The sequence below is a fragment of the Poecilia reticulata genome, chromosome 4 (assembly GCF_904066995.2).
Source record: "Poecilia reticulata chromosome 4, P_reticulata-male-v2, whole genome shotgun sequence".
Lineage (NCBI taxonomy): Eukaryota > Metazoa > Chordata > Actinopteri > Cyprinodontiformes > Poeciliidae > Poecilia > Poecilia reticulata.
Window position 1 is genome coordinate 31,176,340 of NC_088833.1, and position 537,652 is coordinate 31,713,991.

The window sequence follows — 537,652 nt, forward strand, 5'->3', positions numbered from 1 at the left end:
TAGCTATGCTGCTTTTAAAACCATAGAAGTTAACAAATAATTAAAACATGGATATCAGTGGTTAAGTGAACTAAGACTAAATGTGCCTCGCAGAAACAATGAAAAAACTCCACATAATTTCTGAGACTAAAAGTTTGTGTTATCAGAAGCATCACATAAAACGACTGCCTGAATCGGTGCATCATGGAAAACGTCTATTTGTGAAACGCTGCTAAAGTACACAGCAATTATCCAGCTGTTTTGTTGCCTGTGACAGTGGCCCTGGGAACACTGGCGCACATCTAGATCAAACAGTTGTGCTAAATTAAAGAGTGGTTATCAGACTGGGCAGGAGTGTTTGATGTGCACAGATGAGATGCATTATTATGGTAAATAAGCCCCCCTTATCAAGCTATTCCTACAGGGCCCTCTAGCTAAGCAGCCCAGAGTAGCTTGTGCCCTTGGTCAGACAAATACACACACACACACACACACACCCAGACATGCACACATAGAAAGCAGTGGCGGAGAGCATAAATACATGCTCTGTTGATCCTTCATACTCCACTCCAAACAGCCACCTGCTCTCCAAATGTCAGTCAGTCTCCGGAATAATTTGTTTCTAATCATTGGCAAAGAACGGGAAATGTCACAGTTTTCCAAAGAGGATTAAATCTGATTGATTTCCAATTAGTACTAAAACAAAATGCCAGTATGCTATGCTCTCCCCCAGCAAACCTCCCCCATGTCCTTGTGTGAAATACTGCTTGAACCGTATTAGTGGGACAGTTAGATAAGAGGAAACACTAAGAAGCAGTTGCAACCAGAAAGTTACAGAAGACCCTGGAGTAATGAGGTTCCTACAGTGTACACCACAGATTATATGTAACTCTTGTCATGAAGCATGAAGCCCTGAACTAAACTCTTAATAAACAAACATGAAGTACAATAAAGTAAGCAAGAAATAAAAGAAAAAACATTTTCAGAGAGAATGCTGACCTGCTGTCAATGTAGAGTGCATAGTCTTTAGGTGAAATGGTTCTAGAACTTTTTGTGATTGTGGCAAAGTTGCAGCGAAGGTTCAAGTAAAAAGCGAGGCACATCAGATTCCTCCATTTGTGAGCGTACAGCCTATTCTGTTAGAATCCAAAGACACTGACTGAACAGATCTACTCAGAACTTTACAATTTGGTCAAATGTATCTGGGATTGACAGATTTTCTTTAGATTTTGATCAAACAGAATAGGCTCACTTTGGTCTACAACGTATGGTGAAGACTATACCACACTATACCACAGCTTTCCCTCCACTACACATGCATTGCTCAATAATGTGTGGAAGCAATAATGTTGATTATTAGGTTCGAGCAGCCGATTGTATGTAGAGTTTATTTTTCTGGTAAATACATTTGCTGTTTGAATGTATACACTCACCAAATGCTGCAAACACATCAGATGTTTGTAAAGTTGAAAGGTTTTGAAAAAGTTGGAACAGAGACTGCTCCACAGCGCCCCCAACGCCTCATTTAGTTTATGTTTTCATTGAGGTCTGGCACTCCAGCTCTACAACAAACAGGAAGTCAAACATCTTGAATTGAATTTGGGATTTTGACCCTTTTTTGGCCGTTTACATCCTCTTCATGTGATTGAACTCTGAAGAAGACGCTGGGCTGACACTAACCCACTCTCATTGATATAGTCGCATGATGAAAATGTCACCTTGTTCGCATTGAAACACAACACACATTTATAGCAAAGTAAATGTGTGTTGTGCTATAAATGTGTACCTCCACATCCAAGAGAATCTTCGTCTCTCTGGCTAGCATGGTGAAAAGAAAGTTAGGGTTATTCTTCATCTTACTGTGAATGTTAGCTAGTTCAAAAGTTGCTAAGGGCCTAATTAAATGTTAAAACCATTTCGTTTTGGATTAGAGGACGCATTTTTTTCTAAATGAATGGGGCTGCACTTTCTTTTTGATCCACAATATATTTTTGAGTACTCTGCTGTACATTCAAATTAGAAACCAGCCTTCTTTAGCGTTGGGATTATTTTTGTTCTCCACACACCAATGAAAAACCAGAAAAAATATTATCTTTGCCAAAGCTGAAGATAAAACCATAATCTTTATTTTGGCTGGGCAACTATTGGTTTGTCATGAAGTAAAGTTTAGTCTGTTTTAGCATTGGTTACAGAAGAAAAAAATTGTGTGTGCTTTAAATCTGGTGAAATGTATATTTTGGCTATGTTGCTTCATAAACGGTACACATGTTTAGGGCTCATATCCTCCCAGTCCAACCCGGTCATGATGGATGCCTGCTCATCCTGGTTCTGGTACTGATGGAGACGTCTTCCTAGTGCAAGGGAATGGGATCTCTCCATTTTCTTTGTACGTGGAGTCACATGGAACAGACGAAATGGAAATAATAATAATAATAATAATAATAATAATAATAATAACACATATCAGCATATTAAAATCATTTATTGTGCTCCAGAAGAGTAAGACTATTTAACCAGAAAGAAAGACAAGTGACAAAAATTCTACAATACAAATGCCAGACCTGCTCACATGGTTCCCCACATCTCACATGGCATTTGAAGAACAAACCCCTCCATAGCTTTAAGACTGTTAGAAAAAACCTCCAAGGATGTAGCTGAGGTTTTGACTGTTGCTGTGAACTGAGGTCAGAAAATGGCACGTTGCTCTACATTCATTCGCAGCGTTCGCTCTTCCCCGTCCATCTGCTTTGACACAGGCTGAGTGCTGGCCATGGTCAGGGTAGGTTTACACTAGAACAAAAGTGAAGCATCCCCCTAGAACAGGGTTTCTTAAGTGTCCTTAGATCCCAACTGTGAACCTTTTGTCTCCTGCTATTCTGTCTCGTTAAAACCTACACATGATGGGGCTCGAAGGAAACAGTTGATGCAACTCCATTTAGTTTTGTTTGCTTTAGAAGCTCCCCTTGAAATTGACTGAAAACCTGTGTTTTATGGAGGGTGACACTGGATAGGAGTCATTCTCATCTCTCAGGCATTCTAGTATTTATCTGCGTTTATCTGCATTCTAGTATCTGCGTTCTGGACATGGGGCTCTGAAAGAGGCGCTGCTTCAAATGCAACACCTTTAAATCCAAAGTCAGACAAGCTGGATGTTATTTTGGAAACACAGCAACCAGTAAATTTGAAACCACGACCCACAAAGAGAAATGAAACACATGGCTTAAATAAGCAGTTATTACAATGTTTACAAGGCTCTGCTTTCGACCGTGGAAAATAAAGCAGAATGTTTCAAATTAATTAAATTAGTTGAAAACGAATGCAACAAAACAGGACAAACAAAAATACAACTATACTTTGACATTGTCGGGTTGCCATCTTCTGAAGGCGAAAGAAGAGAAAAGACATCCCATTAAAACCACATAATGTATTCTATTCATGATCATAACATTTTCTGAAAATACAATTAGTTTTTTTAGTTTTTTTTAACCAGGGGCTGAATCCAAAACAAACAAGTTAAAAAGGTTAAATTTAAGCACATGCGTCACCAGAAGAAAATGAAAAATAAAAAGCTTTCTTGCCATCTAACTCCTAATATTCTCTGTAAAAGTGCTACAAGTTAATAACTGTAATGACAAGTTTAACTCATTTCAGATTTATTTGCTCATTTAATGATACGGCTGGGTTTAATTGTTAGACATGAGTTCAAAGGCCTTATGTTTCCTTCATAAATAAAACCTGCTTTATTTAAAGTGAGGTTGTTAAAAGATTTTCCAGGAAGCAGAGTTCCAGCAACCAGTTAATGATAATCTATATGTCTGTCTAAAGTTTTCAGACTGACGCCAGGAAAGTCCGTGGATACTTGATAAAGAGGAACTCGCCGCAGCAGCGTTGTTGTTCAGACTCTTAGAAAAACAGATTTATGATTGGTGATATATTTGGGCAGCTATTGTACTGACTGAACATGTTTTAATATTCACATATTTTACTGCCTGCCATCCAGGCTAAATGAAAAGAATAAATCCAAATGGTCTTTCTTGAAACTTCCACCAAGACTATAAACTAGAATATTAAAAAAATAAAAGGTAAAATGTCTTAAAATCATAGATATATTTCTTAAAATTATACATAATACATAATACATAAGCTCAAGGAATTTATCTATTTTGACTAACTTTTCTTAGCCTTAGTCACTTGTAGCCCTTACTTAATGCGTGACATCATGATTTAGTTTTCATAAGATGATTAGCAGCTAAACGAAGCTCACAGTGTGGATGTTATGACCAGGGACTGCTCAGCAGTGTTTTCATGTGAAAGTCCAGCTTTGTTGGTTTCTATCCTAACTGTTGTATGAAACATACAGAGGAAGTGCAGAGGTCAAAACTAATATGTAATTCTAGTCTAGCGATCTTGTTACATTAAAAGAAGACAAGAAACTAATTAGGAGATAAAAAAAATATGGATGGCTGGTTTATGAGGTAGAATATACATTTTGATAGTTAAAATGACAATAACAAACAACCAAAAGCGAATTGACAGGCTGAGTAAAACCGACTATTTATAGATTAATTTGAGGAATTTGTCAGACAACTTAATTTTACGTTCAGATTTCTGAAGTGCCTTATAGTTCCTATCCCTTCGTTGGCTTTTTATCCAGTCACCTGCTAGTTATGCCACCATTAGCTAGAGAAAGGGCTAACCAATTCATTCACACACTGATGGTGGAAAGCTACTGGAGAGTAGCCACAGCTGGCCTGGGGCAGACTGACAGAGATGCTGCCACCTCTGACCAACACCTGGAGGCAATAGGTGGGTGAAATGTCTTGCCCAAGGGCACAACGATAAAGCAGGGATTGAACCAGCATGCCTGATAAACTCCTACCAGCATCGCTACTTTGGTTGTTCAAACATGTGCAGCTAGCTCTAGTTTTAATCTAATTTTGCAACACAGTTTTGTTTTTTTGTTCTGCTGGTGTTCATTTTGAGTAACATCAATAGTAACATCAATATTTATACCCAGGTCTAAATTTTAGATCAGAAATTTAACCTGGTGCCTCACTTTTTAAAGTTTCATGTTTTCTTGAGTTGCAAGAAGTGGCTGGAGAGAGGAAAGTCTGGACCTCCCTTCTGAAGCTGCTGCCCCCACAACCCGACCCCGGATGAAGTGGAAGAAAATGGATGGATGGATGGATGGATGGATGGATGGATGGATGGATGGATGGATGGATGGATGGATGGATGGATGGATGGATGGATGGATGGATGGATGGATGGATGGATGGATGGATGGATGACAGCACATATAATGCTGTTTCATGTCATTTCTCATCTAAATAAAGCAGATTTGTAAAAGATTGAAATAACTGATCTTTCACCAATTTTCAATTCTCTTAGCTTGTTTCTAAGCTTTAGATATTTTTTTTGGGGAAAAATATTTTTATTTGTATGTTATTATCACCTATAAGTTATGTTCTGCTATTAGTTGCCAGGACACATTTGTAATGTCAAAATCTGAAATATGTCAGCAGCTGATCAGCAAATTTGTGGTAATATTTTGCGCCTTGCATATAAAGTTATAAATATGAATTCATCCTGAACTGTCAGCTACTTAGTATGGCTCTGTACGTGCTTGACTATTTATCCATTACTGCAATTACATGCTTAATTCAGTGGATGGCCTTTAGTCTGCCACTGATAATGCAGTGTCTCAGTCCCTATGAAGATTATAATAAATACACTCGCTGTCAGTCAATTGATACAGTAAAAAAAAATTAAAAATTCAATGCCTTTTAGTAAAGGAAAATTAAATGATGTGTATATAAATATATCAACTTCTCAATTTTTGTGTTTTGTAATATGACAAAAAAGACAACAAATGATTTTCTAATTATCCATCACCAGGCAAAGTAATCTCATCATAGTCAGTCACCACGCCCATCCAGGGTGTATTTCTATTGCTTTTTAAATGAATTATTTCATGTATTTGTTTATATTAATTTATTTAGAGCCACAAGAGACAGTAAGTTGGTGATGAAGCGATCTAAAGCACGCTGCGCCAAATCAATGCTTGAATATTTGGTACAACACAGGAATATGACTGACTTCACTAAAAGTCTGAGGCCATAAACAGATTAACAGACTGTGACTTGTTGATGTGCATAAGTGGAAAATAATGCAAGTGTGAAGAACAATAAGAATGTAAAATAAAATGTTAAGACCAAATAATTTCTAATTTTCTCAGCTGAGGTCATTCTAGTGATTGATGGAAGCAGTTCAGTCATTTGGATTTCAATCACTGTCGTGTTGTCATGGTGACCCTTTGCGGTCACCCTTTCATTCCTGCTTTACACGGGTTTCTTAGTGATGTAACCCTCCAGAGCTGCAGAGAGCAGTCAAAACTGACTGAAGATTAAAGAAAATGAAAAAATTCTTCATGGCTTGGAGAGAACACATAATGGAGGTATTTAACTTTTCAATAACAGTTACTGTTTCCAAATAGGATGTGATCCCTGCTCACATTGGGCTAATAGTTTTCTTACCTAACAACGTTGTGTTGTTTTATTGGAATTCTGTGCTGATAGGTTGTGTTTTATAACTTTATCTCGTTGTTGTCTTGCAGTGGAAACAACAGAAAGCTGACCACTTAATGTTTCATTGTTGAAGGGTCTCTGGCACATCTTCTAAATAAATCACAGTAATGGAATTACAAACATAAGCTCATGGTGATGTTTGTGGGTCTAATAAATATTATGTCACACTATATGGAATCAGTTCGATTTGCGAGTAGGAAATACGCTGAACAGAAACCACTGTGCTCAAACAATTTAGCATCAGTTTTAATTTGAGTTTTTTTTTTTAATGAAAATTTTAAAAAACATTTCCTATAACATGTCAGAATTTAACTTTGCATCCAGCTTGTGTGCTGCAACAGCAGTCTGCATTCGTGATTTTAAAGAGCTGCATAGTGCTTGAGAGAGAACGGAGAGGGGCAGGATGTTTCCCCCCTACAGAGGCCTCCACATGTCTACGTTTTAGTGAAAGGAAAACAGGGAGACAAGCATTTGAGCCTAACAAGCAGCCTCTCTGTGCCAGCATACAGATTTTTGTATCTGAGCACAGGCTATCTATGGCATTCCTTTCACTGTGTTTTGAAAATCAGCACTTTGCCCCCGCAGTGACTCAAACCTTGTAAGCCATGGGATTTGACTGCAGTCTGCTTGGCTGGATGACTCATTCCTTCTCAGTGGCTAACATTGTTAGATGCTGAGGCTTCACTGACCTAAAGACGTTAGCAGGCGCCCTCGCAGAAGGCGGCCTACTGAAGATGGTACAGATGCGAAGGGAGCCGTTTTGTTAAGCAGTCCAAGCTGCCAGCTTGACAGGAAAGATGAGCCAGATCACAGTCCCTGGAAAGAAAAGCAACGGCTCTTCAGCATCAGCTTAAAACAGGCTGTGAGGCCCTGCATCTTCCTCCCTATCCAATCAGTGCTCTGCAAAGGTTTGGTCTCTACTAGTCATCGACATTCTGCCTCTGTAAATATCTACGCAAATACTGGATGAACTGAGCTGGAAAAGCGTATCATGTTATTATACAGTGAGTGTTTGGAAGTCACTGTATTTTTTCAGTTTATTTATTTGTTTCATTAACATCTTAACTTTTTTGAATGTTGTCCTAAGCCTCAGCAGCTTTGAGCACCCTGAAGGAGCTGCAGGATATTTAGTTAGCAACCTAAATATTTAGCATCCTAAGTAAATATTTTGCTCCACACAAACTTAGCAAACTAAATATTTAGATAGCAGTTAGCTCATTAACTAAATATTTAGATAGCAGTTAGCTCATTAGCTAAATATTTAGATAGCAGTTAGCTCATTAACTAAATATTTAGATAGCAGTTAGCTCATTAACTAAATATTTAGATAGCAGTTAGCTCATTAACTAAATATTTAGTTTGAAGCTAAATTTTCGCCTTGCCAATTCAATATTTGTTTTGAACTGAACTGACTTTTATATAATATGGCGAAAATATGACTTTGAAAAATGAACTCCTAATTTTGTCTCCTATGATGCACTAAAAACCTGTTAATTTTTGACTGAGTAACAAACAGCACCTCAATGCAGACCAGCTAGATTTAGCTGTAGTTATACAGGAAACCTGTACTGGTTGTGCAAAATACTAAACTTAACACAAAAAGGAGTGAAATCTGTATTTGGTTGATTATGACTTTGCTGTATCTATACGTTTTGGCAATAAATCTGTGTATTTCCCCTTATATTTGCAAGGAAAATCCATCTGCAGGTTGATCAGCCGAGCGGCGAGTATGGCATCCACAAATCCACTGTGCCTGGGCCAAGCTGTTTGTAGAGGAGGCAGTGTACTGATGGTACAAGACACCTTATCATCCTTCTCAAAGTAGAGAGAAACTGAGGTGAGACCTGACAACCAGTAATGGTCCAATATCTCCTCAGGCTCGGCCCAAACTTAACATGCCAAGATAATGATGCTCTGCCCTACAGAGCCAGGCTTTTCAGAGACCTGCTGTGGAGAGGATTAGACTGACTGCCTGCAGTCTTTAACCCCACTGGACACTTGGGATCATCCTGTTGGTTCTGGTATTGCTAGTGTCCATCACAACCAAAATGCCTGTTTCTATCGTTCTCGTTCTAAAGTGCCAAAATGCTTTTACCCCAAGCTCAATTAATCTGTGAAACTCCCAAATATATTTTTCCTTCAATTGTTGCAGGTTAAAGAGAAAGCAGGCTTTACATAAGCAAAAGATATGCAGGCAAGAATCATGGCAACAACTTGGGAATAAATGACCAAAAGCAGATTTTCTTCCTGTTTGTGTTAAGTTTCTGTGGATCACGTGATTCTGCGCTTCTTGAAAAGAGACTAGAAGGATGAAGAGCTGGTGCTACCTGGTTACCTTGTCAGATTATTGAGACTGCAACATCCAGTTTCTTTTGTTTGGTCAGTTTTGTTAGTTTTTTCTTTACTAACAGACATTGCAGAGTCCTGATGTTTTTATATCTTTTTTTAAACTTTTGGAGATTTCCCTTCATTTAGGCAGCTGGCTAAATGGCATGAAGAAACATGTTGGGGTGGGGGAGCGTTACATTTTGGCTGGAAACTCCGCTCAGTCTGGACTCTTGATTTCTCAGGAATTTAAACTACAACAAATGAATGATGATGATAAACCTGAACCCAGAAACAAGCTCCTCCGTAACTCCTCACAATCTGGATGTCAAGAAAATAGCCAGAAATATTTATTAAATGAATGTAACAGCTCTGCTAACTAAAGCTGTTATAATAATTATGCTTAACCCTTTTGAGCAAAGTTATGTTAAAAGAAAACATTTCATATAAAGAAACCTTTGTACTGGTCGGCTGATCATGTTTTGACTCCTTGTGGATCTTTTAGCATCAGGATTCAGTTCAGGATGTTTTTTCACACAGCCCTGATTTACAACAAATGCTTTCTCAATAAACTTTACAAGAGGAACAGATAGTTCTTTAAACAAACACGTTGTCAATTCAGTCCCATCCAATCATACAGACTAGTTCAAACGCAATGCTCCAGGTTGAGAACTGAGTTAATGGCAGGATTAGCTCCTTTAGTGAGTTTATCTAGAAAAGAAACATAGGCAAACATAAATTCTCTAAGACACTAGGTATAATGGTAATGAAAAATACTACATACAGAATAATGTAGTGTTTTGCATGAATAGCTCCTTCAGTAGCTAAGAACATAATCTGAAGAAAAAGATGGTGAAGTTATTGGTGGTCACAGATCAGCTGATGGCCTTCATGGAAGTGACTCAGCAAACAGAAACCATAGTTTTCTTTTCTTTTATTTACCTGAAAGTTGGCTAGTCAATTAAGCCAAAACATTTTGAATGTACGTCACACCTATTCCAAGAAACCTTAAGATTAGAGAAAGAATAGTTACTAAAAGGTTGATTAAATTATCCTTACGACAACTCAAAATACAAAGCAGCAACCTCAAGATGGGCGAATGGAAAACAGAAGCACTAAACACAATGAAAAATATGTAGACAGAAAGATCTATACAGATAAAACAGCAAGTCAAATTTTCAAAAGATTAAACTTATTCCAAAAGGTAAGGGAGAAAATTCAAATTGCAGTTAGAAACTTTCTTGGTGTTTTCATTTAATAGAAGTGCAGATTAGCTGGTTCAGAGGGTTGAAAACATCCTGAGAGCGAACAAGACCAACGCAGACTTCTGCTTCTATGTTCTTAAAATAAAGTAAAAAAAAAGAAAGAAAAACATGAATTACTGTGAAAGGTAAACAAGGTTTTCACACTGATTTACTTTCATATCAGTTACTCTGACCAGTCACAAATCAGATGTTTGGTGCTCAGTCAGTTTCACGTGTACAAACCATCCAAAATCCTTTAATGTGTAAACAATCAGAGGCCGTGATTACATCAACTGTTTTTTATGTGGATTTTGAAGTATCGCATTAAAAAAGGTTGCTTGTAACAAAAAAAGGTGGCTTTTGGCTTTTCTGAGTTAATGGGCTAAAGCAGAGAAGGAGACACGTTTGTTGAATAACATTTCCCTCACATGACTGATCAGCTGTTTCTGCTGTCGTGTGGTAGAATTGCAACATCACCAATGCTAGTTGGCATAACAGAACAATTAGAACATGTCAGATAGCAGCAAACTCCTGAAAACCTCTGTTCATTTCTCTCAGATGTGTGGTCCATACTAGTTTTCACCTTCCACTTCCTGTTTGTTACATGTGTTGTCAACATCTTATGGAATCACAACCAGGCTGCACAGCCTGCGATCCAGAAGAAGGAAACACACCTAATTCGCTTTTCCTTTGTCTTTTTTAGTCAGCAACATTTTGAAAGTTTGCTTAAAATATGCATGATATTTGGATGGAAATGTAGCTACTGGCTTCTGTTTACATAAATATCAACTACTGAACTGCTGTGACGTTTTCTAGATTGGGGTTGTGTGTTAGGACAGTAGATGTCCACCTCGGTCTTGGCTCTTGTTGGACCAGCCATCAGCGTCAGCTTCTGGGACAGATTTCATTTTGGTTCATGCTTAATTAAGAGGATAAGAGATTCATGTGCTGTGCATAAAACATTAACTGCGCATAAGCTTTTAACAGAATCTGAGCTGCCCTTTTAAAGAAGTGGGTACCTTGTATCAACTCTGACACCATGGCAGAGATTTGGAGCACAGCACTGTGTGTGTATAGGAAAAAAGCAAAAAAAGGCATTAAGTTGAAGAGGTAAGACTTTTTGCTTTTGATCATCCTGCTTTACTGGCAGACACACCGACATCTCTCAAACACAAAGTACCACCTAACTTGATTCAACTTGGCTAATGATGAAAACTACATAAAAAGTGCATCGTGGGAATTGACCCAGCCTGATCCTCACTCTTCCTCTCAGCCTCCTGCTGCGCATTTCCGTCGACTTCCACCCCGTGTGATCTGTCTGGCTTTTATCTTGAATTACACATCTATAAGCAGTCATGTTTAAGTAGCTCTGGAGTTCAGAGCTTTGTTGGATAAATCATTAGCAAATCTACATCGCCTGGAGATGGAATTCTTCGCTATATTTTTCAATCATTTCACCCTCCATTTTCCTTACCAATTGGGTTCCACTGTGTTACTTTTTTATCTTGAAGTGTCGATTTTTTGGGGGGGGGCATTGAGATGAAGAGAGGTCAATGGAATAAACAGTGCAGGTAATTACTTTGACACGGTCCGGTCCGGTGCTCCAATAGGTAGAACAGCAAAAAACATTGATTTCAACTGAAGGTACAATGGGTTTGATTGATACAATGTAATGTGATTTACCCACTATCAAAAAGTAGTACCAACACATAGAGTACAAAACTAGTCCTTATATGTCCAGCCCACTCAAGCTATATTATGTTATGCAAGAAATCTTTACCATATGCCCACCCCCAATTTATTTTTGTTTTGTTTTACTATCTAAATCCATCCAGTGACATCCACAAACCGGGACTGCATTCCCCAAGGTTCCGTGAGAGCATTGTGTTTTCTAGTAATCCAATAAGGAAATAGGTCTTGAATCTCTCCAACACAAAGAACAGGGTGAAAATTATTCTTATTAATGACATAATCAGCAGAGCAGCCATCAAGCAGGTAAATTGTCATGCGCATCGTGCTAAAATATCCCAATTATCCTTTGTTCCCCCAGCTCTCTGTGTTGAAGTTGGAACTGCCAGAAAGCCGCTCGGTGCGTTCTCACTTCCTACGTCCCGGTCCGACTGGCAGGTTGCAGTGTGAACACCTCGCCCAAGAGAAGTGGGCTTAAACAGCCTTGGTGCTTAGATATGTAAATAGGTCCTATACAATAAAATTGTTTCAATCAAAAATAAAAGGATGAAAAGGATTTGCAAGATATTTTTTTCTCCTCAAAATGGTTCTGTTGTGCATACAGGGTCACTTTATCTTAAAGTTTTCAGTCCTTCGCTTTACTCTGCTGCTTTTGGCTTATCTTACACAGCCTCCATTTACGACCCTCAGACATGCCTCGATTGGTTTGCACGACGTCTGCTTTGTGCCCCACAAACAGAGTGTTCTGCAGAGTAATGCCAAAGGAAAACAATATGTTTTCTTTCCTTTACAAAGTGCTCCCCTCTTCTCACCTCCAAGGCGTGTCTGATGCTCCGCGCTGCTTCCAGATAATACTGTCAAGCAGTCGTTTGTCAGAAAATCCCGAAGGCCATAGCTGTCGCTAGAGAGAAAAAGTGTTTCACTGTTCCTTTTTGTTGCTGTAATACCAGAACAAAAATAATGATAAAAAAACATCTCTCTCAAATGTTTCGGCTTGTGAGACGTTGTTCTGCTGTAACTTTTTTTTCCCCTCATATCTTTCCATTTTTTTTCTACAAAACCATAATTACTAATATTATTATTTTTTGATCCTCTGATCCAAAGCATCTGAAACCTTTTATTATATTTCCTCCGGTATTAACAGAATGTGGTATAATTCCAGTGTAATTCCATCTGTATTTGGCAACTCCGGGCCGGTGGTTTAACTCCTGAAAAGTCTGTTTTTCAGCAGGTCGGCCTGGACTCTCCGCTGCAGTGCTGCAGTTAGCTTGTTGCCTGAGCCGCCAGAGTCCTGCCTGTATGGGTCCATCCACTGGGCTATACTCGGGTGGTGGAGTGTGAGTGTGGGTGCGGATGAGGCAGAGTGTTGTTCTGCCCACTGCTGGGATATGTGTTAAAGGAGTGGAGTGAGGTGAGGCCTCCCATGGTGCTGGGGATCATGGTTATGGTGTTTGGTGTCATGAGCGGGATGTCGTCTGGCGAGCGCCTCATAGCCAGGGTGTAGTCTGGGGGGCAGGCAGTCCTCAGGACCACGTCATGCGGGTGGAGGGAGTCCCCCACCCCTCTGCAGTCCCTGTCCAGGTCGGAGTGCTGCTTCATCTGCAGAGACATGATCTCTTCCTCCTGAGTGTGAGCCAGGTCGTTGGCGGCGCTCCGCTGGGGGCTGCAGCGCCGGTGGACGTCATGCCGCCGTTTGTCCTTTTTATAGTAAAGAGCAGCAAAGGCCAGGATGTTGAGAAAAAGCAAAGAAGCTCCAACAGCAATAGTCACCGAAAGTTCTGTGGAGTAGTCCCGCTGGTCCACCAGGTGAGGCTGGTTGTGGCTGCCCTGCGTCTCGGTGGGGAACGGAGTTGGGTTTGGGCGCTTGGTTACCAGAACTTTGGTTTTTGGTGTGCGGTTAGTGGCTTCTGGAGGAGGAATCTGTGCAAAGATAGAAGACCAGATAAAGATTTTATACTAGCTTTGACACATCTAAGACTTCAACTGCTTTTGGTCTTTAGGTGACGAATAAATGCTGGAAGCATTTTAACATCTTCTTGATATTAACATTTTCCCATAAATGTCAAATCAAAACTTGATACCTGAATGTAATTCTGTTCTACACAGAAGTATGTAGGAGTCAAAGCTTGGAGATAAATTCAGGAGCTGTGTCTCTTTCACGTCGATAAGAGAAAGTTTCTCATTATAACAATAATCCAGAGAAGTGTTATTTGTTATTTTGATTTCAATGAAATATAAATCGTGTTAAAACAAGTTTTAAAATCTCATTAATTATCTCATTAGTAAGATGATTGTGTATTTATTTTCCATCTTTGGCAGTGAAATGCTTCTGTAATTTTATGTGCAATATTTAAATTAATGCTCTCTACTTGATTTTATATGTGCTTGACCAAAGAAACTCAATATTATCTTTATGTAATTGGAAATGATTTTAGACAGCAAACGTTTAAGACTGTTTGGGACGTACTTGATTTTATAAAACCACAGTCTCATAATAATATTATCTGTTCTATAGGAAAATATTTTGCTCTGAAATGTGCTTTCCATTCCATCTGAAATCCATATCTACAACTAGACTGCAGTAAAAACATCAGGCTTTGACCAACACACATCATACAGACACATACTATGGATTCCTTTTCTTTCTGCAACCAAACTTTCAAACAATGAGAAACCTAAGAATCACATTAGATTCAAAACAACCCTAAATAATTCATCACTAGAGGAGAGGCACATGGAAAGTTATGAGCTCCCCGTTATTCTGCTGCTTGTAGATGAAACTTTCAGCAACAACTTGAAGTAGACGTTGTCTGTAACTTTATCAGTCCTTCATGTTGTGGAGGAATTCTGGCCTGCTCTTTAAATCGTTGCTGTAGTTCAAGTAAGTTATACAGCATTTGTTTATGCAGGCTCTCTGAAGCACCGATTTCTTTTGGTACAATATATGTTGTAGCAATGTTGAGGGGGGTCCAATCATGACTGCAAATATAATGCCTCGTTGTGACTTGATGAGCTACAGCAGAGCAACTGTGACTGCCACTGACCTTGGTAGTGGTAGGGATGAGTGGGGTGACCTCATTGAGGCTGTGCAGATGAGGAACCAGCTCCAACCATAGGTTGACCTGAGGGAAGAACAAGAAGGCATTATAACTTAAACTAAAGAAAGAATTTAAAACCTGAAGGTACTGTTTACTGTTTATGGAAGTAAGGTGTATTTAAAAGTATAAGTGATGTGCAAAAGTATTCAATAACAAAACTAACTGTAGATAGTGAGTTTACAGTCAGCTTCCTGGTGAAAAAAAAGGTATTGTACATGAAGGTAAGGTACCTGATGAAACAAGCCTAAACAAACCTATTTATAGGAGAAAAACAACCAAACGACAGCACTCAGTTTAGAATATATAAAGGTAGCATTAGGTCTGTAATTGTGTAATTGTGTAGCCGTTGTGTAGCAACAGCTACACAATTGCCCATAAAATATTACAACTGATCTCTAACAAAGTTTTTAGATGCACTTATTTTGTCATGAAACTCTGTTGATGGTGTTTAATTCTAACATTTTAGAGCCTTTCTCCCTTTTGTAACATTATCCTCTAATTAACAGTGTGTACCTGAAATGTTGCCAGTTTTTAAAAGGCCCAAGCTATTCGATGCTAAAAAAGCATATAGCATTAAATTAAATTATATTAACCAGTAAAAGACTAAATAAATCAAGACAGGATGGTGGTTAACCTTGTTTGCCCGGTAGTGCTCTTTGACCCGAGGCTTCAGGCCGATGTGCAGGTAGAGCTGGTCCTTCTGGTTGTAGCGTGTCCACGCCACTTCTTCAAAGCGATTGGGCTTTGTGTGGATGAACTTGGTGTCTTGTGGTACAGGTTGGTTTGGGTCCCTGAAAAGAAAGTTAAATTGAGTATATTGGTATCACTAAGACAGAAAAGGACTGTTTTATGTGTCATGACTGCTCCAGTCCTCTTCTGGAGCATCCATAAGAATGTTACATACCGTTTTGTGGGAATGTTTTTTTTTGTCATACCCAAATGTTTCAGATGATCAAACATAAATTAAGGTCAGAGAAGGCAAGAAAATTAAAAAAGCTGTTTTCAAACTGTAACTTTATTGAATAAGAGTTTAAAGTTAGCCGGACTACAGAAGCGTTGGAAATGCCAGAACTAGGAAATACAGTAAATTCAGGAGCACAGTTCCATCAAAACGTTTTTTCTCATTGCAAATTTAGATCTCTTCATAACAAGATTTATATCTCCTTAAAATAAAATATGTTATTGTTTAAACAAGAAAGGTTGTAATAGTAAAACAGCAACACTTTATGGGAACGCGTGTCAAACTCAAGGTCTGGGGGAGAAATTTGGCCCACCACCGATTTCTATGTGGCCCTCTGGATTCTATTTAAACATTTGTGTGCTTGTTTTATCAATCAATTTCAAGTATATTCAAACTGTGTACTGCCAAATTAATCAATGTAAAAGCATGTTCAATAATATTTAGTGGTAATAAATACTCATTGAATGCAGAGGACATACATACACACATACACTTCACTGGTCTAGAAGATGGAAATTCAGAGGAAGCTTCTTTATGCCTTTTTAAGAAGCCATGATCTGTCAGAGGATTGTATTGTTATAATTAATTAAAATAAGAAACGTTCTAAAATCAGACAAAATAGTTTTAAACTTTAACAGAGTTCACTAAGGGTGCACCGATTGCAGTTTTCTGGCAAATCACTGATTACCAATCTTTAAAAAGTTTAACCTGATGATTCCAATTGAGCCGATAAGTTTTTCTCTTAAATGTTGCTAAATAAAGCAAGAAAGTTGCTGAGTTGGCAACAGTGGAGTGATTATTATTACCATGGTGGGCTGGTCTGTCTGTCATACCTCTCTCATGGAGCAGAAAAGGACAGTGGTTGATTTCTAGACCTTTTTCTGAGATTGACCAGTAGATAATATTGGCTTCACATGTACATATCAGCCAATCGCCGACCTCCCAAAATGAAGGAAATCTGCACCGATAAATCAATTCCACGCCTCCATCAAGCAATTGTTTCTCGATAGCTGAAGGTCCAGAGTCTCTGGACAAAGCAAAACGTAAAACAAGAGTCTGGACTTTCACCAGGCAACAAAAATACACGAGTGGTCTAAAATTCCTCCACAGCTGTATAAAAAAATGGAAAAATACTATGAACCTATGAGACTAAATTTGATTATTTATTTATTTATTTATTTGTGATGTGTGAATCTTGCTACATCTGTTGTGAAAGTAGTGCAACATGTTAATGGAAGCAGGAATTCTGCTCTAATTTAGAAAATCCTAAATGTCTGGCTGTTAGTTCTTGTGCTCAAGCACACATGGATTTTGCAGCATGACAATAATCCAAAGCACACTAGTAATCTTGCGTCTATGTGAATGGCTCAAAAAATAAATTCAGGGACAAATCATTTTTTTCATTGCAATGTGGATCAGAGTTTCAGAATAAACAAGTTTTGTGTACAAACAAATGAAGAAGGATTTGAAATCTTTTCAGAAATTCATTAATCTTACTGAGGTTGTTTTGGTCTTAAAGAGGGCAAGCGCTTTCTTCAATGCAATATTGCAATACTGCATATATAACCAATATAGCATCAAGCACATTTAAAATTTTGCAGTAGGAATTAAAACTTAGACTGAGAGCTTAGTGGACCTTTTGAGACCACACTGTATAATTATTAAAATTAGAATATTGAACTGAGCATGGCATTTGCCACAGGCTAATCGGTATAATTATAACGATGTTGTAATGGAGTAGTGAAGTGCAGCCCACAGGTTTCATATGATGTGAGTCACCACGGAATCAGAAATCACATCCAATAAACTCCAAAAAAGGTCAGAAGTTTTTGTTTTTTGAAATGTTCTGATAGAATCAAAGGCCTTTAGGTAGAGAGTAGCCTCATATGATCAATTTTTATTCTTAAATTTGAATGATAAAAAAATTAATGATAAAACTTCATGTCAGAGATTAAATTCTTTTTCTTTTAATTTGAAGTGAGCATATTTATACATAAATTATGTAAGCTTTACCAAAGATGTTGTCAGGGTGAAGATGGAGTTCAGCCATGCAGATTATCTCATTAGGTTTTGCTGTAATTAAAACATCATATTATGCTCCATCTGCCTCACATGTTGCCCTGCGTTAATACCACAGGGATCACGGTCAGTGTAAACGCTGCTAAACATTCCATATGAAAACCCTCCTTAAGTTTAACATCAGATGCATTTTTAGAAGACATTGAACATGAAGTCCTGTGCTATAAACTCCCAATATGAGCTGAACTCTGTGCTGCAGTGGCCCATTCAGTCTTACTGAGCGCCCTATTGTCTGAGAGCAGTATAAGGAGCGGCCAAAGCTCATCAGGAACATGCTTAACCATTCAAATGGGTGGCATAAATCTCCCAGGTACCCAGCATTCCACGTCAATTTGGGGTTATATATGTAGACCATTAGAGGCTCTCTGTTCCCCTTAGGGTTACTGCGCAGGGCTCAGAAAAAGCCAATGTACCCCTATTATGCCTCCAAAAAACAATTACAGCCATAGCTGGACGCTGGAAGGCAACGTGAGACAGAGGCAGGAAAAGGGAATTTTAATTTTAGGTCATAAAGAATCTCCCTTTGCAGTGCATGACCATTAATTAATAATGAATTTAAAGATATGTGAAGGGTGTGTAAAAAGAATACCAATGACACTGTGCGGTCCATAAAACCCAGCAGAGCTGTTCATGACCCCCCAGTCATCAAATGGAGTTTAATATTGAGGAAACACAATTACAATAAAATTATTGACTAGTTCATGGTCTTGTAATGGCAGTTGTATGTTGCTCCAATTATTCTGGTACAAAGCCCTTTACAAAATGTCACTTCTAACTAGTGGTGGGACTCCATCAACGTTTTTAATCGAGTTGATTGCAGGGCAGTGGTGGGCCGACAGGGCCTGCAAGGCCTTCTCCGCTGCTCTATCAGAACCCTTAAGATATATCTAACACCTAAATTATGTCTGTTCAATTCAATTTTATACATTTACCGGTACTTCAAATAGTGTACTCTTGTTTCTTACGTTTGTTTGACCTGTGCCACTTCCCATACATGTTCGTGTGTTTCATCCAATCAGATTTGAGTCTCTATGTGGACAGGAGCAGGTTAATCTCCCCACAGCCCTCAGAATAAGGAGACCTTGTTATATTGTGTTTTTTTCTTTACCACTAGTGGCTTGCATAATTGTAAGTGGTGGATTAAATCAGAACAGTCTCTCTGATGGCACCAGATGCTCGCTCACCTCTGTTGCAGGGTCTGTATTTAATTAACTGCAATTAGTAACATTTTAATCATAAGCTACATGATAAAATATGCAACATTTTCAATTTAAAAAAATCTTTTTGCTGCTAAATTATTGAGTAAAGTGTCGTTTTTAATCTGTTCTTCAGATTCTTCAACCATCAGATAATTGCAAAGTTCTGTTCTATCCATTCATCTTTCCGGAGTTTAAGGAACTCCTGATCATTCATGGAGCTTCTTTAGAAATGTGCACTATACACAGACATTAACATTGGGGACATCTGTGCTGATGCTACATGTTTAGCATTGTGATGCTATTTTAGGCTTGAATAGTATTTGAGAATAATTATAATGTATTTAACTTCCATTTTTTAACAAATTAAAATTGATGTAATTATTTTGAATTAGGGCTGAACTGAAGACATAAAATGTTATGTAGATTATTCCAAAAGTCACCAATGTGGGCAACTGGCACACGTTTCATGTAATTGTCCTAATATGTGTTTGACTCAGTGGACAAGCAGTTGATCCCTGATCCCTGCTTATGGGTATTAACTGCAGTGTTTTAATTCCATTCCCTGTTTAACTCCTCCATATCCGCATACAGCTTTATTTTCCTTTCATGATTTTACAGTTTAATTTCAGTACTTTTACTCAAGCTAATTTAGTATGTTGGTAACATAAACTACAGCATGCCCTATGTTTCTAGCTCAGTCAATATTAAATTACAAAATTAATGTCTAGTTCTCTACATAAAAACTAAGCATCATTAGCAACATTTCTAATGTGTTCATACCCGGTCTTGGCAAAATTTGTCCAGTAGGTCATGACAACAGCACTCAGCATCACATCATTCTTGGAGAAGTTGCATGGAAACAGCTCTGTCGGCCCAATCATCGGCAGCCCAAACACATATGGGATCTCATCTCCATGCGCTGCGTCTGCCCACGGTGGTACCTAATGAGCAGCAGATGAAACAAATCACATCAATATTATTATGTCTGCGTGACAGATGCAAAACATTAGTTGGCAAAGCGTCTCAGAAAAAAAAATAAAAAATTTGACAAGCAACAACACATCAGGCTAGTGGAAAAATACATTCAGCTGGGGAAAAAAAATGAATGTCAAAGTTTTAATATTGAATTATGTGTTGTACTTTTTGGAGTCAATACATATTTGAATTGGCAAATTTCAGGGCATTATGTTGAATAAAAAAGTGTCAAGCTAGAGGTCTAAAGGTCTTTAAGAATAAAAACTTTGAAAATTCAAATGGTGTGGTCACTAAAAGAAACACCTAGAAGCTCACTCGCTCATAGTAAAGATCACAGTCAGAGTTAGCTTCTTTTTAAATGTTAAGATTTAGGACAGGTATTATAAAATTACATATACCTATACCTAAAACCAAACAACCAAAGAACAGATATTTAAATAATCTTTAAAATAATCTATAAAATGACAAAAGATTGGACTGCAATTAGGAAGTCTAATACTTAAATACCTGCCCCTGCCTTATCCAAGACCAGTTTGCAATAGCAAAAGCCTATGTTGGGATCCTGAGCTACTCAGGGCGAAGTTGAGAAGATGGTAAAATATCTCCTGGTAGAGATATTTTATATTAAAGACATTTTTAATAGATATAATTTCTGCTTTCTCTACTTGCAACTGTATCTTCACTTAAATAGATAAGAATACAGTTGACATCTGTGCACTGTGTTCTACCTATTGATCTCCCACTCTGTAATGTCCCAACCTATGAACAAGTCAGCTGGACACCTAGAGCTTCCCTCTTGGGGCAGGATCACGACAGCATGAAGCTGTCGATCAGTCTTTTCTGGCTTTTTAACTTGAACAACATTAAAAGAACCCATGGTATAACCATAGAGAGACGTACCTGTTCCGTCTGACAGTGATGGTAGAAGGCATAAAAGTATGTTGGCGACCCAAAACTTGAGTGCAGATCAGCTGTTGCTACAGCCGGTGCCACCCACTGGTGATCAGTAAAAAGGGCCAGCAAAGTCTTCCGCCGGGTCTCCGGGTTGTGCCTGTCGGCCCAGTCCGTGTACATAAACTTGATGGTCTCACGCAGGATGTCTTTACCCTCTGGGTAACCATAGAGGTCATCAACAAAGCTGGACACTGCATAGTCAAAGTCATTGGCCTGGACACCATTGTCATTGTCAACGATGAGCTCCACAAACTTTAGGCCCTCACCCTGGTTCACTCCTAGCATTATGTCATAGTTGAGAAACTCACCTGTAAACATAAGCATAAACCGCTATTAGATCACAATCCAGAGCAACATGCTTCTCCAGTAGAGCATGGAAAGTTTAACTGATACCTTGCTCCATCAGTATCTGAGGGTCATCAGGTATTACATCTCCATCAATGACTGGGCCAAAAGCAATGTGGTAGCGGGCTGGCTGGATGTCTTGATCTACGAGCTCCTTGTAATGTTTTCTTTGCAGGCACACCACAAGTTCCACTGTGTCCTCCAGGTTACAGCCCACCTTACGGGCCAACATGCGCGCATACTTGGCTGGCTGGAAACTGACAGCCCAGCTGGATAGAGCTGTCCCACTCTGGGCAATGGCCCTTTGAAAAAGGCCTGAGGACAAAAACACACAGCGTACAATTACCCATCTTTCTTTTTAGATGAGATGAAAAAAGTTTAAGTGAACAAACTGAATAAAAAATAATTGATGAAATCATGTGAACCATTGTTTTCTTTTACTAGTTACCTTAACTCTACATTCAGTGAAAGGATTGAGCAGTTTTTTAAGAAAATGTTTGACAGATTGACCTGGGTTAAGGCAACAACAAATATTACTTTCAAGCACTACTTAATTTCAAAAGTTACTTGTACAGTGACAGAAAATCAAACATTGAAGCAGACAGATAAGACAGATGTTATAAAAATATTTGCTATCAAACCAAATTCTTCAATTTTGCCTGTTTTTGTTCCATTTAAATGTTTAACTGAACAAATTTGTTCTCAGATGAAGATATTTGGGAAAAGTGTCCAAAACACGCTGGCCTTACATAGAAAAACAATTCCACCTACACCTAATTAATGACTGATTTTGCAATAATTTGTCACAAGATCCACCATTAACAACTTATAATAGCAATGAATCTTTTGCATTACTTGTGGATTGATTTTGGCCCATTGGACAACTGTGACTCAGTTGCGTTTGGAAGACTGGCTTCCAATCAGAAAGTTGTAGGTTTGACTCCAGCTTCCACATTTTGATGTTGTATAAATATGTGGCTGTTTGTGAGTGTGAATGTGGCTCTAGTGACCGGAAAACATAAATCCAGTCCATTTCTCTTTGCTTAATAGTTTTTATACATTGGAGAGTTTCCATTATGACTAACCTATTTAATTCAAGTCAATTCAAAAATACTTTATTGCCAAAAGGAAATTAAATGTTGTTGTAACTCATATTAATTCAAATTCAGTCTGTTGTTCAGATGAACACCAAGGTATTCGGATTCATCAACCGTCTGCACTTCTTGGAAATTAAATTAAATGATCATTTGTGTTTTTAAATTAATTGGGTAATTATCATACGGTATGGCAAAAAAGAAATGGGCTAAAATTTCAACCTTCAGACCAACCTAAATTACTGGTAAACTTACCCCAGGTTTGTATGTGAGACAATAATAAAATGACTCATTTTGTAAATACACTTGTTAGGTGAGGTTTACCTTTAGTGGAGTTGCTCCAGCGGTTGCCTTCTGAATAGTGAGAAAGAGTGAGGAGATTCACACATGATGCCCCAGCACCCGAGCCAAACACGGTGATGCGTAGCGGGTCACCACCAAAGGCTGCTATGTTCTCACTAGTCCAACGCAGGGCCTGGATCTGATCCAACAAACCATAGTTCCCTTTGGCTGCTTGATCACCTGTACTCAGGAACCCTGCATGAGACAACAAAGGGAAGAGGGATGTTATCACTCTTCAAAATATGATTCAGTTACAGAGCACTGACAAACACACGGATATGAATTTTGGGAAACTACACATAAACAATCATGGAAGATGAATCCAGAGAGATTAACAAAATAATCAAATTCCAATGAGTTTGCGCAGGTTTTCATTTTTCAGTCTTAAAAGACTGAATGGTAGTTGTAGACTGTATTGTGATGAGAACTCCTCCGACTTTCAGCTTAAAGCGCAGGACCCTTCAAAGCATCTGATCAGCTGACCGAAGGGACTAGTTAGAGTAGCTGTGGTTTAGAAGCCTGGTGATGTAAGAAGTAGCCCAACCAGGAAGAGATTTCTACGTAAGCAGCAGGATCATAACAGACAATAAAAAGGTTCACACTGGTGTAATACAAACTTTTCTTGCAGTTGCTTGATGTGTAACAATAGACCCTCAAAACAAAGTTCTGGGCGACAATGTCAAAATACTGTAGGCTACAGAGGGACAAACCATGAAGAGACTGAAATCTGTTTATACCCTTTGAATTTTCTGTCACTACACAGTTAGAAATAATGCAAAATATCAATTTAGTTTTTTGCTTGAAGGGCAGTGCAGCTGTGAATAACGGTGATACATTTTACACAGGTAGGATGTGTTTCAAACAACACAGAGTTTGATAGGTCAGGGAGTCACATTGTACAGTAGCCTGTTGAGGACATTCTTTAAACAAGATGCAGGAAGACATTCCATACGTTGATGCACTGGGTTCATTTCATGCCCCACATGTTGGGCATAGAGTCTTCTGTGTCAGAATTGGCTGCTGAATGCTTTGAAAAAGGCCTTTCTGACACAGACGTTGGACTGGTAATGCCACAACCTTTTCCCTCTAGTTGATGCTTCTTGATGTTGTAGCACATTAATCATTGATCATTTGAAAGCCATTACAGATTTACGAGGTGCCATTTGTCAGTTTGTAAAATTACACTGTCAAAAATTATAACAATAACTTGGGTTATGGCACTCCATAAATATTTAGTAAGGCAGCTTAATATTTAGCTCTGAGCTAAGTATTTAGCTTTAAAGTAAATACTTGAATTGCTAAGTAAATGCTTACTTGGCTAACCAAATATTTAGTTAACAATCTAAATATTTAGTTTGGTGTTAAATATTTAGTCAGCTATGTAAATATTTAAACATTTAACATTTAAATATTTGGTTTGCTAACTATTTAGTTTGAAATTGTGAAATTGATGATGAAAATGTGACTTTGAAAAATGACAACCTCCATTTTTACTCTTATGACAGGGAAACCCAAATTATTGCTCTTAATTTTTTTTACTGTAATTTTACAAACTGGAGCCCATCCATCTGGGCCAATTTATGTCTAAATCTGACCTTTCCTTTTCTCTTATTTCATGTTTTCAGAGGCAATTTGGGATTTTTGCTGCCAGATACTATATTAATTTAAGTTTACCATGTGCTCTTAAAGCTCATGCAAATAATTAATGAATCCAAAAGTCATTTTACAAAATAAATGTTTCCTCTGAGTCCTAGCCATGCCACTAGACACTTTAATAATCCCTTCTTTGTTCTTTCTCAGTTCAGTATAAACCCACAGGTAATTGTGGTCTTGGAGCCTAAAGCCCCATTGCCACCCAGGTATGAATGTACTGACAGGGACCCTCCAGTGTTTCCACAGGGAAGCTCTGGTCTTTTAGAGCAATTTCATGTATCGAACACACAGAAGCTCTTCCTAATTCTTATTTCTATGCTAAAAGCTCCATTACCTACTGCACTCATCTAGGGAGCCCCCCACAGCCCACCAATGAACTAATCCCCCAAATTCACATGCTGAACTCAGCTCTCGTCTTCTTGCTCTCACCACTTTACCACTACAGCTAAACGGCTTTAAGAAGCTACTGTTAATGGAGTTTCTTTATCAGCCCTTTGTGAATAAAGAACATTACAAGTCTTTGAAGTGAAAATGAGTATTTATGCCAGCATTTTGCTAACATGAACAAACAGGGAAACAATGGAGAGGCAGTCATTTTGTTTTCCATCTTCATAACAGCAGCAATATACTTCAGTCAAGGACACTATTGTCATTTCCCCCAAGTACCACTACATGCCTTTTAAAAGAAATACCTTTTCCAGACACTACATAATTCTGATTGCTGCCACTTTCTTGTTGCTGTTGTTGTGGTTTATTGTTACAGTACAGCTAACAGAGCTCAAAGCTTTTGATAAATGTTTGACTCTAAAAGCCTTTGAGGAAAAGAAGGGAATATATTCCTGACTGCTGGGAGGCTTTTAATGTGAAATAGTGTAGGGCACTTAGTGCAAAGCAAAGTAAAAGCTAAATTGGTGTTTAAACTCAGAAGTGATTATACCGCCATGCTGAGTTGACTCCACTGGAAATTTGATCAGACGCAGATAGAAATTACACATGGAATATTAGTGGGAGTCAGAGTTTAAGCATCAGGCGTGATATTCAGCCATTTCAGATGAATGAATCCAACAAAACAAACAGACTGTGAAATATACATGACACATGCGCATGTAGAGAGCAATGAATCTATGATTGACACTATTTGGTGAATTATGTTCATTTGGACAGTGCATTTAATTTTTACACACACACATCTAACACAATTTACATCCAAAACCTTTTATGGATACATTAACTGCTCTGTCTGGCATTGGTAATATTGAAGCATCCATTAGATAACTGTAAATAAAATCATATCTAGTACCAACAAAATGCTTTGGTCAAATGAATGGTTATTCACCACAGTCAGCATATCAGGTCATATATCGGGCACATCAGTGCTTCCTCTCATAAAAAGCTACCCTGGCTTAACATTTGGTCAGCAGCACACTTTTTGTCTTCCTGTTGAAGGAAAGTCCAACTGTTTCCACATGCTTGGTCAGGAGAAGGAATTGCTTCAATTTTGATGACAAAATCATCTGGAATTCCTCAGATGTAAGATATCTTAACCAGTTATAGCATATAACTGGTTATCATATATTTCATAATATATTCTGAACCAAGCTGGCCTGGATGACACTAATTCTAAATGTATAATTTGATTGTGAACTAGGTTGAAATGAATTAAGCAGACTGAGTTGGACTCCTGTGGGACATGAAGCAGACATACTTACATATTAATATTTTTCATTTTTAACCAGTGATCCCTATAGTGGCTCATTTATTCAATTAATTTTTTTAACTGCGCTTTGAAAACAGTTCCACACTTTTTATTTTTTAAGCAAGTTCCTAAACTGATAGTTGGGATAACTCTACCCTACATTTCAGGGACTTCCTGCTTTCCTTTCTGCTGTTGTGCAGGTTCTGACAGGTGGGATTAATCAAAGGGTCTGGGAGCGCCTGGTCAGTCCAAATCAGCTGATTAAAGTCTTCCTTAGCCTCCTCATTCCTGCTGGCACCCTGTTGGTTTGGTCAGATTTTGATGTCTGCATTTTATATGGTAAAATGGTTATTTTTCACTTTAACTTATTGCCTTATTTCATTTAATTTATTTCATAAATGTTTTCGTGTTTAACATTTTACAACACATGTACATTAGATAACTTGGTTGTCGTTCATATTCTTTTCAATCGAGTTTTTAAATATATCATATTTGAGCAGTACATTTTTTGCAGCGTAATGTTTGGCGGTTGAGCTGACCGTGCCCACACCAGCAAACAAAGACAGCACTGAATAAAGAAAGTACTTGGTTCAATGACCTTTGGTGAGAAATGTTTGTACCAGCTGGTTAAAATCAACATGCTTTGACAGTTCAATAGATCTCAACTGTGCTCAGTGTTGACTGCTAGGTTGTAAATGTTGGCACTGACATGCTGAGCTAACATGACAGACAGTTCAGCCTTTCACTGATAACATCATGTTGGCCCTAATATGAGAAAAAAAAATCCCAATAGAAGCTTTGACCTGAAAAAAGAAATGAGTGACAACTTTACGATGTAACTGCAAAAAATTGCACCACATCCTCATATTCACTCATTTTATCTGTAAAATCTGAATAGATGCTGAACTAGTTTACTTCATTTTATTTATTGCTTTTGCCGTTTCAGCATAAGGCCTTTTTTTAATCAAGCATGCCATAATGATTTAAATTAATGTGCTTGTTATGAAAAGTAATTAAGCATAAGATTGTATGCAAATAGCACCAAAATAAACACAAGAAGGATAATAACTGTTAATTCACAATTTCCAGACAATTACTGTGGAAATACAGTATGTTTAATGTCCCAATGCATGATAGACAATTAAGTTATTAATTTTGCAATACGTCAACAAAGAAGCACCTAAATGCATCGCGGTATGTCTGAGCGTATGATTGGCTCCCTGATGGGCTGCCTCTCTCTGCCTGAACTGTCATTAAAACGGAGCAGCAGCAGCTGAAGGTGGCGCTCCTGCTTACTAACCAGTAAAGAACTGGCTTCAGCAATTATCACTGCTGGTGCAATACAGTAATCGATTATGATTAGTAATTACAATTACAATTAGTAATTGATTACTGCATTGACTACTCTGACAATTAATCAATTAAAAAAATTGTCTCATACTGCAGATTTTTCACCTAACCACTTTTTTATACAATGTTAGAAATACAATGAAAGGTGTAAATAAACAAATAATTCAATTTATTTTTAAAAAATAAGAAATGCACATTTTCTTGCCTAAATTGCAATAGCAGCATTCCTGTAGTGAATGCTTAATCATTTGTAGCAAACTGCGCCACTGTGCAGCCCTCATTTTTGGATTAATCGATTTATAAATGAACAGAAAAAGGTGCTGAACAGAATTTTATTTACTTTTATTTATTTTATGTTTTTACTGGGTTAACATATTTACAAACCAAGAAACATTTTCCATCTTAAATGCAAAATCTATAGATTTTTATGCAGTTTTGATTTTACTGCTCTCAGTATGTTGCTCTTTTAGCACATGCCCTTTTTTGAGTCTGTACATGTCAACAATTTATTGACTACTAAATAAGTTGATGATTATTTAAATGATTGATTCATCACATTCATCACGATTAATCAATTCAGGTGTACAAAAAATGCCTGAATTCACTTCCCTCAGTGGACCACACATAAACACACACTGCTGGAGTTGGTTTCCTGTGCTGATTATGGGTCTATGAAGGGCTTGCCTAAAAAGACGCCCTCTGATCTGCAGGATTGGAAGCTAGCATCTTGACCGCTTAGCTCCCTGGAATGACAATAAGAGGTGAACCCTGATCCAGGAATCCAGCTTTTATCCCTTCAATCTCTGTTAACGCAGAGGGAAAAGGCTGGATGAGGAGAAAGATGGGCATTTTTTTTTACCCTACTTCCTGCACACATATGTTTTTTCTCAGTCATGGTCGGTGGACAATAATCTGCTTTCTGTTTTCTCTTTCTCCCTATCCCTCCTTTTGACTCTGGATGTAAAAAAGAGTGAATAAAAACGCTGCAGAGGAGAATGTGGGAGAATGAATACTGTCACCAATGCATGCACTCTGGCAGCAGACATGCTGCAACCGGAAGAAAATGTAGATTTCAAATAACGACAGAAAAAGCAACATGAGGGTGGAGAAAATAAAGACAATGTTTCAGCTTAGAGAGGCTGACAACAAATTAGAGGGCCCGCTGTTATTAAATGTTAAGCAATAGAGAAATATATTACAGACAAGACAGGCAGTAAACAAATGCACTTGATTAATACAATTCAGCAAAACAGTTTCTTTCTGTTTGAGTTTGTTGAATGTAGCACGCTTTTACATGTAAAATTCATGATCTTTACCCATCACCTGGGCAACAAGCACTTATAAAAGAGGACAAATAAAAAACAGTTCATTGGGCCAGCAGATACCTGGAAAACACTCTAGGATTCCCTCCCACCTCTTCTAAATGCTTTATGTGGCAGTATTCTGATTCACTGATACAAAGATAAAGTAGTGAGAGAGAAGATGCAAATGATTTGCGCACCTTGGGAGACTGGATAGCCACCAGCTGCTGATCATGCTAAGGTTAGCACCTTCTTTCTAGCTTCTTCTTGGTACTAAACAAGAACATTGCTTTTCCATGAAAGAATTTGTTGTCGTTGTTGTCAAAACTGTTAATTCCACACAAAGAATTTTTTAAAATAAATTTGAGATTTATAGAACATCTAAACCAACAAAAAATATGTCATGTTTTAGCATGATGGCAAATATGTAGAGCTGTTAATTTAATTAGTTGATCAATTAATTTGATTTTAATTGAAAACTACATATGAATAAAATAAAGTATTGGATAAATAGATATAACCTCAACAACAAAGGTATTCATTGATTTTAATCTGTTATTCAGGTTTTCATCTCAAAAAAGAGATTCATAGCATTAAAATGTGTAACATATTCAATCTATGTAATTAATAAAAAATCACACATTACTATTATACTATGGTACCCAGTACTATATAAAGCACAATTTGTGACAATCTGAACTCCATTTGATGAAAAAAGGTACTTGTAATTTTTCAAAAAATACAATTAAAATATTGTCTTGTCTTGTGCATGTCATTTCATTACAGCCTGGGGGAATGCATCTTTAAATGTGTTTAATGTTTACCTCACTATTATTATTAAAATGTTTATGAATCAAAGGAGATATAAAGATGGTAAAAATGCATTGAAAATGTTTGAAAATGGTAAGAAAATAAGAGAGGACCTGTGTTTGGGCATTTTGGTTATCTTGCAAAAAAGGGTAAAAACAAAACCTTTTTCATTTTGTGTTACATTTGAAATTAAAAGTACTTTCATGTCTGATAGCAAAGTGACTGGTCAAACAATGTGTAAAAAATATGCAGCAAAAACCTACCTCACCTAAAATACACACCTCCCAGTGTACATCACCCCACTGGTCTTTGACTGTACAACAAAATATGCTACAGCAGCTCCAAATATTTACATAGCCTCAGCAATGCTCCATTTATATCTGGTCCATGCGCACAACAACAGCACAGACAACGGCACGCCGCGGGCAACCGGCTGGGGAAAATGCTGACGAGGCACAACACATTTCTCACTAGGAATGATGAACATGGAGCTACAGGAAGTTCATTCATTCACCCTTTATTTAGACAGCACGAGGGATGAATGGAGTGAGCTGTGTTTCTCAGGTGTGCCTTGTTTGCATGGTGACAACTTAAGGTGTACATCGGTTGAAGAACGGCTGGCTATGTGGTCAGCGCTGTAGACACGGTGTCTTATAGACATGTAACATAGAGCAACCTTAATTCATGTTAATTACAAAGCTAGAGAGACACACTGTCATCTGTCAGCCTGTCAGGTTGAAAATATGGAGTTAAAATGTGGAGTAAGCTACCTTCAGTATGCTTCAGTTTTGTGAGGTTATCCTGACTCAGCTTTGCACATGACAAACATGTAGAGCTGTTCATGGCGAGGTGAAAATGTTCTAATATTATACTTAGATTGACATAGTAAGGCATTATAGGTTTGATCTGAGTAGAAATGGACCAAACTTATCATTTTTACCAAACCACACATTGATATGCAGATTGGTAACTTGACGTTCAGAGTTCTGCCCTAGAGCATATCCACATGTGGTGGGAAAGCTAAACATCTAACCTTCAACTTTCTGTTTGCATAATTGGCTTCATTTCCCACTGAGCCATGGTGGTTCCAGAAGTATATACTGTATGTTTATGTCTCTGAGTGGAGACCAACTGTAAATAGCAAACTGCCTGTACAAAGGACTTCATCCTGCATTCAGTTAATCACCCATTCATGCACCCCTTCACACGCTGATGTGAATGGAGTATGAATTCCCATTCACATCAACGTGGCCTGGGGCAGAATGACAGAGGTCAGGCTGCTATACGCAGACACCACCTGCTTATAGCAGAACACGCAAAAAAACCACAAAAAAACCCAACAAAAAAGCAAATTGGCCCTCTGACCACCAGCAGGTAGGCAGGTGAAGTGTCTTGACCAAGAACACGACAACTGAGCCAGATGGAACGGGGATCGAATCGGCGACCTATCGGTTACAGGACAAACTCCTACGACCATTACCATCATCGCTCCTGTCACACTGAAATCTTATTCAGTGAACTTTTTAGATTTGCAGAGTTAGGTTGAAAAACCATCTAGGAGCCCTGAAAACCTCCTCATCTTTATGTTTCCCAAACTTAACTTTCAAGTGAGCCCAGTGAATTCTGATGTGGTAATATCACATGTCACTGATGTGGTAATATCACTGCTATATTACACTGATGTATTACACTGATGTATAAATATCACTGATGTGGTAATATCTCCGGGAGGAGACCTTGGGGAAGACCCAGGACACGCTAGAGGGATTACGTCTCTCAGCTGGCCTGGGAACGCCTTGGGATTCCCCCGGAGGAGCTGGAAGAAGTGGCTGGGCAGAGGGAAGTCTGGGCCTCCCTTCTGAAGCTGCTGCCCCCACGACCCGACCCCGGATAAGCGGAAGAAAATGGATGGATGGATGGATGGATGTGCCACCAACATGGTGGAAGACAATGTTTTTCCTTTGTCACCAGCAAATTCTTTGTAGCTGTTGTGAAGTTAATTTTTTTAATAAAAGAACTAACCTCACGCAGTGTCTTGAAAGAGTATTACCACTTATTTTCCTCTGTCATCCAACGTCGTGTAAATGTTTCAATAGACAATAGCTGTGTACGAATTCAGGGTCTGCATCCTTCGAAAGACCGGGTCCTCTGAAGATTGTGAATAAACAAAGACCAAAAGAGAAAAGCTGTGAATTCGGACAGGTCTAGTCTCCTCCCACTGTCTCCGCCCCCACCTTAGCGTAACTTATGTTGCCTAGCAACCTTGACAGCATGAAGCAGAGAGCGGTGAAGAAAGAAGAAGTAAAGGTTGTTCCATATAAAAAAAAAAAGAACTCTGTTTGATTCTAAAATGTTCAAACCTGTATTGCACATTTCTACCAGGAATAAATATAAGTAAATTATTAATTTTAAGATAAGTTATTACAGTTAAATAAAATTATTATGTTTGAAGACTTAACTTTAATCAATCAAACCGATTTGCTCAGGAATAAATGAAATACTTTAGTAAGCCAGACATTTTACAACTAGATATTACCTGTCAAAATAATGTCAGTGTTTAACTTTCACTCATTGGGGAAATCTAGCATAATTTTTTAATTTTTTAAAACAATGTGTTGGGAGTCAGGCGTTCTCTCCCAGTATACCGAACCTGGAGCGCCCGACCACATGACAGCTGGCCAGGGGAGCTGGCTGTCAATGCAGCGGGAGCTGACATGTCCGAAAATGTCAGAGCAATATTGCAATTAGGTGATGTATTGATGAACTGAGCAGATATTTGAGACCTTCAAAACCACATTCTCGTCTAAAAACACTGTAAAACAATCATGTTGTGTCACTTGTGTAATATAGCAAAATAATTTGCCGTTCTTCATCGCCATTATTGCTTTTCGTGAACGCTCGGATTGGACCTGCAATGAATCATGGGATATGGTGGTCTGTGAAGGATACACTGGACCCATCCTTCAAATATGGGGAAAACAAGGACACATTTGAATGAGTCTTTGAGGCCTCGTCTCGCCATGCTATGACCTAATCGGCCTACAAATCCGCCCTTCGAAGGATCCCTAAATTCGGACACAGCTAGCAGAAAGAGACAACAGCAAGTCCGCCATTGACAAATTAAAGAGTGGTTAAATTTGAATTTCTCAGAAATGTAAACAAATCAGTGGGGAAAGTTATTTTGCACATAGCACTGAGTACTTCAGTAAGCAGGGATTTTCAGAAATACTTTGTCTAATTGAGGCATCGGTTCTTTCTCTATAGAAACAATGGACACACCCAAGCAATAAGCTGCTAATAATGCTAAAACAACAACAAAGCTAATTTCTCATCTGAATTTTGTGTATTGATAATGACGTCCTGGCCATTGGCTAGACAGTAGCATTGAGGATCATTGAGGATATAACTGTACTGCATAATTTAGTTTTATTACTTAGCTTTATTTTTGCCGATTTTGTTTTGGGAAACAAAAATTAACCAAATGCTTTCAGTGACATTCTTAACAACTCTTTAATTATGTTAAGGCTTTGTTTACTTCATTCATATTGAGGTAGCATTAATATTTTAATATGCATTTGACATGCATGGACATTACAGTTAAATTATGCTCCTTATTTTAGGTAGTTTGTATGTATGGAGAGAGTGTAAATACAGTAATAACACCAATGTGATCCATTCATTTCAATGCGTGGTTCTGCAGTTTGGTCGTCTTCATTCTCAAGGTCAGACTGTGGCTCCAACATATAAGATCTAATGGACAAGTCTTCTGTCTGTTGACGTGTTTAATAAACATTGGAATAATTTGTTTCTCTGCCAGTAGATAAATGAATCGCTGATATCAGTCTACAAAAATGGCTGAATGGGGTAGAGTAGAACGCTCTGTGACCTGGAGGGAAATGTCTCGTTCATGTTTAAAAAGACCGCAGCAGAAAACGTTGCTCTAAAGCAAGTTGCTCTAAAGTGAATTGCTCTAAAGCAAATTGCTCTAAAGCAAGTTGCTCTAAAGCAAATTGCTCTAAAGCAAGTTGCTCTAAAGTGAATTGCTCTAAAGTGAATTGCTCTAAAGTGAATTGCTCTAAAGTGAGTTGCTCTAAAGTGAGTTGCTAAAGAGAATTGCTCTAAAGTGAATTGCTCTAAAGTGAGTTGCTAAAGAGAATTGCTCTAAAGTGAATTGCTCTAAAGTGAATTGCTCTAAAGTGAGTTGCTCTAAAGTGAATTGCTCTAAAGTGAATTGCTCTAAAGTGAGTTGCTCTAAAGTGAGTTGCTCTAAAACACGTTGATCTAAAGCAAGTTGCTCTAAAGTGAATTGCTCTAAAGTGAATTGCTCTAAAGCAAATTGCTCTAAAGCAAGTTGCTCTAAAGTGAATTGCTCTAAAGTGAATTGCTCTAAAGTGAATTGCTCTAAAGTGAATTGCTCTAAAGTGAGTTGCTAAAGAGAATTGCTCTAAAGTGAATGGCTCTAAAGTGAGTTGCTAAAGTGAATTGCTCTAAAGCAAATTGCTCTAAAGTGAATTGCTCTAAAGTGAATTGCTCTAAAGTGAATTGCTCTAAAGTGAGTTGCTCTAAAGTGAATGGCTCTAAAGTGAGTTGCTAAAGAGAATTGCTCTAAAGTGAGTTGCTCTAAAGTGAGTTGCTCTAAAACACGTTGCTCTAAAGCAAGTTGCTCTAAAGTGAATTGCTCTAAAGCAAATTGCTCTAAAGCAAGTTGCTCTAAAGCAAATTGCTCTAAAGCAAGTTGCTCTAAAGTGAATTGCTCTAAAGCAATTTGCTCTAAAGTGAATTGCTCTAAAGTGAATTGCTCTAAAGCAAATTGCTCTAAAGCAAGTTGCTCTAAAGTGAATTGATCTAAAGTGAATTGCTCTAAAGCAAGTTGCTCTAAAGCAAATTGCTCTAAAGCAAGTTGCTCTATAGCAAATTGCTCTAAAGCAAGTTGCTCTAAAGTGAATTGCTCTAAAGTGAATTGCTCTAAAGCAAATTGCTCTAAAGCAAGTTGCTCTAAAGTGAATTGCTCTAAAGTGAATTGCTCTAAAGCAAGTTGCTCTAAAGTGAATTGCTCTAAAGTGAATTGCTCTAAAGCAAATTGCTCTAAAGCAAGTTGCTCTAAAGTGAATTGCTCTAAAGCAAATAGCTCTAAAGCAAGTTGCTCTAAAGCAAATTGCTCTAAAGCAAGTTGCTCTATAGCAAATTGCTCTAAAGCAAGTTGCTCTAAAGTGAATTGCTCTAAAGCAAGTTGCTCTAAAGTGAATTGCTCTAAAGCAAATTGCTCTAAAGCAAGTTGCTCTAAAGTGAATTGCTCTAAAGTGAATTGCTCTAAAGCAAATTGCTCTAAAGCAAGTTGCTCTAAAGTGAATTGCTCTAAAGTGAATTGCTCTAAAGCAAGTTGCTCTAAAGTGAATTGCTCTAAAGTGAATTGCTCTAAAGCAAATTGCTCTAAAGCAAGTTGCTCTAAAGTGAATTGCTCTAAAGCAAATAGCTCTAAAGCAAGTTGCTCTAAAGCAAATTGCTCTAAAGCAAGTTGCTCTATAGCAAATTGCTCTAAAGCAAGTTGCTCTAAAGTGAATTGCTCTAAAGCAAGTTGCTCTAAAGTGAATTGCTCTAAAGCAAATTGCTCTAAAGCAAGTTGCTCTAAAGCAAATTGCTCTAAAGTGAATTGCTCTAAAGCAAATTGCTCTAAAGCAAGTTGCTCTAAAGTGAATTGCTCTAAAGTGAATTGCTCTAAAGCAAATTGCTCTAAAGCAAGTTGCTCTAAAGCAAATTGCTTTAAAGCAAGTTGCTCTAAAGCAAGTTGCTCTAAAGTGAATTGCTCTAAAGTGAATTGCTCTAAAGCAAATTGCTCTAAAGCAAGTTGCTCTAAAGTGAATTGCTCTAAAGTGAATTGCTCTAAAGCAAATTGCTCTAAAGCAAGTTGCTCTAAAGCAAATTGCTCTAAAGCAAGTTGCTCTAAAGCAAGTTGCTCTAAAGTGAATTGCTCTAAAGCAAATTGCTCTAAAGCAAATTGCTCTAAAGCAAGTTGCTCTAAAGCAAATTGCTCTAAAGCAAGTTGCTCTAAAGTGAATTGCTCTAAAGCAAATTGCTCTAAAGCAAGTTGCTCTAAAGCAAGTTGCTCTAAAGTGAATTGCTCTAAAGTGAATTGCTCTAAAGTGAATTTCTCTAAAGCAAGTTGCTCTAAAGCAAGTTGCTCTAAAGTGAGTTGCTCTAAAGCAAGTTGCTCTAAAGTGAGTTGCTCTAAAGCAAGTTGCTCTAAAGTGAATTGCTCTAAAGTGAATTGCTCTAAAGTGAGTTGCTCTAAAGCAAATTGCTCTAAAACAAGTTGCTCTAAAGCAAGTTGCTCTAAAGCAAGTTGCTCTAAAGTGAATTGCTCTAAAGCAAGTTGCTCTAAAGCAAGTTGCTCTAAAGCAAGTTGCTCTAAAGCAAGTTGCTCTAAAGTGAGTTGCTCTAAAGTGAGTTGTTCTAAAGTGAGTTGCTCTAAAGCAAATTGCTCTAAAACAAGTTGCTCTAAAGCAAGTTGCTCTAAAGCAAGTTGCTCTAAAGTGAATTGCTCTAAAGCAAGTTGCTCTAAAGCAAGTTGCTCTAAAGTGAATTGCTCTAAAGTGAATTGCTCTAAAGCAAATTGCTCTAAAGCAAGTTGCTCTAAAGCAAGTTGCTCTAAAGTGAGTTGCTCTAAATTGAGTTGCTCTAAATTGAGTTGCTCTAAAACACGCCTCAGAGGTAAACCAGGAATCTGTTGAGCTACAATAACCTGGAATTCAGACCAAAGCATTGCAGTTCTACTTGAAAGAATTACATGTGATTTAAAATCATGGCATGTCCACTTTAAGTCAGAGGGAAAACATTTCACAGCAGAGTTTATATATAGAAGTTACATTCCCACCTGATGCCTGCTGAAAAAGCATTGGTGTATTGGTAGTTCTTGTGAATAATGGTGTTTTGCACTTCATGGTAACCTGGTGAAAGTTCTTGTACATTTGAAAAGCTCTGAAATGTGAACAACGGGCTTAATAAATTATAATGATTTGTTTTTGGCCCAAAGGCAAAGACACAAACAATAAAGATTTTGTAAAGCCAGACAGGGAGCTGTGGGCAGCATAACAGGGTTTGTGATAATATCCAGAGGACTTAAATGAAAGGTGTGTATGTGCACACCAGTGTGTTTGCTTTTTCAATCTAAACTTTGACAAGTAAAATTACAACAAAAAAGGCCCACCAAAGAATAAAAACCACATAGTTGGTCATTGTACAGTCAGACGTTTGTCTCACCATAAATGTTTTATCTGCTGACGGATCCCAGCGTCCTGCTGTCTGCCTCTACGCCTTCAAAACACTCCCATCTCCAGCCCTACCTCGCCCCCTTCTCTGTGCTCAAATCAAATTACGCTGTCAGCTTCAAAATGACACAAGCTTCCATTCATACATCTTGTTCTACACAAACACAAGCATGTGTTAATTTGTGTTGCTGCCCCAACAGATTTGCCTGCAGGACACGCTGGTATAGATTACCTCCTTCTGCTGGGCTGACGGCAGCAAGGGAGCGAGAAGGATTTCTGTGTGGGTGTGGATGTGATTAAACTCTTACTCAAGATATCCCAGCATTGTGGTGTGAATACATAACAGCCTGTAATTGATAAGATTAAAAAATAGGTGTCAAATGCACAGTAAATGACAAGAATGTCAACAAATAGGAAACCAGAGGTTGGAGCAATCAGTTTGTGTGACAGGCTAATGACTTCAAGATTAAATGTAAAAACAGGATTGCAGAATCTACTATGTTTTTGATGACATTAGCATAACATACCAGCACAATGGAAACATCCAAAACAGTTTGTGATACAGAAAGGAACTTCTCTGTTTTTTTTTGAAAACCCACTTGTCCCTTGTCTTTTCTAAGCTGGCAAACCAGCCAGAAGCAGAAGGAAGAGTGAGCCAAGTGAGTCTGTTCCTACTTCAAACGTATCACATTATGATATTTTCATATTGAATATTTATAAAATACTTTCTGCTCCTGCCTGTTTTAGCAGTTCATGCACCAGATATATTTAGAAAGCATCAATAGGGAAAACTTTCTTAGCACTTCCGCAGAATTTAAAATCTAGCATGTCATGCATTGTTCCTGGGTATTTCAGCTTTTCTTTCTAATGTAGAAATGCTCTACATAAAAATGTGATTAGTCTTTTTTTTAGAATAATTAGGAGTTATGTTCCACAGAAAAACTCATGAAAAGGTAAATCCATGAACACATGAACCAGGTCCAGTGTAGATTTAAATGAGATCAATTTGAGAGAAGAAGCTTAGAACCTACAGGCTGAAATAAATAGCAAACAGCATTTCAGATATATTTAAAATAATTTAATTCTGTTTCAGAAATTGAGCAGTATCTACATGTCCAATCAGATATACTGGAGAGCAGTTGAAGCTGAGTTTAAAAATGCTCCTGCTCTCCATAAGACCAGATTTACAGGGAAAATCTCAGGTCAAGGGCTGTACAAATATTTGATGATTGTGTCTGTCTCAGAAGTGTTTAAAGTCTTTACTGAAAGATAATAACCCTTCTTGCCGCGCCCCAAACCCCATGAAAACAAAAACTGACTACTAGGCTCTCCCATACCACCAGCTGGTGACCTGTGAAATATTGCTATTGTCTGCTCAAAGTGAATTATGCTTGAAGCTTTCAGGGTTATTATTTAACCCTCAACAATCAGAAACATATTGGGCAAAAAATGACAAAGGGAGAAACCACTGATGAAACCACTGATGACCAAAAGACCCCAGTGGTGACACACCATTTGTGTGTCACCACTAGGTGACACAGCATTGGTTTGAAGTCCTGTTTTGAAGTCCCTGCCTTTCAAAACAGGGACTTCATGTCAATAATCAAACATGGTGGGATTAGTATAATGTCCTGGGTCTGATTTGTGGCTTCAGGGCTTGGATAACTTGCTGTAATTGGTGGAGCTTAAATAATTTTGCTAAAGGAGTGGGTCAAAACTCTTTTACGGCAATGAAGAAAACAGCTGTCAGTTAACACAAACACTTAATGGTGGTTGTTGCCTCCAAAGTTAGCACAACCAAGGTTAGCAGAGTTTAGAGGGTAGTTATGTTTCACTTGGGCCATATTGTTTTAGATTCCACATTATATATTTGCTCAGGTTATCTTTGTCTAATTTTAAAAAGCTTTAACTGAAAATAAGTATGACAAACGAAATCAGATGAAATGTATTTCTTTTTACAGCATTTCATTTTTACCTTCTTTCTTAGGTTGATTATAACTGTTTGTCCTCACTTTTGTTAATAAGAATCCTGTAATTTATGATCACTTAGTTCCATTACAGAAACATCATTTGTAAGTTATACATGTATAAACAAAGACGAAGGACATGTGAATGAGCAACTTTAACAAGGAACCAAGAAACCTCCTTTTAGGAATGTAAAAGGCATTTCAGCAGTTGTGCAACATCTACTGTGACAGAGATGTACCAGGATAATACAGGATTGTTGGATGTCTGTAGAATGTAATCAAAGAAAGAAAGGAACGAATGAAGTATTTTCTTTGCGACAATTTCTTTGTTTGATGGCAATAATAGCTTCCAAAGAATAAAAAAAAAATAGAAAAGGTGTACTGAAGAGACAAAGGCAACAAAACTCCCTGCATGGCAGGATGGGGAGCTGCTCTGGTGGGATATGCACTGGCAAAGAAACAGAATAAAGTACGAGTGAGTGTTTGTGTGTTTGTTTATGCATACATGAATGTGTTGAGCCCTGATGTGAATGGGTAAGCAGCTTCCTTTCTTAGTGCAAGGACATCATTAGCATAAGAGAGAGCAAAGAGCCCTACAGAGAGTGAGAGACGACAACAGATTGGTGTAAACCAAACAGGCAGAGAAAGTGGCTTTTGGGTTATAAGGTAGGGAAATAGAGACGGTGAAGATTAGGAGGCAGACGATGGGGAAATGGGGTAAAAGGGAGAACTCTGAATGAAAAAGTGTTTTTGAGAAAAATCTAATTTGTATATGGGAAATTAGAGATAACTCAGACATGCTCAGTCCTGTAGAGGGATGATGAAGGCAAGATGAAAGCACAAAGATGGGCAGGAGGAAAAAAGGTAATTCACCCATCATGGGGTGGGGGTTGCTTGAGTTCAGGAGTGGGGAGCAGATCAAATTTCATTTCATGTGATTTGTAAATGAAGCAGTGCATGCATCCCGGCGTTTTCTTTCTGGGTAGGCTGGAGCTCTGGCTTTCTGAGAGCAGGTAATTTGCAGACAATAATCCGCTACTTTTTGCACACACACCGTGAACGCTGCAATTCAGGCAACGTACAGACTTTTGGCAATGGGCTTCAAAAGGCCGGACTGTTGTGAACACACAATCTCAAGAGCAAATTTGCTTCAAGACACTTAGGACGTGTGTGTGAGGTGGAGGTGGCCGATATAAACTTTAACTTTAAGTTTACAATAATACTGAAAAATATTCTACTAAAATTTTAGTAGAATATTTTTCAGTATTATTGTGATAATGATAAAATTGACTGTAAGAACTATTTATTACATCTTTCATAGATAAAAATGAATGATGAAACTGTATGATTGTGACTGTGTCACAACAATTATCGACCCACAAACACAAATAATGCTCTTAAAATACATACTTAATGTAATGTGCAAAGAACTTAGATTTGTCAGTAATTTGCACCTGATCACTGCCTTTTCAAATGTATTGGTATTTATTGATGCTTTTATTGTTGAGAAAATAATAAAACTATCCATCCTGATAATAGGAGCAGTTTAGTCTGGTTTTAGACATCATTAATTGAAATGTATTGTGACAGCAATGAAAGAAAAGTTTTATGACAAGAAATGTATCATGAGAAATGATAAACAATACAATCAGTGCCCACCCCTCTTGTGAGACCAGTGGCGCAAAAAGTGGGTATGCAGGGTATGCAACGCATAGGGGCGCAGCACCAGAGGGGGCGCCAAAACCCCATCTGGAGGGGGCGGCGTCATTTCCCATACACTTCAGCGCCTTACACTCCTTCACCTCGCGCACATAACGAGGTAAATGTAGCGAGTTTTACCCTTCACGTATTGTCGCCTCGGGGGTGGGGTGGGTGTGGGGGGGGATCTATGTTTTCGCATCCACCTGAATGATGTGTAGTTGCACCACTGTGTGAGACTGTTCAATTTCAATGCTGAATAAGACAACGTTAGTGGTTTTAGAAGCAGGAGGAAGATAAAGACGGTGCTCCATACCTTTTCCTGATATACTGTATTAGATTTTTGTTAAAGCAGCTGTGTCACATGCACTATTTGGAAGGAAAAAGGCAATGATTCAAATAAAAAATAATTTTCTACTTTTATCCTTGTTTCATTTAGAATTTCTTTGCATACTTTAATGGTACCCTGCTGAAAACCATCTAATTCCAAGCTTTTAATGCTGGCTATCAGACAGACTCCTTCCTGTTCTCCATCCTAATGCAGACCCGCAGGGATGGGCCTTCAACCACATGTAGGTCAGACTATAACGGCATGTTACTAAAATGTTGCGGCAAGGTGCCTCTCAAATATACATGTCTTATAAGAGCTGCACGAGCCGGTTAGTGCTTTTATAGCAACTCATGTGGTTTTGGAGCCACAGAGCACGCCATTGCCTGTCTTACTGCTTCATTGTTGCACAAGGAGAAGACACAATGTGCTATCTTATATGAGCTGACTGAGAAATGTCATGACAGGGTGGGGAGAAGCAAAAAGGGAAGAGGAAGAGCAGAAAAAAAATTGCAAGACTGAGATTTTCCTTAGGTTTTGGTTTTGTCTTCCTTAGCTGAAAGATGTAATTGATTTGCATAAATATAGTCTGGAAGCCTACACCTTTGACTCACAAATCTTCAATGTTGATCAGGAAGAGGCTGTTCCAAAAGTTTGTTTTTAGCCTGCTTTATCTATTAAAAAACGTACTAATGTGTATGTGAGATCATTGTGCTGGTGGGATATCCAGTTTAAGTTTCAGTCATCTATCTGTTGAACTGAGTTCAAGTTAAACAATTGGGTCATAATCCTGCTGAGCCATTTTGATACATATGTTTGTTTGATTATGGTTTGGTACTGCTCGCCATTAAAAACCTTAGGTTAACTTTTTCAAACACGATTGAATTACAGCGAATCTGAACCCATTCTGTTTTCCCAAGACAGTCTCATGAAGAGGATGGTCAGGGTTGTCCATCGTTTTCTTGATTTTATGAAGAATCCTTACTTATCCTCAGGGGTTCCACAGTCGTCCCTAGAACAAAACTTTATCTCTGACAGTTTCTTTGCAGTTTATTCTGAAGCTTCTTCCTGTACTTCTCCTTTTGCTGTCTCTAATTTTGACTTTGAGCTACTTCTGCATACTCCTCAATAACTCTCTGTCTCGTCCCATAAAGGCTCTTTTTTCTTGTTTAACAGTTCGTGTAGTTCACAGGTGATCCACGGTTTGTTATTCGGGAACCATCTCATTGTTCTGGTGTTTACGTACTCAGTCACACCCTCAGTGACATGACATATCATCTCCATGTGGCTGGCAGAGGAGTCCAATCAGTTGCTTCAAAACAACCCTGTAGGCCTGCTTCTGCTTCCTTTAACCATTGTCTAACATTCAAATGTCAAATGTGTCATTAAAGCCCCAAATTAACATTGCATTCATAGTCATGAAAGGTGTGAGTGTAAGTACACAGGTACTTGCTGCAGAATTATTTTTGCTCAATAAATTCCTAAAAAATCACCAACAGACTGATATTTGCTTGCTAGTTTTTTTTATAAGATTTTGGTGTTGGCATAGGTCTGTACTTGCTCCAAGTCGGTGGAAGCAGAAATTGCAATATCAGTTTTTCAGAAAGTGGAAGCTAACTAACACCTCACCATTCACTACACAAAGGATCCAAGTGAAAAAGAATATTGCCCAAAGCAAACAGAGCAAAAGATGGCCATTTTACACGAAATTCTCTTCTGCAGTCATGTTCAACTCTCCCTTTCTGTCAGTGTTTCCACCATAATGAGGCCCCGGCCACCCAGGAGGTGATGTCGCTGCACGGCTACCCGTCGCCTCCAGTCATAAACAGACTGGCTGGAAATGTCAGCCTGCCTCTTGCACTATCTCAGCTCTGCATATGCAGACACAGACACAAACAACTCCACCTGAAAGGTAGCGCCACACACACCGTTCTGCACAGCCCTGCAAGATCACAACCTTCTCTCCATCCTTCTGCTGCTGGAGGCATATGCATACACACTTCAACATACACTTAAAACTCATGTCCAGCATCTACTATCTCATCTTTCTAAGCCCACTTACACAGTAAATACCTGCTGCACACATCACTCCAAAAGCCACCTGATTGGTGGCTGGAGAAAAGGTTACTTGGCCAGATGGAACACTTTGCTCTTTTCTCTCTTCTTCTTTTTGTCAATTTGGGGGAGGCTGAGTAAAGGTTAGCAATGCTGAGGCACTTCTTCATGCTCGTTTTGTCATTCTTTGGCCTTTTCTGTCTCTGACTTCTCTGATGGTTCTCCGAAGTTGTTCTCATCACCTATCTACGATGGCAGTTTGGTAAAAGACAAGCTTTTCCTAATGTCAGAGCCGTGAAAACATCAGATTCACAAGCAGATTAAGTCAGGATTTTAATTAAGACATATATCATAATTAAAAAACCTAGATCCGGTTTCACAAAACTAGTAGCACATGAGTTACCAGGGCGATGTATCATCACAAGTCAAACAGGAGGTCAAATTGATTATTTTTCATTTATAGTTATATCCCGAAGAACTGAGCAAAGTTGCTTACAGCTCAGAGCCAAACTAGATATTATTACAGTAATTAGAACTAAATGTTATACTGAAATTGAATAAATTCCTCTGGGAGAAAAAAAGCATGCTGTTATTTTTTGAAATTATGTCATTTCAATGAACTTTTCATTTTCATTTTTTATTCATTAGGTTAGTTATCTAACTAATCTGACTGGTACCTCTGACAGTAGTTATCTCCACAAATTTTAAAACTTGTCTGCATCTTTTTTTTTTTTACCTCACATATGGACAAGGAGCATCAGATCGTGCTGAATAACAGCCTCTGTGGCTTAGATTGTGGATTATTAGCAGATACAAGAAAGCTGAATCGTCTGGGCTTACAGTCCATTCCTTTACTTACAGAAGATTAGCACTCTTAAATTACTGTTTATGGAGAAAACATTTCATGAGTTTGTTGAGCTGGGTTATACTGTTAGGATTTAGGGAAGGCTGGTTGGGGTGTCTCTAGTTTCTCCACCAGGCGGCATCCTGGGCCTCCTGGAGGGCGTGGACCTGGAGCTGCACACCTGCTGTCACTTACACTGTTTGAAGGAGTTTATCAGGACGGAGCCGCCGACACTCCTGTGCCAGAGTGTTAGCCTGTAATGGTTGTCATTTTGCGAAGTCCTGAGAACTTCCACAAACCTCGGCAGATAGACCAAGACCCTTGAGACCCCGCGGATTTTTACCCGTCGGTGGCCACACTCCCTGAGACCAGCTCTCAGCTCTGTCAGTGGCAGATCCCAGGTCAAGCGGATCCCTCCTGGCTCCTCATTTGAGATCTCCCTCTACTCACCTGTCCACCCCCAAGAGAAGCTCACGCCCTCGTTCCAGCCTGCAGCCCCGGACCCTTGCAGCACACCTCTCCATGCTCTGACGAGCTCATCAGCAAGTAGGTCTGAAAATTCCCACGATCCCTGAATGCTCCTTACTTGTCCTATTTCCACCCAGAGATCCACAACCACGAAGACGAGCACCAGTTCCGGACCATCTTGTAAATTTGTTCTGTTTGCACTGTATTTAATAAATCACCTTAACCTTACCCGTCTCCAGAGTGTGTTCTGCACATGTGGGTTCGACAAATTAATGCCAACATGACAGAACACTCTTGCCAACAACAAACCCCAGCAGACACGCTCCGAAGAAGCTTAGAGGAACAACATTCCCTAATTCAAAGCCACGATGCTGCCTTACAAGAACTAAATAAACGCCAGATCGAGGCAAACAACCGCCTCGACGAAATCGCAAGCTTTTTACAGTCATCCCGTCAGCAGGCTCCAGAACCTGTACTGGCTCCCGCACCCAGTCCCAGTACCGCAGGCGTTGTCCATTCCACGTCTTCAGAGTGTCGACCACCTAACCCAGAAAGATTCTCGGGTGACGTGAGTAAGTTTAGAGGATTTCTTTTCCAGTGCAAAATATTATTTAATCACTCCCCACACTGTTTCTCCCATGACGGAGCCAAGAGCTCATTCATAATTTCCCACTCATCAGGCCAGGCGTTAGATTGGGCAGAGTCAAGGTTTTCCTCATCCACTACTTATGATTGCACCTTCGAGGAGTTTTTGAAAGAATTTAAACATGCATTTAACCAAGATTCGGACAAGATTTTAAATTCCCGAGATCTGCTAGAAATTAAACAGGGTCAGCGAACCGTAGCTGAGTTCGCCATTGACTTCCGCATTAAGGCGGCGGCGTCTGGGTGGAACCCTCCAGCACTTAAAAGTGCTTTCTACAATGCCCTCCAAGATAACATAAAGAATTTACTGGCAACTTTAGACGAGCCCATGACCCTGGAGGAGTTGATTAGTTTGGCTATCCATTTGGATAACAGAACCCCTCTCGGGCAAAAGATAAAAGAAGTTCACTTGTGAGAGTGGCTGTGGAGGGCGTGTCACCTAACTGTTCTGCTGCTGTTATTCCACCCGTGGCAGAAGCAAAGCCCATGCAGATAGGGTCTCGCCACTCGCCTCTCCCCCGAAGAAAGGCAGAGACGAATGAATGCCAAAGTCTGTTTGTATTGCGGCGCAGTGGGCCATTTTATCGCTTCCTGTCCAACAAAGGCAAAAGCCAGGGTCCGCTGTTAGATGCGAGGAGGCTGGCGGACCATCATTAGCATATTTCATCTGACCAATAAAAGAAATGTTTTAATACCAAAAAAGTTAACCTTCAAATAACTATGTGCAGTTATGCACTCAATACTTGGTCAGGAATCCTTTTGCAGCTTTCAAGGCAGCGTGGCACTTCAGCCTGTGGCTCTGCTGAAGTGTTATGGAGGCCCAGGATGCTTTGATATCCTTAAGCTCATCCAGAGTGTTGGGTCTTGTGTCTCTCAACTTTCTCTTCACAATATCCCACAGATTCTCTATGGGGTTCAGGTCAGGAGAGTAGGCAGGCTAATTGAGCACAGTAACACCATGGTCAGCAATACCAGTGGTTTTGGCACTGTGAGCAGGTGCCAGGTTGTGCTGAAAAATGAAATCTTCATCTCCATAAAGCTTTTCAGCAGATGGAAGCATGAAGGGCTCCAAAACCTCCTGATAGCTGCTGCATTGACCTGCCCTTGATAAAACACAGTGGACCAACACCAGCAGCTGACATGGCTCCCCAGACCATCACTGACTGTGGGTACTTGACACTGGACTTCTGGCATTTTGGCATTTCCTTCTCCCCAGTCTTCCTCCAGACTCTGGCACCTTGATTTCCGAATGACATGCAAAATTTGCTTTCATCCGAATAAAGTACTTTGGACCACTGAGCAACAGTCCAGTGCTGCGTCTCTGTAGTCCAGGTCAGATGTTTCTGCCGTTGTTTCTGGTTCAAAAGTGGCTTGACCTTTGACCTGGGGAATGCAGCACCTGTAGCCCATTTCCTGCACACACCTGTGCATGGTGGCTCTGGATGTTTCTACTCCAGACTCAGTCCACTGCTTCCACAGGTCCCCCAAGGTCTGGAATCGGTCCTTCTCCACAATCTTCCTCAGGTTCCGGTCACCTCTTCTCGTTGTACAGCGTTTTCTGACACACTTTTTCCTTCCCACTGAGGTGCCTTGATACAGCACTCTGCAAACAGCCTATTTGTTCAGAAATGTCTTTCTGTGTCTTACCCTCTTGCTTGAGGGTGTCAATGATGGCCTTCTGGACAGCAGTCAGGTCATCATTGACCCATGATTACGGTTTTGAGTAATGAACCAGGCTGGGTGTTTTTAAAAGCCTCAGGAATCTTTTGCAGGTGTTTAGAGTTACTTCATTGATTCAGATGATGAGGTTAACTGCTCGTTCAGAGAATCTTTTCATGATATGCTAATTTTTTGAGACATGGATTTTGGGTTTTCATGAGCTGCATGCCAAAATCATCAGTATTAAAACAATAAAAGACCTGAAATATTTCAGTTGGTGTGCAATGAATCTAAAATATGTGACAGTTTAATTTTTATCATTACATTATGGAAAATAATGAACTTTATCACAATATGCAAATTTTTTGAGAAGGACCTGTATAAACCAGCCACTGTGGATCGAGGACCAGTGGTGAGTGTCGTCAGTATCAGGCCTGCAACAGGGGTTGATTGACTATAATGCCGACTTTTATTTGTTTTATTTTATGGTGGGCCCACGAATTAAAACTGTCATTTATTTTAAATGGTATTTGTCAAAGCCTGTTGTATTTCTATTTGTATTTTCCTGGTTAGTAGAAGGTTAAAGAACAAACAAAGGGAAAATACCTGTTCCTTTAAGTTCTACTCATTCAGGCAGACATAAGGTCTGCTGGTGACCATATTCAGTGTGATGGTATATTTTCACATGTGATCTACTTTAATTTGCATTCTGAAGTTTGGTAAATAAATACTTTACCTTTATAAAGTCTCCTTATTCATGGGTCAGGCAAATATGCAGTTAACTAAGTTAAATGCTTTATAACAGTGGTTCATGGGAAATGTAGTGAAACCAGTTTCTTGGGGTGTAACCTTAAATAGATAGAACCCAGAGCGCTGGATCTAGCCTTAGACACCAGAAAGCGCTACATTTGTGTAATGAACCAGTGAAAACAGTTTCAGCATCACATCCAAGGTTTCATCCTATGTATGTTCAATCATGTCAACCATTTCGACTCGATGCAAAAAGAAAAAGGTTATCAGATCAAGTTTGTCTAAATTGTAACTGTTTTGCAAGGAGAACATTTTTCATTTCTAACCAATATATTAGTGGTGTAGTCGCAATTGGTATCAGTTCAAAGACTAAACAAATATTCAAACCTGAATTCACTGAAAAATTGTGTGATCTCATGAAGCGAGCGGCTCTCAGGATGCCTGACAGAACAGCAGCAACATAAAGCTAACCTCTAGTTTAAAGCAGCAGTTGGAGCCTGATGACAGGAGACATGTGAGCCTTAAAGACACAATCCCAGACAGCAGATAGTTTTATCTGGAGAGAGAGAAGAGAATCGCTGGCCCTGCCAGGTTCCTCACACAGTCTGTTCACATTCATGGCGTCCAGCAGAGACTTTAGTCTTGGCTGTCCTTTCATCAGCTTTTCAACTGAGTAGAAGTTTCAACTGAACTGACTGAAAAAACTCAACTTACTTTGTTTGCATAGTTTCTTTCCAATACAAGTTTATCTTTGAGGACTTTAAAGAAGTGGGGGGCAGAGGGGAGAAGAAAGATAAAAACAGATACAAAAATCTTCTTCAAATGTCAGCTGATGCAAAGAAAAATTATTTTTGGATCCACAGAATGAAGAGAGGAGGGTTTTATCTTTGATTTGGGTTGGCCCATCAGGTCTGCACTGTCTCTGTGGGCGTCTGCTGGAGGATTTCATCAGATCAAAAACTATTTGTCTCAAGAGACAACAGCAGATTTTTTGTCAAGAGAACAGAGTCTGGGCACACTAGCTATGTTAGATTGCTGTCTGTTTGCCTCAAACTCTTTATCTTTACACTGTCTTCCAACATTTTCATCTTTCGAAGGGTAAATCCGTCTAAACATAAACCCCTAAGAAGAAAGAAGGGCATGGACAGGAAAACTGTACCTTATAAGAATAAAAATAAAAGTTTGAAACATAAAAGCTGGATTTGTTCAAAGGATAAAAAAAGGACATACAAAGGAGATGCTTCTGTCTGGTCATGCTGTTTTTTGTTCTGTGCCACCCACACACACATTTACTCCCCAAAACTCCAGCCATCATACTGTGTTTTATCTTCTCTGTCATGTTCTGAAGATGTCCATATCAGCTTTATTTATCGATCTGTTCCTTCCCATCATAGCACTCAGTGACTCATAATCCACTTCATTATTCCACCTACAACATGCGCACTCTTGCAGGCACAATGAGGTGAGCAAACATGCAGTGAAAGTACCCGTGCAGTTCCACAGCGCAAATAATTTTTCAATTAAATCTCCGACTCCCACAAACCTACCCACCATGCAGTGCATTCGCAACCTGGGGGTCTCATTTGACAAAGTGTGCCCAGACCAGGCCAAAAGCAGCACATGCACCACTTACATCCATGCTGGGATAAATCTCTCTCTCTCACACACACATACACACACACGCACGCAACCCCCCCCCCCCCCTCCCACCCACCCACACACAAACACACACACCTTTATGCAGAGAACACCAATCGATCTCACCATTTTCTGCACATGCAGACTATTATTAGGTTCTTATAGCTTAACCTCCTAACGGATCAGTCTGAGGTCTTCTGCAGCTAAATCAGAAGAAACAGTGATATCTTCAAAATGTCACATTAGGAACTGATAACAGACTTTCTCATGTTTTTGCTGCAGTGCAGCAGTAATGTGCCTCAGGGTAAAGAAATGGGCCATGGGAGGAAAGGTGGGTGTGAGCCTCACAAGGGCTGTGATAATGAAAAGACACATCTGTCAGAGTCGATCTCATAAAACACACCTAGAGCAAACGTCAGCCTCAGACTCTGATCCTTATTACACCATGCTGTTTGGAAAACAGAAGAGGATGAAAACGGGCCTGACATGTTGACTGAAACCATTTCCCACAAAGAAGTTTTGGCCAGAATACTTTTTTTCCCAATTCAAACCAAAAATGAGATTAAACTTTCTTCTTTCTCTTCTGTTGTTTATTTGCATGGGGACAAGAGTCAGCAAATACTGAACTCCACCACATTTAAAGCTATAGGTGATCTGTAATACAAGCTGAATTTTAACAAAGTAAGACAGTAAGCAGCATTGAAGGTTAAACTCAGTTCAATTCCCCTTGACACGTGTGATGCTCCCCTGCCAGACCTCAGCTCCCCTCGTTAAGGGCATTTTAGTTTTGTTGTTTCTGTACCTCAACACTTCCATAAGCACACATATAATGCAGCCAAGCATTTGCTTTACACCACTGATAATGACACTCACATTTCATTGCAGTTTTTGTCAGTGGTGACAGGAAAAAGCAGTGGTAGCAGAGAGCAAAGGGGATTTGGACAGGGGATGAGCAGCACCACACCAGATTATAACTGACAAGCGTTAAGACTGGGAGCATTGGGAGAAGGCTCAAGGGCTGTCATTAAACCATCTGGTTGCTAATCATGACTATGAGACAGGTCTTTTTAAAAAACTGATTCAAACCTAAAAGGAACCACTAGGCTGCTGCACATCTCTTAGCTGTCTCCCTGACTCCTAACACACTTTAATCAAATGGCTGAATCACCTCCCAAGTTCTCCAGAGTCCTGCCAATGACCTCATTATTTGACTCAATTCAAATTACATCTGCTTTTACTAGACAAACCCCTTTGAGCACTACTTTAATTTTGACACAATTTGCATGAATTTTATTTATATTAATAGCTTGTTCTCTACTGTCTGTTTTATTTTGTTCCTTTATGTTTCTTGTTCTCAAATAATGTTGCTGCAGGTAAAAAGAGAGAGAAAATGAGGAGAGGAAAGGGAAATGATGCACAGTGTCTTCACCAACTTCAAAACAAGAGCATGAATATGAACATCTTACTTGAAGAATTCTTAATAGTTTATAACCAAAATTTCAACACAGATGTTGAACTTAATTCAACTGAAACTTTACAGAACAGCCAAGTAAAGTAGTGCTTAGAGTTAGCTAAGTGCTAAATGTTAGCAAACTCTAATCAAAATATAGGCTTTGCTCTTAACTTTAGCAAATTCCACTGATGAAACCATGAGAATATCATGTCTTAGTGGATCAAATGGCTTTTTCAAGTTTTAAAAGACAGCTTGAAATAGTTGACCTTGATCTCATGATCAAGGTCAACTAGAATCAAGTTTGCCTTGATTCTATTCAATAAAGAAGCTTCTTTTAACGCATTATTTTACTTCTTAAAATAACTTCTTAAAAAGAAAAAAAAGGTGTATATTAACACTTCACTCAATCAAGATTTTGGGAAATCACTGCAGCTGAAATTAAGCATGTCTTGGCTTTTAATCATGTTATTATTTTTGGGAATTTGTTGTCAGTTTTATAACTGACTTATTTTTTATTGTATTTTATTTTATCATGTAAAAAAAATACCTGTGATGTAATTGTTGTAAAGCACTATAATCAGCTCAGGTTGTTGCAAATGTGTTATAAAAACAAACTTTGACTTGACTTAAATGTGTGAGCTACTACTTTCTCCTATTCTTTGGAAAATACAGAAAATATTGTGAATGTAGTGTGAATTCAGGACATGTCTGTCTTGACTTACTGATTTATGATTTTTAACGGCCATAGATCAGAGAGATGATGGTTTTACAAGATGGCTAATTCTATATTATTTACATAGGGCCAAGTTGGTTCAGATAGCTCTTGTTTTTAAATGACAGTATCATTTATAAACATCTATATCAGTACAAACCATATTTTCTCTGATAGTAAAACACCTTGACGATCTAAAAAATTGTGACAATATGGATAATACTGTGACAAAAAAGCAAAGACATAAGGATTGTGTAAGGCAGCAAATACTTTTTAAAAGTACTTTTTCTTGTGAGAAGGATTTGAGTAAACAACACTATCTACAGCTTTCATCATTTTACTAAACATCTTAGCAAAGTTTATAAAATCCACAGCAGTCTGTTGAATGTTGGGAAGTCAGAGCAGTTAGCTATTCATCAGATCCACAAGTTTCTCTCTTTATCCTCCACAAAATTAACTCTAAACACAATTTTATCAAGTCAGACAGCTTTCCTGAAAACTTTGCTCAAAGCTTTATTTTTTAATGAATCAAACAAAAGCTGTTTTTATTCAATGTTGATGAATTTCTCAAGCATCAAACACTTTGTCTTTTGCTGCAAAATGACAGAAGCAAAGCCATATTCACATATTAATTAAGCATGGCCTCTCTCATTGTCACACGTCAACAGAGGCATCTTTTATTCATCTGCTGTATGGCTGGCAAGTCTGCAAACAGATGTGCACATCCACACTTGGCACATAAACAGGCTTGTTGGGGAATTGGATTTGCTGAACACTTTATACACACAGACCGCATTTGCACATAAATAGTCACAGTGCCACTGCAAATTAAGCCAACAATATTTTGGGTTCATATTTGAACATTTTCTGTCTACTGTGGAGAAAATTAGCAGCCTGTATGAAAAAGAAAAGGGGGATCTGAGGTAAGAGCAGGTAAGCTGAATATAATGGCTGCAAAAAGGGACAAAAAAGAGTCAGTGGCTCTTGTGCCTGTGAGATGAATGAGGCTCTTGGCCCCTGTGTAACTTCATGGCAGGGGTTTTCTTGCTGAGCTCATGATGCAATGTTACGACGCAGGTGGAGATCAGGCACCAAGCGTTCTCAATCCAGCTTTTAGCCGATAGGATCTTGTTCCTGCCTGCCACTTTCCTACATCCTATTAAGCCGCCTTTGATTTTTTTAGTCCCCTCACCTCAAGTAGGTGACAATTAAACCTCCTGATTCCTGCTGATAGCCCAACTCCCATCTGCACCTGACACGCAGGTGTCAGGGAACCTTCGGTGCCAGGTGTTGCCATGGTTACACTATCACCTGCTCATGTAATCCTCTTGCCTTTACAAGGAATATATTATCTGACTTTTCCAGGTGATTGGTGGATTTACCCTCCAGCTTTGCAAGCCTGCCTCTTTCAACATCTAATTCTGTGGGCTCAGATTATTGCCCGGAAGATTCTGAACTCCTGAATTCATGTTCATAAGTGATTCCAAGGCTACGAAGTTTCACATCAAGCTTTGTGCATCTGTAAAATAAATCTGCCAGTCGAATTCAAGGGCTGTGTATTTAAAAGAAAAATACATCTGTGTCTTCAGGGGGGGGAAAAATCACCTTTCTAGTATTTGAAACAGAAACAGAAAGTGACTGTGAATCCAGTGTGAATTCAGGGCATATCTGTCTTACCTCACATTAACCACACATCTACCAGACCAATCAGAGAGCAGGAGATTTTGAACAGTGAATAATAATAAGCATCTGGCTGCAGCTATTGTCTTATGACAAATGAAGTTGATATATTTTGGTCTAAGGAAACTGATCTCGCACTAATTTTCTTTTAGTTCTTGCATTCCTAGAGCTTTTTTCTGTCCCTCTAATAAATTAGAGAGTGATAAAATACAGTAGTTGATTTCCATGTTTGGTTGGTGTAAATAAATAAAAAATAAGAAAATAAGTTGGAAGTCTAGAAAGGTGGGTCATATAAAATAACAGAAATCAGGGAACTATGCTAGTGGGAGAGGGTAAAGGAAGCACTGCAGCTATGACAATATGATATTTAAAGTATAAAGAATTATAAATGTATAAAAAAGAAATGTATATATAATAAATTCAATTATTTTTTGAAATATCTATGTGTATTTGTCTGATGGAAACCCTTAATTTGCAGGCATGAGTGCTGGTCTGGAAATATCAGGGTCAATGGGAGATAGATGGATAGCTTTGAAATGTATATTTTGTTGCATATATATTTTGTTGTGCATAACAAATTTGATACTTAATTTGATACTTGATAAATTCATACAATTAACTTTATGCTGTTGACCTAACAATACATCTATGGAATGCCACATCATTGTATTAATAGTTTTTTTTTTTTTTTATCTTTAAAATAACCCGTACACCACACAGCTTCTAAACACATAAGCACATCACCATCCTGTTATTAGAAGCTATTTAAGTTCAGGTTCAGTGAAATGATTGGTCTTAAATGACTGGATCTCTGAAGCCTGGAGCCTGTTAAGATGAATTCTCCTGATCCCGCTCTATTGAATCTCATGAGAGACCAGCTGCTTCTCAGGGTAATATGGGGGCTTATTTATAGCCTCTTCAGGTAGGTGGGCAGCTGTGCGGTGGGGCAGATTCTCCAAAATGAAAAGGAAAATCCCCTTGCAGCACTCAGGAGTATTTTCTAGGCTCAGACACCTGGTATGAAATAATAAAACCTTATTGATGGGCTGCAGTCTGCAAAGATCCAGCCACATATTATTGGTGGCGCACTCTGACTGGATGATATCTGATTTTAATTCAAGGCCAATATTGGAAAATCCATATATCAGCCCAAGCCCAAACACAAGGCCACATGTGCCCACAGAATTGGGCAGGGCGGGGGGCACTCACAGTCACACACAGATGGATGACAGATTCTGTTGTTTGGTCTCAGAAAGAAGGAGAGAGACTCCACATGGAACTGTCACTGCAAACGTAGTCAAAGATGAGAAGTCGCTGCTGGACTCTCCATTCATGCTGGGAAAGAAAGATTAGAGTAGAGAAAAGGGGAGAGAGTGGAGGCCACTGCGACTGAAGCTTCAGAGTAGAGGATAGGAAAAGGGAGAGGGTGAAAGATGGAAAAGAAGCAAAAGATGGAGGGAAACGTACGAGAGCAGAGGAGGCAATGCGGTGCCATTGGGGAGTTGCTGTCAAACCTCTCTAGGAATGTGTGGAGAAACAAGTTCACACACAAACAGCAACGTACACCCACAAAGACGGCGACAGCAGGTCCAGGCAGAGTGACGTCTATTGAAGCCTTTGCACAAACATCACTAAGCAATACTCCCATAAGGCTTTGCCTCAGTCCAGACATCATCTTATCGAGAAGCAAGCACCAAAAATTCACTGCATTGATGGGAAAAGAAAGTTCAATATCAAAGAAAGAGAATGTCCAGGAAACTGAAACTCCAAAAACATGAGCACGCATCCCTCCAGGTGCTGAGTACAGTAGATAACCTGAAAAAAAAAAGATTATTTTTACCGGCTGCAAAACTCTGCTGAAGATGTTACAAGCTTCTAATAGCTGTGGCCTCATGAGTCAAAGTCAGGGTGGATTCACACCAGCATATTTATTTGTTCATCTTCACTTAGGTGCCTTCATACTCACCTTTTCACGTGTAATCCATCCATCCATCCATCCATCCATCCATCCATCCATCCATCCATCCATCCATCCATCCATCCATCCATCCATCCATCCATCCATCCATCCATCCATCCATCCATCCGTCCATGGATGTGTACATGGATGTGTCTACCTATGGTTGTAGTTTGTCAATGGTGGTGGAAAAAGTGAAGCGTGGCCAACATATTGAGCCAGAGGAACGGTCAAGACATAATCGGCTATGGTCACTTCCTTCACAATACACAATATCACTCTAAGAATGATCCAAATGTGTTTGCTAGAGAAGAGTTGGCTTCAAGCTGACTATAAGCTTCAAGCTTATAGTGGGAATGTTGAGTAAACCTGAGCAAGGGTCCTGGTCAGTTAATAATCAACAAGTAAGTATTGAAAGTAGGCCTGTATTAGAATTGCAGGGCTTTTTGTGTAATCAGAAGTATTTTGTTCTGACTTCTGAATTCCACAGAGAGAGATGATCACAGGCACAGATGTGATCCCTTTTTGAGTTGCTGGTGAAAACTCTTACTGGGATGTTTTGGAGCAACTGAAGGACTTTATTGGAACTATTAACATATGCAGCTAAAAGTGCATCGTGGTATTCAAGGGGATAGGCACTGAATGCTTGAGCCACAGTTTTTCCACATCAGTTTGACTCAAATGCATTATGAAATTGAAACATATCAGATGAAAATATGTCAAATGTTGCAGTTTTGGTCCCCAATCCAACTGAGTCTACCGGACTATGGGGTGTGAAACAACTTAATGAGTCAGTCTTACACACATGGCTTAAAATAAAGTGTTACCATAAAGTTCAGTGGTCAACATCAAGATCTTTATTTTACACCAGGTCACTCCTCCCCCAACTGGGTAATTTAACCCTTGTGTGTGCGAGGACTGAGGCAAACATAGAGGACTGAGGTAAATGATACAGGTTTTATGGGTGTGGGGTCGGTTGGACCCCATTTCTAAACACAAGGGTTAATCTGACAATATTTTAATTCTCTGAATGAACTACATTCATTTGAAATTAGACCAAATTGGATTCTATTTAATATGGTATAAATTGGGCCTTTTTTTAAAAGTGCAGTTTAAATTGTTTTGATGGTGAATTGGCCTGGTTTTGTGATTGCTTAACTAAAATAAGAGTGAAGCTAAAAAGTACTTAATGATCATACAACTACCATAAAGACCATTAATATTAAGACCACAGCTGAAACAATCATAAGTCATAAACAGCGTATTGCTTTTTTTTTGGCGGCATTATTTTCTTCAAATAAATTTTACAGGGTAGAATTGTGTTTACTATTTATGCTTCTGAGGCTGAAGATAAAAGCCAATATGCAGAAAATCACCCACAGCGGTCTTGTGGCCAGCTTTTACTACTTTCAGAAACAAATTAACACACAATTACATGACAGACACGCAGTCATACGCAGGCAGCTGCTAGCAGTGAGGGCAGTGATTAGCCTACCACACAGAATGCCTTTCATAGGCCATGAATGACAGACACTTTTGTTTGGATGTGTACGCGTTGGGCCGTGTGTTTGCATGTGTGTGGTTGACAGCAGAGCCAACAAACCACCATAAAAGCATGGTTTCAATAACACATTTTCCTGAAAAAGCACACGTGGGGCTCCTCAACAACCTGCAGCTTGCCTCTCTGTGCAAAAAGGGTGTGTGAGAGAGTGTGTATGTATGTATGAGATAGTTATAGCCATTGAGGGGGCCATAACAGTCTCAGAGCCTCAGCACCATGAGTAAACCGTCTACTAGTGTAGCCAAACAAGCATGGTCGCGCACAAACGTACACACATACACACAAAGTGTGGATATACGACCCGAGGGTTGGGTATGAGGAGCTGGCCTGTGTGATGTATAAGCCAAGGCCTCGGCCATAGATCTAATAAATACAATGAACTGGACCTTGAGGCGCATGCAGACACTTTTCCTGGCTAAGGCAGAGCTGACAAGAGCTGTTGATTTCCCTCTCTGCCCTAAAACACACACGCATGCAGACACAAACAGCCCCGGTTTGAACATTTCCACAGTACGTCGGTCATTTGACACGCCGACATGGTGTAACTGACTGTAACCGGTGTAACAACCGGTTGTTCTTCAGCTCGCTGCAGCGTCATCGAGTCGTCTTGCTCCAGGCGAGCCATCTGCTGGAGCTGACATGTGATAACCAGGCAGATAATCCACTCTTGAGTCACTCACAACACTTTGAACAGCACATTTCAGATGGTGCAGGCAGTTGGTGAAAGGCACTGCATGGAAGCCCCTGGTTATTCCAGCGTTACTTGAGAATGTCTCTGATGTAATTAATTAGCGGCTGGAATGTTTGCCCACTCGCTATTCTTTCTTAAACTTTTGTCCTCAAACTGCATTTTCAGCTGAACAGAAAGTCGAGCCACTTCTTTCCACCTATCCCTTTCATCTTATTTCTTTTGTACTCTCCTCACCTAATTTAATTTTGTCCATTCTTTGATTCGCAGCTTGGCAGAATGCAATCTTCACTTAATGATGCACTGGGTCATGCAATTAGAAGAGTCTCTGGATGCCTCTTATTGTTAACTCTGGCCACACATCTGGGTTTGGTCTAAGAAAGTATGTGTGTATTGTTTGGAAACAGGATTCATAGAGCTTTTTTTTTTTTTTCAAAGTACAGCTAAGTGTTAAGATTGCAGCTTAATTGTCCATGATACTTAACCCAGGGGTGTCTTTCACACACTAACACAAAGATACAGACCAATACAAACAATTTCATAGCTGCTAATGTGTGAGTTTGTGTATCTCAGATTAGATTCCTATGCAGTTCCACTAAACTGCCTTAGTCCTTCAGTGTTAAAGATGGAAATTCAATTGGACATTGAATTTGCCCGATTCAATTTGAGATCAAATTGCACAAATCTCAGAATGCATTTCATCCTGGCCAATCAGCCAAAGAGAAGGATTACTTGTGGACAATGACATTAACTTTCTATACTGTTTTAGAATTGTAGTGTGGCTGTAGTGTGGCTAGTTAAACAAGCCATACATTGTAGTGTGGCTTGTTTAACTAGCCACACTACAATGTCTAGTGTGGCTAGCTAGTGTGGCTAGCCACACTAGCCACAATGTTAATTTGTTAATTTGTTAATTTCCATCTTTGTGGAAGTTAACAAAGATGTTCAGTTAGTGTTGGCCATATTAAGCAATTCATATTCGGAATAATGGCCAATGTGTTAAGCCTTGGTCACGAATGCTTTAAATGTTTAAGACATTTTATTGCTAAAGATTGGTAAAGATTTTGTAGTTCTACTCCCCATGGAGTTGTTTACAGCGCACACAATTTCTGGTAAGCTGGATAGTGTAAGTTCATGATTGGGCTCTTGCATTACATACGTCACAGCCAAACATTGATGACTGGGTAAAATTTCAGACTTCAACAGAGTCCACGCCTCCAGCAAGCAACCGTTTCTCAATAGCCAAGGGTACAGACCAGTGGTCTCAATCTCCAGTCCTCGAGGGCAACTTTAAATGTTTCCCTTGTTCCACACACTTTAATTAAATGGTGAAAATGCCTTACTAATGTGCAATCAAGCTCTACAGATGTCAGCTCATGAACTAATATTGGAATGGTATGTGCTGAAGCAGAAAACAGTCTAAAAGTTGGAGGACACCAGCCTCGGAGAACTGGAGCTTGAGCCCACTGGTCCAGAACCTCTGTACAAAGCATAGTGTAGAAAAAGAGGCTGATTTTTTTCACCAGAATCAGCCAAGAAAGCTGGTATGTGATAATTGCTATGAGATAATAATCTTACAGCAATGTAGAACTCAGACTGATGAATATATGGTCAATAAAGACGACAAAGACGCTGAAGCAACAAGGCCAATGGCAGAGCTGGAAGATCGGAGATGTGAGGTGTGAAAGGAAAGCTGTGGTCCAAAGAAGGATGGGTGGTCCGGAGGGTGGGGGGATGGACACAGCAGAGGAGGATGCTGAACTTTTTCCTGACAAGTAGACTGTTCTTATTCAATATTGCTAATAGCTAGTGTTGAGAAAAATTATTATTTTGAGTGTTTAACACAGTTTAAACCTTTTAGAACCAATTTCTTAAGTTTGAACAGGTTTCTGTTAGTGATTTGAAACAAATACTATTGCTGGGTAAGTATTGAAATAGATCTGCAGGAGAGCCTCGGCTCAGACCCCTGGGGTCTTATCATTAAAGACAGGAGGTCATAAATTAACATATGCAGGAAGGTGGAGGACAGTATCACTTGAATTACTGTGAGAAAGGGAACTTTGGTTGGTTCACGTAACCAGGATGAGAAATCTTCCAGAACTAACATCTGACATGGTGCAAAAAACTGAATATAACATAAAATGTTTTAAATCACTAACATTTAATTTGTAAGACATTTTTCTTAGTTATTAATAACATGTTTTGACTAAAAATTCTATTATCTTGTTTTAGAATTAATTTAGTTAATGATGAATGTATTTGAAATTGTATTATTTCTGACTATATTAGAATCACATGAAAATGATTTGTTTAGTATTAGAAAATACTTAGGTTTATGGTGAATGAATGTCTTAATTCTTATTTGTTTCTAATTCCTAATTAGAAACAGGAATTGTACTTCATTATTTTCTGTTTATTATCTATTGCTTTTGGTTTGATATCAGAACTAAACTTTGGAGATGCTGAGTGCAGAATAACAAATTGGGTTTTTGGAGAACTTTACATTGAATTAAAAATAAAGTATTAAAGGTTTGTTCCTGGCAGAGCAGAAGAGAAACCAGAATTTCACAGCTACCTGTGAGGTTCATTCATTTGTTTCTCTTTGCCCAGATGGCTGTAGAGCCACAAGAGGCCAGATACTGTTAAGAAAATAAATTTGGAATAAGTTAGTTTTAGAATTTATCATGACTTGATTGAAATACCATAATTATAGTTTAAAATTATAACATATTCTGACCTATTGATATATTTTACTGTAGTTAAAACAGTAAAATATAAAGCAGATTGTTTGCCAAGATCTTCTGATCTGCTCTTTGTCTGTTGGGAAACAATCAGTAGGAAGTTCTAGCTTTTCACACTGATCTGTGAAAGCCATAAACCACCATGAATTCGGAGAGTCTGCTTCTACCTTATTTAACAAAAGGTGTTTGATCTTGCGACCAAACTGCGGGACTTTTTCTAAAATTTAACAGGGCCAGAGATGCCTTCCAATTGGTCAAGTAGAGATACGCCTTATTTGAATACATTAAAGAGGAAAACACACCTACAGGTATAAAAGTTTGTGCACAAGGGAAACAATTCAGAAAAAAGCTGATTTATTTTACTTCTGCACCAGCTCTTTCTCCAAGGACGTCCTTGATATTTCTTTGTCTTCTTGTCTCAGGTAACAATGTTTGTATCTGTCTCTCTTTAGTTTCCTGTACTATCTTATATTTTCTTCTGATTGGATTAAATCCTGTAATTCTGTGACGCCAACACGCATTGTTGTGTTTTGTCCCCGCACGTGGCCACGCGAGAAAACCCGGGATCAAAAGGAAGTATCAGAGCCAGAGTTTTGCTAAATTTAACAGTAATATAAAAATTCTTCCTTAACACTAGCCAGTCACTATGAACCAAAACAAAACTGAAGTTATTATCTTTGGACCTAAAGAAGAGCGAACCAGAATCAATGTACAGCTTCAGTTATTACAACTAAAAACCAGCGATCAGCCCGAAACCTGGGAGTAGTGATGGACTCTGACCTGAACCTTCAGAGCCACATTAAGACAGTCACAAAGTCGGCCTTCTATCACCTGAAGAACATCTCCAGGATTAGAGGACTTATGTCTCAGCACGATTTAGAGAAACTCATCCATGAGTTTATCTTTAGCCGCATTGATTAGTGCAACAGCGTCTTCACAGGTCTGACTAATAAATCAAACAACTGCAGCTGATCCAGAACGCTGCTGCTCGTGTTCTCACTAAAACCAGGAAGATAGAGCACATAACACCAGTTTTAAAGTAGCGCAAAGAATAGACTTTAAAATACTGATGTTAGTTTATAAATCACTGAACGGTTTAGCACCACAATACATTAAAGATCTGTTATTGCTGTACCAGCCATCTAGACCCCTCAGGTCTTCTGGCTCTGGTCTGCTCTGCATCCCCAGAACCAGAACCAAACGAGGAGAAGCAGCATTCAGCTTCTATGCACCACAAATTTGGAACAAACTTTCAGAAAACTGTAACACGGCTGAAACACTGGGTGCCTTTAAATCACAAATTAAAACCCACCTGTTTAGAGTTGCTTATGGCTAAATTAGTTTTAGAGTGTGGGTTTTGATGTCTTTGACATTTTTAATGTTTTTATCTTTACTTTTCATCTAGTTATTAATTTCTTTTTATTTCTCTTTCACACTGTCTATGTAAAGCCCCCCCGGACAATGTCCCAGTTAAACAAATCTATATCTAGTGGTGTGAGAATCCTTGTTAAATGGCGTTTTAACTAAAACTCTGAGGTGTGGACGTTTAACTGAAGTCCTACACTTAGACTTCTGGGGTCTACATCACAGTGCACATTTCTGATAGCGGAATGCTTTCTAGGTATTTTGGGCTCGACACACGAGGAGTGAGGAATGTTATCAAAAGGCAAACGTTTTCTGTCATTTAGGCTGATCCCAAAACATGGAACATGATAGACGGCATGTTCCATGTTGGCCAAAGTTGAACATTTTTCAACTTTCTTGTGTCATGTCATTAACTTGCTCGCGCACATCTAAGTGTACAAGCTGGAAAATTTTACATGCAGGAATTTCACTGGTCGATTGGCTGGAGGAGAGCAAGCAACTGTCGCCTCATTGCCCCAGTTCCATTCGTACTGTATGTAGAGGGAATGATGTAAATATATAATAAATATCTCACCATGCAGATAGTTATGTGTCGTTCCACCTAAAAAGGTTTCTTTCAGTATGGTTTCATCGTATGGAAATGCGTGGCTGCTGAGACAAGAGAAGAACAGCTGTTACCAAACACAAACCCCCACATCCTGCTCCTACCTGCTGAACAACACACGCTTGTGGTTGCCTGCATTTGTGTTTTTTGCTTTGGGAATGAGACAGCCATACTGAATCTGATTAATTAAAATGCAAACCACCACTAATCGCTCAACAGTCAGATTTTTTTAAATTGAATTAATTAATTAGTTTTGAACATTACTTTTATTACCATGAGGATCAATCACACATTTTACCAGTGTGTGATTGCCTTAATTGCTTTAATACATTGTTGAAGCAAATAATGTTGCTTTACAAAAAAGGTCTACTTTTTCTGAATCACCACTTGTCTCCAAAACTTAGAAGTACATGCAAACCCACAAGTGCATTATCTTGATTTATTTGGTTCTGCATAAAAACAACAACCACAAAAAAAAAAAGAAAAGCAAAATGCAAAAAACATGCCAAACTGTGCTGGAAGAAGGAAATTTTACTTAAATGGATTAGTGGGTCATTTGAATTTATCTTCTGTAAAGCAGACGTTTTGCTTGGATTCCTGTCACAGAGGGATACAGTTGGAAGTCTGTGCAGGATTTGGTGCCACCCCTGCGATGCATGCTTCACAGAGCACTTTTTTCTATGCCTTAATCTGTTTATCAAGTGTTCAAAACCACACATATACATGCAGGAGCACACACACATGCCAGAGAACAGGAAGTATCATATCAACCATCCTGCTGATCTCATGCAAAACCAATCCTACTGATGGACATAATCCCTTTTAGACAGAGGGTAGGGAGAAGGAAAAGATGTAAAACGACTCAACCTGACCAGAAAGTACAACTACTTTTTTGAAGGAATACCACATCCACGACATTAAATGACAGCCATAATGCAAAATGGATGAACGATGTGTTATTGGACTGAAAATACTTGAGTAAGCAGAAACATGGAGGATGGCCAGGAAAGGTGAAGCATGTGCAGAATGGTCATGTTTGCATCAATGTCACAAAGGGAATGACATGGTGTTTGTTTATATCTATGCAGGTGGTAGAACAGATTAGCCTGGGTCGTGTTCATTTCTCATCATTGTTTTTTCTAATAAACAATAAACTTGGATAATCAGGTGGATCCATTTAAAAAGCGTATTATATCCTCTTTAATAATATAACTGGGGAAGGGACTTTACTGGTTTGGTGAAATGACAACCAGGGAAAAGTGTCAAGGCCAGCTGCTTCTTCAGCCTGTTAAAGGTTCTGTGGTGATGAGATCGAAAGGTTACCTATTCTGTACATGTTGTGTTCCTCAGACATCAGATCTCTGACTTCATTATGTTCCACTAATGATAATGCCAACTGAGTCAGAAGCAGAAACTAAAGGAGGCGCATATTTCATAAGCAGAAATCAAACATGAATTCTTTCAGCAGGAAACATGAAGCTTTATTGGTCAAATGTCCCTGATGTGCATTTGTGTGTGTACAGTTTGCATGTGTGTTGGTGTGTGTGCCTCCAGATGAAAGGTGAATTGGGTGGCTGCTGTTGTGAAACAAAGACACCAGGATTTGTAATAGCTGTGACATTCCTGCCTGCTCTCCTGCACACTCCAGGCAATGGTGTGAGAGCTTGTACCGCGTGGGTGGATGTGGCGAGAGCGCCAGGAGGTGTAGGAAGTTTGCTTTCTGCTTGAACGGAAATAGAGAAATGTAAAAGACAATACAGGGACTTGTGGTCTTTGTTCAGGTGATGCTTGGTGGTTCTAATGTAACCATCTGATGAAACAAAAGGTGTGGTGACATAAACCTGAATGTGCGTATTCTCAACTATGTACTGTAGGATGTCTGGTTTGGTGGGAGTTCTGCTCTGCCACCCAAACAGAGAGCATCTGGCAACACAAAAACAAGAAATTCCCCTGAAACCTCTGGTGTAGAGCCCTGATAACCCTGATAACACTATGGCTGCCATACCCAGGTCTGATTGTTTATGATGTCAGTTTAATTTTACAACTCATATGAAAGGAGTTGTAAGTTGCCCAACAATTGAGCCAGAAAGTACTGTTGGTTTAAAGGGACAGGATGTACCGAGCGATTACTGACATGTGGTGGCCACTAAGAGGAAATTAACGTGATAGCACTAGAGCCGTGTTTCTCAAACGTTTCCAGACCAGCTGAGAAACATCGTCAGCGTGTCCTGGGTCTTCCCCAGGCCTCCTCCTGGTGGGACGTGCCCTGAACACCTCACCAGAGAGGGGTCCAGGAGGCATCCTGACCAGATGCCTGAGCCACTTCAACTGGCTCCTCTCGACATGAAGGAGCAGCGGCTCTACTCTGAGTCCCTCCTGGATATCTGTCCTTCTCATCCTATCTCTAAGGGAGAGCCCAGACTAACTAACTTTGGCCGCTTGTAAACGTGACCTGGTTCTTTCGGTCATGACCCAAAGCTCATGACCATAGATGAGGATAGGATCTTAGATCAACCAGTAAATAAAGCGCTTCACTTTTTGGCTCAACTCTCTCTTCACCACAACAGATCGGTACAGCGCCCGCTTCACTGCAGACGCTGCGCCAATCCGCCTGTCGATCTCTTGCTCCATTTTTCCCTCATTGGTGAACAAGATCCTGAGATACTTGACCTCCTCCACTTGGGGCAGGACATCCTCCCCAACCCAAAGAAGACACTCTATACTTTTCTGGCTCATTTATTTATGCATTTATTTCTATAGCTATGAATTTTTATTTTATTTATTGAGATGATAAAAGAAAGAACATTGAACACATGGACACAACCTCATGGACCACTAGAGGGCGCCCGCAGACCCCCACAACTGCTCCCAAATAGGCGGGACTAGTTGCTCCAACATCTGGATAACAAGCCATCATTTCCTCTGATGGCTGATAGATGATGAGCTCTAGCACCATGGCTGAAATATGAATTAATCTCATGTAACTGTTTACATCCATTGATGCCATGATTTTTAATAATTTATATTATGAACAAGCTTACTTCTTATTTAATGGAAACACTGCAAAGGCAAAATTATGTTTCTTCAAGGCTAGCAGAATATTGACAAAGATTTTGGTGCAATTGTAATGGCAAAGATAATGCACAAAATTCTATTTCAGTAGATTATGTGGATTTCACCCATGACCCAGAAATACAAGCACATACAAAAAAGGGGATCATCAAAATTGACAAACGTATTGATGTAATAGCATCTGATATTCCACAAAATGTACCTAATTTCTTGATGCTTATAGTCAAGCAGAACATGTTTTAGATACAGCATTTGTATGGCGTGATAAAAATAGTTTGTCAGCTTAGGAAGCAAAAGCAGTTTCAGCCAAACAAATTAAAGTCCCAAAATAAGATATTGCATATTAAAAAGCAGTTTTCATAAGAGAGGAAACTGAGGAGTGATGATCAACATTTCAACATGCACACGCACTCCCTCTTGCAAACACAAACCCGCACCTGCATACACACACACACACATGCAAACGCACATCCCTCTTGAGGGCCAAGGTGATGTGAGTGCAGATGTCGTGAGCCATCAGCTCACGGACAGCGCAAAAAGATAGCCAGATATAGACCCAGACGCATGCAAGAAAGTTGCATTGGTGTGAACAGACAAGAAAAAGCTCCCAGCTAAAAGGAGGATGGGCTCATCTAATAATGATGCTGCCTGAGAAAAATCAAGTCCGATGGAGGCTTTCATCACCACCACATGTATAATCCACTAAGCCAGGGAGGGAGAGACAGCGCGACAAAGAGGCATTGATAAAAGTCTACTCTATAATTTATTCCTGCCATATACGCACACATTATACGCCTGAATGCAATTACGTAGGTAACAAAAATAAAAAAAATTTAAAGGTTCTATATGGAGGCAGGGTTTAATGACTGTTTCATCTGGATCCATCTATCTGTGCATTCATCAGGTGTAATATAAACAGATTTTTATGTTAAGATAATCATAAACTCAATAAATATTACACAGTTAGATTATTCCACACTGTAAAGGAGTTCTGACTTTGCAATGGTTCATCAGGCTGACTTCATCTTAACTAGGTCATTAGAGAGGATGTGCCAGTGTCTCAGGACAGATGTATAATTAGTGAAAGCTTAAACAGAGTGGTGCTGGGAATGTGCATGTGAGTTGAATTTACAGAAATGGACAAGCATCACCCGCCGCTAATGACTGCTTTGGATCCATATTCCTTTTCGGCTCGGCTTTTATCAGAGAACACCTTCATTTTTGATATCCTGTAGTCGCTGCACCAGTTGCTTTCATCTACTGTCTGCTAGACAGCTCCCAATAATTTCCACCACACACACGCGTACACACACACCACACATCCACATTACTAATAGCTGATAGAATAATACAGTGACAGACCCACAGCAAGTAATTTACAGAAGCAACAACTCCCCATTGCTGCTCTTTGTCCCCTTCCCATTTTTCTTGCAGCTGATGAGAAAGGTAATAAGTCCGGTGGAGTCCGACTTGAGCATATGCTAATGTGCCCTGTGAGAGTATGCAAATACAATTTGCAAGAATTTGCATTTAAATGTCTTCGCTAACAGCTGACACTGTTGGTTTCTTTATTGTAGCAAAATTAAAGTAAGCTTTACAAACAACATAATCAAACCAACAATTAGAACATTTAGAAAGGAAGTGAGCATCAAGAAGTTTATAGTAGTGGAGAGTTTGACGCAATTACATCAAGGCCACCACCGCACAATGTTTTCTGCCATTCCATAGATTGAAAGGATATTGGTTTTATACATCCGAGGTCTGCAACAAATCATTAAACCAAGTACAGAATTACGAATAATAAATATTTAAAGGGACCAACTATTAGTTGTACCAATCAACTTTATTTGAGAAATATTTATTTTAGATGTAAAAACAATACAGTAATAATACTATGGGTTATTCAGTTTTTATAAATTTTAATTAAATATTGTCACAGGAAAGTTGCCATGTTGTTCACGCTGCAATGCATTCTAGATAAATGATGTCAAATTGGTCCAGCTGCCTGACTCCCTCCAGCCAAAACAGTGTGAGTAACGTTATTACGGTAAACCTTTCCAATTTGAACTGGAGCTCGTTAAAATCGATCGGAAAGTATAAATCACAAGAGGTAATGATGATGAGGAGGACCAAACAGAAGAAGAGGACATAGCTGACCATAGGAGCTGATGTTTGCTGCTGCTGCTGCCTTCAGCTTCGTAAATGAAAAAAATGAATGACTCTGTGTCCGGTTCGACAAAAGCTGTTTAGGGTCTGAACTTTGTCCAGTGTTGTAGTGGTTTTGCATTCAGTGTCGGTGTTCTAGCTCCATTAGTATTTCCAGTATTAATAGCTCTGTTAGCGCTGCTTGCCTTTGATATTTCTCTCAGCATCTGTAGTGCTGTGTCCAGTTCGGCAACAGCTGTGCTGAATAAAGTCTGGTGTCGGTCCAGTCACAGCTGTTTAGGATGGCCTTGGTCCAGTTGATGTACTAGTGGAGGTAATAGTTAGCATTTCAAAGAGCATCCAGCTCTGTCTTTCTCAGCATGGCATTTATTTTTACCTCGTTGAGGTAAAGATCACCTGTTAGAGCCTTCGTTAGTTCTGCTGATACAAATGACTCAAAGAGAGAAATGTCAAGGGTAGAGATTAAGTCCTTTGGAAGTTGTTTTTCACTCCATGTCTGCCGCTGCGCTCTTCTTTCTTTTATGTGGTAAATTATCCAAATGCATCTTTTTATTTATTTTTTTTTAATTACAGCCAATAGTGACACAGTGTGCCATCTAAAATTACACCAGTCAAACACAATATGATAAACAACTACTCGGGTAAAGTTAGCCTTCCTGTGTTTACTCTGTATTTTCCATTACAGAATACATCATCAACCCATTGGTGAAAAAATGGTGACCTCCATGGGTGAAAAATATTACAAAAGATGTACATTTTTGAAGTAATTTTGAGTTTTGGTGTCTCACAAACAGCACTTTTTTAGTTAACCCATCTAATCCCTCTGGCAACAATTGTTGCCAGACAATTTTACTAACTTCTTGAAGCTCTAGAAGAATTGTTTTGACCTTTGGCAGCTAATTGAAGTTTTAAAATCAAGTAATAGAGTGTCTACTCTAAGTAAAATCAATTTCATGTATCTAGTGTGAAAGGTCACATGACCAGACCTCTTTACTTCCTGCCTGTGACTCTGGAGGTAAATGTCTGTCACAAACTTGTACAAGAGGAAGTGAGTAAAATAATTAAATAAACAAATATAAATAAAATATTTTGAACATATGTTCTTTCAAGTGTCTTCTACTGATATGTAAAGAAAATTGTATCCCTTGTTCATACTAACATTTTTACCTGATTTTGCCTCTTTGATGAAATAACTAAATGAGGTCAAAGGTCGCTTGGCACATTGAGACAATGACATCTGCTGGATGTGGCATTGAATCTTTATGTATCTAAAATATTTCTGAACATTCTTGTAACCATTCTTTGTTACAATAGGTTATGCATGTTATGATTTTTCTTATTTTTGTATATGTATGAATAGGCCATTTTTGTGTAATGTAGATAGACTATGCTGTTTCCCACCGGCAACCGCCCCTCGAAAGTCCCACGTGACTTCATGTCCCACGTGACTTCATGTCTCACATTAACAGCTTAGCTGCAATGTCTAAACATGGCATTTTTTGTTCTCTGCAGAGTATTTCTGAGTCGATTAATTTAGCATTTCTGTCGGATTTTCACAAAATATCAGCCACGACAATGGACAAGGGAACCAACAAGTTCATGTCATCTTTTTTGGACAACATCAAGGTGTTTGACCCGCGCGATGCCTCCAAGATTGTTCGCGTCACAGCTAAATGCTACCGGTCGATGAGAAAAACAGCAGATTCTCACACCCTCAGCATAAATATAGCCGTGGACAAGATCACTGATGGCTATTGTTCTTGCAAGGCAGGGTAAGTCGGGCATTCATGGCTTTGAGGGTTTGAATGTGCCTAGGACTTATACACGGTACTCGGTGCTAACGTGGCTAACACAATTACAGTTTAGTAAAAAGTCTTTTCAGGTGAAATAAAATCTTTAATGTCTGTCAGATACGGTACACATTGCATATTGATCTGTTCAGCTAACATAAGGCTGTAACAGACAGGCTTCAGGATGAAGAAGTTGTATCGCTACTGCCATTATGCTGTACTTGGCTAAAAGGTTTTCATAATGGATGTGTTCATTATTGACTTTATTTTTTTCATTCACTAAACACAAAGAAAGCAAAGCAATAATACTTACGCCAGCAGACAATCCTTTGATCTTATTGATCCTACGATGGTTGAGCTGCAAATGCGGTCGTGCACAAGCTTTGATCCAAGCAAGGCTTTCAGTTTCAGATTTTGGAAATCTGAATTTTAGTTCCACAAACACGATCAGGATACCTGACATCACCTGTACAGATACTCCACTGACGAAAAACCAATTTTTTTCAAGTCCTGACGCAAAAACTTTCTGTCGTTCTGGTAGTCCACAATGTACATTAGCATGAGTTTGTGAGATGGTAAGGCACGTGATAGCTGTGTTGTGACGTAAAATGGGCATTAGCCAATGAAATGCGGCCCCTGTGGTAAGGTCCATTGTTGCCGAGTATAAACCCTAAAATTTCACTAACATAACCAACATAAAATGTAATAATTCATAAATATCATGTGTTAGGGAGGTCCAAGGATTGAAATGCATACACTTATTTTGCTGGAAAAAATGTGGGGTTAAACGGTAGGAAAATTACAACAGTTTTAGGCCAACATGTTCAACTAATCCTGGATCCCTTTAATATATATTTAGAAAGAACACACACAGACAAGGAATGTTAGTTATAGAGTAAAGTCGCATTACAGCCAAACCGGCAAAGTGTTAGAAACTTTACCAGACAGTAAAGTTTGAGACAACAGGACATGGTGTGTGTGCGTGCATCTGAGTGTGTAGGTGTGTGTCCCCTCGTGTACCCATTGGTTCCAGGCTTGGACCATTGGGTACCTCATCTAAAAACATATTATCATGTCCAGGTATTAGCAGAATTGTCATGGTTTGTGTGAGGATGAGGTTTCTGTTGCTATGGTTACTTCCTATATGGCTCTCAGTTGTTGGTTCAATACTATTGTTCATTCAGCCTTTACACCAGTAAGAAGCTGTGTTAGAGCTTAAATGAAACAATGGTGGGAGACATTCTCAAGCAGCAATACACACACAGTGGTGAACAGCCCTCCAGGTCAGTGACTGCTCATACTATAATCATAGACATAGACAAGGACATACATGACTTACTCGCATACACAGATTTCTGGCCTCTGGTTAAAAGTTGCCATGTGGAAGTCTTTCCAGATCACTAACATCAAATCTACTGAAACACACTTTGTCTCTTTGTTGTCCTCCTTTGACTTTGTTTTTCATACATTTTATTATTTCATTCCATTTTGAATACAACTGTCTTCAAGCTGACTTCGGTTTTTCTTTGCAAAAGACCAAAAACAAGCCAGAACAGGTCGGAGATTAACAGTGGCCCGCAAATGGTGAATGCTGTCCACATCCGATCCACGAGCCGTTAGTGTCTGGACTCCTGGCTGCATACTTCCTGTCTGCAGTTTGCAGTCAGTCCAGATCTTGATCCGGAAAACACGATGAATATTGATCCGTTTCTTTTTTTTTTTCCAAGTCTAACAACGACTCCGTGACTTTGGTTTGGCTTGAACAAGCTAAAGATGTGACAATGATCTGTTGATGGGCTGTTACTGGGTCAGACGGCTGAATGCATCAGCGAAAACAACTTTTAGGAAAAAATTAATCTCCTAAATTTGGGCTTTACTTGCTTCATTCACATAATTTGATGAATAGATTTGCAAAACTAATGCAAATATTTCATAGAAATTTAAAACAACGCCACACATTGCATATGTCTGGTGTAACAGTTACAAAACAAACGTTTTTTTATGAATGTGTGATGGTTCGTGTATTTATGGATCCATCTACAGACAAGCTGTCACAGAACAGACTAAAATATGTAAATAAAAATAGTAAAGTATGGGTAACTCACACACACACTAAGCAGATGATTCAGCTTGTGTGCAGCTGCTGCCTTTTCTCTCCTTCCTCACTGTCTCCATATGACATTGATGATTTTACTTAACGAGGCCACAGCGGCTCTGATATCGAGCGTCTGTTTATTTACACCACATTTGATGATCGCTGAATATGAACTCTTTAGAGGCTCATTTGTGTTCATTATAATGTTTTTTTCTTGCCATCACTTTGAGGTGATGTTTGGGTTGCGGATGTCATACAAAGGGCAGGAGTTTGAAAAACATCCACTTAGTGGCATTGAAAATGTATTTTTCATATGCAGAGAATTTACTCAAGAATATGTTTTTTTCAAACTTGATGATTTCAGTGTCTCTGGCGATTTCAATTTCCTACTAATGTTTAGTCACTTCCATGCAAAATCTGAAGATTATTCAAGGAGATCATGTGTAAAAAAAAATAAATAAATAAAAATGCATAATTAGTACGTCTATTCACTTGAAGACCAACTCAACACTTTGTTTGACTGCTAAAGACAACACACATATATAATTATTTGTCAGATACCCTTTTTTTGGGGGGTGACTATATAGACCCTCACCCAGCAGAGAGTAGGTGTGCTGTGGGGTACATCCTGCAGATCTCCAGTCCAGCAAGTGGGCCATCTCAGAGACAATAATGTATTCGCATATTTACTTACAATACGTGGCAATTTGAATTCAACGGGTAACTAAACATGCATGGTTCCTGGACTGGGAGAAGAAAATTAGCTCTGGGAAAGAATGCAACCCAGGTGTAGCCTAGCTGGACTTTTGCCTTCCACTCGATTTTCATCTCTGGTTAGTGCTCAGGATTTACATCAACAACATTTCAACCATTGTTTGAACTGTCGTAGTTGGCAAACTGCAAATTGATAATTACATGGTCAAATCCTTAGGTCCCAAACTTTTTTATCAAGTGTAGTAGAAGAGCAAATACAGCTTCAACCGAACGGAGCAACCTGCCCAACAAATGAAATGGCTGCTTAAATTTAGACATGCAAATGACTTAGTCACAGCCATGTTCCTGTCCCAGTATTCACACCCACATAGTGAGGAACACACCGCCACCAGAGACACATCCAACTTGGCTAGAACAAAACCATTATCAGGTCAGAGTGAGACCTGACAATGGAGAGGGGGCTAAATTTGCAGGACACTGATCCTTGGTTACTGGAATCTGAGAATCCTGGATTAGTCAGAATGTAACTTTGGGTGTAATGTTTAGACAACTGCTTTGAATATTAGGACGATTCTGGTAAGAACTGATACTTCATTAACTGAGTTTCCATTACAAATGTAAGCAAAACTTTGTCAGGATTGAGCTTGTGTTGAAAAAACATTATTTTCCAATTGAGGTGTTTCCGTTAAATAACAAATTCAATTAAAAATCACATGTCAATACGTTTCTTCATGCGATAAGTTATTAAAAATATTAAAAGCAGCCCAGCGTTGTCTTCTTCTTGTTTTGTGCCAGTGGCACCATCCAACTGTTGATGCAAACAAAGTATTTTCATTCAAGTTTTTCAAAATAAACCAATTTCAATGCAGCCAAAAACCACCTCAACCTAGCACCAAATCTTTTTTAGATTTTTTGGGGGGGTTCGAAATTGCTGTGTTTTTGTTAAGCAAATTTATTTCCTAAATGGGTGATTCTCACAAACCCAGTCTTTTGAATGTCTAAGAAGATTTTAAAGTCATACTCATGAAAACTAAAAATAATTCACTTTTATTTGATCATCATTTCTAATATTTGGCACAGTTAATTGTTAGTTACCAAAATAGTTTTTTAAATGTTTTTTAACTAATTTTGGAGTCAGAAATTCATGACCGTAATGTGTCTGAAGTAAAAAAAAAATGCTTTCACCTCAATTTATCATTGTAAATATTCAAGCTGGTTTATAAAAAAAATACTACCAACTTGTTTAAATTTGATGTTTTTTTTTTTATTCAGTTAAGGATATTGCACCATCAAAATTTTACTTGGAAGGTGAATGAGTGAAAAAAGATGTATATTGGGGGCAGTTCTCCTGGACTGGCAGCCCGGGGTGGTGGTCCACCTATTTAAAAAGGGAGGATACAGAGAATGCTCCAGCTACAGAGGGTTCTTAGGCCTCCCTGGTAATGTCTATTCAGTGATTCTGGATGAGTCAAATCTAAGATTCAGGAAGAACAATGTGGTTTTTGTCTTGGTCGTGGAACACTAGACTAGCACTACACCCTCAGCAGGGTTCTGGAGGATTCTGGGAGTTTCCCCAATCAGCCTACATGTGCATTGTGGACTTAGAAAAGGTGTTCGACCGTATCCTTCAGGGAGCCCTGTAGGGGCTGACAGTAAGTCAGGGCAGTCTTGATGGACTCCACCAAGACTGACTCCACCAAGACTGCCCTTTGTCATCGATTCTGTTCATTATTTTCATGGACAGAATTTCTAAACGCAGACGAGGTGTGGAGGGGATCCATTTTGTTGGTCTTAGGATCGCATCTCTGCTTTTTGCAGATGATGTGGTCCTGTTGGCTTCATCAGGCCGTGATCTACAGGTTTAGTTCCAAGTACATCTGTGGTCATGGATGGAAAAAAGGAGTGAGAAATCGACGGGTGGATTGGTGCAGCATCTGCAGTGAAGCATATACTGCTTTTCATTGTAAGCAGTAATGGCTTTCCAATATGTTTGAGCAATATGCAACATTTTTGCAGTTGTACCAGTCTGCCCTGGTGAAGAGAGAGTGAGTCAAAAGACAAAGCTCTAAATTTACTGGCCAATCTACAACCCTTCCCTCATTTATGGTCATGAGATTTAGGTCATCACCGAAAGAACAAGATCACAGATACAAGAGGCTAAAATGTTTTTTCTCTGGGCTCTCCTGTAGAGATAGGGTGAGAAGCTCGGTCATCCGGGAGGGACTGAGAGTAGAGCCGCTGCTCCTTCACGTTGAGAGGAGCCAGTTGAGGTGGCTCGGGCATGTGGGTAGGATGCCCGAGCCACCTAAATAAATAAATCACCCTTAGATAAAAAAAAAAACAACAATCAGCCAGTGAAGGACATAGCCTATTGTCGAGGATTGATGAATCCGTCCAATTGCCCAACCTTACATTCCAAGCAATAAGCAGAGATGGAAAAAAAAGTCAGTTTTTTTTTTTATAGCTCAGTGTTTAATTTGCAGATGCATGTTTTGTTAGGGTTAAGGATTATATGCCATTTTATTATTTATGCGTAGTTAAATGTTAGTGTAGTTATAAAGTGTTCATTACCAAAATATTCTTATTCATTACCGACATACATTTTTTCATTGATGCTCATTTTATGATAATTTTTTTATATTAAATAAAATAATTACATGATCTTTTTAATTCCTCAATGAAATGGTCAGACTCTTTATATTATGGTTGTGTTGTTTTTAAAATTTAATGATTTAACACAAAATTAGAACCAACATTTATTTTAAAAATTGTATTTATGTTACGGTAATGAAATAATTGTTTACATTAAATAATACATTTTGTATTAATGACTATCCTTTGTGGACACTGAAGTTCTTGGTGTCCAAAAAAAGTGGAAAAATGTGTTTGTGGTTTCATATTTCTTCATCAAAATTGTGTTACGGTAATGAATTTATTTCCTCAGAGTCAGACTAAAATGTCTAAAATTACCTTAAAAATATGCATAGAGGTTATAATTTTACATTGAAAAGTAAAATTAGATTCTATTTTATAAAGAAGGTGTGTTTTTGTGTGTATACAATGCCATTTTATTTTTGCTATAAGTTGCGCCATGTTTGTGAGAATCACCCAAATGTCAAATTAAGCAAATATACAGTCTATGGAAATGCAGTTATTGGCTCTCACAATGTCATTTCAAGAGGTTCTAAGCAAGGAGACATTGTTATGTTCTACCAAATCAGATGCTGTTCATATTCAGGCTGTAAAGAGAGTCTTGCTGAAATGTCAGATGAAGTATTCCTATTCTAATGGTAGCTTACACATCTGTCCTAAGGCTGTGTTGGTTTGCATTTCAAGAGTGAAATAATTAATGCTCCATTTAATGCTTGATTATTTAATAAATAATTAGTCATTTTTGCACCATATTGCAGCTTTAAATCTCTGCTGTTGCAGTGCAGTAAACAAGTCCATCATTCACTGAAGGCAATAGACTTATAGCTTCAGCTTGACTTCACAAAGATTCACAGCCATGCCTACAGACACAGTACACTTTTCAGATATTAGTAAGACCAGAGGCATAGTGCATACAGACATTCACACAAACCCAAAGACGGCTCGTTAAGGCTCTCCGTGTAAACACAGTTTACTCGGCGAGTTACCGCCGCTGGGAGGTGTTTCTTTGTGCACGTAGATTATTTGGAGTTCAAGGAGGAGGTAGACAACGGAGAAGGAAGTGGAAAGAATGACAAATATGGGGGAAGAATAAAGATAAGTGAAGAGAAAGAGCACACAGGATAAAGTGCACAGAGGAGGAGGAGGACGAGAAGAAAGAGATGCAGGCATCCCAGATAAAGAGGTTTAATTGACTATTACAGAGCCTTGTGGTTGTGCTGCAGCTACTAATAGTCAGCTAGAGGCTGCTGAGGCTGGCGGACACACACAGGCTGGACTTTCCTCTCATTATTGCTGCTACCCTCCAGCCTTCGCTCCCGTTTCCTCTCTGTCTCCCACACTCTCTGTGTTGCAGAATGCCTCACTCTGTTCAGCTCTCCGGACTTTATTGACTCAGACATTCGAAGAGTCATTTGCAAAAAAATCCCATGATAAACAGAATCATTAAAATCACTATCATATCAAAAAGTGCATGTAGTGGAAATCTGGGAGTGTTTACTGAAAGATCACTTAATGGTGCTCTAGTGGGTACAGTACTAACTGTCTAGCTTTCTGTAGTGCCACAAAAGTTCTTCAGCTAAATTTGGATTTGATTGGAATGTCAATTTAAAGCATCACACGACCTTGTGGTGTAAACACCTTCCTTAATTTTGGGAGATTGACGATCAGCCGATATTTACATAAAAAAAATAATCTTATCCACTGATCTTCTCTACCTTTGCAAATGTCTGAATGTCAGCCACTGTCCTCTCCTGCTCTACTGTGAGAGTGGGTTGACTGAAAGACCCCCCAACTCCGCCCACCATACAGACAGGTCATGTCTGTATGTACGCAGTTAACAATAGTCTGACTTTATATTTAGCAACTTTTCAGACAAAGAAATCAGGTCAAAGTTGGAATCGGCAAGTAAGACCTTTTAAAAATTGGTGATTCACCAGAAAACAACAGGTAGTACGTGCAAAACATGGAAAAAGATTTAATTTAATCCAGTTTTTGATTGAGACAATGGGATCATGGAATATCTGAAGATTTGTTGGAGGATGAGTAGCGTGAACAGGAACATAAAGACAGATTTAAAAAAATAAATGGCGCATAGCTAATGACAGATGAGAGGGACGAAAAGGGGTCACAATGAAGGTTAAGGGGTGAGTGAGTGAGTGAGATGTAACAGATCTAGAATTAGGATAAAGGAGATTATATGGGACAAAACAGAGGAGGTGGGTGGGATGAAATTGATTGTAATGTGGGTAAACCAGGAAGAGTTTGATAGAAAGGTTTGATAAATATTAAAGACAATGAGAGAAAATGATAAAAATCAGATGAAGACGATGAGTGGAATGAAACAGGATGATGAGATAGTTGAGAACTGAAGATAAGTCGAGATAAATTCAAGGCAAATCTGTGAGGTCTGTTTGAGGTGGCCTTGCTATCATATCTGGGATAATTAGTTTACTTTTAACAATAAATTGAAATTCACCATGACAGTGATGAATCAAAAAGCTTCACAAGACATTCTCTGTGATAAATTATTAAATACATCCACACCCCTATAGTACACAGCGGTGTATTTAGCTAAATTTTTGATAAAAATCATTCAAATTTTCCAAAATCCCAGCCTAGTAAAAACCAGGTTTGTACCAGGCTTCTGCAAGTTCTCCTTCTTTTTGGCCTGGTAGAAAAATCTACCGGAGACAATCCAAGTCAATGGGAGAAAGTCCAGACTGTGCTGGAAGTGAGAATATTTTCCAAGTGAAATTGCACATTAAGGCAATGGCCAGGCTAGCAAAATCCTCTTAAGCAAAATGACAAGTAATTTAGACATGAACAGCAATGTAACAGTAGCTATGCGCTACACATACTCTTGTAGCTACTGTGTTACTGTAGTTGTACTTGTGATTAAAACTAAAATCTCTTCATTCTCCCAAGTCCTTGCAGCCTTCCTCACCCCCACCCCGCCTACCCTCATGCCCCCCCACCCTCGCCCTGTACACTCTAATAGGCTATTGATTTTCTATCTGCTCACGAAGCAGCCTCTACTTTTACCGTTCACTCGTGATATTAGCTGTCCATTAACAGCAGTGGCCGGCTCTGCTTGCATGTCAGCACCTCAGCACAGACATCCACACACACACACACGTCAGACACACACTCACACACACACGCACACACACGCACACACACACACACACACGCACACACACACACACACACACACAGATAAACAGAAGTCAGCTGTGATAATCCCACACAGGATATCAGCTTGCTACACGTATCTTCCTAGTTGTTATTTCAAATAATAAATAACACAAAATAACACATCTAGGGGGCAAAACACGCCTGGACTCCTACTCTGATCACTTGGAATTGTCTGAAAGTAAACTTTTTAAGGACACAAATAATGACAAAGAAACAAGGAAAGAAAGAAAGCAACAAAGAAAGAGAGAAAGAAGGAAACAAATAGAGAAAATTATGTGCAAGAGCTTTTTAACTTTTTTATTATCTATTTTCATCAAATTAAGTGAGTTAATTGATTCCTGTAGCTCAATTTCCAAAGTTTTAATTGGGTAGTTCTGGAGGCACCCTGTGGGAATTTTAGTTTAGGAAAAATGTAAACATTGTGAGAGAATCCATCTAGAGAAAATAATCATGTTCTTTCTGGGCATTGCAGCAGGGTTGTAATTGTGCAAGTGCCAATATAATCGTATGGATAGACCTTGTAATTACATAATAAATAATAATAATAATAATAATAATAATAATAATAATAATAATAATAATAATAATAATAATAATAATGCATATATTTCATACAAGCAGGTACACACACTGCAAGTATGTGCTGTACCTGTTCATCCCTGACTAACCTCCTGGAGAAGATGTGGTTTTACCCAGGAGTGAAAGTAGGGGGGTACGGCAGGGTACTGTGTACCCCTAAAAGATTTAGCGGGGGTACGCAGTACCTGCAAGAGAGGGGAGCGGCTGTCTGCTGTAAAGATTCAATGGGTTCACTGTGCAGCTGTGAATTCACCCACTAATCAGCCATGACTGATTAGTTTTTCAAGAACAATCTAAAACACGACTTAATCGTTAATAAATAGCTTCTTTTTTTCCCATTTCATATTGTTTCTGAACTGTTCGTGCTTTGCTAGAGCAGCGGTGCAATATGTCGATCGCGGAAGGTTTTGAGTCGATCTCAGCATTAGGTGACAAACTGAACGCAGCCAGGAGGCTGAGACCAGCACGTCCTCCTCTGACTGGCTTAAAACGTTCATAACTTTATTAAACAACAACAACAACAACAAAAATCTACAAAACGTGTTCAAATTAATGACCCAACAAAAATAATAATCTCAGTGATTATTGTTTCAACAAGGTGTTGCGCAATTCTGCGTGTTTTGGTTCCATTATCAAAATAACGAGCAGAGCAGGAGTTTAAAATAAACTAATCAACCACAGCTGTGTTCAGGATCCTCGTTCTGTTTTTTTTGTTTCAAAATAAAATTGCAAAAACAAAACAAGCATGTGTTTTTTTGATTTTTCGTTTTTAAAACAAAATTAGAAAAACAGCAATTGCAAGAATACAAAAGAAAATGAGCTGTCAATTTCGATTTTCATGATTTCATTTTTGACAAACGGTCTGTCCCGGAAGTTCTCTTTGTCCGGCTTACACAGAGGCCGTATCACACACATTATGCAGACTGCAGGGAGACCAGCTTGCTCGTTTAAGGCTATATACTGTAGTTTTTTCTGCCAGCCGCAAGTCAGTTTAAGTAATGCTTCTGTGAGAAACAAATAAAACCAGAGATCGAGTCACTGAGAAAAATGGTTAGCCTGAGGTTTTAGTTAAGTTTTTTATTTTGAAAGGCCAGAACACCGGGGAGTGGCTTTCCACTGCAGCCACACCCTTCTCTGGACCAGCAAGATGGCTTCCATTGCACTGCGCCTCCAGCAGCACAAACAGAGGTAAGTACACAATTGATTTGTCACAAAAAGTTGTTTTAAAATGTTTTTAGGCTAGAAAGTAGCCCTTATAGCTTAATTTACGCACTTCGTTATGTGCAGTTTGAAATATACTCCGGAGTTTTCGGAGCAGCGTAGCTCCGCTAACGGGGCCAGGCGACTCCAGGCGGTTTCAGGCGGTTCCAGGTGGTACCAGGCGGCTCCAGGCGGTACCAGGCGGCTCCAGGCGGTACCAGGCGGCTCCAGGCTCAGCGGCCGGGTGGAGTGTGTTTACCCCGCTAACGGCGGTCTGGGAAAGTCACCTTGTCTATTCTGCTGCTTGATATCTGATCGTAGCATCTCAAAGTGTGACATAAAGAGTGTAATGTGTTTGCATATATACTGTTTGAAACGTGTGTCAAAATATAATATTCTTCTCTGGAGAGTTCGATACTTCTGAAGATGCTGGTATCTTCTAAACATTGACATCATCCAGTACCAGTTATAAATATTCCCTTCCTCTGATCTTTTTGTAGTTTGTAAATTCATATTATTTGTGTGTGTGAAAATATTCTTCCCTTCGATTGGCTTCTTGCGTGCAGTGTGAAGTTTTTTAATATTTATTTTTTATTGTTTCATACAGGCGGCTCATAGGAGGAGAGGCCTCAGCTCCAGGTTTGGATGCAGCTTCCCAGAATCTCCCAGTGATCCTCTTCCTCCTCCTGACATCGTCTTCTTCACTGTCTCCTCATCTTTTATATACATAAATTATAGGAATATTTTTTCATGATTCCCCAAACATTGGCTGAATATCTGCTTGTATGTTATTGTAATAAATACATTTTTATGAAAACATTTTGTCTCTGTTTATTTTGTAAGATTTGAGTTTAAAGTTCTGACTACATAAAGGTTGATACAAATTAAATATTTTTTTCTTTTAATGTTTCTTGCTTATAAATCCAGTGCTAAGAAATAATTAAAAGTATCAACTCAAAAGTTGTCCATTATGTTTAGTGAGTTGAGTCTAATAAGTTATAATAAACAGGACACGCTGGAGGGACATTTTTTCTCAGCTGGCCTGGGAACGCCTTGGGATTCCCCCGGAGGAGCTGGAAGAAGTGGCTGGGCAGAGGGAAGTCTGGGCCTCCCGTCTGAAGCTGCTGCCCCCACGACCCGACCCCGGATAAGTGGAAGAAAATGGATGGATGGATAAATAGACACATTAAGGGGACAGAGGTTTTCATTTCTAATTGGACAGTCATGCATCACTTATAAAAATGTGAAAAGATATTGTGAGGTGTTAAACCACAAAAGAGGATAAGGGGCATGTAACATTTTTCTAACACCTACTGATGTACAAGATTGTCTTTTTTTCTTTTTTTTTAGATTGAAGTCTGAATTCTGAGATTAAAGACAGAATGATGACCTTTTTTTCTTTCCCAAATCCTCTTCCGTAGACAAAGATTTATTTAGTTAAACTTTTAATAATCTGGCAAATTATTTCAAACATTTCCTACCTGGTAGAAATCTAGATTTCTATTTCTGGTATCTATTTCCAAGTATTTTCCTGAAATAGATACTACTATCTATCTGTTAGTATATTGTATATAAAAAATGTTTGTATATACAATATATTGTATATTTATTTTTGATAAATGTACAACATTTATCCAAGATATTGTATATTTTGGATAACCTTTTTTGCATGCTTGTTTGACATACTGAATTATAATTGGTATGCTAATGCTATTCAGAAAGGAAAAACTTAAACTAAAGGGTTTGAATGACTGGCAGAATGTTCTAGTCACGGTTTGAGCGTCTTTTGAAACCAGAGCAGATTAAAGGTTGGTAAAAAAATAAAAATTGGACGGACTAGCCCTTTACACATTTACTGAATGGGAAGTTGCCATTAGCTTCATATACAAATCAAAGTCGGAGTTAAAGGCCATCTGTGTGAAGGTATCATGATAAAATTAATTACATGCCGCTTTGGATGAGTGTAGAAAAACAAAGTGTGCGGGACAGAGCATAATGTGTATGTGTCATACGGCCCCTGTGTAAGCCGGACAGAGAGAACTTCCGGGTCAGACCGATTGTCAACAATTAAATAATGAAAAGCTAAATTGACAGCTTGTTTTCTTTTATATTTTTGCAATTGCCGTTTTTCTAATTTTGTTTTAAAAACGAAAAAACAAAAAAACACATGCTTGTTTTGTTTTTGCAATTTTATTTTGAAATGAAAAAACCAAAGAACGAACCATACAAGGATTGTTCAGGAAGCTCTTATTAATGATCGCAAAATAAATATCAAGCCTGCAAACCTAATATTGTAACGGACTGAATGTTATGTTTTTAACATAATCTCTGGTCGGCTTGCAGCATCTCGCTTTGAGCTCAAAGTCTGAGAGCCTTTTCCTCTATCAAACTTTTTTTCAACACAACAGTTTTCAACACAAACTGTTGAAAATGAGGAGCTAACATTCACAAATGACATTGAAATAAAATCCAGCCAACATCTGGTTTGAGGTGATTCCTCTGGAACCTGTTGGAGGAAAAATATCCCAACTTCAGAAGATGAGCTTTAACATAACAGAGCTGTCAGTCTGAGAGTCAGGGTGAGGAGGCGCCATGTTAGGAAGAGAAGTGGAAGCTGCAGGATCTTCAGAACAAACAGGTCATGAAGCTAGGCTACTGATTATCCCTCTGTCTGGACACAGGATCAATATAACCATTTTAAAACGAATGATTATATACCAGACATGGAAAACTGGGATGCACTCCATGCCATGATGTTCAGAATTTAGGTCTCATGGCATCTCAAGGCATCAACATGAGGGAAATACAGCTTTATTGTGTAGCAATTCAAGAGCTACTATATATATATATATATATATATATTGCTCAAAAAATATAAAGGGAACACTTTAACATTTAAGTGAACACTGAAGTGTTCCCTTTATTTTTTTTGAGCAGTACATACAGTATATAGTCATAGTGTCCCCAAGAATTTAAAACTACTTTCACCCCTGGTTTTACCTAAAAACTGTCTGTTGTCAAAAGTCTGGTTGATCACAGTTTTTCTATAGAATATACATATTTGATAATGAATCTTCTGGCAACAATTGGCATTGCACCCAATCAGCAAAACTGAATCATTATAACTGGGGATCCCTTTGTTTATTTGTTCATTCCATTCACTTTTCTAATAATTTATGTGGACAGAATAAGTATCCATAAATAGATACATATTACTAAACATATGTGTTTTCATGGACGTGTTTCTGCTCAACCCACTGATGCATTTTTCTTACAATTATGTCATAATTTAATGGCAAATAAACAGTATAAGATTTATTACCAAGAAGCATTATTAAAATAAAATAAAAAAACATACATTTTCTTCACATTGTTTTTATGAATGCTAGATAGTTTTAGCAATAAAGTTGATAATACATGAAATTCTATCTTCACTATCTAGTGCTAAACAATAAAACATGGAATTCTGTAGAGATTTCAACACTGAGGAATGCAGAAAAATAGAAATCATACTTATTAGGGACATTAGAAATAACATTGACATCAATACGCAGACGCTTGAGTGTAAAATGTGAATGTATCAGCAGAACAGCTGTGAAAAGGTGCAGTTTGGGAGATTAGAACTGAGGATGTATCACGTTTTATCAATAAAACGCCATGCTGTACACTTTTATTCAGAAACAAGCGGTACCAAATAATTTGTTTTTTTTCTTAATTGTTTTCTTTTTGGATTGAGACCACATTTGTCAGAGGAACCCACACCTTTATGTTTTTATTGATGCATGGTCTACTGACTGAACATGTCTAAATAGAAAGCAAAATATGTCACGTCTCAATAGAAGCAGCACGTTTTGATTTGTGCACAAAAGTAACCAATTTGCCATGTGAAATATCTCATTTTCAGATCGATCTGTTAAGGACATCTGAAGGGTCAGATACAGCATAAACTAAGCTAATATATCATAGCCTCTATCTTTATCTTACCAATACATTTTCTGTTAAACATTACTTGTTTTTCCATCTCTAGTCTTCATGCAAAACATGCAGCTGTTTGTGATTGTCCAGATAGCCTAATTATTGTCCTTTCTGACAAAGTCTTCTTTAATTACTCATAAAATGGCTTTAAATGACAGTACATTACTGCCACAGTGATTGATAAACATTATACACCCAGATCAAGCCTATTCTTTCTGTCTGAAATCAGTTTTTTGATGTGAGGCAGAGGATTCCTGAGCAGAATGCAGAGCAGACTCTAAACAGATTGCTGCATTATGATTAAATATACAATTTCTCTGTGTTACGAGATGTTATAATTCACATCTGTAAAGCTGTCATAGCAGGAAATGTATTGGAGCAGTATACTTTGTGAAAGGCAACAAAAAAAGGTTGAGTCAATGACAGTGGAGCGTCTGAGGGAGTTTAATGATGTATTGTGTCGTTAGTCGTACAGTCTGGCTCAGCTGCCAGTTGTCATTATCACTGGCAGGTTGGACATCCTGATGCTTCCTGCTGAAGACTTTTCACTGTTGTCTTTTAAACTATTCAATCTATTTATGTATTTCTTTTGTAATTTTCTTTTTTTTAAGGAAATTGATTTCATAATTTAGACAAACAGGATTAAGGTAGGAGGAGAAGAACATGGTTAGACACAAATGAAACAAGAAACCAGGACAGAGGTTTTAAATAAAGAAAAAAGAAACAACAGCATGAAGGGAACACCTGAAATTACCGACTACATGGAAACAGACAGTCAGGTTAGTGATAACTGATGACAGCCAGGTGAGTATAGTACGAACAGAACTCACAGTCAACAAAAATAGACAACACAAAACAGGTGTGGCACAAATACCAGGAGCAAAAACAAGCTATCATTCGATACTAAAGACTCCCTCAACACATTTCTCAACAGGAAGCAGGCTGGCATGGACGAGTAAACAGACAGGAAATGTACATAGGAGACTCAAGAGGGCGGGGTAAGTTCAGTATGTGTGTGAGGAGTGAGGGATGTCACATGTGAAGCAGCAGTAAATCTCCAGTTAGTTGCCTGAACTAGTTTGTTGGCCTCACTTCGTTTAGGAGAAGCATCCAGGAAGAATGTACTTAGGACCCTGTGAAGGCTGTCGATGGACATGCAAAAGATTTAATATGCAAGAGACCAGCATGTCACATGTGGAGCTACAGCACTGCTGGCATTGGACAGTTATTCAGAAGAGTGAAGGTCACCAGACACAGATGATACAGAGTCAGACAGCATCACCTGGACTTTACATACAGGAGGTTGCACTCTGCAGTATGCATAAACTAGAAGGTCTTATCAAGCAAGAGGCTGGGCTGGGGGTATGCTGGTTTCACTGAGACCTGGGACTAGAACCAATGCTTAAACCAAAGCATCTGCACCCAAAGCCCCATGCTGCATAGCAGTGTTGTGGTCAAGACCACCTAACCCAAGACCAAGACAAGACCAAGACCAGAGTGTACCGAGACCAAGACAAGACCAAGACCAGAGTGTATCGAGACCGAGTCAAGACCAAGACCAGCAGCCCGCACTAAATGATAAAATGTGAAATATGATCAAAATTGCTTCTCAAATTGATCTGAAAGATCCATATTCCCATATAAACACCTAGATATTAAATACTTAATAAATTGTACCAATATTAAAATGAAGTGCTTCCATCTTTGTGCTACAATTTGCGGTGGTCTCGTGCCATCCCTAAAAAGATAACACCCTGGGTGTTTGCCCATATTGCTCATGTCAGAAACCATCACTGTCTGCACCATTAAACATGGCAATTGAGGCAATGCCCTGACGGTAAATAATGCTCAACTATGAACACTGACCAAGGAGCAACAAAGAAGTAACCAAGCACAAGGCGCTCACCGTGACTGTTTTCACCCTCTCTCCCGCTACATGAACAGGTAGTCTGACACCGTGGCAGACATTACAGCTGCCACTTTGAACGAAAACAATCATAGAGCAATGTGCATGCTCTGCGTACTCTTTCGTTCTCGTGTTTTATTTATTTGTTAATTAATAAAAATCAATGTATATGATTAAATAAAGTAATGAGAGCTACTGCAGTTTACACAAAGCATTACAAGAACAAAGAACGGCTCTCAGTGACACTCCAGTCCTATTTTCTAAGTAAAGAGTCATTCAGAAGAATCGGACTGTCCCTGAATGTCACATCACTATGTTGCAGACTTTTGGACACAGCGTTGTCCCATATATGCAACAGGTCAGTCAACACCTCCGCACAATAATTCAGAGCAGTGAGTAAAACCTTTTTTTCCATCACAAATGCTTATGTGTCTCTGTTCAGCTAGCTTTGCTAACATCACGTCAACTGAGCTTACCTTTCTTTGAGCTACTTAAGTGACGAAAAAAGTTAGACGTAGTCCTCACCGTCTGTGAAAGCGAAGCGCTGCTGAGTTAGCTGTGGCCATCGAATTTCTTATGATTTATGTAGCATAACTCTATTACTGACTATTAGACAGATCTTCTGCCGCTCAGAGGAAACCACTGCGCATGTCTCAGAGCTGCGTACGAGTGAAAGGTGGGGAGGGAGAGTAACAGAAACACGTTATTGTTTGGATTTTAATCGGTGCGTTTTGCATCCACTGAAAACAACGATGTCAACAAATAAACTGGACAGTATGCTGTACGCTTAGTGATATTTTCACAGTTGCGGTTTTGACTGGTTCTGAAATAAAATGCCGAGTCCTCAGCGCCCGAGACCGAGACCAAATGCGGTCGAGTCTGAGACGAGACCGAGACCATTAAAAAATGGTCTCAAGACTCGTCTCGAGACCAAGACCGATCTTGAGTACTACAACACTGCTGCATAGACCCCCACATGTTGTCCAACTGAATAACACAGGAGCTGAAGCCCCTTAAAAAAAATCAAGCAAATCCCCAATCAAGCCCTGTGAAACACTGCTGACGCGGTCTAATGCATGTACAACGCAATTACTTCTGTTTGCTGATTGGTCAGGGTGAAATTCATTTGGGGAAACCCAGCTCAACGGGAGAAATCCCTGACAGAGCCCTGAAGGTAGATGAGAATCTAGTTGAATTGCATAGGAAGGTAAAGGTCATGCTAACACAGCTCTGCCATGCATCCAAAAGCTACTGTTCATTCTGACTGTTCAATTAGATACTCGTTTCTGTCAGTGAGCATGTTTAAAATTTTAAAAATCTATTTTATTTTGTTTTACTCAACGCACATCCGTATGTGCTTGATTCTTTTTTCTTGATGAATATCCTATTTTTTTCCTACTAGAGTCTTTATTGTAATCCTTAATTCCACTTGTTTATTCATAATCCTTACTACATCTGTTTCTTACTCACCTCCTTGAAAAACCATTCAAGCGAACAGTTGTTTTCAAGCTCAAAGTGAAGCCTGTAATCAGACGTTTCCCAAAATAGGAGATTTGTTCAACTTCCTGCCATGTCACTCCAGAAAAGTGTCTTCTCCGTCTTTCTTCCTTTCATCTCCCTTCGCTCTGTCGGCACCTGTCTGATGCAGCAATTAAAGTCTCACAATTCACAACGCACAAAGCTAGCTCAACTGCTGTCATTTATTGACTAAAGAATAATAGAGGAAATAGCAACAAGATCAAGAACTGAAGAACATTAAGACATTCTGTTGATTAAATTTTTGTTGCTGACAGAAAAATGTCCAAGTAAAAACTCTAAATGAAATGTCTTAGTTCCAATGCAAAAAGTGACCAGGTGCTTCTTTATTACCATAAAATGTTATGTTTAGGTTTTTGTTTTGTGTCTGCAAGAAACATGAAGATTATTTAATTGTTTGGCTTTAAATGATACATTTGAATATTTTTTATTTATTGCATATTTTATCCATTATGTAAGGATTAAATAACATACAGACTAAAAAAATATGTATACATCTCTGAATGAATTTCCCCTATTGCTTTTTACTATATATATATATATATATATATATATATATATATATACTATAACATAGTCTACACAGTCGATGATGTTATACAGTGAAGCCAGCATTACAACATCAACTGAGGCAGTGCAGACCAAGAAACAAGCATCTTGATTGGTGCATTGGTGTCATGGACAACTGAATCCCTTGTGTAGAAAGATGTTTGTATAAGACAAGACAACTGTTGAGCTGTGAATCCAAAATCACATAAAGACTGTTTGGAGGAGTTAAGGTTGGCCTTTCCAAGAAAAAATGGCTGTCAAGCACCGAGGTGTTAGAATCATGTTGAGGGTTTGTTTCACTGCTGGTCATACTGGTGCATTACACCAGTACTAACTAATGGAATAATGAGGTCTAGTTACAAATTCTTCTAATTCCCATGAAATCAAGTGATGGTTAAAACGTTCATATAGTTGTTGCTACAACAAGGGACTAATCCTTGGTTCTGGATTGGCTAAACAGCCGAAGGCTATGATTGCACAAGATGTTTCTTTGGAAACTGTTTGTATTTATGGATGTTAATCAGGGGACAAGTTCCAGGTTAGACCACCAAGACACTTTGAATCTGCATTGATTTCTTAAAATAAGTCAAAAAGGTCCTAAATGCATGACTATGAACAGCCTGCTGGAACAAGCTGCAGTAGCTGCTGTTTTCACCAGCCCTCAACTTCCACTGGTTCTGGACCTCAGACACCAACACTGGTCGGGGACAGCCACTATGGGGCCATGTGCAAACTCAGGCTGAAGCTTAGAATCACCATTAAGTTTGTACTGTAGATTTTGGAATGAATCTAATCAATGTAAGGTCTGAACAAGTAGTGCGCACACAAAAGTGCATGACCACATGCAAGTAGGAATGTGTGTGCAAGATGAAATTGTGTTGGCCTTTATGGAGCCGAGTTAATTGTCTGATTGGGCGACCGGGCTCCCTCCTGGACCGCTGCAATTTACGGATCCCCCAGCATATGCGAGGCTGGCACAACGCATACTTGACCTTCTCAAATAACTGGGCCGCCGAGAGGGAAGGGACGTCTGTGCGAGCGCGCACACATGTCTCCATGTGGGTGTGCGTTCTGACAATTTGTTTAATGCTGAAGTGGACAGCTGGGCTGACAGCTCTCTCTTTGGAGAGCTAAAAGCCTCTTTAATTTAGAGAGTTGGAGCGGCGGAAAAAAGGAGACGGGCACGAGAATCAGTGAGAACACAAAAAAGTACTACAAGGAAGGAAATTAATGCAGCTGATGTTGATTTCTGCTTCTAATCCCTACTAAATAAATAAATAAATGCTCAGAAACACATGTTGAGTTGACATGTTATTAACAGATTAAAGACAGAATCTCCCTCAGCTTTTCATGTGGTCAGTCATTTAGGAAAAATCTTTTCCAACATGGTGCTTTTTTTCCTCCCAACTTAGTTGAAAGTACACAAAGTGAAATCAACAAAGTGTGTGTGCTGGCAAGCTTGTGAGCACATGTGTGCATGATCTGTATCCATATCGTTTCATCCTCCAGTGCACTTAGTGAGCCTAAAGCTTTCTGACGACACCTGCACTGGCATCACCTGAGCCCCAAAGATAGGTGTGTACGAGTGCGTGAGTGTGTGTGTGTGTGTGTGGGGGGTGTGCATGTGCATGTGCATGCGTGCATGCGTGTGTATGCAGTAGCTGAAATATTGAACATCTCTGCGCAATTTCTCCTGGATGAGAGCAATGTAGGACACCTTTCTCACCGCAGCTGCATTTTAGTCTGCTTCAGAGCAACTTGTCCAGCATTTCGCTGTAAAATGCAAATCGAAGACGCATCCATGTTACTGGCCTGGCAACATAGCATCAGTGAAAATTGCAGGAAATAGGAAAATATAAAAATTGGCAGTGCAGTTCATGCTGTCCAAGAATAAAGAAACAGTGACTTTACGTGGCACTGATCGCAAATGATATCAAAATGCTAAATGTAGAACAGTGCACTGTGCATGTGCTGCGGCCATATTAGTTTTAGACAAACAGTAGCGTTAGCCTGTGTGGTGAACAAGACAATCCCCGTTAAACCATCGCTGCTTTGGTGTCTGCTGCAGTGACTTTAGATATGGTGATGGGGAGAAAATGAAAGGAGTTTTTCTTTGTTCTATTTTCAAAACCCCAAGGGAATGCTGAGGAATAACAGTGCTGGATACGAGCTTGTAAGCAAGAGGATTTTACCCTAAAGCCTGCAACTAAAGACTAAATGCGCTCTATACATTTCATCGATGGAAAGAAGCCAACAATCAACGTTCCAGACAGGTAGTGACATGAAAATGAAAACTTCAGCATATCTGACATGGCACCTCTGACCTTCAGTCGTAATTATGGCACACATTGCAACACGGGAGACTCAGACATTCATGAGTTTTGTGAAATTGTGATATCTCTCAATGTTGCTCACCATGGCATGACAGGAGATCTAACTCATTTCCCAATTTGTATTGAATTTTAAAGAATGCAACGGATTAATCAATATTTTGTCCCATCTGTGTCATATTTTAACAAATGTACAGAAAAAAAGATATTGATTATAAAAGTTACATATTGAAGCTTTAAAACTACATTGTTAAAATGAGACTGCTTCGTCTCAACTGGGTCTACACCAAACTGAATTTGAATCATTATGTTATGGTTTTGATAACTAAATCAGAAATTAATTTGTAATTGGCAATGTATACATATGAATTAGTGTTTTTGTTGTTTTGTTTTTTCTTCCCACAAAAACTGAAATTTATGTGACAATTGAAGGAGTGTGAATGATTTCCCAGCGTTCTGTACTCTTCTAAGTGATTTGGGGAGAGTCCGGTTGGTCATGAACAATAATCCCACCAGCCCACAGATGTTGCGCAGTGTCAGAGATGGTCCCTGACTGAGCAAGTGTCTTTTTCTCTTTGCGGTTCTCCTCCTTCCCTTACTCTCTCTCTAACTCTCCCACTCGTCCATCTGCAAACTTAAACATCACCAAATGGGCCTTTGAAGAAAAGTTACGTCAAATAACTTCTGAGAGTTTTCATTCTGATGAGCAACTTGTGAAATTTCACAGCCTCAGACATCAGTGGGCGGCCATTACAGCGTGCAGTCCTTGCTCCAATACACAGCCTTTTATGCACATCTTGCAGAGATGTGTTCTGAACATGCAAACATGTGTGTATTTCTGTTTGTGTGCGTGTGTGTGTGTGTGTGTGCGTATGTCCCGTTTGTTGGTGCAATGACTGCAACATGAACTTCAGAATTATTCATCGTATTTCTGTGAAGATACCACAGGGAACCCAAAAATAAGACTATTTATACCGCAGAGACACCATGCACTCCATCGCCCCTGTGCGTTTTATCTTGAAGTGGAGTGACTAGAAAATTATCTGTAAAAATACACCAAAGACTCTGATTCCACCTTTTTGTTTGCACCAACGTTAAACATCTCATGCCTACAGGCATCTCGTTATGATACTATCATGACAGAAGCTTCCATCCTGCATCAGTGCTGCAGTTAGTTTAGCAGTCAGCCTCGATGTCTTCTGCTTGCTTTTCTGTCATCATAACATATGAGTCAAAGCTGACAGAAGATTTGTTTAAAAAGCCTTTTAAAAAACAATTAATTCAAGGTCAAAGGATGATGTTTAAGCTCCTGATTTGAGGATCTGGATTTTTAAACAACAGCTCAAACACACTTTAAATTTCAATGCAATCATTAAAAAATCTAAAGGACCAATATGTCAGAAAGTATAAAACAGGGTTCTGTCACGTCTTTGGACCTTCCATAATGACAGAATTGATAATTGACAAAAAAACAGAGACATAACAGATTTTAGCAGGGTCATTTTGTACAGAATACATTTTGCATTAACTTTCACAAAAGAATAACATATTTCAATAATATTTTTCCCCTAATCATTAAGTTGCAAACTAAGTTAGTTTTTTTTTTGTTTGTTTGTTTGTATAAATCATCACCCCCATCCCAGTAAACTGTTGGGAGCAGAAAACGCTTCCATTTGACACGAGTCATTCAACTATGAGACAACTACAAAGAATTAAAAAATGTGTGTAAACTTCTGAACTTGTCGAAAGGCTTTCTTTTTATTTATTGTAAATATTTCTAATTGTCTTATGTTGTGTTGTGTAATGCTACTCCACGCCCTTAGGTGGAGGTGCTGACAAGAATAAATGAGAAATGGTAGGAAGAGTAAGAGATGGTGGAAAGTATAACGGCATTGTGCTTGTTCGGTTAATTCGTATTTGATGTGTTACGTTAAATAAATGCACCGAGTTATTCAAGAATGTGTCTTGTTTTCCACACCATTATATCTTACAATAGGAAAGTAGGAAAGGTTTAGTATATATATATATATATATATATATATATATATATATATATATATATATATATATATATATATATATATATATATATATCTTACTTTTCCTACCATTTCTCATTTATTCTTGTCAGCACCTCCACCTAAGGGCGTGGAGTAGTATTACACAACACAACATAAGACAATTAGAAATATATATATATATATATTTTATTTTATTTATTTATTTATTTATTTATTTATTTATTTATTTATTTATTTTAATTTATTATTTTTTTTTGGTTAGATAAAAAATGGTTCCGCATATTTCAGCTTTCAGCTGCAAATAAAAAGCTGACAGTTGGCCTCGTCTGACCCAGTGTAATAACAAACCAACAGTAGGTTCTGGGCACTACCCTCATCCTGAATCTTCCTTTGAGCCAGCAGCACAGAGCCACACTGTGGGGCCAGAGAGAGAGAGTCCATCTGTTCTAGCAGCAGAGCGTCTAAATTACCCAGCAGGCCTCAGTGCTTCCTGGTGTTTCCTGGTGGAGGCCCTTTGCTATCTGAGTGCAGAATCCAGTAGTGGAACCCCTCCAGCTATCCGCTAGCTACCGTCCTGATGCTGAGCTCTCTGGCTTCAGTGACAGAACTTCTTTCAGACCTGCTAATCTGTCACTTTCCGGATAATCCCACTCATCCACATACTCCCAGTCCTCACTCGTTCTCTCCTCCAAAGCTTGTTTCATCTGACTCGCTCACTGTCCCCTGTCTGCCTCTCACATGGATCTCCTCTGTAATTGTAAAAGCTACTTTCACCTTGCTTCTTTCTTGTCTGATCTGATCATTTAGACATATTTTAAAAAATCGGTTAGGAGACTTTGTTTGTCTTTTGTAACATGCAGCCATCCCAAAGGTTTTGCGCTATTCCCAGAGGAACTAGAGTGGTTCTTCCAGCTCTGGCCTTCTAGATATCAGTCTGTCATTAACCTCCCCCATGACAGCAAACAGTAATGTTTAACCCTTGGTTTATGTCCATCTGTATGAATGAATATTTACCACATCTATCAGAAAATGTGTCATAAAGAGGAAAGAATCATTTGCACGATTGGCAAAACTATGGAAAAAAGTGTGACTTATAAAATACAGTAAATTTCTTCTTCATATTTTTTTCTCTCAACGTTGTGGCATTTAGCAAATAGAAATTATTTTGTTAATTCTGACTGACCTGAAACAAGAGGAGCTTGATTTGATCTAACTTCAGACATTAAGGGAAAAAAAGCTGTATGTGTCTTTTCATTTGGTGTATGTAAACTTCTGGTTTCAACTCTATGCTGTTCTTTCAGATGTTACTTGTTTTTATCCACAAGATCTAAAGCTCCATGCCAGCCTGAGGTATTTCATTTAAAGCTGCTCCAGAGCATCCCAGATTTGAAACACACAAGGCTTCATAGCAGCTTTTTAAAGGTCACCGGTCTGGTTTATAGTTTCATTTTTAGGAGAGTCTTTTCCTGCCTTGTTTTTTTCGTTGTATGTCTTTACTGTCTGCAGCAGAACCAGTTTTGGAGATCATGTGGGCAGGGCCAGGGAAGGTTATTGCTTTCTCAGACCTGTGATGTTACTTCAGTCCTTATGTGGCACATAGGGGAGGGCAGAGGCGCTATTAGATGGACAGCCCACCATGTCTGGACTGAAAATCCACTCAAATGGTTGTCTGAGGCTAAAAGCTGAGGATGTTGATGCACTCTGCTCACAGCTATTCTGCTGGGTGAGTTGACACAGAGAGTGGAAGTGGTTACTAGGGAAGCAGTGGCTGTCACTGCACAGAAAACCTAATATACAGGTTAAAAAATGGTGTCTATATATATTTTTTACACTATTTACTCTGTGTGAGCTCTAGTACAGCTGCAGATGTAGCAGCAATTTCATCATGTTGAAATTTTATTGCTGTGAAAATGACTATTAGTGTGTGTGCGTGGACTCACATGAACCATGGGATTTCTTTGTATTACCACTACTCTGGCGGTTATTTCTTTCTATTACACCCATCCAAATATTAATTTTCAGCTCAGTGAACATCACCATCATAACATCCAATTCATACTTCAAGCTAAGACCACAACGTTCCCAGTCGAGTTCCACAAACACACACACTCACACACATACAATGAGAAGCCAATGCTGTTTCTATTATTTGTTGGTATGTTCACGTTTGACATTGATGTTGAATCATTTAAATACATTCACATGTGCCAAATGCTGCTTTTATTTAGATGTTAGACGTTTTTACCAAACAAAGTAAGATTAAATTAAAATGAACTTGACATGGAATTTAGAAATTTAGTTTGAATGAACGCTTTTTGTAAAGTGCCTCAAAAAATATTTGTTGGGAATTGGTGCCATGTCAATAAACTTAGTCTAACTCAATTATAAATGAATAAAAAAAAGTTATTGAATATTTTTTTTGCAGGCATGTGCTTTGCTGAGGTGTTTCCACTTACTAATGCAACTATAGCAAGAAAACAGTTTCAAATAACTAACCAATTGTGTACTTCAAAAATGTGGCAACAAAATGACAATTAATATGATCGAATAGAAGAACTTCAACCTTAAGTAAAAACTATTGATTTAATTATTTGTGTGGTGCTATTCATGGGTAGTAAGTGTATGTCAGTCAAAACCAAAGAGTTCCCATTGGATATAATTTATTATTTGATATTGTTGACCTTATCATGGAAAAAAATGACTTTAGAGTTGGGATGAGAAGACATAAAATGAGAACAAAAAAACTGAATCAAAGGAATCTGTCAAGTCTTCTCTGACTAATAGAGGGTCTGCAAAGTAACGCTTACTTTCCCGACCCAGAGCATTGTAGACCTCTTCTCTGCTCTGTGTAAACAGGACAAATTATCAACAATAATAATCCCTGTGCTGAAAAGTCTCCCATCATCAGCCTGAACGATTACCGTCTGGTGGCCCTGACTCCTGTAATTATGAAGTCCTTTCAGAGACTTCCTCTGCAGCACATTAAAGACCATCTGCCCCAAGACCATGACCCTCACCAGTTTATACATCATGCTAACACATCAACAGAGGACTTCCTTGCTGTATCTCTCCACTCAACACCATAATCCCGGAAAGACTCATCTCAAAACTGCCTTCTTCCTTCTTCCTCTCACATGTGCATGGATAAAGGACTTCCTCGCCAAACAACTGCAGACTGTGTGACTTGGCTCTCATCTCATCTCTACCTGTACACTGAGCATCGGCTCCTGACAGGGCTGTGTGCTGAGCCCCCTCCTGTATTGCCTCTACACCCAAGACCTTCTACTGCTCATCCATCAAGAGCCCAACATACTGCATCACAGAATGGTACGGCAGCTGCACTGTTACAGACAGGGTGAGGCTGTGGAGGGTCATAAAGGCTGATCAGAGGATCCATGGCTGTCCTCTCCTCTCTGGTGGACATTTAGACCTCCTGCTGCCTCAGCAGAGCCAAGGCCATCACCAAGGTCAGAACCCAACCTGGCTTCAACCTGTTTGACCTGCTGACCTCAGGGAGGTGCTACAGGTGCAAGTAGACTGCAAAACAGTTTCTTCCTGAAATCCTGAAGTCTAATATGTACTGATTTCATGGTGGTTATATGTGTGTGCGTGTATGTGTGGGTGCATGTGCGTGTGTTGTGCATATCACCATTTTTATGTTTATTTTGTATTTATATTGTGTTTCTTACACTGCACTGTCTTTGGAACTATAATCGTACTGTACATGAGCATAGTGACATTAAAGTAATTAATTAATTAATTAATTCATTCATTCATTCATTTTATATAAATCCTCAGGGAGTGAAAAATCAAGCCTCCGGAAGCTTTAAGATGTACAGAAAAACCATGCAGCACAATTCTTCAAAATCACAACTAAAAGGAAGAGAAGAATAGCTGATGGAAGGTAGCTGAAATATTCATGCCAGTCATTGAAAATTCATCTTACTCCTACTGTTCCAGACACGTGTGATGTAGCATGAGGACTTCCGGATTGATGAATTCCCATCATTTGCCACCAGTAAGCACTACAACATGACGTAATGTTGGATGGCTGCTCATCCCCGGCACAGTCCATGGTGATGTTATCAGAGGTGACGGTTGCTTCTGCCTGCCGGGTGGGGTGTGTGTAACACTCTGGCAGGAACAAGCCACCTTGTCAAATATGTGATTCGCTGTCTCTCTTGGTGTGGTCACGAAATTAAGGTCAAGCTGTGCTAAAAACGACTGTCAAAACAGGATCTGTGTATGTGCGCGCTGCCATACAGCACAATTATTTCTCTGCACACAGCTGTGGGCAGTCGTGAGACCTATTCCTTCCTGAAGCCATCCTGAGGAAATCGATTCACCTTTCACCTCATAAACACACACACACACGCACGCACACGCATTCAGTGACACTCAAACACTGAATGCGTGAACATTCAGTGTTTGATTTCTACGTGCAAATACAACAGGGGGAAAACGCATGTCTGGCGCCTCAGTGGAGGCACTTTTGTGAGAAGTTGGAATGACATCAATTGCACTCAGATAAAAATGGATTTGGCCCCGGCTGTTGGCTCAATAATACATTCTGATGCAGCACCAGAGGAAGATTTATCAGGAGTCAAATCAAACGCCTCACTTTCACACCCAATCTCCTATCACATATGGAGAGGCAGCAAGCAGAACTCATGCATAGTATTACACCGCACACACTTGTGTGTTTGTTTCATTTTTTTCAAAGTACCTCATTACTTCTGGAAGGTTTGAATGCATTAGGAAAATAAAGGTGATTTGGATTTGGTCCTGTTTAGTTGAGTGAATAATGTTTTGAACATCATTGTTCCAAGTTCAAATTTATCCCTTCTCATCACTTAATCCCCCCTAAGATTTAAAGTGCTCTGTATAGAAATTATTTTTTGTTGTTGTTCTAAAAACTCATCATGGAGTATAATTACAACCTGAATTCCCCTGATATCCAACACAATGTAATAACCCAGACCTCAACCGCTTAAGGTTTAACATGGATTTTTTTTTTTCTCAGTTTCAACAGGGACTGACATTACTGGTTACAGAAGATCTGAAAATGTGTATAGGATTTTAAAACCAAGGGTTTTCAGAGCTTGAAGATGCCGGTGGATGCAGCAAACCGCTGAACAGACGATCAGCCTCCTTAGTGACAAGGGAACTGGGGTGGAAACAACTCACATGTCACAAGATATTGTGAAATTTAAATGCCATATTTCTTGTCAAAGTAATGTTGCAAAGTTTCATTCAGTGGGTTTAGACTTGACACTGTGTCTTAAGTCTGAGACTTGCTTTGCAGGAGGACAGATAAGAAATTCTTGGGTTTTTACCACTTTGTTTAGCGCTGATCATTAAGAATTTAAATCATTTGGATAAAGCAAAAAACAAACAACAAAAAAAACAAAAAAACAGAAGAGACACCAATAATTTGTAAGCACTTGTAATGCTTTATGTGGTGTGGCATCCTGAACCATCACTGAATGGACTTCAAGCCCTGTAGATTATCTGCATCTCTACTCGTCCTCCAGACTCACCCCATTTTTAAAGTCCTTCCACTGAGAGAATAGACTTTAAAATACTTTTAGTTTATAAACCACTGAATGGTTTAGCATCACAATACATTAAAGATCTGCTGCTGTTGGATCAACCTTCCAGACCTCTCAGGTCTTCTGGTCCTGCTCTGCATCAAGAGAACATGGAATCATTCAGCTTCTAAACACCACAAATCTGGAACAAACTTCCATAAAACTGCAAAACAGCTGAAACACTGAGTTCCTTTAAACTAAATCTAAACCCCACCTGTTAAGATTTTCTTTTGAAACATAATCAATGAAACATTAATCAACAATCTTGCATGTAACGACGGCACTTGACAAAATGTAATGCTTCAGTTGATGACACTGTGTTCTATGACTGTATTTTTGTGTTTTTATAACGTAGAGCACCTTGAACTGCCTTGTTGCTGAAACGTACTATAAAAATAAACTTGCACTTGAGCTTGGGATTTCAATTTCCACATGAAATGCAAAGTGTACTTTAAAAAAGAACTCTGAGGCATTGTCCACTGCAGTTTTTTCTCCTGACTCCAGCCTCTGTCCGTTCCTTGTGATGCTCTCTCAGTTTTAGTCAGGTAAAGCTTGGCCATCAATTGATGCAATAAAAGTGTCAAATGCTAATGTCAAATTTTAAAGTTCCCTTCAAGTTATGCACATTGTTCTGCAAATACAGAGTTTTGTTGGTGAATTATATTTAGTTCTCACAGTGAAGAACTAAACAAGAACTAAATGCAGGATTCTGAAGTGGTGCTTTACCAGACTTCACCTCACTTATAGGACATTAAAAAACAAACCACGCTCAGTAGAAAATGAAATTGCCCAAACTCACTGTGAAAAGTACTTAAGTACATTAACAGTTGTTTCTTCCACTTTCCCCCAGCAAATTCCAGTTTAAGATTTGAACTTTATGGTTCAAATCTTAAACTGGTGGCATGTGTTCATATCCATAAAAGGCTTGCTCATGGTCAGCTGGACTGATGAAGATGTCATGAATGATAGTGGACATATTTAGCTTGAATAACCCTGCATCACTCCACAGCAACTGTATGAAACATAGAATATGTTTAATATGAGGCATTGCAGGAAACCGGCCCATCTCTTCTCTTTTCAGCCTTCCAAGTAGAGATATTGAAGTGTCTCGAGTGAACACTAGATTGGCTTAGTTAGGCCTCATGATCACCGACAGGTCTCTTCACCAAAATGACCATTGTGAACGCAGAACTCCATTAGTCTGCAGTGAATGGTGGGGTTTGTCTGGCTGGGTAACATAGCAGCTCATCGTCCAGACATCCAGCTGATGGTCAGTTATCTGAGCTGTCTGTCTGGCAGCCATTTTGAGCTCCAGTGGGCCCTTTAGTGGGCAGAGATTCAGACGCCGCCTCGTTCTGCTGTGGACCATTTTACACTTTGCTCCTTAAAGACAAAATTACTCCAAAATACATTGGAAAACAGAGAGAGGATGAGAAACGTGGACTCTAATTAGTTCCATATTTTTACTGGAGCTCATTGTCTTGTTTTGATGTCACTTTGCCAGATTATTATAGTTAGTTATAAGAAATACAAAGCATTTTGATACTAAACTACATTATTCTTCCCTTTAATATTAAATGGATGCCTGGAAGTTGCAACAATAACAATAAACAATACGTTTAAAGTTAAAGCTACTAGTTCAACTACAGAACCAACTCCAGATGGCAGTGACTGGCAGTCCACAGATTCACTGTTAGGACTTGTTTGGTGGCCTGCATTGTGTTTATAAAGCCAGTGAGAACCAGCGGGGTGAGAACCACTGGTTCCTAGGAAGGAGTTTGTCCTATGGGTTTGTCCTACCTTCCTACCTCAGGAGGTAGGACAACCTTCTGAGCCACAGTGACCCACCCAGACACTGAGTCATAAAATGTGACACATACAGTAATAAGCAATGTATTGATTATTCATTGTAAATACATAAGACATCATTCAATGTATATGACAGTGGCTCAGTTTTGCTACTTTTATGCCATTTTTAGATAATTTTTGTGTTTTTATTTATTTTGTTGTCCTTGTCCCAACATTGAAGTTGGTACTGTGCATCCATCACTGGAGTTGTCTAAGAACTTTGTCTCATTCATAATCAGTTGTCAATGTCCACAAAACCATGAAACTGCTATAAACTTTATAAATCCATTTTAATTTAAAAGAATGATTGCTGGTACACTTATGTAAGAAGTATATTCGAAACTCAATTCTGCTTTAGCTGTGAAATTTGTAATGTTTCTGATTTCTGATGCAATAGACTTCATGGGGGAAAAAAGAGGTCAGAGGGAGAGAAGAAGAGAGTACAAGAAAATACCAGACATATCCTGAGGAAATCTGGAGGTAAGGGTATATTTTTGGACATGAAGAGACAGTTGGGGCTAGGGGACATGAAGAGAACACTAAGAGAGAGCAAGAGCACCATGGTGTCCAGATTTCTTGCCAAGTCCAATTACCTTCATGCCGCTCAGAGACAGCGGCATGAAGAGAGCCTTTCTTTCACGAGGCTGGATAGCAATAAAACGACTCTCTGGATGAGAATGACAGAACCAAAGATCCCAATCTGTCTGAAAGGTTCAAAATGCAAGTCACCAACATATGCCTTAGTCTGACTTTGGAGATTGTAATATGATAGTAAGCACATAAAAAGCACATAGTTGGAAATGATTTTCACAGTTTTATGACTGTACTTCATAACATCTTTGCTGAATTTGCTGATGCACATACATTTCTTTGTTAAGCCCCTTAGACATTTTCAAAGGAGTTTGAGAAGGAAGAAATCAATGTCAATCCTCAACTACCAGTGCTACTCCCCACACAACCACAAAGCCGCCATAATGTCCATCTATCATCTGTATGCTCATGCTAAGATCTGCAAGATGTCTGTGCACAATCCCATGTTCACCACAGATTTCGGCTGCACATGATGACAAGAGGAACTGCAGATAAAGACAGAAAACATACAATAGGAAAAGAAATAGAGTCAGATCCAGAGCTCTTTTGAAAGGAATACATGAATGTGTGCATGTATTTGTTCTCTTCCAGGCCTTCCTGAAACAGTCCAAAAGTCAAACTAAGGATCGCTAATTTACTTGTCTGGTGGCAGTGGCTCAAGAGGCTAGGGTTCACACCTCACTCAGTCTGTCTCAGTCACTTAGTTATTGTGTCCATGCGCTCTAGGACATTTCTCCCACCTTGTCTGCTGATGGAGGTCAAAGCCCCAGTGGCACAGATTGAATGGCACCCTGCCCCAGGGCAACTGTGGCTACAATGTAGCTGTCTGACTACCATCCGGATGTGAATGTGTGAATGACTGAATGTAGTGTGAAGGATTTGGAGTCCTCTGACTTGATAAAGCTCTATAAAAGTGCTGACCACTTACCATACAATGTACACATGATTTCTTTACAAAAATGCCAGTAAGAAGAAAAACATTGTATGGATATGTCTTATGAGAAGTTCCCTAGTCCAAAGTATCCCTACAACAAAACTAAGTAACACGCTCAGGTTTTTTTTCACACTCCCTTCAGGGAGCTGAGATGAGGACATTATCTCTTCCCATTACCTCATTCGAGTGAATCACGCTAATATTCCCAGGGTTTCTTGATGCTTAACCTGTTCACAACCATTCATTCTGCCATCATTGATCACAAGCATCATTGTGATCAATGATGCTTATTATGTTTTCCCTATTTCAGGCCATATATGAAAAAAAAAGTTTTGTTTTTTCCTGTGCAGTAGCACCTATCATCTATATACAAATAGATGATGAACAGATTTGGCTGCTGAAGGTGAGCATTTTTTACAACTTTTGCCAGGCTGAAGATTTGAATAATTCTGTTACTTAAGTGTTGAATAATTTGACTTGGAACATTGATTTTCCTCATGTCCTATGCTGGGTTACTACCATAAGCAAGCTGATTCCCTTATCTGCTTCAATCAAATGATCTTGTCTGTCGAGGGCAAGTGCATGCAGAGCAGCAATCACTTGACTATTCTGAACTACAAGCCAAAGGGTGGACAAATGCACCGGCCAACAGGGGAATGATGTAAGTGCTGCAAAAAGAGGAGCTACCAATAATCTGGGATTCCAGTAATGTGTATCAGGCTGAGAAGTACCTGGCACTCCTCAGGGTCGAACATAACCAGAAATATTTTGGCTTCTCTGCAGATGTAAAATTACCATCTGCTACTTAAATAAATAGGCCACAGATCTCAAGTGCTTTACACCTGAGTTCAAGTGAAAATATCTGCATTATAGCTGTGCATAGGAACTTACAGCAACAGCATTTTGTACTTGTTATAAACGTAGGGTGTTTATTTCATTAAATATGTGCTGTTAATGCCATGTATAGACTGTGTGAAGTAAGTAAAGCTACTCTGAGTATGCAAAGCTTGTAAATTCTCTCCTGTCCTTGCTGGCATGCTGTGCTTACACAGGGCTTTTGGCAGTAATGAAATCTAGAAACAAAATGTTTAATGCATGCACTGACCACTTTCTGCTCCCTGCTTCCATACATACAGGTTTAAGGATACCTGCATGATTTGCACTGTTTGCGATGGAACAAGACATTATGCTTGTGTGTTTTGCAGGGGTGTGACAATACATTCAGTTCACAAGATAAAATGATGCACACATTTGGATTCAAAAGAATAACACATTTTTTTACACTAATTTTTGAGCTAATAGTTCAGATTTATTTTGTTTTGACAAAAATAAAGAATTGACTAAGTGTGCTCAGAATGATCAGTAGTCTGTACAGTTTATTACGTCTTCTAGCCTAGAGTCCTAAGACATAACCCCAGGGTTATGGTTTGACTGCCATTAGTGCTACAGCACCACTAAAGGTTTGCATAAACTAGGTTTAGAATTGTCTTAACTGGCAAAATGTCATACCATGACTGAAGACATAATATAGATAATGACCCTAACAGCAGAATGTTCAACAAAGGTAAAAAATAAATAAATAAATTTATGAAATAAGTTACTCAAAATTAACTTGTCAAAGTCCCAGCCCTAACTTTTATTAGTTTAGGGTCAACATTTTATCCTGTAAGTCAAAATGCAACTGGCCTCCTCTGAAACCTAACCCTTGTCTCTGTACGCCCCCTGGCAAATTTTGAACATTTCCAGAATTTGATCTGATGGGACAGTAGAAAAATAATGGAAGTTTGCAAGTTGTGCAAGAAGTAGTTCTCTGAGGCTATTCAAGCCTAAAGCAGCATCTCAATGCTAACCATATAGCACAGTGGTGCCCAAAGTCGGTCCTCGAGGGCCGGCATCCTCCATGTTTTAGTTCTCTCCCTGGTTTAAAGCACCTGGATCAAATGATGGCTCATCAAATGATGGCTCATTTGATGAGTTTGTTACTACCACCAGGGAGAGAACTATCCATCCATCCATCCATCCATTTTCTTTACACCCTTGTCCCTTGGTGGGGTCGGGAGGGGCAGAGAACTAAGACATGCAATATGCCGGCCCTCGAGGACCGACTTTGGGCACCACTGATGTAGCAGAAGCACAGACGTCCCTAACGCTAATGCCAGTGTCCACAGTCAACATTTCTAAAGGGTTTGTTCAAAGAAGTTCCAAGAATGATCTGGTGTTCCTGGAACATTTGGGAGCTGATCATAAACAGAACTTTGCACCAATGTGGTGGTTTAAAAACCAGAAAATAATATTTAAAATAATCAATCTTTGTTTAGAGCTCATATGTCTTTATTGAAATTATTTAGCAGGAAAAAGAGCTTTGAACATTTTCATTTTGTTGATACATTTTCAATTAACATGCAGGAACCTTAATTATTTAATTAAAAACCCTGCTTGATTTAAAGCATTTTATTGATTGACCACACCACTAATAAAAATATGATTTTAAGTTGAGCCTCCATCTTTTGATTAAACTCTTCTGCATTACTGAGACACCAATGACGACTAGGAAACCATTTTTGATAATGTTCTTATATCACTCAAAACACTAAACGCTACTGGAGTAAAATTATCTTATGACATTCTATATCTGAAAGGCTTGTTAGGTCATTTCTGCTTTTATTTCTTAAAGTACTATATCAGGATTTTAAGTATTTTTGCCAAACTGTTCAAAGGGAATAATAGTAAGATGGTGATGGCAGAAATGCTAGTGTTGCTGTATGTCATGTAAAGATTAAAATGGTTCCTGGGTATCATCAGGTGAAGTGGAGGTCCGCTGCTGGTAAAGCCTGTCAGTCCAGCTTAATCTTCTTTAACAGCCTCTAGAGTTCATTTCCAGGCAGATGTTACATCTCACTGGATTACAGCCCTATTGAATGTCCACAGAGTCCAACACTGCAGCACACGATGCAGCGAACATACAGGAAATACTGCACGCACAAATCAGACGTCCAAGGACACGCTCAGCAGGAGGAATTCTTGATTGATTCTACTATCATACTTTATTCCGCCAACATTTTCATTTTGCTGCCCCTCCTTTCCTATTTCTTCCCATCGGTTTCATTTAATTTCATCTCACTTCTCCTTTTTCGCCTTCTGCCTTTTATTCCTTGAGGGTGGCTGTGAAAGATGTGGACGTAAGCACCCGCTTTACTACAAGGCCCTGCCTTCAGTCGCTCTGTCTCGACTGAAGGCAGAGCGACCATCGCTTTCATCTCTACGACATCCAATTTGTTGTACAGATCCACAAGCTTTGTATGAGTAATGTGTATATGTCTGCCTGATGTCTGCTGTTTGCACAGTGCTTTCACCAAAGACATTTGACTGTTGAGGTACATGTCGTAGGTACGGACAGAGACGCTCTAATGTCCGAGTCTGGAGAGATGAAGAGCTAGCCCTCCCATCCAAAGATTCCTGGTAGAAGGCAATAAAAGCTGTCACAGTGACGAGGCCTTGGCAATGAGATTTCCTGGATAGTTGTAAATGTTCAATCACTCTTTCTGTCTTTTCTTAACCTCTGTGTGCCCACACCCAAATGAGCTGAGAGAGGGGAGCGAGACGTACGACAGAAAAGGAGAAAAGCAGGAGGAGGAAGAGGTTAGAGAAGCAAAAGGAATCGACTTAATTAATGCAACGGATGGAAAGAAACCAAGAGGGAGGAAGGAGTTGCAGAAGCGTCTGATTTAGAAGGAACTGATTGCACAAGCAGCAAGGACATCTTGGTCTTTAACACTGCTCCTAACCCTGAACAGATGGCCATGAGCTGGGGACAGAGGAGTGACCAGCATGTGAATTTGTGTAGAGCACTCGCGTGTTTGATGTGGGTAGTTGTATTTGTCAATCTTTTGCAATTTTTCTTTGACTGTTAGAAAAAAAACTATATGCTATTTTCAAAGTCAATTACTTTTACCTGGAACCCAGAAACAAGAGCACATAACTCCAGTATTGGATTCTCTGTATTGGCTGCCAGTTTCTTGTTGGATTGATTTTAAAATTGTTTTATTGTTTTTTAAAGCTTTACATGGCCTAGGTCCAGCTTATCTTCAAGACCTTCTTCATAACTATTCCATCTCTAGAACACTTCGATCAAACTATAAATTCCTCTTACCTATTCCTAGAACCAGGTCAAAAGCTGAGGAGAGACTGAGCATTCACTGTTACTGCTCCTAATCTGTGGAACAACTTGCCTGTTACCATTAGATCCGCCCACAGTCTGGAAGTGATACTTTAAATCACTTCTTAAAATGTATTTTTATTCTTTAGTTTTTCCTTAAAGCCTGGCATTGTCATTTCCTTCCCCCTTCTGTTTTAATTTGTGTTTAATTTTCCTGTGTTTTATCTGCATTTTATGAATACTGTGCAGCACTTTGGTGCAGTTAATATCTTGTTTTTAAAGTGCTTTAAAAATAAAATTGACATTTTCTGTGCTTTTACATGGTTTCTTCCGGATTGCTAATTCTAGGAGCTAACCACAATATCAACAATTTGTGCATTGAGTAAAACACTTAGCATGCCATAGGTCAATTTTATTATTTAGTTTGGCTAAAAATGATTATTGCACTGGAAACAGTAATGCCCTCAGCTTAGGTTCAAACTGATGAATAAATAAAGAGGATGGATGCTATCTGCTGAAATTCCTTGCTGTCTTCCATGTTCTTTCAGCAAACAGTTGAGACAGAGGTTGTTTTTTTACCTGGCATTCTAAGTATTCTTAAAAGTTTGTCTGTTATTTTGCAGTTCATGTGAGCAAACCAGCTCAGGAAATGAAAACTTAAAACACTGAACATTATCTTGTACACAAGCTCTAGTTGGGTAACTAGTGCAATGGTCCCATTTCCAAATAAGGTATGAGGCTGGCAGTGGTCCGTCCCGCCCATTTTGTTTGCTGCAGGGAGGGAGGTCCTTCTCAACAGCTAAAATCTAACACCACTCCATTCTTGTTTATATGTTTCAAAAGAATTTCAGCTCAGTGACTTATCAGAAGTTTTCATGTTGTTTCCTTCAGTGATTTCTGGTGCAGCGCCACCACAGGTGAGGAGGGGAACAGGTTGGTTTGACTCAGATGCGTGAAAAATCACAGCCGCTGAAAATTGAACAGATGTTGCAACTTTGGTCCCTAATTGAACTGAGTCTACTTGACTATCAGGTGTGAAAACACCTTTTTTTCACACACCTGGATTTGCTCACTTTACAATTACAAAGAAAACAAAACAAACAGGTTAAAGTCTTCAAGCATTCTAGCAAATTCTTCAAGTTACTCTCTTGTAGAACTTGAAAAGAGTTAGTAAAAGGCTCATTTGGAGAGGATGCCATGTTTCTTTAAAGGCATGAAATATAGCTTAGCTTTTTCATTGGTATTAAGATATAAAAAAAAATTAAAGATGTGTTAAAGATGTGTGTTCATTACGCATAACAATACATTTAGAGACGTCTGTCAGGTTCATTATCCATGCTTGTTGTAGCACTGCAGCACCTGGACTGTTTGCACTTAAGTCATCTGCATGCAAAACTATTCTGGATCAAATCTTAGGCCACCTAAAACTTTAATGAAAATTGATGAGAAAAAAAAAACAAATAATCTCAAACACAGCAGCAAAAGCTGAACATGATGTACCCAGTTATTGGAATGGCCCAATTAGAGGGTGGTACATATGTTTTCAAAACCTGAAAACAGAAGTAAAATTGTAAAAACAAAAACAAAAATGTGGGCCAGAAGTTCCCCACAAAAATATAAGAAACTGACCAGGTCTTATAAATAATGATTATTTCAAGTCAGCTGTAAAAAAGAAGTTCCAGAAGCTTCTGAATCCTTTGGTTTACATGGAATTTTTTTTGTACTGTTTCACTATTTCAATTACATTTTTTCGATCAAATGAGACCATTATAAGTTGTTTATGAAGCTGTTTATTTATTTAATTGTTTATTTATTTTAAAAAGTGAAATAAGAGATGTGAACTGTTCCTGCAGAGCAAAGACCAGAAGTGTCGTTAATGCTGGTATTAGAATTTCTCGAGAGCCACATATTTCCTCCCACAGCTGTGTGCACTCAGCAGTTTTTCTGTGCATGTGCGGCTTCTTCCCTGGATGCAGAACAGGGCTGCTGGAGATTGAGCTATCCGTCTGTCTGCAAGACAGAGACGGCCTCCCCTGCATCATTCCTAGTAAGCAGCAGACTCAATCACAATAAAAGCCTGCTGCGCTGGCACTATGCACTCACAGCGTCTGCTCGGGGGAGATCCATGTGATGAAGAGGACGGGGACAGAGAGGCAGGGATGAAGAGCAGCAGCAGCAGCGGGCCGCCCGCGCTCCCCTCCACCTAGCCCGTCTCTCTTTCAGGATAATGAATCAGACATGGAGAGCGGCCGATGCATAAATAACACCTGCAGAATAGAGACCCTGTGCACTGTGGCTGCATGAATCCAGCTTTTTTTTCCCCTCTCTAACACACACCTCTCACTCACAGGAGCTGCTGTGCTCCCATAGCAAGTCTGGACCATCATAAAAAGCTTTCAGACAAATGGCAATCTGTCTTTAAAATAAATGAGGTGATAGGGAGAGACAGATGTGACGATGTGTTCAGGGGGAAACCAGAATCTTCGTGTTACTCTGCTCTCGATGATAAACCTTAAAGACACAAAGCAGCTACAACAAGACCAAAGAGACTGCTACTATCCTGAAGGGGACTTTTCTCTTTTTTTACTTCATGTTCTTACTTTTTTACTTCCCTTTCCTATATTCTTGCCCTCATCAGTGTCCTTTGTAATATTATTCCAGACAAAGTCTTTTTTTTTTCTGCCCAAGAAGAAGACAACATAAAGCTTTCTTTCCTTTCTGTTTTGAACTAAAAAGACAAAGATCAAAGTTTTAATGTGTTCTCCAATGGCCAAGAGGGAAAAGACATCAATTATGCAAAAAATAGTTACCCATTCAACCTGACAGGAAACCCCAAAATTTGCATATCTAGTTCTCAGGTTTGGGTTTGGTTAAAGCGAACTCTGACAGGGTTTGAATGCAGAATGCGAACGCCAAGTGAACGCATGTGTGTGGGCTGCTTTCACAGTGGGAACAAACAAAACACAGACTGTTTCACTCATTTAAAATGAGGCACTATTTCGGTCGTTAAGAGCTACCATCCTGCAGCTTTTAGATGCATCCCTGCTCCAACACACCTGGATCTAAAGAATGGCTCATTACCAAGGCTTTCCTAACGTGATGACATGCTGAATAATTGGTAATTGAATCATTAATTCAGCTGTGTCCCAGTATGGATTCATCTTAAAGCAGCAGCGCATGCACACTGCATGCTTGATTTGAAGCCTCTGCTTTGCCTGTTGGCCTTCCTACTTAAAACTTATTTGCATTTTAAAAATACTATCATAATAAATTAGAGTAAATGAATTAGACTAATTTAGATTTGATGGGATTTAATTGGTTGTGAACTGCTTAGGCTGAATTAAATTATCTTTAAACTGATTTAATTTGATGAGAATGATTCAGTTTGAACTGGTCTGCAACAAACTTGCTGACCCTGAACAAAACATTTTGACCATTTCTATTTACAGTCTTGTGTTGTCTAATCTAAATAAACTGAAGGAGAAAACAACAGAATTTATATTTGCCATATTTTTCGTTTGCTAAGCTACATTTCTCTTACACACCTTCAGTGACATTTTCATTTGATCATGTGATTTCTGTATCTGAGACTGAGTCTAACTGTTATTTTCTAAATCAGTGACATGATCCTGAAGGAGACAGACTTCAGCTCCTGGTTTTCCTCAGTTCCTCTCCATTCATTTTTGACTTTACTCTGCAAACACATTAAAGTGTTTTTGCATTACTAAACAATCGCAGCAACATTTCTGATTGTTGCAATTTTAAGATAATCAAACCTGGCTCATGACTGATGAATATTCCCCATGTCAATTAATGTTTTCCTCATTTGAACTTATCACCAGAAAAAGGAATGAACCCGGTGAGTTTCTGCTGACTGAAACATTTTTCATTGGAAATAATGTATTTCCGATGAAAGTGTTTTTATTTTTCTTCTGAGAATGTGTTGGACAAGCTAAGACAGCTGAAGCTAGTTGTAAAGGAATTAGTTTTTTCTGAAAAACAAAACGAAACTAAACAAAAAAAAACCCCTGAAACCTTCCTTATGTAGTGGTGAGACCAGAAGCATGAACCAGGCTCTTGTAAAAGTTTTGCTCTAATTTGTGTTTTATTGTTTAGCTTTACATTTATCAGTGTGAATACAGTCTAAGCATTTTAGTGTATGTTATGTGATTTACTGAAGGGGGAAAGAAGAGCAGCTAGCTGCTAAAAGAACAATGTTCAGCTCCAATATCCAACTCCCTGTGGCTCGTTTGGGACAAAACAGCAAGCCAGCAGGCCAGTGGATCACGTCTGAACCTTGCCCAGCCACACACACTCCACAAACACAAACACCCTCTGGGCGACACAACAACAGCCGCTGCCCTGCGGCATGGGGACGATGGTGAGTGGAACCCAACCAAAGCGCAACAGAACAAACTATCAGAGTCTAGCGGATCAGTGTTTCCCCATTCACATACAATCACACACATACAGGCAAATATCCACACAAACACTAGCAGCTCTGACTATAATCTATTGTCAATGGCACAGTGAGGCAGACCCAGCAGACCAGCTGCAGCTTGCACAGTGGAAAGGTGCGCCATCTATAGGGTGGAAAAGGAAAGGCGGCTGGACTTCAAAAGAGAAATTACTGCACAGCGATTCATTATTTCAAAGTTTGAAAATGTGTGTATTAATTTATAGAGGATTTTTTTATCAGATTATTAAAAAAAAAAAAATTAAATAAGGAACTTAATGTAACCTGATTAACTTTTCTAACTATCACTCAGAAACATGAAGCAAAAATAGAGATGAAGATAAAAGCCTTACAATAAAAGCTCATTATATATATATATATATATATATATATATATATATATATATATATATATATATATATATATATATATATATATATATATATATGTGGCTCATTTTTTTGTTTGGAATTGATTCGGTGATGGCAACTGCCAGGGGACAAAAACACTAATTGCATTAAAGTTTTTAATAGGTCAGCTTCATACAGCCTCATTTCCTGCAAACAAGAAAATGAGATTTACTTAAATAATGGTGCAATTGTGCAACATAATCCAGTCCTCGGGGAATTGCTGTGCCAAGTAAAACCAAGTTTAATTGGACAAAAGATAACACTGTTTTTATTGCACAGACAAATGAAATACAAGATAAAAATGATATCAAAAGTATCCTTCATGGCACAACCACTCGATGCATCTCCGCAGTCTTATTTGTTCCATAGCCTCTCTGTAGAAAGCACCACTGTGCAGAAGTACACAAACCCCTGTCCTGGCAATTAGAACTGATGGGAGCTTGGGTAATGAGGCTGGTTTAAGACTTAAACCCACTGATGATGCTGGCAACCTAAATCAATAACTGACAGATAATTAGGCTGAGTAATATAAACAGATTAATATCTGCCTGCCTGTCAAGGTACAGCAGCAGCAGCAGCAGCAGCAGCAGCAGCAGCAGCAGCAGCTGCAGTGAACATGGGAAATATGTGGGAGGGTGTTTGAAGGACCGTTCAGCAACTAATGGAGAGACAAGGTGAAAGTCTGTGTGGACGACATGGATGAATAGACATATTGATATTGACTATAATGCTGATGTGTCTAAGCAAACATTTGAGAGGTGGTTTTAAAAATGGTTACACTGAATATTTGAACTGTTGGCTATTCCTCTCCTCTTTAGAGCTGATTATATTAGATCAATTATCCAGGTTGTCTTCTCAGGTAGATTCAGTTCAATTCAGTTTATTTATGTAGCACCAATTCACAACAAATGTCATCCTAAGCCACTTCATAAGAAAATATATTTCAGTTCTATCATATATATACTTTCCAATTGATCCTAGTTATAAAACAGTACAATATGATCAAATCGATACTGCAAGTCATTTAAAAAGTTTCTATCTATGGAAACCCAACAGATTGCATCAAGTCATTGATCTGCATTCATAACATTATATACTAGATATCTACAAACTGCAAAATTTAAAAGTCCAGAAGTCATACGTTTATAGTTTTTTATTTCTTTGTGTACTGTTTAGTGATATCTTGTGTTATAAAACACATGGCTGTGAAACTACTCTGCTATTACAGTGTTTTGATGCTGATTCTCTTTTCTATGCACCTTCAGTATTCAAGTATAAACAGAGTTTTGTGTCTGAGAGCAAAACAGACAATTTCAGACACAAAGTGTCTGACACTTTGTGTCTGAGTTTTTTTGTCTAATCTGATCTCCAGAACATTTAGATGTCGGTACAACCAAAGTCCGAATAACTGAATCACCTAAATAAAAAATATTTACATAAGATGTGACATTATGTGAACTAATTCATGCTCCAAATCTTCATTTCTGTACAAGTTAGTGCATTGCAAACAACAAAGAACAAAGCAGTTACTGTTCCTTTTTAAAACGAATCTGTTGTTAATCTGTTATTACAGCTGTGATAATCATGAAATGATGACATTTCATGACAAAGATATTGTAAAACAAATGATCTCACCGTGTCAAAACAGACCCACTTATGCATCAGAGGGTTATAACAAATGTATGTAAAACAGGATGGAAAAAGTCTTGGATGTATAATGTTTAATTAGTCTTTTCTTTGAAAAGAACTTAAGACATATTATGGAGATATTTGCTGGACTGTCAGATTGTCCACATGCCATATGTGGGCAAACTGATATATTCATGTGCAAATAACTTTCTACAGCTGAACATTTATTGGCTTCTCAGAGGAGTTGCTCAGTTTATCATTGATTGTGTTATTTGTTTGTTGTTGTTTTTTTCTTTAATGGATCTCCTGTGGTATAAACTGATATTATTATTAAACAAGAAAGCAAAGTCAGTTTGGGTTTTCTTTGTTTTTTGCTTTTTTCTTTACATTTCATTATCAAATTTCTAATATTCTCCTACTAATGTTTGCCTACGTTCTTCTTCTGTTTGCTACAGAATGAGTAAATACTAAAGACTTAAACTCCAACTTCTATCTTTATCCAGCATGCCTTTTGCTCTGCAGCCAAGGCCAGCATAGTGCTGGCTGACAGACGCTGGACAGTGTGCAGAGCGGGTTGAAGGTGAGTCAAGCTGGCAACCAAGTCTGCAGCCAAGTTGATAATTCTGTTAGCTTGCTCGGCTACAGCCGGAGCGGCGCAGTGCCCTGCATGCACCTGGCTTTTAGAGCAATCTCCTGAGATAGAAACAAAGCGCGTGAGAGGGTGGTGGAGAGATAAAAAGGGGGAGTGAAGGAATGGAAACACAAGTGAGACCGAATAAAATATAGAGAGGAAGAGATAAAAGGCCTTTCTGTATTCACCGGGTTTCCACGGTCTCTCGGGGCCAGGATCACCTCCACTTATTGAAGAATAGGAGCTGCTGCTGGACTGGCTGATAGCTGAGACAATGTATGCGAGGGCGAAGTGAGAGAGGACAAAAGATGAGGGGGGGAAGGAGGGAATATGACAAAGACAAAGAGGGCTGGATGAGGAGAGAGCTGATGAGAGGAGCTTTCACACTAGTTTTCCTCCATTTATGCCCCGGCGTTATTAAAAACAAACAGGCGAAGGCGGCTCACTGAATGCACAATCGTGTCACTGGAGTTTTGGGTCACTGCAGCACTGAGGCTGTACATCGCCAAGGTCAAACACACAGCCGAGAAAAAGAGACAACAATCTCCAGATCTCTATTAAAGCTGTTCCCCCTGCCTTCATATTAGCTTTGAGAAAGCCCACATGGTCTAATAGCTCTGCTGCAGCCTTTAGGACCCATCATGAACACGTCTCATATAAATGCAGGAGTTTCACATTTCATAAACTGTGTGAAAAGCATTAAAGGGGAATAAAGTGGAACTGCTGCATAGAACTTCAGCTTGAGTCGAAAAGGTTTTTATATGTAAAATTGTCAGACTTTTTCATTACTGATATCAGAACACAATGAAAACGTATTTTCACAGAACAGAATAAGTTCTGATTGGTGAATGAGAACTGACCAGAAATCCAAAGGAAAGCCTGGACCGAAATACCTTCATCTCTGGGAGCAGATCCTGAGCAGTGTGATGGCTGGACATTCCCATCAGGTCTGTATTTGCATGTAATTGAGCAGATGAACGCATCGCCTTCATTCATCGATAAATTGTTGCCAGGATGAACCCGACTGCAGCAGCTCCATGATTCTCTTCCTGATTTCTGCTGACTTTCCCATCAGAAAGCAGTGAGTTCCAGGTGAGGCCTTAAAATCCATCGTCAGGTGAGCCTTCAATTAACTTTCCTCTTTCACTGCACTAATCACTCAGGCACTAAGAACTGTGTATTTAAACTTCTGGTTTTGAAGACATCAATAAGTAAATCTCTGGCTCGTTTCTCTCATTGTGGTAAATAAAAATTATTGTATTAATTCTAACAAACCTAAAACAAGAGAAGTTTGTGTATGTAAACTTCTGGTTTCAACTGTATGTGTAAATGTGAAATCTGATCTAATGCCACAAAAACCATTAAACATTCCATATTTACAGATTATTGGAATTAAAAGACAAACATTTCAGCTCAATGTTTCAGGTTTGGAAGCTCAGAAATGAAAAGAATTGGAGTTTATGTGTTATAAATATAACTCTTCTCTTTTAATCAATAAAATATGCAGCATATCACACAAATTTAGTTTTATTAGTGACCCCTCCGCCCCCAAAATAAAGCAAAAACTGAGTCATAGAGCACCTCGTGATCATCGTACTTATTTTATGAGCCATACAATAACTCAGGAACCAAAAAACACCAGAGGAATGTTGACTTTCTGAAAGACCATGTCTGTCATCCATGTTCATTCCAATATCGAAACAAATGGTAATAAAAGAAGGAGACATGGCCTGAATAAAATCCTGTAGAATGCATGTAACGGAAAATTGTAATTGGTATAATTTAGCTCTGGTTAGCTGGAGCAGAAAGAAACTTAACGAGGGTTCGCCACAGCGAAAAAAATGAATAAAGAGTCACTTTGTGAAGGAGAAGCTTGACATTATCAGCTCCCCCGGAGATGCACAGCCATTTGCAGATAAATTGAGGCCCTTAGTTTAAAGTTAATTGGATCAACCTGTGGTACACCTTTGGAGTCACAGAGGTCAGTTCATATTATTCATATTCAGGTAATTATGTATTGCGTGGATGTCTCTTTGTCAGCCTGCTCTCTAAAGCCTGAACTGAGCTGAACATGTGAGGAGGTTAACGTGGCCTGGAGCAGCGGGAGGAGCAGGCCAAGCACCGGGTTACCGCGCTCCAATTTCAGCCAGGAAAAAAGAAAAAAAAACATGGAATGTGTTAGACCATTTCTGTTTGTGACATTATGAGTACACAATTACACCCATCATAACATGCATGCTGTTTATATTTCAGCCATTTCCGTCCTCACGCCATTCTTTAGGTCTCTCTTGAATCAGTCTTTGAGTCTTGTTCACACACACCCTATTCTGTCATACCTCACCTACACACACTCACACATACATTTTCCTGCCATGGGAGACTGTGGCTTATGTCCCAGTGAATAAAACCCCCATTATTCAGCTAATTAATAACTTAATTAAAGCTTTCTGGCACGTCAGCCGTGGTTGATTACATCATTATTAGGAGTAATTGGGGATTTCTTTAATGGCACCTTGAGAGAAGGAAGCAGAGAAAGAGAGAGAGAGAGAGATTCCTGTAATTCTTACAGTGTTCAGTTTAGCATTTATAGAATCACTCATTCAAATCAAACTGTAACAATAAAATTGAGCTCAGTTTAATCAAACGACATCAGTTTACTGCTCTGTGCAGAATTTTTCTTCTCACTAGTGAACTGATCAATAAATCAGTTGGCAGCTACTTCGGGATCATTATTTAGCGTTATGTGTTGTGCCTTGAATGGAAAAATATAAATCTGTATTAATGCAGAAACACTAGAATATATGTATGAAGAAAGAATTATATTTTAAAAAAACTACATTTATTCAAAAAATAATAATTTTCAGTACGCAGAGAAGCAAATGATTCAGTTCAGTCCCACTGCAGGACAAAACATAAAAATGTTGCCTCTTTGCAGTGATCTCACACAACAAACACATGAACATTATACATAAACAATTGGATGGCATTCATGAGATTCTAAGATATGCATAATAACAACAAAATATTCTGAACATGAAACTTTAGAGAATGTAAACACTCTGTTCCTTCTCCACCAGAGATTCACATCGAGATGTCACTTTCAAAATAATCTTCGAACATCATCAGCCTTCCACCAGAGACTGTCAGAAGTACTACAGCACCAAGGGCAGCATGTCTACACAGTCATTTATAAAAAATAATACAATTATTTCAAATCAGACTCTGAAAACTATCTGATGACATGGCACCTCAGACCACCAGTAGCTGGTTTCCATTACAAATGACCACCAAAATAGTTGGAAGTATTTTTTCTGCATGAAACTTTTTCTATTTGTCTTATTAGGTACACTCTACATATAAATTGAAAATTGTTCATTTTACACATTTGCAAACCCCCTGCATCTACATATTACATAGATACTGTTTGGGTCAATTTGAACCTTCAGTCAAAAATGGTAAAACCATGTCCAATTCAATTTGTTTCCTTGCAACTATGAGACATATTTCCCCCCCCACACACACACACACACACCACACCATACACATACATGCACACGTGCACGCATATAAGCCCACTTTCTTGATATTCTTTTACTTCACTAGGAAACTGTGAGGTGTTCATACAACTTTTGACAGGAACCTTTTCTGTTCCTGTGAGCAAACTCCACCCACACTGAGTGGACACTCAGCAGAAGTGGGGGAAAACATAAATACTCTCTGCATGACTCATTTGTAGAGATGTGCTGATCAGGTTTTTTCCTGCCGATGCCGATGCCGATACCGATCACGATCACCCATGAGGGCCAATCACAGATACCAATCACATAATTATTATTATTATTTTTTTATCATAAACACTACCGGTTACATTATGTGGAAAAGGGAACCATGAACAGCGAGAGCAGAACCAGCGTCTTACATCGCAGCTCGAAGACTTAAATAATTTTGCGAGTTATTTGTTTAGCTTTCTGACCGTCATGCTAATCCGGGTGAGTGTTTGTAGCTGTGCGCTACTTTACCTGCTATCTGATCCTCCATATGTCTCTTTTACTGCAGTGAGCCTCAATGTAGCCAAACTCCGTCAAGTATGGCATCGTTTTTATGTTGTATTAACTTCGTTGTGTTGATGCATTTTGACGTGCTTTAATTTTCCACCGCAACAGGCAAACTTCCCCATTCACTCAGTGCGTTATAGTTCCACATCGCTTAGGATTTGTTGCTGCGCGTTTGCACAGCGTGAAGGAAAGAGGAGACCAGCTGCACAGGCAGGCTGCAAAATGAGATGCAGGTGATCGGTATCGGCAACAAGAGCCAATGATCGCCGATCACCGATCATGCACTTTTTCACGAAAATCGGCCAATTATGATAGGTGACACCTCTACTCATTTGTCTTGATTTTAATCAGCGGGTCAATTTGACCCACAACAGAATACGTGTCTCACGTTCAATTATAAAAACTATCCCTTGAAAAAAGATTCAAAATGTAATATAAAAAAAATGTACAAAAGATCCAATTCAAGGATAATTATTGTTATTTTTGTGTGTGTAGGTTTTTTTAGTGAACATAAAAAAATATAATTTTCAATACATAGAGAAGCAAATGATTCAGGAGTCCAAATGAGTAAATGTCCAAATTTACTTATTTGGACATTTTTATTTGAACATTTTTATGTCCAAATAAGTAAATGAGTAAATTGTCGTCATTGATCCTTTATTTTTTGAGAAAAAAAAAAAACATTGCACAAATATTGATTGAAATGGTTAGTATTGGAGTTAATAATCAGGTACAAAATGTTTTGGAGGATTTTTTTGGTTTCTGACACTGTTGCATAATTAAAGGCTCCACAGGTCAAACTGACTCAGGAACTTTATTGCTGTACCTCAGAAACGAACATAACAGGAGGGTTAACAGCTTTGAAATAATATCTGGAGAACTTTTAAAGAAATACTGTTGGAGTACTCAACTTTCTAGGTTCATGTATGATCAAAATTAAGACATGCAAAACTGTTTTACAGTCTGCTGTTAAACAGCTGCCCCTTTGGTTCTTAAACAAGTGGTACTGCTGGTTCTACATAGAACCCACCTGCCAGTTTGCCTGTCGGACCAGAACCGGTTTCTAATTCATTGTTTTGCAGGAGCCCAGAAGTCATGTCAGACCTGAGTCAACCGATCATCTAACAAATCGAAAATACATTTTAGATGTTGTAAGCTATATGATAAAGTTATTTACGGGATCATTCAGCTGTAAAGTTGGGTTATATTGTTAAATTCTCAGATTTAATTGTAAATAAGTGAGTCAGTGATCATTTGTTGTTGTGTGAGGAGTTTCTTCTGGCTGGTATTTTTGAATTAATTCCTTCATAAGACATTAACAAGTCTGACTGACAGAGCCCCAACTCAACTAAACTTGAACTTTATAAGTAATTATGATTAATTGTAATATAATTACATAAACCAACCATTAATGCAAATGTTGAATTCCATCATAGTCATAGGCGAAGCTCAAGGTTACAGAGTCTTCTGACATGTAAACATTTAGAATATTTTATAGCTTCTTACCAAATTAAAAAACATTTAACTGACTTCCACTCACCCCGGCAATGTTGAATCCACTGTTTCCTGAGTGTTGTGTTGGCTATTGAGCTATGATAAACCATCTGAAATCTCCTCTACAATGACTGAAACAGGAGAGCATAATGAAATGAGTCCAGACAAACCCAATCCTTTCTCTTTCTGCCTCATTAGAACCTCTTGTCCATTCACTGCACACTCCCGGGTCTCAGGTAGGAGCCACTGAAAGCCCTGCATGTGAATCCATCTGGCTTCTTATAATCAACTGCATGTTGAAAGGAACAAAAAGTCGACGAGTGAAAAGAGGTGGCTGTTTGGTTTTATTTAGCTGGGATTTTTCATTAAGCAGTCTGTAACTAAGACTAATTATTGTCTAATTTATTCATCTATCATTTTAATTTTCTTTCTAATTTCATGTACTCTTGTGTCAATAGTACCCTACCTCTGAAATAGCTTCATATGTGGCTTGGTAATGAGGATGATTATGTCTCACAATGTATCATTAAATCACAAAGAGTTCTGGAAACATCAGCTTTAACATCTGGAAACCGCATCCATAGAACGGTGAGGTAATGGGAAGACTTTGTCCCAAGCAGGGCTGCTCCTGGATGGACGGGTGCAGCCATAACGAGGCTTCGCTCCGGTCCAGTCTGGTCTCTATAGTTAAGTTTACAAAGTATTTACCCTCTCAGAAATTTCTTCTGTTTTTGCTTTTTTGTCACACTTAAATGTTTCATATCATCAAACAGAGATTTCAGAGACAAAGTCATGGCACCTGGTCATGTAGCTCTGAATTGTTGTAAACGTTCACACAAACTGGACAATTTGGAAGGTGTTCTTGCATAGCAGGTCCCCCTACACTGGCATTTATATAAACCCATGAAGGCTCATTTTAGGAGAATATGTCTCCCACCTACACACCAACTATAAACATTGTACCACTGGCTTGGCACAACTAAACTTTGACTATAACTCAGCCTTTAGGACTGCTAATTAATTAAAAAGCATGTATGATTTTATGGATTTATTTTTTTAGATTCTGAATTGCAGTGAACCTATGAAGACAATTACAGGCCTAAATTCTTTGAAGGGACCAGTGTGTGATTGATTCATGCCCCCCTATTCAGATTTAACTGAATTTGCTACCGAAAGGCTTTTAAGGCACAATTGAGGATGGGACAAATCTTCTATTTTCTTATTCAAGTCTGTTGTCTAAGGAAACAGTATTTATTGGTGTGTTGAAGGACACTGCGAATGGCTAGATTTCTGTCAAAAGCAGCAAACAATAGAGCCTGATGTACTGGTCAGTCTTCTTTGTCTTTTGACAGGTGACAGCTCTCTCTTTTTATGTCCAAAGTGGAAAATGTAAATAATAATCAAGTCAGTCAGGATGAACTTTCCTTCATGACTTTCTGTGCGCTGGAGAAATGGCAAATCGTAAACCTCCAGGCAGATCCATCTCCAGCTTCTATTCTATTATTTACTCAGGGTCAGAAGCATTTCTGACTAATGAGCAGCTCTGCAACAATACATGTTCAAGCCATTGAGGAGAATATAGTGTTTGTGTAACAGAGCTATTCTTAAGTGGATTTTATTGGATTTTTTTTACCCTCTAAATCCCTTTTATTATGCTGTAGTAGAGGAAGAAATATTACAGAGGAGCAATACAGTGTTTTTTTTTTAATTCATTTCTCTTAAGAACATTTAAACAGCTCTAACCTGTGAGAATTAAGAAGCTGAAGCATTTGTCCAAATTTGCTGATCCACTTTTAAATCCTTATTTATTTAGCTTTATACACTCCAGCACATTGGGAGTCGACTGACCATAAGCTCATTTAAAGACACAATTTCCAACTTAATCTCCTCACACAAAGGCACAGTGAGAAACAAATAAGTGAATTACAAAGATTATCTCATGGCTATCTAAATCTCTGGCATTTTATTTCCAGTAAAGCTAATAAAAAAAAAAATACATGGGATTTTTGTGATGATGCTGAAAGGTAAATGCTTTTGTTTTCAAAAACAAAAACATTTACTTTTGCTTTTGATGAACCTAGAAGGCTCATCTTCATGCTGTGGGGTGCTTAGTATCAGACATGCTTCAGAGGGACATTTCATACCATGGAGAGCAAACTATTTAATAATCTAAAGACGGAGTTAGAACTCTGCCAGGATCAAACTCTAGCTTAGATTTCTACTTTCTAAGTCTGAAAGGAATTTGGACTGATAAGTAAACAAATGAAGTTTGTTTTAACATTCATATCCATCTTTAAAACGTTATCTTGTCAGAGTTGAACTAGACTGTTCTTTGTAACATTCTCCCAACATTCATTCTGAATCTTTTGCTCACATCAGCATCATCCATTCAGTCCTCTCAGCTTTTACAGCCCATGTGTGATTCATGTCAGTCTGGGGTCTGCAGCTCCTGACCTCCGCTGCAACTGCCCTGCAACTTTTGGATGCATCTCAAATGCATCTGAATCAACAAGCTGAATTACCTGCTTTGCATGACAGAAGGTTTTGCATCGGTCTGGTCATTAAAAGTTCCTTTGATCCAGGTGTGTTGGAGCTGGAATCCTCACAAAATTTGCAGAACAGTGGCACTTGCTGGAGTTGCAGAGGCTTGATGTAAAAGGAGAAGCTCCTCACAGATTCTCCCAATGAGGAAAACTGCAGAGGACTTATTATGTGACTGAAAACTTAGAAGGGCTGTTATCACTTTCCAGAGGTTTGCATGTACTCTTACTCAAAGATCAGAATTTCTTTTTATTTAACTTTCTATGTTTTTAACCAGAACAAAATCCTTCTTATATAGAAAGTGTGTTAAAGATTTTCAGAATAAAATGCCTCTTGTAAGACTGTACTTTTTGAGCAATGTCTTTTAAACTGAAAGTCTGATGTTTACCTCATTTGTACCTTGACTGGCAAACTTCCTCCACTGATATCTAAAACATTTATGAAATTGTCAAATGTATTTGCTTAATGTTCAAATTAAGTGTATTCCAACCACTTACATAACCACAGGTGTGTAACATCAGGAGCTGGGCTTGGCCTCTTAGTTCCAGTGAAAGGAACTCTGAATGCTTCAGCATACCAAAACATTTTAGACAATTCCATGTTCCCAACTTTGTGGGAACAGTTTGGATCTGGTCCCTTCCTCTTCCCACATGAATGAGCACCAGAGCACAAAACAAGGTCCATAGCAGTACGAATGGAGAGTCTGGTGTGGATGAACTAGACTGGCCTGCACAGAGTCCTGACCTCAACCCAATAGAAAACCTTTGGGGTGAATTAGAGCAGAGACTGAGAGCCAGGCCTTCTTGTCTAACATGAATATGTGACCTCACAAATGCACTTCTGGAGGAATGTTCAAAAATCCCCATAAACTCTCCTAAACCTTGTGGACAGCCTTCCCAAAAGAGTTGAAGCTGTTCTATCTGCAAACTAACATCATATTGAACCATATGGATTAGGAATGTAATGTCACTTAAGCTCATATGTGAATCAAGGCAGGTGAGCAAATACTTTTGGCAATATAGTGTATGTCCATACACAAAACAGAAAATATTCTTGTTTTTGTTCAGAGGTACTCAGGTACAGTGAGATAATATTTTAGCTCAAATCCGCTTATTTAATGAGGGTCCCATATAAAAATCATGTCAAATTATGAGGACATAGTTTTCAAACTTTATTTGTGCTGAATATAGAAGCTAAAAGTCGTCGTCCTCTCTGTGAGACATGCAGCCAACATATTCAGTTGTCAGACTAATAAAAAGGAGTGTATGTCTAAAATGGGATTGATAATATGTAATCCAGGAAAGACTGTAATCCTTTTCATGACAGATAATCAGAGTATGGTAAATTCAGCTTTTCATCAAACAACACTGACAGATCAAATAGGAAATGATTGAAATGCACCCCAGTGAAACGAGCCTCTTCGACAGGATTAGTGTTAGGGATTGAGGAGAAATTCTACGTAACAACAGACCAGTCGTCCTCCTTTGAGGATTTCCTACTGAGAGAATGTTCAGTGTGCCTCGGCTTTAATCAGAGCTAAACTTGTACAACTGACGGATGCTAGCCAGGTGGAGCTGCAGTGAATACTCATGGATCCTTCAGCACCAAGAACCGGTTTCAGATAAATCATCTGCATGGAGCCACAAAGTGAAGAATTAACAAGATGCTAACTCAACTAGCTAACACCAGTTAGCACATAAAACACTCAAATATTTCCACTTTCACTGGAAGTCAGAACTCTAGCAATGTCCCAATCAACTGAACTGTGTTTCAGCTGTAAATCAGAAACCAGAGTTTATTTGTTCTGTGACAATAATAAGACAGACAAGACTACTAGACAAAAACCATATCGTCATGATATATGAATTCAAACATGTTCACACGTGGACAGAATTGTTGGTGCCAGTCTGTTGATGATTTTATAATAAAGTACAGAATTATTATGACATTATAATAATGCTTAATATGTTTTTTCAATGATTCTATTGAACCACAATGCAAAAACAATGTATGTTTTACATTGATTAATATTCAGAAGGAATGTATTATTATTATTATTATTATTATTATTATTATTATTATTATTATTATTATTATTATTATTATTATTGTCAGTTTAAATATATTTCAGTTGCCACTGTAAGGTATCCAGTCATTAACAGAGGAGAACCAACATTTTTGTCAAAAAGTATAAAACAGTTTTCTACAAATATTAAAGCTCTAAACAAACATGCAGCAGCCATCTTGGGTTTTGAGGTCAGGTTTATTGAGAAACATCCAACTTGCCAAGTTGTTTTAGACAGAACGTTAACAGAAAAACCAGTGTTGGTTTTGCAGGTTTGGACCTTTCTGTGTCAAAGCTCCAAAGTTCTTAACCAAAATAACAAAATGATTAAATTCTTTAACTTGAGCCTCAATTCACGAGCCTGAATGAAATATTCAGTTTCTGCTGTGTTGGGCAGAAACAAAATTAGAACACCATTTTAGACTTAACTGGTCCATTTTTTTAAATCTAATGGGTTGCCACCTACTGATGCACCAACTGTATTTCAGAAAGTGTAGAGGCATTTTGCCCCAAATGGAAGCCAAGTATCGGCAGTAATAAGTAAAAATAATGTTGCTGAGGGGCCTGTTTGTATATCGGCTTGTGTCTGCCTGACGGCCAGACTGTGCCACTGCCTCCCTAACTTTGTGTCATGTGTTAACACGCTCTGTCACGCTGGCTTCTGGCCAGACACAAGCTAATCGCTTTGTGTCATTTGCAGCATTTCCACGTGTGTAGGAACGCCTGTGAGCTAAGAAACACTCCCCTCAGACATTCCATCAAAACAAAAATCAATCTGTGCATCAACTATTCCGTTTCACAAAAAGAGAATTAACATTTTGAGCTTCCTTTAATTGGCTCCATTGCAGCCATAAATCACAGTAAGATACAAATGTGTCCTGGTATGACAGTCAATAAAGTCATTATGCAGGGAGGCAGATGGGAGCTGTTGCTGTAATTTCCGTTTTGGATCAGAACAACATGAATTCATGAATTTGAGCTCTGCTGCCGTCCAGCAGAAGGCTGGAGCAAATAAGCACTTCTCTGATGACTGCATGTCTCTTCACACTCTGACAGCGGTCATCTCTCAACCAGCACACAGCTGCCTGCTGGCACAAATCAAGCACGGCCAAATTTAATCAGCTGCACATGGAGGCAAACCAATCTGAGGGCCTTTGGGCAAATGCAAATTTTACTTCTACTGTAAAACTGCCCTTTTGCTTTCTATTCCCATATTTTTTCTTCCAGTTTGAGAAACATGGGTTCAGGCAGCAAAGACAGCATAATTAACAGCATTGTGTGAAGAAACATGCGATAACACTATGAGATAATAAATTGCAATATTTTAAATGCAATCTAATATAAATAACCTAAAGTGGGCTTATGATTGTAAAGTGCTGCCTGGGTGTGGGAACCCCAAAGGGCTTGCAATCTGAGAAGTAGTGGTCCATACATCCTCCTCCTCTACAGAGTCCAGAGAAAAAGTTCTGACCTACATTTTACAGCTCATTAACTATACAAAGACTAGCTGCAGAAAATAAACCGACAGAGAGCATGAGTGTGTTGTCTCTGGGCTCATTCCTGAGAGCTAATGTGTGGGAAAGTTAAAGCTCCTGCATGCACACGCCGCACACTCAGAGAGGCTCAAGAGCCAGGAGCGAAAGAAATCTGAATGTGACTTGATGCTTATGGAGAGGACATCCATGCAAACAAACAGGGACAAACACATCCAGGATTTTATATTACCATGAAGGAGTCGCTGTTATTTATGTGTCGGAGGATGAAATGTTTATATTTCAAAATTTCAGAGCATTTATTATTACTGATCTTTTTCAGATGAGTACTGCACTTTAAAAATGTTCAGATATACAACCAGAGAAACTTCCAATCTTGTTCACAATATATTACCAAACATAACCATTGGAATACATCAGTCTAGATCAGTGGTCCCCAACCTTTTTATTACCGCGGACTGGTCAAGACTTGGAAATTTTGCTGCGGCCCAGGGGGGGGGAGGCGTGAACGGTCAGGTAAGGTAAGGGCATGTTGGTCGGGTCTTGTATTTGGGTACGGTCTTCCAATGCCACTTTTGTTAGCGCAGAAGTTGAGTTTTTACACTCAGTAGTCTTTCTTTCATCACCAACTTCCCCAGCCAGGGAAGTTTCTACTTTGAGATTGGCCAAATCGTTCTCGAGGCCAGATCTCTCTTCATGGGTCGGGTCTTGTAAACTCCCACGATGGCCTGATGAGCCCATCAGGTGTGTTGGCGAAAAGTAGCGGCTTATAGTCTGAAAAATACGGAAAGACATTTCCAGGAAAGACATGCTACATTAACTCCCATGTCAAGATTAAAGTTACATCTTACATGCCCGATGTTGAGAAGCTGTCCAGTGACGTCCATAAACAGAAGTCACATTAAACACGTAGGACACAATCCTGCCATAGTAGTAACAAAGTAGTTGTTTTTATAAATTGATTAGTGATTTTTGTCAGTATATATTTAGAAATACACTTAGCAATATTATTGTGTTTTGTTGCTCAGATCCGAGGATGGTTGTGTGTCAAAAGAGAAGAGGAAGCTGCTATGTTTACCATTGCACTGATGTGCTTGGCATTTGCACAGAAATCAGATTTAAACTGTATTAATTTAATTTTATATACTTTACCTATTCAAAATGCTGCTGCTTTATTTTCAAACTGCAGGTTGCAGGTTGATCGAAAAAACAACGTGTGAATAAACAACAAAATTGCACTCTGTATAAGCGGCACATTATACAGGTTCAATTTTGTTGTTTATTCACACGTTGTTTTTTCGATCACACACTTTACGGTGATTATTTACAAAGAGCAGATTTTCCGAGTTCCAAAAGGAAAAAAATGACCCTTTTCCGGTTGATCTTCATAATAAAATTGTACATTGTACAACAGAGTCACGTGGTGCATCATTCCTTCCAGAACGCACTGCAGGGAAAATAAACATTTAATCATGAATACTAATTATGTATACACTTAGTCATTTTGATAATAGTCTAATATAAACACTTTAGCCTGTTTTGCCTTAATTCTAAGTCTTATATAAGGTTTTTAATTTTTTTTGGGACTCCAGACAGATTTGGTTTTTTTGGTCCAATATGGCTCTTTCAACATTTTGGGTTGCCGACCCCTGGGTTGGGCCATCAGTGTCAAAGGACACTTTGTTTCAGAATCAGTCATCAAACTGTTTGTATTTTTAACTCAAAAGCTCAGATTCTTGTCATACTTGTCTAATATGGTCATCAAAATTTGCTCAGCCAAAATTATATTAAGGAAATAGTCTCATGCTGAAACAGAGACGTTAATTATGATCGCTAGAGGCTGTCAGTAGCAAAAACAAGCACTTTTACTTTCCCTTGAATAACTGTCATTTGTAATTATATTGTGACAATTGCCTGTCACTGGGTTCACTCTTAACACTTAAGAATGTCAGAGATTTTAAAGTTAATGTTTGAATGTCAGATACAAACTTCTTTGAGACCTTAAAGTGTGAGCAGACTTTCAGCTAGTTGGATGTTGATATCTAATGGTGAAAAACGGAAGTATAGCTTGTCCATAAATCCATATGCAAGACTGCTTAAGATTGCGTATGTGTTTCAATAATCACAGGAATAATAGTCATATCATCAAACCAAATCTTGAAAGCCACAGAGAATAATATTTAGGTTCTTGTTCTGAACATAAATGACATAAAATAACAGTTTCATTAATGATTGAGGGTCCTGGATAAATTACAGGTTTAACTCAGTAAATGTCTCTTTTTTCCTTTCAAAATCAACAACAGGGAGATTGAGAAATGGGCAATGTCTAAATGTATAAGCAGTCAACAAAAACAGCAAGTTCTTCCAGTACAGTCATAAAACTAAGCACACACAGACAGATATGTCGTGTTCTTAGGCAGCAGTGAGTACAAAGAAAGAAAGAAAAAGTAAAGGAGCAAGAACATATCAGGACAGAGGGAGTAAAATGAAGTTGAGGAGAGCGGAAGGGATTGATTTTCTTTGACATTTCCCACTGAAAAAGTTCTGAACTCGTCATAGGGACTCAGAAAAAAAGAAGAAAGAAACCATATCTAATACATACACTGGCTCCTCCAGCCGTTCCTAAGCAACAGCCTTCACCCAAGGCGAGATCGACGAGCTATGGAGGAAGAGGGATAGACAGAAAGATAGCAGCAGAGAAGCAAGACACAGATAGAAATACGGAGATATGGGAGTGAACTCTCTACAAAGCGTTGGGTGGAAGCTTTACTGTATTGATTTTAGGTGATATCCATGTTTAATGTTTCAGGATGGTGTTGAAAAATCCAATGGATTCTATTTGGAGGACTGAAGCTGCCAAAAGCAAAAGGAAAGACGGGAATGAATGTTTCAACAAATATAAACCGATACAGAATGAAAAAAGAAAATGTAGTTTTAGAATGTTTTTTCAAATTCCCTAAAGCTACTTATTTCATTATTTCCTACTCAATTTACAAAGCAGTCATTCTTAGCTTTGCAGCTGAAGAACTATTGATGCTTTCACACGTCGTCATAAGTCTCCAATAATACAGAAAAAAAAATCCCTGCAGGATCTGAAAAGTTACTAAATGTAACAGCCAAATATAACAGTAAATTGGTCAAAGTGCCTAATCTCATCCTAACCACACCCCCAAGAGTATATTGGCTCTGCCCACTTTGGTGAAATTTTTCAAAATGTGACTGAGGGTGTAGGTATGGGTTCACAAGGGGGTTAGTTACACTACAATGATTATTTAAAGAAGAAAAATACTGACAGGGCATTGGCCTCTCCAATGTTAGCAACAAAATCCATCTTTCAAAAACAATTCTGTACTAGAGAGCAACATTTTCAAATTTCCTTCATAAGCATCTGATTAAGCTGCAACATCAAAATCGTCGGCCATGAAGTCAAGCTGCTACTTAAAGAAAGCTCACAGAATCCAACAAACTAATAAATAGGCCATTCTGGAGATTAGAGAACTAAATAAAAGGAATTTTACACATCCTGTAAAATTAAAAGGAGCAGATTATGGAGCATATGTAAAAAAAAGAAGAAAAAACAAACAAAATCAAAAAACTTCCAGCAATGGCAGTTCATAGCAAAAAAAAAAACAGCTAGTAGCTTTTTTCTAACTCATTCTATTTCATTTTCTTTTTAATACCCATGGCAGCAGCATCACTTTTCCCAGAAACCGAAGTATTCCTTTTAATCCAGTAACATGCAAGTCTCAAGAGACACTTTTTTGACATATTTTATATACATATATAGAATACAAATCTTTTTTCCTCTTGAATGTCTAATAAGTATCAGATTTCCACTGTAGGAGATTCTGTCTGCGCATGTGAGAGAGGTTGGGAGCACAAAGAGAATATTTAACCTTCACTCTGGCATGGCAGCCACCAGATGACTGCTGACACCTGCACTACAACTACCCTAAGAAGACAAACCTGCAGACACACATACAGAGAACAATCAAACATTTAGGAGGTGCTGCTTTGTTTTTGCCATCAGCAGAGAAGTCCCAGTGTGTGATGAAGAGATAATGAAGCGTGTAGGCCAAAAATCTGGATACATTAAGCTTCACCACAGATACTTCAGTAATGAATGCCCATAGAATTGCAGAATAGACCTGTCGATGTTTCAAGGCCTGTTTATTGAGAAATATGGCTGAAAATAACATGCCCAAAATTAATTGAATGTATCTCAAGAACTAAATTGTTTTGGTATCAAAACAAAGGCAAGACCCGGCCTAGAGAATATGTTACAGCTCTAAAAACCACCCTGCCTGTTACTGAAGAAAGTGAATTAATATGATACACAGCAGAAATTAATTTAAAAAATCTATTTCCGCCTAAAAAAAAAACAGTTCAATACATGAAGATTCCTTTCAGAGCATGCAGATGAAATCCAAAACATGTAGTACACAGTACACAACCTGACCTTTTACTGTGCCAAGTTTCATGAAAAAAAAAGTTAATCATATGAGTTTTAGAGAGGTACTACTTGATAAAAATCTAGGCGGACCTTCCAAATTAGCAATTTTGGCACTATTTGTGTCATTTGAACTTTCTCAGTTTTTTTTTCTGTAGGTTCTGTTTCAATCATTTATTCTTATATAATAAATGATTATTTATCAAAGATAAGTAATTATATCTAATAATTGTTTTTGGAAATGTGAAAAATCCACATTGCATTCATCCATAAAAAGAGAAAAAAATAGACAAATTGTAATAGTCTGAAAATGGAACAGATTAACTCACAATAGCATTTCAAATAGAATTATATAACAATGAAAATGCAAATAGCAATGAAAACTAATTTGTCAAAATGATATGATCACAGGAACAAACTAATATATCCAGGGGTGAAAGTAGTTTTAAATTCTTGGGGGTACTATCGCTATATATATATAGTCATAGTATCGCTTATATATATATATATATATATATATATATATATATATATATATATATATATATATATATATATATATATAAAAAATTCCCTTCTCACCCTCCGCGGGTGGTCTGTTTCATCCTCTGAGCTCTGATCCTCTACCAGAGGCCTGGGAGCTTGAGGGTTCTGCGCAGTATCTTGGCTGTGCCTAGAACTGCACATTTCTGGACTGAGATGTCTGATGTTGTTCCTGGGATCTGTTTGAGCCACTGCTCCAGTTTGGGGGTATATATATATATATATATATATATATATATATATATATATATATATAAAAAGCGATAAAAGCTGGGTAGCTCTTGAATTGCCAAAAAATAAAGCTGTATTTCCCTCATGTTGACACCTTGAGATGCCATGAGACCTAAATTCTGAACATTATCACATGGAGTGCATCCCAGTTTTCCATGTCTGGTATATAATCATTCATTTTAGGTTTTAAACTTGATCCTGTGTCCAGACAGAGGGATAATCAGTAGCCTAGCATCATGACCTGTTTGTTCTGAAGATCCTGCAGCTTCCACTTCTCTTCCTAACATGGCGCCTCCTCACCCTGACTCTCATACTGATAGGAGGAACCACAGAGCTCTGTTAGGTTAAAGCTCATCTTCTGAAGTTGGGATGTTTTTCCTCCAACAGGTTCCAGAGGAATCATCTCAAACCAGATGTTGGACTGGATTTTATTTCAATGTCATTTGTGAATGTTAGCTCCTCAACCTATAAAGGTTGAAAAAGGTTATTATTTTGGAGAAGACCTCATCAACATCAATGTTACCACTAAATAAGAGGCAAAAAAAAGTTTGATAGAGGAAAAGGCTCTCAGACTCTGAGCTCAAAGCGAGATGCTGCGAGCCGACCAGAGATTACGTTAAAAACATAAAATTTAATCGGTACGATATTAGGTTTGCAGGCTTGATATTTATTTTGCGATCATTAATAAGCCTTCCTGAACACAGCGGTGGTTGATTAGTTAATTTTAAACTTCTGTTCTGCTTGTTATTTTCATAATGGAACCGAAAGGCACAAAATTGTGCAACACCTTGTTGAAACAATAATCACTGAGATTATTATTTTTGTTTGGTCATTAATTTGAACACGTTTTGTTGATTTATTTATTTTTTTGCTGTTGTTCTTTAATAAAGTTACGAACGTTTTAAGCCAGTCAGAGGAGGACGTGCTGGTCTCAGCCTCCTGGCTGCGTTCAGTTTGCCACCTAATGCTGAGATCAACTCAAAACCTTCCGCGATTGACATATTGCACCGCTGCTCTAGCAAACCACGAACAGTTCAGAAACAATATGAAATGGGAAAAAAGCTATTTATTAACCGATTAAGTCGTGTTTTAGATTGTTCTTGAAAAACTAATCAGTCACGGCTGATTAGTGGGTGAATTCATGGCTGCACAGTGAACCCATTGAATCTTTACAGCAGACAGCCGCTCCCCTCTCTTGCAGGTACTGAGTACCCCCGCTAAATCTTTTAGGGGTACACAGTACCCTGCCGTACCCCCTTACTTCACAATTACATTACATTACAATAACAATGCGCTCTGCGCGTAAAATCATCCAGTTCTTCATTCAGACATTCAAAACTACGCAGGCAGTTTCTCGGGAACCCATTGGCCAATTTTGATGATTGACATGTCTTTCGAACCGTCAGGGCCAATAGAACCTGAGGGCGTTGACATTAAATTCACTAAATTCATTCATCAATTACAGCTAGGAAAATGCATGTGACGTACATTGACGGAGTTCTCTAGATTTTGTATATGGTAGCTAGGAGACGGAAGAGGCTCTGGGCAGAATCGAAAACAATGTAAGATGGATGCAGGGAAAATGGATTATCGGACCAAGTGGAAATATTTACTCTAATAGGGATTATGACCACGAAACAGCAAAGGTAGGACTGAATTTATGCTTTCAGCTTCGTGAAATGAGCTATTTCTTTTTTTCTTCTTTAGCTGCTGGTTCAGTGAGTTTTGCCCATAGCGTGGTGACTCTGGTATTGTTGGAAACGGCAGAGCTACGGCTTCACTCTGATAATTTGTGTGCATCGGGCCTCGTTGCTCTTTCATTGTTGCGTTTTTTACCGGGTGTGCCTCGTTAGCATCTAATTGCATTTCTTTTTATCAAGCTGCTTAGTGTTCAAGCTGGGTGTTGTTGAGGTAGAAAATATTGTTTCTATCATTTAGAAGAGCTTTTTCCCGATTTGTGGATATGCAAAATGCCTATATTGATAAATGTACAGCATGTGTTTTTAATTGATCTTGTTGGGGCAAGCGAGCGATGGACAGGTTAAGAGCTGAATTCCCAGAGTTAAGTACAACTTCATGACTGCTCTTATCACTGCTAGTGCTGAGTCTGTTCTCTAACTCTGAAAATCAGTTTTCTTCCACTGTTTTAAACATGGCTAATATGAGAAAGGCAAATTTTCCAGAAGGTAATAAAAATAGGAAACGGACTTTATCTGTAGAAAGTAAAGGCTCTTAAGATAAAAGCTCTACCCATGATGTACAGATTATCTGTACACTGTTGTTCTGTATTTTTATCCTCTTCCACACAGCACACTCTGCACGAGAACAAAAAAAAACTATTTGGTGTAGAGATGGCAGCTAAAGATAGACAGTTTTTTTTCTCCCAGAAATATCTAATGTAAGATCTGAGTGGGGATCAAGGCAGGGACTAACGGAGATTATAAATAAGCAATGATACTCTCTCTATCATCTCTGCCTTGTATAGATCTCTCTCACCACTCTCTCTCCTTATTTTCTCTACTTTCATATGTCCTCTTGTGTTGTCACTTCTTAGGGTCTTTCCTCCACACGGACTCTTTCCTCCCTCTCACTCAGTACTGTGTGTTTTCTTGCTTGTGTCTTTTTGATTCCTGACACATCTTTTTCACCACAGCAGCCACCATTTGCTTCATAGCACAAGGTTGTGTTCAAGAGGTCATGAGGCATTGTCTCTGCTGTATTTTACACTTCCACGTCTCTCATTCCCATTTTCTTGCCGCCTTTCTTGGATGTGTGTCTCTTGCCACTAAAAGCGCCGTGCTAACAAGGTGTAGTCAGAGGTCCATTTAGAAATTCCACACTTTTCCAGACTGTGGGGATTTTTTTGTACAATATATTTATAATTTGGATATTTTTATATATATATTTATATTTGGCAAATCATTAAAGAACACAGCTCTGAGTCTGATTTCAGATTATGCAGTGTGATAAAGGGCTATGTCATCTTTTTTTTGATGACAAAATTGCTTGTAGTTGTGTTCATGGGCAAGATATTGACCTCGCCTCTCCTCCTGGTGGTGAACAGAGCCAGCTGAAGGGCAACTTCCCTTCTGTCAGTCTGCCCCAGGCAGCAGGGCTGATCAGGTTAACATCTACAGGAAGTCTGAACTGTTTCTACAGGTTAGATTGGTTTAGTTTTAATAATTTGCATGCATGTAAATATTTGTTGGATCATTTATTGTTTGCTAGGTTTGTGTAAGTAATGTTTGTTTCTTGTTTGTCTTTTGTTGATCACCCCATTACATGGTGTAAGTGTTGGAACTTGCCCCAGGTATAAATGTCAGCTTCTTTGTTTCACTGTGAAGGGTGTTGGTGTAATGGTGACCTGGAGCTCACAAATAAACCCACCTCAACTACATTCTGTTCTCCTTACTGAATGCAGAGCCTCCGCTGTTCAAAGTGACAGTTGTTTTTACTTGACTATTTTTATATTCCTGTGATGACTGAGATCAGGTCACTGTGCCAAACATTCACCTCAATACCATAATGAATACAAAGAATCAACACCATTGTTTAATTACATCATGCTGAGACATGATGCCTGAAAAATAGGTTTTATTCCTTTTCCGTTAATGTTCCCACTCCACTTCATGGACAACTTACCATGGTATCAAATCTTCAGGGGAATAGGAAAAATAACTTTTGGCAAAAATGCAGCACAAGCAGATTCACATTATTACCTGGAGCCACACCTCCAGCCAGCTGGTGGAACAGAGCATGAATAATGCAGATTCAAGGTAAACAACCTCCAAGATGTTCTGCTGGAGAAAAGCTGCACTCTGAGAATGATGGATTTTGGGGGAATAAAATGCTGGATTAACTGTCCATCACTGAACCATGTATCTACTAAATCAGTGTTTTTCAACCTTTTTTGGGCCAGCGCCCCCCTAGCCCTTATCCAGGTCCCTCACTGCCCCCCACCAAAGAATTTGTAGGTTACTTTGCACTGACTATTATTTTATCATTAATATTACTATCACTATTGTAGATGTTTTGATTTTTATGCTTGTTTCTGTATTTATCATCAAAAATAATTTCCCAGAGAACAAAAAAAGTCATGGGAATAGAAATTATTTTCACAGGCGTCTATGAAAAATGCAATGAACATTCAAGTTAAAATTGGTAGGCCTAACAGCAGCCAATCAGAGTGGAAAAAATGTTCTTATTTTGTGCCATTTTCTAGTTGTTAAATATTCCACAAAATGAGCAGATAAAAGATGTTCAACATGCCAGTTTAAACTTTGAACTATTTGCAAAACGACTGAGCTCTGCAACATTAAAACATGGATAGAACTGTAACTACATTAATCATAACTCTTCTTCTCTTCAGTGTTTCTGTCAGTTTCTAGTGGTGCAGCTCTGTGCTGCTTTCAGGAGAATGGGACATCGGAGCATCAACCATAAAATTTCACCTACATGGCATTTACTGTGCAAACCAGAGCTTTCAGTGGAAAAACAAAAGCTCCAAGTCCTTTTAATGCCATACAAATATGAGAATATGTTCCATCAAATGTTGGAACAAACTACATGTTGCACACCAGTACAGACCACACATCTCAGAAACATTAAGAGAGTTTCTTGATGTTTCCCTGAGTTGCAATTGGGCAAGTTGCATTCACTTTGGTCTCTTTGTTGTACTTGTTGTTGCTTCCAGCCATTTTGTCGCACACTATTGGAATATCTGGGAAGACAGATATGCAAACACCAGAAACAGCTGGCCATTCATGTGAGGTAAATGTTTGCTACATCAGAACTTATTTGACAAATGTGTTTCCATCTCTCCTTTTACGCATGAACTCTCGTGGAAAATAAATAAATAAAAAAAAAAACACCTGAGGCAAGGTGTTTTGTTTTTTCAATTAAAATTTTTATTTAGGAGCAACATGAAGAAGAACATGTGGTTCATCTGTTCACATAGTGTTACACAATATTTAAAAATTCTCCAATTGGTTGTATTAATGAGGATGTACATTTCCAACAGTTATTCAAAATATGGAATAGGTCAATGTTTTTGTGTCCACATTTTCTTGAATACCAACAATCTCCTTTTCTAATGAAGACAAAACCAAAACCCAGCTCTCTGTGAATGGGTCAGCATGGGTTCCACTAACCATGAATTCCTCATTCATCAGGCTAAAGTTCAGTCATCTCAGCATATACATCCACACACACGCTCTGTGTGCATGCTGAGTGAAAACACAACACTCGGAGATCTGCTTGTGATGCAAATAAACTAAACAGTTTTGGCAAAGTGTATGTTTAACTAGTCACCATGGAAACCCAGGAGGAGATTGCTTGGTCTGTTTGCTGGTTTTTCTTCTCATTTCAAGCTTAGACTACACTGATAAATTGTAGAAATTATTTGATAGGAAAACAAATAAGGAAATGTTCCTTTGTGGACATTTCAATATAGACATTGGAAATCTGAAAGACCTAAATGCAAACAGTGATTTCATTAATTCCTTGACTAGTTTATACCCATTTCCACTGATTGATAAACCAAGAATTACATCACAGAGTGCAACTCTCATAAAAAATATTTTTACTAATGTAATGGGCAAAAGATAAAGGGGTGTGGTCTTGGTAAGAGATGTCACCATTTACCTGTTTTTACAGTTTACAGTGACTATTAAAGAGAAGAAGAAGCATTGAAAGATGACTTAAGAAAACAAAATTGGGATACAGTATATGTACATGATGTCAACAAGGCATATGACATTTAGGATCACACTGCAAAGACTTTATGATAAAAATTACAAATTGCCCATTTGTGCTGCTCTTTACCAAAGTTAACAAACCATGGATGACAAAAAAGATAAAAAGAAAAACTTATGGAAATGTTTCTTAAAATTAAGAAACAAAACAAATAAAAAAAAATCTGAAGAGAAAAAGAAGAAATAAAAAAAACAACTAGTTACTACGGATTTTTAAAAAAAGCATAAAATAGACTATTACAATCAGTTATTTTGTAAAAATAGAAATAACATTAAGGCTCAATAGTGTTTAATAAATCAATGTGATAAAATATGATAAAAGACAAACATGTTTTCCAAATTATTTTGTTAAACAAAGCTCCAAGATTTCAAACAGAAAGACAAAAGTAGATTAGTTCAATTATTTTTTGTGGATGTCGATGCAAGCCTTGCAGCAAACATCCCCAAAACAAAAGTTGATAACAAAAATATTAAGAATAATTTCAACAATATATTTATTTCCAAAATAGAAAGAGAAAAAAATCATTTATACTGCTAAAGCCATGCACATTGACTTATAATTTAGATATAGACATAAGATTAGTGAAATCAATCATTAATTTGGAAATTTGATGTTACTTTTTTCCTTTATTATCTTTATATATAGATTTCCTGTTTTGTGTTTAAGGATGTGTCTATGTGGATGGTTGATGATGCTTGGTTGCTACTGAGGTAAACTACATAAGGTGTTTCTCTTCAAACTATTCCTTTTTATTCAGAACATTTGTCTGTGTTTACATGTGACATGTTCATTTTAAACTGTAAATTACTGAAAGAAACAAACTATAATTCCTCCTCAAAAAACGTCATTGAGAAAAAGGAAAGTGCAAATCTAGAAAATGTTTTTAGATTTGCTCTGTTACTACATTTGTTAAATCAGAAAGCATCAACTGCTGTTTCGTTTTGCGAGGTAGGCTGTCTATTGCATTCCCTGTTAAATGGTTTACCATCAGAATGAACATTTAATAAATTTCTTTCTCCGAATTAATCCCTGTGAGCTGATACATTTTCTAGTTTTATTAGGAGGAAGTGTGTCTTTGTCTGAGGACAAGGTGCCTTCAGCGTTCCAGTGATATATTTCCTGTATTTCTTTGGGACAAATACTTCCTACCAGTAAATAAAGAGGTGGCCTGAATTTAATAGTTTGGATTTTATGTCTTATGCTGTTGATTGGATGTTCTCTTTTCCTTCCACTGACCTTTGCTCCTGCCATCAGGCTGATTTAGCGAAGTGCATAGACAAGCACAGATGAGTCCCTATCAGGAGGAGACACTTGCACCTGTTGGTGAATTATTTGGGTTCTAACACTTATTACCCATGTGACCCGGGGAAAATTGGATATAAATAAACCAGTGATAAATCTGACACAAAATATACGTTTCGGTGCACTTGGCATTTCAGGATTTGAGCTTCTACAGAAGCGGTACCTGCTCTTTGCACCGTCATTATTTCCCCACTTCCAGACAACCTGAGCCTGTTTGTCCCCTGCTGTACTTGACGATCCCAACACGGCTTCCTGTGCGGCTTAGTGGAGGGAAAATGCAGAAGTTTGCCCCTTCAGAACACCTTACAAATCAGCTGCAATTTACAGATTAAATCAATTTTTATTGCTGCGTTATTTCCCTTCAAACACTGTCATTTTGATGAGTTGAGTGCAAATCATGTAAATGACTTTAATGGTGTAAATTCATCATTAAAAATGATGGATGAATCAACTCTCCATGCATTATTTATTCATAGAATCTTTCATTTTCACTTAGAGGCCGTAGTTGAGAGGCTGCAGTCACCTTCTCGCCAATTAAGTGCCTGATAACTGCGGCTGAAGTTTTTGAGATAACTCACATTAGAGTGGAAACAAAAGAGAACTGTGCAGCACCGTAATTAGCCACTGATGGCACTGACAGGTCGAGGTGTCTCCTCACGTCATGTTTGTGTCTCCAAAGTGTCCAGCTATGACATCGTAAATCAAAAAATTTAAGATTTGAATGTGTGACGGTTTCACCGCTGTACTGCAGCATGTCTCTATGGCGATAAACCACTTCAGAGCCTGAGGCTGGCCCAATATTTTATCTCGGCACCATCACAGAAGGCAGGTGGAACTGATTGAAAAGAAATTATGAAAGAGGAGAGAAAAAATAGGCACACAGCATCTGCAGAGCCTGGTCGAGGACATTGCAGAGAAGATTGAATACAGGTTATCAAATCTAGACCCAAAATAAATCTTTCATCAAGCTCTTCGCCTCATTCTTTCTCTGACGCTTTTTTTTTTTTCTAAGCCGCCTATATACTCTGTATAACCAGATCAGGCCTGCGATGAAGCGCTGACTCAGTCATGGCTATGGCTTTAAATCCAGAAGAGCAGAATTATCTCTCCCACTAAACCCTGACATGAAAAACCCACTGTAATTTTAAATTATGCTTTTATTGAATTTTTAAAGTTACTGTTTCTAAGTCTGATATATTGTATAAATTGTAAAATTGTATTGTATTGTATGTAATTGTAATTGTATATTGTATAAACCAACCTTTGAAGTAATACATTCTCATTAGACATAAAAATGTGCTTTTTAATTATATGCCATCACTCAAACTTACCAATTTATTACCTGTAACAACTGCTGTGTAATTATACTGGAACATACTGTAATTTGTTCCAGCATAATTTGGAACATAATGGGATAGCAGGAAGACATCTTATTGTAGTTTAAGTTACAAAATGGTGTAACTGAAATATTGCTAGACCTTCAAACTTATGTCTAATGTTTTTTTCTTGCAATATGTGTAACCATCAGTGATAAAATCAAAATGTATGTTAAAACTATTTAAAGCAATTCCTCCTTACAAAAAATGATAATACATTGATTGGATATTTAATAGTTTGGTCTAAAATGTTCCAGTTTTTTGTAGTTTTGGTCACCAGTATGAAGAGTGGATGTTAACTAACACTCTCGCTGAAACAGAAGTGGTAAACTCTTTCATGATGATTTAATATTTTTATTCTTTGGGTACTTTAGCTCTCAAGGACAACAACGTTACAAAACTGAATGAGTTTAATGTAGAGCAGTAATTTTAATATTTTAGAGCTATTTCTTCTTCTTTGCTGAGCAGACAGGCTATCTATCAGAGCAACTTTGCCCTCCATGACGTTCAAGTAAAAGAAATTATGCAGAAATTAACTGAAGCAAGATTTTAAAATTCTTGACTATTTTTCAAAACCTGAGACCTCACAGGCAAAGGCAGTCCTAGCCTGTTTAGGGCCTTGGGCAAACAACCCCACTGGCATTGTCTGACAATGACGCCCCCCGACAAGATGCTGCCCTGGGCAGTTGCCCATGTCGCCCATATCAGAAATTGCCACTGCACACAAGCATATTTATATGTAAATATACATTATTTTTTTCACATTGAGCTGTCAGACAGGAAATCTTGCAAATCTCATGATTTCAGAGTAAGCAAACGAGGCCAATATAGGAAAAAGCAACGGGAGAAATTTGTGATCCACTAACATCCACCAGACCTTCTGAAGTGCCAAGACTGTTTGTCTTCTGTATTTCCCTCTGTGGTTCCATCACTTGGTTTCTGATTGGATACACATCACACTGTGTTGTAGTTTGTCTTCTGGGGACACACCACATGCTAAAACTATGAGTTGTGTATTTGTTTGCAAAGTTCAAGCAAAGTTCACCAATATTTGAAAATCTTCTGATGATGTTTGAAACCTGAGAGAATTTACACATCGTGATCAAAAAAATCACAGCTATAACAGGTTTGGCTGTATAGTGTGGTGAGGTGAGAAGTTTGTGGTTCCAGTTGTTTCTTTTTTCTTTTACATTGTTTTATTTTATTGACTGACCTCATGGTAAAATCTTGTTTCAGATAAATTTACATGGCAGAAATCTGGCCATTCTGTGTCAGACCTGCAGAGAGCACATGGACAGCACAACAGTTTGTGTTTTTAAAAATGAAGAGATCAAATATGTCGAACAGACAACAGTTTGTTAAAATTACTGGAGTTTGTGCAGCAGGTCTTTCAACAGATTTCTTCATAAGTAACCAAAATTGCTTCTTAAATGTGGATTTTAATTGGAGATACTATAATCACCTGCCTCATGAAACCAGTGCCATGTGTACACCTGGCCCCAGCACATGTGAAGCAAGACTGAGAAGGACACCCAGACAGGACACTTCATCAGGATGCGTAGAACAGTTCATTATGTGGCAGACAGGTCATGACAGGTCTCTGTGTGCTGTCGGAAACGAGAACGTGCACGCCACCTAACAATTAAAACTCTCTCCACTTCACCCTCAGAGGCAGACGCATACTGGAAGCATGTACACTTTCTGGATGAAGGGAAGCAAACACAGAGTGGTGGCATAGTTACTTTGGTAACTGCAGTTTGCTCTGACAGCCATTTTAATGAGATAAGGAGAGAAGGAGGGTGAGTCAGTGCCACCTTCCTCCCTCCGTCTCTTCCTTCTTCTATATGTGGTCAGAGACAGACGAGCGCTTCAAAGGAAACAAGACAGCTGAGAAGAAAATGGATGGAGGACGAACATGGAGGAGATACGAAGAAAGAACATGCGCCTGAAAATAACACAATGATAAAACAAAGAGGATACAAGAGGAGAACCGGTTATGTTTGACTAACAAAAGGGAAGCAACGCTGCACAGGCTGGACAGGGTGGAAAGGGAAATGGCAGTAAAAATAACAGAGCTGCTCATATGGTGGTTAGGATATTTAATGCTCGACTTGGAGGAGGCAGGGGGGTCAGCAGCAGCTGGACAGCAGGTCTTTCCTCTCCAAACATTTAGCTGAGCTAAAAGCAACATGGTAACTTAAGCTAGAAACCAGTTGCTGCATCCAATATGCTGCTAATGTTTGTCCAGCAGGTTGCTGCTTACTCAGCTCTGTCACTGACTCCTGTCACCTGTTAGACAAAGCTGAGCAGCAGGTAGCTGGATTATCTTAAAGCCTACAAGCTACACCACTCCACTTCAAATGGAATCAAGAAGGAGGCCTGCTGGGAGCATCGTGTAGCAGCACAGCTACCTGTCACTGTAGCATTGTGAAACCACAACAATGCTCTGATGTTTTAGGCTGCAGGTTGGTTTTAGTCAGCAGTAAACATGTAGCAAAGCATTTATGCTCAGACAAATGAATGTATCTCATCCAGCCTGTCGTAATATGTAGAGCAGGACAGGTTATAGATCTTTTTCTGACATATCCAAAGAATGGCTGTCAGGCTTGGCTGGAGATCAAGGTACAGTGACATGTTTCAGTGTCGGCTGCATAGCAAGGCAATTCTGGAGTGGGATTTACCTTAGGCAGTGGATCTAACTACAACATTAAAGTGCAAAGATGATATATAATATTGTCACTGAAATATTAGCCTTAATTCATTTTCATTATTTTCTTGTGTTTTTAGTTCTGGATAGAAATGTTCTTATAAATAAAGAAAGCTATGCGAACTCTGACGGACCACCATATTCACATGAGAGTATAAATTGGAAATGGGTTGGAAAACCAAGACAAGTTCTGGTGAAGGAATGGAGAGGTCGCCACAGCGGGTCTCTACAGGCAGACACATCAAGAGACTTCTGACGTGTCGCAGAAACATGGAGCATGCAGACGGCTTTCTAGAAGTTTTCCCATGAAACCTTTGAAGATTTTGAAACAAATCTTCTTCCTGGCCAGCAGGTTAGAAGAAAAACATTCTGAGCTCATAGAAGGCTTTGTGATTCAGGCCTTGCTTTTGTAGTGAGGATCAGTTCTTCTCTGATCAACTCTGAGTTTTATTTCAGGGGGAGTTTGGCAGTGATGTTTCCAGTGATGGTGCCTCAAGCACAAGAAATGCTTTGGAATTAGAGCTGTTCAGTTTGTGAATAAAAATGGATTCCAACAGTTCATTAACAATGACCAGGCTTTACCTGACTGAAGAATTTTAAGAAGTGCATCTTACTAAAAATACAAAAGACACTTTATCTCCTTTATCTCATAAAATAGACTTCCCATCCTTTTCTTCCAGAGTGTGTAAATGTGTTGCCGTCTGGACATCCCCTATCTGCATTACCATGCACTGAAAACCTCGTAACTCTTGCTAAAACACACTCTACAACATAGGTTTTTTTATTTTCATCAGTTAAATGCTTGCACTTGTCCAACCCCAGGGTTGTTGCTTAACACTGAGTTCTTTTAGAACACACTGCTAAACACAATCACAGTCAAAGTGGATGCCAGATGGTCACATCTGTGACCAACTGCCATCGTATACAAACCAGGTGTTGAGTTATTCTACTGTGCGTGTGTGTGTGTGTGTGTGTGTGTGTGTGTGTGTATGTGTTTGTGTGAGAGAAAGAGAGACTGTGTTTTCACAATGGAATAACACTAAAACCTCCTTTTCTGAATTGGAAAGCCATTCTCAGATTAGAGTATGTCTTTGATGTGTTTTGTACAATCTATACACAAAAGCTTGAATTACAGCCCTCCTTTATACCTTCATGTCATTGTTTGGTCTTCTTTTTAATATGCCACTAACAAGAAAGATGGTGTATTGGATATCATTTTTACAATATGTACACCTGTAAGATTTTCAGGTTTTCATGCACAAACCAAAATACATACAAACCCCCATCACTGAAGATTCTTAGGTCTTAAATTTAAATCATAACGGTTTTAAAATTATCTTAAATTTTGATTTCATGGAACCTGCAAAAAACCCTAATATAAAATCATTAAACAAATTTATTGTAAGTGTAGGCTCTTACTATTTTCAACTTTTATTCTTCTTCGTTAGGTTTTTGTGGCATTGGCAACTAACTCAAAGAAGAATTTCCACCAAATTTGAATTTGTCAAATAATTTTAATGTGTATTTTTGAACAAATTTCTGATAAACTTTAAAAGATGGTCTCTTTAGTCTCTCTCTATGTTTGAACTGGAAGAAAAAGAGCAGAGCCTAATTTTTACTTCTGTATCAATCAGCCTTACCACATGATAGCATAGCAGCTGGTGTTACCCCCCCCCCTCCCACCCCCACCACACACACACACACCCCACTCCCCCAGACCCTGAGACACTCCCAGACAAAATGATGCCGCATGTCTTAGTGCTGGCGTGGGGAGTGTTGGATGTCCTGTCAAGTTTCCTGGATATGATGGTGAAACTGATGAAGACAAATATCAGCCTCAAAATGACTGCCTTAGACAGATGCAGAACACAAACTGTTTTAATATATCAAACTCACACACAATCCAGTAATATATCGCACAAACATTACACACACATACACGCACTTACACACACTCACGCATACACAGACAACTTTAATTCATCATTGTTCTGTGACCTATATAATGTTATGAAGAAAACCCCAGCAACACAAGAGAGCAACAAAAAATGCAGAAGGAGCAAAAGACGTGGGAAGAGTGCAGAGGAATGGTGGAAAACATAATGGATGGAGGCAGGAAGGCAAGTAATGAAGCAAGCTGTGCGACGCAATATGGTAGCAGACAATAAAATTTATCCAAACCACTCGCAAAATATCTGTCGTTGCATCAGGAAGATGACAATTGTGCCTGGCAGTAGATCAGAGTCTTATCTCCATTTAACACCCACTAGGCTGGTTCTGTTGAAATGATGTAGTTTGTACTTCAACTGTAGAAAAACAAATTCTTCAGCCATAGTGATGATTCTCTTTTTAAACTTGTTCAAGTTTTTTAAATTTTAGGACCAAATTAAAACTGGTTTCTAACAAACTAGATACACAGCAGGATTCCTGAATACCTCCCTGGTGAGGTGTTCAGGGCTCATCCTGCCAGTAGGAAACCCAGAAGACGACCAGGACACGTCTGGCCTGGGAACGCCTTGGGATTCCCTATGAGGAGCAGGAGGACAGGGAGACCTGGGCTCTCTGCTGCTCTTGCCACCCGACCCCAGATAAGCAGATGATGGATGGAAAACATTACTGGAAATATTGCACAGTATTATTGTTTATCTAATACAAAACAAGCTCAAATGCAAACTTGTGAGAAACCAAATATAGAAAATATGTTATATAGGTCCTTTGGGACATTTGGACAGTTTTTCTTTAAAGCAAGGAGTCTTTGCTTTAAAGACATTTTAACACAAAATGCGCTTAGGACATTTTGGGTTAAAATCATTATCCAGAATAGGAGTTTTGCTTTCATGTTTGAATTATCCATCCATCCATCCGTTTCCCATTCACCCTTGTCTCTTAATGGGGTCGGGAGGGTTGCTGGTGCCCATCTCCAGCTAACGTTCCGGGCGAGAGGCGGGGTCACCCTGGACAGGTCGCCAGTCTGACGCAGGAATTAGAACATTTTAAAAATGTTTTGATTATGTTTCATATATAAGTAATTGAGTTCTGTGTTTGATTTCAGAGAACAAATTGAAATCAATGACAATCTCACAAAAGCAAAATCTCTTTTATTCTAATAAATGTATAGTATTAAAAAACAGATAACTGTGTTTAATATGAAAAGTAAAAACCAATGGGATGCTTTGTGCATTCTGACAGAAAAAGGCGACGGTACCAATGCTCTTCTGTCACCAAAACTGAACCGTTAACAGTGTTTTTTTGGCTCTTATTGATTTGCAACAAATGACTCTCTCTCCCCCTGCCAATGTCTCCTCCACTCCTCCTGCACAGTGGACAGATTACATCTCTGCTGTCATTACGCAGCTTTATTTTCCATAGCTGAGCACAAATTGTGTCTTGCTGTTTGCCATCATGCAGCTTTATTAAAGCAGCAGCAGCCAGCCAGTGTCAACAGGCTGCTCCTTCTGGTTCTGCTTCCTGTTTGTTCTTACACCATCCTGCCTCAGAAGCCGGTTGGATTGGAACATTTTCAGCAGCTGGAGGAGCAAACACTTCAAGTGAACATTGATTAACTAGAAACCAGCCTGTAGTAATACTGCATGCTCATTTTCTTTCTTTTGGGGTTTTCTTGACTTAGGATGGAAATCAATCACAAGTTAGAAGCAGAATGAGCCTATGATGTCATGAGACAACTAGTAAAAAGCTGTTTCCAGCTGTCTCCTTTCATCTGCAACACTTAAAATTGTGTTTTCAAAAAATTATCTTAATGTTGTAATAAATATGTAAATCACCACTTTTTTTATACACCTCTGCTAGGACATTATCTATGTTTCCACCCAATTGTTATACACGTTTGAATATTAAAATATTGCAAAGATGAATAAATAAAGCTAATTATATGTTGATATCTATGTAAAGCATATTTAACATTACATACGGCTGTAACAGGAAGTAGAAGTTGCAAACTCGGATGGAGCACACCTAATGCTAACTTAGCAGCAAATCAGAGGTACTATGAGTGATCTGCTGGGATCCATCGTTTTCCAAACTGCAGCCTTCTCAGTGACAGGAGCAACATTCCAGCTCAGAAATGTACAGATTTTATTTTTATATACGAGTTTCTCTCTCTCCCAAAATTAACACCTGACAGCTGAAATGGATCCTAGAATCAGTGAGCAGGTTGCCTCACTACCATCACCTCTGGACTAAAGGCATATTTTTTCTGCTTCACAGTATCTAGTGTTAAGAAAATATATTAAAAATAAGCTAGTTGTAAAAATTAACCATATCTTCAATAATTAGGTAAAATTAATGGTGTTTCAAATAAGGAAATCCACCTCTAATTATATTCACGGTTCAATAAGAGTAATCATTTATCTAGGATATTTCTAGTGAAACATACACTAAGTTGAATTAAAATAACGTTAAAGGGTAGTTCTCTTTAATTAAGAACACCGCTTGTTTCCTTGTGTATGAGTTTGATCACTTGATAAAATTCTAGACAGGGTCATAAAAAACATCTGTCTTTATTTTAATGAAAAATAATACTTCTTTGTTCTTAAAAATGAAACTCTCTAAGGACACTCCACCTAAATTCAACACAGCGTCGAAGGGAAAACACGGCCTCCCGTTTAAAGTGTGGGACCCGGAACTTCAAACTTTAGATCGCTCAGAGGTCCTTGTGACGTCATCTTGGGAAGCATGGGCGAAAATGCTTCCCAAGATATTTTGTCGTGATGTGCGGATGTCTGTCGTGTGAGGTAAATATTGCTGGTTTGTGATTTTATTTGAGTTCTGTCAGTGTCATTAGTTGTTTGTCTAATAAATGTTGTGCTTTTGGACGTGGAGAAACGTGTTGTCACGTTTTTATGGTTGAGCTGATAAAATGACGACTTCAATGAATCCGGGCAGAGGAGGAAATAAACGAGTCAAAAGGTTTTTAATTATTCCTCTTCTGAATCATTTTAACAGTAGCTCATCTAGATGGAACAATTCAGACATGCTCTGACCATACAGTTAGTTTGTGTAGCATACATGACAGAGACTGTCATGATTAGTTTAGCTCATGGCAAAAGAGCCATGTAGCAAAAAAAAAAGAAAAAATATATCTAAAATATTCTACGGGAGACCCTTCCTGCCAACAGTCATCAACCTCTTCAACTCTGAAGAAAATAGTGTAAGTTACAACAACATTTAATGTCCCTCTGGAATTAATAAAGTATTTTGGAATTTAATTGACTTGGATTAGTGTAGGAATGAGTTTTTCATTGTTTACAATGGAGTACATCTTGTCTCTGTGCCAGAGATAGCTGTTAAAAGAAAATATTGTGCAAAGAGCAGCTAAAGTTCCAGTAATTACATTTTATGACGTGTGATGCAAAGCAAAGTTTTCTCTGTAAGTCCTGTCCATTCAAAATCCTCAATATGTCATATGCCCTTCAGCAAAAATCAAATTCAGGAAGAAGTTTAAAATCTGCAAAAATGTACAAAATATCTGTCATTGCCCAGATGATCAGTTAGCATACAGCTCATGTAGTCACTGGTAATAGTATAGGATAGTTTAGATTGCAATACTGATGAAATGTAGAACAACATTTACTGGCCAAGACATAGCTATTAATGACATATGATTCTGGGAATGAACACATGCCTACTAAATCGACATCAAGTGAAATAAATTCTGATTGGGACATCAGGAGCAGGTTTAGATTAGTTCACTTTCTTCCTCACATTTAATCAAATATTCAGAACTTTTTAGAAGGGAGAAATTGTCCAACTCTGTTTGAACAGATAATGGCAAATCTTTGCATACAAACAGATTCCAAAGCTCTGCATGCCGATTCACTAAAGTGAGAGAAGGAAGTGTTGTAAACTGTTTACTAAATTAAGAGAAGAAAACAGAGTTTGTGTTTCATTTTAAAGTAATGTTATTCCAGTTCCTATACTAATGTACTGCCAAAATTTTGCAATTGAAAAAAATTCTACAATCTGTTTCCTTAATTAAAAGGACACCAGTACAGTATTTAGTGGACTTTAACCTGAATACAATCAGCATCTTGAGATTTGCTTGACAGTGACCAAATATGTTTTGGATAATAACGTACCTTCATGCATACATCACTACCATGATGGTATAACAGTGTAAGCCTGCATTATTAATCACCATGATGAACCTAATCAACTAGTGTTTGCACCTAAATCCTGATGTGAATTAATCTTTTCCTAACCTTACAAATCTAACTTGTTTTAACCTAATAGGTTGTAATAATGCAACAGCCTACAAATGAGAATGACTTCCATGTGACTGTGTGCATGGTTCTATCTGCATGAGTGCACATGAATGTGGATGTGCAGTTTGACTCAAGTGTCACTGGCTGTAACCACTGAGCTGTGAACTAACAAGCTCTCCGCTAATTGGTTGGAGTTTGCAGGAAACTGAAATAAAGCACTCTTGTTTTAGCTTCTCCTCTTTCCCCCAAGAAGTCTGAATGAAAATAGAGATAAAAGACAACAGAGTCTACGCCGTATACTCACTGATGAACACAAAGGACAAGCTTCTCACAGAGGAGATGCACCTGTTAAGGAAAGCAAGGAGGAAAAGACTAATTGAACTGCAGCGTTGCCTTCGGATTTGTCAGCTGGATGGATGCAGGATTCACATTTATGAAACAGCCAGCCTAACGATCTGAGTTCGCAAAGTGTAGTCTCTTCTGGAAAACTCTTCTTTCCTCTCGCCACATGTTCTGTAGCCTGTTGTATTACTTCTCTTTCTAACTTTCTTTCTTCTGACTGTGAATGCAGTCTGAAGAAATGTCCATTGAAAGAGCTTATGCTCTTTCGATGGACATCTGTCAATCAATCTGTTTTGCTTAAATCTTTTCTCCATATTGCAACCATTGGTGGAGAGGAAGGATAAGATGGCAGCCTCGGTCAAACCGATTTACCACCAGGAAAAATGGGATTGTTATCAGAAAAAAGTTATGGTGAATAACTCCACCATATCACGCTTGTTTGCTGAAGTGCAATATGGCATTTTTGTCTTGAGAAATATTTATTAAAGATTAAAGACCACGAATTGCATCATTCCAATAGGTATACATGTATTTCTCCTATGAGAAACGTGTAGGGTCAAAATGAGCCTACAAGCTAAATATTTAGCTTGATGCTAAATGTTTTGCGAGCAAGCTAACAATTTAGCTCCAAACTAAAGATCAGTTCTCAGCAAGCTAACAACATTTTTAGCTGGCTCAGCACTAAATGTTTAGCTATAAATTTGCTTGCCTGAAAGCAGAAGTGGAAATTCAAAATAAAAGCATGGTCTCCCTTCAAAACTGATGCAATCACTGTTGTTGTAGCTCCATTGCTACATGTCTGTATTGCCTTTAAAATGGTTCATTCTCTGATTAAAGCTGAAATTTTGTACAAGAAAAGAGGAAAAGAAAAAATGATAAAGAAGTGACAAGAAGCAATTTGTAAGCAGGAGTTTATAAATAGGGTATTGCAAACATAATCAAGCAAATGTTTTTGGGGAAAGTGTTTATCAAAAAGCTAATTTGCATATTACCTCAATATTTAGCTCAGGAGGAAACTAAATATTTAGCTAAAGGGCAAATATTTGGTTAATATTAGGTTAAAGTGAAAAGTTAAAGTTTTAGCATGGAAGTATAAGTTTTATAAAAAGCAACCCCTGTTTATTTTTATTTTATAACTGGCTAAATACCCCAAATTATTGTTAGTTTTTTAATGTGTAACTTTACAAATGTGTTGGGACTATGGTCCCATACTGCTGCTGAGCAGGTTGCATTACCAATACACCTATTACCTGCTACCATGACATGCCTTCTTCAGCAATGACTCAACCTGTCAGTGGGGGTGCATGAAGACAGTAATAAATGTTTGCTCACTCACTTGTTCATGCATGGTGGCATGTATATGTGTGTAGGTGGCAGTGTGACCTTGGCACACCCCGGAAAACCTTTTAGCATGTCCCTGCACAACCTACCGCAATGTGCTGCTAACCAAGTGTATCTTTTAAAGAAACTGGAATCCCATTTATCCATTTTCCTTGCAGGGTCACATAGAGATAGATAGACAGCAAGTAAACGAACCGACAAGTCAGAAGAGAACAAAACCTACTTTATTTAACAACTGGACAAATGATTTTCTTTTTATTTCTTAAGTTTACAAGCGGGGAATCTAGACTGTTTGCCAGATGGTAGCATTTCGTACCGAGTGGGGTCTTACAGCAGTCTACAAGCAAATATGAGGACAGACTCTACATAGATTCACTGAAGACCTTCCTATAATCTTCACTGCAGTTTGATCCATTCGACTAAGTTTAGTTTTCAGCTGCACACAGAGATCACCAGATCATGCTGACATTCCAAACCTGATGATGCTTTAAAAAGGAATAAAAGCATAAGCTTCTGGTTAGCCTCAAGAACTTTGTGTCTATGTAGAATAAACAACCAGAAACCAAGAGGAGGGGTAAACTTTGGTTAACTGGCAACCTGTGCAGTACCCGACAGACAGACATAAACACTCAGACCTAAAAGTAATTAAGAGAAACACACTTCTTCAGTGTGAATGTGCTTGGACTGTGGAAGGAAGTCAGAGTAGACAGAGAGAACCTGCACAGTCACAGACTGAACATGCAAACTTACATTCCTGGACTACCTTACTGCATTAAAAGGATTAGCAGCAGATAGCACTGCAATCCCCTAGAAGTCTGTTAGAGCCAGTGCCCAGATGAGTAAGAGCTGTTTTGGCAATGAAAAAGAGGAACCTACTTGATACTGGGCAAAAGCGCATAATGATGTACCTTAAGGTTTTATTTTGCTTGTAGCCAGACAAACAAGTGCACAGAAATTTTAATAAAGACTCTGCATAAACCATCATTAATGAGATTGGCCACCACATTTGGCATATGCACTTTATTGGGTGAATATTTTTTTCAGATTGATGCACTACCCTCATATCATAACACTTTGCCATGCAGGTTTCGTCTCCAGCCAGCTGTCTAAGCATATGGTGACGTTTATTGGCAGGATCAGACATGGCGAGTACCTACAGTGGCAATGTTGCACACTGCTGCCACTGACTCAAAACACACCACATCAACCGTTCTGGTCAGCACATGCCGTGGGAGCAGATGATTGCTGGAAAGCGTTAGTCTATACATCTCTGTCGCTTTGTTTTACTGCCGTCTCTCTAACTCTAGTTCTCCCTCACGTTGCTTCTCTCCCCCTTGCCACCTACAATATTCACACTACAGTCACGAGGGGAGATTGTAGGAGGACATTGTGTGTTTCTCGTCTCCTCTGCAGTGATGCAATGTAACTAGCTGGCCTCTCAATGAACCAATGAGACTGTCTCAGCTGTCTCACAGCTCTCTGCACATCCATAGAGACACTCTGGCTGTTACACCCTGGTGTTCTCTTTCCCTCACTTGATTCTGACTTATACCAATAATGAAAATGAGTCAGAAATAGCTGGCCTACTTTGATTTCAAGCCATTAAAGGAGATCCACCTGAGGGGTTTGTTCCATGCTTCAAGGTTGACAGATGCTTCATAGTTTAAAGGGTAAAGACTGGGCTAATCGGTGCGTTGAGAAGTTTCATTTTATTAGAGTAAAAGTGAATGCATGCAATATTCAGGTTGTGGCATGGCTGACACATACATGTAAAACTATCAACCTAATGAAGATATCTGAGTATTATTCATGTCAACTTCATGTGAAGCAGCTAAAATGTTCCATTTAAATATCAAAGTAGTCAGAAAGATTCATGCCAAATGTCAATAACTCCAAAAATAAAACTAACACAAGAATGTTTCTTAATCTCTTAAAATAACCCAGATATATGATACTACTTAGTAAATACACACAATTAGGTTATCAATTATTTGGTTAATTGAATAAAACAGATTGCCTCACGTGTCACTATTTTCCTGCTTGGAAACAACGCGAGGAGGCTCAGCTATCAGAGCCAACGAAAAGAAAAGAATGTCCTGGTATCAGCGGTGAGACGCTGATGTTACATTCTCCAAAATCCACAAGTTTGCTCCAGACATTTCCATTCTGGTGAGTGTCTAAATTTGCTTTGTTGGTTTTGTGTCATAATTTTTTGCTATGATTTTGTCCGAGTGTTCATGTTCCGTTTATGTTGTGTTCATTTAAGTGGGTCTGGTGTTGTTTAGGTCGGGCTAATATTGTTTAGGTAGCATAGTCCGAGTTTTGTCAGTGGATATCGAGGTTATTACATTATTGTGAAGTAAACTATTTTACTAGTGTTATCAGATTTACAGCTTTAATACTGATGTGTTTTCTGATATGTCCTCTTAAAGGCAAACCGACGTATGAAATGGATGAGCTCAATCCTGACTGGGTTCTAGCACTGAATATGGGTCACTGCGAGGTAAACGCCACAACGTCGGACCGACATGGTCGTCAAGTAAAGAGGCGATACAGCAAAACCATGGTGGATCAACAAGTTACAGAGACGGTTTTCATTATTTACCCCAGAAGAGGTAAATGATGAAAACACAGTAGCGGAGGCAACAGAAGAGGAGCAAGTTGGAGAGGCTGAGGAGGAAGAAACCCCAGGAGAGGAGCTCAGCAAGGCTGCAGACTTTGAAGAGGAACAGGAACCATTTGTGTTGAAATGTGTGTACATTTAGAAGTGGCTGTTTTCTCTCATTCAATAATTTAATGTATTAAACATCCATGAATCGTTTGATTCAAACACTTCAAGTTGCATGTAAACAGGTGAAGAAATGATTCACATTTTAAGTAAAAATTTGATATTTAAATATTACAGGTAATAAACATACATGTAATGAAAGATTATATTTTTAAATAAATATTTTATGTGATTAAAGTAAACAATTATATAATCAGACATCTGTCAGGACACTGGGTTTTTGAGTTTGTTTTACTTTTCATTTTATTTAGCTTCATGTTTTAATTCACTTTAGTTTAGCCCTTCATGGTCCTTTTGATATTATTAGAGGTATTTAGTGTAGTTAGAATTATATTAATGACTATAGTTTAATTATACTTTATCCCTCTAGTTATTTCTTATTTCAGCCTCCCTGCAGGGTTTCTAGTAATGTTTATTTCTTAGTTTGATCACCATAGGTTCAGTTATTCTTCCATGTCTGAGTCTCTATCTTTCTTTAGTAATTCTAGTTGGGTTATTTCTTTGTTTAGATCTTCTAGTTTCTCCAGCTCTGTGTTCCTTAGTTCTTATTGCTGTTAGATCAGCCTTGTTTCTATTTAGGTTTGGTTATGGTTTCATATCTTTCTCTCCTAGTTCATCAGGTTTTCTTTACTCTTAGTGTCTTTTGTATTAGAAGTATTTTTCAGTTCCCCGTTTCCTCCCGTTTGTGTTCCCAGCAGATCTCCTTAGTTTCCCTGTGCCACCTTCTCCCCAGCCCTCAGCAGCTCCTGTGCTAAATTACTCACACCTGCTGTCACTCTTCTCATTTAGGCCATTGTTCCATTACTTAAGCTCCTCTTTTTCAGTCACAACTCGCCAGTCCGTCTTGTTATCCTGCTCACCACGTTGCCAGTTGTTACCGTTGTTATCCCTAATGTCTCCTGTTCATTGTGTTTAGGATTTCCTTGTTTTCCCTGGATTTTGGATTTAGTTCGTTTATTTTGTTCATTAAAATAACATCCACATCCACCGCCACATCATGACACAAACCAGATGAAAGAGCCCATCTTTAAACATTTAATGTGTAACTAAACAATAAAGGTGACACATTTTATGAAATAGATCACACTTGAATAAATATTTGTTGTATTTAACGTATTCCAGGTAAATGAACATGTTATGAAATAGATCCTGTCCTAGAATTTTATGCAATTGAACATTACGGGTAACAAGTGATGATCTGAGGTAATACATTTTATGAATATTTTTAAAATATAATTTTGGTTAAATAAAAAAGGGGTCAAAATGGAATAAAAATATGTCTAATCTATATAGTTTAGTAGAATAATTTCACACAGATTTTGAGTTAATGGGTCACATGAAGCTAAGAAAAATACAAAATTTTGACTACAGAAATAGCTAAAAAAAGATATAAAAAGTGTTAAAATGTAATAAAGGTGAGTGCCTCATCGATACAGAATAATTTCATTGAGTTAATGAGACACGATTTGGAAGCTACTGAAGAAAACATTTAATATTTTAATTATTTAAATAATAGAATATGACTTAAAATTTTAATATAGATTAGTGTGCCTCATGTAACAGCATGAATGACCACTTTTTTCTATCAGTTGGTCACAAGACAAGGCATTTATTTACAGGAGTGTTTGGGAATATACAGTCCCCAATTCCCGGCCGAAATTAACGTTCATAAATCGGATCAACCTTGAGCTGAACGTCCCTTACACCACGGAGCGCGAATATCCAAATTGAAATCAACTTCACTGCGGTTGGTAACGCAATGAAAACACCGGTGTTCTGAATAGTTTGTTTTGGTCTGTGGACACCAAAAATGGCGCCGAGCGACGTAAACGTCATACACTGTGACGTCAGCTCCAAAGCTCTATTCCAATTTATTTTGGTGGTCATAATCAAAGTGAGTCAAGGGTTGTTAGAACAGTGAAGGTCCTGACAGGAAGAGACCAGATCAGTGTGCAGTTTGCAGTTAGAACCAGTTTGTTGCTATAGCAACTCGCCAAGCCTCATTTAAACCAAACTTGCTCTCCAAACACAGGATGAATAATTCTCTTTGAGCCGCCTCCTCTTCCTCTCTTCTACTCCTCCTCCATCCCTTCTTCCCCTTTCCTATCCTCCCTCTACTCTAGAGGATTTTTTCTAATAAGAATTTTTTTTGGGGGGGGGGTTAGATGCGGCAGCCTTGAAACGCTCTTCCTCCAGGCTGAGATGGATTTATGATGCGCTGTCAGCTTGTGGGGAGAGAGAAAGAGAATAAGGAAGCACAGTAAACATGTTTTCCTCCCTCCTACTGTAATTCGAAGGGGATGGAGTTTAGAAAAAGGGAACACAGCGGGGTGCTTTTTCATAATCTCCTGCATTGAAAGTCAAAAAAGAACAACAAAATCCTCATGCAACACAAAGATATGGCTAGGTCACTGCTGATATTCTTAACTGATTCAAGGAGGTTTAATTACATAAATAGATTGTTTAACATTACAGTTGGAGCTTTATTGAATATAATTTCAGCATTACGCTGATTTTCTCAAGGGTAAATATTAAATCAGCCATGATCTTGTTTTAGCAGCGTGTTGGTGTTTTGAGACGCTTTGTGGCACTTTTTATCAAGAGTGAAAATTATAGAAAATGGACCAAATAGGTTTATTCATCAAATCATCTTCAATAACAGAATAAGTTGAAAATGGAGGGAAAAACATTTACTCTCAGGGTTATCAACCTAACAAAATCATTCCAGATAGAATGTCTGTGTGTTTAAATGTCTAGACTACAGAGAATGTTCTTAGGTTGTGTGTCGATCTTCTTCTAGGCTATTTAACCTATAAGAACATCTCAGAATGGATACACTATGTACACAATGTGAGTTTTCTTACACACACAAATCCTTTATTTTTTAAGCATAATTTATCAGTTTGGTTATGTATAATTTATCAGACTTGATAAATTATACATAACCAAACTGTACTGGTTATGTATAAAATCTGTTATAATCTTTTACTGAAACATCTTCAGAAAATGTTTCATGAAATTGAGGGTGGGCACAACTTAAGGGGAACACCAAATTTCAAAATATGTAGCATTTGAATAAGTATGGAAATATTTTGTATCTCTGTACCTGGAGTCGAACAATGGAACAAACTGAATTTGGAACTGTTGATGGTTGAAAAATGTCCAATCATCAAGAACCTTGGAGGCAACACCCCTAAGAAATACCTCTGAAATGGTCAACTGTTTTCTACAGCCATGTTTCTTCATGTCAGAAAATAATCATTTATGCTGATGGACTGCCAACAACTTTCACAGGTATGCAGATAGGCATTCTGTTATCAACATGTTGCAATCATGTCTCAGGAAGCTAACCTCAAATGGATGTTGGTGTAGCTGTTGTCAACAAGCTGGGTGGTTGTAAAAAAAGAACAACAAAAAAACAATTTTTTGATAAGCTGCTGCAATGCCACAATATATATTTCCATCCAGTGTCTCGTTATGAGACCTTGTATTGATGATGGGAGAGTCCAACTGCCAAAGCCTTCAGCTGTGTTCAGGTCTGAACAATGTGGAGATTGATCCATATGCCAACTAACTGCTTCCATTACAATTTGTGCAAATCTTTGTCTATTTTCTGCTAATATTGAAAAAAACTACATTTCACACTCTATTACAGCATTTCCATTAAATGGGAAATTAAATTAAAATCACACACAAATAAGCTTGTTGATGCAATAAGTCATTAAAAATTATGGCAGTGACGGATTTAAACAGTTCCATGAGATATATTCATAATTCAACTTAATTGGACGGTTTCATATTGGTTGTGTTCTGTAAAGACCCATCAATAGGTGGCTCTGTTTGAAATGTGTTGCTTCATCATGAAGGCCTCCAACAGATACAACAATGACTTTTACTCTTGTTTCCCTCTCTCTCTGTATTTTTAACCACACTTTTTATTCAGCAAGTATTAGTTTTCTGTTCTATGTGAGTAGTTAGCGACAGCAAATGTCACTGCAGCAAAGTCAGGCTCAAAGAATAAGTGACACGCTGAGTGGAAAATGACATTTGTAATAATGACATTGTAATAGCCAGATCTGAGATGCTAAGAGGCCTGATAATAATAGCCTCCTCTCTCTACACATGATGAGCGCTCCACATACAGAGAATACAATGTTCCACACTTTGTTGAAACAGTGAGAATGAGCAATGCCAGTCAGTAGTGATATGACATGTCTCTTTGTTGAGGTTCCTTAGAATCATCCATGTCTCATTCATAAAATCTTATTAAAGTTTCAAAATCAATTCTGTACAGAACAGGAGAATAATACCAAAACCTCCATCTATAACTACAGCTTCTATTTATCGTTGAAAGCAATAGAATCAACTTCAGGGTCATTCTCTAGTGTTTTGTTGATTTTACTAAGTTTCTTGTTGTGTCTCATATCTATGTCTTTGTTTGCTCCATTCGGTGTACTCGCACACTGTTGAATGCTCCTCCATTACTCAGTATTTCTCAGATTCTAAGTCTAGTCAAAAAGCAGCAACATTTCTCAAATTTCTCAGTCATCATCCTCAAAAATTATTTTTATAAATTCAAATATGTTTTCTTTGTGCTAAAAACACATTGAAACATTTATTTCAATCATAATTTATTGAAGATTACCTACAATTACTAAAGTAGTGCTAAAGTAGGTGGGGTGTTTTAATGAAGCAGTGAGCTGTTTCTGATAAACTGCTGTACATCTATAGAATTATGATACCAGATCTCAAACATATAATTTTCTTTAAAAAAAACATTTTTTTTTTTCTTTAGTGCAGAAACTCCAATAACTGACTCAGAATACTGGTTCCCATGGTAACAGGGGAGCAATGATAAATAAGCCCATTGGCACTAAAGATTCCCCTCACATTCTGTCCTGCTTCACTCATACTTTCTCTTCCGTCTTTCCGACTCCATTTTGTCTTTCTGCAGTGCTTTTTCTTATGACTATTCATCTAAAAGCAATACAGTGAGGAGAAGCATGTCTCAAAAAGTGATCCAATCTAATAGATGAAGATATTATACATCACAACTATTGGTGGGTCTTCACTAAAAATGTTAGTTAATTGCAGGGTTTGTAATTAATAAATTCAAATTAATAGCATTTTAATATAAAACTATATATTAACAAAATAAGCAACATTGTCGATTCAAAAACTATTTTTGCTGCTAAACTATTAAATAGACGTATGAGTTCAACAACAAAGATATTTATTTTTAGTCTGTTTTTTAAGATTGTTCAACCATCATATTGGAATAAAGTTATACCCTATCCATTCATTTTCTTAGAGTTTCAGAAACTCCTGATCATTCATGGAATTTCTTTAGAAATGTGGATTGTTGACGTGTTATGGATCAGTATCAGTCTGGCTACTTGGTCAACAAAAACTATTTGCCAATGATGCAACATGAGGCACACATGCCTTCTATTTATGCCTTCTTCATAACTTTGAAGAGTTACAGAACAAAAAAACATACATCTTTCATTACAAACCATTTGCCTCCAGTCAGGATTTGAACCCAGATCTTGTTGCTGCAGGGCAACCAGTGCTGTTATATACTTTAAATCTCATGTTTTTTTTGTTTGTTTTTGTTGTAAAATGTGACTGTAAGTTCCAATTGGTAAGTGGTAGATCACACTAAGTCAATCAGCACATAATATTAATAATAAGTAATTTTCTGAAGCAAATTTAACTCTAATATGACAAACAATATTATACTGTACAGCATTTCCTCTCAGTGGACAGTGGCATTTAAATTCTACTTACTGGTCAAGTTTAATCTGTCTCTCAACATTTGAGCAGAAACCTTTTTAGATAATGGAGTATTATTTTACAGATGGCTTCTTGTCCTGTTCAAGCATTCAAAAGCTAACTTCAGGCTTGAAATGTATTTTTTTATCATTCCAGGTGTATTGACTATCCTGAAGAAACAGATGTAGAATGAGTTGCAGCTTGTTTTCAGCCAGAGCTGCAATGATTTATGTTTCAATCACTGCTCAGAAAGTCAGCCTCTAGGTCTATTGTCCCACTGTATTAATGTTGACTTTCAAAGTTTTCTGTTGCTTTTTGCTTGCTTAAAATTAAATACACTACCACAGTCAGTAAAATAACATTCATTTGCTGAATGTTAAACCACATACAACTGCTTTAATTTATCATCATATGGAGCCATTAAGTTCATTGCACCAAAATGTATCAATGTATGGACATCAGCATGATTCAGCATAATTTTCTATTCAAAACTCAGTGCCAGCATGTAGCACTGACATTATCAAAATCTACCTTCTCTAGTTATTATGAAATTACAGGCTACAGAACAAACATTTGATGAAATGATGATACAATTAAACATTTGACAGGGAAAAAACACATAAAAGTCCAACACACAGTACACGGGAGGATTTGACAGTCTCTACTGTGGCTGCCCTCCATCAGCCATCACAAGTGTGTTTCACTCTCCGTTCACCTTGACTTCTGTGTTTGACTGCTGCGTTCAGGATGCTTACAGCGTGTCGGAGCGTCACCTCAATTAACATTGAAAGCATGGGAGAAGTTTTACTCTGTGTCTCTGTCCATGTTTTTTAAGATTGATTAATCTTAAAAAAATTTAATCGTAAGATTAAAAAAAGGCCTTGCTTTCATCAACAAAGGGGAACAGAATGCAGTGACGCAAAATAGTAATGCAATAGCAACCAAGTAAATTAATTTAAAAAGAAAAATAAAGAAAAAAACACACATTCCACTGCTTACATCTGCATTTACAAATTAGCTGGAAATATATTTTATTATTGTGAGCAGGGGCAGCTCTGCTAGGGTGGCATTAGGTGGCAGTTGTCACAGCTTTGCTACCCCATTGCCACCCCAGCTGGTGACTATGAATTCGATAAATAGTTATGGCAAATCAGACATTAGGAATGAGAACTTCTGATAACACTGAATGTAACATAAGGTAATTGGACACTGACTTCAGACGTTCTGTCCATTGACATTACTGCTTTGTGCATCACGTGACAATGGTGCAGCACACATGCACTGAGTCAGGAATATCGGTGGTTGGGAAAATGACACAATCACACAAAGAATCTGTTAATTGTCAACACTATGAGGGCTAGCTAACAAGGTCCAAAGATATCAACTTAATCGGTTGCCATAGCAACAGGTCTGGGTGCACGATGCGAGTGGTTTGGAATTGTTGTTTGCCTGTTTTTTGCATAATTTTTCTTTTGTTGTGGCACACTAGAGCTACTGTAATTTCTAAAATAATATTTTTTTTCTTCTTAAAATGGACTAATTGCTTCATTTGTTCATAGAAAGTGGCGAATTCATAGATAGATATCCCATCATCAATAAAAAACCTTGCACTTCGTCACACTTTTTCTGTTACAAACTGACTCCGGCCCCCCACCAGAGACGAGAAAAGTTATATGGTCCTCACAGGAAAAAGTTTGGGGACCCCTGGTCTACATATATGAAATAGATTTTTCAGTCGCACATTAATAGATGAAGTCTCACCTCGCCCAGTACTGATCTGACCATTTCGATAGCAACGATCAGAAGCAAGACATTCCCCCAGTACTACAGTGACTCGTTGTAGCTATGACCTCATCTATGACATAGATTTATGTCATAGATGAAAGAACATTTGAGGTACTAAATGGTTGGATCTCAAAACAGGAGGTTATATCAAAGCAGCTCATTGACTCTTTGCAAGGTGTTTGACCAAGATTTTAAGTATGGCACAGGTTTTGTTGTTTCCCCTCACTTTCGGTGCTGGATATTTAGAAATAGTCTGCCTCACCTCGACACATGGCTCTGGTTCTGGAACCAGTCTCCTTGAAAGGGGCTGGATGTACTTCCACTCTGGAGTTGCCCATGGTGAGAGGCGCCGCGCTGGAGTGGGCATACTTGTTGCCCCCCATCTGGGTGCCTGTACGTTGGGGTTCACCCCGGTGAACGAGAAGGTAGCCTCCCTCCGCCTACGGGACGGGTTCTGACTGTTGTCTGTGCTTACGGGCAGAACAGCAGTTCAGATTACGCACCCTTCTTGGAGTCCTTAGAGGAGAGTGCCCCTCCTGGTGACTCCCTTGTTCTACTGGGGGAATTCAACGCTCACGTGGGCAATGACAGTGAGACCTGGAGAGGCGTGGTTGGAAGGAACGGCCCCCCCGATCTGAACTCGAGTGGTGTTCTGTTGTTGGACTTCTGTGCTCGTCACGGATTGTCCATCACGAACACCATGTTCAGGCATAAGGGCGTCCATATGTGCACTTGGATGCACCAGGATGCCCTAGGCTGCAGTTCGATGATTGACTTTGTCATCGTCTCATCAGATTTGCGGCTGTATGTCATGGACACTCGGGTGAAGAGAGGTGCGGAGCTGTCCACTGACCACTACCTGGTGGTGAGTTGGCTCCGGTGGTGGAGGAGGAAGCCGGTCAGACCTGGCAGGCCCAAACGTGTAGTGAGGGTCTGCTGGGAACGTCTGGCGGAGTCCCCTGTGAGACGGAGCTCAATCTGAACTGCTGTTCGGCCCGTAACTCTCATCTCCGGCAGAACTTCGAGCACGTCCCGGGGGTGGTGGGGGACATTGAGTCTGAGTGGACCATGTTCCAAACCTCCATTGCCGAGGGGGCCTATCGGAGCTGCGGCCGCAAGGTTGTTGGTGCCTGTCGCAAACCCGTTGGTGGACACCTTCGGCATGATGGGTACAGGTGGGTGAAACGGCATGTGGCTCGGGTTGTCGCTGAGGCAAAAACTCGGGCGTGGGAGGAGGATGGAGAGGCCATGGAGACAGACTTCCATACGGCTTCGAGGCGATTCTGGTCCACCATCCGGTGTCTCACGAGGGTGAATCAGTGCAGCACCAACACTGTTTATAGTGGGGATGGTGTGCTGCTGACCTCAACTCAGGACGTTGTGGGCCAATTGGCGGAATACTTCGAAGACCTCCTTAATCCCACCAACATACCTTTTGTTGAGGAAGCTGAGCCTGGGGACTCTGGGTTGGGCTCTCCAATCTCTGGGGACGAGGTCGCCAAGGTGGTCAAAAAGCTGCTCGGTGGCAGGGTCCCGGGGGTGGATGAGATCCGTCCGGAGTTCCTTAAGGCTCTGGATGTTGCAGGGTTGTGTTGGCTCACGCGACTCTGCAATATCGCATGGACATCGGGGGCAGTTCCCCTGGATTGGCAGACTGGGGTGGTGGTCCCCCTGTTTAAAAAGGGGTACCGGAGGGTGTGCTCCAATTACAGGGGGGTCACACTCTTAAGCCTCCCTGGTAAGGTCTATTCAGGGGTCCTGGAGAGGAGGGTCCGTCAGATAGTCGAACCTCGGACTCAGGAAGAGCAGTGTGGTTTTCGTCCTGGTCGTGGAACACTGGACCAGCTCTACACCCTCAGCAGGGTCCTGGAGGGTGCATGGGAGTTCGCCCAACCAGTCTACATGTGTTTTGTGGACTTGGAGAAGGCGTTCGACCGTGTCCCTCGGGGGACCTTGTGGGGGGTACTCCAGGAGTATGGGGTACCGGGCCCTTTGATACGGGCTGTCAGGTCCCTGTATGACCGGTGTCAGAGTCTGGTCCGCATTGCCGGCAGTAAGTCGGGCTCGTTTCCGGTGAGAGTTGGACTCCGCCAAGGCTGCCCTTTGTCACCGATTCTGTTCATTACTTTTATGGACAGAATTTCTAAGCGCAGCCGAGGTGTTGTGGGGATCCGTTTTGGTGGCCTTAGGATCGCATCTCTGCATTTTGCGGATGATGTGGTCCTGTTGGCTTCATCAGAACGTGATCTGCAGCTCTCACTGGAGCGGTTCACGGCCAAGTGTGAAGCGGCCGTGATGAGGTTCAGTGCCTCCAAATCCGAGGTCATGGTCTTGAGCTGGAAAAAGGTAGAGTGCCTTCTCCGGGTCAGGGGGGTCGTCCTGCCTCAAGTGGAGGAGTTTAAGTATCTGGGGATCTTGTTCACGAATGAGGGAGATGAAGGGAGCGGGAGATTGACAGGCGGATTGGGGCAGCGTCTGCCGTGAAGTGGGCGTTTTACCGGTCAGTCGTGGTGAAGAGAGAGCTAAGTCAAAAAGCGAAGCTCTCGATTTAACGGTCGATCTACGTTCCTACCCTCATCTATGGCCATGAGCTTTGGGTCATGACTGAAAGAACGAGATCACGGATACAAGCGGCCGAAATGGGCTTCCTCCGCAGGGAGGCTGGGCTCTCCCTTAGAGATAGGGTGAAAAGCTCGGTCATCCGGGAGGGACTCGGAGTAGAGCCGCTGCTCCTCCATGTGGAGAGGAGCCAGTCAAGGTGGCTCGGGCATCTGGTCAGGATGCCTCCTGGACGCCTCCCTGGTGAGGTGTTCCGGGCACGTCCCACTGGGAGGAGGCCTCGGGGAAGACCCAGGACACGCTGGAGGGACTAGGTCTCTCGGCTGGCCTGGGAACGCCTTGGGATTCCTCCGGAGGAGCTGGAAGAAGTGGCTGGGGAGAGGGAAGTCTGGGCCTCCCTTCTGAAGCTGCTGCCCCCGCGACCCGACACCGGATAAGCGGAAGAAAATGGATGGATGGATGGATATTTAATCAACACTGGGGTGAGGAAAGTTTTTAACACATTGCTTCCAAGGATCACATTCGATATTAGTAGTCATAAGGACAACATGACTGAGTACGATAAGTTTGATGACTATCTTTTTAATCCTTCATCGACAAGGAAGCAAACTACGGAAAACTCACAGCAAACTTTCCTGGCTGGGAAGGTTTGCTGTGAGACTGCTGAGTGTAAAAACTCAACTTCTGCGCTAACAAAAGCGACTTTGGAAGACCTTACCCTAAAGAGATCTGTCCTTGAAGACAATTTGGCCAATTACAGAGAGCAAGCTTTGAGAAGTTTGATGCTTGAGAAGAGAAAGGACTCTGAAACCCTCACCTGTGTGCTACAGAGAAGAGCAAGAGAACAGAACATCTACAGTGCAAGAAGACCTACTGACATTGGCTATGTAAAATATGAGCAAAAATGTCCTGCTATTCTTGTGGGTTATCTTAACTGACAGCTTGTTAATATTTTTGCAAGGTGTTTGTCAAACACTTTTGCATCGAACAGATGGGCTCATCAGGCCATTGTGGGAGTTAACAAGACCCGACCCACAAAGAGAGATCTGGCCTCGAGAACGATTTGGCAAGTTGGTGATAAACTTCCCCAGTTTATCAACAACTGGGGAAGTTGTTGATAAAAAAAAGACTTCCCCAGCTGGGAAACGTTTGCTGGCCTGATGGGCTCATCAGGTCATTGTGGGAGTTTACAAGACCCGACCCATGAAGAGAGATCTGGCCTCGAGAACGATTTGGCCAATCTCAAAGTAGAAACTTCCCCGGCTGGGGAAGTTGGTGATGAAAGAAAGACTACTGAGTGTAAAAACTCAACTTCTGCGCTAACAAAAGCGGCATTGGAAGACCGTACCCAAAAGAGATCTGGCTTAGGAAACGATTTGACCAGTCTCAAAGAGAAAACTTCCCCGGCTGGGGAAGTTGGTGATAAAAAAAAGACTTTCCCGGCTGGGAAAGTTTGCTGGCCTACTGGGCTCATCAGGCCACTGTGGGAGTATACAAGACCCGACCAACATGCAGAAGCCTTACCTCACCGTTCACGCCTCCTCCCTCTGGGCTGCAGCAAAATTTCCAAGTCAAATTTCCAGCAAGAAGGTTCTGGGTTCGATTCCTGGCCCCGGTCTTTCTGCATGGAGTTTGCATGTTCTCCCTGTGCATGCATGGGTTTTCGCCGGGTACTCCGGTTTCCTCCCACAGTCCAAAAACATGACTGTCAGGTTAATTGGCTTCTCCAAATTGCCCCTAGGTGTGAGTGCATGGTTGTGTGTCCTGTGTATCTCTGTGTTGCCCTGCGGCAGACTGTCGACCTGTACAGGGTAAACCTCGCCTCTCACCCGGTACGCTAGCTGGAGATGAGCACCAGCACCCCTCCCGACCCCACTGAGGGACAAGGGTGTAAGAAAATGGATGGAAGGATTGATTGATTGATTGATTGATTGATTGATTGATTGATTGATTGATTGATTGATTGATTGATTGATTGATTGATTGATTGATTGATTGATTGTTTTTGCTGCAGCACCCCCACAGGTAAGGAGTGGAACAGGTTGATCAAAGGGTTTGGTAGGTTTGACTCAGTGCAGTGTGAAAGAGAACCAAAGCAACCAAAAATGGAACAACTGTTGCAATTTCAAACCCGATCAAACCGAGTCTACCAGACTATAAGGGGTGAAAACAGCCTTCCTCATCCTAACCAGAAAAGCTCAGACTGCTCAGATCAGTGCGCTGCCAGTCACGAACCAACCTGTCGCAACCAATCCACTCCCTCCACTCTCCTCCCCCTTTAGACTGCTTTCCATCGTAGCAACAAACAGGAAATAGAAGAATAAAATGGAGTGGGTTCATATTTGGGGGATAATACTTAATGATTTTGCTTTGCACTTGCTTTATTGAAAACAGTAGCAGGTGCAAATTGAGCTGATGCCTGCCAAGGTTATCAATTTCATAATAGTTATTAGTCTCCAATCTCCTCCACAAAGCCGCTCAATCAACACAGACTCCATTATATTGATGTCTGAGTTGTCAACATGCACACACACACGCACGCACACACACACACACACACGCACACACACACACCCATCGAAAACACTGATTTTTCCTTCCAGCAACTGGTGTCTGCTGCCACATTAAATGCTGTGCCATAAAGCCCAAATCTGTCCATTCAGTCTCTGCTTTCTTCTGCATGACAACAACAATAACTTGGCCATTTTGGATGCTCAATTATGTAGAAGTGCTCTTGGGCAGACAGGCAGATGACACCCTTGGCTGCGGTTGCTGAAGCATTTGCATGTGCGATTTGTCAAAGCAATCTGAGAATTTTTTGATGGTGTCTTTCTCTCTGCGTATGTGTGTGTTATGTAAGTCTTGCAGGCATGTCCTCTCCAAAAAAGGAAAGTAGAGTTAGCTGTGATCTCTTGAGATTATGCTCTGCAGACAAAATCTGCTTCAGTATGAAAAGATTTTTCATCTGCTTTAAGTGCCAGTGGTAGAAAATTCATCGGTTCACCCATGACTACTGACAAATAAGGCTTCAGAGACGCACACAGCATGCAGTGTAACAGCTTTGCTGTACAACAATCCAAGTTGGGAGATAAAATTAAGACTTTTGCTACTAGCATTCTTTGTGAGCATTCAGAAATGATTTTGTCCAGGCCAACAGGAGGAACAACTAAAACCTTAAGTCCCACAATGTAAGAATTGAAGAAACAGCAGCCATGGTTTGTCATGTCTGTCGCTGTGGACCTCATCTCACTATGGGAAAGCAGACTGAAGAGAACCAGGTATTTAAGATGAACATTTTACAATTGTAAACTGGATTTATTTAGTAGTAAAAATTTTTTAATACTAGGATTAACACAAAGTTTGTAGAAATGAGGATGCAGTCTTTTTTCTATGTTCCACTTTAACTCGTTGGTGTATCTCTTCCTCATTCTCATAGTGATCCAGAACGTCTGGAAGGAAACCAACAATACAGAAAACTACAAGTGTTGAGCTATTCAGTAGTAAGAACCATTTCCACAGCTGAGAGCTTCTTGTCCAAGTTAAAACTCATCAGAAGAGCAAACATGTGGAGCTTAGCTGAAAAAAATCCATCTGCACTCCAGCATATATAAGTAGTGAGTAATTGGGGATGAATCCATTTTTAAAAAGGAAGTGAATCTGAAAACTATTATCCCCTTCAGGATTAATTTGATTAACAGAGAGTCAGTGCTTTTTGTTCAGAGAAACAGTGAGCTTGTTTCCCACAGAAAAACTATTTAGTTTTTTTCTTCATTTCAGGAGACAAACCCTTTTAGCAGATGTTGCAGGAAGGTACTTAGTTCATAATGAGTAAACTCCTGCTGTTCCTCCTGTCAGGCTGCAGGCAGCAATACAAGTAGCTGTTTACACTGGTAAAATGTTTCTTTGATTGCCTCAGATTAGGCCTACCCTGAAGTAGGGGAGGGCAAGACATCGATATTAGATTGGGAACGAACATGTTGATGACTCTTCCTTCAGCTTCACAAACTTTATCCCATATTGCAGAGATCAAAAGATTACTGGTTTTATGTTGCTTACAATTGTAGTAGCTTAGCGTTAGCATAGTTAGCATCACTTTTTGAAAATTAATCCAACGGGGATGTTTTAACCATCACAGAGCAGACAATATTTAAGATGGACATTTAAGTAATTGTATTTAATATAAAAATCAATTTCTTAAGAGTTCTGCAAAACAGTTTGAGACACACTGTAATTTAAGTGTTAAGTAAGCCGACATAAGCATTAAATGTCAATTCTGAGAAACATAAATTAGCAAAACTACGGAACCCCTAATGGGACACAGATTTAAAAAAAAGATTTATTGAGGGCATCAGGTACTTTCTGGTACTTTAGACCAAAAAATGGTCTCGAGACCAAGACCGATTTTGAGTACTACAACACTGACAGCTAGCATTTTGAATGACTCACTTCACCCTAAAGTTCTCTTAATGTTTTGTTTCTGAGCAAGTAAGGCAAGTATTAAATTACATATATTTGACAAAAATGTTGATCCGTGAAACACTCACTGTTGTAGAACCCTGAAAATATGTTAAGAACATGATACTGTTCAATTAATAGGTATGATTATCTGATTGGGCAAGAATTTATTTGATTTAGTATTTAGTTAGAACAATTCATTTGGTTTATGGCTAACTATGTGCTAAAATTACTTACTTTTTTTATTTTATAGATTTCTGTCATGATAATACCCCTTTAAGAATGTCAAAATGCATGATGGGAGTTGAAAGTTCATGACTTGTGATTAGGTCCGGAAAAAGAGAAAACTACACACACTGTATGTGAAACCGTGGATTTTTGCACAAAAGCGAATCTCTCTTTTGAGTTTTTTAGTTCTTTTTAAGGGTGCAACAAAGTATTAGTCATAAATAATCTCATTGTTTTTGAGATTATTGTCATTGTTGAAGATTTGTTTTTGCTTTTTTTAAACTGGTGTTTTTAAAGAGGTGTGTGGTCAAGTCATATGACTTAAAACAAAATCAGGCTTGAATAACCCATTTAATGACTTTTAACTCAACTTGATCAAATCACCAAAAAACTTGAACTTTCATCCCAGTGACTTGCCACTGGAGTTGATTGACTTCAAAACACTTATAATGTAAAACAGCACATGTGTGTGTGAGAGACTGAGAGAGACCATTTGACCTAACAAAGAGAATCTTGTATGCTCAGGCTAATTTAACAGATTCACCATTGCAACAGTTTCAAAACAGGTGACAAAGTGATGAAAATGTCAGAAATATGATGCTTCCATTGTGACAAGCTAAATTGTTTTCTGTTGGGTTAGCAGCTCTTTGTGCCGCTGTGAGAAAGCTCTCACTGCTGCCTCTAGCAGATTTGTAGCCTGCAAGGCACTGTGTACAAACACACATTCACCTACTTTTATTGACTGGGGAAAGGCGGAGATCACAATTTCAATAAAAAGCCAATATTGGGTGGATACGAGTAATATATTTCATGGGATAAAAGATAAGGAAGCAGAGGCTGACAGACAGAGTACGCTAAAGGAGCAGCATAATTTATGGATAGATTAAGGCAGAGGTTCCCAAACTGTGGGTCGCGCCCCCTAGGGGGGCGCCATGCCATTGCAGGGGGGGCGCGGGAAGCAGTATGGATGAATGAAAAAAAACAACAACGATGAACACAGTATGAGCTGGGGGTTTACCTTAGAATGACCAACTTTCTGTTATTCCTATGTCAATTTGATACAGTAGGGGCTTCTGCACTCACTGTTTTCAGCAGTTAAAACCAGGGGTGAAAGTAAGGGGGTACGGCAGGGTACTGCGTACCCCTAAAAGGTTTAGCGGGGGTACGCAGTACCTGCAAGAGAGGAGCGGCTGTCTGGTGTAAAAAAATGCATGGGTTCACTGTGCAGCTGTGAGTTCACCCACTAATCAGCCGTGACTGATTAGTTTTTCAAGAACAATCTAAAACACGACTTAATCAGTTATCAAATAGCTTTTTTCCCATTTCATATTGTTTCTGAACTGTTTGTGCTTTGCTAGAGCAGCGATGCAATATGTCGATCGCGGAAGGTTTTGAGTCGATCTCAGCATTAGGTGACAAACTGAACGCAGCCAGGAGGCTGAGACCAGCACGTCCTCCTCTGACTGGCTTAAAACGTTCATAACTTTATTAAAGAACAACAAAAAAAATCAACAAAACGTGTTCAAATTAATTACCCAGTAATTATCAGTAATTATTGTTTCAACAAGGAGTTGCGCAATTATGGGCGTTTTGGTTCCATCACAAAAATAACGAGCAGAGCAGGAGTTTAAAATGAACTAATCCACCACCGCTGTGTTCATGAGAGGCTTATTAATGATCGCAAAATAAACATCAAGCCTGCAAACCTAATATCGTAATGGACTGAATGTTATGTTTTTAACATAATCTCTGGTCGGCTTGTGTGGCGCATGCGGTTGCCATGGCAACAGGTGTGCTTAAATGACAGAGAGAGTGGGAGTGGTTTAGAGTTGATCACCTGTTCGGGTTGTTTTACTTTTGTTTACCTTTGGCTCATCACAGCTAGTTTCTGAACGTTCAATAAACGACAAACTTGGACTAATTACCTCGTTGTTTGTGACTATACGTCATTTACAACAAACATCAAACACGGTAAATATGTTTCATTAAGAGTTTAACAAACAAATGTCTTCTACCGCGATGATTATGTGAAATTAAATGTATTATCTAATATTTAAAAAAATTAGTTTGGTGCTGTCGGCTCAGAGTCTGAGAGGCTTTTACTTTATCAAACAAAATTTAAATTCAGAGAATGTTTGGAAACCACAGGGGGCCCAGCAGAAAAAGTTTGGGAACCACTGGATTAAGGGAAGGTGTAGTTTTAACATATCTGGGGGTTTTGCCCACATTTGTCATGTGGGAAAATACAATATGACTATAGTTTACACTCTAAATGGAATGTGTGAAGCAGAAACAACTGCTTAATCAGCTGATACAGATACAGAGATACATTGTACCTTTCTGTGGACTTGATGTGCTCAATAAGTTCAGAGGAAAAACGTGTTGGAAAACAGTTTGTCTTTACATGAGTGTTTCTTTAACTTTCTTCTACTGTTAACTCTTTTCTGCTGTTACAATGTAACAGCCACTATATTAACATAAGTAAGAAAGTTGATATTCTTCAAACACATTTAAACTACACATTAAAGTTCTTTAGATTCAAAATGTTTTCTATTGGAGTTTGTTAAAGTCTCAGAACATAAATTATGTAATAATATTGCTATTGTGACCAATAACATCCATCCATCCATTTTCTATACACCATCGTCCCTTAGTGGGGTTGGGAGACTTGCTGGTGCCCATCTCCAGCTAATGTTCTGGGTGGGAGGAAGGGTACACTCTGGCTGGACAGGTCACCGATAACATGTTTTATATATATATATATATATATATATATATATATATATATATATATATATATATATACACACCACACACACACCTCAGTGAACAGAGTTCAGAGCATTGAACGGAGGCAATGGCCAGGCTCATGTGCTCTCTGGGTTTCCTGTTGTGATGACAATGTTCTCAAACAAATCATACCTCTGGGTTAGAGCTGACTCTGTGCCATGTAAGAAATATGCATTGATGCCTTTGTAATGGCTGATGAATAGATCTACGTATATCACTCTTTATTTTGCTCCCTGGTGAGATATTCTAGAATGGTGTTGACCAAATGATCATGTAGAGACAAAGAGTTCTTCAAACAGAGTTCTCATGCGCTGTGTGAAAAGTTCTGAGATCTTTTCACATGAAGAAGAAAAGGGATGCAAAAGAATAAAATGTATGTAATAACACCTGACATGACTTCAATGGTTACTCAAACCCTGTTTGACGAGACCCGTTTGGGTGAAAAGCTTTGCAAAGCCTTTCTGAATCAAAGTGAATGTTTGCACCATTTGCTTTAATTATCCTTTCTCCCCAGAGTATGAGTGTATACTAGTGTGTCTCTATTACAAGCCCTTTACTCTTATTCTTCCACCCATCTTGGCCCAAAGGTGGTATTAATTATTAAGACCACAGTCATTATTTCAAATATTAGAAAAAGGAAATGGACTTTTGAAAGCTTCTACGACAGAAAAAAAATCTCAGAGCTTGTGAAAAGAAAGGCCAATCACCTTGTCAAATCGGCACTTTGCATATTTTTTCTTTGTGTAGCAAAGATGTGTAAAGCAGAAAAATTATATGATGAATATTATTTTTATGTATTTTGCACCTTTTCCTTGCTTTGAATTCTGTTTAATATATATTGCAATATCTTCTGTTGTGTTCATACATTTGGTCTTATGCTTAAATTTGAAGACATTTTGTTTTATCCGAAATGTATTTTCTTATAGTTTGTCATAACAGCACATTCATTAGTTTAGGTAATTGAACACCAGCAAAATGACAAGTACGCTGCATAAATGCAATTTTAAAAAAAATTAATCTTGTTTCCTTCCATCACTATATTTTTTCCGATAATTCCTTCACACCACTGCACTTTGTTTACATCGTGGCTTTATCCTGATTCATTTTTCTTTTCACTATATACAAGAGACCAGTGTTTATAACCCTGACTCCTCTAACATGGCTCTGCTGTGTAAAATCATTAGCGAAAAGAGCCTTCGCTGTGTAATTATTATTGATTCAACAACAAGCTGTTTCGGCCATCTGAATAGCATCTGCAGCAACAAATTCACAAGTTATTAGCAATGTTTTAAAAAAGACATGCCAACATGAAAGATAGCAGACGGATTGTAGTAAATATGAGAAATTAAACCCCCACGACTTCTCAGAGGATCAACAAATAATACACTACAGGTCCAGGGACGCTAAGCTGTAATATGGACACTTTTGCCTAGGAAGACAGAGGGGCTCATGATTATGGGGGAATTTCTCTGCCATATTTAGAGAGTACACATTTTCAATATGAAAGCAAGATTTCATGTCTTTTTTTATGCAAAACCTGTGATGTTTGTACTCAAAACTCTTTCAAATATTCACTGTGCTTTATCAAACCTTTTTCCTCAAGCTCAAAATTTCTCTGCTCAGATCAAATCTCCCCTTGCATACTTCTCTGCTTGCTTGCAAATTCTTTTCTGCTCTCTCTTGGAGCAAAAAAGTACCATTGCCTGGCAACTACTCAATAGAAAGATCACCTATCACAACTACAGACATGATACACAGCTCTACATTACAATGTCACCACAAGAACCCATCCAAGCACTGAACAGTTTAGAACAGATAAATATGTGGACGTGACAACTTTATCCAGCTGAACAGAAACAAAACTTAAGCTATTACCTTTGGACCTGAAGAGGAACAATCAAGAGTGAGCATACAGCTTCAGGTGTAACAGCTGGAAAATAGAGATCAGGCCTGAAATCTGGGTGTAGTGATGGACTCCATGCCTTTATCTTCAGTCACATTGATTACTGCAACAGTGTCTTCACAGGTCTCCATAGTTACAACTAATCCAAAATGCTGCTGCTGGCATTCTCACTAACACCAGGAAGGTAGAGCACATCATACAGTTCTAAAGTCCTTCCACTGAGAGAATAGACTTTAAAATATTGCTGTTAGTTTATAAATCACTGACCAGCTTAGCACCACAATACATTAAAGAACTGCTGTTGTACCAGTCTTCCAGACCTCTCAGGTCTTCTGGTTCTGGTCTGCATCCCCAGAACCAGAACCAAACATGGAGAAGCAGCATTCAGCTTCTATCCACCAGGAATTGGAACAAATTTCAAATGTGATTGATTGATTGATTGATTGATTGATTGATTGATTGATTGATTGATTGATTGATTGATTGATTGATTGATTGATTGATTGATTGATATTCTGGACACTTTGATTCTCTTAATTTCTTCATGAACATCGTTGGATCCCGTATATGTATTTGTGTGTGTTAATTTCTCCAGGTAATGTTACCATGGATTTGCCAGGTGGAATTCTCAGCAACACCAATTCCCCATAAAGAATCTAGCTGCCAGCTAACTGCCCCCTGAGTGCAGATTATCCAACATTATAATGCTACTGTAGGTTTGTATCTTCCACTGCGTGTGTGTGTGCGTGTGGGGGTGTGTAGGGGTGTGTGTGTGTGTGTGTGTGTGTGTGTGTGTGTGTGTGTGTGTGTGTGTGTGTGTGTGTGTGTGTGTGTGTGCGTGTGCGTGTGCACATGTGTGTGCGTGTGTGTGTGTGTGCGCGTGTAAGCAAGCACCTCTATGATTCACAATAATAATAATTCTGAGCCTGGCTAAGATAAACCTAATCTGACACAGGAAGTAATTCCTTGTCTTCCTCCAACAACAGTGGGATTTGCCTCTGTGGCTGCTGGCTGATAGTGTCATGGGAGAAGAATGAGGGCTTCTGGCCTCACAGAGCAAGGATTATGTCTTGATAATACACCTCTCTCAGAATGCCTGGTCTTTATCTAAACTGTTGCATTAGACTATTTGAAACAGGTACGTAATGGATTTGTAATTACACAATTACAATGTGTTAAATATAGATGTTCTCATTACATGCGGAGATACGATGCTGACACTGGCTTTGTTTCTGAAGGTTTAAAAACCTTTGAAGCTCTTACAGCCATTAGCATTGAGAAAACCTGCACTTTTTTGGGAACCTAAATGCATATATATTCAGTTCTTTTCCTTACAGATAATGATGGAGAAATAGGCTCGACTGTCTTTGTCGGCTCCAGTATGAGCAGTCTCTGCTGTTGCTGCAGGCTGGAGAAAAGCAGAGGTACAACACTGGAACAGTATGTTGAGGTAAATCTAATGCCATCTGTGTATTACATAACTCCGAAAGCAGCTTGAAAAAAATCACTCTCATCATGCCAGAGCATAAAATAAGGGAAAGCTCTGGTAACGCTGCATATGTAATTACCCAGGGCTCTCTTCCTTCTTCTGACACAAATTTTAAAGCCTTTTTGTCCCCAACTTCCGCACCATCCATAGCAACCACATCGACCACACATTAAAGTGGAAATGTCAGAGTAAATAGAAGGAAGCTGGAGCAGAAAATTGTGCTTTGGAGAGTTTTCTTTTCTCTTTTGCCCTGGTTTCCCCTCTAAGTCTCCTTCCAGACAGAAGAACGAGTCTGAAGTCTAAATAAATTGTGCTGTTGAATTTATCACATGCAGGGAAAAGTTTGGAGCCAGGGATTTTCCATGTTATCCCAAATATCACTATTTGTTCAAAGTACAATATCCTTTCTTCCAAAAGTATACAGCGCTCAAATGTTTCAGATCACTGAATGTATTTTCACATTTGATAAAGATAGACTAAGTCAGTGCACAAGGCAATTTAAAAATGATGATTTCATTAATGAAAGAGAAAAAAACAAAACTGGACTGGCTCTGTGGACAAAAGATAAGAACCACCTAAGAGCTGCCTGTGGCACCTTTAGAAGAAAAAACTGACATCACTTCCCTTTGTTTTAAGTCAGCCACCTGGAGAGTTTTGTGTATGAACAAGATGTTTAATCTTAATTGGATTTAACTCCAGACTTTGACTAGGACTAAATATCAGAAACTCATAGCCACACACACAGCTTGGTTTAAATGAGGACAACATCACCAATGACTTCCATTGGTTGGCCTGCTGCAGTCAACTGTCACAACTCTCTGTTACTGTCACACATCTCTGCTTCTGCATGTTTTCTGCTGCTCTGTCACCAACACAAAGACAATCTACCTCACTTATAGAGCACTCACACCCACAGGAAGTACACGCAAGATAGAACACACACACAAACATCAGTGGAAGAGTGTGTTGGTCAAGGAGGACGGCCATGACTTTGCCAGAGGGAGTAAGGACAGGGGAGCATGGGTAGGGTGGCTAAGGGAGTGAGACTTACAGAGATTAATGACCCCAAACTGTCTGTGTTTGCCATGTGTTTGTGTGGGGCCCCTTACAGTGGAGACATTATGCAGACGATGGGTGCGTCTCTGACGGATGGGCTCGTTTAGCAGTGAGAGGCTATTTCCACAGTGACTCGCGCTGGCTCTCACACAGAAATACACTCCGACACAGCGAGCGATGCTGCCAGTTCAGTGTGGGTGTCACCAAAAGTCAGCTGTTACCACAGCCCCCAACTGAGTGACATATTAACCTGGTACTCTCACAAACACACGCACGCACACGCACCCACACACACACTAACTGTTTTTACCCACAGCATGTAAGCTGAGGTAGGATGCTAACATGATGCGATCATTGAGGGGTTTGGCGCAGGATTCTGCTTACACACACATTTGCATACGTATACATTTCTAAATACACGCACAGAAGAACAAAAGCAGGCAAGCTGCATAATCAACACAGAGGAAATATGAATTAAAAATTGATTGACATTTAGTATTTTCTCCCTTGTTAAGTTGCCGAGTATGTTTGGTATTAGACATCCTACAGAGCCTCAATGGTTTTTTTTTTGTGTGTTTTTTTTCTAAATATTGTTCTGTCTTGATTTATGAAAGTCTTTATTTACAACTACAGTTGATTTAGAGTTGAAACAGATGCAGAACATGGTAGGTCAGGCTCTGGAAATTATTTATATGCAAAGTGCTTGACAACAATGTCTTTTGTGCGCTTTTGTTTAAGTGAATCACAATATTTATATGAAAAAGGCTAAAAACAGGAATCATTCGTATCTGGCTTGACCACATTCTGAAAACTCAGTATTAAAACAGTATAAGTAAAAAATACAATCAATACCTTCATCTACAGCCATATGACCATCACCATTGTTAACCCTGGTAATCTCAGCACTTTTGCTTTTCACTCCATCCAATGATTCAGACTCACTAAATTGAAGGCTGCTACTTTTTGGACAATTCTAGGTTGATGAAAAAAGAAAAGGTAAGTTTGTTAGAACCTGCAAACTCAAACATGGGTATGAAGTAGAGATGTGCCGATCAGGTTTTTTCCTGCCGATTCCGATCACCCATGAGGGCCGGTCACTGATATCGATCACATCACATAATTATTATTTTTTTAATCATAAGCACTACCGGTTACATTATGTGGAAAAAGAAACCATAAATTCACCTTAATTTAGACAAAAACTTGTTTTTAATAACCTTTTCCAAGAAAAAAACAAAACAGGCATTGTGCAAATTGTACTGCTATGTTTTCAGTCTTTAACAGACTGAAAACATATGAAGGATCTGAAGAGGCTAAATAATGCAAAGAGTCAAAATAAAACATCTCAACATTGCCAAAGAAATTCAAGTATAAAACTTAACATTCAAAGGCAAATACAGGATCCATTACAATAAACAATCCTGAGTTACTGAATGAAAACTTCCTGATAGCATGGCGGCTAGCTGATTACTGCTAGTTCTGAGTGGCTGTTTCTGACTGAGCGGAGTAATTATGCAGAACAGAGAGGAGGCAGAGGAGGTCAATTATTTTTTCATAGATTATTTGTCTCATGTTAGAACAGCGAAAGTTTTAATACGTATGTAAAATATTTTTTTTTAAGTTAGATGCTGCAGCTTTAAACAGAGGTTCGGTGTGAGAGTCACTACCATGTGGAGCAGAAGCGAAGCTCCGTCTGTTAAATATTACTTACCTGTAGCGCGTAGCAGCGGTTCAACAGCGAGATCAGAACCAGCGTCTTACATCGCAGCTTGAAGATTTAAATAATTTTGCGGGTTATTTGTTTAGCTTTCCGACAGCCATGCTAATTCGGGTGAGTGTTTGTAGCTGTGTGCTGCTTTACCTGCTATCTGATCGCTCTGTATGTCTTTTTTACTGCAGTGAGCCTTGATGTAGCCAAACTCTGTCAAGTATGGCATTGTTTTTATGCCATATTAAATTCGTCGTGTTGATGCATTTTTACCTGCTTCACCCCATATGCTTAAATTTTCCGCCGCAACACGCAAACGTCCTCAATCACTCAGTGCGTTATATTTCCACATCGCTTAGGATTTGTTGCTGCGTGTTTGCGCAGTGTGAAGGAAAGAGGAGACCAGCTGCACAGGCAGGCTGAGAAATGAGATGCAGGTGATCGGTGTGATCGGCAACAAGGGACCGTGATCGGCGATCACCGATCATACACTTTTTCACGGAAATCGGCTGATTATGATCGGTGGCCGATCGATCGGCACACCACTAGTATGAAGTATATTGAGGCCCTAAGAGAAGGTAGTGATTTTACAATGTTTTTTTGTTTAGAAATGAACAATATTTATTTTTACCTTACTTGTCCCACATATAGCACAGAAGGTGCTGCAGTAAGTAAAATGGCACTGATAGCATAAATGTCAGTTTTTGTTTTTTTTTTGTAGATATGTTTATTAATTTTTGTTTAATAGAAAGAACAACATAGCACAAACACAAAGAAAAAGAAAAACAAAAACAAAAAAAACAAGAGCTCAACAGACCAGTCCATAAGAGACATAAAAGAGATTTTACAATGTTAGTTAATAGGGTTAGGACTTAGGGTTAGGCGAGGAATTAAATTCTGTTTGGTTTCTATTTCACCAGTTTACAATATATGTCTCCAGACCATTTAACGATTCAATCTATATAAAGTTAATTCAATCCAAAGATGCCAACAGATTCAAAGTTAATTGCACACATTCTATTTTTATCCTTACCTAAAATAAACAATGTATTAAAATTCAGGTTTTAGTACCACTGGTTCAAATGTTTTCTGATTGCATCGAGGAACTGATTTTGCAGCAATCCCTCAGCATAATGAAAAGTGAAAAAGTGAAATGATGCAATGTGATAGCTTTGCACCAATTTTGAAGCCAAACATTTTTTTAACATCTCTATTCCATTTGTCCCCCAACATTATACTATTTTTGTTATTTTTTAACAAGAATAGCTAGTATTAAACATTCTAATGAGACAGCAGATTCTTCACCAACCTCAAACCATCCACAGTCATAAGTATCTGGTTAAAGCTTTCATCAATTCAGAGTATCAAATGTGTAAAATTCTTTACTAAAAATTCCTAGAGTAGAATTCTGGCTGTTGTTTTATATTGGCGCTAATATTTGTTCAGTGTTTCAACTTTAGTAATGAATTCATTCATTCATTCATTCATTCATTCATTCATTCATTCATTCATTCATTCATTCATTCATTCATTCATTCAGCTATGCTACGTTATAACTAATGACATTCAGATTTCCTCTTCATCTTATACTTTAGAAATATTTCTATTTAAAATATGTCTATTCATCTTAGAGTTGTTGTAACTTAACATTAACGTATGTTTTTGATACCTACTGTAAATGAGAAATTGTGCACACTTGAGTGGATTACATGAGCCACAATCTAAATCAGCAATGCACTGTGCTGCAGATTAAGAGAGACACAAGAAGACTGAACCAATCTAGCCCGTTCTGTGAGACTTCTCCTTGTTTCCGACGGACACAAGGAGAAAAAGAACGACACACACCGCCAAACTGCAAACTTATTTGTGTGACTTGTGTCAAATTGACTTCATGCAAATGAGTGTCATGTTGATCCTGAAGGGGAGAGACAAGAGACAGAGAGGAGAGGGAAATCAAGCGAAAAAAGGAGGAAGATTATGAAATCCACAGAGATGGCCATGAAACTCAACATAAACCGCAATGACAAAGATGAGTAAAAAGCCAGAGCAATTTCCAGAGTAGGAAGGTGGTGGGAGGTGGAGTGTGATCAAGTCAGAGAAACAAAGTGTTTCAGCAAATGAAATCCATCTCCATAAAATTCAATCCTCTTAGTCTGCAATATGCTCCAAATGGACAGATTGATATAAGGGGTCACAGCCCTGACCGTATCCCTGGCAACCATACTTGTTACAATCCCAACCCTAACACTCTATTTATTCTTTTCCCTCATGTATCTTAACCTTTCTTTTTTTTACTGAGTTTGGGTTTTCTTGTTCTTTTTCCTATTTCTATAAACTCACTGAAATTCACTCAGATCAAATTCACTGGCTGTAGAGTGGATATTAAAGGAAATACAGTCCACACCCTTGGCCCTCGTTAAAAGACTGGGTCTGCAAGCTGAAAGCAAATATCAAGAGATTCTTGATACATAAAAGAGTCCAACAGAACCCAGTGATTTCTACATTGCACAGGCAAATGGCTCACACTTCTGTCTGTGGTCTATGAACACAATAAAAACTAAATAATCTCACAGTCTAAAGATTCTTCCGTACTCCATCCGAAGTCGAATAGTCAAGGTATGATCACATGGTCAAGGTATGATCACATGGTTTCCAATTAAAAATACATGAAACCCTCACTCTAATTTTACAAAATGCTCACGAAGGGAACAGACAGCCTCCTCATACAGACAGCCTCCTCTAGGGACGACGATATTGCAATTTCCATCCCGGACTTTTTAGCCATTTCATATTCTTAGTATTTGTGAAGAATTGTACAAATGTAAGTATACATTTAACTGCGTTGGATAAACATTCTGTAAGAGGTTTCAGATCTCCTGTAGATACACAAAACAGACAGTGGAAGTGGACTAATGGAAATAAAACATCAATATGGTTGTCTGAGTATGCTTTGCATAAAACGCCTAAAAACTTCAGACCAATCACACAATACCTCGCAAAGAACTCTGCATTAATTTGCACAACACCAATTCGACAGTCCATTGGTGGAATTGGTGTTGTGAAGGGGAGGAGGCGGCCTCTCTGAGGAAAAAAAATGACATTTTCATCACGCAATTTTTTGGGAAAAAACACAATTTCATTGTTATGATGTTTCCATTAAATAAAAAATGCAATTAAAATAATTGATTAAGTTTTTTTCATGAATGTCACTAAAAATCATGTCAGTCATGCATGTAAGCATGAGATATATTCATATTTCAGTCACTGCTCTATTGCTCATCATCAGAGGAGACATCAGCGTCTTCCTGAGGCATTGGAGCGACAAGCCCCTTAAACTTTTGAGTTTAAGGGGCTTGTCGCCCTTTAAGCTCACAAGTTTTGGGGAAACTTTGGAGGGCTATTTTATAGAAGAGCTGTAGATTAAAAATTGTCAAACGACACACTCAACATGAGATGAAATGTGGAATGCTGTGAGAGCTTTGGTGGAGTTAGCTTCAGATTGTCCAAGGAGGCTAGTGCCTACAAATAAGGAAGTAGCTATTGCTGCATGCAACCTATCGTATCTCATGTGATGCAAAAAAAGATTTCCATTACAGTTTTGTGAAATCCACAAATTTTGATACTCCTGAAAAATCACGTAGTACTAGCTCTAACACATTTTTTAAAATTGAAAAATCAAAATAAAATAATTACTTTTGTAATCCAACCTTGCGTAATTTCATGGTCAATGAAGAGGCAGTTATACTGAGAGCCGATTTTGGCACTTCGGATGCAGCATGTGGAAGCCTTAGCCCTAGCTACTCAACATTTCCTAACCCTAATCTAACGTCATACTTAGGCTTTGAAAAGACCAGTTCCTAACAAAATCCCTTCTAAAGTTAATTAAAAAGATTTTTAAATAGTTCAGTAAATCTGTGTGAAATGCTCATGTTCCATTCAAATCCAATTTAAGCACTAAGAACCGTTTTTTACTGACTTTTCCTTCAAACCAGTGAGAAAAAGCAAAGGCAGTCCTCTGACCTTCAGTGTCATCTACCAGCTTTTAAACGCAAGCTCTACATGGAACTGGAGCCATTAAGTAATGGTAATGGTCACCTTAAAGTGCAAACATCATTCCATCATGACAGTGGCCTAATGCCACTAAGCTGACAGTGAAGTCATGAACTGAGGTGAGTTCCTCCGTGACTGTGAATAGCAGATGTAATCATGCATAAAGCTTTTCAGGCACTATATTTATATCTACTTCCTGCTGAGAGACTTGGCAGACTACTGCGACCTGTAAGGCAACGATTGAGTGAACAATGAAGCCTGCGGAGGTCATCAGTAGGCTAGTTTGTCATTCGCCCTTGTAGCTTGTCTTGTACTGCAGGAGCTAAGAGTAATGAAGTACAAACCACATCTGTCCTTGTAAGATTTCTTACACTCTGCTTAGCAATGGACATACAGCTTATATTAAACTGACAATTTAAAATGTGAAAAGAATTAGCATAGTGTAAAAAAAAGAAGACAACAGAAGATGCCAATTTTAAAGTTGCTTTTTCATGGCATATAATGCAATCCAAACTAACATTAGTCTGTGAGAAACAGCTGTGCCACTTTCTGTCTCAACAACTAACATCAAGTATTTGCATCAACTAGACTTAGATTGTCTCGGAGGAATTTCATTTCACTCTTCGTAGTTTTGTTTCAATTCAGCCCCTTTAAGGGTTATAGGTATTAGTAGCTAAAATAAGGTAACTCCAAGGCATCTCAATTTAGGCACATGTTTTGACTAGGTCATTCCATTACCTTCATTGTTTTGCTTGTTGCCTTTGAGCTATTTTGTCAGCAGGGGAAAATAGGTGCCGGTTTTGACCAAAACATCATGTCCATCACAATAGTTCATAATATGTCTAACAAGGGGGTAATTATATTTTTTTACATCATTAGTTTGGATTGTTTGTTTTCATTAATTAAATATAATTTAATCTAACTGTGGCTACAAAGCAATGTATTTTTTTATTGGTTCCTGTTCCTGCAGCATCATCATAAAGCAATTATATCTGTCAATCTCACCCGTTAAATTTGGGGGGTGAGGCATTGGGTTCCAATTATAAGTTTAGCATATTTTAGAAATTATATTTTATTCCAAATATATTTTAACTATTATTAAATAAATTATTTAAACATTGAATTTAATATTATTCATTTCATTGTACATTTAATAGATTCTTTAATGATGTATTTTTGTATTTCATTTGTCCCTCTTGGTCATCCATAATTTTGGGTCTCTACAGATTTGAATGTTTTTATTCAGGGGCTAATGGCCATACAACAAACAACTTCAAACAACTTAAAAAAAATAGTGTCAGAAACCAAAAAATTCTCCAAAACATTTTTGGTTCTGATTATTAACTCCAATACAAATTGGGGTTGCAAATGTGTAAATGAACCATTTTCCATTTATATGTAGAGTCTACCTATTAAGACAAATAGAAAAAGTTTCACGCACAAAAAAATACTTCCAACTATTTAAAAAAAAATTCACTTTTAAAACGATTCAATTTGACCAGGGTTAAAAAGCAAAATAAGCTAATTTTATTCCTGCCTAGTTTCCAGAGTAACATGTCTCAAATATTTAGTAATCAAGGTTAATGGATTCATTTCAACCATATCAGTGTGTTTGTTTTGATGAAATAATACTAATTTGAAATTAACATTTCCATAGCAAATTCCACTATAGGGTTTCCTATGATGTTTTTGTAGTCAACATGTCATTTCAGTGGAATTTATGGCAGTGAATTACTAGACAGGATTTGTTTATTTAAAGAACACTGATCAATTTTATTTGCAAAATCTGCATGTTTCAAGGGGTAGAAAACACAGAAAACAGGCTGTTCCTCTTATTCTTCGCCCGCACATATTGAGCCAAGACGGTGCGTTCCAAATGTTACCTGTCATGTAGAAAAAGGTCAGAAACTTAAAAGGACACTTGAAAATCGGGCGATACACACTCAGAACTGCACAGATACATGTTTTTTTACAGTGAAAAAATGTTTCTGGTCATAGAAAACTACTCAAAGCTACTTAGATATCACAAATACAAATATCGTAATGCAAACTAAAGTAATTTTTTTTCCTCTTCTGAATAATGGAAAATAAGTTACATTGTATCAATCAATCAAGTTTATTTGTACAGCACATTTTAGCAACATGGCAGCTCAGGTGCCTTACATCACAAAAATATGTATAAAAAACACTCAAATTAGTAAAAAGTAGTAAAAATTACTAAAAAGTAATAAAAACGTCAAACAGTCACCAATTTGAGAAACCAGCATTACATTACATTTTGTTGAGTACCTTCATTAAAAACATTAATATATCAAATATATTGGTGAATGTTCCATTTATTTTGGTTGAAAGTCCACTCTAACCTGGTGGGTAAGAAACTCAGTGTTTCAGCTGTTTTGCAGTTTTCTGGAAGTTTTTTCAGATTCTTGCTGCATTGAAAGTTTATATGAATAATTTGCCAGATACCAAAGATTCTTTTTTTTTTTTTTTTGGTGGCCCTCTAACTCTTCCATAAACAAGTCATGGCAGTCATTATGCTCTCATCTGAATTTGGCTTTTGTTTGGTATTCATTTTTTAAAGGTAAGTGAAAGATGTGGCTTTGCAGTGCCGTGGTAGGAATGGAGATTGTTTTTCTCCATTTAGTTATTTATTTATCTGTTATTACCATGACATGCTTTACTTTGTTCTATTTTGGCCTCTCACCACCTGGAGACAATATTCTGCAGAAATGAAGCTAACAGGCACTGCTCCCCAGGCACAGGGAATTATGCACCATGTTACTGGAGCAACATTTCAGCTGTTCTCTGAAGAACCTGTATTACACTGAAACTCCGACACAGTGGGAGCACCGGAGGGTAGTAGGAACGCCGACATGCACCGACACCAAACGGGAAAAGAAAAGAATGTTTACAGCCGTTTTAGTCCTGTTGGTGGCGTAACATAACGAAATGCTGTATTAACAAGATAATAGACGGCATTAATGACAGCTTTTTGTAAACATGCATTTTGCTGGCATCACAATGCTGACATGCATCACATGTAAGTCCGTTCAATGTGATCCATATAAAGTACAATTATTCTTTGTTTCTCCTGATCCAAATCAAGCATTCTTCATAAAAATAGCTCTTTTATTAAGAGGCACTCATTTTATGTTCCTTTATCTCATGTGGTGTCATTTACAGAGGCTGATTGTGAAAGGATGAGCATAAAAAGACGGCCAGTATTATCATTTAGTCCTGCCTGGTACAGCTAAGCAGCTCTCACGGTGATGCTTTATTGACTTTTTGGGAAGTCAATATTTAAGATCAAGCTCCAAAATAAAGACAGTACAGTCAGTTAGATACAGTTTGGAGAAAACAGACTTACCAAAGGGAACAGAGCAAAGCAAACACTCAAGTTACAGAGGATCTCTCAAATATTGCAGCAGTGCTCTAGTTTTCTTTGAAAACTGGTGATCCACATATTAATTAAAGGGGATCAGTTCATGTTCAATCTTTTTAAATCATATATTCACCCTGCTGCTATTGATACTTTATAGAAAATGATACGGCCTATTGCTAGTCATGTTTACTCTTCTCAAATACTGAAGATTTTGGAAAACTATTTACTGAGTGAGAGCATTTTGGAGCACACATGTAAAAATAGATTACCTAAGGAGAAGTTCACACCAAAATAAAGGTTCATCAGTTTCCTACAACAGTTCAAACACATGCATGTCCAGTCTAATGACGACTCCAAACTTATGTTCATGGTTGTGGGTCTCTGCATTGTAATATAAACTGGATGAAAAGCTTTGCTAAACAACTGTACCTTTTAAATTGATTGATATGTATGAGTGTTGCCCAAAGAGGCTCATTTCTACACCTTAAGCACACTGTTTTTCATTTGGAAACCACTCAGCTCCAAATAACACCAACAAAAAGTTCACAATCCTCTAGTTTTGTTAAAAGATTGGAACTCACATCAGGTAGATAAAACGCCATGCCTCCGAGTTGTAAAAAGCTGTAATTGTATTTCAGCTTTGTATCAAAGAGCTCCTGATTGAAGGATGAGGCAGGAAACGATCTTGTGTACCCATCTGAAAAATGGCCATGAAGCCTTGTCTTAAAGACTACAGCAGGATACAATAAGTCACTGGAATGGGTTCAAGTGTGCATCAATCATTCCTCCATCCAATCAAAGGAGCACAGATGGCGAGGTACGCCATCAGCAAAGTTGTGATTGGGTTAAAAGGGACATAGCATGGAGTCTGTTGGTGCATTATCGGCTTCAATCACTGTAATGCACCATGCTCCCAGAATGACCTCTGGGGTGTGTGTCCCATCATATATCATCACTATCCATTTCTGCGGACTCGCTGACCAACAAACTCACATATCCTGGCCCCTGAAGAGACACAGCAGGCTCCCCATCTATACAATATGCATGAAATAGCTCATACAAACTATTTCAAAGCATGAATGCACCCAAAAATAGTCTATCACGGAGTCTGAGGGAGGAAACAGGATTAGAGCAGTAGTTGGGTGAGGGCAGAGACCTGTAGCACAGACGAAGCTCTCCATCACAGTTTGCAAAGCCTTGTAGGGACAGTGAGACAATAAGAGGCTGAGAGATGAAAAGGAGGATTCTTTCCCAGTTCATTTCAGTCCCTCCTACTGCTCTTTATCTAACCCTTGACTTGGATGAATCCTGTTATGGTGTGACATGAACCTGGGGCAGCAGAAAAGAATACATTGGACAGACAGAAGCAGGCAGGGAGCTGTGGGGGCAAAGGCTGATAGATGCAGCTGAGCTGAGAGGCTCGTAGACAGACATGTCATTGCTCAGTCCGCTCTGGAAAGTTGTGGGCTGGCATGAACACGCAGCCAGATGGAGCTGTTAGGGTCCACACTGGCAGAACAAAAACACCACCTATGTACACTGCTATTCACTAATAACATTAGGTTTTTGCACAATATGTACTCTGTGCTGAATTTTGATCTTCAAGCACAGCATTACATCTGTACCCAGAACTCTGCAGGCATGTATGTGTTCTGTGATTACGCCTCAGACTCACAGCAGAACAAGGTGCAAACAAATCTACTGACTCATCTCTCAAAATCACATTCTTCCCATTCTAATGGAGATAAAAAAAAATATATTGCAATTATTGGGGAAAAGGGAGGAAGTCAAAGATAGTAGGTTTTTGGGTGAGGAAGCGTCTCACCCGAAAACTGACTAATGACATTAAATTCCATCACATCTGGGGGAATATCAAAATAATTTTATGGAATTGGGTGGGGGTGGAGATGTGGTTCCAGTTGCAGTTGGGGGAGCACGACAGCTAAAAATCAAAACACTGACAGATATTACTTCACTGGAGATCCATGACAGATATTTTCATGCTTAGTGTTGAGCATTTTTAAAAGGAATATTTCCTTTTATATTATAAAGAGGGGGTATAAATATAAAGCAGGAACTATTAGAAAGAAATCAAATGCATGTGATAAAATAAATTAATTTGAGAAACATATATATATTTTTTTCTGGTCACTGTAAAAGAAAGTACAAAAAAAAAACATCTGTTGAAGTTACACGTTTGTAACTTCAAGTCCAACGTCAACATAATTGGAGAAGCAGGAATGAGATTTCCAGCCTTTTCTTTGGCAGACCACTCACAGTGAATCACAGGAAAGTAATCTGTTTATCACAAGGTCTGCAAACATGAAGCCCAAAAGTTCTAACAATTGTCTAACAAACATTATTCTGCAGAACATAGCTCAACATTTTTTGTGGAAAATGTACCTATTCATAGATTTTTTTCATACAGCAAAATATTCAAAATAAAATGCAGCTGAAGCAGAAATACCTAGACGCAATGTTAATTTCCAAGCTATTGGTTGATCTTTGCACAGCAGTCAATCCAGGAGAGCCATTTACTGTCATTGGTGCTGATTGGCCTTTGACCCAACAGCTGAAAAAATATGGTTTCCACTGTGTGTAATCATGCATTTGCTTATTATAAATTATATAAAGTGTCAACTATTAAAATAGGCAGTTTTAATTATTTTTAGAGGGGGTCTCAAGTACTCTCAGATTTTACATTTTCACAGGAAATTGTGATCCCTAACCCATGTGGATACCAGAGATTCACAGTAGATTATCAGTAAAGATTAACCTTTACTTCCAACAATTATGTAGAAATAAAAATCTAAGTTTTTAAACATATACCATATACCATATCATATACAGTTGTCATATAATACGTTCAGAGATGTGGTGTAAGAATTATTCGTTCTTGATCCTGTTGTATTCTAGTCTCATCAGTATCAACAAACTGGATTTAGTCTCAAAGCAGAGGGTTGTCATTGGTTCTCTAAAGAGATTAAGATTTTACATTTCAACCTTTTAAGAGCAGCTGCCCTTACTGTAAGTGCTGCATTTTACATCTTGAAATTTAGCTTGAATCAGACGAGTCAGGGACCCTGCAGGATCACAATGTTTTGTCACAGTTCAGCAAAAACTTGGCAAAACAGGAACATTACCACTGAGCATTAACACACTGTGAAATTATAATGGCTAAATAATTAGCACACATAATTAAACAGTGTAATGGAAAGCCCTATGAACACAAGGGTAAATATACAGAAAGTAAAAACACAATAAGAGAATTTCTTGCTTGACAATATTGAGCATTAGGGATTTCACAACTCAGATACTATGATTGTGTCTGAGACAGGAAGTGGGTCATAGGAGATTTATCTTGTTAGTGAATGTAAGGGTTATTTTATCCCAGCTAGTTTGAAAGAAGCTAATCTATGGTTTAATTGGTTCTTGGGGTTCAAAAAATAGTTCATCAAAGGATTTAGGATGGACTATGGATTATAGAGGAAGAATTAAAAGGATATGTGGGCAGTTTTCTGGGAAACAAATCTCTCCTAGCAGGACTCACTTGTGTTGTCCCTGCTGAGGCTACAATCTACTCCAAAGAAACATTTAAAAGAGCATCATGGTGCAAAAAATGGAACTCATTGACAGTTGTTGTAGATACGCACACACACACACACACACGCACACGCGCACACACACAAACACACACAGTTAGACAAAGGAAAGGCTAACACATTTCTGTGACTGAGTCACATATAGATTGTACTTTTTTCACTGTGTTTCAGAGAAATTCTAACTTGACTTTAACCTGATCCAGATATTTTTGAATGAAATGTATTGCAGTCCTTGATGGATTTTTGTCAGTCACACCACTAGCTGGTCATGTTTTCTGACACAGGTTCTTATAATGACATGTAGGTTTATATTTTTGCTGCCCTTTGGACTTGTGAATTTTAAAATTTAATGTACCCTCAGATTCTGTACTGGGAAATAGATACTAAATAACATGGGGTGGATTTCCCAATCTCTTTTTTTATATTTTTTTGCCCAAGGTCAAAGCCATGGATTTTATACATGACTTCAGCTTTGGTTTTATTATGTACAAGTGGAACTTCTTCAAATGTGTCTCATGTTTTCTTTGAGAGGATAAACTATATGCATTTGAGAGAATGAGTGATTGCTTTGCATGCTGTTTCTGCATGAGATCATCATACTTGACACTTCTTTAAAGTTACTTAACTTGAGGTCACTTCAGAATCTGCACTGAGAAAATAAAACGTCTGCAGGAACAGGGCAGGTTGTGTTAAGAAGCATCATCCAAGCCTGGTGTGTTAAGCGTGATTTGTCACAAGCAAAGGCTCTGCAATTGTGATTGAGTGATCTCCTCAAGTCAAGAACACAATTACAGTGTAATCACATAGCTCCCTTTCTGCTCCTCTAACTGCAGAGGAGAGGTGAATAAGCAGGTTGATATCGGTCAGCTAAAGAGCCTCAAAGCAAGCTTCCATACCAAATGACCAAATGATGAGGACAGAGAAGATGCATCTGGTCAGATCGTATGGGTTCATATGCTCCATTGAGTGGAGATGTTTCTTAGGTAAAGTTAGCACACAGAACAAGCAACAGTTTGATCCCCTTTAGATGACACTTATGACAAAAATAATCTTCAACATTTTCATGAATCAAAAGAATGAAAAGAATACTGGGGAAGTAGCCTGGTTAAAAACCATGTCCTTGTTTTACACTATTTGCTTCATTCAGTGGGTCTGAATGTGGGATTATTTACTGAAGGTGAGGACTCTGATAAAGTTTTAACATTTTAGCAATCACTAATGTTTGGCTTTGATGCATGCTACATACGCAGTGCGATGCCCTGAAGCTCGTCGGAAGTCTCCAATGATGTAAACAATCATCCTCCACTGCAAAGGAGTGGAGGAGAGAAGTGCCTATCAGAACAAGATGGGTCTTAATGGTAATTCAGTATTTGGCCAACAAGAACTGAACCGCTTCCTTCACTCTCTCCGCTGTCATCACTAAAACTACAGGCAGGTTACAATTCTAAAACAGCGCAGAAAATCAACATCCTTCAAGGCTCAGCCCAATAAGGTGTTGCCTGACTGGGTTGGGATGGCCAGTTATTGTCTTTATTAAATCTAGAAAAATGACATGTTCTGTCCAAAGTCAACAATTGAGACATCAGTACAGTGGACCCCTGCCTATTCACAAGATATTAGCTTTTGTGGTGGTGCTAAGATTGTTTCTACTGAGTGTATTCTACAAACTTACTTTACATATAAAGTTTACTTATAAAGTAAGTTTGGTGTTTGAACTATCAAACCCAGGCAGTGAGAAGTGTTTGTAGAGAGGATCTTTGGTATCTGCAGATTTGATCTATTCACAGGTGGCTTCACAGTAGACGTCTTCGTGTTCCTGCCTTGCCACTTCTTTTGTGGAACTAGTGACCTTTATTCAAGCTAGTAAGACAGGAAATGGGCAGAGAGAGAAGGGGAGAAGACATGAAGTAAAGGTCACAAGGGCAGGAATCAAACCCTGAAGAAAGAAAGAAGAACTTTAATCAAGGATCAAAAGTCTCAGGTTTTGAGACAGTCACTCAAACAAGACACCACTCTTCATTTTTTTAGCCACTTTTACATGTTGAGATGGAAGCCAACATCATGTGTTCTATGTCTGGGCCAAACTCTTGGTTGATAGATATAAATGAAGCCCAGAGAACAGTTGGCAGCACGGTTGCTTTGCCTTGTCCAGGGTGAACCCAGCCTCTCGCCCAACAACTAGAGACTAGAGACTCCTTTACACTTTGCAATGATAAGCAGGTGTAGACAATGGATGGATGGATAAAGGACCCATGCTTGCTGTGACAATGTCCAGCTATAACAAGCCACCTTCTGATAGAATATGCCCTGAAATATTTCACCAATGTATTTTTTGGAGTGATCTTAGTCTTGCTATAGGCTAATAATGGTCACTGACCTCATTTTTTTCCATGACGCTCTCTAACAATTTAACTCTGTATTCACAGAATCCAGCATGCTTGTTTTCAGGAGTAATGTGAAAACGGGTGACACATTAATTGGGCTGCTCTTCCTTCAGTTTTCCTTGATTAAGCAGAATATAGCAGAATATAGCAGAATATAGCGTGTAGCCTTTGGCATTTTATCCATCCCCACATCACTTTACAACCTTGTTTTTCCTTTTTAAATATACCAACAGTTTTCAAATAATCACCGTTATTACAGATACTCAATAATCCAATTAACCAAAAGCAGCCAGGACATACATTGTGTTTATGTGGTGAACTAATACAAACTTTGGCTGCTCGTGCTTCATTGTTGTAGCAACAACCACATTTTAAAGCAGCTGAGCAGGCAGCATCTTGCTATCGTTTGTAAGGGCTAAAAATGATTCTTATAATGTACTCTGTGTCGTCCATTAACCTGGTCAGTGACACTATCTTATGTGGATAATAAAGAGTTTAGAAAGTCCTAAAGTAAAAAGAGAAGAAAATATTAAACATCATTGCTGCTGTGTAAAAATGTAGCACCTTTATCTTAGCTCACATTTTGAGTGAGTCTCAATATAGATGGCATCCTTCATCTTTATTCATTTACTTGTTGTTTAATGAAGGATATTTGACTTCAAGGTCTCAGACTCTTAACAACTGTGTTCCAGCGCAGCATGTAAATGGCTTTTCTGACACTATTGGCTTTTATTTACAACAAATCAGACAAGAAATGAGTAGAAAAAGCAGAAGGAATCAGACCCTGGACGACTGAGGACTATCAGCAACCGCTCTTCCTCTACATTCTGCACCGCCCCTTCACTGTATAACTATAATCAGGTGAATAAATAGATGGAATAAAAAGGAGAATGAATATCTGAGAGGGGTAATGTGATGTAAGATAGGATCAGAAAAGGAGAGCTGAAAAATGTTTAGCTTTGAAGGACAGACAAAGAAAAGAAAGTCTTCAAAGTTTCCCGTTATTCTGCTCTAGCTTGGCCACTGCGCCTGTAAAATAAATGATGTGTGTGTGTGAGTGTGTGTATGTTTGTTTACTGTGGTATATGAAGCTACAGAGGAAAAAAATGTGAAAAAGGAAACATCAAACACAAGGAAAGCAAAAGGAAACCAGATTTGTCTCGTCTTCGAATGCCTCCACCACTCCATTTCGCTTTCTAATGGAACTTGATGTGTATTCAACCCTTAAACATAAAAATCCCCTCAGAATTAAGATCATTCCTTCACCTGTCACTTCTCCCTCCCTCCCTCTTCTTCCTCCTCTCTCTGACAGTGGTGATGGATGTTGCCTGTGCCTCAGACTGAAAAGGGAATAGACTGCTCTCTCTGCGTTTCACAGCAATCTGAAGCCGTCAATAAGCACACAAAACACACACACGCATACACACAAGTGTGTGAAGCTGTCATGTCTCAATCAAACAATCTGCCTCATGCATCAAAGGCAGACAGCAAAACACCCAGAGAGCATGCAAACAGCAACAAAAACCCAAAGTTTGTCCACAGAAGGTAAAGAAAAGTTGCATTTCGTTATCACAGTGTCTTCGTTTTCTCGCCTCAACATTTACCTTTGATCTCTCAGCAGAAAATGTTACAAAAAGGAGGTGAACGTGAAACCCTGACTGACAAAGACCAGAGATTTAGTACACTTTATTTTGCTACTTGAAACGAAAACTATTACTGTGAACTGGAGAAAATTATTCCCTCCTACTAAAAAGAATAACATTAAGTTATGTTCCATAACCTAATAGCTTTGCCCTATTATTATTGTTGAGTTATTAAGTTATTGAAGGCAGTTGGACTTGCCTTCAAATGTCCAATTGGAAATGGACATTTTTCTACAAAGATGGAGTCTAGGGACTCAATACCTTAATATATTTAAACATCCTCTATTGAGGATGGTTCTTATGTATGCACACTGCTTGATCTTAAATAAATGTAAAAAAAAGTAATACAATTAAAAACCTGGGTCTCTGGTCTGAATGCACGTTCAAATGCCAAGTGGACCAGAGACCGCTCCAAAAACTGGCAGTGGACAGTCCACTGCATTAATGACAAACACACAAGTCTGGAGCTAGAGGGAGAAATGACTCGTGGTCTTATGGGAAAGACTAGAGAAATCTTACAACTGCTGAAATCTCCACTCCATTTTTGTTAATATTTTATAAAGAAGGAGGTTGCGCTTTTCTTCCAGGTTTTTGTTTTGTTTCCTTCTGTGGTTCTTGGTGCAGCGCCACTACAGGTAAAGGTTTAGTTCGTCTGATACAATGAAGTGTGAAAGTGAAAAACAACATCTTAAAATGTAATATTGTAGCAAGTTTGTCTACTGACCTATCAGGTATAAAAACATCTAGCAGTGATGTAGGGACTAAAACATGTTATAGCGTTCAGGAAGCTTTTCTCATTGAATTTACTTCACATTGGCTCTCAACACACAGCATAAAAACTTTAGCAAATGAAAACATTGGCCACAGTCCCAAAAGGTTTTTTTATCACTTAATATTCTCTGATTAATGCATAGAAATCTTGTTTATCATGTTTATTGTAGGAAAATGAGCAACAGCTTCATGTCAGCATAGCTACAGTTTCATGTTTGCTTCAGCTGACTGACGAGTCAGACATGTCTGTACTTGACATGATACAAGTTAGAGGTACTAATGAACAGAGTTGTGATAGATTTGAGCTACGACACTCCGAATGTATTTAGGCAGCTTACCAAACACTTGAAGGCAGACTGTCCTACTTTTTAATTTAGTAATTATGATATTTTGAAGGTGAAATGTAGAGAGCAGTATAAAATATGCATTTTATGTTTGTAATTATGTCAATGTCATCTGCAGAGGCAGATATTAAAAGTATCCAGCTTTGCCTTCTTAAGTAAATACTAAGCCAACCAATACCACACTCATGTTTCCATATGACTCTGTTAACAGCTTCTGCAAATCAGTAAGCATTTGCTGTCAGACAGAGTGATGGTTCACTCAGTCTTGGTTGTCCAATCTCACTCGCATTACTGACTAAGCAGTTGGATAAACAGAACATAGATTGAATTAGTCCAACTCAGTCATTCGTCCTAGCTTCAAAAAGAATAAACAAACAGCGTGATCAGCCTACAGGAATGATCTGACTGCTGCTTAACCAGCTTGATCTGCCTAAAGATCCAAAATGAGTCCCTGCATCTCCAAACATGCTTGCTATCACTTAGTCTGCCATATGAATGGCAATGTATTTAGTGAAGCACAACTAATATGCTTAACAAAGCATTATGATTCTGGTCTATTTTCAGTGATCTAATGAGTCTTCTGTTAATGTTATTTGAGGAATTCAGAAAACAAAGAGCATCCTCTTTCAATGTCCTAAAAATCCTTTAGGCTGTAAATCTAAAGGCCATGTGTGACTGTGTGGTACATTCACAGCTTGGCTCTGTCTTAGGGTCTTCTTAGATAAGTTTAACTATTTTTATGCTATAAAACAAGTACTATAAAAGGAGCATTTAAAAGGAAAACAAATGGTACATGATGGAAATACCATCAAATTTTGTGATGTTAAAAAAGAAGTAAAAAAATAGGATTCAGACAAAAAATTGCAGGTTCACATGAAGAGCACTATAAAAGCACACCTGCAGGTAGCAACATATTTTTATGATCACCCTCGTTGGTACCATAACACTCTTCCTCAAACATGCTTTGGAGGTTGAGAATTTGAAAGATTCCTGCTTCATGGTGTTTTGATTTAAAGTAAAAAAAAAAAAAAAGTATTATTTAAGGTCAAATGGACACATAAACGCAAAAAGAAAACTCTACAGGGTCATTTGAAACATTGCATAAATAGATTGTAAGCATTCCATTCTGCCTCATTAAAGCACACCATCGATATATCTGAAGGGGCCGTGTAGCACTTGGTGCAGCCTAATGAATGGAGCATCAGAAGTGACAAATTGATGGCACTTTGCCACAGATTGAACTCAGTAGATGAAACTCTGTGCCAAGTTGTCTGACCGTCCAAGGAGTATTGATTTTAACACAGATGATGATGCTATGGCAGATATTACACAATGCTGATTCTCCCCCTGCATTAGCAGCATTAACAGCTGACCTTTTGGTTTGGAGCCCATGTATGTCACCATAGGCTGCAGCTACTGGAACCCCAGGAAACCCTTCCATGTTGTTAAAGAAAATACACAACTCTAAGAAGTAGGAAATAAAGAGAAACTTTTTATTGTTTAGGCTGGCTAGAGTCTGAAAAAGTGAAACTGGTAAGATTAATTGCAACAGCAAAGGTCCACTATATAAAGCAGAGAGTTTGAATTTAGACATACAAGTTAGACATGTTAAATACAGCATTGTTATGTCACAATATTGGCTGTTCCAACTTCTTGTCTTCCTAGGGTATTTCCACACCTGATAGTCAAGTAAACTCAGCTTTGGACCAAATCACAATATTTGATACATTTCTAGCTGCTGCTGTTCACTTCAACACTGCACTGTGTCAGCCAACAAAACCCTTTGAAAAATTTTTGTATAGTTTTTTTCATGCACAAAAATCATGCATGTTTTTGAACTTTCCAACATACCCAATATTTTCAAAAAAAAATCTACTACAGGGTGGCCCACAAAAAAGTTGCCTGCGTTACTATAGTATTACTGGCGGCTTTCCGTAAAGAAAGAAAGAATTTGAAATGCCAAAATCTTTACTATTTACAGAAAGTGCTGGAAATGATCCTCTTTTGCCTCAATGCGCCTTAACATATTGTCATATAATGATCTGAATTGCATTACGAATATTGTCTTTCAACTGCTGTAAAGTTCTCAGGTTATTAGCGTACACTTTTCACTTCAAATTGCCCCACAGATAGAAGTCAGAAGTTGTTAAGTCCAGCAATCTCAGTGGCCATAATCCTGTCTTCTGTAAATGCCTCCCAAATTCGTGCCAGTGACACGTGTGACAAGTCGAGCTGTCCTGTTAGAAGAAGGCGTACTCGCGTCTTTCCAGCATCAACTGTCCGTAAAATTCCTCAGAAATTCTCATGTACACGTTCGTGTTCACTGTGGAAGGATTCACTAGGGAAGGATTCACTCGGCGCGCCACTCTGGCAGGAAGGGCGGGATACTTTTTCGTGGGCCACCCCGTAGATTAAAAACGGGGGGAAAAAATGCATACAGGAAGAACCGGTGGACACTGAGAGAGCATGGGATTACCAACACCTGCCCAGCTCATTAATATGTCAGGTAAAATGATCCCCTCAGCTGCTACAGGTATATTGTTCATGATCACAACTCTTTCATTTAATATCACAAACCTCTGCTAGAACCATTGTCTGAAAAGTCAGTCCATCTTAAGACTGAATTTGAACATGTGAACAGAGAAAAATGTCTCTCTCTTGTTCTAGACTCTCCTTTTTGCCCTCGTTTTTTCTATCCTACAGTGAGACTCTGCGAACAGTGTTGTGTGACAGAGCCAATGAAACTTACTGAAATTACATCAGGCCACAGAGTAACTCATGAGGTAAACTACTTCTCTCCAGCTAACCCCCTTGTTCGCTCATTCTGCTGCTCTCCAAAGCAGCGATATCACAGAAACACTTCATATCCAGCCTCAAGCCACTAAATCAATTTCCTTCAAGCCAGGCCAATCACAATCACTTGAACGTGACTACAGCTCCCCCAGCATAAGGTTGCAGTGCCAAAGCGACTCCCACTCTATTGGTCAGTGATCACTGTTTCTTCCAGGAACACAAAGGGGGTTTTACTGCAGGTTGGCCTTCCCAGCTGATTAAAATGTACATGCATAATTCATGACAGCTTCTAATAAGAGTCCAGCACTTTTGATTATATTTTATCTTCGTCTTTGACTACTGTCAAGTAATATAACAGTTAAAGCTAATTTGCTCTGAGTACTGAGGTTAACATTAGCAGAATGCAGATTGTGCCGAGGCCATGGCATATTTTTATTAATGATATAAAACAGCATGATCTAATTTAATTAGTAATATTCTGGGAATTTATTTTGCACTCATTTAGCGACATAGCTGCACAGAGTAGTTTACTGTCATTTGTTCCTGACCCACTTACAGCAGTGAGAGCAAGACCACAATTGGGAAGCCAAAATCAAACCATACATCCATCCATCCATTCCTCCATTCCTCCATCCCTCCATCCCCAGGAAACTGCCACAAGGTTCCATCTGTAAAGCATCAGTGTAAAATTAGCCTGGTCATTGCCTTCCTTAGCAATTCCACTATATTCTCATCTCTTTTCTGGGATTTCTCCCATTGAGCTTGATTTCTCCAGTTTAATTTCCTCTTGCCCAATCAGAGTGGAGGAGTTGTGAATAATGACGTTGATTTTCTGTTTTAGAATTGCAGTTTACCTGTGGTTGTACTTTGGTAATGGCAGTGGAGGAAGTGAGCAAACCCATTCAGCTCTAAAATCCTAGTTCCTTCAGACATACCTGCAAACATCCCAGTGTCTTATGTCTCTGTTTGGTGACAGTAGGAGAGTTACACCATCTGTCTAACAGAATGATACAACTGTAGGTTGCCCAAACTAGAATCCCTCCATATCTTTACTGCAGCTACAAATTATTAAAGCACTGGAGTGAAAACAGAAACAAAAGTTTATCAGAGTGCAAGACCCACCGGGAACAAACCAGACTTACAGCTGACAATGCAAAACAAACTCTCCCTCCAGTGGAACATGAACAAAATAGCCTATAGTTAAAGGCTCTGGTCCATTTCTGAGGAAGCACCCAAAGGACAACACAAGGTACACAATCATAAAGCTTCTTGCTGCAGGGATAGTTTATTTATATTATTTCCTTTCAAAAATGAAGAAAAAAGTAATATATCAGCCATACATTTTAAGCTTTTTTCATCAAATAAAATATACTTTTCTTCCTTTGATGTGAAACTGACAGGAATGTGTGTGATTCAGAGGAACAGTTTGTGGGTTGGTTATCTTGCCACAGCACCCTGTTTTTGAGAGAGTGTCTCTATGTGAATTGCTCATTAAAGCGCAGCAGCAGCTACTGATAAAGAGAATTGGATTACTGTGATTAATACAATGTGTCACTTGTAATGTCTTTAACAGTATGAATCACAGAGCTCCATGTACAGAAACAAACCCACACATTTACTTATTTCAACAGTTTGGAGTTGCAGAATGACACAAAGTTCATCTGAGTAACACACAGTCCTACAAAATGTCACACAGTCATCTCATAGCCATGGTGTTTTTTAATGGCTTAGTGTGTTCAGACTTTTCCTTAGAGCTTTGGATTAATACACCATCATCTTCACCATTAACAATTTTGTGAATTTGGTTGGCATGTGTGCACTACAGGAACATCTTCCTCTGTTCATGTCTGCGTGTACATGTACACGCAGACATGAAAAGTGAGTGTGTGCTGCTCTTCTGGGGCTTTGAGACCATTTGCCAAATCTCAAGCGTGCAGCAGAGACCTTTAATTGATGATGTGAGGAAGATAACATCCACACGGTTGGAGATGATGATAGTAACCTGAATAAGCAATATTTGTGTGTGTGTGTTTGTGTGTGTGTGTGTGTGTGTGCGTGTGTGTGTGTGTGTGTGTGTGTGTGCGTGTGTGTGCGTGTGTGTGTGTGTGTGTGTGTGTGGGGTGGGGAGCGGGGGTGTGGACGTACGTGCGTGCGTGTGTCTGGGTGCATGCCTGTGTATGTTTTAGTGGTAAAGTCCCCTGGCTGAGGCTCTTTCTGGCACCCCAGGCACAACAGATGCTGCTCTGTTACACAGAACTGTGCACAGGCATTTATATACACGTGCATACAAACTCACATGTGGTGATATATTGAGAGCAAAAAAATTAAAAAGTGAAGTAATCAATTAACCTATTGTACAAAAATTGTATCTTATCCAAAGAGCAAATGGAGGTTGGTTGACTGGGCAGATATTTCTACCTTTGAGAACGTTACATCTACTGATTTTATCTATTTTGTCTCCTCATTAGCTTGCTTGGAATGAATTACACCCTGGCAGCAGTCTGGACAACAAAATGAGCAGAACCAATAAGGCAAATATCAACAGCCGTGTGAAACAAAACAAACCTGAACTACCATTCAGAAAGTCATAGTTAGTTAATGATAGCAACAAGAAATGTTCATGCTTGTTGCATGTGCAAGTGACTACATGACTATGGCTTCTTCCATGAACATAGACAGCATATTCTGTGAAATGTGTGAATTATGTGTGTGTTTCAAGAAGTGGACAAAAATGTTGACGGTAGTATCAGAGAAGGCACCACAAGCAGTTTGCACATAACTTCATGGCAGCAGGGAAGATAAAATGTCACAATGCAGTTGGCTCAGTGACCCAAGATAGTGTGGCCCATTGAGTGGTACAGGACCCAAAATATCTACACAGGGTAAAACCTTTGGCTTATCCATCATCTACTGATAAAGAAACTACCTGCCGTCAGCCAAACACACACAACTCCACCCTGAGACTGCAACCCCCATCTGACTGCAGGACTGTGTAGGAATTGGTGGCTAACCACCAAACAATGTTCATGTAAACAGATATGCATGAATTATGTTTTTTAATCAAAAGAGTGTCATGGTCAAAGTGATTACATTTTGTTATTAAATTGGACATGGATTTTGCTTTAGCCTTCGCAAAAGTCCTGTTTGCACTTTCAGCCTCTTTTTGGTTGCCAAAAGTAAAAAACATCCATCTATCTAAGACTACATGATTAGCGCCGACAATACAGGCTGGGGTCCAAATTAGTGAAACGGGGTTGGAGATTGAAAGTAGAGGTCAGCTCACAACAGGAAACAACAGCTTGGTCAGCAGCAGTTAAAGTGTGAATGTCACTAAATGTATGGTCACGGAAAAGTCTCTGTGGGGCAGTAAATGAAACACACAGACGCACAAACTTGTCAACACTGTGACCAGTTCACAACTCCCCTGGGATGTGTTATGAAGCCGCAAGGCCAGCATTTATAGATCTTCACTACTCCCCACAAACACACACAGACACACACACACATCTCCTCAAAATCACACACAACAAAGAGTAATTGGGCTTCCTGTTTGCTCTGCTTCCTGGTTGGACCTGAAGGCCTGTGGAAGGAGAGCAATCTAAAAATGTTTTCATTCTTTTCCATGAAACTGTACCAAGTTTCTTAGTGGAGATTGAAATAAAATGGAAGCAAGATAAAGAAGATGAAGTGCAGCAACAACTGGAATAAAGATTTTCTTGATGTTATTTAAAATTAGACAACGCTGTCCTTAAAAATCAATACCTGCGAGCTACACATTACTCAGTAGGATGAGTATGTGGACATTAGTTAAGTCAGTCTTTAGGATTCGGGCATCCGGCTTATGGAGGCTCAGGCTGGACAACAGGCTCACAATTTTACATCATGAAAATATTTAACAGAATCCATCAATCCATTGTCAGTATTATATTGGTCATGCAGGAGTATGTGGGGGTGCCGAACTCCAGCATTCATGAGTGAGACTGAGGATAAACTGCGAACAAGTCGCCATTACATCACAGGGCAACATAGAGACAGACAGGACAAACAACCATGCACACACACACACACACACACACACGCACACACGCACACACACACACACCTACACACACACACACCCCCCCCACACACACACACACACACACACACACACACACACACACACTCACGCACCAGCACGGAGACACACACACACCTTTAGAGTGATGAAGTCGGAGAACATGCACACTCCATGCAGAAACACCCAATGTTTACCAACTGTACCACCATGTAGTCCCATTTCACAGAATGACAAGACAAAATGTGATGGTGTGTTCTATGATCATGTGCAGTGCCATGAAAATGATTTATTACCTTACAGATGTCTTCAGTTTTTGCTTCTTTGCTCCTCTATGTTTCTGTTTAGTCACTGTTTTTAAGAATTGGAAGGAGAACATTTATGCAGTCTCTTGTTTAATGATTTATATTTTTTGTCATTATTTTGTAGAAATCAGTTTTCACTTGGACAAAATTTTTTTAAACCCAAATTATGTTAAGCATAATCAATTTGCGGAAGGATTAAAATGGATAAAACACCGAAGGAGGTAAATACTTTTGCAGGCACTTTAAATTGGTGTTGCACTTTTTTGGATGACTTCATATCATAATCATAATTTATGCATTCCTAATTGAGTTGCATCAAATGGACTAGCCAATATTTGCATTCAAAAGTGTAATCAAGGGAGACGGTTCAAATTTGAGTGACAACCACATACAGTGAGTGAAAGGTAGAGAAATGAGAGTCTGCCGAGAGATGGAGAGTGGAAAGAGGAGACAGTTAATTAATAGAAGATGTATAATGAAGATTGATGCTGATGTAAACACAAGTAAGTGGGGCCCTGCAGTGCTGTAGCAGTAGAGGGAAAACAGAAATATTAATAATCATGCATATTAATATTGATTAATGATTAAGTGGCTGATAGTTTGTGTAATTAGCATTAGCTAGATGCAATATGCTGCAGATGAATGTTGCACATGCAAATCAGCCATTTAGTTTTCAATGATCACACTGTCCCCTGTTCCCTGGTTCCCTGTAATTTAGCCACCGTTTCTGTGTTTACTGGCACAACAGGCTCCAGGGTGTGTGGGCCTGATGACTTCTGTTGGGACTAATATGTGTTCCAAGTGCAGAGTGTATGTTCCTACATGAGGAACGAAAAACAGCTGCAGGTCTCTTCACAAGCCTGCTTTGAATTTGCCAAAACCCAGAACCTAAAGATTTCTGGCTTTACAAACCAGGCCCACAGCATGGTAAATGATGATAATAATCATTCAGCAAAATGAATTAAGTTTGGAACCAACCACTAAGTAAGCCAGTACACTGACAGTGTAGGAACCGCTAATTGTTGGCTTCTGACAACGCTTCTTATGCCAATAAATAATTCTGCTGAATCCAAATGACTGAAAACAAAAAGAAGCCAAAACCAGCGCGAACAGCAGTGCACAAGGGAGACGGAGGGAAACAACAGGATCTCCCACCGTCTCATCCACCTCCTCGTTCCCTTTTATCTCCCATATTGTTCTATTGTTTCCATTGGGGAAAAACAAATGAATACATGGCAAGTGCTGAGAGCTGTACAGGCAAGAAAAGAGAAGGCTGACCTTTGAGAGGATTATGGGATTTGTTTTGGAACAAAGCGAGAAGGCAATATGGCAGATGGATTCTGGAAAATAGACTATTGCTGCAGTGAGATGGCAGGAATGGCACAACGAGTGACAGACAAAAAAGGAGATAGGATCAACAAGTTAATAGGTCAAAGGTCTGATCACAGAGTTGCTGCTACGAATAGCAGTTCACCCAAAGTTACACAGCTGAAAAGATAAGACTAGTTTCTGTTGAGATGCTGTCTGTGAGCTACCACTTCATGGATAGGGAAATTACTTTAAACTGTCCTGTTGGGAGTTTTAGGGAGGGGGGGAGTAAAGTTGATGTTTGATAAAGTGAAAAAAACATCAAAGTGTAAGCTTACACTTTCATGGCGGATATCGTATAGTAAAACCTGTCACACTATTGATCTTCTTATATTTTTTTGTTTGCTTCAGTTATGGATCGTACCATGTGTGGTGGATGTGCAGCCACAGGGCAGGAGCAACACACCACACACTAACTCATTTCACTTCTCAACATTGAGAATATGTGAATTTGGAGTAGACAAGCATGGATGGCAAGTTTGTGGAATTATTTTAAGCAATAACAGACATAACAAAAATAAAAGACGTTGGATAAAAGAGTGGAGACAGTGGCTCTATTAACTGATATGGAGATGGAGGTAAGTTGTTCTGTTTTGATGTTTACAATTACATTGAGAGCAAAGGGCACAAAATAACAGATATAAGTTTAGTTAACAAATATTAAAACCAGGCATTAGTAAAAGTTTTACTAGCACAACTACAATTTATTTGAAATGCATGTAGCTTGTTTCAGTGTCAAGCCCTAGCTGAATGAATAAAGTTATCATTATAATTAACACATTAATGTGTCACATTAACAATAGATAGCTGAAAAGTTACGGGGTATATCAACAGCATTACCAATTTCACTCCTACTCCTCTCTCTTGATATTCCTTGCAGCAAATGTTGAATAAACATTCACATTGTTGCCACATATCATCTAGACTAGCGGTTCTCAACGTGGGTGGTACCGCTCCCCGGGGGGTGGGCAGGGGGCGCTGGCGGAAATTTTTACAAAAGGGGGGTGCAGAGATTCCTTTGGGGGGCGTTTGGTCGAAGGTAAACTTTACACCTTAAATGCACAACAATGCCAGTTTAGACTTTGAGCAACTTGGTAAATCTGTTTTGTGTAACATTAAATCATGCTTGGCTGCAACTGTATCGATGGCAGCTCTTCTTCTTCTTCTCTTCAGTGTTTGTAGCTTTTGGTGCAACTCCATTCTCCTGCTATCCCTCTGAAAAATGAACCTATTTAAACAAAGAAATAAAGAAATCCCTCCATTGGTGATACCACGATAGAAAGCGTTCATTTTATAGCGTTAACACGGTGCTGTAAGTGGTTCGGTATGAAACGGGTGTGATAGAACAACACAGCACTTTTAAATTTCAATAATCAGAATGCAGAAATTGTTTCTGTTGTTTTAAAAGGTTTATGTCAGTCTGCCTTTCCCCCATCGATACGCTCCTGACGGCCCTGCACCTTAGGGGGTTAAAAAAAAACGACACGCACATTACACAAAACTCTGAAACAGGAGAAGCGGGACATAAAACGGAGCGACGAACTAGATGTGAATTATGGCATAAAAACATAGAATCCGACGCTGAACAGTGAAAAATCAACACATGATGTGAAACACATGACGATTAGGCGGCGCAGCAGGTGATAAGTGAAGATGACTGGTGGTCAATAAACGATAAAATAAATGTAGCAACAGGAAAGAAACTAAAGTGGACATAGCAATAAACCAAGAGAGGATAATACTAATCAAATTAAACTAAATGGAAATGAATAAAGAACAAAATGCAAAAATAAACTAAGAAACTAAAGTAAATACAGAGGAATAAACTGGTATGGCAAGACCTTTTGAGCAATAATTAATACAGAGGACAGTATGGCAAGAATAAACACACTATTTCCATATAAAAGGTAAAATAATATTACCATTTGTAATATGGTAATACCAAGTGCCATTTGTTTGTTGAGAATAAATATATGTTACAGACCATAACAGTAACGAACTGGTCACTTGTTTATGTTTTTAATTAGATTTGATATATTTATTTCTTCAATATTATTTTCATGCCAGTATTTATGTCATGGTGGTGTTCAGTGACTCCATGACACTTTCAATTTGACTCATTAGGATTTGATTAAGAACCAGATTTGTTCTTTGTAATTTCTGTCCAGTAAAACTATTAATCTATAAATCAATAGTCAGGTCTATATAAAGACATAATCCATGTTTCTGTCTCATATTTGTATGGCATTAAAAGGACCTGGAACTTTAGTTTTTCCACTGAAAGCTCTGGTTTGCACAATAAATGCCATGTGGGTGAATTTTTATGGATGATACTCTGATGTCCCATTCTCCTGAAGGCAGCACAGAGCTGCACCACCAGAAACTGACAGAAACACTGAAGAGAAGAAGAGTTATGATTAATGTAGTTACAGTTCTATTCATGTTTTAATGTTGCAGAGCTCAGTCGTTTTGTTAAATAGTTCAAAGTTTAAACTGGCATGTTGTTCATCTTTTATCTGCTCATTTTGTGGAATATTTAACAACTAGAAAATGGCAAAGAATAAGAATATTTTTTCCACTCTGATTGGCTGCTGTTTAAGCTGAATGTCCATTCATTGCATTTTTCGTAGACACCTGTGAAAATAATTTCTATTCCCATGACTTTTTTTGTTCTCTGGGAAATTATTTTTGATGATAAATACAGAAACAAGCATAAAAATCAAAATATCTACAATAGTGATAGTAATATTAATGCTAAAATGCTAAGTCAATGCAAAGTAGCCTGCAAATTCTTTGGTGGGGGGCAGTGAGGGACCTGGATAAGGGCTAGGGGGGCGCTGGCTCAAAAAAGGTTGAGAAACACTGATCTAGACTGTCCTCCATATCCAATGTCCACTGGATTCTAATGTCAGCTGTTCTTTGTTTGAGATTCCCCTCTGTGCTTTTTGACTGGTTACCTGTCACATTTGTGGAAAATGAACCTTTCTCCATTTAGGTTCTTGATGTATGAGGCTGAAGGAGAGTCAGTGAGTTGAATTCATGAATTTCATTTACTAAGACTAAAATACAGCACTGGTCCATTTGTTCATGCTATCTTTAGCGGCTAACAGAGCAAAATGGCATCAAACAACAGTTTTCAGTTCTCTTTGTTGGCCTCTACCTAAGCTACGCCCTAAAGAGGGAGTTATAATGTGTCATGTTCTTCAACCTTAGCTTTGTGCCAATGCGCTCTTATGTGTGTGCGTGTGTATATACGAGCATGCAAATAGCTAAAAGAGATAGAGGAAAACACAGACTTCAACACGTTAAACAGGATACGTTCCCATTCACAGTCAGGGGACTCCACACGTGCTGCCATATTGAGTCTAGCCAAATCCAACATGTTGAATATCCCAGAGTTTAGATTTTACTGATCAGACCAGTCGTAACACACAAACACAGCAGGATGAGCAGCTATAATTTTATAATTTATAATTTTCTTAAGCAATAACCTTAGAACGCTGAACCTTCTATGATTGTCAGAAGGGGAATATCAGGACCAAAAATCCTGCCATGCAAACTATGATTTATAATAATTAAGCTCACTAATATAAATTCTTCTTGTTGATTTTGAAAAGATAACTGTGACATGAATAAATTACATATTTCCATTTTATTATATGGTATTTTTATTGCTGACAAGTTGATTTGAAAAATTCCTCCTATTTCTGATATCAGCATATGTTATTAGCTATGCATGTTCAAAGTCACATAAGGATGACACTAAACAATGTTATGACAGCAGTAGTTTTGCATTAAAAATGCCTTTTAGGTAAGGTTGGAGTAAATATCGCAGCTTTTTACAAGGCAAATATTTATTGCATGTCCAGTCTCCTTTGTGAAAGTCAGATGTGCTTCCTTCATGATCATCCATCACACCGACCTCAGCAATGTGCACTTTCAGTGATACAACATAAAGGACACTCTGCTCAGCAGGATGACACCTAAAGCTGACACATTGTTGAAATCAACGGAACTGCTCATTAAAACTGATGCCAGGACAGCCATTCCTCAGACAAAATGCCTCAAATAACAGACAGAAAAATCTATGAGAAAATGTTAACTAGAATGAAAGCAAACTAAAGGTTAAACAGGATGTCTGTATGTATTATTAGCCAGTTATTGACCAAGATGACAGCAGAAGTATGACATGTTCTCAGCAACATGCAGCGTCATGCTGTTCCCTCTTCCCTCTCCTGTTGCCTGATGTCTGACCTCTAAAAATATGGCATTGGCAGATTTGTGACTCACACTGATAACCAATCAGATGGCTTTTGTCGTGCTGGGCGGACAACCTCCATTGTGTCTTAAATCACATTTTCTCTTCATCGTTCTGTCCCTTGGTCTCTTTGTCTTCTTTATAGCTTGTTGGCGATGGTTTTATTCAGTGCTGGTAGATAGTCTGTGGAGTTCCCTCAGGACTGTGGAAAGACTGACAACCTGAGAGGCTGAACACGTCTCTACCACACTTACAGCAAATGCCTCAGACCATGCAAAAATCTAAAACAGGCTTTGAAAATTACAAAGGAATGAATAACTACTACAAGGCAATGAAACTATGACTGGTACACACCTCAGTGTATTCAGTGTACTGTGATGAGAACTACACCACACACTTTGATCGCACTCGCAGATGTACGTTTGCTGTACTAGCCTCATTACACACATGCAGACATGAACATAAGCTTACAACCAACCCTTGGCTTAAGCTTCCAGTCAGAAGCGAGCCAAAGGAAAGGCTTTGATCAATAAATAACAACATCACCAGGGGTTCTGCAAATGGGTATCTGCTCACGCTGTTTACATCGAGGTGTCTTCAGTTGGATTTAGGGGGATGGAAGTTATTTTTTTGTCTGTGGGTAAATTAAATGTAACTTAACATAAAAGACTTTAATCTCAAACTAAATATTTTTGAAGCCCTGGATTAAGGTGTCCGGACAAAAGTAGCTGAATAAAACCAGAAAGACATAGTATTTGAAAAATCTTTGGACAGCTTCTTTAACCTTTGTGTCTAGAAATGACCCCACATACGTAAAACTTGTATCATTTTCCACAGTCCTCTACGTTTGCCTCAGTCCTCTCGCACACACAAGGGTTAAAAGCTTTGGTGTTGGAAGCTCCGAGTGACTCTGGGCATTAATATTAATATTATAAATAAACAAGAGTCTTTATGTTATGTATAATGGTGGACTAAGTTCTGATATGAAAAGGTTTTGGCCAGCATGTCTAGATAGTCAGCTGTTGCCAGATGAATCCAGTGAGCAGAGCTGCAGTTAGCCTAACGCTGCCAATCGTTCTGTTGCCAGATCACCATTAGTGTGGTTAACGTCCTCGAGCTTACTCGCACACTCACTGAATAGGTGATTATGTTGTAAGCTAAATGCCGAATTAAAAAGTGAGGATAGAGGGAAGCTTTGGTTCAGTAGAGAATGGCAGGATGGCACAGCTGAGTCAGGAAGATGTCTGCCATGTCCCCATCAGAGGATGCAGAAAAACGAATAGAAAGTAGCTATAAAATGCTTATTTAGCCAGTCTCTGGCCATGCATAGCAAAAACTCTATAACCACAGAAATGAAATTCTGTGGATATACCAAATATTCTTATGTTTGAGACGATATTAGAAATTCAACACAGGCTGATGGAAAAATTTTGATTATGCTTTTTCCTAGCCTGATTGTTCTAAACAAGCTCCTACTACAAGGCTGTTTTCCGTAGGAACAGCCTGATAGGACCTCTTTGGACTTTTCAGATATTATCTTGTTTGGCCTCTGTCCTTTGATGCACAAAAGAAAAAAAAAAACAAAAACAAAACAAGGGAAGTGTTGAAAACTGTTCTCCAGTTTGGCTCCAGCCAGGACGCAGATTGAGAAGAAAAGTGTTACCAACAGCAGAGCATCTCTAAACAGCTAGCTTACTGATCAAGGCTGGCTTTTCTCTACAGTTCAGATAAAATGTTGTAGAGCAGGGAACACTGAGATCTAAAGGTAAATGGGTGATTCATTCAACACAAGCACACACATTTTAGAGCCTACCACAAAAAGCCCTGGGATCCAAACTCAGAAAAATACCAGACCCCAGACAAAATATGGCCAGAAATAATATATCAACTGCTTAAAACAAGCAAGGTACTACAGGACTGAAACAATTAATCAGATTAATAGAGATGAATCATTGAAATAATCATCAACTGGTTAATCGTTAACTAAAGAGTTTTTAACCCTGGGCAACATGCACATTGCCTGGCATGTTTTAGGCATTCACCTGCTTCAGCACACCTGGTTTCAATTTATGGCTGATTAACAGGGTTTTGCTGAATTGCAGTCATCTGAACGAGGTGTGTTGAAGCAGAGGAACGTCAGTGTGCCTTGAGAACCAGCTTTGGGAATCACTGAACTAGAGTATAAATTTTAAGAAAAAAATTGCATTTAGGATTAAACAAGTAGCATAGATCAAAATAATTAGCATCTTTTAATGACGTGTAAATCATGTAAATCTTAGAAGTATTTTTTTAGCTGGAGATGCATCCTTTGCTACAAATAGTCAAATGTTCACTAAAGGAATGCTGTAAGGGCATTTAGGCAATAAAACATTTATTCTCTTAATTTAAAAGAAATTAAATTATTTGCATATTTTTAATGTATTTCTAATATTGAATGAAAAGGATTAAATGGTTAAATGTGCCAATTTTATGTTTGATTAATCAATTAATCAACCAAATAATCAAATCCAAAAATATTCATGAGCAGCAGCTGTAATTTACATATGGACATCTTTAAAAAGTTGTGCAATTTTTTGGATTGCTATTAGTAAATATGCACTGGTGCCTCAGTGGCGTCTCTGGCCTCCTCAAATAGTTGTGAAATTCATTATTTCTAGATGTATTCTTTTTTGCATGCAGCACTTTGCAAGTAAGTAAAGAGGGGACACAGTTGTGAGCACAGAGCACTGAAAGTAAATCATTAGTGTATTTGTTTTAGGGAGAAAGGAATTAATCAGCATGAAAGTAACAGCCCCAAACATCCAAGCAGCAGGTCAAAGCAAGCACCAAATAATTACGGAGTAGAAAGAAATAGAGGGAAAATAGATGACAGTAAGCAAAGAAGTGAGTAATATTTTCAAAAAGAAAGTAATGAGGATAAGGCCTGTGTCAGAGGTAATGCTCCTCAAACAAGCACACACACTGATAATTCAGAAAAGATTGCGGGAACAGAAGCTGGAAACAATACATGAGCTAAATAATGAAAATTTTGTTTTTACTGTTTATTGCATTGAAAGGGTAGGGGGAGCAGAGAACTGTTACAAACAGCGCTCAAATGGAGAAATCACACTCAGACTAGCTTTCTGCTATGAGGACATGAAGCATGCACCATGACACATCTTACTGCCTTTGAACCATCCGTTAACATCGCATTCCATGTAGTTTTAACATGCTTTATGCCAGCTGTCTGCTCTTTGTCACATTGTTGTACACAGAAAGTCCCGGTTACATGCTAGTGCAATCTGGTCCATCAAATGGTACAGGTGTGACCACTTTGTTTGCATCAGATAGCTGATGGCTGACCTCCAGTTATGATTTAAATTTGACGCAGCAGGACAAAGTGAACACCATAATGGAAGAAACAAAAAAATGTTTCACCACTGTCTCAGTAGATAAAAACCTGAAGCATTGTTTAACTAACTCCTCACTGCCTGAGTTTACTTATATTCAGAAAGATTTTTTTTCTGTCAAGCAGAAATAAAGGTAAGTATTTAAATAAAGCATGTACAAAGTGTATGCCTTTAGTAGCTATATGTTAGTTTTATGTCACACACAATGCTGGTCTTTAATAATAGGATGTTTTGGAATTCATTTTCACTCAATGTGTTTTTAATTTCTTTCTACCAAGTCCTCTTAAAACAAAGACTCATTAGTAGGTATTGTTTTCCACTCATTAAACATTCAAAATTATGTTAAAGTAATTCAGAAAATTCTATTAAAAACACCAATCTCCAACTGCATTTTCTCCCACCCACATGGTTTCTATGGCAATCCCAGTGCTGTAAACAGGGCAGAGCTAGAGGAGCCATGCCATGCAGAGAAATGGATATTTTACTGGCCAGGTATATCTTAAAACAATCAAAGGCTTGATGAATTGGCTCAAAGGCTGATGTATGGCTGGAATGGAAGCGGTATTTGGAGAAGGTTTGAGTCAGGGAAATGCACCTCATCAATCAGCATGATTAAAGGTTTTGGCCGGACTAAAACAAACTCAACACTGCGAGGGCCCAGCCTTAAAGGCACAGCCTCACTTTCTAGATGCTCTGCATCACATCACCATGGAGAAACCCTTCATTTACAGCAGTACTAAAAGCAAAGTCAGTATCTTTTTAAATATTATCATGCCACTTTTCTGGCAATTTTCATTCAGGTTGGCCATAAATCATAAACTATTTAATTTGTTTGTAGTTAATGCAGCCTGAATGTGGTTAGTGCCTGATTATTTGTCTAAACCAGATGAATGTGAGCCTCCAGCTGAGAGCAGACCAAAAGTGATGGAGATGACATGAACAATAAATACTTGCCGCTTTTTAATGGCACTTTGACAGCAATACAGCATGTGTTTCATTAACACCCGATCGCCACAAAAGAGAAACTTCTGAGGAAACGTGCTTCTGCACACACGCACACACACACACCCCCACACGCACATACACACCAACTGTAAAGTACTATATATGTGCCCCATGGCCAAATCCATTGTAGCCAAGGCTCTTTACTAATAAATACAGCTTTGTGTCAGCAGCTCTACATATTTAAAGACATTAATGGCTTCTGGAAAGTGCTCACTCTTGCACACAAACCCACAAGGAGGAGCAGAAAAACCACTGGTGTGAAGAAAGGAGGCTGGTCTGACAACAAAGCACCAGACTCCAGCACACAGGTGTGACTGTGGTGGGCCAGGTAAGGTCAAATGCACATCTCATAGTTTGTGTCTCAATTATGTCATTTTGAGGTCCACAAAAACTGTATATGATCCTGTGGTTTAGACGTACCTTCAAGTCAATGCATTTCCTCATGGAGTTTAGAACAGCATACAGTATGTTTTATAAACCATATCAACCAACTGAACAAATTTTCAACCTAAAGGGGAACTATGCATCTTTCAGGCACAAAGTGTCATTTCATAGCACAATCAAGTAACTATGTTACCTTCAGTTGTTTTAAAAACTTAAAACTTAAAATTTTACTTTAAAATTTGAAACCTTGAAAATGGCATCTGTCTCTTTAAGAAGCTTTGACATCCCCTTCAGTATGTCATCATGGCAATGCTTCTCTGTGATGCAGTTTACAATGGTTCTTAGGAGCTCAGCAAATGTTCATTGTTACCAGGTGTTTGCTGCTGCCACTAGTCTGGTGGAACTGTGCGTGTGAATGGGTGGGTGCTCTTTGGGGCTGGAGCTCAGCTGGAGACTGTAGCTCCAAGCTGGGGCTTTGGGTAAATAGGCAGCGCAGTGTCATCAGGTATCAACATGGATCCAACCGTTAATGTGCATTCCTAACAATTACTTTTGCGTAGCTTAGAAAATGTACCTGTAACAATAATATCACACTTCTTAAGTCAACCTGGACAAAAATTCTACAAAAATCTTAAATTATAATAAATAATAAAAATTGTAAAAAAAATCGTAAATCCAAAATCTGTATTCTCGAGTTCTGAACTCTCACATTATACAGTCATTTGTATCTTTTGTGTCCATGTGAGCAAGACATCTTTGGTACCTTCGTCACACACCGAAGCACATATGCCAGCAATATACACGTCAGGGTGCACTCTGCCACCCATTTGTTATGACCACGAGGGATGGCCGGAAATTTATTTTCTGATTCATCTGTAAAGCTGCACTTGCACAAAGCATCAGTTATAGTGCAGCCTTTTACATTCCAATTGTCTGCATGTTTTCGTACACTTGCTTCACACTTCAACGGAACCTGATTGAGGATGAGAACCCAGACATGTCTGTGGGAAAAAGAGAATGTTTGGTCACTCTATATTGTGTTAACGGCATTAGCATTCATTAACAAATCATAAGCAGAAGTGAGAGCACTGTGCAACACAAATATCTATCTGTCCGGAACACATGGTGCTAAATATAGAGGCAGATAATTTGCCTTGAGGAATTTTAATAATCGAGGTACTCAAACATTTGATGAATCGTTACAGCCTTAATGATACACCCTCAGCAGGGTCCTGGAGGGTGCATGGGAGTTCGCCCAACCAGTCTACATGTGTTTTGTGGACTTGGAGAAGGCGTTCGACCGTGTCCCTCGGGGGGCCCTGTGGGGGGTACTCCGGGAGTATGGGGTACCGGGCCCTTTGATACGGGCTGTCAGGTCCCTGTATAACCGGTGTCAGAGTCTGGTCCGCATTGCCGGCAGTAAGTCGGGCTCGTTTCCGGTGAGAGTTGGACTCCGCCAAGGCTGCCCTTTGTCACCGATTCTGTTCATTACTTTTATGGACAGAATTTCTAGACCAGCCGAGGTGTTGAGGGGATCCGTTTTGGTGGCCTTAGGATCGCATCTCTGCTTTTTGCGGATGATGTGGTCCTGTTGGCTTCATCGGAACGTGATCTGCAGCTCTCACTGGAGCGGTTCGCAGCCGAGTGTGAAGCGGCCGGGATGAGGCTCAGTGCCTCCAAATCCGAGGCCATGGTCTTGAGCCGGAAAAGGGTAGAGTGCCTTCTCCGGGTCAGGGGGGTCGTCCTGCCTCAAGTGGAGGAGTTTAAGTATCTGGGGATCTTGTTCACGAATGAGGGAAGAAGGGAGCGGGAGATCGACAGGCGGATTGGGGCAGCGTCTACTGTGAAGCGGGCGCTGTACCGGTCCGTCGTGGTGAAGAGAGAGCTGAGCCAAAAAGCGAAGCTCTCGATTTACCGGTCGATCTACGTTCCCACCCTCATCTATGGTCATGAGCTTTGGGTCATGACCGAAAGAACGAGATCACGGGTACAAGCGGCCGAAATGAGTTTCCTCCGCAGGGTGGCTGGGCTCTCCCTTAGAGATAGGGTGAGAAGCTCGGTCATCCGGGAGGGACTCAGAGTAGAGCCGCTGCTCCTCCACGTCGAGAGGAGCCAGTTGAGGTGGCTCGGGCATCTGGTAAGGATGCCCCCTGGACGCCTCCCTGGTGAGGTGTTCCGGGCACGTCCCACCGGGAGGAGGCCTCGGGGAAGACCCAGGACACGCTGGAGGGATTACGTCTCTCGGCTGGCCTGGGAACGCCTTGGGATTCCCCCGGAGGAGCTGGAAGAAGTGGCTGGGGAGAGGGAAGTCTGGGCCTCCCTTCTGAAGCTGCTGCCCCCGCGACCCGACCCCGGATAAGCGGAAGAAAATGGATGGATGGATGGATGGAAGATAAACTTTTTCTTGAATTAAATACAGGATTAAAGGGTTAGTTCCCGAGAATTTCTCTGCGGGAAGAGAAAGCGGAAGGGATGTAGAATTTCACAGCTACCTGTGAAATTACCTTCCTCTGTTTCTCTTTGCACAGATGGCTGTAGAACAGCAAGAGGCCAGATAGTGTTAAGAAAATACATTTAAAATATGCTAGTTTAAAAATTTAGCATAACTTGATTGAAAATAGCCTAATTATAGTTTTAAAATGTATAACTTATTCTGGCCTGTTAACCTTTATTTTAGCTTTAGTTAAGGCAGATTGTTTTCCAAGAATCTTTGATCTGCCCTCAGTAGCAATCAGTAGGAAGTTCCAGATTTTCACACTGATCTGTGAAAGCCATGAAGCAGCAGGAGTTCGGAGAAGCTCTGCTTCCATTTCATTTAGACAATGGGGACAAATGGCTTTAAAAAGGGTCAGAGACAGGTCCTGGTTGGATGAGAAAAGATACGCCTTATTTGAATAAATTAAATACAAGAAGATAAAACTTTCCACACAGAGTAACAGATCAGATCTTGCCCTTGCAATTTCTCCAAAGATATCTTTGCTGTCCCTATCTCTTGTCTCAGGTAATGAATGTGTGTCTCTATTATTTTGTAGCTTTCTGTTGTATCTTCGCACTTTGTTCCGATTTGGATTAAATTCTACAATTCTGTGACATCATCACGCATTGTTGTATTTTGTCCCACACACGCCACCGTAGAGAGAACCCGGGATCCAACAGGAAGAAGAAGAGCCAGATTTTTTTCCTAAATTTAACCACAAAATAATTCTTCCTTAACAAACACCTCACACACACACACACACACACACACACAAGATAGAATGTTTGGTAAGATAAAGTAACACTCTTCTTCCACTGCCAAGAGGGTAAACATGCACACAGTCTAATCTAAGGAGAGACACCATGTTAACCAGCAGGAAGACGGTTTTCTCCAACACTATTAGGCCTGCAGCCATTTTCAACTTGGACATCAGAGCAAAAAGAAAAAGGGAAGAGAATTAAGGGTGGAGTGGAAGGAAAGACGGTGGGAAATAAGATGTGAAAGGTTAATGTTTTGACTAGCTTTATTCTGTTTTTAAACACACATGTTTTCTTCCAAGGGATAAAAAAGTCAGTTATATATAAACATCAGTACAGATCCGTATGGATGGTTATCACAGCCATCACTGATCATGAAGTACTTTTCTTTAAAGCTTTTAAAATAGTTTCTCATTGGCTTATTCTGGCAAATTTTTATTTATCTGACTTCCATGATAACACACTGATGTTAATAAAGTAAGGAAACTGCTTCTGTTAAGCACTGTAATTCTGATAAACCCAGTCTACAATAAAGAGTCCATCAGGGATTCATCCTAGGGCCAGTTTTATTTCTCTTTCATAATGACTAGATAAAGGTTTCTGACTTGGAAAAAATGCCTTTGATATGAGCAAAAAAGAAAAAAGAAAAGAAGAAAAATCTAATGAATCTGGTCTGAAAGTTTCATCATTTTATCGGAAACGCCAACTTCTGCATTGTAAACTGGTTCCACAGAAAGTCTCAGTATGTTTTGTGTTGAGTAGTGATGGGTCCAGCAACACCGACGCGCCGGCGCATGCATCAAGCCCATAGACCAACACCAGTGTCGGTGCGCGTATTGGTTTCAGCAAGTCACGTGACCAATACAGGAACTGCTTCGAAATGACACTGGATGCCAAACTGTGTTTATAAGGAAGCGAATCTGTCAAAAGCATTTGCCAAACAAATTCTTGATCTTTTACATTGTCATCTATGGAGCAGCTTCAGAGGAAATATTTCCGCAGTGTGGGACCATTTTGATCTTATATTGGAAAATACATCTGTTTTCATTTTTGTCGTTTCATCCGGTTCTTGTCAGTTTCTACTTAATCTATCTGAACCCAAATTCAGCTGAAACTGACTTTTAGTTTACTTTCATATTATGTTCTGCAGGTTAATTGTTGCATATATTTAACTAAACTGTCTTATTTAAATAAATCCACATTTTCAATGCTGAGGCATTATGAGGCCAGGAATGAGAATGAAGTCTCAGATACACCTAGATAAACTCAGATATGGAGCCATTGTACAAATTACTCAGTTGATTTTTATAAATTATTTCATATACAGTGAACCCTCGCTGTAACGCGGTTCACTTTTCACGGTATCACTGCTTTGCATATTTTTTTGTGCAGTTTTTTTCCCACAGTGTTCTTGTCCTAATTGACCATATGATTGGTAAAAAACAGTCTCCGCACTACCTGAGTGCCAAGAACGTTACGGTGTTTAATACAGATTGGCCACTCAGGAGATGGAAACTGAAACTTTCAATATCTGCTGGGAAAAAAAAAAAAAAAAAAAAAAAACTGTGGCCAGAGGCAGCAGAACCCGACTGGAGGCTCGTTTGATGAGATCCGTCGCTCTGACGTAGGTACAGCTGTGAATCTGGCGGGGCGGGTTGGAGGAGACGCTTTAATGACATGACTCCGGATCACATTAATGACCGATTGATGCACACGCACATCCGCTGACCTGAAAACAGGTTTTGTTCTTTGGTTTCAATGTAGAGTATTTATTTATGCTGTATAATAACTGTAAAAAATAAAAAATAAAGGTAACTACTTCACGGATTTCGCCTCACGGGTTATTTTTGGAACGCAACCCCTAATAAAAACAAGGGTTCGCTGTAAATGTAGTGTTTACTTAATTTTTTCTACAGCAGAAGTTTTGTCAAAAAAGCGTAACAGGCTTCATTTCAAAAGGTTGTAAAAAAATTTTTTAAATAAAAATGTGTGGGAAAAAAACATCCTCATTCCAAACACATTCACTTAAATTTTCACTTTATGGTAAATGTTCACATTCTTTATTGACTTTATATCAAATATATTTTAAATGTAACTGAAGATATGACATAATACAACATATAATATTCAATAAAATACAAAGACTTAAATCTTATTGTACTTGGTCATCAAATCACTACGTTGCCTGTAGGAATTTTTAATGTCCAGCAGGTGTCAGTATTGAGTGACACAGTATCGACACAGTATCAATACAGTGTTGCTATGAGTCGAAACGCCTCATGACGCCTCATTTACCCATCACTAGTGCTGAGGATGGTCAACCCAAATGCAGCAGTCTAAAGTCATCAGGTGGTGCTGATGATTTAATGCAAAAAATGAAGAACAAAAACTTACAAAATGTGAAAGTCCATGGAAACAGAAAAATCCAAAAACAAAGTCAAACTGGAAACACGGGGAGATCATGAGGAAACTACATAAAGACGAGGAAATTACCAAGGAGACGTGAGAAGAAAGAAGACAAGCTGGCAACTAGTGGTAGAGGCAGAGAGCCTTAAATATTGGGAGGCAGAGCGTGGGAACAATAAACCTGAATGATAAGCTAATAGGTTGCAGGTGAGAGTAGTTGGAGAATGTTTAAGTAGATTAAGGAGGGGGAGGGAGAGGAGCACAGGGAAGATTACACAATGGAGCAGGAAATAATTCTAACACTAAAGAAAAATAAACTATAGAGACAAAGACATAAGGAGAAACCATAAAAGAACTGAACAGAAACAAAACTGATCTAATAAGGACGAAGGAACATAGAATACTCTAGAATAACTAAAAAATACAAACAAAAACAAAATCCTACATTTTATAAACTTCATGCCAGTGAATTGTCTTTTTTATTAGCATATATGTGTAGCAACAGTATTCCTATCAGTTTTGATTAGAGTATGTTGGCAGAGCGAATAAATAAATCATACAAAAGCAATCAGTCTGAATGATTCAAATAACACTAGACAGTGCAGACTACTGCAGACAGCATTAATATTTGACTCATATTCTGCACATTTGCTTTGGAAGGAATGGACCATGTCCATGCTCATTCTTCACATTCACACATACATCTACAAATAAAGACAAATATGCAGAGACAGATTTTTATTGGTATAAAAGGTGAGTATTGACCTCAGTCACTAATCCAGTCTAGTTTAATCAGAAAAACCGGAAACCGTAGTAACCAAACAATATGAAAATGAGATCATTTCCTCTCATTCAAACAAACCTCAGTATGATCTGCTTTAGAGTCGGTGAAAGTTGTGTTTTCATCATATATGCTATACATACCTGCCCTCTGGAGACGCTAGTGACAGCCCAACACAAAAGAGAAGGAATTATGAATACAGCTGATGACAAGATACAATGGAGAGGAGAGAAAGTGAGAATTGAAAGTCCCAGTGTGGATCAAACACTGTTGACTGGAGAACAAAACAGACGATTTCCTCTGTGAGTCCATATTTTTCAAACCTTCAATATTTACACTGAAAAACACATGTCACATTTATGTCAATCAGAGTGAAAATAAAAAAAGTGTATCCAACACTGAGTAACACAAGTCAGCATCAACTTCACTCTCTATGTGTGTATGACTAAGCCTCGTCTAATCATCATCTGCTGGGGATCAGAAACCCAGGAATGTCTTCAAGCTGAATCAACGGAAAACATGCCCTGATGGCCTCATGCCCACAAACTTTTCAATGCCGTGGACTCATCCAACCAAAGAGATGCTTAACAATCTTCTGCGGTTTTGCTCTGTCAAATGGAATACCTCAACATAGCAACCGTCTTAAAGCAACCTTTCAGAGTCTTCTTCATGATGGGAAAGGAAACGAGAGCCGACACCAGCCACAGATCAGATTATAGCAGAGTGAAGCAAAAACTGCCTGAGTACTCCCAGTTCAAGCCAGAAAGCAACGCTATGCTTGTTCAACCACGAAAGAAAGAAAGGATGAACGTTATAAAGAAAGAATGAAGGAAAGAAAGAAAGAAAAACAAAGTCCAGTTGCTTCCAACATATGAAACAGAAGGATCCTTACCTAGGACGCCCAGGCGGTAGTTGACTGTAATAACGATGACGTTCCCATAGCTGGCTAGGATGCTGCCGTCAAACATATTTCCAGTTCCTTCCATGTAAGAACCCCCGTGGATAAAAACCATCACCGGCTTGGGGCTTCCACTCTCCCTAATATCTGGAGGAAGAAGAGGAGGTGGAACAGGCAGAAGGACTGATTAGATGACAGATTGAAGGTGACAGACAGTGATGAAATTTTAATTCTCTAGTACACTTTGGCTACCTCTTAGTTTGTTTTCCAGAATTGTCCTGGCACACTGGCTTTTTAATATGGAGACCTTGTTAGCTTCAGGCATCAAATTGATTTTTTTTCTTTTTCCATTCAAAGGATTGGTCTGTGTTGACTGGTAAATGGGGGTTTATTTTGTGAACCATTTTAAATTTCCCATACTCTCTGTGTTAATGAAACAGAATACTTAAAGCAATGAGTCTTAATTATACTCCAGGAAACCAGCTGTCAACAGGAAGGAGTGGCAATCTGACCTGTCATATCAAGCTGGTGCATAAACTGAGCAATTAATCTGCAGAAAAATCTGCTAGTAAATACTACGATAGGTTTGGCCTTTTCTAAAAAAAAATAAAATAAATCTTTCAGGTCATTGAGATGTAAATTTGCCATCAGGTATTTGCTTTATTTATCTGTTCAGCTATAGAGAAATATTTGCCTTTATGTTACAGTTCTGAAACACGCAAGCTCTTGATAGCACCAGAGGCAAACAGGATTAATTAGAAGTTAAATAAGACACCTTTCTGTTAAAATAAATCAAAGATTTTGCTAATATGGCAAAACATAAGTCTGGAAGTTTATTTAGAGTTAAATCATTTCTATAATGCTCTGTTAGACATTTGTCATAAAATAAAGATGGTATTAAACTAAAAGAAAGAAATTGTGGCTCCATCTGAGTAGAGTGTTTGTTCACAAGACACTAAAAACAAAAAAAAGTGTAGTCCTTGAACTGCATTGAAGTAGTTACCCTCTCATTTTCCTTATCACAGAATTAAAACTAAATCTTCTCTCAAGAAATAAATAAATTAATAATTAAGAACCCAACCCAAAGGAAATGGTTATAGAAAGGCATAATTTGTTAACCGCAGCACAATAATAGTTATGTACAGTCATGGTAAAAAAGAAAGTATGCTGTTTAGGGTATAAATTGTCTGTCATACTGTATGTTCTAAAAATATTCACATCCAAATACAAATGTAGAAAACTACGCTTGTTATAAACAAAGATATAAAATCAGATGAAGCCATTAGGGAAGTTTAGGGCTAACCACAGTACCGCAGACGTGTGGAAAATATGCAAATCTCTACCATACAAGTATTTGTTTGCATGAAAACAACATGATCTATTTGTCATGACTGAATTTCAACTTTAAACAGTTGGCAGGTCAACAATGACAGCAGGATTCTTTCACAGGTGAAGCTGTGAAAGAATCATGTGCAGTTCAAGCAGGTTGGATGTGTCGTTTACAAGAAGCTTACAGGATGTGTATGGCTACCCCTATGTGCCGCTTGTATGTATGATGTATATTATATTGTTTGTGTCCTTATATATGACATTGTGGACAAACTGGACCATTCCTCCCAGGGTTCTGTTTGAGTGTCAGTGTTTTAGGTTTTAATAGTGAGCTAAATTAGAATAAGCTACCCTGTTTCCACTGAAATCATTTAAAACATATTTTATGACTTTTGCTTTTAAATTGTGTCTTTCTGAACTTTGATATAATTACATTGACTTGATGTGTATTAACATGCAGTAATTTTTAAAATTTTCGATTTGCACTTCAGTCTTTTTGCTAACTTTGAACATTTTTAGAACACATAGCTTCTCCTGGATTAATTGATCCAAGTAGATTTGAAAGAGTTCATATATTTGGCTGTTTTGTAAACTTTCAGTTGAATGAAGTTCATTATCTGTGTTGAAGTTTTGATTATCAGCTATTAAGAATTGTTCAAGTAGTTGGATGTTTCTAGTCACTTTGAAGTGGGTGATGATGCAGCAGTTCCTTTTACTCTCCTTGTGCTTCATTTCAAACAAGAAACATGCTGGAACAAAATTAAACACTAAACATGCTAATTATGGTGTCAAAACTACATTTGTTTTTGAGCGTCGTAGTCTGTAAAGGGCAGATATAATTTAGCTAATCTGCTAACACCTTGTTGGTGTAGTGCTTTAGTTTTAGTACTAAGTACTAATACTAATACTAATTAGTACTAAGCTTAAATAAACACTAGCAGAACTAGTGTTTATTAGTAGTGCTTTAAGCTTAGTGCTAACTAACCTTTTAGTAAGTGGAGCCCAGAACTACAGTTTATATTTATTGTTAATTTTTAACTGTACTTGTTTAAAAGACTTGTTGCACCTCACTAAACACATTCATATTCATTAAATGAGAAGATGCTGTTGATGAGGCTCATGTGGAAGATTAGAAGTATATTTTAAACATCTTTAATTAGTTATTAACCTTAATTTTTAAGATCATATTTCTGTAATAAAATGCTTCTTAAAGGCTGCAATGTAATATTCTTATCTTAAAATGTTGTGTTTTCATGAAATCATCATAATTAACAAAAATAAAAGGTTGAAAACATATTCCTCTGCTTACTGAATTTATGTAATGAGTTACTGAAATAAATACATTTTCCAGTACTAGTCTAATTTGCTGAATATGTCTTTGATTTGTTGATAGATTTTGTTTTTTACTTCTTAAACAAAATAAAACATTTTGCATTTATTACAATGGCTTGTTCTACAAAGTAAGCAAAGTGATGAAGTGAAACGCCAGCAGACGTGTGACTATGTACAGCTGAGACTAGCTTCTGAAGGTTAAAGGTTTTTTAATTGAGTACAGAATGAAAGGAAACCAATATACTGCTAGTTATTGAGTCATCCTAAATTTTACAACTTTCAGTTTCTAACAGACACAAATCATCAAGAAGATTAAAAGCAAAAGTGTTTGTAATGGGAAGTTGGAATCCCTGACAAGACTCTGACATAAACCAAGTTGCAAGCAGAAAGGATTACATGATTTGTGGAGATCCAACAACATTCTGAAAAAGTGATGTTCAAAACATGGAGTCACTTTCATCTTCTGCTGCCCAGAAATGAGCGACTCATCTTGCTTTCTGACTTTCTTCATTGGTGCATGCCGCAACATACTTTGTTTATGCTGCTGATGTGTTATCACTGAGGAACTTTGGGCTAGAAGGAGATCAGTGAGTCCATAGGGAATTAAAAATTAACCATTCAAGAAAAACTGTTACCAAAGTGAAAATAAAAAGGATTTTCAGTTCAGGAAAGTTTTCCTACACAGTGTGATTAAAGTGTCCACACTGAACATGGAAGGAAAATTGTGGAAAGGAGCACATTTGGCTTCTTTAATGTGCCATTAAGGTGATTCAACAGCTATAGAGCTGATTGATACCAAGGGTGTTTAATTCTATGAAATATTTATTCAAGCAAAGCAGCAGAGCATCAGAAATGTCCTTTCTCCAAGCATGGTGGAGACTGCACCATAAAAAAATTCAGTAACACTTTATTTGAAAGGGTGTCCATAAGACTGACATGACACTGTCATAAACATGGCATAACACCTGTCATGAACATGAAGAAGTCTTTATGAATGTTTATGACAGTGTCATGTCAGTCTTATGGACACCCCTTCAAATAAAGTGTTACCAAAAATTCTTTGTACAGTGACTTTTTTGTGACATCGATTAAAAATATGCCATATGGACATATTTGGATTCTGCATTGTGAAATGCACAGTGTTTATATTTTACAAGTCAACTGGGGTAAGGATTTACTAAGCATTGGCTTCTCCCTGCTCCTTTTGTTACATATTGTCGTATTTTTCTTTTTCAGTTTCTTTCTTTCTCTCTTCCATTGTTTTTTTTTCATGTTCTAAATAAATAAAGATTTAATTTAAAAGGGAAATGAGGGATGAACAGAGGATAAAAGGCTGACCGTGGCTAGTATTTTATTTGTCTTTTTTAACCTTTTCTATAAACATAGCTAGCATCAATATCTGTAGTTTTTATCTTCTCTACAATCCAGCATCTTGTCATAGAACTCATCAAATTATTCCAAAAACTTGTAATAGAAAACGGTTAAGTGTTTGTACTCTATAAATAAAATACTGACAGTATTTGTGTGAGTCACCATGGCAATTTTCATGTCACTCATAGTGCTAATGTCATAATATTAATTAAAATCTATAGCTGGAGTATTGATGGTATAAGCTGGTAAGTGTAATTCCAATTTTATATATTGGTCACAATGAGCCTCAGTAATGAAATCGTGAAGCCCTGATGATGAAAGTGATGAGTGACAGTAATGAGGATGATAATAGCTGTTATGGTGGTGATGATAAGCATAATTAAAGCCATTATACAAATGAATTTAGTCAGAACAATGTTGACAGTGAAGATGGCAGCAAACAAGACACAGACACTGATGTTGATGTCAACAGCAGCAATGATTGTAACGATAACTACATTCAACTCTCGTCAATGGTGGTCACACATTAGGTTACTATAGTTACCTGTTATAGATGATGATTGTATAGACAATGATGAAGGAATGATGAGAAATTGTAGGACAACTTAATTAGGCCCATGATTTTGAGCTTTAAGCCAAAGCTGATGGTGATAATTATGCTGGTTTATAGAAGTCAAGATTACTATTCTGAGACTGGTGACTGTTGGTGCTGATGACAGAGATAACCATGGTAATAATGCTGAAGAACCAAACCAACAATGATATTTCAAGAATTGGTGCATGATTATCACATTCTGATGAAATATTGCTATTAATTACACTTTTAAAGCATTAAAAATCACTCTTTTAATCACTATAATCATGAAAATGATGATTTACACCCTTGCTATTTTCTTTTCTTTTTTCTTTTAAACTTTAAATTTCCTCTCCATCTTTCACAAAATCTGTGATTCCAATCAGAAATGTTGGAACACTCATGCCTTGTCAGTAAGACAATGGAGACATCTAAATAAAAAGATGGAAGATCTTGAGAACAGCTCGGTTTATTCTTTCTGCTAACCTAAATGTGAGATGAAAAACCTACTTGTTGCCTCTACGTGTTTATTATTTAGAGGCAATAAATAATAAACAAGGCAATAAATAATCCTAATAACATTAGGATTATTTCTGCATGCAGAGATTTGTTTTCTATCTACTGATAAAGAAATCAAGACAAATGTGGTATCTACAGTACATGTAGCTAACATCACATTGTGAATGTAATATTGAAATCTGACTTTCTGCTGAGATTTTATTAGTTGTTTGCATTATAGTTATAGATCACTATCAGATCAAGGTGATCTAGCACCAAAGTGACCCACAAGAACAGAAGAAAAAGGGATATCAAACACAGGATTCTGTCTTTATAAAAGCAAACATATATCCCATTTCTTATTAGGGGTGCAGCAATAAAATGGTTGGTTGATAAATGGGTTCACATACTTGCATGTGAAGCTGATCTTATCCAAAGGTCTGCCAATCAGATGTAGTCCTGTTGCTTTGCTGTGAGAGAGGACTCACTGACCTTCTGCATGTGAATGGTTAACAATAGTCACTCCACTGTTAGCAATTTGTAACAATGTTTAGCAACTTTTCAGACAAAAAAACAGTATTGGCCAAAATCTGAACTGGCAGGTCAGGCTTTTCAAAGATCAGTGATCAGCCAGATAAGCGGCATCGGTGCAACACTTCTGCCAGTTCTTGTGTACAACTGGACCCAACAGTTGTTCTGACTTGCATCCACTGTTCAAAAGAATTAATACTGTTGTCACAAGATGTTTATTTTGAAGGAGAGTCTAGGAACATGTTTGTGTAGCTTGGCTTGATGTACTTATGAAATGTTCTGCAGGTCTGTAGAGATGCATCTGAAACGGGCAACAGTGAACATGAGCGCATAATTAGAGCAGCAAACACAACATGAGCCACGCTGCTGTCACCCATTATTTAGTTGTGATGCTCCTGATTTCCACCTCTTCTTGTACAAAACACTGTGACGTAAACCATGGATAAAGTGTGACATCACCTTTCAATATGGTACCTATCTGATTTAGGACCACATATGGGAATGGCCTTTGACTGATTTCCAAACATTGTATCTCTTGGAATTTGAGTTTTTCTGTTTCTGTTTGTTTATTTTAGGTTTCTGTCTAGTGAGTCTCCATGTTGTTCCTGTCTTCCCCTTGATTGTTCCCAGGTGTGTCTCATTCCCTGATTACCCTCCCTGTGTATTTAAACCCACCTGTGTTCTTTGTTCCTTGTATATGTCCTTGTCTTAGTTGTAGCTCCAGTCAGTCCATTTATCTTATGTTTCTTGTTAGCCAGTGCTACCAATGTGAGGGCTTTACCGTCTGCTCAACTGTGCTGCCTGTGTTTGGAACCATTGTGGATAGCTCTTTCATTAAAATCAACTTTTTTTCAATCTCTCAACCTGGTCCTACGATGTCTCACTCACTGCACCTCAACCCCGAATCATGACAGAAGGACCCGACCAGACAAGGCGAGAATCATGGCATCAAATGACCAGGAAGAATGGATCCAACAGCAGTTGGAATTGGCACAGAGGGATCTCTACAAGGATGTGGAGTACCTGCCTTCTCCGCTGCTTCTGGAGGAAATGGGAATCGAATCGGACTATGATGGCGAAACAGGATCGCCCTTCTCTGGTAACCTCCCAGACAGCTTCCAAGGACTATTCTGTTAATCAACTCATAAACTTTTATGAAATGGACTCTGAAGAGAAATTCAATTTCCTATTCAAACAATTCAAGAGACTAATTTTTTTTGGAAATACTTCTCGAACTATACAACGAATTCATTCAGAAGAGACACTCCTCCACACACGCCGCTCCACCCTCTCTGCAGTCTCCGGGTCCAGCACCTACCACATCTTCCTCTGGGGCTGCAGCGTTTTCTCCGCTGATGCCTGAACCTGCTGCAGCGGCTGCGGACCCTGCACCTTTCATCGCTGCTGCTGATCCTGTGCCTACGTCGTCTTCCGAGACCCCCAGCGCTCCTTCCGAGACCCCCGGCTACCCTCCACAAGCCGCCGGCCGGCGCTCCGCAGCCTCTGCGGGGGCTCAGCCAGTCTCTGGGCCAGACGGTGCAGCTACCCTGCCATCCGCCTCATTGTGAGACGGAGGGGTCGGCCTCTTGCGCCGTTGCGGGCCGCCGGACCTGCCACGAGGGGTCGGTCTCCTGCGCCGTTGCCGGCCGCCGGACCTGTCACGAGGGGTCGGTCTCCTGCGCCGTTGCCGGCCGCCGGACCTGCCACGAGGGGTCGGTCTCCTGCGCCGTTGCCGGCCGCCGGACCTGCCACGAGGGGTCGGTCTCCTGCGCCGTTGCCGGCCGCCGGACTTGCCACGAGGGGTCGGTCTCCTGCGCCGTTGCCGGCCGCCGGACCTGTCACGAGGGGTCGGTCTCCTGCGCCGTTGCCGGCCGCCGGACCTGCCACGAGGGGTCGGTCTCCTGCGCCGTTGCCGGCCGCCGGACCTGCCACGAGGGGTCGGTCTCCTGCGCCGTTGCCGGCCGCCGGACCTGCCACGAGGGGTCGGTCTCCTGCGCCATTGCCGGTCCACAGACTATTCCTGCCTTGGCCATACTATTTTGTTGTTGACTGAGTTTTTGTGTTTTTTTTTCCCCCCATGGATTCTTTTCGGTTTCTGCATCTAGTGAGTCTCTGTGTTCTGTCTTCCCCTTGATTGTTCCCAGGTGTGTCTCATCCCTGATTACCCTCCCTGTGTATTTAAACCCACCTGTGTTCTGTGTTCTTTGTCTTAGTTGTAGTTCCAGTCAGTCCATTTATCTTATGTTTCTTGTTAACCAGTGTGAGAGCTTTACTGTGCTGCCTGTGTTTTGGAACCGTTGTGGATGGCTTTTTCATCAAAATCAACTTGTTTTTAATCTCTCAACCTTGTCCTCTCTCTCACCGCACCTCAACACCGAATAATGATTAAAAATTTTAAAAAATCCCAGGTATGGGATGTATTTGCCTACTGTATGTAGCCTCCATTCATTTTGTTTACAAAAAACCTAGGGAGGTAAATGGTGAACCTGGCTTTGTGTCGTTTTATGATTGGTATAATTCATAAGGCCGTGAGATTCCCTTCTTTCCATCATGGACTCCATTCTCAAACTACAAGGTAAAATTGCCAATTAAAAGATTTAAAAGCATAGAAAATGCCACATTAATTTCACATTTCCTATTCACCTTGTTCAGAGCATAAAGGTTTGAGAAGCAATTACATATTCTAGTATGTGCATGGAGTATGCAAATAATGCTGTTCATTTTAAAGTGAATATTTTCACATCTCTTCTGCAAGAAACCTTACATGCTCCAGACAAGTGGCCAGACAGCATCATGGGTTACAGAAATAAGGTGGGTATTAAAACTTAATTGATCCCACCCATATGAAAATTTAGTCATTTTTCATGTCTTGGATTTTAATCAAAACAACGCTTCTGGTTTTTTGTAAGTTTCCTTTAAATATGTTGAACTTTTTATTGGGTATGGATGACCTAAACAGTCCTCCTGCTCTGTTTGGATATGAGCTCTCAAGTACTGCTTGAAAAAAATGAGTCTGCCTCAGAGATACTGTACATCCAGCATGGCTGTTCTAACGGCCTCCCCTCGTTCTGCTCTGAAGGTCAGTGGTAATGAGGTGAGGTTAAAGGAAAACTGCAGCGGCTTTGTGTGGGAATTTGATGGATTTACCTGGATTTACAAAGTGAAAGAAGTTCCAGTGTCAACAGAACACAATATACTTTAAGATTCCAGCTGTAAGATGTTCATTTTTTTTTCTTCACTATATGCTTCCTGGCATGCTTTGATTGGCTGTCAGAGAACCAAAAACAATCCTCTAAAGCCTCTTCATTCTCAAAACCTTTCAATTAATCTTCATTCAGCTAGTGGAGGGTTTCATCATCTTTCGTAGCATGACTTAATGATGTATTTAAAGTGATTACCAGAACCACTGCTAATCACGTAAATATTGATTACTTATTGTAATACTACAATCGTTTGCTCTTGGTCTGGTTTTGAATTGAATTTTCCTTTTTATATCTACTTTTTCACTGAGTCTTACTTTTGGATTAAGCTAACTAGGAATAAGTGAGCAAACAAATCAGTGTCGTTCAAACCTGGATTGTTTTAGGGTGAGCTAAAAAAAACAGGAAAATGTGTGAAAATGAGACACATTTTGGAGCGCTTCAACTATTTAGACATTCCTGAAATAAGTCTGGGTGAGAGAGAGACAGAGACTGAGCTGTCTGAGAATAGCTAGTCTGCATTTTTCTTTCTCAGGTATGAGGATATGATCAAAGAGATTCAGGAGCTTTAGATTTCTCAAAGCAAAGCCTGAGAGATGCCCGCAGGCTGCGGCAACAACTTTAGTATCCTCTTCATCTGCTCATGTTGAAGACTTATCAAACCAACAAGACTAACAAGCAGTAGGTTTTTTTTCTTCCTTTCTATGATCCTGTCTTCTGGCTGTGGCTGAGGTTCCCAATAACTAATGAATCTGTACTGTAACGTTACATATTGAAGCTGCAACTGACCTGTTTCACAGTTTGGATAACATGGACTCCTGATCTCAATCTGAAAAATTGGGACAGAAATTAGAAGAATTTGGTATTTATACTCCTGGACCATGAAAAGGTTATAAGTGGTGCTTCAAAAGAAGGAACAAGAGCAACAAGCTAAGCGTAAAAATGTTAAAGAAATGCATTTGGACTCAAACAGCTGATCAAAGTCTTAAGGCTGTTAGCCTTAAAATTCAGAGCATAAATCTGGCTTTCATTACGTTTTCTGCCAGGCATTCACAATCATAAGCCCCAGAGGGCTAGTGCGGTGTTCTGCCTTTGAACATGCCAGCACTGCTGAGCTGCACATCCAACTACACGCTATTGCTGCAGAGTTTGGACGCAAGGACGCAGTCATTTTAAATCTCTTAAAATATCATGAGATTCATGGGATAAATAACTCAAGTGGTAGACTCAAAGCAATTTCACCTGCACAGAGCCAGGGGATCCGGTGGGCTTTCATGAACGGACTGGCAGATACTCAGCCTAAATTAAGGCTCTAACTGATGCATACTGCAGATACAGTGTCTGTGAGAGAAGAGCAGAGGCCACATTTCCTTCAACACTAAAAACATTCCCCTATTTAAATTTTGGGGATGGATGGAGAGAGAAGCTTGGAAAAACAGCCATGAGATCCAGAACATGGATGCTCCTCGTTAAGGATGCTCCCTCCAATAAGTGGAGGGATTTCCTGCAAGTCTGAAGGGAGATATCCATCAAGCATAATGAAACTAATTTTAAACAGAAACAATGGTGGTTATCTTCATAAGTTCATTTTGACGTTCATTTTGGGTTTTATTAGCCAGAATTTGAAACTTTAAACTGTGCCAGTTAACATGTTTTCAGTAAAATGCCTTCTGCTGTTGTTTTGTCTCTTGCTCCTCTTTGGCCTCTGTGCATTTTGAAGCTCCACTTAAAGAATGGTTCTGATTTTCAGAAAGCAGGGAAAACATGGACTCTTTTAAAGGTTTGATGGAGTGTATTTATTCTATTGAAATTCAACAAATGCTTATCGGTTCTTTGTGAACTAGTTTGGTATTAATTTCTTTGTATGGTACAATTATGTAAAATGATAACTTTTTATGAAGGGAGGCTCTATAGAACAATAAGACAATGGAGACAAATGAATCTGACCAGATATTTTGATCACGTCCTGTATCAGTTGAGAAGGCCAATACTTAAACTCAAACCAAATGGACTTTACCAATTACAGTGACTATTAGTGACCTATAACTACTCTATTAATGTGGTTGATAAGTATAATTCACCTAACCCATAATCAGAAGTGAAGTACACATTTGGGTGAACTGTGCTCAAGAATCAAGAAAAGGTCTGTTTTCTGTTTAAGCTCTGAGCATTGTAGTCTCCTGGAGGACTGAGAAGCTTTTCCACTGTTACAATCAACATGAGGGTCCTTACTGGAAAGTAAACAATGTCTGTAATCAATGCTGTATGGTTAAAAGTGATGCTGATTTAAAGGACTGGAACAAGCCTTTGCATTAGCCATGATGGAACATTTTGGTTTGGAGTCATTTCTAGATGACAGAAACTTTTGGTCTCACCTGGTTTGATCTTAGCATGTCTGATGTAATCTGAGCTCAGTTTCTTCATCTAAAGCTGATCAAAAGTTTCTGATGATATTGTGCTTTTGAGAAGTTGTTTTATAATAAGGCATGTGATTTAAATCAGCTAAATCTGTCAGCTTTCCAGGCCTGGACCTGATGACCACTGGTTTAGCTTCAGGTCTCGGTTGGTCTTGCATCAGCTACTTGCAAATCTTGGCCTTTCAAAATACGATACCCATAAAAGATGAATATGAGGTATGATGGGGTTTATGAGCTGCATGAGCTCTTGTGAATTCTACAGATCATGACATCTATATTTCTAACTACTTCAGCATTATACAGTGAAAATCTTGAGCTTGGGGCAAATCTCCAGCTTTTAGAGACTTTCTTGGTTACATCTCTATTCTTAACACAAAAAGGATTACACACACCAGCTTCACAGTGTCTACAGAGGGAAATGCAAGATTTACTGGTCAGGAGGGGCGGTGAGGTCAGGGGATGTTCTCTGACTGCGCTACAAGGCAACATTGGGTCAAAGGTTAAGAGTATTCAGACATTATGTGTAGAGGGAAATGGGTGGAGGGCTTGGGAGCTGATCAGAGAGAGCCTGACAGACTTTGGTTCTGTGTGTTTTCTCAGCCATATTTTCCTCTATGTTAAACTGGATTACTTTTCCTTGCATGCATCCTTTATCAAGATAATACTTGAGGCTTGTTGGGATTTTACTGCATAAGTCTGTGTGGTTATCACTAATCTCGTTTGTGTGTGTGTGTGTGTGTGTGTGTGTGTGTGTGTGTGTGTGTGTGTGTGTGTGTGTGTGTGTGTGTGTGTGTGTGTGTGTGTGTGTGTGTGTGTGTGCGTGTGTGTGTGTGTGTGCGTGCGCGTGTGTGTGTGCGTGTGTAGGTGTGTGTGTGGATGTGTGCGTGCGTCTGTGTGTGTGAAAGGGTTCAGTAGACTTAGTATGTATGCTAGTTCCCAGAAAAACAGCATGGTGGCACAGATCAAAAGGATCTGGATCGTTGTGAGTCTTATTTGGGTGAAACTTCTGTTTGCCTCGTGATATTATACAGTAGAGGTGCCTTATTAAGACCTTCTGTCTGTCATTAAAGCTGCACTGCAGCAGTCTTCAGGGGATATGACACTCTCCTCTGATTTTATCAAGGACATTTTTTTTTCTGATGTGATTTTACAACAGACTTACTATCTGCAGCAATCAAGCAAAACATCCCCTGTTCTTTTGTATTGAGAATATGAAGTTTAAGCACACAGTCAGAGTTCTACTCTCAATTTAAATACCAAGAAGATAACTGCTAAAGTCTTAAATTCATATTGTCTTTGTCATAATTTATAGAAGGTGTTGATGTTGCACTCAGCGCCTTTACAGCATTAACAGCTTGGATGAAATCTAAATGCATTTCAGATGCAATTGAAAATGATATACAGAGCAGCTATTTCACTACACCAGTTTATACCTGGAAACATTACATTAGGTTGACTGAATCATATAATGAATGCATGAACTCACCAAAGACTAAAGCATTGCATGTGTTCCAGCGATATATACAGCTGAAACCAGATGTTTACATACACTAACAAAAAAAGACACATTAAACATTTTTTTCTGACTGACTGAAGTTAGTTTACTAGAGTTCTGGCCCACTCCTTCAGACTGAACTGGCTGGCATAACTCAGCCAGGTCTGTATGCCACCTTGCTACCCGTCTCCCGTCTGAGCAGTGTGATGGCTGGACATTCCCATCAGGTCTGTATTTGCATGTAATTGAGCAGATGAACGCATCGCCTTCATTTATCGATAAATTGTTCCCAGGATGAACCCGACTGCAGCAGCTCCATGATTTTCTTCCTGATATCCTGGATGAATTCTGCTGAATTTCCCATCAGAAAACAGTGAGTTCCAGGTGAGGCCTTAAAATCCATCCACAGGTTAGACTACAATTAACTTACATGGATCAGTTAACCTATCAGAAGTTTCCAAAGCCATGACATGATCATCTAATCTTTCCACCATTGTTTAAAGAGACAGTAATTATCACATATGTAAACCCCTTATTTTGAAGACATTAATAAATAAATATCTGACATATTTATCTCATTATTGTGGAATTTAGCAAATATAAATTGTTTTGCTAATTCTAGCTGACCTAACCAGGAGAAGCTTGGTTTCATATAACTTCAGATTGACACGGGGAAAAAAGGTGTGTGTGCGTGTGTGTGGGGATGCGTGGGTGTGTGTGTGTCTTTTTATTTCATGTATGTAAACTTCCAGTTTCAACAATAGTTCTGCACATGTCCTGATGCTGTGTTGGCATTTGAGGTTGTTTTAATCTGAGATTGCTTTTTCAGGTTGGAAATTAGAATGGGAAAGGAAGCCTTTGATGAGACTGTGGCACAAAGGGAGTCAGAAATCCTTTAAAAACATTGTAGCATGGAGAGAAATGGAGGAATATATTTGTGTGAGTTGGTGGTCAAAGTGATTTGCTTCACCTTCAGTAAATACTGCAGCTTCTCCTCTTTAACTTTTGCACACATGGTACACAGGAAATCTATTAGAGGGTTCAAAATGTTATTATTTTTTATTAGATTTTATTTTAAGATTTTTCAGTTTTTCCTCTTCATTTGCATTTTATTATATTAGGTGGTAATGTTTCATGTTTTTTTAATTTTTGTTGTTAAGGATTACATCATTTTAAAATCAGGAAGTTTATAAATGCAACTGGATTGATGCTATAATTATCCAGCACTTAAAATTGTATAGAAACATTTTATTTGATGCCTGAAACATGAACAAGTCTAAGTGTTAGTAAATTAGCCAGTGGCTGAGTTCCCTCAACACAACCATGTTTAGGCAAATTAAAGGAAAAAACATGCAAAAATGTGGCAACAGTTGGCTGAAGGGTTAATAGATTCTATATCTGCTGGTGGGATGCAACATAGAGAAACAACGAAAATGTAAAGGAAACAGCAAATCCAAGCAGAGAATTTATGTTACAGTATTAACATCAAAGAATGGTGGGACACATGTAAACTTCAAGACATCAAGCTGAAAAGGACAAAACACATTCAGCCCAAAAAGAGTTTACGAGTAAAGAGCAAAAAGAAAATGTCCATTACTTTCAAAAAAAGGACAAGAAATGTAAGAAAATCAAAGAAGATAAAAATTGGAGGAGAAAGGGTAAGTCTGGTTTCCCTTGTCATGCAAATCAGATTGGCATTTGGGGGAAAAAATACCTTCATCTTCCGTGCGGTCACTATCACTTAAATCATCAGTGTGTTTCTTTGTAAGGGGACCTATAGGACCAAGAAGGAGAAAATGGAGGAAAACAAGGTCATCAAGAACACACACAACCTTTAAAAGATGCTCTCAAAAGATAAGAAAGGTTCTCAGTGAATATAGTCTTTTATCACTTCTTTAAAGAAAAATTCTCACTCCGACTGCAGAAACGTCACCTCATTGTCAGTTTCACATGTTTATAGTCGGAATTTGGTGCAGAAAAGTTTGCTTTAAGATAGTTACAGAGCAAAAAAAGAGGGAATTTAAAAAAGAAGCAAAAAAAAATTTGTTCTTTGGTAAAAATGAAGAATTAACTGACGATGAACCCAGGGGATCAAAAGACATTAGGCACTGTAAAACAGTGCATATATTAGCATATATTCGACATTTCTGAGGTATTATCGTAACAATTAAAATGAGCTGCATAGCTGCAAAAGAAACAGACAGTAAAAAGAAGCAGCATCTTTAAGAGCATAACACGCTACAGAAGCACATGACCAGCTCCACCTCTTGTACATTCAGAGTCCATCTTGTGTTAAATGATACACAAGCATACACTGTAAACAAAAAACAAACAGAAAACAATTAAAAGCAATTTCTTGTTCACATTAACTTTCAATTTCATAGTTTGTTTTATTCCTTTCTCATTAAATGCTGATTAATAGATTAGAAAAATAACGAATGTAGGAAAAATTAATAATATATTTATATGTGCCCTGTTTGACCTTTGATAAATCCAAAATAACAAAGGAAAGAAAAAACTTAAACAGATAATTAACTTTTTTGTGATGAAAGTAAGCTGGTTGCTTAGATGTCTGGGATCCATGTCATGTTACGTATACCAAGATTGTTAGGTTAGCTTAGCTTAGCTTAGCTAGGTTAGCACTAAAAATGGAAAAACGCTACAGGAACAAGTAATTACAAATCCACATGTGTTTCACAGAAGTCTTCAGCTATTATGACTTTACTGTCTAATGCCTATGAACACCATGCCAATAGTGTTATCACCATGCTAATAGTGTTCATATATACTATTTGTAAATTAAGCATTTTTACTTGAATTTATCTAAATCTTGTCTGAGTAGTCCATGAACATCTAGACTAAAGTTGGACTTCTGCTGGTCAAAAAGTGAAAGTTTTATAGATGTCTATGTTAAGTTTGCAATAACTTTTTTTAGGCACATACTGATATGCAATGTGATAAGGGTCTCCCACAGAACAGGAAGAACAAATAAATAGTGGCAGATGTGTGGATTGAACTTTAGAGGACAAGCCTCATATTTGTGTCATGTATGTCAGTTAAGGTTGGAAAATAACTGCAGTCATGAACTAGATTCCAGCACAATATTCAAGAGGTGCCTTGTTCTAACTGTAGCATCTCTGTAACTCATTTGTTAGTGAGTTACTACAAAGGGAAACGGACAGCATTAAAATTGTATAACTATCTGAGGGAGTTTTTTTTTTTTTTAAATGTTCAACTTCCTTCCACATGATTCTAAGATTGTGTCGTCTTGTTCCAATACAGTGTCTAAAGGCATGATGCAGAATAACTGTGCTGGATTTTCTATCTTTTTATCTGTCTAAAGCGTAATTTCCTAACTTTTAGAGAGCAAGACTTTTTGATGTCAATCCATCCATCCATTTTCTTTACACCGTTGTCCCTTAGTGGGGTCGGAAGGGTTGCTGGTTCCTCTCCAGCTAACGTTCCGGGCGAGAAGAGGGGTCACCCTAGACAGATCGGCAGTCTGTCGCAGGGCAACTTTGTTGTTGCACTTTTTGATGTCATAACCACAAATTTAAAGCTGAAAAGAATGTGAAAGTAACTCTGAAATGCAAAGAAAGTATATGGCGCTGCTTTTATCTGATGTACTACTATGTCACTTGGCTAAATGTAATGTTTCAATTGACTGTGCATTCTAAGACTGTATTTCTATGTTTTTGTGATGTAAAGCACTTCGAAATGCCTTGTTTCTCAAATGTACTTTGCAAATAAAATTTGATTGATTGATTGATTATAGTTGTGCTCTTTCACTTCATTTACATATCCTGCATAAAAAACTGAAAACTTGCAAGCAATAAAAATGTGTTTCTGTTGAGCCACAAAGCCTAAACAGGCTTATTTACTGTAAGAACAAACTAAATTTATCCACTTTTCAATTTTAAAATTATGGCTGTGGCATCAAAATCTGGTTCAGTATTTATGACTGTTTTTGAGCTAAAAATCAAGAGAAAAATATGACATTTTATGGCATTTTCTATATATCTGTGTTGTACTGGTACACAAGTGTTAAACTCAAGACAGAAAGACTTAAAAAGAAGAGTCACCTTGTTCTAAATAAAACTGTTCTCAAAAGTTATTGCGAGAAATATAAGTACCAATTTGTTATTGTTATCGTCATCGGTATCGGAATCTGTATCGGTATCTGTATTGGTATCTTTATTGGTATCGGTATTGGCGAGTGCATAAACTGAAGTACTCGTACTTGGTCTGAAAGAAAGTAAATTCAAGATGACAGTTTTAACCAGTCAAATCAAATCAGTTTTGATTTGTATTATGTAAAATTACATCAATGTAGAAATATGTCACAATAAATATGATTTAATCATGAGAAGTCCAAATCAAGTTCAGAGAAAGCTATAATCTTTTAACAGTTCATTAGTTGAGTTTAAGTGATTTTATCAATACATTCTGCCACAACTGGCTCTTGCTTAGATGTCTGGGATCCATGTCATGTTACATATACCACTCATGATCTTAATGTGGCCCAAAATGAGAATGAGTTGACGCTTCTGTAGTAATAACAGGATTTATGTCTTATTTTTTCCATGTGCTATCTTTGGCATGTCAGGAGTGAACCTGACATGTCAGGGAAGATTTGCTGTATAAAAAGAAGATCTAAGGATGCATCCTAAATGGGTGATTGAATTCAGACTGCTTCCAGCATCAAAGTAGGCGAGCCACACTGATGTAATAACAACCTGTGTATGCATGGCTTTCAAAAATTTGGATTATATCTGTGTCTCAAAATAAAATTCATGTTTATCTAAGTATTGCCTTGAAATTGTTGAACATGATTCCTAATTTCTAGCAAAAAGTTTTACATATTAATGCAGAGGCAGTAATGCTATGTTTATGGATCATTATATAAAATGCAGCTTATTATTTATTTGTGAAAGAAACTGATAGTAATTTTACAGTAATGAGAGCAAAACTTAAACACATGGAATTTTATGGACTTCTATAGTATTCACTCTTCAATGAGATGCTTGTTATGTCACAATCCTGAAATGGATTTCTTCCCTCGCAATGTATTTTACATTTTAAAATACATTGCGAACTAACAGAGATGTAAGTTCTCTCTTAAAGTCAGCTAAATGTTCACTAGCTGAACGCTGTACTTTAAGACAAAGCACAGCCCAGTTGTTTCACCAATAATTTTGATATTCTTTAGATGTACTTTTTAAACCAAGAAATGGGAAGGCGACATTTAATTTTGACTGTGAAATTCCAGCTGTATCTCATTGGGTATTGATGACCATTATTGATTTTTTGCCACTTTTTGGAGATGATTATTAAACATTTAAACTTTACTTATATTCAATGCTGCAATAAAATTAATGGGGAAAGTAAAACATAACAAACACAAAACTAAAAATGGAATAAAAACAACAAAAAAGTGCTTCGTCAAACTTTGTATTATTTTGATTACTTTATTTTTTGTTGTGCTCTATCACTGAATCTCAGGCAGGGGGAGTGGTCAGTTGCTTCTTTAACCATCCAACATGTTGTCAATTTAAGTTTTTTTATTCACACAGAATCATAAACACGTACCTCCCTTACAAACAGACACACAAACACAAGTACAAACATACCGACATGCTCACATGTAAACTTTATCACATCAAAAACATGCTGAAGTAAGATTGCAAGATGTGTGGCATGCGGAAAACAATTGATTGGATCTTTATGCAACATAAACTCAGAACATGTGATGCCACCAGGCCTTGAACTGCCTTAGCCAGGAAACTCTCATGCTCATCCAACCAACTACAATTACCAGCCAGCACTGCAACCCACATCCTCTGCAACAGTCTGACTTTATAGCCACATAGTCTCTATTAAAGTAAATGTAAACAAAAAGTCACATAAAAAGAGTACAAAAGTAAACCCAGTGGGGTATTAATAACTTACAACATTTACAACTGCATCAGTAGCTCATGTTCATGAGCCAGACCTTCTCAGCTATGCGAGTGTTTCTTTCTAATAACTTTAAGTGGAAGAAGTTTCCCTGCATATAATTCTGTCCCACAGCATTCTCTCAGCTTGCCTTTGTGAATCTGACAAGTGATTTGATAAGCAAAAGCTGAGTGTGCTTCCTAGAAGTGCTGAATGAGCACTAGACACAAAAGTCACTTATTTCAAAATGTGGTACGCCTAAGAAGAACGGTTCAGCTGCTGCCTGGGGATGTGTGGCCTGTTCTAAAAACAGAACCTCATGGATGCTGTGGGTCATTTATGGTGACCTTTTAGCATTACGCTGAGTGATAATACGATATTATGGAGAACAAAATCAGATATTGTGTCCTGTAATCCGGATTAAAGCCGGTTAATGCTGTTCTCTCTCTGATTAAACTCTTGACATGTTTCCTGGCTCCCTTCAGTCCTCTCATCTTTGCAGAGTTCCTGGGAAAACAACAGCACCACCCATCTCTCTATTTTTCAGGTATTTTTATCATCAGGGTTTGGTCATAAAACTGTCTTCCCCCATGATGTAATTTACAATATCCCCAAAGACTAATGCACTTTTTCTTTTTAGGTGCAGAGTATTGCAAAGAAATAAAATGGGACAAACAGAAATAAAAGACAATCTCCCAAACAATCTATTTTAAAGTCGAGCTTAAATCTTTTCTGTGACAAAAAGACCTAGCCACGGTTGGAGCAAACACCTTCACTGCTGCTTATATCAAAAACTCACAAGTTCCTTACTCAAGCTCCGTCTGACACTATCAGCCCACTCCAGCACTTCACCAGTTGTTTTTGATACAGGCAACATGGCTCCCACCCCCAGAGTGGCTTTGTCTTCTAAGGCTGAAGTTGGTCTCTGATTAATGGTTCTGATATACAGTCATGCTGGGGCAGCAGGCTGAAGGTGGAGGACACCAACAGACCGAAAAAACTAATTCGGAAGGCCAGCGACATCGTTGGAGTGGAGCTGGACTCTGACGGTGGTGTCAGACAGACGCATCCTGTCCAAGATGCAGGTCGTCTTTCAGAACGAGTCTCATCCACTTCATGATGTGCTGGATGGACACGGGAGCACCTTCAGCCAGTGGTTCATTTTATCAAAGTGAACCACAGAGCGACAAAAAATCATTTCTACCTGTTGACATTAGACTTTGCAATACCCAACTATGAGAAACTTAAATCTAATTTTCTCTGCACTTATTTTATATTAACATATTTGCATGTGCATGCTTGTCATTTATTTATTCTTTATTTATTGAACTACTGTTGGGTACATATATATTTTAAAAACTTTATATTTTATGGTTATATTTGTATTATTAATAATTAACACGTTAGATGGAGTAGCTTGTCAACTGATAAGCAATTTCCCCGTGGGGATCAATAAAGTATATTCTATTCTATTATATTCAGGAAGATGATTAAAAAGTTTATTCCATTAAGTCAACTCACTGAGTAAAGCACATTATATCGATTATTCCATGCTGACTGATGTTTTCAGGCCTATATTTATCTTAATTGTGATGATTTTTTGCTTACAGTCAATATAAAAACAAAACATTTAAGATTATAATGTTACACTGACTAGATCAATAAAAACATTTTAATACAGAACTGTGGGCTTAATGAAAAGCTTATTTAATACCTGCTTATATGTTATTCTCAACATATACATCTGAGAAACGAGCCTTCACAGAACACATAAATCTTTTATTGTTGTTATTGTTGACTCATGTCTCTGTTTAATGTTTATGTGGACAAGGAGTCTGCTGAATAAATCAATCAATTAAAACATATTCCAATTTAATGACCATGACTGTAGTTACTGCTTAAAACAGCAAAGGTTTTACTTCCTTTTCCTGTTCCTGAAGGGATCTAGCTTTATTACAGGGACACTGAAACGTGTCAGTAAAGATGCACTTACCGCAGTTTCATGAATACAACATAAGAATGTGTTGTAGAGACCAACTTCCATAAGTATGTTTTTAACTGTAGCTGGGTGGAAATACACAATTATATTTAAACAAAATAGTTCAGCTCAAATCAAATAAAACAATAATTTCTTGCAGTTGTCTGTCATAATATGTTGACAACAGATAATTGGTGATGTTTACCGATGCAATGGGGACGTGTGTGGTCAGATCCTACAGTTGAGGCCTTGCTACTGAATTTGTCTGAATTAAATCTGGTTTTGAGGGAAAGGTTCCTGAACACACTGCGTATCACAGTGGTTAGAGAATAACGCTGCATGGCTACCGAACAAATTGTCATAATGCTACGCATGATTGGTGTAGATAAGCTTAGCAACCAGAGCAATTAGATCAGGATGATTAATTTAAAAAAAATAAAGATTCTAAATGTCTTAACTTATGTGCACAAAGTAACCTGAGAGTTTCTGAGAACTGAATCCTGAAACCACTATGTGCTCCCCAATAAATGATCTAAAATAACAAGGAAAAAAGGAACAAATGAAAACTTGTGAGGTATTAAAAACCCCCATTACAGATGTGGCTGCTATTGGAAATGCACATGTGCTGTAATTACTATGGCATCTTATTTTGACTCAGGGGCTTAGTGGGGATCAGAGCAGACATGACAGCTGCATGACAGCTCTTATCACAGAAACCAAGAAAAGGTGAGAGAGAGAAACACTTCCTTCTTACAATCAAGTGTCATTTCTAAATCATCAAGTGACAAGCAGGTCCTGACACTGGCCTTTAGCCCCCTACCTGCCACTGTGGAATATCTGTGAGACATGTCCACAAATACTGGTGAGGTCTCAGCTGATATCGGCTCTGATTGGGAACATGGGACTTTCATCTATCTGTCCTTGTGTGTGTTGTGTTATCGTTACAGCTTTATTTATATTTTCTCTGACTGCTATCATACGCCCTTCCCCTCATTTCTTCATCTGCTTTAGGCAGCACTGTGTCTTTTAAACAGGTTGCACACAGACTGAACAGTCTGGCTAGAGTGCAGTGATATAAATAAGCTTTTATTTGGATGGAAATCAAGCCTGTCTTATTATTTAAGGTATAACCATGATCAGAGGAGTAAAAAAAATCATTAAAAAATGTGGGGAAAATCTTCGAATTCCAGTTAGATAAAATAGATCTCCTAACACGTAAAAATGTTAGAAGTAGTGAGAAGGACTTCAGTGAGCCTAAGAGTGTCTTCAGTAAGAAATACTTTGCTTATACCAACAGAAAGAGAGATATCCTTTCTGTTCAAAAAGCAGGCACTGCATGTTGATACAGAACAAACTCTTTGTTCTGCTTTGGTTCCATCTCTGTTCTACAATCCGTGGTGGTCTCGTGCCATCCCTAAAAAGATTACGACCTGGTTGTTTGCCCATGTCACACATTACAGCTGTCACTTTGAACGAAAACAATCAAAGAGCAATGTGCATGGTCTTTCGTTCTTGTGTTTTGTTTAAGCCTGTTAATTAAAAAAATATCAATGTACATAATTAAATAAAATCATCATAGCTACTGCAGTGTATGCAAAACATTACAAGAACAAAGAACGGTGTTCTGTCAGGTCAGCATATGCTGTCAGATCGTCACACGCTTAGCACGAACTCACGGCTATATCTGTCAGACACGTATTACCATATAATTTTATTTAATCAGCAACAAAGAATCATGACGTAGATCTCGAGTACTACAACATTGGATTGTGATTGACAGTGCTAAAATCCACCTTCTGACTCTGATTGGTTGTTTCTAGATAACACTGGGAGAAGGCAGAGGAAATATTTTTTTCACAGATTATGCCTCATGCCACACTGTCATAACACAATGACAGTTTCAACAAATATATAAAAAAATATTTTTTTATAAAAGTTACATAGTGCAGCTTTAATTTCACTTTGGAGAGGACGGGTCAGGAGGGACGTGGTAACATATAACTAATTTAAATGCAAGCCAATGTACAACTGTTTGGACAGGCTGCAGTTCAGACAGGAGGGTGTTTTTTATTATCAATTTATAAAGATTGTTTGAATTTATGTCAGCAACAAATATATTGTTTTTGTTGTGTAACTGTAAAAAGAGCAAAGACACAGAGAAACCCCTATAGACTCACTGGAATGAAGCAAACTGTCTTGTCATCGAACACAGTGTTGCTCACCTTTTTCACTGGGATGGCAATTAAAGGTTATGCTGGTATTGGAGTTAGAGCTCCTGCTGACTGACTCATCTGTTATTAAGTGTGGTAAGAGGTAAGGGACAAGTTAAATATATGAATATCTTGGTATTTCTTTTCCTTAATTCATTAAATGCTATGGAGGCAAACAGTAGTCTGTAGCTAAGCTAACTATGCTGAATGGTTGATAATCTCACAGTCTACTCACCTCTTGGAGAAAAACTGGGTTACAAATTCACACTCCTGTCTTTTTCTCTCTCTTATCTCTGCTTTTTTGAAAACTTTACTTCATTATTTTTCTAGGCAGCATAGTGCCACAATGGTACTTGTACTGACTGCTGCTGAAAACGTCACATTCAAGTGTGCTAAGCAGGAACAAACCATTTCATGCAGATCCAGAACCAAAAAACACACACATATAGATGTGTGCTTTTTGGTCTGGGGCGGGTAACATTTAATTTTTACTGCTAAAAACAATTTTAAAAAACACAATAACAGTAACTGACAGGGCCCTGATTTTTTTTAATTTCTGTAAAGTTATTTTTTTTTCTTTTGTGGAGGGCCCCTGTTGTCACAACTTTTCCCCCCTATACCGTTCCCCTGAGCATAGTTTAAACATCACAGTGAACCTCCAGAAAGTCATGAGGACTTTAGGAAGCGCACATAGAGGTGTGTTTGCTGACTTGCCAAGGTCTAGGCAAAGGTATGCAATGAAGACTTTGAATGAAAGACGAAGGAGGTATGAAAATAAATCCCAACTTATGGCTGTTGAGGGCCCAGATAGAGGTTGGACAGTCGACACTGTTTCCCAAAAACTCTTACAAGAGATCTTACTCAGCTTTTAGCATTGACCAGAGAAAACATGACTTTAGAGCTAAACCTGCCCCAATGGAAACATTAGTCTTTCTTAAATGTTTCCATTTGCTCTGAATCTATGAAATAAGTAATGACATTGTATGTTTTTTCACACTTGATGTTAGAGGTAAATAACTTGGAGCGTTACAAAGACTAGTTGATTCACACAGTAAAACTATGAGTCCTGAAAGCAAAATGCTACCAATGTTTGCCCACTGGTACGCTGTCTTTGGCGTCTGTTCATGCCGTCCACATACAGTAGATGGATGACTGTTGAAGTGGACTTTCATGCTTTCTGACAGACCAAAAGCCCACCACTCCAAAGCCACCTGGGAAGTAAGAGTGATACAGACAAACACCTACAAAAACTAACTCAAACATCCAAGCTGAACCCTCAGGCTACCCCTCTTCTAGGTAAGGTAATTATTTTAAAAAGAGTCTATGCATTGATTCACACTCCACGCAAGAGTTGTCCATGTCTACATATTGGTCCATGTATGCATCAGTCAAGGCCAGCTTTTTCACAGAGACACAACTTTAATCAATCACCAATGCAGATTAAAAAGGAGCTCTACCAGAGCACACGGTTCAATGAGCAAAAGAGGCAATCTACAAGGAACCACAGATAAAATCCTGACATGATTTAAACTACAAACATAGAATCCATTCCCCACTGTAAAAGCAGGAATCTATTGGAATTGAGCAAAAATTCTGATGTGAATTAAGTAATCTGCAAGCAAACAAATGACACATTCTGTAGGTTTTGGTGGTGTAGTTTATCTCTGAACAAACTGTATATCTGAAAAAAAATCTAAAGTTCTCATCAACTAAAAGAATGATTAGTTTTAAATAAGAGTCATTATGCTACATTCATTATATTGTTTCTTACGTTTTTTTTTTTTTTTTGCATATTGTTTAGAAAAGACTAAAGTTATTATAATATTGACATTACAGATCAGCTGACTAACCAGTGCAGTGGATACCTTGACTGAGAAACAGTAAAACACTAAATGCTGCTTCACACTGCAATATTTTTGTCCTGATTATCTCTTTGTGATAACCTTAACGATGCTCTGATTATTGGAATAGCTCAAGATAATCTCATGAGATTATCTGTGTGTGTGGTGTGTTGAAAATGATGTTGTCCACTCAGAAGGACATTGAAGCCTCTTCAAAATAAAACCAAGAATATTCAACATGTTACAGCATGTGCGGCAAGGAGGTCGCTGAATGTGGTGGGTAGTCAATCAGAAAACAAGGTGATTTACACACAGAGGAATCCCAAGTGCAAAAGGCTGAACAACTGCCATCATGAACCAGAAAGTTTGGCTGATGTTGAAGACATCTTTTTCTATAGTTTTTTTCTCTGCTAAAAATAGCCGACAAACTATCACAACTCCTTCTTCCCAGTCAGATTGTATAGTCTGAACTCATGTTTAGTCTTAAGCAATTTTGCAAGATTTTCCGGTTGACATCTGCATATTTATATCAGCCGACAATTGAAAAATCTTGCCATATGAACCAGATGAATTATGTCATTAACTGGATTACCTCGAAACAAGTTGATTTTCTCTTGTGCTGTGCTGCCATGCAAATAAAAAACTAAAGCACACATCATACTAAGTGGTGGTTAGGCCAGTCACAATAACAAATTTTGCTGTATGATTAATTGTCTAAAAAATTATTGCGATAAACGATAATATTGTTTCTAGACCTTCTGACACTGATTTAATGGAAATGACGTAATACTACATGCTATTTCCTGCCATAGATAGGTACACTTTATTTTCAAAAGAACACACAACACTGGAACTGATAAACTAAACAAACAAAACAACCAAAAACAAAAATAAAATGTATTCTTAGTCTCCATTAACAAAAAACGTACTTGAATAAAAACTAAACAACATAAAGCCAAAGTTTAAATAAATACTGCATTCAACCAAAAGAGTGCAGATTATGAAGTCTGTATACTATATTGTCCTTCAGTAATGAAGTAAATCTAGTGATTTACTGTAAATGGGCACATCCATAGATGGGCACATCTATGGATGTGCCCATCCATAGAGAAGATGGGCACATCCCACTAACTAATGCAATAATTCATGCCACACAATTTTTTGCCCTTATTTTCCCTTTACGGAAATCTTAGATCGGTGACTGATCTAAGATTCTCGCTGGTGATTTCGTAACTGCAGTGTGTGGTGGGTTCCAGTAGATCGTCGTGGCCGCTTCGATCTAAATCAGGGGTTTTCCCTGTCTGGGAGATTAACGCTGAATGTGACAGGTAGCCAATCAGAAAGTGCGGATTCTCCTCCGCACTTTCTGAGGGGAAATTACGGAGGGGAATCCCAAACAGCTCACATGGAGCAACACGGTGTCCAGCAGACATCGGAGATGATTTGTGAAAATAATATTGTTTATTCAACTTTTGTGCAAAGAATATAGAAATGACAAGAAGAGGAATTGGAGCCAAATTGATAAACCGGTAAGTTTTCAGCCGCTCTTCGTTAACTTGACATAAATAGGTTATAATGATTTTCATTCAGTCAGGACTTTACGCTGACTCTAGCCACATGCATCACAGGTAGATTCTAGTAAAGCATTGATTAATGGCTGGTTTTAAAATTAGTTAACTGGACTTGTAGCCATTATTTTGTGCCCAGGTGGCTGGACACCACATGGCACGACGAACCTGATCGAACCATTATACCCAGGATTTCTGTCGGCTAATGTGTCTCTCAGGTTTTGAAAATGGGCCGACAACTCGTGTAGTGTGCGCTGGACATTAGACTAAGGAAATGAAGAAGGGAGGGTCAGTGGAGAGCACCGGAGGTGAGCCTTTTTTATTCAGTGTCATCAATACAAAGAAAAAAAAGGCAGGAAGAGACAATAAAACCGATAATTAAAATGAGGTCGATAGGTATAATTTATCGTGCGATTAATCAATTAATCGATTTATCGTTTATCGCGACAGGCCTAGTGGTGGTTGTAATATACCAATAAGTTATTTGCTGATCCTCGAAAAAATAACCCAAAAGAAGTAGATGGAGAAGTTTGATGGCAGCACGGGGCAAAAACATCTGTAGTTTGCAGCAGGGTTCACACTAGACTTTTTGTGTTGTCATTTTGATTAATGGTGTCAAAAAAACCCTGCCATAATCTAGTTTTGCCCATCAGTTTTCAACAATATTGATAACTTTCAGTACATACTGCATTTTCACCAACCTTAAAATTGGTGATTAAGTATCTACCTATTGAACGTTTAGCTGCAATTTGGGGTATCATTCTACCTAAAATGTTGATCTTTTCCAGGTAATTTGACTTACGGACATTTAAGCTCTCTGACGATTGAATGTTAAAATGTCTTGTAAAGAGCAAGACAGTAAGATATCAGGATTTTGCTCCGTCTACAGAGAGAATGCAGCAATGCAGCAACACAGTGCTGCCATGGTAACATAGATGCTGGGTGAGAAATCAGATGTTTCCAAATGACATGTTTTCATTTGGACAAAAGTTTGCTTGCTTATTCTGCACCAGATTTCAGATGAGCTTCCACAACTGCCCCAAGAAAGCAGACTGTCCAAGGAATAAAACTCTGTCGCTTTAAGCAAACTGAAGTCAATTCTCATCAAATAAATATTAACAGCTATTTCAAAAGGCAGATTATTGCTTTATGAAAACTATTCCTGACACATACAGATACAATCTGGCTGGATCTAAAATTAAACATGTTTTCTAAAAAAATATACTTAATACTTAAGCCATCCATCAAAACAGCTGTACAGCATAGAACATAATCAAGCTGTCATTTGTGAAGATGACATTGAAACATGATGTATGAGGTGTCAGGGGAACAACTAAAATATGTCATTTAAAGAGGAAAATCTGTCCTATCTCACAAGGTTTTAAGATTATACAATCCTAAAAGGTAGTCTGCGCATGGGGGATGATGCATTAATTTTCCAGATCATCACCAGGCACATTGCCTGTAGCATATAAAGTAAGATTAGTCAGAGGAGACAGACAGGATTGAGAATTACTTAATCACTTTGACTCCCCGCCAGCAGAACAGAACTAAATGAGAAGAAATGTTGCATAAATCTGCATACCGACCTCTGATTTTAGGTCTGTGACGAAAGGAAACACAAGTCAGGAGGACTAAATAAGTCAACCAACTGAGACAGTGCTAGACTTTAAACAGGCACATGTATCTAGCATGTGATGACCTGCATTTAGATTCCTGTTTACGTTTATCGTATCAGGAAAGAAGGGGAATAAACCACAGAAAAACATTTTCCTGCTTACAAGCAGCAGGAGGCAGCCAAAGAAGGAGGGGGAGATTTACCTACCTGAACTTAGGATTTCTAATTTTTCTTTTTACTTTTTGACTCATTTTCTTTTTTGCAATTCAGGCATCTTAACTAACTGCATTATGAGACTAAGCCTAGAATTTAGTTAGCTAAGTTATGGGGTTTAGCTTTTGCTTCTTAAAGGGAAGGCATGACCCAACACCAAAGCTGCATAAATAAATTTAAATCTCTCTGATGTGAGCAACACAAAATCACACAGTCAGACTTTTAGACGTGTCATGCAAAAGCACCTCTGACAAATTCGTCAGGTGTCTTTTTATGTCACACTTAAATGTAGCGGTGCATCAGTCAAATTTTAATCTCATACAAATATAACCTGAGTAAATAGAAAATGCATTATTTTATTTGTCCAGTAAGTCTAATAACTGGCAGCAACACATATTAATCATTTGCGATAATTGTCCTTTTTTTTTTTTTTTGCAAAGTCCCAGAAGGCGTTGAGATCTGTGTATTTTGGGTTTTTTCTGTGTTTATTAGTCTGTTCCCTTGTGAGTCTCTGTGTCCTCCCTGTTGATTGTTCCCAGCTGTGTCTAGTTCCCTGATTACCCTCGCTGTGTATTTTAACCCACCTGTTGTCTTTGTCTCTGGTCGGGTCCTTTTCTATTGTTCGTCATGTGTTCTGCACAAAACTATTGAGCTTTCTCAGCAATTAATGTTGTGTTCCTGTTGTACTCAAAACTGTAAAATGCAAACTTTCTAGAAGGAAAAATCAACTGGAACATGCGACAAACTTGGATTTCCCACTGGGAAATTGGGAGAAACTCTGGCAATTCCCAGTTATGACTTGCATTTCATCCTTGTGCGTGCGAGGACTGAGGCAAATGTAGAGGACTATGAAAAATGCTACAAGTTTTACGTGTGTGGTCAGTTGGACCCCATTTCTACATACAAGGGTTCAATATGGTCACTCCTTGCATCAGCAGTAGTAAGCTGTGGTAAAAACATGTTTATTTAACAAGACAAACATAAAAATGCATCCAAAATAAATGTTAATGAGGTACCTGCAGCTATAAACAGTACAAGTTAAAAGTGCTGTTTGCTTATGGAAAGTAAAGCTTAAAATGATGTTTAAAAGGTACTACAAAAAATGTATGGGCGCTGCCATGTTGGAATCCATACTTCTCAATTTGAACAATGTTACCTTGGGTCTGGCATCAATCCCAGCTCCAAGATCTGATTCCAAGGATACTGGGATGCAGCACTGTAATCTTGATTACCAACTCAGAGCTCATGTGGTGGTTTTCCTCTCCCTGATGAAGCCACTAAAAACTACTGTGATTATGTTGTCACTCTTTAACACAGAAAGTACTCCTGGGTACTTCTATGTCTTTTGTGTGTCTGCTCTGTCTAATCAAACCTCCAGATGGCCGTTTGTACTGAGCCAGGTTCTGGTTCTGCTTGTTAAAGGGACGTTTTTCCTCTCCACTGTCGCTACAAGCATGAATGAGAGATTTCTGTAAAGTCAACAACACAATGAAAGTGACTGTCTACTGTTGCTTTGTCCAGGAGGCATGAACGCTGCAAGTCAGTGACTCGCTGCAATCTGTTGAGTTTCTAAGTGATTTACATATTAAGCTGAGCTTGACTTAATTATTTGATCACCACGATCAGTTGAAATATATACTTGGAATCTGTCTTTATGATTCAACTGAATTCCACTTTGTTTTGGAAAGTGCTCGAGATGCCATGTTTTGTGATTTGGATCTATAACAATAAAGTGAACTGAACTGATCTAATTCAATAATGAAGACGCCTGACTGTTGTGCAGACAAGAAAGTGTGTACAGTTAAAAATCATATCAAAATCTCTTGATTATTTTTTACTTTTTTACAAAATTCAATGTTAAAGAGATTTTTTTTTCCTTCAGGGAGCTATGCTTGTGAAAAAAGGGATGATCTCACCTGAAGTCTTCAAGAACATTAGAAAGAAAAACCTCAGTTCAGGTCATGATTCAGACATTACAGCCGCAGATCAAACGGTGAGCTTTTATGTACTGTAATGAGTTCTTCAGTATTCAAGAGCACTTCCACAGCTTCTTGATTTAACGTGATTTGCTGCGTTTACACAGAGTGAGCTTTTTGTTTTCCATCTCATTTGTACAAATGAACACTAAACAAACAGACTGAAAATGCATTAGGAAGAAGATACTGTTCCAGAGGAGCTCGGCTCTGAGCTGTCATCTGACAGACTAACATGGCCTTCAAGGTTAACTGTGCTAAACTGAGTAAGATACATCTGCAAAACTGCTGTTTGATTTCCACAATATGAATCTACTTGCCATCCCTTTTCATTTCATTAAAAGTAAAGAAGTACTACGGTGGCCCAGAAGGATCAACAAAATGCAAAACCTCAATGCAAGTTATGCAAAAATGGAAGCAGTGGAAAAACTTGCTAACATAATTTCTGTTTTACTCTATGATTCATCGTGGATTTAGTGATGTTTACTCTTAACCAAAAGGTTTATTGTCCCACAAAACCATATACTGAGCAAGTGTTTCATAATTTCTAACATGCTAACATCTCATGACAATGATAAGTAGCTCCACTCTGTCCATGACAGCAACTAATCAACAATATTAATGTGTCAAACGCTGTATGACTATTAACAAAACTATGAAGGGGAGATAGAGATGAAGTGAGGCAGATCTCCATAAACAGAGTCCAAATCTAAACCTCTGATTCCTCATGTCTTCTCTTTTTATGACTAATCGTTGTAATTGTGTTTTCATGTCATTCACTGTATGAGTGGAAGGAGCAGAGAGACCATGTTTAACCAGGAGACCAGCCTTGAAATAAATTGCTAAAAGAGAAAAATAGTTTTGTCCCAAGGGTGTAACAACTGATCAGATTAATGATGATGAATCGATATTTTAAATAATTTATCAAGTAGTAGATTTTTAACTGGAATAGACACTCGAAAAGATGACATTTGTTAAAAGAACAACACGCTCTAAGAAACGAAGCCAAAACTGTTCAAAGATATAAACATTTTGTGTTTGAGATGAAAACCTTCTTTGTCTGTAAATATGTTCAACCTAGAATTCCTTGAGTGGCAGTTTTAGATTCACCTGGCTCAAATTATGTAAGAAAATATCTCCTTTTTCTGTCCAATTATTTTTGTGTTAATCCAAAACTAATTACCAAATCAGCTCCACACTACATTTATGTTCAGTCCAACAGAAAAGACCGAGCTCTACACATGTTGATGTTAGACGCAGTTTTTGGCTGCAGATTAATTCTTAGCTACAAATGGTGAAGCGCTCACTCAAGGAATTCTGTTATTGCATTTTTGAAACTGAATTATTTGCATCTTTCAATTCATTTGTATAAAAAAAGCTTAACTGTTTTGATGAGAAATTTGCAGAATGTGCTAGATTTGTCAGTTTAATCTTCTGAATAATCAATAGAGTAATTGATTACTAAAATATTTGTTGGTTTCAGTTTTGCTTTAGAATTTTTTAAACTCAAACATTTTTACATTCAAATGTACATATTGCACATTACTATATTTGGATTTTTCAATGAAACAAAGCTGAAATGAACACTTCTAGGAAATTCCTGCAGAGATTTTGTATTAGATTCTATTGGGAGTTGTGATTAAACTGTCATTCAGTGTTAATGACACATATTGAAGGTCTTCTAATAACCACTCATAAAAGCACATATAAGCTAAACGTAGGACAAACTGTGGGCTGTACAATGTTGTAGGGATTAGAGGAGCTGATTTTAAAACAGAAGATTGAATCTTAGTCTCAGTGGTTCAGTAGTCATTGTCCAGTCTCACCAAATCCATCTCTGGATGTGTCATAGCAGTACGTCTCTCAGCTAACGGGGGGGAAAAAAACGACATTTCTTCATCTTTTTTTCTTTTTGTTTCCTTTGGTAAACTGACTCATTTTGACCATGTTTGTCAGCTAATGGGCCAGTGGCCAGTCCATTTATCAGGGAGTCAAGCTGTTTTTGAACCGAGCCTCCTCTCCTCATGCAGAGACTTGTCAGCTCTGCTCTGTGTTCACACACTGCACTGTGAAATATGGCATGACAGCAACTGCAGAGGTTTTAAGCCCCAGTTTGTGACCCTACTTACACAAGAAAGAAATATGGATTCTGACTTCAGGCTTTTGAGGCAAAACTCAGCAGAAAAGATGTTTGTGTAACTCTGCATAAGAAATGGCTCCAGAGAAGGAAAGGCTGGTCGGAAGGTCCGCCCTGTTCATATGCAACTGCTTTTGTGTTTCGCTTCAAAAAATTATTGTTTTAATTTGGCACCAAATAAAAATGGACCATGTGACAACTTAAGACACCCTATATATTTAATATCAATGCTGACCATGCAAAAGAATTCAAGTGATATATAGCAATTTTTTTTATGACATTATGTAGGAAATATTGAACAATTTGTATTAAGACTAGGAGTGAACTAATAAATTGGCACCAATTTTCTTAATTTTGGGAGACTGAAAATCAGTCAACACATGAGAAGCCGATCTTATAGGTATCAACAAAGGCCTGAAAAACATCCGCTGTCTCCTGCCTTCTGCTGTAAGAGAGGAGCGACTGATGCCAACTAAGCAACTTTATCACTATTTTCAGCAAGTTTTCAGACAAAACCAAATCGTTTTCGGCCAAAATTGGATTTGGGAGGTCAGGCTTTTTAAAGATTCTGATTGGCCAAAACATTTCAATCAGTGCACTCCTAATTAAAACCTAAGCTGAAATGGACCCTGTAACATGATAATGTTACCCTGTAACATGATCATGTTATAGGGTCCCAACGAATGGCAAGAAAATTAAGTAATGGAAATTTCTGGGCTCAGTCAAAGTCCAAATCTTGAAGCTGTTGTGTGACTTAAAACTGGCTTAAAAGTGAGAAGTGGGACAAACCTTCCTTATAATAGATATTAAAGATTACTTTGATCTCCAGAAATAAATTGAAACAAAATTTGATATTGATATATGAAGTTATTGGTGTTTAGTTATTAATAAATAATAAATAGTCATATATATATATATTTAAATAGTAATTACTTTCCCGATGACTGTCTGTACTTGCGCTGAACATGAGAAATGTTAACAATGTTCTGTGTTCTAACAGATTTTTAGTGAATTTCTAGGATTCTTGCAAAAGGATGGAGAAAATCTGGAGGATTATCACACCATCAAAGAGAATCAGAAGAGCTCTGTAATCCCGGTAGAGTTCTAAATGTCAATGCAGTGGAGAGCACACACTCATGCTTTTAGTTGATGACCTTTTCATGTCTGCTCTAATGTTGTCCTATAAAATGAAGAATCAGTGATGTACTGAAATAATTTTCAGCATTCTCACACATTTGTTGTTTGGCTTTTTATCTGAAAATAAAGAGAAGCATGCTGTTGATGCCGCCACAGCTTTTTAAAGATATTTCTCAACAGTGACAGGCAAAAAAAAAACAAAAAAAACCCCACAGCATTAAAAGGGAAACATGAAATGGGAAGAGACTTAGTAGATACAATCCGTGCATTTGACTTGGTCTGGTAAGTTACCATGACAGCTTGAAGTCACATCTAGGTGCAAGACAGTGTTGTTTAAATGATGCGAGTGTGTGTGACGTAAAAGTGATTTTAAAAAGGAAGCCCAGGGCTTCATGGTGACAAAACCAATTAGTGTAAAAAACATGAACATGCAGCTGCATTTTAATGAATCCCAGCTCATTTTCTGCTGTCTGAGCTGTCTTTCTTTTCTTCTGTCTCAAAACTACAAGCTACCTTACAGAAGTTCTAAAAAAATGTCTTGCAGTGGGAATTGTGTTGTTAAATGAGTATTGTGAAACTTCTACAGTCCTAATGTAAGGACTGTAGACCATAATCTTGTTTCAGCTGTTACCTTCTTATAGTACAGTGGAAAATAGGTACATATAAAATTATCCAAAGGTTTCAAAGTGGTAAAGGACTAAAACTGAAAAATAACGAATTGTACCTAAGGCTCAGAATCCTTTTACTGGCATGCTAGTGTTTTTTATACTGTTGTATTTTAACATAGGTGATCTAATTTTAATAAGTTGCCATAATAAGTTTTAGGGCTGAAACGATTCCTTGAATGATTAGAGTACCTCGATTATTAAAATTCCTCGAGGAAGATTTATCTGCCTCGAAGCTTCGTTAAATTATGTTTTATTATTTAGCGCACCGTCTTCCGGCCGGAACATTATTTGCGTTGAGCGGAACTCTGATTTCCATCTAAGTTGTTGACGAAAGCTAAGTGTTAGCAGCATAATGTCCAGTTTTCAAGTTCGGCCGTAGGGATTTTATTGATTGATTATAATGTCCTGATGTTTTTCGGTTTTCCGGGGAACAATAAGCATAACTGGCGCGATGCCTGCAGTACGGCAGCTTTTCTGCTCCCGGAGCTGCTGCCTGGTGGCCGGTTCAGAGCGAACAGCAGGGACAAGCGCTGCAGGTGTATTTATACAGGTGACCGGATAAACTGAACACTGCGGGCAGCTGCACATTAGATTAACTTAAGTGTAGCTTTACGGACAAACCGGAAAATGTATTTTATATTATCCCAGTCTCAATAAATGTGTGGCGGACCTCCTCGTGGCGGCACGTAGCTGGTAGATGTTTCTGTGTGTGAGATGGAGGAGATCTTGTCGTTCACATGAACACAAAAGCTATAAATGTCTGGAAAAGTGAAGTTCATCTGTTAAGCTGACTGAAGATGAATGCAGAAACGAAAAGCTGGAGTATAGACATTTTTTTATAAGCGTATTTGTGAGCCTGCCTCTTTATTATTACTAGATTAAATATAATTTCAGATTTTTGTATAACTTTTCTTCAGTCATTTATAAAGTGAGCTACTATTCTTAATTTTCTAAACTACAGAAATGTTATTGTTAGCTCAAATTTGAAAATTGGACTGATGTTGATATGCAACAGTAATACTGCTGTTATGTTAGATTACCAAGGTTTTATTTTATCTTTTTTTATCTGATTAATCGTAAGAATAATCAGTAGATTACTCGATTACTAAAATATTCGTTTACAACAACCATAGTAAGTATATCCTTATTTATGTTAGTTTAAAAGACTAATTTTCCAGTAACATTTAAAGAGGTCTTCATTGATAGTTCCTGGTTACTTCAAGGGATCCACGACTAGTTGCAGCAACAGTTTGTAAATAAGAAACATTCATTTCAGATGTAAAAAAGAAATACAGTAAAAATACCGCAGACTGTTTAGTTTTTATAAATGTAAATTGTCACATGGACATCTCCACGTTGTTTATGCTGTATTGCATCCTGGGTAGGTAACATATGCAACATGCTTGCTCCATCCATATATCCAACACAGTCATTTTGCTCCATACCCCCTCCTCACGGCCCTGCATTAATAAATGTGGTCAGATAATGTATAGATTATGATTGTCTGTCCATTTCAAACAAAGAATCACAGGCTTGATGACCTGGTCAAATCAGCTTTTGATACCTTTATTGAAGCCTTTTTTTCTCATTAAAATGTTTTTTTCCTCATAATTTACAACTTTCTTCCAGCAATATTTTGTCTTTATTTTGCCAATAGTATAATCATTCTCATAATGACTTTGTTCAGATAATAGTATGATTTCATTCTTGTAATTAAAAAATGAATAAATCTCTTTGTAGGCCCTGTCATTTCATCAAACTTGCTTTACTAACCTCTGCTTCCATTTTTCTTTTCACTGCCACTTCTCCATCTCTTTTCTATGGAAGTAAATAATGTTTAAAACAGCCGCGCTTGTATCCTTCCTCCTCCATCAGCTCTCTGTGCAGGCTACTTCTACTGGCTTTAACAGGAAGCCTGTTGATTAGTTTGAACACTGCTGCCACCTAGTGACCGGAGGCTTGTTTATCAGTCAAGCGTGGAAAAAAAAGAGACAATAATAAACTGTACGCCCACAAGATGCTTCACTGTCACTTCAAACTTCCATTCATTATAATTCATTTGATTTGCATTAGCTCCTGTTAATGGTGTTAGCTCTAGCTAATGTAGTAAGCTACTACATTAGCTAGAGCACTTGACTACATGCCGATAACATTAGTTTGTTTCAACAGATATCTGGTGTAAAACTCAAACATGAAAACTTTCAGGCAGTTTGTCTCAATACAGACATTTTTTTGGGAAGCATGAGTCAGCATTTTTGACCTTTTGTGTTTTGTTTATTGACTTTGGTTTTAGTCTTTTCACTGCCTCGTTCTTGTACTTGAACATGACACCATGTAGTTCAATAGTTTGAGGACAAAATATGGTTAATCACTCCTTATCAGCTACACCGGAGTAACAATGTCCCAAAGAGGGTTCTTTAAATTAAAAAATAAAATGAAATAAAAAAAAACTCTAAAATCTATCTGTATAAGGAAGTTGACAGATGCAGTTGATTGAAGTTTTTGAGCTAGATAACTCTTTGGAAATTACATTGTTTGTTAGAAATACACTAATTTATGTCTGTCAAACTAGGGAAATCTTCAATACATCTTCTACATTCTGACACTGTAACAAATTGGTTTATTTGAATCTATTAAATTCTCAATAAATCCAGATGAAGTTGTCTTTGCCAGTGGTGACACAACTGATGAATCCTTTGAATTTAGGAGGCATGCTATGCCTGAAATATTTGCAGGATTGTTTTGATTCTGCTCTAAAACTTATCATCTACTGGCTTGAAAATGGGTGGAAAATTAATAAATGTCCAAAGAATATCTTTGTAACAATATCATGGGGGAAATGCAGCTGAATAATTTATTAACATATACACTGGCTTTGTTAAGAAAATCAGAGCTCAGTCATTTAAACCGTAAGTGTGATAACAACTTCTCTGCTTGTAGATGATTTGAATCCAAGCTAAGAGTTACAAACTATTTGTTTTTCCTGCAGCCAAGCTACTACATTCAGCCTAGAGGCTGTACTTGCACCTTCATGAATATTAAATGACACAAAATGACACTAACATGGCTGACTTTGAAACATCTTACAAGATTACTGTTGGTGTGTTTGTGACTGTGTGAACATGTTACCCAGACCTATTTATTCATGTTGAGGAGAGTTATGTTTTATCGCTAGAACATGTTATTCTTTTAGAAACATTGAGTAAATTCCCTTAAAAATGAAAGGTAAAGTCACATCAAGTTTATTGTTTTATTTAGATTTAAAGCTGAGATCATTTCTCAATGCTATTGATGAAGTAATGTTCTGTTGTAAAGGGCTGTGTTGTGTTTGATCATTCTGTCCAGAATTTGTATGTGCAGTGAACCAAAGGAGACAAAACTATCAATAAAACCTGTTACTGTAAGCGCATTAGAACAAAGGAGGAGTACTGTATAGTGGAGTAAATAAGATTTACCCATAAATTATTCACTGAGAAGATTTTATAATACTGACCCAGGAACAAACCACAGCTTAAGGTTTGGTTCTGTTACTTTGTGAAAAAAAAAAACCACAAAACCAAAAGAAAAAAAGCATGTCTTTGTGTTCCACCATGTGATAATTATTAAATAGTTTTAACAAACATTGTTTTGTTTTTTTTCTACAAAGTTATGATTTCACTTTCTTTGCGAATCAGGTTATTCAGTCAGGTAACCGGAAGTACATTCCTTTTGTTATTAAAGAAGAGTCAGGCAACAAACAGATAAAACATATCAGAAAAGCATTCGCTGTTAGTCCGCAAGCTAATTGTAAATTCTTTTTATGAACCTAGTAGATATTAATTATTCATATTTTCTATGGAAACCCATATAGTTCTTAAGTTCCAAAAACACATGTGTTAAAAACATGTGTCCTACTTGCAACAGCTGGACTGTCTATAAAATGGATTCCCCTGCTTGAAGACTTTACTCTTTTCATTACTTTTACAAATCAGTGATGATCAACATTTTTCTTTTTGACGTAAAAATTAACAACACAAACTCTCATCTCAAAGTAAAAGCTGATTTGTACAAAATAATGACAATTAAATATTCAACACATTTAACATGACTGATCTAATTCAACAGAGGTCCAGCCAAATGTTGCTGGTAGTCTCTTGATGAGTGGAACGGAGATCACCCGAGTGCAAGGTTATCTGCTGATGTCCTGTCCTATGTAAACCACTGAGTCACATATTATGTTCACACCCCGTTTTAGGCATTCGGACCTCCATTCTGGATTGAACATTTTCTAACTCAAAACAAACTGCGAACTGAACTCAGAATTAAGAGGTAAAATTCCCCCTGATATTAAAGCTTTGAGTGAAGTGCCATCACTAAAATTATCCTCATGTCGAAAAGGTCAAGTGTGTCTAATTAGCTCTGTGAGGTTGATGTGACTCAACAACATGACTCCACAGTGCTAATTGCCCCTGGCAAATAAAGTGATGCCATATTGACAAGTGGAGAGTTAAAGAGACGTGCTGCTATTGGCGACACTGTTGCCTGTCTTTCTGCTGTGCCCTACATTTTCCAATTGACTGCAAATATTCTTCATTCTAGAATCTTACTGCTTATACATCATTACCAGCAGTGATCAATCACTGATTATTAAATGAAATGTCCATTAAGGCTGAAGGGGATTTCCATTCTGGGAATAGGGCCAAGAAGTAATCCTGGAGCAGCAGCAGAAGCACAGGGACTGCTGCAGTCAGGCCCTGCTGCTCTTCCATTTACATCCATTCACTGACTGTGATGTCATTGGAGGTCACATCTTTTTCTTTTATTTTCAGATGCTTCCTGGTTTAGACGTGGACCTACATGTGGGCTAAAAAAAAACACAGGTGTTTGCATTAACAAACAACATTTTCTGCCATTCAGTTACATCACTCCACATCTTGCATCTAATCCAATCTGTTCAACTCTCTGTCCTTCAATCTCATTTTCTCTAATTTATTATCAAAATGAAATATGGACCTGATTACACATTTATCTTAACAGCCGTTGTTTACTTGATGAAGGTCCTTGTATGAAAAGCTATGTTTTCCTTGTGTGTTACTAATTTCTGACATAAATGGTAATGATTTTTAAAAACCCTTAAAGTGGACATATCATGCTTTTAAATCCGTCCTCTTCACATGCAAATAATTAAATTAGGGTCTATTTAAAGTACAACTGCAATGCTTTGATCCTCATCATTGTAGCTCCACAGACCCATCATGTATGTTTAACCCTAACCCTAAGAAAATGGATGGAAATTTGACAGGACGGGACTTATTATCAACCCTGCAGTATTATCTTGTTTTGCCAATAGGACAGAACTTAGTGGTCTTTTCCAACAATACAACTGACCACAACAAACATTTTAGCCAGTGTCAACAAACTCACACAGGCTGCCCTGCCTGTTCTGTCTGCCTGTAATTTTCATAGTCTTTCTGCCTGGTTACAGCTCAGATCTCTGCGATTACAGGATCTTCAGCTTCAGCAGTGTGACCTCTGTTGCTTCCAGAAAGTGCAGAAGCAGCAGCCACATCAGAATTTCAGAATGTGCTATGGTTTAGACTGGTCACTTTGTCCTTAGAAGTGAGGCTGTTGTAGTTATTTCAGTTTCAGCTGGTGGTGTATTTTTGTTTGGTGCAGCGGGTTTGAAGTTGAATGTGGAGCAGATGTCGATGATGGGGGATATTTTTGCTGAAAGCTGGACACAATAATTCATCTAAGTGAGAGGTTCTTCCTGTTAGTTGTCTTGTCAGATTCAATGTGTCAGACTGTTTTTCGGCTTAGCTCCCAGAGTTTTAGGGTGAGCTGCTTGGTGAGGTAAATGCGACCTCTCCATTGTGTTGAAGAAGAGTTTAATTTCCAAAATAAAAAGCATTTATCTCAATATTTACCTCCAGTTGCTTCATATGCAAAGACTTTGTCTTTGTAAAATACTGAGCTGGTCATTGTTTTGAGTCATTAATAGAGTTTAACCTGGTTTGAGCTTGGAAGTGGAAAATTCCACAGTCCTTAGATCTGAAGTAATCCAGTTATGAGGTTTCATCCACCCAAGAACACATGGATGAAACCAAAATTCCTGTATCATCCATGATCCATTAAACTCCTAATATCCTAATATCTTTAGGATATTATTAGGAGTATGTCTTGCAATGAGCTTCTGTGAATTGGCTTCATGTCATACATTGCCAAACTTTGCTGAAAAGCAACCCTAATCACTGTGACAAAGGCATGCTCACCCATCCACAGGTTGGCACTTTAAATCAGTGCCTTGGTTTGATTCTGATTCTGATTCAAATTTGTTAAGTGAATATCTTCTGGGATTTCTCACCTATATATTTATGAAATCTGGAACGCAACCTGGGTTTGTGTGAGTGTTGATACTTCTGCTTATAGCAAAATGTCTGGGTGAAAATGTGCAAATGCACACATGTGAGAACTAAACCTCCATTCCAATCAGCTTCAGCTTGATCTCTCCTGCACTGGGAGCTGACGCTTAAAAACAGGGGAAGGGAGTGCCAGTGAGACTGAGGCCCAGAACAAGGCCTTCTCGCAGTGGGAGAGGCACGTTCAAAGGGTCTTGGTTGGCCCCAACGGTACCGGCAAACACAGCTCATTTGCCACTGCAATTCTATTTTCACATCATTTCAATTTCAAAGAGCCTTCTGGCTACATTTGCATTCGATTGGGATAAGAGAAGAGTTAGTGAAGGGCGGAAGGGTAGAGAGAGAAATAGCAAGTGAAAGTAAAGCAAACAACGTGAAATCTGTACTTTATGTACTGATACTGGCAAAAAAATTTTCACTGGCATTTCTAAAATTAGTTACGGAGGCAAATATCCAGGCGAGGAATGCTCTCATCCTACACACGTTTGGGTCGCTTACGGTCTGACAGAGAAAGAGCTCAGATTTATTTCACTTTCTGTGACGTGGAATGTCCACTACAATATTTGCCTGCATCAACAACTCTCTGTCACAAGAATTTACCAGAAAACTATGCAATTGTTGGAAGTTCAGTTGATAGGTTGGATGCATTCCTGTTTGAAGGATGATACTTTGGCAAGTGTTTGCTTTCAAAGGGAGCCAAATAACCTCAGGATACAGAGTGTGGTTCTCTATTTTGATCATTATTACAACTGATTTAGATACTCGACCAGGCCTATTAGCACATGATCATAAATCGAAATCCTGACATTGAGATTGACAAGTTTTACTTCTGCAATTCATCACACTGATTTAAAAAGGTTTGTCTCCCCATTTTTTTCTCTCCAAGCTACATCTGATTTGACATTCTGTTTGACTGTGATTCCTTCCTGGACGAGGGCATTGGTTGAGATAATGCTGCCAACGATGAATCATTCTCCCTCTCCTGCTATTAACCTTTTACTTTTCACTAACATAGATAGAAAGTACTTCTATATCAGTTCATCTGTTTCTTTTTGTATCTCTGCAGTCGGTCATGGCAGATGGCCGTTTGTATTGAGCCAGGTTCTGGTTCTGCTGGAGGTTTCTCCATGTTAAAGAGGAGATTTTCCTTTCCACTGTTACATGGATGCTCGGTATGAGGGATTTTTGTAAAGTCAACAACTCAATGGCAGAGTTTGTCTGCTGTTGCTTTGCCTTTGTCTAGGAAGAGTGAATGTTGCTGATAAACTAATTTGAATAATCAACCTATTGAAGCTGTGCAAGCTCCTTTTTGTTATGCAGGTTCAGCTGTGAGAACACACCTTCCTGATTGGCTGCCTGAGCGCTGCAGGAGAGCAGCTACTCCATTGGACCAGCAGAGGATTATCAAGCCAATCAGACGTTAATGAGGCCCACCTGCACTATATAAAGGCTCCTAAATCCATTCCTCCAGCGGGGCAGCTAGTAGGAAGAGGCCTTGAGAAGCTGCCCCCATCCCCCAAACCGAAATGAAATTAGCAAGAGTTGCTGAATTTAAAAAAAGAGCAGTGCAAATTGGATTAGAGATGTATGCATGTAGACCTGACCACATCAGAAACTTGACATCAGTTACTAGGATCTTACAGAGTCAACTTCTTACTACTATGATCATATAAATAAAAGGAATCTTCACAAGTCTGACACATAAACCACAACATCTGAGATCAAGTTTTGCTTAGACTATTTTCAAAGGCCATCAGCTTTGGCGCATGACTCGTTTGAGTTGGAGACTTTGTTACTAATGGGCTTAATGTTTGCCCAGCACTATTTTCCACTGCAACAAGCACTCAGAGCAGAAAAATGGTTCTGTCACTGAAGATGGAAGTGGTTTGATGAACACCAATGAGTAATTATAATTTCACCATGTTTTAAACTCCTAACTCAGTTTTAATTTTAGTCTCCCTAATTTAGGACACATACCTACAACAAGATGACTACAATATCATAAAAAAAATGTTTTTAAAACCACAAGCCTCTCTCATTTTTTTTGTAGGTTTTATTAAAAATTGCCCATGAATAAAGTAACATAAGTCATCCCTGAGCTTACTGAACTGTTGCATTTTCAATTTCAGTTATAAAATCTGTTAAATCCTGGAAATGCTCCCAAATATGCTTCATTTCATAATATCAAAGTGACTATATACCAGTGACGTGCGGTCAGGGGAAGCGGGTGAGGCAGGCAGTTCTCGTGCCTCATCGCTGGGGGCGCTCATGATCCCAGACATTGTGACTCCACAACTGCAGAGTAAGAGACGGTAACAGCGAGCTAGGCATACAGTAGCTGCGCTGATACGGAGAGCGAGAAAGACGTGGTTTTGAGTTGTACTTTAACGGTTTCTCCCTTTGCTGTTAAGCACAGCACGAAATTAATAATATCTACATGTCAAGTTTGATTGAGGTAACGATTTATTAAGCATCACATGTTAAAGAATAGAAAGAATAGTATTTTTGCCCTCCAGCATTGTACGCATGCGCGAAATTTCCTTATGTAAACAACATGCAGGGGGTCTAGATTTGTAAATCCGATTAAAATTAAGTAGGTGCCTCACCAGCTATGAACCTCACCGCACATCACTGCTATATACAGTGATGTATATAGCAATATATATATATGTGTGTGTGTATATTTTATTTTTTTCATGGAAAACAGATGTGTTGTTGATAAACTACTCAGTAGACGTAAACTGCCTGGGCTTACATGGGTGTAACAGGAACTATTGACTTGTGCAGCTTCTTAATTAAACATTGGTTGTAAACGTTTAACATTTGTTTTAAAATGTTCAGTGACAATGAGAGCTCAGAGCTGGTTCTCTGTAAAAACCCAAAAAGAATCTCTTTTGGGTTTTTTTTGTCAAACTAGATGAGACCTTGCTGTAGCCTTGGTTCTGGTCATGCAGTGGACCATATTTAGGTTACATTAATGAAGCACAAATGGCATCACTTGACCGCATATTTTCATCTAACATCCCAAATTACAGAGGAAGCACTGTGCTTTATGCTCGTCAAGGACACATTTAAAACATCTGCTTTTTCAGCAATAGGTAGGACATAAAATGACAATGAAATATGCAGAGCTCAGTGAATCAGCCTGCATGGTTCATTTGAATATATTCTACTCTGGAAGAGAACATTTAACCCCAAATTGCCTACCAATCTGTATCGGTGTATAAATGTGTGAGCGTTTGTGAGTGTGAATGGGTGAATGTGACTCCAGTGTAAAGCGCTTTGAGTGGTCAAAATGATCGGAAAAAGTGGTATATAAGTTCAGTCCATTTACCATTTAGATATGAAAACTATCAAGTGATAAGACACAGAGAAGTCCCTCTTTAATCAGAATACGCCTGCTGGTCTCTCCAGCCTGCAGCCCCCAGCCGCCAAGTCTTAATAATCACTGACCTGACTGTAAAATATTTGAACATGCCTTTTTTTCTTAACCTGGCTTTGAATTTAAGTCAATATTATCTTTTTCTTCCATGCTATACGTTATGTGATAGTGATAGAATTTCCAACCAATTAATTAGGTTTTCATTTTAATGCACCTGAGAAAGTCAAAGTAACTAAAAGTAAGATAGTTTATGTTCTGGGAGGAAGTGAAACATTTGACTTCAGAGAGGTTCAGGCAGCCAATGCACTCTTAAATAGCTCAAAAGGTTCAATTTAAGATCCCCGTGTGGCCATCAATTCACCTGTGTAGATGAAGCTTTTGATATGACTTTAAATAACACACATTGAAATTCTAAAGCCTGGGGTGAGGGAATCATAAAGGGTGCAAAAATTTATCTCGACAATGAAAAATGAGCCCCAGTGATTCAAATGTTTAAACTTTTGTGAGTGCAGAAGCTGTTCTTCTGCTATGTTCAATTTACTAAAGTCAACAACTATCTGTTTCTATTATGCTGTAAAATTTACAGTACATGTAAATTGATTGGTGTATTTTTATTTGAATATCGCTGATCTCAGTCCAGTGTCAGTTTTTAGCTGCTTTAAATAGGAGGCATTTTTCTGATTCCATTAAGGAAATTCCCAACCACAACGTAATCGGATGTATCAGACTGCCATTTACTGAATTTATCTCATCTTGCTATTATTTGCATATGTTTGGAAACATCTATACTTTATATCTCTACTTTCGCTCTACCCTGTGGTCCCTATGTTCTCTCTCTCTCTCTCTTACTGCACCAGTGAAGCAGATGCCTTTGATGCCATGCTACAAATCACACATTTAGCTTTTCATCAATATTTCATCTATCCATCCTTGGCTATGCTCTTTCTAGCGCGGTAAATCATGGAGGGAAGCTCAGGGATGTTGGAAGACATTTGACTCAGAACAGTGAAGAAAACCAAAGCAGGCTGAGGTCAAACCTTTTGCGTATGAAAGCTGGATTAGGGTTGCAGACTGATCCTTAAACAACCTGACAAAGTGGGACCCAGCAGGTCGACAGGTCATTTTGATTTAGCTCAACTGCATATAGAGGTGTTTAGGTAGGCCTGTTGCAATAAGCAATAAATAAATTAGCTGCATTATACATTAAAATGAGCTCAATACTTTTCATTTGCATAATTTATCACTTTTCGCTTTTCTCGCTTTCTACCAAAAACTGGTTGATAAAAGTCTTCAGTCTGATACTTTAACCTCAGCTAGCCCTTTTCTAAGGACAATTTTATTTACATAACCTGACTTCATAATTTCTTTTCTTTGTTGTGTCTGTTGTTTTATTTATTTTGCATATTTAAAATGTCTTTCAGTTATAGTCTTAAATGCTCATTAGAATTTAAAGTTTATTGATCTTTGAGAATGTGTTCTTGAATTACTATTTCTTTACTATCATGTTACTTGGAAATGGCACCAAAACAATAATATTGTCATTTATCGTAATGACTTCTAAAAACAAATTTTGGTACATCTTTAAAAATTCCACAATTTGTTGCACTACAACCACAATTTTTTGTTGTTGGGATTTTAGGACATAATCAACGACAAAGTAAACATATTTGTCAAGTGGAAGGAACATGATCATTTTCAAGTTATTTTGTTAATGAAGTTCTAACACATATAGCATGTATTTGTGTTCAACTCCTTAACCCTAATGTCCCAAAATAAGATAATTTACCTCTAGAATTCACAAATTAGAATTCACGCCGTAAGTCACAAAATCACAGTTTAAATCCATCTGTTTTATAAATGTATGACAGGTTTCTTAGAGACCCTGGAACACATATGGAGAAGTTTATGGGAGGGTTACGTCAAAGACAGCCATCAAATGTCCACTTTGCAGTTCATCTCAAACCACGTGGAGGAGACTGTATACAACTCGGAAAGAACTCTAATCAGATGAAACCAAAGAAGAAATATTTTACCTTTTATTATAATGTCACATTCAATAACAGTGTTATTCTACAGCACAGTGTTTTCAGAATAATGTTATGGAGATACAATATTACAATATTTGACGTGCTGAGCATGTCTACATGTCACACTTTTCTGTTTTTTGTTTTTTTTGTAAAAACACACAACCGCTCACTACTTTCATGTAAAGTTCCAATGTACCTTTCGTTTGGTACAAAGTGGCATTTCAAAAATGAAGATGAATACAAGACACTGACAGTGTAAATAAAAATGTGGGGGGGGAGAAGCCTGAAAAGTTTCAGATTTTTTAGATTTGATTCAAACTTTAGTAAAAGCATCATGAACATTCACATATTTTAATTTAATTTGATTTCAGTTCTTTTCACAGTTTCAGAACAAAATCTAATTCTTCTTTGATAACATAAGCTTATTGAGGTGAGTTTTGCCAACAGTACCAGCATATTCTTCTTTTAAACAAACCTGAGAAGAACCTCTTACTTCAGATAAAAAGAAGACACTGAATTGTTTCTGGATAATTCCCTTTCCTCTGCAGCTCACTTTGAGCGAGCAGAGGAAGGAGGTGCTGCCAATTTAAAGTGGAGCACACAAGCCTCTTTTAACAAGGAGATTCTAACAAGAAAGAGGACAAAGGTGTAATAAGGAGACTGCAAAACAGATACAGATTGAAAATTTTAACAAGACTTTTTTTTTTTTACAACAAAAGTAAAATATAAAACAACAACAACAAATCTTGCTGTTTTTCTAATTCTCACCCTACACTTCACCACATTTTGGGTGATTTAATGTTATATTTTTCCTTTCTCATGGATTGTGCTTTGCACTCCTGACTGCTCTTTTGAGATTTGCAGTGGATCAGAAAGTGGTAAAATAAATAAACCTCAAATGATTTGTACCTTTACACATTTACATGAGTTTACTCTGTTAATATATGCATCATAAAAACAAAGGAAAAAGTCAGTGTTTGTCAGCATGTAATAGTTTCAGTGAGTGTGTGAAGACATGGTATGTCATCCAATAAATGTGAAATTCAGCAGAGCAATTCTCATTTGTGCAGAGATGGCAGGATATTTCATACATTTAAGATGGTGGAAGGTAACTCCATGATTTAGAAGTCAGTATTAATATTGTCTCAGATTATCTGTGACAGACTTTGGTCCTCAGGTGGAAGCACTGCTGCCTAGCAGCAACAAGGTCCTGGGTTCAAATCCCAGTCTGGGATTGTTTATCCTGTCTGTCTCTGTGTTGCCCTGCGATGGACAGGCGACCTGTCCAGTTTGACCCAGCCTCTCACCCGTTGACATGGTTTGAACCCAGGACCTTCTTGCTGCAAGGCAACAGTGCTACCAACTGCACCACTGTGAAGCCCAAGTTGAAAACTTTAAAGATATAATGTGTGCAGACTTTTTATCTGGAATCTAATATAAAAGTGATTCAATTTAACAGTATTAACATAATTAAGGGACAATCTGACAGATCCATAAAGTAAAAAATAAAGAATATGAAAAATAAATTAAACTTATTTAATTTCAGTGGAGGATATTTTTACACAGTCCCACATCTAATAGGAAGGATGGAACAGTCAGAAGCACTCACGCATTCACATGGAAAAAAGCACGAACTGCTGCTTCATGATAAAGAGTTGCTGTGTAATTGACTGCACAAATAGATTTTGAAAGAACTGAGGCAGAAGTTTTTACAGACTGCTGAAGGGTAAACAAAACAATATGTCGAGAAACAATGTGACAAAGTCAGTCATCAAAGAGTTACTCCAAAATCGGAGCACTTTTTGGTTTATTCATGTCAGCTTGCAGCACATATTTCTCTGAGAGTCTGATCACAAAGACAAACTTACAGATAAAATAAGACAAATTGCTACATTCTGTGGCATGGCTCCACACAGAGAAGCCATATGCCACAACACTGTCCCCACAGGCATGTTAAAAAGTATTTGCCCCTTACAGATTCCATTTGTTTTGCCTTCTTTCTCTCATACTTAGTTGCTTTTGGCTATCACTAATTGTTAATATAACAAAATGATGTCCTGAATAAATACTAATATGGAATTTTTAAATGAAAATTGACTGGAATTTTATGATGATGAATTCTAAATTAGCTGTCCATTTGTTGGATTCTCAAACAGAACATGTAAGTCAGTCAAAATATCTCAAAAAGCAACACTTAATGCTTTCATCCAAAAGACTTTAAATCCAACAGACTGGAAATGGTTGTTAAGCCATTCGAGGCTTTGGGGCCTCAGTAAAACAAAAAGAGTTGCCTTAGTTACCATTTGAGAAAGTTGTTCGTCAACCAAACTTACTCTAACAAATGCATCAACAACAAAGGAATCCAGAACAAGACTTAGAGCTCAGCAGTTAAGGTCTGTGTTAAAGATTAGAGCAGGCAAATTCAGTACGGAGGACCGCCCGCCGCCTACTCGAGATTCAATACTTGTAGATTCACCTATTTGAAGATTTTCCTCGGAGATTTAACTGCAAATTATTTGTACAAAATCAGTTTATTTGCAATTTTTTTTTGTTAAGCATTTAAGGCATTTTAAAGAAAATATAGCTCAGAAAAACTGAAATACTAAGGCACAATTCTACTGGATGGTATTTGCAAAGCAACCGATCCAGAAGCACCATTCATATTCAAACATTATGGTACCTAAGAGAGAAGATTTGCATTGTACATATTAGTACATACTAACACATAATTGAATATGTTTGAACTATAAAAATAGACAGTTAAAGACATTTTTAGGGCAGGTCTCAAGTATTTCTGAATTTCAGCTGTTGTGGGTGGTTGTGGTCCGTAACCCACACGACTACCAAAGGGCCACTGTACATGAGACAGTTACAAACTGAAAGATATCGAAGAAAATTTCAAAAGCCTATTTCACATTTGGAAGAAAAACATCTTCATGTACTCTATGACTCTGTTAATACTTGAGCACCTGGATCACTTGGCTGATGGAACCATGGATTTTGCTCTGTAGCAGAAAATCCTTATGGAAAATACCTAGTCATCAATTTGAGACCTTTACCAATGCTAATGTACAATACGTCCTATACAGTGAACCCCTGTCTGTTTGTGGCTCAGTGTTTGCGGATTCCTAAATGTCCTATTTCTGAATTTTTCTGTGGAATGTGATGCCAACGAGACAGAAAATGTTGTTTTGTTTGTTTGTTTTTTTTTTCCAGGAGAAAGTTTTTGGTAACACTTTATTTGAAGGGGGGTGAATAAGACCAACATGACACTGTCATAAACATCAATAAGTCTTCATGAATATTTATGACTGTTGTCATAAAGCGTCATTCGGTAAATTATGACACTTTTAATATAAAGTTGACATTATTCAAAATGTCTTTATGACAACTTGACATTAACCAAGAAATCATTACTGTTTAAACTTTACCTTTAATAACATAAAGTTGCCTAATTTTTAAAGTGCAATCAGTAATACTTTTATAAAAAAAATATATCAGTAATAATTTCTTGGTTAATGACAAGTTGTCATAACAAAGACATTTTGAATAATGTCAACTTTGTATTAAAAGTGTCATAATTTACCGAATGAGACTTTATGACAACAGTCATAAATATTCATGAAGGCTTATTGATGTTTATGACAGGTGTTTTGTTATGTTTATGACAGTGTCATGACAGTCTGATTCACCCCCCTTCAAATAAAGTGTTACCAAGTTTTCCATAGAGCATGTCTAAAATATACTAAAGTAAATGCGGATTAGGAATCTGAAATACCCAGACGCGATACCAGTAGACATTTTGTTCGCTGTCATTTGCAACGCAGCTAATACATTAGCAACATTCATTTCAACATGGTGTATTTTTAAACAGCTTTTTCATGCAAAGAAACACCAATTTGGTTGAATTTAAAAAATCATTACTGATGAATGGGGAAGTAATGTAGAAGAGTCATTTCAAAACATTTTTCTCTTCGTATTTCCACAGGTTGTATTTCTTCTATTATATTTGATGGTCTTCCACATTTGAAAGAGACACAAAAAATCTAAAGAAATCTGTAAGGAGGCAAATACTTTTTTAAACCAGTTAAACAGCACCAGCTATAGTATCAACTGTCTCACTGCATGCTCACGGATAGATGCCTTCAAAAGATTTCTTATCTTAGGAGTTGTGTTAAAAGCAAAGGCTTTGTTCAGAAAAATGTGTCCCACATCCAATTAGCTGCTAGTTAAACGTAAAGCACCTGTGAAATGATCTACGTGTTCACAAGTATGCTTATTATTAAGTCATTAATTTCAATTTGTAGCCAAAATGTTTCTGTGTGATTATTGGAGCACTGGCTGGATGACAAATCTTTCTCATCAGTCTTCAGGCTTGGCAGCTCAGCAGTTCCTCCACTGATCTGCAGATAGAACAGGAAGTGTCTATGAATCAGATGTTTTTTTTTGTTTTTTCTTTTAGTGGTTTCAACTCCAAATTTGAACAGTTAGACTGGAAAAGGAAGCAAATGAGGTGGATTAGCTATGAATATAAAACGCCAAAACTGGGAAAAAAAATGTGCAGTGGGTAATTCAAGGAACTCAGGAATTTCCAAATTAAAGGCTTCTTGTGCTAATTATGACCCAAGCAACTCTGAGCACTCCTTTGTTTTAAGTTGTTGAGGAAAGGCCTCTTCAAAATACCACAGGAGAATAAAGGATTTCTCAAACATGCATAAAAGAATGACATCAAAACTCCAGGTGTGTTTTCCATGAGGGAATAACATTATGATATTATGGAAACCTGGAAAAAGTGAATTTTATATCATACTGTTCTTTTTTAGGCACATTGGCCTTGTGCTGGCTGGCAGAAATAAACACAAATTGTCCGGTCCATTCCTCTTTAAACTACCAGTTTTTGTTGTCCATCTTACTTTTACTGGTGAACTTGGAGCATGACATGCTTACAGTTGGTGTAAGCATGTTGGTGCTTGGTGAGAACACCAAGTTCTGTTGCGTTCTCACTGATTGGTTCAGCTGTCTGACCCAGTAACAACCTATCGATTGTTGTCACATCTTTAGCACATTCAAGCTAAACCAAAGTCCTGATTCCCTGTCCATCCAGTAAAATGTTACAACTGTAATGCCAAGACATTACATGTGGGGAAAAGGATATGAACATACATCTGTATCAAGCTAATCAAACTGTCGGGCTAAATAAATCCACATACTGCATATTGTTTCCTGTCAGTAGAGTCAGTCTCCTACAAAGCAAAACTCTGTTTTGATAGACACACATTAACATGTGTAGCATTCACATTTACTTCCATAAACTCAGGATGCTGCAGGTGATGTCATCATCCTCTCCACATTGAGGTCAGTTCTCAGTTTCAGACCATCTGATAACGTTCGCATTCAAGTTATAATGTGGGCAACCACATTATAACATCAAAGCTTAGGTAAAATATCAATGTGACGGTTGCCTACATGAAGGGCAGCCATGTTGGGCCTTTATAATCTGATGACATTCTAGTTGAACTGAAATAGAATAATCAGTTTGTAGCTGAAATCTTGCTTTTAATGGCTTTAAGTGTGTGCAGGAAGCTTTCATGGATGTTTCATGTTTGTTCATGAACAAACATGAACAAAATTTTTAGCTTGATAGGACAAAATATGGAAGATATTAGTTTACTTTGCATGTATTGGCATGAATGCATGAATGAATATACTTTATTGTCCATTAGTGATTAATAAAGCAAATGTAAGAATGACTTTACCATACATTCACATTTCCGTACTACCAGTTTTTTACCGGAATTCATACAAGTAAACCAAAAACATTTGTTTCTATGAAAATTATTTTGATTCCTAAGACATTGAAGTGACAGCTCTGACAGCACCGTGTTACATTATTCCCATTTTAATGAACCTTCCTTTGGTAGAGCAGCTGTCTGAGTAGGCACAGTGGGGAAGCTAATATACGAGTCAGGCTTTTCCAATAGTTTAGAAATATTTTAAGAAGTTGCAGTCATTGAACACCTTTCATAATTGTGATCAGCTTCACTAATTGGATGTGATTTCTACTATTACCCATACATCAGAGGCATTCATTTGGCTTCCAGCTTTCTCCAGTGTCGTGCTTACTTCTTTGTGACTAATGGTTGGAGCTGCTCATTCTGGCAATTTAGTGAGAAAATCTTTGCTTGGGTGGAAAAGGTTTCAGTGGAGCCTGAAACCTAATCCCTGCTTGTTGTTTGTACTTCAGTCAATAGCGTCAGCAGGAAGGTCTGACTAATTCATTTCTTTTCTTCTAAAGTGACTGCAGGGTCAGTGAGCACAGTTATAGCAACAATACCTCATCAATCAAGTACAACGTTTGCACTTTAATATGGCAGAAGATTAAAGGCAGACTGCTTGACAGAAAATCAGCCTGTGTCAGTGGATTAGCTTTACTGGTTATTGTGAAAAGTGCTAACATGTTCTAAATGATCAGATCAAAAACAAGATACACCATCAAATTGATCTCCAAGTTGTTTTTCATTAATCTACAACATATAAAAGGAGAATGTTTTGACTTCAAATTTATCTTTATTACTAAAAAGCTGAAATCAAGTCTGACAACATAATTTGTAATTTCTATTAACCATAACCTTGATTTAGTTATTGCAAATGGTAGAAAAAAAAAACATGTTTTTATTAAATAATACGTGCCACAAAATGGAAGAATTAGAACCACTCAGTTTCGTCATTATATTTTTAAACAGAAAGCTGCTTTAAAAGAAAGACTGCCTGTGAAGAAATACAAAACCCTGCATAGCAGTTCAACCTTCAGCATTGAACTGCATTGATGAGAGAAATGGACTGAACAACCAGCAACAACAAAAGGAGAAAGTTTTCTGCCAGGAGAGGAGAAACCCAACACACAGGACGCCGTGGCAAATCACAAGAGTTAAAGAGTTTTCAAATGTCTTGTGTGGTGTCAGTAGCCTGTGTGCGCACGTCTGCATCTACGAGTTCAAATTTTCACATGTAGGATTTTTGTTGCAGGGCGACAGTCACCTCATCGTACAAGTTCCATATGAAATTAATGGAGAGGGAGTGACATCGCCCCCTGTGTGCTGGGCCCATAAGAGGCATGTACCAGTATTTCACACACACACTCCCCATATGGGGTAAAGGAGGGCAGACCAGATGGGTCCCATATGGGTTTGTCCGCGGGTTCCACTGTAGCCCCACATGGGTTTGCCTATATAGGGCCAGAGCCCACGTGGGCCCTACATGGTGGTGGGCCCACATGGGTGTGCCCATTTAGGGCCCATGTAGGGCCCACATAGGCTGTGGCCCTACATGGGCAAACCCATGTGGGACCACCGTGGAAACCGTGGACAAACCCATATGGGACCCATATATCAGCCCTCCTTTCCCCCACATGGTGCCCACCTAGGCATGCTGGCATCTATTCACTGTTACAAGCTATATTGCATTTTATACTTGTGATTTGATAAAAAAAAAGAAGTGATCATACAAAGAAAACTATTCTAATGTGAATTTAGCATAACAAACCTGTTGTTCAAAAACCGATTTCTGGTTGAGTCTTATTTCCACTCAGGCACTCATACAAAAGACTTTTTCCCTTCACATTCCCTTGTTGACAAAAAAATAAAAACAGCAAAACCCCCTTCCCACCAAAGGCAACCTACATTTGTAAGAGAAATATCTGTGCAAGGATAAGCATGAGGACTACAACAACAAAACAGCAGAATGACACAGTTTCTTTCCCCTGTCAGCTCCATTTACAGGCACTTTGGTGTTTGTCTTGTCTCCTTACCAATATGTACTCTGAACGCTCCCTGGACATACAAACTCTGTTGAGAGAGATAAAAAGACATTTGGCACATGGAGGCAAGAACACAACGTCTGTGAGAAAAAGAGAGAGAGAGAGAGAGAGAGAGATGCAGCAAGGAGGAAGAGAGGTGGTGATAAAGAAGGTGAAGATGGGAGAAAAGAGAGGAAGGTTGTGAAACAATGAGGGTGAGGAAGTGAGAAATGACAAGGTGAGTACTCGGCAGAGTGAAGTGAAGAAGATTACAGAGAGTCAGAGTGGAGTCAGACAAAGGCAGCAGCTCACCTAATGGAAAGCTGGCTGCGCCTGCCTGCCGTTTTTATTTGTTTGTTTTATAAAAGCAGTGCAATTCAAAGGTATTGGTGTCTAAAGGTTGTTAAAAAAGGGCTGACAACCTCTCAGGTCTATATATCTATAGATATATAGATATATAGATATATATACACAACCCTCGCTTATTTCCTTATCTTTGAGGTTTTTCATTCTAGACGTCATCAAATGAAGCAATGAACTGTAATCATAGACTTATATGATGATTTCAGGTTTAATATCGAATCTCTATTGTTCATAAAAAGCTATGCTATTTTCAGAATTGTGCTGATGCTGCTCAAGATCTCAAGGACACACACAAAAATGTATAGCATGAACACTGCATTAAAGCTTCAACAAGCCGTTCAGAAGATGATCAGATGTCAAAGATTATAGCTCAAGAAGTAAAAAAACTAAACTTTTTAAAAAAGACTGCAGTTCCACCATTCTTATCAATCATTCAAAAACTAATTTAGGGAAGCTACATGGAAGTGTTTCCACTTTAACTGTGATGCAAAAAAGGCTTCTGTAGGAAAAATGGGGGAAAAAAACGTTTTATGATTTATAGCTAGGAAAATAAACAGAAACTAATTCCTACCCAATTTTGACATGTAAAACTCACTTTCAATTAAAAAGAAAATACATTTGTATAAATGGGACAGGAAAATAAATTCCACATTGAATTTTCCATTTTTGGTCAAATAAATAAATTAGAAGATAATAAATAAATTCAGAAAATACATCAATGCTTGTGTTTGTGATGAGGGCGTAAGTTTAAAAGGGCTCTCATACATTTTTGGCAAGCTTTTTTTGTCTCCTCACATGGTGATTTCTTTTCAAATGGCTTCACACAAAAAACAACTGATCATAATCAATGTTGGTGCTGATTTCAGACACTTCCAGAATATTAAATAAGAGTTCAAAATGAAGACACTCCAGAAACGTAAAATGAGTGTGAATGTGTTGCTGTTTTTACTCTTGCTTGCCTGTATAAATTATTTCCTTTAAAAAAAACTGGTGTTACTTTTTTAATTAATTTGCTCTGACTTGTAATGTTATGAGCCTCAGATTCTTACCCCATTCCCCTTCCGTCCCTCTTTCTCTTCTTCTCCTATTTGTCTGCCTCTTTTTTGATGACCTGAGAGGCAGTGGCCAATGAAAGACAAAAGGTAAAATGGGTATGGATTTTTCTCACTCAGCCAACCATCCCTTAGATGATTAAGTAGTTCATCAGGCAGAAATATAGAATTCTTCCCGGCGTGCTCATCGACCTGTCCTATAGATACATTAAAATGTCGGCAGGAAATCGTTGCAGAATGCACCGCACTACAGATAGACTGCGAGCTTCTCTACTTCGATTGATCTCTGTTGCATCTTTTTGTGCCTGTGTGTTGAGGGTGGCAACCCCAAGAGCCTTGCTCAACACACATCACACATCACACACATATAAAATCAAGACTAATGATGGAGGCTCCTGAATGTGTTGCTAGAAGGGGATTTTTTTACTGCAGTTTGAAACAGTTTAGTGTTACTTAAAGCAACGTTTATATAGAGTAGGTGCTCTTTTTTTTAAGGAAAATCTAGTACATAACATCCTACTTTTTACACAGTTCTGTGCTAGCCATACAATTTGTGCATTTAGGCAGCTGAAAAATTAAAGCGCACACATCTCGAAAACAGCATGAGACTTACATAATGACTATTTGCACGCTTTAAAGAGGAAAAAGCTAACTCAACAATCGCCAGCTCCACAGAGGCAGAGAGCTAAGAATGAGGGGAGCAGGGTGAAATCCTAAAATGGGCTGCACGCCATAGGATTCAGGGCTAACAGGGTTATGACTCGAGTCCCTGAGGGAATCACATCTACTGTTCAAAATGACACTAAAACACAGGAAACAACTGCTAGGAACTTTTACACTTTGCAGTTGTTCCAGGATATCATGATAATTTTTGTGATTTTTTTTGTAATCAATATCATAGATTTCGTTGTGCTACTTTAGAAATATTTGCAGGAAATTTAGCATTATTTGTGCTTTTGTGGGATTATGAACATAAATTTTTGGTACTCGCGATCACCAACTATAAAATTACATCAATTAAGGCTGACGCAGCATTGGAATAGAACTAAGAAATGAAACCAAGGCGTAAATTCAAGCTGGGAGACTTTTCCTCCAACCGGCATCACCAATGACCCCGCCTCCGCTTTGGCCAACCAGGACGCACCACCACTCCACCTCGTCCAATCACACTGCAAGAGCTCCTTCAAAAGTCAAAGCAACCTCAGATCCTCCCGCTTCAGTGGTGCTTCATCCTACCTCCACCCCATCTCCACCAACGGCCTCCCGGGTGCCTCCAGGTCTCCTCAAGACTCCTCTCCCCAGTCCCGCTCCACCACCAGTGACCGGGCCCAGAGGAAGACTATCCTGAGCTTTGCTCGAGCTGATCATCAAGCTCGCGGCGATTCTCAGCCCGCTCGTCTTCTGCCGGTGTAGAATTACCAGTCCAATAAAATTGTCCAACTGCTTTTTCTCTCTCTGTTTCTACAGATTGAAATACTGCCACCTGAAGTCACTGAAACCCAATTATATTGAGAATTTTTGTATAAAATTTGGAAAAAACGCATAAATATGAAATGGCATACAAAAAATGTGCGGACCAGGAAATCTGTTTCCATTTCCTCTATCGCAGAATCACTAAACACTGGACGGATTGATATTGATTCTAATTTTCTCATACCATAAAAGTAATCTGGAAACTATTTAAAATGCCAACACCATTTAAAAGTTAATATAGAGGTTGCAAATGTAAAGAAGCACCCATCTCCAGCTCACTCTAAATCAATTATATGGCAAAACAATTAAATAATTCCATAGTTCGTGGTCTAATAAATGATTAATTAAACCCAAGGATGATCATAATACCAATTCTTCTACCACAACTGCCTGCATAATCTCTATAGGCCTAACAGCCTGTGCTGTATATCTGACTATGACAAAAAAATGTTATCCTTCCAGTTCGCTGGTCCTCCAGATGGGAATCAACTGCTGAAAAACTTCCAGTTGAAGGAAAATGTCTTTTAATGTATTTAAGGGCACTTTTTATCAGTTGGTAAATAAGGTATTGTTTTGTAAATGCTTTGATTAATATCAAGCTGTATTTAAGTCCTATTTTTACTTTTATGGTTGTGTTTGATTTTTGTTATAGTTCTTCTTCTTATTAGTCATATTGTATTTTAATTTGTGTTTGGTATCTATTATTTGTAATTGTCAGTGTGCTGCTGCCACTTTTGGTTGAATTAAGCTTATGTACACTGTTAATTAAGAAAATAAATTTAAAATATGGTAGTTGTAAAAACTTAACCATATGTTCAATATTAGATCAAATTAATAGTGTTTTGAATAAGAAAATTTGCTCCAAATGATATCCATGATTCAATCAGCGTAATCTCTTAAGTAGAATATTTCTATTGAAACATATTTCATTAAGTTGAATTAAATAATTTAGCTTGTAGTTCTCTAAAGTTTAAAACACAGCTAGTTTCTCTATGGACTGAGCAGGCATTCACGGGGGGTCGTGGCTCTGTGTGGGGGTTTAACCTTTTGACCATCTTAATGAGATTTAAACAGCTGGTGTAAAACTGAATGCAACGTAGAATATCTGTAAAACACATAATCTAATTTGTAATCTCTCCTAGTTGTTAACATGTCTTGATTGAAATAGCCTAATTATAGTTTTCGGATTAATAACTTATTCTGCCCTATTGACCTTTATGCTACCTGTAGTTACAGCAGATTGTCTGCTAAATCTTCTGATCTGCCCTGTGTCTGTGTGGGAAAGAATCAGGAGAAGTTCCAGCTTCACACTGATCTGTGAAAGGCCATAAAACAGCAGGAGTTCAGGCCAGGAGAGGAGAAGCTCTGCTTCCACTTTGTTTAGATAAAGGAGACAATTGATGTTTGATCTTGAAAACAAATTGTAGGGAATTTCAAACTTTTAAGAGGGTTAGAGACAGCTCCTGGTTGGATGAGGAAAGATATGCCTTATTTGAATGAATTAAAGACAAGAATACACCTTTAATATAAAAATTTATGCACGTGAGGAACAAACTAGATTTGCTTTTGCAATTCTCCAAAGACGTATTTGCCTTTCTTTCTTTCTTTCTTTCTTTCTCTCTCTTTCTTTCTTTCTTCTTCTTTTCTATTTGTTTCAGGTAATTGAATGTCTATTTTAGTGTGTTTGAAGTGTCTTTGTTGTCAATGTGATTTTATACTTTTTCTGAAAATGTATGACGTGAAGCGTTGACTGTCATCAGCTTTCTGGCTTTAATTTCCACGCATGGCATCATTGAATCCGGGAGGACAAGAGAATATAACGAGCCAGAAGTTAATGATTATATTCTCTACAACACAAATACATATATAGGTGTGCTCATGGTTCAGGAGTTGGAGAACCAACTGGAAGGTAGGTAATTCAATTCCTAGCCACCCTGCATGTGAAGTGTCCTTGGGCAAACACTGAGTCTCACAATAACTCCTGATGTGATCATCAGTGTGTGAATATGTGTGTGAAAACAAAGAGACAGGGTCCATTTATATAAGTGAGTACCAAATCTAACGCCTGCTGGATGGTGTATGTGAATGGCTGTCTGAGAATGGCATTATACAATTCTGTTTATTTAGTTCAAAGTTAAACAACCTTTACAAAATGGCAGGTGGACACATTTTAAGCTTCTGGACAATAAGAAGCTGGTTTGAGGAAAATAGATTGTCAGGATACATTTAGTAAAGATCTGAGCCAGAAATAGACATCAGAAGAGTCCCTCCAGAAAAACTGTCTTTTTTTCACAACTCTAATTGTTAAGGGAAACCTAGCTTAGATATGTATGTATGTATTTATGTATGTATATGAAATATATTACCCAAATCTGTTTGAAGCAAAGAGAATAAAAGCTCAAGAGAAAAAAGTTTCTACAAAATACAACAAATCAAAGCCTAACAGATGAGTTTAATTTCACATTTCTTAGTTGTTACAGACTTATGTTCTGCTGAAACTTGTTAGATTTGTTTCTCACTGTAATCATCACAGTCAATTAATAAAGACTTAGTGCAAAAGGATTGTCTCAGTCAGTGAGCAATACATTAATATGTGAGGAATAACAGTGTTTTAATGGTCCCAAGATGTCTTGGTGCTTGGATGGAAATCTAAGCAAGGAAGAGAAGAATCAGCAGTGGATAATTTTCTGTTCAGTTATAGAAAGAAATCATAACTGGAATCTTAAAAATGTGAATACCCAACTCAATTTGGTCCACAGTGCAAAACAGAACATTCTAAAAGTCTAAAATCTAAAGCTGAAAGAGCTTGTCTAGTGGTAGAAAAGTACAATTGGTTCCCATTAAAGAGTTTCTGTTGGAGATTTTCTGATCAGTAATTGGGATCAGATCAGGACATCCTGCTCATCCTGCTAAATGGACGTAGAATAGGAGCCAGATCTTCTAGCTATCAGGCTCTTCTCCTCTGAAACCATCTCCAACTTTTTATCCATTTTGTCTGTCTTTTTGTCAAAGGCAGACAGCCTGCTCTACTTTTCAGATTCTGCTTTGAGGTATAAGTTTTCATTTTGATGAAGCATGAAGTTGGGGTAACCCGGAGCTGTCTCTAGTTATGCCATTAAAGATTTTGATTGTTGGATCATACATTGCCTTATTGTGCTTACTCTGTTGGTTTCTCCTGCTGCTCTCAAGTTGTTTATGTGTATATTCCACCCTTCACTTTATGTTCCCTCTGTTTTTCTCTACTACACCCGTAAATCAGATGCACAAACAACAGTGATGTATGACAACGCTGTTTCTCTTGGCCCACTGGAGATTAAGTTATTGAAGCCTAAAATAGCATTTCAGTGCTAAACATGTAGCATCAGCACGGACATCCCCAACGTGAATGTCAGCATCTACAGTCCACATTTCTAAAGAAGCTCCATGAATGATCAGGAGTTCCTGAAACTCTGGAAAGATGAATGGATAGAATAGAACTTTGCACTAATCTGATGGTTGGATAATCTGGAGAACAAATTAAAAACAATACATATCTTTGGTGTAATCTTATATGTCTGATTTATTCAACAATTTAGCAGCTCTAAAGAGTTTAATTGAAGTTGTTTTTTTTGTCAATATACATTTTTTTATTAAATTGTGATTAACTACAGGCCCTGAGATTAACTCGATAAACAATCTGAATTGAGTCCCACCACAAATTTTTTCTGTTTAAAAGGTCATCTTCCTTTCCACTGTCACCGAGGACTTAAACAGGACAGTGAATGCAGCATGTCAGTGACTATTGTATGACTGAGTTTCCTTTGTTAAAAAACATTTCAGCCCTATAAACTAAATTGAATGGTTATGCATTATAAGTACGTAGTATTAAATTGAAAAGTATGTAATTAAATATAAATCTATCCACATTTGTTGTAATCAGCACTATAAAAACAATAGAACATTATTCAAGTAGTGATTGATATTGCTGTCAAAACTCGCCAAAATCATGATACCTGGTGTAGGAGCATTGCCTATGACACTGTTTGCCACATGCCAGTGAACCAAGAACCAGAACCCTACCAGACATACTCTAAAATTTACAGCATATATTCAGCCAGCAAAACTACATTTAGAAATTGAAGATGGAAATATGGAAATTCAGGTTTAACAGCAGCACAGCAAAGGCAAGTGGAAGCATGCAGATTCATACAAAGAAAAGAAATATATGATGGGAGCTAGAGTAAGAAATTATGCAGTAGAGCAAACTTACAATGTGGTAAGTAATACTGTAGTACAGTGGTCCCCAACCTTTTTGTTACTGCGGACCGGTCAAGACTTGGACAATTTTGCTGCCGCCCGGGGGGGGAGGCGGGGAAGGCGGTTTTGGTGTTCCCGCTAAATCCTGAATATACCCAATTTGGGTTGTCTTGGAGTTGTTATCGCAACCTGTGGGGTTTTTCCTGTCTGGGAACAAGAATATGACCTGCTGAATGTGACATGTAGCCAATCAAAAAGCGCGGTGACGTAAGAACAGAGGGGAATCCCAAACAGCTGACATATCGCGCAACTGAGAGTCTGGCGGATATCGGAAATGATATGTGGAAATGTTTATTATTAAATCTAAAGGTCATTATTATGTTTATTCAGTTAAAAACGTTATCTATGAAAAAACATATTCACCTCCAAATCATAGCGCAGCAAATAGAGCGGCTGCTACCGTCGTCTTTTATCCACCGCCATTTCTTTTATCTCTTAAAATGACTCCACATACTATCACTATTGCTTCTACATCGTCATCCGTGTTTGGTTATTCTAAATTCCGGCTATGTTGGGGTTTTTCCTGAATTATCCTCTGGAATCGGGATGTTCGTGACTGGAATCGGTTCGTGTTGCTCCTGCCTTGGACACATGAACCGATCAAACCTGTTGTACTTTTATCAGCTCTGTGGTCACAGAGGTTTGGAGAATCGGCCGACATTTCTTAAATCTTTCCGTCTAAACCAGACTTAAGACTCACACGCTCTACTCATCTGCTCTCGACCGCAGCCCAAACGCTCTGACTCTGGTGGCTATGGTAGCATTTATATATTCCTTCAGAATAAGATACAGATGTGCCACAAAAACGAACATTTTACTTTCATGAAAATTTTAACTCACGATACGAGACGGTCCCATCTGGGAGTGATGGGAGACAATAACACCCGAAGTGTTGCTTATATCCACAGCCTGCTTGGTCTCTACGTGGTGAAACAGCTTGAAGCTTCATTGACTCATTAGTAGCCGGTTGCCGCATGTTACGCAGAGCGGCTTGTAATGTGAGACAGGTCCCCAGTCTTTCACAGGGCAACACAGAGACAGACAGGACAAACAACAGGACAAACACACTCACACCTAGGGAGAATTTAGAGAGACCAATTAACCTGACAGCCATGTTTTTGGACTGTGAGAGGAAGCTGGAGTACCCAGAGAGAACCCATGTATGCACAGGGAGAACATTCAGACTCCATGCAGAAAGACCGATGCCGGGAATCAAACCCAGGACCTTCTTCCTGCAAGGCAAGTCGTTTAATAGCTGAACTATAAATAGGTTAGAGTAAAGTCTCCTGAAGGTATAAACATCTCTAAAATTGGTCAGGACTAAAAACCACTCTAAAGCATTTTGTAAAATATATGAAGAATATGACAAAATGGGCCAGTTAGCAGTGAAAAGATGGAGAGAGGTTTTTAAACCCTGTGGTTTTAAAACCACCAATATTTTATATCTTACAGATCCTACACTCTAAATCAGGGGTCCCCAAACTACGACCTGCGGGCCGGATCCGCAATAAAAGACAGGTTCTAGGTGAGGAACCAGACAAAGCGCAGCCCGAAGGCCCCTTATGATGCACAACAACCTTGGATCTAGCATTCCCTCGCCCGGACGCGGGTCACCGGGGCCCCACTCTGGAGCCAGGCCTGGAGTTGGGGAACGATGGCGAGCACCTGGTGGCCGGGCTTTTACCCACGGAACCCGGCCGGGCTCAGCCCGAAGAGGAGATGTGGGTCACCCTTCCAATGGGCTCACCACCTGTCGGAGGGGCCAAAGGGGTCGGGTGCAGTGTGTAACGGGCGGCAGCCAAGGGAGGGGACCCTGGCGGTCTGATCCTCGGCTGCACAAGCTGGCTCTTGGGACGTGGAACGTCACCTCTCTGGTGGGGAAGGAACCGGAGCTAGTGTGCGAGGCTGAGAGGTTCCGGCTAGAAATAGTTGGCCTCACCTCGACGCATGACTCTGGTTCTGGAACCAGTCTCCTTGAGAGGGGCTGAACGTACTTCCACTCTGGAGGTTCCCACGGTGAGAGGCGCTGGGCTGGAGTGGGCATACTTGTTGCCCCCCATCTCGGCGCCTGTACGTTGGGGTTTACCCCGGTGAACGAGAGGGTAACCTCCCTCCGCCTACGGGTGGGGGGACGGGTTCTGACTGTTGTCTGTGCTTACGGGCCCGAAGAACAGTTCAGATTACCCACCCTTTTTGGAGCCCTTAGAGGGGATACTGGATAGTGCTCCTCCTGGGAACTCCCTTGTTCTACTGGGGAACTTCAACGCTCACATGGGCAATGACAGTGAGACCTGGAGGGGCGTGGTTGGGAGGAACAACCCCCCCGATCTGAACTCAAGTGGTGTTCTGTTGTCGGACTTCTGTGCTTGTCACGGACTGTCCATCACAAACACCATGTTCAAGAATAAGGGTGTCCATATGTGCATTTGGCACCAGGACATCGTAGGCCACAGTTCGATGATCGATTTTGTCATTGTTTCATCGGATCTGCGGCCGTATGTCTTGGACACTCGGGTGAAGAGAGGTGCGGAGCTGTCCAGTGACCACTACCTGATGGTGAGTTGGCTCCGGTGGTGGGGAGGAAGCCGGTCAGACCTGGCAGGCCCAAACGTGTAGTGAAGGTCTGCTGGGAACATCTGGCGGAGTCCCCTGTGAGACGGAACTTTAACTCCCATCTGCGGCAGAACTTCGAACACGTTCTGGGGGAGGTTGGGGACATTGAGTCTGAGTGGAACATGTTCCGTGCCTCCATTGCCGAGGCGGCTTATTGGAGCTGCGGCTGCAAGATTGTTGGTGCCTGTCATGGCGGCAACCCTCGAACCCGTTGGTGGACACCTTCGGTGAGGGATGCTGTCAAGCTGAAGAAGGAGTCCTATCGGGTCTTTTTGGCCTGTGGGACTCCAGAAGCAGCTGATGGGTACCGGCAGGCGAAGCGGCATGCGGCTCGGGTGGTCGCTGAGGCAAAAACTCGGGCGTGGGAGGAGTTTGGAGAGGCCATGGAGAAAGACTTCTGTACGGTTTCGAGGCGATTCTGGTCCACCATCCGGCGTCTCGGGAGGGGGAAGCAGTGCAGCACCAACACTGTTTATAGTGGGGATGGTGTGCTGCTGACCTCAACTCGGGATGTTGTGGGCCGGTGGGCAGAATACTTCAAAGACCTCCTCAATCCCAGAAACATACCTTCTGTTGAGGAAGCTGAGCCTGGGGACTCTGAGTTGGGCTCTACAGTCTCTGGGAACAAGGTCGCCGAGGTGGTCAAAAAGCTCCTCTGTGGCAGGGCCCGGGGGGTGGATGAGATCTGCCCGCAGTTCCTTAAGGCTCTGGATGTTGTAGGGTTGTGTTGGCTCACGTGACTCCGCAATATCGCATGGACATCGGGGGCAGTTCCCCTGGATTGGCAGACTGGGGTGGTGGTCCTCCTGTTTAAAAAGGGGGTCCGAAGGGTGTGCTCCAATTACAGCGGTTTCACACTCTTAAGCCTCCCTGGTAAGGTCTATTCAGGGGTCCTGGAGAGGAGGGTCCGTCGGATAGTCGAACCTCAGATTCAGGAAGAGCAGTGTGGTTTTCGTCCTGGTCGTGGAACACTGGACCAGCTCTACACTCTCAGCAGGGTCCTGTAGGGTGCATGGGAGATCGCCCAACCAATCTACATGTGTTTTGTGGACTTGGAGAAGGCGTTCGACCGTGTCCCTCGGGGGGCCATGTGGAGGGTTCTCCGAGAGTATGCGGTACTGGGCCGTTTGATACGCATTGCCGGCAGTAAGTCGGGCTCGTTTCTGGTGAGAGTTGGACTCCGCCAAGGCTGCCCTTGGTGTTGAGGTGTTGAGGGGATCCGTTTTGGTGGCCTTAGGATCGCATCTCTGCTTTTTGCGGATGATGTGGTCCTGTTGGCTTCATCAGATCGTGATCTGCAGCTCTCACTGGAGCGGTTCACGGCCAAGTGTGAAGCGGCCGCGATGAGGCTCAGTGCCTCCAAATCCGAGGCCATGGTCTTCAGCCGGAAAAGGGTAGAGTACCTTCTCCGGGTCAGGGGGGTTGTCCTGCCTCAAGTGGAGGAGTTTAAGTATCTGGGGATCTTGTTCACGAATGAGGGAAGAAGTGAGCGGGAGATCGACAGGCGGATTGGGGCAGCGTCTGCCGTGAAGCGGGCGCTGTACCGGTCCGTCGTGGTGAAGAGAGAGCTGAGTCAAAAAGCGAAGCTCTCAATTTACCGGTCGATCTACGTTCCCACCCTCATCTATGGTCATAAGCTTTGGGTCATGACCGAAAGAATGAGATCACGGATACAAGCGGCCGAAATGGGTTTCCTCCGCAGGGTGGCTGGGCTCTCCCTTAGAGATAGGGTGAGAAGCTCGGTCATCCGGGAGGGACTCAGAGTAAAGCCGCTGCTCCTCCACGTCGAGAGGAGCCAGTTGAGGTGGCTCGGGCATCTGGTCAGGATGCCTCCTGGACGCCTCCATGGTGAGGTGTTCCGGGCACGTCCCACCGGGAGGAGGGGAAGACCTAGAACACGCTGGAGGGACTACGTCTCTCAGCTGGCCTGGGAAAGCCTTGGGATTCCCCCGGAGGAGCTGGAAGAAGTGGCTGGGGAGAGGAAAGTCTTGGCCTCCCTTCTGAAGCTGCTGCCCCCGTGACCCGACCCCGGATAAGCGGAAGAAAATGAATGGATGGATTATAGAACTAAATATGCAAAAATCTAGCCTGGTAAAATCCAACCCCTTATTCTATGCTTTGCTTTGGTCAGAGGGTCTGGACCCTCAACTATTCCGAAAGATTTGGCTCGAGTTGCTGGACTCTGTTGAAGTTTTAATTGACCGGATGTGATTTTACCTAATTGGTAACATTTGGCTGTGATGTATGTAAAGCATCAGCTTTATGAGGTCTACCAGATATGACATGCGCTGTAAACAAACTCTGTACAGACAAGAACCACAAAATATTTGCTAGCAATAAAGGTCTTAAGCATTCCTCTTGCTTTGGCTTTAATTGCTCAATATTTGGAAGTGAGTCAAACAAAGACTGGGTCACTTTGTTTATTTCCTCCGCTGCCAAACTTCAACCATACACAGACTACAACACAAAAACAGCACAGATAATTGAGATTGGTCACAACTCTTCTTCTGCTCATTGATTGGTCAAGATGAAATTCAACTGTGGAATTGAGTTCAATGGAAGAAATCCCATATGGAACACTGGAGGGAGATGAGAGCTAAACTGAATTTGTGTAGAGTTGTAATAGCCAGGCTAGCAAAATGCTTTGCTTTCCGCACAATGCAAATTGCAGCATTACTCCTCCTTTCCCTTTGATCATTTCTGATATTTTTTCTGACATTCATTTTCACTGAAGTTCAGTTTAGTCTCAGTTTTCTCACTCAGCCAGGCTTACAAAGGATAAACTGCTAAAACACTGTCGCCCTAAACTTGTTGACCTTCCTGGCCTCTGCCCATACTGAATGACTGAATCCCAGACCGCCTTATCTTAGGCCACCTCCCTATGGAGCTGAAGGACAGTGTCACTTTCAGTGCATGTCTGCAGACTCATGCATCTCATTTTTATACCTGCCTTGGCACAATAATCACCAGTGAACAAAGGCAGAAGAGGCGTTGCGGCTGATTGCAATAGCCTCATTATGTTAACCTTTTTAAAGTATTGCCTTTATTCACTGACTTTCTTAGACTTACAATTCTATCAGTGTAATTATGGACAAGATGTCCTCTCATCTCTCAACTGTGTCCTCATCCTCTCCAAGGGTCGAATCCATTGGCAGTTAATGTGTATATTTAATCATTAACTCTGGGTCAGTTGTTTCACATCTTAATTCTTTAATATATGCTGCTGATAAAGAGATGGATTTTTGTGCATACTATTATACATGATCTTTTATGTTTAAAACACCAAACATGACTGCCAGACATTCACTTCTTCTGGAATATATTTTGGGCATAGGCTTCAGGTTTCGTTCATTGTTTTCAGATTTGGAGCATACAGTATCTTATGTTATATATTTGCCATATGTTTGTCCTTAACTTCTTTGTTAGCACATTAGCTCCATTTTATACCAAACTAACTTTTAGCTACATGAGAGATGTTTTTTTTGTTTCGAGTAACAACATAATATGAAGCTCATAGTCAATTATTTGACTATAATTAGTCAAATCATGGACTGTTAAATTGAATATTAATACATTTTAATGTGTATACTTGTCATCTTGTAAATATGGGACTGTTCAATGAGCAAGCTGTATCTATCGCTTAACAAAGAAAAAAAATCTGTTTTCAAAAGTAAAGTATTAAAATAATTTTTGTTTCCTCTACTGAACATGTGTGATTACATGGAATTTTGCTCTGTATTCAACAAGGCATAACAAAACACATTTGTACAGTCAAATATCTCCAGCAATGATTTTGGAAAGCGAAAATACCTTTACTGTAAATTTAAAATCAATATTTTACTTTGTAGCAGCACAAATGCCTCAACAGTGACCAGTTCCACCAATTTGGAAGTTGAAGTTTCGACATACAGGCATTCTGTCCCAATTCTCAAATTTTTGCACGGTTGTAACCTGCGCACTCAAACCCGTATGTTCACTTCGACTGAGTCCACATTTCATTGAGGAGCAAAGGGTGCAGCTGAGTATTGGGACTGGATCTACAACTTGACATCAAGGCTGAGGCGTGTAGTAGAAGAAACACTGCCACCTGCAGGTGGGAGTTAATAGTCACTTGAGCTCAGAGATGACCATGAGGAAAATGTGCTATAATTTCACAATTATACAGTACGGTAGTTTAAAAAAATGCAGGGATCTGTTGATTTCACAATAAATGGGAGGGATCGATAATTTTACCAACAAAAGATAATCATCAACAGATCTACTTTCAATTGATGGATTTAGAAAGTAGTCAAAAATGCAGCTGTCCAGGTGTGTTTCTTGCAGGGGTACTGCCTTTTAATTTGTGTTCTTCAGGAAGATTTCTCCATATGTTTAATTGGTATGGCGTCCAACAATTGTTCCAGCATTATTTTGTTGACCAATGCAGATTCTGGATTCATCACCACATCCTGCTGTCTTCTTATTCTGTGTTCTTGTTTTTTATTTCTTTTGGTAAGTATTTAATATTTTCAATATTTGTTTGCATTGTGATTGTCTGATGTTTTCCCTTGTGTACTTGAATGCTTCCTTTTCACAACGTTCAGATTTGGATGAGAATTGCTCCAGATGATACCTAGCATCTTTTGCACCAAAAGATGCTTCCTGGTTTCTAGCCTGTAAGCAGACTCGGACATGATTGAGTTCTGTTTTTTCTAAGCTGCATCAATGTAAACTGTGAATCAGTCATGAAAATGCATATATGAAGGTTTTTAATAAAGTATTTTACAAATTCCTCCTGGTGTGAAATAAGTCTCTCTCTCTGGTGTTGAATTACCTCACGTAAGTTCATTAATAGGGAGGTGGCTGAGCCTCATACCAACATGTTTTAAATATAAATTGGCACAGGATGTTACAACTTAATGCAGGATATTAATTAGAAAATTTACTAAACAACATTTCTAAGAAATGTTCTCATCATATCTCTTCTGCCAGTCCTATTCTCAGTATGGTTTCTGACTCATGTACACACACCTTCACTTGCATTCATTTCATACCTTCACACCTTAAGCCTCCCAAACCTTGTGAATTTAGAGCACAACTCTCATTTCTCCAGCTCCTAATTCAAACCTTTAATAAAGTACAAAGTAGTGTATTAGGCTTCATCCATAAAGTTAAGAGCGGTGTCAAGAGTGTTATCCAGCTTTTAATTTTTTGTGCCGCATGTCGAGGCAGACAAAAACCTCGACATGTGGCTGAAGGAGACAATAACCGCCATGCGGTATCCGACCATAATGCCGTTAATGCTGCGCGCCACTCTCTGTGCAAACCTTAAAATGGGTCATAGTGCTCACAGGAGCAAAAAGGCAAAGAGCAAAGATGGATGTCACACAAACTGAACATGCTAACAACTGTGAAGGGAAGGAAGGGAAAACTGCAACAGCAAGTTCAAGATAAAAAAGTGAAAAAAAAAAAAAAAAAAGGAGAACAAGTTAAAGTAAAAGCCAGAGGGAAAATATTGGAGAAAAGGAAAAAAAGAAACAGGGAAGATGTGATTGGGTGCAAAAGAAGATGAAAATGAGAAACAGAATGGAGAGACAGAGAGAGCCATCATCTTTAAGTAACAAGGGTTCTTGTCTTATCCCTCCCCTTACACACACTTCCTCCTTCTTAGTGACTCAGTAACCACGGCAACAGAGCAGAGGGTAAATCGCCACAGCAATTGCCCTAGGACGTGTCATGCATGGGAATGCTGGGTCCCTGCTGCCACCACAGTGTAGAATGCCAGCATTTGTGCACACACTTACCCACACACCAGCATTAGTTACCCTGAAGAACCCTCCTGAATCCCCCAGAGAATCCCCACACAACAACCTCAATCACAACTCCTATGCAGGCCAATAGACAGACAGACTGCTGTTTAATATTCATAGTCCTCTCTGCTTGTGTATTGTCAGATTTTCCTCCCGACATTGTGCCATATTTATTGATTGCATTAGATGGAATGCATCATTTTGCATTTAAACACTAATTTCTCTTAAGTGCTGAGCCAGACAAGTTGACACATCGGAGGCGGATCGTTTGGAGTTCGAAAAGTGTACAACCCACGTATCTTTTAAGGTGACAGCAGCAGATCAAACACCCACTTTTCAGTGTGCTAGATGATGGCTACATTAAACAAGAAACCTGAAGACATCTATAGAATAACAACAATATGTAATGTAGTGGTGAAAAATTTCATATCATAGGCTACTTGACCAACAAATATTGCTACACCATTTGTTAGTTGTACCTACTACAAGGTAGCAGGTCTGTACTCAATGACTAAGAGCTGGAGAAAGACTAAAGGGACTTCTTTAGTCTCTCTTGTTGTTTTTGTTCTTATGGTTCCTGAGAAATGAAGTATCAGCCAGCTTTCATTCTAGAGTAGCGGTTCTCAACGTGGGCAGCACCGCCCCCCCAGGGGGCGTTCAGAGAACGGCAGGGGCGCTGGCAGACATTTTTACAAAAGGGGGGCGCTGGGATGCCTTTGGGGGGCGTTTGGTCGAAGGTAAACTTTACACCTTAAATGCACAACAATGCCAGTTTAGACTTTGAGCAACTTGGTAAAACTATTGTGTAACATTAAATCATGCTTGGCTGCAACGATATAGATGGCAGCTCTTCTTCTATTCAGTAGCTTATTGGTGAAGCTCCACTCCTGCTAGTTGCTTTACCGGCGTACACCGGCTGATGATGTTGCTGAGATTCACTTTGTCTGGTATTTTTGCCAGTTCTGTGATCATGTTAAGCAGTAACTTATATTAAAAAGTGTTTTATTTCCGTTTAAAGGCTGCATGTTTCCATGGAAGAACAACAGAAAATCTCTCTTGTAAACATGTAGGCTAATTACTACAATGACAATGCCCTGACTTTGTATCCCTCTGAAAAATTAAAAAATAGATGCGCACATTGCGCAAAACTCTGAAACAGGAGAAGCGGGACATAAAACGGAGCAACGAACTAGATGTGAATTATGGCATAAAAACAGAGAATCTGACGCTGAACAGTGAAAAATCAACACACGATGTGAAACACATGACGATTAGGCGGCGCAGCAGGTGATGAGTGAAGATTACTGATGGTCAATAAACGATAAAATAAATGTAGCAACAGGAAAGAAAGTAAAGTGAACATAGCAATAAACCAAGAGAGGATAATACTAATCAAAGGAAACTAAATGGAAATGAATGAAGAACAAAATGCAAGAATGAACTAAGAAACTAAAGTAAACACAGAATAAACAGGTATGGCAAGACCTTTCAAGCAATAATTAATACAGAGGACTGTATGGCAAGAGTAAACCGACACTATTTCCAGATAAAAGGTAAAATAATATTGTTGAAATGCCATGGGTTTGTTGAGACCATATCTAATACTGAGAATAAATATATCTTAAAGACCATAACAGTAAATAACTTATCACTTATTTATGTTTTTAATTAGATTTGATATATTTATTTCTTCAATATTATTTTTTATGTCAGTGTTAATGTCATGAGGCTGACGACTCCATGACACTTTCAATTTGACTCATTAGGATTTGATTAAGAACCAGATTTGTTCTTTGTAATTTCTGTCCAGTAAAACTATTAATCTATAAATCAATAGACAGGTCTATATAAAGATATAATCCATGTTTCTGTCTCATATTTGTATGGCATTAAAAGGATCTGGAACTTTTGTTTTTCCACTGAAAGCTCTGGTTTGCACATTAAATGCCATGTGGGTGAAATTTTATGGATGATACTCTGATGTCCCATTCTCCTGAAGGCAGCACAGAGCTGCACCACAGAAACCGACAAACACTGAAGAGAAGAAGAGTTATGATTAATGTAGTTACAGTTCTATCCATGTTTTAATGTTGCAGAGCTCAGTCGTTTTGCAAATAGTTCAAAGTTTAAACTGGCATGTTGAACATCTTTTATCTGCTCATCTTTTGTGCAAGATTTAACAACTAGAAAATGGAAAAGAATAAGAATATTTTTTCCACTGATTGGCTGCTCTTAGGCCTACAAATTTTAACTTGAATGTTCATTGCATTTTCCGTAGACACCTGTGAAAATAATTTCTATTCCCATGACTTTTTTGTTCTCTGGGAAATTATTTTTGATGATAAATACAGAAACAAGCATAAAAACCAAAACATCTACAATAGTGATAGTAATATTAATAATAAAATAGTCAGTGCAAAGTAGCCTACAAATGTATTGGTGGGGGGCGGTGAAGGACCTGGATAAAGGCTAGGGGGGCGCTGGCCCAAAAAAGGTTGAGAAACACTGTTCTAGAGTATCACCAAAAAACAAAGCTCTTTTGCTCCTGGTCTGTAGTTTGTAGTCTGATGTGTGTTTGGAGCCCCCTCTGAATTTTAGTTGTATTGTATCCATCTGTGGACTCAGCCAGTGAGGTCATAACAATCTAGGGCGCGGGTAGTGCAGATGATGAAATTTACAACACAAACTCTGTGATCAAGTGGACAATAATGCAAGCTGGAAGATATTTACGTCTTATTATGACCAACGTAAGGATGGAGTTGAGATGAGTTAACCCAGTTAACTGGTATGTGTATGAGCTGCAAAGGGACGCAGCTACAGAGCTTAGCTTGGTAATTAGCTTTGAGGTAGTTGGCTACACTTCAAGCACTTCAATGTAGCAAACCAATATGCTGTCATTTGCTGATTATACAGTGTCATATTCAGTTATGTAGGCACATACTGCAAAGTAAAGCAGTTACATGCAGCGGTGCTAACGAAATTAATCTCCAGTCAAATGGATGCTAATTTGTTCCCAGTACATTAGAGTCCATTCAGAAATAAAAATTAAGAGCAGATGACCACAAAAAGGAATAGAAATATAATTTATAAGATTTCAATGGCAGGGCTTTCAGGAGGTGCATTAGTAGGGCTTCAGTTGATTATTTTTTTAAATGAGTTGATTATTCTGACAACTAAAAATTTGGATTAAAAAAATTGGCACGTCTTTTTTAACAACTTAAGCTTATTTTATGCAATATTAGAAGTATGGAAGAACATGCAAAAACGCAGCACTAGTATTCCTTTAGTGACCACTTGATCATTTGCAGCAAAGAATGTACAATAGGTTAAAAAAAAAACTACTAACACAAACATCTTAAAATCTCTGCCCTTTCTGCTGGATTAACATCAACACAGTGTAGGGTTGACTATTGATTTTTTTTTTTTTTTTGATTAACCAATTCATAATTGGATAGTAGTTAGTTAGTTAGTTAGTTAGTTAGTTAAACTTTATTGTCATATTGCATACACAAGGTGAATACAAAACGAAATTTCGTTGCATACAGCTCAGGACAGTAAATACGTATATAAATATAGAAAAATATAGAGTGAAGGAATAACAGTAAAAGAGTTCTTTGTTCTGTGCAAGAGGCAGATATAATGTGGAGACCAGATTTTCAAGTGCAATACGGTTGGGAGTTCAGCAGTCTAATGGCAAGTGGAAAAAAGCTGTTTCGGAACCTGGATGTCCTGCACCGGATGCTTCGAAACCTCTTTCCAGAGGGCAGCAAGAGTAAGAGGTGCTTACTGGGTGTTATTATTATTATTATTATTATTATTATTTTATTATTTTTTTTTTTTATTTATTTTTTTTACAGAATTAAGTTGAAGACTTCTGGGTTGAACAGATTTAGAGACAAAGAAAGTTTTCATCTTGAAAGAAAGGTCATGTATTCCGAGTATGTTGCTCTTTCAATAAATCACTCCAGTTAACAATTAATCAATTACAAAATTAGTTAATTATTTGTTTTAGCATGCTATTGATGCAAGTCAATAGCACACAGGATGGTAAAAAGACACAGATCGCTAAGCACTTGAAAGACCCCCCTACCAAAAACTCCCAAGAAGTAAATGCAAAGCCTGAATAAATTCTATAAATATTATGTACATCAAAATTGTACAAATAAAAAGCAAAACATAAAAATGTACAAGACCAAGAAATATTAAATTAATAATTATAAATTCCATCAATTATGGCTTATGTTTGAATCCCAGGTAGATTCAAACCTGGGATTTGAATCTACCTGCCGAGATCGATCGCCACCGATCAAACTTGGCAGATTTCCATGAAAAAGTGTATGATCAGTGATCGCCCATCATGGTCTCACCAAAACTAATCACCTGTATCTCACTTCGCAGCCTGCATGTGAAGCTCATCCTCTTTTGCGATGCGGTGTGGAACTTTAACGCTCTAAGAGTGAATGGGGATGTTTGCGTGTTGCGGCGGAAAATTCGGGGTTGAAGGTCGTCAAAATGCATCAACGCAACGAATCTGACATTAAAAAACAAGCACTTGATGGAGTTTGGCTACATCGAGGCTCACTGTGGGGCAACTGTGGCTGTGTGGGTAGTCATCTTGCGATCAGAAGGTTGTAGGGTCGATTCCAGCTTCCTCCTGCCATGTGTCGATGTGCCCTTGGACAAGGCACTTAACCCCAAATTGCCTGCCGATCTGCGTATCGGTGTATAAATGTGTGAGCGTTTGTGAGTGTGAATGGGTGAATGTAACTCTAGTGTAAAGCGCTTTGAGTGGTCAAAATGATTGGATAAAGCGCTATGTAAGTTCAGTCCATTTTCCATTTACTGCAGGAAAAAAGCGAACAGACAGCAGGTAAAGCAGCACACAACTACCAACACTCGCCCGGGATTAGCATCAAGGTCAGAAAGCTAAACAAATATCCTGAAAAATTATTTAAATCAACGCAAGACGCTGGTTCTGCTCTCGTTGTTGGACAGTACTGCGGGGTGGAGTACGCCTTACTCCACCCCGCAGTGAACTCTGACACAGAACGTTTGCTTAACGCTGCAGCATGCAAGTTAAACAGACAAAATATTTTGCATATGTATTAAAACGTTCGCTATGTCCTAACATAAGACGGATAATCTCTGAAAAAATAATCAATCTCTTCTGTCTCCTCCTGTGTTCTGCAGAATTTCTCAGCTCAGTCAGAACCAACCAATCAGAACCAGAACAAAACAGCCATGTTCTCAGGAAATGTTGATTTAGTAACTCAGGATTGTTTATTTTGATGCAACCGGTGTTTAACATTGAATGAATGTTTCCTTTTTTACTTGACATTATTTGATATAGACAGTGTTATGAGATTTATTTGATTCATGTATAATTTAGGCTTTTGAGAGCCTTACTATATTGTCTTACTGATTGCAGGTTTTTCAGTTGTCCTTTTGACTGAGTAGCTGCTCTATTGTGCCTACAAGTATTTTGCATGTTTATGTCTAAATTAGGTGAATTTATTGCCAGATCATTTTTCCATTTTGGAAGATCACATAGTATCATTTATACCTAACGCGAAAAATTAACAACCAGTCCAGGTGATCGGCAAAGATCAGTGATCGGCAGAGATCAGCCTCATGGGTGATCGTTATCGGAATCGGCAGCAAAAAACCTGATCTGAGCATCTCTAATCCCAGGGTGTCTAAAGGTTCAATGGGAGACGGATCTTTCAGTAATCATTGTTCTGGGGCTTTTAAAGGTCTCAGTACCTGCTCAGGATGTCAATCCAGATATTCAGTACAACAACTTGTTTTTCTTTCTAGCATTTTATGAATGATCAAATCTCATATTATTGTTATTTTGATAGAACTGAATCGTCTGTAAGCAGTTTGGAGTGAAGATTCAGAAGTAAAGCATCTTTGTTTGACTGGATTATCTTTGTTTAAGATTGAATATGGCTAATTGAAAGAATTCAAATTGAACTGGGCTTGTCTTGTTCAATTTGAATTGTAGGTGATTTTTGGCTGGAGGTGATTTTTATTGTGATTGTGGACTATATTAGGAAGCAGAATTGAATGGAACTGTGTCATGTACAACAGCGACATTTTTGCTCACTCAAGTTTAAAATCCTTTGATATGAAACTGCTGAAAATCTAATGGTAACTAAGGTGATGGTGTATATCCAGCGTAGTGGCAAACAGACGTTAAACTGAACAACATATCGAGAGGAGCAATGTTCATGTTCTTTGAGAAACAAACACAAAGAGAAATCATCTTCAAAGTGAACAGTAGATAAGAGCTCTTTGGGCCTTGAGGGAATTGCCTCGGCTCACAAACAGCATGGCAGGCTCTGTGCCGAACACTAAACAGTTGTCTTCCTTTCAGCTATGTCTCTAAAGCTCAATGCTCCTGATAGTCCTTGTCTCAAGCCTGGGCTGTTTAGGAAATCTTTACCTTTTCTTTTATAATGTGCACTGAAGAGGTTTTGGTAAAAGCTCTACATTTTAACGCTCAGATAGAGCGACCATTCCACTGACAGACACAGTTTCCTCTGAAGTTTTGTGGCATTTCTTTATGAGTCTGCTGATGTACACTTCAGTTGCTTTTTTCAGACCAGAAGGCACAGGTGTGATGGATCTAAAAGTAAAGCCTGTGAGCAGGAAAAACCACACTTAACTGTATCGTAAGTGCCTAGAAAAGATACACAAGAGAGCAACATATAGAAAAACAGAGGTTTACACAGTCCCATCACCAGGTGCACAGACCTGACCTTTTACAACAGGTCCTCAATAACAGCATTTCTTTTGAGGTGCAGTGTAATTCAGATGAAAGGTTTTCTGAAGTGTCTCCATCTTCAGTATAATAAACTGAAATCAGACATCATCAGAGCAGCATTTTGTTCTAAGCTGTGTTTACTGATGACTTATCCCTGCTTGCATTGAAGGAACAGTTAAATCAGGACCCGTCGTCCTTGTCGCTTCTTATTAAAGCTCTGCTTATTCAGGTGACCAAGAATCAATTCATTATCGCTTAGACACAATTAGTTTCAGCAACTCTGCTCCGAGCAGGAAAACAATCATCACTGCAAAGGCTTCATTAATGGACTATTTTCAAAGATTTTTTTTCTGCTCTGGTACTGTTTAACTTAGTAATGATAAGTGAAGCGCTAAATACCCCCTCAGCTTTAAATTGTGTCAATTTGATTAGGCGAGGGGTAACATTCTTAATTCTTTAACATCAGCAACCACATATTAAACAATTAAAGATAAATTACTTTCAGTGACCGAAAATAGAAAAAAAAGAGTTGGTTAAATTATGTTATGATATGTAGTTGTTTGGACTTTGTGCTTCTGGTTTGTGATCATTTCTTTATTATTTACTTAGAGCTTCCATGTCAGTTTGTTTCCAATGTGAGTTTATATATTTTCTTTGTACGTTAAACTGAACAGCATATCGATATATTTTATATATTTTCTTTGTACTGAAAGAAAATATATATTTATACTTTCTTTGTATTGAAAGTACAAAGAAAATATATAAACTCACATCGGAAACAAACTGATGCACTAATCTGTTTACTTAGATTAGTGCATCTTTCTGTTCACTGTTAAATCAGTCGTAGGTCCTCCCTTATGTTTTCCCTCCATTGTTTCACCTTTCCCACAGCCTCCCACTTTGCTTCTTGTCCCAGCTGTTTCTCATTTCCTCATTTGCCCTTTCCTGCTCCCTTCCTTAGCTACATCGATTCACCTGCTATTAGATCTTCTGTGGTTTCATTTATAAAGCTTGCATGCACACAAAACAGGGCTTGAAACTTATATGTGTCACTTTCCATACAATTGTTCTGAGTTATAAAACATAAACTTCATTCACAGGAAAATGTGCGGTCCTTCACTCCAACTCTGACTGTTTATGCTTGATATGGAAAGGAGGAAAACTGTGAGACAAATGGTGAGAAGGGGAATTGAAGTTACACTACATTGTGATTAGCTATAATTACAATAAAACTTTACCCATTGATGGAATTATTTTTTAATGTGATATACAGTACAGACCAAAAGTTTGGACACACCTACTCATTCAATGAGTTTCCTTTATTTTCATGACTATTGACATTGTAGATTCACACTGAAGGCATCAAAACTATGAATTAACACATGTGGAAATATGTACTAAAAAATTTAAAACAACTGAAAATATGCCTTATATTCTAGTTTCTTCAAAGTAGCAACCTTTTGCTGTGATTACTGCTTTGCACACACTCTGCATTCTCTTGATGAGTTTCAAGAGGTCGTCACCTGAAATGGTTTTCACTTCACAGGTTGTGCCTTGTCAGGTTAATAAGTGGGATTTCTGTGCTTTGGTCAGATGAGTCCAAATTTGAGATCTTTGGTTCCAACCACCATGTCTTTGTGCGATGCAGAAAATGAGAACAGATGGACTCTACATGCTTGGTTCCCACCATGAAGCATGGAGGAGGAGGTGTGATGGTGTGGGGGTGCTTTGCTGGTGACATTGTTGGGGATTTATTCAAAATTGAAAGCATACTGAACCAGCATGGCTACCACAGCATCTTGCAGCGGCATGCTATTCCATCCGGTTTGCGTTTAGTTGGACCATCATTTATTTTTCGACAGGACAATGACCCCAAACACACCTCCAGGCTGTGTAAGGGCTATTTGACCAAGAAGGAGAGTGATAGGGTGCTGCACCAGATGACCTGGTCTCCACAGTCACCGGACCTGAACCCAATCGAGATGGTTTGGGATGAGCTGGACCGCAGAGTGAAGGCAAAAGGGCCAACAAGTGCTAAGCATCTCTGGGAACTCCTTTAAGACTGTTGGAAGACCATTTCAGGTGACTACCTCTTGAAGCTCATCAAGAGAATGCCAAGAGTGTGCGAAGCAGTAATCAAAGCAAAAGGTGGCTACTTTGAAGAACCTAAAATATAAGGCGTATTTTCAGTTGTTTCACACAGTTTTGTTAAGTATATAATTCCACATGTGTTAATTCATAATTTTGATGCCTTCAGTGTGAATCTACAATTTTCATAGTCATGAAAATGAAGAAAACTCTTTGAATAAAAAGTGAGCCATAACTACAAGGATCTTTCAAATAAGCAAAAAAATTATCTTTAAGACATGAGTACAATTTTGGGGTACTTTAACTCACCTCTATCTATGAACGATTGCTCTATGAATTACATTTCTTAACAAATACATTGCCATAAAATAATGTCCATCAGTGCACCGGCCATCGCACCCCTTGAGAGTAGAGCAAGACGGGCTGTGGTGGACGTCCCTTAGTTAAATTCCTGAAAGGTGGCAACCCAAGAGACTATCGAACCATCAGGTGACAAAACACCCTTAGAAATGTTTTTTATGTATTTCTTTCTTTCTTTTTTCATTTCGTTCTTTGTTTTTTCTTTTCTTTCTTTCTAAGATTTTTAACCCTTTTAACAAACCAGTACGTCACTATTTTTGGATCAAAGCCTAACGTGTTGTTTTTTTGAGATCTTTCAGCCCATTTTATGTTGTCAAAGAGATTCCCTTTGAGTGACATCTTGATTGTGCAGGCCCAACAGTAGTCATGCTAGAATGTGACAGTTTAAGGTTTACCCTTTTGCCACTAACAAAAACAAATACACATCAAACTGAGTAACCAAAGGGATTTGGCCAAGAAAAAAATGTTCAAACAAATTCAGACCAGAGCTGGGTATGTAAATAACTGAATTTACAAGGAACTGGCAGCATTAGCACAGCACCCGAGGGAATGAGGGTGGCATCACAGCTGATGTGACAGTGTTACAGACAGGTGCTGAGGCACCAGGCGTTCAGCTGGAGCAGTGAGTGAACGTAACCAGACAAAGGGCAGACATCTTACAAGCATGACAGCATTAACAGCATCTGATTTGGTAGGAAAATGATTTTCTAGTTACCAATCATGACCCAGTGACCTAACATCAATCAGTTAATATCTGGATTCCCACATACTGTCAAAACCAGGCTAAAAAGAAAGATATATCTCACTGAAATTTTGAATCTCAATTTTCTCCATGTTGTCAAGTTCGATACTGTGACAATGTCAATATATGGAGAAAACAGTGCTTTTTTCAATCCTTACTAGTGGTGAATATCATAATATTTCATGATAGTAGAAGGCTCGGTCTTCACTGTGTCTGCCAGAAAAAAAGAGACAAAATAACATAAAAGAGAAAAAACTAAAATGTGTGGTATGAGCTGACCCCAGAGTACTGGCTAGCTGTAATTCACTGTCATAGATAAAAAATGGTTTATATCTTCTTCAGTCAATGTTTGTCTTTCTATCTTGATCAAAACAGCTAAAATGGATGTGATTCTGCTGTGTTTGTTAAGGGCCCGGAGAAATAAATGGGGTGTCTGTGGCTCAGGTGCCAAAGCAGGTGGCTGCTAATCACAGGGTTGTTTGATAACCGCTTAGTCTTGTCCACACACAAGACCCCCAGTTGTTCCTGATGGCAGGAGAGTGCCTTGAGTGGTCTGACATGATTTGTTTGAGTGCATGTGTGTGTGTGTATGTGTGTGTGTGTGCGTGTGTGTGCGCGTGTGTGTGTGTGTGTGTGTAGGCGTGGCTGCGTGTGTGTGCGTGCGTGCGCGCACGTGTGTGGCGTGTGCGTGTGGGGGTGTGCGTGTGTGTGTGTGTGTGTGTGTGCGTGCGTGTGCGTGTGTGTGTGTGGGGGTGTGTGTGAATAAACACAAGCACACAACTGAAAGCTGCAATTTCACAAAAATGCTTCACCTTTCAGGAGATTTTGAGTTTGAATTGGATTTTGTTTTAATGTACCGCTGACTGGTAGTATGACTGAATTTAGAATAAAAAATTTTTAAAAACAGCAAAATGTTAAATTTATCTTATTGTTTTATTATTATTATTTTGGTTGTGTTTGTACAATAGAAGATGGAATCTATATCATATTAAGCTATATTGAAGAAACGCAAGTTACCAGCATGGAGAGACAAAGGAAAGTTTGGAGCTTTGTAGCTTCTCCTTTGGTGCTTTCTAGGAGCTTTAGAAGGAAGGAGTGCAGGGGAGGACAGCGTACGCGGGACCTGCTCAGACTAATTGCCTAAGCTGTAGATCAATATCTCAGCTAAGAAGGAAAGACCAAAGCTGTGCGATGAAAGAACCAATAGATCCCAGGAGGTTGAATCGTCCCCTGGGTTTAAAGTTGTCATTCTTAAAGGAGCAGTGACGTCAGAATAGTTGATGAGAAAAAGACTACATGCTTAACCCTTCCCGCTCCATCAGGTGTCATTAAATTCAGGCAACTAGCGTCTCTAATTTGTTCTCATGATTACATAACCCTCAACGCAAAGCTGCTTTTTAAGGATGGCACTGACACCTCTCAGATATGATGATGTCACCTTCTGAATCAAAGCACTGCAAAAATAGATGCAGTTGACAAAGCTATAAATGTCTCTATGGGGTTTGTAAGCAACCAACATGAAGGTTTTAGTCATGGGAGAGGAAGAGAAACGGAGAAGAGTCACTGTTAAGTACAGAGACTCACCATCCATTTCTTATGGCACTTCTGCCAGATTATATCCATGATGTGAGTCTAATGTTCCAACATGTCACCAAAGGAGCATCTTTGTTTTGAGGTGTGGTGACTGTGGAGGTCATTGGAGCGCTCTCAGTCAATCCAAAATGTTAATAACCTCTCAAACCTGAATATTTAAGAAAGCTGAAGTGAGATTTTGGCTTTCTTAGGACAATATCTATGTGTGCATAAGTATTGGGCAACTAATAATGTACAGAATTATTATGCAACTGAATTAAAACTCAAACTTTTCCTATCTCACTGGTTTCTTGTTTTGTTAAAGTGAGAATAAACATGCAACTCAAAATTGACAAATAAATATTTCTGACATTTTAAAAAATAAATTATTGACCAATATAGCCACTCTTCTTTTCAATAACAGTTTTGTCGGTTTCTTGATCTCTTGACAAGCAACTTTTAATGCAGCAGCAACCACAGCCTCCCAGACACTGTTCAGAGTTGTGAACTGTTCTCCTTCACTGTAAATCTCCCGATTAAGAAGAGCCCACAAGTTCTCAATGGGGTTTAGGTCTGGTGAGGAAGGGAGTCACTTTATTATTCATTCATCTTTAAGGTCTTTACTGATTAGCCACATAGAGGAGCACTTTGATGCATGTGATGGAGCACTGTCCTGCTTTCAAATCATGGTCTTCTTTAAGGATTCAGACTTTTTTCTGTAACACTGCTTGAAGAAAGTGTCTTCTAAAACCTGGCAATAGATTCAAGAGTTGATTTTGAGACCATCTTCAACCTGAAAAGCTCCAACTACCTCATCTTTAATAATACCAGCCCAGATCTGTTTTGGTCCAGTCTTGATGTTTCAACTTATGTGTCTTGTTCAGTGGTGGTCGAGTTTCAGTCTTCCTTACCTTGGCTATGTCTCTGAGTTCTTAACATCTTGCACTTCTGGGTGCTCCATGTTGCAGTTCTGGAATATGACAGCACTGGAAGATAATGGGTTCCTGGTAGCTTCATGTTTGATTCTTCTTAAATCTTTAGCAGTTAATTTACATCTTTTTTTCTTGTGACCTCGGTGACTATTTGCAGCAAAACGTTTGATGGTTCTGTGATCATAGCCCAATATCTTAGCAATTTCAAGAGAGATGCATCCTTCTGAAAGACTTTTTATAATTTTGGATTTTTCAGAGTCACTTAAATCTCTTTGTTGCCTGAGGAAAAGAAGCTGCCTAATAGCTCCGCACACTTATTAGGTGTAGTTATTATGCCTAATAACTACAATAAATAGGGTGTTGATCTCCTCCCTCATTAAACAAATACACATCAGCTGATATGTTTATATTCAATAGGTATTCAAGTTTGTACAGCTTGGAGTTGGGAAATATGCATAAAAAGGATAATATGGTAAAAACTAAAACTTGCCTAATTGTGTACACAGTGTATGACTTAAATGTAATTTGACTTGATAATTTAATGGCTTAAAATTGGGCCTGTGTGTCTTTTAAAAATCCTACTCTTTCTCAAACTCCACTTTCAGAAAGTCATTGCAACATGGCTCTTCCAGTAACCTTTTAACAGTTTTCCCAGTGTTGCACTAAGTAGTGCCTATAATGAGCTCAGCAAATGCACAGTTCCACCAGGTTGTGCTAATTCCTGCTGGCTAGTCTTATGGGAGTCCTGTGGGAGGGCTGCAGTTCTGAGGAGGAGCAGCATCTCGAAGGAGGGGCTAGGTCTAACCAGCCGTTTGTCACAGCTGAATGGTTGCCATGGGAGATGAAAGGATTTCTCAAACATGCATGAAAAAATCAGGCAACACTCCATGTATGTTTTTGATGAGGAAATTGCACTATTACAATATGCAAAGCTCAAAACAGTTGACTTTACATAACACTTTTCTCAATAACGAAATGTTTCTCTCTGTTTATGATGAAAGCATGATGGAAAAGCTCTCGACTTACAGTTTCTTTTACCAAATAACAAAAGTTATTTTGAGGAATACTGGTTAGTCAGTAAAATTAGAGGTATCAAAGAAAAATTAAGTGACTCTTGCTTTTTTACATTTCATCCACCATGATCTGAAACCTATTTAGTACAAAGCAACATCCTGCCACTTGTGCAATTATTTAATTTAGGAAATAAAAAGTTTATTAACATGAAATAAAACTGAATGTGGACAGTGACAGGATGCACTATTCATGGAAAATCCACAGGTAGAAAGAAAGAAGGTAATTGCTTTAAAAAAAATAACTCCATGTTCCCATTTGTTCTTTGGAGGTGTTTTTTTATGGTGATATTTATCTAAATGAAGTATAACATTTGGTGAGAGCATGTGGTGTGTGTGGGCAGTCGGTCTTCACAAATGCTTTAAAAAGGTTCAGTGGGGAGGATTTTGCTGTCTAAAAACGATGATTCCAAGCACTCTAGCTTCAACAGAAACACGTCTTAGCAAGAACAATTTCTTTGCTAAAATTGTGTCGTTTGTAGACATATCCCATTAAAGTTTAGAACTTAGGAAACTACACAAACTAATTTCCCCATACAATAGCTTAGAATCAGATGAGTTGTATTCTTGCTGTTTAAGTTCAGAGACAGAGAGGAGATTTGAACGGATTTTGCTGGACACTGGTGGCAGTAGGTGCGGGGTGGTGACTGTGGGCAGAGCAGGGTAACATCCCTGCAGACTAATTGCCCAGAGGATGGAAGGGGCATAAAGCGACAAGGCAAGCAGAGTGGCAGTGAAAAGGACCCGCTCATAGCAACATCATAAAAGCTAATTACCGTCATACAAAGAGACGCCCCAACCATTGTGTAATTTGGAAAGGAGCAGAGAGAAAAACAGCAAGACAGAATGAGAGAAGGAGGAAGAGCAAGAGAATACGTGAAAGGACCTGCAGCAATAAAGACTTAACCATTAACAATTAGTCTCCAGCGCTGCTAATGAGAAAGCCGAGATAAAACGGAAGGCTAAATTTAAACATAAGGGTTTCCATAGCGTCTCTCCAAGGTTCAGTGCTCTCTCTCGGTAATAATGGCAACGTCCTACTAGGCCCCAATGTAAGCTATAGAATGAGGCAGAGGCACTAATGCTTCCCATGGCCTCTCAGGGTAATAAAGTCTTGAGCTTTAGTGGCCTGTGGCAACGGATAAGCTAGCTGCTGCATGGAGGATGGATTATCTCTAGAGAGAGAAGGTGAAGAGTAGTTAAACGGGCAAAACAAATGCCCCTCAGCTACAACATATTATACGTATACGTCATGGTGGGAATATATCACATGGTTACTTAGCAAACAAAGCATCCAGATGGATTCCTTAATGTTAACAGTTATAAAAACAACAAGATGTCTCTATGTGCCACAAATATAGTGGCTATAAACTACACACCCTGTTAAAATACCAGATTGTAAAACATGATTCAGTGGTACATTTTTCAAAACCTTTTCCAGACATTTTGTGTAGTATACATAGCATAATTCAACATGAAAAATAACAATAATACAATTGACAGCTCAGATAAGTGTAGATAAACTTAACTGACATTTTGTTGAAGAACCTCTTGAATCTTTGTAATATTTTATATTAGTCTACCTTACAATTGTTCTTAAAATGTATCATATTGTAAAGACGTTTGTTATCATAGTCCTCAAATGACTCCTCAAATTTTCTTTTGAAATTACCTATAGACTCCAGAGAGTCAATTCCAATATTTTCATTTTCCTGTCGTGAATTTTTTTTTTTTTTTTCTGTGGATGTTGGATGTGTCCTAGGACTCTGTGATCCTGGAAAATGAAATGCACAGCTTTTCGCAAACAATTTGAACAGTTTTGTTTCAAAACTGAGTGGTATTAAAACGTATTTCTGCTTTCTCCCATGACAATACCCTCATATTTCACTTCAGGAAGAGGATTTTGTTTGCTGATGTTCAGCGTTGTTTTTACATTAAACAGACCTAATGCAATTGTGTACCTAAATACAGAATGTATGGCACATTTTATATGGAAAGGGTGTGGAAATTAAAATGTATCTAAGGTCCTTAAAACAGCATGGGATTCCATTTTTAAAGTTGCACAGTTAAACATTGACAGCAATCATTTGGGTTATTTAGCCTGTCGAGAGAAAAAAAAATGGAAGTTCATTTTTCAAAGTCATATTTTGAGAAATGGATGTTGTGCATCCATTTATGCATTTATGAATGTCAGTTTCAAACTAAAGATTTTATTAGTAACCCAAATATGTAGTCTGTAAACTATTTAATTATCATGCTAAATATTTAATTTGAAGCTAAATATTCGGGTTCCTAATTAGGGAGTTTATTTTATAGTTTAAAAGTGAACTCCCTTTTTTCTGTTATGACAGGTTAAAAAACCCAGATTATTGATATTAATGTTTGACTCTGTAACCCTAGAAATTGTATCCCATGAAACAGCAACTGAAACAAAGTGATGCACATAGTTACAAACTATGAGAATACAAAAATAGCAATCATATATATTTAAGACATAGGAATGAGGCATGTAGATTTTTAAGAGCAACTGTACATGCACCAACAATGTAAATCCTTCTGATGCAGAAGTACCATGTCATGATGTAATTAACATTAGCAGCAGGAGAATGAAGAAAAACTTCTTACCTGATAACCTCTCTTCAAGCTACTCACCAAACATGAAGTTTAGAGAAGATTATGTTTGTAATTAAAGATACAGCATTGGTCTAGTCAAATGTGGTGTTAGGTTATCCTGCATTTCACTTTACCCACTCAGCTGAGATCAGTTTTGAGTTCAATAGACAAACTGCAAACTGAAAGTGAAATCTGTCCCAGACAGAGGAAGGTAATGAGTTCTAAGACAATTTTACTGGTGTGAATCCCTGACTAATTAAACAGGAGATATTTGCAACAATTCAATATTGTTATAATTTTTTTATTTTTCCTAGCAAGATTTATCACCATTTAGATTAAAGATCAAATTGTGTTTGATATCTTTGGAGAAAATAAGGTAGAGAAAATAGGAAAAAGTAAAAGAAAAAAAAATTAAAGATATGGGGGAGTCACACACACTTATATGTCTTTTCTTCTCAGTAAAAAAGAAATGTGTCACAAAAGGCCTAGGAGGTCTATCTGCATCCTGCAGTGAGCAAGCAAATTCTTTGATGGTGACATCCCGGAGAGACGGAAGGAAAAGCAATTTTCAGTGGGCCTTGGCTGCAATGTAAGGGCAATGAGGTTTGAAGTTGCTCATTAGCAACACCTACAGAGGCACGGAAGTAAGGCTGACAGCTGCCAAGGCGGAAAGGACCGAGAGGGCACCTCTACAGGTGGTAGAGGCAGTGGACGGAACAAATGAAGGCCAGGAATAGATATCACCTCTAGAGTTTCATTTATTTAGTTTTCACAACTGATGAAAAATTTTTGTAATTTCAACACCACAGTGAGACTGATATGTAAAAGCACATACAAACCATTCCCCCAAAATTTGCTCTGTTGCTAGGGCTTATAAATCATCAATTCTTTATGTTTCCACCAACACAAACTCTGGCTTTAGCTCCGGCGAACCTGTGTTAACTCAGGATCAGACTAAAGAACCACGTCTACCAGGAGCCAAGAGGAACAGCATTCAATCAAAACATTGTGAACATCATGTCATCTGTGAAGCACCGCTTGTTAGTTAAGTGTTAATAAACAAAGAGGATGAAATTAAATCTTTATTTGCAGAGATATTGCAATAAACCATATTATTTGTGTGGATAAGTAGTCTCCATGTACTACAATCCTTTACAAAAACCCTGATGAAAACTGGAGGAGGACCAAACAGTTAATTTACAAGGCATTTAAAATGAGTTGGATTTGAAAGTCAAACTGGTTCTTTTATAGAATCAGTTAAAAACTAGTTCTGGCCTGGATTAGAATGCCAACAATGGCCTTATCAATAATAAAAACCACATTGTAAAGCAATTGTTAAATTGGGAGACCTAATTTCCTCTGAAACCCTGACAGCACACAAAATATACCATGAAAACAGTTTGAACAACCCCCTGAATCATCACTTAGATTCTCATGAAAGATTAATTCGTGACTCATTAAGGTTAGCATAGACTAATGAGGTTAGCATTAGCCAAGAGAGGTGAACAAAGCAGTTCTATCCAGACGATATTTCCACATGAGGAAATTATTCCACAAACATTATTAAACTTATTGAATGGCTAAAATTATAAATGGACAAGTGTCAGAAATGCAATGAGCCTTAAGCCTTGGTGCCTTGGCACTGACTGACTGTCACATCTGTCACTAACACAGGAACTTTACAAATGAGTATTTAAGCATGGAGGTATGATGGCCAGCCTAGAATTGTGAAAGATATGGTTCCAAAAGTATTAAAAGCTTCAGTGTCTTATGGTTTAAAGTCATATTAAGGAAAAGGCAGAGGAATGTCCAGAAATGACAAGAGACTCTCCAGGTTAACTGTTTCAGTACACTACCAGTCAATCCTACACATTTGTTCTTAGTTACCTTTACAAAGGCACTGTTGGGTAGAAACTAGTTAAATTTACTCAAGCAAACTTTTGGAAAATGAACTTTGAGGAATACTTTCACTGAACAGTACTTTTTACTTTTACTTGAGTATTATCATGAAGTATCACTAATCTTAAAGTGAAATTTATGGCTAGTCACTGTGAGTAACTAAATAAATTAAAACACTAAATACAGTAAAGGTGAAGGTACAGTAAAGAGTATTGTGAATGAAAGTATTTTATCCTGTTGAAGCATACATACACATTACCTACTGCATGTATTAGCTTGGTAAGTTGCTTGCTTTGCTGGAATTTCTTCTGTAAAATGTTTCTTTCATTATATTCTTGAAATTCATTTTTTGAATTTAAAACATAACCCAATATGTTTTTTTTTCCATTTGATGACATCATTGGAAAATATCATACACAAAGGCATGTTTACTAACTTTACTAACATCAGTATGTGTTCATTCTACAGTCTTCCACTACTGCGTACATTTGTAACGACAAAAAAATAAAATCATTAATTGTAATAAACTTGTGATTTTGGGATTTCTGCCCATTTTAGCCTTTTCTTCTGTTTTATGGCTTTTTATCAACAACCACAGAAGTCTGTTGCCAAACGTATATTTAGGAAACCATAAACACTTTCTAGGCTTTACTGAGAGTGAATGAATCCACACCAGTTCAGGCCCAGCTGATCTTTGGATTTGGCCATGCTGTCAAATTCATATAGTTCAACCCCAGGGATCCAAACGCTATGATATTAAGCATGTTATCACTTATGCACCAATATCAGTAATATAAAATAATAGTTTTTAAATCTATAATAACATGTTATCCTCAAATTTCCTCTATTCAGTCTCCCATTAATCTCACTCACTCTCATGTAATTAATACTTGCCAAGTGCCTCTGCATGCAATTCTTCTGTTTCCTATAACAAACACATACACACACGCAGACACACATACACACACACACACACAATCATTAACAAATATTTTCTTGTACCACAAGTCTGACGTTGCCACGTCCGCAAACCACCAGGCTAATTGACTCTTGACTGAGAACTCACAGAGTGAGATCTTGCTAATTACCTGAGTCTGCAGCCATGTTAAAGAGAAGTGTACGCGCACACACACACAAAATTAGGTTCCAAAGACATTTGTATTCAGGATCAAAATAGCTGTAGAGGTTAGATGCAGCAACACAGAGAGTTGTCTGCTGTTCTACAACTTCTTAATTAACCATCATAGCAGTGGTACGGATGGATGACAGAGAAGCAGATGTTACAAGGAAACAAGTTCTTCCTGAAAGGACATGGCTACAGGAAAAGAAGAGAGACAATTGACTGTTGTATTTGTGCATATTTCGCAGTTTAATCTAAACTATTTTTAGTGTTTTTTTTTTTTTTTTGTCTTACACAACCAAAAACAGCAGCAATATAAATGAATCGCTTTTTTGTTTTCAGTGGAAGAAAACAGATTGCAATATGACAGGAAACATAGGAATTATTTTTGAACGAAATGCTACAAGAAATGGGCTACAAGGTAACACGGTTGTTAGTACGGGGTTGTGGGTTCAAATCCTGTCTGCTAGGAGTTTATATGTTAGGTCTCACTGAGTGTGTGCTGGCTTGGTTGTTTCTCCTGTGATGAACTGGTGACCTCTCCTGGCTGTACCCGCCTGCCTACAATAGAAATGGGAAGCAGCCCCATGACCCTAAAAAGGAATAAATAGGGATGGATGGATGACATAATTATTTCCTACAAAAACTTGTAGAGTTTAATGACATATATACCTAGTAATCAATGCATATTTCTAGAAATACACACCACTATGTCATGTTTCTTTTTTAAATTTGTTTAACCGTGGACGTTTCTCATTAAAGTAAATAACACAACTAAAAACGATTTTCAGTTAAAGATTATCTATAGCAAGTAAACAGTAACAATCTCAGTTATACAGAACATAGGCCATACATGTTCATTCAGTTTGACCTTTGTAAAGTTTCCCTGAGGTAATCAATGAAACCAGTGACATTTTGTGGACTGAGATTGAAAAGTCTAGCTACTTTCCAACCCCATATCCGCTTACAAATATCAAGGATAAACTTCAAGTCTAACTACATAAAATTAATCAATTAGACAGTTAAAATTAGAGATTACTATGTTCTTGTTGTAAATGTTATATACTTTACCTAGGAGGAAAAAAGCTGGCGTTTAGTCTGGCTATTTGCTAATAACGTTGCTAAATGAAGTTACAAAATTACGTAGCATCTATCAATGGATAGATGATGGATGCGTCATCTATCCAAATCTATCCATTTCACTCATCCAAGAAGATCCAGGTACGCAAGTCCAGCCTAGTGAAGCCTTCATGGATCAGTTATTAGATGTTCACCTGAAAAAACAAATCCATCTGTATGTCTATTTTGATAACTTTGTCAGTACAGTCAATCCTTCTTTCCCCACACAATTCACTGTTGTCATTGCTCAAACGTGACTCAATCTGCTCCATTGTTTTCTGTAACATTAGTAGGAACAGCTATGGATCATAAAGCCTGAGTGAATTCATGCAACCTTGTCCAGGCAATGATCTCTCCTAGCAACAAATTCTGCTGAGACTGAGAAGAAGCTAAATGCATTTTCACTTGTAGTTAAGAAAATGGCAAACAAATTTAAATGTAAAAGATTCAAATGTAATGTTGGGCAAACTTTATTAACAATATGCATTCTTGTATTGAATGCATATTGTTAATACAGTTTTTAATGAAATAATAAAGTTATTTCAAGTTTTGCTTTTTTATTAACTTTCTAATTTTTCTATTATTATTAGCCTTTACAACACTTTGGGTGTCCTTTGGTTTTAAAGCACTTTATTATTAAATAGGTGACAATAATGGTGATAATTATATGTCTACCACTCTTAATGTTCAAAAACATTACGTGTTTATTCTTATTTATGTCTAATAAACATTCTCTCTGGACATTTATTAGATGAATCAATACAGATGGTACAGGTGAAGCCCAGTTCCAGCTCAGGCAGCGGGCCCTGATTCAACATTCAGATCTTAGTTTTATATCTTAGAACAGCATCAAACACAGTTATTTCTTGCCCTAAATAGATATGTCACTGATGCATAACGTAATCCACAGCATGGTGTAATTGGTGTTTTAAATACATACTCCACTGACAAACTAAATTGTCAGGGCTCTGTTGAGAGCCATATGAACTGAGGGAGTCATCTTCTCTGTGTGCAAAGTGGGCTGAGACTTTTCAACGCGCTCTAGGCACACGTCCACATAGAGACGCTCCTGACTCTCAAACCGCGTCTGAACGCAACACGAGTTTTATTTATTTTATTGCTGGTTTATTTTAAAGGCCTACTTTAAAAACCTTGAAGGACATTTACACCTTGAGATGAACAAAATCATGAGTACCGTGTTTTCCGCACTATAAGGCGCACCTAAAAATTTTCAATTTCCTCAAAAGCCGACAGTGCGCCTTATAATCCAGTGCGCCTTATATATGGACCAATATTGAGCCACAACAGGTCTAGCAACTACAGTAAGCAGCCTCCGACTTCATTTCCCCCTGTAGGAGAAGGAGTGCGCAGTGCATGCTGGGATAATTGTCAAAAAACTGGTTTGTTAATAAAGTTTGACTGACCTATCTACCTACCGACCTGATAATCATGTCGTCTGCAGGTCATTTAGCACCACATTCTCCAGGAACATGCTGTGCGCAAACGGAGAAAGGTGACCATTGTCCGGCCACGCCCCGGCCCAGTCGCGGAAGGCTCTCCTCGCCGACTGGAGGAGCGAAGTGGCTATAGATATTCATCCGGGGTGCTTTGACTAGGGTTACCAAGGGACCAGTCCCTATACATTTAAAGCCAGGGTGCGGGGGAAGAGAGACAGAGACTGCGGCGGCAGCATGTCGGTTGGTCTGTATTACCCAGAAAGCAGTTGGGCACAATTTCGCAACACCAACACCGTGAGTGAAACAATGACTGGGGCAGCCTACTATATAAAGTACTCGAGGACCAATTCTCTATTATTATACATCCATATTTGTAGAGAATGGAACAAATCGGGACGGGTGGTAACTTTAGCGTCTATTCCATGCGCCTTATAATGCGGTGCGTCTTATATAGGAAAAAAGTTTTAAAATAGGTCATTCAGTGACGGTGCGCCTTATAGTGCGGAAAATACGGTATATTTCTATTTTTCCCCAAGCCAACTGGTTGATAGATGCAAACGTCACATAAGAGAAACCCAATACCTTTGCAACCTAGAGCAACCAACAACGTTTAAACGCTGTGTAGAAAGTGCTTGTCTGTGTGTTTCCATACCTTGTGTATGGTTCACCTGTTAGCTAGAGCTGTCAGAATAATAAAGAAAATATTTCACTACAATCCACTGCAGCATAATTACTTTCTCGCACTTTATGTTCCTTGGTGCTGCAGAACATTAGCACAGGACAATTAAAATTCCTTCCACATGTAAACAGCAGACAAAGAAAACAAAGTCTTCAGGTTCAATTTCATATCCAGGAGGTCTCGTTTGGATCTTTCTTCTCCTGGATGAGGAGAGAAAGAAAACGGTCCCTAAAATGAATCACAATTTCTCATACAGAGCAACTCCTTCACTCAGAGGTTTTCCACTACTGTACCTTTCAATACATTCAATTATTAATTTGTCATCAGCCAAATACAGCACACAGATTCACAGCTGCTACCTCCCACTCCTACATTGTTACATGTTAACTGACTGACACACCAGTCCAAACAAATTCACATATCACCATGATCCCTGAGAGAATTCCCAGTTATGTGAACGATTGCCAGAAAGACACATGAAGCGACTCGCAGGATGTTCGCCAACTGGAAGCAATGGCTGAATCAAACTGGTACCATTACCCTCTCTTTATTGTTTCCACTAGGTTGGATTATTTTACATCCTTCAAAGCAGAGAGAGTATCAGGTAAAATATTTGCATAGCAAGAAATGTCATTAACCTGAAAAACATTTTCTCTTCAGCTAACAGAGGAAGGATTGCTTTGAAGTGTTGCTCTTTCCCTTTCTGTCCCAGGCAAAACACCAAAATTGGTCGTGCTGCTCCACCTCTCTATCCTCGCTGTCATGCAAAGACGTTCAAGTGAGTCAACAAAGAAGTACATCAAAGCAAACACATCCACATGCATGCTTATCCAGCAGACACGCATGTATGCACCCGCACTTCAGCATAACCAGACTTCCTTGACTGCCTTCGGGCATGTTGCCTCCAACCATGAACTTTCATGCTAGGCTGGTTTCACAAGTTTGTCCCCCCAGCCCCCATCTGCAGCACATAGGAACAGCTTTTAAGGGTGTCTGTGCTTTAGCCATGCTGTTATGCTGGTGAATGGAGGTTATAGAGGAGTCTTTACTCTCCTACTACTACTCCTACTTGAGTTCTCATGATGACTTGGAGCAAGTGGATTAGAGAATGGTACATTCTGAGACAGGAACATGTATGCTAGGTATTGAAAGAACTTAAAAGAACTTAAAAAAAAATTGTCCTTGGTTTTACACAAACAAGGATGGATCAATATCACGTTTTTGACAAGTTTTTTTTTAAGACGACGGAAATTCTTTTAGCCACTTTGTCATTTGACAGGTTATAATTAACACCCTTCACTGGTGCACATAGGCAGATATTTTAGACTTTACGCAAAGAGTTCGTCACAGAGGCAACTAAAATCAATCAATAAAAAAATCCTTTCTGAATATCATTTCATGGACACTGAACAAAATGCGTCTTTCTGACCAGGAGCTGACAGCATGATGAACAGTTATGGACAGGACGCTTAGGAGCGTCTGGTTCAGAAACGCATTCCTAACCTTTGGTTGAAATGGCGCCTTGTATGTGTGTGTTGCAAAGAATGAGTATTACTGCATGTGCATGCGTGTGTGTGAGCAAAAAAGATGATATGAACACACTATCAGCAGTTAAAATAAAACACAAACAAACAAGCAAACAAAAAAGTACTAACACTGGAAAAAATAATAATATATCAATAAATTATGAAAGACAAGTAGATATAGACATATGATGGATCAATTAATTCTACTGAGTGGAATTTGTTATGTTGCATACAGGAACTACATGAAATGAGAAGGGAAGAATGATGCTGAAAAAAAGGAAATAGAAGAGAAGAAGACCAGAGCAGGGTAAAAACAATGGTCATAATACATAAATTATATTATTTATAGTATTAATGAGAATCATATAAAATCTATATGATTTTATATGAACACATTTTTCACTGAAATGTGTTCAATGAGTAAATTTTTCCAATGTGTCACTGATGGCGGTCTTTGTTTTCCAATTCATAAGAATTGTTTTCTTACCAATGGTTTAATCTATAAGTAGTTGTTTAGTATTTGGAATATCATTAATAATGTTGGTGGTGTCTCCCAGTAAACAAAGACATGGTGACAACGGGATGAGACAGCCTAACTTGCTGGAGAGAATCCAGAATTGCTGAACAGCCTTGCATAACCATAAAGCATGAAGGTATCAGAGGTGTTTTGTGAACAATTTCTGCACAATTCAGACTGAACCAAACCCATTTTATGCATACTTTGAGTTGTATAGTGGACTCTGTGAAGTACTTTATATTGAATGAGCTGAAGATTAGAGTTTTTTGTCATATATGAGGTATTATTGCAAATTTAAATCAGACGTTATAGTCTGGGTTTATATTCAGATCTATTTGCCATTTTAATGTAGGTATGGATATTGTTGAATCAATCCTGGATAACATTTTGTATACTGACTGAATTTTCTTTTGAGATGCATTTTTAATTAGTTCTGTAATTTGTGCATTAGGTTCTATAATGCACAAACCTAACTTATTCCAGGTCATATTTACTTTAAGAGATTTTAATTGAAGATATTCTAAAAATTGAGTATCATCAAATTTATATTGTTTAGTTAATTCTGAAAATGAATGGAGTTTATTATATCAAAAATATGTTCAAAATGTATAATTTTGGTTGTCATTAGTGACCCACAAGCTAAACAAGAGGAGTTTTATATTTATTGTGAAATCAGGATTATTCCAAAGTGGTGTGTATTTTGAAGTGGTAAAATTTGAATTAATAATATCATTGAATTTCCACCAAACTGACAGAGTGGCTTCAATGGTTGGTGATTTAAGCCGTTTAATCAATTCATCCTCTAAACAGTCAGACGGCAGTAACTTGAAGAAATAAATAAAGATTCAGAAGTTAAGACCATAGCATGCGCAGTGCGTGCATGTTGTACATGTTCTTTGCAGCGGCTCCGCTGCTGCAAAGAATTAAAGTTAACTCACTATGCGGTTTTAACACATGGAGGGGGAGGACATTACCCTCCCACACCCAGAAGAAGAGCAGCACTCTGGAGGGGCACAGCAGATATAACATCTGTCCATTTTGGGGAAGCTAAACCACCAGGGCTGGCCCAAGGCATAAGCAAACAAAGCAGCCGCTTAGGGCCCCAAGGCCATTGAAGGCCTCCTCAGTGGAGCTGATGTTCTCTTTTTTTTGTAATAATTTCTGTCATAATATCAAAAACACGCAATTTCACTATGAAGTGATTTGTTTTTACTAAATATAGAAAATATTATTTTATTGATGAAAAGAAAAAACAATTGCTCTTGTGGGCCCCTGGTGGTTGCGGTAGGTACCGCACGCTTTGCCGGTAATATGATGTGCAACGTCCAAAGCTCAGTCAGAAGTTAAGTAAGCAGAACAATGTCTCAAAAAAGCACTTATCCTTCCGGGAGGGAAAAAAGAAAGTGGAAGAATTAAAAAAAAGCCAAGATAAAGGTTTGTTTTAATGTGCCTTGGTAATGTAATGTAATGTTTGGCTGTTGAACGGTCCAGTTCAACAGCCAAACATTTATGCTAACGTCTTTGTGTTTGAGTGAAACTGAGTTTTAACTTTAAATAAGTTGATTCTCCTGCTTGGCTCTGTATATTTCTGAGGTATTTTTGGCTTCAAAATGCCGTCTTTGATAACGTTTGATAACAATAATTAAAACTTCTCAATGTTTGACATTGTCTAGCAAAATGTTTTTACGTCAGGCTACATGGCTGCTACATTGATGAGCTACTCTATGCTGTAGTTGGGGATATGTTGTTTGCTGCTGAGCAGAATCATTTTGTGGCTAAAACAAACATTATTTTTACATCAACTTATCTGAAACTTCTGTTAAAATTATTTGAAGGCATAGAATCAGTCCAGTGCCAATCCACATTCCAGGAGAGAAAGACTCACCTGGTATAAATGAAATTGTTAGATATTGGAGTTACATTTAAGAAAAAATAATTTAATCAAAGAATGTCATGAATATGTGTGTAGGGCTGCACCAATTGCAGTTTTCTGGCCGATCCCTGGTTACAGATCTTTAAAAAGCCTGACTTGCTGATTTTGATTTTGGCTGATATGAATCTTTTTTTGTCTGAAATTTCGCTAAATATAGCAAGAAAGTCACTGAGTTGCAACAGCGGGGTGAATGTTGTTAACTGCAAATGTGCAGACCTGACCTGGTGGGCCAGTCTGTCAGTCACACCTCTCACTGTAGAGCAGAAGAGGACAGAGACTGATTTTTAAACCTTTCCTGACGAAGATAAGATTAGGGGATAAGATCAGCTTCACATGCAAGTAGCAGCTGATCACGATCCTCCAAAATTAAGGACATCAGTGCCCAGAGATCAACTGGTCAATAAATCAATTGGCCAATACATGTATCCTATATTATGCATGTATATAATGTAAACTGCAATGCCAGAGATGCAATCAGTTTATAGCAGGTGTGTGAATGATCTAATGATCGGACTGCTGATTGCAGTCAGTCAACATTGTTGGCAGAACTAGAGGGCCCCAAAACCACATTTCGCTTAGGGCCCCATGGAGGCTTGGGCCAGCCCTGAAAACCACACAAAGAAATCCTGGTAAAAGCGCACACACGGACAGCGTACAGGGTGAAAAGCTCACAGAGTTCAATTGATCGGTTTGGATCAGACAGATCCAACTGACTGATGAACCAGTGCAGATTTCTCTGCAGATGCAGATTAGGATGAATTTGTGAGGCTATGCATTCAGACCGCAGCTTGGAATTTAAGTTGTTTAATTTAAAGTTATTGGGGTCACAGTCAGTGGTTTTTGTCACAATTACTCACGGACAAAAAGTTAGATACATTCATTTGTTTTATGTGCGATGGGACCTGGATTCATTGTTCATTGTAATATTAACTAAACCGCATAAAAAATGTGACTGAATAGCCTATGTTAATACGAGTCTGATTTAACAGGTACAAATAGTACATGACAGACTTTTTTATGCTGTCAGTAAAAATGATGGACAACAAAAAAGTCTAAAAAGACAACAAAAAAAGACCTCTGGTACGGATGTATGGGTCAATGGACTAACTGACAAACTGACTAAAGGGTTGTTGGATAGAAACTTTAATCATACAGAACAGGGGATAAACTTTGAAAAGCTAAATATTTTCAATGCTTCCTTTTTCATTAAGGCCTGGAAAATCCTCCAATCAGATTCTGTGTAGGAACCCTGACAGACCTAAAGACGATTAATAATGCCAATTTCCACAATCCATGTGCATGAACCTTCGTCTCTACTGCATACGAAGATATACCGCTTCATATAATAAGCAGATTTGCCTAACTTTGTCTTTCTAAGCATATATCTGATCATTTGACTGCTAAGTTTCATCAAATTTGGCTCTGGGATATTTGTAAAGTGATGGTGAGGAACAGTTAGATAAAATTGGTGATGAAAAGGTGAAACATGATAAAGTAATAAAAAGTGACCAGTTGTCAGAGTTTGAAAGGGATTAAATTGCTCCAGATCTGGCAGCATTCCTTATGAGTATCATAAAATCATACCCCGTGTCTTCTGACCAAACTTTCTGTTTCATTAAGACTTGATGCACCATCAATCAGCTCACTGCAGAGAAATAAATATTACGATCAGAAAATGGGAGCTTCTAAGTGTCATTTGGCTGAATGAGATGCTCTGTTGCCTGCTGTCCACCTCTCCACTTTGTCCATCCTCTTCTCATTCATCTGGCTCCTGTCATCTCTCCCCATAGCCGCCTTTCCTTCTCAAGATCTGCTACCTTGTTAATCATCATTCCTTCATTAGATTCTCTCTCTCAACAGCACACAAATGCACGCACACATGCGACACCCCATGTTAATCTCTTTCAACAGTGCAAGAGATTAACATTCAGAGGATTTCATGACCACAATTACTCAAAGATGTCAGATCTTTTAGTGCTGCTCTTGTGCTGGGAGATGTCTGTCCCTAAAAACATTACACGCATTCTCACCATCCATCATTAGAGTTTAGAGTGCGTTCACACCAGGCCTGGTTAGGCTGCTTTAATCAAACTCTGCTGTGTTTGCCTAGAAACAAAGCAGAGTTTTGTTTGGGAAGGTGCTGATGCGTAGCACCAAGGAACTCTGATCTGTCTACAAATATAGGTCTTGAATTGAACAGTGGCACAGTTGGTAGAGCTGTTGCCTTGAAGCAAGAAGGTTCTGGGCTCGATACCCGGCCCCGGTCTTTCTGCGTGGAGTTTGCATGTTCTCCCTGTGCATGCATGGGTTTTCTCCAGGTACTCCGGTTTCCTCCCACAGTCCAAAAACATGACTGCCAGGTTAATTGGCCTCTCCAAATTGTCCCTAGTTGTGAATGTGTGCGTGCATGGTTGTGTGTCCTAAAAATTGGGGAGCAGTTGATCCATTTCACCCCTGGTAATAGCAGTGATGATCCAAATTCACAAAAAAAAAACACACATTGGCTCATTGTCCTTTGCTTGCTAAGTAAAATTTATCATAACTAAATTTGATTATATTTTTATGCGCAGTATATCTAAATAATGACTGTTTCAACATTTCACTGTTAAAAAGTCACCATTTATTTAAACTCATGTGTTTAAAGAGCAGCCACATCCAACTTAATGGTTTCTGGTTTCATTCACCTGAAGTGAATAATTCTCATTTACGTTGTGTGATGATGTTTTCGTAGTGCATTGTGTCCTGGTGTGAAAGAGTGCCATGCAGTGGCTGTGTTGAAGAGGATGTGGCCTATTTTCTGTTTGGAGGAGACAGAGAGAACCAGTATTTCTAGCCAAATCCCATGTGACAGGCAGACATGACAGCAGGCCCAGCTGTGCTGGGAGGGGAGTGAAGGTGGGGTATAGGGGTGATCCTCTCACGTTTCTCGTCTCTCTCCTTTTCTTCCTCATCTACTCAACTGCCTCAATCATTTTTATTTTTCCTTCTACCTCAAGTCTTATCTTCTCTGTTTCCATCTCACCTTCTGTTGAACATCAAAATGTTTTAAACAGCTGTTTCCCCCTGCATTGCATCATTTTTGCTATTGTTTTTGATAACGTAAATCTGAGAGTATATTTTTAACATTTTCACATGCTTTTGGAAGTAATCATGGAGCAACGGGATAAAAAAAAGGCGAATCATTTGTCAAGCCCTTTCAGGTCAACAGATCTCAATTTGCCAAAAAAGGGCAAAATGTCACTACAAATCTTGAGCAGGGCTTGTGAACATGTACAATAAGTTGATTATTTCCAGTGTTGGCCACCGCTAACTAAAATGTTAGTGGCACTAACCCTAAAGCACTAACAACAAACATTAGTTCTGCTAATGTTTGTTGTTTAGCACTGCATTGTGTAGTGCTAATGCTAAAGCACTACACAAACACTGTATTTAGTGAAAACTAATGCTGAAGCACTAACTTAATTTTAAATTATATCTGCTCTTGAAAGACTACAACCTTAAGGGCTAATTTAATTTAGACATTATTTAGATGTTCTATGATACCTAAGATACTGTAATTGTGTTTATATCTTGTTTTATACTGTTTGTGCTTTATTTTGATCCCACATGTTTCTAGTTTAAAGCAAAGTTTTTGGAAAAGAGAGAGGAAAAAATAGAATGGATTTATCGAAGTTTAGGTTTTACCTCAGCAACAATTTTAGTTCACTAACATACTCAGATCTCAGATCTGCATCTGAGTACGTTAGTACAGTCATTCCCTGCATGACTGTTTCAATGAGACGTGGAGAGACACACTGCTGCAGCCTCCACCATCACAGCAGCCAGTGTGTATCAGCACTATGTGAGACAAATGCAGACAGATGTTCATGGAAAATTCATTGTCACATCTTTGTTGGTGAGTTAGTGCTATATGCAACCTTCTCAAGTCCAGCTGACAGAGAGCTCTGCCCTGAACATTCCAACAGCTACATATGTCAGAAAGGTTAGTCAATCATAATTTGACCTTTTCACTATTTGATCAGGCAGCAGCTGTTATAGTATAAAAAATCTCAGTGAGAAATAAACCTTGGTCATGTCCAGAACACAGAGCAACAACAGTAAGTTAACAGAGAAACATTTAGATTATTTTTATTTATACATGTATTGCATTCTTACTTTTTTATCAATATGTTCTGTTATATTTTTTTCTCTTTATTTGTGTGCATGCAGGCTGGTAGTACCTGCAGTGTCTGCCCATTTTTCTTGTGACTCATCCTCAAAAACTCAAAGCTCTTAGAAAGTGTCAACTTTTGCCCATGAAGGAAAGCCTTGACTTGTGTTGGGACTGCAAATTTTTAGACATTGTAAAATGACCTGAGTTGCTGAGTTTGGGCCCCTGATAATATGACTTGTGTAGCCCACGGAGGTCTTTGTCACTACATAGTAAAAACTGGACAAATGAGCTTACAAACAATACCCCTACAAGGGCTATTTTCACAAAACCAATCCGTATCCACTGAGAGTTGGGTGCTGGACTCTCACGGCTGTTTTTTTTTTTTTTACACATTGTTTGATCTTCATTTTAACAACACAAGCAAAAGGAAATGCAAGGATGCAGAAGGGTTGGTCTCTGGTGCACAGACTGCTTCACATCCCTAAATTCAACAGCTAATTAGGTTCAAGCATGTTCAGTATCAAAAAACGCAGACATGAACGATGTCGGATTATTAAGTAAATCTGATCACTGGTAAACACATCGCTGCTTTTATTCTAGGAATAACTAAAAGATCCCATTCATCCAATCAACTGGATGCATAGCAGCAGTTATTAAACAAAGTCTATCTTTTGGCCTATTGTATTGCTTGATTAGCTTATACAGCAAATAACATGGTTTCATGAATAAATCATGAGAATCCACATGAACTTGAAATGCTTGGAGTTGGAGTCATGACGCAACAGCCTGAAAAGTTTTGCTTTAATGTGGAGAATGTAAGTGTCCAGTGTTATCTACTAAGTCATTTACTGGGGTAGATGCAGCGAGGCACCAAAATGACTCTGGGACAGCAGTTCCACCAAAGATTGGACAGACTAGAGAGCTGATGTTTAATCATTATGTCTAAATTCTTCATTTCTGTCTTTATAAGTTAAAATATAAAAATGTTGTAGAGAAATTCCTCCTAAGTACAGAAAACATAGAGTTAAAGGAAGAAGTAGCAAAACCCCAAGATAAAACTGACAAGAAAAATAAAGCAATCATGTAAATAAAACAAATAAAACCCCAGTCATAGCCTCACTCTGGGCTGAAGGCCCATCAGTAAAAATGTAAGGTTTAGAAGTGAGGGATGAAATGTAACTCATCAAGATTGTTGTTTGAATTAAATTCAACTTTGGATAGTTTATTTTTTTATGTGATATATAAATACAAATGGTGGGACTTGATTAACATTTTAATCAAGTGAATTGAAGGGTCTGTAATTAAGAGATTAATTGCATTTTAATCAAAAAATAAATTGAGATAGTGAACATTTTCAAATCAAAAACCCTTCTTGCTGCTAAATTGTTTAATTAATAAATAGACATATGAACTTAACAACACATTTTTATTGTTTTTAATCTGTTCTTCAGGTTCTTCAACCATCTTATTGGATCAAAGTTCTATTTTATCCATTCGTCTTTCAGGAACTCCTGGTCATTCTGGAACTTCTATAGAAATGTGGACTGTAGATACTGACATTAGGGATGTATGTGCTGATGCTACAAGTTTAGCATTGAGATGCTATTTTAGGTTTGAATAGCTTCACTGACAGGCTAACTACTGCTAACACAACCTGAACACAACAGTAGTCTTTTCCAGCGTCCAATCAGATTAGTTTTGTAGTAGAAATTAGACCCCAGGGGGAAGGGAGAAGCATCTTTGATGTCTTTCATCATTGTTTGCTGATGTTGTATGTGTGTCAGATTTACAGGCTTATCAAAATCAAGACAATACAAAGGTTTGGAGCATAGGTATGCAAAAAAAAAAAGAATAAAAATGTGATTGACTGCATTAAAATTTTTAACCTGTTAAAATCTTTCAAATTAATTGAAATTAATGCATTAAATTCCCGACCCTAATAAGTACATACAAAGCTAGGCTGTGTGATATAAAGTTGGTTGCATCTATATCACTAAATAACTTCTGTCTTGGCAGAATTAAAGCCTGAAAAATTAAAGCCTCCTCATATACACCAGAATTCCCTGGTTCCCCCCCACCATCTGAAAACCCGCTGCTAAAATAAGTGGGGACTCTACTTTGAGCTTAGTCACTGAACAGTTTGTCGTCTCTGAGTAATGAAGTGGCAGCCGGTTCAGGGCGTGTCCCGCCTCTCGCCTGGTGAATCGACCAGACGGCTGCTGAGATGTCAGAGAAACATTTGATCTCACATGTCTTCCACAGGGAATGGATTAGGCACTTTTTAAGTTAAATACAACAGTTTGGTAATGAAGCAAACTTTGGAAGTTGCTGAAAGGACATATTGGAAATAAATAAATCTAAATACTAACTCGTTAGTAGAGGTGGGCAGAGTACCCAAAAAATTGCATTCCAGTAAAAAGTCTGCTCAAGTACTGAGTAACTGATCAAATTATCAACCATTTAATATTTAAAAATTACATCATTAGCTGGAACAAAATATAAAGTTAAGTGGTAATTTTTGTATTTTAAGGACCAAAAAGAAAATAATTCATATAAGAAACAGAAAATACCTCTCCTTGGGCTGCCACCTTATCGTGGTGGAGGGGTTTGAGTGTCCCAATGATCCTAGGAGCTATGCTGTCTGGGGCTTTATGCCCCTGGTAGGGTCACCCAAGGCAGACAGGTACTAGGTGAGGAACCAGACAAAGCGCAGCCTGAAGACCCCTTATGAAGAAAAATTACTTTGGACTTGGTTTTCCGTCGCCTGGACGCGGGTGGACGCGGGTCACCGTGGCCCCACTCTGGACCTAGACCTGGAGGTGGGGCACGATGGTGAGTGCCTGGTGACCGGGCTTTTACCCACGGAGCCCGGCCGGGCTCAGCCCGAAGAGGAGACGTGGGTCCCCCTTCCAATGGGCTCACCACCTGTCAGAGGGGCCAATGGGGTCAGGTGCACTGTGTTATGGGCGGCTGGACGTACTTCCACTCTGGAGTTGTCCACGGTGAGAGGCACCGGGCAGGAGTGGGCATACTTGTTGCCCCCCATCTCGACGCCTGCACGTTAGGGTTTGCCCAGGTGAACGACAGGGTAGCCTCCCTCTGCCTATGGGTGGGGGAACAGGTTCTGACTGTTGTCTGTGCTTACGGGCCATACAGCAGTTCAGATTACCCACCCTTCTTGGAGTGCTTAGAGGGGGTACTGGAGAGTGCCCCTCCTGGGGACTCCCTTGTTTTACTGGGGGACTTCAACGCTCACATGGGCAATGACAGTGAGACCTGGAGGGGCGTGGTTGGGAGGAACAGCCACCCCGATCTGAACTCGAGTGGTGTTTGTTGTTGGACTTCTGTGCTCGTCACGGATTGTCCATCACGAACACCATATTCAGGCATAAGGGTGTCCATATGTGCACTTGGCACAAGGACATCTTAGGCCGCAGTTCGATGATCGATTTTGTCATCTTTCATCAGATCTGCGGCCGTATGTCTTGGACACTCAGGTGAAGAGAGGTGCGGACCTGTCCACTGACCACTACCTGATGGTGAGTTGGCTCCGGTGGTGGGGAGGAATCCGGTCAGACCTGGCAGGCCCAAACGAGTAGTGAGGTTGGTGGACACCTTCGGTGAGGGATGCTGTCAAGCTGAAGAAGGAGTCCTATCGGGCCTTTTTGGCCTGTGGGACTCCAGAAGCAGCTGATGGGTACCGGCGGGCGAAGCGGCATGCAGCTCGGGTGGTCGCTGAGGCAAAAACTCAGCGACCACGCGTGGGAGGAGTTTGGAGAGGCCATGGAGACAGACTTCCGCACGGCTTCGAGCTGATTCTGGTCCACCATCCTGCATCTCGGGAGGGGGAAGCAGTGCAGCACCAACATTGTTTATAGTGGGGATGGTGTGCTGCTGACCTCGACTCGGGACATTGTGGGCCGGTGTTCGGAATACTTCAAAGACCCCCTCAATCCCACCAACATGCCTTCTGTTGAGGAAGCTGAGCCTGGGGACTCTGAGTTGGGGTCTCCAATCTCTGGGGACGAGGTCGCCGAGGTGGTCAAAAAGCTCCTCGGTGGCAGGGAGCAGCATCTGCTGTGAAAAGGGTGCTGTACCGGTCCGTTGTGGTGAAGAGAGAGCTGAGTCAAAAAGCGAAGCTCTCGATTTACCGGTCGATCTACGTTCCCACCCTCATCTATGGTCATGAAGCCTCCCTGCCTCATTGCCCACGTGAGCGTCCCTTCAATCGGTCATGACCGAAAGAACGAGATCACGGATACAAGCGGCCGAAATGGGTTTCCTCCGCAGGGTGGCTGGCCTGTGACAGCATTATGCTGTGGGGATGCATTTCTTATGCAGGATCAAAGAAACTGTCATCACTGATGGGATGTTGGAAGAAGCTAAAAACGGGAATCCTGGAAGCTAATCTATTAGAGGCTAAAGACTAATAGATTAGGAAACTGAGGTCGATTTAGGAAAATGATCCTACAATTTCCACCATTAACAATAATGTAGTAGTTTACATCAAAGAATTCAAATGAGAATCTACTGAAAGATTTGGAAAAAATTTTTTTGATAATTTTACTGATCTTAAGTTGTTTTGGAAGAATGGCCGTACATGTCTACTTCTAGATGTAGCAGAGACATAACTCAAACAGCCTGTCCTGAGTTTCCCATCAGTGAGTCGGTCACATCAAATTTTAAAGCTTGTGGTTGTAATGTGCCAATGTGAAAAAGTAGAAGTAATATGAACAGATTTTCAAGACAATACGTCTGCTTGTTCTTCATCACTTTGTTCTATATATACATTCTTCACCCTCATCTCTCTTGCCTCTTAGTGTTTACTGATGGTCTCTTAATCAACTGTCTCCTCTGCCTCCATCAACTCCATACTATCCATCACCTTTGCTTTTATCTGTCAGCATGGACCCCCCAAGCCCCACCCACACTGGCTGCAAACCAAGACTTATCCCTGGGTGTTAGATTTTGTTTGCGTGGGCTTTATCAAACACACACAAAGCAGCCTGGAAGTTAAATGGGCCTTGAACAAACAAAAATAGCACAAAAATCACAAACCAAGCAAGAACAGAGGAACACACACGCACTAGAGTTGATAGAATGCCAATAAGCTTAATGAAGGAAGTGATGAGTTATTGACAGCTGCTGTGCATCTAAAGGTGCTGAGGCATCTATTGGTGTCTCTTGTGTGCTGACACACACATATACACACACGCACCTACACATACACAAACAGCCCTGAAATTTTAACCTAATATCCAATACAGCATCCCAAGTAAAACAGTTGTGGTCTATAAGCCTATAGTGAGTAGATATTAAGTGCATCTTCTTTGAGCACACTGCTATTCTGTGTGTGCGTGTGCGTGTGCGTGTGTGTGTGTGTGTGTGTGTGTGTGTGTGTGTGTGTGTGTGCGTGCGTTAGAGCAGTGGTCCCCAACCTTTTTATTACCGCGGACCGGTCAAGACTTGGAAAATTTTGCTGCGGCCCAGGGGGGGGAGGCGGTGTTGGTGTTCCCGCTAAATTCTAAATATACCCAATTTGGGTTGTCTTGGAGTTTTTATCACAACCTGTGGGGCTTTCCCTGACTGGGAACGAGAATACGACCTGCTGAATGTGACATGTAGCCAATCAAAAAGCGCGGTGATGTAAGAACAGAGGGGAATCCCAAACAGCTGACATATCGCGCAACTGAGAGTCCGGTGGATTTCGGAGATGATATGTGGAAATGTTTATTATTAAATCTAAAGGTCATTATTTTGTTTATTCAGTTAAAAATGTTAACTATGAAAAAACATATTCACCTCCAAATCATAGTGCAGCAAATAGAGCGGCTGTTCCAGTCGTCTTTTATCCACCGCCTTTTCTTTTGGTTACATCTTTTATCTCTTAAAATGACTCCACAAACTATCACTATTGCTTCTACATCGTCATCCGTGTTTGGTTATTCTAAATTCCCGCCATGTTGGGGGTATTGCTGAATTATCCTCTGGAATCGGGATTTTCGTGATTGGAATCGGTTCGTGTTGCTCCTGCCTTGGACACATGAACCGATCAAACCTGTTGTACTTTTATCAGCTCTGTGGTCACAGAGGTTTGGAGAATCGGCCTACATTTCTTAAATCTTTCCGTCTAAACCAGACTTAAGACTCACAAGCTCTACTTCTCTCCTCTCGACCACTGCCCAAACGCTCTGACTCTGGTCGCTATGGTAATGTTTATATATCCCTTCAAAATAAGATACAGATGTGCCACAAAAACGAACATTTTACTTTCGTGAAAATTTTAACTAACGATAATGACTAACGGGAGACCTGAGCTTGTTTCTCTGCGACAAGACGGTCCGATCTGGGAGTGTTGAGACACAATGACACCCGAAGTGTTGCTGATATCCACAGCCTGCTTGGTCTCTACGTGGTGAAACAGCTTAAAGCTTCATTGCCTCATTAGCAGCCAGTTGCTGCATGTTACCCATAGTGGCTTGTAATGTGGGACTCACCTACCGGTCCGGGATAAATCCATTCTCCTGTCTCTTCTCTGGGCCTTTTCCCCTTCGCAAAGAAACTTTCCAAAGGCATCTGATCTGTTTCTTACTCATTTTGCTGCTTGTGGCCTCAGTGTTGGCGCGCAAGTAACCGAGAGAATCCGGTTAAAGGATTTTCAAAATAAAAGATCCTCCAGACTCAAATAATACATAAAACTGAAATATTTCACTATTTCTTGTGCGGCCCGGTACCGGTCCACGGACCGGGGTTTGGGGAACACTGTGCTAGAGTACATGCAGCTTCATATAGGCTGTAAAGTCTGTGTCCTGTTCATTTGTTTTAGTTTCTTAAGGACAGAATGAGGTAGAATCACTTTTCATGGTTTGCTTAGAGACTATGACTAAAAGCACCAATTACTGGATTTAGAATAATGAGTAGAAATACACAAATGCAATAGCTTAAGCCATCACCGCCACACACATAGATTCATTCTGCAGCCAGGTGGGTGTAGTGATGACCTTCTTGCAATTAGAACTATGGGCTTTGACTCCAGCTTCCTGTCCAGTAGGTTGATGTGACTTTGGGCAAAGCACCTAACCTTTAATATTTAAAACAACTACACTTCAATCATTTAACATTTAATTTATGTTGGGGCAGCAGCATCAGAACCAGGGACCTAAAAAAACTAAACAACCTGATAAAGAAGGCCGGTTCTGTTCTGGTTCTGATCTGGTTCTGATCAGAAGTAGAAGGATTCTTTGTAAAATCAAGAAGTTTATGGACAACCCTGACAATCCTCTTAATGAGACTGTGTTAGAAAAACAGAGTGTTTTCAGTCAGAGGATTCTTAAAATTCACTGTAATGCAGACCGCTAGCTTCCTCCTGCATACAGCGTCAACAATAACTCTGAAAAATATTAGATTAATATGAGTTACCGAAACATTTTATTTCCCGTTGGGATCTTTAAAGCATTGCTGCATTGAGCTGCATTGACTAACATGTAAAGCAGATCTACAATATTTACTTCTGAATGCCATTTCTATAAAAAAAATAAAAGAAATGAGAAGATAGCAGAATGCAAAATTTTTTAACTTGTGCCATTAAGTCATACGGTTCTACTTCTAAGAACTTAACTCAAGGCTTTTTCTCATCTGCAGCATAATATATCTGAAACCTTCTCAGACATTCTGTACACTCACTAGTTTTTTTCTTTCAGCTGTTACCGAGCAACAGCTCAGACTAAAACTCTGTTTATCTGCTTCTTCTCCCATTAGTTCTCTTTTTATCAAATTAAATTAAGTTGGGCTAGACATTATACACCCTAACAGAGATAATTAATTTAGAAATAAGTCAGTTACAAACTTTTCATTCTGAAATTATGAACAAGAAAGGGCTGCTGGTTATCATATGGCCTTATTAATACTCTTCCGTAGAGGTAATATGTATACAAGTTAGAAGTACCTGGGAATACCACAAGCAAATGGCAACCTCGATGAGGTCACAAGGAAAGGAGCCACAGCCAAATACCTCCAACGAATAAGGCAAGTCCTGAGAAGCCAGCTCAATGGCAAGAACAAGATCCGTGCGATAAACAGCTATGCCTTACCAGTTTTCAGATACCCTGCAGGAATAATTAGTTGGCCAAAGGAGGATATGTTAAGACTCGAAAGCCACCAACCATGCATGGAGGGATCCACCCCAAATCCAGCACCCTGAAACTGTACAGAAGCCGTAAGGAAGGAGGCAGAGGACTAGTGAGTGTGAGAGCCACTGTCCGGGATGAAACATCCAAGATCCATAAATACATCAAGGACAAAGCCTCAACGGACGATGTGCTCAGCGAATGTATCAGACAATGGGGAACAGAAGACAAGATGCTGGAAGTACCATCATGGGGGGACAAGCCCCTACATGGGATGTACCTACGACAAATAACTGAAGTGGCTGATGTCAGGAAAACCTACCAATGGCTGGAAAAACCTGGACTCAAGGACAGCACAGAGGCTCTCATCCTGGCTGCACAGGAACAGGCCCTAAACACCAGAGCAATAGAGGCTCAGATCTACCACACCAGACAAGACCCAAGGTGTAGGTTGTGCAAGGAGGCCCCTGAGACAGTCCAGCACATAATAGCAGGGTGCAAGATGCTGGCAGGGAAAGCGTACATGGAACGACATAACCAAGTGGCGGGCATAGTGTACAGGAACATCTGTGCAGAATATGGACTGGAAGCCCCGAGATCAAAGTGGGTAACACCACCAAAGGTGGTGGAGAATGACCGAGCTAAGATCCTGTGGGACTTCCAGATCCAGACAGACAAGATGGTAATGGCGAACCAACCGGTGGTGGATAAACAATAGAGGAAAGCCGTTGTGGTGGATGTAGCAATACCATGTGATTGATTACAGCATCAGGAAAAAGGAGCACAAGAAACATATACACACATATATGTGTGTATATATATATATATATATATATATATATATATATATATATATATATATATATATATATATATATATATATATATATAAACTGCTCAAAAAAATAAGGGGGACACTTAAACGACACAATATAACTCCAAGTAAATCAAACTTCTGTGAAATCAAACTGTCCACTTAGGAAGCAACACTGATTGACCTGACGAGGGTCCCTGTTGTCAATCAGTGTTGCTTCCTAATTGGACAGTTTGATTTCACAGAAGTTTGATTTACTTGGATTTACTTTATTTTTTTGAGCAGTATATATATATATATATATATATATATATATATATATATATATATATATATATATATATATAATTTTTTTTTTAAATATATACTTTTCCCCCCACATATATGATTTTTTTTTAAATGCCAGAAAAACAGATGAAAACCTAACCTTCAAAAAACGTGCAAACCTATGCTGTGATTACTATAAACAAAGAGATTTCTTACATTAGAATCATCTGCTGTAGCAGACACTTGCAGTGTGGTAGCACTCCTTTAAATAATTTATGTTGAGGTACAACTGCACATTAGATCCAATTACTTCCCATTATGCCATAACATGTTGTGTCTTTCTACTGTTTTTGTTAGTATAGCACATAAATATTACAGATGAGAGTCACAGTAGTTATTTCTGAAGGGGGGAAGGGCATCTTATCAGCTCAAAGGTGGACAAAGGAGCTCAAAGTAAAAGAAATAAAGTCAAGACAGCGAATCTGTGTGTTCAACAGTCTTAGCCTCATCCAGTGATGCTAATCTGCTTTATGTTCTTTCTGAAATTACACAAAAAACATGTTTAGTCTGAACCAAAAGTCACTTAAATTTATTCCCAACATATCTTATTTGTTTCTGATTTGTAATATTTTATACTCCACTTTTTCTTGTCAGGGGTGGGTAATAACTTGTGATAAGTAACATTTGAAGGAAACTAATCACTTCGAGGAGCAGTTTCACTGCACCACGTCAGTTATTGCCAGGTAAAAACTAGACTTTTGTTTAATGCTTCACTTTATTTAGAAAGTCTGGAGTCTCGGCTTTTGGGAAACCATTGCTTCCTGGAGGCACGGGCTCTGTTGAAGTGTTTTAATTTTATCCAGTTGCTAACATTTGGCCCAGGGTTATTATGGTTACCTAAAACGAACTAAATAAATAAAACTGATATTGAGAAAACCTTTTTTTTTGACTGAATTAAATAGAAACAGTAATTAATGGGGAAAATTATAACTAACTAGAACTATGTCATACATTTATAAAACTAACAAACATTTAATTTTAGCAGTAAAATCATTTAGCTTTAGATTTGTTTGGATTTTTAGAAATGTAATATTTATTATTCCTAATGGCTCAATAACTCAATAACTTATCTATGCAATTGAAATAAAGCTTGTGTTTTTTTATGTTACAGAACATTGAAGTTAGATATAAGCATGGTATCACAGTCTGTGTAACTTTTCAGCAATTTAGCCAGAGTCAAAATGCAACAAACTTTGCAGACATTTCCTCCAAACAAAGTGTAAGTTCAGTAGCTAATGGCATTGCATGCAGATAATGTTAGCTAAATGACAAGTTAGCCCATGCCATTCAGTCAATTCACTAAGTGAATTTTCATCTGGGATTAATAGAGTACATTTATTCACTCATTAATAGCATTTTAAACTAGCTAACAATATGTTACTGTTACCAATTTTGCATCCATTGCTAGTTCATTAATGCATAAACCTAAAACTTTTTCGTTTCTGTACAGAAGCTGTGCTTACTGTTGCTTTCCACATATTTAAAAGAATAGAAAGAGCAAAGTGAGGGAGGAGACATCAGAGGTAGCAGGACAGATTAGAACTTGATGAGAATTAGATATTTACTGTACATTTACTGTACATTCAAACTGTACTGTTTGAATGAGAGTTCAAAATTACTCTCATTCACTGACATATTTTAAACATTTTAATTATAATTTTGCGCTTTCAGAATGGGAAAGCGCAAAATACACATGATGTACTGCTGTCATCATGTCTGCAGGTAACAAGTTGATAAGTTGTGAGCAGCTTAAAAAAGTAATAAATCTGACTATATATATTTCTTGCCATGTGTGTAGGTTTACAAAACAGCTTATGTTTGTCTGACTATATGAAAATAAAGTTTATTTTGTGGAGAATCACATTCTGCTGTCACATCCTTCAAAATGTTTGTGTTGGCCTTTGATGCAGTAGGGCAGTGGTCCCCAAACTACGGCCCGCGGGCCGGATCCGGCCCGCCGCCACATTTGGTCCGGCCCCCTGAACAATACGTGGATTTTTCTTCAACCACCAGGGGGCTCTTTAGCAGCAAGTGTGTCCTGTAAACTGGGTGTTTTGTTTTGCATGGCGCATTGCTGCCATCTGTTGGACTTTTAGGGAACTGCTTGACTTGTACGTTATTTAATCAGTGCGGTTGTTTGCTAGCGGTAGAGCAGATGAACACACGTGTTTGTCATGAACGCAGCATTCCAGGTTTCCCTCAATGAAATATATACTGACCGTTTCACTAACGGTTTTTGCCCATGTGCTTTCTGGGTAAAAATGAATCGAGAACCCCCCCCCACCCCTCCCACCAGGGACATATAGGTCTGACATAAAAACAAGTATCAGTTCTATGCTGTAAAACTAAGGACAGAATGTACCAATAGGAGAAAGAAATCTGTATGTATGATTACAATGAAGCTGGGCAGAAGGCCAGCTTTCCAATGTGCAACCTGCTCTATTCATCCACACCCAATTTAATATCACAGCATAATTAAGGACTTGGCAGCTCTGCAGTGCAGATATAATGGAAGGATCTTGTATTTGTCTGGAGGTTATTGAAGGGGGCACCAGGATTACATAAAACACACGAAAAACAAAATAGCACCAGAATGGGATGTATGTAAATGTTCATTTATACAATAATTAGCTATTTTTAAAGACCCTGGTCTGGGTTTGCAACATATTTCTCTGGGTTTACATCTCATTTCAAGTGGAAATAGAATGCAACAAGATGTCAATAAGAAATATTTTTTCTTCTTCTTGACTGCTCAAATGGCTTTCAGTGCACATGTTTGCTACAATTTACCAATGTCTTGGTAAATTTGGTAAATGTCTTGGTAAAAAAAAAAAAATAGGGAAACAATGAAGGAGATCTGGGGCCTCATGCATAAAGCGTGCGTGCGCACATAAAATGTGCGGTGCCATATTATATGCACAAATCAGCATGTATAAAAATTTACTTTGCGTCAAAGTGTGCGTAAATATACGCACACATTTTCGCTGGCGTGAAAATGTGCGGCAGCCACGCAAACTTTTTCTGTGGACAATATCAAACCACAACGCGTCAAAACTCACTTAAATACACTGAATCCTGATTACATTCAGTGTTTTTTAGACCAAGAAGCACCAAACCTGATGTTTTTTTCATGGTTTAATTTTTAGTAAAGTAACACAAACACAAAATAAAGAAAATGAAAATAAAAGGTTGTGAAAACCTCACTCTAATTTACATAGTTTACATTACATAATTTACATCTAATTTATATAGTACCTATCCTCAGTTTTTGTCTCATAAAGATGTAACGCGTCGGTCTGTTGGCCTAAGCGCATGAAATGCATCTATGGGGTCATTTCATTCTCACAAAAAAAACAACAAAAAACAGGGTTGGATCAGCAGATTAACTCCAAACAAGTTTGATTATTTTAAGGTGTGTAAGGTGCGCAAAAATGTTCCTCATTGTGGAGCATTTTGGCTCTGATGGAGAACATCGCCAATGGAAGGATTCAGAGGGAGCGTTAGTACAGAGATCATATTTATCTTCTGTTGATGATGGTTTATTAGTGTTTGGATTAATCCAGACTGATCATCACTATGAGCAAAACTTAAAGAAGGAGCCGTGCATACAGGTACCGGTGCAACTGCAGTCATCGAACCACCTGCTTTGTGAATGCGCCTTTCTGGACAGAAAGCATCTTTATTCTGCAAATGTACAACTTATGCACATGATTCTACTATTTAGAATAAAAGTCCACATTCCCCACTCAAAGACTCTCTGACACGCTGTCTGTCTTTAAATCCCGGCTGAACGCCCTATTGTTCAAACAACCATTTTCACGATCTCTTTATTTATTTATGTATTTATTTTATTTTGATTTTATATTTTTCTTTAAAATGTATTATTTTTATTTTGTGAGGTGACCTTGTGTATCCTGAAAACACTTTTTAAAGAAAATATATAATTATTATTATTACAAATACTCATACTGCTACAAACAAGGACGTCGCCATGGTTACTGCTTTACGCGGTGGCAGACTTCCGGGTATTTATACTAATGCATGAGGCCCCTCAACTTTTCTGCAAATGTTTAAGCTCAGCCTAAAACTTACTGTGTGCTTGAAGAAAATATACCGCTTTATCTCTGGTTCTCCCAAAAGGAAGCTATTTTCCTGTATGTATTTAATACTCAATCTAAACCACATTATCCCCTTTATATTTACTCCTAATGTGTGTTTTTCCATGCAAGATCAGGGACCTCATGTACAGTATATAAGAGTGCGCAATTTTCTCACTAAAACTTGGAATATGGACAAATTTAGAAAAGTGCAGCGCCCAAAAAAATTCAGATGTATAAAGCTGTACGTACACACATATCTGCACACCTTTCCTTCACATCCCAATTTGCGGGATATAGAGCGCAGCTGCTGGTCCGCCCTGTCGCCACCCACAAATACATATGTAAATTACTATAAATACCCGGAAGGCTACCACCATGTGAAGCAAGAACCATGGCAATGTCCTTGTTTGTAGCAGTATAAGTAATAATTATAATGAGCTATTTTATTTAAAATGTGTTTTCAGGGCATAAAAAAATCAAAATAAAAAAAAGAAAACAAAGAGATCGTGCAAATGCCTTAACAGCAGCGCGTTCAGCCAGGATTTAAAGACAGACAGCGTGTCAGGGAGTCATTTGAGTGGAGATTGTGAAAGTTTATTCCAAATAGTAGAATCGTGCATAAGACGTACATTTACAGAAACTACTCTATTATAATAATTAAAAGTAAGTGCCACACAGTAAGAAAATCAAGATCGGAATTAATTTATTGCCTTTGATTGAACTTGTGCAATTAATAATATAATAGTTTAATTATAGTTCTTAACTGCCTTTTAAATCCACCATTACAGACATGCACAACCATTCAGGAAAGGCTCCCCATGAATACAGACATAGAGTGAATTAGAGGCTATGGGAAATCTTGTTTTCCACATATCTTTTTGTTTTTTGGGCAAAACTTGAACTCCTCAGGGTTGATGTTTCCACCCGCCACTTTCCAAATAGGTATAAATTTCATCCAGATTGATCAAAGCACAGTGACAAGTTTGGAATCTTAACAAGAGAACAACTGACCTGAGAGGAACAGTAACATGTCTGAGCTGAGCTGGAAGTGGACCGTTGTCATGACACCATTGGCTTTTTTTGAGAGGGTGTGGGGTGTTATGAACTGAGCATGCAACACAATCAGCATCAGCAGCCAGCATATTAGTCAACATGTTACTTTTATTTACTTTCAAGTTATTTTATTTTTTTTACATTTCCAAAAGCTTTCTTACCAGGTCTAAAAGCTAAATGATCTTAGGTCAAAAAGTCTACTTTTAACCTAAGTATACTTTGGTCAAAAATTAACCTAAGTATATTTAGGTTCATTTTTGTAGAGGACCCCAACAGACTTAAGCATGTGTGACCCCCATCAGGGGCCCCCAATTTTTTGAATTACTATGCTAAACTGTGCTATACTTTAAAAATTTTGAACATTCGTTTTAATTAAGGAGACACCAGGTGGACTTTTGCGACAAATCAACATAGGTGGTACATCCTCAAACAAGGACCAGATCCAGGCTGGAAAAGGCAGCGTCTCACCAGTCAGGTTTTAGTTTTCACATTTCCACCACACAATGGCAATGATTTCGACAGGAGTTTCCTATGAACACCTTTTAAAAATCCACCAAGTGTTTTGAAAAGCATCCCAAACGTTAACAACCTGCACAAACCTGTTTTTTTCCAACCTAATATGTTCAGAAGAAGCCCAGTTGGGTGGAACCCACTCAATTTGGCAACACTGACTACTAGTTGAATATTCAACCCCATTGACCAAAAAGTTAAACCCAATGCATCTGGTGGACACACAGCATACACAGCTTGCAAACATCTGAAAAAGATAAAAATGACATGTAAATGTAAAAACATGGAGGTCTTTTAGGATCACCATTTTAATACCAATTTCCCCCATATATTTTGTCAAGGCTAATTAAGATTGATTTGTTTTGCCCTTTTTGTACAAGTTCTACAAGAGAGCTTATTAATCCCCTGACAGAAACACACTTATTCAAATTCCATGAAAACATTCAGAAAAACACTGACACTCATAAAAGGTTCATATAGAAAAGAAGAATAAGCAGAGGAAAAGTTGAGCGGTGAGCGGACATGACAGATGTTCTTATGTTCAGGACTCCCTTGAGGATTCAAGGGAGTCCTGAACATAAGAAGGTTCATGCCTCTCTCTTTCTTGCATTTTTCCCTCTCCAAGTCAGTGTGTGTGCACACACGAGTGTGCCACCTCCCACCGGAACCTCCTTCAACAACTGCAAAACTAGGACGAAGCCTGAGGAAGAAAAAAGACAAAGGCAAGACAAAGGCACATGGGAAGAAACTGAGATGGTTGGGTGAAAAGTCAAAATGGACAGCCAGAGGAAACACTTGGGAAAAGGCCAAATGGTGCAAAGGCTGATCAAGACAGATGTAAGAAGCAGAGGCAGGAAAGAAACCGACATGAAAGAAAAAATGTTGTAGAAACGAGAAACTGTCCAAACATGGACAAAAATCAAGTTAAGAACACCTTTTATTTTAAGCACCTCTGGAGAAGAAATAGTGCAATTTCAGAATAATGTCACGTTCACATAGGTCTAAAACTATTTCTTTTGTGATGTCCCCACTATGCTCTACAGGACTCAAAGAACCTCAATAATTGATTAGCAGACATATGCTGCTACATGCTCCATTACTCCCAGGCTGTACTTTGAATAATCAGCAGGTTGCTATGATGATCCCACAATGTACACCTAGGTAGGGCTGGGCGACGTATGGAGTATACTCAATGTATCAAAGTTTTTCAATTTACGATTGTTAAAATGGCTCTATCGCAACCATCAAGTATAAACTGCCATTCATTTAACAAGACTTCAGCATCTAATTCACTCAAGTCCCTCCTCTCTCTCAACCTAAACATTTCCTGCTAGTCACACCGCACAGCGAAAAAAATATGGTGACGGTTAGAGATGTGCCGATCAGGTTTTTTCCTGCCGATACCGATACCGATCACCCATGAGGGCCGATCACCGATACCAATCACATAATTATATATATATATATTTTTTTTTAATCATAAACACTACCGGTTACATTATGTGGAAAAAGGAATCATGAATTCACCTTAATTTAGACAAAAACTTGTTTTTAATAACTTTTTCCAAGAAGAAAACTAAACAAAACAGACATTCTGTAAATTGTACTGCTATCTGTAATACTATCTTTAACATACTGATAACATATGAAGGCTCTGAAGAGGCTAAATAATGCAAAGAGCCAAAATAAAACCTCTCAACATTGCCAAAAAAAATCTAGTATTAAACTTAACATTCAAAGGCAAATACAGGTTCCATTACAATAAACAATCCCGAGTTCCAGAAAACTTCCAGATAACATGGCGGCTAGCTGGTTACTGCTAGTTCTGATTGGCTGTTTCTGACTGAGCAGAGTAATTATGCAGAGCATGGAGGAGATCAATTATTTTTTTAGAGATTATCTGTTTCATGTTAGGACAGCGAAAGTTTTAATACGTATGTAAAATGTATTTTTTTAGGTTGGATGCTGCAGCTTTAAGCAGAGGTTCGGTGTGTGAAATATTACTACCTGTAGCGCGTAGCAGCAGTTCAACAGCGAGAGCAGAACCAGCGTCTTACATCGCAGCTCGAAGACTTAAATAATTTTGCGGGTTATTTGTTTAGCTTTCTGACCGTCATGCTAATCCGGGTGAGTGTTTGTAGCTGTGCGCTGCTTTACCTGCTATCTGATCCTCCATGTCTTTTTTACTGCAGTGAGCCTCGATGTAGCCAAACTCCGTCAAGTATGGCATCGTTTTATGTCATATTAGCTTCGTTGTATTGATGCATTTTGACGTGCTTCAATTTTCCGCCGCAACACGCAAACTTCCCCGTTCACTCAGTGCGTTATAGTTCCACATCGCTTAGGATTTGTTGCTGCGCGTTTGCGCAGTGTGAAGGAAAGAGGAGACCAGCTGCACAGGCAGGTTGCGAAATGAGATGCAGGTGATCGGTATCGGCAACAAGAGCCAATGATCGCCGAGCACAGATCATGCACTTTTTCACGAAAATACTTCTGTGCCATTTCACGTGCTATCTAGTTTAAAATAACATTGGAGATTTTTAATATATAAATTGTGCACCATGAGATAGCAGAAATATATTAGGATATTAGATTTTCCTAATATCGCCCTCTCAAGAAGCAGCCACAAAAGCATGCTAACCGTGTCACCATGAGTAAAGTCATCCACTGCCACTATCAAACTCAACCCAACACATCATGTTGCTGCCGCCACAATAATAAACCCTGGGTTCTTGCTGCAGAAGTTCCATTTACATTCTTGAATTCTCATTTCTACAAGCTTCATAGCTTAGTCTCCTCCACAGTCGAGCTGCCACATTACATACATCATGGCCAAACGTTGTAGTGATTGGGTAAAATCAGATGCAATCATTTAAAAGTTCAACTGAGTCCAGCAAGCAATTGTTTCTCAATAGTTGAGGGTCTGAACCCTCCGATAAAAAACAGAGCATAAAACTCTTATGGTGTGGAAAAGTTCTTTGTTTTGTTTTGTTTTGTTTTGTTTTTCTTTTGTTTGTTTTTTTAACGTGTCAAATTCTTGTGAAAGGAACTCTTAGTGCTTCAGCATCAACAGACATAAAAAACAAAACTTTATCTGTTTGCTGCAATTGACAGGAAGTTTTTTTAGAGGGGCCAGCAATAATCAGTTATCAATGAATCTGTGTGAGTAAAGAAGAAATGCTAAACTGAATTTAATAAATTCAGATAAATGAATTTAGATTTTAAAAATATATTTAAAAAATGACAAGTGTTTTTGCTAAAATGTGAACAATTAATATTTCAAGTCTTCAGTACAAAGCTATATGCTTTTTTCATTTCTATTTACCATTTTGTCTTTTTGAATTGGAACCAGCCATCAGTTTCATTCTGACTGAAACTGGAATGCTGTGAGGTGCATTTAGGACTGTCAAGTGACAACAAAGCAGCAGTCTGAGAACGAACTGCTGAAGTGTCTGGAAACTGCTTGATTAAGGAAAAACAGCTCTATTAGTCTGACACCACTCTTTCCCAATTCTGTCAGTTTGGACAGCTATTGTTCCCTTATCTACTTCTATATCATTTTGTGTTTCTATTCCCGAGTTGTCTGGTGACAGCACACTGAGCCGTCCATGGTTCAGGCTGGGAAAGTGGAAGCCGCTATTCAAACAAACACAGGGTGAACCATCAAACCAAGTGATGTGAAAATTATGCTTTAGATAGTGATCCAGTGAAATTGTGGTGAACCGGTACCAAGCTGGTAAGAAACTCAAAAACTAGAGCTGAACATCTGCAGCAGTTCAGTGGAGTCCATCCTGGTGCATAGTGCAATAGCATGGAACGCCGACTTCACTGCAGAACGGAAACACCCGCAGCAGGTGGCCATGCAAAACGCACCGTTGGGATGGAACTCACTGTCTCTGCACTCAAACTGTGCTAAAAGGGTAAAGACTAAGGAACAAATGGTTTCATCAGGATTAAACACGCCCCTAAGCCCCCCACCCTGACCCAGAGCGGTGGCCTTCAGCCTTCTGTCCAAACCTTCACCAGATTATAATAAACAGAAACCAGTAGTAACACATGCAGCATGGCACTGAGGACAACAGCTCTGATCACAACATGTTTTTGGATCTGCTCATTTTGTTCTCCACCGCAAATATTATGCATTTCCCCTTTTTTAAACAAATCTGCTAGAGTTAACCCAAATCCTCATAAATTATTGAATATTTCAACCCCTTAATGGTAGTATATTTTTTAGCTTTAATCAAAAGCTTTTGTCCCCGTCCGTCATATGAATAGAAATGTCTTTAATACATAAGTTTGTATCATCCAAGCCTGGGAGTGTCAGAAGCTGGCAGCAACATTAATAATAATCAATTTAAATTGTTTCTGAAAAGTTGTCAAAGAAACTGCCATACTTACATAAATGGGACAGTGATCAATGAAAAGTATTTTTGCTTGGTAGAAAAAAAATAACATATGATTTTTAACTCAATAATAAACAAACACGGATGAAATAAAAATGGCTGTTTTCCAGAAATGTTTCTAGAGAGAAACTTGAAAAGAAAATTACCCCCCAAATACCCAACCACGGTTATGCAAAATTAAAATAAAAAAGCACAAAGCATAAATCTGTGTAAAATGTTTTAGTTCTTCCTTTCTGCTGCAGCTATGTCTATTGTCTGTTGTTTTATTTTATTGTGTTTATTTCCTAAAGGACAGCCTCTTATACTTTGACTTTGCCATGTATAATGACAACAAAAATATATTAATTGAAAAAAGAACAGCATCTAATAAATATTAATTAGATTGATTTGTACTTGATGATTGATATCACAGGGTTTCCCCCAGAAAACCTGCTAAGCCCGGTGGTTGGGGTGCCAAGGCGGTCCACAGGCGGTCCACGTGTTTTTGTATTAAAAGATGTTAAGATGACAGGAAATTTAAAAATATCACTCGGTAATTACACATAATGGGAAAACATTGCCAGTGAATCATTACTTAAGCCCACAACTAGTCTTAAAAACAACAAATCAAAATATATAATTAAAATGAATATCAATTATTTGCACTTTTGTTTAATCCAAATTAAGTCAGCAGCTCCATCAGGCCCCCAGGTCTTCAGGGGCCCTATAAATGCTCCTATTTTAACACAGACCATAGATACATGAAAGATGTTTATTGAGATGATCAATGCTGCTAAATTTGATTCAATTTCAGAATACATAAATTACAACGATCAGCCCGAAACCTGGGAGTAGTGATGAACTCTAACCTGAACCTTCAGAGCCACATTAAGACAGTCACAAAGTCGGCCTTCTATCACCTGAAGAACATCTCCAGGATTAGAGGACTTATGTCTCAGCACGATCTAGAGAAACTCATCCATGCGTTTATCTTTAGCCGCATTGATTAGTGCAACAGCGTCTTCACAGGTCTGACTAATAAATCAATCAAACAACTGCAGCTGATCCAGAAGCTGCTGCTCGTGTTCTCACTAAAACCAGAAAGACAGAGCACATAACACCAGTTTTAAAGTCCCTACATTGGCTCCCTGTAGCTCAGAGAATAAACTTTAAAAACTTTAAAAAACTTTATAAATCACTGAACAGTTTAGCACCACAATACATTAAAGATCTGTTATTACTGTACCAACCGTCTAGACCCCTCAGATCTTCTGGTTCTGGTTCTGCTCTGCATCCCCAGAACCAGAACCAAACGAGGAGAAGCAGCATTCAGTTTCTATGCACCACAGATCTGGAACAAACTTCCAGAAAACTGTAAAACAGCTGAAACACTAGGTGCCTTTAAATCTCAACTTAAAACCCACCTGTTTAGAGTTGCGTATGGCTAAATTAGGGTTAGAGTGCGGGTTTCGATGTCTTCAACTAATACACCGGCCAACCAGGAACACATAGATAAACTTTATCAGCGCATGCAGAGCCGGGCGCTGGGCAGCGTGTTGAGATGGAAAAGCAGCAAAAAATTCTTTGTTCACAAATATAAATCATTCTTACTGCTCGCTCAACGCACCTCTGAAGGGGCGACTACAAGTTATTCCTGCAGTTCACGTAGAGCTGCGCAACCTGAGCTAACCTGAGTGGTGTTTAAAGTCCTGCCTTGATCAAAAACTCTGGAAAGAATCATAATTCATCACAGGGGGTTGATGTAAATATCCATACAGGTGTGTTCAGTTTGAGTAAAATGAAGCCTCACTGCAGCGCGCAAGGCAACGCACAGAGGCGCCAGCGGTGTGATTGGTCCAGCTTTAAATGCATAAACCAATCTTCTACAAACATATCTTTTAGGAATAAATTTGCTCTGCCAGTGAAGCACTCAGAGAAACAGAGAAGCTTGCAATCTGGCTTAAAAAGAAAAAGAAAAAAAAAAACCCAAAAAAACAACTTCTTTTTATTTTAATTATTATTTTCCTAAAAACAAACAAGAAAGGCTTAGCCTGGAGTTGGCACTAGTAAAGGATGGCGGGCCGCCAGGCCTTTAATACACTGGGGAAAACTCTGATATCAACCACAAGGTACCAGTGGAAATAATTTCAGGTCTTTAGAAGACGATGAAAGAAGAGGTGAGCGCTGCGCTCTCCTCCTGACTGTCTCCATTAGAAGCAGTCGGAGCATATCTGAAACTCCTCTGTTGGTTCTCCCCAAAAGAGCTTCCTCATCTCCTTCCCAACTCGAACTTCTGGTGTGAGCCAGAGCACGTTTAGACCTCCAGGTCACAATCCACACACCCCCTCAGACTCTGAGCATCTTCACTCTAAACCCACAAAGTTGATCAATTTGTTCTGTTTGTGATTCCAAAACCGAGAGCTCAGAAACACAGAGCCAAAGAGAGCAGCACACCTGCACACAGCTTAGTTTATGACACATCCATTACAGTGTGGGACCACTGGAGGTAAATTGAAATTTCAAGTGATTATTTGTCTTTATGTGCCTTCTGTGGGTGGTGGAAGGAAACAACAACAGCCTCGGCAGCAGGCCCTGCCATCTTACTGTCCTTTTCCCGTCTTAGACATTATTTTCAACCCTAATCTCCTTTCATCATAAAGTAAAAAGATACAGGATGTTGAATGGGTCTTGGTTTCTAAATAGTGATTTCCATGCTGTGTGACTAATATCCAGCGTAAGCTTCTTTAATCTCCCAATTTACATCAATATCCTTCTCTGTCTGTGTGTGTGTGCGTGTGTGTGTGTGCTACGTTAGAGTATAAATGATGCTAGGATTTGGGGAGACCAGTCAGATTGCTTTGCATTTGCCTAATAAAAAGCTAAAGGATATACAATAAGTGACAATATGAGTCGCTGCCAAGACGATGACATTAACACTCAGACCCAATCAAGGACACTGTCGATATCTCTTTGCTCTCACACACTCACACTTCCAACATGTCCTCACATCCAGAGAGAGGGATTGCCTGAGATGGAGAGAGAGAGAGAGAGAGAGAGTGAGAGAGAGAGAGAGAGCAAGAGAGAGAAAGACACAGAGAGAGAGAGCAGTGCAGGACATTATCTTGATGAAACAAAGCTTGATACAGTGAACCAAGCCAACATGAACACAGCCCTGCTTTCTTTTAATGGAGATTACACACTCAAGGTCCACCCTGAGCTCATCTTGTTCAATACTGCGTACAGCTCCATCTTTGTGTGTGCGTGCGTGCGTGCGCGTGCGTGCGTGCGCGTGCGTGCGTGCGTGTGTGTGTGTGTGTGTGTGTGTGTGTGTGTGTGTGTGTGTGTGTGCTGTTGTTTGAGCTCTCCTTCATGCTATTCCACCACACTGTTACCACACACCTCCTGACTTCAGATCTGGCAGCCAATCAGATCTCCCGTCCATTTCTGAGCCTTGCAGTCATTCCATCATAAAGGTTGACAACTTCCACACATGACTCAGGGCTTTAGGGTCTGATTAGGGCTGGGCGATATAGCATCAAAACAGCAATGGCACAGTTACTTTGAAAAAGTAACTTTAATCAGATTACTGATAACTCCTTGAAAAAAAATCTTAGTTAGATTACTGACTACTTGATTTGCAAAGTAACTAAGTTACATTAAAAGTAACTATTTTAGTTACTTTCATCAGCTGCTGACAACAACGCTCCGCCACATGTGAAAATTACATTGAGCTTTGCCAATACTTAATTGCAAGTTATTTTATAATAAAACATCAACAATGTGTCTCCACTTATAAGGTTGTACTGAAGGGGAGATTTTTTAATGGTTACAACAGTACAAAAAAAGTAATTTGTTTGTTCCACTATTGTCTGGAAAACTCTAAGAAGGATTTTAAAGGCCCCATCCCCCTGCCCCAGCCTCCAGGTTCTGCGTTACGGCCCTGTATTTGTTGTCAGAGCGCAGCGCACAGATCTCCTGCTGCCGCTCCACAACTGATATCCTTCTGAACAGATTTGTGACACTTATCTTAATATTAATTATTATAATGGTGTTTAGTTGCACAACTTTACGGACACATCCATTCGTGACTGTTTTATTGCGCTGTTCATGTTAGTCTTGATGTTTGCAGTTTTCTGGAGCGCACCGTGAAGCTCGACGTAATTCAGAGGTAATATATTAACTTGACATTATCAAAGATACAGCAGGACGGATCATCCGGGAAATGATGGACAGGGAGAGTCTAACTAAAATGACCTGGATGACAGACAAATTCTGGGATTTATTATGTATCTCTGCTTATTTCCAAGCGCAAATGAGTAACTTCACGTTCAAAAACGAGCCCCAAAAAGCGCAACCCGCGACTCATTAAATTTGCAGGCGATTTTAGAAACGAAACAAACCCAAAGCCACTTATAATAATCAGACTTGGCGACAGAAACTCAAAATAGTTCCTGTTTTTACAGCAACAAAATTCCCTTCTCCCTCCATTATTTACATTTCTGTCGCTGCTGATAATGTCGCATAAAAACGGAGACCACTCCCCAAGACGCATAGATTAAATACAATTAAATAACAAAATAAAATATTAACGCACAGTCACGCAAAGTGATTCCATTAAGTAACTGTAGTCTGACTACTGGATTTGAAATAGCAACGCGTTAGATTACTCGTTACTGAAATAAATTGTCCGACGTTACTTTGTAACGCGTTACTGACGTCAAAATAAAATCTCAGATTTTTTTTATATAGGACCCAATTTCCCATTTTTTTTCTATTTTATTCTTTGTCACTTTCTTTTCTAAACGAGAAATTACAAATTACAAAAAAATATTTTCAAAAAGTTCCTTTTGGACCAGTTGTTATATTGTGAAAATGTTGTATTAATAACAATAATACTATTGGCAAAATAAAGGTTCGATTTTACCATAAAAACGTCTTCAAATTACAATAAAAAGTTGTAATGAGAAGAAAAAAAACCTCGATAGACCTGGCATGAGCAGCTCGTTTTGTGTGGTTATTTCTTTGTGCAATTGGTTCAATATTCCTGCTATTGATAACAAATAGACGCTGATGTGTTAGAAAATAAAATATTTCTAGTAGGTAAAACCAACAACAAAGTTACCTTCCAGATGATCAACATTTCTCGTGAATTTTTAGGGTTTTTTTGTGTGTTGAATATCTCATAATTTTACTACTTCATTCTCTGAATATTCTGACTTTATTTTTTGGTGATATAATGATTTAATTCCTGTATTATATTGACTTCATTTTCAACTTTATACTTGTAATTAAAATAAAAAAAGTCCTTGTTTTACCCTAATACTCCCTCATAGAGTAAACCTGAATTTAAAGTCCAAATAAATGAACATGTGAAACACATCTGTTAAACAAAGTGGCCACCCTGGGTGAGCTGGCATCACTCTGAAACTCAAGCGGAGTTTGAGTTTCAATTTGAAACTCAAATTGTTGGACAAAATCCAGATTTTCCCAAACTAAAATCTTCAAAAACCAAAAATTTGATTAACTGATAAAACTGATTTATTGCCCAGTACTACGTCTCATCAGACGTGACGAATCAAAAGAAAGTAGGTTCTTTGAATCTTTAACAATATTTTCTGATAAGCCTTAATATATATTCAGTCAGAATACTGACTCTGACTTCTTGACTTTCCAACTTATGCAAAGACCCACTCTGGTCGCCCCGAGTCATGCCCTGAATAATTTGTTGATCTCAGGCTTATAGCTGCACCCTGTACAGTGTGCCATACCACACATTTCTTCCTCGTAGTCCCACAGTTTTCCTTCTTCCCTCTGTGGCATAGTGAAGGTTACATTTAGATCATACATACCTCCTTGTTTACATATTTTCTTGCCCGGTTTCCTGGCACATTCCTTGGATATTCTTTTGACTGTAAAATGAATAGAAAACTAAAGAATAACATGGAGCTCCTGGACCCACAAAGCACACAGGAGCCAGCATGCACACACACACACACACACACAGACACACGCACACACGCAAACACACAGAGCTGATTGACTGAAAGAGACTTAGAGAGGAAGGAGAGGAAAAACAAAGGAAAGGAGAGAAAGAATGAATCACGCTGGCTCAATCAGAGCAGCATTCAGTCTATCAGTCAGCCAGTCATTCAGTCAGCAAAATCAATCAGTGATGATCATGACAACGACTGTCTTGTTTAATGAACTGTGGCCTTTGTGGCAGAGCACAATACGTTATGATGTGGTACAGACATGGGGGGGGAGGATGTAGTGAAGGCAATAAGGAGAAAGAGGATCAAGAAATGGGACGGTGGAATCAGAGGAGGATGTAGAGAAGGTCAGACAGGACAGGATGGGAGAAGCTGTGAATGGACATTAAAGTTCCATCAACACATGTGCACACTGCTTTCTCTTATACAAATCACTTTCACATTCTCAAGTTGGATAAACACCGGCATGCACATTAAACATGCACAAGGTCATGCTTTTTGTCTACTATCAGACAGATGCACTCTCACACTGAACACTTCCCAACAACACAGATGCTCTCTAAGCGACGGTTGTGGCTTTATTTCTCTCAGCCCTTCCACAACCGGCCTGAATGCTGGGCCTGCAGGCCTACTCACCATCCTCAGTGGGAACATAGATGTTGAGATAGAGGCAGTCCTCGCTCTGGTCCTGAACGTAAGTGGACACCACATCGATGCTGTTGGTGAACCAAACTGGCAACATAACGTCTGGCAGGCGACCCTCCACAATGCTCTGAGGACACACTGGGGCAAAGTGCGTGGCATTGTGAATGTCCGACCATGATGCTGGCGGCTCCGGAGGCTGGAAACGGCGCTCGCCAGTGGGCGGGGTGGCATAAGGGACGCCCAGAAACTGGATGACGGGCCCCAAGATCTCATTGTTGAGCTCCTTCTTGATGCCGCGCAGCCTGCCGTAGGCGGTTGTGACCACCGGGTCATTCTCATCCAGTTTCTCGGCCAACACGGCAACAGGACACAGCAGAAGCAGCAGTCCGACCCATGTTAGTGTAAACACCCAGAAGCCCATGCCCAGTGAACTTCTAATTGGTTCACATCCCATCCTCCTGCCCCTGTTCCTGGCAGTCTGAAAGAAAGCACTCCAAGTTTCTGAGTGGTGCCTCCACTGAGACATGATTGCCAGTTCTCAGCTTAGTTTTTTTTTTTTTTTTATCCTTAATGAAAATATGTTCAGTTAAGCTTTTCCACTTATGCCATGCAGATGCAAACACAAACAAAATCCAGGGTGACTTGTGCAGAAGATGGTTGCAGTTGATAACAGCCTTTTCATAACCCAGTGAGCTCCAACCATCCAGAGGAACGATAGCAGTCATTCATTTTCTTCCTGCACATCTGAGAAATATTCCTCACTAGATGGAAAACACTCCACAAAAAGGTCCCGTCAGCATCCTCTGAAAGAAAGATGAACACTCTCATTTTCAAACATCAGTTCTCGGGGGTGGAGCCGCCATTCACTGAAGAGTGTCTGTCATTCTGAGTTGTAGACGCAGGAGTAGCGGCGCGGTGGCGACCGTGGTTTAAGGGTTGATTATGTAGAGAGGTCTGTCATCTGCAACGGAAAAGAGAGAGAGAAAAAAGCACCAGTCAGCAAACGTATGAAGAAAGATAATCACATTGTCAGTTTAGTGCCCTTTATTTTCACTTATTATTTATACCTTTTATTGGACATTAAATAATAAACCATTAACATTAAATTTTATCTTATACACAAATGCACAGGCATCCATCAAATAAATAGGAGCTTTTTATTTATAGCACATCGCCACATGATAAAACTTCACAGTGGAAATGGTCTATCTGTATGCAGAGTTTGTTCAACAATTAAATTTTATATGAATCAAATACAGCATTAAACCATTGACAGCTTTAATGACTGTTCCGCTTAGGAACATTTGGTCCTTATAAACCTGGGGGATGTTACTTCAGAATGCACACCTCTTTACACCACAAAATCTGCTTAGACATGGATTGAGATCTGATCCAGTATCAGCAGGATGTCCAGAGAGAATTATCCCAGGAAACAAGGACTCAAAGGTTCATCCACCAATATCCAGACAACAGGTGAGACAGAGGACCTAAGCTGTTCTGGAAACCCACATAGAACCTGCAGGCATGGCCAAAAGCCTCAGTAGTGACACAAATATGTTTTGATGAAACGCAGATAAAATAACTACAATGAGGTGTATAATTTTAAAATTGTTCCTTTATGGCTAAAACTAGTCCTGATTTTTGCTATGGAATAAAATGATCAGCTAACTTCTCTCCTCCATCAATAGGCTTCTCTTGATTATGAAACTCATAACTTTTGTGGGTCTTTCCACTGTAAATATTCTATTCCTATCTCATTCTCTACTGTCAATGTTTTATTTCATTCCTGAAAAAAGGTACTGTGAAAGAGTGCACCATTGCCAACTCCTCAGCAAGGAAAGTAGTTATTGGGAGCAGCTGTACTGCTCATTGCAACTGTGTTTCTTATGATGCTGTACGTGTTGTTGCTAGTGTCTAATAGCACAGAAAAATGTGGCTAGTAGCTGTTTTGAAAAAAATGTTGCTAGGCCATCACTAAAAAGTCACAAAATTGGCAACAGTGTATAAGTTACTTGGTTTTGTGCTTCTCCAAGACTTTTAGAGATCATTATAGAGCATGTAAATGATAATGATAAAAATGAATTGGTGCTTGAGGGTTATAGTCTCTTATACTCGGACTATAACCGAGTCACTTGAATTTAAGTTAGCGCTTTAGCCTTAGCTTCCGCTAAATACCATGATGACATAGTGCTTTGGAATTAGCAGAGCTAATATTTATGATTAGTGCTTTAGTGTTAACGCAACTAACTCATTCATTAGTGGTCCCCATCACTGATGGATAAGAATCCTGATGTTATCCAAAGGAGTGGTCTTACTCTCAATTATTCCCAGGAACATTTTCATGAATGTAAAGTGATATCAAAAAATACTTCCAAAGTAACCCCCATCAAAAGATAATGTGGTGATAGCATGGTTTTCTAGCATGACAGAACACCATGTCACAAGGTAAAATTGATAAAATGGATCAGAGATCAAAACAAGTACATTTTGGACCCATGTCTATGAAACCCTACAGATCAGAATCGCACTGAATCCCTGTGGTCAGTTCTCAGAAAGCAAGTTAGTGAACATAAGCCAACAAACCGTTTTCGACTCTAAGCCTTAATAAGAAAAGATGGACTGCTATCAATCAGGGTTGGTCCCAGTAGAGGATAACAGATGTTAGGGAAAAAAGGATCAACTCTGGAAAAATTGACTCTTTACTCACATCGACTAGAAAGTTGTTAGTGATGATCAAACACAAAATTAAACATGTGAAGACAACTGATGTTAAGGCTGGTTACTGCAATCTGCTTCCAGTGTGTTATTACTTTCTGGAGAGGAACTGACATGGAGGCATAGAGCTAGGAGTAAAGATGCCTACAAAGATGCTCTGTTTTCAATAAAAGCAACTGTGATTAATACAAATATCTAAAACTGAATGCTGGGCACAAAAACAAAAAAAGAGAAATATTGTTCTTTTTCTTTTAGCAGTCAATGAAGAACCTGAAAAAAAGATCAGTAGGATGACTCAGACAACATGAGTGAAATTACGTTTGATGCGTTTACGTGTTTCTGACTGATTTAGATGTCCAATGTAAAACATTTTTGGCTCTCATTTTCACTCAGTTTAGAAGCCAAACCATCTGAAGAGGAATTAAAACCTCAAAACTGGACAAAGATCACTTCCGCTTCCGGAGAAGCTGCACGTACAAAATAATAAATTCCAACAGATGAGCTATGTGGGAATAGCAGAAGGAAAGTGAACAATTTCCTTCATGGGTTAAATGTTAGCAGCAGTGGGATAATAATGAGACAGAAGTGAATAAGAAAATTAAGATCAAACTACCACATGCAGCATAAAAAGGAAGTTCAACCCCTGTTTGTGTAGATTAAAGTGTTTTGATCATGACAACATGAAAACTTTTCACCACTGGAAGAAAGCTGAATCTTGTTAATGAGCACACCCACCATGTGCCTCCAGAGATACAGGAAGACCAGTGTTTGTGTTCTGAGCATCCTTTCCCACATAAATAACTGATGCACACACCATGAATTATGTACATATATTCTATGCACTTTTGAAATTTCTAAGCATCCAGCATTTCATTTGGCATGGCCCCATTTGGGAAAGTTTACCTTTTCACTTCCTTCAAATGATCATGAATACTATAAGCACTTCTTAAACTGCCTTGAAATCAACATCTCTCCTTAGTGAATAAAACACCATACATGATCTTTTGAGAGCGTTTCTAAATATGCATCCAAGCTGCTCCTGTTCTGACTTTGCATGATATTGGCTGTTTAAATGTGGAACCAAATGCATAGAGGCGGAGGAAGCAACTGAGTTAGATGATTTAATGAAAAATCTCTGAACACAAAAAAGACAAGAACCAAGGTATCCAAGGATTCAGCAAAAATTAAACCAAAAGAACCTCCAGTCAGGAGACATGGGGTTTCTACCCCAGGGACACACAAAGAACTGAGGTGAGTAGACATGAGGATCTGACAAGTAATGGCAGAGAATGAGAGGCTTAAATGCTGGGAGGTAGAAAGCTAGATAAAACCAGGGTTGATGAGCTAATTTATTGCAGGTGAGAGTGGTGATCAGGAGCCAGGCAGAGGGGCAGGGCAAAAGTGGCACAGAGAAACTATATAGATATAGAGGGGAACACAAAAGAGTGAGGGAAGTAGCATAAGGGAACTGGAAATAATTCTAACACTAAGCTAAAAGAAAACATGGTAAAGTAGAAAAAGACAAAGATGAGGGGAAACAATGAAAGAACACAGAGTTAGAGCAACTAGAAGGACTAAACAAAGAAATAACCTAACTAGAATCACTTGTGTTTCCTCTCACGCTCTCGACACTTTTTTCCTCTGCTCCCTTGCCTGCCCTGCTTGCTCTCTTTTGTCCTGTTTTTTTCTATATTTATGGAGCCTTTCTTTGCACATCCTCCAAATCTACAAATTATGGATCTGGTTAACCAGTCTCTCAATGCAATTGATACAATTTTCTCGACGAGAAGTCAGGGCACAGGAGAGCCCTCTTGTCCTGCGGGGACACACCCGGTGGGACACACCCTGGATTTATTAATGATATAGGATTTTTGCTGTTTGGAATTTGCAGATACCTGGCTTATCTACAAATTTGTGGCCGAACTAGAACACTCAGACTGTTGGTGTGGACAGAGACGCAAGTTGGATGTGAGTCTTGCTGAGAAGAAACGGACCTGAGAAGTTGCTAGTTTTGGTTCAGTGGAATGCCCACAAATTAGTGGAATGAATCCACTAATTTGGATTACTGGGAACTGAGATGTATCGAAAATACTTTAGGGAAGATAGAAATTTATAATCTACCCGATCTAAGACATTCTGTATCTGAATTGGCTTTTCCCATGCTGCCTTGAAAGTGCTGAATATTTTTCAATCTCCTTGAAGATATGTAAACATAACACTCCTTCCCACCTAACCCCCTCCTGTCAGCTTGGAGCTGAGCGCTCCCAAGGACATGCCTTGATAACAACATCTTATCGGACTTCTGCCGGGAGGCTGAGCAATGTGGTTTCATGGCCCTGTGATGTCACCGCCTTCACTTATGACTTTGTTTTCTCCTTTGTTTTGTCTAAATGTTGCCATGTGCCCTAATATGTCCTTTACTCTTTTTATTTTATTATTTAGAAAAGTGTGAAGTACTCACTTTTCACCCAGAAAAGGAATTAGATTAGTCACTCTTTAGATTATTTTTTAGAAACTGTAGAGTACTCACTATTTAGTTCAATATTATACTTCTTAGATTAATTTTTAGATTATTATGCAGAGAGACTCCTACTATTGCAATCCAGAACAAACTTAGAAACCAGAAAAAATCTAAAAAAATTCTTCCAGAACAGGATCACTTTGTTTTTATTATTACTTAGAAACTGTGGAGTACTCATTACTTTTACAAATTTAGAACATACTTAAAAAGTCCATAGATTGCTTACTTATACATATCTAGCAACCCAGTAGTCCAGAGGATACTTACACTTATTTAGCAACCCACAACAGGGATTATAACGTGGAATCCAGAAAAACTGCCTTAGCAACTACTTTTTAGACTCCTATTCTTCCAAACCAAAAAATGAATTAGACCAGAGGATAGTTTCTTATACTTATCTAGCAACCCTGTATAGGATATGCATTTATTTACTTTGGATCAACATTATTAGCTTTTCTTTCTTTTGCTCTTTCTTTTGGTTTGCCGTTTTGTTTGTATTTCCTTTTAATTCATGTAAAGAACTTTGTATTGCCTTGTTGCTGAAAATGTGTTGTATAAATAAATTACCTTTACCTTTATTTTTAAAGAAAGATGGACATATGGGGTGCTGTGGGGGCTCAGAGGCAAAGCACAAACCATGTATGAAGTAGGGCTGTGTAATAATACCGATTTTGCGATATATATCGATATTTTCTTTCCTAGAAAAAAAACGATATTCATCCGCAAGTATCGTAACATCCAACTGTCACCTTGCTCACTCACTGCTTGCTTCTCTAGGAGAGTGATTAGATTCCTTCAGATGTTAAGTGTCAAGGTTAAAAAGGTATCAAACTATTCAGAGAAGTATAAATAAAGTGCACCAAGAGTATTTGGTGCACTTTATTTACTTTACAAATGCATGTAAGCTACAGTTTGTACTGTTTCAATAAAAAAAAACATGTTTTCTCACCACTTCTTTTATTCATATTGTATATATATATATATATATATATATATATATATATATATATATATATATATATATATATATATATATATATATATATATATATATATATAAAGGTTAGAGAGAAGGGTTCAATAGTAATAATATAATATCTGAAACCTGCTAATGGACCCACAGCAGCACTGAACTCCATAAACCACTACAAGTCTTTTAATTTCCTGTGCTTTGTCTCATTTCTCCAGGCTTCTCATCAATCATTTTTGTGACATGTACATACACACCCAGAACCACAAAACACACACACACGTGCGCACACACATGACAACACTAAAACAAAACATACATACATCTGTTATACTTGAGTCTTAAAAAGAAACAATTTAATTTTTAATTGAATTATGTAAGATCACTACTTTAGTTCATAGTTAAGTAAAAATAATACTAATGAACACAAGGTAAAAAACAATAAAAACGTTGCATATGAGAGCCGTGTATAATTCATCTTATAATGCATTATTATGGTAACTGCCATCTTGATGCTTGGGGATAAACTCCTTCGTTAGCTGCCTTTAAAAGTCAGCAGTTTTGTTATTTGTTCTGGGACATGAGAATTGCTAACTAAAGCCCTTTTACTTTAAGGAAAACTAATGTATGCTAAATGGTCCCTTAGGCAACTGCCAAAGACAGAAATGTGTAATTCACACATTTTTCACATAAAGAAAAATGTGTAGTAATAACAGAGGTAAGCATAGGTGAACTTTGTTATTTCTCATCTGACAGCAAGGCTTTTCAATTAAAATGGTTTTAATCAGCTTTTTTCAGTTAATTGTGTCAACAGTGCAGTTGATGCGTCTGCATTATCATATGAGGCCACAACCATGACTGGCAATAGCCGTTGACCAAGGTCATGAGTTGACTTCTCTGATATATAGGGACAACCAAGCCATGGTTCTATATGATTATATAAAGAATTTAATTCTCAAGATGTTAACCAATTATAATTATGGTGAGAAAATGATGCTTGATGCTCTGGTCTGTTTGTTACAGGTCTCAATGTTCACCTTTAATGTCATGAAACTAAAACTAATGCACTGACCAATGACAATGTTACCGGATGCAACTTTTTCGGTTTGAGTCAGTCGAGGGTCCATTTCTGAGACCCAAACTCATCTTATAGATCACATAAATGAATAAACTATCATTAAAATTAAACAATGTGGAAAACCTGCAGCAGAAAACAACCAGAGTCTATGTCAAAGATGGTCAGAAAGTTTAAACAGACAAGTTTACAGTTTTGACTGAATCTGGAAAGAAAGTCTTTGCGTCCAATTTCAAAGACCAAAAGTAAAGAGTTGCAGTACTCAGTCTGTGACATGACGAGACTACGGATAAAGATGGCAGCAGCATGAAGTGAGGAAAGGGCAGAGTTGATTGATGCTGTGTAGGTGGTATTACTTGTGTGAGACCAAATACTGACAGGGATGACAGCCAGACTCCTCATCTAAGGGCAGGCAAGAATGGAGGAACTGTCAATGCTAATGGAAAGAGTGTGGGATTTGGTCTATGTGAAAGTTAGTCCAAGACTGCGAGCATATTTTATTTCTTGTAAATTTGAGAAAGCTGAACGAGTACCACAATTTAATCATCAAGTGATGGTAAAGAAGGGAAATGGAAGACTAAAATTAGGTTAAGGGGAACTAGAAATCTTGGTGCCATCAAGATAGCAGTGAATGTTAATGAATATGAGTCTGAAACAGTCTGTAAATAATGAATAAAAAGGGTCCTAACTAGTGGTGGCTGGTGAAAAAAAAATCTTCAAATGAATGGTCGGAAAGCCACTACAATTCCACAATATTACAGCATTCTTCATTCAAAATAACATGAATAGTTAAAAGTATGCCCTGCAACAGACTGGCGACCTGTCCAGGGTGTACCCCACCTCTCGCCCGAAACATTTGCTGGAGATAGGCACCAGCACTCCTGATCCCACTAGGGACAAAGGTGTACAGAAAATGGATGGATGGATGGATGGATGGATGGATGGATGGATGGATGGATGGATGGATGGATGGATGGATGGATGGATGGATGGATGGATGGATGGATGGATGGATGGATGGATGGATGGATGGATGGATGGATGGATGGATGGATGGATGGACGGATGGGTAGTTAAAAGTAAACATTTTGTTCAATAATGTGTAAAATACACAGTATTTAAACATTAAATCTGTGTCAACAGTTAATGCTGAATCACAATCAAAAATGGAAAATGTATGATTACCTACAAATCTTAACCCTTGAGAAGCAGCATGACACCAGAGCCCTGTTTCATAAAGCAGGGTTAGCAAGCTCTGAGTAACATGCAATTACTGTAAGCAAACCTAACCGGTTCTGTGATACTCAGGGTTTTCGGTTTCAGAACGACAGATATCGACTTGATAACTCAATTCTGAATCAAGGTACCCCTGAGTTATTGCTAAAAAATACTGTCTCAAATAAATAAGGTTATATACATTGTGTTTACATGGAGAGACAGGCTTGCTTTAACATGTCTCCTGTTTATCCTGGACAATTTTGATGAGACAGCAAATAATTATCCATTTGTTCTTGTCATAAAATACAGAAACAGAATAAACAATTTCTATATACATTGCTTCTATATACATTGCTTTGTTTTTAAGGTGTGTTACATTAACTTCTTGGGTTTGTTTTAACTGCAGCTTGATCACAGGCATGCAGCAGTAGGTACAGGAAGCAATACACCAGTAAAAGTGAGCCAAACACCTTCAGTTTCCCGTCTGCCAGACCTTACCTTCCCTTTTAAACATCTGTTTAGTCATATTAAGTATTCGAGTTCCAGATGTAAGGCATTTGATCTGACCAAAGAAAGACACGTTCTAAACTGAGGCTTCTCAATTCCTCCTACCTAACAGGCACACTGTTAGCCACAAGCCCTCCTCCTCCTAAACAGCCGTAATTCTTCATAAACCACTGCTTATTGACAGAAATTGGCATATGCACTAACAAATGTAAAACATCTTCAACACTTGCCAAATAATAGCAAGCAGACAGAAAATAGGCAGCGTGAGTGCTGTGAAGGAATCCGTCTTCATTGATTGTTCAGTTATTTTGTTAATGAGCCTGTAAAAATAGCAGCATTTGTCCCACAACAATGCTGAAGCAACTAAAATGACATGATGCTCATTATGAACACATGAGCTAGTCAAAAACACAATTAACAAGCAAAATACTTATCAATTTAGAAACAAACCCTAAAAAATAGGCCTTTTTTATTGGCCTATTTAGAGCACACTAATATATGCTATTGTTGTAGAATTTTGCAACTGGTATTTTTTTTACTGTCATTACCCTGCAAAAAGATAACTGGGCTGGCAAATTTCTTAAGCTTTACAAATAATTAAAAGTTAAAAACGAGAGCCTAAAAATGTCAATTCCTGAGGTAAACTGAAGAAAACATGTGGAGGATGGACAATAGCCACAGAAGCAAAATGCAGAAAACAGACTTGACAAGTTCATTGTAAAACATTTGAGCCACATTATCTTCTACTCTGTAAATCAAATACATTTAGTGCATTTTAGATTTTGAACCTGCATGTGTGAGTTTGTGAAAGATAAAGTTATTAAGACAAATGTTTATTTTAATGCTTGAGGATAATGTCCTGTTCACACTAAATGTTTTTGAGCAGAATTCAATGTGATGTTTAATAAAATTCACTATCAGATCAGAAATTTTGTTCTTGCAATTTGAAACAAGAATTTAAATTATTCTAAAGTCAAATAAGCAGTTAATTTTAACTTAATAGAGAAATATGCTCTTTAACTAGGTGGGGGCAGTTTTTTTCTTGCACATTGGAAATAATTGTTTGGTTTTATTTGCAGCATTAAATTCAAACTCACAATTCAAGATTAATGAATTCAAAAACTTTTGAATTCATTAAACTTAAACTGCTTTTCCAAGGCAGCAGGTGGACTTTCATTTTCAAGTTAAACCACCTTCAAATGTTTTACAGGGTAAAACAGGAAAGATAATTAGTGTATGAATTACAGATGGATTGCAGCTGCCATAAGGACCTAAAGCTTTGGTTGTGCATCATTTATTCCTCAGTATTGGTGCACTGGCTGGGCCATGTTATCTCTGTCCTTTCACTTAATTCCGGTACTAATAGAGTCAATAAAAGAGTCAAACTCTCTGAGAAAACAATCCTTCTCGTCCCGTGTATTTTCAGGCAGTTCATTTTTTCGTTTGAAATGCAAAATGAAAAAATGAAAATAGACTCATTTTTCGTTTATCAAACCAAAATCGGAAATTGAATTTGTGGCTCGGGTGAACAAATCCAATTTCCGATTTTGGTTTCATAAACGAAAAACGAAAAAACGAGTCTATTTTTGTTTTTTTCATTTTTCATTTCAAACAAAAAAATGAATTGCCTGAAAATACACGGACCCTTCTCCCAGTGGTTGTTGGAATAACTTCACTTACAGGTTAAATATTTCTTAAAGATAACATTTGCTAAGTTTCACTGAACAAAAATGGAAGTAATGGATTAAATCAAAAAAACAAAAACAAAAAAACATACGTATTTAAAGCTCATTCCAAGAGGTGGCAAATTTAATAAAAATATTTAAAAAATCAAGAGGACTGAAAAGCAGGACCTTTAATTTCTATTACACAGAAAACACAGATGAATTCAGGATTTTCTAAATCATAGTATATCTATAAAAATGGATATCTATGGATATCTATAAAAATGGAGGTGTGATTAGGCTGCACCTCACAATGATGTTCATAAAGAACAAAAAAGCTTACTACAGACACTTCATATATATGAAGAGGCAGTAATAATGACTAAACATGAAAAGGCCCTAAACTAAGCACTGCAACCAGACATCTGGACATATTGTAAATATCTGCTGAGGATGGGGAAGAAGTCCCCTCAGGAAAAGAGGGAAACACCACGGAGAGTGATTGTTGAGGATTCTGACATATGTTGCTGATTTTTTTATTGTTGGTCATAAATACTTTTATGAGGGTTTACTGAATAAACATGGTTACAGCAGTGCATTCCATTACAGAACATGACAATTTATTTAGTTTATTATCATCAGTAACTGCTGCACCACTCTCAACAGTAAAAATATTGGGTGAAGAGCATTAAGTAGGAAGAGGAAACTGCACAAAACACTTTCCAAATAGAAAACTCACTTCGAAATGAAAACATGAAGAATTATGAGCAGTGATGGATATTGATAGAACTAAGGTCTTGAGGGACTTCCAGACCTATAAGCTGGTAAAGCCTAACCAACAAAACAGAAAAGAATGCAACAGAGAAAGATGTTGCAATCCGATGTGATAGCAATATCAAAAAGAAGAGGCAGAAGTTTGAGAAATATGAAGGCCTCAAAGAGGAAATAGAGACATTGAGAGACGAGGTGCCAGTGGTCCTTGCACATGGAGCTGCAGCCCCCAAACTGGAGAAGTGACTACAGCAGATTCCAGGAACAAACAAAGAGAAAATGTAATTCTTGGAACAACTAAGATGCTTTACAGAACTCTAAAGGTCTGCAATTGAAATTTACTAAACTAAATAATTTTACAGGTACAGTGTTTTTTTTTTGTTTGTTTTTTTTTTAAAGAATTTGCATTTACATGTCACATAGTGAACAAATTGAATCTACTTTATAAAATGTGTTTCTCTGCTTTGTTAACAGACTCTGTGCCAAGAAACCTGGTTTAACTCAGAAATCTACCATTCATATTAGGTAGTGGCATTCTACATTTAAGGAAAAGTTGCTAATTAGCAATGTTGTTTAAAGCAGTGGTCCCCAACCTTTTTATTACCGCGGACCGGTCAAGACTTGGAAATTTTGCTGCAGCCCGGAGGGGGGAGGTGTGAATGGTCAGGTAAGGCTTCTGGTCGGGTCTTGTATACTCCCACAGTGGCCTGATGAGCCCATTAGGCCAGCAAACTTTCCCAGCCGGGAAAGTCTTTTTTTTATCACCAACTTCCCCAGCCGGGGAAGTTTTCTCTTTGAGATTGGCCAAATCGTTCTCGAGGCCAGATCTGTCTTCATGGGTCGGGTCTTGTAAACTCCCACAATGACCTGATGAGCCCATCTGGCCAGCAAACCTTTCCGGTTGGGAAAGTTTGCTGTTCGATACTTAAAACCTTTGTCAAACACCTTGCAAAAATCTTAACAAGCTGTCAGTTAAGATAACTGACAAGAATTTTTAGCAGGACATTTTTGCTCATATTTTACATAGCCTATGTCAGTAGGTCTTCTTGCACTGTAGATGTTCTGTTCTCTTGCTCTTCTCTGTAGCACACAGGTGAGGGTTTCAGAGTCCTTTCTCTTCTCAAGCATCAAACTTCTCGGAGCTTGCTCTCTGTAATTGGCCAAATCGTCCTCAAGGACAGATCTCTTTAGGGCAAGGTCTTCCAAAGTCGCTTTTGTTAACGCAGAAGTTGAGTTTTTACACTCAGCAGTCTCACAGCAAACCTTCCCAGCCGGAAAATGTTTTTGGACTGTGGGATGAAGCTGGAGAACCCGAAGAGAGCCCACCATACACAGGGAGAACATGCAAACTCCATGCAGAAAGACCCCGGGCCGGGAAATGAACCCAGAACCTTCTTGCTAGGCAACAGTGCTCAGTTTTGTAAATGTGAAATTTACTCTTAAGTTGATATTTGGATATTTTCTTTGGGAAAAAACTGGTTGCCATCAAGGTTCAATTTCGAATGTATGGGGTTCTGATGTCCACTATAGTGGACACATCATATTTCAAAAATAAAAACTTTTTTTCCCCCAAAAAATGTTTTCAGTATGCCAATTACCTTACAAAGATTGTGGAATTTTAAAAAAATGGTGATCGGACAATATTTTTTTTCCTGGTAGTCAGGAATATTACATTTAATTTACATTCAGGATATGCATGACGGATAAAATAAAAATGCCTATACTTGAATTTTTCGCATCTTCTTTTGTACAACCTATCCTTCCATTTTGTAAAAAGTATAATTAGAAGTTGTAATATTTGAAGTGGACAAATTAGTTGATAAAGAATCTGCATTTTATGAAATCCTTTCAGAGTATTACATATTAGATTGCCCTAAAATTCAGTGATGTGTTGCGATATGAAACGTCTTGCTGTTGGTTTTTCACTTCAATGGCATTAGGCTGAAGAGACCAATCAGATATACAGTGGTGTGAAAAAGTGTTTGCCCCCTTCCTTATTTCCTGTTTTTTTGCATGTTTGTCACACTTAAGTGTTTCGGAACATCAAACCAATTTAAACAATAGTCAAGGACAACACAAGTAAACACAAAATGCAATTTGTAAATGAAGGTGTTTATTATTAAGGAGAAAAAAAATCCAATCCATCATAGCCCTGTGTGAAAAAGTGATTGCCCCCGAAACCTAATAACTGGTTGGGCCACCCTTAGCAGCAACAACTGCAACCAATCGTTTGCGATAACTTGCAATGAGTCTTTTACAGCGTTCTGGAGGAATTTTGGCCCACTCATCTTTGCAGAATTGTTCTAATTCCGTTACATTAGAGGGTTTTCGAGCATGAACGGCCTTTTTAAGGTCATACCACAACATCTCAATAGGAATTAGGTCAGAACTTTGGCTAGGCCACTCCAAAGTCTTCATTTTGTTTTTCTTCAGCCATTCAGTGGTGGACTTGCTGGTGTGTTTAGGATCATTGTCCTGCTGCAGAACCCAAGTTCGTTTCAGCTTGAGTTCACGAACAGATGGTCGGACATTCTCCTTCAGGATCTTTTGGTAGACAGCAGAATTCATAGTTCCATTTATCACAGCAAGTTTTCCAGGTCCTGACGCAGCAAAACAGCCCCAGACCATCACACTACCACCACCATATTTTACTGTTGGTATAATGTTCTTTTTCTGAAATGCTGTGTTCCTTTAACGCCAGATGTAATGGGACACACACCTTCCAAAGAGTTCCACTTTTGTCTCATCGGTCCACAGAATGTTTTCCCAAAAGTCTTGGGGATCATCAAGATGTGTTTTGGAAAAATTGAGACAAGCTTTAATGTTCTTTTTGCTCAGCAGTGGTTTTCTTCTTAGAACTCTGCCATGCAGGCCATTTTTGCCCAGTCTTTTTCTGATGGTGGAGGCATGAACGCTGACCTTAACTGAGGCAAGTGAGGCCTGCAGTTCTTTGGACATTGTTGTGGGGTCTTTTGTGACCTCTTGGATGAGTCGTCGCTGCGCTCTTGGGGTAATTTTGGGAGGCCGGCCACTGCTGGGAAGGTTCACCACTGTTCCATGTCTTCGCCATTTGTGGATAATGGTTCTCACTGTGGTTCGCTGGATTCCCAAAGCTTTGGAAATGGCTTTATAACCCTTTCCAGACTGATAGATTTTAATTACTTTCTTTCTCAATTGTTCCTGAATTTCTTTGGATCTCGGCATGATGTGTAGCTTTTAAGGATCTTTTGGTGGACTTTACTGTGTCAGGCAGCTCCTATTTAAGTGATGTCTTGATTGAAAATAGATGTGGCAATAATCAGGCCTGGGTGTGGCTAGAGAAATTGAACTCGGGTGTTAAAAACCACAGTTATAGTATATTTTAACGAGGGGGGCAATCACTTTTTCACACAGGGCCATGATGGTTTGGATTTTTTTTCTCCTTTAATAATAAACACCTTCATTTTCAAATTGCATTTTGTGTTTACTTGTGTTGTCCTTGACTATTGTTTAAATTGGTTTGATGTTCCGAAACACTTAAGTGGGATAAACATGCAAAAAAACAGGAAATGAGGAAGGGGGCAAACACTTTTTCACACCACTGTATATATATATATATATATATATATATATATATATATATATATATATATATCCATCCATTTTCTGTACACTCTTGTCCCTTAGTGGGGTCAGGAGGGTTTCTGGTGCCCATCTCCAGCTAACATTTCGGGCGAGAGGCGGGGTTCACTCTGAACAGGTCGCCAGTCTGTCGCAGGGCAACACAGAGACAGACAGGACACACAACCATGCACACACACACACACACACACACACACACACACACACACACACACACACACACACACACACACACACACACTCACACCTAAGGACAATTTGGAGAAGCTAATTAACATGACAGTCATGTTTTGGGACTGTGGGAGGAAGCCGGAGTACCTGGAGAGAACATATATATATTTTTTTTTTTTACATGATATTCGAGAGTCTTTGAGCTTTAATTGCGTTGGTGTTGAATGCATTCGCTGGATGCACTTCCTTTCATGTTATACTGTCTACTTTCCACCCAAAACTGGTTCAGCGATTAGTGGGAGGAAGTGGTGAAGTGAGTGAACCTATGATTTCCTTTCTAACTATCATACACATAAACTCACTTGGTCACTTGTCTTGATACTCACCTGAACTCTAATGACATAGATCATTTATTTCAATACAAAGGTTTTAAAATAATCACACCACCTTTTGTAGCTACATCAGTCTCAGCTCCTCTCGGAAAGCTTTCTACCAGGTTTAGAAAGTGCGTTTATGTGAATTTTTGTACCATTTTTCAGGAGGCACAGTTGTGAGAAGAATGCCTTAAATAAAGCTTGTGCTTTGTGATGGTGTTCTCTCAGACTTAGGTCTGTACTGAGCAGACACCTCGTTCTACATCATATTCTCTCATTATTCATGTTCTTATGGACCTTGATTTGTGAACTTGAAGTCTTATTGGAAAATAGAAGGGGCCATCCTCAAATTGTCCCCACAAACTTTGGAGCATGACATTGGGAAAGGTTCCTGAAACATAAGAGTTCTTTACATTGGAACGATACATAGATATTCTGTCATGGTACCATGATGAAATTCATTGAACTCATCAAGGCAATCTGTTCTTTGACAAATGTTTGCAGAAGCAGTCTGCATGTTAAGTAAGTAGGAAAGTAGTAAGCATCCAGTGAGAACAAAAACTCACACTTGTTAACATTTTAGCTGGTGTACAACATTGACATAAGACATAGCTACTGGGTCTGTGTGAAGATTAGAGTAGGCAATGCATGTCAAGTCACTGCACCAGATTGTTCTATGAAAGACCAACACAAAGGAATGATACACCGTATGGAAAACAACAAAAATGGTTGAAGAGCAGCTGTGCAACAGCACACAAACGCATTCAGGAACTATTTATGTAAGTATATTGCAGTTTTTTTTTTTTGCAGAATGCTGAAGGCAATGGAGAGAGGAGAGAACAGCATGAACAGATTACTTCCACGCAGCTGAGCAGGCTGACATCACACGCTTAGCTTGTAATGTAATTTACCATTAATAGTGGAGCCCTTTGCTGTGTTGGTGGCACAACCATACTGCACTCAGTCACATTCAGTCAATCATTCTAGCACACCTCCTGCCAAAATTTAAATAAAATGCACTGGATTATAATTCCATGAGAGGAGCACAGATTAATCAGTGCTAGAAGAGAATGTAGCTTCAGTCTGCGACACTTTGCCCTGATATTGGGCTGTGTGAATACATGCGTAGCTGCCTATTTCTCTCGTCATTCCCTCTCTGTACTATCAGATTATTCTCTAAAAGTCTATCTATCTATCTCTCTCTCTATATATATATATATATATATATATATATATATATATATCATACATTTTCTGTATTCAGTTGTAAGCTGTATTTTGATTTAAATTTTTATATTAAAAATATTGTTACTAGTGTATACTATGTTTTAATTTTCTTTTCTTGCTGTCTCTATCTCCCACTCCTCCCCTTCCCCTGATCTTGCTTCAACTGACTGCTGATTGAATGCCACTGGGTGTGCGAGGCAAATTTCACACGTGGCCGGTACCAGGGAACTGGCTGGAAAATCCCTGCTCAATCTTCACCTTCCGTCTTCACTCCATTTCCTCACCTCTCTATTCTTCATCCTCACCTGCATTTCCTTATTTCTTGGCTATTTCTTCCCTGCTAAGCTTTAATTTTGAGCTCAACGTTCTCATCCTGCTGCACTTGCTTTTCAGTCTGAACATCTGCTGTTGTACACCTGGACTGGGTCTGGCATCAGGGTTATCAACGTAAAGCAGAACTTTTAAAAAGTTACAACTTTAAGACAACTATCATACATTTTATATGAAATAAAGTTTTATTCATAAGATGCCAGAGATGCTTTTGGAACACCCGTTGACTGAATGAGAGATGCAACACTTTCACCTGAGAAAAACTAATTCTGCTGTTTGGAAATAGCTCCAGGTTTTCCACAACGATGCAGCAGCAGAAGAGGGGGGCGGACCCCCAACATTTGAGTCATAACAGGTCAATTGAATATCACATTTATTAGGGTTGAAAAAGAAAAAGTTGCCAAGATTAGATTTAACAGAACTGATTACGGTAGTTTCCGAACCGTAACTGTAGCAGTAAAAGTGCTGATCCTTCGTGTTGCTACTAGCATGTGCTAAATCAGTGGTCCCAACCTTTTTATTACCGCGGACCGGTCAAGACTTGGACATTTTGTTGTGGCCCCGGGGGGATGAATAGTTAGATAAGGCTTCTGCATATTGGTGTTCCCACTAAATCCTGAATATGCCCTATTGGGTTGTCTTGGCCGTTTTATCGCAGCCTGTGGGGTTTTTCCCTGACTGGGAACGAGAATACAACCTGTTGAATGTGACAGGTAGCCAATCAGAAAGCGCGGGGAATCCTAAACAGACATATCACGCAACCGAGAGCCCGGTTGATATCAGAGATTATATGTGGAAATGTTTATTATTAAATCTGAAGGTCATTATTATGTTTATTCAGTTAAAAATGTTAACTATGAAAAAACATATTCACCTCCAAATCATAGTGCAGCAAATAGAGCGGCTGCTCCCGTCGTCTTCTATCCACCGCCTTTTCTTTTTGTTACAACTTTTATCTCTTAAAATTAGTCCACAAACTATCACTATTGCTTCTACATCGTCATCCGTGTTTGGTTTTTCTAAATTCCCGCCATGTTGGGGGTATTGCTGAATTATCCTCTGGAATCGGGATGTTCGTGACTGGAATCGGTTCGTGTTGCTCCTGCCTTGGAGACACGAACCGATCGAACCTGTTGTTCGTTTATCAGCTCTGTGGTCACAGAGGTTTGGAGAATCTGCCAACATTTCTTAAATCTTTCTGTCTAAACCAGACTTAAGACTCACAAGCTCTACTCGTCTCCTCTGGACCACTGCCCAAACACTCTGACTCTGGTCGCTATGGTAACGTTTATATATCCCTTCAAAATAACAGAAGCGCCACAAAAACGAAAATTTTACTTTTGTGAATATTTTAACTCAATAATGATTAACGGGAACCCTGAGCTTGTTTCTCTGCGACGAGACGGTCCCATCTGGGAGTGAAGGGAGACAATAACACCCGAAGTGTTGCTTTTATCCACAGCCTGCTTGGTCTCTACGTGGCAAAGCAGTTTGAAGCTTCATAGCCTCATTAGCAGCCGGTCGCCGCATGTTACGCAGAGCGGCTTGTAATGTGAGACTCACCTACCAGTCCAGGATAAATCCATTCTCCTGTCTCTTCTCTGGGCCTTTTCCCCTTGCAAAGAAACTTTCCAAAGACATCTGATCTGTTTCTTACTCATTTTGCTGCTTGTGGGTTCAGTGTTGGCGAGCAAGTAACCGAGACTTCCAATGATTCACTTCCTGCTAAAGAGCCCCCTGGTGGTTCAAGAAAATCCACATATAAATGGCTTATATTCCAGAAAATACGGTAAATGAAAAAAAAATCTGAATGCTCTCTGGTATTGTTCAAGGGGCCGGACCAAATGTGGAGGCGGGCCGGATCCGGATCCCACGGGCCGATGGGGACCCCTGATGTAGAGAATCAACGTCATTGGTTGCAACTTCTCCTTCTGTTCGCTGACTGACCTGGTAGAAACTTTACTGGAGAAATCCCATTCATTGAGAGAAAGCCCAGACAGAGTAATGAAATCATGTTAGAATTGAGCTAAAGAAGACGATGGCCTTCTTTATACGAAACGAATTCTGGAGCCTTGACCAGGGTAATTCACACCAACTGAAGCCTATTCCCTGAACTTGAGCAACGCATGCCCCGTTGTGTTAGGATTCGAGTTAGTGTGAGTGCTCTTTCCTCTACAGGATCTTCGGGGGAGATTTCTGACAGGCTGGCGCACCGGCAGCTGATTCCCAGTAATTGGCTGGTGGACTTTTAAGAAGCAGTGGAGCAGTCACTCATCGCTCGATGGTCCCACTTGTTGAACCCGACGAGCTGTTGGAATCAAGCCAGGAACCAAGTCCGGACATTGAGATCGCTTTCTGGCAAGACTGAATATCTCCGCCTGCCGCTCTTCTCCCCACTCCATCATTGATCTTCAGGACGCTCCCGGATCCTAGACTTTCCCCTCCGCGCTACCACCAGCCGAGAGACAAACCGGAGCTGAGCTGCCTACCCGTTTTCTGGAGCACAATCAGATTTAATTTTTGGAAAGAACCTCCATTAAACTTACACTGATCAGTATTCTCTGGTTTTGTGTGAACTTGCATGTGGGTCAAGAAACTAAAATCCAGCATGACACTTTGAGGATTTGCAAATAATTCAGATCAACCTACTTTTTATGTCAAAGATAGCTGAATAAAAAAGTTAGCTTTATAAACGATGGCTTTTTTTCTTCCAAAATGAAAAAGATTCCCAAACTGACTAAGGTCTGTGTTTGAGTCTAAGGTCATGATTTTTATTAATATATTAGGTTTTTATGGTGTAAAACACTTTGAACTGCCTTGTTGCTGAAATCTGCTATACAAACAAACTTAACTATTGGTTTGACAATCTGTTGTCAGCTGAAGTCCCAACTAGGTTGCTTTACCCTTTCTCCTTAATCAATGAAGTTATAACTTGAAAACTACATTCAGTTTTGAATGTAGCTCCAAAATTAAAAATGAAGAAATGTATAAAAAGAGAAAAATCTTTTGACAGCTTCCTATCAAATTATCACTAACTCCCATTTTTTATGGTAGAAACTCATCTTTGGATTTTTCTACTTTATTTACAAAGCTTCTATTATTCAAAGCTTATAAAATGTAAGTTGTACATATTGTCCTTTCTATTCATATTTATTTTTCTGCAGGTGAGGAATCGGTGCTTTTTTGTAGATCCCACACTGCAGTCCTTTCTGATGCCACCCAATTTTTAACATCCAATGTGACCTCACAACCTTTATCTTTTTACCCTCACTTCTTCACTTTGCAGCTCTTCATTACCCTCTCTGTTTTATCACATTATTCAAAAAGTTTGATTATCATATCTAAAGTAGATTGGCTCCTTATCATCTTCGCTTTCTTGTAATTTCTCCTTTGTCCACTTTTCTCTTCCTGACCTAGAAAGAGGTCTAAATTTCTCCCCTTTGTCAGCTCCACCCTCCCTTTTCTTTGACACCTCTCTTTCATCGGGCTCTTCCCTTTGCTCTCAATTTCCTCCTGCTCTGCTCCCCTAACCTCACGTCTGTCTCCTTACAGCTTCTCATCATTCTCTACGTCTCTCCTAATTTCAACTCCTGGCCAGGGAAGGAGTGGTGGAGCAGCGTAACAAATCCCTGCTGAATGGCCTCCGCCTGACTCACCACTCTAATAAGCTAAGATCAGCGGCGGCGGCCTGCAACCACACTGCTCAGTAACAGTCTGTAAAGTGACATGTATGTGTGCTTGTGTGTGCTTGTGCGTTTGTGTGTCACGGGGTTATAATTCTGTTTACACAATCCCACTGATATGTGGGGACAAAAAGCAAGTCCCCATGAAGATGTGTGTTGTATTGGAGTAGCGGAGCAGAGTTTGTGATAAATCTGAGCTCATTGTTAAGAACTACTTAAAGTGGAAAGATTAAATGTCCACTCACCAAGTCAAGGAGATCTTTCAACATAAAGTTTGAATTTAACTATATGTCTAATATAGTTTTCATATATTAGACAGAAAAGAAAAAAATGTGTCTGAAGCATTTACAGAAAAACAATCAGGAACACTTTTGTGTTTATGTCCTGGAGTTGAATTCCTTTATGAAAGGCGTCATCATGGACAGGCTTCATTTCAGATAAAAGAGTGTTAAGTTATGAAACACCCAGATTTATAGATGGGATGATTTAGACAGGGGGGACTTCCTGTCCGCTAAGTAGACATGGGATGGCAAGTGAGAAGTAATGGGACAATAACAGCTGTTGTTCACTATCAAGCCGTAATATGTGACACCATGACAACTATAATCCTTTTGTTCCTCAGAAAGAACCATAATGTTTAACATAATGTTTTGTACTATATTTCTAAGGATGTCAGAAATATGAAAAAAATCATGTAGAAATTAAAAAAGGACAGATTAGATTATACCTAAAAAAGACTTCCTGAATTCATTAGATGTGCTATTATCTGTGGTGTTCCAGACTTCACACTTCACTTTTGGCATAGTGTTTCTGGATTGATGTTTAGAACCGTTCTTTCTCCAAACATGCTACCTCTCAATCTACTAAGAATTAATTATCTTAAAGATGTGTTCATTACTTATTTGATCCACAGTAGCAGAAGGTTTCTACTCAGTAATCGTTTGACTTTGTGGAGAAGAATTAATGGCCCCATCTGACCGTTTTTCTTCATAACTTTAGTACCTCACTGACTCTCACAGGATGCCATCTCCTGATTATTATGTGCTTAGAGTATTGACCTAAGGACAATTTGGAGAGGCCAATTAACCTGACAGTCATGTTGTCCGCCAATGTTTCTGTGAGTGTTAAGGGGTCAGGGACCACTGAAGCCCTGACATTCTATGACAATCTATGTATTCCACATTTTCAAAATCCATCTCTCTCTAGATTATTTGTCATCACCAGTTCATCAGCCATATGTATCCATAAAATGCATAAAGTATATAAATCTAGATTTAACCCAATTTACAGTACCTGGCAAGTCCTGGGGCCTCATGCATAAAGCAGCGTGCGCATAAAAAATGTGCGTTGCCATATTTTACGCACAAGTCGGCATGTATGAAAAGAACTTTACGTCAAAGTTTGCATAAATATACGCACACTTTTTCGCTGGCGTGAAAATATGCGCCAGCCACGCAAACTTTTTCTGTTGACAATATCAAACCACAAAGCGTCAAAACTCACCTAAATACACTGAAATCTGACTACATTCAAAGTTACTTAGACGAAGAACTTTGAAACCCAATGTTTTTTCATGATTGCAATATTTTGTTTAAACGTAAATGATGAAACTTAACCGCATTTTTCCTCAGACAATAACATAACATGCACACAAAATAAAGAAAATAAAAATAAAAGGATGTGAAAACCTCACTCCAAGGTAAATAGTACTTTTCCTCAGTTTTGGTCTTATAAAGACTGGTCTGTGCGCTGAAGCGCATAAAATGCATCTATGAAGTAATTTCATTCTGACTGAAAAAGAAAACAGGGTTGTATTAGCAGATTAACTCCAGACAGGTCAGGTTTGATTATTTTAAGGTGATCAAAGTGTGTATAATCACACATATTTAAGCAGCTGCGCGAACATCGCCAATGAAAGGATTCAGAGGGAGCGATTGATCATATTGATCTGCTGGGAAATGTTGATGATGGTTTATTAGCATTTAAATTAATCTAGACTGATCATCCTGGATCTCTGAGCAAAACTTAAAGAGCCGTGCAGTGCAGTACCGGTACCGGTCCAGCTGCAGTCATCCTTCAGTCGAGCATTTCCTTCTGGCGCATCAACACATGGAACACGCTGTTATTTTAAACAAAGGAAGAGAGAAGGAAAGAACAGGAAAAGGGAAAGAGATGGGAGATTTATGGCTTAGTCAGTCACTCAGCTAAACACTATCAGCTGGTGCTGTGGATGGTCTCATCCATATACATATTCTATCCTCACATTTTGCCATCACTCCATCCAATTGTCTTACCCTGTTTTAAGCATCTCATCTCACCTCCGCCTACAGTATGACAAACTCTCGCACACAAACACACACACACACCCACGCGCACGCACGCACAGGGATTACAGAAGGGATTTATCATGACCTTCGGTGGGATGCCTTGCAGGTCTAACCGGATTCAGCTCTCCTGCTCTGAGAACCAGTTGGTCTGAGTGTATTATACTTGAAATGTGAGAGTTTTCTGTTTGTCAGGACTTTCTACTAACATGTTGCTGACATTGCAAACAGAGCTTTGCCAGTCAGTATATGAATTAAAATGGCTTGAGCTAAATTAACCTGACACTTCCATTTTTCCTCTTTGTCTCATAAAGAGCATGGTATCAATTAGATTTTTTTTCCACTGTTGATTCTTTACAAAAACTGTCTTTAATGACTTATTAATCTCCCCAACTTTCTCATGTCAGTGTTTTGGTTTTGGTAAAACACATTCACATTAATATTAATAATACCTTCTTTCAAACACACCCCATGACAATAACAGAAAGAGCAGTGTACACATGTCATATTTGGTATTTGTGCAATTTTGGACAATGATGAAGAATGCCAAAGTGCTTTACAGAGTCAGATGTTTCTTACAAGAAAATGTCATATTTCCATAACAATTCACATTAGAATACCAAGCAGGCAGTAGGTGTAAAATGCTGGTAGTTGAATGGATCAGTGGAAAATAGCATCATGGTCCATATTAAAGGTTGTTGGAAGAGGTGGAGCGACAGAAGCTTTTAGGTGATTTATTTATGAGTCAGTTTTAGAGAAACTATATATTTTGCTTAGGTTAGGTGTTTATATCTGTTTGCTGATATGGGTCAGTCCAACACAAGCTATACTACAATAAGAATCCTAATGTGGCCCTGAAGGTCATCAAAATGCAGTTTAGTATAAATCAGTTAAGTATAAAACTGATTTATTCTAAAACGGAGTTTATGCGAAAAGAGAATCTGTGGTAAAATGGAAAACAAACCACCACATAATTCCCTGATAGTTTAGCAGAGAATGCAAAAGGAAAGTTTGGACAGTGCTGGTACTTATTTGATGATGCAATGCTCTGAAATCTTGTGGAAAGCACATAGCATGCTTAATTAAGAGCCATTGCCAACGAGAGCACCATTTGTTAATGTGACAGCATGCAATTCAGAAATCTGCCACGCTGAAGGTCAGGTATAAATGTTATGTCTACAGCCAGTAAGATTGCTGTGAGAATCCAATGCAGGAAAGCAGCACAATGCTGAAACTGAAAAGACAATGACACCACATTTGTTTATTTAAAACACTTTAAAAAACTATGTTTTCTTAGTATTTTTGTTTAACTTAGGTCTGTATTAAGTTGACACAACAGAAATGCTCTGTAGATCTTTAAGGGAAAATAATGTCTTTCTCTAACGTTCAAATTCATGAAACTCCCAACATTTTCTGATGCTTTAAGAGAGCCTGGCAAAATAATAACATGGTCAAACAGGAAATGAACAGAAGCTTCTGTCCCTCTCCATCACCAACAGCTCCACTCAATGAAAGACATTTAGATAAGCCAGTCTTTTTGTGTGAGACCCGGTTTTTCAGCACCTTCTCTCTGTCTTGGTTTAAGACCAAAACTGACATAATTAAAAATAAAGCAGAACTATATATATATTTTTTTTCCTTTTTCTTATACATGCATTGTTGTTTTTAAATGTATGCCTCATTATGCAAATGAGGTGGGCCGGTATCTTAAGGCTTCAACTTCTGCCTATTGGTTGGTTAGCATAACACTTTGCATAGCTCGAATCTACTCTACCTTCAACAAAGATGGCACAATATGACCAGCTTCTCAGAGAGGTGAAGCTTCGCAGCTTTATTAGAAAATAGTCCTATAACTCCTGACTTTATTATTTTTTGTGTGGACACTCAGACAGAACGTGTGTTTCAGTTAGCGACTCTTATGGACACAGAAGTTCACCGTCAGGTTTTTCATAGTTTGGATGAAGCGGCCGCTGAAGTTGGCTTCTGATCAAAGCTTTGGGATTCCTCCAGAGGTTCCTCAGACATTGCAAGGCAAGCTAACACTAATGTTTGTTTTTCAACTAGAAGGACAGAGCCCTTCAGTTTAGTTTGTGCTAGTTCAGAAGTCTGACCTTTTTTGATGCAAAATTTGCAGTTTGTGGTTGTACTTTTTTTCAGTTGTAACACAATTTTTATTTCCAAATAATGAAACCAGAAGAAAAAAAACTCACTTAAAATTGTTTGCACATCAAAATTTGCACTATGTCTGATGAAAACATGTCGATGAAATGAAGAATTTAATGATTTATTATATTAAACAGGTAATGACCCTGAAATGCATAACTCACTTTAGAGGGGCAGCATTTCTAGATACTGTAAGAGTAAAAGATACAAGACATAAGGCAGAGTTTCACTATCTTTACCATTATAACACTGTTTGTGTGTCAGAGTTTTGTTCTACTTCCTGACAAGGGCAGAGAGCAGGTCATGTTAATTTTTCAAGTAGTCAGATGTTTATATTCATGCTATCGAGTGAAAACTGTTAATGCAGTATTTTTCTGTACTCACGTTTCCCATTTGTGATGCAACAAATGCTGTTTATTCTGTACCCAAAATGAATTGCTGTAGCTAAGCTACAGGCCGTAACTTAGCTGGGTGTCGAAATGGTTGAATTTAGCACTTTAGCATTAGCTTCTGTTAAATACCATGTTGGTATAGCGCTTTATAATTATTCCATTAGCTAACTTTTTAGTTAAAGGTGCCCATCACTGCTGAAATTCTTCTGGACTCTCTACCCGTTGGGTTCTGCAAAGGAGCTGTACAGCTAAGTACAGAGGAACGGCAGCGCCATATTTCCTCAGGTTGTTGCCTTTACTGTGGCTCACCTCAACATTACATCTCCTCATCCTTTTCTGGGTTAAATAGGGAGTACTCCACAGTTTCTAACAAAATAAAACAAAAAAGAGGCAAGGACACATTAGAGCAAATGGCAACAATCAGACAAAACAAAGGGCAAAACAAAGACATGAGTGAAGGCGGTGACATCTCAGGGCCATGAAACAACGTTGCTCAGCTTCCCGGCAGATGTCCGATAGAGGTGTTGTTTATCGAGGAATGTCCTTGGGAGCGCTCAGCTCCACAGCTGCAGGGATAACAGGAGGGGGTGAGGTGGGAAGGAGCGTTATGTTTACATATCTTCAAGGAGATTGGAAATATGCAGCCCTTCCGAGGCAACATGGGGAAAGCCAATTCAGATACAGAATGTCTTAGGTCAGGAAGATTATAAATTTCAATCTTCCCTAAAGTCTCTCCGATACATCTCAATTTCCAATTATCCAGATTAGTTTGGTCGTTCCACTGAACCGAAACTAGCAACTTCTCCAAAATCGATTCCATCCCGTTAGTGAGTTTTAGAGTCCTCAGCTGGGCTGCGAGTCTCAGCATGACATGGTGTGAGTGCACACCAACAGTCCGAGTGTTTGCTAATTCGGCCAAGTCTGTCACAAATTTGTCGATAAACCAGGTATCTGCAAGCTCCAAACAGCAGAAATCCTGTTATTATGAATAAATCCAGGGTGAATCCCGCCTGGTGTGTCCCCACAGGACAAGAGGGTTCTCTTGTGCCCAGTCTTCTCATCAAAAATTTGATCAATTGCATTGAGAGATCGGTTGACCACATCCATAATTTGTAGATTCGGAGGATGTGCAAAGAAAGGCTCCATAAATATATAAAAAGACAGGACAAAAACAGAGCAAGCAGGGCAGGCATGGACAGGGAGGGAGCAGAGGAAAAAAGCGTCCACCTTCATCGAGAGCAAGAGAGAAAAAACTCACACACCCTGATCTAGTTGCGCAATACCATATTCTGGTCCACGCATTACCTTCCCCCATGCAGGTGGCTGCCTTGAACAGTAGCTCTATGGCCAAGACAACCCACCAAACTGGCCCCGTTTCCCTCCACGTCTCTGGCAATCACCAAGAGCTCATTCAATGCTTTGTGTTTCCCACTAAGGGTGCCCCTCTGGTTCTTGGGTTCCCCTGGCTCTGCGAACACAACCACCACATTAACTGGGCCGATGCACACATTGACTCCTGGAGCCCTTATTGCCTCAACCATTGCCTGCAATCTGTTAAGCCATCTCTGCCTTCAGAGCCCCCCATCAGCCCATTGGTGAACCTGATCTAACTAATGTTCCTAAATAATACCATGACCTCCAGTGGGTATTTAGTAAAGATCTCGCCCAATCTCTCCCTCCTCATCGTTCCTATGACTGCTGTATAGATCTCCTTCCTGGAACCCCACTTCCTTCTAGCCATTTGTTTAATATCTCTAAGCAAGAGAGGCAAACAATGGAACAATACATAAATGACTCCCTTACAGCAGGTGAAATTCGCCACTCTTCTTCCCCCCTGGTCCAGGATTCTTCTGTGAGTCTAAGAAAGTTAATACCCTCCATTTGTGTATCAATTATAGAGAGCTCAACCAAATCACTGTAAAGAATACATATTCTCTCCCTCTCTTGTCCTCAGTTTTTGAACCAGTTCACCAGGCATCCATCTTCTCCAAGCTTGACCTGCGCAACACCGATCATCTTATCCACATTTGAGAGGGTGACGAATGGAAAACTCCATTCAAAAACCATATTGGTCACTTTGAGTACGTGGCTATGCTCTTTGGTCTCTGCGATGCCCCTTCCACTTTTCAGAACCTGGTCAAAGATTTTCTATGGGACTTTCTCAATGTTTTTGTTTTTGTCTACTCATCTTCTCCAACAGCCTGGATGAACACCGCAAGCATGTCAGGTTGGTCCTCCAAGGGTTGTTGGAGAACTGGGTCTTCGTCAAGGCTGAGAAGTGTCAGTTCCATGTTTCTTCCATCACCTTCCTCGGCTATGTGTTTGAGGGTGGACAGGTGAAGAAGGACCCAGCTAAGATCAAGGGTATAGAGGAGTGGCCTGTTCCAAACTCCAGAAAGCAACTCCAGTGCCTTCTGGGGTTTAACTTTTACTGCCATTTCATCCGGAACTTCAGTGTCATCCTCTCACTACTCCAGCTTGCACTAAACAACCCTTCAGATGGACCCCGGAGGCAAATCTTGCTTTTGATTAGCTAAAGAGAAGGTTTGTGGATGCTCCAATTCTTCTTCACCTTGACCCTTCTACTCAATTCACAGTTGAAGTTGACGTATCGGATGCGTCAACTTCCCACCAGAAGTGGGATAGGATGCATCTTATCCCAGCGTTCTCCCAGAGATGGCAAGCTCCACCAGTGCACCTTTTTCTCCAAGACGTTTACCACCACAGAGAGCAGGTACGACTTTGGTGATCGGGAGCTTCTGGCTATAAAGCTGGCCCTTGAGGAGTGGAGACACTGGCTTGAGGGTACAGAACTCCCGGTCATCATCTGGACTGACCATAAGAATCTGGCTTATCTTCAGTCTGCTAAATGCCTGAACCCACGCCAGTATCGTTGGTCTCTCTTTTTCTCCTGCTTCAACCTCAACATCACTTACTGCCCTGGTTCCAAGAACACCAAGCCAGATGCAGGTCTCCCCACATCCTAACTGAAGAGTGTCATCCTCACTATCATAGATCGTTTTTCTAAGGCTTGTCATGTGGTCGCCCTCACCAAACTCCCCTTGGCCGCCGAAACTGTCAAACTTCTTTTCCACCATGTCTTGCACCTTCATAGCATCCCCACTGAGATTGTCTCTGATAGGAGGCCTCAGTTCACTTCTCATTTCTGGCAGAACTTTTGTTCTTTGCTCAGTGCTCGACCTTGCTTGTCTTCAGGGCTCCATCCATAAACAAATGGACACTGTGTACGTCTTAACCAAGAACTAGAAAACACCCTGCACTGTTTATGTACCTCCAACCCCACCTCTTGGAGTGTCCACTTACCATGGGTGAAGTACGCCCATAACTCACACATCTCATCTGCATCTGGGTTATCTCCATTCGAGGCCTCACAAGGATTTCAACCATCCCTTCTGCCTACATCCTTCCCAGATAACTGTCCACTAAAATCATGTTCCCTCAAGTTATTCCCCAGGTTCCTGGGTCCATTCAACATTGAAACCATCATTAGCCCTTCTCATTTTCGTGTCCATCCAGTGTTTCATGTTTCTCAGATCAAGCCCTACATTTCTAGTCCTTTGTGCCCTCCTTCCAAGCCCCCTCCATCCGCCCGGGTTATTGATGGTCACCCGGCCTATTCCGTCTGTTGAATTGTGGATGTGCGTCCTCCCAGGTATTGGTAATCCAGTAAATGGGAGTGATACCAGGTACTGAGAGGGATACCAGTACCAGTACCTGGTTGACTGGGAAGGATACGGTCCAGAGGAGCGGTCCTGGGTTCCACGGTCCTTTGTACTGGACCCATCCTTCATATCCTCCTTTGAATGCTCCACTGCATCTTCTTCAGGTCGACAGCCAGGAGGCATCCGTTGAGGGGCTGGGGGTACTGTTGGGTTCTGCAGGAGAGTGGATTTGTGTTTTCTCTGCATCTACAGGGTGGCAGGCTGATGGGATCCAGCTGGTGCTCATTATCACCAATCAGCAAGGCCCTTAAACAAGAGCGGCTTCCTTGAGGCAGATGCCAGATGGTTCCGCTTCAACAGTGGTACACTCTAGCTCTCAGTGCTGCGCTTAGAATGTTCAAACTTGTTTCTGACTCCTCTCCCATCTATTCCTTCCTCATAGAACCAGCTCTGATCACTCTCTAGTGCTCATACTCGCCTGTACTACTCGATCCTCGATGCTTCTCTAGGCCTCACCCCTGGATTTCTCCTCGAGCACCACCCAGCTGCTGCCTGTTCACCCTCAGTTTCCTGCTGGGGCTCCTCCACCTGGAAGCACCCACAACCGCACGAACTGCTGGGAAACCCATGTACCCAGCTCTGCTCATCTCAATCCTCAGACTGTAAGCCATCACCAGGTTACACCTTCATTCTCTCCGTTTACTCCCGTTTAACCGCTCACATTTTCTCAGTTCCTCCTCTGGCCCGGTTCCTCCCTGTTGCCACAGATTAACGCCTTCCCAGCCTCTCTCCATTGCTCTTAACAAATTCAATAAACCTATTAAACTACATTATGTGTCAGTAGTTGTTGCTTGCCTTCGAGTCCTGGTAAACCCTCACCATGACACTACCTTAAAGACATACTGTTCTGCTTTGCAAGGCATCCCTTTTTTTCAAATCACACACATTTACTGCAAGAGAAAGCAACATTGTTTTTCTACAAACAAAACGTGTTTTCATCATCTGAACATCTAGTGTGTTACTGCATGTATAAAGCATTCTTAATGTACTATATTAACTTATCTGTGGATTTTGGGTTTGCAGGAGGTTCTCAAAACTTCCCTGAAGAAGATCCAAGCATAAACAAAATGCATATATCTATAGAGTTCACTGTCATTTTCTTTTACACTTTCTGGCAGTAAATATTCTTCTTTGCGAGCTGTTTGCTGACTGTTGGTCCTGAGGCAGCGGTGTCGTGAAAGAGGCTGACTGACTGTTGTTCCGGCTATTGACTGGGGAACGCAGCCAGTGTTCTGGCCTGTCAGTCTGGATCAGTGTGCTGTGGGCCCTTGGCTCCTACAAGCAGAGTTTAACTCCAGCACAGAGCCTAGGGCACATCACACACAAAGCCCATGCACACAAACACACAAATGCACACAAGCTAGTCTAGGGAATGATAAGGTATATGAGTACAGACTGAATGTGTGCTGAGAGGAGGTGCATGTTCTGTTCCTCATGCTCCTGTCGCTGTCTCATAAGCCTACCCATCTTTTTCTTCTTCATCCTTGTAGCAGGAAAATACTATTTCTATCCAGTCTACCTACCTATAGTACGGTCATGACTAATAAACAGCTGCTTTAGTTTAAAGTGTTTATTCTTTGTACATGCAATAACCAAATGTGATGGAGAAGATGAGTATAATAATTACCAAGCTGCATGTATTTTGTTCTGTGCCATCATCTGTACTGAATGGATTAAATGCCTGGATGTTTTGTAGCAGTGCCACAGTCTGGAGGCGTCCATATTAAGCAGGCGTGTTTAGAGAGCACTGTCGTTACATAAAGTGAAAAGTGACTGACGTTGTGTGTGTATGTGTGTGCGCGTGCGTGTGTGTGTGTGTGGGTGGTGGATGAGCCAAGCTTACTTCTGTTCACTTTACCTGGCAGATATTTTGTGCCTGGTTGCCAGGAAGATCACCAATGAAGCCATAGGGCATCCCTCAGGACAGAGGCCAGGCCTAGTGGGGAGGAACCACCTGAGAGCTACTCAGAAAGACTCACTCAATGTCCAGCCTATCTGTCTGTCTGTCTATCGCTCTACAACTGAAAACTGCCAATGATCGCTCCTCATTGCGATCACCTCTGTGCGACCTGTCCTACTGCCCTCTTACGTTTCCATCTGCAGCTCCGTCCTCAGATCAGCCGCCACATGGACAATCGTCCCAGGATTCCACTGGCCTCCACCTGGTTAACGTCCACCATTCATCCAGTGATCTGCACGGATTCATTGTGTTTATACACACACTGCTTTTTTGCTATGCTTATTTTTTATTATGTAATAAGATAGATGAGATGGATGTTTTTGTTTGGTTAAAGATATATTTATATTATACTAGAATATAGTAATTATGTTTGTCATCCACACATTGTCATTCCTAGAAGTGTTTTTCTCCCTCATCTCAATAATTAATAACAAACATTATCTTGTGTATACACACAGTTTTCTGATATTACTGTTTTTTATTTTACAAAACACAGTGTCATACTAACCTGCAGTACACAAAGCCACCCTCTATAGCCATATACGCCTCCCAGAAATGTCTGGGCCTTTTGACTTCATTCTCTCAGGTGAGTTTTCAGCTTATAGATATGTGTGAAAAGATTTGAACTCTTTTAAAAAGCAAAACCCTCAGGGGAAAAAGACACAAAGGAAAGCAAAAAGCTTGACGACCTTAAGCATCAAAGCATAAGTTTAAAATGTATGTTTTTTCTTATTTGTTAAGAAAAAACATACTTAAAAACATATTTAAAATGTACTAACATGCAACTGGTTATTTTACTGCATGCAGAACATACTGACATCTATTTTAGTATGAATGTAAAGTTATGTGACCATGACCAGGCTGAGAACCAAGCTTCTGCTTAATTTCAATCTAATCCCAAATTACATGGGATTAGTGGGACCTAATAAATTTAATAAAACCCTGTCATGAAACAGGAAGTAGGTTTTGAAAGAAAGGATGTCTACCCAGAAACTGTTCATGTTCCCCATGTTCGGCATTTTGATGATTTTTAGAATGCTTACTAAGCCATTATTTGGTTGAGACATTTACCTCTTGCAATAACTATCTATGCTTGTAAACTGTTTTAAATTATCCAAGATATATCTAACCAAAATGTGTGTCCAAATACCACTTAGTTTAACTGTTCATATTCATAAAAACTTATATTCTCAGGTTTATCCACAAGCAGTAATGTTCATGTTAAGGACCACTTTTTTCAGTAACAAGTAATCTAACGCGTTACTATTTCAAATTAATTAATCAGATTAAAGTTACTTACCCAAATCACTGTGCATTACTATTTTCTTTTGTAATGTAATTTTATTTCCTCTATGTGTCGAGCCGCTTCTATGCGACAGCACCAGCTGATCACCGTTACAGAAATGTAAACAATGGAGGGAGGAGAGAGATGCGCATTTTGTTGCTGGAAAAACAGGAACTATTTTAAGTTTCTGTTGCCAAGTCTGACTATTATAAGCAGTTTTGGGCTTGTTTTTTCTAAAGTTGCTTGCAAATTTAATGAATCGCAGGTTGCGCTTTTTTGGGCTCAATTTTGAACATGAAGTTGCTTATTTGGGTTTTGAGATAAGCAGAGACACATAATAGGTCCCAGAATTTTGTCTTTTAAAAGGTTTTGTTGACTCTAGTGGCCTTTATTTGAAAGTAGTTTGACAGGAAAGAGGGCAATCAGAGAGAGGAAGACATGGGGCAAATGTCGCCCGGCTGGGCTTTGAGCCTGTGACCACCGCCATGAGGACTAGGACCTCAATACATGGGTCGTGCTTTGCCACTGTGCCACCACAGCAGCCCAAAGACTGAATTAGCAGTGCTGCTAACAGCTCATTTCTCTGAAAAACTGAGTAATAAGGAAAAAGCAGAGAAGATCTGAGATCTGTCATAGATCTGAGTTGTGCCGACAGTATGAAACACCAGAACTACACAATATTACCTTGGTGTGATGTGAATTTTATTTTTCGTTTGAATTTAAAAAATAATAAAGTTCATGATCTGAGTATTTATCATTATGATTTGGCCTGGAAATTTTATTTATAAGACAAAATAAAATATCTGGATTTATTTAATCCATCAGAACCAAAACCAGAACTTCGAGGTTCTTCGTTGCTGAGTGTCGCTGCAAATCAGCAGAGAAATGACCGCAGCTGCAAATCAGCAGAGAAATGGCCGCAGCTGCTGCGCTCCAGACCTTGCGCAACAGCTGAATCTCCCCACTGGACTAGAACCGAACCGAATCACACATTAACCTATTATTGAAAGCAACTTGCCACTGGAAAGTGTCATAAGATGCCCTTGTGGAGCTCGGGTAACTGTTGTGCTGTTCGTGGCTGTACTCTAATAATAAGACCACATTTAGTTTGTGGCTGTAGCAAGTTCAAGATGACTCACATCTGCATCTGAAGCAACCGAGTCAGTGAAGTAGCTACATATGCTAGTGCTGGTAGCTACATATGCTCGTGCGACTTGAAGAAATGCGGCCATTTCTTTAAGTTGTCATCTCTCCCCGCAATAGCTGTATGTTGCGGTAAACCGATATTTTCACATTTAAGTTTTGATCGCTGGTGTTGCCACATATTTTATAGCCTAAAAGCTCTGATGAAAGCCGGTTAGCGTTAGGGTAACATGTAAACAAATGGCAGTTCCAGCTTGCTGCGGAAGTCGCATCATGGGGCATAAGAAATGAAGTGGATAGGCTACTTATGAACAAGTGTATGGTGATGTACTGGTATTAGCTAGCCATCTTTTAGCTAACATTACCTGCATTTAACAGCATTACTCAACTCAGTCGGTTAGTTTGGGGGGAAACTGTGCAAAGTTCTTTGCGTTGTGCTGCCATGATTCTAACACACCTGAGTAGCTCTGCACAGCAGCAGGTCTCCTTCACTGCCGCACAGGAGTAACACAGCGCAAGCGTCTTGGCTTTCATGTTGCAAGGCATAGACATGAATACATAGACGCCTCATGGAGTGCTAAGTTGTACGTTACGTTACTGCCATCTTGTAGGTGGCTGCAAGAGCAATCGGAGTTCCTTAAGTCCTGTGCTGTGTGGACTTGTTTCAACCATTTTACAAAACAAACTGGATTCATTGGCATTACCTTTCACAGGTAAGGATGAAAGTAAATAATAACATAATTTTTACAAGCAGAATTACTTGACTTTTCAGCCAGAAACTCGCTTCTAAACAACTGAGAGATATTTCCTATGTAGCTAAATTGACCCGAAGTAACCGCTGATTGTTAGCGTAGAAGCTAACGTTTTCATACTGTTTTCTAATGAGAGAGAGCTGATGAAAAACCGCTGTGAGAGGGTAAGTGGCGTACATTACAGATTAGGGGATTTTGTGAGGAAAGTTCACTCAGGATCAGACCTGGAGCTGCTGTTCTTCAGGCTGTATTTAGCTATGCTATAAAGATGCTACGAGTCAGAGCCCAACATGCTGAAAATGTATTTTTCTGAATGTGAAGAAAAAAAATATATTTTTTTTTATTACACTTTTGGATAATTTCTCTTTTATCCTGTGTACCAGGACGTCTCAGAAGTCATTGGAGTTCTCCCAGTTTGACCAGCAGACTCAAGCCCTGCCTGTGACCAGTATAATAAATAAATGTTTTATTCTTGCACTTTTTGTGTATTTTTAAATATCTCAATCTGAAGTGTAGTGTATTAATACAGCTTATGTAATGAAATAAAAATAATTTACTCTATTAGAATTATTTTCACTCTTTGCTGTCAATAGCAGAGTTGACAGTGTAATAAATATTTTTTTCTCCGAAATAAAGTAAGAAAACTACCGTATTTTCCGGACTATAGAGCGCACCATATCGTAAGCTGCAGCTACAATTTTTTTTTTTTTAAACTGGAAATGTACATATATAAGCCGCACCGGGCTATAAGACACTGGTATCTCCGCCGCTCTCGGTTTTCCACAAGGACCCAGCAGAGGGTTGCATCCTAATAAATCTGCTGTCTCCAACACCGAACCATGGTTTCATTCACGCCGAGCTTACGTGCAGCGGCTCTATTTCCCTCCTGTACTGCTATATCAATAGACTTCAACTTAAAAGCTGTATCATATGAGTTTGAAGAAATTTCTCCGTCGTGCCTGATGCTAGCATGTGCTTGTTAGCACTTTCTTCTTTGATTTCCAATTTTGACTTCCAATGGACCTTACCAAGCTGCGCCCAGAAACGCCCCTCGAAAGTCCCACGTGACTACATGTCTCACAAGCAAAGCCTCGCCGTGCTTAGCTTCTATGTGTAAACATGGCATTTTTCATTTTGACTGACTCTCTGCAGAGTATTTCTGAGTCGATTAGTTTAGCATTTCTGCCGGATTTTCACAAAATATCAGCCACGACAATGGACAGGGGAACCAACAAGTTCATGTCATCTTTTTTGGATGACATCAAGGTGTTTTAGCCACGCGATGCCTCCAACATTGTGCTCGTCACAGCGAAAAGCTACCGGTCGATGAGGAAAACAGCAGATCCTCACACCCTCAGCATAAATATAGCTGTGGACAAGATCACTGATGCCTATTGTTCTTGCAAGGCTGGGTAAGTCGGGCATTCATGTTTTAGAGGGTTCGAATGTGCCTAGGCCTTATTCACGGTACTTGGTGCTAGCGTGGCTAACACGATTACAGTTTAGTAAAAAGCCCTTTCAGGTAAAATAAAATCTTTAATGTATGTCAGATACGGTACACATTGCATATTGATCTGTTCAGCTAATGTAAGACTGTGTAACAGACAGGCTTCAAGGTAGAGAAGTTGTATCGGTACTGCCATTATGCTGTACTTAGCTAAAAGGTTTTCATAATGGAGGTTTTTATTATTGACTTTCTTTTTTTCATTCACTAAAGACAAAGAAAGCAAAGCAATAATACTTACACCAGCAGACACTTTGTTCTTATTGATCCTACTACGGTTGAGCTGCAAATGTGGTCGTGCACAAGCTTTAATCCAAGCAAGACATTCCATTACAGATTTTGTAAATCTGTGAATTTTAGTTCCACAAACACAATCAGGATACCTGACATCGCCTGTACATATACCCCACTGACGGTGGAAAACCATTCTTTTTCGAGTCCTGACGCAAAAACTTTCTGCCGGTCTGCTAGTCCACAATGTACATTAGAATGTATTTACTACAGTAGCTTCCGTTTGTGAGACGGTCAAGCACGTGATAGCTGCGCTGTGACGTAAAATGGGCATTAGCCAATGAAACGCGGCCCCTGTGGTAAGATCCATGATTCACTTCCTGCTAAAGAACCTTATAGTCCGAAAACAACAGTATGTAGTTTAATGTTTGACAATAACTGATTTATAAATAAAAAGTCATTTCTCAATAATGTATAAAAAATAAATACAAGAAAATAATTTGTTTATTGTCTTGAAACGTTAAATGTACATTAAATTATGGAATTATATAAATTGGTTGTATTATGTAAATATGTTCTATAATAAAACACTATGAAGGTGTGTGTCTGTTCATCAATGTCAATATAAAAATTAGCAGAATAATTTATATCAAACAAAAACATTGTGCTCTTTATTCAGAAATGCCCCAAAACAATTAAATAATCACATCAAAAGTTAGAAACTCTGTCTATAGTAATTTTTTTGATTACCAAATATATTAGTGTGTGTGAGAAAATTTGTCAATGACAGGTATTAACTTAAAATACTTTGTAGAACGGCACTTCCTGAAGTTCGGTCCATTTACTTGTATTGGCTTACTGGCAGAGAAGCCACATTCAATATTGCGGACGCTGTGACGTATCCCAGCAACGGGCCGACCCGCCCCATGATTCGACTACGTATTCATGTCTATGTTGCAAGGCGGCTCAGAAAAACATGTTACGACTTGTTAACAGCAGATTAAATCGTTTTAACTGCTGACAAAAGTGACAGAAGGTATATGGGAAGTGTGGAAGCCCCTACTGTATTAAATCAATATAGGAATAACAGAGAGTTGTCCATTCTGAGGTAAAAACAACAAATAGCTTACAGTCCAGGGGGGGGCAAGGCTGACTACATGGGCAGGCAGTGCCCCCTAATACCCGCCCATGCCACCAGGCCTGGTGTCAAGTTAAATATGTGTGCTGTGAATGACGTCAAGCTTCGCGTTACCCTCCAGAAAACTGCAAACATTGAGACTAATATGAACAGCGCAATAAACGTGAAAGCAGTCATAAATGAACGTGTCCGTAGAGTTGCGCAACTAAACTAATCATTAATATTAACATAAGTGTCACAAATCTGTGCACCTATCTGAGTTGTGGAGCCGCAGAATGAGCGCTGTGCATTGCGTTCGGACAGCAAACGCAGGACCGTAACACAGAACCTGGAAGCTGAGGCAGGGAGGGAGAGAAACTCTAAAATCCTATTTAGTTTTCCAGACAATAGGGGACTACACGAAAACATGCAAAAATTACAAAAGTTTTTATGTACTGTTGTAACCATTAAACAATTTCCCATTCAGTTCAACCTTATAAATAGAGACACATTCTTGAATTTACTATTATAAAATAACTTGCAATTAAGTATTGGCAAAGCTCAATGTAATTTTCACAGGTGGTGGAACATTATTGTCAACAGCTGCTGAAAGTAACTAAAAAGTTAATTTTAATGTAACTTAGTTACTTTCCAAAACAAGTAATCAATCATCTAAGTTACTTTTTCAAGGAGTAATCAGTAATTGTTACAATTTCAAAGTAATTATGCCATCACTGTCCGCAAGTATTACGGAAATATAGTCCTGATGTCCCCAAATGAGTACTTCAACTTTACCGACATTGTACTTTGCTGCAATTGCAAAAATGTGTCCAATTTTTCTGTTTTATGAAGCTGCTGTTCATAAGTACACTAGTTTCAAGCTTGATTTGCGTTGTTGTAAATACTTTTTACTGGGATTCCCACCATCTTGTTTTCACTGAAATGCATGCTATATTGTCATAATACCACCAGAAGATTCTGGTAGTGTCTACTACTGAGGCCAAAGGGTCCAACTTGAAAAAATGAAATATCATAGGCAGAAAGGCAAATATGTAATCTCCACATATGAGGACATCAGGTCTCCAGAGGGTACATGCTACTTTCTATCTAAAGTACAAGTCAAAACCCCAAAAATGCCCAGACTCCTGCTTACATACCACCATCAAGTCTAGTTCACTCTTTCTTATCTAGGTCTACAAGACCTAGATAGCATTTTTATTAATATAAACAATTCATATATATCTTTTTTTACAAAGGTTTTGCTGACTCTAGCAGCCTTTATTTGTGAGTGGTCAGACAGGAAAGTGGGTAATGAAGGAGGGGGAGGACATGCAGCTATGGTCACCAGGCTGGGACTCGAGCCTGCGACAGAAGCGTTGAGAGCTCCATAATGTGAGTTGTGCTATACCCCCTGCACCACCACAGCACCCCTACAATAGACATATTCAAATATTTGAAAACTTTGAAGTTAAAAGTGATTTCTTTAAGAACAACATAGATATATGTATATTCTACCTATTTATGGTGGAAAATAAAATGGTTGAAAATTTTGTCGCATGTTCATAAAATTTTATAGTTTAGTTCAAGAGTCCCAAAGATACAATGAATTACAAAGTTTCTCCAAGGTAAGCAAGTTGAGATGAGATTCTGCAGAAAGGTTTAATTCTTTATTGTTGTAAAATTGTAATAAGTTCATACATTTTGGTGACGTTGGTTCCTTGAGATGGCTGTGTCTGGCCTAGCAGGAGGAGCTGCAGATTTAAAACCTGATGAGGAGAAATTAACATTTTCTGAACTGACACAAGTCATTAATAACAGCAACCACCAGACTGACAGCAGAAAAAATATAATGCAGAAACAAGTTCAGCAAATTTGGGGCCCTCTGTTTGACACACTAGGTTCTTGAAGTCATCATATTATAAATTATTAATCGTTTAATCACCATTGCCTACACTAAAGTTAGTTGTTTCACACAGACACAATACGTGGCATAACCTGTTGGCAACAGTTACTTAAATTCTGCAAACTGTGATTTAATTATTTGGAAGGTAAACATAAAATTATGACTAATTTTCACAGGAGTCTAGAAAGATTTAAAAAGCAATTCCAAGCAGATTTTGTGATCTGCTTGGAATTGATATTTTTAAATTTGCCCCTTCATTATGTTGACTTTTTGCATCATTTATATGCTCTTGTTTTGCAACTCTTGTTATAAACTCAACAAAATGATAACTGACTGAGAGCCTGAGTACCTAACCTAACAAGTAATTAACTACTAAGCTGATCATAGTGGGTAGGTTATGTCTTATATTATGACTGCTTTAATATGTTTTGTCTTCTTTACCAGGATATATTTTGACTTTGAGTTTCCTTCATCCTGGTTAGTATCCAATAAAATATGCAGTGAATCTAAGCAGCAACAGCTTGTGACCAGAAATAGAGGAAAGAAGCTTTTTCCCTTCAGACCAAAGACAGAGTAGCTGAGTAAAAACATCTATGTCCTTACTATCAATACCTAATTTATTTTTTGCTGTCTCAGTAAAGAAAGATGCAAAATTCAATTACTGTAATGGTTTCCTCACTGCCTGATTACAGTATAATTAGATCCTAAAATAAAGAGCATTCAGCAGTGTTTATAGACCACTGATCCAGAACCAGACATTTTCAGCTTCCACCCCCAAAAGGAAACAAAAGCAAAGACGGGTAAATTATCAAAACTAACTGAACCATCACTTACCACCTTTTAGTTATGGTAAGCGTTAATAGTTAAAAACCTTTTTCTAGGATTGGGATCAAAGCCAATATATTAACTGCTGGACATTTAAAACAAGCCTAAAATGGCTAGTAGGTTCAGAAAAAGACCATTTTTTGTCGAAAGGGGAAATGGCAAAAGCTTTACATTTTTTCAGCCTCTGAAGCGAGAAGATAAAAGTCAAAAGAAGTTGATGAGCCTTGGCAAAAGAGGAGTGATGGCTACAAACTCGAAGCATAAAGAAAACCAAGTTTAAAAGGAATTTGACGGAGTTAGTACAGGGACCTTTTTTCTCAGTAAATTTCCATCCCGGTAATCTGTTTTTGTCCTAAACAGAGGAAACAAACAAAAACTCCTCTGACTCCAGGGAAGGGTTTCTGTAGGAAATATGCCTATAAGGTGTAAAACACCCCAGTTCAAACTGTCTTTAACAAAATAGGATGTTTTGGCAGAAGTCAAAATAGTGATGATCTTCATCCAGCAACAGTGACAAGGTTATGAGTATAGTGTCACATCTTTGTCAAAGAAAGTAAACAAAGATGTTTATGGCACAAAATGCCTGATTCTACTGCATAAAGAAACCCAAGCTCCTTGCACGCGAGAGGCGGCCCTTCGATGTCTGAGGAATCACACACAAGCAGCAGCAGCTCACACCACAGGCCAGTATGCTGGCAATGTGCAGGAGCTGCTACACTATATTCAGACTACAGAATCTATACAAGCAGGGAAATGGACTGGTGATGGGCTAAGTTGTGAGGCGAAGGCCAGTGTTTTGCCTTAAGGCTGCAGTTCAAGGGTTATGTGAGAATACTCTTGTTTATTTGTTTCTTATCACCTTTTTGGTTTGAGAGGATGGCCCAAACTAGTTGGCTCGGTGAGGGAGGAGATCATAGTCTGGCTTAATATACAGCCTATTACAATGTTAATGCTGCGCATTGAAAATGCAGTAAAGAGAAGCCAGCGTATTACAATTTGAGGGCTGCTGGAGCTGACAGAGCAGCCGTATGTGACGAGCTGGAAGTAAAAGCGTGCACTCAGTGACACTGCATAAAGCTTATGGCCACCTCAGGTCTGCAGGGAGAGGCCACATCATCCGTGATGATCGTTTCAGTCAGGAGGAGAGGTGGCTGCTAGCAATGCCAGGTCTATATACTTCTTTGGCAGGGCAGGTAGGGAATGATTTACCAAAGCTACGGCAAGCGTCACTGGTTGAAAACAGCCAGAACGGCCCATGCATGATGTATTGAAACAGCAATTTCACAAGCTGGCTATAAATACAGAGCAGCTTCAACAACAATAAAACAATAGTAAAAAGGAAAGAGCTCTTCAGAAATAACAATAAACCACCATAAGTCAACTGGAAGTGTATAATTTACAAAGAGGCATAATCCTAAGTATAGAAACGGCAGATAATGATTGGAGAGGGGGAGAGGAGGGAGTGCTGGCATCAGGGGAGCGCTACCGAATGGGGAGAAAAAACGAGGAAGACATCGATGAGGAGAGCAGAAGTTTTCTGAGATATGTAGATCAGAGCCCATGTGGCCCGTCTTCCACACACACACACACACACACACACACCCACACACACCAAGACCAACCACACAGGACAAATGCAAATGGAGAAGAAATAACAAAAAAATCAAAGTTCATTAAAAAGGTCAGTGGCAGATTTCGTCTTCATCACACCACCAGGAATAGCATTCATGTCACATGGTGTCATGGCTTTTGCTCTTCTACTTTTTTTTTACAGAATATTTTAGCTCTGAAGGAGTGGAGCATTACAACGGAGCAGACCTGCTCTGCTCAGGTCTGCTCCCACCCACAAACTGGATCCATGAGGTGACAACAGCTCCCAACAACATGGAAGGAGGATACGTCCATGTTTACCACCAACCCATAAGTATTGAAATATTCCAGCCAAAAATAAATCAAATCCTTTATTATGCAATGCATATCCTAAAACAAAGAAACATTTTACCAATAATGTAACAAGAAATTGGCTGATTAGTATGTAACAAAAACATCTTTTGAAAATGTAATGACTGCAGCTGATACTGCAATAACATGCTTTTTTTTAGAAATAAAAGAAGTTTCACAGTTTTTATGCATTTTGCTTCTGAAAATTATAGTTGCACTATTTTCATGCTTACTTATAAGCATGAGCATATGTAATAACTACTTAGCATCACTCTCTTTAACTGTGGTTGTGGGAGGCAGTTTGAGAATGAGCTTTCATACCAAATGTTTTATTTATAATGCTGCCTTTGAGTTTAGACATCCATCCATTCATCCATCCATCCATTCATCCATCCATCCATCATTACCTTACACGTTCATCCCATTAAAGTTTTGAGTCTATCTCCAGCATTCAACGCGTCAGAGGCAGGGTCACCCTGGACATTGCAGTCCATTGCAGGGTATATTTTTACATGTAAACTCATAATATGATAAAGGGGCAATATTTTCATAATGTTTCTTACATTTGCTGAAATTGAATTTGATACTTTATTTAGCAGAATATGAGAATTCTAGAAGTCTAAAGTTTAGCATCTAGTTTAGACCTACAGACTTTAGAAAGGACAGAGGCAGTAGCAGAGGGACAGTTTTATTTATTTTTTGTGGTGGGAGTTGGAAAATATACATATTCTTTTCTTTTTGGGGAGGAGCGGGGGTGAGAGGAATAGAGGGGAACATTTTTTTTATGAATGTGTATTTTGCTAACATTACACTTTACATAAAACTCAGGCACAAATCATGTGAGTTGTATTATTTTAGGATTTTTATTAATATAAACAATTCTTGTTCTTTGACAAAGATGTTACTGACTCTAGCAGCCTTTATTTGTGAGTGGTCAGACAGGAAAGTGGGTAATGAAAGAGGGAGAAGACATGCAGCTATGGTCGCCAAGTCGGGACTCGAACCTGCAACAGTCGCATCGAGAACTCAGGTCTCCTTATGTGAGTTGTGCTCTACCCCCACACCAACACAGCACCCGTACAATAGACATATTCAAATATTTGAAAATTCAGAAGTTATAATTGATTTCTTTAAGAACATGGAGTTAATGGCTAGTGGACTTATTAAACCTATCATGCATCAATTAATACCTGCTGAAGTACAGGAATACCTATTAATGTAATTGGCATTAGGAAAATAATTATTTTCTAGTCGGCACCAAAACTGGCTGCAGCCCACGGCCCCACGTCCAGGTATGTCCAGCCCTGCCTTCTTGTATAGCACTGTTACGTTTTTAATTGATCTTCTTAATCAAATCAATAACATTATAACCAACTAATGTCTAAATAAGCTATTGGGAAAATGTTATGCTATTGGCTCAAACATTTTGTAAATAATTGGAATGTTACATTTTATATTTTAACATATTTTTTGCACTTTTAGAATGAATGACATTGTTGCCCATTTTTAAATTTTTGGTTGCCACATTGTTATTTCTGAGTGTATGTGTTTCCACATCAGCAGAGCTAGCCTAAGGCAAAAGCAAACTAAGCAGCCGAAGAAATAGTAAAAACAAAATTTCTCTTAGGGTCCCCCTTGTGGCCGTGTTAGGTCACGCTTCGCTGGTAATATGAGCTGCAATGTGCAGTGCGCGTTCAAACCTCCAAAGCTCCGGTGGAAGATAAGTTGGCAAAACAATATTGCAAAAATTGACTGGTACATCAGGGAGAGAGAAAAGAAAGACGAAGACAGCAAAAGAGCCCAGGTAAACGTTTGTTTTAATGTGTCTTGGCAATGTAATGTTTATCAAAAAGATTTATGAAGCTGCTAACAGAAACTTAGCTTGATAGCAACCTTGAATGGTTCAGTTGAAAAGCCAAACATGTATGCTACCATGTTTGCATTTGCGCGAAACTGAGTTTTAACTTTAAATGACTTCATTCTCCTGGTTGACCGGAAATGTTTCTAATGTTTTTTGGCTTCAAAGCGGTGTGTTTGATAAGATTTGATAACAAGAATTAAAACAATGATATTTTCTAGCAAAATGTTTTACATTGGCCAACATGACTGCATTGGCGATATGTTGTTTGCTGCTGAGCATAATCATTTATGTGGCTAAAACAAACATTATTTTTACATCCATCCATCCATTTTCTTGCACCCTTGTCCCTTAGAGGGGTTGGGAGGGTAGCTGGTGCCCATCTCCAGCTAACGTTCCGGGTGAGAGGTGGGGTCACCCTGGACAGGTCGCCAGTCTGTCGCAGGGCAACACAGAGACAAACAACCATGCACACACACACTCACACCTAGCGACAATTTGGAGAGGCCAATTAACCTGACAGTCATGTTTTTGGACTGTGGGAGGAAACCGGAGTACCTGGAGAAAACCCACGCATGCACAGGAAGAACATGCAAACTCCATGCAGAAGGACCGGGGCCGGGAATCAAACCCAGAACCTTCTTGAGCAAGGCAACAGCTCTACCAACTGCGTCACTGTGCAGCCCCATTATTTTTACATCAACTTCTAAACTTCTTCAACATACCTTCAAAATCATTTGAAGGCTCAATATCAACCCGGTACTGGTCTACATTCTCAGGTAAGAAAGATTCATCAAGTATAAAGTTAATTTTTAGCTATTGGAATTACGCCTGCCCTGCGACAGACTGGCGACCTGTCCAGGGTGATCCCGCCTCTCGCCCGGAACGTTAGCTGGAGATGGGCACCAGCAACCCTCCCAACCGACTGCCAGTTACCGAACTTTAAAAAGCCCATCCTTGCTGATTTTGATTTTTTTTGTATGAAATGTTGCTAAATATAGGAAGAAATTTGATGAGCTGGTTACAGTGGGATGATTATTGTTATCGTAAACATGCAGACCTGACCTGATGGGCCTGTCTGTCTGTCAAACCTCTCAGTGCAGAGCAGAAGAGGACAGACGCTGATTTTTAAACCTTTGCTGAGTGAGATAAGATCAGGGGACAAGATTTGCTTCACATGTAAGTACTGGCCGTTCACCGATCTCCAAAAATTAAGGTAATCGGCGATTTATCGGCGCCGATAAATCGGCCGACCAATAAATGCATCCTATACATACAAGGTATAATGTAAACAGCACTATCAGAGATGCAATACGTTTATCATAGGTGTGTGAATGATCTAATTGTCTGTTGATTGCAGAAATCCACGTTGTTAGCAGAAATAGAGGGCCCCAAAACCAAATTCTGCTTAAGGCCCCATGGAGGCTTGGACTGACCCTGCACATCAGCCAACATATCTAACCACTGAGGCTCTCTGAATGTCACACAAAGCTTTTTTTTTAAAGGATTCTGTCCTTAAAGAATGCATGTGGCAACCAGATATCCAAGCACCCGGAACCTTCACTTCTTTTTTGTGTGGCAAAAGTCGTTAGGTGCGCACACACAGATAGACACACACATCCTCACAACTACCGCATTCATCCAGTTTTATATGGTGATGGTGCCCCCGCAGTGGCCGACAGGCGCAACTTTCCTCCGCCTCCCGCTTCTGAGACGGGAAGAAGATAGTTACACTATATAGTTACACTCAGACGCATCTCCGTCCTGACACCTCACACTGAGCCCGCTGGGAGCTCTATCTTCATCTGGACACACATCCTGCATAACAGCAATATTGTAAAGAGACATATTCCACTGAACCCCAAAGGTTAAACAGATTACACTCCAAGGAGGGTGGATAAAAATTAGTTTAGACAGAACCTGGTCAGTGACAGAAGACTCCCACTCCGCAGGTGGTAAAGGACACGCTGATTTATCCGCGTTCTGTTCGCTGTAAAATCCTATTTGTGGGCGCAAACTCCCAGCAAAGCCTCTTCAGACGCCCGCTAGAATGTCTAACGTTTAGCGCAGCTCGCTCGGCGAGAGTGCGCGACTCTGTGCGTCTATGCGCTCGGAGCGCAGAGAGAGGGAGTCAAAAGTGGCTGACAGAAAGGGAAAAAGAAGACTTTTCTTTATGCTTCTCAACAAAGACCACCACGAACCCCCCTCCCCTTGTCCCCCTGCCCACCCGTCCCCTTTACCTTTCCATCACCCACAATGAAAAAAAACAAAACCAAAAAAACAAAACAATAAAACAGACATGCAATTTCATTTTATGTTGTAAGTCAGGCAGCGTTCATCTGGACTTAACGCTCACCAACACATCTCCGGGATAATTCTGATAATTCTACTGTGAAAAATCAAGTACTAAACATCAGCCCACTCCATCGTAGTTGCTTGATTTCACTGGGAAATAAGCAGAGCCTCAAAGCCAAATTACTTAACGCCTCACGGAGCTTACAGAATTTAGTCTAGACGTTTATTTACCGTTAGAGAAGAATCCCATTCGTTGCGCTTTTATTTCTTCCTTCACACAATATTCCTGTTCGCGTTACGTCCCGTTAGGATAAGGTCCAGTCCTCCTAAAAGCCCCATAAGGACAGAGAATCCTGATGTTCCAGCGTTGGGAAATCAAACTGGTGCACTTCTCACTCCAGAGGTAAAAACTCAGCTCTGATGCGGTCCAACACCTCCAAACGCGTGGAAAGAAATAAGGAGTCCCCTTTTAGTTCAGAACGAGTGCGCTGTAAATCCAAAATGTGTTTGGTTCTTTACTAAGAACTGTTGGAAGAAGGATTCTCCTGTGACCAGCAGGCTCCGGGTTTCTGGACGCGCACCGGTCTACATCTTAATGAAGGTGATGCTGGAGGAAAGGAAACAGGAGAGGGATTTTTTCCCCCCATCGTCCGCTCCTCACGATTCAGGCTGCACTTGGCTGATAAAACGCCGTCCTCTCTCCCTCTCTCTCGCTCTCGTTTCCTCCCCCCCTCCTCCCATCCACCTCTCCTCCAGCTCCACGGTCTCTGTCGCAGACTTTCATGGAGCAGAGACGCGCCTAGCGGCCTCTCAGGGAACACCACGGCCAGGAGATTCCCTCCGCCCCCTCCCTCACCTCAGCGCGCTCTTAAAGAAACACGGAAGTGGGAGACTCATTACTTTCTCTACTGCTTCGTGGAGAACAATCCATGTAGTTCGCTGCTGCACATTATTTGTGCACATTATTTGTGCACATTATTTGTGCAGCAACGAAATATGCAGTAGAAAAAAATAAGAGAATTGAAGTAACAGCATGTGAATAAACTTTAAGTTTGCTCAGGTGGATTACATAGAAACACATAATTTATTAAAAAATAATAAAGCCTGGCAGACACAATCTAATAATTAAAAATGTTAACTTCTATGTAATTATTTTAGGTGGTATTTTTTAACTAATTGCGATAAAACTTAATGAAAAATTAATCTTGGACACAAATTCAGCCTTCATTCTAGTACATTTATTCAGAGGAGCAAAAGTCATCTTAAAACAGAATGAATATTCCAGCTCATGGTGGTAGCATGGTGGAGCGCAGTGTTGTAGTACTCGAAATCGGTCTTGGTCTCGAGACTATTTTTTGATGGTCTCGGACTCGACCGCATTTGATTTCGGTCTCGGGCGCTGAGGACTCGGCATTTTATTTCAAGACCAGTCGAGACCGCAACTGTGAAAATATCACTAAGCGTACAGCATACTGTCCAGTTTATTTGTTAACATCTTTGTTTTCAGTGGATGCAAAACGCACCGATTAAAATCCAAGCAATAACGGGTTTCTGTTACTCCCCCTCCCCACCTTTCACTCGTACGCGGCTCTGAGACATGCGCAGTGGTTTCCTTTGAGCGGCAGAAGATCTGTCTAATAGTCAGTAATAGAGTTACGCTACATAAATCATAAGAAATCCGATGGCCACAGCTAACTCAGCAGCGCTTCGCTTTCACAGACGGTGAGGACTACGTCTAACTTTTTTCGTTACTTATAAAAGTAGCTCAAAGAAAGGTAAGCTCAGTTGACGTGATGTTAGCAAAGCTAGCTGAACAGAGACACATAAGCATTTGTGATGAAAAAAAGTTGTCACTCACTGCTCTGAATTATTGTGCGGAGGTGTTGACTGACCTGTTGCATATATGGGACAACGCTGTGTCCAAAAGTCTGCAACATAGTGATGTGACATTCAGGGACAGTCCGATTCTTCTGAATGACTCTTTACTTAGAAAATAGGACTGGAGTGTCACTGAGAGCCGTTCTTTGTTCTTGTAATGCTTTGCGTATACTGCAGTAGTAGCTATCATTATTTTATTTAATCATATACATCGATATTTTTTTAATTAAATAAATAAAACACAAGAACGAAAGAGTACGCAGAGCATGCACATTGCTCTATGATTGTTTTCGTTCAAAGTGGCAGCTGTAATGTCTGCCACGGTGTCAGACTACCTGTTCATGTAGCGGGAGAGAGGGTGAAAACAGTCACGGTGAGCGCCTTGTGCTTGGTTACTTCTTTGTTGTTCCTTGGTCAGTGTTCATAGTTGAGCATTATTTACCGTCAGGGCATTGCCTCAATTGCCATGTTTAATGGTGCAGACAGTGATGGTTTCTGACATGAGCAATATGGGCAAACACCCAGGGTGTTATCTTTTTAGGGATGGCACCAGACCACCGTTGATTGTAGCACAAAGATGGAAGCACTTCATTTTAATATTGGTAAAATGTATTAAGTATTTAATATCTAGGTGTTTTTATGGGAATATGGATCTTTCAGATCAATTTGAGAAGCAATTTTGATCATATTTCACATTTTATCGTATCATTTAGCGTAGGCCGCTGGTCTTGGTCTTGACTTGGTCTTGGACCCTAAAAGTCTTGGTCTTGTCTCGGTCTCGATACGCTCTGGTCTTGGTCTTGTCTTGGTCTCGGGTTAGGTGGTCTTGACCACAACACTGGTGGAGCGCCATTATATCAGTTCTGCTTTGTTCTTTTTTAAAATTCTGTTGTTTTCTTTTTTGCTTAAAACATTGCATGTTTGGACTATCTTTTTTATGGCTTTGAGAAGCAACCAAACAAATGAGGTGGATAAGCAGAGCCAACAAATAATTCAAATTTAAGTTCAAAACATATTTAGTCAATCCCAAAGGGAAACTAAATAGTGGTGTCATCCAGCAATATTGTCTATAATGCCTGAAAACTTAAAACTGAGCTGTTAGCATGTCAGGGACTTCTCATTTGTAACCACAGTTACCACATGTCTGCTACTGGAGATCTGCCCGCAGCATCACCATACACAATGAAAAAAACATTGTAAATTTACAAGTTTACAGATTGATATGCACTACAAATCTGGAACAAACTTACAGAAAACTGCAAAACAGCTCAAACACCGAGTGCTTTTAAAAACTAAAAACCCACCTGTTATGATTTGCTTTTGAAACAATCAAGGAAACATGAATGAACATTCTGATGTGCAACCATGGCACTTGACAAAATGTAATGCTTCAATTGTTAAAGCATGACTTTGTATTGTTGTGCTTTGTAAGTAAAGCACTTTAAAATGCTTTGTTGCTGAAAGCTGCTATACAAATATAATGATGGGTTGATCGCCGTTAGAATTTTAGCTGTTTGTTCCATTTATAGTTTTCTGCTCCTTGTTTTAATTTCCTATCATTCCAATGCTTAGAGAAAAATGCAAAATAACCAGCATCAACAAAATCTTCTGCCTCATTCATTTTAATAAGTATGTCATGCTTGACACTTGAATTTTTTACAGATTGACCTCAGTAATTGAATTCCACACAAACACCCACCACTGATCCACACAACACATAAATGCATCTGTTTGTTTTCTGTCACTCTACTATACCTGCTAGTAAATTATTTCCAATGGAGACATGCTTTCTACAGAAACCTGTGATTGATCTGGTTAGTGAACTACCTGGATTTCAATTCCCTTAACTCTTTACTGCCAGAATTTGTTTACAGTCAAGTAAAAAAAAAAATATTTTTTGTGCGTCTCTGCTGAGAAACAGATTCTAAACCAAGATCAAATTATTTTTAAACAAAACATAAATGAGGTATTTATAATGAAAATGAGTGTAGCTGGACATGGTTGGACAAAACTGACACTGAGATAGCAGCAGAGTGGTTTTCATATGGTCCTTGGTCTGTGTAAATACAGGTCCTTCTCAAAAATTAGCATATTGTGATAAAGTTCATTATTTTCCATAATGTAATGATAAAAATGAAACTGTCATATATTTTAGATTAATTGCACACCAACTGAAATATTTCAGGTCTTTTATTGTTTTAATACTGATGATTTTGGCATACAGCTCATGAAAACCCAAAATCCCTGTCTCAAAAAATTAGCATATCATGAAAAGGTTCTCTGAACGAGCAGTTAACCTCATCATCTGAATCAACAAAGTAACTCTAAACACCTGCAAAAGATTCCTGAGGCTTTTAAAAACTCCCAGCCTGGTTCATTACTCAAAACCGCAATCATGGGTCAATGATGACCTGACTGCTGTCCAGAAGGTCATCATTGACACCCTCAAGCAAGAGGGTAAGACACAGAAAGAAATTTCTGAACGAATAGGCTGTTTGCAGAGTGCTGTATCAAGGCACCTCAGTGGGAAGGAAAAAGTGTGGCAGAAAACGCTGCACAACGAGAAGAGGTGACCGGACCCTGAGGAAGATTGTGGAGAAGGGCCGATTCCAGACCTTGGGGGACCTGTGGAAGCAGTGGACTGAGTCTGGAGTAGAAACATCCAGAGCCACCGTGCACAGGCGTGTGCAGGAAATGGGCTACAGGTGCTGCATTCCCCAGGTCAAAGGTCAAGCCACTTTTGAACCAGAAACAGCGGCAGAAGCGCCTGACCTGGACTACAGAGAAGCAGCACTGGACTGTTGCTCAGTGGTCCAAAGTACTTTTTGGATGAAAGCAAATTTTGCATGTCATTCGGAAATCAAGGTGCCAGAGTCTGGAGGAAGACTGGGGAGAAGGAAATGCCAAAATGCCAGAAGTCCAGTGTCAAGTACCCACAGTCAGTGATGGTCTGGGGAGCCATGTCAGCTGCTGGTGTTGGTCCACTGTGTTTTATCAAGGGCAGGGTCAATGCAGCAGCTATCAGGAGGTTTTGGAGCACTTCATGCTTCCATCTGCTGAAAAGCTTTATGGAGATGAAGATTTCATTTTTCAGCACAACCTGGCACCTGCTCACAGTGCCAAAATCACTGGTATTACTGTGCTCAATTTTCCTGCCAACTCTCCTGACCTGAACCCCATAGAAAATCTGTGGGATATTGTGAAGAGAAAATTGAGACGCAAGACCCAAAACTCTGGATGAGCTTAAGGCTATCGAAGCATCCTGGGCTCCATAACACCTCAGCAGAGCCACAGGCTGATTGCCTCCATGGTGCATTGAAGGCTGCAAAAGGATTCCTGACCAAGTATTGAGTGCATAACTGCACATAGTTATTTGAAGGTGGACTTTTTTGGTATTAAAACACTTTTCTTTTATTGGTCGGATGAAATATGCAATTTTTTTGAGACAGGGATTTTGGGTTTTCATGAGCTGTATGCCAAAATCATCAGTATTAAAACAATTAAAGACCTGAAATATTTCAGTTGGTGTGCAATGAATCTAAAATATATGACAGTTTAATTTTTATCATTACATTATGGAAAACAATTAACTTTATGACAATATGCACATTTTTTGAGAAGGACCTGTATTTTGACTGTCTAAAGCAATCATGGCAATGTTTTAACAAAAGAAATATAGAAATATTCTATGCAGTAATATCCCATTGGATAATTACTGCAAGGATGATTATGTTTCAGGTTGCAAAAATGATATGAGGCCAACTAACAGAGTGAGCAGCAACTCATTTCCTCAACAACCATGTCAGAAAGATGCACCCTGTGATCATAGAAAAAATGTTAGTCTGTTTCAGAAGGGTCAAATCAGTATTCTGCATCAAACAATAAATTTAGGTTTTTTAAAAATAACATTTGGTTAAATTTTCCATCCATCCATCTTTTTACACTTATCCGGGATCAGGTCATGGGGGTAGCAGCCTCAGTAGGGAGGTTCAGACTTTCTTCTCCCCAGCCACTTGTTCCAGCTCCTCTGGGGGAATCCCAAGGCGTTCCCAGGCCAGCCGAGAAACATAGTCCCTCCAGTATGTCCCAAGTCTTCCCCGGGGCCTCCTCCTGGTGGGACGTGCCCGGAACAAATCAGCAGGGAAGGGTCCAGGAGGCATCCTAAACAGATGTCCGAGCCACCTCAACTGGCTCCTCTCAACATGAGGGAGCAGTGGCTCTACTCTGAGTCCATCCCGGATGACTTACCTATCTCTAAGGGAGAACCTAGACACCCTTGGAGAAAACTCATTTCGGCCGTTTGTATCCGTGACCTTGTTCTTTCGGTCATGACCCAAAGCTCATGCCCATAGATGAGGGTAGCAACGTACATCATCCAGTAAATCTAGAGCTTTGTTTTTTTATCACTACAGATCATCGTTACAGCACCAGCTTCACTGCAGAAGCTGCGCCCATCCGTCCCGCTCAATTTTTCCCTCATTAATGAACCAGATCCCAAGATACTTAAACTCCTCCACTTGGGGCACTATAACCCCCTCATCTTCTCCTCCTGAATCCGTGGTTCAACTATCCGACAGACCCTCTTCTCACGGATCCCCGAATAGACCTTGCCAGGGAGGCTTAAGACTGTGACCCTTCTATAATTGGAGCACACCTCTGGTCCCCCGTCTTGAACAGGGGGAACACCACCCCAGTCTGCCAAATCAGGAGAACTTCTCCTGATGTCTATGCAATATTGCAGAGTCTCGTTAACCAACACTACCCTACAACATCCAGAGCCTTAAGGAACTCTGGGCGGATCTCATTGCCACTGTGGAGCTCTTTAACCACCTTGGCGACCTCATCCCCAGAGATTGGGGAGCCCAACCCAGATTCCCCAGGTTCCACTTGCTCAATGGAAGGCATGTTGGTGGGATAGAGGAGGTCTTCAAAGTATTCTGCCCACCAGCCCACAACATCCCGAGTCGAGGTCAGCAACACACCATCCCCACTAGAAACAGTGTTGGTGCTGCACTGCTTCCCCCTCCTGAAATGCCAGATAGTGGTCCAGAATCGCCTTGAAGCCATGCAGAGGTTTTTCTCCATGGCCTCTCCGAACTCCTCCCACATCCAAGTTTTTGCCTCAGCAACTACCTGAGCCACATGCCGTTTGGACTCCCAGTACCCATGTTCCGGGCCCACATGCCAAAAAGGCCCGATAGGTCTTCAGCCTGACAGCATCCCTCACCGAACGTGTCCACCAACAGGTTCGAGGTTTGCTGCCGCAACAGGCACTGACAACTTTACGGCCACAGCTCCGATAAGCCACCTTGACAATGGAGGTGCGGAACATGGTCCACTCAGACTCAAAGTACTCCACATGAAGTTGCATAGCTTTAATGTATGCAACTTCATATCTTAAAATAAGATTACCAAGTCTTTTGGTAGGAGATTGAAATGAGCCTGAGTTCATTAAAAAGAAAATAAACAAGTGAAGCAAAAAGTCTATTAAAATATTGTGTTCTGTCACTTTAACTCTTGTACATGCAAGGACTGAGGCAAACGTAAAGGACTATGGCAAATGATACAAGTTTTAAGTGTGTGGGATCGGTTGGACCCCATTTCTTCATACAAGGGTTATGAACGAACAATGTTATGTGTTAAGTATAGCTCAACATGAGGTGTGAAATATTTTTTTTTGTTGTTGTTCTGCCTAAGGTCAGTTGCTGTTCGGTGATTACACTTTTCCTGAATTCTGATTGACTGAGGGGCGGGACTAACTGGAGTACCGAAAGAGAAGAAAGAGATGACGAGGAGACTCTGTGAAGAGTGCTGGAACTTTGGTGAGCCATTTTTTGGGGACAAAAACGGCTAAAAGATGCAACAACTTAGTTGTGCACTAACGCCAAGGGACATCCGATGGACCGAGGAAGAAGTGTTTGGTGAGCTGGATACATGCTGGAGGTCTACCCAGGAGCCTGTGGAGAGGGAGAGACTAGCTACACCTGCGCTGGGCCCGCTGTTTGGACTTTGTTGCGTTTTCTCCGCCTTTACTGAGAGAGGCGTGGATTAGCTGACTGTTTTACGGATAGACAGTCATCAGGACTTTATATAAACCAGTCACTGTGGATCGAGGACCAATAGTGAGTGAGTGTCGTCAATATCAGGCCTGCAGCGGTGCTTTTTGATTATATTGCAAGCTTTCATTTGTTTTATTTTTTGGTGGGCCCACTAATTAAAAACTGTCATTTATTTTCTGTGTATTGTGTTAAAGACTAAAGTACTCTTACAGTATGTGTTCCGAACTGTTCAAAAATAAGTTAAGTTAGAGTGCTATAATGGTTTAAAAGAAAGGGAAAGTCCCTATTTCTAAATAAGGTGTTTGACAAGGCCAGTTGTATGTTATTTGTATTTTTGGGGGGTTATTTGAAGGTTAAAGAAAAAGCAAACAGATAATATCTGTTTTAATGTCTAATCACTCAGTCGGACATATAGTCGATTGGTAATACTATTCCGTGTGGTGGTATAATCCACAATTTAATTTTCATTCTGAAGTTTTTAAATAAATACTTGACCTTTATAAAGTCTCATTATTCATGGGTCAGACATATGCAGTTAACTAAGTTGAATCCTTTACAACAAATTAGCACCTGGTGGTTCATGGGAAATGTCGATAAATGACGAGGAGTAATTGGATGCTGTAGCTGTTACTCTTACAGTAAACTAGTCCTTTCATCTTCTTTATTAATATGGAGCAAGAAAATTTACTTTATCAACTTGTTTCTATCTTAATAAAATGTAGTGATACTTTTTTTTTATTTACCAAAACAGCTAAACTAAATTGTTCTTTTTCCTAGAACTGTGTGTGGGGATTAGTGCAAGTAATGTGTGACTAGTCCTTTCCAAACAGAAACTTTCTGTAGGGAAGCCCCTAGGCAGTATCTCAGATGATATTGTGACATTCCAGCAGCAACACACAGGTTTTAAACAAGTTTGTTTAAAACAAACAAGAAAATAGGTCTCAATGAAGTATGCACAATCACACCAAGGCATTATAAAACTGTGAGTCACATGCTATTTACACATATGTCCGTTCACACAGTATGAATTGTACATCTAAACTCATATACACACCACTATAGGGCACTGTAAGTGTACTTGCAACATCTACAAACAGCTAGAATGTCACACTTTGGCAGATGGACCAGAGCTCTGACTCCTACATTCAAACAGTAGGGCTAACTCACTCACATTGCAAAACATAACCCACAGAATTGTGATTTAACTGTCTATGTCTCTCTCTTGTGGGTGTGCTGAGAAATAAAACATCTTTGATTTTACAATCCAAACAGCGGGATTGTATGGATTGTACAATTCAAACAATAGTACACATTGAACACATTAGTTCAATGTGTCAAACTAATATTCAACACATTAGTCTGTGTTGAATAATGTGAAAGAACAACATTGTCCATAAAAGGAAAGTTTCTGTGACTGTGTGTATGGTTTCTCCAGGCACTCTGAATGTTTTCCAAGATCTACAGGAATTTTTGTTGAGGAAATGAAAGAGGAGCCAACCAGTGAAGTGCTGTCAGTATCTCACCTCTCTAAATTATTATTATTATTAGATTTTCCTATGAGATGAATAAACATTTATTTATTTTTTTACATTTTAATTGAATTTGAAAATAGATGCTACAATGGTAAGAGAAGATTAGTCTGTCCACTTGACTGTTTTCTGATATGTTCATTTATTTTGCATGATTTCAATCTCTATGTCCAAAATAGCTGAATTTACTCATTGCCTGTTTAAGTATAGAAGTCTAGACAAGGCAGTGCAATGCCGTGTCTTACCGCAGGAGGCGCTGTGTCACAGATAAAATGAAGCAGACATTTGGGCCATGCCCATTGCTGTTTCTCTTTATATTGCCATCATGCATGCTTGATCACCCATGTACTACAGATTCTGACATTCCATAGTCTGTTTAATATATTACATGGATGTATGCAACTTATTTAATCTTTCTGATTGGCCATAAATACGCAATAAAAATACTCATGATGAAGCAGAAAGTACAATGTCTCACCAATAGGTGGCAGTTCTGAGCTTTATAAGCAAAATGTGTAATGGCTGATCTTCTTCTACGCATTGAAAAGGCTGAAAAGTAAAAAAGACTGTCACAAAATAATATTGCAGGTTGATTCTCTCTCTGGCAGTTATCTACATCACAGCAGCCAGACAAAAGTCTTAAAAGTTTACTTTTAAAAAAAAGTAAATGGAAAATGAGATAAACAAATTTTTGCAACAGAGTGACAGAGATATCCAGAAGGATCAGTGCATGGACTTTATATGCAAATCAAAGTAAGATGCAATTTTTGAAAATCAATTATCCTCAATTTTAATAAGAAAAGAGAAATCAACCGGGGTAAATTTTATTTTAAAACATCAAAATTTGACCCTAGATTTTTTTTTCCTTTTTACTATCAGTATGGATCAAAGCATCAGTATGGATACTTTAATTCATTCCATGCAGCATGGAATTAATTATGCCTTAATTATAATACTAAATAAGGCATAGTTAAAAGCGATTAAAATAACTAAATACATACATTTTTCAATTAAGGTCAAAACTGTGACATAAGCTGATTCAGTGCCTCATCCGTCAGGAACCTTACCACATGTCAATTAACTAAACCCAAGGTGAGGCATAACTCCACCCCAAGATAAAATTAGTAAAATTCTACCAAAGTGGTTGGAGCCAAAAGACACTGAGCTCTGTAAGCTAGTGTCACAGTTGTCAGCAGCACAGCAGAAAAGAGAAGAGAAAAATTATGCCTGTGCAAACACAATTCATCGACGTTCACTTTTGAAATTCCAAATTCTAAATGAGGGCGTGTCTGAGTGCGCAGGGTTTAGACACAAACAGGAGCTGTTTGACATAAACATCGACCAAGCTGTACCGTTTGGAAAATTCAATTGCAGTAATCACCTTTCACCCCAAAGATGGTTTAAGATTAAATATTGCAGTGTTGAATCCATTTATGAAAAAATTGTCACAATTTGCACAATAAAAGGATTACACCCAAACTGCTCAATTTTTTTTTATATATTTAAAAAACTAAGTTTATCTAAACCACAAATTATCTAAGCATCGCTTATAAAGGGGCACACCATCTATATAAACGTGGTGTATGCACAAAACATTCGCTGAAACTGGCATTTCAGCCCCAACCTGGTCTTGAAGACCAGGCTGGGGACCCACCGGTCATACTAAACCTAGATCAGGAGTTCTAATGGCATTCAGGTTGTTCAAATTGGAAGGACATTCTGTCTCCGAGAGTCATAGGATGTGGGACGGCTGATCAGTAACACTGGATTTTCTTCCTCCTGTCCCCCTAGGACAGTGCTTTTCTCAATTCCAGTCCTCAGGCCCCCCTTGCTCTGCATGTTTTAGATGTGCCTCTATTCCAGAACAGCTGATTCAGATGATTACATGCCCATCAAGTACTGCAGAAGCCTGTTAATCACCCACAGGTTCAATCCAGGTGTGAAGTAGAAGGAAAACACCTAAAACATGCAGGGCAGGGGGGCCTGAGGATCGGAATTGAGAAACACTGACCTAGGATCAGCTAGTTGATTGAGAACTTTTGAACTGCAACTGTTTTGCCAAAGTTGCCTCTATGCTGCAGCCTTTCTTGCTGTGCTGTTGCTGCTTTTTCTGCTGCTGCTGTGTGTGCTGGGATTCTGGTCATGCTGCTTTGGTGGACTAGCAGACATTTTTGGGATTGTGTGTGCCTTTATGTGTATTAGTTTGTATGAGCAAGTGGGTCTATAATCACATTTCTTATGTTTTTTTTTTTTTTCTTTTGAATGGGAAATTGCAGGACTGTTTTTTTTTTTACCTCCCTTTGGAAAAGGGGAACTGTGTGGATAATTTATGAGCTCTGTGTTTTTTGTTAAGTTGATTTTGTTGAGTTAATATCAGTTTTCTTTGGGATTGATACATTTGCTAAATAATTTGTTTTTATTTAGTCGTTGGAAAGTGTGCGTTCTTTTTTGTTAGATCTGCAGGCCAACTGTGGTGCTGGTAGTCCAAGAAGTAATGGTTGTGTTCTGTGTGTTCCCTGCATTTTAAATTTGTAGCGCATGCTTTTCCTATTTTGTGTGAGCGGTGTCTCCTCTTTTACTCCATTCCCTACTTTGACACCAACTCCAGTCAGTAAGTCTCAGGTTCCTTTGTCTTTGGTAAGGCTCATTAATTTCATTAAATACTAAATTAACATTTGTGTTTGATACTTGAATTGTGTCTGTCCTTCCCAAGCTAAACAACCAGAGTCTTTAGTAAGTGAAGTAGTTGAAAAGTGAACTTTTTGATGTCACCACATCTATAAAACACAAACCTGATGGTAGGATGTGTTTTTCCCTCACACAGACTCTTACTCACATAAGTTAATTTGGAGATGAGGGGAAACGGGTGACTCGGTGGTGAATTGCAGAATTAAAGCCACACTGCATCATAATTCCTCCCAGACATTTTTCACTCCATATCAAACTTTACTTATACATAAACTTCATCATAATCCTTAAAAACTGCAGTGTTATTAGTTCTTTGTCTGGTGAGCCATAGCTACAGGATCATAAAAAAAAAGGCTTATAACTTAAATCTTGAATCAAAGTCTGCAGAACAGTTCATCAATGTTTTCTCACTTCTCTCCCCAGATGATCACCAGGGTGATGTAGATCACAGATTGACATGAATCATCTAGCCACGCAGGGCTGGCCCAAGGCATAAGCAAACTAAGCAGCTGCTTAGAGCCCCTGGGCCCTAAGGGCCTCAGTGGAGCTGATTTTTTTTTTTTTTTTTTTAGTAATCATATCAAAAACAAACAATTTCACTCTGAAGTAATTTGTTCTTACAATAATATATTTGATCATGTATTTAGAAATTATTTTAAGGATAAAAAGAAAAAAACAAAATGCTCTTAGGGGCCCCTGGTGGCCGCGGTAGGTACTGCACACTTCGCCGGTAACATGAGCTGCCGTGCAACGTGCAGAGCGCATCCAAAAAGCAAAACAATGTCTCAAAAAAGGACTTGTCATTCAGGGAGGGTGAAAAGAAAAAGGAAGAATAGAAAAAAGCCAAGGTAAAGCTTTGTTTTAATGTGTCTTGGTAATGTAATGTAAAAGGCTTGTAAACCTTCTAACAGAAAATTAGCTTGATAATGATCTGGAACGGTCCAGTTCAACAGCCAAACATTTATGCTGGGGTTGAATTGATTCTCCTGCTTGGCTCTGTATATTTCTGAGGTACTTTTGACTTCAAAATGCCGTCTTTGATAACGTTTGATAATAATTAAAACTTCTCAATGTTTGACATTGTCTAGCAAAATGTTTTTACGTCAGGCTATAGCCTATAGCTGCTACATCGATGAGCTACTCTATGCTGTAGTTGGGGATATGTTGTTTGCTGCTGAGCAGAATCATTGAGTGGCTAAAACAAACATTATTTTTACATCAACTTCTAAGTTATGTGAAACTTCTGTTAAAATCATTTGAAGGCTCAGAATCAGAGCAGCACCAGGTATAAATTAATTTTTTAGCTATAGGAGTAACGGTTAAGAGAAATGTTTTTAACGAAAAAACGTCATGAATATGTGTGTATGTATTCCATCTTATGTTTGGCTGCACCGATTGCAGTTTTCTGGCCGATCCCTGGTTACAGATCTTTAAAAAGCCTGACCTGCTGATTTTGGTTTTGGCTGATATTAATTTTTTTGTCTGAAATGTTGCTAAATATAGCAAGAAAGTCACTGAGTTGGCAACAGTGGGGTGAATATTGTTAACTGCAAACGTGCAGACCTGACCTGGTGGGTCAGTCACACCTCTCACAAGAGGACAGAAACTGATTTGTAAACCTTTGCTGACTATAAGATTAAGAGCTAAGATGGGCTTATCCGCCCCCCAAAATTAAAGAAATTGGCACCCAGACATCAACTGGTCGATAAATCAGTTGGCCAATAAATGCATCCTACATGTATATAATGTAAACAGCACTGTCAGATATGCAATATGTTTATAGCAGGTGTGTGAATGATCTAATAATCAAGCTGCTGATTGCAGCCAGTCCACATTGTTAGCAGAACTAGAGGGCCCCAAAACCACATTTTGCTTAGGGCCCCATGGAGGCTTGTAGCCACTTGTGATTGCTTCACATGTAAATACAGTGGAGATACTGAAGTGTCATTCTACGTGATTGGCGCTGCTACAAGATTTTGCAAATGGGAGAATCCAGAAGGACATTCAAACTTTTTGGGCCAAATGTAATTTTTTTTAATATATTCTTTTTTGCCATATGCCATCTTTGACTTTTTGGTGCATGAGCACTTTAAGTATATATTCTATGCAATGGATAAATCTACAAACAAGACCGCAAAGCTGTGAGAATGTACACATTTCTAACCTGTTTTTGTGACAATCCTAATTGTTAGCTGAGTCTCACACATTAGCCCTTTCATGCATAGTGGTCACTACAGTGGATAGCTATCTAAAAGCCATTTCCTTGTGCTTTTTGTGGACTGTTATGTTATAAATGCACACAGACAACTGAAGTAGTTGATAGTATATCATAAAATATACTATCAACTACTGGCCATCAGCTGCAAATGCAAGAAATGGAAGCTTAAGCGTAAAGTCAAGCTGGGAAGACTCTAATCAGCTCGTCGGCATCTCTTATTACTATCCCCACGCCTCAACAAACCAGCACCGGAGCACAGCCCGCTCCAGCCAATCACCCACGCAAGAGTTCCTTCAAAAGAGCAAGAAAACCTGGGTCCTCAGCTTTTCAGACCCCCCAAGTCCCCGTCTCCACCCTCATCCTGCCGGACACCTTCTGGACTCCCTCCATGCTACCTCCTTCCTAGGCTACACTCCACCACCAGTGTCTGGGCCCGGGGGTAAGACTAACCTGAGCTCCGATCCGAGCCAATCATCAAAGATCATGATGATGCTCAGCACAAACGTCTTCAGCCGGTGCCCGAGCGCCAAAAGAAAGCAGTCCAATAAATCTTTCTAACTGATGTTTTTTCTCTGTGTAAGTTTCTCCAGATTGAATTTATTTTTGTTAAATCCAATATGGCAGACAGACGGATCCTGCATGCCAACCGACCCTGTCCCTTCTTCTACTGTAGATGACTCTTGCAGGAGAAAAAAATATTGTAACATCAGATAACCCCTAAAGAACAATACTACTGATGTATTTTTTCAAATAACAACTTTATATTTGAAGAAAATTAAAATTGATCACCTAAAAAAAATGTATATTTTTTTTACAAAATTTTTTTCCAACCTTTTTTTATGCCTTAAGAAAATAAAATAAAAAAAGGAAAACAAAGGATCATAATTCATGCATGAAAGGGTTAGATTTGGCACAGTAACTAAAAACAAGTACAGAAGACAGTGAGAAACTCATATATTATTTTACCTATGTATCACTGCAGTGTTTCCTTATTTATTGATCTTAAGTGTTACAATTATTATGTTTGTTATCATTCTTACATTTGTAATTTTATGTTACTAGTTTTTATTTAGAGGTTTAGTGTTCAAATTTGTTGAAATTGGGGAGACAAAATTAAATCTTCTTTAATCAAGCATGTTTGTACAGATGGTGACTTAGATCTTCCTGGGAAAGTCCTGAGCTGTAAAACCTGTCTATGTGTTTGTGAAATTTAGTTTCTGTGTCTCCCCTCTGTCTGTCTGAATTCACATCCTACTGTGAAGATAGGATGTGGGTTTCACCCCCTCCGTTCCTGTTCACATCTTTCTCTCCCCTGCTAATAAAAGAGACAAACAAACTGAAGGTTTTCAGAACACCTGGTGAGCGGCTTGGAGAAGCAGTTCACTGTGTCTTCTCCTGCAGAAGTTTGGTTGAAAACTCATATACGTTGTCTATGGTTCTCTTTTTTCATGTAGGTTTAAGAAAATACCTATCATTAAGCATAAAATGTATTCACTAAACTGTGAAGTACCGCTTTAATGTGTTAATCTAGAGTGGCTGGCTAACCCACATAAGGTTTGTCATTAATCTTCCTCTGTTGCTGCAGCAACGTTCATGTTGGTCTTATACCATTCATTTGAGATCATTACCAGGATAAAAGTGAAATGCAGATCTAATTATGTCTGGCCTAATAAGACTTGTAGCAGTTCTGTGAAAGAGGTGGGCTCTCTTATTGAGACTGATTTAAAAAGCCTCCAGACAAATTTAAAGCGTCAAAATGTTTATACAGTTTAAGTGGTGGATAAAGCCACTCGTCACCTGTTAGTTTACATTTGTGTTGTGCTGAAGCAACGTTGTTTCCACAATTCACTTGTTGCATGCTTATTACAAGCACGAAAGAGAGAGGATGAATTATCATTTCACTTCACGGCACAGAACAGCACACAACTGGTGTGTTGTTCCAGAAGTCAATGACTTTCTCTGTCTTGTTGATTGTTGATTTCTAGCTGTCAAGTTTTAACAACACAGTGAGAGTTGAACGGTGCTGCATTATACTTTCAAAAGTACAAACATCAGTCACACTTTTCTTAAAATACGGTTCCCTGCCTTTTTCTGTCATCAGAAAACTTCCTCTTTACAAAACTGCCTGAGCTAACATTTGCATATGACAAGGAGTGACATTCGTCCTTTTCATATGCAGTCATCTACAACAGGTTTTCATGGTAAAACATTATTTTAATTCTCGCTGCTGGTGGTAAACTATATCCTTGACTGGCCAAAAATTCCTTTTGAAAAAAAGTGAACCGACAAACTTCATGTGGGAGTGGATGTCAGCATGCTTCAAAAGCCCTAAAAAACAACAAACTTCCTACATTTGTAGGAAGATCTGCTGAAAAGGCTGCAACTGAGCCGGGCAGCATACCCAGATGGGCCCCCTGTGGAGTAAATGTGGACCATATGGGTCCCACATGGGTATATCTGCAGTTTCCAGTGGTGGTTTAATATGGGCAACATGGGCAACTGGTGGCCCTACAAGGGTTTGCCCAGATTAGCGGTTCTCAACATGGCCGGTACCGCCCCCCAGGGGACGTTCAGAGGACAGCAGGGGGCGCTGGCGGAAATTTTTACAAAAGGGGGGCACCGGGATTCCTTTGGAGGGTGTTTGGTCAAAGGTAAACTTTACACCTTAAATGCACCAGTTTAGACTTTGAGTAACTTACTAAAACTGTATTTTGTAACATTAAATCATGCTTGGCTGCAACTGTATGAATGGAAGCTCTTCTTCTATTCAGTGTTTGTAGCTTTTTGACGCAGCTCCGTTCTCACTTTGTCTGGTGTCTGATTTTCGAATATTTTATGTTTTATTGAGGATTTTTGTACATATGTTTTGGCAGTTCTGTGATCATCAAAGCAGCAACTTATATTAAATACTTAAAGCTGAAATAAATGTAATCAGTAAAGATGCGTCCAGAAGAATCGTTCCTGAATGTCATATCAATGCAGACTTTGGTCACAGCGTTGTCCCATATTTGCGACACCTCAGTCAACACCTCCACACAATAAGTCAGCGCATGAGTGACAACTTTTTTTCATTGCAGGTGCAACATGTGTCTCTGTACAGCTAGCTTTGCTAGCATCACGTCCACAGAGTTTACCTTTCTTAAAGCTTTCCTTCGAAGTGACGCTAAAAGTTGGACGAATCCCACCGTCTGTGAAAGCGAAACGCTGCTGATTTTACATGTCGCCATATCTATGATTTATGCAGAGCTATTATATTACTGACGATTAGAGACATCTTCTCCAGCTAAGAGGAAACCACTGCACATGTCTTGGATCTCCAGGTGCGAGTAAAGGGGGAGGCGATGGGTGACAACAGACACGTAAGTCACGTTATTGCTTGGATTTTACGGCGCCACCTTAAGTCCCTGAACTTCACATTTTAACGGAAAAAAAGGACGATGTGACTTGGATGTAACGAGTAACGCGACACTTTTGTAGAAATGTAGTGAATTAGAAAGTACAGATACTTACTGTAAAATGTAGTGGAGTAAAAGTAGAAAGTATTCATTATTAAATCTACTTAAGTAAAGTACAGATACACAAAAATTGTGTATCTGTACTTGTACTTCGTTACGAAGTACAAGTAACAAAGTACTTGTACTTCGTTACTTCCCACCACTGACCCCCCCTAAGGACTCCAAGAAGAGTGGGTAATCTGAACTGCTGTAAGCACAAACAGTCAGGACCCGTCCCCCCACCCGGAGGCGAAGGGAGGCTACCCTCTCGTTCACCGGGGTAAACCCCAATGTACAGGCGCCGTGATGGGGGGCAACAAGCATGCCCACTCCAAGTATGCCACTGTTCCAAGGAAATGGCATAAATTGTTCCTAAAAACAATGTTTTTAGGAACAATTTATCATATATACAGTATTTTAGAACAACTGAAGGCAACATAATTACTTGATTCTCCTATAAAATGATACTGCTGTATGTGCTAGAAAAATACATAATACTGGCCCTTTAAAGACTTGGTTTGGGCTGAACTGTTTTCAGTCTGCTGCTTGAATGCTGCTTATAGATGAATTTCCACTTTAACTCATTTTTGTTTTGATCCTTGGGTGTTAAGGTTTTGCTTTTTATTTTTTGTGCTTTGATCTTATGTGAGTTCTTAATATTTAACAAGTCTTGCCATTTTCGTGTCTTTTTTCTGTGTTCATTATTGCTAGGAATATGTTGCCATACTAGTTTATTGCTCTCTAACTTTTTAGGTTAATAATGTTTTAGGCTTTTGTGCATTTGGGTTTACTTCTCTTTGACCTGTGCTACTATTTTCCCCTTGTTTTGAAGTTTCTTTGTGTCTACTTTGTGCTAATAGTTGATCTTCTGTCAGTCTATCTGTTTTTTGTCCACTCTCACCTCAGTATATAATCTCAGTAGTGATGGGAATTTCATCTCTGTTCAGGGACCCAGCTCTTGTGACTCAGCTTCCAAAGGAGAGCTAACTATCTGTGCTGCCCATCAATCCATCCTACCTTGTGGTAATGCGCATGCACATATCACTGCTACATTGCTGCTACATCACATACTGCTTACACAGCAGATTTCTTATCCACATACCTGTGGAAGTTTCATGTTGTCTATTTTACTTCGTTGAAGATTACAGTAAGCTTTAATTTATTTTATACCTGGCTTTCATTAAGCTGCTGTATTACTTCATGTTTAAAGTTTGCATGACAGGCAGCTTGTAAACATATTTGTAAATGTCTTTAGTTTGCCCTCTGCTATATGTTACTGCTGTAAACAAGTCATTGTTTCAACCACATTAATCAGGACAAAATACATTGTTATTGTGGGCTATTTTGTCCCCATACTTTAAAATATTTTAGTTTAATAACATTCTTTTGTTATTAAACCGTGCTAAATAGAGCATGTTGGAAGTGATATGTCAGATTGAAGCTGTGTAAAGTTACACAGCATCAATCACTAGATTTAAATAGAGAAGATGGGCACATCCGACTACCTAATGCAATAGTTCACACTACACAATTTTTTGCCCCCATTTTCCCCTTATGACAATCTTACAACGTTGGTTGATCTGAGATTCTCGCTGGTGATTTTGTAACTGATCATCCTGCGGTGTGTGGTGGGTTACGGTGGATCGTCGTGGCCGCTCCGATCTAAATCAGGGGTTTTCCCCGACTGGGAGCTTAACGCTGAATGTGACAGGTAGCCAATCAGAAAGCGCGGATTCTCCTCCTGCTTTCTGAGGGGAAATGGAGGGAAATCACAAACAGCTGACACGGCGCAACCCGAAGTCCAGCGGACATTGGAGATGATATGTGGAAACAACATTAATGTTTATTCAACATTTTGTGCAAAGAATATAGAAATGACAAGGGGAGGAACTGGAGCCAAATTGTTACCACAGTTGATGAACCCGGTAACTTTTCAGCTGTTCTTCGTTAACTTGACATAAATAGGTTATAATGATTCTCATTCAGTGAGGACTTTACGCTGACACTAACCACGTGCATAACAGGTAGATTCTAGTAAATTAATGCCTGATTTTAACACGACATTGGGTTTGATTTTAACGGTTTAATTGGGTGATCGAACCCGATCGAACCGTTAAACCTAGGATTTCTGTCGGCTAATGTGTCTCTCAGGTTTTGAAAATAGGCCGACAACTCGTGTAGTGTGCGCTGGACATTACACTAAGGAAATGAGGAAGGGAGGGTCAGTGGAGAGCTTTTTTGAGCCTTTTTTCATTCAGTGTCATCAATAGAAAGAAAAAAAGGCAGGAAGAGACGATAAAGCCGATAATTAAAATGAGGTCGACAGGTTTAATTTATCGTGCGATTAATTGATTTATCGCGGTCGGGAAGCGTATCGATGGGGAAAAGGCAGACTGACATAAACCTTTTAAAACAATGGAAACAATTTTGGTAATCTGATTATTGAAATTTAAAAGTGCTGTGGTACCGTTGTTCTATCACACCCATTTCATACCGGACCACTTACTGCACCGGTGTTTACGCTATAAAATGAACTCTCTCTATCGTGGTATCAACCGTGGAGGGATTTCTTTATTTAAATTTTTCAGAGGGATAGCAGGAGAACGGAGTTTCGCCAAAAGCTACAAACACTGAAGAGAAGAAGAAGAAGAGCTGCCATCGATACCATTGTAGGCAAGCATGTTTTAATGTTACACAATACAGTTTTACCAAGTTGCTCAAAGACCTTCGACCAAACGCCCCCCAAAGGAATCGCAGCGCCCCCTTTTGTAAAAATTTCCGCCAGCGCCCCCTGCCGTCCTCTGAACGCCCCCCGGGGGGCGGTACCACCCACGTTGAGAACCGCTACTCTAGAGCATGAGGGGTGATCACTGACAAGCATGCACCACACTGTGATGTTTGTGCTATGGTGCATTCCAACTGTTTACACATTACTGTTTCAAAAACCTTGTAGCTCAACTCAAGCTTCACACTGTGAACATAATTACATTCATGTTCCATCTGAATTTGTGATTATAAATCTGGAAAATACTTTTACTCATGGCTAATGCCAACATGACTCATACCTCTGGCAGACTTAAATTCTAAATTATTTTCTTTTAGTTCAGAAGTTTTCTTCTGGTAGAAAATGTGAGTATTTCTCATAAGACAAATACAAATTTAGAAACAAATCATAAAAAAAATCTGCTTTTTATGGTTAAAAAGAAATTAGGTTGTCAAAAGCTCTGTTTGCCCTTCTCTGTAACCAATGTCCCAACATGACAGACTCCTTGTGAAATGGAGAAGCCTTGCTGTCAGGAGTTGGGGCTTGGGGGATAAAAAAATCTTATTACCATTACTGCAATTAAAACCTTTACATAATCTTAATCTCCCTGTGTAGATTCTCTATGGATTGTATTCAAGACTCTGGCTGAATAGCTCCAGCCCAGGACACTATGAAGACCTCCAATCAAAAATAACATACTGTTGAAATAAAAGTAGTTTAAATCTGTCATTTTGTGGGGTAAAACAGTGTCTTTAAAAACTATTTTCTAAAAAAGCTGTTGTTTTTTTCCCCTAAGATTGGATGATTTTGTGAGAAATTTAATATGCAAAATTGACAGATCTGAAATACTCTGATTAAATTGACATGTTTTCTTTAAGCAAATTGCCTCGAGATAATATATGTTGCACCGTATTTTCCGCACTATAAGGCACACCGGATTATAAGGCGCACCTTCAATGAATGGCCTATTTTAAAACTTTTTTCATATATAAGGCGCATAGAATAAACGCTACAGTTACGGTTTCCACCTGTTCCATACTCTACAAATGTGGATGTGTAATAATAAAGAAGTGGTCCCAGAGTACTTTATATAGTAGTCTGCCTCAGTCGTTGTTTCACTCACGGTGTTGGCTGCCGCCGCAGTCTCTGTCTCTCTTCCCCCGCCCTCCCGGCTTTAAATGTATAGGGGCTGGTCCCTTGGTGACCCTAGTTGAAGCACCCCGAATGAATGTCTAAAGGCACTTTGTTGACATAAAGAATGTCAACAAAACAGTCTGACTCGGGTCGGCAAGGAGAGACTTCCGCGACTGGACCGGGGCGTGGCCGGACGATGGCGACCCTTCTCCGTTCACGCACAGCATATTGGTGGAGAATGTGGTGCTAAAGGACCTGCAGACGACCTGATTATCAGGTCGGTAGGTAGATAGGTCAGTCAAACTTTATTAACAAACCAGTTTTTTGACAACTATCCCAGCATGCACCGCACGCTTCTTCTTCTACGGGCGAAAATGAAGTCGGCGGCTGCTTACCGTAGTTGCTAGACCTCTTGTGGCTCAATATTGGTCCATATATAAGGCACACCGGATTATAAGGCACACTTTCGGCTTTTGAGGAAATTGAAGGTTTTAGGTGCGCCTTATAGTGCGGAAAATACGGTACTTACAACATATATAAGCCCTTGTAATTCTATTCTATAGAATTCAGTGTAATTCTATAGAATAGAATTACACTGAATTGAATTCAACTGTCAACACTTTTGGGTTAATTTGGGCTGGAATTAATAATTGTTGGACAGCTTAGTTTTCTAAAGTGTGATTCGGTAGAATGTCTTATAAGTACATCTCAAATTTTCAGCTGACAATATTAGAGCATGCACATGAGGCAAACATATTAACCAAAACCTTGTCGACAATTACACAGAATTAAAATGACATATAATTATGCATTAAAATATGGACCTTTCACAACCAGTTCTCCTCACTGATTTTGTCTCTCAAATGTAAAGGCAACACTCAACTATAAACTATATCAAAACAAATCAATATAATTAAAGGACAGCAATCAAAAGATATTGTCAACCTTGGCAGGATCATCTTGCAGCGCAAGGCATACCACATTTATTATGCAGGCAATGTCCAACCTTAACATGCCCATTGCCAGTATTGTACCCAGGGGACATACAGTACCTTTAACTCTAGGCAGCCCCAACATGACAGACTCCTTGTGAAATGGAGAAGTTGCAGAGGTCATAGCCTTGCTGTCAGGAGTTGGGGCTTGGGGGATGAGTACAGGACAACGAAAGACAGAGAGAAGAGAGAAGAAAGTACAAAGATGGCTGACTTGCTTCTACAGAAACCAGATATAATGTGTCAGAAGGTTAGATGTCTACTCCTTGGAAATACTGGAGACAAAGGGAAAATTGAGAGAGTGACAGACAGACATTAAACAACAGTACATTAAAAGAAAACCAGAGAGAAGAGAGTTCAGTTCCATTAGCCTGGAGAATACATGAGGGTAACTGCATCTCCTTTAGACAGGAAACAGAAGCAGACCAAAAATAAAGCAAGGGCCACTCATCCGGCGTTCCTAGTCATTACTTTCTGGAGTCGGTAGCAGCCCATCTGGGGGACATTAAAGCTTCTGTACTTAAGATTCTCCATGTTATAAAATAGTTCATCAATATCAGGCTTCTTTAGAACATGTTGACAAACTGTTTTGGTAAACTGAGTGTGTTTGATAAGGTATATACTTAAAATAACTGCAGGGCAGTGCATCCTCGGAAAAAGTCTGCGCAGGAGAGCAAAATTATAAGAGCTGAGAAAACGCTGAAACATTTTTGTTAACCATAAAACTACATATTAAAAGTACAAAAAAATTATTTAATGGAAACAAGGCAATTTTGAAGGAAAAAACAAACATGTTTTTAAATAAAAAGATTTTGCGTTGGGATCATTTTATTTTTCTTTTAATCCATCAGAAGCAGACATATTTCACAAAACTGCAATGGAATAGATTTTACCTCTTGGCAAAAATGACAAAGAAGAAAACAGGAACTGGTGGGAGGATGATGTTTTATTTTTGTTTTTTCAGACAATGGGCAGCTTTCTCCACCAGAACTCTCACAGTTTATTACAAGTTATGTGTCATTTGAATGGGTTGAATCCATTGGCCTCTCCTTGGGCCCAAACGTGTTGTGAGGGTCTGCTGGGAACGTCTGGCGGAGTCCCCTGTGAGACGGAGCTTTAACTCCCATCTTTGGCAGAACTTTGAACACGTTCCGGGAGAGTAAGGGGACATTGAGTCAGAGTGGACCATGTTCCATGCCTTCATTGCCGAGGCGGCTTATCGGAGCTGTGGCCGTAAGGTTGTCAGTGCCTGTTGCGGCGACAACCCTTGAACCCGTTGGTGGACACGTTCAGTGAGGGATGCTGTCAAACTGAAGAACGAGTCCTATCAGGTCTTTTTGGCCTGTGGGACTCCAGAAGCAGCTGATGGGTACCGGCAGGCGAAGTGGCATGCAGCTCGGGTTGTTGCTGAGGCAAAAACTCGGGCGTGGGAGGAGTTTCGAGAGTCCATGGAGTTTAAGTTTCTCGGGATCTTGCTCACGAATGAGGGAATAAGGGAGTGGGAGATCGACAGGTGGATTGGAGCAGTGTCTGCAGTGAAGCGGGCGCTGTACCGGTCTGTTGTGGTGAAGAGAGAGCTGAGTCAAAAAGCGAAGCTTTCAATTTACTGGTCGATCTACGTTCCTACCCTCTTCTATGGTCATGAGCTTTGGGTCATGAGCAAGAGAACAAGATCACGGATACAAGCGGCCGAAATGGGTTTTCTCCGTAGGGTGTCTGGGCTCTCCCTTAAAGACAGGTGAGAAGCTAGGTCATCCGGGAGGGACTCAGAGTAGAACCGCTGCTCCTTCACATCGAGAGGAGCCAGGTGCGGTGGGTCGGGCATCTGGTCAGAATCCCTCCTGGACGCCTCCCTGGTGAGGTGTTCCGGGCACGTCCCACTGGGAGAAGGCCCTGGGGGAGACCCAGGACCAGGGGTGAAAGTAAGGGGATATGGCAGGGTACTGCATACCCCTTAAAGATTTAGCGGGGGTACGCAGTACCTGCAAGAGAGGGGAGCGGCTGTCTGCTGTAAAGAATCAGTGGGTTTACTGTGCAGCCGCGACTGCGCTCACTAATTATCCGTGACTGATTAGTTTTTCAAGAACGATCTAAAACACAACTTAATCAGTTAATCCCATTTCATATTGTTTCTGAACTGTTCATGCTTTACTAGAGCAGCGGTGACAGACTGAACGCTCAGTGATTATTGTTTCAACAAGGTGTTGCACAATTTTGTGCGTTTCGGTTCCATTACCAAAATAACTAGCAGAGCAGGAGTTTAAAATTAACTAATCAACCACCGCTGTGTTCATGAGAGGCTTATTAATGATTGCAAAATAAATATCAAGTCTGCAAACCTAATATCGTAACGGACTGAATGTTATGTTTTTAATATAATCTCTGGTCGGCTTGTGGAGCGCAGGAGGTTGCCATGGCAACGGATATGTGACTGGTTTAGATTAGATCACCTGTTCGGGTTGTTTTACCTTTATTAACCTTTGTCTTGGCGCATCACAGCCGCTGTAGTTTCTGAACATTCAATAAACGACAAACTTGGACTAATTACCTCGTTCTTTGTGACTATACGTCAGTCACAACAAACATCAAACATGGTAAATAAGTTTCATTAAGTATTTCACAAACAAATGGCTTCTACCGCGATAATTATGTGAAATTAAATGAATTGTCAAAAAAAAAATGTTTGGTGCTGTCAGGTTCAGAGTCTGAGAGGCTTTTCCTCTATCAAACAATTTTTTTTGCCTCTTATTTAGTGGAAATATTGATGTTGATGAGACTTTCTCCAAAATAATAAACCTTTTCAACCTTTATAGCTCCACTGTTGAAAATGAGGCTCTAACATTCACAAATGACAGTTAAATTAAATCCAGTCCAACATCTGGTTTGAGGTGATTCCTCTTGAACCTGTTGGAGGAAAAATATCCCAACTTCAGAAGATGAGCTTTAACCTAACAGAGCTCTGTGATTCCTCCTATCAGTGTGAGTCAGGGTGAGGAGGCGCCATTTCAGGAAGAGAAGTGGAAGCTGCAGGATCTTCAGAACAAACAGGTCATGATGCTAGGTTACTGATTATCCCTCTGTCTGGACACAGGATCAATAGAACCAGTTTAAAAGCTAAAATAAATGGTTATATGCCAGACATGGAAAACTGGGATGCACTCCATGCCATGATGTTCAGAATTTAGGTCTCATGGCATCTCAAGGTCTCATGGGTTACAGCCTCCTTCAGGGAGCTGTATTTCCTGAAGGAGGAAATACAGCTTTATTTTGTAGCAATTCAAGAGCTACCCAGCTTTTATATATATATATTTCTTTTTTTATTTATTTATTTTATTTTATTATATTTTTTTGTCATAGTACACCCAAGAATTTTAAACTACTTTCACCCCTGCCCAGGACACGCTGGATTATGTTTCTCGGCTGGCCTAGGATTGCCTTGGGAATCTCCCGGAGGAGCTGGAACAAGTGGCTGGGGAGAGGGAAGTCTGGGCCTCCTTACTTAAGCTGCTACCCCCATGACCTGACCCCGTAAAAGCGGAAGAAAATGGATGGGTGGATGGATAGATGGATGGATGAATGGCTTGAATCCATTGCTATTCTGTAAAATCTGACTATAATTTCTCCAAAATACCGCATATATGGCCACTCCCAAGAAGGCAGGACTTGTTGCTCCTTTGCCTGAATAAGACGCTGACATCTCCTCTGATTGGCTGATACAGGATGAGCACTAGCACCAGGGCTGAATTATGAATATATCTCATGTAGCTGTTAACATTTGTCGCTGCCATGCTTTTTAATGACTTATTGTGTGGACAAGCTTATTTACATGTTATTTTAATTTTTATTTCCTGCGTAATGAAAATACAGCAATTACAAAGTTGTTCTTTTAACATCAGGAGAATATAGACAAAGGTTTATGCACATTTGTTATGGAAATATAGCTGATGTGTGTGCTTTATGGTTGTTTCTGGTCTCTATGTTCACTACTGCTTTGTAAAAATACAAATCAACCTGAGCAGAAGTTGCTAACCATATGTCCATTTTGTTTTTTGTTGTTTAACCTTTCCTGGGTTGTGGTTGGTGTTCTGGGTCTGACTCACACTAAATCCTTTTCATACCAGGTGAAACACAGTATGACTTTATCATCAGAGTCTTGGTTAAGAATCTTTGAAAATAAACTAAGTTGAACATAATTCAAAAGTTTTCCTTTCTAAATATTACTTTTGATATTATCATTGTCCTGTACGCTGTAATCCCATCCTTGTCATTAAGTAGCCCCATGAGGGAGTAAGAGAAGATGTCCAAGCTTATTTACTTTGACTCTCCATGAAGTTTCAGGGTCAGCCATTAATATGCCTAAAAGTGGTTTAGCCCCCGGTGAAGAATATTGAAGTCAGATGCAACAAAAGCAGCAAAGAAAAGTCACAGCCAAGGACAAACAGGCTGTAGCTCTGCACAGATGCAAGAGGAGAAAAATATTAGATTATCTGTGAATGTGAATTGTAACTCTGACATTTGATAGAGGCTGGAAACAGATCCATAAATTTTGCTTTAGGGACTTGTGACACAAAACAATTAAAAGGTCCGGAAAAAGATTAAATCAAAATTATTCGGCTGTATTCAGTCAAGTCCACATTTACACCTGCTTTCATACATGCCTGCACAAGGTTACTTGCAGTTGTGCACACCTGTCCTTCTGCACAGCAAAGCCATGGGTTCAGAAAATGTGTGGGTGTTTAATGGCTCAAGAGTCAGAACAGTCTGGACAATTGAAAGGAAATGGTTTCTACCTGGGAAGGTTTTTAGTCAGTGAGGAACAAATTATATGTCTGCAAAATGATCTTATCGTATATGTTATATTTATTTATGTATTAAAAGAGTGGCAAGAGAACATTTACAAGAAGCTTTTTTTTACGTTTAGCACTCTAATTTGGCCCAAAATGTATTTGCTGTAAAAATAGAAATACTTTCTTTAGTCTGAAATTACACGTCCCAAGATGTTTAAAATGTTAGTTGCACAGATACTGTCATTCTCCTTTCAAGAAAACTGTTGTTAGGAGCAATCATTTGCTAATATAAATGTGGTTGAAATGTTCTACTTTCTACAGTCCAGTTTGGCACGTTAGCCTTGCAGCAAGAAAACCCGGGGTTCAATTCCTTCTCTGGACTCTTTCTGGATGAAGTTTGCATGTTATCTCTGTGCAGGTAAGGGTTTCCACTTGATACTCTGGCCTCCTTCAACAGTCCAAAATCAGGTGTACCTCACTACCAGCCCCAAAGCATTAGAGTAGCCTGGCCATTTCCTTCCTACACATTTCTGCCCAATTCAAATCTCCCTTCACTCCTCTATATCACCTTTCTCCCATGTGACTCGATTTTTTTCTGTAGAATTTCAGTTGACTCAGATTTTCTGCACTGTTTTAGACTGCTTGTAGTTTTAACAATGGCAGCGGAGGAAGAGAACAAAGCTGTTCAGTCCTTTGGTTACGCTTCCAAAACATTGGATTAACATCAACAGCCGCTTTCAATTAACAACCAACATCAATAGTGGCTGTTGCACAGTGTATCAGCTACTGTGCACTTCTCTCTTCACAGTGGATGATGGCTGTTTACAGTGCAGGCTATGTCTGGTAAACTTCATTTTGATGCACCAGTTCAGCGTTGAACTGGTGCATTACACACGCCACAGCCAAATGATAGAGATTGGGTATAATTCTTAAACCTCAACAGAGTTCACATATCCAGGAAGCAATTGTTTCTCAGTAGCCAAGGGTCCAGACCCTCTGTACAAAGTAAAGTGTGAAACATTCCACAGTCCAACATTCTTCAAATCTTTCATGCTCCAGTTTCAGTCAAATGTCAGTTCCTCCATCCGGAGAATGTTCTGAATCGCGTTTATCCAGTCTTCTAGTATATAGTCATTTCCGAGTGAATATTAATTTTTACTGACTGAAACTAAGAGTAAACATCACTGCCTGTAGAGGTGTGGAAACTAATTGTGGGGTGAAAGCCAGGGGGGCAGAGCTGGAGGAACGACTCCAAAGCTGAGTGCATATGAAACATGCAGCAGGTGTATTAACTATGGTTTTAACTTGTAAATATGGCAGTAGCAGTTATCTAAAGGCAGCTCTGACAGATAGACAAAGCTGTTTACACATGCTAACAAAGTAGCACAGATCGTCAAATCAATGAGCCAAACCATTGTATAAATGAGCAATAAATATATCAACAATAACAGTAAATGGGACATTGCTTTTCTTTCAGCATTAAATGGGATGAGCAGCAGTAACTAGAAATGAATTATTTACCTGTGGAGAAGTTTAGAAAACTTAGGACAATGTCTGGAAGGAACAGTAGGAGGAGGTGAACAACGACAGCTGTCATGGCTTTGGAGATGTTTGGGAACTGAAAAGGGACAAATCCGGATGCAGCAGAGATCTCTGAGGGGTAAAGTTACTGAGAAAACTGCTGCCATAAAAATTCATACTTAGAAAGTAAGAAAGTATATCCCAAAGAAAAAGAGACTTAATCTGAAGCTGAGTCAAGCATTGTGTATAAAAATAACACAATTAGCTGTTTTTTATGGGCAATGCCTTTTATCGTTTTTTTTTTTTTTTTGTCCTAATATGAGAAAGTGTTATTAATTAATAATAATAGCCCTCAACACTAGAACAGAGTTCAGACCTGAGCCCTGCTCGGAACCTTTGGGATGTTGGTGAAGGCTTTGCGCAGTGGCCATCATCAGTTCAAGATCTTATATTGAGACTCTGGATGGAAATAAATCTGGTGATGCTGCAGAAGCTGGAAACAATGGGACAGCAAATGTGTGCAATAGTTAAAGCTAAAGGAAGTTTAATAAAATAATGTGTGATCTTTTAATTATACTAGTATACAATTGATTATGGTAGTTTATGAATTGTGTGGCCACAATATATCTGAAGATGTCATAAAAACACAGATCCAAAAGCACTGACTGATCACTACAAACCGATCTGTTAAAAAGTAAACTGAAATAAAATGTTTAACAAAAAGGACTGATACAACACTTCAATTTCCCATCAAGAGCCTGAAACACCAGCCATAAAAACAGCAGAAAAGTGAGAATGAGTGAGAAAAATTCATTTTAGACTACTGTTTTTTGATATCTCACAGTTAAAAAAACCCAACAAAAACACAGAGAAACTATTTTTTTGCCCCATCACAATTATGTCAATATTTTAACACAAACTGTTTTAAACTGTGAGATTCGCCAGCTACTCTGGTTTTGTAGCTGGTGAACAGCTCATGAACAGCTGTTTAGTTTAGATGAATTACAGGTGGAAAGTGCAGGCCCTTATGAGGATGAGAGTCTAGTCGAGGATAAGGTGGAGCGTTGTACTGCTCTGGGAGCCAAATATTTTAAAATGAATTTTTTTTAAAAAATCCACATGGTGTGCACACCATGTCCATCCATCCATTTTCTTTACACCCTTGTCCCTTGGTGGGCTCGGGAGGGTTGCTGGTGCCTATCTAAGGCTAACGTTCTGGGCGAGAGGCGGGGTCACCCTGGACAGGTGGCCAGGGTAGTTTGGGGTACAGAGGGTGTACCCCAAAGTCCATGCAGAAAGACATGCAAACATGCAAACTCCATGCAGAAAGACCGAGGCTGGGAATCGAACCCAGAACCTTCTTGCTGCAAGGTAACAGCTCTACCAACTGCACCACTGTGCAGCCTGCACACCATGTCTTTAACATAAATAGTTATGTGACTCTACTGCCCAAATGCAATTTTAGTGTTTTGGTTAACAGACTGACTACATTTGCTAACATGCCACAGTGCAGCATCTGGAAAGCATTCACAGCATTTAGTTTTTCCACGTCATATTATAAACTTTCCCACACTGAATTTAATTAATCTCTTTCCAGGTGCGGCAGTGGCCTTTGTATGGAGGCCTCAATCCTCTACTGGGCCATCACAGGTTTAAGTCCCAGCCCAATGATGTTTGCTGCATGTCTTCCCCTCACAACCTTCCTTCCTGTCTGACAACACACTCCCCTCCGGTGGTCGGTACGTGGGTAAGTTCCAGCTCATCCTGGGGCCCGGGGCCCAGTCAGGCCTCTGCTGGAGCTTGGGAGAAAAAAAACCTCCTAGGATTTTAAGAACACTAAACATTCAGCTCAACGTCTTTTCTCCTAAGTGATATATGTTTATGCCAGCATTTTTGTTAGTGTTTCTGTTTCCATGCAGTTGGTTTTGAGTTTTTCTGACGTCTTATTATGAGTTTCTATTGTTTATTGAACTACAAATAAAAATAAGGCAAGAGGCAGAAGTTTATTTAAAAAAATGTGGGTGTTTTATACAAGGAAAAAGATATGGTATATACCATTCCAATACGTGCATTGGTGGACCAATCAACACACACACACACACACGCACACCCACGCACACCCACACACACACACACACACGCAAACATCCACATCCTCTAGATGTGCCATCATGATCTGTTTGCTGGTGTGCATCACTCAGAAGGCAGTTGATGACTGGGTTTTGTGTTCTCTTCTGTCATGGTAACACCTTGATGGTTTAAGCGGCAAAGTGTCCATCATTTTTCAGCAAACCGAGCAGCAGCTCAGCTCTGACGCATGGATGGATGTGACATAACCTTATGCAAACTGACTAGTAGAGGTGAGACTCTACTTTTTTTTTTGCCATTCACAGTTGCCCATGTTCAGGTTTAATGAAGAAAAAATAAAAATTTGGGCTGCATTCAAAAGTAGACTAATGATGTGTAATGGTGTGACCCATATGCAGGCAGGCAGTAAAAATGTTTATTGTTCAAAAAAATTTTATGTGAAAAAAGAAAAAGTTAAAACTGACAACAAAATCCAGAACCAGTGGTGAGACCCTCTTTGTCTGGTAATATAGTTGTACTACTGGTGTGTTAGAATTCTGACTTTACATTAAATGTTTCCTCTACATTTTTGTCCAATTATTATTATTTTTCATCACCAATACATCTAACTGTAGAATCCCACTGGTGATTTCAGTCTTGCAAATCTTTGACTTACAACTTACTTAGACACTGCTTTCCAATTATTTCATGCTTGTGTTTTACGGATATTTACTTCTAATCAGGATATAATGAGAAAGGTTTGCAGAATCAGAAGCAGATTACTTATCACTTCCCATTTTGTCAAAATATGGACTGGATTTGTTTTTCTTATTTTGCTTATATTGGTATAAACAAAGAGTAGTCAGAAGCCTTTAAGTATCATCACAAAATGCGCTCTAACCAATTATCTATGCTGGAAGGATCTGACACACACACAGACACACATACATAGAGGGAGAGGGAGAGGGAGAGGGAGAGGGAGAGGGAGAGGGAGAGGGAGAGGGAGAGGGCGAGAGCGAGAGAGAGCGAGAGAGAGGTGACAAAGTGGCAACATTGTCTTTCCTGGTTAAGCCTGTCATCCACACCGCAAACTTGATGAGGCAAAATTAACAAACGTCCTGTAAAACAGCCAGAATAAATATCACAATGAAGCTTGTCTTTTAGCTGCAGGTGGCAGCTAACTCTTGTAATACAAGTGCTGTATTTATGTTTCTTTCGATTAATTAATGTAGTAGGTAAATATGTCAAGCTGTTTTTAGGACAGTTTCAGTTATTTGATTTATGGGTTATCTAAAGTTTCACTGTTTAAAACTGATTTTGGACAGAATCATGAATAATTTCAGGTGTGGACAGTTATAAGGGTGTGTGTGTTTGCATGGCAGCCAACAAGAGAAACACACGTGATCAGGTCCCTGCTGCGGGAGGATTCCCTTTATGGATATTTAAACAAACATAAGATGAAAGAGATTACATAAAATGGCTGCTAGAGTTTGAAGCGTGGCTCAGAGACTGTTGGCAGTGACACAAGAGGACACCACTGAGAATCTGGGACTCTATCATAGGCTTCTTTTTTATTTAAATTAATTGAATTTTGTGACATCTTTGCTGACAGAAATTGATATTATTTTGAGATTTTTCTACTGCTTGTTCGTTTTTCCATAATACGGAAAAACAAACAAGCAGTTTGTTTTTCTTACTATTACTAGGCCTGTCACCATAACAAATTTTGATGAGCTTGTCTAAAAAATTATTGCGATAAACGTTAATATTGTTTCAAGACCTTTTGACACTGATTTAATGGAAATGACGTAATAATGCACGCGATTTCCTGCCATAGGTAGATACACTATATTTTCAAAAGAACACATAACACTGGAACTGATAAACTAAATAAACAAAAATAAAATGGATTCTGAGTCTCTATTAACAAAAAATTTAATTAAATAGAAACTAAACAACATAAAGTCAAAGTGGAAATAAATTCTGCATTCAACCAAAAGAATGCAGATTATGAAGTCTGTATTGCCCTTCAGTAATCTCTAGATTTAAATAGAGAAAACCGGCACATCCGACTACCTAATGCAATAGTTCACACTACACGATTTTTTGACCCTATTTTCCCCTTATGACAATCTTAGAACGTTGTCGCTGGCCGATCATCCTGTAGAGTGATTTAGATCGTCGTGGCCGCTCCGATCTAAATCAGGGGTTTTCCCCAACTGGGAGCTTAACGCTGAATATGACAGGTAGCCAATCAGAAAGGGTGGATTCTCCTCCGGCGCTTTCTGAGGGGAAATTATGGAGGGGAATCCCAAACAGCTGAAACAGCACAACCCAAAATCCAAATTGGAGATGATATGTGGAAACAACATTAATATTTATTCAACATTTCGTGCAAAGAATATAGAAATGACAAGGAGAGGAACTGGAACCAAATTGCTACCGTAGTTGATAAACCCGGTAACTTTGCAGCTGTTCTTCGTTACCGTGACATAAATAGGTTTCATTCAGTCAGGTCTTTACGCTGACTCTATAGCCACATGCATCACAGGTAGATTCTAGTAAAGCATTGATTAATGCCTGATTTTAAAATTAGTTAACTGAACTTGCAGCCATTATTTTGTACCCAGGTGGCTGGACACCACACGGCACGACAAAACCAATCGAACCATTATACCCAGGATTTCTGTCGGCTAATGTGTCTCTCAGGTTTTGAAAATGGGCCGACAACTCGTGTAGTGTGAGCTGGACATTAGACTAAGGAAATGAGGAAGGGAGGGTCAGTGGAGAGCACCGGAGCTGAGCCTTTTTTCATTCAGCATCCTCAACAGAAAGAAAAAAAAGGCAGGAAGGGACTATAAAGCCGATAATTAAAATGAGGTTGATAGGTTTAATTTATCGTGCGATTAATTGATTTATCGTTTATCGAATAACAATTTCCATATAGTGTATGTAATTTACTGAACTCAGCATTTGTAATACTTAATCTGAAAAGGAACAAAAATAAATGAAAATACCTGAAAATGAGTTTGAATGAGGAAACAAGTCAAGACAATAGCCACCAATGGCCAAAATCCAATAAACTCATGAGACATTTCTAAAACCTACTGCTTTCTAATTTATGACCTCTAACCTGAACAATTATCGCTTACCCTTACACTAATCATACTCTTAATTTTCTTCCCCATCCTCATAGTTTATGTCTTTTCTTGTAATTTTTTACAAATTCTATCCTACCGATTGGACAGATTTTCTTACTTACCTTTAAATGCCATTTTACCCTTAATCTCTCCACCTCCTAAGTCTAAAACCGTCCCTTATAAGTTCTTACTGAGTGTTTTCTGTGTTTGTGTTTATTTATGTTATAAGGGTTATTATTCCAGAAGGACCAGTGATTTGCATACCAATCACATGGAATATTAATTTTTCCAATCTTCCCTTCTTTGCTGTAAATGTTTTCCATGCTGTAAATACCTTGAGGAGTAGCAACACTGCTACTGATAAATAATGCACCACAGATATATGAAGCACTATCTCATTTAATGAGCATGATTGCGTGTGTGTGTGTGCGCATGTGCGTGTGTGTGTGCGTGTATGCAGGGGTGTGTGCACATGGTGTGTGTGTGTTAAAATTAGTGCTAAATAAGTAATTCTTTTCGTGAGGATGTGGGCATTTTCTGCCAAGATAAAAAAATGCAGCATATGTTTCTTGCTGTACCAACACCTCTGTCACAAGCTGCAATCTTGGAAGTTTTTTTTTTTTCTCTTGACAGAACAGCTGGCACAATTACCAACTCAAACACTTGCATTCATATAGATTTACTGTTGGGATGACTGCTGCTTACCAGTTTTAAAGTGCATGTCGGGCTTTATGGTAGGTTGTCAGTTTGATTTCATCTTCCCTTTAGGTCACATGTTAGCGCCAACCTTCCTGTACACTTTTATTGACCAGAGAATGGGCAAGGCTTTATAATGGGGTTCTTATACAATCCATTCATACATGAATTATCTAACATACTTATCCCTAGCAGGAAAGCAAGGGGTGCTGGTACCTATCTCTAGTAGTGCCTGCACCTGTATGGCTGTACACAATGTGCGCACCTTGAGACTTTCCTTTAAGTAAAAAAAGTAAAAAAAATATTACCTAAAAAAAGATTTGTATTAGATAATATATTATTATTATTATTATTATTATTATTATTATTATAGCTATAGAATTTTTCCTTATCTAATCCTCTTTACTTAAAAAGGTATTTTGTGTCTAAACATCCTGTACGTAGCCCGCTTCTCTGGGGGTGGCCATGTCCTAAACCTAAATCACATTATATCAGTGCTGGTAAACAAAATCCAAAACCTAAAAATACAACAACAAAAAAAATTTAAAAGAATGTTCATATAGAGGATGGTTGCACCTCTGAAAGGTTTAGCCATTATTTGGCAGCTTGGTGCTCTTTCTGTGAGCTAAACGTCACTAAACAGTAAAGCTAGTTAAAATGTAATAAGAGTTTTAACACTCCCATAGTTCTAAGAGCGGCTCTGTGGACCCTGACTGAGATTCTTACTGTGTGTGCAGTTCTGCTGGGGTTGCCAGATTAACAGCTAAGTCGAAACGTTGCCAAAAGAAAGAGTAGTATCAAGCAAACATTGTTGCTTCACCTCTTCCTCTTAAAGACACACCACCAGATCCTGGGAATCTCCTTCCACCTCTCGTAGATCACATGGTAGACTTTGCTTTCCTGTCTTTATTATTTTGTACACTTTCTAAAAATAATTAAGAAAAACAGCAAATTAGATGTGCTATTTTTGGGGGGCCATTCGCATGACGCGCATATGGCCTGTATTTGTGTGGTTTAGGCTTTTTCTGGTTTGACCAACACATACATGATGGCGCGTTGGAGATGTGGTTGAGTTCTTCTGGTTCAGGTGCAGTGATAGTATTATGCACAGCCTCCGATAATATCTTGCAGGCGCACATTCCATTAAATTTATTAAATTTCCAGATGATCTTATCCATTCCCTCTAGATTTTATTAACTTGACTTGTTTCAGTTTTTTGAAGTGTGTATGCTAGTCTCAGTTTTCCGTCATTGTCTTTCTTTTTATAGTCAGACAGACATGGCTCTAAGGTTTTTGGCCATCTGCTTGATGTTTATTTTGGACCTCATTCATTATCATGAAGCAGTTTATCTTTCTTGATCACTTCGCAATGTGCGAAGTGATCAAGAGTTTCATGGAAATTACTTGCAGACACTAAAGAGCTGAGTGTGCGCTGCCAGTGGAAACAATGAAAGTATTATTTAAGTCCTCGAAGATTGTCTGCAGCACTTTGCTGCAGACAATCCAATCTGTCTGCAGCAATACTAACCTGAAGCTACAACCCCTAGGCAAAAGATACTTATTCATTTTATGGTGTTCAGTCAGTTGTTTTTTTTTGTTTGTTTGTTTTTTTTACTATACAGTAAAATATAACAATAAGAACAAAATAGTGACCCAGTCAGACATATCACACATTGATATTTCATTACAGCTAAACTGATATTTCATTACAGCTAAACATTTCAGCTTTGTAATACATCTCCTTAAAAATAAATATGGTGTTGAATTAGATGGAAACATTACAATAACCTTTTAATTTGCATTTTTAAAACAAATATGTGCTCAAGTGCAATTATGTAACTGAGTCTGAGTTTCATGGAAATTACTTGCAGACACTAAAGAGCTGAGTGTGCGCTGCCAGTGGAAACAATGAAAGTATTATTTAAGTCCTCGAAGAAGGTGAATGAACTTCATTTGTGGTTGACTGGTTAGAAATTATCAGGAGGAAATCAGATTTCCAAATAAAAGAAACAAACGTAAACCCAAAGAAGCAAAAGAGGCTCCAGGGAAACAAGGAATGTGGATAAAAGAGGATTTGGCTTCAGGTTGCTTGTCCCCCAGTGAGAAGCTGACAGTCGCAGAACAATGGTGAAACAATGTTTAATCGTGTTATAAAATATTTCAGACTATAATTTTAGAACAGTACATTTAAACAACAGTTGTCGCAGCAAGGGTTCATGCTAAGACAGCCTCTACATGTACTGATATGTAACTAAGCCTGTGGTGTGACTGATTATGCATTGGTGTGCAAAAGTGATGTAATGTGAATTGAAGAACTTTGGTCATCATGCTGTCTAAAGTAAGAAACAATGTGGTAATACTGCATGAAAAGTATAAAGTGCAACACACATCAGCCGTGTCAGATGAAGGGCCCGCTCCTCCTTATTTCTGGCTGTTGCTGCTCACCTGAATTATGAAGGTAATATTACAGTGAGGAAGCACTTAAAAGCTCAGATAATATCTGAACTATGTCCCCAGAGGACCTGAAAAGGCTTCATGGATGCAGAGCAGGACCAGAGAGCAGAGAGAGGAGAAAGTTCACACCATCTCATCCATTCGTCATGATGGAGAAGGATTATATATATACTTCATGGTTTTTCTGCTGCCTATGGTCAGATAGAGGTTTGAAGAGGAGTGGGAGAGGAAAGGAAGTGGACTGGCAGTGTTTGAAACTGATGGTGTTAGCTGAGCTGTTAGCATATCAGGACAGACATGAGACCATCAAACAGAAACAGTCTTCAGTCAGAGGCTTCTTCAGATTTGTTGCAAGACTGACTGCTTACTGGAGATCTCGCTTGCCCATACCCTTCACTACTTCAATTCTTTTAAGAAACTTGGAAGGAGTTTCACTCTCATAATGTATTTGAACTTCTCTTTTTTTTTTCTTCAGCGCAGCTCACAATTTTTAGCAAATTCTGTAGCTTTCGTTGTACTTCTAAATCTGCTCCTTAGTCACATCTTTTCGGGCCTGCTACTGCCTCTAGTGGCGTGGCGGTGGTAGCACAACTAATATAATTACATTACTAAATTAGAATACCACAAAGTCTTTATTATTTACTATTAATTCTGGCACCGTAAAAGATTAATTATTTTATAAAATTATTTTATATTTTTCTCATTTTCTTAACGATGCAGAGCTAATTAAATGACAAACAATACTTTTATACATTATAAATAATATCTGCATATCTCCATCAATTATGGGAGGAACAAAAGAAATAAGGAGACATAAAAGACAACATGATGAACTATAATAAAAATACCATTCACAGTGTATACATAAGAAATTGAATTAAGCAAAAGTCAATAACAAACAAATGAATTGGGTACAGAAGAATAACAACCCAGCTTGTTATAACCAGGGTTGTTAAACAGATATAAGCAAAAATTCAATTTTCTGTCTTTACAGTCCCATGTATATTTTTGAGATACTTTTTGTTGTAGAGTCTTATATATAGAAAAAAAATAAGATGAAACTATTTAATCTATCAACAAGGAAATTGTCCTTTGACTCTAAAACAATAAATCATATTCATGAATCACATTATTACACGGCCCATCTGTGGCGACGATACAAAAAAGTCGCCTGCAGAAACTTTATGTGGCATACAATGATGGCATGAGGCTCCTACTCAATGTACCTAGATGGAGTAGTGCTAGCCATATGTTTGTACATAATGCTGTCCACATGTGCAGCTGTGCTCAGGAATCTTATGAATAAATGTATGTGTAGATTATCTGTGTCATGCAATAATATAATTGCAATTTTAGTAAATCCTGCTTTTAGTACTGTGAGATTCTCTTCAAGATTATGGAATCATTGGCGTCATCATTTATTTGTGACTCGGTGAATAATATGTCATGTTTATTTTCATTTTTATTTTGTTGTGTTTGTTTTTACCTTTTTTCTATGGATATTTTTTGTGTCTGGAATAAAGAGATGATTGATTGATTGATTGATTGATTGATTGATTGATTGATTGATTGATTGATTGATTGATTGATTGATTGATTGATTGATTGATTGATTGATTGATTGATTGATTGATTGATTGATTGATTGATTGATTGATTGATTGATTGATTGATTGATTGATTGATTGATTGATTGATTGTCAAAAATTTGTGAATAGAGCGAAACACTTAGCATGCTATAGGTAAATATTATTTAGTTTGGTTAAGAATAATTATTGCACTGTCAATAAATGACGTCTAATGTTCTTAGTTGCCAGAGGAACACAGTAACGCCTTCATGAGCTCAGAGGGTCAAACTGATGAAAAATGAGGATAGATGCTCCCTGCTAAAGTATTCCTGCCATCTTCCATGTTCTTTCAGCAAACAGTTGAGACAGAGTTGTTTTTGGTTTCACCACTATTTACCTGCTGTTATACCTGCCATTCAAAGTATTCTTAAAAGATTCTGTTAGTCTGCAGCTCATATGACCAAACCAACTGAGGAGATGAAAAGTTAAAACTTTAGTTAAAATGTTGTTTTAACTTGAGTTAAAACTCAACTTAAAATGTTTAACTCAACAACCTCTACCTAACTAGAGATTGTACACAACCTCAAGTTCAGTAACCCCAAGGTCTTCTTAAAAGGTAGAGTATCTGAGAAAAGTTCTTAAAGATATAATCAGTGTTTTCAGCAAAGTTGACTTGACTGTCCAGGAATGACTTGAGGTATTTAAAATTTGCCACAGTTTCAACAGGTTGTCCATCAAGTGAAACTGGAATCACTTTCAGTTTTTATTTATCTCATTTAATTAGCTCCTTAAGAAAATGAAAAGGTATGTTCTTTGTGAGGGAATTTATCTTTTTCGGTGCCAGTAATGCCAGAATTAATGAATTAATAATGAGTAATAAAGATTTTGTGGTTTTCTGATTTTGTAATTATTAGTTGTGTTACCACCCCCACGCCACTAGAGGCAGTAGTAGGACCCGAAAAGATGCGATTAAGAAACAGATTTAGAAGTACACCGAAAGCTACAGAATTTGCTAAAAACTGTGAGGTGCCGTGAAGTAAATAAAAGAAAGAAGTTCAAATACATTCTGAGACTGAAACTCCTTCCTAAAGGTGAAAATGTATCACAGATTTCAAAAGAAAATAAAAACGGAAGTATAGGAAATAGCGCCCCCTTCACTTCCGGATTGCAATGGTACCATTTCCAAATAAGGTATGAGGCTGACAGTGGTCCGTCCCCGCCCCTTTCTGTTTGCTGCAGCGAGGACCTTCTCAGTCATTTAGCACCACGTTCTCCACGGACATGCTGTGTGCAAACGGAGAAGGGTGACCATCATCAGGCCACGCCCCGGCCCAGTCGCGGAAGGCTCTCCTCACTGACGGGAGTCGGACTATTTTGTTGACATTCTCTTTAGTTCAGCCCCATCTAGTGGATGCATGACGTAACTAGAGCTTCTACTGTAGCATCTATTCTATGCGCCTTATAATCCGGTGCGCCTTATAGTGCGGAAAATACGGTAATTTATTAGATTACTGACTACTTGATTTGGAAAGTAACTAAGTTACATTAAAAGTAACTTTTTTAGTTACTTTCAGCAGCTGCTGACAACAACGCTCCACCACCTGTGAAAATTACATTGAGCTTTGCCAATACTTAATTGCAAGTTATTTTATAATAGTAACATCAACAATGTGTCTCCACTTATAAGGTTGAACTGAAGATTTTTTAATGGTTACAACCAGGGGCGCGCTATAGGGGGGAAAAGTGATGAGAATTCTAAGGACCCCGACCAACAGGGGGCCCTCCACAATTTAATTATTTAGTTTTTGTTCATAGAAATTAAAAAAAAATCGGGGCCTTGTCAGTTACAAAATTAATAATATTGTATTTTCAAAGATTGTTTTTAGCAGTAAAAATTTAATGTTCCAACTCCCAGACCCAAATACACACATCCGTATTTTCCCTGAACACCCCCCTATCTGCGTTAAATGGTTCGTTCCTGCTTGAAGCGCTTCAGAGGGTGCGTTCACACTGCAGCCTGAAGTGACTCAATTCCGATTTTTTTGACATAATGCGACCTGTATCTGATCTTGTCATGGCAGCGTGAACAGCACAGGTCGGATTCTATTTCAAATGTGACCCATTTCCGATATGTATCCGATTCAAATGTGACCTAACGTCCAGGTCGCATTCATCCGAACTGAACGTCACTGATTCTCAACAAATCTCACTATTCTGTGTCCTGATACGCGCAAGTGGGAAGAAAAACAACAACCATGCGGACTGTATAATGATTAAGTTGTTAATATGTTGCTCCGGCCGGAAAACAACTTCAAATATATAAGCTAAGCTCCACTGTTAGCCTCCATGTTTACTTCCGCAAACACTGAGCACTTCTTCTTTTATGGCGGTTGGCAGAACACTGAGAACGCTGACGCTATGGCGCCCTCTACTGCGCATGCGGGACACTTTCAGGTCGTTTGCCCGTTTACACTGCAGAACGCATACAGGTCGCATTTACTGGCAGTGTGAGTGGCCCTGGCAAAAAAATCGGAATTGCCAAAAAATCGGAATTGAGTCACTTCAGGCTGCTGTGTGAACGCACCCAGAGTGATGCTGTTAGCAGCAGTCAGTGGAAGACAAGAACGACTGTGGCAGTTACTTTGCTGCAAAGAAAAGTTATGAAATCAGGTTTTCAAAAAAGAAAGTGAGGGGGAGAGAGAAAAAGGCAAGAGTGTTAATTTACAACCCAGTTTTGGGGTAGGTGCTAAGAGCGTCCTACTAGTTCTGATTGGTTGTTTTGGTCAGAACGGTGCATTACTTTAACCAGTAATAGAAATTCAGGAAGTAGATGGAGGAGATCAATTGTTTTCACAGATTATCTGTCTCATAACAAACTGCTACAACATCGTGACAGCTTTAACAAATATGGAGAAAACATATTTTTTATTAAAGTTACATACTTCAGCTTGAATAAAACGCAACTAAATAGCATTTTTGATAAGTCTGGATTGCTTTATGTGTAGTTGCACGTTGCTTTTGACTGTTGCTCATGGGGAGACACATTTCAGTAATCTAAAACTAATAGAAAAAATTTAAGTCACCTACTTGCATATTGTGTGTGCACTATTGGATGTTAAATTCATGAGCAGTAAATATTGTGCTAGTATCAGTATTGAACCAAAGAAAGCAAGGCAGATGCAAGCCTTTAAAATTGTGACGCTTTTTATGGGTCAAATAAACTCAAAAATTTTTAACAGCAGCTGCGCAAGGGGGGCCAAACAAATTTTTTGTCAGGGGGCCCAAGATTCCTGGCAGAACCTCTGGTTCCAACAGTACAAAAAAAGTTTGCAATTTGTGTGTTCCACTATTGTCTGGAAAACCCTAAGGATTTTAACTCTTGTATGTAGAAATGAGGTCCAACCGACCACACACATGTAAAACTTGTATCATTTGCCATAGTCCTTTACGTTTGCCTCAGTCCTCACACGTACAAGGCCCCATCCCTCTGCCCCAGCCTCCAGGTTCTGCGTTAGAGCGCAGCGCACAGAGCTCCTGCTGCCGCTCCACAACTCAGATATCCTTCTGCACAGTTTTGTGACACTTATCTTAATATTAATGATTATAATGGCATTTAGCTGGGCAACCTTACGGACACGTTCATTCGTGACTGTTTTCACGTTTATTGCGCTGTTCATATTAATCTCGATGTTTGCCGTTTTCTGGAGCGCACCGTGAAGCTCGACGTAATTCAGAGGTAATATATTAACTTGACATTATCAAAGATACAGCAGGACGGATCATCCGGGAAATGATGGACAGGGAGAGTCTAACTAAAATGACCTGGATGACAGACAAATTCTGGGATTTATTATGTGTCTCTGCTCATTTCCAAACCCAAATGAGTAACTTCACGTTCAAAAACGAGCCCCAAAAAGCGCAACCCGCGACTCATTGCATTTGCAGGCGACTTTAGAAATGAAACAAACCCAAAGCCACTTATAATAATCAGACTTGGCGACAGAAACTCAAAATAGTTCCTGTTTTTCCAGCAATGAAATGCGCATCTCTCTCCTCCATTGTTTAAGTTTCTGTGCCGCTGACACTGAAACGGCGATCACTCCCCAAGACGTGTAGAGTAAATAAAATTAAATTACCAAAGAACATAGTAACGCACAGTAACACAGTAAAGTGATTTTGTGAAGGAACTGTAGTCTGACTACTGGATTTGAAATAGCAACACGTTAGATTACTCGTTACTGAAAAAAGTGGTCCAATGTCAGTAACTGACATCACTGATTACAGTATTGAGAAGTTAATCAGATGCTTCAACTAAATGAGGAGATGCTGCTTGCTCCCTTTACCTTTGTGTCTGTCTGTAGAAGTCAGGCTGCAGGTCCAGATGGTGTCAGGCCCACACTTGTGAAGGCTGGTGCAAAACAGCTCTGTGGGGTTCTGCAGCACCTTTTCAACTGTAACCTGGACTAGGAGAAGGTTACAGCACTGTAAAAATTATCCTGCATCGTTCTGGTACCTCAAAAACCTCATCCATCAGAGCTCAGTGATCATACATCTGTCTTATTTATTTGTTATTTGACCTTTATTTATACTGGAGCGTAAGTAAACATTTAAATTTAAAAAAATCAAATGTGACCTTATATTACTCTTTTATTTTTCTTGCCATCATATTGTTGAATTATTGATGAAAGCATAATGAAAAACTTTAATCAGTTAAGGTCAAAACTGAAATATAAACTTCTTTACTGGATTTTGGATTTGTACAGTCAGTCAAAATCTGACTCCTCCTGCATGTCACTGATATATAGTTATATATAATTCCTGGTACCTCACATCATAATGTCTATCATCCAAATCTGCCAATGGGCTCCGGAGAAACTACCCTGTGTTATTTTCTATGTCTGTTTGCTGTACTGAATGCTTTCATGGACAGCGTTCAGACTGCAAATAGGAGTATTTCTAACTAATTTCATTCTAAAGACAATTGTTTTAAAGTAGAATTACTATTTACAACCATGAGGAACAAACCTGAGAAATTTCAAATGGAATATATGGTGTCAAATTTTCACAAATTGCTAATTCGGAAAATTCACTTAGATATTTTAACTAATTTCTCTCCAGAACGTCTATGCTTCACCTTTGTGCATGAATTTTGGTCCAGTAAATGGTCAGAGCCTGTGGGTTAGAGTTTAGATCTGTAGCCATAGCCTAAACCGAACCAGACCTGAAATTCAGGCCAAAATTATATGGATGGTGGGCTTCTGTGGTGGGTGGCAAAGCATACCTGTGAAGTCTCCCGTTTTAGCCGGAAAACTACTGTTTTTTTATTCCCATAGTCCCCCAGTCCTATTACACTACGTTTGTGCCCCGCTCTTACGTTTCATGTCTCTTGTCTCTCACCCCGACCCCCCGTACCGCGACATATCCTGTATTCTGAAGACCAAAACTTGACAGGTATGCTGCAATGGAAGGCAGTTGTATTCCTGTACTGACCCCAGCCATCCAGCACCCAAACTGTTTCTACCACTGCATTCTGGGAAATGGTACAAATACATAAAGAGCACAACCACTCGACTAAAAAACAGCTTATTCTCAAGAGCTGAGAAATATATTTGTCCTCCTTCTATCCTGTCTTATGTCTATACCCCTTAGGCCAGTACTAGAGAGGCTGATCAAAGCATCAGATAAAAACCATTTACATTTGAAAGGCCAACAAAAGAACAGTGCACATGTCCTTGATGCTGTGACCCTACATAGAGGATAATTATGGAGTGAGTGAGCTGGAATCAGGGCTTAAAAAGCGGATTTCCGGCTTTTGACCAAACGGTCTGCCTCAACCAAACTGTAGCTCCGTCTACAAAGATGTCTGCCAGAGTTTTAGCTCCTGTGTTCTTGACCAATGACTGTAAAACGGTTTATAGAAAAGAAGCGCATGCGTTCGGTTCGGCTTATCACTTATTTTTATGTTTTTAATTAGAATTGATATATTTATTTCTTCTATATTATTTTTGTCAGTGTTATTGTCATGAGGCTGATGACTCCATGACACTTTCAATTTGACTCATTAGGATTTGATTAAGAACCAGATTTGTTCTTTGTAATCTCTGTCCAGTAAAACTATTAAACTATAAATCCATAGACAGGTCTATATAAAGACATAATCCATGTTTCTGTCTCATATTTGTATGGCATTAAAAGGATCTGGAACTTTAGTTTTTCCACTGAAAGCTCTGGTTTGCACAGTAAATGCCATGTGGGTGAAATTTTATGGATGATACTCTGATGTCCCATTCTCCTGAAGGCAGCACAGAGCTGCACCACCAGAAACTCACAGAAACACTGAAGAAGAGCTATGATTAATGTAGTTACAGTTCTATCCATGTTTTAATGTTGCAGAGCTCAGTTGTTTTGCAAATAGATCAAAGTTTAAACTGGCATGTTGAACATCATTTATCTGGTAATTTTGTGGAATATTTAACAACTGGAAAATAGCAAAGAACAAGAATATTTTCACCACTCTGACTGGCTGCTGTTAGGCCTACAAATTGAATTGAGGAGGTTGAGTTGAATGTTCATTAAATCTTTCGTAGACACCTGTGAAAATAATTTCTATTCCCATGGCTTTTTAGTTCTCTGCGAAATTATCTTGATGATAAATACAGAAACAAGCATAAAAATCAAAACATCTACAATAGTGATAGTAATATTAATAATAAAATAATAGTCAGTGCAAAGTAGCCTACAAATTATTTATTGGGGGGCGGTGAGGGACCTGGATCAGGGCTAGGGGGGCGCTGGCACAAAAAAGGTTGAGAAACACTGATTGTTGGTAATGTTGCATGTTCTAAATTACTTGCAAAAACATTGACTGAAAGGACTCTTATTTAATGTTGAGGAATTTTTGCCTGTAAGGCAAACCTTTAGGGCACAGGCATTTTACATTTTGTTTTGAGTTGAAATGTACTGAAGTCTTATTTAAATTTGAGTGTTTAGCTTGTTAATTGTATTGTTAGAAGCAATTGTTTGCACTATTCAAAGACACTTTTCATTAAACTGTGGCAATAGCAACAGCATAGTTAATTTATATCATAACTTTAAGTTTCAGGTTCAGGATTTTTTTTTTACTGTAAGCCCTGGCTGGAATTCACAGGGCTACCTAACATACCTGAGTTAGTATCAGAACCTTCATTTTCTTGGTGATCTAGGGAAAGAATGATGGCAAGGTTAATTAAGGTGGACAAAAGTCAGACCTTTAAAAACACAATAATTTCCTTTCATTATAATTACATGACTGGTATGTAATTATACTGCTATTTGACCACAACAAATATCTTTAATTTAATAATTGTCTGACAACAAATTCTAAGAATCAGAAAAGTCAATAAAGCTGAAAATAATTTCTAATATAGACCAACAACATCTTAATCATAATGATTAACTGAGTATTATTTTCAGTTTGAATAATACTAATAAAACAAGATGATAACAAACAGAACAAAATTGTTGTGTTTGTGTCATTATCAGGCCAGAGGGCTGTTACACGAAAGCCAGATTATGAAATCCGGTCTAACATTTTGAGCAGGAGGTTATGTATTTCAAATCCAGGGCTTCTTATAAGGAGTCCTTTTTTACAGTGAAGAAATCGACGACAGGTCTTGCTTTGTCTCAGAAGCCCACCTCCGCCCCATCTCCACCTTCTGCTCCCGGCTCTCAGGCCTCATCATCCTCCGACCGCCGCCACCAGTACAGGCCCCGGGGGGTCTACATTCCTATGCTGCATCAGAATGTTCATCAAGCTTATCGAAGTCCAGCTCGACGTCCCCGGCCGGGGCCTGAACGCCAAAGGACTTTGTGTTTATTTTTATGTTCATTTTGTCATTAAACTCTTTTAATCGCTTTCTTTCTCCGTCTGAGTCTCTCCGGATTGAACTGGATTTTTAGTACTTAAATGACTTTGTGTTGATTTTGAAAGGATGTGCTACCACAGCAGACCTTAGTGGGCACTTTGTTGTATTTGACGATGAAATTGATTGTTTGCATTTAATTGTGGAAAAGCTACTATAGACATTATCATGGAATGTGGCAGACGGAAGCAATTATCACTTATCTTTGGTTCCATACAGTAGAATGACACACACACACAAAAAAACTAAAGTAAAAACTTTTTATTTTTTCTTTGTTGTTTGCAGATTGCTGGCTGCCTTAAGGAATAACACTAAAGATGTGGTTTTGAAAGAGACTAAAAAGTTCTTGCAGTGCCACTGTTCTTTGAAATGCAAGGTTTGTTCCAAATTTTGTATGCGGAAACAGAAACACATACACACAAGCTTATGCATAAACTATTATATACACATTACAGGGCACTTGGATAATAAATTCATGCTGACAGCTCACACCCCTCTTACTCGTTCAAAGAAATCCTCACACACAGCGGCATCAGTCACAAATGGAAGCATTTTTATTTCCATTAATTTGGCGGTGGATTAAAGCTGACCCATTTCTGCTAATGGTGCCTGGAGAGAAGGGGGAATGAGGAATGAGGACAAACCAGATTAATCGTTATTATACACCTACATAACAGACCTGGGGAGCAGCAGAGCTTCTCTGACAACAGGTTCACTCCTGTTTTGTGTTTGTATTTAAAAAATACTCACTTATATAAACTGGACCTACCAGAAATTTATTTCACAAAATGTTAGTAAACACCTTTACATTTTAGGTAAGAAAAATATGTCACAGAAACATGATGGTGAAAATGAAAAGGTGTGCCATGTTTTAGCATTTATTTGCAAATTCAGTCTTTATTTTTTATTTCAGTGCCTATATTTAAATGTGACCTTCAGTGTCAGAGAGCCGCAGTTTTTAAAGCAAGGATCAAATGGCACAGTGCAATTTTGGTGTCAGGGATTACAGGGATTTGTGATTGTCCCAGCAGCCGAGGCCTCATTTCTCTCTAGCAGCTCATCTTGACTGTGGAAGGTTTTTTGTTTGCATGTATTTTTTATTTTTTTTTACTTTTTTGGAGGGCAATAACGATTTTCACAGTGTTGAAATCAGAGGTTTACAAATGCATAGATTTTCTATCGAGGCCAGTGTTTCTCAACCTTTTTTGGGCCAGCGCTCCCCTAGCCTTTATCCAGGTCCCTCACCGCCCCCCACCAAAGAATTTGTAGGCTACTTTGCACTGACTATTATTTTATTATTAATATTACTATCACTATTGTCGATGTTTTGATTTTTATGCTTGTTTCTGTATTTATCATCAAGATAATTTCCCAGAGAACAAAGAAGCCATGGGAATTGAAATTATTTTCACAGGTGTCTACGGAAAATGCAATGAACATCCAAGTTAAAATTTGTAGGCCTAACAGCAGCCAATCAGAGTGGAAAAAATATTCTTGTTCTTTGCCATTTTCTAGTTGTTAAATATTCCACAAAATGAGCAAATAAAAGATGTTCAACATGCCAGTTTAAACTTTGATATATTTGCAAAACTACTTAGCTCTGCAACATGAAAACATGGATAGAACTATCCATCCATCCATCCATTGTCTGCCGCTTATCCGGGGTCAGGTCGTGGGGGCAGCAGCTTCAGAAGGGAGGCGCAGACTTCCCTCTCCCCAGCCACTTCTTCCAGCTCCTCCGGGGGAATCCCAAGGTGTTCCCAGGCCAGCCGAGAGACGTAAGGGAGAGCCCAGCCACCCTGCGGAGGAAACCCATTTCGGCCGTTTGTATCCATGATCTCATTCTTTCGGTCATGACCCAAAGCTCATGACCATAGATGAGGGTGGGAACGTAGATCGACCGGTAAATTGAGAGCTTCACTTTTTGACTCAGCTCTCTCTTCACCACGACGGACCGGTACAGCGCCCGCTTCACGGCAGACGCTGCCCCAATCTGCCTGTCAATCTCCCGCTCACTTCTTCCCTCATTCGTGAACAAGATCCCCAGATACTTAAACTCCTCCACTTGAGGCAGGACGGCCCCCCTGACCCGGAGAAGGAACTCTACCCTTTTCCGGCTCAATAATAATAATATATTAGTTAGTACATTAATATATTAATTAATAAAACCATAAGAAAACAAGTTATAAAACATGTATGTACCTAATAGTGATGTCATTCAATATGACTGAATAAAAATAAATAAATAATTAATATAACGAGCATGTCCACACTGTTCCCCTGGATGGTAATAGAGGTCACCTATAACCTTGAGGTGGTCACCAGTTCCTTGGTCTTTGTCACATTGAACTGCAGGTACTTCAGCCTACAACATGTGATAGTTTTATTGTCAATAACACATTAAATATCTATAAAGTTTAACAAATGTTAAAAATTATAACACACAGCAAACAAAAGACAAATACATAGATTATCACAGTAGCATGAAGTTACCATGTAACTTCTTATCTTTACATGCTTTTGATGTGGTGACTTTGATGTGGTGAGTTCAATAATACCTGGGATTTTTTTTTCTAAAGCAATTGCATGCTATAAGAGGAGCATGTCATGTTTGAAGGATTTCACTTCAGAGTCTTGCTGTGTTTTTCAGGGTGGAAAGAAGAGATCATGGGGATAAAACACCAAATGGAGAAATATTATATTGACTAGAGGATTAGGAGATGGATCTGCCTGGAAATTCCCATACAACATTTATCAGCTCACCAGCTGGAGCAAAGAGAAGAATGAAGGTAGACTAGAGGAGAAGAGGCACTTTCTCTGCTTTAAAAACCCATGGTCAATATTTTCAAACTCCCGTTATGTTGCAGTCTTTTTTATTCTTTTGATTAAAAAAATCTGAAAAAGAAAGTGAAAAACTGAACATGTGGTGGGAGAAATAATAGCCCCGAATTATGAATTGGGGCTATTATTTAAATAGATTAAATTGGTGGGCAGTGGGGTATGCCTGACCTTTGTTCTGGTTCTGAGCCTTCAAATAATTTTAATAGGAGAAGTTTTACATAACTTATAAGTTGATGTAAAAATAGCTTGTTTTAGCCACGTAAATGATCATGGTTAGCAGCAAACAACATATCACCAAGTATAGCTTAGAGTAGCTCATTGATAAATCAACCATTCATGTAGCCTGATGTAAAAACATTTTACAAGACAATATCAAACATTGAGAAGTTTTAATTATTATTAAATGTTAACATGCCATTTTACAAACCTCAGAAAAATAAAGAGCCAAACATGAGAATAAATTCATTTAAAGTTAAAGCTCAGTTTTACACAAATACAAACATTCTAGCATAAATGTTTGGTTGTTCAACTGAGCCATTCAAGATCGCTGTTAAGCTAAGTTTGTATTAGCAGCTCCACAAATCTTTCTGATAAACATTATGTTACCAAGACACATTAAAACATACCTTTATTTTGGCTTTTTCTATTCTTCCTCTTTCTTTTCTCTCTCCCTGAAGGATAGATGCTTTTGTGAAACATTGTTTTGCTAACTTACCTTCCACAGGTGCTTTTTCTCTCATTCAGATGTTCACTGGATATCATTGTGTAAAAGAGCTAAACTGACATACACTGTATGTAGACTACTTACACACAAAGATACTCATCAGACTTTCCTACTTTACAGTACCTCCCACATGCTGTTAGTGCATTTAATTTCAGAGTGCAGGCAATTTTAAGTCCAACATCTCCCTAGGACACACACTCCCACACACACATTACAGTTATGTCAAAGGAAATTAGATTGACTTATGCTAATTTGTTTTAAGATTTTTACTGCAACCCTAATTTGATGTTTGCAACTCACAGAGCAACTGATGGCCACAAGCAACAATAAAGATGTTCAGCTGTGAACTCAAGAACTAATTTAATTGGTACCATTCATTTAAAATCTACATGTATCTTATTAAATGTGGCTGTTTTTGGGTGTGAGGAGACTGCTTTCTTATTAATTAAAAGGAGGGTTCTGATTGGTGAAGTTTATGTCATAGTTGTTGCCATAGTTGTAAAGCGAGGTTTGTAATATTTCCTCCACTTATTGTGACTGTAGCTGGGTGATTCTCTGAATTCGGTGCCTTTTGGGGTCTATGGTTACTTTAAAATATACCTCAAAAATTGTGTTTTTGAACACTGCATCTATTGAAGGACTCTTTGAACCTCCAAGAAAATATGTCTCCCCACCTTATGCATGAAATCCCAAACATTAATACGAATTTCTTTGCTGCTTAGGTTGCTTTAAATTCAACCCTGTAACGGGACAATTTCATTCCTCTATCAGTATAACTGCATAACATAATTCTTAACTAATTCTTCCAGTTCCTTTGAAATCACCTGTTCCTTGATTAAAATAACTAATTGTAAATATATTTTATTTGTTTCTGAATCATAATAATTAGACTGATAAGTAAAATATGACAACTAGAGGTGTGCTAATTGATCGGTCACCTATCATAATCGGCCGATTTTCGTGAAAAAGTGCTTGATCGGTGATCAGCGATCATTGGCTCTTGTTGCCGATACCGATCACCTGCATCTCATTTCGCAGCCTGCCTGTGCAGCTGGTCTCCTCTTTTCTTCACACTGTGCAAACGCGCAGCAACAAATCCTAAGCGATGAGGAACTATAACGCACTGAGTGAATGGGGAAGTTTGCGTGTTGCGGCGGAAAATTGAAGCACATCAAAATGCATCAACACAACGAAGCTAATACGACATAAAAACAATGCCATACTTGACGGAGTTTGGCTACATCGAGGTTCACTGCAGTAAAAAAGACATGGAGGATCAGATAGCAGGTAAAGCAGCGCACAGCTACAAACACTCACCCGGATTAGCATGACGGTCAGAAAGCTAAACAAATAACCCGCAAAATTATTTAAGTCTTCGAGCTGCGATGTAAGACGCTGGTTCTGCTCTCGCTGTTGAACCGCTGCTACGCGCTACAGGTAGTAATATTTCACAGACGGAGCTTCGCTTCTGCTCCACCTGGTAGTGACTCTCACACCGAACCTGTTTAAAGCTGCAGCATCTAACCTAAAAAAATAAATTTTACATACGTATTAAAACGTTTGCTGTCCTAACATGAAACAGATAATCTCTAAAAACAATAATCGATCTCCTCCCTGTTCTGCATAATTACTCCGCTCAGTCAGAAACAGCCACTCAGAACCAGCAGTAATCAGCTAGCCGTCATGCTATCAGGAAGTTTTCATTCAGTAACTCTGGATTGTTTATTGTAATAGAACCTGTATTTGCCTTTTAATGTTAAGTTTTATACTTGAATTTTTTTAGCAATGTTAAGAGGTTTTATTTTGGCTCTTTGCATTATTTAGCCTCTTCAGAGCCTTTATATGTTATCAGTATGTTAAAGATAGTATTACTGATAGCAGTACAATTTGAAGAATGTCGGTTTTGTTTAGTTTTCTTCTTGGAAAAAGTTATTAAAAACAAGTTTTTGTCTAAATTAAGGTGAATTCATGGTTCCTTTTTCCACATAATATAACCGGTAGTGTTTATGATAAAAAAAAAAAAATAATAATTATGTGATCGGTATAGGTGATCGGTATCGGTGATCGGCCCTCATGGGTGATCGGTATCGGTATTGGCAGGAAAAAACCTGATCGGCACATCTCTAATGACAACTTGATGTAAAAGCACTTCTCATAATTCATGAAAATACACTTAAAAATAAAAATCCGGCTTTTTTATGTTTTTGAATCATTCTTTAAACTTTGCATACAGTCCAACAAATATTAGTCTAATATTTGCTGTTATTATTTTAAAAAATTACAACAATGTATCGTGTTACGGGGTTGAACCCATTGTAAAAGTTGACCAGACTGTAACAGGGTTGAACACTCTGGCTGGCTTAACAACAGTCCAACGTTCAACCCCGTAATGAAACAACCATTTTTGTTACGGGGTTGAAGATTTTTACTAAAAGTTGCCATAAGTTCACATCAGCTAGGGCAGTGGTTCCCATACAAACCCCACAGTTTGGGAACCTCTAAGCTAGGGTATGGCGCAATATATTATATGATGAAAACAAGAAATTAATGTGTTTCAAAGACCATTCTTTACTTTTTCTCGAACAACAATAAATATCATTTATCTGTAACAGGGTTGAAAGGTTGAAAGGTTGGGCTTGACAATGACGATATTTGGGTAAAAAATAACCACATAAGTGTTAGGAAAGTTTTTTAAGTCTCTCAAGAGGAAATTGGACTGAACCATTATTTATAAAAAAGAGGAATTAGGGGCAAAACTTGAGGGACAGGATTAAAAAGTGCTCTGTTATATATAATTTATGTATTTTTCTGATATTTCTTTTATTTAGGTTGAAGTATACCAAAAAATGTTTATAATAGTACAAATAACTTGCAGTTACTGGCTATTTTTATTTGTTTTATATTCATTGAAAAATTAACATTGGTCAGTGGGGACATGCTCATTTGACTGACTTCTAAACTTCAACAACCCATAACATTTTTCAAAACATGATTTTTAAAATATATTTGCATGTTATATGACCAAGACACATGGATATTTCCATTTCTTGATTTTCTAAAAAAATTTAGTTTGCATTATATGAAAATCTTTGAGATAAACCTGTGGGACACGAAAGGCACTGAATTCAGAGAATCACCTTGATGTAAATTAGCTGGAAGATCAAATTAACAAAGATGTAGAAAGAAAAGCTGACACTAACAGCTAAAACCTAAACCCATACTATGACTGTTTGCAGCAATTTTAACATCAGTAAAAACCAAAATGCATCTACATCCATCGCCACATTACTAAATAAAAACAACTGCTTTTCAATAAATATTTTTAACCGATTAGTCTTATTTCATTCTTAGAGTCACACTTATCTTTAGGGTACTTGGTTCTCGGTGGGTTTTGATAAAAGTCTACATCACTCCAGGCCTAATGGAGCCTGTAGCCACTTTCAGATCTTGAAGCTTCTCAGCAGTTTCATTACTCTTCATATACAGTTAGGCTGTAGAGGAAAGTTCAAGATGAGTGCTGTGAAGCTTTAGGAATTAAAAAAAATGAAATAATTGAATAATGATTTGTTTTAAAAATAATTTTTCCTATGAAGTTCCAATGTGTGTGTCATTTCCTTAAAGTAATGTAGTATATTCAGTTTAATCTTAAAATAATTATCAGGTGCAATTATCCTGATGATGTCACTTGTCTATAATGCTGTATTCCTCTTTCTTGGCCTCTCTTTAACTGCTGTGTTGATATTTATTGTCATTTTGGGTTGTGATTTGGTTTCCGATCTTTTCTGGTCTCTTGTTTCCCTAGTTTCTGATATGTGCACTTCTGTCTTTACTTCTGACTTTCTCTCAGTCTCGTAGTCTGGCTTCACTCACAGCTGACATTCATTCTGTAAATGAACTCATGAAGCATTTCAGTAATCAAAGCTCTTCAGTCCAATTATTTTGTCTGGCTGATCATTTTCTCATAATTCCTGATTCTTTCATGTTTTTCCTTCCATTGTTCAGTTTTGTTTTAAGTTTGTACGTTTAATTTGTAAAATACATTTTACTTCAATCAACTTAATTTGTATAGCACATTTCAGCAACAAGGCAGTTCCAAGTACTTTACATCATAAATCACACAAATACAAAGTAATAAATACACAGCCAACAATTGAGAAAACCAGTAAACATTACATTTTGTCAAGTGCCATTGTTGCACAACGTTTTGTTTATTGCAGTCCAAAAGCAACTCTAAACAGGTGGGATTTAGTCTAGATTTAAAGGGACTCAGTGTTTCAGCTGTTTTGTAGTATTCTGGAAGTTTGTTCCAGATTTCTGGTGCATAGAAGCTGAATGTTGCTTCTCCATGTTTGGTTTGGGTTCTGGAAGGTTGACACAACAACAGCAGATCTTTAATGTTTTGTGGTGCTAAACCGTTCAGTGATTTATAAACTAACAGCAGTATTTTAAAGTCTATTCTCTCACTTTAGAACTCTATGATGTGCTCTACCTTCCTGGTTTTTGTGACAATGCCAGCAGCGGCTTTCGGTCAAATGTTTTTTTTTTTGTTTGTTTTTGTTTGGGAGACCTCTGAAGATACTGTTGCAGTATTGATTACTGGGAACATTGGGGACAACTAAGATGAGTTTCTCTAGATCTCACTGAGACATTAGTCCTTTAATCCTTGAAATGTTCTTCATGTGGCTGTGAAGGTTCAGGTCTGAGTCCATCACCACACTCATTGGCTGGATTAGCTGGTCTTCCATTCTACATACCATGAACTTTACAGTGCATGGCATGTGGAATGAAATTAGATTTTCTGAATAATAGAGCTGTTGCCTTGCAGCAAGAAAGTTCTGGGTTTGATTCCCGGCCCCGGTCTTTCTGCATGGAGTTTGCATGTTCTCCCAGTGGATGGTGGGTTTTCTCCAGGTACTCCGGTTTCCTCCCACAGTCCAAAAACATGACTGTCAGGTTAATTGGTCTGTCTAAATTGCCCCGAGGTGTGAGGGTGAGTGTGTGTGTGCATGGTTGTTTGTCCTGTGTGTCTCTGTGTTGCCCTGCAACAGACTGGCGACCTGTCCAGGATGTACCCCCACTGTCGCCCGGAACGTCAGCTGGAGATAGGCACCAGCAACCCTCCCGACCCCACTGAGGGACAAAGGTGTCAAGAAAATGGATGGATGGATGGATGGATGGATGGATGGATGGATGGATGGATGGATGGATGGATGGATGGATGGATGGATGGATGGATGGATGGATGGATGGATGGATGGATGGATGGATGGATGGATGGATGGATGGATGGATGGATGGATGGATGGATGGATGGATGGATGGATGGATGGATGGATGATCTCCAGAAAAGTAGTGTAAGGAGGGCTGCTGGCTCAGGCTCACTTTTGTGTTGCAGCAAGGCTTCTTGGCAATGAATTACTTTACACGTTCACTATAATGAACTTATTCCAGTGAACAGTCTGCACATTTCCCCCATGAATTGTGTTCTACTTGGAAAAAAGGTGAAGTAAACTATGTGGTACAGTGAAATTACAAGTGCTTCTACTTTCTGACCCAACCTATAAGTATAACTGAAACAACTGTTTTTGTCCTGCAAAGGGGAAATTCAGGCGAAATTCAGAGAAGTTCACACAAAAACATCTTAGTGTTAAAATATAAAAAACAAGATTAAAAATAACAACTGTAACAGCTTTGCTGTGCAAGACTATAACAGAACATAATGTGCAGTTATTATATGAATGTTGGACTTGCAATCCAAGGGATGTACAACTGATGCAGTATACTTTTCCAAAACTGTACATGTGCATGTGTATTAAACATAGAAAAGTGTCAGGGTCTGTGTTTTTCTGTTTTGTTTTTTGTTTCTTTTCCTTTTTTTTGTTTTGAGTTTATTTTCCTGGAGCACCTGCTACTTCCCATGGCATCCACCAGATGCCGCCAGTGTTCTAACCCTTCCTCCCTCGTGTGTCTCCCCACGACGCCGTTGGTTGTACCAGCTGGACGCCACCCCTTGTGTGCTCGCCTTCCCCCCGTCTTCGGTCCGTCTCCAGTGGACTCCCCTTCGTGACACCACAGGATACACCTGCCCGTGCCGAACCCATCTGGAGATTCTCAACAACTGGACCTAGTCGGACTCCGCTCATTCAGCTATATACAAACCTGTCCGCCCTCCAACGAAGCCCTCTTATCCAGTGCTCTGCCAGCAAACAAACTCATCCACTCCAAGTAAGACCTTGTCTGTTTACTCCTGGGGAAACTCTCTCAACCACTCCCACTAACCTGTTGCCAGTGTTGTGGTCAAGACCACCTAACCCGAAACCAAGACCATAGTGTATCGAGACCGAGACAAGACCAAGACTTTTACGGTCCGAGACCAAGTCAAGACCAAAACCGAGGGAAGTCGAGACCGAGTCAAGACCAAGACCAGCGGCCCGCTCTAACTGACGCGACAAAATGAGAAATGTGATCAAAATTGCTTCTCAAATTGATCTGAAAGATCCATATTCCTATAAAAACACCTAGATATTAAATACTTAATAAATCTAACCAATATTAAAAGCAGAACAAACTTTGTTCTGCTTTGCTTCTATCTCTGTGCTACAAGCCGAGCCGCCTTTAAACGCAACATGAGCGCTACGACGCTTGCGCTGGGTTTACACCTGTGCGGCAGTGAAGGAGACCTGCTGCTGCTGTGCAGAGCTACGCAGGTGTGTTAGAATCATGGCAGCAAACCAGCAAAACGCAAATGACTTTTCACAGTTCTGAGATGAGAAAAGCTGTTGGATGCAAGTAAAGTTAGCTAAAAGATGACTAGCTAATATCAATACACCACCTTAAACTTAAAAGGAAGCATGTAGGCTACTGGTGTTGTTGTCTATGTTCAGCTACGATTCATTTTACCCCCAAAAAAGTTGATTCCCCCCCTTGTTTGTCTGGAGCCGGGGCTGAGTAGAACAGGGAGTCTCTAAGAATCCACCTCCCACCCCCACACACGTTGGTCAACCAGACAGCTATTTGTAAGCCATGGAAATAGTTTGGAAACCACTGCTTTAAATACACTTTGAAACCACGACAACGTAGATCTATATAGTTATCATTGAAAACAATTTAATGACTTATTTTTGTCACAACCTTGTTACATATGGTGAACTGACAACTCCTCTGTCGGACTTTGGTACTCACTGCATGTATGCTATTCTGACAGCGTATGGTAATCTGATAGAACGGCTCTCAGTGACACTCAAGTCTTATCTTCTAAGTAAAGAAGATAAGCTTACCTTTGTTTGAGCTTCTTTTCTAAGTGACAAAAAAAGTTACCGTCTGTGAAAGCAAAGCGCTGCTGAGTTAGCTGTGGCCATCGGATTTCTTATGATTTATGCAGCGTAACTCTATTACTGACGATTAGACACCTTCTGCCACTGAGAGGAAACCACTGCGCATGTCTTGGAGCGTGGGGAGGGGGAGTAACAGAAACACGTAATTGCTTGGATTTTAATCGGTGCGTTTTGCATCCACTGAAAACAAAGATGTTAACAAATAAACTGGACAGTATGCTGTACGCTTAGTGATATTTTCACAGTTGCGGTCTCGACTGGTCTTGAAATAAAATGCAGAGTCCTCAGCGCCCGAGACCGAAACCAAATGCGGTCGAGTCCGAGACGAGACCGAGACCATTAAAAAATGATCTCGAGACCAAGACCGATTTTGAGTACTACAGCACTGCCTGTTGCCTCTCATTGACAGTCAGAAAATCCGGTCATCTGTTCCAGAACTCATTCCCATTCCCCTTTCCCCTGGATTCAATAAACTTATTATTGTTCATTTACTTGCATCTCCTGATTGTGTTCTCGCATGTGGGTTAAGAAACTTGGAACCAACATGACAAAAAGATAGAATATTTACCATACACTATAGCAGTACAGAAAAACAGATGTCTGTTAAGAGTGGAAATATGCAAAAATAAGTACGAATAGAGAAGATTGTGCAAACGCCAGCATGGATCTAAACACATTGATTTTTGTTGGGATACATTGTCCACCAGTCTGCCGGAGCATCACTAGCTGTAGCGTCTGATAAGCCATGTCCAAACAGTAATGTATATCATGGAGAAATCTTACAACCTCTAAAATATGATGCCACTTCATTTTTGTTTACATTTCATGAAGCAGGGAATTGTGCGCAGTGTCTTTTTCAGAGGTCTGGTGTCAATTCCTTCAGTAGTCGTTGGCGCAGCTCCGCCACAGGCGAAGGGGGGAACAGGTTTTTAGTCATTTTGGGTCCTTTGACACAAAATGACTGAAGTTATTATCTTTGGACCTAAAGAGGAGCTAACTAGTCAATGCACAGTTTCAGTTATTACAACTGAAAATCAGCGATCAGCCCGAAACCTGGGAGTAGTGATGGACTCTGACCTGAACCTTCAGAGCCACAGTAAGACAGTCACAAAGTCGGCCTTCTATCACCTGAAGAACATCTCCAGGATTAGAGGACTTATGTCTCAGCACGATCTAGAGAAAATCATCCATGAGTTTATCTTTAGCCGCATTGATTAGTGCAACAGCGTCTTCACAGGTCTGACTAATAAATCAAACAGCCGCAGCTGATCCAGAATGCCGCTGCTCACGTTGTCACTAAAACCAGGAAGACAGAGCACATAACACCAGTTTTAAAGTCCCTACACTAGCTCCTTGTAGCTCAAAGAATAGACTTTAAAATACTGTTCGTTTATAAATCACTGAACGGTTTAGCACCACAATATCTTAAAGATCTGTTATTGCTGTACCAACCGTCTAGACCCCTCAGATCTTCTGGTTCTGGTTCTGCTCTGCATCCCTAGAACCAGAACCAAACGAGGAGAAGCAGCATTCAGTTTCTACGCACCACAAATTTGGAACAAACTTCCAGAAAACAGCAGAAACACTGGGTGCCTTTAAAAATAAACTTAAAACCCACCTGTTTAGAGTTACTTATGGCTAAATTAGGATTTGAGTGCGGGTTTTGGTGTTTTTGATGTTTTAATGTTTTTATCTTTACTTTTTATCTATTTATTCTGACTGTTTACGTTTTAATGATGTAAAGCCCCCCAGAAAATGTCCCAGTTGGACGACGTTTAACTAAAGTCCTACGGGGTTTAGAGTCCCAGTTGGCCGCGTTTCAACTAAAAACCTAGGTGTGAGTGCCCTTGGTACGTAAAGGAATATTTAGCAGATTGATTGAACAACACCAGCTGAAAACTGCTTGCAAGTGTTAAGAGTCACACAATCACAGCCCCAACTCCTTACCATGCAACCTTTCTTTTTGGTAATGTGCAGGAAAGAAACACAAAATCTCAAATAATCAAGCCTCTCTTTTGGAGCACAGACAACATTCTCCAAGCAGTTTTGTGCCAATTCTTGCTTAATCTATTTTTGGAATAGCCTATAATTTCTTTGTTGAAAAAAGAAGAGAAATAAATACAAGGGAATAACATAAAATTAGAACATTTCTGAAGAAATTTAAACGGGGTCCTGCCAACGTGTGCCCGTCGGTTGGAATCCAGCGTTTTGATGCTAAAAGTTAGCATTAATGCTAAAGTAAGCTATGAACTTACTCCATTCAGCATGTTAAAATTAGTGTATAAGCTAAAATTTTCCAAAATGCTAATGTTAGCCTAAATGCTACTGGAGTAGCATATTAACAACTTAATCCTCATTATAGTCTGTCGTGGTTGTTGTTATACGTCCCGCTTGCGCACATCAGCATGCAGAATAGTGAAATTTGTCCAGTATCAGTGACATTGAGTTTGGATGAATGCGACCCGAACGTTAGGTCGCATTTGAATCGGATACGTATCAGATATGCAAGTGCCCTGGGTCGCATTCGAAAAGAATCCGACCTGTGCTGTTCAGACTGTCATTAAAAAAAAATCAGATATAGGTCACATTACGTTAAAAAAAAAATCGGAATTGGGTCACTTCAGCCTGCAGTGTGAATGCAGCCTAACACCAAAGTTTTGCTAGCAAAGCACATCATCAGCAATCTGTGCTGTTCATAATAACATGTGTGAATTTATTTTAATTTAACATACAATGGCTGACAGAGGTGGGGATATTGATTTGAGCTCAGAAACAATTAAAATCAAATTTTCACAATGGACTTTTTCTAAAGGACTGGACATCGTGAAGACCAGGGGTATCAGCTGTGAGCGGTAACACTGAAGGCTTCTGGGGAGCAATGCAGATTAGATGGCTGGGATTAGCCAAGAATAAAACAAAGAACAGAGAAAGATACAGAGAAGAACTTGTTGCTGTAACTGAAACAAAGAGTAGCTCCATGACTTCATTGAAGTTTTCCTGTGTAAATAATAATATAATCAATAATATTCGGTAATTGAATATTCAATAACATCCAGTTACTAAATATTCAGTAATGTTGAATATTCAATTCATTAATATTGAATATTTCTTTTGCACATAAAGAAATATTCAGTAACTGAATGAATATTATACATTTTATTTTTTTTATTTTTGCCACAGTTGGCTGTAGTATAGAAGCCTGGAGTTGTCCTAGCTGGATTTCTTTCTTATTTCATAACAACAGTATTCACTCGCAATACGCCAAAAAAACTAATAATTAATTATTAGTAGGCTAACTGATTAATAAAGAGCACTGTGTAAAGTACACTCGTTCCCCACCTTCCTCTGTGTATTTGCGCTCCTCATAATCATCCTTTTCAAGTCTAATGGCGACCATATTAAAAACTATGTATTAGAAGGAAATCTCCATAATAAAGTCTTAGCTGTCTTCTGTGTTTATTTGGATGTAGAACAGTTAGTTAGGATCCATGTGATCACTTAGAACGCATTTCAATACCAGGTCTGAATGGTACATTTAGAGCAGATGCTTGAAATCCCATAGCTGATGCTGATATCAGGGCTGACATTAATGTGTATTTTGTCTGTTAGCATGTTCATCCAGCATAATGGAAACAGTGTAAAATGACATGATTTACACTCATATGTGTTTCAGTCCTTACAGTGGCAATGATATGTGAATTTTAATGCTACAATAAATGTAATGTGCTTTTGAAGGAATTTAATCTCATCAAAGTGTCAGAAAATCTTCATCCTTGTTTGGAGCAGCATGCTGTATAAAGACCAGGTAAAACCAAAATGATTTACTATGCAAAACATTAATATTTGTCAAGTTAAGGTAAAATATGATGCTACAAATGATGATAAATAAATTATCTGCCAAGCAATCCAGAGCTTGCTTGACGAAGCTGAAGGAACCGGCTCTTCTTTAGGAGCCGTCTCTTTGAAAAGAGATGAAATTCCCATCACTAGTTAGAAACATATGCTTGATTATAAGTGTCTATGGTACACAAAACTTTTTTGAATTTTTGTTAAATTATAATAGTTCTCACTAATTCTAGCTTCATCTTCCCTGCATGAAATGTCAACTATTGCTTCAGATCTGTAGCGCTCATGTATTACACATATACCTTTCCCAAGAGAAGATGTCATGAATGAATTTTGTGTGTTTAGAGCCTTTGATGAACACATTGTGTTCCTTTGCTGATAAAAAAAACATGCAGGCAGACTTTTCTCAGAAGACGTATCTCTGTCAATGTGTTTCCTTTTCATCTACCAGGAAAGCCAAGCCAAGAATAAAAAAACCTCTACAGCTACTCCTGCCTAGTGTCTCAGAGGATATGCATTGATATATGCCTGAGAACAATTTTCATCAGCTAATCTGATCAACACTATGTAAGAGGGATTAAAATCCAATTTGGGCTTTTTCTCAGGCCTTGAATGTGCGATTTACACAGACAAATTGAGAAGACAACATCCTGTGGAAAAAGATTCAAAGGTGTTAAAAGCCCATATTTAGGGCAAGATCAGAGAAATCTGACACTGATAGTGATTTCACAGAGGAGCAGATAACAGGCATTTCCAGACAAAGATCAAAGATGAAGGCCATTTTGGAGAGGATAAATGAGAGCAGGTTATACTTTTACTGGAAAAAATCTTGCACAATCATTCTTTATGTTTTTTGCAGCTGTAGGCAAGGTGCTGTAAACTAAGTATAATGCTTGAGAAGTTGGGTACTTAAATTTGTTTTTATGACTAGCTTTGATGTAATATCAACAGTTTTCACCTGTTTGGTGCAAATAGGCAGATCATAAATATGGTGTGGAGAGGAGGTTTATTCTGATAATTCCCAGTTTCTTAAAGTCTCTCTCTCTCTGACTGGTGTTTGTTTCCTCCAGTCTGTGTTAAATAAGCTCTTGTGTGTGCTCTAGAGCAGGTTATTTTCTTGAATTCTAAAGCTCAAAGCACTTCAGGGTTACAGTAATATATTTACTCTTCGTATCCTTGATGGGCTAGTAAAAGTAGTTCCTTTATCAAAGTGAAAATGAATTTGGCAGAAACATGTTAAACTACACTGCATGATTCTTATGGTCCAAGTTTGAGCACATTAGTTATTTTTTACCAAAGAACCATGGTGAAGGGATAACATGCTTCCTGCTGTTTGATAACATGCTTTCTGCTGTTTGATGTCAGATATTTCACTAAGATTAAAAAATGCACCATTTCAGAAAACTGAAAAAACTTAAGGACACTTTTGAATACTGTTTCTGATGTCATCATGTTATTTTGCTTTTACTTTAAACCAGAAGCATGCTTGATATACATAAAGGTGAAAGCCTGTTCACTGTATCTAAGCAAGACAGGGTGCTTTTGTACCAGACTGTAGCTGACCACAGAATGCTGTTCCAACCCGTTCTGTGTTTAACTGGTAGAGTACTTCTCAAGAGTCATATCCAAAATGTACAATTTATTTTGTCTTTAATTTTGCTAATCTCAGCAATGCACCCAGTCTCTGAGTATAACAAAATAGGAAAAGTAAAATTTAGTTAAGCACCATTTATAATCTACCACTGAATCACACAATGAGGAAAAATATGCAGCGTATTATACTGTTATCATAGACACACCTTCTCACCTTTACTGTAAAATATAAAGCATAATTTAGGTACAAAAAATATTTGGGTTTCTAAGTTTGGCTATTTTATACTGCTGGAGTATCTCTCCTCCATACACACAGCCACACACACTTATACTGAAAGCTCTTATCTTTGCCGCACACAAACACTGTACTAACATTTCACAAACGCACACACAAAATACTAAAATTGCGCACACACGCATACAATATTTCTCTCACGCATACACAAAATACTACAATTGCACACATACACTACTAAAATATCACACACGCAAACAATTTTTTTGTCTTAGTCACAAGACTAAGATTGCACATATAAACTAATACGATATAGACTCATCATTTTGTATGTGAGAGACTCAGTTTTGTGTGTGTGAGGGACATTTTTTGTATGTGTGAGAGGGACTCAAGTTTTGTATGTGTGAGAGGTGTCACAGAAGAGGCGGGGCATAATTTGGAGATCAGATCGCGCATGCGTTATACCACGGTGAAGTTAGCTTCAAGTTAGATATTGGAGCTCCACAGTGTAAGCGGCGTTTAGCTCAAGGTTAATCCAATTTATGAACGCTAATTTCGGCCAGCCGTTCTCTACCGCTCCACATATTTCAGGTTCCTTTTTTGACACAAGTGAAGGTTGTAATGAAACTACCTTCAATGGAAAGTGTCCAAAAATGTATACTTTACTGCAAAAGAAACATTTGGGGATAATGACAGAATAATGACCCAAAAAACATCTCAAGAATACGCAAGTGCTATTTGACCCAGGAGGAGAGTGATGGCTGGCGCTGCCATCACCCAGCCTAAACCCAATTGAGATAAGTTAAGACAAATTGTACTGCAGAGAGCCAGAAAGGCAGCCTCAGTATATTTAAGAAGTCTATTTGAGAGGAATTCTGGGTAACCACTTACTAAATAGAGCTAACATAGTGCTCCAAGGCTGGAGATGTATAACAAAAGCACTTTTACATTCAAAACTCTAAATCTCAACCCATGTTAACCCATGTATTTGCCGTTTGTGCTTATGTTGGACGTCTTAGAGTTCTCAGTTTCATTCATTTTGAAAAATATTTAAAATAGAAAATTTTTTTCCTACTCTTGTGTTCTGTTCATAATTTTAATCAAGAATATTATGTTGTCAAAAAGCATTCAAATGATAAAACTTGCTTTGGACTACAGACATTTCACTGTACGTGGATGCTGAGGCATCTATAGTTTATTATCCAACAGTGTATATAAATAAAAAGACAGGCAACATTTAGATGGTGTTATCAGCCGACTTTTTCCCCATATTCAAGTTTGTCATCTGCTCCTTTTCGCATATAGTTTTACTAAACAGCCTGCTCTATTAACCATGTCAGTAGGAACACATGTATAAGAATTTATACTGCTTTTAGAGGTTACCGCTGTCACCTAAATGGGATTTTCTGCAAAAAACCAGTAGGTAGAGACAGAACAGTGAAGGACAAATACCAGTGACATCCAGGTCTTCTCAGTCATCTCACTGTGTCACGGATAATTCTTGTTCAGGATGGCATTTCTAAATCAGCCTTGTGGATGTTGCTAGAACACAGTTACAGATTATTAAAAAAAAACATTTAAAATTATATGCCTTTAAGTCCTCTCCTTGGGCTGCCACCTTATCGTGGTGGAGGGGTTTGAGTGTCCCAATGATCCTAGGAGCTATGCTGTCTGGGGCTTTATGCCCCTGGTAGGGTCACCCAAGGCAGACAGGTCCTAGAGGAGGAACCAGACAAAGCTTTGGATCTGGCGTTCCCTCGCCCGGACGGGGATCACCGGGGCCCCACTCTGGAGCCAGGCCTGGACATAGGGCACGATGGCAAGCGCCTGGTGGCCGGGCTTTTACCCACGGAGCCCGGCCGGGCTCAGCCCGAAGAGGAGACGTGGGTCCCCCTTCCGATGGGCTCACCATGTGTCGGAGGGGCCTAAGAGATCGGGTGCACTGTGCTATGGGCAGCAGCCGAGGAAGGGGACCCTGGCGGTCTGATCCTCGGCTGCAGAAGCTGGCTCTTGGGACGTGAAACGTCACCTCTCTGGTGGGGAAGGAACCGGAGCTAGTGTGCGAGGCTGAGAGGTTCCGGCTAGAAATAGTCGGCCTCACCTCTGAACTCGAGTGGTGTTCTGTTGTTGGATTTCTGTGCTCATCACGGATTGTCCATCACAAACACCATGTTCAGGCATAAGGGTGTCCATCTGTGCACTTGGCACCAGGACAACCTAGGCCTCAGTTCGATGATTGACTTTGTCATTGTCTCATTGAATCTGCGACCATATGTCTTGGACACTCGGGTGAAGACAGGTGCGGAGCTGTCCACTGACCACTACCTGGTGGTGAGTTGGCTCCGATGTTGGGGGAGGAACCCGGTCAGACCTGGCAGGCCCAAACGTGTAGTGAGGGTCTCCTGGGAACGTCTGGCGGAGTCCACCGTGAGACGGAGCTTTAACTCTCATCTCCGGCAGAACTTTGAGCATGTCCCAGGGGAGGTGGGGGACATTGAGTCTGAGTGGACCATGTTCCGTACCTCCATTGCCGAGGCGGCCTATCGGAGCTGCGGCCGCAAGGTTGCTGGTGCCTGTCGCGGCGGCAACCCGTTGGTGGACACCTTCGGTGAGGGATGCTGTCAAGCTGAAGAAGGAGTCCTATCGGGCCTTTTTGGCCTGTGGGACTCCAGAAGCAGCTGATGGGTACAGGCGGGCGAAACGGCATGCGGCTTGGGTTGTCGCTGAGGCAAAAACACGGGCGTGGGAGGAGTTTGGAGAGGCCATGGAGACAGACTTCCGTACGGCTTCGAGGCGATTCTGGTCCACCATCCGGCGTCTCAGGATGGGGAAGCAGTGCAGCACCAACACTGTTTATAGTGGGGATGGTGCGCTGCTGACCTCAACTCGGGACATTGTGGGCCGGTGGGCGGAATACTTCGAAGACCTCCTCAATCCCACCAACATGCCTTCTTTTGAAGAAGCTGAGCCTGGGGACTCTGGGTTGGGTTCTCCAATCTCTGGGGACAAGGTCGCCGAGGTGGTCAAAAAGCTCCTCGGTGGCAGGGCCCCGGGGGTGGATGAGATCCGCCCGGAGTTCCTTAAGGCTCTGGATGTTGCAGGGTTGTGTTGGCTTACACGACTCTGCAATATCGCATGGACATCGTGGGCAGTTCCCCTGGATTGGCAGACTGGGGTGGTGGTCCCCCTGTTTAAAAAGGGGGACCAGAGGGTGTGCTCCAATTACAGGGGGGTCACACTCTTAAGCCTCCCTGGTAAGGTCTATTCAGGGGTCCTGGAGAGGAGGGTCCGTCGGATAGTCGAACCTCGGATTCAGGAAGAGCAGTGTGGTTTTCGTCCTGGTCATGGAACACTGGACCAGCTCTACACCCTGAGCAGGGTCCTGGAGGGTGCATGGGAGTTCGCCCAACCAATCTACATGTGTTTTGTGGACTTGGAGAAGGCGTTCGACCGTGTCCCTCGGGAGGCCTTGTGAGGGGTACTCCGGGAGTATGGGGTACCGGGCCCTTTGATACGGGCTGTCAGGTCCCTGTATAACCGGTGTCAGAGTCTGGTCCGCATTGCCGGCAGTAAGTCGGGCTCGTTTCCGGTGAGAGTTGGACTCCGCCAAGGCTGCCCTTTGTCACCGATTCTGTTCATTACTTTTATGGACAGAATTTCTAGGCGCAGCCGAGGTGTTGAGGGGATACGTTTTGGTGGCCTTAGGATTGCATCTCTGCTTTTTGCGGATGATGCGGTCCTGTTGGCTTCATCGGAACATGATCTGCAGCTCTCACTGGAGCGGTTCGCAGCCGAGAGTGAAGCGGCCGCGATGAGGCTCAGTGCCTTCAAATCCGAGGCCATGGTCTTGAGCCGGAAAAGGGTAGAGTGCCTTCTCCGGGTCAGGGGGGTCGTCCTGCCTCAAGTGGAGGACTTTAAGTATCTGGGGATCTTGTTCACGAATGAGGGAAGAAGGGAGCAGGAGATCGACAGGCAGATTGGGGCATCGTCTTCTGTGAAGCGGGCGTTGTACCGGTCCGTCGTGGTGAAGAGAGAGCTGAGCTAAAAAGCGAAGCTCTCAATTTTTGGCTCAGCCAAATGTCGGTTTTTGGCACAGACATTAAGTCTAATGTCGCCTTTAAGTCAACTTTTAGACGCATCACTGCCTCAACATACTCAAATCAAATAATTAGGTTCTTAGCAGGACTCTGGAGAACTTAACTTCAGCTTGGCACCTGTGCTTTACATGGGGGTAAAATGTATCAAACTTTTGTAGCATCGTGTATTTTATAAACCTGGGGTATCCTGTGAGGATAAGAAAGGCTAGTGCTTTCTTGACTGTTAGGAAATTCAGGTGTTTTCACATTTTAAAGTGGAGGACCTTGGTAATGTTTGGTTCTGGTATGGCCCTCAGAGCAACCACCAAGCAGTCAGACTGTCCTTGATACGCACAATTTGTCTGAGTACTGTCCATTTACCTCTGAAGATGAATCACTATCCACTGGCTACTGAGGCTGTCTTACAATTATAATCTTTTCAGTGTGAATAAACAAAAAACTGCATATTTACACACAGTTTTGACAATTGAGCTATTTTCCACTCAATGCTTCTATAATACACCATTCATGTGGGTGCTGGAGGGTGACTCAATCCGCACAGAGACATGCCATCAGCTTGGCAGTGCATCCTAATCCCAGATCTTTCTGAGGACATTGTGGTTTTAAGTAACGAATAGATGAACTTTGATTTGCAAACATGAATTTGTAAACTTGTCAGTGGAGCTGCCAGAGCCCAGGATTCTGAGAAAGCGAGCAAGCAAGTGTGTGGAGGTAATGCTCTCTAGAATTACTGATGAGTATGAGAAAGATTCTTACTGGATGAAGTGGCGGTTGAATGCCAGGGGGAGGCCAACGGGACCAGGGTGAGTGCTCCATGTGGCAGTTAGGAGACAGACAGAGACGCAGTGTTGGAGGGGGACAGGTTGCTCAGAGGAGATTGCCAGTCATGGAAATTTAATTCAGGAATTATTAAAAACTTGGAGTCTGCTCGAGGGTATCCTTTATGAAGAAGAAAACACAAAATTATTTTTGAATGAGAGCACAGAGAAAAATCACAAATGAACGTTTCAAGTTATCACAAAGTTGAACACTCAAGAGTCAAAGGATTGACAACCAGCTCCCCATGTCTCCAGCTGATAGCGGAACACACCTGCTGCACTTTACCATCCAGCTCAGACTACAAGCTCCACCTACGTCCTCTAGTGGACACCTAAGATAAGAAAGCAACAAACTCCCCCAGGACATTTACAATAACTTTAAACCAAAGGAAGGATAATTGTTGACTTAACCAAGTTGTTAGTGAAATATAATTAACTTACTTCAGAGAGCAGCAAATAAAATAGGTTTCCTTTTTAGAATAGCATTTTTGGTGGCAAATGGTATTGACATATATATCACTGTATTGACCCCTTTTTTACTTTCCAGAGAAATCCTCAAGCATCAACCACTTGATCATAAAAGAGAATAGTAACTTGTGTTGTTTTAAAACACAAGATAACAAAAAATAGAGAATTGTGTTCATAGTAAAGTTATAGTGAAGTCCTCTGAAGTCAACTTTTAAACAACAAGGCATAAAGGCAGCTAATGCATTGCATATGTTACTTTTAATATTGTTTAGATTTTGATTACGTATCACTGTTTCAAATGTGCTGTGGCTACCATGCCAGGCCACTATATGGCGCTGTGATAATATCATGCTGTCACTATTCTTCTTCGCCTCACAACTTCATTCAATATCTGCAATAAATTCAAAGTGTTGTCTCCAATGAACCGAGGGCTCATGTAACATATATTTTTCCATATCAAAAGTTGTACTAAACTGACCAGGCTTAGCAATCACAGCACAATGGTCATTTTTTAGCTGTTATATCAGTGCATGCATTAAACAAATCTGACAGCTTTGTGTTCTTTCACACCTGCAGAGACCTGCACACCTCAGCGGGTGTTCACCCCCGTTCCAGAAAAGTTCCACTCTGAGACCTGGTTTCAAAAGAACCGGTGTCAGATAATGTTCATTGTTCAAGTGAACAATGAACAGATTTAATATGATGTGTTAAGTTAGCAGTTAGCAGTAACAGGATATCTGGATCACACTGACAAAGTTTTAAGCAACTGGCCATTTCTTCTAAGCATAATTAAAAATATAAGTGTTTTTTGAAAGCATTGCTGTGAAATGTGACAAACTGAGTGCCTCATCAACCTATAGATTTTTGTTTTCCCAACTGCAGCTCCGAAATCCTGTACAATACATAATTCTCTCTGTGAGCAGTGGTAAATTATCTATAACTTCTTCAGACTCAGGTTCAGTTTCAGTACAAGTGCTTCTAGACTTTATCAGAGCTTTCAATAAGATTGATGACCACATTCTCTTAGACCATCTAGGAAGGTAAGCTGGTCCCAGTGCCCCTTTATTGGTTTAGATAGCTTGAGCCTGATAGGTCTTTCTTGGTTTTTCACAGCAATCAATCAGACCAAGCAAGGTGAATTGTAGTTCGCTACCAGAATCCCATTAGTATCCCTCTAACATTCACTAGTCAATACAAAATTCAATCCCTTTGCCGATGGATAAAATGTAAAAATACACATTCCCTTCAAATTTTCAGAATTTCTTCTAAGATTTACACAACATACTTCTTTTGTAGCATTCAACACCAACGGGGCTGACAGCCCATATTACAACGCATAATAAATGACACTTTGACAAAACAGCAGAAGTTCTGTCAAAGGGTCAGCGCATGATTTGTTCTGCTTTACAAACTCAAGTCAAAAGTCAAACAGCATTGGTTGATGTAGTCTAGGTCTTTGGTTTATGGCATCCTTGTCTCTTTTTTGCTTTTTCTATAAATATGAAAATTTGTTTTTGTACTTTTTGTGTTTCTAAGCATTTTTGAAATATTACACACAGTTTTGACAATTGAGCTATTTTCCACTTAATGCTTCTATAATTACCAAAGAGTAGAGAGTGAGGGTGGAAGATCAAATCATCTCTTCCACTGATCATGAAGGCAAGAATCACATCCTGACTACAACATCTCTCTGTCCGGCTTTTATATATATATATATATATATAAGTTTATGACACTTGCTTAACAATGACTATTAATCTTTGATAAATAGCCATAATCCATGATTACTGTTATTAATAGTTAGCTACTAGATTTCAGTCGTTTCAAAATAAACTAAACTAATAAACTAATGAAATGAGAGAGCACCGCATAGCCCTTTCTATGCTGTGCCCTTTCTATGTGATCCTCTCTGTGGATCACATTTACGCGGCATCAAACATAGTGACATACGGACACATACCAACATCACTTTCACAGAGATGGGTCCTCTCTGATTTAATGCAGCACCTTCCCACATCCATAAACAGAATCTATTATAGTATTAAACTTCTGTGATGTTTGGCAAATCTCAGCAGACTGAGAGCAGGGATGACTCACATAGTCACTGACTGTTTTGTCACTATAGAAATGCAGAATTCTTGATTGTGTAACGAAGAAAAAATCCAGGTTGTTGATCTAGAACATCTTCCATAAGTTCCACTTGTGAAACAGAAAAGAAATTAAACCTTACGACTCATATCGTAAGGTTTGATTATGCAAATCTTAGTATGCAGGTGTCCATTGCTGATTGGCTCTTGAAGACCAGAGACGACAAATTGGTGGCTTGTCAGAGGCGACTATAAAAGATGCTGACGCGGAATTCCCGTCATCTATCCTCTGCTCATTCAACCAGCCGCGCTATTTGTTGTCTCAGTTAAATGAGACAACAATTATTAAGGAATTTGTAGGAGTGAGCTGCACTTTATTTTTATATACAAGCTAGTGCACCTTTATATGCAACCCCCTCAGGTTGATGGTAGTTGTAAATCTTTATACAAAAGAATATGTTTGGACAATATAAATCCATCCATCTTTAAGCCAGGTCTCCTTCTCCACAGATAACTCTTCTACACTAGGTAGCAGATTATGAAACAGATAAAGTGATAAAAAAAACCCAGAAACAACAGACAGGGTCTGATAAAGAGATGCATCTTCCCACCACTGCCATGCCACCTTTTCTTTTCTGCTCCATTGTGTTTGAAGTGCAGTTTCTCTGAATCTGTGTTGTCTCTTTTCTCTTTGCCACCTCCACACTTTCTCACACTCTCCATCACTTTTCATTTGGCTCTTGTCTAGCATGAGGGCTTCTTGTAATTTATGCTGCTAAATACAGCTTTTACACAGTCACTCACATGTTAATAAATGTATGCCTGTCCTCTTTCCAAACTTCTTCACAAATTGGCTCCATTGGGTGTAGTCTAGGAATTATTGTTTCAATAATTGCATCTTTTTTTTATTTTTTATTTTTATTGATTGCCGTCTGATATAAATTCAGACTCAAAAACCAGATCGGTTTACATATAGTACTGTGTCAAAGATTCTGGACGTCGTGAATGCATGACCCTGGACCGCTTTCTGACTAATCGGCTTTGGACTGAGGACATAGTAATCCTCTCTCCACAGTATCAATCAGGTCCTTATCATTAGATACTGCAGACCTTGTGTCACGTTGTGTGATGCTTCCCAATTCTGTGCAACCTGTCCCTCTGGCTTTCCCTGGTCATATGGGATAAGACTGCCTTACAACCCTCTGACTACAGAGAAGAGAGACGAGTCCCTTTTCCAGATTATCCCTTCTACCTACTTTCTTTATTATCAGTTGAAACTCTGATGTCACCCACCTGTTGTATCTGCTGCAGAGAGACCTAGGACCTCAGATGACAGATTCTGTGTGCAGTATTCTTTTTGTTTTTGTAAATAAATTTTTCAACCTTCCCTTCGGTTGTTGGATGTGTTTTGGGTTTAGATTGTACAGAAATCCCATATGTGTTAGTGGTGTTAAGAGTCTTGTTAATGGAAAATTAATAATCTAACGTGAATTAGAATCTTGCTGTTGGCATTTTCAGTGCCCTTGTACGTTTATGGCCATTGAAAGTTTTGACTTCTGCAGTACAATCCAGAAACAATACCTTGAACTGCTAAAGAAAACTACCTTCTGAAAAAATATTTGCACACGATGTTCTTTCCTCAAAGTCATTTTTATGAAGTATGCCAGTAGCAAAACACTCACAACAGAACATACTCCAGTCAGGATAGTGCTGTCAAACCAACAAGCTTCTTACTTTTTCCTTCAAATGTAACAATGGCCAAATCCTTAACTTTTAGGTTAATCAAACTACAGTAAGGGTCTTCAAAATCTAAAGTGCTTATCCCAACTGAAGCCGATTGAATCTTGTTCTTACCAGCTTACGATGGCATCTTCTTGAGGTCTTTTGTTTCAGTTTTGGGGTTAAATTTACAGATTTTGCACCAGAACATTCTCATCTCTGGGGGATAGTGCTTGTCGCCCTACTGAAAGTTTTTGACATTTAGAGGCTGTGCATACACAAGGATTAAGTAGATTGTGGAGGTCCCCCATTCTCTTCCAAGCTAGTTTGTGGTCATTTCTTATTTCACACAAGGAAGAAGTGTCTCAGTTGTTGCTTTAAAATACATTCACAAATGTGACTTCGGTTAAACTTGTGAAGCTCGCAAAGCTTCACAAGTTTACCTGTGAAGTTTTGTGACATTATGTGAAGCCATTATGTCATCATATGAGTTTACCCAATCAGGGATCAGGGCATGCAGCAGACTGTTCACTAATCCTGAAGTTGGCATTTTCAGCTCCAGATCCTCAAAATAAAGTGCCAGAAGGCAAAATCTTCAACCCTTATAATTTTCCACTTGTTTGTTTTCCTACTGGATCAAAAGAGAATGGACTTGCGTGTGTAAACAGATGAAAATTAAATAATACTTTACAAGCTTCCTGCGACAGACTGGCGACCTGTTCAGGGAGTACCCCACCTCTAGCCCGGAACGTTAGCTGGAGATAGACACCAGCAACTCTCCCGACCCCACTAAGGGACAAGGGTGTGCAGAAGACTGACTGACTGACTAAACTGTAACTAAAATGTAGCTGATAGCGGAAGTTTAAACTGGAAGACTCCGCCCCCTCCGCTCGCCCATCGGCGTCATGCTCATCTCCGACCTCAGCGCTGGTCCTCACCCGGCGCGTCCAATCAGCAATTAGGCTCTGCATAAAAGGATCCAAACCCCAGCCGTCAGCCGCCTCCGAGCTGCGTTCACCACCCCTTCTCCACCCACATCCTTCGGCTCTCTAGGATAGCATCCTTTCCTGACCACCACCACCAGTGTCGGGACCCGGGGAGAGCATCCCTAATCAGTTATCGGGATGTTCATCGAGTTCACATCAAATCTCAGCTCAAATCAGCTGCTGGGGTCCGAGCGCCAAAGAACTGTTGATTCCTGTGATTAAATCTTTTAATTGTTCCCTTTTCTCGTCTGAGTCTTTCCAGATTGAACTGTAACTTAGTCTGGAGGATCAGCTCATTTCCCACCAAATAAAATATAGATTTAATCTCTTTTATACAGTTTACTAATTACTGTCCATATGTGTTTTGCTTGACATTCAAATTAAATATTTCATATTTTTTATAAAATAATCCTTTATATATAATCCTATATATAAAGTATTATTAAAAACATATATATAATCCTAATTATATATATATATATACACACACACACACAGAGGTCCTTCTCAAAAAATTTGCATATTGTCATAAAGTTCATTATTTTCCATGATGTAATGATAAAAATTAAACTGTCATATTTTAGATTCATTGCACACCAACTGAAATATTTCAGGTCTTTAATTGTTTTAATACTGATGATTTTGGTATACAGCTCATGAAAACCCAAAATCCCTGTCTCAAAGAATTTGCATATTTCATCCGACCAATAAAAGAAAAGTGTTTTAATACCAAAAAAGTTAACCTTCAAATAATTATGTTCAGTTATGCACTCAATACTTGGTCAGGAATCCTTTTGCAGCCTTCAGTGGGTCGTGGCATGGAGGAAATCAGCCTGTGGCTCTGCTGAAGTGTTATGGAGGCCCAGGATGCTTTGATATCCTTAAGCTCATCCAGAGTGTTGGGTCTTGTGTCTCTCAACTTTCTCTTCACAATATCCCACAGATTCTCTATGGGGTTCAGGTCAGGAGAGTTGGCAGGCCAATTGAGCACAGTAACACCATGGTCAGTAATACCAGTGGTTTTGGCACTGTGAGCAGGTGCCAGGTTGTGCTGAAAACTGAAATCTTCATCTCCATAAAGCTTTTCAGCAGATGGAAGCATGAAGGGCTCCAAAACCTCCTGATAGCTGCTGCATTGACTGAGGTGCCTTGATACAGCACTATTCACTATGCGAACAGCCTATTCGTTCAGAAATTTCTTTCTGTGTCTTACCCTCTTGCTTGAGGGTGTCAATGATGGCCTTCTGGACAGCAGTCAGGTCAGCAGTCTGACCCATGATTGCGGTTTTGAGTAATGAACCAGGCTGGGAGTTTTTAAAAGCCTCAGGAATCTTTTGCAGGTGTTTAGAGTTACTTCATTGATTCAGATGATGAGGTTAACTGCTCGTTCAGAGAATCTTTTCATGATATGCTAATTTTTTGAGACAGGGATTTTGGGTTTTCATGAGCTGTATGCCAAAATCATGAGTATTAAAACAATAAAAGACTTGAAATATTTCAGTTGGTGTGCAATGAATCTAAAATATATGACAGTTTAATTTTTATCATTACATTATGGAAAATAATTAACTTTATGCCTGGAAGGTGAAGACCACAGTGGTGCCTGTGGTCATAGGGGCCCTCGGGGCAGTCACCCCCAAACTGGAGCAGTGGCTAAAACAGATCCCAGGAACAACATCAGACATCTCAGTCCAGAAATGTGCAGTTCTAGGCACAGCCAAGATACTGGAGGACCCTCAAGCCCCCAGGCCTCTGGTAAAGGACCTGAGCTCAGAGGATGAAAGAGTGAGACCACCTGCGGAAGGTGAGAAGGGAATTTATATATATATATATATATATATATATATATATACAGTGGCGCAAAAAGTGGGTATGCAGCGTATGCAACTCATAGGGGCGCAGCACCAGAGGGGGCGCCAAAACCCAGTCTGGAGGAGGCTGCGCGCCAATGATGTTTTCCCATACACTTCAGCGCTTTATGCTCCTTCACCTCACGCACATAATGAGGTAAATGCGTCGCTCCTTCAACCAGACGTTCCTTCCCGGGCGCCGATTTATGTTTTCGCATCCACCTAAATAATGTGTAGTTGCGCCGCTGTATATATAGTGCATATCTTTATCTATCTTTCTGTGAGTCTATTTGTTGTTGTTGCCTGTCACTTTGCTCCTGCTGCACAGAAGTCTTCCCATTGTGGGAAAATACACTACATTATTATTCTGTTCTATTCTGACATGACGTCAGTCAGCCTCTCCTCAACGTTTCCGGTCACATCAAAGAGTGGCTTCAGATACTGGGTGTGAAGTGGAGCAGAATTCAGCCACTTCTCTACATGCATGTGCTTTTTGCAAATTTTTGGCAGACAGCTTTGGGTTAGGGTTACTTTAAGATCTCTGCTTAAAGTAGTAAGAACATCAACCCACCGGTCCAGCTTACATGCAATGATGCTGAATTATTTGCAGGATGTATTAAAGCAGTCCAAATTCCTGCTTACACCACTGAAAACATGCAACTGTAATCCACTGCGTGTACATTTTCTTGTATCCTTCCCATATTTAGTGTTCAATACTTATGTTCATTAACAGGATAATGTAGTTTAGAATCCAACTAAGGTCTAATCTGAATGCTAAAATGGGCCATCTGGCTTTCTTCAGGCTGAGCCACCATTCTTTTGTATTCTTCCTTGTTAGCTAGATTAAGACTTTTGGTGTCAGTTTATCGTTATGAGAACTGAAAGTAATTAAACTCTAGAGAAAGAAGTCAATTTGCTGAAAAAAGTTTTATCTTGGAGCCTTCACTGATGTGTATGCCAAGGTACAGAGACAAAAGAGAAGACAAGAGACATGACTGAAACAGTATCAACCCCAATAATCATTTGGCCCCAGTCATTCGCTATTAAAAAATCAGAAACAATGAAGACTGAACTACGAGTGTTGAATTATGACAAAGTACGATTTTAAAAACTAACAGCATTTTTTCTGTTTTAAGGAATCAATTTTGAATCAGTTTAGTTCGTTCATATGTTATTATTAGAACTACATTTGGGATCATCTTTAAAATCTTTTACCAGGAAACTAAGAATCTGTCCTAACATGTTGTCTGTAGTAAGGACACCTGTTAGAAATATTTAGTAGGGACATTGCAACAGGCACGGAAACTGTGCTGACTAACGTGTTCCACAGGCTGAGCTGGGGACAGACTACACTACTGTTAGTCTTTGAATTTAGTGAACTAGTTTCAGCAAAATATATGTTAAAGAACTGAAACGCTAAGGTTCACCAAGTTTACAACAGAAGAGTAGAGGATTGGTTAAATCAATTAAAGCAGAGGAAACGCATCAGCCTGCGACAGACTGGCGATCTGTCCAGGGTGTATCCCGCCTCTCCCCTGGAATGTTAGCTGGAGATAGTCACCAGCAGCCCTCCCGACCCCACAGAGGGTGTCCAAATGGATGGATGGAAACACATCAGCCTCTCGTGGTCCTTCAGTTTTCCTCCTTACCGGGGAAAACCTTTAAGCAGAGTTATATGTGATTTTTGTCATTCATTTTTCACTTGACTGCATGAATCATGGCTGGTATGTTTGTTTTTTAAGGTCAAAAATTATGTCATGTTGTGTTTGCAAATTAACCTGCTTGCTGACCAGGGGCCTCATGCATAAAGCAGCGTGTGCACAAAAAATGTGCGGTCCCATATTTTACACAAAGGTTTCCATGTATAAAAATTAACTGCGTCAAGGTTTGTGTAAATATACGCACACTTTTTCGCTGGCGTGAAAATGTGCAGCAACCGCGCAAACTTTTTCTGTGGACAATATCAAACCACAAAGCATCAAAACTCACCTAAATACACTGAAATCTAACTACATTCGGTGTTTAGACCAAGAAGCATCAAACTCAATGTTTTTCATAATTTTAATATTTTATTGCTTAAACGTAAACAACGAAACTGAACCGCATTTATCCCCAGACATTAAGCTAATACGCACACAAAATAAAGAAAATAAAAATAGAAAAGAAGTATGTGAAAACCTCGCTCTAATGTAAATAGTACTTTTCCTCAGTTTTTGTCTCATAAAAATGTAACACATTGGTCTGTGAGCCGAAGCGCATGGAATGCATCTGCGGGGTCATTTCATTCTCACTGAATAAAGAAAACAGGGTTGGATCAGCAGATTAACTCAAACCTGCTGATTAAAAATAATCAACAGGTTTGACTATTTTTAAGGTGATCAAGGTGTGTATGCAATCACACGTATATAAGTAGCTGTGCAAAGGTTGAGCCGCGTAATTGTGGAGCCCTTTGGCTCTGATGGAGAACATTGCCAATGGAAGGATTCAGAGGGAGCGTTTGTTCAGAGATCATATTGATCTGCTGGGAAACGTTGATGGTTTATTAGTGCTTAGATTGCTCAGACTGACCATCCTGAAGCTCTGAGCAAACCCTCCTGTTATGTTCGTTTCTGAGGTACAGCAATACTGTTCGTGGGTCAATTTGACCCACAGTGTGTTTAATCATGCTATAGTGTCAGAAACCAAAAAATTTCTCCAAAACTTTTTTTTGTATCTGATTATTAACTCCAATATTAACCATTTCAATCAATATTTGTGCACTGATGTTTTTTATTTCTCACAAATAAAGGATCAATGACGACAATTTACTCATTTGGATATAAAAAATGTGATTTACATTTTTTATGCCCACTGAAAAAACCTAAACACAAAATTACACTCACTATTCTTGGAAGTGATTTTTTGTAAAAAAAAAAAAAAAATTATATTACATTTAGATTTTTTTTGAAGGGGTGATCTTTATAATTGAACTTGAGACACTATTCTGCTCTGGGTCAAATTGACCCGCTGATTAAAATCAAGACAAAAGAGTCCTAAAGATGATCCTCCAGCTGGATTTCCAGTTTAAACCTGCATGTCCAAAACATAACTGGGTTTTTCATCACATGTTGCCCAGATTTTTATGCCATATTTAGCTGGTGTGGAAGGCATATATTGTGTAAATGAGCAGCGACCTCTGAATGCCAGGGGTGATCTTTATGAATGCCGCAAGACTTTCATCTACTGTGACATTAGGGCCTGGGTTATAGAACAGAGGAAGTTACAACCCACATGTTCCACACTGATCTATTAGCTGCTAGTTTGTCTTGTCTGTCGATTGTCATATCAGATTACTCTGGAGAGAAGTCTCCAGAAACATTATGGCCCGAAATATTACCCTGCCTGTCTCTGCATCCCTTAGACTGGCCGTTGATTCAATCTTTGGCTTGAAAACTCTGGTCAGAATGAGAACATATAAATATGCATGTAAATGCATTTGGTCCTTTCAGTTCTCTCCAAAAACTCTCCTTCCTTTTAGATTTGTCATTTCAACAATGATTTCCTGTATTGCACGAGGCCTGAGTAGCTCAAAGACTGACTTGATGTCTGTGATGTGAGTTTCTGCCTAGTCAGTCCAGGAATGATCAACAAGAAGTTCCCGAGCTTCCAAGGTTTTCATCTTTTTATTTCCCTGCGGCTCATTTCCTGATCTCTGACAGTGACAATATTACATGTACCTTCATTGTGTAATGTGTTTAGGACTCCCTTGCAGAGAGTATTTATGTTTCCCCTCCACTTCTACTGAGTGTCCACTCAGTGTGGGAGGAGTTTGCCCACGGGAACAGAAAAGGTTCCTGTCAAAAGTTGTATGAACACCTGGTTTCTGGCAGCTTCCTAGTGAAGTAAAGAGAATAGTGAAAGAGTGGGTTTGTGTGCGTGTTTAGGTGTGTGTGCGTGGTGTGCGTGTGTGTGTGTGCGTGTGTGTGTGCGTGCGTGCGTGCGTGCGTGTGCGTGCGTGCGTGTGTGTGCATGCATGTGTGGTGTGGTGTGTGTGTGTGGTGAAATATGTCTCATAGCTGCAAGGAAACAAATAGAATTGGACATTTTTTTAACCTTTTAACCCTTCAACTTGTATGCCGGGTCAAATTGACCCGAATAGTATCTATGTAACAGGTAGACGCAGAGGGGGCTGCAAATGTGTAAAATGAACCATTTTCATTTTATACATAGAGTGCACCTATTAAGACAAAAAGAAAAAGTTTCATGCGGAAAAAATACTTCTATTTTGAAAAAAAATTTAAACTTTGAAACGGGTCAATTTGACCCGCAACATAATAGGAGGGTTAAAGAAGGAGCTGTGCGGTACCAGTGCCGGTCCAGCTGCAGCCATCTTTCAGTCGAGCCGCCCGCTTTGTGAATGTGCCTTATGGACATAAAGCATCATTATTCTGTAAATGTACAACTTATGCACATGATTCTATTTAGAATAAATGTCCTCTTTCTCCTCTCAAACGACCCTCTGACTGTCTGTCTTTAAATCCCGGCTTGAACGCGCTACTGTTCAGACAGGCATTGGCACAATCTCTATATTTTTAAATTTTTTAATTTGGATTTTTATTCTTTAAAATGTATTTTTATTTTTGTGAGGTGACATTATGTGCCCTCAAAGCACATTTTAAATAAAATATATAATTATTATTGTTATTAATACTTATGCTGCTTCAGACAAGGACGTTGCCATGGTTATTGCTTCTTGTGATGGCAGACTTCCAGGTATTTGTACTCATGTGTGGGTGGCAACAGGGCGGACCAGCAGCTGCGCTCTATTTCCCGCAAATTAGAATTTATAAAGGAAAAGTGCGCGGCCACATGCGTGCGCAAGACGTTATGCATCCCTTTTTTTGTGTGTGTGCCGCACTTTTCTAAATTTTTCCGTACTCCAAGTTTTAGTGTTAAAACTGCGCAGTCTTTTGTGCATGAGGCCCCTGATCACCACACTCAAACCCAAACACCTTTTTCAAATTAGTGTGTTACTGCATTGCACAACTTTATTTAAGGAACACTTGTAAATGCATTCTGGGTAAATGACGTCTAAAGGTTCAACTGTACTGAAACAGCAATGAGTAACGTCATTAAGCCTTTTTAATTTGAAGCAGAGCGCACTGAAATTGATGAGAAATCAATAGAGGTGATGAAGATGAGGAGGACCAAACAGGAAGAGGACAGAGTTGGTCATAGGAGCAGGGGATTCGTGCATAAAAGACTGCGCAGTATTGACACTAAAACTTGGAGTACAGAAAAATTTTGAAAAGTCCATCCATCCATCCATCCATTTTCTTCCGCTTATCCGGGGTCGGGTCGCGGGGGCAGCAGCTTCAGAAGGGAGGCCCAGACTTCCCTCTCCCCAGCCACTTCTTCCAGCTCCTCCGGGGGAATCCCAAGGCGTTCCCAGGCCAGCCGAGAGACGTAATCCCTCCAGCGTGTCCTGGGTCTTCCCCGAGGCCTCCTCCCGGTGGGACGTGCCCGGAACACCTCACCAGGGAGGCGTCCAGGAGGCATCCTTACCAGATGCCCGAGCCACCTCAACTGGCTCCTCTCGACGTGGAGGAGCAGCGGCTCTACTCTGAGTCCCTCCCGGATGACCGAGCTTCTCACCCTATCTCTAAGGGAGAGCCCAGCCACCCTGCGGAGGAAACCCATTTCGGCCGCTTGTACCCGTGATCTCGTTCTTTCGGTCATGACCCAAAGCTCATGACCATAGATGAGGGTGGGAACGTAGATCGACCGGTAAATCGAGAGCTTCGCTTTTTGGCTCAGCTCTCTCTTCACCACGACGGACCGGTACAGCGCCCGCTTCACAGTAGACGCTGCCCCAATCCGCCTGTCGATCTCCCGCTCCCTTATTCCCTCATTCGTGAACAAGATCCCCAGATACTTAAACTCCTCCACTTGAGGCAGGACGACCCCCCTGACCCGGAGAAGGCACTCTACCCTTTTCCGGCTCAAGACCATGGCCTCGGATTTGGAGGCACTGAGCCTCATCCCGGCCGCTTCACACTCGGCTGCGAACCGCTCCAGTGAGAGCTGCAGATCACGTTCCGATGAAGCCAACAGGACCACATCATCCGCAAAAAGCAGAGATGCGATCCTAAGGCCACCAAAACGGATCCCCTCAACACCTCGGCTGCGCCTAGAAATTCTGTCCATAAAAGTAATGAACAGAATCGGTGACAAAGGGCAGCCTTGGCGGAGTCCAACTCTCACCGGAAACGAGCCCGACTTACTGCCGGCAATGCGGACCAGACTCTGACACCGGTCATACAGGGACCTGACAGCCCGTATCAAAGGGCCCGGTACCCCATACTCCCGGAGTACCCCCACAGAGCCCCCGAGGGACACGGTCGAACGCCTTCTCCAAGTCCACAAAACACATGTAGACTGGTTGGGCGAACTCCCATGCACCCTCCAGGACCCCGCTGAGGGTGTAGAGCTGGTCCAGTGTTCCACGACCAGGACGAAAACCACACTGCTCTTCCTGAATCCGAGGTTCGACTATCCGACGGACCCTCCTCTCCAGGACCCCTGAATAGACCTTACCAGGGAGGCTTAAGAGTGTGATCCCCCTGTAATTGGAGCACACCCTCCGGTCCCCCTTTTTAAACAGGGGGACCACCACCCCAGTCTGCCAGTCCAGGGGAACTGCCCCCGATGTCCATGCGATATTGCAGAGTCGCGTTAGCCAACACAACCCCGCAACATCCAGAGCCTTAAGGAACTCCGGGCGGATCTCATCCACCCCCGGGGCCCTGCCACCGAGGAGCTTTTTGACCACCTCGGCGACCTCGTCCCCAGAGATTGGAGAGCCCAGCCCAGAGTCCCCATGCTCAGCTTCCTCAACAGAAGGCATGTTGGTGGGATTGAGGAGGTCTTCGAAGTATTCCGCCCACCGGCCCACAACGTCCCGAGTTGAGGTCAGCAGCGCACCATCCCCACTATAAACAGTGTTGGTGCTGCACTGCTTCCCCCTCCTGAGACGCCGGATGGTGGACCAGAATCGCCTCGAAGCCGTACGGAAGTCTGTCTCCATGGCCTCTCCAAACTCCTCCCACGCCCGAGTTTTTGCCTCAGCGACAACTCGAGCCGCATGCCGTTTCGCTCGCCGGTACCCATCAGCTGCTTCTGGAGTCCCACAGGCCAAAAAGGCCCGGTAGGACTCCTTCTTCAGCTTGACAGCATCCCTCACCGAAGGTGTCCACCAACGGGTTCGAGGGTTGCCGCCGCGACAGGCACCAACAACCTTGCGGCCGCAGCTCCGATAGGCCGCCTCGGCAATGGAGGTACGGAACATGGTCCACTCAGACTCAATGTCCCCCACCTCCCCCGGAACGTGTTCGAAGTTCTGCCGGAGATGAGAGTTGAAGCTCTCCTTGGGCTGCCACCTTATCGTGGTGGAGGGGTTTGAGTGTCCCAATGATCCTAGGAGCTATGCTGTCTGGGGCTTTATGCCCCTGGTAGGGTCACCCAAGGCAGACAGGTCCTAGGTGAGGAACCAGACAAAGTGCAGCCCGAAGACCCCTATGATGAGTAATAACTTTGGACTGCGTTTTCCCTCGCCCGGACGCGGGTCACCGGGGCCCCACTCTGGAGCCAGGCCTGGAGGTGGGGCACGATGGCGAGCGCCTGGTGGCCGGGCTTTTACCCATGGAGCCCGACCGGGCTCAGCCCGAAGAGGAGACGTGGGTCCCCCTTCCGATGGGCTCACCACCTGTCCGAGGGGCCAAAGGGGTCGGGTGCATTGTGCTATGGGCGGCAGCCAAGGGAGGGGACCCTGGCGGTCTGATCCTCGGCTGCAGAAGCTGGCTCTTGGGACATGGAACGTCACCTCTCTGGTGGGGAAGGAGCCGGAGCTAGTGTGCGAGGCTGAGAGGTTCCGGCTAGAAATAGTCGGCCTCACCTCGACGCATGGTTCTGGTTCTGGAACCAGTCTCCTTGAGAGGGGCTGGACGTACTTCCACTCTGGAGTTGCCCACGGTGAGAGGCGCCGGGCTGGAGTGGGCATACTTGTTGCCCCCATTTGGGCGCCTGTACGTTGGGGTTCACCCCGGTGAACGAGAGGGTAGCCTCCCTCCGCCTACGGGTGGGGGGACGGGTTCTGACTGTTGTTTGTGCTTACGGGCCGAACGGCAGTTCAGATTACCCACCCTTCTTGGAGTCCTTAGAGGGGGTACTGGAGAGTGCCCCTCCTGGGGACTCCCTTGTTCTACTGGGAGACTTCAACGCTCACGTGGGCAATGACAGTGAGACCTGGAGAGGCGTGGTTGGGAGGAACGGCCCCCCCGATCTGAACCCAAGCGGTGTTCTGTTGTTGGACTTCTGTGCTCGTCACGGATTGTCCATCACGAACACCATGTTCAGGCATAAGGGCGTCCATATGTGCACTTGGCACCAGGACGCCCTAGGCCGCAGTTCGATGATTGACTTTGTCATCGTCTCATCGGATTTGCGGCCGTATGTCTTGGACACTCGGGTGAAGAGAGGTGCGGAGCTGTCCACTGACCACTACCTGGTGAAAAAGTGCTGTGAAAAGTGCTGTGCACAAAAAAAAAAAAGGATCTGGTGGGTTCTGGGGGGGTTTGGATTCTTCACGGAGGGAGGAGAGTTCCGATTCTTGGTTCCAGTGGAGTGGTAGACTGAGTTTTCCTGGAGGAGGCACCAGAGGCTGCGTTGGAGGGCGGACAGGTAGGTTCTGACTCGGTGGAAAAGACAAGACAGCCAATGGTAACTCGAGAACTTGGACTGACGTCTTGACAGGAGTAGGAGAAGGTGAATTCGGGCATCCGATGGTCAACAACCACAGCGTCACGAGGAAGGTTGCAGGTGAGTAGCTTCTCCCAGACTTCTCAGGGGGGAAGGCTCAGAATATGCTAGTGATGGGCTACCTGAATCCAGGCTTCGAGGCTTGTACCGAGTAAAAAGGGGGCGTGTCCGATGAAGCCCCGCTTCGAGGCTTGTGTCGTCTTGCTGAAAACCACGTGACTGGCAACAAACGAGGCCTCGCATTGCATGGGTCACGTGACTGCTTCATTTTGCGTGTCGGTTTTCAAAATAAAAGCGCTATGAGCCGTGCTGCATCATGGGTTGTTGTCCTTTTGGTCTCGCATCAGAGGAGAATATTTGTCTTCAGTGGCCAAAATAAAATGAACATTGACCAACATATTTGATGTGTATTGATGATGGCACTCATCAAAATGTAATGTTTGTTACTGGTTTTCTCAATTGTAGATTGTTGTTTTTTATAATTATATTTTTGTGATTTTATGAGGTAAATCTCTTTGAACTGCATTGTTGATGACATGTACTACACAAGTAAACTTGATTAATTGTCTGAAATGGAGCCAGCAAGAAGAAAATCTCTGATATCTGGGAATACTTTGAGATGATCGCTCACAATAAAATTCTTAGATAACAATAATTAACCCCTCCACCTCCCAATTTCTCACCTTCTGCAAAGTTCCACTATTATTTGTAGTCAGACTGGCAAAGATATCAGTCTTTCACAGCAGAAACAGGTTTAATCCTGTTGCAGAACTAAAATTCAACATCTAGCCAAATATAAGGGATGAGAGTCAATTATAAATCCAAGAAAAAGCGAATGTCCCAACAGGCACTGCACTCCCAAGACACTAAAACATCAAATGTCTTTATTGTCAAATCAGTTTGACATAAAAGAAAACCCAACACATCCACTGACAATCAACATAAACCAGGATTAGATCGGCTACAAATAATTGTAATAATTAAAATATAAGACGATTAAATATGGTTTCATTGATTCTCCTGTTACTAAACATGAGTTTGATTAAAACTTTGTGACAATATTGCATTTAGTAATTTTTGGAAGTATGAGTGACAAGGCTGTTACAGTTTCACCAGCAGATGTCACTAGTGAGCAATGAATGAAGCATCGAGTAATGAACCTTTTTGCAAAGCAAAGGGCTGGAAAGGTTCAATTCTTCATGAGGCTTCATTTGCCCATCACTAGAACATGCAGGAGTGTTTCTGGAAAAGGAACAAGCGACAAAGCAAGATTACTCGAGGGTAACTCTCAGATAAAATGAAGAGGAGGCTCTGATTACCAATATAGGCAAACACTCAGGCGTCGGAGAGTTGGCAGTCTGTCCGTTATATACATCCGCAGAGTGAGAGATTAATCACAGATGTGTCTACGGTTTTGTTTTTGGAGCCTTTCTTTGTACATCCTCCAAATCTACAAATTATGGATCTAGTTAACTGGTCTCTCAATGCAATTTTCTCAAAGAGAAGACTGGAGACAGGAGAGCCCTCTTGTCCTGTGGAGACACACCTGACAGGATACATTCACCCTGGATTTATTCATGATACCAGGATTTCTGCTATTTGGAGCTTGTGGATTCCTGGCTTATCGACAAATTTGTGATGGATTTGACCAAGATAGAAAACAGCGACTGTCCCACAACACAACTGTCCTACAACATTTTGTCTTAGAGAAGTTGCTAGCTTCAGTTCAGTGGAACGGCCACACTAATTTGGATAATTGGAATGAATTATAAGAGATATACCGGTTAAAGACCAGAGACAGACATCGTCTGCCCGATCCAAAGAGAATTTGTTATTCTGAATCTGGTTACATGTGGCCTTGGCAGCTAACTCGAATCTCCTGGAGTTATTGTAAACAAACTGCTCCTTCCCATCTCCTCACCCTCCTAAAGTCATCTGTGGAATCTTATGGCTGAACTCTTAAGGAACTTCTCTTGATTTTTCCAGATTTATAAGATATTTATTTGGGAGAATAGGCTGTGAGAGACATAGGCTAAGCATGTCATAATTACAGACAAACACACATTCCTTGACCTCAATGCCTATGCCAGCATGTCTTTGATTTTGTCTTGCTTTATGTGCCATATCCTACCCAATGTTGTCTTTTCATCAAAAGGAATTAGAACAAAAAATCGAGATAAACTACTTCTAGAGCAGACATTTAGTTTTTATTTTTACTTAGAAATTGTGTAGTACTCACTACTTTTACAAATGTAGAATATAGTTAGAGAACCCAGAGAATACTTATTTTACTTTTTAGATTACTTTTTTTACATGGTTATGCAGAGAGACCTATTTTTGTGGCCAAAAAGGAATGAGAACAAACTTAGAATTCTTCCAGAAAAGGAACATTTAGTTTTTATTACTACTTAGAAACTGTAGAGTACTTATTACTTTTACAAAATTAGAACAAACTTATAAAGTCCAGACAATACCTACAGTACTCACTTTTACTTTAGCAGCCAGAACAAGGATTAGAACAAACTTAGAATCCAGAAAAACTACCTCAGAATTGGATTATCAACATTATTAGATTCTTTCTTCTTTTGCTCTTTCCTTTGGTTTGTTATTTTGTTTGCATTTCCTTTTTAATTCATGTAAAGCACTTCGAATTGCCTTGTTGCTGAAAATGTGCTATATAAAAAAATTACCTCACCTTACCTTATCCTTGCATTACTTTGGTGCGCATTCTTCTTATTCTTCGGTTGCAGTGCACATATTTTTTCTGCCTCCGACAGCAGTGTTGTCTCGAGATCAGTCTTGGTCTCGAGACCATTTTTTGATGGTCTCGGTCTTGTCTTGTTCTCGGGCGTTGAGGACTCAGCATTTTATTTCGAGGCCAGTCAAGATTGCAACTGTAAAAATATCACTAAACGTACAGCATACTGTCCAGTTTATTTATTAACATCGTTGTTTTCAGTGGATGCAAAACGCACCAATTAAAATCCAAGCAATGTTTCTGTTACTCCCCCTCCCCCTCTCCACCTTTCACTCGCACGCGGTGCTCCAAGACATGCGCAGTGGTTTTCTCTGAGCGGCAGAAGATCTGTCTAATTGTCAGTAATAGAATAGCGCTGCATAAATTATAAGAAATCCGATGGCTACAGCTAACTCAGCAGCGCTTCGCTTTCACAGATGGTGTGGACTACATCTAACTTTTTTCGTCACGTAGAAAAGAAGCTCAAAGAAAGGTAAGCTCCGTTGACGTGATGTTAGCGAAGCTAGCTGAACAGATACACATAAGCATTTTTGATGGAAAAAAAGTTGTCACTCATTGCACTTAATTATTGTGCGGAGGTGTTGACTGACTTGTCGCATATGGGACAATGCTGTGTCTAAAAGTCTGCAATATAGTGATGTGACATTCAGGAACAGTCCGATTCTTCTGAACGGCTCTTTACTTAGAAAATAGGACTGCAGTGCCACTGAGAGCCGTTCTTTGTTCTTGTAATACTCTGCGTACACTGCAGTCACTATCATTATTTTATTTAATAATGCTTCAGCACGGAGTCGCGGTTTAAGCAGAGAAGTAATGAAATACAACAGACACTGACAGGCCTCTGCGTCTACCTTTCTCTGAAGAACTACTGAGCGGGAGGAGACAGCCAGGTGAGGAAAAACTGTTCTTATCTATCGATCCAGTATTTTTATCATACAGGCTGTAGTTGATGTGCTATTAGCTAGCTGCTAGCTAACGACTTTGCTATCAAAGCTAGATAACTAAAAAGCTTCTTCCCTGTATCGTTAATGATATCAGTCATTCTTCAGTATTGCTTATGCAATAGGAGCACATCGCCCATCCAAAACGGATCATCTCCATAATGAATATATGTCTTATCTTCTAATTTCCTTTGCTGCATAATGTACATTTCAGTCATTCCAGCAATAGGTAAATGTATCTTGAAGGAGAATAACACTTAAATAAAAGTCTAACATGGATATTCATTTAGAATTAAAAATAACTCACCCTGAATTACCATGATAGATATAATGTATTTAATAAAAGTGTGTCATTAATGAAGGGGAAAAAACTCAATCTAGACTTCAAGTTTAGGGTCTGGTTCACAGAGTATGAAGTTAAATTTGTTTCCCCCATTTATTCAATGGGAAAAAAAACTAAACTCAGTTAAGTAAAATAAAATTATAATCAAAACTTTTGGAATTGTAATGATTCCTTTTTCAAAAACAAAATGTTTGGTTTAAATAACTTTTTTTAATTGAATAACTCATTTTTGTCTCGTGAACTTAAAAAGTTATTTGCCAAACATAGACATTTAATTTGCACACATCCGAAATATTTTGTTGTGATTTTGGGCCCTGTCCACGACGTCATATGAGAAAAAAGTCTTTTAAGCAAAACTCAGTAGGCCTTTCTAATGGTGACATGCATTAACAATTAAATTTGTGCTTTTGTTTTTCTCTTTTTTCTGCAGTTCCACCTTAAAGTTTGATGCAGCTCTGCTTTCCTGGATGGACCATCTTCATCTCCACTGCAAGTGTAGCAAACAGGCAGCTCTGTTTTATAGATTACATTACACTAAAAGGTTACATTGTGCCCTTGTTTATATTTTATTTTTTAATAGTGTAATTCTGTAAAGACAGAATAGGTCTGGTTTTCTAGCTCTGATTTACATATCTTGCTAAATTGAATATTGCAATATTTTCCTATAACAAAATAGACCTGCAGAAAGAAATTAGTAATAAAATATCTTACATATGCATAGTTGTATGCTCTATATAGAGATTTTCATTAGCTTTGATTGTATATCTCATAATTTTGTTATTTATCATTGTTTATTAAACTCTGAAAGCTGAGTGGCTTATAATGCGGTTAGATGTGCCCTTTTTTTTTGAGCACCTGCCCTTTTAGTGGTCTCTGCACGGCCCTGTCTAGTAATAAATCTTACCTGCTTCTTTCTTTAGCTACATCTGGATGACTGGCAGTAGGTCTTGGATGCAGCTGGAAAACATTTTTGTGGATTGTCAATACATAGCATAATTACATTATGTACATAAACAATGTTGAAGCATAAAATATCAACATTCTAAAATAGTAGATACTCACACACAGTTGCATGTCTGTCCTCATCACGGACATCAGAACGTTCCTGAAGAGTCTGATTGACACACATGTGACTCATTCTGTGGAGTCTGTGGAAATAAATGTAAAATTAAAAAAACATTGTGGCAAATATATCGCTTTCTAAAAAATACGTAAGTAAATAAGTTAAAATTATTCTCAACCAGCCATTGTACAGTCGGGAATCAACGCAGTGTTTATACGGCTTCATGACTTCATCCTCAGATCCGTCCCCCGTCCGCCATTTTGTAGATCTTTACTGCGTTACACACTCTGCATTGCTGTAGTGCGTTACAACAAAATAAAGAAAATAACGGGAAGATCAGTTTTCCTTACAAATATGTGAGTGTTCACTATTCACTAAATGTGAAATCATAACTTACTGAATTTCTCTTCTTCCTGGCGGACTCCGTAAGAGCTCCTCGGCACCGTGGTCTGAGGCCTGGCTGGTACGGCTTGGCCATTTTTCAGGTCTGAAAAAATCAAAGAAGATACGAGTATTTTTAAGAGTTCAGAACATCACATGTAATAGAGATTACAATACAAAATCTCACCCTACACTTGTTTCGGCATTAAGAAAACAACAGACCGCTTTCTATAAGAAACAAATAAAGCAACTGGTCTGGGGCCAGGTGTTATTTAAACTTTCTTACCGTGAGTTCGGTCTTGTTTGACCGCCGCGGTGTCATCTGTTGTTTTCCGCCAGATCATTGCTTAATATCAAAACGATACTGAAAAGGTAACTCCGTGAAATAGGACTTTTTCCACCATTTCACACAACGCACGGGTATTTTCGTTCATGTTGGGTGTAGCAGTTAGCACTCGTTACCACCAGTGCAAATCTTCCTCTGGAGTTTAATGGCGGCTGCTTGACCGACTATGAAAGCGCATTACTGCCACCAACTGGACTGGAGTGTTAAATGAAAGTTGACAGAAAAAAATACATTCTAAAAGTTATTTTTTCAAAAGTTACGTGACAGTATATTTTATTTTTATTATAATTAATTATATGTTTACTCAATTCTACTTTGAGCGGTCTCCTTTTTAGTTTATACAGAATGATTCATAAAACGTGACTTATATTTAATGCTTAACTAACAAAACTTTAAAAAAGAATACAAATGTTTATACTCTATCAAAAAGTATCACAAACTTTCAACCATTTTGTTCTTCAATTTAAACTCGAGAGTTAAGCAACTGAATACTGAAAAATCTGTAGTTTCTTAAGTCCTGTATTGTGATGTGGAATGACCACTACCACTCCAATATAGCATGACTCTGGGTCTTTAAAGCAATCAGTGAACATTAACTTTAGTTTGAATATTATTCACAAAAATACTTTATGTACAATCTACTACTCTGGAACATGGTTTTTATTATTATTTTTGATTAAGTTGTGCAATTCCTCCCATCACAAGATAAATCTTCAGATAGGAGGAATGTCAAAGTAAGAACATGTTTCACAAAAGTCTATTGTATGTAATCATGCATATTCTTCTTTTATATCATCAATTCAACCAAAACTACGTTTTTCAGTGCTCCTAACACACATGTAATATATATTTTAATGGATAAGATAGATTGTTTTCTCCAAACATACTTCTTTATGATGAACAGAAGGTAAAAAGGGTTAGCTACAAAATGAATAAGAGTCAAAAGGCGGTGCTCAACAGTTGATTTGCATTTGCATGGCACTCAGCAACTTCATTTAAATACAAAAACCTCTGCTAGGCACAAGGGGGGGGGTGATAGGGGAACACAGACACAGCGTTTTTGACCATTTTTGGCAGTGTTTGACTCTGACAAAAACCTCTTGCCGAAAGCCCTCAATCTCCATGCGCACAGCAGAACAAGGTGTCAATAGCTGACGAAAATCCCATTTTTCGTCCTGTGAATATTATTTAAAACAAAAAACAACAAAAAGTCCATCTGACGGAGTTGACACTGCATGACGGAGTTGACACAGAACTGAAGGTGGTGACAAACTAGTGAGTAAAATGAAAAACTTGGTACATGTGAAGTAATGCAATTTATGTAAAATAAATTAAAATGAATTAATTGCACATTTAAGTGAGATTTGTCAACAATTTCACTGAAAGAGTCGCAAAAACTCTGATGGAGTTGGCTTCTGATGGAGTTGACAAAATGCCAAACTACCTCAATTTATATGATGTTACTCTGAAGGAGGCCATATTGTAGCTCATCAGGTCCATGAAATCTTTACATTATACCAAAATTAAGCTCTTATTTCACAATATTTTATCAAAGTTTTGTAAATTGTCAGTTATTTACATTCATTTCATGTCTGACGGTGTTGACAAAAACTAGGGACAAATTTCAATGGAGTTGGAAAATATATAAAAATTATTTTTAATTCAATTTATTGATACTTTTATAATTATTTATATGACTACTTATGCTTAATTGTCATAATATATAATTTTAGTATTTCTTTAATTGTTTTAAACTATTATAATGTATTGAGTTCTGCTCCTGGACAAAAGCTTTTACAGGCATCATCCACCAACTACAATGTTTAAAATAAAAACACCTGGAAAATATACATTGTTGTGCTCACATGACCCAGGTTAGTTTAGTCAGATATTTGAAAAACATTATATTTTGTGTTTATTTTATTCAAATTTTGTGCTTTATCCTTAGGACCTGTTTTGTCCCTATTCTCAAGAATCACTCATAAACATTCATAAAGACTTCTTTATGTTCATGACAGGTGTTATGTCATGTTTATGACAGTGTCATGTCAGTCTTATGCACACCCCTTCAAATAAAGTGTTACCGAAGTTTGTTTGGGGGTAATACATGATAATTTTTATGTAATGTTGGAATATGAATTGTTCCACAAAAATTTAAACTTACACCACATTGCATCCTGAGTTATCTGCCTTTTATTTCCTCCTGGCTGTCTCCTTGTCTTCATCTAATTGCCTCTGTATTTCCTGTTCTTTCCATTGCCCTTACTTCTTTCCCTCTGGTCTCTCAAGGTATTTTCCATTCATACAGCTGTCAGAAGGTCACTTGACTTGTTATCTTGATATGAGATGTGCCATGTCAGCCTTGGGTATCTCTCTCTCACCTGCATAACATCAGCCTTCTCTTTCCTCATCACTTTCTTCTTGTATCAGGTATTGAGTGTACTGACCTCTGGCCACCTCAGTGGGTTAGGAATTAAGTTATCAGTCTGCATTATTAGCATGTTTATACTTTTAACATCCTTTAACTGGTTTGCGATTATACATGTATACAAATGTGTGTCTGTATTTTTTGTGTACAATCTTTAGAAATACCTTAAAATTTGTATACTATTTCTATTCAACTTTCCATATGTGAGCTGAAAATAAATAACAGTCAATCTGAATTATAGGAGCTGGACTCTTACTTTAGTTCACATTGTGTGGGACAATTTGAAGAGATGGAAAACAACAAAGGTTTGCCTCAGATAGCAACTGTCTTTACCAGGGATGCTTTCATTAAGCTTCCTTTTATTCCTCATTGTTTACTGAGGGAAGGACACACTGATGGCAGTTCTGAGGGCTAACTGTGCATTCATAGCTTCAGGCTGCCAATGTCTAAAAAAATAAAAAAATAAATTCAGCTTTAAGAAATAAGTGTGCTTTTTCAAAGAGGTTTTCAAGAGTTGGTGTAGAAACAGTAGGGACGATGACAAGTGCTTCCCCGAGTGTCTGCTACGCGCTGAGAAGGAAAATGGTGATGCTTTACAAATGCAGGCCCTCAGCAAGAGAGACGCATTTCCAAACGCAAAGTGCAGGCAGACTGCCTTCTTGGATACAAATGCCACAGTTTTTTTTGTTGATATATATATATATATATATATATATATATATTAGGGCTGAAACGATTCCTCGAGTGATTTGAGTACCTCGATTATTAAAATTCCTCAAGGAAAATTGACCTGCCTCGAAGCTTTGTTAATTTATGTTTTATCATTTAGCGCACCGTGTTTCAGCCGGAACATTATTAGCTCTGACTTCCGCCTCTGAGTTGTTGACGGAAGCTACGTGTTAGCGGCATAACGTCCAATCTTCAAGTTCGGCCCACGGGGATTTTACTAATTGGTGATAATTCCGGGTTTTCATCGTTTTTGTGGGACCAATAAACATCCTTAAAATGACCGGCACGATGCCGGGAGTTCGGCAGCCTTTCTGCTCCGGAGCTGCTGGTTGAACGGCGGGAAGAAGCTGAGGAGGATTTATACAGGTGAGCGGAGAGACTGAACACGGCGGGCGGCTGAGGGTTGATGCTTACAGGGTAAGTGCAGCTTTACGGACGAACCGCACAATAAACTTATATCATCCCGGTCTGAACAAACGGGAGGCGGAACATGGCTGGTAGATGAGTTTCGGAACGGAGGAGCCATAAATATCCCGTATTGCTCCCCCGGTCTACAAAAAAGTAACTGGTAGGGAAGTTCAAATGTGGAAAAAATAGACTGATGTTGATATCCGATAGTAACACTGGTGTTATGGAAGATTTACCAATATTTTATTTCATAATTGTTTTTATCCGATTACTCGATTAATTGTAAGAAAAATCTATAGATTACTCGATTACTAAAATAATCGTTTACAACAGCCCTAATATATATATATATATATTTCAATATTCAGAGTAGCGGTTTGAAAACGAAGGTGCTCACTCCCTTTGAACATTTCCAACAAAATTAGGATCTACTGACAGCAAATGGCAACAATGGCAAAATAATGGAAGTTGTTTTCATTTTTAGACCAACTATCTTATACTGTCAGGCATGGCTGCTGTACAGGGTGGGATGTTAGGACATTTCCAAGGTCAGAGAAATTTTAAAGAATTCTAAATGTAAAAAAAATATTTTGGGCCCCCTATCAATAATATAATAATGGTTTCTTTGTTTTCAATTGTTTTTGGCAGTGAAAAGGTAAGTGTTACCTTAAACAATTAGCCACTGAACTTTCTAACTTGTTAAACTGTTAAACTACAAATTCATCTTTTTCCAGACCAAGTAATATGGATATGTACATAGATAATTCCACTGTAACTACGAAACCAAACTCTGACTCAGCTCCTTATGGAAGCCAGGGCAACAAAGGTCACAGGGCGGGGATAGGGGAAAAGTGGCCAGTCATAGACTGGCCAATGTTTCACACAATTGTGCAGGAAAATGTCCACGAGTGAGTAGACTGATACACTGAGAGCATGCAGAGCTGCAACTCATGCACACTTGTGCTGTTTTGTTCAGAAGAGATAGCCTGGCCATTGTCTTCTTATGCAATTCTGCTCAGGTCTCATCTCCCTTCAGTGCTTTGTCTAAGATTTCTCCCACTAAGGTGGATTTCTTCGGTAGAGTTTCTACCAGGCCAATCAGCAAACAAAAGAAGTTGTGAATCATGACGTTGATTTTCTGTGCTGTTTTAGAATTGTAGTCTGCCTGTAGTTTTAGCAATGGCAGCAGAGGGAGAGAACGAAGCCAACAGTTCATGTTGGTCACATTTCCAAATATTGAATTGATATTAACAGCTTCTTCATTTGACTCTTTTTCCACTGTGGAGGATAGCTTATAACTCAGGCAATGTCCGGTAAGGTTCATAGCGTCAAACTGGCTAATTACATACATCACAGGCAAACTTCAGCAACTGAATAAAATTTTAACTGTCAACACAATCCACGTCTCCAGGAAGTCGAGAGCCGAGACCCTTTAAACGCATAACAATGGACTGCGTTTTATAAAACTACAGTGGAAGGCTTGTGGTCACGGAACAGTGCACACATGGAAAAAAGTTTGCACACATAAGGCATAATTCACCTCAATTCAATTGAGGTGAATTAAAATATTGCTCCTGTCAAGTTTTGGCATAAATTACTAAGACATCATAGTGTAATCTTTGTAGTTGATTTCTCTTAATCTGCTACTACAATGAAAAGTTTTTTGCTTGTCTGTTGTTTTATTTTTCTTTTAACAAAGAATCAGCCGTGCCTTCTCCCAGGAAGTTTTGGATTTAAAAAGAGAAGAGCCAATCAGCTCTGCTGTATGCCTCAGGGAGGGACACAGGAGGAGGAGGAAGAGGAGTCAATTGGCAGGAAAGCTGCAGCTACACAGAAAAAGAAAAAAAAAAGAAAAACATACAAGGCCATTGGCCGTAACAGCACCCAATAAGGCCTGTCAGTTCTCATTAACTAACATGCTTCATTAAATTCCATCTTCATCATGCTTCTCCTGAATTCCTGTCTGCTGTTTGGTCCATCATGACAGTTTCTGTATAAAGTGGGCAACCAATTCTAGTTTCTACTTGATAACAGTAGCAACAAGAAAAATATAATTGCTGCAGAAAAACTTAAATTCAAACTGATATGATGTGTAATAAAAACTCAACAGTCTTGAAATCCCAATTTCTAACAGTAATTTGGAAAAAAAAAATGTTTTTAATAGTTTAACTTTTGCTTTGAGGACTTGGCACTAAGAAGAATGAACTCTCTGACATGAATGTTAAGTGCTGATTCAGAAAAGCACCAAATACAACATTGGAAAGCTTCAGACTGACCTGAAGCAATCTGGAATGGTATTCTCAGCCTGCATAATATTTCACATGCTGACCCTAAGCTCCACTCCTCTACTTGCAAAAGCTCCAGCAGTAAAAAAAATGTAACTGCCATTTTCTCAGAGCTGTTGACTGTAACAACTCACTGGAATCTGTATTGTTCAGGATCTAGGAAGCCAAAGAATGAAAACATAATCATCCCTTCGTTTTGGTAAATGCTCATTTCTATCGACTTTCTCCAGGGAATTAAACAAAAAGAAGAAAAAATAAATAGTTTCTCTTGTGTCTTTATTATGCAATAACAGGTGATGGATTTCAGAAACAAATAAAGTACACATAAATTCTTTGCTATGTTCATAAAATGTCATATTATCTGCAAAAGGATCAGATGCCGCATCCCAAAAAACATTCCAGGGTGTCTGAAATTCATGAGTCCTGCTCAGATTTGCCTGTAGCTAAAACTACAGGCAAATCATCTGAAAGGGTTTCATTTTTAAATAAGTCAAGGAAAGCAATTTTATTGGTATAGCACATTGTCAGCAACAATTCAAAGTGTTTTACATAATTAAGACATCTCGCCACTTTGCTGGGTATTTGACTACTGTAAATAGTATTGTCTTTCTGTGACCTTCTGTAAACTTTGTTGACAGCTATTATAGCTTTGTCCCTCTGGGGGGGGGGTTGTATGTAAACTTCTAGTAGTGTTTTGTAGTTTTATTGTTTTTGTTTAACTTTAGACGTTTGGTTCAGATTTATTTGGTTAAGATCTTTGATTTACAACCAAATTGTTTTGTGGATTTTGTGTTTTATTTAGTACTTTTGGTTGCAAGGCGATAACTTTTAATTATTGTTGATTTTCACCTTTTTTGTTTTGTTAAACAAAAGGTGTTTGTTAAACCCAAACAGTAAAACAATTTTTAATTATTGTTGATTTTCACCTTTTTTGTTTTTAAATCCAAACAATAAATCGTAAACTGTTAAAACCTTAACATGTGGGTTTCTTTAATGTTACTTTTCCTTCCTCCTGGTTGAGTTGGGTCCCAACATGTGCTGTAGAGGTTAAAAATGGACCACATTTTGTCATTTTTCTGAATTTAAACTTCCAAAGTTTATTGGGGGACTTACATGTTGAAATATTCTAAAATAATTGAAAACAAATAATTTCGCAACTGAATTCTGATTTTTTTTTTCTGTTACTTAAGCATGTCTATAACTCTGAGCAGGACTGTATCCATTTTATTCTCTATCAACTCTGACAACAATCTCCTCATCCACTTTCACTTCGACATCCCACATGGCAATTGCCTTGTGTAATGGGAGACCCACTCAGCCATCAAATGGGGCTCCAAGGAGCTCTTAGCACAACAAAAGATGGCTGGTGTCATTTCAGTGACCATGTCTCCAATCCTGTCAGTGTTTAACTATTAGAAACTTACTAATGCCAATACATCCACCCACAAAAACATAATGGAGAATGCCGATGTATGGAAACGTATGTATTTCTGCATTCCTGGGTGGTGTGCGGCTCATGCATTGATGCATTGTGTGCATGCTCCCAATCGGGGAAAACCCCTGATTTAGATCGGAGTGGCCGATCTGTGTGGTGGGTTACGATCTACTGTAACCCACCACACACTACAGGATGATCGGTTACCAAATCACCAGCGACAATCTTAGATCGGCCAACATTGTAAGATTGTCATAAAGGGAAAATGGGGGCAAAAAATCGTGTAGTGTGAACTATTGCATTGCGTTTTTTGTTAATGGAGACTGAGAATCCATTTTATTTTTGGTTGTTCCAGTGTTATGTATTCTTTTGAAAATAAAGTGTATCTATCTATGGCAGGATATTGCATGCATTATTATGTCATTTCCATTAAATCAGTGTCAAAAGGTCTTGAAACAATATTATTGTTTATCACAAAAAAGATTTTTGACAATTAATCGCTCAGTAAAATTTGTTATCGTGACAGGCCTACGCTAGACTTTTTTGTTCTCTGTCATTTTGACCGGAAGCATTTTAAAGAATCGGTCATGTACTATTTTTACCCGTCAAAATATAATCCTGTTAACATAGGCTATTTAGCCGTATTTTTATGTGGTTTAGTTAATATTCACCTAGTTGAACCGTGAATCCAGATCCCATCACACATAAAGCAGATAAATGCACCTAAATTTTTTCTCCACACAAACCACTGGCTGTGTCACTACTGGCCCCAGGGACCTCATGCATAAAACAGTGCGCAGTTTTCACACTAAAACTTGGCGTACGGAAAAATGTAGAAAAGTGCAGCACACAAAAAAATTTGGATGTATGAGGCCGTGCGCACGCACGTGGCCGGGCACCTTTCCTTTATACATTCCAGTTGGCGGGAAATAGAGCGTAGCTGCTGGTCCACCCTGTCGCCTCCATAAATACATATGTAAATTAGTATAAATACCTGGAAGTCTGCCACCACGCGAAGCAATAACCATCCTTGTTTGTAGCAGTATAAGTATTATTATTATATAATAATAAATATATATATTATTTAAAAGGTGCTTTCATGGGACATAAGGTAACCTCACAAAAATAAAAATAGCATTTAAAAAAAATAAAACAATCCAAATAGTAAAAAAATAAATAAAATGATCGTGCAACCGCCTGTTCAAACAGCAGAGCGTTCAGCCCAAATTTAAAGACAGACAGCGTGTCAGAGAGTCATTTGAGTGAGGACTGTGGATGTTTAGTGGAATCGTGCATAAGTTGAGCTGAGTGAAGCTGACACCCCACCCACGTCAAAAAATCCAGCAAATATCTGAGTGGTTAGTGCTCCGTTTGTGCAGGTTTGTGCCATTAAAATTTTTGTTTGTGCAGCTTTCCCTTATGAGATATTACAAGTTGTAATTTTGACCGATGACGTCACCAGCCCCCATCAGCATAAGCTGTACATTTACAGAATAGAGATGCTTTCTGTCAATAAAGGCACATTTACAAAGCTGGCGGCTCCACTGAAGGATGACTGCAGTTGCACCGGTACCGCATGACTCCTTTTTTAAGTTCTGCTCAGAGATCCAGGATGATCAGTCTGGATTAATCTAAACACTAATAAACCATCATCAACATTTCCCAGCAGATCAATATGATCAATCGCTCCCTCTGAATCCTTCCATTGGCGATGTTCTCCATTAGAACCAAAACCATTTACGCAGCACACCTTTATGTAGCTACACAAATCCGTGTGATGGTGTTACACACCTCCCTTACCTTAAAAATAATCAAACCTGACCTATTTGGAGTTAATCTGGTGATCCAACCATGTTTTGTTGTTTTGTTTTTTGTGAGAATGAAATTACCCCATAGATGCATTTCATGCGCTTTGGCGCACAGAAAAGTGCATTGCATCTTTATGAGACAAAAACTGAGGGAATTTATTTTTTACATTCTAGTGAGGTTTTCGCATCCTTTTATTTTAGTTTTCTTTATTTTGTGTGCGTGTTAGCTTATTGTCTGAGGATGAATGCGCAGTTTCATTGTTTACCTTAAACAATATAATATTAAAATCATGAAAATAAAAGAAATCGGGTTTGATGCTTCTTGGTCTAATAACACTGAATGCTGTGAAATTTTAGTGTATATAGGTGAGTTTTGATGCTTTATTGGACAAGATCGCATTTCTCTTCACAATCTGATGAAGCCTTTTGGCTTCATCAGATTGTGATCTGCAGCTCTCGCTGGAGTGGTTCGCAGCCGAGTGTGAAGCGGCCGGGATGAGGCTCAGTGAGGCTCAGAGATCATGAATCCGAGGCCATGGTCTTGAGCTCGGAGTGCCTTCTCCGGGTCAGGACGGTTGTCCTGCCTCAAGTGGAGGAGTTTAAGTATCTGGGGATCTTGTTCACGAATGAGGGAAACAGGGAGCAGGAGGTCGACAGGCGGGGCAGTGTCTGCCATGAAACGCGCTGTACCGGCCCGTTGTGGTGAAGAGAGAGCTGAGTCAAAAAGCGAAGCTCTCGATTTACCGGTCGATCTACGTTCCCACCCTCATCTATGGTCATGAGCTTTGGGTCATGACTGAAAGAATGAGATCACGGATAGAAGCTGCTTAAATGAGTTTCCTCCACAGGGTGGCTTGGCTCTCCCTTAGAGATAGGGTGAGAAGCTCGGTCCTCCGGGAGGGACTCAGAGGAGAGCCACTGCTCCTCCTTGTTGAGAGGAGCCAGTTGAGGTGGCTCGGGCATCTGGTCAGGATGCCTCCTGGACGCCTCCCTGGTGAGGTGTTCTGGGCACGTCCCACCGGGAGGAGGCCCTGGGGAAGACCCAGGACATGCTGGAGGGACTATGTCTCTCGGCTGACCTGGGAACCCCTTGGAATTCCCCCGGAGGAGCTGAAAGAAGTGGCTGGGCAGAGGGAAGTCTGGGCCTCCCTCCTGAAGCTGCTGCCCCCGCAACTCGACCCTGGATAAGTGGCAGAAAATGGATGGATGGACGGACGGACGGAGTGGTACCACCAAAAATCTCCAAAAAGAAAGGTAAAGTCCAGATCTCACCGGGAATGTCTTTCTTTCCCCCCTGGTGGCGTCTTCTCGCTCCGTCGGCGTCCTCTAGTAAATTGGCTCCTCTTGCACCTGGCGGCGTTTCCTGGGTACAAGCTCCAATCCAGCTCCTAAAGCGCACGATCCGCTGCGCTGGGGCGAACTTTGATTGCTGTTTTATCTCTTTTCTTTGATTGATTACTTGTTCTAAACTTTCAGTCAATTCAAGTCTCCCGCTGCACAGATCAGACGGTGAGCATCTTCCTCTCTGCGCGCCGACGCACACTCCCCTTTTTATACACCAATATTCAGCCACACCTAAAAACCAGCATGACCTGCCCAAAAATCAGTTTTAAAAGTGGAAATTCGGAATAATTTTACCATGAAATAACAGCAACTGTTATACAAACCAGATGATACATTTACTCTTCCATGTATTTATCCAGGAAAAAAAACAAACATAGTGGTTATGTTACAATGGGCTAAAGTAAACTAAACCATGAAGCTAAATAAAATGAAAAGCAAAAAAACCCCAAAAACCCAGAGTCCTGAGCACAAAACCAAAAAAGTATTAACAGAAAGTTGGACCTGGTGAGCCAATCAAAAAGAAAACGGTACAGCAGGGGGCCAACCCTATACAGGGCCGCTAAAACCCCTACTAGTACCAGACTAAAGCAAAAAGATCTACTGCAAAAAATTGAAAACAGAAAAACCGGTCCCACCAGGCCAAAATCACAACGAATAAGCAAACAAGCAAAGGCTAACAAAAACTACCACATGGCATGCTAAAGACGTCAGCTGTGGCCTACAGCTAATGGAGACATGCGCACAGCGTCAGGACAATTTCCTGGTGGAGCGAGCTGAAGCGAGCAGAAGGGCAGGTTTCTTCACAAACGTTGAAACCCAGCCTATTTATAGGCGGACCAACAGTCACAACTTAACGTAATCAAATTAATTACCAAAAATAAGAAATTATCCAAACTCCAAAATATTAAGGAAATCAGAAAGTCATTCAACTAAAGTCTATAAACAAAACAATCTAGAAAAATAGACAAAAATAATTAGAATTTGCTTGGAGCACATAACAATTTTTCACACAGTTGATGTGTGTGCAAACAAGCCATGGTGACAGTCCATAACTATTGCAGACTGGTGCAGAAACTGCCAAACTGAAAGATTTTTGCCAGATTTTACGCATTACCTGTCTTCAGAAAGAGTTTTGAGAACTATCACCTAGGTGTGCTCAAATCACATCATAAACTTTGCAAATAATGAAAAGCCTTGTTCAAAAAGTTTTTTTAAATGATGTATTAAATATACAGTTGCCCTTCAAAGGTCTGATATAGATTTCTACTGACAGATTTCTACTGATAGATTTTTTTCTATACTGCCAGCACAGACTATGTAAAACTGTCTTTTCTGAGTTTTAAATAATGTTACAATGTTATTTATTACCTCATCAAAAATATATCTGGATTTTTCTTTTGATTCAAGGAATCCTTGAATCTCCCTTGGCAGCTGTTCAGAGGTGTCTAAACACTTGCTCTCACAAAGCCATATCCGCAAAGCTCCTCCTCTTATTGTTCTGATGTAAAATTCTATGTTTTTCAGACACTAAATTTGGAGTTTTCATCAACTGAAAGCCATGATCATCAAAAAACACCAGAAAATAAACATCCAATATTACTCTGAGCATAATGATTCAGATTTTGAATTTAACTCCTGAAATAAATGAGCTTCTTGATGATATTTTAACTGATTTTGAAGAGCTATATTCTAATCTCCAGACATCACTTCCTTTATGGTGTGTTGAGTCAGATTTTGCTGACCAATTCTTTCTCTGTGTCATCAAGGTAGTCTTTATTGCTAACTGGCTTTACTGTCTGTTATGTGTCGCTGGCTGGATACCATATCAGCACGAACGACAGGCATTATTGGCATGTTTGTAGTACAAATCAGCAGATGGAGCAAAGTGTGTGAATGATTATTGGTTAAAGGACTTCACCATCCTATCAATTATGGCTGTTTAGAAAACTCTGTCTGCACAAATAGATTTACTGAAGTGTTAATGGACCAACAAGGGGAAGTATGTCTGACTCTGTTCAGTTCCTGTGAAACATAATGTCATTAACTTTAGGTATGTGCAGTTGTTTCTGAAGAGGAATGATCACACAAGCAACATATCTAACAGAAAAGTTTTTATTCCTTGTGGATCTTTTGAAATCTATACTTGGTCAAAATTCTAAACACAGACTCAAATTTACTATTGAAACCAGAAGTTTAAATACACAGAATAAAAAGTCACTTCTTTTTTTGTCACTGTCAGAAGCTAAATCAGAACAAGCTTCTCTTGTTTTAGGTCAGTTAGAATTACCATGATTTATATTTACACCAAAATATATTAATCTATAGGACAGAAAATTCATCTTATTAAGATGGCTGAACATTTCCATGCATTTTAGACTTTCACTTAAATGTTTCATTTGATGAATGTCTCATCTTCAAGCATCTGGAAACTGTACACCACGATGAACTAAACTTGACAAGATTCACAACTCTTTTCTGATGTCCGGGTTGATATCTTTAGATTTTTCATAATGTTACATAAAGAAGTGTTTGATGAACTCCTTTATTTAACTCAAACATGAATCGTATGCTTACAGAGCCATAGAGAGAGACTATATATACCACCTGCTGTCAAATTTTAATCCGAGTTTGATGGATTAAACGTTATCAAAGCCCGCCCCCTTTAAGTCCCCCCACCCCCTCCCCCCATAGGACATTTGTGACCTCCTGACCTTCCCCCATAGGACGTTTGTGACCTTGTGACCTTCCCCTATGGAAACTTTCTGACCTCCTCCCCTCCCCCAATTGGACGTTTGTGACCCTGTGACCTCCGATACCCTTTAGTCAAATTTTAATCGGAGTTTGAAGGATTAATTGATATTAAACTATATTTTCTTCAACACTTGCTAGTCTAATACATTTCAGTAAAAGTTCCTCATCTGTAAATGTATTTCTTAAGAATATGTGACAGGGACTAAACAGGCCCAGGTGAGGCTACTGTTCATATTTATCTTTCAGTCCAACAATTGTTTTGTTACCTTTAAAATTACGTACAGCTTTTGTCTCTGACTTATACGTTGTTTGTTTTTTGACAATAATGATTCTTTCCTTCCATTTGTTATCTTACATGCTTAAGTGTGTTCACTAACAAAATATAGTACACCTGTAGTTGTTAAGGTTTCATTACTAAAAACTTATAAATGATCAATGTCAACCATCAGTCTGTATTAAAGTATTTAGTACAATTTCTATTTATTTAGATTTGATGTTTTGATGTGAGCACTTAGATTTCTATCGATTTATTGAATAATGCTCTATGTAAATATTTATCAAACTGAATCTGCGGCGTGTTGCCTCTGCGTGTTGTCTCTGTGCGTTGCCTCTGCGTGTTGCCTCTGTGAGTTGCCTCTGCGTGTTGCCTCTGTGCGTTGCCTCTGCGTGTTGCCTCTGCGTGTTGCCTCTGCGTGTTGCCTCTGTGCGTTGCCTCTGCGTGTTGCCTCTGCGTGTTGCCTCTGCGTGTTGCCTCTGTGCGTTGCCTCTGCGTGTTGCCTCTGCGTGTTGCCTCTGTGCGTTGCCTCTGCGTGTTGCCTCTGCGTGTTGCCTCTGCGTGTTGCCTCTGCGTGTTGCCTCTGTGTGTTGCCTCTGCGCTTTGCCTCTGCGTGTTGCCTCTGCGTGTTGCCTCTGCGTGTTGCCTCTGCGTGTTGCCTCTGCGTGTTGCCTCTGCGTGTTGCCTCTGCGCGTTGCCTCTGCGCGTTGCCTCTGTGTGTTGCCTCTGTGTGTTGCCTCTGCGCGTTGCCTCTGCGTGTTGCCTCTGCGTGTTGCCTCTGCGCGTTGCCTCTGCGCGTTGCCTCTGCGTGTTGCCTCTGCGCCTTGCCTCTGCGTGTTGCCTCTTCGTGTTGCCTCTGTGCGTGTTGCCTCTGCGTGTTGCCTCTGTGCGTTGCCTCTGCGTGTTGCCTCTGCGTGTTGCCTCTGCGTGTTGCCTCTGCGCGTTGCCTCTGCGCGTTGCCTCTGCGTGTTGCCTCTGCGTGTTGCCTCTGCGTGTTGCCTCTGTGCGTTGCCTCTGCGTGTTGCCTCTGCGTGTTGCCTCTGCGCGTTGCCTCTGTGTGTTGCCTCTGTGTGTTGCCTCTGTGCGTTGCCTCTGCGTGTTGCCTCTGCACGTTGCCTCTGTGCGTTGCCTCTGCGTGTTGCCTCTGCGTGTTGCCTCTATGCGTTGTTTCTGCGTGTTGCCTCTGCGCGTTGCCTCTGTGTGTTGCCTCTGCGTGTTGCCTCTGCGCGTTGCCTCTGCGTGTTGCCTGTGTGTTGCCTCTGCGTGTTGCCTCTGCGTGTTGCCTCTGTGCGTGTTGCCTCTGTGCGTGTTGCCTCTGTGTGTTGCCTCTGTGCGTGTTGCCTCTGCGCGTTGCCTCTGTGTGTTGCCTCTGCGTGTTGCCTCTGCGCGTTGCCTCTGCGTGTTGCCTCTGCGTGTTGCCTCTGTGTGTTGCCTCTGCGCATTGCCTCTGTGCGTTGCCTCTGCGTGTTGCCTCTGCGTGTTGCCTCTGCGCGTTGCCTCTGTGTGTTGCCTCTGTGTGTTGCCTCTGTGCGTTGCCTCTGCGTGTTGCCTCTGCACGTTGCCTCTGTGCGTTGCCTCTGCGTGTTGCCTCTGCGTGTTGCCTCTATGCGTTGTTTCTGCGTGTTGCCTCTGCGCGTTGCCTCTGTGTGTTGCCTCTGCGTGTTGCCTCTGCGCGTTGCCTCTGCGTGTTGCCTCTGTGTGTTGCCTCTGCGTGTTGCCTCTGCGTGTTGCCTCTGTGCGTGTTGCCTCTGTGCGTGTTGCCTCTGTGTGTTGCCTCTGTGCGTGTTGCCTCTGCGCGTTGCCTCTGTGTGTTGCCTCTGCGTGTTGCCTCTGCGTGTTGCCTCTGCGTGTTGCCTCTGTGCGTTGCCTCTGCTCGTTGCCGCTGCGTGTTGCCTCTGCTCGTTGCCTCTTTTCACTCAAACTGGACACACGCTGACCTGTATGGATATTTACATCAACCCAGCTGTAGTATCGCTGCAGGTATTTGCTGTTTGTTCCAAATGAGATTGCTTCATGGAAATGAATGGGGAACTATTCATAACTGTGGTTTCAGGTTCTCCCTGCTACTTTTATTGTGTTTTTTTTTTTATCGCAACATGCTTAATAACGCAACAGGGGAAAAAAACTCATTTACTCAAAAATGACTGAGAGAGGGCAACAAAACTCAACTAAACTGACAGAACAACATTAACTGGTCCTGCAATGCAATCAGAGAAGCAAAATGTTTTGGGTAGACTGTCACTTTATGCTGCGGTGTTAAGAGTAAACAGGAGATCTCACAAAGGAGCGATTCATAAACACACAGTGAAGAGGCTGAGATGTTAGAGAATGAGAAAAGGTACAAAAATAAATAAAGAAGGTCAGATTAAACATAAAATTATTTGGCTGATCTGCTTGGTGCATCATCCTCGTCACTGATTCAAATGTAAAAAAAAATCTAATTGTTAGATGTTAAATATTTTCCTTATGAACAAAACAAGCAATTAAGGCAAGATATGATCTGTTTAAGGGGATCCTCCTCACTGACGGTTCAAAATAGATCCAGCAGAGGCTTAGAGACAGTTTCTAAATGTGACTGATGTGTTTAACGTCTGGAAAAATATTCTATAAAACACTTGTACTAATTTGTTTGTTTATGGGTATTGTCATAGGTAAAATCTTTTATTTTTACACGTATGAGTTGAAAAACAGGACAAATACAAAACTTACATTTATGCACATTTATTGACTTGCATTCACGGATTTAAATGTCTACCATGCATTTCATATTGACAGTAGTCCCACCTTACACATAACTCTGTGTTTCCATAGCAACTAAAACAAACAAGAACCTGTCACAGATTGTTTGACATCATCATGCCTCCAATGTTCTCATCTATGATGTCATAAAGGTTCAAAAGATTATTATTATCATTTGGAATACAAGAATTTTCAGTTTGCTCTCCAGCTGCCTTAGAATCCACGTAAAGAGAATTTCCCACGATTTCAACTTAAAAATGATGCTATCGATCGGTTGGGGCCTGGGCTACTTAGCCTCTAAAGGAGTGGAAAAACTTTTAGGACAACATAAGGAAGAAGTTGTCGAAGACCGAGACGAGGATATCAGGTGGAGATATTTTGGGTTTGAGGAGTTAATTCCAGAGGACCAAAGCCACATGGACGTTTCCGCCAACATCACCAGCGCCATTTCAGGTGTCGTGACGAGATTGACAAGTTTCACCCCTGAAGACGCCGTGGCTTTGGAGACCATCTGTGCAATGAATTGGGAAACTTGCTCTGAGGACACAGATGAAGAAAAAGATGACATGGACGCTTCCACCAACCCTGTCAGTGCCGCTTCAGGGGTATTGACACCTTTACCTGATTTTACCCCTGAAGACACCGTGGCTTTTGCCACCAGATGTGAACTGGACTTGGAAACATGCCCTGAAGACGCAGATGAAGACCAAAGTGACATGGACGCTTCTGCCAGCCTTGTCAGTGGCACTTCAGGTGTCTTGACAAGTTTGGAATCTTTTACTGATGAAGCTCCTGTGGCTTTGGAAAACATCTGTGGACTCCACTTGGAAACTTGTCCAGGGGACGCAGACACTGATGTCTGTACAAGTGTCGATGTTCCCCTTGACGAAATGGACCTGGCCGTTGAAACGAGCTGTGACGGCCAGGAAGATGCGATAAATTTAGAACCAGTCTATGAGGATCCATTGGTAGAAGAGGCGTCTTCTGTTGATGGAAACTCAGAAGACGGAGTTCAGAATTACGCAGACCATTTTGATGGCATGGACGCTGCAGATACGGACGTCGCCTCAAAGGAAATCCCTTCTTCTGACACAGCTGCTGATAATGTTGTGGCACATTTTGAAGAAGTTTCTGAGCATTCTTCAGAAAAACCATCTTCTTCAGAAATTCTCACAGAAGATGACATTGAATTCTTCAAAAATTATTACAGGAGGGTTGTTTCCTCTAGGAGATCATCCATCCGGGGATATTTAAATTTGGAGAATTACGTGCCACCTTTAGAGAGAATTTCTGAGTGTTCAACCTCAGAAGAAATGGATTCTGAAGAAAGCTCAGAACATGTTCAGATTGAGCCACAACATCATGAAAGCAATGATGTTGAAGAAGTGGATGTTTCTTTTGAGGACGTCCCTTCTGAAAGCAGAAATGCCGGAAATTTAAGGTCACGAGTTTCCGAGTGGCTTCGCCAGCAGGGCAGTAGGTTGGCTAATCTCCTACCAAGGAGAAAAGCCAACAAGTAGCAGTTCGCATTGGGCACCTTTTGTGGAGCTGTTGGAGGGGTGCTGGAGAGTGTCCCTCCAAGAGACTTCTTGTTCTGCTGGGGGATTTCAACACTCACATGGGCACTCACAGTGAGACCTGGAGGCTTGTGGTTGAGAGGATCGGCCACCCTGATCTAAACCCGAGTAGTGTACTGTTATGTGACTTCTGTGCTCGTCATGGACTGTCCATAATGTACACCTTGTTCAAGCATACGGGTGTCCATTTGTGCTCATAGCACAAGGACACTATGGCCACAGTTCTATGGTAGACTTTGTTGTTTCCCATCTGATCTGTGGCTGTATGTCTTGGACTCTTGGGTGAAGACAGGCAGAGCTGTCCACTGACCACTCCCTGGTTGGTATCCTCCCAATCATCAGTATACTTCCAGTAAAACCAGAGAGGCCCAAAAGTGTTGTGAGGATCCTGGCAGAGTCATCTGTGAAACAGAGCTTCAAATTTCACCTCTGGAAGAACTTGAACACATTTTGGAGAAAGTGGATAGAACCTCGCCCCATTGTCAATGCGGCTTATTGGAGATGTGGCCACAAGATTTTCTGTGCCTGTTTTGGGGATGACCCTAAAATCAGCTCGTAGGCACCAGAAGGGAGGGATGCTCTCAAACCAAAGATAGAGAACTATCAGGTCTTTTTGGACTGACACCCTGGAAGCAGCTGATGGATACTGGCAGTCCAACTAGCATGCAGCTTGGGTGGTCGCTAAGGGAGAAACTCGGGTGTAGAGGAAGTTCCCAGAGCCCATGGAGAATGACTTGGACAGATCGTCATAAATTGCGGTTTGTAGGTCATGAGGTTGACATAGTGGACCCATGACAAAAACAGTGGCAGGAGGCGAGAAGACTGCAGCGGATGGAGGCGGCGGACGGAGGCGAGAAGACTGCAGCGGATGGAGGCGGCGGACGGAGGCGAGAAGACTGCGGCAGCAGGAGGCGAGAAGACTGCGGCAGCAGGAGGCGAGAAGACTGCGGCGGACGGAGGCAGCGGACGGAGGCAGCGGACGGAGGCAGCGGACGGAGGCAGCGGACGGAGGCAGCGGACGGAGGCGAGAAGACTGCGGCGGATGGAGGCAGCGGACGGAGGCAGCGGACGGAGGCGAGAAGACTGCGGCGGACGGAGGCGAGAAGACTGCGGCGGACGGAGGCGAGAAGACTGCGGCGGACGGAGGCGAGAAGATTGCGGCGGACGGAGGCGAGAAGACTGCGGCGGCAGGAGGCGAGAAGACTGCGGCGGACGGAGGCGAGAAGACTACGGCGGACGGAGGCGAGAAGACTGCGGCGGACGGAGGCGAGAAGACTGCGGCGGACAGAGGCGAGAAGACTGCGGCGGACGGAGGCGAGAAGACTGCGGCGTCAGGAGGCGAGAAGACTGCGGCGGATGGAGGTGAGAAGACTGCGGCAGCAGGAGGCGAGAAGACTGCGGCAGCAGGAGGCGAGAAGACTGCGGTGGATGGAGGCGGCGGACGGAGGCGAGAAGACTGCGGCGGATGGAGGTGGCAGACCTCCATCCGACTGCGGCGGATGGAGGTCGACTGTGCGGATGGACTGCAGCGGACGGAGGCGAGAAGACTGCGGCGGACGGAGGTGAGAAGACTGCGGCGGACGGAGAAAAACAGGTTGGCGTTCAGGAACCAGCCATGCCACCAGCTGTGCAGCCTGATATATACTGCTCAAAAAAATAAAGGGAGCACTTAAGTGTTCCCTTTATTTTTTTGAGCAGTTTATATATATATATATATATATATATATATATATATATATATATATATATTTATTTTATTTTTATTATGTCAGTTTTGGTCCTCCATATAAATATAAATATATAAATAAAATAATAAATATATAAAGAATAATATATTTATCAAAATATGTATTAATGCTTTTATTTTTTAGCAAAAAAAAAATATATATATTTATTTATATACACACACAACATAATAATAAAAAATAAAGATATAAATAAAATAAATAAAAAATATACATATATATATATATATAATTTTTATTATGTCAGTTTTGGTCCTCCATATAAATGATAAATATCAAGTATCTCTGTCACTATCGCACTACATGATATTACTACTACTACTACATAAAGCTACAAAAATTATCCAACAACGAACATGAGGCAGATGAAATACATTAGTGATGCATATTTTTTTTTATTTCCTGTGAATCTTTAAATTTAATTTGTGACAGGCTGTACACTGTGATGGAGATATTTGCCTCAAACCAAACAAAAAAAAAAGGAAATGTACTAGATGGCATACATCTGCAGTTCAATGTCCAACTGGTTGACCGATAGAGTTTCTCAGTTTTGCACATGTTGATACTTTCTTCAAGCAGGATTTGGAGAAAACTACACTGCTCAAAAAGCAGTGTATAACAATAAAGTACCAAGTTGGTAACAGCGCTACTACAGCCTTGGTTAACTCCTCTCCAGCTACCCCAACACTTGGTTGTGTCTCTCTGTACCTTAAAGCACCACCCACTTTAGCAAATTTTATTTTTTTTTTCAAATTGTAATTTTCCTGAGCCAGATTCAGGAGCAAGAATGTTTTCACAAGCATTTTTCTCATGACTTTATGGTGATTCTTATGCTCGTTTTTAGACTTTTAATACTCTGTTTACTGAGAATTATGTTGAACAGGATATTATGACTAGTGTCTTAGAAAATTGCTTCGCAAATCAAACTTAACATCACGGTTTCTGACAACAGCTTCTTATTATCGCAAGGGGTGACCTATACCTGCTCAGATACCAGGCTATGGTATGTCCATACCAACGGTCCAGTCCGTTGGGCAAATTGTAACCTTTCTTAAAACAATTCAGTTGATTTATATAACACTAATTTACAATAGGTAATCTCGAGACAATTTACAAAAAAGTCATTTCCATTCTACTTAACAGTGCAGAAATTAAAATGTATCGTCAGTAAAAAAAAAAAAGTTAAGTTATCTGAGTTAAAAATGCAGATTGTATCATGTCATTGACTTGACTTGTTTATATGCTTCCCCCTGTTCAAATTACTTTTACCCTGTAATATCTGATTTGATCTATATTTTCAGGGGGACCCTGTGGAACCAACATGTACATTTGCTGCCTTCTTTTTTTTTGTATCTTTATTAATGGACACAACTGGAGTTCCATAAAGTCTCGTAGTAAAAGTCACATTAAGAAGCAATCAGAACGCCTCCTGCTGAACCAATCCTCAACACAACCATCCTCCAACATTTGCTTAACATGTCAGAGTTTTAACAAGAAAGAAAAACACAGAGAACAACCGGTGAAATTGTTACTTTATAAGTCACAAGTGTACATTTTATCTTTAGGTTTTATGTTATTGCTAACATGCTACAAGATAGTTGGTAAATAATATCACACTGAACACAAATCCTAATCATTAATCTCTACTGGATCTGCTCCTCTCTTCTTCTGCAGCTCCTGAATTAACAGGAACAACTGACGTTTGTCCGTTCTGTAAGAAAAAAAACCCAAAGTTTTGTTTCTTTTACATTGTTGTTTTTAGAGCACACAAATGATACAGTACTTAATAAATTAAAATAAAAGTTGTTCATTATATTCATTTAGCCACAAAAGGAAAGTTATTAGTTGTACTCTACAATTCAGAGGGGAAAAGGTTCTAGACATGTTAATGAGATCCAAATTTTTTCAAAGTTTTGACAAACCTTAAAGTGTCTTCAGCTCGTGGAGTTGTTTCAGTAAAGTTAGCGTTCGTGGGGGGAAACTTGCTGTCGCTGTTCTGCTCAGTCAGAAAGTTACTAATGTCAGAAAAATCTGCTGTCATGTCATGAGCTGGAAAAAAAAATCAACAAGCATGTTTGCCAAAATAGAAGTCGCATCGTAGTTTCACTTAAGACTTATAAAATAGTTTCATGATTTTGGTTATGGTTGTAGAATTTAAACTGAGGTAACACTAAACAATAAATCGTTGGGTAGATGGTGTGAAAAAGAGGAGATATTAAAGACATAAATGGCTGAAAATGCATCCATTGTTGAAAATGAATCAAACTCATGTGTAACAGTGTAATGATTCACCTCTGCAACACTTTGAGTCACCAAGCTTTATGCTTTCCAAACCATTGCTATTTGGTTAGTTTGATTTCAGAAGAGCCGATGACATTTTTTATTACAGAAACATAAACATTACTCATCTTTAAGATGACTAGAACAAGACTCACTGCGTATACTGATGGCGATGAGTTCGGCCAAAAGTAAAACATTCAGGATTCCCAAAGCCACGCCGAGGCAGAGCCTCTCTTTGGAGCTGCTCGAACCTTAAGAAAAACCTGAACCTTAGCAAAATGTAATGCAGTACATGCTAGATTTATCTGTAACATTTTTCTTACCTGTGTGATTAGATGCAGTTTGTCTAACAGGCTCCATGTTGACGTAAATTTCCTCCATCGCTTCAGAGTCAGTGCTGCTTTAAACATTGACTATAAAATCCACTGCAGTCGTGGAACTAAGTCAAAAACTGTGGGAAAGAGGTGAGATGTGTCTGGTGTTCAACATAAAAAAGTAACATATTTTAGATATAACAGTCAAATAAAGAAATTCATGAGTGCGGTTTCAGTATTATTTTCTTAAATATCGTACACAACATAAGATTCTTGAAGGTTTCAACAGTTTATAAGTTCATATTTCCTGATTCGGTTCTGTATCAATTAATATTTATTTCTCCTTTGTTTTCCTTCAGTTCAGTTAATCCTACTCATAATAAACATATTACACTTTTCTATTGATGAAGAAAATAATTGACTTTTACATTCATGCACAACTTTGCTTTCTGTCGTATGGTATCAAAAATTAAAAATAGTTTTAAATCACTGATATACGGATGAAAAATACATCTGATGTTGTGATGTTCCTGCTCCTTGTGTTCCTAAAGGGAACATTTCCTAAAGGGTAATAAATTGTTGGAGCAGGTGTATTGTTGGATGACTGTATGGACCCCACAGTTTTACGGGTCTCATTCTGTCTTGATAGCTAGTCATAGTCTTTCTCCCAGTAAATACAACTATCATCTTTGTATTTTTATTTCTAAATCCTCGTTTAACCCTATTCCTTGTTTTCTCACTCTCACTCCAGTAGCAGAAACACTGACGTTAAGAAACAACAATCCCTGAATTGCATTATCAAACTTCTATAACCGTTGGATCGAATAATTATAAAATTGTATGTATTTATTCATAGTTTAAAGATACATACTTTTAGGACTGCCGTTTAGTAAAAAGCTGGATGAGCTGTCAACTAGTGTCTAAAACTCAGGCACCATGTCTTCTGAGGGAGATCAACAGTTTGACAAACAGTTTGCTTTGTGAAGCACCGCCTCACTGGGAGGGAATCGAAAGGCTAACATGCCAATCAGGTGCAAGTTGGGCGGTTTAAAGTAAGAGAAACCAGATACTGCATTCAAAGCATGAAGAAGACCAGCAAGCAAAGCTTTCACAGAAAGAATTCTGTAGAATATCAGAGTACAGGAGATACAGGATAGAAGATTTGACTGAATCAAGACCAGAAGTTCAGACTGGGAAGCTAACTGGAACATTGCTAGCCAAGTATGTGGAGCAGCAAAATAGGTTGTAGTTACTTTAATTTATGCAAACCAATTGTCTCAAAAGATTCAATTACTGCAACATGTAAAAGATAAGTGTAGTTACATTGTGTGATTTTGGCAAACAATATTCTTAAACTCATCCAAAATATTATTCGATGCAAAATTTATTTTCGAGCTCGGTTTGCTTGAGTAGAAATGGAGTAATATCTGTGTATGTTAAAATGTTAAACATTTACCACCCAAAATTCTCACCACTTTCAAATAGTTCACTTTTTATTTTATTCTAGTTGTTGCAGACTCAACTTAAATAGATAAATTTGTAAAGCATCTTTTTTTTTTCTTTTTTAAATCCAAAAGTTTCTGCCGCTTGTTTAAGATTAGTACAAACAACAAGTTGATGAGAATTAAGTGATGTTCACTTGAACTCTTTTATTAAGCAGAATGTTTTATTTTACAGTGAGGAAGGCCGGAGTCTAGCTTTAGTAGACGGCTGGAGGCATCTGACCCGCTTCAAACTCATCTGACCCGCGCTTCAAACTCATCTGACCCGCTTCAAACTCAGTACCTGTTTGCTCTACGGCAAAAATTTGGTAAGATTAAATTTAGTCAGCTAAAGAAAGTCAGACGGTTCATTACGAGTGAAATCTCTTGAGGTAGTCAAGTTTCTTGTTTGTTCAGATCTTGCTAGTCATTTCCATAGTATGATTACTAATTAACAGTCGATTCTTTTGTGTCTAATTGCAATCTAATTATTCAGTTCACAATTGAAGTTTTATTATCAGGATTCTGCAAATAGAATATTTTCATAATATATTTCAATCATTCCTTTCATACAGTCGAAGCTCCCTAAAAAGGATACATTACCTTTCTGTGAACTATAATTTTGATTCCTTTGAGTATCATATTTTACGAAGTCTGACTGATATGATCTTCTTGAACACATACTGATGCTTCACATTGATCATTTATAAGCTTATTAGTTACAGTTACTTATCAGTTACTGTCTGTTAGTGAACATTAGTGAACAGACAGCATCAAAAGCTGTAGATACTTTTAAAGGTAACAAAACAATTTACCACATTGTGACAAACTCTCGGAGCCTGGTTGTGTAGTGAGCATGTTTTATTATTAGGTAAAGTGTAGCAATAGCAAGTCAATGTTATTATAAGTAGGACCAAGTGTCAGGAGATGTAAGTAAGTCTCTGTGAGAGGGGTAACTTGAGAAAAAAAACTAAGATTTATTGATTGAATTGTTGGTCGATAGCCAGCATATATTTGAATTTGTGCAACAAACATTGAAAGGAAAGCAAAAACTACATAAAACCTGAATGATCATTCAGTTTGATAAATATTTACATAGAGCATTATTCAATAAATCGATAGAAATCTAAGGGCTCACATCAAAACATCAAATCTAAATAAATAGAAATTGTACTAAATACTTTAATACAGACTGATGGTTGACATTGATCATTTATAAGTTTTTAGTAATGAAACCTTAGCAACTACATGTGTACTATATTTTGTTAGTGAACACACTTAAGCATGTAAGATAACAAATGGAAGGAAAGAATCATTATTGTCAAAAAACAAACAACGTATAAGTCAGAGACAAAAGCTGTACGTAATTTTAAAGGTAACAAAACAATTGTTGGAGCAACTCTTGAAGCGTGGTGGTGCAGTGTAAAAACTTTAAACTTTGGGGAGAACTGAAAGATAAATATGAGCAGTAGCCTCACCTGGGCCTGTTTAGTCCCTGTCACATATTCTTAAGAAATACATTTACAGATGAGGAACTTTTACTGAAATGTATCACACTAGCAAGTGTTGAAGAAAAAGAAATCTTTAAGTTTCAACCAACCTTTACTATTTTGGAGAAAGCATGAAGCACTGAGAAGATCAGTGTTGATTCAACAGCTGAAAAAAGACTGAAGCAAAGTAGAATTCACAATGATGCGAGGACAAATCCTGGAAAGGCAGTGATGTTAGAGTTTGTCTTTCACTTTCACTGCAGAAAACTAAAAGAGGGAGGTCAGGAGGTTACAAAGTTTCCGTATGATTAAAGTCTTTGTTCGTGGGAGGGGTGGGGGGGGGATATCCGGTCACAGGAAGGGGGGAGGGGTTTAATATAAATTAATCCTTCAAACTCCAATTAAAATTTGACTGAAGGCTATCGGAGGTCACAGGGTCACAAACGTCCTATGGGGGGAGGTTACAAAGTTTCCATAGGGGAAGGTCAGGAGGTCACAAACGTCCTATGGGGGGAGGGGGGAATTAAAGGGGGCGGGCTTTGATAACGTTTAATCCATCAAACTCGGATTAAAATTTGACAGAAGGGTGTCTATATAGTCTCTCTCCATAGTAATCTTGGTGTGCGTAAATTTGAGAAAGGAATGAAAACAAAATGCTTTCCCTGATTGTTCTGGAATTTACAAAACAGAATGATTTTGATTTTCTTAAGTGGCCTGAAGTTTTGTTTGAAGTAATATTTGTTATGTGTGACAGAACTGTTATGTGCATTTTTATTCATGTGTAAATATCAGATTTTAACTCTGCTAACACCAGTGTAAATCTCCACGGGTGGCCAGACTTAAAGACATTCAAAATAAGAAGTAGCGTTATCGTTTCTGCCAGAGATCACCAGGGTTCGTTTAAAAGATAAAAGACATGTCCCTTTGTTCAGAAACAAAGTCTTGTCACTGTAGTTCACTAATTTTTTTAGATGGCTCAAACTTACATTAAGGACTATGCCAATAAAAAACCCAGAGCTTTCTACTGTAACACTTTAGCAGATCAGAGAAATCCTCAAAAATGGCATCTTCACTTCGGGAATCCGTACCCTTCTGCTAGGACCTGAAATACATTTGTAGTAGAACACAGAGCCCGGTGTCAGCTGTACAAAGATATATGATAAATCCCCCCAACATAAATGTCAATCTCCTCCTTACAGCTCTTACCCTCTTTTTTTATATCTTTAGTTCACCTTTATTTTCTTCTCTAATATTTATTTTTATATTCAATTAAATGTTGTAACTCATTAATTCAAACACTCAAATTAATTCAAACGTAATTGCAGAAGGATTTACCAAAGTTCCTGATTTCCCAGATTTTAAAATAACATTTCTCCTAGACTCCTACAATTCAGTTTCATTCAAAATGAACTTTGAGTCTTTGTTAAAACATAATAATATACTGCTGACACAGTATAGTGGTTATGTTGTCAAGGCAGTATTTAGAACATTTAAATCTACAGTGTCATTGGTTGATAATGCTTACATTATAAATAACAACCTCTATCCAAGACCATTAAAGGTCACTTTCAAATGTAATTGTCTTAGCCACATTCCAATCAAAAGTCCAATTCTCTTGGTAAAACAAAAGTCCCTGAAAGACATTTGTTTTTACTCTGAGTGGTATACTGTTTCACCATTGTTCTTTGTGTGAATGCAGAAATAATCTCACTTTCATGAACTTTTACATTCCCTCCCTTTCCTCTTTCCCTTCTTCCCTCTGATAGAGCCACAGAGGAGAGTGAATAACATTTTTAAAAAATTAGGACAGAGGACCCTGATTCGGGGAGCGTGAGGGACATGTCACACCTGTACCCCGCATCGGTTACACCCATGCACACGTCCATTACCCAACACACCTGAATTAAATGAAGGATTGGTGCTCAGACCTCTGCAGAGCTGGAGAACTGGAAGCTGAGAAGGGACTTCAGTTCTTTGATTTGTGTGTAACGATCAAAGAGAGAGAGATGCTATTTTAGATTAACACCATCACTGCAAGGCAGGTCAAGTCAAGGTCAAGGACATAATGATTGAGATGAACTAACAACCCACCGGTCACAGGACAAACTCCCATCTCCAGAACCTGCCTTGCCCCGAGTCAAAGCAACTATGTTTACTATAGTCAAATCATAATCCAATGGATCGGCTATTCTAATTCTCCAGTTTGCTTGTTTCTGTAATGTCTCTGATAGAAAGTGAGAGGACAGAGAGAGGAGAGACATCCAGATCCAGAATAAATAGAATTTAAATTTTATTTCACAACTGCCAGAAAGGACAAATGTATTGTGTGATCATTTCACCCAACCACAAACAATGAGGGAAATCGGTTTTGTATTCCTTCTTTGAAAGATTTTCAAAAAAATCAGATAAGAGTAGACTTATAAGCAGCTTTGAGGTTGAAGGTACACATGGTGATTATAGTGAATTTCTCCATTTTCAAAACTGGATTCTGGAAAAACGTAAAAAACGGATAAATGCCTGCAGACGACCTAAGAACAGTTGAATACAGAGATCGACGGTATTAAAACACGGTGTTGGTAAAAATGTTTTGTTGTCATTACATCATTGGTGTCAGTGGCGCAAAAAGTGGGTATGCAGCGCATGCAACGCATAGGGGCGCTGCACCAGAGGGGGCGGCGCGCCGATGATGTCTTTGCATACAATTCAGCGCGCCCTTACGCTCCTTCACCTCACGCACATAACGGAGTAAATGTAGCGAGTTTTACATTTCACTTGTCTTAGTCTCGGGGGGGGAAGTGAGCGTATGTTTTCTACGCTCCTTCACCCTGACGTACCTTCCTTCAGGGGGTAGTAGGGTACCGATTTATGTTTTCGCATCCATCTGAATAATATGTAGTTGCGACCCTGATTGGTGTGAACGCACCAGTAGCGGGTTAATCAGTTGTCCAACCGGGTGACCCGTCAGCTCTTCAGTTCACCAAACCCCCCCCCACACCCAAAAAGCTCATAAACCGATTTTTTTTTGGTATTATTATTTTCTAAGCCCTCTTCTGACGCATAAAAACATGTGCTAAAATTTTTTGCTTTTTTGTTTCTTTTTTGTACAACATAATAACCTGGTCACCTTGTTACCTTTGACCTTTTGCCCGTGACGCATGGCGCAGTTGCCTCTCGCGCAGTTATATAAGTTGGCTAACTGGAGCTCAACGAAACAGTTTTTGGTGAATTAAAAAAACCGTTTTGGTGAATAAAATGGAGTAGACTGGCTACTTGTCAGATGACGGAAAACATTGAAGTATCGTTTCTGCTTCAGCACAGAGTCGCAGTTTAAGCAGAGAGGTAATGAAATACAACAGACACCGACAGGCCTCTGTGTCTGCCTTTCTCTGAAGAACTGCTGAGTGGGAGGAGACAGCCAGGTGAGGAAAAACTGTTCTTATCTATTGATTCAGTATTTCTATCATACAGACAACAGGCTGTTGTTGTACTATTAGCTAGCTGCAAGCTAACGACTTTGCTAGCAAAGCAAGATAACTAAAAAACTTCTCCCCTGTATCTTTAATATCAGTAATTCTTCAGTATCACTTATGCAATAAAGGCACATCGCCCATTCAAAACCGATCATCTCCATAATGGATATATGTCCAATCTTCTAATTTCCTTTGCTGCATAATGTCCATTTAATTTATTCTAGTGTTAGGTAAATGTATCTTGAAAGAGAATAGCACTTAAATAATTGTCCAACAAGGATATTCATTTAGAATTAAAAATAACTCACCCTGAATTACCATGATAGATATAATGAATGTAATAAATGTGTCATTAATGAAGGGGAAAAAAACTCAACCCAGACTTTAAGTTTAGGGTCTGGTTCGCAGAGTATGAAGTTAAATTTGTTTCCCAATTATTCAATGAAAAAAAAAAACTAACCTCAGTTAAGTAAAATAAAATTGTAATCAAAACTTTTGGGATTGTAATGATTCCTTTAAAAAAAAAAGTTTTGTTTAAAAGACTTTTTAATTAAATAACCCATTTTTACCAAACAAACATTTATTTGCACACATCAGAAATCTTTTGTTGTGATTTTAGGCCCTGCTCAAGACGTCATATGAGAATAACAAGCAAAACTTTGAGTCACAAACAAAAACTTAGAATAGCAAGAAAAGATTTCTGACAAGCGCAAATAAGTTTGTTTTACAAAAAAGAAAGTTAACTTCATTAGTCAAAAATGTGTGATTTACATTTTTTTTTTTTTAAAGCAAAACTTAGTAGGCTTTTCTCATGGTGGCATGCATTAACAATTAAATTTTTGCTTTTGTTTTTTCGTTTTTCTGCAGTTCCACGTTAAAGTTTGATGCAGCTCTGCTTTCCTGAATGGATCATCTTCATCTCCACTGCAAATGTAAATCAGAGCTAGACCACAAGCTCTGATTTACATATCTTGCTAAATTGCAGGTTTGAATATTGCAATACTTTCCTATAACAAAATAGACATGCAGAAAGAAATTACTAATAAGATATCTTACATAGGCATAGTGTTATGCTCTATACAGATATTTTCCTTAGCTTTGATTGTATATGTCACATTTTTGTAATTCATCATTGTTTATTAAACTGAAAGATGTGTGGCTTTGTTTGTATTCTGTCCTAGAATGCGGTTAGATGTGCCCTTTTTTGTTGTTGAGCACCTGCCCCTTTAGTGGTCTCTGCACTGGATAGATAGGTATGACAAAAATCACGACTGGTCAAATATTTGTAACATTTAAAAAACAATAATAAAATAGATGTCAAATATCCTCCAGCAATGCCAATTTAGAGCAGCTGAACAACCTAATAGTTCCAGTGCATCATCACGTTACGGCGCAGTAACACTGCGCTATCTGGATGCTGTGGGTCTAAAACCAAAAGGCAGTGCAGATATATTTGCTGCATGTTCCACAAATTGTGAGGGAAAGAGATGTCTGAGTAGGACAGATAACCACTGCTGACAATATTGTTGTATTAAAAAAAAATTTTATGAATAAACTTCAATGTGCTTGTTATTTAGCACAAAAATGAATTTCAACAGCCAACAGAGACCTGAAAACCATCATTAGCCATCAATGCTTATGTCTACTGGCGACTGTTTGGCTTTTGGAAGAGCAAAGGGGTGGGGGGGGGATCATGCACTTATTTTTCGAGATGAGCATAAATGATCTACTCTGGGTAAAGTGTGGGTGAGCATTTGGTCGGACCCGTAAACGGACATGGGCCCGATGTCTTTTTCCTTTTTCCATCCCAACGCCATTAGAAATACAACATCATCACAGTTCTATGGTGACAAATACAGAAATCTCATTTAATTTTTAGGCAGAATTGGTTCAGACTTGGACTGTATCAGAGTCAAAGCCTTTTTTCAGATGTCAGACCGGTTCATGATCCCAACCTTTGGGTGACCGTTATGATCTGGAGCAGTTATGATCTGTAGCCTTAGATTTGGTCCAGATCTCAGCGCTGTAGGTTTTATCTGTACCTCTGTCTGCATATAAACACAGAGAGGTGTCAGTCACAGATTGTCAGAGTTGTGTCCAGTCTCTGTAAATGTTTGGCGGACCGGCGGGCAGGGCAGGGCCGTAAAGTGTTCCGGCACATATGTTTGTAACCCAGGCTTTCCCTCTTTAAACCTGCAGCTGGTGGAAGACAGCTGCAGAGTCCTATGGACTCTGCGTTGTGTTTTTTGTGTGAAGGTGGGATGCATTCCGTGCAGAAGAGGAATCACAGAGCTCTTTTGTGGGGAGACCTTGGCGCGTTTATTTAATCCAAATCATAGGCATACTCTTAAATTTAAATTTATCCAAGAATCACAGCTAAATGTCATCAATAACTCCTGACTCTTATGAAACACTTGCTATTAAAATATTTTCTAAAACCATTAGATCAAGTGTGGAGTAAGATTCAACACAAATCTTAAAGAATTTAGACGATTTCAGAAATAATTGAGTTAATTCAGTGGTTAATTAGATTTAATCCCTTTTTAATCTATAACAAGTGAAATAAATGAAAATGATCAAAGTCGAGATGTTATGTTGCATTAAACTCCACTTGTTTGCTTGAATGCATTGGATGCTTTGAGTCAGCTGGAGTCCTGCTGCGCAGCAGTTATCCACTACTTTAAAGCACTTTGATGTTTGTCAGCTTCCACTTTTCGTTCTGAAGTTTTCTCTTACAGCTTTGTGCTGAGTGACTGAAATGCTGAATTTTGCGCGAACTGCTGTATTCCTTACAGTGTGTTACCATACCTGTAAGGTAAGCAGCAGCTCTGCTTGCCCGGTGTACCCAGTTAAGTACAAATTATATTTCTTTTGGTGATGTTTGATTATTTTGTAAAAAGAACAGTGTGTTTACTGTCCAATCCAAACACATTCTCACTCCGGACTCGTCATATATTGACGCTTGGGCAGGTTCCCTCAGCGTCACATGTTGACGCATCGGGTACCCCCTTCGCGTCAATAATTGACGAGAAAGGTTCTCTCATTAAATGCTGTACCGCTCCCTAAGCGTCCAAAACTGACGATCAAGGAATGAATAAGATGACGAGTCTATTCTATTTCTTTTTTTTTTTACTTTATTTAAAATTTATGTGCTAGTTTGAACAGGATATTAAGAATATTTACTACAAATACATGTCAGACGTATCGGTCATAAGACTTTAATTCAGTATTTAAAAATAACTCAGTAAAATATAAAACCGGAGGGTTTTTGTTGTGGTTGTTGTTACCTTGATTTAAAAGCCTTTGTTTTTTAATTTACCAACTATTTTTGAGTATGATATCAATGATTTACACCAAATAAATTTAAGAAAAATTAAAATGTATTTTTTTTGTGATTGTATGCAAACTGTTCTGTAAATGTTTTAATATTTTTGATTGAAATAATAAAAATAAGGACGGATCCCACAAAAACACAAGAAGAAGCTGACGTCATCATATGCGACACTTAAACTCCGGTGAGTAGAAACCTGCATTTGTCAAAATGTTTTTGTACTCTAAAACTAAAAATAACTCCAAAGTGTTACGTTATAAAGTTACTGATGGTAGCTTTAGGACTTAATGGCAGTAGGACGGTGCTGCGCATGGTTGAAGACATGTTTGTAACATTTTTTTTTTCCGGAAAATTTAGCTAGCTTGTCAGCTAGCTAAATTAGCCTCTCGGAGGCTAATTGCACATGTACACTGTACCTGTGCTTAATACGTTTAATTAGCCATGATAGAGTCACATAATAGTGTTTATAGTCATGCTGGTTGTTGCCACTTTGTAAAATTGGAGGGTTGCTAAAAACATCAGTGCCCCTAGGCTGTGATGATCTTTAAAGTTTTGTTTATAAACCCTGTCTGAATACACTGATTGCAGCTAGGTCATTTACTTGAATTAAAAATGAACTTGCATCAGTACAGGCAAATTTCTTTCCTCCTGTCTATGTTATTTATTGCTGTTACAAGCCAGATGAAGAGAAGTAAAGAGCTGAGAACCTGATCTTTGAACAGACAGAGACCATAGGTCAGGAGCAGCCTGGGATGCTTACTGAGGAGTATCTAATGATGATACCTGAGAACCAGGAAGATACTGTGATAGTGCTTGATCTTGTTCCTGTTTCTCCTCCTGTTGTCCCATCCTCTCAGTCTTTTCAGGAGAGAAGACCCAGAAGCACCTCTCCAGCTGCCTCTCCTCCCACTCCGTCATCTGTCTCCCCCCTGACTTAAGTCAGGGTGGCCGATAAGAAGAGAAAGCATAAGTTTTGTTTTCTTTACATTCATGCATCCAAAATGTCAACCTCTTTAGCACGATTTGTACCTGTGGAGATCCCAGTTAGAATTTGTGATTGTTCATCAGAGTGTTTGAGGATCAAACCAGTGCAGGCAGTCACTGTGGTCATGCTCAATGGTATGTATAACAATATTTTGAATGACTCAAAACCAACATATAAAAAACTATATTATCAACATTTAAATAACTGTCTGCTTTGGCTGTGTGAGTACTTTGACGTACATATCCCAGAAGGGCAGTCTAACTCCATTCTTGAGGGCTTATGTTCTTCAACATTTTGGTGTAACTGGTTAAACAGACTTGAATCAAATGGCTGAGGTACCACCTCATTCATTCAGCATTCAGATCATACGAAGTCCTGGTAACATCAACATTAATTGAGTGAGATGTTTTGTCCCAGAGACACACCTAAAACTTAAAAGACACCTATTCTTGATGCCTGGTATTTGGACACCTATGTCCTATTTTATGTTTTCATTTTTTTATCTCTCATTTTAAATTAGACAGGTAAGATCTCGGCTGACAGCTTCCAGAAAAGATTTTTGAGTGGGAAGCCATTAGATATGAGTTGGATAAAATGTTAAGGAAGGATCCCTTCAAGTGTCAAGCTTGTACCTCAGATGTGCTTTCAGTTTCAGTGGATGGAAACTGCAAGCATTACCATTTAAAGAATGCAGCAAGATATTGTAAAATGTGTACAATATAACAACTATTTGTATAAGTTAGTGATGTTCTCTACCTTTGGACTATAACACTTCATAAAGTGTATTTTATTGCTTGTTTTTCAGATTGGCGGAACAGGCTATATTTCAGGACCTTTTCATAGCTAAGGATGAAAACGTAGGAAAATTTGTGGACTGTATACACAAATCAACCAAAAATGTAAGACTGCGGATTGTAAATGTATAATAACAGCTTTTAGCTTGTAATAATAGCATGCCTGACTGAATTGTATGCATTCTAGATTTTGTGGTGGGCAATGGTCAGCAGCCAGGGAGATCTCTCACAGATCCAGAAGCAAACTGGATGAGGAGACTTGGAGCTAGCGGTGTGTAGACATGGAGTGCTGCTTAGTGCTCTTAGAGATAGGGTACAAGATATTTGCATAACCCTTGTTCTTTTAACAAAGGCTGGCCAACAGACAATCCCTTTTTTTCCCATGGATGTAACATGGGAACTGGCCATATCTTGAAAACTAACAAAAAGCTGTCCTGAGCTCCAGCACCTGCTTAATGCTTCAAATTTGGACATAACGTCTTTTTTAAAACAGAGGGTCCCAACTTAGTGAAATAATCTTAATGAAATGTACAACATTAACTTGGTATTTGGATGCATTTACAAACCAAAAGGGGGAAACCTCTATTTCAACTACAATAATTAGATGGACACAACTTCACTTACATTCTCTTTAGGCCTTTTCTCTGCAAGCTTATGAAATGATGAAATAAACCACAGAGGCCTGAGACACCATCAGGCAAATCATTCTTTTCCCACCAGAGCAGATTTAGAGTTGGGCTATAGAGCTCAATTCTAGAGAAAATGCATCTTTAAAACAGTACTTTCATAAAGCATTTGAAGATTAAGCCATCTCTACCACTCAGTTTGAGATTAGTGATGGAGTTAGGGTTAACCCTAACCTCAATCTAACCCTAGATTGAGGTTAGGGTTATACAGTTACACTATGTTATGCAGTTTAACATAGTGCTTTTCTCGTAGAGAAACACTATGTCAATCGTACATAATTTAGATTACTATGTTAATGTAGTTTAAATTACAGTAGACACAAACTAATTCAATATTAATTTACTAAGCTGTAATGTTGAAGGACTTCAATCTGGGTTTCCTGGGCATACACAAAATAAACTGCAAACTTAATTAACCTTAGACAGGTAAACATGCTATTCAAAATACTTCTCCATAAAACTTTTTTTATGTGTAAATCCTGATTATATTGAATAAAACACATAACAAATAGCTTCACATAGTGCTGCAAAGGGGGAAGGAAACGAATCTGTTTCACAGTTTAACCTTGCATCCTGCCTTAAAGTCAACACACAGGGCAAACTTGACCAGCCTACAATGATGACCAGCTTATCAGGCAAAAAGTCTTTATGAATCCCATCATGACTCTATCTGTATCAAACGAACGGTTTCACTACATTTTGAAGTAACATTTCTGAGTGTATCGTTGACCTTGATCTTGTTTGGCAACAGACAAATACGGTTGTCATCTTATTGAAAACCTTCTTACCCCCCCACCTCCCACAACGTGCTGATAGTGTTCCTTTCTTCTCTTAATCAGTCTGCCGTACGATGGCTGCGTTACATTTCAGATTCCCGCCGATCAGCCGTACAAGAATTTCTAGAAATACCTATGCAGAGCTGGGATGCTTATAAAAATGTTTTGTGTGGTTTATAATACATTATGGAAGATCAAGTCTGAAACATGACCTTATATCTCTATAGATAGATATAAGGTCATGTTTCAGACTTGATCTTCCATAATGTATTCCAGCTTATCTATGTAGAGATATAGATCAAATTTGTATTTTTGTGTGTTCTTCAAAATTCTGTATGGCATTTGTGACACAGGTTTATTAAAATGTGTTGTTGTAATACAGTCAGTTGATCTGGACATTACAATGTATTTTTATCATGCTCATCAATAACTTCACTTCAAGTTGCTGTGTTTAAAAATAAATGCACTGCATTTGAAAGCAATTTTATTATAGCATTTTGCAAAATACAGTCTTGACAAAATCCATGACACAAAAAAGATATTAAAATTATATTTTTGAGATAACAAAAACACTTCCAATTAGTTATATTAAAATCAAGTTGTGCTTTGTTTTTTTATAGACTTTACTTTGTACATCCACATCAACATTAAAAACACTCAAAAAGAAATGTGTACAATACCATGTTTAAAGTTTTTAAGACTTTAGGTCATATTTACTGAACAAAATCTACAAACAATTCTGTTCTAAATTTCAAGACTTATTACAGGCACAATACCTGACAGATCCAGTGACTCAATCAGCCTCACTTAGTCTTTTACAGAACTTGACAAAAATGTGTCAGTAAACAGCCCAACATATCTACTGTATTACAACCATAACATTCATTTCAGTGATGGCCGAAAACAATATTACACAGAAAACTTTGTAAAATGGTCAAACTGCAGCAAAAGAAAAGAAATTAATACTTTGTAATACAAAAAAAAGATAAAGTAACATCATGGAAGGACTTGTTCGCTGTCTGAAGGAAGTGGCACTTGGGGGACAGCAACATGAGAGGATTTACTTGCAGGTTCTATTCTACTATTCTCAAAACAGTAAGAACTAGACAAAAGCAGTGGTCAAAAAGAGGCAGGATCAGAAAAACAGAAACTCCTCGGACATAAATCAGGGCTTGAAAACTGTGAAAGGCAACAGACAATCTCACACTGAGCCGGTGACGAGCAGCTGTTTAAATAGGGAGCAGCACAGTGCAGGTGAAGATAATGAGTAATCAGCCTGAGGGAGGGATAGTAAGCAGCACAGTCAAGGTAGAGCTGAAATAAATGACAGGACATTAAGTTATTAGCAGCAGTAGGTCAGCTGATGAGCTGACCTACTGCTGCTCTAGCTGTCAAGGTCTCACAGCTGAACAAACTGCCAGAATGTTTGGTACAGTGACAGTCTGCCATCCTCTTCTTATTTCTCTTCTGACTTTTACATGGCTGCACTGGCAATAGAGCAGAAAGTTAATATTCATACGGTTGGACTCAACCGTATGAAAATGTGGCATTAGCAGCGTCTGCTATTTAAATTTTAAAATATTACAACCAACAACGCCACCTGGGATCTTGGCCCCAAGATTATTCAGCTTCTAATATCTACAAAAAGGCTACGCCAGGTCAGGAAAACAAAGAGAGGTGGAGTATAATGTTTAAAAATTAATGATTTATTTTCTCCAAATTTAAAAATAGACCTACAACAATAGAATGTAGGCATTAAAAAAGACAGCTTACAAGCTTCACAGAATACATAATATTGCATATAAGCTCTTCAGCAGCAAGTTCTGTTTTCAAAACCAAATAACTAAACAAAGAAATATTTACAAAAACAAAACAAACACTACAAACCAAACAAAAAACCATGCAGAGCAAACAAACAAACAAAATAGCAAAACAAATCATGCAAGCAATTGACAAATTAAACCTACATGCAAAAGAAAATCTGCAAACTGCACATAAACATGCTGAAAAATTATAAGGACTCGCCATGAAAGGTTGAACCCTGACCTGAATAAAAATAAAGTATTAATTGGGTAAATGACATCCAGCTGAAAAAGGCATAAAACAAAACAAGGACAAAACAATGGCGTTGACATGGCTGCCCTCCCCATTTGACACAAACATTCAGGTTAGGTATGCGCATCAGTAAGCGGCAGGAGGAGGGAGGGGGGAAGCCACAAACAATCCACCGCCAAGTCCTGAACAACCCAGGATCTTGGTTAAGAACCCCATGCCCACTATGCGTGCCTGACCACAGGCACTCCCAGAGAGCAGAACGAGACCACCAACCCAACCGCAATCCTGAAAACAATCACTGGAGCAGGTGCTGGGACGGCACCTCAGCACCTGCTTTAAAGGCTTTAAAGGCTTTAAAGGCTACGTTGGTGCCGCCTACCACTCACCTTAAAGGTGAACCTGCACCAACATGTCACAAAAAGCAATGCAATTCATGTGTTGCTTTTCTGGCCTGAAGCACATCCCAGGCCAGACCTGTTCAGCCTCACTATGCATAGTTCCATGGCAATTAATGACACACTCCATTGGTGCAAGGAAAGAGGTTTCCATCTAAAAACAGACATCTCGTTTCTTCCTTCATAAAGTTCCCCCAGGATCATGTTAGGACTCTCTTTTAAAGTCTTTATGTGTGAAGAGAACAAATCTAGTTATTTACCAGTTGATTTACAGCAGTGTCTTCAAAGTAGCATGACTGAAGTTGTTTTCTGGTGATCTAGCACTAAACGACAGTCCAGTCGAGAAACAATTATATATGGGCGTAATTCTTTAGGGTTGCACACAGTTTACAAGTATTTTTTAATTGCTTTTGTTGTTTTATCTGTTCTGCTATTGGAGACAGAACTCGTAAAAACTAACCCTGAATATTAGAACCAGCTGAGTATAAGGAGATTCTTGTAGATTGTAATAAGACTAAAGGTAGCATTTCCTATAATACTACTAATAATAATATTAATAATAATAATAATCTTTATTGTCATAAAATTACATGGACCATAACAAAATTGGGTGATAAATAGTGCAAGGTGGCATTTGCGACCTATAAAAATTTAATTATTCAAAATAAACAAAACACTGAATAAATTAAAGGGGTAATCTGCAGGTTTTCCTGTTTCCTCTCAACATTTAAAAACATTCATGTTTGTGTTTGTTAGTGTTTGCCTCCGGTAAACACTAACAGACTTTGGCTACAGACAAGAGAGAGAAGAAATGGAAAATGAGCTGTCACTGTTAAGGGAGCTGATAGTGCTGTTCGTTATTGTTGTTGTTGCTTATGAATTTATTTGATCATATCCTCATCTTAAATCTTGGAACAAAGTGGAGTGTATGGCTTTTTCGATAACTGATCATTTTACTTTCTAATCAAATTAACTGCTGGGAAAATAAGTATTGAAAACATAGGTTTCCCCACAAGATATATTTGGAATGACACAACTGACAAGAAATACACACCATGTTGTGGAGGACCCGAACATACTCACGAAATTGGCTGTTTATTAATTGTAAATTTAATAAAGCACACGTTGACAGCAAAAGTTCAGCCATACATAAGTAACCTGACAGAGTAAAAGGAAGATCTGACAAAGAAGGAGTGAAATGAGATGTTTAAATGCTGGGGTCTGCTGGAATGCAGAGCAGGAGTATCTGTGAAAGCAGCAGGGAGTTGAAGAGACCCGGAAGGAGAACCACCCTGAGCTAGCACCTGCTAGTTAGCAGCCTTAGCTAGCGCACTGTGACTTTACTGTGTTGAGTTCAGGACACCACAGTTTCCTGAGCCACACTCAACTACAGGAACAGAGTTAAAAGAAACTTGCTGCTGATGCTGAAGGATCAAGCAGCAATACAAACTAGATAATTATTTGTTTACATGACAAATAACAATCTCCATTTACTGTAAACCCTGCTGTTTATCACAGTAACAAAATGAAAAACTCTCTAGACTACTCTCTACTAATAGCACAATATTTAAAATCAAATGTGGGATTTATGAAACTTCAATGAAGGGTGACTTCACAACTTTTATGATTTTGGATAACACTAGAATTGTTCTTTATTGAAGTTTCACAAATCAGATAAAGGTTTCACAAATCCCACACTTGGTTTTAAATATTCTGATATGAGTTGAGAATAATCTAGTCCAGATTTGAAGAGTCTAGGTGTTGTAGTTTTTTAGCTAGAGTAAATTAAAGATGCTGATGGTAGTGAAAAATTAGGTGGAATTGCCCTTTAGCCATTTCCCAAATTGGAAGCAGCAACTGGAAACCAACTTCAGCTTCATCCAAGCAAGAGATGCTAACATACAATTATCTTAATGTATAAGAAATCTATGGTCGGCATAAAATTAATCTCAAATGCATCATTTAATCAAATATTCTCATGATGGTGGCGTTGGCTGTAGGAGTTTGCTTTGCAATCGGTGGGTTGCCAGATCGATGCCTGGTCTACTGCTGAGATTTCAGTTTGGTGTATTAAAGGCATTCTTTAAAAAGAAAGCAAAATATCACACCAGCATTCTGTTCTTTGTAAAAAAATACTTTTGCAGTCTCGTTTACGGTTTTACGTTGTAGATATTAAAATCAGCAAAATTTGTAATTTTGGCTGATTAGTACTGTTTAGGGTAATTAACTGCTGGCAATATTACAATATTTTTTTATGAACTTTACAATTACTTATGATGAGGCCTCGGGGAAGACCCAGGACACGCTGGAGGGATTACGTCTCTCGGCTGGCCTGGGAACGCCTTGGGATTCCCCCGGAGGAGCTGGAAGAAGTGGCTGGGAGAGGGAAGTCTGGGCCTCCCTTCTGAAGCTGCTGCCCCCGCGACCCGACCCCGGATAAGCGGAAGAAAATGGATGGATGGATGGACAATTACTTATATTTTTACTATATATTTCTGTATTTTCTACATTCATGACTGTCAATTACTTAGGATAAATGTTTATTGAGTTATGATAATTCCATGTATTTTCTACGGTAATACAATGCTTTGGATATTACAGTCAGTTTCTGTTGGTATTTTACCATTTTTTTTCCATAGATTTACGGATTTTTGTTTTGCAGTGTCGACTTACTGTAATTACATGTATTTTCCACGGTAACAAAATGCTTTGGATATTACGGTCAGTAACTGTTGGTATTTCACAATTTTCTACCGTAAATTTACTGACTTTTTTTGCAGTTTCGACTTACGGTAGTTCCATGTAATTTCTACGGTTATGAAATGTTTTTGGATATGACGGTCAAAAACTGTTGGCCTTTTACCGTTTTTTACCGTAAATTTACTGACTTTTTTTTACAGTGTAGTCTGTGTTCAAATTGGGTTGAGAATAATGAATGTGTGCTGTGGTTACAAATGAGTACTTATTTTGTAAATCAATAACTATTCAGACATGTGGTACAAATATTCATACACAGCCTGACATGCATGATCAAAATTCAGATACTTGCTATTATGTAATTACTCACTTAAAGCACCCAATAGAATTATGCCAAGAAGGATGTACAGATACATGGCAGAAAATATGATTGGCAAAATATTTGGAAGATTAAAAAATATCAAAATTGATGAAAAATCCAGCAAGGCCAAGTTTGAGCAGCAGGATCACCTTATATTTTCAAGTTATGGCGGAGCAATGTTATATCTGGATGCTCTAGGTCTAAAGGATTATTACTGTTCCATAAATGGTGCAGGTAACAGATGCCTGCGTGGGACAGATTAGCACAGCCGGACTGCTGATAATATTTATGCAATAAAATCAAATCGAATAACACCATGATTAAACTCTAATATTATGCAATGTTATTTAACAATCAAAGATGAATTTCAACAGCCACCAGAGAGCAGAAAACCATCGCAGAGCCAAAGGTACATTGAAGATAAAACGAAAAGAATTTCCCTTTGAAGTTCCCTTATGCTTAAATTGCTTTTAGGCAAAAGCAATTTAGCGTTCCTCAGACCTTTGGGCTTTAATGTCTTTCTCAACTAACTTATTGGACCTGATGTATCATTCATTAATTTTTTTTCTTTGCCTTAATGTAAATGGATAAGGCAAAAATGCCTCCCCATATGTCTTCGGTAACACAGTAAGCCTAACTTCACCTTCTAACCGTTTCAGAGGTTTGCTCTACTTCTGGAGGACGGCGGAGCGTGATAACAATTTAGAGAGACCAATTATTTAACCTCATGGTTTTGGACAGTGGGTGGATGCCAGAGTACCAAGAAAGAACCCACAGGGAGAAGATATAAACTCTGCAGAAAGACCCCAGTTTGGGATTCATATCCAGGACCTTTTTGCTGCAAGGTAACAGTGCTACCAACTGCACCACTATGTAGCCGCCTGAGATTAACCCTTTTAATTAAACTCCAGTGTCTTCTCAAACCCCCTGTCGGTCATGGCAGATAGCCGCTTGTACCAAGTCAGGTTCTGGTTCTGGTTCTGCTGGAGGTTTCTTCCTGTTAAAGGGGATATTTCCTCTCCACTCTTGCTAGATGCATGGTGAGTATGAGGGATTTTTGTAAAATCAATTACACAATGCAAGTGATTGTTGCCACATCCTGGTCCAGGAAGAGTGAATGCTGCCAGTCAATCCTGTGACTCTTTTTAGATGGAAACCTTTTTAATTAATTTGAATAATGAACTGTGCTTAATGTATTGTTTGATAACTAGGATCAACTGGAATGTATGTGTGATTGAATTTAAATAATTTTTTTTGTAAAGTTCCCAGAGATGATATTTGTTGTGAAATGGCGCTATAGAAAACTGAATTGAATTTACTCAATAAAGGGACTGCATTGCTGTCAACGTTAGTTCATGCTACATGTCACTCATCTCAGCAGGTGCCCACCATGGGAGGCATACGTTATGCTGTTTATAGCATGTTTAGAGATAACGTGTGGTGTTGCTTTCATGTACTGTTTATTACGGTGGCTGACAGGTGCAAATGCGCAGCAACAGAGAAAACATGCAAACAAAAAAAGAGATGCAAACAAATAAAATGCAGCAAACAAAAAAAGAGATGCAAACAAATGAAATGCAGCAAACAAAAAAAGAGATGCAAACAAATGAAATGCAGCAAACAAAAAAAGAGATGCAAACAAATGAAATGCAGCAAACAAAAAAAGAGATGCAAACAAAAAGCAAATAAAATGCAGCAAACAAAAAATAGATGCAAACAAAAAAGACTACGACCACAAATGAAATGCAGCAAGCAAAAGAAAAGATGCAAACAAAAAGTGCTCAGCACAGACGGGAGTCGAACAAAAACAGCTGTGTCCAAATGTAGGGTCTGCATCCTTTCCAACGGGTGTTCAGAAAAGCAGCAATGGCGGCAAAATTATTTGTGCCGTGTTACACTTAAAATTACACAAAATGATTTTTTACAAAGTTTTTAGGCAAGAATGTAGATGTATAGATCTGAAATATCTGCTCAGTTCAACAGTAAATCACTTAATTACAATATTGTTCTGACGTTTTCGGAGATGTCTGCTCCCGCTGCATTAACAACCAGCTCCCCTCGCTAGCTACCAGCTGGCCGGGGGCTCCAGGTTTGGTACACCGAGAGAGAACCCATGTTTCCCGGCAAATCGTTTTAAAAACTCCCAATAGTTTTCCCCTATGAGTGGAGGTGAAACACAGATATTAAGTCTGGTAATAGCTGTAAATATTTTTGGTTCACTAAAGTAATTTATTTATTTATTCAATATCTCGCAGTGCTGATGAGGCATCTTCTGCTTTTTTGGTCGAGCAAAGCAGGAGAGACTTTTGTTTGCATCTCTTTTTTGGTTTGCGTTTATTTTTTTGTTTGCTTCATTTACTTTTTGTTTGCATCTTTTTGTTTGTTTGCTGCATTTGATTTGCTTTTTGTTTGCATCATCTCTTCTTGTTTGCTGGATTTCATTTGTTTGTGTCTTTTTTTGTTTGCATGTTTTCTCTGTTGCTGTGCATTTGCACCTGTCGACCACCGTAGTTTATACATATATACTCCTCTGGATTACACATTGCTTGACCTGATTTAGACCCACAAGCAAAACTCCATCAAATTCTGTTTGATGCTCACTCACGACTGACCGTCAGATGCTCTGGCAACTGCCCAAAAGCATTCATGTCTATTTGTAATGCCAGCTCCTGGCAAATCAAATTATGTACAGTAGAAAGCAGATATTTACATACACTGTTAGAAAATAATTCACTTTCTTTTTCTTTTTCTTTGTCGTTGTCTGATGTTAAGTCCAAGAAAACTTTTTCTAATTTAGGCGATTTCATTTTGCTAGATTGCACAAGCTTTCTTTATTGAGATGTTTTCATCCATTTCCTTTAGTATTTTGGAAGCAGAACCTTTCTACGCTTGTCTTGGGTCAGATGTTTCAGTCAGCATCGTTGTGCCAAAACTCGTTCATTCTTGGAACACAGAACTTGTCTCATTTCTGAACGTTATGACCCCTGGACATTTAGTTGTTTATGATACTTTTACATAGTTATTTGAACAGGTCAGAGAAGCATATCATGCATCTGCCTTTTATGCCCACATGGAAAGAATTAGGGTTTGTGAGGTTCATATTTTTATCATATGAGCTTCCCCACATTGTTTCAATTAAAAGTTATTTTAGTTTTTAGTAAATATAAAAATTCTCTCTTGATATTTTGACATTTTGCTTAACATTTTGGCAAACATAACTGACCTAAAGCAGAAAAAGTTTAGTCAGATTTTATTTCAAACTGTGATTTAAAGAAATTGTATTGTTGAACAGAGTATGAACATTTTTGGTTTGAATTGAAGATCGTCAAACTGGTCTACATGATGATCAAACAATCTCCAAGCTAGATAAGTCTTTTTTGTGTTCTCTTCCTTGTTATCATCAGCTGGTGTTACCAGAGGTTTGTATTCTTCCTCCTTCTGAGCATGTGGGGGACAAACAGGGTTCGAGTGGCCAAAAGGAACATCAGCTTCAGGACCAAAGCCAGACCTTTGGTCCTGTTAGGGTGAACACTTCAGCACTGATCTCCAGCTTCTCCAGTGACTTTCTAAACCTTGTCACAGATACAACACGGGATTAAAAGATTCTCTCCACTGGGTTAAAACACCTGCTACTTGCCATCCTTTTGCTGGATGCCCTTAGCTTAACTCTAATCACATTTGCTCACCCAGAGAAGGTCTACTGCCTCACAATGAAGAAAGGTGTGTTTTACCTTTTTTAGTATTTCATGTTGTCCCATAGTGGATTGATTCCCGCTTTGTCCTCTTCACATGCAATCCCTTCAAAACTTCAGAATATAATCTATGTCTCCTGGATATATAAGCTTATCCAGGCTGCCAGCCACTGGAGGTGGGCTGCCGTGCAGGCCTGAGGCCAAGGGAGGCTGGGGAATAGCTACAACCAAAAGGCACCTCTTCACAGAGGACACTCCACTCTTTTTATATTTGCCTTTGACCATACTTCAAAGTGCTTCTGAGTGGCTATTTAAGAGTGAATCAAAAAGGGAGACAGGTTTTAAGGAGGATGAAGGGCTGCTGAAGCCTGAGCTGTAGGACTTAGTAGAATCCAACCTACCATCATCAGTTCAAAAGATAGTCAGAGCAACTCCTAATGCATAATTTAACTACATGCTATAACAGAAAAGTGTACTTTATGAAGATATAGTGTGCATGGAATGAATAAGATAGAAGCACATTCTCTCCAGAGATGAACTGCACAGAGAAGAGCTGTCTTAAGACAGAGTGATGTCACAGTAAAATCCCTCAAAGTCAAGGTAAGGCGAGCTGCTCTTCTCTCACAGTAGAGACAGGTTTTCATGTTTGGTAAAACTGAGTTTTCCTTAACTATGACCAAAGATCTACCCCAACAGTAAGAAAATAAAGACAGGGAAGGAAACTCGAGCACAGGGGTGGGCAACTCCAGGCCTCAAGGGCTGGTCTCCTGCAACTTTTAGATGTGTCTCTACTTCAACACACTTGAGTCAAATAATGAGGTCATTAGTAGGACTCTGGAGAACTTGACTGCACTTAAGAGGTGATTCAGCTGTTGGATTCATATGTGTTGGACCAGGGAGACATCTCAGAGTTGCAGGACACCGGCCCTCCAGGACCAGGATTGCCCACCCCTGCTCTAGCATCTCCTAATTCCAGGGAAAACATTATTTCATAAATTGTCAGATTAAATAGGATACCCTTTTTTGTCCAACCTTTGACCTTGGTTGTAGGATGTAGACTAACTCAGACTGGGTGGAGAGAGAAGTCTTTCTGGTCACCAGCTCTTGATGACTGAAATATTTGGTAAGTATAATCTCATCCATCCATCCATTTTCTATACACCTCTGTCCCTAGTGGGGTCAGGAGGTGCTGCTACCTCTCCAGCTAATGTTCTGGGCGAGAGGCGGGGTCACGCTGGACAGGTCGCCAGTCTGTTGCAGAATCTCATGTGCCTTTCAGTCTAAAATTGTGTGAATTGTTGTATATTATCCTATAGCTGGACTTTGTTATGCATGTTTCTCTGTAGCCAATTAAACGTTTTGTTTCATAAAACCATGAATAATGCACGTCTGAGTTTAAAATATATATATTTTGTCTGTTTTTCAGGGGCTGTACCAAAGAACCAAGCGTCTGATTCAGAACATCAAAAGTTTTAAGGCTCAAGATTATCTGGTTTGTTTTGTTATTTTATTATTTTGTGCATGTGTCAACGCTCATAAAATAAGTTCTGGTGTAAATATTTCATTTATAATTATATTTTTAAGCACCAGGTTACTTTGCTGACTTTGATTTTTTTTTTTATTATTATTATTATTGTGAATGTCTTTTCTAAAAACCCATTGTATTAAAATGTATACTGTGCTGTTTTACTTTGTTCTAAGAAGGTTTCATGTCTTTTTGGTACATATGTATAAATGTGATTATCATATTTTGTTGTGGGTAGTCTTTAATGTTAATACTATGTTAATGTTAATACTATAAAATTAATTCTTTGCCAAGTGTATTTAAGTGGTTGTCATCGATTTTACAATTTATTACATTAGATTAAAATGTCTTGGAAACAGAAGACAACTGTTTGATGTGAAAACAGTAAGTGTGGGGCCAGCTTTCCTTTTCTACAATTTGTTAAAACATTGGATTAATATCGCATGGTAATGGAAGACAACTGTTCCTCATGAAAACCTTGCATTCCAATAAAATTGCTTCTAAGTTAGCATTTCCACGGACCTAGCATAACCATTGTATAGCTTTTGATTTTTGAATAAAATGCGAATGTCTCCTGAAAGTAATCAGCGGACATTCAAATGAAAGTCCGCCGAAAGTAATGGTGGTCGATTTTGAGTACGGTGAACGTTCCGGGAGATGTTCACCGGAGTTTCATTTGGACATCGATCAAACATAATCACTGGACGTTCAAGACAATGTTTAGCAGACGTGCTCCAAACATTCAATGCTAGCTGGGTGGCAGGTGCCTTTGACACAACGTGCATGTGAAGTGTCTGTATGGTGATGCCGTTTGGCCTGAGAATGCGCCAGCGACGTTTCATAGATTAAAGAACAGAGTGGTTGGTGACATGACTGGGTGTTCGGTCTACTTGGACGACATGGTGGTGTATGACACGTGGGAAGAGCACGTGGAGCGCATCCGGGAGCTTTTCACTCGTTTGGCGGGAGCAAAGTTAACAGTGAACCTGGCCAAATGTGAATTTGGAAGGGCGACTGTTACCTATTTAGGTCGTGTGGTCAGCCAGGGTGAGGTCCGCCCTGTTGCAGCGAAGGTTCAGGCGGTAGAGCAGTTTCCTGTTCCAGCTACAAAAAGGGAACTAATGCGTTTTCTTGGGCTGGTAGGATACTACAGATGTTTTTGTCGAAACTTCATCTGTGGTGGCGCAGCTAACAAATTTGCTGCGTAAGGATGTAAAGTTTGAATGGTCTTCCCTTTGTCAGTAGGCTTTTGAGCAGGTGAAAAGACTCCTCTGTGCTGCTCCTGTATTGGCTGCACCACGTCTTAAACATCCGTTCCAGCTTTACGTGGACGCCAGTCACGTGGGTGCCGGAGCTGTCCTTACACAGACTGATGATCTGGGTATTGGCAGGCCGGTGAGTTATTTTTCAAATATGTTCAATAAGCACCAATTGAACTACTCAGTGATTGAGAAAGAGACGTTTGCTTTGATCTTAGCCCTGAAACATTTTGATATTTAAGTGGTGGCGCTAACGTTCTGTTTACAGATCATAATCCACTGACGTTCTTGTCTTCCCTGAAATGTCCAAATCAGCGGTTGATTCGCTGGTCGTTGTTCCTGCAGTCCTACAATCTGGTTATTCAATACATTAAAGGGAGAAACAATATTGTAGCTGATGCGTTATCTTGCGCTCCAGTTTGGTAGCTTGTTTTGTGCTTGTTTTCCCTCTTTGTTTCCTTTTCCTGTCCTTAAAAGAGCTTCTGAGTGCACCAGTTGCTGGTTTGGAGACTGGAGTGAGGAGGAGATCAACCTGACTAAGTACAACTGGTGGTGAAAGCAACATCTTAATGGTAGCTGGGTTTGTTTACACACAGTGAGTTAGACAGAAGCAGGGTTCCCTATAGGGTTGGGGTGTTACCAAAGCTACAGGATTTTTTAACTAAAGCTGCTTAAAATGAAAAGACCTTTTCCCAGAGTTATGCCTAAGTGTGCTTATGAATTGGAAGAATTATTCTGCATCCCTGTCAGAAGCCCCAGAGGCAGAAGCATAGTCATCTATCAGTGACAACATGACAGGAGAAGTCGGCATGTTTTGTTCTTTGTAAGTCATTGTTTATGTTGGCTTTAAGATTTGTTTGCAGCTCTTATCATGTCGGCAGCATTTGTACTTTTGGCTCACAGTTAAAATGGTTCAGGTTTCAGAGTGATGTTTCTTAAATATGCAAAGTCTAGTATGCAATCAGTTTCCATGAACAACGACCACAACCAGGTCTATCATAAAGCATTGTTTTCCAGGTGTAACCTGCAATTAGTCAAGACTTTTATTATTGCGGGCCCACTTTCTGTTTTGCCCCAAACTCTGCCAACTTATTTAAAGCCCCGCCTCCAGCGCACAGTTTGAACTAGTGATGGGAAAATGAGGCGTCATGAGGCGTTTCGACTCATGATACTGTCGATACTGTGTCACTCAATACTGACACCTACTGGACATTAAAAATTCCTACAGGCAACGTAGTGATTTGATGACCAAGTCTGTACAATAAGATTTAAGTCTTTGTATTTTATTGAATATTATATGTTGTATTATGTCATATCTTCAGTTGCATTTAAAATATATTTGATATACAGTCAAAAAAGAATGTGAACATGTACCATAAAGTGAAAATTTAAGTGAATGTGTTTGGAATGAGGATGTTTTTTTCCCACACATTTTTATTTTAAAAAAAGTTTTTACAACCTTTTGAAATGAAGCCTGTTACGCTTTTTTGACAAAACTTCTGCTGTAGAAAAAAAATTAAGTAAACATTACATTTACAGCGAACCCTTGTTTTTATTAGGGGTTGCGTTCCGAAAATAACCCGTGAGGCGAAATCCGTGAAGTAGTTACCTGAATTTTTTACAGTTATTACACAGCATAAATAAATACTCTACATTGAAACCAAAGAACAAAACCTGTTTTCAGGTCAGCGGATGTGCGTGTGCATCAATCGGGCATTAATGTGATCCGCAGTCATGTCATTAAAGCGTCTCCTCCAACCCGCCCCGCCAGATTCACAGCTGTATCTACGGCATAAGACAATGTTTTTTCAGCGATGTCTCATATGGTTGAGAATTACGGTCACTTGATGAAAAGAATAAAGACGTTTAGTTAAATTACGAGAAAAAAATCAATAAGGAAGAAATGACACTGCCATATAGCTTTAACTTTAAATTGATTAGTTTTACAGAAGTAAATGAGTTAGGAAATAAAGTGTAACATTACAGAAACAGTTAAAAACATTTCGCTACAGTTTCTGTTAGACCAATAAAGTCTTTCTAATTTGTTATTCCCGAGATCTTAGTGGTTGTTTTACGGAATTGGATAGTATTTTTGTAAAGATTTGTAGTTCTTTAAGCTTATCGGATTGTTACTTCCTGGTTCGGTAAAGGGGTCCTAAAAAGCCACGCCCACAGAAACATCAGTCTTTTCCAGCTGCCACCACCAGTTGATTTAGCCACCAGTTGATCTATAACACCGGCGCATCGGTGTTGCTGGACCCATCACTAGTTTGAACTATATCACCTGTTCCACTGTGATTGTGGCTAACTGGCGTCTTCTTGGCAAATTCATCAAAATCTTTGCATCCACTAATTTAATCCATTGGTGAGTTTGTCATTGGATTGCAATATTGCTTTAGCATGAAACCTCTGCTCGATTGCTCATTGGAGCATTGTTTTATGTTGGCGCTGGTTACCTGGACCGTCACCGGGATTGCAACAGCTGATTGCAGTTTAGCCGCCCCTCTCTTCCAGAAGGAAACCTGATTGCTGATTTTGTGCGTGTTCTGGCACTTTTTGTGTTGATATTGAGTTTCAAATTAAATTGATCAAAATGGGATGTAGCTACATTTAAGTTGATATTGCGCAGTATATTTATTTAATTTCTTTTTCTCGCTCTGCTTGAGTATTTGACAGTTATTTTATTTTTCTTGATTGATATTTTGAAAGTGAACTTTGATTTCAACTTTTTAACTTTAAATTGATTAGTTTTAAATATCACTGTTTCTTTTTGTTTTACTTTATTTAAATTATGGTTAATATAACCTGATTGAAATGTTTAGCTGAATTATTAGGAACTTAATAATTGCATTTGCATTTAATATTTATTTCCTTTGAGTGTTTGTACATGATTGTTTAACACTTAATGGGTTTTCTGGCCTTTTAGGTTGGATTTTTTTTTTCTTTGGATCAGATCCTCTACTGGATCTAAGGATGGCAAGCTAAGGAAAAAGGACAATAACTTTATGATATTGGAATTGATTTACTGAGTTAATTTGTCTCTCATTGTGCATTTGTAATTGTTTTGTTTTTATTCAAATCACTAATATATTCACCAAAACTAAAACTACTGAATCCTGTCTTCATTCACGCCTTCATTCTCATCTTCTGATGCTGCTCTCGTAGCCGCAGTTAGCTGCATAGCCCATAACTGTTATACATGGACGAAGAACTTTTGTTTGTCTGTCCTCCAGTACCACGGCCTTCGTAAATTCCCGGGGTTAAAAAACCTTTGAAAAAATTCTCAAATTTGTGAAATCAAATCATTCAATCTGTCTTTTCTGTTATATTTTTACTCATATAGTTCTTTCACACTCTGAACAAATGTTTAATTAAGTGTTTGTAGATTTTGGCTTTAAAAAAATCCTTTTACAGGAGAGAAACTTTGCCTGTGTGTCAGTAGGTGGTTTATTCACATCAAAGGCTGAGAAGCTGATGTTTCGCTGCAGTAATTACTGGCAAGGACTGTGATTGTATGTGGATGCATACAATGTCCTACCAACCTGCAGTTGGTAGGACAACTGCAGGTTGTCCTACCAACCTGCAGTTGAAGATGGACATAACTGTCCATCTTCACATCAAAGGCTGAGAAGCTGATGTTTCGCTGCAGTAATTACTGGCAAGGACTGTGATTGTATGTGGATGCATACAATGTCCTACCAACCTGCAGTTGGTAGGACAACTGCAGGTTGTCCTACCAACCTGCAGTTGAAGATGGACATAACTGTCCATCTTCACATCAAAGGCTGAGAAGCTGATGTTTCGCTGCAGTAATTACTGGCAAGGACTGTGATTGTATGTGGATGCATACAATGTCCTACCAACCTGCAGTTGGTAGGACAACTGCAGGTTGTCCTACCAACCTGCAGTTGAAGATGGACATAACTGTCCATCTTCACATCAAAGGCTGAGAAGCTGATGTTTCGCTGCAGTAATTACTGGCAAGGACTGTGATTGTATGTGGATGCATACAATGTCCTACCAACCTGCAGTTGGTAGGACAACTGCAGGTTGTCCTACGGACATAACTGTCCATCTTCAAGAGTTATGACAGGAAAAAGAAACAAAGAAGCTCCAGTTAACCTGATGAGGAACCCAGGCTGTGAGCACAAGTATATAAAAAGAAACCAAAACATCACTCTGTTTTTCCTACTTCCTTTTTGCATTAATTCATATTTGTATTGTTTATAGTGTGATTATGGTGCTTTATTTAACAACCTAAACAACTTTTCCTGCAGGTGTCACTATGCTATCTCAGTAGTGCAGCTTGAGTTGATGTATCAAAACAGATAACTATAAAACAAAGTTTTCCATACATTTAAAAAAAAATTACCAAAAAGGATTGAAGCGGACATTATTGAAATCTTTGTTGTGAGTGAGTGTGGGAGAGATGAAACATAGAGGTGTTAATGGCTTATTGATGATGTAATGCTGCAGGGGCCCATTTGAAGATTTTGTACCACATCACAAGGAGATGAATAAAGAGAGACAAAGAATGAGGAATGCAGATTTCAACCTTGAAGTGGTAATTGGTTTGGACCAAAGTAGAGAAAACCATTTGAAGCGTTTGTTCATCTGACCTGGATAACATCAACATCTGACCTTAGAAATGTTTGTCCAACAACTTGTTCCACTATCTTAACACTTAAATAAAAATCCAACAAGGATATTCATTTAGAATTAAAAATAACCCACCCTGAATTACCATGATAGATATAATGTATTTAATAAAAGTGTGTCATTAATGAAGGGGAAAAAACTCAATCTAGACTTCAAGTTTAGGGTCTGGTTCACAGAGTATGAAGTTAAATTTGTTTCCCCCATTTATTCAATGGAAAAAAAACTAACTTCAGTTAAGTAAAATAAAATTGTAATCAAAACTTTTGGAATTGTAATTTTTTTCAAAAACAAAATGTTTGGTTTAAATTTTGAGTGAGGTTTTCACATTCTTTTATTTTCATTTTCTTTGTTTTGTGTTTGTGTTAATTTATTGTCTGGGAATAAATGCGGTTCAGTTTCATTGTTTACTTTTAAGCAATAAAAAAAATAAAATCATGAAAAAAAAACATCGGGTTTGATGCTTCCTGGTCTAAAAAACACTGAATGTTGTCAGGTTTCAGTGTTTAGGTGAGTGTTGACGCGTTGTACTTTGATATTGTTTACAGAAAAGGTTTGTGTGGCTGCCGTACATTTTCACGCCAGCGAAAAAGTGTGCGCATATTTACGCAAACTTTGACGCAAAGTTAATTTTTATACATGCCGACTTGTGCGTAAAATATGGCGCCGCACATTATTTGTGCGCACGAACGCTTTATGTATGAGGCCCCAGGTCTTTCATAACCAGTCCCATTGTGGTTGTAAAAATGTAATAAGTACTAGAGAGGAGCAGTAGATGATATATGACTGGTGTAAACATGGAGGTCTAAGCAGCAACTGCAACTACAGAATTTAAATCCTGTCAATGGGATTTTATTGCATTAAGACACACTTTTCTGCTTTATAATCGAGTTAACAGTTGTTCAAAAGGCACAACAATGCTCACAACAGCTGTGACTATGACAACATATAGGATCTGCTAATTAGGGTCAAAAATGTTAATCTTTTTCAGTCTCCATATTGCAGTCATTCCTCTGGTCCTGCACTGTTCCTGTTCCTCCTGATCCTCTGATCTCCCTGCTTGTAGTGAGTAAAATAAATGCTAGAACATTGATCTCAAATATAAACTCTGCATGCACTTGTAGATAAATTATTCACAATAAACTATTAAATAATTCATACCATTGTTGAGTTTACTAGAATGGGATGTTTCTAATAAACATATTTAGTCAATAAATTTAATGTTCAGATTCTGGTACATTCCTAATTTTTACTACTGAAATGTTTCATCTTATATCAAGACCTCATAAAGAATAAACAAAATATGTCTTAGTTTTGGCTACTTCTTTGTTCTAATCTCTACACTTTGACAAGGTAACTTCAACATACAAATGCTATCCTGACACACACATAATTCATAGAAAATATAAACTTTTTTTCTGGCTAAACTACTGTATTATGATTAATAATTTCATTCATCATTTAATTTCATTCACAGCCATCAACATTCAAAATTACTTTAATTAAATAATTAACAACACCATTTCATTTCCCTTTGGGTTCAACAAAGTGAATTAAAATCTGAATATCCCATATTAAGTGTTTTGCTTGCACTGGACAGAATCTGACTCCAGAGCTACAGAGCTTCCTATTTACTAAATGAAAAATATATATAGCAATGAGCAGTGTTTAAAAATGTAAAGTCATATAAACTTTTAGTAATAATAATAATAATAATAATATAAATGATGCACTTTTTCTTTAGCTCTGGAGGTTACACCAGTATCCATATTTAATTTTTTTTTTCTGAGAGGAAAAAAAATAATTCACAAACAATTTGTGCTTGTAAAAGTTTACATTTTCATAGTAGCAGCAGTAAAAATGGTTTGCTGGATTTAGTCAACGCTAACATATTTACCAAAATAATCTACCACAATACGCACAAGATATACAGTAGACACACTAATTTGTATTTCATCCATCCATTTTCTGACACCCTTGTCCCTTAGTGGGGTGGGGAGGGTTGCTGGGTGCCCATCTCCAGCCAATGTTCCGGGCGAGAGGCAGGGTCACCCTGGACAGGTCGCCAGTCTGTCACAGGGCAACACAAAGACAGATAGGACAAACAACCATGCACACACACCAACACACGCACACACACACACACACACGCACACACACACACACACACACACACTAAGGGAGAAGTTAAGAATAATTTACTCATTACAACCATTTTCCTTTACACACTAAGGAAAATGTAGGTTTTGCATAATCCACTCATTAATTATACATGAGGTTTGCAGAATTATAATATTTGTTTACCAGTTTCAAAGCACCTTGGGCATAATTAATCTTTTTAAGATGTCAATACAGTAACAACGCCCACAGAGTCTCCTTGCTATGTCTTGCCACTCAATAAAAAGCCACTAATGAATTCAGCTGTGAAATGAATGGATGTCGTTGAATGAATGGAACGTTTTGTTCAGCAGTTTTGATTTGCAAGGGGAAACAAAGTTGATCATTGTTTATCCTTCATACTGACTACCAGGAAAAAAAATATTGTCCAATCACCTTTTTTTTTTTATTCCACAATCTTTGTAAGGTAATTAGAATACTGAAAACATTTTGTTTTTGGAAAAAAAAAGTTTTAATTTTTAAATATGATGTGTCCACTACAGTCGACATCTGAACCCCATACATTTGAAATTGAACCTTGATGGCAACCAGTTTGTCCTAAAGAAAATATCCAATCAACATAAGAATGAATTTCACATTGACAAAACTGAGCACTGTTGCCTAGCAAGAAGGTTCTGGGTTTGATTCCTGACTACCAGACCGACAGAAAGTTTTTGCGTCAGGACTAGAAAAGAAATGGTTTTCCGTCAGTGTGGTATCTGTACAGGTGATGTCAGGTATCCTGATCGTGTTTGTGAGACTAAAATTCACAGATTTCCAAAATCTGAAACTGAAAGCCTTGCTTGGATCAAAGCTTGTGCACGACCGCATTTGCAGCTCGACCGTCATAGGATCAATAAGAACAAAGTGTCTGCTGGTGTAAGTATTATTGCTTTGCTTTCTTTGTGTTAATGAATGAAAAAAATAAAGTCAATAATAAACACATCCATTATGAAAACCTTTTAGCCAAGTACAGCATACAGTACCGATACAACTTCTACATCCTGAAGCCTGTCTGTTACACAGCCTTACATTAGCTGAACAGATCAATATGCAATGTGTACCGTATCTGACATACATTAAAGATTTTATTTCACCTGAAAAGGCTTTTTACTTAACTGTAATCGTGTTAGCCACGCTAGTGTAACCCAGCTGTATTTTATTTGTTTGTTCTGTGTTATTTGCTTTTCTGTATTGTTTTTACTTTATGGGTAGTGTCCCTTTAAGAGCAAGGTACGACATCACTTTACGGCAGCGTTCCGACTGCAGTTACTAGGGAAACTCCCGGGCTTTAGCGTTTCAGAGCTGCTGCGGAGCAGAGACGTGCATAGCCTTGACTTCTTTATGTCTGATATATGATGTTTTCCTGCTAGTGCATTATTGTGGCCGATTTTGGGGAAAGGAACACTGGGAAGGTGCTCCTGTGCCTGCGGAGGAAGAGAGAGAGGCTGCGGAGTTTCTGTGTCTGTGGACGTCGCCATCCCAGCCAGGACAACCTCTTTCATCGTTTCGTACGCATCAGACACGCACACAAATATAGAGCTCTATATGAACTATTTTTTTGCTGGCCAACTTCTTTTAATTTAATTTTTTATTTTTTTTACCAAGGACCCTGAAAGGATTCCTTATGACCTAAATGTTTTTTTTTTCTTTTCTCTTTGTGGGTTTTCCAGGAAAACTGTATGACAAAGTGTTGAGACGAAGTTGGATGTGTTTCAGTCCAGTAATTTGTAATAAATAAACTGGTTGATAGTAAACTGCTATCTGAACCCGAGTAAATTCTGTTCTTTGGTTACACTAGTACCGAGTACCGTGTATAAGTCCTAGACCCATTCGAACCCTCAAAACCATGAATGTCCGACTCACCCAGCCTTGCAAGAACAGGCATCAGTGATCTTGTCCACAGCTATATTTATGCTGAGGATCTGCTGTTTTCCTCATCGACTGGTAGCATTTAGCTGCAACTCGCACAATGTTAGAGGCATTGCGTGGCTAAAACACCTTGATGTCGTCCAAAAAAGATGACATGAACTTGTTGGTTCCCTTGTCCATTGTCGTGGCTGATATTTTGTGAAAATCCGACAGAAATGCTAAACTAATCGACTCAGAAATACTCTGCAGAGTCAGTCGAAATGAAAAATCCCATAGAAGCTAAGCTCTGCGAAGAGGTTAATGTGAGACATAAAGTCACGTGGGACTTTCGAGGGGCGTTTCTGGGCGGAGCTTGGGAAGGTCCATTCCATAGTCTAAATCTGCTTAGTTGCATTTTTCGGGGTTGCTACTGCCTCCAGTGGCGTGGGGGTGGTAACACAGCTAATATAATTATATTACTGAATCAGAATACCGCAAAGTATTTTGCTAAGAAGGGTTCGGTGACACTGCACTGATGTCAAGAAAAATAAGTTATCAGGCACAGCTAATGCAGTTAAGACACCTGGAAATAAAATGAGAAGACAATGAACGGAAGGCAATAAACTAGAGCAGGAAAAAAGAAGAAATAAACTATGGAGGAATCAATGAAGGTGAACTGAGGAGGAGAACAAGAAAAGAGGGGTGGTGGGGGGTAGTGTCTGAAAATAAGCCCCACACAGACAAAATAAAACAGCTCCGCCATCTTTACTGCAGCACAGCTTCACAGCCTACAAATTCCCTTATAGATATTTTGTGGAGTGGAAAACATTTGATGCACCCTGGTCAGAACCAAGATGGGGAGAAAGGAGCAAAAGACAAGAGGAAATGAAGGCAAAGGAAGAAATAAAAAAGTCTGCAGTTATTTTTATGTAATAGAATTTCAAGAGGCAGGAGTCATCATCAGGAACTGGATCAACCAACAGTGTTAGTTTTTATATACGTATGAATCATCATGTTCCAACACATTGACAATCGTCAGTTGCTGGATTGAAATGTCAGTGATCCTAACCTACATCTGGGATTGTTGGAGGAAACTTCTTTCACAGAAAATCCACTCTGGTGCATTCAGGGACCTAAAAGATCCACAGGAAAAAGCAGTGGTTGAGGTTCAAAACCTTTTTGAAGGTTTTGAACCTTCAAAAAGGTTCAAAACCTTGTCGCTAAAGGTTTTGAACCTTTTTGAAGGTGTCGCTAAAATTAGAGCGACATGGGAGGCAAATGCCAACATTTGAGCATTTGAGCTCAAATGTTGGCTCAAATGCTCAAATGCCAACATTTGAGCATTTGAGCTCAAGTGTTGGCTCAAATGCCAACATTTGAGCCACACTCTTGTGCTAAGAATTATTGTTACTAAGATTTCAATTATTATTACTTATATAGCTAATAATTATTTACTGCTGTGCAGAATATGATAAAGATATAGTATATATTTTTAGTATAAATTCAGGGATTTCTAGTCATACAAAATAAGTCATTATATATGAGGCAAGTTCTTCTCTGTCCTTTGATGCTAAAATTAGAGCGACATGGGAGGCTAATTATTCTGTAATCTTGTAAGGCTGTAATGGCACCAAATGGAATTCTAATCAAACCATTAGGATGGCAGGTTACAACATAAACAGTCATTTTAACACAAAGAGTGTGTGAGCCTTTGCCAATGTGTGTGTGTGTGTGTTTAAAACTCATCTGTTTGGTTTTGCTGAGCACTACATACTACAGAGTGTACATAGTGTACAAAAATGCACATACGGTAAACATCTTCTTGCTTTTTTCCACACTTACATGTTTCAGATCTTAAAATTGATTTCAAAATCAGACAAATATAACCTCAATAAATACAAAATATTATTTGTTCAGAAAAAACTATCAAATCCAAAATGTCAAACACACACACAAATGTGGACAATTTGGAGAGGCCAATTAACCTGGCAGTCATGTTTTTGGACTGTGGGAGGAAACCGGAGTACCTGGAGAAAGCCCACCATGCACAGGGAGAACATGCAAACAACATGCAAACTCCATGCAGAAAGACCGGGACCGGGAATCGAACCCAGAACCTTCTTGCTGCAAGGCAACAGCTCTACCAAATACAAATACAATACCAACTGCGCCACTGTGCAGCCCCTAAAAATGAACCCATTTAATAAATAAAGAAATCCTTCCATGGGTGATCCCACAATAGGCAAGTTCATTTTATAGAGTTACATTGGTGCTAAGCGGTCCGGTTTGCAGCGGCACTAACTAAAGCAGCACGTTTAAATCTCACTGATCAGTAAATCGGGATTTTTTCCCGTTGTATTAACAGGTTTACGTCAGTCTGCCCATTCCTCTGTATTTACTTTAGTTTCAGTTCATTCTTGCATTTCATTTAGATCTTCATTCATTTCCATTTGGTTTCCTTTGATTAGTATTATCCTTTCTTAGTTTATTGTTATGTCCTCTTTAGTTTCTCCCGTTAACAGTGATGTCAGTAACGCGTTACTAACGTCGGACCACTTTTTAAAAATCTAACTCGTTGCTATTTCAAATTCAGTAGTCAGACTACATTTACTTATCGAAATCACTTTGCGTTACTATCTTCTTTTGGAATTTAATTTAATCTATGCGTGCGGTCGAGTGATCACCGTTTATGCGACATCAGCAGCGACAGAAATGTAAGCAATGGAGGGAGATGTCAGATGCGCATTTTGTTGCTAGAAAAACAGGAACTATTTTCAGTTTCTGTCGCCAGTCTGACGATTATAAGTGACTTTGGGCTTGTTTCTTTTTTAAAAGTCGCTTGGAAATTTAATGAGTCCCGGGTTGCGTCTTTTTGGGCTCGTTTTTGAACATGAAGTTTCTTGGAAATACGCAAAGAGACTCATAATAAATCCCAGAATTTGTCTGACATCCAGTTAGTTTTATTCCATAATTTCTGCAAACTGCAAACATCGAGACTGAACAATGCAATAAACGTGAAAACAGTCACGAATGAACGAGTCCGTAAAGTTGTGCAACTAAACGCCATTGTAATCATTAAGTGTCACCAATCTGTGCAGCGGGACATCTGAATGGTGGAGCCGCAGGAGGAGATCTGTGCGCTGCGCTCTGACGCCAAACGCAGGGCTGTAGCAGAACCTGGAGGCTGGGGAAAAGGTGGGGACTTTAAAATCCTTCTAGAGTTTTCCAGACAATAGTGGAACACACAGAAACACACACAAATTACTACGTTTTTTTGTACTGTTGTAAGCATTAAACCATCTCCCCTTCAGTTCAACCTTATAAGTGGAGACACATTGTTGATGTTACCATTATAAAATAGCTTACAATTAAGTATTGGCAAAGCTCAATGTAATTTTCACAGGTGGCGGAGCGTTGCTAGCAGTGAAAGTAACTAAAAAAAGTTAATTTTAATGTAACTTGGTTACCTTCTAAATTAAGTAATCAGTAATCAGTTACCTTTTCAAGGAGTAATCAGTAATCCGATTAAAGTTACTTTGCCATCACTGGTTGGTTGTTAATTTGTTTCCCGTTTTTAAGCTCTTCACTCATTATGTCATTCACTGCTGCGCTGCGCAGCCTCAACATGAGTTTCACCTGATCTGCCACTATGAGCTCTTTCACTGTTCAGCGTGAAACGGCGTCTGATTCTGTTTTTATGCCGATTCACATCTAGTTCGTTGCTCCGTCCTATTAACGGGTGTTCCGTTTATCTGTGCTACCCTTAAATTCATCCTACCTTGTGGTAATGCGCATGCGCACATCGATGAGCAACGTGCGCGTCTTATTTTTTTTTTTTTACCCCCTTCGGCGAGCTAGATTTTATTTTATACATTTGTTCGATATTTTTCATGTCAGTGTTAATGTCATGATGCTGTTAAGTGACTCCATAATACTTTCAATTTGACTCATTAGGATTTTATTAAAAAAAGCTTTGTTCTAAATTTCTGTACAACAAACAAGTCTGTTGAAAAATATCCATGGTTCCGTCTCATATTTCTATGGCTTTAAACGGATCTGGAACTTTAGTTTTTCCACTGAAAGCTCTGGTTTGCACAGTAAACGCCATGTGGGCGAAATTTTATAGATGATACTCTGATGTCCCATTCCCCTGAAGGCAGCACAGAGTTGCACCACCAGAACCTGACAAACACTGAAGAGAAGAAGAGTTATGATTGATAAAACTATTAATGTTACAGAGCTCAGTCTTTTTGCAAATAGTTCAAAGTTTAAATTGCTATTGCTATGCAACTTATTTGGCCATTTTGTGCTAAATTTAGCAACCAACATCAGAAAAGGCACAAAAGATTTTTTTTTCACTCTTAGGCCTACCGATTTCAAGTTGAATGTCATTTGTATTTTTCTTAGACATCTTAAAAATTAATTTTTATTCCCATGGCTTTTTTGTTCTTTGGGAAACTAATAATTCAGTAATGT

General features: G+C 39.2%; 2 protein-coding genes and 1 long non-coding RNA gene across 8 annotated transcripts; 2 read left to right on the forward strand and 1 right to left on the reverse strand.

The window, feature by feature from the left end:
* Positions 1-2,445: 2,445 nt before the first annotated feature.
* nlgn1 (neuroligin 1) lies at positions 2,446-388,010 on the reverse strand. Of its 5 annotated transcripts, none has more exons than XM_017304370.2 (12): positions 387,514-388,010; positions 340,991-341,960; positions 340,214-340,273; positions 229,753-229,812; positions 215,286-215,438; positions 22,854-23,066; positions 21,484-21,750; positions 21,037-21,398; positions 19,942-20,102; positions 15,557-15,713; positions 14,869-14,946; positions 2,446-13,744 (listed from the first exon to the last, which is right to left on the reverse strand). In XM_017304370.2, exons 2-12 carry the CDS (start codon positions 341,523-341,525, stop codon positions 13,142-13,144), a joined length of 2,649 nt encoding a protein of 882 aa, XP_017159859.2. In that variant the 5' UTR covers positions 341,526-341,960; positions 387,514-388,010; the 3' UTR covers positions 2,446-13,141. The 5 variants fall into 5 exon arrangements, with proteins under 5 accessions (XP_017159859.2, XP_081462777.1, XP_008406044.2 ...); XM_081606651.1 differs by lacking the exon at positions 387,514-388,010 and adding an exon at positions 386,908-387,145; XM_008407822.3 differs by lacking the exon at positions 340,214-340,273.
* LOC103464029 (uncharacterized) lies at positions 358,243-360,720 on the forward strand. 2 transcript variants are annotated; one of them, XR_014087132.1, is made up of 3 exons: positions 358,243-358,518; positions 359,996-360,244; positions 360,342-360,720. It is a non-coding gene; the product is annotated as an uncharacterized LOC103464029 (long non-coding RNA). The 2 variants fall into 2 exon arrangements; XR_533578.2 differs by having other exon boundaries at positions 358,243-360,244.
* Positions 388,011-495,965: 107,955 nt separating the features above from the next.
* LOC145551516 (uncharacterized) lies at positions 495,966-501,816 on the forward strand. Its single transcript, XM_081606652.1, has 2 exons — positions 495,966-496,738; positions 501,193-501,816. The coding sequence occupies exons 1-2, from the start codon at positions 495,968-495,970 to the stop codon at positions 501,193-501,195; spliced, it is 774 nt and encodes a 257-aa protein (XP_081462778.1). The 5' UTR covers positions 495,966-495,967; the 3' UTR covers positions 501,196-501,816.
* Positions 501,817-537,652: the final 35,836 nt, after the last annotated feature.

Coding starts and splice junctions, on each gene's coding strand:
- nlgn1 (XM_017304370.2), bottom strand. CDS start 341,525: ATGTCTCAGTGGAGGCACCACTCAGAAACTTGGAGTGCTTTCTTTCAG. Junction 21,751..22,853: donor CTGGAGCAACTCCACTAAAG/GTAAACCTCACC, acceptor TTTTGTCCTCAG/GCCTTTTTCAAAGGGCCATT. Junction 14,947..15,556: donor AGCACTACCGGGCAAACAAG/GTTAACCACCAT, acceptor TTCTTCCCTCAG/GTCAACCTATGGTTGGAGCT.
- LOC145551516 (XM_081606652.1), top strand. CDS start 495,968: ATGACAAAAACAGTGGCAGGAGGCGAGAAGACTGCAGCGGATGGAGGC.